This window comes from Athene noctua, chromosome 20 (assembly GCF_965140245.1).
Source record: "Athene noctua chromosome 20, bAthNoc1.hap1.1, whole genome shotgun sequence".
NCBI lineage: Eukaryota > Metazoa > Chordata > Aves > Strigiformes > Strigidae > Athene > Athene noctua.
In genome coordinates, this window is record NC_134056.1 from 12,360,971 (window position 1) to 12,844,570 (window position 483,600).

At 49.0% G+C, this 483,600-nt stretch overlaps 12 protein-coding genes across 24 annotated transcripts in view; 8 read left to right on the forward strand and 4 right to left on the reverse strand.

The window, feature by feature from the left end:
- RNF208 (ring finger protein 208) overlaps nucleotides 1-555 on the forward strand; it is a 5,098-nt gene extending 4,543 nt beyond the window's left edge. The window contains exon 2 of the mRNA XM_074923880.1: nucleotides 1-555. This exon is cut by the window's left edge and continues 2,388 nt beyond it. The gene's annotated coding sequence lies outside the window, so the exon portion shown is untranslated.
- A 5,302-nt stretch (nucleotides 556-5,857) lies between these two features.
- On the reverse strand, nucleotides 5,858-7,689 carry LOC141968772 (ring finger protein-like). The gene has a single exon (XM_074923850.1). It carries the CDS (start codon nucleotides 7,205-7,207, stop codon nucleotides 6,233-6,235), a length of 975 nt encoding a protein of 324 aa, XP_074779951.1. The 5' UTR covers nucleotides 7,208-7,689; the 3' UTR covers nucleotides 5,858-6,232.
- Nucleotides 7,690-9,217: 1,528 nt separating this feature from the next.
- Nucleotides 9,218-24,124, reverse strand: NDOR1 (NADPH dependent diflavin oxidoreductase 1). Of its 2 annotated transcripts, none has more exons than XM_074923848.1 (15): nucleotides 24,087-24,124; nucleotides 23,233-23,367; nucleotides 22,693-22,770; nucleotides 22,134-22,231; nucleotides 21,252-21,350; nucleotides 20,479-20,580; nucleotides 19,788-19,994; nucleotides 19,323-19,444; nucleotides 18,154-18,374; nucleotides 17,680-17,787; nucleotides 16,863-16,977; nucleotides 15,764-15,910; nucleotides 14,990-15,108; nucleotides 12,377-12,471; nucleotides 9,218-9,431 (listed from the first exon to the last, which is right to left on the reverse strand). In XM_074923848.1, the coding sequence occupies exons 2-15, from the start codon at nucleotides 23,365-23,367 to the stop codon at nucleotides 9,287-9,289; spliced, it is 1,791 nt and encodes a 596-aa protein (XP_074779949.1). In that variant the 5' UTR covers nucleotides 24,087-24,124; the 3' UTR covers nucleotides 9,218-9,286. The 2 variants fall into 2 exon arrangements, with proteins under 2 accessions (XP_074779949.1, XP_074779948.1); XM_074923847.1 differs by lacking the exon at nucleotides 24,087-24,124 and adding an exon at nucleotides 23,975-24,026.
- Nucleotides 24,125-24,160: 36 nt separating this feature from the next.
- TMEM203 (transmembrane protein 203) lies at nucleotides 24,161-25,026 on the forward strand. The gene has a single exon (XM_074923781.1). The coding sequence runs from the start codon at nucleotides 24,274-24,276 to the stop codon at nucleotides 24,682-24,684; it is 411 nt and encodes a 136-aa protein (XP_074779882.1). The 5' UTR covers nucleotides 24,161-24,273; the 3' UTR covers nucleotides 24,685-25,026.
- Nucleotides 25,027-38,434: 13,408 nt separating this feature from the next.
- Nucleotides 38,435-45,689, forward strand: LOC141968565 (ectonucleoside triphosphate diphosphohydrolase 8-like). Its single transcript, XM_074923367.1, has 9 exons — nucleotides 38,435-38,560; nucleotides 39,470-39,587; nucleotides 40,124-40,274; nucleotides 41,361-41,520; nucleotides 42,317-42,550; nucleotides 43,588-43,860; nucleotides 44,366-44,476; nucleotides 45,136-45,273; nucleotides 45,507-45,689. Exons 1-9 carry the CDS (start codon nucleotides 38,438-38,440, stop codon nucleotides 45,687-45,689), a joined length of 1,491 nt encoding a protein of 496 aa, XP_074779468.1. The 5' UTR covers nucleotides 38,435-38,437.
- Nucleotides 45,690-47,858: 2,169 nt separating this feature from the next.
- Nucleotides 47,859-53,994, reverse strand: LOC141968564 (ectonucleoside triphosphate diphosphohydrolase 8-like). The gene is made up of 10 exons (XM_074923366.1): nucleotides 53,879-53,994; nucleotides 53,443-53,580; nucleotides 52,668-52,785; nucleotides 51,852-52,002; nucleotides 51,152-51,311; nucleotides 50,784-51,014; nucleotides 49,521-49,784; nucleotides 49,026-49,136; nucleotides 48,582-48,719; nucleotides 47,859-48,219 (listed from the first exon to the last, which is right to left on the reverse strand). Exons 2-10 carry the CDS (start codon nucleotides 53,566-53,568, stop codon nucleotides 48,013-48,015), a joined length of 1,506 nt encoding a protein of 501 aa, XP_074779467.1. The 5' UTR covers nucleotides 53,569-53,580; nucleotides 53,879-53,994; the 3' UTR covers nucleotides 47,859-48,012.
- A 2,033-nt stretch (nucleotides 53,995-56,027) lies between these two features.
- On the forward strand, nucleotides 56,028-81,261 carry LOC141968537 (ectonucleoside triphosphate diphosphohydrolase 8-like). 4 transcript variants are annotated; one of them, XM_074923309.1, is made up of 12 exons: nucleotides 56,028-56,129; nucleotides 59,446-59,577; nucleotides 59,980-60,097; nucleotides 60,747-60,963; nucleotides 61,068-61,218; nucleotides 61,759-61,918; nucleotides 62,448-62,678; nucleotides 63,506-63,769; nucleotides 64,179-64,289; nucleotides 64,444-64,578; nucleotides 77,908-77,957; nucleotides 80,494-81,261. In XM_074923309.1, the coding sequence occupies exons 2-11, from the start codon at nucleotides 59,552-59,554 to the stop codon at nucleotides 77,941-77,943; spliced, it is 1,449 nt and encodes a 482-aa protein (XP_074779410.1). In that variant the 5' UTR covers nucleotides 56,028-56,129; nucleotides 59,446-59,551; the 3' UTR covers nucleotides 77,944-77,957; nucleotides 80,494-81,261. The 4 variants fall into 4 exon arrangements, with proteins under 4 accessions (XP_074779410.1, XP_074779408.1, XP_074779407.1 ...); XM_074923307.1 differs by lacking the exons at nucleotides 77,908-77,957; nucleotides 80,494-81,261 and adding an exon at nucleotides 70,946-71,151; XM_074923306.1 differs by lacking the exons at nucleotides 77,908-77,957; nucleotides 80,494-81,261 and adding an exon at nucleotides 65,220-65,699.
- Nucleotides 65,977-82,790, reverse strand: NOXA1 (NADPH oxidase activator 1). The gene is made up of 15 exons (XM_074923310.1): nucleotides 82,408-82,790; nucleotides 80,486-80,568; nucleotides 78,542-78,650; nucleotides 76,376-76,510; nucleotides 75,193-75,300; nucleotides 74,381-74,440; nucleotides 73,792-73,829; nucleotides 72,960-73,098; nucleotides 71,325-71,378; nucleotides 70,129-70,201; nucleotides 69,879-69,937; nucleotides 68,832-69,001; nucleotides 68,026-68,131; nucleotides 67,815-67,938; nucleotides 65,977-67,591 (listed from the first exon to the last, which is right to left on the reverse strand). The coding sequence occupies exons 1-15, from the start codon at nucleotides 82,579-82,581 to the stop codon at nucleotides 67,494-67,496; spliced, it is 1,530 nt and encodes a 509-aa protein (XP_074779411.1). The 5' UTR covers nucleotides 82,582-82,790; the 3' UTR covers nucleotides 65,977-67,493.
- A 384-nt stretch (nucleotides 82,791-83,174) lies between these two features.
- Nucleotides 83,175-380,856, forward strand: EXD3 (exonuclease 3'-5' domain containing 3). Of its 7 annotated transcripts, XM_074923672.1 has the most exons (23): nucleotides 83,418-83,475; nucleotides 89,714-89,781; nucleotides 150,632-150,743; nucleotides 178,271-178,335; nucleotides 182,463-182,633; nucleotides 183,885-184,052; nucleotides 193,534-193,587; nucleotides 194,135-194,274; nucleotides 195,095-195,195; nucleotides 202,249-202,322; nucleotides 205,092-205,130; nucleotides 222,757-222,923; nucleotides 227,905-228,043; nucleotides 228,405-228,618; nucleotides 229,321-229,430; nucleotides 230,564-230,774; nucleotides 231,888-232,054; nucleotides 234,452-234,622; nucleotides 241,980-242,033; nucleotides 244,377-244,508; nucleotides 369,389-369,482; nucleotides 378,467-378,559; nucleotides 380,812-380,856. In XM_074923672.1, the coding sequence occupies exons 3-23, from the start codon at nucleotides 150,707-150,709 to the stop codon at nucleotides 380,820-380,822; spliced, it is 2,412 nt and encodes an 803-aa protein (XP_074779773.1). In that variant the 5' UTR covers nucleotides 83,418-83,475; nucleotides 89,714-89,781; nucleotides 150,632-150,706; the 3' UTR covers nucleotides 380,823-380,856. The 7 variants fall into 7 exon arrangements, with proteins under 7 accessions (XP_074779770.1, XP_074779773.1, XP_074779771.1 ...); XM_074923670.1 differs by lacking the exon at nucleotides 380,812-380,856 and having other exon boundaries at nucleotides 378,467-378,992; XM_074923671.1 differs by lacking the exon at nucleotides 380,812-380,856 and having other exon boundaries at nucleotides 182,466-182,633; nucleotides 378,467-378,992.
- Nucleotides 380,857-389,379: 8,523 nt separating this feature from the next.
- Nucleotides 389,380-392,670, forward strand: NRARP (NOTCH regulated ankyrin repeat protein). The gene has a single exon (XM_074924024.1). The coding sequence runs from the start codon at nucleotides 389,530-389,532 to the stop codon at nucleotides 389,875-389,877; it is 348 nt and encodes a 115-aa protein (XP_074780125.1). The 5' UTR covers nucleotides 389,380-389,529; the 3' UTR covers nucleotides 389,878-392,670.
- Nucleotides 392,671-409,687: 17,017 nt separating this feature from the next.
- On the forward strand, nucleotides 409,688-415,540 carry AMBP (alpha-1-microglobulin/bikunin precursor). Its single transcript, XM_074923834.1, has 10 exons — nucleotides 409,688-409,835; nucleotides 410,504-410,646; nucleotides 410,926-411,002; nucleotides 411,515-411,628; nucleotides 412,070-412,171; nucleotides 412,718-412,755; nucleotides 413,643-413,721; nucleotides 413,811-413,978; nucleotides 414,135-414,311; nucleotides 415,400-415,540. Exons 1-10 carry the CDS (start codon nucleotides 409,725-409,727, stop codon nucleotides 415,429-415,431), a joined length of 1,041 nt encoding a protein of 346 aa, XP_074779935.1. The 5' UTR covers nucleotides 409,688-409,724; the 3' UTR covers nucleotides 415,432-415,540.
- A 969-nt stretch (nucleotides 415,541-416,509) lies between these two features.
- RABL6 (RAB, member RAS oncogene family like 6) lies at nucleotides 416,510-476,765 on the forward strand. 3 transcript variants are annotated; one of them, XM_074923423.1, is made up of 16 exons: nucleotides 416,510-417,078; nucleotides 424,458-424,592; nucleotides 431,337-431,384; nucleotides 433,287-433,316; nucleotides 437,789-437,841; nucleotides 439,372-439,463; nucleotides 440,346-440,486; nucleotides 441,604-441,709; nucleotides 447,244-447,347; nucleotides 456,931-457,289; nucleotides 459,525-459,690; nucleotides 469,274-469,486; nucleotides 470,153-470,501; nucleotides 472,345-472,516; nucleotides 474,240-474,289; nucleotides 474,904-476,765. In XM_074923423.1, the coding sequence occupies exons 1-16, from the start codon at nucleotides 416,949-416,951 to the stop codon at nucleotides 475,099-475,101; spliced, it is 2,346 nt and encodes a 781-aa protein (XP_074779524.1). In that variant the 5' UTR covers nucleotides 416,510-416,948; the 3' UTR covers nucleotides 475,102-476,765. The 3 variants fall into 3 exon arrangements, with proteins under 3 accessions (XP_074779524.1, XP_074779525.1, XP_074779526.1); XM_074923424.1 differs by lacking the exon at nucleotides 433,287-433,316; XM_074923425.1 differs by lacking the exons at nucleotides 431,337-431,384; nucleotides 433,287-433,316.
- The last annotated feature ends 6,835 nt before the right edge of the window (nucleotides 476,766-483,600 follow it).

Consider the following 483,600-nt stretch of genomic DNA (forward strand, 5'->3'; position numbering starts at 1 on the left):
TGCCCACGGTCCCATCCCTGGAGCAGCACCTCTGCTCTGACCCCTGTGCAGAGGGGCTGGCAGGGCGGCAGCTCCCTGTGCACAAGCTTGCTTTCTCCAGGGTGCCTGGAGGGGTAAGTTTGCTGCCAAAAAAGCAAAAAAATAAACCTAAAAAAATAAAGAAAAAGCCATAATTTGCAGGTGCTCCTGTGGGGCTGAGCACCACAACCCAGCAAGGCCGTGGCACCAGGGGCACACGCTGCCCGGTCCCAGGGCACAGGGGCTGGGAGAGCCAGAGGGGCTCCCCCAGAGCCCCTGCACCCCATAGGAAAGAGCATCCCAGCATCCATCCAGGGAGAAGGGCTGAACCATCCCCCCCACTGGCCCCCAGGAGCAGGGATGCCGCCAGTGCAGCCCTGGGTACCACCCCGCTGCCGGCAGAGAACAGGGGCTGATACTGTTTCTGTGTTGCTCTGCCAATGCCTCCCGCTGCTGGTTGTGACAATGATCATGTTTTATACCCGGCCTTGTTCTAACCCCCGTCAGTCTCCCCAATAAAGATTATATTGGAACGAACGGCGAGCCAGCATCTTGGGGGGCGTGTCACTGTGGGCAGGAGTGGGGCTGCAGGCCAGCCGGGATGTTGCGCCCTGGGCCCGCTCGGTCCGTGGGGCAAATTGAGACGGAAATTCCCAGAGGACAGGACTTTCCCCTCAACTGACACCTCCTCCGCTACTGCTGTGGCTTTGGCTCTGACGTGTTTGTGTCCCCTCCTTGTTAAGTCCCTGGTCCCACTGCACGTGGCTGGGCACCCTGGGGTACTCTGCCCAACTGTGCAAGCGGTCCCTAGCCACACCCAGGGCTCTTAAATGCCTGTTGGATGTCCCGTTGCTCCCCGCAGGGAGGATTTGCCACTCTGGCCCAGGTGGTACCCACTGGTGGGCGGAGCCAGGCAGGGACACAGGTGGCACTGGGCACCCCCTGCCCTGCTCTGCTGAGGCAGATGGATCCATGGGCCCTGCCACATGTCCCTCTCCACACAAGGACTGTCCTGGGGCCTGGCACACACCCGCCAGCAAATGGCATCAGTGGGGAGCACCCACTGCCTGCACCAAAGGGACCCTGGGGTCCCTGTGATGGCAAATCTCCAGCTGGGAGAGGTGGAAATTTGCAGCAGAAGTGGCCAGGAGAATGCTCTGAGGGCAACGTGGTTCCCCGGGGTGAGAGCTGTGCACACAGGCTGGTGTGTACACACGTGTGTGCATGCCGGGGGTGGTGTGTGTGCACACCAAGGCTTCCTGTGCAGGCACAGCCCCACTGGCCCGGTGCTGGCCCCCGAATTTCCTTTCTCTGGAAGCAGCGGCTGTCTCTGCCCTCTGCTGTGGGCCCCTGTGGAGCAGCTGCTTCCAAAGCACTTGCAGTCCCCAGCTCACAGCTGAGCGCCGGGGACAGCCCCTACCCCCGGGGGGTGCGGGGTGGACGCGGGGCCCTTGTCCTTGGCCAGTTCTCCCCCTGAGGGGGGTTTCTCTGCCCGGAAAACAAGACCACAGCTCAGTCCATGGGTGCTGAATTACGGTATCACTAATGCAGGCGGTGTCATCCCTGGCTCCCTGTGCTGGCACCCACATCCCCACATCCTCCGGGGGTGTGGGAGGCACCTGCAGCCCTGGCAGCAGTGCCAGGGGCTCCTGGTAGCCACAGCATCCCCTCAGTGATACTGATGATGTGTCTGCTTGGGGAAGCTAAGCAGCCCCAAATCCAGGATGAGCAACTCCATCATCCCAAAGACTCATCCCAAATCCAGGATGAGCATCTCCACCCATGAGGCCCCAAAGACACCAAAGCGATGGGCTAGCCAGGGCAGAGGTGGCAGCAATTTTGTCCTCAGAGCAGAAATTTACCCTTTTCATTACATAAGGATGAAGGGTACAGCATGTCCTCCCCCTGCTCATGGTACCTCTTGGGCATAGAGTAAATTTAAAACCACTAATTTGATTTTGAGTTGCAATTAAGGAAGAAATGGGGCCTTTCAGGACTAAGTGCTGGGTGACAGCCCATTTCTCCAGCCCTATTAACCTCGAATGAGCACTCACTGGAAGAGGGGCCTGGATGTGCTTCAGGGGACAGGGACAGCAGGGCGGTGCCAGCACTCACGTCACAGCTGCAGGTGAATAAGAAGTCTTTCAGAGTCACTTTGGCATTCCAAGTCCTGAAACGCTCGCATGGTCACTGTGGCCACACTGAGCTGCATGCTTCCAAGCTGGGTTTTCAAAGCGCTCCAAGTCTCATCAGCTGCTTAAACATGGCCAGGACATTGCTGCAGGAGCAGGTTTGGCCATTTGTGAGCAAAGATGCTCACAGGTGTTCCCAGATGGGCTGTTTGTAAAATCTCCTTGTGGTGTACTGTCTGTCCTAGTCTGGGATGAAGCTCTGGGCTCTCCCAGTGTCCAAGTTGGACTGTGATGGGAGAGGGGAATTGGGGGGTGAAATGTCTCCTGGGGATGACCCTTCCCCAGTGCCCTCATTATGTGGGAAGGGCCAGGAACCAGCTCTCTGCTGGTTTGGGGTCAGCCTTTGGCACAGGTTCAGGGGAATGATGTTTCCCAGTCCCCAAACTGACTCCTGCAGCCTGGTCAGTCAATGCCAGGGGTGCGCCAGGCCGGAGGCAGCTCTGCACTCTGGCTGGTGATGGGTGGGCAGCCTCGGGCAGCGCCAGGCCGGTTCCCATGCGTGTGGGGACCCATCCTACCCTGCCACCCTGCCAGGAGGTTGCACAACAGGACCAGTTCCCTGTTGGTGCAGAGAGGGGGGAGGGTCTGGCCCCAGCAGAGGGGCCGAAGGCTGAGCTGGATTATTTGGTAGCACCACACCAGACTGGGAAAGAGGAGGCTGAGCATCGGGGCTGTGCCCTCCTTGGGGACAGACAGCCTTGAAACCTCAATCCAGGGCGGTCATACACCCAAAATGGCTGTTTCAACAAAGAGGAAGCTGCTTGCAACGGCTTCTGTCAGTGCCCAGCTTTCACAACACGGTGCAACCCTGCGATGAGAAGATAATGGGTTGTGGCACAGAGCCGGAGAGGCTGTGACAGGTCCCTGGGGCAGTGCTGGCCCCATGTATCAGGAGGGACTGATGGGCTTGGGAGCTTTCCTGGGGTTAAATCCAGGTGAGGGCTGCCTGTAGGCATGGGCACCCGCTCCTGCTCACTCCCCAGCTCCACGTTCAGCACCGGATTCTGGCACAAGAGTTGCTCCCAGTTCATCACCACTTTGAGGCCATTCCCCTGGCCACTGTTCCTCCAGCCTTGCTCTCACGGGTGCAGGATGGGGTCGGTGCTGGCATGTCCGCAGCAGGGGGCTGAGCGGGGAAGAGGAGATGCTACAGCTGGTTGTGATGCAAAAGGGGTGTGGATGCCTCTGACCAGAGCTGGATGAGACCCCTGACCCCCAAGCCTCGCCTGCCTGGGTGGGTGAGACCAGGTACACTTGGTGCATGCCTGAGGCTGGCTGTGCTGCCCATGTCCTCATGGCCACCTGGGCATGGCTGGGGACCCGGGTGGGGACATGCTGGGCTTAAGTGGGAGAAGAGAGACAGCCCTGCAGAGCCCCGAGTGGGCAGGTCCCTGCAGGGTGCCAGCAGCTGGGAGATGTGATGAAGCATTTGGGGTACGATGGGGTGACTGGGGCTTGTGGGAGGGGACAGAGGGGTGGGAGGAGATGGGATGGATTTGGTGCTGGAGTCCATGGTGGGGGGAAGAGGACTCAGGGAGCCACAATGGGGCAATGAGGTGCAAAGGAGAGCTGGGGGACTGGTGAGAAAGTGGCTGAGGGCTGCAGGGGGGGGGTGTGTGGTGAGACTGGGGTGCATGGAGTGACTGTGGGGGGCTGTAGGAGGGTGCTGCGGGCTGCAGGGGGGTGTGCACGGGGACACAGGCCGTGTATGGCTGCAGGGGTGAGTGTGGTACTTAGTGGGGTGCAAGGGGACCGTGAGGGATCAGAGGATGTATGTGTGGGGCTGTGTGCGGGGCTTTGGTGGGGCTGTGCCAGGGGATGGTGCGCGGCAGCCAGAGCCCCGCCGCAGCCTCCCATGGCTCTCAGCCCCCGTCCCCAGCTCGCTGCGGTGCTGCACACCCACCGTGCTGCTCACCGCTATCTCCACACACTAAATATAACCGAGTCCTTGGGAGCAGGCACTGCAGCCAGGCTCCCGCGGGCCAGCCCATGCACACCGCCGGCAGCTCCGCCGGGCTCAGCATCGCCCATGGGGTTGGGCCCCCACCGCAGCCCGCCCGGGACCCCATACCAGCGGGATTTAGGTACCTTTCTCCAGCTTTCAGCACTCACAGGTGCCAGCAGCCCAGTGAGGGGAGTGCAGATGTTCTGGAGGGTGCATCGTTCTCCACTGTGTCCCTGTGGGGACAGCTTTGGCCTCGTTTGCCCAAAAGCCTGTTACACCCCCCATGTAATGTAGAGCAGGGACACGTGCCAGGCCTCCTGCATGGTGGCACGGTCCCCCCAGGTGTCTCAGTGCCCCCTTTCACGCAGGCCCCATCTAGCCAAAAATGCCCTCGGCCAGGGCCGAGCTGCTGGCGCTTCTCCTAATGGAGCTGCTCCACTTGGTATAAATAAATATTCCTCCATGCAATGAGGCCAGGGGGGACCTGCATGCCTCTGCCTCCCAGCCTGACCTGTTTTGGGGTGCCCTGTTCCTCCTGCTGCCTCCTGTGCCTTGGCACTTTGCTGGAGCAACACACAGCAGAGCCGATGCTGAGAGTATTCCGAGTGCCCCGGCAAATCCCAAATCTCTGCCCTTGTGGGCACAAGGGCACAGGTTTCCCCCGGGGCTGCACAGGCAGGGGAGCATTTCCTTGCTCCCCACCAACCTGAGTCCCTTTGCAGGAGGAAGGGGAAGGCGGGGGGGGGGGGTACCCTGTGGTCCCCCACAGGCACAGCCCTGGGGAGGTGCCCGTGGCACGTTTCCGGGGGAGAAGGGCAAAGTCAGGACACGCAGCTGGTTGCACAACCCCGGCATGGCTGGAGGGACAGGGCATGGCAGTGTCAGCCAGCCCCTCAGCAGGGACACGCAGGGTGGGGGTGGCAGCACCCCCAGTTGGCATGGGGTCTGCGTGGAGCTTTGGCAGAGCACCAAGAGGAGGCTGGCAGTGATAAATAAGGAGCAGCACATCCCAGACTGTGAAGATGGGTGACAGCACCACAAGACGCTGACCCCTGCAGTGGGATCTTGGAAGGATTATGGGGTCTGACACCCCACCACCACCCACCAGCAGCCCAAAGGTGGCTGTAAGCCTGGAGCCATCCCCTTCCCCTCAGGGTACAGGCTGCCAGCCCCGTGCCCTGCAGTGTGTGGGGAGCAGGGGTGCAGAGAGGCTGCGCCATGGCCTGGCTGGGACACAGCCCCCGCACGAGGCCGGCTGCCAAATGCTTCTTGCAGAACCCACCTCCTGCTCACCACCAAGATATTCCTGCCTGCCGCAGATGGCCCAGCTCCCTTGGCACCTGAGGGCAGGTCCCACCTGGGCACAGACCTGGTGCTACACTCACTGTGGACTCCTCCACCCGTGGTGCCCAGCTGGAGCTGGCTGCCAGTACAGAGCCGCAGGGGACAGAGCCGTGTTTGCTCTCTTATCTCCACTCAGAGCGCGGGCTGGCACTGCTCGGCCGGAGCTGGGAGGTGCCGCGGTGGAGGCAGGCACCCTGTCACAAGGTGCCTGGGGACCACTGGCTGTCCCCGTCCCCTCCTCGTGTCACAGCTGGGCCCCAAGGGGACACGCTCAGCCTGGAACAAGCACTGAACTCAGCTAGACACAGCCAGGGTACAAATGCAAGTTGTATTTTCAGTCCATGCTGGGGAACCCCTGTCTGTCTGTCCTGGGCACAGGGAGCACAGCCCACGGCACAGCCCTGCTCTGCCCGCAGAGCCCCTCCGGTTCCCAGCCCCGTGCCAGGGACATGCCCCCAGTGCAGGATGGGCTCCTGCTCCATCCACCCCTTCACTGCTGCAGTGATGTGTCACCCAGCGCCCCGTGAGATGCAGGCAATGCCCAGCTCTTCTCTTGGCTCCTTTCTCCAGCTCCTCTGCTGCCTCAACCACTCTGGGCTCACTGGCAGCGCCGGGGTATCCCAGGCACCTGGGTCCCAGGTTGGCATCGCAAGCCAGCAGCAGCCCCAGGAGCAAAGCTGGAGCAGGACTCCTCTCCCCAGGCATGGCCCAACCTGAAGGCACAAACTCCGCACTATTTATCAAGGATGAGGAAAAGCAGCACCATCAGGACAATGGGGAGGAAGATGAGGAGCAGGCTGAGCATCTCGGCCGCCAGCAGCAGCGCCAGCACCAGGAGGTAGCAGCAGCGGCAGCGGCGCTCCAGCTGCCCCAGCCCGCGGATGAGGCAGGGCGGGTAGCGGACGCAGGGCAGGCACCCGAACATGCGGCTGGTGTGGAAGCGCACCTGGAAGCGATGCTCGAGGGCACCGGCCAGGCCCGGGCGGCGGGGCGGCAGGACGGGGGGCCGGGGGGTGGCCAGGGTGCCGGGGGAGCCAGGCTGGGCGTGCAGGAGAAGCAGCTCCTCTTGCAGCTTGCAGATCTCCCACTCCAGCATGGGCGTCTTCTGGCGGCAGATGGGGCAGCGCACGCGGCCGAACTCGGCGCCGGCAGCCGTGTCCATGATGGCACGCAGGCAGGCGCGGCACAGCCCGTGGTTGCAGTTGAGCAGGGCCGGTTTGTGCCGCTGGTCATCGTAGGGCTCTGTGCAGATGGGGCACTCGTCCTCGCTGCCCACCGGCATGCGGCACGGCTCTGCTGCCGCTGCCACCTCATCGCTTGACGTCTCCTGTTCCTCACCAGAGAGGCTCAGGATGGAGCTGGAGGCGCTTTCCAAGCTGGACAACCCTCGCTGCGGCGCTGGGCTCTCTCCGCAGGGCAAGACGGGGCTGGTGGCAGCGGGAGGGTCCTGCCCCGCGGGCAGGGAGGCACCGTGGGCAGGCGGCTTGTCATGCCCGGGCAGGAGCAGCTCTGTTGCGTCCTCGGCCGGTGGCGGGTTCCAGCACCCCCAGGCAGCGGCGGGCGCCTCTCCACAGAGCTGGGGGGGTTCCCCAGGGCCCCCCGACCCCACAGTCTCACTCTCGCTCTGCTGCCTGGCACAGCCCTCCCTGTCAGCTGCCGGCACCAGCTGGGGGCCAGGCTCTGCCCCCTCGCCTGCTGCTGGCTCCATGGGGGTGTGTGTTCCACAGCGGCCCCCCTCACCCACCACCCCCTGAGTCCCCTCGGGGCAGGGTGTGGGACGTGGGTGCTGCTCCAGGGCAGGGGGTGGCCTTCAGCACGGCTGCCAGAAGGGTTTAAAGGCAGCAGCATCCACACAGAGTCCCATCATCCCTCCGGCATGGTTTGGGACCCCCTCCCAAGCTGACAGGTCAGGAGCCCCCAAAGCAGGGTGTATCCCCATCACCCTCACCGATAGGCCACCCCAAGAGGGGCATTGCTGTGAGCGTCCAGCAGCCACTTCCTCCTCCTTCTCCTCTTCCTCCTCGCCAGTGTCGATGCAGCACTGACCCACCACGCTCCACAGGAGAGGGCAACAAGCTGGGCACTATCAGGCACTGCCTGCTGTGCCGGTAAAGGGTGCAGGAGTGGCAGGCACCCGCGCACGCAGCTGCTGCCTGCCCTGGGCCAAGCAGGGCTGGGGCCGAGCCTGGCTCTAACCAGTCTGGTTTGTCAGCTTCTGGAAGCTGCTCAAATGCAGGCAGCCCAGGGCAGGCAGCCATGCCCGCACCAATCAGCTCCAGTGGGAGCTGGGGCGGAGCTGGGCCCACGGCCGCCTCTTCTCCTCACCCAGCAAAAATGGAGCCACCTCTGTGGCCAGCGCTCCCCACACCACTGCCCGTGGGGCGCGGCAGCACTGGCCCTGCGCTGCCCCGGTCCAGCGCCCAGCTCAGACACCAGTATAGCACATCAGCATGGATCCTGCGCTGCCTCAGGGCAGATCCCCACCCAGCTCATCCCTGTCCCCCAGGTGGGTCTTTGTCCCCAGTCACCTTGCCTCGCCGTGCTCCATAAGCAGCTTTCAGGGCTTGGCAGGAAGGATAGTGCCCCATGTAAGGGGATGGTGTCACCAGCGTGATGAGTGCCATACAGCAGCTCTCACTGGCCCCCAGCTGCCCCCAGGGTATGGTGACACCCAGCCCAGCCAGGGCCTACAAGTGCAACAGATCCTCACAGCAAGGCAGCCCTGGCAAAGAAGCTGGAGGGGGGAGACCCCAGAAGTTCCCGCTTTCCAGCTCGAGCGGTGCCCCCAGGTGCCACTCACCCATGCAGGACCCCACACTTGGGCGTGTGGGAGGGTGGCTGGGTCACAGGTGTGGTGTGGCACCTCTGTCCCTTCCTGTCCCAGCCTGCTCCCAGGGACTGTCCCTGGCTGATTCATGCCCTGGGCCCTAATTGCTGTTTACATGGTGGCACCGAGTTCGCCAAACTGGGGGAGGAAGGTGGTGGCACTGGCCCCACTGGGGCACTGGCAGGGTCAGGAGGACACACAGGGGCTGCCAGGGGCTGGAGGCTGCTGCCTCGCCTGGCCCTGGCTGGAAGCAGCTCCCAGGATGGGCTGGAGGACAGATCCAGCAGAGCAGGCACTAAGGGAATGGGATAACTCAGTGGGATCTGGCGCTCAGGGAGCTCAGAGCTCGTCATCAAGCAGGATCAGGAAGATGAACTGGCATCAGACAGAGAGATCGAAGCTTCCTCCTGCACCCATTCCCGCTGGCCCCAGCCCCTGGAGACAGGGGGAACAGGTCTGTCAAGGCAGCCTCCTGCAGCAAGCACTGCTGCTGCTGACTAATGCCAGGGTGGAGAGACTCCCATGCAAGAGCTCACTTCCTTTAGGTCCTACCACAAACAACGGCCGCTGCCAACACTGGCGCTCTGGCAATGCCTGCGGGTGCTGCTCACCCAGCACAGGGACCCCAGGAGCTGGAGCACATGGGGTGGCCACTCAGTCCCGTGCAGGAGCCAGCCAGCAGCACCCCACCAGAGACTTCTCACCTCTGCTGCAGCGGGGTGTGGGCATGGGGAGCCAGGCTTCACCCACACCAACCCCCCACACCCAGGAGATGGGCTCCCCCTGCCCACCATGGCCCTGCTGCCATCAGGGAAGGGGTGGTTGGGTAAATCCACTCCCTTCACCAGGCCCCTGTCCTCGCTGGGGTAATCTCAGCCCAAGGATGATGCCAGGGCGGATCATTCTGCTGACTCCTTTATTCAGGCAGTTTGCAAGGAAGGGGGAGGCAGGGAGCTAGGCTTACGACCAGGTTTCAGACTGGAAGCGCTGGGACCGTTCCAGGGCTGTTAAATGCTCCTCTGCTTCGGAGGGTGACAGGCCGCCTTCCAGCTGCAACACCAACTGCAGGGCTTCAGCCACCGCCGCTGGCATCTGCTTGGCATTCCTGGAAGAGAGCGTAGGTGGTGTGATGGGAGGGCGAGAAGGGAAACGGGGGGCATATCTGCAGCCCCAGTGCTCTGGCAAGGCAGTCCGTGGAGGGGGCAGCAGTCCCTGCGGCCAAACCCACCGACCCCGGCACACAGCACAGGCTGGGGGGAACCTGCCTCACCCCACAACATGGGCTGCCTGGCACTGAATAAATGACAGGCTTTGGGAGGCAGCTCATACCACTCCCAGGACAGCGGGCTGTTATCCACACAGGGTTTCCTGGCCCTGGCATTTGCAGGCGAAGAGGTGGCTGCAGTACCCAGTCCCTGGTGAAGGAGCATCACAGCTTGGTAGCCTTAACTCCATATTGCTCCACTTCCCATCACCCTCATTAGAGGGACATGAGGAATATGCACGAGTCATAATTTATTGGCAGGAGGCAGGAAACTGTCCTTTCATCTCGGGAAACACTCAGTGTAAAACATGTCTGATCCTGAGCTGGGTAAGATGACTGCTGCGAAGGAGCAGCTGTTTCAGTCCCTCCACTACTCCTGAAATGATTGTTTTGATGGTGACATTTGTAACCCAAAGCCAGTTCAGACCTCAAAATAAGAAACTGTGAAGAAAACACAAGCTCCCATGTAGAAAAGAACCAAACAGGTTTTAACACTTCCAAGCATAATTATTTCTTATGAGAAATAAGAAATTCAGGCTTTTTCCTAGAGAGTTTCATTTGATAAACTCACTGTGTGGCAAAAAAACATCTAATAAAATTTCCCAGGCTGCTCCAATTGGCACAAGCATCTGGCAACGTCCTTGCTGTTTCCCAAGAACAAGGCAGAATTCTGACTTGCATTTGAAGCTGATTAATGTCCCAAAATACACAGAAAGGAGGTCTTCTTTTTTTGGAAGAGTCGTATTGTTTCTGAGTCAGGCACTGATATGCAAGTACAAGATAATGTAGCTGGGCTTGTGATAGAAAAAATGTCAAGTATCTATTTTTTGCAGAAAGAGACAGACATTTTCAACCTTTTTGCCTCTGGGCAAGATAAGCTGGGCACAATCATAGAAAAGATCCAGCCCTGGCTCTGCAGACCCTGCCCCAGCCAGCACGGGCCCAAGAAGGCAGACACTGTGCTACGTTGCCCAGGGCTGCTGCTCAGGATTCACTTTTCCTGTCTTTCTCCTAGTGTGGCTGAAACCATGGATACTATTTTTATGGAGGGGGAAAGGCCATTTTCAGGCCAGCCCACCTGCACCTTCCTGTTTGGCACCCCACTGGCAGTTCAGAGTCTGCGGGCCAGGGAGGGGCACTGGGATTCCAGGCATCTTTACACACCGTGTGGGCTGTTCAGGAGGGCTGGGGAAGTGCCCACTGCAAACATGGCAAGTTGCCACTTGTACAAGAGGAACCAGGCTCTTGGATCCTACTTGCCTGACTGGGGCTGAGGGCCACCCTGTGCCAGGAACAAAGAGCTCAGCAAGATGGGTCTCAGAGCAACCCTGATGTCCAAAACGCCATTCTCATGGCCACTGCAAAATCCTGCAATGGGGAGAGCTGTGCAAGCCTTGCTCTTTAGAAGACGTTAATCCTTTTTTTGGCAGCCCCCACGGTGTCTCCATCAGCACCAGAAAGCAGCAAAGAGGACGGCAGAAGGAGAGGACAGGGCCATCAAGACACCATACCCAGTGGTCACTCAACAGCTGCCCACAGCCTCAGCATTTGGGCTGTGGACAGAGGCACAAACCCAAGTGCAGCTTGAGGGAGAAAACCAAACCTGAAGCCCAGATCCGTGGGTAGAGATCACCAGGTTGGGGTAAGGGCCTCAGGGAGCCCTGCCATGCAGTGAGGCATGCCAGACCACGTGGCAGCGCTGGTGCAGCAGCAAGCGAGGGGCAGTGGGCGGCCTGGCCTCTGCTTCACCAGCAGTAAACAAAAATCTCCTTCTCCCAGGAATGCAGCAAGGCCAGTCTCGCCCTGCAAGGCACCAGGGAAAATCCTGCTCTCGTGCGGGACAGGCAGGAAAGAGCCTCCTACAACTGTCAGTCATGTTGACAGCAAGGCACAGGTTTGCACAGTGCTTTCCAGGTCACAGGGTGCACGACACCACCACCGCCAGCCTCTCGCCAGCTCAAGGAGCCCAAAGAGTTTCACAACACTTGCCCTGGGCAGTGGGTGAGCAGCCTCCTCCCTGTCACACACACAGCGACTAGGGCAGGCAGGTTAAGGGCTCTGCCCAGGAAAAGAGCCACGGATGCTCTGCCTCCAAAACGCCAGACTCCACTTTTTGGCCAACAGTTCAACATTTCCAACCAGCCCAAGGTAACCACTGGGTGAACAACTGTACTGCCAAAGGACGCAAAGGCTGCGGCGCAACACAGCTTGTCCCTACCTTAGAAAGGCAGTTTTGGGTCAAAGAGCCAGCCAAGATGCCCCACGGGTCCCAAAAACTGTTGCTCACGAGCCCCAGCACTGGTGGCCCTCTGGTATGTGCTTTAAAAGCCTCCTGCCCACCAGAGAAGCCATAGGAACTGCACAAGCCCACTTCTCCAGTTTCACAGAGCCCTGCTGGAGGAGAGGGGTGGGAAGAGGCCAGGCCTCTACTGTGTATGGATTCGCTGTGGGTCAGAGGCCTGGCAGCCCGCTGGCAGATGATGCTGGTCATGGGTGCTGGCAGTTGGGAAGGATGGGCACACAGGGACAGCTGGAGCAGCTCTGCCATGGTTCCAGCTCTGCCCCTGCTAACTGGAGCAGAGGGTAGGTGAGAAATGGCCCTCAGCCAGGAGGAGACAAGGAATGAGCTGGTGCCTCTGCAGCAATCACTGCAGCCCCTAAGGACCTGCTGGGGTGCAGGGTGTGCTCACTCCAGGGCTGAGCTGAGGGAATGCCTCCAGGGAGGTGGAGAACCAGCGAGGTGCAGCCCCGCTCCCCTAGTCCCTGCACAGAGACCTCTCACTCACCCAGCCAGGTAGACATGAGCGTTCCTGCTGCTCAGCAGCTCCCACACCAGCCTTCGGTTCTCCTGGATGCGGTGCTGAACATAAACCTTCTCCTCCTGCAGGGAAACACGGTGCTGAGCCCACCAGCCCTGGCAGCAGCCCCAGCATGCCTGCCCAGCCCCTGGGCACTGCTCTCAGGGAGTGTTTGCCTGAGCTCAGGGCAGTGCAGCCCCCCAGAGCAGGGGGCACTGGGAGAAGCAGTTGGATCAACTATGGCACAGGGAAAGGGGATCCTCACATCTCGTTGGTGGGAGATGGGTGCAGCAGCAGGAGCTTCAGTGGGGAAGTAGCTCCCCCCAATCCTCTGGCTGCTCCCTGCCTGCTCCAGCTCTGGTGAACAGCCAGGGCCATGAGCTGGGGAGTCCCTGTGAGGGCTCCCTTCCTGCCCTCTCCTCTCCCAGCATGGACAGAGGAGGATCTGTGGCCCCCATCAGGCCAAGACCCTTCCCCACACCCCTGTCACCTGCTGGAGACCTGAAACAGCTTGGAAGGGCAGAGAGCTTGGCAGGATGGCCCTGGTCCCACTCCCTGCCCCTCTGCTGTGCTCAGGGACTGGATACAACTGGCTTTTGGCACAGTATAGTCCAACTGATGAGAGTCCTCAAAGGGTTAATCCACAAGACTTCACACATCCAAGCAACTGCCTACAGCCCTGGCTTCTGCCCAAGAGGAACACCATTGCCAACGTGCCTGAGTTCACTGCTGGCCCAGACGGCTCCTCCGTGACAAAAGTGACACTGTGATGGAGGCCAGGCCCTCTGCTGCACGTCCCACCACACCGCGTTCTGCACCGCGCCGAGCTGAGCCACGGGTGAAGCCTCCTCCCTCCCGTCCATCCCCAAAGGCAACAAGGCTCTGGCTGCATCTCGGGGTCCCTGCATGCTGCAGCCCGGAGGTGTGCGTGGGAACAACGCCGAGCAGTGACCAGCCCTGGCTGTCTCAAGAGCTGGTCACCACCCGGTCAGCAGGTCCCAGGCGGTGACACTGGCTGCGTGGCACTGGAGAGTCAGGTCGCCCCCAGGCATAGCTCTGCTGCTCTGACCTGGCCGCAGGCGATGCAGCAGGGAGGCAAGCCTGTCGCAAGCACCCACACAGCTCAGCTTCAGCATCATTAACATTAATCAGCTAAGTGCTGACAGAGGCTCTGCCGACTCCAAGCAGGTCATTTAAGGACCTGCAGCTACCTAGAAACCAGAGCACCCCAGTGACAAACTCAGGTCACCACATCTCAGCTAAACCCCAGGGAATCCTGCTGAGAATTAGCGACAGCCGCATTAGGCTGGGATCAACCAGTCTGCACCACGGGGCAGACGTGATGTGACAGAAGGTCACCGCAAAGAGGACCTGATGGAGAGAAGAGGGAAATCCTGCTCAGCTACGGAGCATCCCAGCTCCTGCCAAGCTCTTTGAAAGCAAACTTTTTGATGAGTTAACGGCACCTCCTAGGCACAATGGCTCATCTTACGTGGCTGCGCTCTCACTTGCCACCCTATGCAGCACTGCAAGGATTTGGTGGCAAAAGACCCTCCGGACAAACTGCTTTGCCTCACAGAGCAAGGAAAGCAGGGAGGGCAGGGGCACACCTCCATGTGAGCCCTGTCCCTCCAGAGTCTGCAAGGGCAGGAGGAGGCTCTGGGGCCACTCTCCAGATTTGGGGAACAGCAGATCCCTCCTTCACTGTGTGAGCCACCAGAAAAAAAAGCAGACTGGTCATCCAACAAACCTCCGCAGTGCTGTGCCTGTTCACTAAAGCCTTGGGAAGCTTTCACAGGGACATTCAACTCATGCCTTACAAGTGACTGGATAAAAGACGCTGGCTTCATGTCAACGCATGCACACAGCCAGGAGAAAAGGACTAGTGCAGCCGAGCTACCTAGAAATACCCATTCTCACTGACTCTTTTTATCAGATCTCTCTGTTTCAAAGGGAGGCTGAGCTTTCAGTGCCATCAAGGGACACGACAAGGCAGTGAAACAAGAGTCCCAGCTCATGGAGCCTCCCTGGCAAGACAAAAAGCCCTGCAGCCCAGACCAGGGCTGAGAGCTGTCCAAAAAAGACACTGCCTGGGAAATAAGGGAGCTGAGTGAGGGGCTGAGTTGTGGGGGTGCTCATACCTTCAGGGAGCTTTCTCCTGCACAGCTGAGGCTAAGGCAGAGCTGGCACAGAGGCCAAGCTCCTCAGCTTCAGAGGGACATGGTAAGGAGGGCGGCACTCAATCCTGAGAGGTTATTGCCTGGTGACCCCCCAGAGAGGCTTGGGAGCCTTTTATCAGTCACGTGGTCCAGCCAAACAGGTGGCTAACACCTTCTCTGTTCTGGTGCTCACCAGTCCCATCCCAGCAACGTTTCTCATTCAACTCAGCTGGACACATCCCCGCTGGGCAGCGGCACTGCAGCGCTGGTGGGGATCCCATCCAGCACTGAGGTGGTGTGGGGGAGTGAGGTGACCACTGTGCCACCCCGCCAGGCCCTTCGCAGTCCACACCAACAGCTACAGGGGCCAGAAACACCAGCAGAGTCCCATCAGTGCTGCCTGAGATGCTTCTGTATCCACCCTCCTCCTCTGGGAACTGACCTGGTCCCTGGAGAAGGCTGTGAAGAGTGTCAGGAAGCCCTTTGTCACCAGCAATTCCCACTCTGCTTGGCAGTAGAAGTCCTTGGATTTCTGGCGGCAGCCAAAGAACAAGCAGTTCCCTGCAGAAAGCAGACCACAAGGGCTGTGCTGGGCAGACCAAACGCCCTGCAAGTGCTGGGGACTGTTGGTGCCCATGAGACCTGTGGCAGAGCCCCAAGGCTCACACCTCTCTGCTGCGCCTGGCTGACAGCCCTGGCCTAGAAGAGCCAGGAGCCAAGTGAGCATGAAGCCAAGTGACCTGTGGCAAGCAGAGGCCCCTGTGTGCTGAAAAAACAGGAGGCGGGGGTCAGGTAGGGCAAGCAGAGCCCCTCAGGGCTGCCCGTTCCTTCACCAGCCTCAGCTTCCTGCTGAGACCCACAGATGAGATGGGGGGAATGAGGATGAGACAAGGGTGGAGGCAAAACTCCTTGTGCAGCAGAAGATGAGCTCAGTCACCCATCTCTACTCACAAAGAGCCAAGAAAGAGCCTCTGCAGAGCCCCTACCCTGACCCAAGGAGCAGCCTTGCAGCACAACCTGTGAATACCCACACAGGCTGCACACACCAGGCTCTGGTCCTCACCTGCCCCAGAGCCCAGCTTGCTCCCACTCAAACAAAGCAAAGCCTGGGCCTGTCCAAACCCTCAGGAGCTCCCAGACCCTCCTTCCTGTACACTGAACACAGACCTGCCTGCAGCAAGGGGCATCCCAAATCCCTCTCAGGACTGTCTTTCACCTCTACGTCCTTGTGCCACCCGCTCCTGTATTGCTGCTCGGAAAGGTGCCACCCCTGTGCCAGGGCCAATCATGATCACGGGGGTGTCAGGGTCAGTTGGGAACTTCATTCCTCCTTTCTTCACCCAAAGAGGCACCCGGACATCACCTGCAAAACAATCAGACCAATTAGCATCACCTCACCAGCAACACACCCATGCCACCCTGCAGAGGGTGAGCCAGGCATCCAGCTCTTCCAGAATGCTCCGAAGACATGGAGAGCACCTGGCTTACCACCACCCTGGCACCAAGGCACCCCTGGAGCCATGGGCACACTATCTGTGTATGAAAAGCTCTTCAGCTGTCTCAGCACTGTCTCTGCAAGCACCCAAGTGAACCCCGGAGCAAGGCAAGAGCTCCACAGCACATGGCTCGTGCCAGGGAAGACAGCAGTGGAGGCGAGCAGAGACCTCAACCTGGCTGTTGAGTAAGGGAGGGACAAACCTGCCTCCTCTGGGAGTCAGCAGAGGGGTGCAGATCCCTATCCAGGTACTCTGAGAAGATCCAGTCTTGCCCTGGAGTCATACAGAGCAATTCTCTACCATCCTGCAGCAGGGAGACCCCATGAGCTTGTCATATTTGCTTGAGGACCCAGCTGGAGGGGTTTTGTGGTTAGATCAGATGAGCAGCATACAGGGGCTTCGCAGGACAGGATGGATGTGTTCAATAGAAGGACCATCCTTTCCAGAGCTGGTGCTATGTGTCTGGAGGTGTCCAGCAGTCAGGACGCAACCAGCTCCAGCACACCAGGAGCAACCCACTGTGGGGCAGCAGAGCATGCTGGCACTGGAAGCAGGAGGGTCAAGCAGCTGGGAGAAAACCAGGAGCTCAGGGTGCTCAGGGAAGCTAGAGGAGCATGTCATGCTCCAAAGAAGATGGGAACAGCCAGGAAGGACGGCTACTGGGAGTTCAGCCCATCCTGCCAGGCCAGTGTGCTCCACCCAGGCTCCAAGCAGCTCCAGTGTGTGGCCAGCAAGCACACAGCTCCACCACAGTCCCATGGGCTCAGCTCTGTGGGCTGTGGTAAGCACACAGGGTTCTCACAAAGTCCAAGCAGTTACCTTGCTCTGGATTGAGAGAAGCCAACCAGGTAGAGCAGAGACCACGGCGGGGTTTGCTGAGCCGCGTCTTGTACCGCACTACTGCCATGAGGATCTGGATCCGGTCGGGGTGAGCCTGCGTCCAGACATGAGAAATGAGAAGACACCCAGCACAGCTCTGCAGGAAGAGTCCAGCGTCTCCTCCAGGGACAAAGCCTGTGCCCAGCTCCTGCCAGGGTGTCTGAAACACTTCTTAGCCTGAAACAGCCACTTGGACACAGAATGGAGCCCAAAACCTTTCCAGTAGGGAAGGGGGTTTTCCAGCTCCTGTGGGACTGCTCTGCACAGCTGGCAGCAGCCACAGAGACTGTCCAAGCCAAGAGGTCCCCATGGAGGACAAATGTCACCAGTGTATGGGCTGCCGTCTGCCAAGTGACCCGGGCCAAGTCCCACTGCCACCTCCCGGCAGCAGCGGGAAGCAGCACTCCCCCATCCCACGGCCGCACCACCCAGGGATGTCCCAGCTTCCGTGGCACCACATCCCACTGCCCCCCGTGACCAGGACACCAGACCTCTGCAGTGCACTGGGCCAGCCCCAGCACCTGCGGGGCTGCAGAAGGGCAAGTGCCCTAACACGGAGCCTGGCACAGCCCTGGGATTCACGTCCTGCACATCCACTGGCCACGTGCTTGCAGCAGAGCCGGGGCTCGGGTGGGCTGTGGGTGCTCAGAGAGCCTGGGAGTACAGCCCAGCACACATGGCACCAACGGTCAGCCCCGGCCCTGCCAGACCCTCAGCTCAGAGCCCGACAGGAGGCCAGAAAGGGCTGAGCTCTTACCAGCATGGAGGAGGCGATGGAGAAGGCGCGGGGTCTGATGCGCGGGATGAGGTCCAGCAGGTATTCGGGTGGAATGGCACACGTGGTGTGAGGGAAATCCCAGAGGGCCTGCAAAGCCCAGGCAGGGTGAGACTGGGTACACCCCAGAAGGCAGCCTGCCTGCTCCTTGAGGGGTCAGGGGCTGTCCCACACTGCTGTGCCACGCTGCCCTTGACCAAAGGCACCACGCCAAGTACCTCTGAGCACCAACCGCCCTGTCCCACTGCCCGCCCCTCACCCTCAGGCTGCGGCACGGGGGCCCAGAAGGATTTGGAGCAGGTCCTACCCACCAGCTGCAATCCAAGGACACTTCAGAAAGTGGGTGAGGTAGATTGAATTCCCCAGCCCAGAAATTATGGTTGATCATCTGCCTGGGTGCTTTAAGCCACAGCACAGCCCTCACAGAGCGGGTCTGTCATGCTCCCCCAGCCTCACCTCGAGCGTGGTCCTGCGGGGCCGGTTGCAGTAGCTGTAGAGCTCTTCCTGGCCCTGCGCAGAGCTGAACTCCTGCAGCTTCTCCCGCTCCAGCTCGTTCGTAGAGAAGTAGGACAAGAGCTCGAAGAAGGAGCGCCGCGGCACGCAGGAGATGTCCAAGTAGTGCGTGACCAGGTGCTGGATGGTGCAGGGCTGCGGCAAGAGGGCAGGGAGGGATGTGCCTGCAAGGCAAGGCAGCAGGCAGTGCTCAGGGCCAGCACGGGGGCCGGATGCCCCAGCACCGCCTGCCTGCTGCCCTGCAGCTCTGGCGCTCCCCAGGCACCCAAACAAGGGCAGCCCTGCTGCCTGTAGGCACCCACATGGAGCCAACTTTAGCTACTGCCACCACTGCTCCCCACAGGGGGCCCCACTCCCTCCTGCTCTCCCCAGCTTTCTTTTCAAGCCCACAGGTTTGCAACAGAGAGTCAGTGGTGTTGAGCTGTCCCTTCCTTTATGCAAATGCTTTAGGACACCTTATCCATACGGGTCCCACCTTACCTGCACACAATAAAGTGGAAGTAACCAGCAGTGTCATATGTGTCAGGCCTGTCCTTGTCTCCTACTTCTCCCCCAAGGGTGTGAAGAGCATCCTGAATTTCTCTTGGGTTTGCCTGCCAGGCAAAAATCCCAGCACTGACAGACATATGAAAGATTGAGGGGGACTGGACACTCAGGGGACAGAAAACAAAACTCTCCTAGTGCCATGCAGACTGCAGATCCACCAAGGGCTCCAAGGGGCCTCCCAAGGGGTTTCTCTAGTTGTTGGTGCTGGTTTGTGCCTGCAGAAGCACCTGCAGTAGGTCCCCGAGGCACAGGCAGAGTGGGGAGAAGCACAGGCTCCCCAACTCAGGTCGTGGGCTGAGGGGGCTGCAGGATCCTCCACGCTCTGTGCTGGGGGCTGCAAAGTCACCAGGCATGGGTGCAGCCTGGACACTGCTGGATTCCCCCAAGTCACACCGGCTCTAATGTGGGATCCACAAACACACAACACTAGGAAGGAAGGAGAGCCCCCATCCTGCAAGATGTCTCATCAGCCACTCCCAATTTACCAGTTCTACAGCAAAGGAAAAGCGGAGCTCCAGGCTGGGCCAGAGCTCAGGGGCCGCTCTGTCCCAGTGGGCAGGACCTACCAGGCTCCGTGGGCTTCAGCACAAAGTGTCTGTCTGGATCCAGGCGCAGGAGCTGGCAGAACTGCTGCACGTCTTCGGGGCAGTTCTGGGGCTGGATCATCACCACGTCCCCCGCACTGAACCTGTGGATGCAGCGGGACCTGTCGAGCGCAGCCATGGGGCGGGCCGTGGGCACAGCACCACCGCACGACCCGCACCCGCCCCAGGGGAGAGGCCACAATTCAGCCAGGTTCCCAGTGTCACTAGCGTTGTGCTCTCTGACACAACATGGCAAGCTGGTCCACGGGCAGGACCCACACTGTCACACGCCCCTGACCTTGTCATGGAGGGGGACAGCACAGCAGGGACCATGTCCTTAGGGCTGCAGCCTCAGGTATTACTGAAGAAGAGGAGTGGAAGAGGAAGGCAACTACAGGACACCTGATCCCACACAGCAAAACATGGGGAAGCCAGGAAAATGCTCACGTGATCCCTGAGCCTGTGACATCGAATTCGATGAGCCGGACATCCTGGAAATGGGATTCTGCCGTGACTCGCTGATTGGACACCAGCTGGGCAGCAAAGGGATGCAGCTCGGAGGGAACGGCCCTGGGTGCTGTTGGCTGGAGCGGGCCACCATCAGGGTGCAGGGAGTCCTCAGCCAGGTAGTGCAGGGTGTATTTTGGGGGCAGGCTGTGGGAAGGAGAGCAATGCAGTGTGGTTACCTCTGTGTCACAGCTCCTCTGCTGCTGTAGCACTAGAGGCTGGAGGCAGGGAGAGACCTGAATTCTCCCACTGTATCCACCACTCATCACCCCTGCCCCTGTGGTAAGGGAATGCAATGCAGACGGCTAGAAGGAGATCCCAAAGGCTCCAGAGCAGGCAGAGGGAGGCTGGTTGGGAACACATACTCAGCAGGTCTGCTAAGGCCAGAGGCACATCAGGACAGAAAGATGGGCAGAAGCCTGCCCGGGTAGCTGACACACACATACAGGGGACAAGGGGACACTCCACCCAGAGAGAGATGGGCCACCCATGGCCAAAGTCCAAGGGATAACTGGGACACCAGAAGCTGTGTGGGGAGGCTTCCCAGTCAAAGCAGGGCGTATCTCCACCTCAGAAAATGGCCATTCACACCAGCCAGCTCCAGCAGTCCCTGTCTACCCTCTGCACTCACCGTACATCTGGACTGATGATCTCAAGGCCAGGAGGGAGAGGATACAAGGCAAGGATCTTGTCCCATAAGTTCAGGAGCCATGGATCGACCACTGCATCTGGCCTGCAAGTGGGAAATTTGGGCTGCAGCAGCACAGCATCATCCCTTCAGGCTCCAGTGCTGCGACCCCTGCAACCGGGCAACACTGGGCCACCCCTGGGCAACCACCTCTGCTCCTCTTCCACTGCACAGTCACTCCATGGCATTCCCTTCCAGTTTCAGGTCTTGAAACATGTCTCAGCCACTCTAAGCACTCACTCCCTTGCTGGGGCCCAACCACTGATGTCTGAACAGAATCACCAACCCCCAGCCACAACTGGTGATGGTCACTGACTCCCTGAGCCACACGCAGCCTCTGCCCCATGCAAGGAGAAGAGCAGCACAGCTTGGGCTGCTGTAATGCTTGCAGGCACATGTCTGTGTGACACAGCTGTCCTCTGGTCTGAACGGGACCGGGGCAGAGCCAGGAGATGTTGATACATGCTGGAGGTTGTGGGAGACCCTGGAGAAGCAAACGACCCAGCTCCTGGCAGAGGAGAGTTCTGAGCAGAGACCAGCATGTTCACAGAGAGCAGCAGGAGGCCGCTGGCCATGTCTTGGGCACAGGAGCAGGCCCATGATGGGAGCAGCACACTGCTGTCCCCAAGGCTGGGGTGAAACACTCACAGCCCTGCTGTCAGCCCAAGGACAAAACTGTAGTGCACCCCAGGGCTCCACCCCCCCACCCCTCTTACCCCAAGTCATGCTGGTCGTCTCCCAATGCCACTGGCAGCAGAGGGTTGCCCCCAAGCTGTAGCACCCGTTTGTGCAGCTTCTTCGCAACAAAATTAAACCTGAGCAGAGAATAACCGCAGCTGCAGAGGGCAGGGCTGCTCCAGCACGAGCCAGCCAGCACATGTTGCCAGGGCTATGCTGGAGCAGCACAGCAGCAGGTCCAGCCCGAGCCAGCCCCATGCCCTGCCCAGCCTATGCCTCCACCCTGGGGCAGCTTGGAGAAGCAGCTGGCTGCCACTTGCTGGGCCACACAGGCTGTGACCAGCTCCCAGAAGGGACTTGGGGAGGTCCAGCTTCCTGTCAGGGCAGCTTGTGCCTGGGGCAGAGAAGTACTTCCTCCCCTCTAGCCCCTCACTGCTTCACGGAGTTCAGGCACACTCCCACCCCTCCCACTACAGCTCATTCGGGCACAGGGGAACAATCTTTTGGGAGAGAACTGGGACCAACAAGGCTGGCTGCCACCTAAAAGTCTTATGTTTCATGTCTCCTGTTGGCTTGGTCCACTGAAATTGTTGTGGCACAGACCTTCCTGCAATTCAGACAGAGTACTGCATGTCTGTAATAACTGACTGGGAAATGATGTCCCAGACACTGCATCTGCTTGAGGAGGTTGCGAAGAAAGAAATGGGCAGAAGCCCAGTTCCTGGGGGTTAGGAGGAACATGGGCTGGCAGGACAAGGATTTTTAAGGCTGGTGAGAATTGTTTCACCTGAGCTGCTGCTCTAGAGTCAAGCTCTGTCTCGTCTCACCCCCTTTGTTCCCCAACCACGCTGCTCTTGCTGGCAGCCAGAGCTGTGAGGAGCAGCTGCTGTGGGCAGGCAAGGAGCTGCAGAGCTGCTTACTTGGGGTAGGAGGAGTCACCAAGGCCCAGCACGGCATAGTCCAGCTGGCAGAGGGAACCAGGTGGCAGGTTCTTCCGGAACAGAAACCGCCAGAACATCTAGAAAGGACACGGTCAGGGAGTCACGCTGATGCCAAGAAGGCCTTCCCTTCCTGCCTGCTCCAGCTTCACCCACCCCTGGGGACCCTCCTGCCCTTCGCTGAGTCCCAAGAGAGTGAGGAGCCCATCCTTCTGCAGAGGTGACCCCTGAAAGTAGCCACCACTGCTACCTGCCAGAAGGACAGCTCTGGAGAGTGCTCCACAAACAGCTTATGGATCCTGAGGATGCTCTGAGAGCCCTCAACAAACCCGGAGCTGTTGCGACGGCAGGGCGCCTCACAGCTGCTAAGCTGCTGAAACCTCACCAGCTCCCTGCCCATGGCCCATCAGTAACACGAGATGTGACTGGTGCAGCTCCAGAGCTCCCCCCTCCAAAAATAACCATTGCTCAAGCTGCTTCAAGAGAGAAATCCAGTCACTGGATCAGGAATATAAAAGCAACGTGGACAGGCATATCCTACCTTCATGTTGTCAGGTGGGTCACCCTGGCCAGTGGTTGCACAGACAAATACCACCAACAGCTCATTGATGAGGTTGGCCTGTGGGCACAAACATGGAAAGGAACATTCAGGTCAGCAACCTACAAACACGTGTCCCAGCTGTCCCGACATGGCCGCTAACATCACATCCCACTCACAGACAGACCACACTGGGAATAAAACCTGCAGCCCCATGTGGAACGACCTCCTCCACAGGCACTGCAGCAGCATCTGCTGCCCACACGCTGCCTGCAGCATTGGTTCCTTGGTGCACCTCGCCTTACAGAGTAAGGCTGAGTGTCTGTCATCTAATATGGGCTCTATTCCAAGAATCATTGTTCAGTTTTCACACCTTTTCAGCTGAGTTAAGCACAACCTGCCCTCAAGAAGGGCACAGAGCCAGCGTCTGGTAAAATACAGCAGGTCACAGCAAGGGTGAAGGATGCCCACGTCTGAGAAATGAGGTTGGTGGAGACGGAGCAAGACCAGAAGTGCCTGGAGCACCCCTGTGTCACCGCTCACCACATCATAGCTGTCCAGCGCCTCCACTCTGCACTGGAAGTGGCGTCGCTTGGCTTCTCTGCCAATTCTCTCGGCTGTGTCTTCAGCTGTCCCAGTTTGGCTGCCAAAAAGAACAAGGAGTTTCCGTTCCACCATCTGCAAGAGACAAAACCAGAGAAATCACCAGGAGGTGAGGGGACATGAGGGGTGTCACACTGACACCCGCCCAGGCTTTGAAGGAGTGCCGGTGACTGTGGGTTCAGGTGACATTTGTGGGGTTGACACTGTAAACAGCAGGCACAGGGACGGCTGAATAGTTTGGAGATAGCAGCAGGATTCAAGGCTCCCAGGCTCTTTCCACCCTTGGGTAGTGCTGAGGGAGTGACCCCCCCTTCGTCAGTGTCCCCGTCCACAGGAGCAGCAGTGACACTACTGTGATCCTTATCCCTGCTGCCAGGACAAAGGAAGGGGAGCATAAAATCCAGGGACAACGATCCACGTTTGGGCTCGTTTTAACTGTCCTCATCACCACGGGCTCAGTGCAGCCCTGGGATGGGCTGTTCACCGTTTCCAGTTTTAACGTATGTCTGCCTCACAAATCTCCACCACGGGGAAAAATCCAGAATAACTACAAAAGAAAACGCTAAGGAGGGAACAGCCTCGTTACAGATCAATCCCTGCGGAGAGGGGCTGCAGCATCAGATTTGCCCCTTCCCTGAGGAAAAAGGGGATTTTCCTAGTGGGAGCGCTTTGGGACACGCACCAGGATCAAGACAGGCTGGGGGGCCGAAGCCGGGGGCTCGGGGACAGGACAGGACAGGACAGGACAGGGCCGGCCCCGCGCCCCCGGCTCCGGCCCCGCCGCAAGCACCCACCGTGCACCGTCCCCACGCGCCGCTTCCGCTTCCGTTTGCGTCACCAGCGTGCGCCGCCGCGCTTCAGACGTCATCAGCGCGCGCCGCCGCCGCCGGAGCGTGGCGGGACGCGGCGGGGGCGCCGGGGCTGGGGGTGCCATTTCCCCCCTCCCCAGGCAGCGCCCATGTCCCCGCGGCGGCCGGGACGATGCTGTTCTCCCTGCGGGAGCTGGTGCAGTGGTTGGGCTTCGCCACCTTCGAGATCTTCCTGCACGGCCTGGCCCTGCTGGCCTTCTCCGTGCTCCTCGTCCTGAAGGTGGATGGCGAGGCCTCGGCGCTCTCCTGGTGGGTCGTTTTCGTCCCCTTCTTCGCCGCCGACGGCCTCAGCACCTACTTCACCACCATCGTCTCGGTGCGGCTCTTCCAGGACGGGGAGAAGCGCTTGGCCGTGCTGCGGCTCTTCTGGATCCTCACCATCCTCAGCCTCAAGTTCGTCTTTGAGATGCTGTTGTGCCAGAAGCTGGTGGAACACACTCGGGAGCTGTGGTACGGGCTCATCATGTCGCCCGTCTTCATCCTCCTCCAGCTGCTCATGATCCGAGCCTGCCGGGTGAACTGACGGCGAGGGAGCGGGCTCACACCGCTGCCCTCACCCCGGCCAGGGACGCGCCCGGCTCACCGGGGAGCCCTGGACTCGTAGCAGCAGTAGTCGGGCTTTTCCCCATCTTTATTTATGCACAGAATGGTAGGTGGCAGATTACACAGGGTTGGCACTGTGTTAGCAGGGTCTGTAATTAAGCACACTGCTGCGTTGTATAGCATCATGTTTCTTCGAACGATCCTTTTGTGCCGCATCCTTATTTCAGTTCACACGTCTCTTGGTGTTAAAGTATCCTGCCCTGCAAGCACTGTTCGATATGCCAGTTATTTTATTTTAAAATAAAAATGCATGGAAGGATTAGTTTTATTTATAAAATCCTTTTTTCCTAGGAAGTGTTTGTACTTAAAACAACTGCCTGGAGAACAGGAATTACCTGGAGGTTGGTTGGTTGCTGTAGTTACCCTCGTACCCCCCAGACTGCTGCCCACCAGCAGCGCTGCAGCTGCTGCCTCGCCTGCCCTGCCCTGTCTGAGGCCACGCTTGTAGCGATGTGCTGGCTTCAGCAGCAAAGCTAATTTACTTCCATCTTTCCTCTCACTTCCCTGAGCACTTCATGCCTTTAGTGTGCTGGCAGGGTTTTAGGGAGCCATGCTCTGAGCCAGATGTGTGTATTTTTGAACAAAAATGTTTTTTCTTTGTATTTCAGATCCATTCCCTAAATATTGAGATAGGGGTGGTGGCAGGGCAAGGCATGGGGACAGGAGTGCACACAGCTGGTGCTGGTTGTGAAGGGGGGGGTTGTCTCACCCAGCTCTCGAGAATACCCCCAGAAAACATGAGTAATTCAGTATTCCCTGTGGAAGTGCAGATCAGTGTGCTAAATGCCCATGTCACAGGGAACTCCCAGCGCCAAAGGCACCTCGGCATCACTTGTGTTCAGCTCCCACCACAAGGATGTTGAGAACAGTGAATCTGCCCGTCTGCGAGATGACACGTGGCGCTTTGGAGCCCAGGCTCAGAGAACTGGTCTCCTTCTGACATCATGTTTTGCAGACCTTTGTACTCTGATGTTGACTCTGACAAAACGTCTGTTAGCTGGAGCTTTCCCTCCAACCTCAGCTGCTCCCTGGCCCATCCCTGTCTTTGCTCCATGTACCCAGCTCTTCCTGGGACCACACTCTCTCCTCTGCTGCTCTCAGGATCTGTTTCATGCAGACAGGGTCTTGAGACAGAGAACTGCTATATAAGCAGCTCTCCAGTTCAGTTGCTTAGCAGGAGCCTGAGGAGCACCAGGAATGTGTGCGTGAGTCTGGTCTCCCCTGTGAGATGCCCTGATGACAATGAAACAAGTGGTAGCTCCTTCTCTCTCTAGGAAGTGGATGGGAACTGCGAGGAGGTTTCCCGTAAGGAGATGATGGTTGTCCCTTCACGCTGCTGCCTGCTCTTCCTGGCTGTCATGGAACAGCAGCGGGAGAACCAGTGGCCTGGTCCAGCAGGATCCATAAGCTGACACAGATCTAGCACAGACTGGGCCATACTAGGGCTACATGATGTGTGGTATGACCTGCTCCCCACCAGCCTCTCTTCAGATGGCACCTGCCTCCAGTCCTGGCTCGATGTCCCCAGGGACCAGATGGCCTGTCCTGGGCTGGCGCCAGGGCTGGGTGCTGGAAGGGACAGCACAGGCACACCCAATTTGCTCGGTCCTTGCACCCCCTCAGGTGGCACTGGGTCCCAAGCACTGGGACCTGCCTTGCAGGAGCTCCTCCACTCCTGCTTCACCTTGAGATGTGCTTTTCTAGGGCTCTGTGTCACCAGCGTGCAGCTGTAATGTCCCCAAATCCTCTGGTCTGTCCGCTTGGAGCGAGCTGTTTGCTCACACGGCCCAAGCTACAGCAAACCAAGGACATGACATCTGGGAGGGGAGTGGCTGGCTGCTTCTTGTCCGCTTCCCCTCACACCAGTGTGAGTTCATCCCTGCTGTTGGTGTCCCGGTGCTGCAGTTGTGCCCACAACATACCCCATCTATTGGAGTGTGCGGGCCATGGGTGTTGTGTCACCTGCAGCCGCAGATACTGTGTCACCAGCAACCACAGAGTCACTGGTGGGGTCTGGGGAGGGTGAGAGCTGGGCGATGGGGATGAGAGCAGGGGAGTAAGTCTGGGGCGGTGTGGGGGGACAGCCAGTGTCTGCTGACAGGTGTGAAGAACTGGAGTCACAGAAGGTGGGGGACACAGTTGGTGGAACAGGAAGAGCAGCCAAGCATCTGAGTCAGGAGAAGACACTCCATGAGTTGCCCTGGGGACTGATCGGTGCCTTTGGACTCTCCCACAGCTCCCCAACCACCCGGCTAATTAAACCAAAGAAGGGGCAAACCAAAAAAAGAAAAAAAAGATCAAAGAAATGAATGCATCCTTCAGCCTTGCCACAACACTTTGCAGAGGAACGGGGCCGTTTCCTGCTGCTGAGCCCCAGTGGGGCTTGTCTGGGACTGTCAGCCCCAACCTAGCAAACAGCCATGTCACCAGGGCGTGATGATACGGGGGGATGATGCCACATCCACCTGCTGAGCACGCCGCTGAGCTCACCTGCAAGTGGCTTTTCCAGCATTTTGCAGCTTCCTTGGGGAAGAGCCAGCTGCTGGCGTTTCCCAGCTCTGCTCCTCCGAGGTAAGGCCAGCTCCCAGGTACGTTTGGGGACACAGGGGTGGCACGTTGCCGAGCTGTGGCACTCAGGGTCCTGCCCTGATGGGGGTGTGGGGGCTTCCTGCATGGCTGCGGGTGGTGGGGATTACCTGGTAGCCAGGACCAGCCACATCCCTTCCTGGGACTCGTTCCTCATGCAAAGGAGTCGCCCGATGTGCCCAGGGCCACCAAGTCCTGCAACGAAACTTTCTGGGGCATTTGCCCTCACACCCCAGCAGTGTGCAGTTCTGGCACACCAGCCTGTGGCCAGGCCGACACGGCACACACAAAACTCCTTCTGGGAGCATCCCCCTCAGTGAAATCCTGCTGGACCCTCTGCCAGCTGACATGGCTTGAGGGGACAGACCCTGATGCCCATCCCCTGCCTGGTGTGAGCCATGGGATCTCTGGTGCTCCACAGCATGGGGAGGGAGGCTCTTCATGTCTCGGGCCAACAGACTCTTATACACTGGAATGTGCCCTGGCAAAGATAAAAATCTTACCTTGGTTTATTTTTGTTGTTGTGGTGGGTGAGTTGGATATCGCTGCCAGCGGAGCCTTTCCCAAACCCAATTACAACTCCTTGGCTAAAAACATGTTAGGGGAGTGCCCTGGCTTGCTCACAGCCCAGAGGTTTGGCCCTGCAGACGCGCTGGGGGTGCGGCTCGGCTTCCCTATGCTGGTGCTGCAGATGCCGGTGGGTGCCCCAGCCCCACACTCCTCTGAAACCCCAGGGCTGGTGGGGAAAGAGCCTCTACACAGCCTGGCTTGGACACCAACCCAGCATCATCCTGACAAAGGGCCAGTACTGGCCCTGGCTGTCACCCTGCTCTGTGTGTCCCAGCTCCTGCTGGGACAGGAGCAGCTCTTGGAGAAACATCTGAGACTGGGGATGGCTACACCAGAGGGAGGTGAAGCTGGTGCCTTCATGTCCATGTGGCATCTCCAGAGCAGAGACCAGCCTGGGAGAGCTCATCTGGCCTTCGTGCATGAGGACAAGGGTCCAGCATGACCTGAGCTACCACAGGGGCATGAGGGTGCCTAAAGGAGACAGCTGGGATTGGATTGTCCCAGGGAACTCATCTCCACCTGCATCTTGACACGGGCAGCACCTGGGGACCATGTGGCCTCAGTGCAGTGGTGGCTTTAGCATCCTGATGTGGTGGATGGCTCCTGCTCAAGAGCTGGGAGCTGCTTTGCTGGAAGGACCCCGGGGGTTGTGGTTCAAGCAGTGTCCTGCCTTGCCCAGGGCTCATGGGAACAGAGGGTAAGGGCAAGACTGTGAGAAGAGCAGGCACCCATCAATGGGGGTGGCTGAGGAGGATGGTGTGGGAGAACAAGACAAGAATGTGGCTGGGGGGTGCTCTTTGTGCAGCACTGACAAGCTGGGAGATGTGGAGCTACTGGACCGGACAGCACAGTTGGTGCCATGGCTCAGCGGCTGAGCCCTGAGACCCAGAGGTGGGCTCTGTCTCCAGAGCTGTCCTGTCACGCAGAAATAGCTGGAACTGCCCCAAAAGTAAAGCCAAGTCTTGCAAGCCCTAACTGGGAGCAGCTGCTGACCACCCACAAGTCCATGTGGAAGGAGCAGGGGAGCAGGGAGCAATGATGGTCAGCCTGTTCCTGCCTCAGATTCTCATACTAGGACTAAAAAACTGCTAAACTGGATAAGATGCCTCCACATACCTCTCAAGGCAGATGCCAGCCACAGTCCTGTTTCAGCTGTGGAGACTGGCTTTTATCATTATTGGCAGCTGTCACTCATTTCAGATGAGGCTTTGCAAGGTGCATGTTGAAGTCCAGGTCACTTCTTGCCATGTGCTCAGGTTGTGTGCCAGGGACTTGAGCCACCCAACACCTCCCCAGCCGCCGGGGAGAAACAGCCTAATTTTAGTCGAGTTTTAAGTCTGAGCATGACTGTCTTATGTATCTGCACATCATCTGCTGTAAGCCCATCTCTGCGAGGGGGCTGGCTGCAGAGAAAGGCAGATTTGTCCTTGGTTGCCCCAAAACTCTGCACAGAGCCTGGGTTTGTACTTTGGGAACCCTCTATCCCACAAAGGTAGTCACCCCACAGTACCCACCCTCCAGCACTTGGGGGCACAGAGCATGACGTGCTGCTGTTTCGCAGGACTCCCAGACTGGAAAGAGGAAGATGTTAGTGCTGAACACAAACTGAAAGTGCTGGGTATTTCTCCCGGCCAGGCTCCAGTGATGGTGCCAAGCCCATACAGCAGGTCTGAGATCTGTGCTGGGCATCTGGGACTCCTGGCAGCTCATACCTGGGACTTTCTCAACTCTTTGACACCCAAATTTCAGGTTTGTGGGTGGGACAAAACCTTTGCCAAAGCATCTCCATCATTTGCTCTCCATGGCTGAAACTCTTCAGCCTTTTGCAATGCTCTTAGCAGAGAGTTCATAATCCCGGCAGCAAGTCTGGCTGATTTACTTTTTAACCTTTCATTTTCATACACGCCAGCAAAAGAAAGCTTAAAGAAAACCAACTTTAGCTCAAAAAGCAGCTCTTAACTGGAGAATTCCCCTCTTCCAGCTGCCTCTGGCCTCTCTCACTGTCCCTTCTCCCACACTTCCCATCCCAGGCGTCTGTAGGTCAGACACATCCAGTCCATGGATGCTTACCACCAAACAGAGCAGAAGGTAGCTTCACCCCTTGGTGCTCAGGGCTTGGTTAGACACCTCCCTTCCCATCTCCAAAGCACCTACCTCCCCTTCCCCAGCCAGTGCCTTCAGCTGCCTCTTTGCTGCTCAAGGACACAAGGACCATGGCCAAGACATGCATGGAAGGAAACCAGGGTGGTGGAGTGTCTTTCAGAGGGTTGTAGAGTCAAGAGCGAGGCACCAAGAGCAGAAAGGATCATTTTAGTTTATCATTTGTAGAAGATGTGGAGACAACACATGGGTGTCAGGACTGAGAATTACATGACAGCCTTGATATTGGCTGACTTCAGTGACCCCAGAATTTGTCTCACATTAACTGTATTGGCTTTTACAGCCTTCCTTAGGGTGAAGCTGAGACACCGTGACCATTGGGAAGCTGCTGGCAGGTCTCCAGCCACACCATGGGCCAAGCCTGCCTATGCCTTGATTTTTCTTGTGTCTTTGATAACTTTCACATGCTAAAAGCATTCACAGCCAAAACACTAACTCTACAGCCAGCTGTCACCCAGGCATGTCTTTTAGGAAATTCATGCAAGTGAAAGCTAGATTTTTATAGTTAAATTGGCTGAAACATGTTTCAGATCATCACTGTCCGAAAGCCTCCTCTGCGCTGGCTCTGACACTTGGATCACACCACAGACCTACGAAGTACTTTGTGGTGCAAGACCCCTAAACCCCCCTCAGCCAGGGTCCCTGCTCCTCGCAGCTGCCGACCCAGAGCATCAGCTGTGCTGGGGGCTATTGGGGGCAGAGCTGGCTTCAGCCTGGGCAGCAGGTGAGACTGAATGCAGGGCTGAGCCGGAAGCTGGCTGCTGCAGGCTGCTCTAGTGCAGCTCAGCAGCATCCTGGCACCCCTGCATGGAACTTTACAAGCAGCATGTTTGTGCCTTGAAGGGAGAAGTCTCCATAGTTCCTCATCTGCCCCAGAGCCATCAGACCACCCCTCCTGACAGCCTCAACCGTGTCCATTGCTGGTGTGGTCCTTGGGCCACCCGGTCCTCTCAGTCCCTTGCTGCTTTTCTTGCTTTTTTATTTAGCACTCCCAAACAGCCATGGGAACACTAACCCCACCTGGCTTACCAAAACTAGTGTATCCCTGTGTCCAGGGAGAGCCTGGCTGGCGGTTTGGGGTGGCAAAAGCAACATGTGCAGTAAAGAGGATCCTCTGGTGACTTTTTCCACCAGCAATATGTGTGTTTCATGTGGTGAGTGCTGACACCAAATCATGGTCTGGGATGTGGTAACAATGTGGTCTGATTACCTCACACTCAAACTAATTCCCCTCACCAAGATAAGAGGCTTGGCTGCCTGTGCCGGGTCAGTCCTGCTGGGAAAATGATAGAGGCCTGGCAGCCCTGCCAAGAACAGCCGCTTGCGCTGCCTGTAGGGAGAGGAGCTGTGTGTCACCCCTGCCTGGGTCTGCCTCCACCTGTGCACCCCTCAGAGCAGTGGACCTGCCTGTAATCCAGTTTTCCAGCTCTTCATAAATCCTCATAATTCAGCTTTGGTTTGTTTTTTTCTAAGCTTTTGTGTCAGAGATGTGTCAGAGATGTGTCTTACCTGCAGGTAGGCAATGGCAAACTGCAGCCCTTAGCTCAGCTTCGGACTACTGGGAACACTGGGACAAGAGGTTATTGGAGACCATCTAGAAAATGAAAAGTAGTGTTTCATCTAAATTTGTCAAGAAACCATGCTACCCCAGTCTGACACCCTTCTCTTTCAGGTGACAGCCATTCTGGAGACGAGAGCAGACAAACACAAGGTATGCTTAGGAGGGGTCACGTTCAGAGTGGCTGAGCCAGCTGCTGGGTAGGTGGAATCCAGTGGTGGCTTTGGGGTGTCCCTGGCCAGTGGTCAGTGTGTGCAAAAGCAAATGTCACCCTGTGAGTACACAGGTGCCCTGAGCTGCTGCAGCACCCGGGTTCAAGGTTGGCGTTCCCAGGACTTGTTGGCAAGGCTACAGTTGAAAGCATGGGTACATTTTGAGTCACCACTCTTGGAAAGATGTGATGAGAAGTATGGGGCAAGTGCTGAAAGCCCAGAGGGGAGCAGTCAGGGTGGCAGGTGCAGGAGGAGGAGGAGGAGGAAAGGCTGAAGAAAGGGAGGCTACAGCAAGGGTGATGTCCCTGGAGCATCTTCTTAGAAGCTTTGCTCAGACTTTGAGAGAGAAGTGTTACAGAGTGCGGCAGCATGGTGACATGAGGTGACCTAGCAGGGAGTGAGGTGGTACAGGGCATCCAGCTGAACACACCTCACCCAGCGCCATGGCAGGGGAGTTGTCACCATCACGGCCCCAGCTGCCCTTGTCCAAACCAGTTTGGTAGCTCAAGGGAGACCTCCCATAACCAAAGGGTTTCCTGGTCTCCAGCAAATATCCTCCACTGTTTTCTGAGGGACACCTCCATCATATTGCCATCTCACCCTCTGCTTTGTTTCTTTATGGCCCTGTTGATTGCACTGGAGGCAATCAAGCATCTCCAGAGCTGCTGTCCCCAAGCACTCACTGTGACACTAGTGAAAGGGAAAATCCTGCCCTAAGGGTGCTTCATCCTCATTTCCCTGTGCTCCCTGATCTCAGGAATCAAAAACATTCAGGATACCTGGGGCCAGAGGCCTGGGGCTCTTGTGAGCCAGATCCAAGACACCCTGACCTCACCTTCCAATGTAGTGCTCTCACTCCCAGGCAACGCAGCTGGCAAGCGGGTAACTAACAGCCTCAACCTCCTGGAGCATCAGTTCACCATATCCCTCCTTCCCAGAACACATGGAGCCCATCACCACAGTGTTGGGCAGCACATCCCTGTCCCCTGGGTGCCTGTTCCCCACTCAGCTGGCTCCACTGTCAGTATCAAAATACTGATATTTTTATTGATATCATTAATCTCAGGGATCTCATGAGGATGCAGGGGTTGTGCTAAGCCCCATCTGAGTGCCGTGGGAGATGGAGCTGCCCCAGGACCAGCACTTGCTATGTTGTAGCTGTGCACAGAGAAGAGGAACAGACTGGGCTGTCTGTGGCCAGCACAGGGGCTGGCTCCAGGCACATGTCCCTGACCCAGAGCACCCACAGTTGAGAGATGGCACCAAAACAGTTGCAGTCAGAGCAATCAGGGCATGTTTAATAATGATGCACACTGGGAAAGACGACAGGGAGGAGGAAAGGTCTGGTGTGCTCTTTGCCAGCCAGGAACATCAGGTGTGGGCATCCCAAAGGCAGCTTTAAGTGGCCCCAGCTCCACCAGTCTTGCTGCAGTCAGACTGGAAGGGAGGGCTGGAGCTGGTCCGTGCTGGGACAAGACACAGCAAGACCTGGGGGGCATCTAGAAGGGGAATGGGAGGCAGGAGTGAGTGGTGCAGCTCACCCATAGACCATAGACATGGGACCTGCACAGAGCCACTGCCTGCACCTCCCACGGCTGGAGCTGGGGCGACCTCGTGGTGCAGGTATTGGATGGTGGGGAAATGAGAGACTCTCTTTTGTCTCTGAGTCAGGGTGTTTTCCTCTCAGAAGGCACAGGGAAGGTGTTAGCCATGGAGGTGATCTCATTTCACAAACACCAGTCATCTCAGTGACTGGTAGTAATGGCTGGGCTCGAACCCCGCAGCGTCTCCACACCTGCCTGGCAACTTCCTTCTGGGTCTCAACAAGCCATTTTGAGGGCCACAGACAAATAAATATATGTCAAAAGCAGATCAAATAGGGGTGTGTGTGTACTCTAGCCATACTTCTCCGTAGCAGATTTGTCCACCTGCAGTCAGACATTTAGGTCCCTTTTTCAGTGATGAACAAATATCACATTTAGCTCTCACCAGAGCACATCCCTGAAGGCAAACAGGGCTGGGGCTCATCAGCACCGAGAACCTGAGGGGAGCACGTGAGAGCGGGTGCTCCTCTGGGCCAGGCACCATGACCCTTCCATGTCCTGTGATGCTCCATGCTCAGGCATCACATTGGCCTTGTTACCAAAAACAGTTTATAGAACTTATCAACACCAGTGGGATTTAGATAAGCAGACACTCCTTTATTAGCAGCATTGGGTGCTCAGGGGAGTCGTCTCACCAACAACGCACACCTAATTCGTATAACATGCTGATTATATAGAATACAATAATACATATTAATCAAGTGCTCATACATATACATGTTAATTCCTGTAAATCATTTTAATATCCACGCCTCTTCCCGGTCATGCTCACTGGAGTCCTGAAATGAATCTGGGGTGTAATAAGAGTTGGGGGTCCATGGGTTGGTTGCTGCCATCTCCCCCTGTCAGAATTACCTTTTACTGAGTTTCTTCATAACTTGGCAGACATAGGCAGGTTGTTACAGTTCATTTTCTCTAAGTTCTATTAATCTTACCTAAGCTTCTACCTTTTTATATGCAAAACAATAAAGTATTACTTCAAGATTAATAATTATTGAACTACGTGGCCCATGCGGTCTTGGTCTGAGGTTTTACAGATGAGCTCAAAGCAGCACAGCTGGTTACATGGTTACACAGAGTTCCATAGTTACTTAAAACAATATACAATTATTCTCTGAGTTTTATAAAACTAATATTCTTATAAAATTCTATGCTATGATTTATTCATGATTATTTCTCATCATAAGGTCCAAAATCATCCACGTAAATCAATAGCAAATCAATGGCAATCTGTAACACCCTGAGACCTGGCCTGTGTTTTAACAGACAGACACCACCTCGGGTGGGATTATCTGCAGAAAACTGTGGTACTGAGCTGGGGGGTTGTCACCTTGCCAGAGCTCAGCTGGGGCAGCATCACCTGGGAGAGGTGCAGGGCTCTGCATGAGGGGTAGATGCGGGCACAAGGGGAAACAGTCTTCTCCCTCCCAGAGTGCCAAGGTGGAAGGAGAAGGGGCGTTCAGCAGGAGGAGGTAAAAGTTAAGGTAATTATCTAATTTGTTAATCAAGGGGCCTCTGTGGAAGCCCATGAAGGGAGCAGGCGGGGGTGCAATCAGGGCTATTTGTTATGCTGTGTGCTGGGGACACGATGCAGGTTTGGGAAGACGATCTCTGTTGAGCCTTTCACCTGGTCTCATGGGGGCTCATGGGCTCTGCCTCTGCCCCAGCTTGCCAGGCGTCCTCCCAGCCCTAGCTTTCTGTTGCCCTAAATTTTTTGCAGGGAGAATTTTGCCCACAAAATTATTAAGCCGTAGCTGTGACTCAGATTATTTAACTGAACTATATTTAAACAATATTACCTCTCCCAGCAAAGCCTCTGTCCTGATCCCACCCCTGTATCTACCTTTGTCCACCAGCCGAGCCCATGGGGGTCTGTAGGATGGCAGATGGGCCCCAGTAAGGAGAGTCCTGGGAGAATAGGGATTCCTGGTCCCCTCCAGCTGGGGCAGCTTGAAGCCCTGCAGCTCCTGCTGGGTTTCAGGGAGGGTAAGAGATACAACAGATGGAGGAGCTCCCTTGAAACCAGAGTTTCTTCAAGCCATCCACCCAGATCCAGTGGTGCCACATGCCCTCTGCCTGGGCACAGCCCCATCCTGCAGCTCTGCCCCAAGCCCTGCCAGGCCTTCGGCACCCAGACAGGCTGTTTACTCAAAAATGTGCTGGTGAAACTGGTTCTCCTGCTTTTACACATCCACATTTCCTTCCAAGAGGAAGGTGGACGCTCAGGACCTCGGGAGGTGGATGAAGGGCTCTAGCACCTGGGGGATGTCTCCTGACCCCACTCATGGCTGCGAGGTGTACAGCTGCTGTTCAGGGAATGGACACATCTGCCCACGTTAGAAGGAATTAGCACAACACCAACACTGCTTTCATGGCGAGCAAAACACCGCTGGGTGCAGTTGCTTGTGCTCTGCTCAGTGGTGTCCACAGGGTGCTCTCATCAGCTTGACCCTGATCTCCAACCCTCTGGGGCTGTGCCCATCTCGGGAGCGGGGCTGAGCCTCGTCCTGCCGTCCTTTCTAGGACAAGGTCCGTGGAAGATGGGTGGCTGAGGGCTCCTGCAGCTCCAGAACACTGGGGCTGCTCCAAGGCCCCTTTGGAGTGAACACAGCTCCTCAAGGGACTGGATCCCTGAGGTGGGGCCACAGACCATGGGTGGGACCACAGAGCCATGTGTCCCCACTTACTGCCTGAGTACATTGTCCCACTCAACACGTTTATGTGGGATCCATTGCTCTCAGAAGCCGCAGTGGTGGACCTGGAAGCATTACAAAACTTGCATTTGGCATGTGGCCCCAGCTGCACCCCAGTTCCCTACTGGGACAAGGAGACCTGGGGCACTCCCATCCATCCCTTCTTTTGGCAGCTCAGGAGACCCTCCCATGCACCATGACCAGTTGCTGCTGCGTCATCTTAGTTCTTCACTGCCCTTGTGCTTACGTGGACCAGGGCTGTTCCTGGCTGGACTTGCCCCAGTCTAGTGACAGGAGGTTTTCCAAAGGGCTGAGCCTGGCAAAGAGGAATTCCTAGGAACTGAGACAGAAACAGCATTTCAGACAGTCCTGCTGCGTGGACACTCATTCACACCCTTCCAGTGAAGCCGTGTGAGTCCAAAGGTAATGAGTTGTGTGGAGGTGGGAATGCAGGAGTGGTGGCACTCCCTGGGCTCCAGGCATCCACCCCACCACCACACAAGCCACTGCAAAGGCGATTGCCATGAGAAGAGGGACTGGCCTGGAGGTGTGAGCCCCAGCCAGCCGGCAGCAGGGTACAGCACAGGCAGCCAGCTCTGTGAAAGCTGCAGGTAGGTGTGACCTGGGACAGCACTCAAGGACTGCTGCACCCTCAATTTCACAGGGTGGTGCTTTCAGTGCACACAGTGTCCTGCCGGCTGCAGGGAAAGGTGCTCTGGAAAGGTGGCATGTGATGAAGGCTCCCCAGCACTCATTTCCCTTCTGGCATCCCTGTGTTTGACTCAGCTGAGATAAGGCAGCTGGGAACTGAATCCTTCCATTGAGACTGACCTTGTGATGACCCTGGCAGTCTCTTATCGAGAAGCTGAATCAGCAGGAAGGAGCTTTCCTGTACCACCCAGAGGGAGCAGGTCTCCCATCCACCAGCCCTCTCAGTCCCAGGACAGGGGTGCTAGGGCTCTGTGGCTGGGCTGTGATGCCCTGCCTGTGCCACTGAGACTCAAACGTGTGCCCAGAGAGATGGTAGAGCTGGGGGCTGTGAGGGCCCGAGTCCTCCTCACTTCCCTGGCTCTCCTTGGGGTCCTCATGTCTGCAGGGACCACCAGCCCAGGAGCAGCTTGAAGCTGGGTCACACGCAGGGAAGGGATGACTGCAGTCCCAGCTGGGCCATGACAATGTCTTGGCCTCTCCTGTCTCCCCTGGCAAAGCTCAGCAAGCATTGCTGCGACCCCCCTGGCAGGGCCGTTCTCCTCTGATGTGATTTTCCTTCTCATTGTAATAAAACTTATCATCAAGGCACCTACCACTCTGTGTGATTTCAGGGCATTGGATACTGGAAATATCACTCTCACCTCTTATAAACCTTGTGGAGACTCATAATTGAAATATTAAGACTGGTGAAAGCAAAGAGAGAACAGATATTTGAGTGTGTGTGTAAAAGCACAAAGAAGCAGGGGGACAAGGGTTAAAAGGAGAGGTGTGTGCTAATTGCTGCAGGACTCCTATGTGTGGTTTCATTCAAATGAGGAGGAGGAACTAACTGGCTGAAGATAAGGTGTCAGGAAGATGCCAAACTGAGCCATAAATATACCTGTAAGACAAACAAGAGAAATGATCTTCGAGAGTTTTGCCTAAGGCTGATGAGGTCTGAGATAAAATAACGGGAGAAGATTTTTGAGCAGCATCCATTTCCAAAGGATATATATAAAAGGCCAAGCTGGGTTTGCTTCAGGCAGTGGAGGAGCTCAGAGCCACAGCAAGGACTTGAAACCCAGCTCCGAGCAGTCCCACCTGGGCATACGCACCTGGATACACGGGTCTGGGAGTGCCGGCAGGTGAGCTGACCTTACTTACACCTTGTAAAATAAAATCACCTTCCCCTTCTACAATCTCACACTGAGGGGGTTTTGCAGTTTCCCACGTTCTCCTCTGTTTGGTGCAGTGTTTCTTTTGCTCCTCCTGGACCTGATCCTTCCCAGTAGTGGTGAGCTGAGCAGGAGTGGGTGTGGGACCTGGAGGACTGTTGTGATCCCATCGTGACTGTGCCAGGCTGCTGGGCAACCAACCCCTCTTTCCTCCAGCCCCCCCTATTTTATCCTAGTGTTGCTTTTCTCAGGGAAAGTTCTGATTATCCACCAGAATTTCCAGGTTACACAGCTTAAGATAACGTCAGCGTGGGGACAACTTCCGGAGCTGATCTCCTTGCAGCTCTCACTGACTAGCTTGTTCCCAGCTGGCCATGTCCATCTACCTTTCTCCTGTGTTTGGCTTTGCAGGAGCCTTCACCACAATGTTTGCTAACAAGAAGCACTTCACCAGCGCCATTGTTGGGGCACTGGTCGCACTCTCCATCATTGCCCTTGTTCTCAGCCTGGTGAGGATTGAAGATGTCACCCTGCCACCCACAGTCAAGGTGAGCCCAAAAGGTCCCCGAGCACCACTGCAGAGACCTGTCACCTTGGCAGGTCTCAGAGGCAACATCTTCTGGGTTAGGAGGTGAAGGGGGTTAGTAGGAACTATCTTGTAGTACCTGGGTGGGTGTTTTCTTCCCATCTGAAGATGCAGGCAGAAGAAATACAGCCTGGCCACCTCAAAAATGGGTGCGGAAAACCTCCTCTGAAACTAGCCAGCATGCCATGTGCTTGACGCATTTCAAGGAGATTACCTTGGGGCAGATGGGTAGGGCAAAGCCCTCCCAGAGCACTGCACTTCAGGGCAATGCACCTCCACATGGCCTTTGTTCCTGCCAGGTCCCACCAGCCTGTCCTAACCAGCTCACACCACAGCATAAGCATCGTGGCTCCTCCCTGTCTCTCCCTTGCAGCTTGGCATCCCACCCTGGCGGCTGGAAGAGGGTTGGCAGAGTTTCAGGGTGAGGTGGAGGGCTTTACAGGGGAGAGGCACACAATTGAGTGCTCCCAGACTGGGACTGGTGTGGCCCTGCCAGCCTCTGCCCAGGCTGGGTGCAGCCATGGGGTAGCAGAGAGCAGTGGAGATGGGAGAGCTGCTGGCCCCAAGGTGCGGCCAGTGTAGACACAAAAAGTATGTAACCAAGAAAGAAAATAAAAAGGCATGAGGAAACAACTAAGAAAATGTTTGTGTAAGCTGGCATTGCTGCACAGACCTCAGGAGAGGGAATGAAAAAGTCTGTCAGTTGCTGTGAGAAATGCCCATGCAGAGGCCATGCACTGTCACTGCCCTGCTCTGCCATGGTAGCTGTGCCTTAGAGGGATTTTTTTGGGGGCATCCTCTGGCCTCACCACCCTGGCAGTGCAGGATGATGATCCTCCTGCCAGTGTGATGTCTTGTTTTTTCCTTCCAGTATGGGATGGTGTTTGACGCAGGCTCATCCCACACCTCCCTGTTTGTCTACGAGTGGGATTCAGACAAGGAGAACGACACCGGCGTGGTCAGCCAGAACTTGTCCTGTGATGTCCAGGGTCAGTATCCCCCTGCCATGGGCTCAGTGCTGCCCTGAGTGTTCATGTGGTGGGTGGGATGACCTGGCCCTTCATTTTGTTGGCCTGCCCATGCTGGGCAGCTCTGTCCATCCTGCTGTCACTGCTGGCATGGTGGGGAGCCCTGGCTGCAGGCAAGGTGTTCCCTGACTCCCAGCTGGCTTCACTCATGGTTGGAGGCCCCTCAGCACCATGTGTCCACACACTTGGTGGGACTGAAGCACCTTGATGTTGCTCGGATTTTTATTCCTCCACCTTGGACTTCCCCCGGATGCCCAAGCTGCTGTCCTGGCTGGGGAAGGTCTCACTCATAGAGCTGGGGACACTGCTGAAAACATGCGAGATGTGGGGAGGCCATAGGAGAGGAACATAAGCATGGTTCAGCCAGGTCTCAGGGGACCCTGGAAAAGCACCCTTTGTTGCTAAGAGGTGACAGACCTCACTGCCCTGTGCCACCTTGATCCCACATCCCTGTCCTCAGCTGTTCCCATCAGCCTGTCCCATCCTGACTCTTCCAGGGCAAGGCATATCAAGCTATGCCAATGATCCCCCGAAAGCTGGTGATTCCCTAAGGGAGTGCCTGGATAAAGCCATGAAGGTTGTTCCTGCTGGAAAACAGAGGGATGTCCCGGCTTATCTTGGAGCAACAGCAGGCATGAGGCTACTGAGGTACTGCTGTGGGGTGTGGGGGTGATGGAGCAGTGACTGAGCTGCCAAAAGCCACTGCCAGAATACAGGGTCCTGCTTGGGGCCAGGCTATCAGGAGGTCCCAGCTCTCATGCTGCCACGGGCAAATGACTGGGGAGGTGCAGAGAAGGCAGTCCAGTGGGGACACATGGGTGGCTGAGCAGTCCTGAGTGACTGGCCCTGGGGCAGAGAGGCTGCTCAGAGGTGTTTGTTGGTGTCCTGGGACCCTACATCCCAGGATGGTACTGCATGCCCAATTCCAAGCAAAAATTGCTTCTCATAGCTCTTTGTTTGCTATTCATTATTCCTTAAACACAAGGGAGTTGAGATGCCACCAGGAGAGGTACCATCTGCCCAGACGGATAGGTGCTGGTGGGGAAGTGGGGCCAAGGTAGGAGGCAGCGAGGTGCTGCAGGACCAGCCCTTACCTTTCACCAGCCCATATTAGCTCTCTTCAAATGTCAACCTTCATTTCATGGTTCTTGGTTTTATGGTTGCAGATATCTAACATTATTTCTGTGCCCTGGCAATCAGACCCCTTCACTGGGAAAGAGCCAGGTCATAGCCTGAAGGTTACTCGCTTCAGAGAGCGAACATATGCCGGCAGTCCCAAGATATCTTCCCCACTCAGAGATCTGAAACCAGGCTGGCACCTTCCCGAAAGACCCACCTGAGCTCAGCAACCAACCCTGGCTTTGGTGAAGTCAGTGGGTGATGTCCAAATCTGGGTTTTGCAGCACAATCCCCTCTGGCCTGCAGCACTAGGAAGACACTGAGGTAGGGAAGGGTGCCTGGCAAACCTCTGTGTGACTGGGATCAAGCTGCACTGGAGGGAAGAGATTGCTATTGCTCCTAGATTTGTGAAGCCAAGTCTAGACAGCTGGGATTTATGCTGTACGAGAAGCTTTGACAAGTTACATAGCAGGAAACATCATTTCACACAAACTGCTTGTTGCAAAAAACAAGTATGTGGAACCGGGGAAAAAAAAAAACAAAAACAAAACCAACAGACTGTTTTGATGTACTGATGTAGCTGGGTATGTGTCCTGACCTTTGAGTCCTTCTTAGGGAACAGAACAGCTCAGCAGCAGATCAAGTCCTGGCGGAAGTTACTAAGACCATGCAAGAGTACCCCGTGGCTTTCAAAGGGGCTCAGATCCTTACAGGAGAGGATGAGGGGGCTTATGGCTGGATCACCATCAACTACCTGCTAGACTCCTTCACTAAGGTGGGAGAAGGGTGAAACACCCACTTCTTCTTTCCTAACACAGCTTTTCTGATTTTTCTTAAGCACAGAAGTAAAGGACAGGGTTAACAGGTTTCTGAAATGATCTAGGGGAGTAGCCAGTTATCCTCTGGCTCACCTACAGCGAAAGAGGAGGGAGAAACCAGGAGCAGCGGGTTAAGAGCTAAGGGCACATGTCCGCACCATACGGACACAGGTGTCCTGGGGACAGCGGGGTCAGCCATGCAGCCCAGTGGGGACCGTTTGCTCCTCTGGGCTTTGTCTCGCTGCCCTGGGAAGGTCTATCTCTGTGTGGCTCTGGGAGACTCAAATGTGCCAGTCTGAAGGAAGCTTGAACCAAACCTCTTTCCTGCCACCCTCTGTCCCAGCACTGCCAGAGCTGAGAGCGGTGCTGGCACCGCTGGGCTCCTGTGCAAGCTGCTGGAGGAGTTCTGTCCTTGCCCTTGCACCGGTGTCTCTGCAGCCTGCTCTTCAGGAAGGGCAGCCCCTCCAAGCCAGGTCCTCACCAGCACTTCGGTCTGGGGACCGGTGACTCAGAGCCATGTGAGCCCACAGAACGTTGGCACAATTTAATCTCTGTTTTTTCTGGCTCTGATAAATGGCCAGGCTGGTTGGACAAGGGAAGGCAGTGGGGCCTCACAGAGGGAAATAATTGAATTGAATACCTATTGAATTTAGTAATAAAACCCTATTGACTTCAGTGGGTTGAGAATTTTGCTCAGGGCAAGTAAACCCAGCACTGTACTACTCCTCTTCCTCTCTTGTCTTGCCTTGGCAGTACTCCCCCAAAGCACACACGTGGGTTCGTCCAGAGGCAGCCAACATTTTTGGGGCACTGGATCTTGGAGGAGCATCCACTCAGATCAGCTTTATGCCTGAAAATTCAGTCATGAATTGGAACGTAACCTCCAAGTTCACATTGTACGGGTATAGCTACAACATCTACACACACAGCTACCTCTGCTACGGACAGAATGAGATGCTGAAGCGACTGGCAAAGGAATTAATTGCGGTGAGAGGGGAACTGGGGGGTAATTGGACTCTGGTTTCATGATACCAACCATGGACTTGTTAATGCATAAAGGAAGAACAGACAACGCTCTTCCAGACGGGCGTCAGCAGAGACTGAGAGCAGGTTCAGACTCCTGGGAGCACAGGTAGGCAGGTGTGGAGAGGAGCATAGGAAGTGTTACAAGGGGTGGCTCAGGAGAGGTCTTCAGGCTCTACAGAGCTGCCTCGCACAGGATGTGGAAAAGGCAATGACCAGGCTCTTCTCAGAGGTGCAAGATGACAGGGCAAGAGGCAACGGGCACAAGCTGGAACATGCAAATTTCCAAACAGATGCAGGGGAAAAGTTATTCCCAATAAGAATGGAAAAATATCAGAATAGGGCCCAGAAATGCTGTGGAGTCACCAACATTGGAGATATTCAGAACTCGACAGGACAAGTCTCTGAGCAACCCAATCTAGCTGATCATGCTTTAAGGAGGAGGTTGTCCAGAGACCCTATAGCTCCCCCCAAAACTCAACTACTCTGTGACTGCACAGACCTGAGAAATGTGAACCAGAGATCTTTCTCAGGCCAGTTTTTGGAAGGTGAGAGGGGAAGAGGGTCTTCACAGAGCTGCGCCTTGCCAGGAGAATCAGCCTTGGTGAGCTAGAAGGGTTTGCTCATGCTGCACAACCAGGAAGGTCCCAGGTGGTGTCCCTGGCTAGGGCTGGAGCTAGAGACAGAGCTAGATCTGGGGTGGAGAGGGTTTTGCATGCCCCAAACCATGATCCTGCTGGCCAGGGTAGAGACGTGCTGGGTCTGCTTCCATGGGAGAGGGAATGAGACAAAGCAGAGTGAGAATTAGTGTTGAGATCAGGCTGAGACTGCAGACAGCCAACAAGATCAGGATTAAACAGCAGGAGGGTCTTTCCCTGCTGAGGAGGTGGGAGATGCCTGTGCCTGTGGCTTTAGGGGGAGCGCTGGGTGAATCCTCATACCCATCATGCCTGCCAAGAGGGTTTGGAGGGGGCTGCAGCCTGTGATTTTACTATTCCCAGGAGTCATCCTCCAGCACGCAAGTCGATCACCCTTGCTACCCAAAAGACTACAATGAAACCGTCTCGCTGTCTTCCTTCCGCACCAGCCCCTGCACGAACCAGAGTGACCCACGCCTGATCCTCGGTGACAGGAACGTGACCCTGGAGGGCAGGGGCAATGCCAGTGGGTGCCTGGCTGCCATCAAGAAGCTGTTCAACTTCTCGGCATGTGGCCAGCGCCAGGACTGCACCTTTGACGGCGTCTACCAGCCCCCGGTCAGAGGGCAGTTCATTGTAAGGCAAATCCCACCCTCCCACCTCCCAGGCAGAGCATGTCCCGGGGAGCGGTGGTGTCCCTGGGTGTCCTGTGGCACTGTCACCTCCCTGCAGCAGAACAGGGGCAAGAAACTCCCAAATTACCACTGTCCCAGGGCATACGAGGGATCGCTGTCTCAGGTTTTCCAGCCAGCTCTCCGAATGGGGCCATGTTAATAAACAGGTGCTCAATCAAAAAACAAGTTTTTAGTAAAAAAAAAACCAGCTTAGCCAGCAGCTTGCAGGCAAAGCTCTGCCTGCACTCGATGTGCTGCCATAGCCAGCAGGCACCCACACTCCCAGCTCATCATCTCTGCTGGGACATGGAAAATGATGCCGTGGGACTATACAAGGGTGGGACAAACCTGGTGAAGTGGTGAAGGACAAACCTCACCTCCTGCTTCAGGGGGGTGGGGGGTGGTCAGCTCTCTGGGGGGGGTTTCCCTACTGTAGCTCAATGACATTTCTGCCTCTTGCCTTTCAGGCCTTCTCTGCCTTTTACTATAACTTCAAGTTTCTCAACCTGACCAAGGGGCAATCGCTGGCCACTGTCAGGGAGACCATCGAGCATTTCTGCACAAGAAGCTGGGAAAATGTACGTTCCCCACAATGAAAGGCTGTGGGGAAGCTTCAGAAGCAAAGGGGCTCTGGGGCGGGGAAAGAGGAGCAGGGACCCCTCCAGGGCAAGGCTCACGGATTGCTAAGCTGTGCCCTACACAGTGGAGCCATCCCTGAGCTCTGTGTGGGAGCCAGGACCATCCTGCACCCACCCTTGGGGGCCCTCCTTGCTCATGCAACACTGAGGAAGGGGCAGCCAGGGCAGGTGAAGGCAGCAAAATCTCTCCTCCAGCACAGGAGCTGGGGATGGAGGTGGGTCTGTAGCACTGGAGGATGCTGAGAGGAGAGTCAGCTGCTGGCACCGCTCTGGAAACAAGTCAAATGGGCATGGATAAGGCCAAGAGGTGCTAGGACCACCATGGGGCAGAGAGCAGGAGCCCTTTGCATGAGGAGGCTGAGATGGGAGGATCTGGGGCAGGAGGAGCTCCAGTATGTCTCTCTATGTGGAGAGTAAATCCTCCTCAAAGGAGTTGCCCCATGCAGACAGGTCCAAAATTCCTGCCTGGTCCAGAAGTCTTTTTCTGGATGCTGGTGACTGTGGAGCCGTTGCCCCTCATGCAATAGTCATCAGGACACTGTCCCTGCATGGAAAGTGCAAATGACTTCCCTTCCTCCCCAAATGTGTCCCCACCCCAGCTGTCTTCTAGCTACCCTAAAGAGAATCCTGAACGACTGCCTAAATACTGCGCCAATGCCAACTACATCCTCACACTCCTCCTCGACGCCTACAAGTTCAATGAGACCAGCTGGAACAACATCTTCTTTCGGATGAAGGTAGGCAGCGACGCAGCCTGCAGGCAGGAGTAGAGGCAGTGCTGGGGAAAAGAGCCAGCTTCCTGCGTTGGGGTGCTGTGAGAGCCAGGTCCCTGCCTGCCCCACATCCCAGCATGGCACTGGGTGGGGGGCCAGCTACTGCATCCCATTTGGGCCGTACAGGAGTAGGTGGCCCTGTGTCGTTGGTGTGGCTTTCCTGCGGGGCTAACATCATCCCCTCTCTCTTTGGCCAGGCAGGGAGTGCCGATGTCGGCTGGACGCTGGGCTACATGCTGAACCTCACCAACATGATCCCAGCAGAGCCTCCAGCACAGGTGAAGGGGCACATTCCTTCCCTGTGGGCTGCGGCCATCACCTTCATCATCCTCACCCTTGCCTTGGGGCTTGCTGCCCTGCTCCTGCTCTTGTGGGTGTAGGAGCCCAACTGCCTCTCAGAGTCTGGCAGGAGCATGTTGGGGCTGGAGGGCTCCCTGCACTGCAGTGCACTGCGCTTCTGCCAGCGGGACTGGCAGCCTGAGGCTGGTTCAGGGATGATGAGCACATGATTCTCTACAGCCCTGAAGAATCGAGGTTTGGCCTTCCATGGGACTGGCCCCAACATGCAGATAGGCACCATGTGAGGTTTCCAGAGGATCTCCACTCCTGTGGAATCCTGCTGGGATCATTCCACATACCCCAGGAACCCCAGCCATGCCTATCTGCCTCCTCACACTGCTGTGCCTGTTATAGATATGGCCTCCATCCCACTGGCTGGCACATGGGGCCATGGAGAGCCAGCCTGGCCACGGAAGAGCTCCCAGAGTGCCAGACTGTTAGTGCACAGCTGCAGGCACTTGGTGACAGGGTGACTTGGTGACAGAGAACAAAGAGAGATGTGAAAGGCTGAAAAGTACCATGCAAGCTGGAGAACCTTTGGAGGACCTTTGCTGTTGCACCCCCAGGTCCTGCTCCACAGCCACCTTATCTGTGCACACCCTGGGCTGCAGATACCCTGTTAGTGAGACAAGCTGGGGGAGGGCATAAATGGCCCAGACCAGTGCAATGCTGGGTCTGAGAACAATTGCCAACAGCCAGGCGGGTCCCTGCCAGGTCTGCCAGCATGAGGGCTTGCAAGGCTCTGTGGTACCCCAGCTGGCTCTCCTGAGGGTGTATCGTTTGGACATATCTGATGGTCTTGGAGACAGAAGGCACATTGAGCATCCAAAGTCAGAAACATGGTCCATGCCTCCCCAGAGGGTCCATCTCATCTCATCTCATCCTCCTTTTCTTCTGGGATAAAGGAACCAATGTTCCTGGAGACAACATTGTCCCACCAGCAGAAGTCCTGGACACCACGGTGTCAGTCTGAGACACCAGCAGGCTGCAGTCCTGCCCTGATCCCATGCACGTGGCTGAGCTGGGTCCTGCCCACAACTGCACCCTTGCCTTTGGATCTGCTCATTTATTATCTGCCGTGTGGATGATTCATCTTGTTATTTGCCTTCTGGCAGTCAGGAGTTGACCTTTGGTGTCTGCAGAAAGGCAGGCATCTCACAGCTCTCATCCTCCAAATAAACACTGTAAAGGGCAGCCAATGAGGGAATGCCTGTTACTTCGCTCCTGAATAGTTATGATTTTATTGTTTCCATCCTCCAGGTAAGGGCTGGTGATGATGGGGACTTAGGAGAGAGTCAACATTGCTCAGTGCTATGGGAGATGTTCCTGGAGACATCTCAACATCTGCAATACCTCAGAGAGGAGCCAGCAGGGCACAAGGACAGGTCTTTTCCTGATGAGAGCTCGGCTGTCCTCACCTCACCCATCCACTGGACACCAGTGGGACTCTCCAAAAATGTAAAGGGGGCCCCAGGAGCTGCCCTGACATGTCCCACCAGTGTTCCCACATCACCCTGTATGCTGGAGAGGGAGGATGTCTGCCAGGCACAGACAGGGTGCAGATGGACCAGAGAGGAACCTCGTGTGGGAGAGCAGGGTGCTGCTGCCATCCCTCACCTCACAGGGCTTCCCAGTCCTGGGCAGAGCCTGAGTCCCATCTACCAGGCCAGCTTCCCCCATAGTCCCATTGCCACTGCCCCTCTGTCTGGCACCAAATAGAACAGAGCAGAATATTTTCAGTTGGAAGGAACCTACAGTGATCATAGTCCAACTGCCTGGCCACTTCACCGCTGACCAAAAGTTAAAGCATGTTATTAAGGGCATCATCCAAATGCCTCTTAAACACTTACAGACTTGGGGCACCAACCACCTTTCTGGGGAGCCTGTTCCAGTGTCTGACCATCCTCCTGGTGGCCATGGGTGATGCAGGCTCTTGTCCTGGGATGGGGCAGGACGCATCTGCCCCACATGCACTATCGCACTATCTGCTGCAGGCTGTAACCAGCCTCATGATGATCCTGTTGCTTTCAGACACCCCTTCTCCCTTCCCTGACCCACTGGTCCCATCATCTCCAGCCGCCCCACAGCACTGTGGTCCCCACACCCACAGCACTGAGCCTCTACATATCCATGCCTCATCTCCTAGAGTATCTCCAAACAACAGTGAGGGGAAAGGAAAACCAGACAGCACACAGCTACAGGAGGATTTTTTAAAGCCTATGCTGGTTCCAGCTCACAAGGCCAGGACACAGGTGTCCCACATTACAAGTTCACAGCTTCTGGACATATAGGGGTGATTCCCAGGTCTGTAATTCCTCACACAATCACGGTAGGACTAAGTGTCTTTGGCAGCCTCTGGTGCTGCTAGAGACTCTCATAACCGGAGTTTTTCTGGCAGCATATGACTGTGAGCAGGCAGAAGATGAGGATGAGCATGACAGCCAGTAAAACTGTGGCTGCTACCCAGTTGCTTCTCTGGAGCCCTACAACTCTCTGGGGAGTCTCTGAGGGAATCATGTTGGTGAGATTGAGCATGTAGCCCAGAGTCCAGCCCACATCTACATTGGCAACCTGTGCAGACAGAGAACAAAGAGAGATGTGAAAGGCTGAAAAGTACCACGCAAGCCAGAGAACCAGGGAAGACCTTTACTATTGCACCCCCAGGTCTTGCTCCACAGCCACCTTATCTGTGCACACCCTGGGCTGCAGATACTCTGTTAGTGAGACAAGCTGGGGGAGGGCATAAATGGCCCAGGCCAGGCCTCCTGGCAGGTGCCTGTGAGCATAACTCAAGAGCTGCCCTGGGCACAGGCTGTGCTGCCCCGTTATTCCCTCCTCCTCCATGCAGACAGAGCAGGGGCAGTGACAGCGTGGGCACAAGTCATTTCATGGCACGAAGCGTGGAAGCTGGGGGCTGCCAGGCACTTTCCTACCTGCTGGACAAAGTGGATATCAAGCCATGTCGTGTGGTTGAATTTGTAGCCTTGCAGGAGAAGGGTGAGGACGTAGGAGCTTGCCGCACAGACGTCACGGAGGTGAGTCCTGTTCATGGTGGGGAACTCCTCCTGCATCTGCAGAGGTGGAAGAGCCGGGGGGAACTGCCAGTGCAGAGCAGTGCTCTGTACACCCACGCTGTGGGGAAGAGCCCCACAGTGCAGCTGGTAGCAAAGACCCAGGAGTGCCTGAGCTTGGGGAGCAAGGAGGACCCAGGAGGCTACAGGCTGCTCTTCCATCTCTCTCCCTGTCCAGAGATTTTTGTGTTCCTCCCACCTCCCTCCAGCTGCTCTCTGTGCAGCAGAGGATGTGCTGCAGATGAGCCCTCAGGCTGCCCAGCGCCCAGGTGAAACGTGGGTTTCATCTCCTAGGCAGGACCTCACCTTCTCCCACTTGATGATGCAGAATTCCCTGATGGTGTCATTGACCAAGCTCAGGGACTGCCCTCCAGTCAGGTTCAGAAAGTGAAGGTTGTGATAAAGCCCTGAAAAGGCCTGTGGGTGTTTAAGACCAAAGGCAGCAAGTCAGTGAAGCACCCAGGCCACTGCCACCCCTCCCCGCCCCTCCCTCCGGGTGCTCTGCAGGTGCTTAAGGCCACCTCTCAGCACAGCAGGGTGATGCTTGCTGACCTGCTGGGAAGGAGCCCTGGGACTGCTCCCCACACTGAAAGAGATTGGTACTGTGACAAGAGAGGTCTGGGCCTGCCTGACACACTGGTGAGCACCCTGCCTGTCTCCATGCACAGGGCACATCCTAGCTTTCAGGCCTGGCCCTATTCAGACTTCTCTCATACAGCAATTTTCCTGGGGTCGTGGACAGCCTCTGGTGACCCAAAACCCCCCACCCCTGCCACAGCCATGGGGACGGAGGCTCCTTACGAAGAACTGTCCCCGCACAGGCGGCTGATAAACCCCGTTGAACCCGCACGTCCTGTTGGCCCCACAGGTGAAGTTGAAGAGTTTCCCGATGGCGGTGCTGCACGATGCTGGGTCCCCTGTCCCTATCACTGTGAGGACCTGTGCAGGGCTGGGTGTGCTCGGTGCACGGACACAGGGACTGTTGTAGAGGTGTGACGTGGTGACGTTCTCCTGGTATCCCGTGGGGTAGCAGGGGTGTGATATCTCCTGGGGAGATGGGCTGCCCTGGAGAGAGTGGGAGCTGTTAGCATTGCCCTGGCACTGAGGATGAGGATGGGAATGAGAGAAACAGCCCACAGAGAGCTCCTGTTCCCACAGCCAGAGGCAGGACACTAGCATGGTGGCCCCACCAACCATGGGGTCTTGTCCGCAGGGTGCAGGCACAGAATCATGAGGACAAGCATGGTGTGACCACGCTGTGGTCAGGGATCCGCTACAGTGATGGTCACACGCCCAAGGCCTTGGGGGTTTGTATCCTGTGCTGACTGTAGACCCATTCTGCCCCTACTCTTCCTTTGTAGGGTCACCAAGACTCAGAGGAGAGCGAAAGCTGAGAAGCTGTTTAAGCAAAATCAAAATGGACACTGGTTTATCTTTGCAATGTGCTCTGGACATGTTCTTTTACCCATTCCAACCAGCACGACTTGGCATTGAGCCCTCACCCCACAGCCAAGCTATGGACATTAGTGTCCCCCTGTACACCACTTCACTCTCCCATGGCCAGCACCTCCTGCTGAAGACCAGCAGGTTCACTTTCTACCCATAAAACCAAGTTATTCATTAAACCAGTGCTAAAAAACCTCTCTGGGTCTTCCCCAGCCTCCCAGCACCTATCAGGTTCCCTCCTCCAGGGCTGGGTCCTTCCAGCCCCCTGTGACTGAGGCTGGGCTGACACAGCCCCTCCATCAGGACAGGAATGGAGATCTGTTGGGCAAGATAGCCCTGGGACAGGGCCCCCAGGCACCCACCATCCCCAAAGCCCTGTGGTCAGGCATCCTGCTCTGGGATGTCCACCTCCATCTTGTCTCAACCCTGCCCTCTGCTGTTGGGTCACCCCTGGGATGGCTCCTGCCATGGTGGCCCTATTGTACCCCCCATCCTCACAGGGGCTGGCACAAAGGCACAAAGCCCAGTCATCGTCACACCCAGCGGGTGCTGCCTGCCTAGTTCAGTGAGATCAGGGCTCAGGCTGTAGCTGAGGAGCACAAGGCTGGAGGCAGTTACCTGGTGCAAGGATGCCATCAGCATCTTCAGGGCTTGCTTTTGTCCGTAACAGAGGTAGCTGTGGGTGTAAATGGAGTAGTTGGTCCCGTACAGCCTGAGGAGGGATCTCGTGCTGCTGTCATCTATGGTGGTCCCAGGAACGAAAGTGATCTGGGTTGAACCTCCACCAAGATCCAGAGCTCCAACCACATTCTCTGCTGGTGGGTGGGTCCACTTGCCTGTGAAGGAGCGCTGCCCAGCACTAGGAGTTACCCACGGGGACCCGGCACAGGGTGACCACAAGGACATTGGCTTCCCAGGTCAGACTGCAGCACAGCAGGGAGGGGAGACCCCCTCCACCCCTCTCCACCCTCTCCCCAGGCTCACACCTTGACAAGCGTCTCCAGCAGGTAGTTGATGGTGATCCAGCCGAAGGAGCCCTCCTCGTTCCCCGTGAGGATCTGAGCTCCACGGAAGTCCACAGGGTACTTGCCAATGGCCTTGGAGACCTCGGCGAAGACCTGCTCAGCCTTGGTGTTGTTCTGCTCCCTGCCCAGGGAAGGAGATAAATACCGTGCAGTGGAGGAGGCAATGGCCAGGGAGCTTTCAGAGCAGGGCTAACAGCAAGGGGCTGCTGTCCTCTGCGGAGGAGCGGTGGTGCTCAGAGACAAGGCACATCCCCATCCATCGCTGCCCTGCCTGCAGGACATCTCCTGCAAGCTGCCAGATCCCTCAAGTGGTGCACCAGGAGTCTCCCCAAAAGCGCTGCCCGCAGGCTCTGCCTGAGCATGCGGGAAGGTCAAGGCAAGTCTGGCGAGGAGGCTCATCCACCTCTGGGGCTGCTGCCAGGCTGGTGCTGGGCTGGGCTGGGGGGTTTCTCTATGGGCACGGCGAGCGGCTCTCCTGGACACCCCGGCAGACTGCAGACGTGGATGCTCTGCCCATCACCATGGCCTGCCCGGGCAGCAGCCCCTGATACCCCCAGCCCCCTGTCCCAGCCCCCTGTCCCAGCCCCCTGCCCCGGCTACAATGCAGAAACGCGCGGTAGGGAAGGGGTTGGGGGTGGTTGGCTCGGGGCGGTGCCAGTACCTCAGCAGCCGCATGCCCGCTGTGGCCCCCAGGTAGGTGGGGGTGTCCCGCTGCTGCTCTGCCGGGATGATCTTCATGGCCTTGTCCAGGCAGGGCTTCAGGCTGGCTCCAGCCTCAGCGGGGTTGTCTGCATAGCTAGAGATGCCTTCTCCTGCAAGAGGGCACCCCGTGATGGAGCGAGCTCAGTGCTGCCAGGACACCGGACAGCAGGGGACATGTCCAGTCATTCCCTAGGCCCAGGGAGTTCTATGGACCTCCTTGGCAATACTCAGATGTCCCAATCACAGTCCAAAACTCTGCTGTGTTTGGTGCTGTACAGATACCAAAATGAAAACTGCTGACCCAAAGAGCAGTTAGGAACCACATACAAAAATACAGCAGAAACTCAGTAATGTTTAGGGACTTCTTCAGAGATTTTAGGAGGCCCTGTGGGAACATAAAGCCGCATATTATGAAAGAAGCTGTGAAGAGATGTTGTAGGAAGAAGAGCCAAGGAAGCAGTTGCACTGGAGAAGGAGCAAACTGCACATCCAACATCCCAAGGTGCGAGTTGATGCTGCCAGACTGGACTGGCTCCAGGAACTGTGCTAACTGGCAGCCAAATTCCTTACCCACCTTTGGGTCCCCCATTTACTGTAGGGCTCCCTGAGGTGCAAACTGTCTTCCCTAACACTTTACTTTTGTTCTTCCGCCAGACCAATCTCGCTTTGGCCCAGCACAGGCTGAAAGACTCAGATCGCCAACAATGCTGTGAGAGTCTGGGGCAGCGATCCTGTTGTCTGGGAGAGAGGGACGAGCATGTCTGAGCACACTCACCAGGCACAGTGCAGGCCTCCACCTGGGACACGATGCCGGTGCCGTTCTCCTTGTCTGCGGGCCACCGGTAGATGTAGAGAGCTGTGTGCGTGGAGCCAGCATCAAACACCAGACCGTACTGGGGGAGGGAGAGGGGACAGGGGGTCACAGCACGCTTGGGGCTGCACCAAGGAGTTTCTGAGAGCTTCTGCTCTCACTGCCTGTGCATGAACACAAGTAGCCAGGTTTGCATGTCCATCTTCCCTTTAGCAGCCCCACCCAACCACTAATTCCCCCGATTTAATCATTCAAGGGAGTTAAAGCTCAGAAAGGGGAGATGTGCAGGTCAGCAGGGTGATTTGCAGAGCAGGGAGGAATTCAGACATGTCCCCGAGGGCTCAGGCTGCCAAAGCTGCTCACAGACCTCACAAGTGTCAAATCTCACAAACCCTATTTTATAAGAGTCTGCAAAAGCCATCAGAAAGCTACATGAGAGAGAGATGTAAACCCACCACATGATCTGGATGTCTGAAAACAGAGAAAAGTGCTCTGGGGTGGCAAACAGCAGCCCCAGAAAGAAGGCTGCTCTTCTCTCTCCCTTCCTTTACAAGGAGCCAGGACTGTGGCTTAAGGTGGGGGTGGCTGATCTGTCCAATGCTGCGTTGATTAGGTTAAGCCCAGAAAAGCTTGGCTGGTCATGGGAAGACGTGCAAATGGAGAGGAAGGCAGGGCTGATGGATGGATAAGGGGTGGAAAGGGGCCGGTGGTCATTCCCCAGGTCCCACCGGGCACCTACTTTGTTCCTCGGAGGAAGGGCAGCATCCTGCGCCAGGGTCAGGATCAGGAGGAAGACGGCCACCCCCAGCACCCCCAGGATGGCCACCGAGCTCCAGCCCACCGCCCTAAGCAGGCGCGTCTGCATCTCTACGCCGGGCTGCGGGCAGGAATGGTCTTTGCAAGGGCAGCCCCTGCCCTGTCTCTCCAGCTCCTCCCAGGGTCCCCTTCTCCCAGCAGCTTGGGAACCGCACATCCCCTAAACCCCCCCAGGACATGGAGCAGCCGGTCTGGAGACCGTGACCCTGCCCCTTGGCTGGCAGAAGAGCAACACGCGTCCCAGAGCGGGGCTGAACCCAGGCCGTCAGCTCCGTCCTGGGAAAGGACAGGGGCAAAGGCTCCTCCTGCCCTGCCCGCAGGGAGAGGGTGGCCGCGGTCCCTGCCAGCCTCCCCCTTACCTGTGCTGGGAGCACCCCTCCTTCCTCGGACGTAGCGGCACAGAGCCTGCTGCTCCTTCTGCCTGCCTGCCCCGGGCACGGCCTGAGGGCGGCCCTGCCGGCCCTGCCTGCGCAGCTCTGCCTGCACCGGCCCAGCAGAGCGGTGCAAAGTGAAAGTGAGGCCTGTGCTGGCCTCGGATGTCCGGGTTGCTTTCCTGGCCCGCCCGGGGCGGGAGCTTGGCGCTTCCTGCGGGACAGCGTGGGAGCGGGAAGGCAGCGGCAGCCACTGCCTGTAACAGCGGCTGCACCCCGGCCTGCCTGCACCGCTGCCTGCACTGCTGCCTGCACCGCTGCCTGCACCGCTGCCTGTACTGCTGCCTGCACCGCTGCCTGCACCGCTGCTTGTACTGCTGCCTGCACCGCTGCCTGCACCGCTGCCTGCACTGCTGCCTGTACCGCTGCCTGTACTGCTGCCTGCACCGCTGCCTGCACCGCTGCCTGTACTGCTGCCTGTACTGCTGCCTGCACCGCTGCCTGTACCGCTGCCTGTACCGCTGCCTGCACTGCTGCCTGTACCGCTGCCTGCACCGCTGCCTGCACCGCTGCCTGCACCGCTGCCTGTACTGCTGCCTGTACCGCTGCCTGCACCGCTGCCTGCACTGCTGCCTGCACCGCTGCTTGTACCGCTGCCTGCACTGCTGCCTGCACTGCTGCCTGTACCGCTGCCTGTACTGCTGCCTGTACCGCTGCCTGTACTGCTGCCTGCACCGCTGCTTGTACTGCTGCCTGTACCGCTGCCTGTACTGCTGCCTGCACTGCTGCCTGTACCGCTGCCTGTACCGCTGCCTGTACTGCTGCCTGTACCGCTGCCTGCACTGCTGCCTGCACCGCTGCTTGTACTGCTGCCTGCACCGCTGCCTGTACCGCTGCCTGTACCGCTGCCTGCACCGCTGCCTGCACCGCTGCCTGTACTGCTGCCTGTACTGCTGCCTGCACCGCTGCCTGCACTGCTGCCTGTACTGCTGCCTGCACCGCTGCCTGCACCGCTGCCTGCACCGCTGCCTGTACTGCTGCCTGCACCGCTGCCTGTACCGCTGCCTGTACTGCTGCCTGCACTGCTGCCTGTACCGCTGCCTGTACTGCTGCCTGCACCGCTGCCTGTACCGCTGCCTGTATTGCTGCCTGCACCTCTGCCTGTACCGCTGCCTCTACTGCTGCCTGTACTGCTGCCTGTACTGCTGCCTGCACCGCTGCCTGCACTGCTGCCTGCACCGCTGCCTGTACTGCTGCCTGTACCGCTGCCTGCACCGCTGCCTGCACTGCTGCCTGCACCGCTGCTTGTACCGCTGCCTGCACTGCTGCCTGCACTGCTGCCTGCACCGCTGCCTGTACTGCTGCCTGCACTGCTGCCTGTACTGCTGCCTGTACCGCTGCCTGCACCGCTGCCTGTACCGCTGCCTGCACCGCTGCCTGTACCGCTGCCTGTACTGCTGCCTGCACCGCTGCCTGCACTGCTGCCTGCACCGCTGCCTGCACCGCTGCCTGCACCGCTGCCTGCACTGCTGCCTGTACTGCTGCCTGCACTGCTGCCTGCACCGCTGCTTGTACTGCTGCCTGCACCGCTGCCTGTACCGCTGCCTGCACCGCTGCCTGCACCGCTGCCTGCACCGCCCCAGGGGGATGTGGCCCTGGCCGTGGGGAAGGTGAATCTCTCGCCGTGGGGATGGGTCCCCGTGGATGGCTGTGGAGACAGGTCCCTGGCCACCGGGACACACAGCCGCTGGCCGCGGGCCATGACCGTGGGGACAGGTCCCAGCCACGGGGTCAGGTCCCCCCCACCTGCCAGGTCCTTTCTGCCCCTGCCTGCAGTGGGGCAGCGCGGGGTAGGGCAGAGCCAGGTGACAGCGGGGTGCAGGTCTGGGGGGGTCCCAGACTTCAGCTGCCCCCCTGTCCCGGGCCGCCCTCCTCGCTGTCTCCCCAGCGGCTGAGGTGCAGGCTGGGCTTGTCACGAGCTCCACGGGGCACCCCGTGGGTGAGGTCCCCCAGGCAGAGCCGCCTCTCCAGCAGCGAAGTGGTTAATGCCAGACGGTTTCCACCTCAGCTCTGCGGCGGGGAGAGCTCTCCTGGGCTGGTTGCTGGTCCGGGGCCAAGGGGAGGGCCGTCCTGGGGACGCGGGGCAGCCTTTGTCCCGGGATTTGGGCCCCGCACTCCAGGTGCGCTGACACCGGGGCGAGGGCGGCGGGGCCGGGACCAGCAGCCGGGAGCAGCCGGGGTGAGCCGTGGGCAGGGGCCGCGCCGGGGAGCCTCTCCGCGGGGCTCTGCTGGGAGGGAGTGGGCTCAGCCCCGGGTGGGCCCTGGCCAGCAGCGGAGCCGGGTGCTGGGGATGGACACGCTCCATGGGCTGGAGGGGCAGCAGGGAGAGGGCAGGGGTGGCCCAGGGAGTGAGGGGACACAGGGGCACAGAGGGGATGTAAACGGGGCATGGAGGGGACGTAGATGGGGCATGGAGGGCACTGCTGTGTCCCAGCACTGGCGGGAGAGGTGGGAGGCAGGGGACTCCTTTGTCTGGCAAAGATGCTCCCAGCATGCATGTTCACCCTCTTCCTTATAATTTTAAGAGCCCTTTTGACTTTCAAATCCCAAATGTGCACAGTGAGGGAGTCAGCTTCCCATTTTCCTGGGAAACAGACAGTACAGATCCAGCAGTGCCTCTGAACCTTTCCTCCCGAATGCTGAAGCCCCCTGTTAAAGGATTTCACCAGACTGTGGGTATCTCTAGGTTTGCTTTACTAACAGCTCTGTGTTGAGCCATCACCTCAGGGAGTGGCAACAGCTGACAAAAAGCGCCCACTACATATATGATATAACATACAATACACAGAGTCTTTGGTGATTTTCCAGGAACTTTCAGCTCTTAATTCATCATCAGTTTCGAAAATCCATTGTATTCCACAGTTTTGGCTAGTTCTTATCCTGCTGTTCTAATTCCTCTTCAGACACCACTGCTCACTGATGCAGTCTTCAGTCATCATAGTTACTTATCTTCTGAACAATCTTAATCATAATTCACTTTTAGACTTCTGAGAAAAGACTGAAAATGTTCTATTTAACATATACTTAATCTATGTCTAGCTTTTCATTACCTAGCTTCTCTAAATTGCTTAATCTGTCAGTATTATTCCTAGAGCACCTGTGCTCTATTAATTAAACCTATAAAACAATATCTATTTATTAATTATTTCGGCTATTAATAATATCCTAAGAGCAAAAAGTTTTCTAAAGCTTGTTCCTTTTACACCCTCCGTCCCTCCCTGAGAGGGACGCTGCAAGGTGAGGGACGTCCCCCCAGTGTTTGCAGAGCACTCCAGTGTGCCCAGTTGGACACAAACAAGTGCAAAACCAGCCCAAGCACTGTGCACAGCTGTGAACTTTCCACACCTTGAAATGGCCAGGAAATGGCTCCTTCTGGCACCATGCTGCCACATGCCTCTTCTTTAGCTCTGGAGGCATCACCACCATCTTCCCATCCCTGCTGATCAACTGAACCTGCCACCACAGCAGCAGGTATCAGTGTGGCCAGCCCCGAGGTGTTCCTGAAGGGCTGGGCAAATCCATCAGCTCCTCACGCACCTTGAATTGTTTTCCACCCGCTGGGCCCCCTCCCCATGCTCTGCGCTCCTCCTCAGGTCTTGCTGGATCTGTGTTGCCTTTGGATGTTGCTTCCTGATCAGTCAAAATGAAAATTAGTCCCTACCAGAACAGGTGGAGCCCATTTCCCCCCCCCAGTCCTGCATGCAGGATGGTGCAATTTATCACCATTTTGTATTGTTCCACTGCACAGTGCCTGGGACAGAATTTTCCAAGATGTGGGCTGGGCTGGGCTGGGGACTTTTGCCATTGCTGTGTTACCTGGAGCAGGGTAATCTCACCCCAACCACAGTTATATCTGGGCAAACTCTAGCAGGGCTGATAGGACTGGAGATGTAACAATCTAGGCATTCACCAGCTGCTTCCATGTGATCCCTTGTGGCCACAGCCACTGTACAGGGGAGGGTTCCTGCCTGTAGGGTAAGGTCTGATAAGGGTTTGCTGTACCATAGTGTACCATGACATGGGCCAGAAGAGAACAGCTGCTATCCATCATTATACACCTCATGTCATGCAGGAAATTGGTCACCTGTGTTTGCCATCGGAGATGCTGACTCCAAACAGGAACCATCATCTCCTTCAACCTTGCCAAAGGTCTTTCCTATTCAAGCCACTGACATATCCTGGTGAAAGGGCAACAGAATTTCTCTGTGTTTTTATGCACTCGCAGAAGAATTGTGTAACCAAGTGACAGCACCCAAGTGCCACCCCGATGCATTTATTGGGTTGAACCACTTCTCTAGGCTGTGTCCAGGGCTCCTGGGGCATTCACTGCTCAGCTGGAGTCTGTCTGGCAGCCTAACGCCGTGGACAGGGCTCAGCTTGGCTCCCCGCAGGCATGGAGCCTGTGCGGCTGGTGGCACAGAGCAGGGCAGGGCAGGAGGAGGAGGGTGAACTACGCATTTAGAAAAGCACATCCGGACCAGCTGTGGGGTGCTGAGCACATGGATGTGTCAGATGCTGTGTGCTGAGGCTGTTGCAGAGAACCAGACCCTTTGGCTTTGCTTCTTTGCTGCAGTTTCTTACTGATGCCTCATGGCTGATTCTGCCAGGAGCTGACCTCCGGCCAGATGAGCAGGGGATGCAGGACCTATTCTGGTCCCCAAGGGCCCCCCCACACCCCACAAGCCTTGCCTGCCCATGCAATGCTATGGCTGCCAGCATGCCAGCTTGGCTACAGGGCTGCGTGTGCCCAGGTCACCAGGAGCTTTCTGCCTGCCCTTGGGGCTGCAGGAGAGGCTTGGGGGTCACCTGCAGGCAAAGACGTTGTCCCTGCATGTCTGCTGACCTGCTGTAGCATCACCAAGAGCTGCAGAGATCTGGACCAGGCAGGAGACACATGGCTGGAGATGCTGTTCCCCTGCCTGGAGCAAAGACGACCCTCCAGGAACAGTCTGGGCCTGTTGGGCAACAGATGTGACCTGATGGTCCCAAGAATTGTAGGACAGGTTTTGTGAGAGTGAAGGGTACGATGGCAGCATGTGGGTGCTAGAGGGATGTGGCTCTGGGAATCTGCCAGGGCATGGTCCTGCTCCCAGTCTGGGACTCCTGCTAGCCACTGCTGTGCTTCCCCCAGTGATGATGCTGGGAAGGGAGATGCTGACCTGCCACCCAGCTGGTAGTTTAAGTAGGGCAGAGGGATGGACTCCAGGCTGCATGCAGAGAGGGGCCTGAAGGACTGCAGTTGAGAAGGCAGGGATGCAAAGGCCATGCTGAAAATCACCTAGGGAGAGAGTGCTCAGAAGGAGAGGGTGTCCGAGCCCCAAGACTGCAAAGAGTCTCCCATAAGAACAGTCACGCACCAGAGAATGGCTTCAAGCCCTTGAAGGGAAAGGGGAAGTCCCATTTTGACAGGTCCCCTAGCCATCCACGAGACTGCACTTCAAAACTGGCCTTGCAAATGCAGAGGTGTGAGCTGGGAGTTGGGGCTGTTCTTGCAGGTTGGAGGAGGAATGGACTACAAAGCCAAAACCGTTGCAGGTCTTCTGGCAGCCACCTGTGTCTTCAGCATCATTGCCCTCATTCTGAGCGTCGTGAATGTGAAGGATGTGTTTCTGCCTCCCAGCACCAAGGTAGGGTCCTTGGGAGGAGCGTAGCTGCCCGCTCTCGCTTGGGTGCTGGCTGCCCTTTGGTGTAGGATTTTCCCCAGGTTTCAGGCAGGCTGTGCTATTTGTCACTGAGATGGGAAAAAATTTCCGTGTGGGCTGGCACGCCAGGTCACTCTGGCAGAGTTTGATCCCTGTCACTGGCTCTATGGCACATACAGCCTTTTCACCACAGAGCACTGACAGCTCAAAGGGTTTGTGATGGGGCCTTGTCCCTGACACAGCTGGTGCTGCAGTGCCACAGGGCTTTCCCTGCTCTGGTGACACTCTTCATTTGGCCACTCGAGGTTCCTGGAGCTCCCCTCACTCTGTGGCAGGTGAAACTCCTCTGCACGTCCTGACACCCCCTGTCCCCTCTCCCTCCCGCAGTACGGTCTGGTGTTTGATGCTGGCTCCACGCACACAGCTCTCTACATCTACCGGTGGCCCGCAGACAAGGAGAACGGCACCGGCATCGTGTCCCAGGTGGAGGCCTGCACCGCGCCTGGTGAGTGCGCACCAAGGCTAGCTGGCTGCTTCATGCCAGGCATGGTAAACAGTAAATGCCCCAAAGGGCATTTATTTATCGGGCCTTTATAAATATGCAAAGGGGTATTTTTCCTATGCAAAGGTGCTGTCAGGCTTTGGCACAAGGACTGGTCTTTCTGGAGGAAAGGACCAGGCTAGTGAGGGAAGGTAGGGTCAACTAAATGGTACATGGAGCTGGGCAGGGGCTGGCAAAGGCCACCAGTCCAGGACAAAGATGCCTGGGCAGAGAGGGCTCAGAGCTCGCCTTGCCCTCAAATCCATGCTCTGCGATGGTGGTGTGGCAGTTACTGGTTAACTGCAAAGGTCTAGAAGAGGGCAAAGTATAAGGGAGAGGGTGCGTGGGCTAATGGCAATAATGGTGTGCAAATCTTGGGGGAAGGTAAATAGTGATATTTCCATCCCAGAGCCTGTCCCTACCCACCGCAGGACCATGCTGGGTGCTCAGATCCAGTGCCAGGCTCTAAAAATAGAAACTCAAGTGGTGCAAAGGGCACATTTGTGTATGTGTATGGGCTCTGTGTGCCCTCCTGCGTGTCCTCTGCAGGACAAAGGAGAGCCTGTCCCTTCCCCTTCCTTCCAAATAAGGAACTGCTCTGTTTGTCCACAAGTCCTGCAGGACTGGCTGGTCGCCTTTGAGTAGTTCGGCTTCCCTGGGATTAAGCATCCGCATCACAAGACTCACAGAGCAGCCCTCCCGCTTTGTCCAGAGGAGGAGCTCACCGCCTGCTCCCACAGTGTGCAGTGGCACACATGCTGCCTCCAGGCAGGACAGCTCTGAGAACTGCCCTTCCGGGGACACCCTTGGCAAGGGCACAACTAGCCTGGGTACATGGGGAAAAAGCCCTGGGGCTTTATGGGTGGATATGTCCCCTGCTGTCTGGTGTCCTGGCAGCACTGAGCTCGCTCCATCACGGGGTGCCCTCTTGCAGGAGAAGGCATCTCTAGCTATGCAGACAACCCCGCTGAGGCTGGAGCCAGCCTGAAGCCCTGCCTGGACAAGGCCATGAAGATCATCCCGGCAGAGCAGCAGCGGGACACCCCCACCTACCTGGGGGCCACAGCGGGCATGCGGCTGCTGAGGTACTGGCACCGCCCCGAGCCAACCACCCCCAACCCCTTCCCTACCGCGCGTTTCTGCATTGTAGCCGGGGCAGGGGGCTGGGACAGGGGGCTGGGACAGGGGGCTGCGGGTATCAGGGGCTGCTGCCCGGGCAGGCCATGGTGATGGGCAGAGCATCCACATCTGCAGTCTGCCGGGGTGTCCAGGAGAGCCGCTCGCCGTGCCCATAGAGAAACCCCCCAGCCAAGCCCAGCACCAGCCTGGCAGCAGCCCCAGAGGTGGATGAGCCTCCTCGCCAGACTTGCCTTGACCTTCCCGCATGCTTAGGCAGAGCCCGCGGGCAGCGCTTTTGGGGAGACTCCTGGTGCACCACTTGAGGGATCTGGCAGCTTGCAGGAGATGTCCTGCAGGCAGGGCAGCGATGGATGGGGATGTGCCTTGTCTCTGAGCACCACCGCTCCTCCGCAGAGGACAGCAGCCCCTTGCTGTTAGCCCTGCTCTGAAAGCTCCCTGGCCATTGCCTCCTCCGCTGCACGGTATTTATCTCCTTCCCTGGGCAGGGAGCAGAACAGCACCAAGGCTGAGCAGGTCTTCGCCGAGGTCTCCAAGGCCATTGGCAAGTACCCTGTGGACTTCCGTGGAGCTCAGATCCTCACGGGGAACGAGGAGGGCTCCTTCGGCTGGATCACCATCAACTACCTGCTGGAGACGCTTGTCAAGGTGTGAGCTTGGGGAGAGGGTGGAGGAGCGGTGTATACAGGCAGAGTATATATCCCTGTCTGAGCTACAGCCGTTTTTTTTTATTCCCAGAGGACAAAAAAATGTAGTTTCGAGCACTAATTACCCAAATGTAGCCTGTGGTTGTGAACTGCAGATTCAACTCCACTGGTGTGATTAACAGAATCAACGGTCTTTGTGTGCAGCTCAGCCTGGCCCAGTGCTCTCCACTTACATATGGGTCAATTTTGGTATCACAGGGAGGCATCGATTTTAGACCCCAGATGAAGGTGTTGTTCTTTTGCTCCTCAAAGTCTCTGGACCCCTGACGACATGCAGCAACCAAGGGGCCAGACTTCAGTGCTACATGGAGATCTTTGTGGGTCAAGGACATAGGCAGAAATGGGTTAAACAGGGAGACAGGATGTAGAAGGTCCCTCAGGGTCTTCTGAGCCCACAAAATCTTGAGGGAAGGGTCAGAGACTGTGACTCCCTCCAGTTCAGACTAACACTTGCTGTCTTATTGGGCCAGTATTCCTTTGCAGAGAAATGGGAACATCCACGGGACACAGAGGTTCTCGGAGCTCTGGACCTTGGAGGTGCCTCAACACAAATAACCTTCCAGCCTGGAGTCACCACTGAGGACAACAGCACCTCCACCTTCTTCAGGCTGTACGGCAGCAACTACTCGCTCTACACCCACAGCTACCTCTGCTACGGGCAGACGCAGGCCTTGAAGATGCTGCTGGCAGATCTCCACAAGGTACTGCATCCACTGGTCACCAGGGTCTGCTCAGCCATTTGCCATTGCCATGAAAAACGTCTTCCAGAAATTTTGGGCATGCCTGTGGAAAAAGTGTTAGGGAATTGGGAATTTTCACAAATTTAAAGACATGGGAGAGCCTTAGATTTTATCTACTGAACGAAAAAATTCTCTCATTTGGGTGACAGGTAGTGGTGGTTCCCTGCTAGGGCTCCCTTCTCCCCAGATGTTGAAATGTAATGGCATTTTTCATCATTTCCCAAGCCCATCTGTATTGTTAGGTTCTTCCCTCTCCCCATTCACTTGCCCTTCCTCAATTTCTGACTGGAAAGAGGATTCCCAACACACCTCCTGCACACCGCTCCACCACTAAGCAGTGTGCTCCTGTTTCACCTCGGGCAGAGCGCACAGCCCAGCGCTGCGGGAGACAGACATGCTCAGGGAGTGTGCAGGTGGGATGCATCTTTGGTCCTTTCAGGGCTACAGCCTGCAAGATGCAGGTGGGACAGAGCCAATGCCATGAGCAACAAGCTCTCTGTGCAGGCAGAGAACACATGCTGCCCTAAGGAGCAGGGTGCCACCCCCGTGGGGAGGCACAGGCTGGCAGTGGCATTGCCACCCCAGCACAGCTCAGTGGTGGGGCCAACAGCAGGACTGGCAAAAGCCATGGGCAGGTTAGTCATGTAAAGGATGGAACCTGCTTCTTCTCAAATCCTCCTAGGGCCTAGATCCTGCTTTTTGGAATGTCTAAACACAGGACGGGCTCTGGGGTAGGGTCTCACTGGCATTCCACACCATGCCCCATTAATGGCTCCCACTCTCTCCAGGGCAGCCCATCTTCCCAGGAGATATCACACCCCTGCTACCCCACGGGATACCAGGAGAACGTCACCACGTCAGACCTCTACAACAGTCCCTGTGTCCGTGCACCGAGCACACCCAGCCCTGCACAGGTCCTCACAGTGATAGGGACAGGGGACCCAGCAGCGTGCAGCACCGCCATCAGGAAACTCTTCAACTTCACCTGTGGGGCCAACAGGACGTGCGGGTTCAACGGGGTTTATCAGCCGCCTGTGCGGGGACAGTTCTTCGTAAGGAGCCCCCGTCCTTGTGGCAGGGGTGGGATGGAGGGTGGGCGTCTCCTCTGCCACTGGTTGTGGGAAGGGGTGGGGAGAGAGGGGACCCCAGAGCTGGTCCTATCTGCAAACCTCTTCTCCTATGTCGGGGGGTGGTTTATACCTCCTTTGATGTCCCAGCCCTCCCTGAGGGAAATGGGAAGATCTTGAGCCAGGGAGCCAGTCTGAGCTAGCTCAGAGTGCAAGCAGCACCCCCAGGGCTTGTCAACCAGCTCCAAGACTTTCTGGTAGACCAGCAGGTGGGTGCTGGATACAGAACCCTGGGAATTGCATGGGACTCTGTCCCCAGGCAAGAGGGGCCCCCAGCTCTTTTTTTAGGGTGAGGAAGGAGATGTGGCTTTTACCATCTCCCATTATCCTCCAGGCCTTCGCTGGGTTCTACTACACCTTCCACTTCTTGAACCTGACCAGCCAGCAGTCTTTCAGTGATGTCAACTCCACAATCCAGACCTTCTGCAACAAGACCTGGGCAGAGGTGAGAACCCTGTGAAGGGCAACAAGGAGCCCTGTGCTTGTCCTGTCCCAAATGTCTGCTCAGGAAGCACATGTACTGCTGTTTCCTGGGCTAGGGAGTGTTTCTGAGCATCTGTTTCATTCCCCCTTGCACTGTGTCCCCAATGGCCCCACAGCTGGTAGAGACCTTCCCACAGGAGGACAAGTTCCTACACAAATACTGCTCCATGGCGATTTATATCTTGACGCTGCTGCTTGATGGCTACAAGTTTAATGAGCACACGTGGAGCAACATCCACTTCAGCCGGCAGGTAAACACCCTGGGGGCAGTGGGAGCAGGCAGGCAGCTGCGGCTGCATCCTTGCCCGGGGCCTGAAGACATGCTCAGGAGCAGCATCCCTGCATCAGAAGTGTGTCCCTGTCTCATGGCTGCTACCCAGTGGCCCCAGCACAGCTTCACTCTTAGCTGCCCCAAACCTCCGACACCAGCTTGCTTCTCACTTACTCTGGTGTAAATGTAAGTTAATTTTAACAGGTCAGAGAAGTGCAGAACAGGATTTGGCCACTTTGGTCTCTGATGTTGGACAGAATTGACTTGAGCATCAGAGAGGTGATAGAGGTTCCATGACCCCTTAGAACCAGAATATGACCAAATTTGAAGGACCATGGGGGAGAAGGAAAGCTCAGATCCAAAATCACGTGCAGGTCGCAGAGGCACATCTGGACCAGAGCAGTGATCCGTGTTCAGCTGCCTTTTAGCCCATAGGGAGGCAGACAGGAAAGCTCGCTGTGTAACTGATGCTGGTAAGACCAGGTTCACCACAGCCAGGTCCATGTGTGAAATCACAGCTGGGGCAGCTCACAGGAGAGGTGCCTGTCAGTCCCTTGCACTGAAGCTACCAGTGCCTGGGAGAGGCACTTTTGGATGATCTCCTCTGCTCTCTCACCTCAGGCAGCAAACACAGACATTGGATGGACGCTGGGCTTCATGCTGAACTTCACCAACATGATCCCCACGGAGGCTCTGGAACAAGTCAAGGGGCACCAGCCCAGTATGTGGGCAGGTGCCGTCTCCTTCATTGTGCTGGCCACAGTGGCAGGCCTGGTGGCAGCTTTCCTCCAGTGTTTCTGGAAAACCAAGTAGCTTCCAGCCTCCTGACTAGAGGCATCCTGCCCACTAAACCAGGCAGGGAAGTGGTGCAAAAGAAGGTGGAAGGGGGAGAAGAATGAGGGCATTAGACCCATCTCCACTGCTCAGGAGGTCTAACTGGGTCATCTCTGTAAAGATGTCAAAGATGACAAAGGTGTCTTGAGCTCTTCAAGTACCTCCAAGAGGAAAAGACTCCTTTAATCTGGCTGACAAAAGCTGAAACAGACTCGGTGGCTAAATGAAGCCAGATAAATTCAAACTAGAAATAAAATCTGTCTTGTTTTTCAAATATGAAAGTCACTAACCAGCCTAGCACAGTTTCCTTGGCACTTCCAGTCCTGCTGGGCTGCTCTCCCAGCAGCCGTGGGAGGCAGTTGGTGACAGAGAGCAGTGGTGGCCAACTAAACTCTGAGGAGAGGGGTGACCTTATCTATATCTTGCCCTGTGCAAGATGTGCAAGATTTTTGTAGTATGTGACAGAATATCTTCTCAAAGACACTGTCAGCTGTCTTTAAAAATATTTACTGGCATAGCTCAGCAGAAAAAATACAAGTGGAAGTTGATTTAAGAGCTGCCAACTCTGGCTCAGGGTTTATTTTATATTCAAGTTACATAGCCCAGCTTTGTCAGACACCAAATTCATAGCAGGTTCCAGCTCCAGGCACTTGAGTGATTTAGTTAGATCAGCAGAGCCCAGCCCAGCTCAGCTCAGTTGCAGGAACTGGACACTCATTTGAGTCCTTCCAGCTCCAGCCACTGGCCCGTGCCACGCTGCTCAGCCAGCCCCTCCAAGGACATGCCAAAGCCCAGGGGGGTCTGAGTAAGGGTGTTTCCAAAACTATCTCCCCTCTGTGCTGCAAGACCCCTGCCCATGCAGCATGAAACAGTAACATCCAGGCAGGATTTAAGGGCTTAGGAGAAGAACCACAGGCATCTGGGCTGAGGAAGGGTCAGAGTCCTTTGGCTCTAGCAGATCCACAGGGCATGTGCTATGGGAGATGATACCTGGTGGTCCTAACCCAAGGTGTTATCCCATATACCCCACTGCAAACTGGTTACAAAAGCCTTTTGAAAGAGCAGCATCTCTCTCTCTGGTGGAGATAAGGATATGTGACCCAAAAACCTGGAGAACTGGGCTCTGCCTCCTGCTCACAGAGGGCAATCCTTGGCTTCTGCTCTGCTCTCATGAGACCCCCCCCTGCAGTGCTGGGTCCAGCTCTGGGGGCACCAACATCAGAAGGACACGGACCTGCTCGAGCAGGGCCACAGAGATGCTCAGGGGGCTGGAGCACCCCCCTGTGAGGACAGGCTGAGAGAGTTGGGGGGTTCAGCTGGAGAAGAGGAAGCTCTGGGGAGACCTTAGAGCAGCTCCCAGGGCTGAAAGGGGCTGCAGGAAAGGTGGGAGGGACTCTTGATCAGGGGGTGCACTCAGAGGACGAGGGATAACAGTTTTAAACTGAGTGTAGATTTAGATGAGATGTAATGAATAAGTTCTTCCCTGTGAGGCTGGTGAGGCCCTGGCACAGGCTTCCCAGAGCAGCTGTGGCTGCCCCCTCCCTGGAAGGGTTCAAAGCCAGGTTGGACGGGGCTTTGAGTAACGTGGGATAGTGGAAGGTGTCCCTGCCCATGGCAGGGGGTTAGAACTAGGTGATCTTTAAGGTGCCTTCCAACCCAAACCATTCTGTGATTCATTAGAGTGAGGCTCAGCCTTCCCAGCCTGAACTTGAACAAGAGAGATGGGGTGAAGACCTCCATTGAGAGGAACTTCTTCCCACCCAGCAGTCTGAGCCCCTGTGGTCTGAGCTGCCACATGGACATTTCCCACAGCCAAACACCAGATCCCTCCCTCTTCTCTCTGCCCTGCACAAGCACATCTTTGGCAGTATAAGCACAGGGGTTAAAGTGCCAGGTCTGGGAACAGGCTGTAGAAAATGCTGTTGGACTGCTGGAACTGACCCCATAGGATCTGTGAGTGGGGGACATCTTCTGTCCAGGTTCAGCAGAGCTCCTGGCTGTGCTGGCTGTGGCCTGAATGAGATGGGACTGTGCAATCGGGCAGGAAAAGGCTCCTGCTCACTATAGGAATGCAGCACCACAACTGGTTGGGGCTGCAAAGCATTTGGGGAAGATGCCAGTCTTGCCGTTGCAGCGTCCTTCGAGCCAGTCCTCATTCACTGGAAAGACATAAAGGAGCAGGATGAGCTCTGGCCCACATGAGCGGGGTTAGCAAGAGTTTTCATGGCTGGAATTTAACAGTGCAAGCCTAATAACAGTGTACCTCCTGAGAGAGTGAGGCTGAGACAGCACTGGAGAGGCCAGCTATTCCCCAGGCCCGCCCTGCAGCAGATTCCAAAAGCCTGCCCCAGTACAAGTCTGCAGACAGGACTGGAGAGTTACCTTCAGAGAGAATATCCAGCACGTCTCCCTTGCTGAACTCCAGGTCCCCAGGTCCCTGTGCAGGGTACGAGTGCTGGGCCAGCATCCGGTAGAGGACGGGTCTGCCCAAGTGGGAGTCTGAGTCCTGCAGGAGAAACTCAGAATGGAGGTTGCAAGGCAAAGCAGAGATTTGAGTCCAGCACAGCACAGAAGCTTGTCACAGCCCACGTACCTCGCAGCAGAGTGTCAGCCTGCCATCTGTCAGCTGCTGCCACATCTTCCCTAGATCCTCCTCTCCCGAAACTGCACCCAGTTCTTTGCCATCCGAATGCCTGTAGCTACAAGGGTTCATTAAAGCAGCTCAAATCATCTCACTTAAAGCCAAATTTAGAGGCAAGCCTAGCCCTCTACCTTCTTCAGTCTTCAAAGTCCCCTTTGTAAGCCAGCTCTGAGCTTGTCACCTTGTACAATGACATGGGGCCACCTTGCCTGCTCAGGGGGCACACACAGCACTGTTGGGGAGCAGTACTGTCACCTCCTTACCCACTTACTTGAGGGGAAGATCCTAAACTCTCCTGAGTGTTCCTGAACTCTCCCCAGGGGTGTCACAGTCAGGGAGACCTCACCCTAAGACTAACACATACTTAAACCTGACTCCCAAATTGCTCTGCATTGATCATAGTGTATCTCAAAGGCTGAGCTTAGCAGAAGAAAATCCAATATACAGTAGCTGCATCATCACAGTTTTTCCTTCTGTTTCCCCATTTCTTGACCACAGTTTCCTGGGTAAGATCCTTTGGGCCTCCAAAGCCCATGGAGCACAGGCTGTTCTCCAAACCAAAACCCATGATGAGGTTAGCCCTGCAAGGCAGGCTGTGTACTCACACCTTTGCTGAGTCTCTGCTAGAGTGCTCTGACCCCAAGTAAATGTTCCCAGGAGCCCAGATGCAGCCAGATGCCTGTATCCTCAGCGAATGGGCTGAGCACACAGGGGCGTGCACTGAGAGTGCCAGAGGGCCCGGCTGTGCCACAGCGTACCTCAGCTTCCCTCGCTCTGCCTGCTGGCCAAACCGTTGCCTCAGCAGAGCCCGCAGGGCTGGCAGAGACGGCAGCTCGCCTGCCCTCAGCACCACGGTGCACTCGCAACGCGCCTGCAGCACAACGGGTCTGTCCGTGCCGGATGAACCTTCTCCAGGGGTCAGTGGGATCTGCTGAGAGATGTGGCACCGGGGACAGTCCCGTTATTCAGACTGTGTCACCTCTCCCATCAAGAGAGGTGACATTGACACAGCCCCTTGTCTCCCTGCTACTACGTAATAGTGGTGCAACATCAAAATGCGGAATTTCAGAAGGGGAACTACAGATTCAAAGTCTGGGATCAAATGTTCCTCCCATGACCCAGGAAGCCTGTTTCTGGGTCCAATTGCACAACCCCATATGAGTAGGGCCCCAACTCCTCCAAGCCAGCTGGAGGGGTGCAGCCATATTCCCATGTTCTGCTGCCTTCTGTCTGAAGTACACCTGACAGAAAATGACTCCAAAAGCCCTACCAAGAAAGGTGGGAAAGGCACAGTGAGCAGAACTGACAGAGGTGCTGTCCCCAGGTGACACAGAAGCAACTCCAGCTCCATCACACACAGTGGTTGGTAATGGTGCATCAGAGGACATCATCCCAGAAGAATGCAAATATGAATGACCCAGACTGACAGGGACAGAAAATGCCACAGAGGAGGAGTGAGGAAAGACAGCAGGTAGTTCAAAGACAGCTCTCCTGCAAAATGGGCTGTAAAGTGCATGCCAGAGAACATTGCTGTGCCTGGGGCTCTTGGTTCCTCAGAGGGTGGAAAAAGGCCACTGCCCTGGTAAGCCTCAACCTTGGGCTGCCTCACAGAATTGTATTGTCACAAACTGGGGAGTGGTAGTGGAAAGACCACATGGGAACCTTTCTTTGGAATGGGAAAATAGGCAGAGGAAAAGTTTTTTTGGGACAGCTTAGGAATTTTGGAGGATTTTGCCAGGAATCTTGCACTTTCATAGCCTTGATTGTCTGAGGGTGTGCCAGCTTTGGCTTGTGAAACACCTTACCTTGAAGTCTGTTTGGACACTGGTATCATTTGCAGAGGCATTTTCTCCCCCAGGAGAGTCTGCAGAACAAAACAAGAGCAGAATAACAGTGCCTGTAGTCAGCAGAGGCCTCCAGCAGCTCTTCTGCAACCTGCTAGCACACAGGCAGCCACGGCTGCAGTGGGCAAGCAGCCTCCCCATGCACCCCTAAAGTGGGGAGTTTGGGCACAGCTTCATGTAACACCCAGGAGGTCCCTGACCCGGGGACTACCTGGCTCCTGCTTCACATGGAGTCGGCTGGGAGGCACCTGGGCAGGAGGGAGGGGAATCCCATTGCTGATCTTCTGCAACAGAACAACATCAGAAAGGAGTGAGCAGAAGACACAGGAGACTGTGTGTGCACAACAGAGGGTGCAGACGGTTCTAAATTTCTGGGTGTAACTTCAGAGAGAGCACCAGGGAGACCAGTTCATTAAATGGCTGGATGACGTGGGGCACTTGGGCTCTTAACAGTCTCTGCAGCTCTTGGGGGTAGCAAGGGTGATGAGCAGTTTGGTGGGACACTTCCTTGGCCTCCTGCCCCTTCCTGGGGTGCTCTTCCCGCTACCTGCTAGCTCATCTGGGAACTTGAGCTGGTTCACAGAGAGACATCCATGGAGCAAACGCCCAAGTGTATGTTATGGCCAGGAACTCCATTTTGAAGAAAAACTTAAAAAAAATCATAGCATCAGAATAATCATGTGCTTCAAAAATCTCTCACAGGAAATAGGGGGCTGAGTTGCACTTTTCTGCACTGGGTGCAGATGGAAAATGACTGGAATCATGTGTGGATATGCCTGTGGTGGAAAAAGGAGAGGAAGGGTTTTCGGCTTAGGCACATGGCCTCAAGCCAAAAATGGTGCCTATTTAGGATATTACTGTCCCACTGCAGGAGATTAACCTGCAGTGAACTAGAAATTAACTCTGCTGGTGAACTAGAAGGCATGAGCACTCTTCATCTGCTTCTGTGCTACCGTGAGTGGCTGTAGCCATCACGGGAGCAGGCTGGATGAACGTGTCAAGCCCTCAAACTCATCATTGTGTTCCAGTGCCTCAACAAGTTACGGTGGGTCAGGAGAGCTGTGGCAGCTGCTCATCTTTGTGTGCTCCATCAGCCCATGGCAACTAAGAGATAACAACACCCAGATCAGCTTGTGATGCAACCCACTGTGGCTTGGCTGTATGTCCAAGCCCCCAGGTTTTGCTGTAAAGAGATCCAATGTATACCAAAAAAAAGGATTTTTCCCACTCTTAACTCTTCTGTTGTTCCTGTTCAAGACCACTTGGTCTTCAGTCAAGGTGTCTCACTGTTTCACACTCTAGGTTTCTCTTACACAGCTGCCCTATCTTGTAATAGTCTTACAAATGAACGTCCCAAGGTATCTCTTGGTCCCTTCCTCAGCGCTGATTGCAAGGTTGGCAGCTCACCCATTTATCCATCTTTGAGGCAGGCTCCAGGAGAGAGCTTGGTATGCGCAGCTTCTGCAGGACACAAAGCAGAGCAGCGTGAGACAGGAGCCGCTGCTGTGGCAGATGCAGCCCCAGACTACCCAGCCCCATCTTCTGTCAGCCCCACTCAACACTGCTTCTGCCCTTGCAAACCACCACTGCCTGCTCGCCCTACTGCAACACGAATGTACCCAGGGGAGGCCCAGTGTCGCATACAGTAGCCCATGTGGCTTGTGGCTCAGAAATTGCTGAACAAAATCCAGTGGTCCTTTTGCATCTTTTTCTGCTGAAAGCAGTGCTGCTAAATTGAGTGGCTGCAATGGAACAGACCAAACACCCACCAAGCCCAACAGCCTGCTCCTGAAACAGATGCTTAGGAAGAGAACAACAAGGATGTCAAGGGATACCAGTCCAGCAGCACTTCTGTGTCCTCTGGCAATCATTGCTATAAAGCTATTCATTTCAACTGATCATTGTGAGTAATTATGCTTTTTTATTTTTGAACCCAGTGTCTACTATTTTACTTTTTTTGACTTTGAAATTCATCTGACACTTCACTGAGCAGTCAACCAGCACATTCAAATACTTCTGTAACTATTCCCTGTTAGCTCCAGATGCTTCAGGCTATGCTGAATGGTTTCATTGTTTGTCACGGAACATGGTTACCTTAAGAAGCACTATATAACTTTCCCTATTACTGTATCACTTAGGAATATGCTAAATGCTTAGGTCACAGCATATTCTCAGTAGGGACATACTTTAATTAAAAAAAAACCCAACAAAAAACCACTAAACCTGTTCATTTATTCCCACCCTTCGCTTCTATATTTTAACCTGTTATCAGTCCTCACATCACACTACCTCTCTTGCTCAAACAGCTCATTGTTTTTTTAGTGGTCTTGTGAAGAATTAGTTTACTTTTTTTTTTTAAATACAGGCAGATAATACATTCACTGGCTCAACCTAACCCAGGTATGCATTGGCTCTTTCAAAGGACTTACACAGACATGTGAGAAATGGCTTCTGTCAACAAAAGACTTTCTATGTTGTCATATTTATGTGTTTCTATTCAATCCATTTACACTATAGTTCCCTATTCTGCAGAAAGATGTCCGATTTGCTGGGCTTTAATTCCTTAGGGCTTCTCTAGAGCCCTTTATAAAACCTGCTGGCACAGCTGAAACCCTCCCAAAACCTTCCCAAACTTAATTTAACAGAGGCACTACCACCAGGTAAAGGACCAATCTGTCTCTTTGCCTGGGTTAGAGCTCTCAAGTGACAGATACTGCTGCTCTAAATGGTAGGCCTTCGTGAGGTCTGTTATCCTACACGATTCCACAATAGGATCCTGTATGGTGGAGAGCACAAGTGCCCCAAAAGATGCCCTTGTAGAGCTACAGAGGGGAATGGAAGAAGCTGGTGGGAACCAGGTGTCAGAGAAATCTATGGTTAGCAACTGGTCTGTGGAAATGAGCTTCTGAACTCATCTGCTCTGCAGTGCTACAGGGGGGTCACCAGGGAATGTGCTCACAGGATTGCAGCAAACTCCTGTTTTCAGGCAGGGCTGTGGTCTCTGTGGTGGGGGTGGGCTGGGAAGCCCCCCACATTCCTTACCTGTCCATCATGTATGGCTGTAGCCCAGCCATCTGCTCCTCTCGCCAGCACAAAGACCAAACTGCTGGCTCTCACTGCTGACTCCGAGTCCTCGGGGTAATAGCGGGACAAAACTCGGTAGTAGCCTGACTCACTGTCTCTGGAAAGAAAGAATGAGAGCACCTTTACCAACCCTGCAGTTCTGATGCTGGATGGCTTTGATCCATAGCACTGCACTGATCCAAATGGGCACGTGCCAGGAGTTTCAGGTGTTGGGAAGTTATGAATTCCATGGCTACTCTTTGGCCCAACTGGGAACAAAAGGACTTTGGAAAACACTGATTTCCCAAATGCAACTGCCTCGTTTTCATTGTAATGACAGACATTCTCCAGATCAAAACAATTATTAAACTCAGCCCTGAAGTACTGCTGGCACGATATCACCAAAACAAAGTACTTCCATGTTTTTTTAACCAAGGCTGATTTTGGCTCAGGACAACAGGATTGGAAGTGAGTATTTGGAAACCTTGTCCTGGGAACTGGACCTGGGCAGGTCACACAGCCTCTCTCTGCTTCCATTCTCCAGCCATGGCATGACCCATGCCTGTCTCCCAAGACTACTGGATCAACTCCTGCAAACTGCCCTGAGATTCTTGCATGAGAGGTGCCACTGAACTGCAGTGTCTTTTGCAGCCACACAAGCCTTTGCATGTTTGTCATTCACTCCACCCTTAGTGAGAAGTGGGTGTGAATCCCGCAGAATCTTCAGACAAATGCATCAGAGAACAAAACATGACTTTCTGAACAGAAATAGCAAGAGAAGAGTTAGACCAAGGTGGAACTGAATACTTACTGCAGAGTGTCAGCACTGGGTTCATAAAAGCCCTGTTTCTGTGGGATGAACAACAGCATCTATCTGTAAACAGTACTTTATACAGCAACAGTGCCACCATATTTACTGTCCCTCTGAATACCACACTGTGGTATTTTGTCTTTAACCACATTTGTCACACCCAGATAGAATTTTGATGCTCCACACCTTACCAGGATGTACCTTCTATTTCTCCCCCAATCTGTCTTTATCCCATCAGGAGGTGAGTAACAAAATCTTTCTCCCGACCCTTGGTTCTAAGAAATTCATATTACAGTGCAAGGTAGTCATGATTATGCTGACAAATTTACTAAAGTGCTGGGAAAATGTGTGTTGAGCACAGCAAAGTGTCCACTGCTGTTTGACATGGCAAAGAGACAAAAATGCATCTTCAGAGGCTGGAGATTCACATCACAATGCTGAAGCCCACCACCTGGCTTTGAATGGCCCCATGGATCTAGTGTGATATTGCATTGTTTTTTCCAACAGTATGTTCTTACCCTGATGGTGTTAGGATCTGAGGCCTACCTGGAGCTCGAGGACAGCTCCTTTACAGCTATGTCTTGCTCACCTGAGGCCTGAGAGGCTCGAAGCCAATGTACTCATCATTGGGAATGATGGAGGAGATCACCTGTCAGAGGACAAAGTAATGACTGAATCCAGGCTGGATGAAGAGACTCTTAAACTTCATGCAAACTTATCTATTCAGACCCATTTTCTTCTGACACCCTAAGGTCAGACATAAAGTGGAACCATGCACATAGTGGAAGAAGCAAGAGCTGAATTCCCAAAATGGCTTTAACTGTTCATGTCCCTGTTTTTTCAATCTTTCCCAGGTTTCTTTAAAAGTATGTGAATTAATTACTTTCCCTTTTCTTTATTCATGTTGGAGCTCTCTGGCCTGTGCCACTTCTGATGACTGCACTGGTCACAGAAGGGATCAGAGGAATTCTCTGCTGACTTGCATTAAGGGATGTGACAAAGCATTTGTCTCCCAGGTGTCTGCCTGTCCCACTGGGAATGCAGTAGTGAGTAGGAGCACACTGGAAGAATGTACTTCTCTTGAAAATGTCATTGTCAGCAAAAGGACAACCATAGACTTCCCTAAGTACCTGCTCGGCTTTTTCAAAGTTTAAAGTGACCAAGATTGGGAAGGTTTTTTAGCACCAACGTGCACTGTTGATAGAAGAAGTGGCAATGCTAAGAAATTTTGGCTTCCGTGTCCCAGATTCCTTGAGTAGCTACAAGCCCTGACAATTCTGCTCTTGGGTCTCCATCAGTGCAGTGATCAGTGGAGTGGCCAACAGTAATGCTCTCTGGAGATGTCAGAAGGTGGGATTTTAATCTCCTTGCTGTTATTCTTAACAGTTACATGCCTGTTACCTTGGGTTTACCCAGGAAATCTTTTGAATCCAGCTGTTCAACTTCCTTCTTCCGTGGTCTGAAAAATTCCCCAAGCGGAACCTGCATGGGCTCTAAAAACAAATGGTCCTAGGGCAGGGAAAGTAGATAAGGGAAAAGCCATCAATTAATATTAAATGAAACATAACAGCAGTGAAAAACAAATATAGCTTCCCTATGTGTGCAAGATCAGCTCCAGTAAGACACTGGGGCAAAAATTATGGCTGTGAACTTGAAAAAGGTCACTCAGGTTTAACAAACACATGCAAACTAAGAGCTCAGCAGCCACTACCCAGTGTTGAGTCAAAGACTAACTCCACAGGCATTGGATGGCTGGGGAGGGAGGGCAGTGGAGTGAGGTCTATTAAACAAATCTTCTAAGCAGTTTTTCTATTTGACTTCAAATTTTTTTTGTTCCTCTGTTCAATCACTGAGTAGCATGCAATACCAAATATAAATAATACACTAATGTAAAGCACAAACACAATCCTAGAAGAGATGATCAGATTAAAAAAAAGCATATCTTAGAAAGGATACAAAAAAGACAAGGAAGTACGGAGGTAATAAAATAGTGAACCCTCCAGGAAGAGTAAATCAGAGATCTGCAAGTTGTTCCTGATCGTAAGAGAGCCTAACAGGAAACTATTACTTAGAACCAACCCTGGAAACAGTTTTACACTCCACTTAAGCTCTAAATGTGATTGTCAGTAATATCTGAGCTGCCACCAATTGCTACTGAGGCCAAAGGGACTCAAAGAAGTCAGCCAGTGTCCTGAAAAGGGAGAACCTCCAAATCCATACTTGTAGGGATTCTGCAGTTGACCACTGCAAAGGGCAACTTGCTTTTCAGTACAAGTACAAATAGAACTACGCTCCTGAACAGCAGGGACTAGAAAACAACCTCCCTAAACTGAGAGGTTATCCTGTAATTCTCCAGTGTGGGTTTCTGTGCTATGAAGCTCCTGGGGGTGATGGAGTTACTTGATTAGCTGAAACACTAGTTTGGTAGAGCATCACATAAAAATTGCTTAGACTCTGTTACCAGGTGACCAAGCAGGTGGGTAGACATGAAAACCCAAACATGCAACAATTAGCACATTCTTACCTTGTATTTCTTAACTTAAGGCCAATGCACATACCGAGGAATACACAGAGGTGGTCTTACCTGCACCCGCTCAAGGGCCAGGTCCAGGATTGCTGTTCTTCCTTCAGGCCTCCATACAACGGCCTTATCTAGGGTGACCCTGGCCTCCTGCCACTGCTGCAGCCGGCACTGTGCTGCTGCAGTGCTGTACAGCACCTGGAGTGGGCAGAGAGGGAGCAGAACTCAGAGGGCTGAGGTCAAGCAGACACCCAACATGACTTACTGAACTCAGAAAGAAACATGGACCAGGTACTGAAACACCACAGATACACCAACAGTACCAACCTACTTCCCACTAGCTACAGGAAAGGCACTCTGAGCAGCACAGATGAAAAAACTTCGCAATCAGCGTGGAAAGACATAAAATCTGTACCTCCAGGCTAGCTCCTGGGTGTGCTGGAGCTGCCAGCTCTGTTGAAGGCAAGGAGAGGCATGGTGAACACCAGATGAAGGCTCTGGTACCACACAACTTCTAATCTTATCCTTCCTGTATCTGAAAGGCCAGGAAGGGTTTTCTTCTATGTGCAACTAGGTAAAATTTTCTGCTGTGCAGAATAATTCTGACTCCTTTTCCCTACAGAATAATTGAACTGAAACTATTGTAGTGGGCTGTGAATGTGCAAATTGTCAGCTGTAGCTTGTTACCCTTTAGCAGCATGTAAGTACGTTCAGTGGTGAAGTGGCAAAGTGTGGGAGTATTACAGGCTGAGTGTTGGGAAGCCTTGATCTATATGCTGAATTAGGAGTGGGAGATCTCTTGTTGCTGGCCAACAGTCAGTGTATGGAAAAGCTACTGGCCTAGAAGGCAGAAGTGTGGCTTAACAGACTCGCTGTCAGATAGCTTGCTATCTTATATGATAATGTTATCAGGTTGTAAATTGCTATCTAGAGTGCTGGGGACAGAAGTGCAACTAATAGGATGCTTTTCCTTTGCTCCTTAATCGTGACAGAAGACTGGTGTTTTGTGGGTGGTGGAGAGTGGCATCTTGAACATCTACAGGAAGAGCAGTGATGCTTGCTCTTGGAGAGGCAAGGCAGCACTTGCTCTGCTCAGAAGTGCTATAGCCTTGCAAGAGGCAAGTATTGCTGGATTTTCAAACCCTACAGCATATCTCCCTCGAGAAGATCAGATACAGCACATGAGAGGCTATGCATGTGGAAAGCTGATGGCACAGTTCTGCAGGACAGTGCTTCTGTATTTTTAAAAATGAGCTGCAAGTAGATGTGTGTTCACACCCGAAACGGTACCAACCCCCTCCGGATGGCCTCGGGGCACTCCTGCAGCCCTGCACCTTTTAAAGGGAACCTACTGTTTCTAAGTGTGTGTGAGCTCAGAGAAGGCAGTGCTATGGCCCTGAAACTGTTAAAAACAATGGTGTTTGGGTAATACCAGAGATGCCACGGATGGCTTCTTCCTGCCAGGTGTAAGGTGCATGAAAATTGACTGAGACTGAATGACAGGTTTCTAGGTATGCTTGACTTGAGTTGCACAATGACTCCTCATTCTTGCGGAAGTAAAGAATTAAATACTCTTTCCTCTATTTGCTTTTCAGCCTGTGTGTGCGGACTCAGGACTGAAGACAAAATGAAGACTTGCAGTAAGGTACAGTTTCTAAAAGTCTTTTACATTCCAAATATTACAAATATTCACAATCCAATCAGACTTGGATCTTTTTTGAACAGGATGTGGCAGGTTGACAGTTTAAGTGCTGCAGAGTGAAGCATTACAGAAGCAAAACACAACTTGCAGCCCAGTGTGTAAGTTCAGACACAGAGGTAATGTTAAACCAGTTACTACAGTTGCAAAGACAGTCTTTCATGCATGTAGGTTTCTTAGAGTCTTCATCATGGACCAGTTTAGTTTCTATCTGTCTATACTTCAACCCATTTCAGCTTTCAGAGCTGAGGAGTTCAAAAAACTTACATGCATATTTACAAGCATGTAAGTGTAAATATTACATGCATTGATAAGCTAAAAAACCACCAAAATACAAAAATTTTAAACTGAGTACTTTGCTAAACTCCTCATACATGACATTATTTTATGACTTTAAATTCCTTTAAAAAAAAAATGTGAGCAGAAATTTTCTACTGTTCTAATGTACTGTCTTGCAAATGCACACTGCTGAAGACCTGATGAATACACCCAACAGAGGGGAAGGACTACTGAGACAGGTTGACTCTTACCTCCCATGCATAGAGTATGTGCCTGAGCCCCAGCTGCTTGTAATCGATGAAGGGATTTTTTCTTAGATGACTGAAAGCCATATGATAGTCAGAGAGAGCTTCTTCATACCTACAATGCAGAGATGGCAAAAAAATGAGAGTAAAAGAAGCTGAAGACTCTAATTAGAAGTTCAAAAATCAAGCTAGCAAAACGCATGTATTCTTCTGTGTAGCCTGGATGAGGAGCATCAGAGACATGCCATCTTGTGAGCACAGAAAAATCCTTGTACTCTCCTTATTGGTAGTTAGTACAAAAGAAACATGGTGTGTCTGGGATTATCTGCACAGTTTTACTGATTGGGATGAACTGTAGGTTTTGATACCTGAAATAGTCACAATTCCAAGGAAGAGAAAATGTAAAGAGCAGAGATTAACAAATGCTGTGAGCTCCTTGCCCAGCTGGCTGCTTTGTCCCAGCAGATGCCTCGGGGGAGAAGCAAGGGCTGGGACCCCCCTGCTGATGGTGAGCAGCCAAGTGTACATGCATGGCCAGAGCAATGCGTGCAGAAATTTAGAGAAACTCCCAGGATAAGGAGGGAATGAGTCTATATTTACACCAGCTACGCAACTGAAATCAAAATGGGTTCCACTGAGGCTGCAGGTGGTGAAGAAAGGTTCAGGAAGGGCTGTGCAGCAGTGACACAACCAAAAGCAAGTGAGCATGGCCAAGAGAAGGTGCCCGGGGGATGTGGGTGGTGGGAACAGCATCTGGTGATAAAAGGTGCCATGGGGTGCTGGTGGCTGTCACCTCCTCGGGCAGGAGGCGCGTCTGCCAGCTGTGCTGCCCCTGACCTGCTGCACAGCGTGTGTGCTCAGGGCAGGGTTGCTTCCCTTTGGCCGCAGCTCAGCGCCGGAGCAGAGTGGAGCAGCTCCAACGTGCCGGCCGAGGCTCCACCACCCCCGACAGCAGCTCTGCCGGCAGAGGCACAGAGTGTGCAGCTGCCTGACAGGCTGGCTTGGGAGTGCAGAACTGCTCACTTTACCTCCAAGAAATAGTAATTTTGGGGAAATTAAGGTCTGGAAAATATGGAGAAAATAACAGGAAAGAGAATTACCAAACTTCAAAGGTAAGAAGGGATCTGTAAAGTCCTCTACCCACCTCTCTGGGCAGGATGTCATTATGATTTAACCATGGAAACAACGAATAATCAATCCCATGACACTGGTGGAGAAATTCCAATGTTAAAACAATAAGACTGAGATCAGGCCTACAAAATCCCCTGTCAGCAGAGAGTGAGAGTCAGACACTGTGGGCAGACTTCATTTTTAGGAAGGCCAGACTCGCATATACCATGTGAAGATACACCAAGCAGTGCAATTGTGTATTTTTTCATTCCCAAAGAAAATCTGAATGGCAATGTAACCTCCCGGCAGCCCTGCATACAGAAGCTGCTTCTTTGTCTGTGTGTACAGGACAGTAATGTCATGTATTAGTATTGGTGCCCTGAGTGTGTAGCTTGTATCTTCTCAGCCTTACTGGAAATCATAGAATCATCCTCCAACCAATCATTCAGGTTGGAAGAGACCCTTGGGATCATCGAGTCCAATCATCAGCCCTATTTTACAAAGTTCTCTCCTACACCACATCCCCCAACATCTCATCTAAACAACCCTTAAAGACATCCAGGGATGGTGCCTCCACCACCTCCCTGGGCAGTCTATTCCACTGCCTGACCACTCTTTCTGTGAAAATTTTTTTTCCTTATGTCCAGTCTAAAGCTCCCCTGTTGGAGTTTAAAGCCACTGCTTTAAGAGATAAGCCTTGCTGACCTGTGACATGGCCAAACTAGACCTCATGAACTGATTAAGATTGCTGGAAGAAGTGAATTTTAGAATCATTTAGGTTTAGGAATAAAGTATGACTAAAAGGAGAAAACCAGACTGAAATGGACATGTCTCACTTACATCTCCAGCTGCAGATGGACAAGCCCTCTCTGAAAGAAGCCGACAGCTAGGGAGTTGTCCTTCGCAATGGTTTCACTGAATGCCTAAGGAGGAAAACGGACACATCCCGAGGATCAGATAGGATCTCTCCTGTCAATGCCTGGGTGTACACACCCATACAGGCACATCCAAGCTGCACTGAGTGCAGAAGCTGTCCCTGGGCTCCTCGTGAGCAGCTCCTCCAGACTGATGAGCTCAGGGCTGTGATCTGGGCTGAGGGGCACGAGGCAGCTCCAAGCCATCTTTCAGATCTTGGCTCTGTATGAGCTGAACTTCAGATTTTTTTCCTTCCTTGGTAAAATGGACTGGACATAAATGAGCTATGTTGGCCGACTGGCATCTTGTAATGAGAAAGCTGTGTTGCCTGGAGCAGAGTTTGCCCTGACAGTGGGAGCAGCAGGACTAGCCAGGCTGGGGAAAGCAGTTTGAAGCAGCCTACAGTGATGAGTACATTAAAGGATGCAAGGGAGAAAGCTGAAGGGTTTCACACAGTGCACCTATAAGTCAGTATTTCTGGTCTAGTTTCATAGCTAAATATAGGCAAGTATTAGCAAAGCTAGTAGCAGCTCATGGCTAATGGTTCAAAGTAATACTGTGCTGGGAAAATTGTCTTAATGTCTTTCTGAGAAAGCTAGGTGTGCTCCTTCCCTTATCATTGCAAAGAGATGGTATGTAGATAACAAATCAAGCCTGAAACTTCAGACTTTCCTGATACTACCTAGACAAGGATAGCATTGCAGGGGTGAAAATATGTTGCAGGAGGTCAGGGAGTGACTGTGCCTCTTGTGATGGTGGCTGGCTTCTCCTGTGACTCTGACAGCACACCTTGCTTTAACAGTCTGCTTTACTGTGCTATAAAAGAGAAAAAATAAACAACTAACTGTTGACCTACATGGAAGCACAGTCAAGCTTCTTCCCAGTCAGCACCCATTCATCAGGGCTAAAAAATCTCTCTTGGGCACCATCGTGCCCTGTTTGCTATTGTACCTTATAGCAACTGCTCTGCCTGGGGCTCCATGGCTCTGCCCTAGCCCCTCCAGCACAGCCTGAGCTCTTCTTTGTGCTACTTAAGCAATGGCTTATGTGCAGCTCCTCACCGGGCAGCCAGCCAGAGATGCAGACACAGAATCCCAGAATAATCTCAGTTGGAAAAGCCCCTGAAGCTCCTCCAGTCCAACCATTAACCTCACACTGACTGTTCCCAACTCCACCAGATCCCTCAGCGCTGGCTCAGCCCGACTCTTCAACCCCTCCAGGGATCCCGGGGACTCCCCCCTGCCCTGGGCAGCCCATTCCAACGCCCAACAGCCCCTTCTGCACAGAAATCCTTCCTCAGAGCCAGCCTGACCCTGCCCTGGGCAGCTTGAGGCCATTCCCTCTGGGCCTGGTGCTGGTTCCTTGGCTCCAGAGACTCATCCCCCCTCTCTGCCCCCTCCTGGCAGGGAGTTGCAGAGGGCCAGGAGGTCTCCCCTCAGCCTCCTCTTCTCCAGACTGAACCCCCCCAGTTCCCTCAGCCGCTCCCCAGCAGACCCGTGCTCCAGACTCTGATACATTAGATGCTGTAATTAAAAGGCTTTTCTTCTGGGCTCTTGCCAGCCTGCCCCAGCGCTGGTAGCTGCTCTCCCTTCCCGAAGGGCAGCAGCTTTTCAGCACAGCGGCTTCTTTTTGTCAGCCTCGGGGGTCGCAGGTGGCTGCAGGGCTCCTGTGCCCCGCACCACTCGCGTCCCTGCGATCAGCTGCACGCGCAGGGCAAGAAACGCCGGATTTTCATTAGTTTGACTTCCAGCATTATTCCCTCCAAAGACGGGCAGGTTGCGCTGCCCGTTGCAGCGTCCCCCCCGTCCCTCTGCGGGGCTCTCCCAGCCCGGTGGAGTCCCGCTCACCCGCAGGGCCTCCCCCGGCCTCCCGGCCAGCAGCTGCGCGCAGCCCATGTTGAAGCAGATCCTGGCCGGCGGCTCCGGGATGCCGCCGAAGATGGCCAGGGCGCCGTCCCAGTCCCCGCCGTCGGCCGCCAGCACGCCCTGGTGCCAGCGCCTCACCAGCTCCCGGTACGCCATGGCCCGCCGCTGGGTCCGCCTGCCGGCGCGGCCTCACCTACCGGGCGCGGCCCCCGGACTTCCTCGTCCGCCCGCTCCCCGCCCTCCCCCGATGGCCTCGGGTCTGTGTGGCGGGGAAACCGCCCGCGGCCCCCCCGTGCCAGGGGGCACCGACCCGCCCGGGGCAGCGAGCGCAGGGGCTGCCAGCGGAGCGGGGGCTCGCTCGGCCTCTGGCGGTGAAGGGCAACGGAAAAACCTCCAGAAGAAAGCCGGTGGCAGTGCAGTGAGCGGCCAGGACTGGCGCTGCCCATCGGGCGGGCTTTGGCGCTGTTTTAATTAAATATTCCCACAGACATACATTAGCGCGCGTTAGCTACAGTAAGCACAGTAGGAATACGAGCGCCGCCGCGCTCTGGGAAATACGGTACCGCGCCGGGCACCGCCCCTGGGGCGCTCGCGGCATTGCTACGGGCGGCAGCGCCCCCTGCAGGCGCCGTGCATCGGTGCCCTCAGAAAAGCGGCCGGTGCGGGCGCCGGGCTGAGCAGGGCAGGTTCCGGGGACGGTTGGGTTTGTCGCGTGGAGCGGCCGCGACGGGGAAGATTTTGATCAGCGGACTCCGGAGTTCCCGTTGCCGCTTCCGGGTGGGTGCCAGGTGAGTGGCCGGAGCCGACGGCCGCACCGGGGCCGTGCTCCGGCTCCGCGGGGGCCCAGAGCCGTGGTGGGGCCGCGCCGCCGCTGGGCCCGCTTCCCCGCGCAGCCCGGCCGTGTGCGGAGGAGCCGGGCGCGGCAGATTTTGAGCCTCGGAAGCCCGAGAGGAGCGGCGGGGCCGCTCCGGGTGTACGCACTTCGCAGCCGAAATAAAGCCATGAAGCGTGTCTCGGCCTCCCTGTGTGGGGGCTGCGCGCGGGGCGCCGGTACGGCAGCGGGGTGCGCGTGTGCCGGTAGCCCCCGCGTACTGCCGGCGGGCCCCGCAGTGCCGGTGCTTGAAACGGCCCCTTCGGGCTTCGGGCAGAGGTGCCGGCGGCTCCCGGCCGAAGGGCCCCGCCTGAGGTACGGGGGTGCCGGCCGGCGCCTCGCTGCTTCCCGGCCCCGGGGGGGCTGCTCGCCCCTTCGGGGAATGCTGCGGCGGGCGGGAGCTGCGCGGGGCGCGTAGGCAGCCCGGGCCGGCGAGTGAAAGGCCGGAGAATGGGAGATAAACCTGCGTGTGCGGGGAAGAGGAGGGCAGTGAGTGCAAATTGCAAGTTCATAATTACAGATAATTATAGACTTTCCATAGCCACTGTGCATAATTACATGATTACAGATAATTGGAATGAATTAATTACAAGTTATCAATGGAAGCCAAAGGAATCTATGCGAGTTCTGTTACAAGCAACGGTAGAAGTGTTGTGTTTTCAAACAGCTTTGTTTTAAACAAATTGCTTGAGTTCTGTGTCACAGATTTTTAAATATTTTGGAAAAAGGGAAAGAAAGTCAGTGGGATTGGAAGTACCACGAATATTGTCCACACACATGGAAGGATTAAATGTGTTTCAGGAAAACAAAAAAAGCAAATTTGTTAACCTGATGTCATTAGCAGGAATAAAATAAAATGAGTGAAACTTTGTAAATATTTAGATACTACAAATAAAGTGAATATAGAGATTAAAGGCCAACCAACATATGCTTGAAAAAGAGATCTCCTTCTTTCCTCGGTGTTTCTCCTTGAAAGGGGGTTTCAAGACCTGATTAAGCAATTGATGATATACTTAGGGTCACATACTTGAAATTCTCAGGAATTTTGCTCTAAGCATGACCTGACAATTTAATTAAACAAAGGTGGTGTAGCAAGGCAAAATTTAAGAATGAGTTTAGAATAAATCCGGCATCTTGATTGTTGATTGGAAGATGTAAATGAGTGGGCTATTTTCAGTCAGCTCTTACACTTACTAGTTCTTTGTTCACATACTAATACTGACGTAAATTATCCAAAAGGTTTATAACCTTTGCTGTTAATGTTTACTGATGACAGATGGGTGAGGTGATCAGTGACAAGATGTTACTGCTGTAGCCTGGACCTTCCTGTTTCCAAGTTGGAGAAGGATCTTAATATAATGAAAAAGACTGTGTAAAGTCTAGAAACCATGGCAGCTTCCCACCACAAACACAGAGGTGGCAGAGAGTGACTAGCAGGATTTAGTTGCATCAGTGACACAGTTTGAATTCACTGTTTTGGGAACAGTTGATTTGTTGTTTTTTTGTTTTTCTCTTAAAGAGAATCAAGTTGGAGTGATCATGTGTGTGCACATGGTGGTGTTAGAATGGGCTTCTGGAACATAATCAGTTACAGTAGTTCTTAAGTAAGATATAAAATTACTGGAGAGTCCAGAGGTGGCCACAAAAATGCTCTGGTTCTGGAAAGCAAGCCATACAATAGACTTAGTGAACGCAGTTTATTCAGGCACATCCAAGAGAAGAGGGCAAAGAAGTGACTCAGCCACTCTGTGGAAATCCAGGCCTATGGGAATGTTATCTGATAGCTGAATATTGTCAGCCTTTCCAACAAAGGCATAATGAGATCCAGTAACTGAAAGTCAAAGCTACACAAATTCTTTTAAATATGACACAATTTCCTAGTAGTGATGTAGGTTAATTACAGGAATAGTTTATGGGAGAGGTTAAAGGCTTGCCATTATTTGAAGCTCTTAAACTGAAATGATAACAATTTTGAAGATGGGATTAAATGTGAAATCTTGGGCAACTTGCTGGTGCAAGGGTGCCCATGTGGTTTGGGGGAAATCGGTGATATTATCAGTCACCTTCTGGGACTGTACTTTTTAGGCTACTTGGCTGTAGAAATAGCAGGATTTTTTTTTTTTATTTTATGTTGCTTAAAGGGCTGTAGTTCTAAATTAAGACAGCTTTAAGCAATCTTATGCTTTTGGATGAACCTCTGCTTCAAGGGGGGAATTCTGCATGTTGTTCTTAGAGAGGAGAGTTAGATTAAGGTAGTGTGTTTCTTCATCCACTGTTCTTTAAATCATCAAAGTTTGGTCACAGAGAGCAGACAGAGTTGGGCAAACGGGTGTGCTATACTAGTTCAGAGAACCCCCCCTCGTTTACTGTCTTCCCCATGTGTTTGCAGCCTGATCCAGATTTGAGGTCAGGAAGAGATTTCCAGCCAAGTCGTCCTGTTAAGGCATCATACAAGTTTTTCACTCTCCGCAAGAGAACAGTTTTCATGCTGGGACTTCCTGGTGTCAGCTGTTTTTATCTCATCAGGTTCTTGTAATGAGATTTTGGGATCTATCTGTCTCAATGCATTGTTTCAATAGGACGAGAATGCTTTTGAAATAGTAGGTTTTATAAAAGGGTATTGGATGATGGGGTCAACTAGAATCTGATGATTCACTCTGAAATTATGACTTTTTAATTAGAATAAATAAGTGTCCCTGCGCTTCTGTTAATAGTGAAACTCTGTCTTTTCTGTAGCACTGTGCATTTTGGTGTGCTCCGAGGGCTTGCTACCTCCCTGGAAACAGGCACCTGTCCATGGCTGTGTGTCAGCTTTTTGACACAGGTGTCACTAATATCCATGACTTCTGGTTCCATCTTTTTTTCCTCACTGTATGTGCAAGCAATAGAGCAGGAATAATCAAATTTTAGCATGTGGAGTAGAATGAGCAAAATGAATATTTGGGAATGTAAATGGTCCATTAGGAAACCTCTGTTTGGAGTTTTTAAGACAATAATGGTGTCTATTAGAAATTGTAACACACACCTGCACAAAGTTTTGTTACTGCTGACAGTTCAGCAGTTGCAGCAAACTTTTCTCACCTGTTTTTGTTGGATGAGTTGAATGTGTGAGAAACTGCATCAGACAGATGTGCAGTGCACAGGGCACGTGTGGAGATTCAGATGGACTGAACTGCAACACTTCAAATTGCTCTTTTTCCAGTGACACAAAGTAGTGTTGGTCCTTAATATAAGCCCTAGCAAACAGGAATTGGCAAAGCTGAAACAAGTGTAATTTCTGTTATGCTCCACAGGCAGCTCGAGGAGAGGTGACAGGCAGAAGTGAATGGTCCCTGTAAACACACTCAGTGTGAGTGCTCTGTAAGGAAACTGTGATCTTATAGCTGGGATCTTAATGCAGAGGTAGAGACATCTGTTCACAGTGGTAAGAACAGTAAGAAGAGCAGGTGTATGCATTTATACTCTTTGACAGTTGAAGCTCCTGTTAATAATTTTACCCAAACTTGCCTTGAAGATGCGTAACTTGCTGATGCGTGATGTAGCCTGAGAGGAGAGGGAACGAGGGCACAGGCCACCTCTTGGTAAACTAAGAAACAGTTTGACAGAGACATTGTATTGGAATTAAAACTTGGTTCAGGAGAAAATTCTTAATAATTGGATTCAAAAGCTAATTACTGAGCTTGTGTTGTATGCCAGTGCCTTTAAATTAATTTTTTTTTTGGTAACTCTCTGAGGATGCTCGATGCTATGACAGCCGCCTCAAACAGCTGCTCTTTGTAATCCGGTGCACTGGAGTGAGCGATGGCCATAAAGGAACTGAGTAGTGCGTGAGAGGAATTGAATTATGTTAACAGAAATAGGAGATACGCTTAAGTGCAGAACATCTTACTGTTTCACATTTTCATTTTTTAATTGAAGTAATGTCTAATAAGCTAATATAGTGTGGGAAGAAGTATGGTAGATGTCAGTGATAAAATCCTGAAAAATTCTTGTGGGAAAAATGAAAGAGGAGAGTGTATATGCGTGGGATAAGGGAGTGCTGAAGAGAAACTCCAGTTAGATTTCTATCAGAAGAGAAGTCTGGAAAGCTGTTTTCCCAGAGGATAAAAGTCTTAACTTCTTTTGTGAATCGTCATCAAGGTTTGGTGTTGCAACGTGACCAAATGGCATTAACTTGGGCCTGGAAGGTGAAAGTCTTGTCCAGCTATTTGAGATCAGAAGGATACCCTTTCCCAGCTGTGCTAACTACCTGCTGGATGAATTTGGGAAATAATGCTTTATGGTCTGAAGATAAAAATCAAACAAGAAAACCCTGCTTACATAATTAACAACTTCTTTTGTCTCAGCTTTGCCACTTTCTTGGAATGATGCTCTGGGCATAGTCCTTGGTGTTGGCTCTGAGTAGAAGCGGACCTGATTGAGCGTTGAGACAATTGGTATTGTCAAGATTACTTCTGTAGAAGAAAAAAGTATCATGTGTTACTAATTCCTATAGAATAATCCTCTTTCAAGTGTCTTTTGTAAGAAATAGGTGGGCTGATGAAGCTAAAGAAAGGTTAAAGTGTTTTGGAATTCAGTCAGACCAGAGGCAGCTAAAAATCCTTCAACTTCTGTCTCATTGAGAGCCCTATTTTTTCTCTGACTAGTAAATCCTACTGGCACAAAGTTGCATGTTCCCTGTACTTAAAGTTGCAGCCCTGTGGCTCTTCAAGGAGAAGGAAATTGCTAATGAAGAACAAGTAGATAAAAATAATGGAAGAATTAAGCAAGGGAAATAAAGCTCTAATTTATGTTGTATAAACATTTGAACAGCAACAGCGCTAGAACCAGTTTTGAAACTAATATATAAGGTGAGCTTGACGTTGGGATCTTGATAGGGAGCTGGGAGCTGCTGTTCCTACAGGCCTTATCTGCCACTGCTAGTGAGGGTAGCTATCAAAACAAAAAATGGTGTCAAAACCACTTTTTAATGTCATAGTATAGAAGGCAGATTCTCTGCTCAGTGCTTCAGTATTAACCATTACTGTGTCTGGTGATTGAAGCACAGCTGCAGATTTGTGTCAGTGTAGGTGAGATCTGAGTCCTGTGCATTTTACTAAGTTCATGTTGCTAAGTTTGGTATTACCGTGATTCTTGTTATATGTTACCAAGCTACAGCAGAAGAGCCCTCTAGCTCTACCTGTATTTCATGCATTTAAATAAATTCTTCTTTATTACATCTCTGGCTCTGCCAAGGATATGGTCACGCTTCATCTTAAGTCTAAATGTGTGGCTTCTGTCCTTTTGGACTGTTCTTTTCTGATTAAAATAATGCTGTTTTTTTCTCATTTTGTGGCTAGCTGTACCTATGCAATACAATTTATTCTTGGCTGTTGCTCATCTCACCTTCAAAAATACTTTACAATGCCAGGGGTTGCCCTTATAGCTATGCACAGAACTGTGTGGTTCAGTTACTAATTTCAGAGGGGTTTTTGCTCTTATGTTTTTCCACATTTTTTGTTCTGTGCTGAAACTTTCTGCTGTGTGGTTCAAAAGGCACTTTATAATCATTTTTGTTTTTCACACAAATTGATTGAGCCTTGTTTGGGCTACACGCTCATGAAAGAGAAGTCTCTTTTTCAAAATAGCCAGGACACTGTCTGTCTGCTGCTGATCTTTTTAATGTCAAACTGAGCCTGAACCTCCTCAAGGAATAAGCTGTTATGTCAGGAAAAATAATTGTCTGGAACACAGCAGTGCTGTGAGGAATGTTTGAAAATGTGAGAGAGAGCACAGGAGGAACTTTGCACTGCTTGGGACATACTTGCTGTATAAAACTGCCCCACATGTGTTTTCTTAGTTTATACAATTGCCTGTAAATTTTTGGAAAATATTTCATGGGGACTTAAATCTCCTGCTGTTAAAAACAAAAGGGGAATGGGTTTGGCTTTTTGAGAAGGGGAGTGTGATTTTGCTTTACAGGTTAAACAGCTGCTGTTTCAGACTGTGCAGAGCAGGTTTGTATTAGCCATGTAGTTGAAAGCATTATTGTTTGCTTTTTGTTTTGTAAGCAGTGGTTGCCACTGGGTCATTCGGATGGATGGGAGTGGAGGTTTCCTGATGATGCTGTTTGTTAAAGTGGATAACCTGTGTGGATTAGGACAATGGTTGTCTGAATGTTTTACAACATTGGCGTGTTGTTCTTGGTAGTCTTTTGTGACTCTTAGCCACATGATCTTAACATTACAGTGAAGATGTTTAGCAAGAAGTAAAAATGATGGCATGTATGTGAAACTGGTTCAAGAAAACATTTGATGGCTACCAATCTCTGTCGTTCCAAAATAGCGCTTAACCAGGTGCTGAAGTTCGGATCAGTGGGGCTTAGGTGCTGTGTACAAAAAGCTCTGCATGTTTACAGGCCTGTTTGCTTCCTTGTAGCTCTGTGGTGGCAGTGGGATTGCCCAGACATCACTCGGCTGGTAACACCTTCGCCGTCCTCCTGCGGGGTGAGTGTGCTGGCTCTCTGGCCCCGGTCAGTTCGAAGGCATTTGAAGATATGGGGGCAAACTCCACATTTGGCAGCATGGGGGCAGTACAGCTTAAGGAATTCCTACCTCTTTCTAGTCTGTCTTGCCCGAGTTTAGAAAAAGATAATTTTCAACTTTGATTACTTTGTCGATCGCTTTCACCTTGTGCTCATAGCTTGGGTGTTTGGGGGACGACTGAGTGGGGTGCCTTGGTGCAGGGCAGGGTGGGTGGGAGGGAGGAGGCAGCAATTGCCTAGGCTGCTGTGACAGTTCTGGTCCCACACTGAGAAGCTGTGCCCTTATTGCATATTTATAGGTAGATCTTTAAGTGAAACAGTCATATTCTGACAATTTGATATTGAGATTATTAAAATTAATTTCTGTTCTGAGGACCAGTATCAACTTTTCTATGTCGAGTTTGTTTTGGAAAGTCATACAAACATCATCTGTTTGCAGGCTGTTTTATTAGTTTATGTGGGTAGGTAAAAGGGCACTTCACAATAAACCAAGTACGCATCATACAAACTTGTAGCAAACACTGTTTCATCACTGTAGTTTGTGACCACTTAGATTAAGACATCCTTTCAAATAATCAATATTTTATGGTACAGCAGTGTATAAGGAAATAGATTTATGAGGATTCCATTTTGATTTGTGAACTCCATTCATGATATTCACATATTTTTGTAAAGATTGATCTAACTACATCCTATGTTGAAAAGCTACCCAGCACTTCCTTACAGATAAAGTAGACTGTGTAGAACCCAGTCTATATTAAAAAGTTGTACTGGGTTAACTGCCCTGGGACCTCATCTGATTTAGTGTCCTTTCTTTTCTCAGAATGGGGGAACTGTGAATTTTCCCATCTTTAGTACTGCTAACTACGGAGGTATTTACCAATGAGGGCTTGTCTAATACAAGGAAATATAAAATGTCTGGGAGCAGTCAGCAGTTAGTATACATCATCTGTTTTCCCATTTTGTTCAAATGGAAACAAAGCTTGGTGTTTAATGAGAAATTTCTGGAAAGTCTCATTTTCAGTTTTTCTAATCTCCCTTGTATGTGTTCTGAAATGTAGCTGCAGCTTCGTTAGAGGGCACTCTTGAATAACCCATAGTGAGACTGCTGTCAGACAGCATTCACCACATACTCTTCAAAGAAGAGTCCTGATGCAGCTGTAATTTGCCACTCCGGAGTAGAGAGTGTGAAGCCTGAGATGGATTACCCTATATACTTCGTTATCTTATAATGCAAGGCAAGATTGACTACACTGCAGGCTTGTGCTCTATATAGAACATAGCAATAATCTGTTAGATAATTCACTGTAGTTTTCCAAGTGTGGATTAATTAATTTAAATTAACTTGCTTTTCTCATGACCTTTATTCCATAAACTGCCTTGATCCTAAATGTATATCCACTTTGGAACTTTTTTGGTACTGTTATCATCTTAAAAAAAAAAAAATCCTTTAGAAGCAATAGATTGCTTCAGAAACTATTAGGCTTTAATTCCAGCCTTCACATCAGTTCCTTCTATACCTTTGACAAATAGCTCATCGTGTGTTCTTTCACTTTCCTTCTGTAATAAAGAAGATAATGATTTTTACCTTGGGAGAATTAATCAACGTATATAAATGTGCTTTGAAATTTGACGTGTTTTAGAATTAAAAATACAATTAAAATATTGAACAAAGCAGGAGTCAGGGAAAACAAATTTAAGACCTTGATTATTGCTCAACTGCTTTGGTGCTGCTTCTGTTCTGGCAAGATTATAGAGCCAGATCATTTGCATTACTTTTGACTTTTGATGCTCTTAGTTTTTTGTCCAAGGAGAAGCATTCTTTATATGCAGGAGTCAGATTGTCTGTAAACATAAACATAATCTTAACTTTATCCAAAACATACCTTGTTTGGCTTTTAGAACAGCATACCAAACCGGTGTAACTTGAAACGTTTTTTCTGAGCAATTAGCACTGAATCATACCTACACCGGGTAGGCTTGGCAAAACTGCAGTCATGTTTCCTACGCTGGAACCGTGCCTACATAGTATAAACCTCAGCTTCAATATATTGCTTTACTCAGCCTCTGAATTCCCACTTCTGTATTAGCATTGCTGCTAGTAGGTGGGTTGTGTGTAGCTACTCGTTGGTGGTGCTCGTGTGCCTCTCAAAGATGAGCGAAGAGGCATTGCATGGGGATGGGATATGAATGTTACAGAATAGGACAGTAGCAGCTATGAACAGAAACCAGTTGTCTGGCTGAATGACCCATCGCCTTACTGGGAAGTATCAGTTCTACCTGGGACCGGCACGTCTTTATTACCAGGGGTTTAGTCTGAGTGACTGTACCATCTGTAGTTTCTGAGAAAAAATTTATTTGCCTGACTGGCAAATGGAATTTAAGATGAAATGGAATGAGTAAGGACTTCCCTGGTAGAAAAAAAAACCAGTTACTGAGCCTAAAGCATTTTCATCTGTGGGGCTGGGGATTGTATTTTTAATGGTTTTGAAAAGCTCTTGTGATTTCTGTAAATGACATTAGAAATGACATTTTGAATGACAGAGGCTTTAGCCAAAATCTTCTCCCCCTCAGTGTTATACTCTGTCCCATATGTAGATGCCCTCTCATGTTTTTTACCACACATATTGTTTGGATGTTCTAAAAAATAATAGTAATCTAACAGCCAGTGACATCTACAGAACATGCTGAAAAGAAGCTCCGACATGCTTCTGTGAAATACTTTCTTCCGATGTTGAGTAGCATCTCCTACAAATATTTTCTCACACAACATTTCTGTGGAATTGAAAGGGTTTTTTTATGATGATTTATGTTTTGGTCTTTGTCATTCTTTGAAGACTAGCTGGAGTTGTGTGGTGAAATGTTTGCATGGGTTAGCCGATGCCATCTTAATGGCATGATGTAATTAGTAGATGAAAGTGTCATGTTTGCTTTAGCTCTGAAATCAGTTCCAGGTACCATCTGATTTTTATTAAAAAAGACGGCTGCAGTTCTTAGTCGCATCTATAGTTACAATCAGTGTTGTACTTGAAATGTTCTGCCAAATCCTCCTTATTTTTCACTGTGCAACAGCAGTGACTTGTCTTTTGGGGATCTGGAGACCAAATGCATGTTTCTGGGCAGTATTTTGAGGATGTCACTGTGTCTGTAGTTTCTTGAGCACCTCCCTGCCGTTAGCCTGCCTCCAGATTGACATTCTGATATGCCAGGTTATTGTGTTGGTCTTGGAAGATGTTGTGGGACAAATAGCTGTCTGATATGGGTAGGTAGCAACAACTGGAGAGTGTTTCCTTCTTAAATACGAGTGAAAAAGCCACTACTAATAGAATTCAAGGGGAGAATTAGCATGTGTGTTTATAAAAACACAGCAGAGGAACATATTGGGGCAAAGCATAAATTTAGGGAAGTCTTCTGCCTAATATAATAATGTAAATGGAGCAAGCAACTTTTCTCTCTCTTTTTTTTTTTTTTTTTTTCCTTTTTTTGCCTTTTCAGTAGAAGCAGTTTAGCTAAGAGCCCAGTGCTAGCTGGCTGACTTGTCATAGGTTTAAGTGCCAAGAAGTAAATATTTTTAAGTAAAGCAAATGCAGAACTTTGAGGATATACTTAATGCACAAAAGAAAGAAAAAAAGAACAAAACTGAAAAAACCCTTTTGTGTACAGTGTCCAGGGCAATTTTAAAATGCTTTTGTTCCATGCCTAAACAAATGGTTGTTTCAGCCAAGGTTGTTTCAGCCAAAGAGAAATCTTTGCTATTGATTTATTACACCAATTTAGATATAAGCCCTCTGTGCAGGATTGTCAGTTTAATAGAACAGCTTTCTTTCTCCTTTCAGATTTAATCCACATGTTGTTGTATCAACAGAGCCTTTGTCTCTGCTCAGTTATGACTTATCCTTTTTTAATTTAAAAAAAAAAAAGTGAAAACACATGTTTTTTAACAGCCCTATTTACAAAAAAAAAGCGTAGGATGACATAGGGGAGAGGTGACCATCAAATAATGACTCTGATTTGTAGGTAACTTCAAAGTGGTGCTGCAAACGAAAGAGTGACAAATGGACCTTTCACCTCTTCCTGTTGCAATGATTGTGGACAGCTCGAGTGAGAGGAGGAGACAGCATTATCTTTAGCCAGGATTTCCTAGATTTTTTTTCCCCCAGCTTGTGCAGTGATGCTAAACATGCTCTTTTTAGTTAACTCTAATTTCCTTCCTTTTTTTTAAAGGGGGACTTATCCAGAGGTGTATGTAATTCACATTTCCTTCCTTCCTGCCTCCCTCTCCTGCAGAGAAGGATTTCTTTCTTGGACCCCTCCTGTTTTCCAAATGGAGTGGAATTACTCTCAGGAAACTCCTGAATTTGGTGTTATTTCTGTACTTGTTTTTGTGAGAAAACATTTATTTGAGTATCACTGCTTACTGGATACCTACATGAGGGTTCAGAAGTGCATGTTAGAGCTGCTGAAGTTCACCACATTGTTTGATTACAACCTTTTTTTTGGACATCAGCACACAGCTAACAGCATCATGAATTAGTTCTGTAGATTTACTTCAATACATCCTGAACTAGCTGCTTGTTGGCTGGATGCAGAACAAGTTGCAATATCTGTCTTTGGTGCTAGCCTGGTTTCTTCCAGCTTGTGTTAGACTCCTGGCAGTCATCACACTTTCCCTTAATTTGCTTTCAGATGTCAGCACAGCAGATCCCACCTCAATGTCAATATAATTATTTGCAATGGTGTGATTTTAAAAGAAGCTAATAATAACATGTCTTCAAGTAGAAGGAATTTGTCTGGCATTTAAAAAATGTGGCATGATCCTATTCTACTTCTCAAAGTTATAGAAGAGAGGTAAGCAAAGATCCACCTTAGAGACTTTAGTAGTCAGTGTTAGGAAAAAGAAGGTTGTATCCTTGCTGCCTGAAGCAGATAGCAGGCCTGGTAGTGACAATTGTGGCTCTGAGGAAAGAGTAGTCTTGCATATCAAGGCAGATCCCTTGGTCCACCAGGCTCTTGAAAAAAGAACAAAAAATCCTTGGCAGCACACGTGCAGATGCTAGAAACTGGCAGCATGTTTTTGTAGAAATTAAACTGATTTGGCTTCGTCAGAGGACAGGTAAGCCAGATGATCGTTAGCAGCCTGTGCTAAAAGAAGCAGACTGCTCATATTTAAGACGTTAGATGCTATCAAATTCTCTGGATGCTAACTCTGCAAGTGTTTCTTGCACTAGAAGTAAAAAAATCCATCCCTTTGAACATGGCTGTGGAATGCAGACTTACTGGGGGGTGGTTTGTTTTCCTGCAGACTGGTCTTTTGTCACTGCCTGCATTTTTCTTATGAGGGCTGAGCATACCTTTGCAACATAAGATAAAATATGGATCTTGGGAGGGTTATACTTTCCCAGCTTTCTTCTCAGACAGTCTCCTGTCCTCAAGTCTGCATTCTACCAAGTGAAATTCTCCAAAACTTGGATATTTTAGATTAGGTTTGTTTCCTTCTCAGTTTATCACTGTTCTTAATGGCAGCTATCCATTATTACTTCTCATTGTTTATTACTTGAATCCTTCCAGAGCAGTGGTAAATTAAAGGGGTATTCACCTAGCAAGAGCAGTTTCTTTATATATAAATTTTGCAGGGCATTGTATTATGTTGTGCTTTCATCTAAAATATCCTTGGGCAATCTCATCCAACTTTGAAGCTGGCCATTCTTTGAGCAGCTGATTGGATTGGAAACCTCCAGAAGTCCCTCCCAAGGTAACTTACTCTGTGATTCTGTTTTCTGGTAGAGTTCTGGCAAAGACGCTTCTTTTGGCTTCATTTATATCTCCCTTCGTGCTCAGCAGCTTTCATCATGTTCCCATCATAACCAGTTCTTTAAACTGAAGTCATGTGTAAACATCAGGAACAGTTTCTAAACTGTAATGAATTTCCTTCCTTCATAGTTTAGACTGGGTTTTATGCTGCCATATTCAGATTATATGAAAAATCAATTTTATTGATATTTATTAATACATAATAACTTATTTTTTTGTCCTCACACACAAATGTTTTAGCATGGGGCAATACAAAGGATCACTTTCTAAAAGTTAATGGGTCTTGTTCTTTGGTCAGCTCTGTTCCTTTGCACTCTTTGTTGGAAAACTGCTGAAGAAGGAAAGACAAAGAGAAAAGAGCCTTGTTATTTGGGATTTATAAGCCTATATCATTACTGTCTTTTGAGTGAGTGTTTCATTTCTGAGTTAAAAACTGAAGAAAAAGATACCATTTTTATGGATATTGGTACCTATTATCCAAATGCTTTAGCTCATACTTTAAGCTGTACGTATTTTGCTTAAAATTTAAGTAGTTGCTTAAGTTACTTTGAATAGTAATGGACTTAATAATGTCTTACTAATTCAGAAACTGTATGCTTGACAAGGGAATGCTGACAGTTTGTTGGCTTGCTTGGATTTACGATTTTATTCTGAGGGCAGAACAGGATGGTGGGGTAATTAGATGGAGTTACATATACCAAATGTATAATTTATCACATATGTAGTCAAAACTGAAGTTGACTAATCTTGTAGTTCATGCTTGCTGTATGTTCAGACTTTAACCTCTCTGTTTAGATTGCCAACGTGGTGCCAATTAGTGAGGCTGTGATGTGGACACTAAGGAATATAACTCACTTCACATGGGTTACCAAACAGCTAGCAGATGTTAAGCTAATGGTTCTTGGCTACTACCAGCCTGACTTGGATTTCAACCCAGAGGTGAAAGAATTTATTTCTCTCCCATTACCATTTCCCTTGGGCCATATTGTCCCGAGCATCCAGAATTCCTTCAATTTATTCTGGAAGATGATGTAAACATTTCCCCTCCCCCTAAAACCTGTTCTCACGGTGTCTTGTATGTTCCTTTATTTTTATGTTAATTTGTCTTCTCTGGTATTTATTATTCTACTTGTAGGCTTGATTATATAAATGGTAAATTAAAATGTGAACACTTTGAACATACAATTGAAATTCTTAACAAGAGAAGTCTGTGCTGAGTGTGTGGTGTGGTTTATGTACTGTACCTGCAGCTACATCTCAGATGTGACAAAAAGTCTCTCCTAGGATTACTGTTACTGCTTTGAGTAACAAAGGCCATAGAAAGTGGTGGGTCTGGCTTGCCTGGGATCCTGCCTTTTTTTCTCATTACTGGATATTGTACTCTCAAACCCTGTAAAAAGTGTAACTGCAGGGCCCATAGTTTTTCTTCTAGGGATGAGTCAGTGCTGAACAACTAACTGGCAGATTCTGCAACCTCTTTGGTGTGTCTTAGAGCAGAAGGTGGTAGCTGTTACTCAAGACAACTTAAAATATGGTTTGAAATACAGTGTAATAACTGGAAAATGTTAATCACTTCCACTTTATTTTCATGTTCTGTCAAGTGATAGATATGATAAGTAGGTCTTTGTATAACTTTGCAGCTTCAGGAACAGAGGTAGAGTAATGGAGGGCTCAGCAGTATGAAAAACAGCACTTAAATACGTGCTGATGCCTAAATTCCATTTCATAACTCGCTGTATGGTCATCTGACACGTTTAACCAGTGTGTGTAATATTACGGCTGATGCTTTTTATTCTCTCTCCAGTAACTTTGTCTTTCCTTCTGTGAGGATTTAGCCTTTGACCTAAAAATGTCTGTAACATTAGGTCCAGCATTCATTTTTTCAGCAATTTCTTTACCTTGCTCATTTTATACTTCGGTAAAAAGTCAATGCTATTAGCATAACAGGTGTTTTAAAAAAAAAATCATACTTGATGAGAAGTTTTCAGTTATAGTTTATTTTCTTACTGACATGCTGTTTTGTGGTGTCACACACGATCAGCATCAACATGAACACCACCAGCAGGAAGAGTTGGGTGAGGGTTAAATAACTGTCGTAGTTATTTTTCAGTGAGCAATGAAAATAAACTGCTTGCTGTAATTTGTTGCTTGTCTTCGAGGTTCTAAAGCAAATGTTTTATTCAGTGATGCATTTAATGCTGAATTTCCAAAGCGAGCAATTATTTTTAATTTCTTGAGATGAGCAGAACTGTTTCTGTCCTGTGGATTCACCTTCCTTGATGTTTATGTATTTACGAAGGACAACATAACGGCAGTAATGCAAACAGTTACTCTCTACTTATGAATAATAGCTAAATGCTAATTACCTTTCTTGAAGAGTAATTAATAACTTTCATGTTTTCTGTAGATTGAACGGGGAAAATTCAACACGGTAAACTGAGAAATAAACTGAACTATCTGGTTTTCAGGAATGGCAGTTTATCATGTATCAAAATCCAACAGCAGTTTGTAACTACCTTTTGCTCTTCTCTTTCTCAGTATCTAAATAAATTACTCAGTCCAATAGATGCAGCCTTTCTCTAGTGGTTCTTCCCCTCTTAGACTTCCATCTAGCTCTGTATGATAAATTGCTCTTTTTTTCCTTTTAATAAACTTAAGAAACACTAATAATCAGATCCCTTCTTAGGTGTATTTTAACATGTAGGTCTAGGGACACATTGAAATTATTATAAATACAGAAAAATTTCAAAATACATTGTCATGTTTATATAAGCTTCTGAAATATATTCAACTTAACCCCAAAACCAAGACACCAGAAGATTTCCCTCCTTCCCCTGGGATTGCTGGCTTAATTGATATAGGTTTTGTCTCTTGTCTGTAGTGACTAGTAGAAAATACACTTTCTGGATCTTTTTTCCTGTCATACTTATTTATAGCCCTTTTTGTTGACAAATACTAACAGAAAAACTTCAGAAGCCCAGAAGAAACTAAAATGCTTGAAGCAAGAATTTTAGATAATCATTCAAGCAACAATTCTCAGCTCTTCTTGAACGTAGCTGTTCTGTTTTATCACTAAAACTTATACCCACCATGTTTGCTTTGTCAATGAAAATTTTCATCATGATGGACAGTTTTTCCCCTTAGATCAGCATTGACATAACATAAGAAAATTGGACCAAATATATATGTATTTCTAGGCAGATTCTGAAATGGTAAGAAATCGGGTGGATGACTTGAGGAGTTTTGTTTTTTATGAGACTGTTGAATAGTGCTATAAAGAAGTTGATGGAAGGAAAACATCAATTGGAACACTCTAGTACCAAGTTATAGGTTACATAAAAATGACAGAATAGTTCAAACTCATGGGGGAATATTGTGGTGGCTTAAAGCTAAATGTCAAATCAGCAAAATAACTATTATTAACAGAATCCTTAAGACTAGATATTCTTGGAACTTGTAGATAGGAAAAGTATAGAATAATACAGAGTGTGTAGCTTTAAAATAGGAAACACAATGGGAGAAAACCAGCACCCCAGTCCTTTTAAGCATCAAGAATGACACCTTTTGGGAATCATCTAGTCAGGGAATCCAGATAGAGGAAGATGCTTTTGACAATCCTGGGAATTGTGCAGAACTTAATACGAATTTTACTGCCAGTGGCCAGTAAGTGTGAACACAAGTGCACTTACAGATCCTTGCAGAAGTAATCGAAGTCAAAATGGTGAGTCAAGTGATACTTTATTTCAAAAGGGAAAGTACATCAGAATGAGGAAGCACGTTAAAAAGAGACTGAAAGGAGCAGTGAAAAGGGTGAAATGTTTGTAGGTAGTGTGAAGATTATTTAAAGGCACTATACTGCAGAGCAAATGCTCCGGCCCTATCAAAAGCTCTTTGAGAGAGAAAAAAGTTATGATGTGAAACAGCAGGGAAGAAAGGCTGTAGAGTCAGAGGCATCCTTCCAAAAGCTGAAGTCATGACCAAGTGAGGAAGACAGAAAAGAACAAACACTTTGAAACGCCAAAAACTTAAGGAACAGCTTTCAGAAAGTATAAAAAGTAACAGTTCTTTTCCAAATATCTTGGGAATAAGAAGCTTGTCTAAAAGTTTGCAAAAACCCTTGAAGACTAGGGTGTGAAAGAATCACTTGCAGAAGGTTGAGCAGAAAGAAACAAATGAATTTCTGGAGCATCTATGTTCCTCACGGTTTCTGTAGCAGAACTCATCTCAAACCCAACTATTAATGGAAGAATTTAACAGTGCAGTGAACAATAACTGACTGCAGGGACCAGGATATTATAGACCAGGAGTGATTCAGGGAAAAAACTATTGAATTATCACTTGTGTGCAACCTTTCAATTAAAATCTCCTCAGGCCTGTTTGAGAATAGATAGGGTTGATATGATGCCAACTTGCAAAAGAGTTCCAGGAAGCTTGGGGAACAGCAGACAGAAATCTGGCTTTATATTGTGCAGCATAGTCAAAAGAATAATATGTATTAGAATTATTTGGCGCATGATTTTATATGAATATGGAGGACTCAACATGTCTTTTGTAAAAGGAAGTTGCACTTGATGAATCTTCAAGGGCTTGAAAGGCTCAGCAAACATCTGGATTAGGGTGTTCCAGTGTGTATAGTATCCTCAGATTTTCAGACAGCTTCTGACATTGTCCTTTGTTGCAGCTTCTTAAAACAACTGATCTTTCTGGGGATAAGAGAGAACAGTCTTTAGTAAACCAGTGACTGGTTAAGAGGTGAGAAAATGTGTAGCAGCAATCATTGTTATAATGGAGAGTGGTTACTGTTAGAGTGACATGGGAGTTTTATGAGACCTGTGCTGTTTAACACTCTCACAGATGATCTGAGGAAGATGATGAATAGAGAAATAACAAAGTCTGAGTGATTTCTGAGTACTTTGGCATAGTCAACTCTAAAGCTGCAAAAGTACCTACCTTATACTCTGTGATTGGAAAATAAACTAGCAGGATAAACTGAGTGTCGGTAAATGGAGAATGTACATGTGAGAAAGCTGTGGCTAAACAAGGTACTGCCTCTCCCAGTAACAGATTATGTAACAGCTTGCAAATGAAGAATGTCTGGGCCTGAAGAAAAGAAGTGTGAGTGGGACAGAAGATAAGCAATCGTTCCACATTTCTCTTTCATTCCCTAACAAGAAGTAGGTACATCAAATGGAGGTAGGAAATGCAAAATAAACAAAAAGAAATACTTCTTTGCCTGATCAATGTTGCAACAAGACTTTAGTGCTGAGAGTTTGCATGAAAGCAGTTGGATATATTCTTGGAAGAAAGATCTACAAAGTCTATTTCATACCAGCTCAGAAGACCTGGCACATGGAAATCTTAAACTACAAGTTGTTGCAGGCTTGGGGAATGTGTTGGGGAATATAGGTGCCCAGTTCCCTTTCTTAGGCATTGGCCACTGATTACCGTCCAAGACACGATCCTAGCTACATGAAGATGCAATCTTACTTGGTAAAGCTTCTTTGGTGCCTTACTCTCTTTAATTGTATTTTGCTATTTCTGTACTTGTCTGTTCCAGTTATTCCCTCCTCTCTCAGATGCTCCTCCTATAAAATAAATTAATTTCGTTTTGTTATGAAAACACACTTTTTGTCTGTCCTTCTGTTGTTGTGGGATTTTTTTTTGTGTAGTACATTGAGTTGTCATGTGTGTAACTTAAGTTTATTGTGTTTGTCTGCAGACTTCTTGGACAGAAAATGGAGCTGCTGCTTAAGCAATTCCATATGTGTTCAGCCATATTATTCAGCCGTATTCTTCACCTAATGTAACTTGTAAAAATAAACATGTTTAAAGTGTTATTTTTATGTGTTGGTAAAGAGTTAATGGCACTAGAAAATGTTCCAGACCACTGTTTGTCCCTACTGTGGATGGTAAGAAGGCTGTGTCATGTCCTACTAGTTTTAAAGCAACCTACAGCTTCATCTCTATGAATTTGATGGCCAATTAGTGGATCCCTCCAGGAGACTTAGCTGAATACAATCCTCCTGACATTTGAACACAGCAGAATACTTGAATGTTAGCAAGTTTTCCATTTATAAATGAGTTGTTTGTTAAAAGCGGAGAGAACAATCTAAACTCTGCCAAGTACATGCTAGGCTTAGGCAGCCCTGCTGGCCTCAGACATAACATGTTGTCAATTTTGTTTTTATTTAGGGCAGATTTGCAAAGCTGGTGTGTTGATAGACATATAAGGGAGTGTGTGTTATGTCCCATCCCTGTAAACTCAGTTTTCCATGCTGTCTTGCACAGATGGTATGCTTTTGTATGGTTTATTTTATTTCACACTTTAAGCTGAAGAAGACAGGTTTGAGGAGATGTACTATATTAATTAAGTCATCTCAACTTGAGATGAGAAAGGGGTAGGTAACGGGAAAGAGTGGTCACCTCTGTCTTCTGAATCAGCCCATGTTTCACCACCTTTTCCCATTGAGCAGGTGAAACTGTTTCTGCTTTTGATTCCATCTGTGGAGTTGAGCCATTTATCACTGTAGGAAGAAGTTAATGGTAGTCCTGACATGAAGAGTATGTCTGCGTGAAAAGGTGCTTATATGGGAATGAAAATTGTGGCAGTTGTCTTAATTTTGTCTGCTTTCTAGTTCCCAGCTTTTTTGTTACCAGCAGAAGTGAATGAAATAGTGTTAAGAGAGGGCAACTGAGTGCCACACAGCCCCTCACCCCCCCTTCCCCCCCCCAGCGCTGGGAAGGAGAAGGTAAAGCAAAAGGCTCAGGAACTGAGATAAGGATGGGGAGGGATGACTCCTCCATTATGGTCAGGGGCAGACAACAGACTCATTAGGGGAAGAAAAAAGAACATCAATTTAATTTGGACACTAACACCACCACCACTTAACAGACAGAGTAGGACAGTGAGAAGCATTACCACATCTTAAAAACACCTCACCCCACCCCTCTCTTCTTCTTAGGCTCAGGTTTGCTCCTGGTATCTCTACCTCCTTTTTGCCTGAGTGGGGCAGAGGGCAGGGAATGGGGGTGCTGTCAGTCCTGCTGCTTCTTCCTCCTTGGTGGAAACAATAACAACACATTCCTCACATTGTTCTCCTGCTCCAGTGTGGTTCCCCTCTCACAGGAGACAGTCCTCCATGAACCCTCTCTGACATGAGTCCCTCCTACAGGCCACAGCCGTTCCTGGGCTGTTTCAGCGTGGGGCACCCTTGCATGTTGAAGTGCTCACAGTGCCGAACTACAACAGCAGGAGCTTCTCCCCACAGAGTCCCAGCCTCCTTCAGGCACAGCCACCTGCTCTGGGGTAGGCTCCTCCACAGGCCGCAGGTTGGCCTCTGTTCCACCAGTGACCTCCATGGGTGGCAGAGGGTGTCCCTGCCCTCTCACCACGGGATACAGGGTGTCTCTGCTCTGGTACACCTTCCCCCCTTCTCCTCCTTTCCACTGACCTCAGTGTTCATGTAGGTATCTTCCTTCAACTCCTCCTCACAACTCCCACTCTTCCTCCCAGGCTGTCCTCCTTAAATACATTATCACAGAGACTCAGCCACTGTCGCTAATTGTCTTGACCTTGGCCAGAGCTGGGTCTGACTTGGAGCCGGGGGAGCTCCGAGAAGTTTCTCACAGGGGCCACCCCTGTAGCCCCCTCCCCTGCTACAAAACTCTGCCACACAAACCCAACACAAATAGGAACAGCAGGCTGATGTTTCGAGAGCCCAGTATTGAGGCAAAGTTTGTAGCCTTTATGTATAAGCTGAAATTAGTTCTAGAATCCTGCAGGGTGTGGGAAGAAAGTTGTGATGATCTAGGCACCTGTTGATCATTTCTGGCTAAAATTGGTCAACATCTCCTTAACGTGGCTGTAAGAAGTAAAGAAAGCAGGGTCAAGACAAGACTTTGTAATAGTGAGATATGGGGATGCTCCAGAAGTATGTGACGGTTTTTGGTGATGCATGTGAGTGTGGGAGAGAGGCAAGTCGACATCGGCCTGTCAGCCCTGCACAGCCCCTGAGCAGCAGCAAGGCTTTGATGAGAAACAGGCCTTGGGAGAAAGATATGAAACTTCTGAGTTGTGCCAAGGTGTCAGGGAAAAACAAGGGACAGCTGCAACCCTGAGCTGTGGGAACGTCCTGAACTGTGAGTAGTAAACGCCGCGTGAACAGCGCCTGAGCGAGCAGGTGATAGGTCTGCACAGCGTGCGAGAGTGGTCTAGTGCTGGTAGGAGAAAAGGTTGAGAGCTGTCTAATTGCTGATTTGCTAATTATGAAGAGCTTTGGCAAGAGCATAAGTATGTGCTGTTGTAATAATAAAGGGTCTTTCCTTTTGCGCTTCATGGAGAGTCCGTGCCTCAATTGCCACACAAGAGCACATGTAACTTTGTTTAGGTTGAATTCAAAGAGATGAAACCCAAAGAGAATCACCAGAATGAGAACTTGGATGAGAACTTATTATTTTTTGCACTTCATTTGAGGGAAGCTGCACAGAGTGCTCGATACAAACAGGTATGCTTAGAAGGGATGGCATCTGGGTCACTTGATTCTCCTCAAAGGAAATATTACTAAACGCACAGTTTATTAGTAATGGGATGAGAACACTGGCCAAAGAAGCAATGCTGTTGTGCCAGGTTCTGCAGAAGGTGCTGGTGCAGGTGCTGCTTTGTGCAACAGAGGGAGAGAGTTAGATAATGCATGATTTGCCATCCTTTGGCTGAGGTTGACCTTCAGTAACCAAAGTGAACATGGTGGCAGAAGGAGCAAGGATTTGGATTCACTGCCCTGGCCTGTGTTTAGTCTTTATAAAAATGATAAGAGTGCAGCTGTGTTCTGTGATAGCTGCTGTGGACAGGAATGACCTTCAAATGTTGTTCAATGGTCAGTATTTTAGGTATTTTGACATATGCTGCAGAAGTTGGATGAAGGAAATCGCCTTTTCAGTAGTATCTTGTGACAGCAATATCTGTGGCTGGAGAAGAAATTCCAGGGTTTTTCTTGTGTTTTTGTGATACCTCTCCCCCCGTCTCGTGTAACTTGTCAGACTTCGCTTTAATCAAAGGTGTAATGTTTCTTTTAGAAATACTATCACAGAAATCCTTCTATCTTGTCTACAGTGTTTAACACATAACCCACATCTCCTAGATATACCCCCAAGAAAATAGTAGACATTAAACACTACTCTTGAAAAGCACCTTGGAAGAAATTGTTGCTTCTGATGAACTTAAGAAGTTTTGATCTTTACCAGATATAGGGATTTTAAGATTGGAAATTATGATTAGAGCAATAGTTTCCTCTCTTATATACATGGTCTACTGCTGTTTGCATTTTAACTTCTTTTAAAAGGTATCTAGTCTTTGCATACAGACTTCCTTTACTGTTTTAGGATTATTTTTGAAAGGCAGAATTCTTGCAGAATCACAGTATCCCTGTGAAAGTGTCTTTCGTAATCTCTTTGTCCATTGGTGTGTCTAATAGGGATTTCTGATACTAATTTATTACTGAACTATTTTATTTTAAATTTTCCTCCAGATTCCTTGGATTTGTCAAGAGCAGTTTTCTTATTATTCCTGTTTTCCTGTATACTGACAGCCACTCATAGTTTGGTGTATTTTGCAAATTTAATAATTATCTGTTGGTTTTCATATTTGGGGTTTTTTCAAGTAATAGCTGTGAGTGATAAGCAATTTCAGCAATCCCCACTAACTCAGTTTCCTTGCCAGCTTGTGGCATCGTTACCACCTGCCTCTCTTTGTTAGCTATTCCAGTGCTTATTCATAGCCTTAGCTGCAGTTTTCCAGAATTGTCATTGGAAGGGAAGCTCCTTAGGCTTGCAGCATGGTACATTTAGGACTCTTAAAGAAATTTAAGTTTGACCTTCTAGCTGTTCTTTACTGAGCATTTGCAAACAAGGTTTTTCTCTGTCTCTCAACTTGGCCTGATTTGTGGAGATTTTAATGAGAATGGCAAAACCACATCCGGGTATGGAAAACATACATGTTTCAGAAATGGAGGAAATGCTCATGAAGGAATTTTCTCAAGTAGTTCAGTCTGCAATTTCCGTCAAGGAAATATCCGCATAGATAAAGTTTTGTAAAATTAAAAGTAATTTCAGATCAGAAATAAAGTGCTATTGTTCGGGTTCTCTAAGTCCACTTTATAATGATTTATGACTTCTCTAGAATTGAAAATAGTGTGAAATCAACTAGTTCTGTGCCTAGACTACATTCACATTTTTCATTATTAGCTTTCTGCTGTTTGCTTTGTGTGTGTGGTGTGAGGTTTTTGTTTTGTTTGGTTTTGTTTTCAAGTCTCTTTTGGGTCTCACTCCTCTTCTGGGTGTTCCAGCCCAGGAAAACCGCAGCGCTCATGGGCTACTCCAGTGAGTTCAGTGGTGCTCTGAAACCTGCTTGTTTTTCCTTTGTCTGGAATGAGACCAGACACTGAAGTGAGGTGAGAAGTCTCCAACCTCTGTATCTCTGAGAGGAACTGATCGTAGACATCTGCTGTAGCTCTGTACCCAGCTCAGGATGTGTAGAGTCAGCAGAGAGAAGTTTCTGGGGCAGGAGACAGATTATCCTAAAATGGATTATCTCCTAGAAGTGTGTGTCTCTTGACAACAGGACTAGCTGTAGGAGATACAGATGTCTTACATGAGGTGACACAGAATCTGAAGCTAGCATCTCATAAATATGAAAGAACTAGAGGGGAAAACAAGGCAACATACCCTGCCAAAATAGGAGCCTGCCTCAAACCAAATAAATGTATTCAAACGTTGCTATTGAGTAATCAATGTGAAATTGCTTTCAGGAGCAAAATTCTTCAGAGACCTTTCTTTGCCCTTTTCTTGTTTGTTTTTGTATTGGTTTCCATTTCCTATATTGTTGTTACAGCACTCATCAATGAGCTGTTGAGGTTTAACTATGGACAAGCCAAACGCTGTCTGCCATATGTATAAAGATATTTGCCAGAAACCCCCCAGGCAGAATGGTGTGCAAAGCAAATATGCTCATTTTTCTTCTGCCATCTCCCATCTGTGCTCACACCAAAGCTCACAGGGATACAGTTGTATAACCCTGTACAGCAGGAGCTAGACAGGATCCATGATGACTGCTGTCCTGAGGAAGGGGTAGAAGACTGTTGAATACAACAGGAGGCTGAAAACGTGCTGAAAATCTGTTGCAGTTGACTAAATGTGCATTATCTTTTAGCCAAATTTTGCTGAAACTGTTCAGTAAACACATATACTGAATCTGTTTAAATGAGCCTGGTGTGTTTTTTGAGCTGAAGGAGACATCCTTCCCTGGTCACCAGTGAATGTGTCAGTGTGCCTTTCAAGACCTGAACATACCCATCTTGTGAAAATGATGGCTGAAGTTCTCTGCATTAGTAAAGCAGAGATCTGAAAGGTTGGGGTTTTTTGAGGGTTTTGGACCCATCCATGCCAAACGTAGTGGAATAAGGAGGTGTACACTGGTGCTTATAAAGCTTAATGTATACTTACTGGTCCTCTTACTGCCTTAAAGAAGCTGGCAGATATCCAAGTGCCATTGAACTGTCTGTAGAGGGACACTGCATTTCATTCTTGTGGAAGATGGCTATCTTCACAGAATCATCGAGGTTGGAAAAGCCCCTGAAGCTCCTCCAGTCCAACCAAGAACCTCACACTGACTGTTCCCAACTCCACCAGATCCCTCAGCGCTGGCTCAGCCCGACTCTTCAACCTCTCCAGGGATCCCGGGGACTCCCCCCCTGCCCTGGGCAGCCCATTCCAACGCCCAACAGCCCCTTCTGCACAGAAATCCTTCCTCAGAGCCAGCCTGACCCTGCCCTGGGCAGCTTGAGGCCATTCCCTCTGGGCCTGGCACTGGTTCCTTGGTTCAAGAGACTCATCCCCATCTCTCCTCCTATTAGCCCATCCTGATTCTTCATATTACCAGGAAATGTTTGTTTCATTCATAAGCATTCATAAAATGCAGTCTTGGATTATGGAGAATTCATAAATACTTAAAAATGTAAAGGACTATGACTAATTTAAAAAATGAGAGTAGTACAGAGTTCCTCTTTCCTTAGTCTCTGAATGATAAGAAAATTGTTACATGTCTTCCTAAGTCTTCCCCAATGCATTGTGCCTTCTGGAGATGCATCTAGCTGTAACAGTGCGGCAACACCAAATCTCTTAATGGTTCTAATATGGAGTAAATGAAGGATAGACATAAGGTACCTGTTTCAAATATCTACTTCTACTGAACAGAGAAAAAGGAAATGAAAACATGATGTTTTAGTGAACTCTTCTTAATGCAGACTATCGTCCAGGTTTGAGCCTGACCTAATAGGGCCCCTAAGCTTGTGCTTAATTTAAAGTATTTTTTTAACTTCAAACTTTAAAAGCAGTTTTGCAGATTGATATGAATTGCTTTGCTGGGGCCGTAAGGAGGATATTAGAAAGAGCAGGGCATGGAAATTGTATAAAATGTTTATTTGACTTTCCTTTTTCACTCAGTGACAGTTGCACAGGAAATAACTTGAAAGCTACTGTGTCTGTTTAATACAGTCGAGTTTTCCCAGTCTGCTAAAATGGAAATCAGAATCCTTCTTTCTTAACTCCGTGTTGCTGAAGATTAAGTACATTCTTGGAATAAGACCTGTCTGTAGTTTCTTATTCACAGAGGCTTGGCAATGTTTATGCCTTGCTTCTCAGCATTGCTGGGTGCAGCACGTGGACATTAACTCAGCTTTGCTGCTGTTAACTGTGGTGCGTTGGAATCTGACCTGCGTATCTCATGGGCCACCCCACTGCCAAATAGCCTGGAGAGCTCTTGACCAAATAGAGGTTAAAAGGATATCGTTCCTCAAAGTCCTTTCCAGGCACATGCTCTCATTGTTCTTGTAATTGGAAAGGATTTAAATGGCAATCCATGCTGGTGGCATACTCACAGCTCTCCTATTAATTTGATATGTATCACCTCCTTTAGAAACAGCAGCATTAAATTTAGAGGAAGGTACACCATTATGTTTCTCTGAGGAGCCTGAGGACTCCTTTTCCATAGTTTTGGGCAATAGGTTAAAAATAATGATAAAAATGTATATAGGGGCTCAGCAGATTTATTTACCTGAAGCCTTGCTCTCTTTTCTGCTTTTGAGCAGATGATCCGGAGAAGTTTAGTGATAGATGTTACAATAAATGCCTGATGGCTCTATGATCTTACTGATAACAGAATTTATTCCAGTGTCTCACTAACTACTGCTGAAATTAATGTAAAGGAGAGCGGGATCTGAAATGTCTTACAGCCTCCACCAGAACTCACCATTCATCTCCCCAGGTTCTCTGGAGGTACTGATAAGTGTAGTGAGCCCTGTACCCAGGATACTGGAGATGCATGTGCTTACCAGTGCCTTCGAGAACGCTTGATGTTTAGATTCTGCTTAATCACAGAAGGGGATTCATTTGGTATGTTTGTGTCTAGTTATATTTCTGGAAGCATAAGAACAAAATCAATTGCTAGAGTTTTTCAGCTGATGTAATGGCCAAAAGAAAATAAAGGAAATTCCCCCTAAGTCTTATATTCATAAAATCTAATCTTTCAGCATTCCTGAAAGATCTATTGATCAAAACTTTGTTCATCTGAAAAATGGATCAAATTTAGAAGCCTGTCCATTCTCAACATTTAACTGTTTTTTTCCTTTGTTCTCAGCTGCTGTGACAATTCAGTGGGATAGTGTTGGGTTTTGATACTGAGGATCCCATCTGCTGCACACTTTATATAGTTGATTATTAGTGAAATAAAGAGTAGGGAGAGATTGTGAACAATCTCTTCTAATACCAGAGTTGTGGAGCTTCAAAATAACAGTGGAAGAGTTTAGATCAAACATAAGGACACACTTCTTCATGCAACATGGATGAATTAGGGAAAGCTTTGATACAGGTTGGTACAAGTGCTAAAGCTTTTGTGAATTCAAGAAGCAGCTGAACAAATTAGTGAAAAGAATTCCACTAAAGACTCTTCCAAGCACAACCTCCATCTCTGCCTCATATCCCTTGTGCAGCAGATTTCTAGAAGCTGGAAGAGTGTCAGGGAAGTATCATTTCACACCCGCTCCATTTTAGTAATATTTCCTCTGCATCTGCTGTTGTTCGCCCTTGGAGGCAGGACAATGGCTAGATGATCCATTGATCTGATTGTGCTCCAGTGTTTGGAAAGCAGCAAATGCACTTCTGTCTGATGAAGCATCTTCAAGGTCCCTCAATGCAGTAACTCAGCCAGGAGCTAACAGAAAGGATACGTAACTATCGGGAGCATTAAAAAACCGCACAGGTGACAAAAAAATAAAGAGTTGACAAAACACAGATCAAGAGAGTTTTAAACATTATCTCTAGGCAAGAAGATGGTCCTACTAATCAAAGTGTTAAATATTCACTAAAATACTGTTGCAGGCTTATGTGAACACTTGCTCTAAAGAAAAGGGCTTGTTATATGCAGTACCAGTGTAAAGCTGTGCTAGAATAGCTTGAATAGCTGCTAGAATAGCAGCTTGGAGTAATGAGATCAAGTTTATATCTTTGAGTCCTGTTTTAAGATGAAAGCTATGCATCAGTCCTCTTGCCTGATGGCCAGCTTAATCTTTCTGTGGTGCTACATTGAGGTGCCAATAAATTCAACACATAAAGGTGCCCTGTGGGGGGACAACTTGTTCTTGCAAGAGGAGGAGGATATTTTAATCCAATACTGTGTGTTTACAGTGGGCTAGTTTCTTGATTAAACAGTTTGTCCGTTTGCTAAGCTCTTGTTTATTTGGATGTTGTGGCCAACCCCTATTAGTCAACCCATGAAAGGGAAGCTCTGGCTTTCGGTTTTTCCCACAGCTGCATCTGAAACAGCTGCTCTGATTTGGAAGTGCAGATGGTAGGTACACAGAGACCTGATCGGATACTGATAGGTGTTGAAATAATTTCTGTGCTTGTTACAGTTGTGGGAACCCTCCACATGGAAAAGCTGCTGGCACTTCTGCTGCGCTTCGATGAACTGGAGTGAACTGGAAAGGACGAGGCAAATACAGAAAAGCAGTTTGGCCAACCAGCCATTTTCAGTGTTTCCATTGCTGCCATCTGTCCTTGGAAAAGAGTCACTTCTCCCCCATATGTGTCTTCAAATGTTCTATTCCTCTGGCTTTTTTTTTTTTAATCAAGTTCAGACCTCTTGTTTTCCCCAAGAGCTTTATTCTGTCTCTCAGTTTTCTGCTTCTCAGTATCCCTGGTGAATTCTGCATTACAAAAGCTGTGGACATAAATTGACCCATCGTTAATAGAAAAATAAAATAACAATGAAGAGACACTCCCAGATCCCTTTCAGTCTTTGGTGTGGTCTTTCTTAAGACCATACCCATGCTAGTGAGGGACTTGGGGCTTGTATGGGGCAGTACTTAATGGTAACACCACAGATCCAGTGGTGAGGTCATGGTCTTCTCTTCACAGAAATCGGATCTGGAAATTGTCTTGCTAACACGTTTAATCCATTTCCTTGCCATTGTCTGTTTCTTTCCTGCAGTACATTTGTTGGTGGTATGCCCAGTCTCTCATAAAATACCCACGCAAAAGCACTTCCACTGTTTCCCTGAGGAATAATTCCTTATATTGATTCTCATTCTTCAAGATTTTTTTTCCCCCATATACTCAACCTACCTTTTGCTTTGCTTAATTTCATTGCTGCCATGCCTACCTGTTGGTGTAGTCCTCGGTATTGTATGTAAATTCTTTTACTCTCCAGGTTTGCACCTTTTGTGTCGGGCCTCCCACTGCCTTGGCTGTACTCGAATACTCCCTGCACTTTGTCTCCTAATCCTGTGTTCCAGGGTTCCCCAATCCTGATAGCATTGGTTCAAGTACATTGTGCATCAACCAATATTTTCCTCATAAGATGGCAAGATTTCAGAAAACACATTCTCACATAGGACAGTTACCAGGCAGTTGAGATCTGCTTCTTGAACACTTGTGCATGTGCAGACCAGAGCACACATTTCCACGAAGCCTGTGTCTGCAATATTATTGTGTTCTGTGAAAAACCCTGGATGCCTTTACACACTGGGGTGTTCTTGCTTATTCTCATCCATTTATTTAATAATATTTTTCTGCAGTACGTTTAGTTTACTTCTTTCTCAGACTTCCTTTATTTTTCATTCATAAACTTGAGGTAGTGCAGTGTTTCTCTGTTTCTATGGACTTCTGCCAAAACATTTGAATAAGGATAATTTGCACAATTTTTTAACATACTTACCAGTTGTTCAGAGTTGTGTAATAAAGATGGAGCCGAACAACAGTATCTTTCCAAAGGAATCTAAATAAATGTTAACTGCAAGATTTTCTATGTTGCAGATTTTACCTGAATTTTACAGTTTCATTAAAAAAATCAAATTTAGTCCTTTCAGTTATTCTGGTCAGGTTTATTTTTCATGAACATGTCTGTGGTTCACTTATCACTTTAAAAAATAACCCTAAAGTTATTGAAACCAATCACAAACCATAAAAAAATGAAGCTGTTGGTATTATTTCTGTTTTTCTCAGCATCCAGTTTCTAATGTAAATCCCTTAATACCAGGAATATTTTCCTTTGTGAAAATAAGTGTCATGTCACAAACCCAGTAATAAAGTGTTTCAGAATTAAAGAAAAGTATTATTTTGAAATTCACCTCTGTGTGGCACTGACATCTAAAGATAGATTACTGGAGAAAAATGGAGGAGGTGAATGTGTAACTCATTTGTATGTCTACATTAGAGTGTTTTCTGTCCACAGGTGTGGACAGAAACAACTAGCAAATGCTTAGTAAAACAAAATATCCCGCCTTTGTTTTTAGCATATGTGCTAAAATAATACTGCTTTCAGCAAGAAAAATAGTGTTGTCTGAGCCTTGAGACATGGTGCCATATTTAGCTGCCTACATAATATTTCTTCCCTTTGCTGACAAGGTTAAATAGTGAAATAATTTTTCCCTTTCAGTTTATTTTGTTTTTACTGATATATTTTATTTCTGCTTTAAAAGATACTATTTGTTAAGTGATAATGGTTGGCTGAGATTATTAAAATAAATTGTGTGGCATATATGAACTGAAATTAAGCTTGTGTCATGGTTTAAGCTCAGAGAGCAACTGAGCACCACGTAGCTGCTTACTCCCCCTTCCTCTCTAGTGCTGGGAAGGAGAAGGTAAAGCAAAAGGCTCAGGAACTGAGATAAGGATGGGGAGGGATGACTCCTCCATTATGGTCAGGGGCAGACAACAGACTCATTAGGGGAAGAAAAAAGAACATCAATTTAATTTGGACACTAACACCACCACCACTTAACAGACAGAGTAGGACAGTGAGAAGCATTACCACATCTTAAAAACACCTCACCCCACCCCTCTCTTCTTCTTAGGCTCAGGTTTGCTCCTGGTATCTCTACCTCCTTTTTGCCTGAGTGGGGCAGAGGGCAGGGAATGGGGGTGCCGTCGGTCCTGCTGCTTCTTCCTCCTCAGGGAGAGGGGGGGGGAAAACTTCTCACTTCTTGCCCTGCTCCAGCATGGCGTCCCTCTCACGGGAGACACTCCTCCAGGAACTTTCTCTGCCGTGAATCCTCCCCTCAGGCTGCAGCTCTCCCAGAGCTGCTCCAGCATGGGTCACCCTTGCATGTTGCAGTCCTCCCAGCGCTGAAGGACGAAGCAGGGGCTTCTCCCCCTGGAGTCCTGGCCTCCTACAGGCACAGCCGCCTGCTCCACTGGTGACCTCCGTGGGCGGCAGGGGGACAGCCCAGCTGTCTCACCATGGCTCTGCACACCTCCCTCCCTTTTTCTTTCTTCCACTGACCTCAGTGTTCACAGAGATGTCCTTCTCATAACTCCCACTTTTCCTCTCAGGTTCCCCTTCTTAAATACATTATCACAGAGGCTCAGCCACCATCACTAATTGGCTCGGCCTTGGCCAGAGCTGGGTCTGACTTGGAGCTGGGGGAGCTCCAAGAAGCTTCTTACAGGGGCCACTGTTGTAGTCCCCTCCCCTGCTACCAAAACCCTGGCACACACAAACCCAACAGTTTGCTACTCTAGGGAGCTAAAATTTGGGTCCTGTAAAAGGTCTTGGAAGAACTGTAGGGAAGCAAGATGATTCAGTCCATGCCTTCACGGGAAAAGTCTGTGTGATGGGGAATGCTCATCACCTGGCACCTCTTGTTCTGCAGTTGCTCTCTGCATGGGAGGGAATGCACAGGTACATATGATTATGAGTGGGTAAGGTTCATTCCCTTCCCCTGGGAATCACCTTGCCCAGGCTGGTATAGATAGAGGAAAGGTGCCTACAGCTTGTTCTCACTAGATTTGTACTTATATGAGAGCTAATGTGTGTTTCCTCAGTGACAATACATATTTTTTGGAATGGAATACAAAGCCTGTGTCATGTAAGTGACTTTGAAGTTCCCAATTTGAAAAGAATGATGCAACAATCCTTAATATGTCTGTGCTAGACTTTCAAAATCTCCTAGCAGCCAGCAAGTACCATTGTTCTCAACGGGAAGTGCTGGCACTGAATGCTTCGGAAGATCTGGTGCTAGCAGCCTTCCTCGGTACCCTACATCCTCCACACACCAGGCAAAAGAAGGTGGGAAATGGGATGTGAGGTTCCTTCCCCAAGTTAATGAACTGAGCCAAATACAGAAATAACTACAGGTTTTAATGGCACAACCATTAAAATATTACCTAAAAGCAGTGAACTAACAAATCATGATGACTGTGATTCTGATTACAGTCAGATTAACTATACTACTGATTACCATCAAAACTCAGCTTGCTTCATTTGCTTTGAGTGGCAGCTGAGTCTGTAAATACAGCAGTTTTAAGTAAACTAAATTATTACTTTTCTTGAGTGATACCTTGTTTGCAGGAGGTGTAGCTGTGCAAGGGCAACATTACTTGTCCCTTGCTCGCAAGCACAGGTGGCATCTGCGGGAGTCTCAGATACTGATGGATGCAACCTTCAGGAAGAGGGAACTTCTTTCCCATCCGAGGCCATGTGAGAGCCCACTAATCTACACGTAGTAGGAATTATATTTTGTGAAGACCGAGTCAGGAGGCTTCCTAACTTTGCTTCTGCTTGGCCGTAAGTGCAGGATGGGAATTAATAGGATGGAAGCTCTCCAGTCAAGATGCTTCTGAAAATTGTTCTTTCCTGACTGTGATTTGACTCAAGTAGGTGTTGCATCGCCATTCCTACAGATGACATGCAAAACAGAAAAAAGTTTTTTTACTTTTTCTTAAAACAGTCTTATCATCTACTATTAATTCCTACTGGAAGAAATTGTGTTGAAACTTGGTAAATGTTATCAATACATTTTTAAAAGCCTTTACTTGATTGCAAGATAATGCTATTTATTGCACAACCAGGACAATTTCTAGTCCTACACACGTAGGGTGCATTTAATTTATTATATATTTGTTCTGTGAGACAAGTGAAAGGTGAGATGCATACAGCAGTATGATTCTGAGCTGGAGCTTGAGTAAATATTCCAAGATTCACGTGAAAATTGTGAGAGTTGGTAAGAATAAACAGTATGATTCAGAGTTAACTTTAGATGAAGTTGTGTTGATCAGATTTCAATAACACTGTAAAGTTTCTCTAGTACTCCTAAGCATGGTTTTGTAAATATTTTTCTAAGGGTATCAGTTGTTACTCACTGTGGGCACAGTGATAATCTAATACTGGTATTTTTGGAAAGGCATTATATGCAAGATTCTCCCCAAGTCTGGAAGTAGTTTTTAATAATGATCCTGGAGCAAAGGCCTTAAAGAATTTTTTTAAAAAAAGTCAGTCGCATGCAGTATTCCTAGAGGCTGGAAAAATAAGTTGGTACAGTTTATAGTAACAGTCTATGAGTGAGATCCAGAAAAGTCCATTCTTGGCTAAGGCATTCATGTTAACCAAAGGGCTTTCAAAGAACGCTCTGGGAAGTCATTTCAGGATACATAAAAGTTGTAGCCTGGAAGGGGTCTACATGCATGTGGTTTTAGCAGGGGCAAAAATCCTGGTTTCTCTGAGCTCATGCGGAAGGGAACATAATGTTCTCTTTAGAAGGCGGCCACTTAAAGAACAGCTGCTCCATAGCACTGCAGTGTTTGGTGAGCATGCTGTGCATCTGGAAATAGATTTTTTTTTTTAATTAAGCTGTGGTCTAAACTTATTCACATCAGTTTGTACAGTCTTGTAGTTACAGTCAGTGTACACAGGCGGCACAAAAACCCCACCATACCTGAAGACCAGTTTTAACACCTTTTCTTCTTGCAGCCTCCTTTCTGTTGGAGTAAGTGGGTTTCACCTAAAAACTCCTCTCGAACAGGATATGGATTATTGATGAATGAGCACTGTCACTTGTCAACCCTGGTATGAGAAACATGCCATAGCTGAGATCTTGTCCTGGCAGAAGGCGGGTGACAAACTCCTCCTTCTGCCCTTTTTCCATGTGTGTGGCAATAGCTGCTGTTAGTAACAAGCACTCTCGTCCCTTGAAGTTTTTCTTCCTCCATTCAGATCAAGCTGAATGTAAACTTGGGAAGAAAATGTGCGAGCATGTGCACACCCATGTTACGTACTTGGGGAGGAGGAAGGCAATCTGGAAGCTCAAACTCTATCAAGATGATTCTTCTATAATATACTTTATAAAAAATCTTTTAAGCTTTCAAATACAGAATCTGTCTTTAATTTATGAAAACAAGTCTGGCCATCTAGTTTAATTCAGAGTTTTTTTAGGTTGGCACTATAAATTTTCAGTTGATAATTGACTATTTCCTCCTCTTAATTACTGTAACAATCCTTTCTGTATTTGGATTACCTTAATGCCTTCTCTTAATGCTTTGATTTCTTCACATAGCCTGTTCATCCCTTAATGATAAGGACCCTGTGTGATTTGCTGAGGAGGAGGAGTGCAAGACAACATCCTTTTGACCAGTGGTTTGGTAACCTTCCTTTATCTTGAAATGGAGATCAAACACTCTACAGAGATGCATTTATTTATCTTTGGGTGTTCATATAAGCATGAGTGGGATTGAATTATCATTTATAAATAAACAGGTCTGTAACAATCCAAGTGAATGAAAGATCTAGGAACATTTTGTTGGTAAGAAATGTCTGTTTGCCAAGGGTTGTTTTGTCACACACCCCCCCCCCCCCCCCCACCCCATTTATTGTTATAATCATACTAGTAATCTGTTACTCTTGGCCATAAGAACAACTGTTGTATTACTGTGACTTTTCTATTAATTTATAAAGATGAAAAACAATAGCTGATTTTGTGCTGGTTTCCAGACTGATCAAGGCAGCATCTCATTGCTCCAGAAACATCTGAATTTGGAATTGGAAATATATCTGCTAAATGTTTCTTTAAACTTTTAGGATTTTTTAATTTGAAATTATGTAGGAGTAGGTATAATGCTGGCCTGGTACAGTAGGGAGCTGTGGCAGTTCAGGCTGTCTCACTAGGTAGTCATCAAAAGCAGCCTCCTAAGACTGTTCATTTTGTCAGAGAACCACCGATTTTGTTATATGAAGAAAAAAATGAACAAAAGCATACGACTGAATTGTTAACAACACAGATAAATTTAATGGTTTATATTTGTTGTATGTGGTCCTTCTTACCAACGGATTAACAAAAGGACCAGGCACTTTCCATTCTTTGCCTGTTGCTAAAGCTTTTAGCCTCGTTTTTCAGTAACCTGGCTGGTTTTATTTCCCAGTCATTATCACGGGGGTAGACACCAGTAGAAGACTCTTCCTCTGACTGACACCATTATTAATATGGAATCAGAGTAGCTCTGTGCCTGCTTATCCACAGCTGGGCTTCTTGAGGCATGATCTCATGGTTTATTGGGACCTGTGCCTGTACAGGGCAGAGCTTCCCAAAACTTTACTTAAAACCTCATTGCATTAAATGGAATCCACGCTGGTGCTTCTAGCTTTGTGCTTCTTTAAAATGTTACCGGTGGCTAAGCCTCTTCTTTTCTTCTGGAGATTGCTGATGCATTTTTACCTTCATTAATGATTGCTTGTATTGTTAATTCCAGTTGGCAAGAAAGGAGGGAAAACTAACATAACTTTACTTATGGTGATCACTTGAAAGCATGTTTGCTGCTGGCTGGCAGTTTCCACTTTTCCTGATTTTTTTCTTCTTTAATTTTATTTCTAATTACTTTCTTTCAATTCCTATCCATTTATTAACATGACCTTGAGCAGGTTCTTAGTCATGCTTTATTTAGCGAAGTCCTCTTGCTTCTATGTTGTTGGAGAAATTAGGTAAGAATCACACAGAATGGCTCTTCAATGCAAACTGGTTCTTGAAAAATCTTGTAATTGCTTTACATATGGACTTTTTTTGGTGAGTTTTACCCAGATATATATGTGATACCAGCTGTGTAGAGCTGTTTCGCACCTTCACTGACATAACTGAATTTAATCATGTGTAGCTTGTTAAATGCTATCATATGATAAAATACCATGGTAAAATTTGTCATGAACCCTGAGAAGCCTTTAGCAGGCAGGATAATCACAGTAACATTTGCTCTGAAGTACACTATAAATTAATTTAACACACCATTGCTAGTGAAGCACACAGGATGATAAAAATACTCTGAACTGCCAACAATGTCTTCTGAATTGCTTTTGAAAACTGTCTTAACTCTTGTACTTTCTTCCCTAGCTCTAAAAATACATCTCTGCTAAAAAAAAATAACACCACAGATAGCCAAAATTAAGTTAAACTGCTAGAAAGTGACCATGTACTTCATTGTTATTGAACATAGAATTACTATACTTTTTGTATCACTTCATTTAGTAAATGCAGAACATAATTGTTTCTGAGTTAGAAAATTAAAATGGTCATGTAAGATTTCAGTGATGTACAAGTATGCTAGAACTAGAAATCAGTTGTAAGGAAGAAGGTGATAAATTCATTTTGGGAGGAATTACTGTGAATGTGCCAGTATGCTAAGTCTAGAATTTAAATGATCTTTTAAGAGATTGGAAAAATGGCCTAAAAAGAGGAGTAGTTGAGTTATGGTAAGAACAAGGCCATGTTTTCAGGCCCGGAGATGAGTGATAAACCACCAGTTGACTTTCACTCACTCAGTGATCTACTGCAGTCCTCAGTGTCCTACTTGCTGGAGGGCACAACTGCATGCAGATGTCTAAAACTCATGAAAGAAGCTCTGCTATGCAAATGACTCATTTGCAGTAGTGCCTCTGCCTGGCGTACTGTGCCCAGGTGGGGATATTGCATTTCTGGAAAACTGTGGGCTGCTAATTAGAGAGCAAGAGCTGAACAATTTGGAGGTCCAGAAAATGAGATTTGAGACAAGAGATGGAAGAGGAATGATGCAGTCTCGACAAGGGAGGTAATAACACTTGTTAGCTATGCAACAGCTAAAAGAAAAGTGTTGTTCCTGTACGTTTTGTACAGAAATAATGAAAGACTGGAATTGAGTCCCTTGGAGAGTTGCTGAGTATCAGTGTTGGAAAGGCTTTAAGACTGCGTTTAGATAAGTATCTGTTGCAAATGGAGGAGCTACAGTTGATACTGCCTTAAGGCATAAGAGAAAGACTAGACAAGCTCTTAAGGGCCCTTCCAGCTCTGCTATTCTCTGATTCCCTAATATAGCTAAATGTTTTCATACCATTCATAATTGTCATCACAAGTGCAACTGGCTGAGAACATACCACCATAGCAGTGTTGCCAGGCAAATTAAGTGACTTTTTATATTCAATACAAGCTTACTGCCAAGAATCTTCCAACCTTTTCCAGCATGAAAAAAATAAAGAAGAAGCTAGAGCAAGCAATTATATCTGTACTCCATTTTAAATTTCATCAAACTTGGACTCATCAGGGTTTGAGAGTGTAAAGGATGTGGAAAGAAGGGTATTGTACACCCAACCATCTGGAGAAGAACATAAAAGGTCCCTGGAGATGTTGCATTGTGAAATAGCTAAAGCTCATGACTTACCTTCAACAACTGTAGATAGAAAACATGTGGAGGGTGAAAGGCAGAATGTAAACAGCAAGCATGAAAGAAATAATAAAGCTGGCCTGGGTGCAGCATGATGTTCAGACTGTGAGATCCAGACAGTGAGGATTGCATTATTCAAACAGGAAACTGGAGGAATGTTTCTCCAGTGCCTATCTTTCCAAATCCTGGAAGCTGACCATTGTCAGCTAATTCTTAGGCTGAGCTGATAGCAAGGAGACATTTGTCCTCTGGCTTCAGTGTTGCCATTCCTAGGACAGTCAGTAAGAACCACAAACAGTGTGCAGTTTGTGTTCCCTCAACAGTCCTACTTCATGAGCAACCAGTGTGAGCTCCTGCCTACTCTCCTGCTTGGTCTGATAGCACCGCTTCTGAATCATTGATTTGGTCTCTCTTGAAGCCTGAAAGAAGCAACCAGTACTTCAGGCCCAAGAAAGGAAATCTTTATCCACCATTTGGGCTGATGGATCTTCTCATCAAGGCCAGATGTGTCATTAGGAAGTCAACAAAGACAGCAATAATATATGTCCAATATATGATGAAGTTGTACCTGTCATGTGAGCTATGCAGAGAAATAGGAGCTTCTGACTGATTTTTTTCAAAGGTCTCTTAATTATAATAGCTTTCTGTGGAATAGAAACTCAGAAGAGTGAAAACAGAATTGTTGGTCTTTGGCTGTTTTTCCCCCAAAGCAGCTTCTGACAGCAGCATTCTTCATCTGGTAAGAAGTCTATTCATTGTTGCTCTGTCTGAGTTTTGTGGGTTTCTGTGAAATTGTGATGAGGGATGCACCAACAGCTCACTCATGCAGTGGTTCTAAAATATATGTTATATCAACATTGCTACACATTGATGCCTTTGTGGTGTGTCCAGCTTGAATCTTGTGTTCCCATTCCCACTCTGTCAGCTCTTGCCTTCTTCTGGCCCCTTTCTGGAGTTTGGGGCGATGCTGCAGTATTCACACCGAGGGCTGAAGGCCCTTTGCTTCCTCTTGCAGAGTTCGATGAGAGCTGGTGTGTGGGAGACATCTGATAGCCACTAGCCCTTGTTGATGACAGTGGGTGAAAGAGGGATCTGCACTGAGATGGAGGATCTTCTGACCCAGGAGGAGTGGGGAGGAGGAGCAAAATACTGGCACTATCCTGCAGTGTGCCCTCTGCTGTGGGACAGAGTCCCTGGAGAGAGACCTGTTTCTTCTGTCCTGTGAGATTTGCTGTGGAATGACACGTTAATGGTTAATGCTTGTTTCCATCTCCTAAAACTTAGTCCCTGCCCAGCAGGATTTTGTGGTATTGTAAAGGATGTGGGGTTTTAAATGGATTTGCCCGTGACTGCTGTGTGCCAGGCAGGGAGCTGAGGGCTCTGGGCATTCCTCCTGGATTAGGAAGCGATGGGCCAGGGTCCTTCAGGGAGTTGAACACCTCCTCGCCCACAGAGCCAGCCACTCGAGCTGCGACCGTATGGATCCTTCCTGGGTCTGAGTTTGGGGGCTTCCCCTCTTGGAAGGGTGTTCTGTAGCCAGTGCTCTGGCTGCCTCCCAGGAGACTGGATCCTGTTCAGCTGTTGTGCTTTCTCTATTGAAAGATGTACAGAACTGTGGCTAATTTCAATATCTAAAGTTTCTGATGTGGTCATGAGAATGTGCTAGAAAGTGTGAATATTTAACTCTGATTAAAACTGCTTCTGCCCTGAAAATTTGAGCCATTCATGTTGAAATTTTTGAAGGAGTCTGCTTGCTTTTGAAGACACTAAAGTCAATGATGATTCCTGGCAGTGATTGCATCTTTCTTATGATCTTGGGCATGACTCACTCTCTCTTCAAAGGGGCTGTAACACTTTTGTCTATCAGATTAATGCAGTATATGTACTCCCATTCCTGTGACAGGACCACGCAGTTGTGGGTCTCCCCACTTCTTGCTTATACTTTTCTTTGTCGTGGGTCATTTAGCCATCGTTAATGCATTTGGCAAGGGGGATGTTCTCGTATACAGAGATGTCACTTCAGGATAGTGACTTCAGATTATCTGTATGAAAAGCCATCAGAAAAGTAATTATAAAGATTTTTTAAAAATCAAAATCAAATTAGAAGATTCAGAAAATTATGTTCAAACCCAGTTACAGCAGATTACAATCTGTTAATAACTTTAAAGACATGATAAAAAACCATAGTGCATTAGATAGCAAACACTGTCTTTTTCTGACTGTTTGCTTATAATTTGACACTAAGAAATGTCTGTGTGCAAAAAGGCTAAATTAATTGTTACCCATTTTCCTTTTGAAGATGATGTGAATATAAAAATAATGTTCTTTCTTCCTGATGACTTACACTTACTCGTTTTACTAACATACATCCTGTCTTAGAAGTGATTTCTCCTTTCTTCTTCTTTGGAAAAATTCCATCACTGAAGTATTTAAATTCAGTGCTGCAGTGATTGCTATTGTCATTATTTTATACCCTGAGGTTTTTACAGAGTCCTTTATTGCCACATTGGTGATGGCTCTGTTTATCCATTTGTCTGAGCCTTTGGAATGACGACAATGTACCCTCAGTGCCTTCAGGTCTCCATGGGACCTGACATTTGGATAATTGGGAGAAAACTCCTTAGGAGAGATTTCCAGTTGACCATTTGACTTGGATGCAGGAATGAGCATCTGGAGACACAGGGAGATGATTTCCTGGAAGAGGACTCGTGGAGGAGGCTCCCTGGTGCAGAATACAGCTCCTGGTGCTCCACCTTTGAGGGACGTTTAAAACACCCTAGATGAGCCTAAAATCTACAGGGCTTACAAACAGGAGCACTTAATGGGTAACTAAAGTCATAATTGCAAAATAAGCTAATAAAGTATAGTTCCTGAGGCTCAGCAAGCAAATAAAGCTGCAAATGATCTTTACAGTCCCCCTCTTAGTGAAATTAATTTTCTTTTCTCACTCTCCAGTCCTGTCAAGAGTATCTGTTGCATCATGCAAGAGAAGTCAGAGGCTTTGGGGTTATTTCGGGCAGTGGCTGTGTCTGTGTGCAGGCGCACAGATGCATGTGCGGGCATGCATGACATTAATGACCTCTGTGAATGTCATGCCAGGATGCTTTATAATGAGAGTCCAGTTGTGTTAGCTGGAGCAGTGTGCTGACAGGGAGAGGTGCAGGTAGTCCATCAGGAAGGTGACTCTGAGGGAGTTCAGTCTGCTGTCACTGTAAGTCTCCAAGTGCTTGTGCCCATGTGTTGCAGTGATGTGTCCCACTGAATACATGAGATAATGCAGTCTATGTTATTTTTTTAAGTCCTGTATCTATAATCTGTATTTTATGAGAAGCAGGGGAGTTCTATAAAAGAAAAAATCACATCGTTTGAACCCAGGTACAGATAGCTGCATGCTGGTATCACAGTGAGAAGTGTATTTTTGTAATGTGCTGAATGTTTATTTTCTGCCAGTCAAAAAAAAGATTGAGTTGCATTATAGGTAGCTAGTGTGCCCAGAATGGGTTTAAAACCTAACTGAACAATCACAACTGAGAAAAGGCAACATAAAGAAGGGATGTGGTCTGATAACTACTTGCCTAATTCTATGAAAAGAGGGATTTCTCAGAGTCCACTTATGATGGACTTGTTGGTACAGGATCACACTGAGACAGGGTGAATGAGTAACCTACCATTGGGAGGGTTATAATTACTTTTGAGTTGACCAGAGGAGGTTTGGTCTACCATGAAAGATGTCACTGCAAGATTCACCACCATCTCCTACCTTTAAACCTGTAATTTTCCTCTTGGTCTTGCCTGCCTTTAATTTTGCCACCTTTCCTTAACAGTGGCTCAGCTAACATGCCTGCAAGTCTGTTGGCTGTTTTGTTGTTGGAGTTGGACAAAATGGAGATGAGTTTCCAGGTGTTACCTGTGTGTTGATAATACAGCATCTTGCTCATCCAGTAACACCATGTGGGACATATGGGGAGTCATAAATGAATATCATAAAATAATAACATGATTTAGGCAGAAAGGGGCCTCTGGAGATTACCCTTGCCTTGTCTTCTCAAGGCCAGACCAACTTCAGTTATATCAGGCTCCTCAGAGCCTTCTTCCCTCTTCATTCTGTAAGGATGGAGATACCAAATCTCTCCAGGCACCTGTTCCAATATTTGGCTTCTCCTGTGAATTTTATTTCCCCTAATAACTCATCAGAATTTCCCTAGTTGAAACTTGAGTCTGTTGCTCTTTGTACAGGTTTCACCTTGAGTGCACTCTGGGCAGAGAAGCAGTTGAGATTTTCAAGCAGAAAGATAAAAACTGCAAAAAAAGCAGCTGCATCCATTCCTTGTTCACCCCTGGATCTTCTAACTTATGGTGCCAGGGTATGTAGTGATGCCAGCAAAATTTAATTTGCATCCACCAGCACCAGGAGAACATTAATGAGAAAAAACCATTCTAATTTCCTTATTCTGTTCAGGTCTGTACGTCACCAACAAAGTTTAAGGAAATGGCAAGGAGCTAGAGGCTTGTTAGAGGGTGAGTGGTGACAGGCTAACTGGACCCCTGAAAACTTTATTGTTCTCTGCTCAGAACCTTATTGTGGAAGCCAGGAGCAGGAATTACCTGACACCTGTGGTTTGATCTGCGCTGGAGGGAGGAAGAGAATGTGTCTGCTTTGGCCTCCCATTTCTGATTATCTGCCCCTCAAGTGGCATTTCCCCGCTGCAAGGCAATATGTGGTTATGCTGCTTCTTACAGGGTGTCTTCGTGTTGGTGCTGTGCAGATGGGGTCTCATATTTGGAAAACCTGTGTTTTAAACAAACCATCCATGAAGTAAAGAGATGATCTGTATTGTGCATTAGCGCTTCTTCCTGAGTCAAAATCACTTCAGAGAATAACTGCCCTTGCCTGCCATGCCTTCTCAGCATTTAATCTAACAGATCTGATGTGCAGAGGGCAAATACTGACAGTCTAATTTTTGGCACACTTCCATTAAAAGTTATTTAACCCAGTGTTGTTTCTCATATGGGAATTCCTTCCTTACAGCTGGATGAAAATTTCTCCTAAATTCTCCCTGAAACCACTTAGTCAAGTCATCTTCTCAGAAGTAGGAAATTATGTTAGTCCTGTTAGTAGAGGAGTCACCTTCGATTTAATGTGATAAGTCTGATAGGAGAGGTGTGGAAAACGGTTAGTGCTGTATATTAGGATAGAAGTTTTCTGTGTCTTGTAATCATGTGTTGAACACTGCCAAGCATTCTTATTTTATCGGGTAGTTACTGTTGTTTCTGGCGAAACAGGGCTGACGAAATGCACAGCTTGGCTGCTTGTGCAAAGGGAGCCCTTCTTAGGAAGCGGGGACTCCTGCAGCATGAGTAACTGATTAGTACCGGATTGCAAGAACTCGTAAAATGATTTGGGGTTGGTTGGAGAAGTCAGAAATAAAATAAGAAACTAGAATGAATTGCAGATGTGCACTGTAGATTTTGAACTGGGAATCCTAAAACCACTTGCCTAAGTTGAACCACATTAAGGGCTTTGAGAAACACCAGGTCCATGGGAATCCTGTGCTGCTTGGCATTATGTCCAGAAGCCTCTGTTTTTCAGGCTAGACACCACATTTTCAGCTAGAGACTGTTTGGGTTCCAAGCAGATTTTTTTCATTTTGTTTTAAGCTAAATTAAAAAAAATGCAGCCAGCAGCCAGGAGAATATTTGGCTTTTGTTTCTTTACCAGCTGTTTTTGTTCTCGGAAACTCGTTTTAGCTCCTGGTGTGTTTCTTCAGTTTGTAGCTTATGAATTGCAGAAGCAGATGATACGCTGCTGAGTGCACCCTCTGTACGGAGCCGTGTGAGAATGGAGCAGTTGTGTGTTAGTGAGAGCAGGCGAACAATTTGTCATTAATTCCTAGAAAGAAGGAGGTTTTGGGTGAAGGTCGCTAGACAGGATCTTGTGACAGAGAAGTTGGCTGCTTTCAAGAAATCTTGCTTTATAAGAGGGCTTTAATGAGCTCCTTCCATATCTTGAAGTTTTGCCGTTAATGGAGTTGTGAGCAGTGCCTGCTGCTTGGGACGGTCACAAAGCACACAGAGAGCAAAGGCTGTACAAAGCCTATTCATGGGGTTCTTATCTTCACTACCACTTCTCTTTCTGGCTTAGGAAAGCTGCTCGGCCCCGCTGACCCTGGGTTCTGGCTGGAGAGCTGCTGTCCTTGCTCACAGCCCGGTCGCTGGGCGTGTGGCCCTGGCCTGGCCTGGCCTGCCAGCACTTGTGCCCTGGGCGGTCTCCGGCCACCCCGCCGGCCTTCCTCCCCCTGCTCCAGGCCGGGCTCCTCCAGGGTCTCCGCATTTCCTTTGATCTCCTGCTGCTCAGCCTTGGCAAAGTGACCGCGTCACTAGGGTGGGGGCTAAACTCTTGCCTCCTCGCAGCTATAAACCCAGAAATCTAGTTGCATATTTGTTGAGATGCTTGTTATCTTGGCCATTGTTTTACCTTTCCTGCTTGTTCCCTTAACAACCGCTTTTGATCCAGCTCCATAGCGACTAACCCATCACACACCCACGCACGGAGGCATGCATCATCGGCAGGGAAAACAATGCCGTTATCTCCCAGCTATTGCTAATGGCGTCAATATTATTCTTCATTTGTCTGGTGTAAGAATGAGAAAGAAAAAGACTGTGTTCGGCCCTCTAATGGTGTGAATGCCTGGCTTGTCAGCCTAAGTCCCTTCTGAATCCATTTACTTTACAGTTTCTTCTCTTTGATCTCAGACCCGTGCGTTTTCTCTGTAGCTTTGATTTGTTAAAGCGTGTAGTGCTTTATCACGTGCTTAATTTTGAGCACAGTGAGAGTGCATATGTGCTCAAGCTTGTTCACAGATGTGTTTCTGTCTCGGGACTGATGTGTGAATGAGGAGCCAGGGATTGTGGCTTAATTCTAGCAAGGGATCTAGCTGAGTTTTCATTCTGAAGAATTATTTTTTAAAGACATTAGTTTTTCTGTATAATTAATTTATGGCGTGGTGTGATAAAAACATTATTTCGATTTCAAATGCAAGTAGCCTAAAATGAGGAAATGCCAGAGTTAAGGATGCCTGCACAACACCAACCTACCACAATGTGGGTGTGAATTATGACAGTCTTTAATTACATGACCACATACCAACTCTTTTTTTTCCAAAGCACTGTTGCTTTTCACAGTGTTGAAGATGGATGTGCTCTGGAGTGTGTAGTTAAGAAAGCTCTTGTCTGTCAAAGCTCTGTCTCACTTGTTACCGAAACCAGAGGGTATAGAGGGAACTGAACAGTGTATTGCAGGAGAGAAGGAAAAATTGCATTCTTACAAAAAACTAACTCCTATTCTTATTTCCTTCATAGAGGGTCTCATACAGAGGCAGCTGTCTTGAAGCTAAGCACAGTCAGAGCAATTGTTCAGAGTTTCAATTAAATTATCTCTGAAAAGAAAAAGCGATGGAACTTGTGGAATAGAGAAGAGTAAGGGTTGTGTCAGGGGAGAGGGAGTTGGTGAAGGAGAGATGTGATGAGGGAATCCTCTTTTGGGGGGAAAGAGCCAGGTAAGTAGTTTATAACCCGTGGAACATTATCAGTGGATTTGGAGGGAGGTTGAAATGGCACAAAATCCCTCCTTCTGCTGTATTACCTACGATGTGCTTCTCTGCCTAAAATCTTTCATAATTTTTCCCACCATCCTGGTTGACATGGTTTAATAAAAGATACTTGATGACAAACCTAGAACAACATAGCTATAACAGTACCATTTGTGTGGTCAAGCTGAATGCTTTAAAAAATAAAAACAAGACCCCAGGTTCCTGAGATCTCAAGGTATGTGCCTCATAGTAGCAGAAATGTTTTATTTCCCTCTGTGTTTCAGTTTCTCATGTAAAACATAGAGATAACACTACCTGGTATACTTGCTTTCTCATCTTCTGGCTTCTAGTCTCAGTGCTGTTGTGTGTTTTAGTGCGTATCACCCTCCATTTTGAAGGTGGTGATGCTGGGGAACGAGGTGTTTTGCAGAATTGTAGTTGTCCTTCATCTGATTTCATTCCTCACAGAAAACTTCAAATGAACATATTGGCTCTGTTTTCAAGATAAATTATCCTACTTTACGTTTTTTTTATCCTATTGGTGGTTCCAACACCACTTCTGTTCCTGTATCTTCAGGGTAGGAGCGCTGAAGGCTCAGCATGCTGATCAGGGCAGTGCTGGTGGTGCACTGCCTGTGAGAGGAGCTGTAAGCTGGGTGCTAGCAGAGCCAGAGCCTGGAGGTTCCTCCTCTGCGCTGGCTGGGAGGTGGAAGAGGCCTGGAGCAGCTTTCCTTGTCTAAAGATCAGTTTAACCAAAGGGGAGGCTTTAAATCAGGGTGTTTTAGTCCCGAGTTCCTGTGAAAGCTGAGCTCTCCCAGGACAATCCAGTACTGGTTTCTGAGATAGGAAGATGCTGAGCATTGGTGCTCATTGTCTCACCCGTGGGTTTAAAGTTGTCTTGAATGCTTTTGCCTCACTTCTGATATGCCTCTAGCATTACAGTTAACATAGCCCTGTAAGCCACGCCATGGATAAAGTTAGTATTTATTACACTGTATTTTATGTCATGTTTCTCCATTGTTTTAAACTAAATATTTTTATAAGACCAAAAAAATCCAAACCCCACAGATGCAAGCTTTGCAGAGAATTGCATGTTTTCAGAATCTTTATCAACGTGTTTAGTTTGATTGGTTCTAAATTTCCATCACGTCCTTGTGCCAGCTTACTGCAGGTGTGCTGGATTCACAGTATGCTGTAGCTGCTTTACGTGATGTAAAAACCTTTGTAATGCAGATAAGATTACAAAGTATTTTTTTCAGAGATGATGTACTTTTACAAAAGAAAATCCAGTAGGGTGGTTTGTTTAAGCCTCTTTAAAACTGTTGCAAAACCTGTGATTTCCTCATTTGTATTCATTTTTCTAATTTGTTGGATTTGAGGATGGATGGTTGCTTAGCAGCATAAGAATATGTATAATTCCCCAATACTTTTGCATATGACCTCTTCAGCAAGTCTGTTATACTCTATCTTCCTCTGTCCCACAAAATATCTTTGTTCTGTAGTGAATCCCACAGTACCAAAAGGGGGGAGACTTTTTTTTATGAATAGCAGCTTGTTCTAATCTTAAATTCATGTCCAAAACATGTTCTTACTAAGGCTTGGGCAGTTTGAAAAACACTGATGAGCAATTTACTTTTAATTTTTGTCTCACTAAGCCTGATTATTGTTTTAATTATCCATTGTTATTGTTTGTGACCTTCCACTAGAATTGTTCAGTATGAGTTTAGAAAGATTCCTGCTTTTATGTGAAGAGGGTGTGACTGTGAGGAAATGTTTGTTCAGTTGGGTGGAACAACTTATCTTTCTTGTGCTTTCTTTGTGGGACATTCATCTTCAGCTGAATGCTGCAGGATCACTTACTGAACTGTGTGTCATGTCCAAAAAGAAAACAGTATTTTAGATTTAATGGATTGACTTGTCCATTCCCCTGAAATCTCCAGGTGATCCTGTTTATTGGGGTGCTATGCTTGAAGGACACAGAAATGCTGTTAGTACCCAACTTGTAGCATATAGGCAAAGAAGAAAGAAGTTGGAGGGAAGGAACTGGGCAAATGTAAACTCCAGAGAATCTGCCCTCTGCAATCAAAATCTTTTGCATTTGCATTGTGCAATGTAGCCATGAGGCAGTAACTGAATGTGCTTTAATGAATAAAGTATTAAAATTGTCACTCCGTAATTTGTAGTTGGTGCATTCCTATTGTGTATCTTGAGGAGTTAAATTCCTGCGTGGTGGAGTCAGGGTTTTGATGTAACGCTGGAAAGCAAACGCTGCCAATTTGGAGTCCATGACTTCAGTAGTTGGCGGTCCTACTGTGTTATCCATAACAAATGGACAGTTCAAATGCTTCATGTTTATAGAACTAATTTCCTAATTTAAATGCCTATTTAAAAGCTCTGGTTTAGTGTTTCATTTCTCAGTGACCCTATTGTATTGAGGGATTGAGTTTCAGATCAGTCTTTCTAGATGTAACACGGTATGTTTTAGGAGCCCTGCACTATTTGGACTATACTGAATAGGAAAGGCAGCAATGAAAAACACTCTTGATTGCATACAAATTATGTGACATACACTGGAGATTAGCAAATGTTAAGTATATGGCTGAGTAACAGTTACTCTGGAAAGCTTTCTAGAGGTGAAGCTTAACCATCATGCTACAGACATGTGTATTACTAATAAAATTATTTTCAAAGTGGACATTTAGTCTAATGCTGATATTTAGTTGGGTACACTTTCAAAAGTGTCTAATATATGAGGTTGGACTTTCAGCTTTTACAGTAAGGAGAACTATATACATATTTTTAATGATCTATGCACCTTCCTGTATATTTAGTTTCTCAATTGAAAGTGACATTCAGTCTGTAAAATCAGTTGCAAAGTTTTCTGGTTTACATCTATGCAGGGGTTTTGAGTGATGTGAGGCAGGAAATAAGCAGAATAATCAGAGGATGCTTGGTTTTTTTAATAAATATTTCAGTGCAATTACTTATATACAGATTAGATGTTTATTGTTTATGTAGTAGTGACCAGTAGGAAAAAAAAAATATTTGAAGAAAACAACTTAGATAAAGGCAGTGAAACTGTAAACTACAGAAACCAGGGTATCGTTTCAGACCATGCACATTTGGGAACAGGTTTATGTTCCAGCTTCTTAAAACCATCACCTCTTTTTTTAATCAGTAGCATGCTTGTTGAAAATAAACTGAACCTCCTGGGGGGAAAACAAATGAATAATGTCCCACTTTTCATTAGAATCTCATTAGTTTTGCAGTTATGAGGTATAAATCAAAAAACATAAGCGAAAACAGCAGTTCCCAAAACACAGCGCTGTTTACATTCCCGCTAATGGATGTCTGGCTCCTTATACTTGTGATTGGAATTCAGCAGGGTACTGTGAGGTTTTTAGGCTTGATCTGGTTAGTATAGATAGCATGAGAAAAATATGTATGTTAACATATGAGTTTGAAAGTATTTTCTGATTCACAGGAATGTGAATAGGTGGGAAGTCTGTTCACCAGTGTATTCTTGGGGTTTGCATACAGTGGATTTGAGCACGTTTAGTTTGGCCTGAAGAAGACACATTTTAAAAGAATTTCTGCCATGATTGTTTAAAACGTGGGTTTTTTTAAAAAAAAAGGCTTAATTGAAACTTTTTGTCTTGGATGTGTTTTGCAACGCAGAGATTTTAATTTTAGTGAAATACGGACATTGTGAAACTACAGAGATCTGAAAATGGGCATGAAAATAAAGGACATTTAAAATGTGTTTCCTTCACACAGTTTTTGCAAGTTTACGTTAAACCAGATAGTTGCAAAAGCAGAGTGTGGTGGTTCATGACTTAAGCAGCTAATAAAACTTGCAGAGGTCATGATGGGGAGGTGTACATTTTTCTGCATAGTAGCTTTAGTGGTCTAGGGGGAAAAAATCTCTGACTGCAATAGAAATATTGGGTTTATTTTCAAAGCTGACTATAGTGCTGTGATCTCTGCTTGAGTCCTTATGAACACAAGTTCTTCTTCGTCCTGTCCCACCATTGTGGCTCTCTCAGTGTCTGTTTCTTCTTGGATCAAGGGACTTTTCTGTTGCAGAGGTACAAATCCTAAAGGAGAGGAGCAGGGTGCAATCTGGGGGCTGTCAGCACAATCTCATGAGTACAGTAATAAGAGTAAGGCAGTGTAGGGAGCAAATGACAATGGAAAGTCAGGTGATATAGTATTATTAATGATAGATTCAGAGAGCCATACCTTGATGTCATTATTAAACCTGTGCAGAGTGTCATGCTGGCTGAGGTCTGGAAACAGTACAGCCACCATAAACCCTGTTCGATCTTACATTGCTTCCATTTCGGGTTTGAGTGTCTGCTGCTGTCCCGGGAGCGGGGAAGGGTGTCTTTGGGGTAGGAGAAGAGTCTGGTCAGGCTGATGCTGTGCCAGATGTGAGGTGACCCCCTGCTCTGCTCCTCCGTGCTCTGGGTTTGGGGAGCTCAGGGGCTGGGTGCAGCCCACAAACCATCCTGAGTCCGGAGAAGCCCTTCTGCAGGCAGGCACAGCTCTGAGGAGCGGCACAGCTCTGAGGAGCGGCACAGCTCTGAGGAGCGGCACAGCTCTGAGGAGCAGCACAGCTCGGGCCGGGCTCTGTTGGCCAGTGGCTCTGCAGAGCTACTCTCCTGTCCCTGCAGCCCACACCAGCCCTTTCCATCACCTGGTATGTGCGAGACCCCTTCCAAAATTCCAAATCCAGGAGTGGGCTGCACTCTCAAAGAGGTAAAACACAACCCCACACAGAAAAAAACGAGTTGAGGAGGAAGCTGATGGCCTTGTGATAGGGTAAGGAGTGAAGCAGATGAAAGCATTCTCCTTTGGCTGATGCTGTAGCTGTGGCCTACTTGTCTGTAGGTCTTGTCTGTAAGTGCTTGTCTTGTACTCAGCTGAGAAAATGCCTGTTTGTTGGCTGCTGTTTGTTTATAAAAACATAAGACCCACGCAGGCTGCTGTTACCTGGGGAGCCTTTTCATATTAAGGCCTTTAGGACAAAGCTAGACTCGTTTGCTTTTTGTGGTTGTGTCTGCTTAACCACATGGCTTTTATTATAAATATAGTAGATAATGTATATAGCAGCTCAAGGAGAGGAAAATTCTGTGGAATTCTATGAACCAAATTCTATGGAAAACCAATTCCCCCTTTTAGTATTACGACAAAAAGACTACCTGCTTGCATTTATGCAATACCAAGCATGTGTAATTTTAAAAAGTGGTACCTTCTTTCATACAGAAATGGAACTTGCTGGGCCCAAACAGATTTAATAGCTGAGATTGGAGGGCTCATACAAGTCTGTTCAAAATCTACTGTAATTTGACATGAACTTTGATTTCCTGCCAACATGAAAATGTAGGTCAGGAAAAACAGGTACTTGTTTCTACAACTGTTTGCTTGCTGTGGTATAACTTGCAGAAGTGTTCTGCTTTTTTGAAAAAGATTTTTCCTTGATTTATAAATCTTTAAATTTAGAAAGGGAAACCTTTTTCCAGAAGTGCTGCATTCTTTCCACAATATGTGTTTGGAAATCTGAATGTTCTTTTACTTGGAGAGAAGGAGAGAAAGAAAGTGAAATGCTCGCCAGTTCGAAATGTTTTACATTTTTTAGAGCAGAGCAGGCTGCACTAACAAGCATTTTGAACCCTTCCCTCCAGAGTGCCCTGGGATGCCATGTGGCCTCATTAACTTGGCTATTCCAGGAACAGATTGAAAGCTGCTATTTTCATGTATATTGTTTAAAACTTGTCTGCAGTGATGAGGTGGGGAGGGAAGAGAAAAAAAAAAAAACACACAAAAAAGGGAAAGAGCAAGAAAAAGAGCCTTAAGGCGTATATTGCTAGTTGTTTTGTTCCAGATATGGAAATTTTTGAAATTTTGCTAGGATAACATCATTTGGCTTTGATATATTCCATTTGGGATGTCATCTTTACACTTGCTGAGTTTAATTTGGATTGAGATGAGGAACTTGTTGAGATTTGAGCCTGACTCTATGAAGTCTCTCTTGGTGGTAGGTTAAAAATAGAGCAATTCTGCATTTTTTTCCCCTTCTGTGGACTAGATGAGGTGCAAAAGAAACAGGCTTTGTATTGTACTTGCTGTCTCCTGGGTTTCATTCTGCCCTGAACACAGGGCACATTGCTGTTGTGTCTCCTTTGAAGGAGATTTAAGCCAGCTGACAAACGTGTTCAAGGTAGGGCTGAGTGAAGTCAGGCAGATGGACAACTGAATATGTCCATCAAGTGTCTCTTGCTCTGTTACCCTCTGTGGATCTGTGATGGGGTGACATTGTTTCACTCTCCATCTTACTCAGGAGTAGGACTCTCGGTAGTCATTGAATCACTGCCTGAAGTGGGCATTGAGTATTTTGTGGAGGAGCAGCAGGTGGGGGGAATTTATCTTCAAAGCTGGGCTGTGGAGTGGAGTTGCTCAGGAGAAGACAAGAGTTGTCCTGCTTGTGCTGAGCCCTTCATCCTCTGTGTGAAACGGCACTGTCAGGTACTTAGGTAACTAAAAGTGGTTAGCAAGGATTTTGGTGATCCAGTGTTTCTGGCAATACAGCTAATGATGGATTAGTCTGCAGAGGGCCTTGGGCTTTCTTTTGAAGGGCACTGAAGGGTCTTCACATTTGGGTATTATTCAGCCTTCTATTTCCACTGTCCCCTTCCTCCTCCTCTTCCTCCTCACCTTTCATACAGAAATACTGCATTTCCTCTTAGTCAAACCATCAGATACGTATGAATCTCCTGCTATCAAACGAAATGGTGTTTATCACCAGTTAGGGTCAGTGAAACTGTGCGTGGCCATTGCCGCCAGAGCACCCTGGAGGAGAGAGCAGACTGTCCCAGCTCGTGTCCCCAGGGCTCAGGGAGCAAGGGCTGCCCGCCCAGCCACCTCTCCACTTCTCTCCTGGGAGCCACAGTTCTGCAAAATCTTCATGTTATAAAACAGATTCATTTTGGTTTCAGGCTATTGCTTTTGAATTCAGAGTTTCAGATACTGTGTAGTCTGAATTTCCTATAGAAAATGTCTAGGTTGCTGCTGGTGTTTTAAGTAGGAAAACAGAAACTTTCATGAAGGAGAGCTGTGACGGGTAATGGCTTTTGTCATGTCTGTGGGGTAAGGGAGCTGTGCAGCTCTGCCTGACAGGGGCGACCAGAGAGAGCTTTCACCAAAGCCCGCTGAGGGGAGACATCCCCTGCGTCAGGAATGCAGCGAGGAGACGTACTGGCAAACCTTTGGATTTTGCAACCTACGGAAACACTGACCTCCTTTCACATGAGAAAATAGTTGCCCTCTCTAATTGCTGTTAAACCTGCCGTGTCTGAGATGAGCTGTTCCCTTGGGTACCTGGGGCTGGAGATCATCTCTGAAAGTGTGACTTTCCAAGTCTTTAACAGTTGATTAACAGCTTTGCTGCTGTAGCTGTGCAGATGTAAGAGTAAGCCTGATGCCATCTGATCAAAACTTTATCATTTGCAAGCTCTTTCTGCTCTGGTACTAAAGTCAAAAGAGGGTACTGGAAATGCTTTCCTTTCAGCATCTTTTGCCATTTGTAGATCAATATAGTTTTAATTGTCAATTCTATCCAAGAATTGCTTCATTTTCCCTCCTAAATGTCTGCTCAGCCCTTCAGGGGCCTGGGGACTCTTTAATGGCATGGTATCAGATTGATTGTTGGTGTATCTGAGGCGTTATTGTCTTAAGCTTGGCTTGTGATGCTGCGTGCAGCAGCGGAGCGCTGCAAGCGGAGAAGAATGACAGATGAGCGGAGGCTTCCTGGAGAGCAGGCAGCGCATCCCCCAGCTGTTTAGAAGAATTGAGGGAGAAAAAAAGGAGAAAGGCAGATTATCCCATTATGTTTACAGGGCATCGGTCACACAAACAATGACTGTCCTCTTTGACAAGAGGGTTGTTTAATTAGTTAAGGGTTTGATAAAGAGATGACTAAACATACAGTGCTCTGAAGGCATCTGCCTTTTAGTACAGCAGGCACGTCGTCCATGCTAGTTCTGTGCTTTTCCTTTTTCCTAAGGAGTGCCGGAGGTCTCCAAAGCTCTGTTCCAAATCTCAGAGCTGGTTACTTTGAGCATATGAAATTGAGTTTCTCTTATCTGAGAAACAAAATTATAATTTAGCTGCCTGTGAACTAGTTCTGAGCATTCAGAAAGTGTAAGCCAATGTAAATTATACTTGGAAAGGCATTTTTTTTAATGTATGTATTCTGGTATCTTATCTTTATAGCTTTTCCCATGCTCCTTTTTTCTTATTTTTAATGTGACAAACATTGCCAGGTTAAATTACCTCCTGCAGATGCTGAACTGGACAAGAATGAGAATCTGTGTAAAGAGATTATTAATTATGCATAGGTAGGTGGATATGAAACAGTGGAATTCAAAATGCATGTTGCAGTGGCCATAAGTACAATATTACACTGGCTTTGCTTTGCTTCTGAATTTGACCGTAAAATCTAATTTGAAATACAGAAATAATGATTAGAGAGTGCATTTAAGTAGTATATTGAAATGTTGGTGTTAGCATTATTCTAGTCTGTATATCTTCTCAGACCCAAGGAGTATAAAGAAATAAAATCAGTATTCAGTACTCCTTAAAGTGCTCTACCTCAGCCATGAAATAATACAACACTTAACATCCTGCTGTACTTGCAAGGGTTTGCTTGGTTTTTAAATTGGCATCTGCCTTTGTAAACTGATACCGACAAATAATTACACACAACACATTCTGTGTGATAAGAAATAATGTTGTAGCAAATTTGAGTTTTTTTATGGCAGGTACCTAAAATTGTTCTGTTGCAGTATCACATTCTTAAGCCAACACTTAGAAGCAACTTATTCTTAGTTTTGAGCTTTATTTTTTGGAGGCTTTTCATTCTTTGTAGTGTTTTGAGACCACAGAACAAATGCCTCTAATCTATCAGAGAGTGTGAGTCATTAGACGTTTAATCACAGCCAGAAATGACATGTATCGAGCATTTTAAATTCAGGGGGGGATTGCGCATCAGGATTAACTGTCCAGCACTGGGGACAAACTGCCGCTGTGTCTTCCAGTTATTGATCTCGCCTTTGCAAGCTTCCTCTTTGTTTGCTGAGTGTGACAAAGTGGGTAGGCTGTGCCATGCGTCAGCGTCCTTCCTCATCCGGGCAGGGGAAGACAATGCATTCAGCATCCCAGGCGGTGGGGGAAACGGTGCTAAAGCTGCAAACGCTAATTTAAGCATAGGTCAGAAATGCCTCCGTCTCAGATACCGGTGTTTATTTTCTCAGTGCTCCTTTCTTAAAATGGCTGGGCTCTGGGTTTGCCCCAACTCTCGAGAAAATGAGCTGTTACTGTCTTTAAGATTAATTAAAATGTACAAACAAAGTTGCAGACCGGTGCTTCAAAGATCTTACCTGGGCACAGATACTGTGCTGGGGGCCTCTTTCTGCTCATTCTCCTTTATCCACCAGCACGGGGCTTGATGCTGTGTGATGCCGGGGAGTCACAGAAGGACAGCGAAGCATTTACAACTGACACCTGCTGCTTGCAGGTCTCACGGAACTTTATGGAGTCCTATGTTAGTGCCTCACTTGCTAAATTTCCGTTACAGCTTCCTAGAGTTGCATGGTGTTCTAAAAGATGTTTTTTCTCCTGTAAATAGCAAGGAGCCTTCGGTTATTATCGATGAACAGCTTTCCTCCTCCTGCTTGCACCCATGTGGTGTCTCTGGTTCAGGTCACTGTTGGCCCAGGCTGTTTCTGTCCTCCTGTTTTCCACAAACTTACGCTAAAGGAGGCAGCAAAAATAGTTGAAAGAAATTCAGGTCGAGTATCTCATCAGCACAGGATGCCACTTCATGCTTTCATACCAGTGAAGATCCAGTTTCTTTTTAGTAGGAGCTGTGCCAACCTCACCACCCGCTGCTTTGACAAAGGGTATTGTTTCAGCATTTGAAGTGACTAATAATTTTTAGGAGGTTGAAATTTTCCATTTTCAGCGTGTTGCTTCTGATTTCCTTTTTGTGTCCCAGAAAGCTTTGGAGAAGCTGAGGGGCGTGGCGAGAAGTGCTTGTGCCACCAGGCTTACCTGCATGGAGCAGGCGGCGTTGCAGTTCTTCCTAAAGTGCATTGTGTGTCCATCCAGCCCTATTTGAGAACAAAGGCAGTGGCTTCTTCAGCCACCAAATAATGTTTCCTTAACCACTACAGGCCAGGTTGTGAGAAATTTCCTCTCTGATAACGAGTTTAAATAACAACTTTCCTGCACCGTATTTCCATCATTAGCCTGATAGAAGTCCAGGAAGAGGGACTGCAACAACCCAGTTACACACAGCTTTAAGGAACTAGACTATTTCTGCAGGGGGTGCAGTTGGTTCATCACTGAATCCAAAGGTACCTCAAACAAGATGGGGAACACAACAGGACAGCTACATGCAGCAGTGTTGCGTGTCTTTTCAGCTAACACCTTTCTTGCTTGGCAAGACCCTTGCCTGTTTTCTGTGGCCTTGCCTCACTGAAACACCCTGCAGGGAGAGCTGTGCTCACAGCTTTCTACCGTGCTGCATGGAAACTAGACAAAAGAGACGTTGCTCTGCGGCTCAGGTTAACAGTTGTGGGCAGTAAGTATTCATGTGCATTTCCAGGTTCCTGTAGCACTGTGACAGCAGCACTCAGAGCTGAGCGGGCTGTTTCAGTGCCTGGGTGGTTGGTTTGGATTCAAGTGATGCTGCTGCAGACCTGTGGCTGTGCTGGCAGCGGTGGGGTTGTATGTTTGCCCTAGTTTATTTTCCGTAAAACCTGACCTGTCAAAGTCCAGACATTGGTATCTGCTGGGAGGCTGAGATGTCTTCTGCTGAGAAGGGGAGCGAGGGGACTTTTCTAGTGCATGCTCACTGCTGAGCACCTTTTTTAAGAGACAGAATGCAGGCAAAGTAAAGCCTGGTTAAATAGTTAAATAATAGCACTGCCTAGTTTCCCAGTGTTGAGGGCCATTAAGGCACAGAAGTCGATGAAGGGATGATATTTAAGACTATTCTTACCATCTTTTAAGACAGTTCTAAAAACTTCCAAGAAAGTTTATGGTCATAGGAAGAGATGTGATGCAAACAGTAGGGAAGCAAGCAGAGGCCAGTAGATGCAGCAGAGCACCCTTCTGCTGTGACTTGTCAGCCAAAGCACCCAACACTTCTCTTATCATGCATCCACTGGACAGTGTACAATGCTGGTCCTGTTCCACATGCAACCTCTTTGGGGTTTGAGAAGGATCCTAAGGAGCTGATCTCTCACACAGCTGAGATGTGCATCAGTTCTGCTGATAGGAGCACGTAGTATCCTGACCTTTGTACTGACCACCATAAGCAGGTATCCCAGAGCATCACCTCCACGACGCCTGCCAGCGGTATGGCAGTGGTGCTGGCTGAAGTAGTGATACCACAGGTGACATCATGGTTCCCTTTTAGTTTGCTTTTCAGACACTGCAGTTTCTGATAGCATCTGCAAACTCACAGAGTGAAGAGCACTACAAGGTGAGATCTCTCTCCAGTGGTTACTTTGATCAAGTGTGGACTTGTGCATACGTAATGCTTTATAAGAGAGGTACTTTATGGCATTGTGGCAAGGCAGTGCAGATGCACACTATCTTGATGTAGCTAACTTGCTGCCCTGTGAACAAGTGAATTAGATTATAACATCCCAGAGCAGACATGGCATTTCATGTTGAAATGAGAAGGGAAAGAATCTCAATCTTTCCAGTGGTTGCCCACAGCTTTGCTGTTTCACTTTGAATTTATTGCCAGTTGTTCAGATGCCAAATCATTTGGCAGAAATAAATCAGACACTCCTGCCCATGCCTAAAGGAGAATAATATATGTTGGTTCTAACATTTGTATTATTTTATGGGTCGATTCATCATTACTTAAAGATCTTTCAAAAGGTGGTTAAAACTATGCATAAACCGTAGTACTTTATGAAAAATTAGACCATCATTATTAAACTAAAACTCCAACTAATAAATCATACTGAGAAAAACACATGCCTTTCAGGTTAATAATATTGTTTATGGATGCATAACAGTGCAAAAACTGGCTATTATGGCTTTTTTCTCAACTTCTTCTGAAGGTAATGGTGGAGACTTCTGTAACTATTGAAATCTCATCGGAGCAGACAGTTTCACAGTGACTGTGTGGTGCTGCTCAAAACGTTTCTGAACTTGGGTACTCTGTTCCCCTGAGACAGTCTAACCCATTTGTTGGGTGGTGATGCAGGAGGAGGCTGGAAGGCAAAGCCCTTGCTTGTTTTATCATAATAAGAATCAAAGGACAATGAGAAGGTTATTGAAGACGCATCTTCTGGTCATACGGAAGAACCTGGCTCGCTACCCAGGAGTTTCAGGAGTGCTTTCTTGGTGCTGGCCTTCCAGAAGTACTGCGAGGAGAACAGACCCACAACTTCAAAACCCTCCTTGTTTTGTACAATATTATCTCCCACAAACTTGATTACAAACCGATGTCCAATGCAAGAGCCATTTATGCCACCAAAGATGACCTCATTAATCACACTGATGGCTTAATCACTGCATTCAACGCCTGCTTTCTGAGGAAGGCCTTCTCTAAGCTTATTCAGGAGATAAAGCGTGAGGAAGAACTCTCCCTGAAGGAGTTTTGAAAGCAATTTATTATCAGGCATGGTGTAGATAACACAGATATGGCTTGGAAAGAGATCAAAATTCAGCACACAGTGTGTGGTGAATAATGTGACTCAACTTTATTCTGACTTTGTGGGATTTAACATTATCCCTGTACTCTAGGAAGATGTTGTTTCTCGTGCTGTGGGTAGAAGCATAAGGAAGCCTACAAGAACATGGTGGAGTTGTGGGCTTCCTGCTCTAAAAGCTTGACAGACTTAATTGACTTTGATGAGCAGACTTAATTGACCTTGATGTCATCTGGTGATGACAGTGAAAATGAAACTTGTTCAGAAACAGTGAGAACCCTTATCCTGAAGGATTGCTATGGGGGTGTCAGTCTCTTAGGTGCCAGCAGGTGAGATTGTTTCAGACATAGATTGTTCTCAGAGAGTGGGCAAACAAGACCACCAGTGCATTGTAAGATTTGGTCTTGTATTATGAAGAGATCTACTGGTCAAAGTCTCAAGCCAGTAATTGCTCGTCCCTTAATTTATATTTCAAGTAGTAGTCAGGATCTTCAGCCACAGCAAAGCCAGTGTCTCCTCCAGCTTTTCAGTCGTTACCAGTTTGTTGGCAACTCATCTCTGATTGTTGCAGCTCCTGCCTCTCCATTCTCCATTCATCCAGCATTCCTCCCTCCTTACTGCCTTCTGTCGCAGGATTTAACAAGGGAGATATTCCCTGAAGGAGAAGGGAGGACCTACAGGTGATGATGTGGGTAAAAAGCAAGCAGAAATAAGAGGCAAAACTTAACTAGTAACAGGTAGCTTCTTGTTGTTGACCAGGTGTGGGTGAGAAAAAAACTAGGAAGAAAATCTAGGTCTAGCCTGATAATGTGGAAATTAAAATGCCAGTAGGTTGTGGGATTCCTGAATTCTGAAAATATTTACAAGGCATCACAGCAGTGCCTTTGGGAGACAGAAGAGAAACTTGCCTGTAAACTTGAGTGTTGCCTGAAACCTGTGGAAGCGGCAGAGCTGCTGGCTCTGCTCAGGGAGCGGGCAGCCTGTCAGTAACTGTGGTTGAGGATGGAAGATGAGGAGCTGCAGACAGTTGGGGTCGGAGTGATTTGCTAACAACAGGGATAACAGAGGAAATGTTGATTTGAGAGGAAATCCTTAGATTATTCTGCTTTGATTCTAATAGTGTTTAGACATGGTCTGGAGTGAAAGTAATCAAGAAGAAATCAACACAGCCGAGTTTCATCTCTTTTGAGTGAATAGACAGGGGGATTAGCAAGGGATGCAGATCAAGATGGAGGAAATTTACTGGCTTGCTAAAATCACTCATCCATCCTGTAAAAGCTTTTTGTTCAGTGTTGGTTCTATAGCTAAAGCTATTCAAGCAAAGCCCTCAGGTAAAGAAAAGTTTCAACAATTTTTATTTAAAAAAGAAAAGAAAAAAAGATTTTGTCAAAGACAAACTTTCCCTCCCTCCCTCCCTCCCTCCTACTCTAAATGCCACGATTCTTAAAATTATTTCTGTCATGTCTGGGACTTTACTTGAGCATCTGTCAGTCAGGAAGTGATGGTTTTTACTGCACTTTTACCAGCATAATTGCACTTCCAAAACTTTGTAGTGTAGATGTGGCTGAAGAGTCTCTCTTGGTGATTCCTTAGGAGCAACCCCCAAAGTGAAGTATTCGTCAGGAGGTAAGAGTTCAGATCATGTTCCTACATGCACTGATGATCTGTGTATGTTAGTGCTCTGACTCATGTCTCCTGGCCAAACAGCTGCAATAATTTAGGAGATGACTGTCCCCCACTGTTTATTAGGGCTCCAGAAGGAATGTGTCCTTGTATCTCAGTTTTTCACTCAGTTCTTTAACTCAGAGCCCAGCAGTTTTGCACAAGTACTTTCACCTGCTGTTCACATTAACATGCCAAAATTGAGAGCTGAGGCATTGGGTGTGCAGACTTCCAGCCAGCTGTGCTGTCCAGGCAGAATCTCCTGGCAGAGCAAGGTGGGACAAACAGCTGGTGGGAGCAGCGTCTTCAGCTGCCACAGCTACGTTTGCCAGAGCCTGTCTGTCAGAGCCTTTTAGAAGTGTCAGACTCTGGAGAATGGCAAATGCATTTATTTTTTTTTTTTTTAAAAAAAGAAAATGAATAGGTTTGTGCAAGATAATAAAACTTCCTCAGCAATCCAAGAGAAAACTTTCAGATGCTTTCTGTCACAGATCACTGGACAGATGTTAATAGAACTGGGTTCATTGCTTAATACTGGTGCCTAAACTTGAGATGAAAATGTTGGGAAGCAATCACAGTGCCTGAAGAAGTCAAAATGAAACAGCCCTGGCTCTGTTTTGGGAAGTAGTGAAGTCACATACTGAGTCCCCAGTGGTGGTGTGCTTACACACAAAGCTTTGTGTTAACACAAAGCTATTCTATTCTAGGGCTGGAAAAAAGAAAGCAAAGTAAGTTTTTTTTAATTTGAGAGAGAGCTCAAGAGATACTGAATTGTCAGCATTTAAAATAACTACACTGTATCTCCTACTAAGGAGGATTACATGTTACTATTACAATCATCTTGGTAGTTTAGTCCCCTTTTTTTAAAAAATTTTTAAATATTTTTTTTTTATATTATACTGGTTTTCAGTAGTGACCAACAAATTGCAATTAAATGTGTAAAGTTGTTCACCCTGACCTGTTTTTCTATTTGTTGAGAACATTATTTTTACACTTTGATTCTGGTTGAAATTCTGCATTGCAGATTTCCAAAGTTTCCTTAGTTGATTTTTTTCTAAGGTGCTGGTTTGGAGGTGGAATGATCCTCTGGGATTCTTTCTACTGAAGTGGAGATCCTTTGGTAGATTAAGTACAACCTGCATGTGTTTGAAATAGCATTTAGAAAGTACCAGTGTGTCTATTCAGCCTGCAAGCTGTCTTATGGTTTACTCAGTGTATACTGTCAAGCGGGGCTTGTTCTCCTGGCCTTTCCTTCACACAAGTAAAGAAAAAACAAGAAGCAGAAAAATGCAGACAATAACAAGGCTGAAAATCTATCTCTAAATTTAACACATCTCAGAAGATTAGGTTTCTGTTTCTCTGTGGCCTTTACACAGAATATTTTCTGTTCTTGGTGTTCATTGTTCCACAGGAATCTTCAAGTGCAACACAGCAGGGTCAGGATGTGTCACGTTAGTGATTCAGTGAAGCAAACCCCTTCACTTCTGGTGTCTGCTGGCTGCGGGGAGCCAGAGAAACATTTCGGTGTAACTTTGTGTGAAATACCATCTCTTGGACACGTTGCAGAATTGTTGCTGGGTATGTGACAAAGGTGTGTGTGATCATGTCTTCCCTTCTCTTCATGGTGCCAGGCTGCAGTGGTGGAGGAGGGTGGCACAGAGCCCCCCTGCCAGGCACAGCTTCCCTGCGCTGCTGCTGCTGCTCCCCCTCTGCCCAGTGATCCTCCTGCCCAGCTCGGGGGCGTGGAGAGCTCGCAGTGCTGCATGTGCTGTGTGACAAGCCTGGTGTGGACACTGTTGAGGGAATCGTGCTTCAAAAGCGTGGTCCTGGAAGGGTTTGGACAGTTTCCTTCCATGGACAAACCCTCAGGTATCCCTGGCTGATACCTGAGCCAGCACACTGTGCTTTGGATTATTGCCCTTTTCATTCTCCAAATTAGTGTTGGACTTAGGTCACCTCCCTGGTACATACCTTTCTGGAAAGAAGGAAGAGTATGGATGCTGCGTGCATGGTGCTGGGGGGCATTGGTAGGTGTTAAGTGTGATAAATACAAGGGGGTTTAGGTAACACAGAGATCGGAGAGTAGGGTGCATTCCTCTGTGCGGTGTGCTCAGATACTGGAGCAAACCAAGGGGAAGAAGGGCCATTTTTGATTAGAACAATTTATCAGATATACCTGGACAAACAAATAAGAGAAAATAAATTTTAAGTTATGAAATGTTAATCTAGAAAAGGAGATGTGGATTATGTTAGCAGGGTGAGGCCCTTCCAGCCTGAAAGTTCCGTGTGTGCCCTGGGCACTGCATGGGCCTGCAGCGGTGGGACAGGTCCGTGGTGGTTTGTCAGCAGAGGGTGCCAGAGACCAACAAACTCATCCTCTTTCAGCTTCCAAAGGGAGAAGCAGGCATGGACCACAACACCTCGTGTTCTGGAGCCAGCATCCTTCCACGGGGCTGGAGTGCAGTGAGAGAACCACCTCCAACACCAAGAAACACCCTCGCAGCGTTGCCCAGAGTTTCAGCAGTAACTTTAGTTGTGCTGGTTGTTTCCAGGGTGAGTTTTCCAATAGACTGAAGGTGAATGATGTGTAAGAAGAGCAAAATGAGCAGGGAGAGCTTGGTCTGTGGAGTGGTACCCTTTCAAATGTTGCTGGCAGGATAGGATGACTTCACATGTACTTGTGAAGTGAGAAGGTGGGGGAAGTAAGAAAAGGCAGCAATCAGCACCCGTAGTCCCACGCTTGGATGTGTAGGCAGTTTGTGCGTGCTGTTGGCCTGCAGGAGCCTCTTGGTGGGAGTGGAGATTTGCAGGTGATGCGGGATGTTGTTCTGGAAGCCTTTCGGAAGATGCTCACAGCCAGCAGTGTGGTGACAGAGGAGGCTGCTGCCAGGCTTTTTTTTTTTTCTCCTGGTGCAATGAGCCTCTTACTAGATGCTCTGCTGCAATTAGCTTCCAGGAAGCCTGATAGCAAACCGTCTCTTGGCGGTTGCAGGAATACTTGTGAATGATGTAAAGTATTTATTTTACCCTACCTATCCATGACTCTTTAAGATCTACAAGAAAAAAACAAACGTTATTCTTACCAAATGCCCTGATAGGCAGAACCCTGTGCACATGTCTGGCTGCTTTCCTCTGACGCATGCCTTGGGAGTCACAGTGTCCCTCCAATGGGACAGCCCGGGGCAAAAATCACTGAAGCATCATGTTTAGAGGTCTTCCTGGGCTTTCAGAAACTGAAGGCCAGCCTGTGGTTTTCTTTTATTTTTTTCCCCTCCTTTGGAAAGGAGGATTCATCTCATTTCAAGAAGTTCTGTTAAAACTGTCCCTGCCCACCCTCTGGCATAACCCTCCTTGCTGTACCGCTGCAAATTGAATGAAGCAGTGTGTCGCTGCCTTAACTGCAGTTGGGTGCTGCTGGTGAACTGTTTACCCTGGCTGGAAGGGAAGCAGTGACCCAGCTGTTTGAAGTTGCTGCTTCTGTAATGGAGGGTCAACTCTACTGTCAGGAGTAAAACATACAGAAATTAGCTGCTGGCCTGCGATTTGCCCAGTCAGCTCTAGGTTATGAAAGGCTGGGTGTGAACTTACTGGTTTCAGATATTGCTCCACATGGTTGGTACCTGCATACAGCAATTGGTTTATTTTTGGTATCCTGTTGATGGTGGTGATGTGCTGGACATTGTGCATGCCTGCAGGAAGATGCATTCCCTGGTGTACAGGGCTTTCTCCACAGGTTCAGGTTTTATTTATGCCCCTGGTGTCACAACAATTTGCTTATTGATGTTAGGAACTTGGACAGGAACTTCCATTAAAAATACATTCTTGTCAAGCTGGCTAGTTTCACCATGCTGAGGTAATCCAAACGACTTTGATAGACATCTGTTGATATTTTGTCAGCTGCTGTCTAGTTTTAATGTCAGAACTAATGAGGCGGAGGGCGTACGCTAGAACTGCGTAGCTCTACTGGCTTCTGCTGTATGTGTTCTGGTTTGAGCCTTCAGCAGTTTCAATGAATCTTATTCTGATAATAATGGTAGGAAATTCTTAAATGAGTTCTATAAATGATTGAAAATCAATAATCATTTAATGAAAATTCCATTAAACCAAAGTGGAGAAAGAGGAATCTCCTTCTCAGAATGAACTCAAATAAAATTAATTGATACAGAAGGCAGCTTTTAGCTGCAGGGTCTTGTCCTGGCCTGTTCCCAACACCACTCTCGAGCACTGGCTTCGGCTGTGCTGGTCGATGTTCCTGGTGGTGCTGTGCAGCCACATCCAGGAGGGAGCTGGTCAGCCAGCACCCGGGGTGCAGTGGAGCCCGGCCAGCTGCGGGGTGCTGGTGAAGCTGAGGTTACTGGGGTGGAGGGGTGTCTCTGCACAGGTGCTGGCAGGAACTGGCTGACAGCCTCTGCTGCTTTTTTTTTTTTTTTTTTGTCAGTGTCAGTGCTTTTTTTTTAAATATCCTTATCATAGAGAAGTGAAGCTTCTATTTCTGGGTAGTTAAAGATTTATGTGATAAAGGAAAAACACTACAAATAGGTGGAACCGCTATTTGCATTTCAGCCTATGGTACAAAGAGGCCTCTTTGTCATTTTTTCCCACTTTACAAGTAATCTAGGTAGCCTAAGTTATTTCAAATAGGTTCATGTAATGTAGGTAATATGTGACATACTGAAGTCTGAGATACCATAATTCAAGCATGGAGCAGAGATTTGGGGTGGAATAGTTCAGCTGGTGCATTATGAAGAATGAAGTGGTGGGTTTGTGGCCGATGGAGTCTAGAAGCCAGATCTGGCCCCAAAGCTGCTGGGTCTAAGTACAGGATCCAAAGTCTGTAAAAGTCAGTGAAAAGACACCCATGGTCTTCAGGTAATGTTTTTGTTAGCACTTCTAGGACTACAGCTCCTTCACCCATACTTCCAACTCTTTTTTATTTCTGCAGAGGAATCTGTAATGCTGAATGTCTTTTGCTGCATGTGCCTGTGTGTTCTGGAACAATAAAGCAGCAAAAGGCAGGTTGAAAAAATATGAGATAGGCTTAAATATCACAATATAGTGAAGACTACAAATAAACATTGCTTCCTAGTATTTGTCTTCTTGTTTCTAAAGCTTTTAAGTTACTCTCACTTCACATTTTCAAATCTTTTTCCATAGCCAAGCGGAATAGAAACCTGCTTTTTTGTTTCGGTGACATTTTATGAGGAGAGAGAAGATTTTTTTTATGCAGTCCCTTCAACCCAGCTGCTGGGCTTTAAGGAAAGGCACTAGTTATGGCAGGGCTTGAGATAACAGCAGAGGAATTGACCCCCACAGAGGGTTAGCAAACTATCAGGAGAGAGATTTGCGGCTTTCCTCTGCGTGGCTCTCAAGCTGAGGATTCAGGTGCCTGTTGTTCACTCCAGACCATGATGGCCCTGCTTGAACTGAAATCACTCAAAAGGAAACTGGTGGCCTCAGTTCTCTGTCTGGTGGTGGCTGTGGCCTCAGCTCTTACTGAGCACCAGGATCATGAATTCTGTTTACACCAATAGGTGAAAAAGCTTCCCCATCCCCCTGAATGTTAGTTCACCGTTGGGGCACTTATGCAGTGGAGGTGTCAGACATTTGCTAGATATTCACTCTTTTTGCTTCACACCATATGCATTATTTAGGATGACTGGGTGCAATCATTTACTCATTTGCTTAAATATGAAGCAAAACACTCCTGCGTGGCGCTAGAGCTCAGTAGTGCCCACACCTGCTCTGGAGACAAATCAGAAGTCCTTGAAGAAGCAGTTTGGCAGAAGCCTTTTTCTTTAGGTGTTCTGTGCTGAGTTTCCATATGGGGAGTGCTTTGAACTATGCAGAAAACATCCGTAATCGCAATTTCTAATGTGCCATTATTCACTACTGTAAACTGATCACAGCATCCTGCAGGACTGATGATGTAGAGTTACATTTTCCCTCTGGACGCACTTGATTTAGACCTAAGTGGGGCTGACCTGATAGGAAAAAAACCACAACCTTGATCCTGACTACAAAAATAACAGGCAAGAAATGAGAGAATAGCCTTTTTAGTGAAGAACAATTGAATTGCATTTAATATTAATTCCTAAATTACTCTCGTATGATATAAAAAAGCAAGGCTTGAGGGTTTTTAGATAATGTCAAAGTTGAAAGAAGCCTTGAGAAGAAATTATGGCTTTTTTACTGTTCAAGAATGGAAGTAGTGCCTCAAAGTCTCTTCTGGCAAGAAGCTTTCCGTTTATTAAATTATTGGATGGGTCTGATGCCAGTGATGTAAAAAACTACAAAGTGGTGCAGAACAAAACTGAGGCAGGTATTCAGCAGCAAGCAGTGTTTCCTGATGGGATGAATGTAGAACAGGCTGGGGACAGCATGATGGTTTCTCTGGAAATCTCAGGCATTACCCCTAGGTGATAAGGTTTGGCTGTCTTCAACTGTGTACATCCCAGATGTAAGGAGTCTTTTAACGTAAAGTCTTCAAGTATGCTACAGAATTGCAGTACAGTTGAGGTTGGAGGGGACCCCTGGAGATTGACTGCTCCAACCCTGTGCTCAGAGCAGGTTCGGTCAGAGCAGGTTGCGCAGGACTGTGTCCAGTCAGTGTGGAGACTTTACAACCTCTCTGAATAGCCTGTTCCAGTGTCTGATCACTTGTACGGTAAAAAAAAAAAAAAAAAAAGTGGGCTTTTTTTCCTAATGTTTAAACATGATTTCCTATTGCCTCTTGTCCTGTTATTGGGCACCACTGAGAAGAGTCTGGCTCCATCTGACTCATGTATGTATATGTGTAGATACATTAAGTTAAATACAAAATCTGTAGGCAATTAAAGTAACACTGAATGAATGAGTAGTTCCTAGATTCAAAATACCAAACTTCAAAGCAGTGAATTTGATTTTGTTTGATTTGTTTTGGGGTAAAGTACTGATAGAGGGCAGGATTTAGCTGGTTAGACTTAGATGCCTTCATTTGAGATGACCACCAAGACTTTCTAGACAGCCACCAGAGAGAAATGGGTTACTCTAGATGTTTTCTTCAAGTCATCCCTGGTTCAGGTAGGATCCCTAGAGATGCCTCTGTATCTCCACTGATCAGAAGGGGAGCCCAGATGCTCAGCTTAGATGCAGGTGTCTGCATGTGATAGATGGATCCCACACAAAGTGTCCTTGGAGGGCCTTTGTGTCTCCAGAGCACCACTGATACTCCCCGTGTTTGCTTTGAGAGGTGCTTCTGGCATCACTGGGGATCAGTCTTGGAGTTTAACTACTACAGAGTAGATGGCTATGGGGAACAGAAGCTTACAGGTGTTCACGTGGGTGCATGGTGGATGGCTGCCCTCCAACCAGGTTCCTCTGGGGAAAAGACTGCCTTCCCATGGGGCTGGGGTGTCCAGAAGAGCCTGTGGGGCCCTGCCTGTGTCTGCAGGATGGACCTGGCCCTTACCTGTCCCACGGCCCTGTGCACTGGAGGCTGGGCACCTCTCTCTTGGGTCTGCTCTCGAGGCAGCTAGCCCTGTCTGATGTGCCCATTAAAAGCTGCTCTAGATATATGAACGTGACCCCAGGATGTTGTGATTGAGGGTTTGGTTCCCTGCCCCTTAAGAGTCAGTCCTGCTGGAATTTCTATACAATGACATTTAAAGGGAGTATAAAAGAAATCTTGTCAGAGTTCTGGGAATCTGCCGAAGTGTGTGTTTGTGTTGGTTACTGTGGTGGGGTCTTGTGGGACGCAACCTGGAAAGACTTTGCTTGTAAGTAGAGAAATTCTTCTCCTTTGCCCAACTGCTGAGCAGAGCCAAATTCTTCAGAGGCCTGGACCATGAACTTGCCATGTCAGTGGGTTTGTGTCCTTGGACAGATCACGGATGAATTTCAACCCTTTTTGTTTTCTAGGAGACTAATGTGGTAAACTGTGTATAGGCTAAAACATGTTTGTTCCACTTTTGGTATCTTCCCCCTGCTTGCTGTTGTTTTGCTAAAGACCTTAAAAAAAGTGAAGGCCCTTTGCTAGTACAACATTTGAGGTTAATTCTGACTCACTAGATCACATACAACAGCTGCTTGCACTTAGCAGGTTGGTGTGAGATGGTACCAAAGGTGACCTTCCCAGTGCCTGGTAAGAATATAAACCTTTTGAATCCCCCCTGTGTGTGACATGCACCTAATGCTAAATGTGGGATAGATGTTTTCAAAGTTACCTATCTTCTGTTAAAGAGAAGGAAGCTATTACTCTGAGGTCATTCAGATGCCCTGCTTGTTCTCTGTCATGTCCTGTTTGGTGGTGCCTTACTTACACTGCTGGTGGATACCTTTAGCCTGTTGTACAGTGGCTTAAATCACTTGTTGTTACTGCTAGTCCATTGGTATTTTTCTAAGCATTTGTGTTCCACCAGCACACTCAGAGTGAGTACTCTCGAGGGGGAATTTCCTTCCTGATAAACAATTCTGCAATGTGATTCAGCAGGAAGGATGTGGTGGTTAAGGCACTGAGTTGGGATTTGGGAGGCAAGGGTTCTGTTCCCAACTCAACCACAGTGAAGATGTGATGAGTGGAAGGGCAAGCAAATAAAGAGGAGGAGCTGTTTAGCTATGGCAAAAACATACTTTCATGTGGACTATCTGTCCAGTTTGGAGGTTAGATAGGTCTTGGTTTTTGTTTGGTTAATCAAGTAAACAGTGTTAAAGACTCCTGAAATCTGAAAGCTAATCTTGACTTATTCCAGGAATCCAGATGTTGTTTTAACTACGTTTTGTTTCAACATTCATGAGATTTCAGTTGCCACTTTTCAGTGTTTCTTGGTTGACTTAATTCACCAATTCACCATTTAGTTCTCTGATCTTCAGGCAGTGTACTATGACTTCTACACTAAGTTATATATGCACACAGTTGCTCCACCATCTTGCTTAGATTCGAAGGTAACAGACCACACACAAGATAATTCCGTTGTCACACAGGGTGAAGTTCCTACAGTTTGATAGTAACGCTGCGTTTTTTTCTTTTTGGAAGCAAGAGCTTGGGCTACCATCTCTGAGCTGTAGACCTCTAACCTCAGCATCCTGATTTGGTGCCGCCTTTGGGAAGATGAATCAGAACAGTGACTCAAGTGATCAGCCCACTGGTGAGTTTTCTGCTTGTCCAAGTGTTTGTCTGTCTCCTGTTCATTCAGCATGATTTGCTTTCCATTTATTTTTCTTAGTGCTACTGGAGGAGAATTCTGAGTCGCAAATGGAGCAAAACCTGTGAATTTAATGCTAAATTGTGTGCTGTGAAGGATTTTTGAGGTTTCCTGGTCTGCATCTAGATATCAGCGTTCCTAGAATTGTATTCTAGGTTGAAAATTTTTATAGCAAGAGTTTGTATAATTTCTCACCAATTCAGAAGAACACATGATTTTTATTACTGTGTTACACAACTCATTCAGAGTTTATCCATAGTTTAGTTTTCTCATTCACTGCTTTACCCTATGAAGTAAAACCTGTGGAAGATACACACACGTACCATTTTCATGTGTGTTCCGTGAAGTTTCAGTTTCAGGGTCCTTGCTGGAGAGATTGTATGGACAGGAATTCATTATTAATTCTTGCTCAGTCCTGTCATAAATGTCTTCTCCTCTTCCATCCCCATCTTTGGTTACTGGAATTCAGTATCATCTAGTGCTTCTGGCAGTTTCTGCAAAGGAGAAGGGCCTGGGAGACGCGTAAGCCAGAATCAGTGCCTGACATCCTCCCAGGTCCTTGCTCAGCTCTGTGCTTTTTTGGATGTGTAACGGGGCATTCTTAGTTCTGACGTGAGGGCTATTTTTTGACAGTTTCCATTGTTCCCCACTCTTTATTAACGGGTGAGGTCTTTTTGTCTGGTTCCTTTTTCAGAAATAGAGGCTGTTATGAGAGCTATCCACTTACAGGTTTGGGAATTTTTCTTTTGTTGTCAAGAGTCCTGAGAATTTATTCCTCCCTCTTTCAGACTTGCTTGGGCAAACTTGTCCAGATAGTATCTGTTTGACAGGATTGCTAGGATATCCCCTTGATGAGATAGCAAGGAAAGTTGTCCTCATAGCCAGCACCCTTTTGTCATGCTCTTGCAGTCCATGTAGCTGCAGATGAAGCAAGTCGATGAGTTTGGGGTTCTGAACACCTGCCTACAATAAAGGTCTTGCCATTGTCTATGGGTTTGAATCTGGGAGTTCAAGAACGGAAAATTTTAGGAAAATTCCTGTGGTAGCATGGAATATCTATTCTGTAATACTCTGCATGTGTTTTTATTTCTGTGAACAGGTGGTGATTAAAGTAAGAATGTCATGCAGATTTACGAATCTGCCACAAAAGCACCTAGAGGCTGACTCTTGGGAAAAAGATGTTCAAGGACAGTCTCTATAGCACAGACTATCCTGGGTGCTTGTGAGAAATGTGTGTATCACATGGTCAGAATAGTCATAGATTGCTCATTGCAGCATTATTTTTGGAAGGGGTAATAAACATTATGCTTTGAGTTTAGATCCACTCTCTAAAACGGGCACAGGAATGAAGCTGTGCAGAGGGACACCTTTTCAGTGTACTGCTTGTGTGGATTTTACACTTTCTGTTGCAGTGCTTAGTACTGGTTGCTCTTGGAGTCAAGATACTGGATTAGACAGGTGTGACCCACTCATGATTTATGTCTTGGCTGAAGATAGGGATCTTCACACCTGGACCTCCATTTGTTCAGCTTACAGCACCAGCCTTCTGCAGCCACCTATTAAGTTTTACATTGTCAGTTTGTTTCATTATCTAAGCCTTGCTACCACTGTAGCTATACTTAGAGAGGAAGGATATTATAATCTTGTGAAAGATTAAAATATTTTTACTGTAATCCAGCTGGAAAGGTAGCACTTTTCTCAGGGTGAGAGACAGCCAAGGTTTTTCCCATTCTGTCCTCCCCTTGTATACAGGAAGGAAGTGCTGGCAAAGGCCCCCTCAGCTTCCTGTCGACTTTGCAGCACATTTCCAGACATAACCTTCTCCACCATCCATCACCCAGCCCAGTCAAACAATCAGGGTAGTGCAACAGGAAAAACACACGTCTCGCATAAACACTTTGGAAGCAGCGTGAGCACAAACCGCTGGGATTTGTGCACAAGCCAGTTTGATCTGTAGACTGTGTCTGACAGCAGGTTACTGGGGATTTTCTTTCCTTCCCTTTATAATCAAGTATCTCAATAATAAAAACTTGCCTTTAGAAGAAGCAGCTTAACAAAGAAAAAAAGGAGAAAAAGAAGGAAAAGGGCTGATGTTTAGTAAATAAGCTATTGCGCTGACAGGTTGTGGAGCTTGAAGCTGAGGAAATGTCCAGGGATGCTCTGTGGTCCAGGGCACCCCAGAGTGATGTGTCTGGCCAGAGGGAAAGGAAGTTACTGTTGTCTGCCATGACAGAGGCGGAAGCTCCTGTCAGGTCTTCAGGGTAGGGCAGTGATGAGGAAAACCCTATCTGTCATGCCTTAAAGAAGGAAATAAATAAGGTAGAGGCCTCACCTTTAAATGAATCACCTTTGCTGAATGTGATTCTGTGTCTCACTCCAAGAAAAGGCTTAGAACTGAACTGGGATCTTTTTCTCATATTTCTGGTTTTGTTTAAATGCAGCGTTACAATATTTAGATAATATTTTCAGACTTGTCAGCTCTGTAACCTTTTGTTATCCATTCCTTAAAACAGCTATTTGATTTTATTTCTTTCAGTATGGTTTTAGTATTCTTGCCAACTTTGAGCTGGGAATTTCATTATGGTTCCGATAGAAAAAGTCTGCAAAGATTGGCTGTTAAAGGATGATGAGTAATCACTGAAACACCTCTCAAGATCACTGTACAATCCTGTTATACAACTGGACATGACGGGATATCAAAGGCCTAACTTGATGGAGAAACAGTTTTTTAATATTTAAGGTTTAATTTTCCCTATACATGTAGCCTGAGGCTAAGCACCAACGTTAGTCTTTCTGGGTGTGAACATCCACACAGACAGAGCCCTGTCTGCATTACCATGTTCTCACTCTCCATTTTATTTTGGAAGCCATCTGATTATTCTTTGGCCTGAGATACACCAAAGCTACCTCCTAGTATGTTGTGTCCAACAGCAAGAGGAGTGGTTCATACTTGAAAATGGAAAGAGGGGGGATAGAGAGACTATCAACCAACCACCAAAGCAATTGTGCCTGCCCTCCTTGTTTCAAATGGATGCTGCCCTTGTTGAATTGTACTCTGTGTTTGAGCCCACACCTCGGGGTCAGCTAAACACGTCAGCTTTTTAGTGTGGAGTTAAAACATCCCCAAGACTTCTCTGTTTGGGTCATTGGAGAGTTTGCGGTAGAATTCAACTCAGAGTCCAGCTTAATGGTAAATTTGTAACTTATCCTGAAATTTCAGTAGTTGCTCATAGTGTAAGAAAATAAAGTTTTGTGGGGTAACATTTTTCCTGAATTAACTGACACTACAGGATTCTGTCAACCTTTCCTCTGAAAAAGGATACTGTCAGTAATTTCTGCAGTGTGCCTAGTGTACTCAAAGTCAAAACAGTATTTACTTAAGGCTGTGTTTTGGCGAAGTTGGGAGAAACTTGAATATGAGTGTAAGCTCTAGAATTAAAGAAAGAGTATGTTGTTTTAATGAAAAGGTTTTTAGGCTAGAGTTGTGGAAGTAACTGGTGAAGACTTTCCAGAAGCAAATTGCGTACCACTGAAATTGGGCTACTCTTACCCCATATCCATACTGGTGGTTGTATTTGTAACACATCTTTCAGTGTAGTTTATGCTTGTTATGCTTTTTTTGTTGTGTAAAAAACAGTGTGTAACTCTTAACAGTCTTGATAAGTAAAAATATCCCCAACTCCATGCTGGCTACCTGCACAAACACCTCATCTGCCCAGCCAGATGTGCCTTTCTGTGGTTATTTCATTCCTTCTCCTCTGTTTCACATTTTTATTGTCCTTTGTCTGGGCTTGCAACAGGCATGAGGTGGGAAGTAAGCTCCTTAAATGCCTTTACAATACTCTGTGGGACAGAAATAATTTCTTACTTAAGGTCTTTACAGAATGCAGTATTATAGAGTCCTCATTTAAATTCTGAAGGCATTTCTGAAATGCTAACAATTATTTTTGAACTTACCAGAAATGCACATGAATAGCACTAATTGAAAAAGAAAAGAAGATAAAAGTTACTGGGGATGGGAAGGATAATAAACACCAGTGGTATGTTTACAAAAACAGTAACAAAACCAAAACACCCATCAAGACAGTGGCCTAGAAGTAAGAAAAATCAGGTTTCCGCACTGGTCGGGGCTGAATGTAGATGCTGTCAACTGAAGCTGTCGACTTTAAAAGAAAAAAAGCAAAACTCAGCAACCTAGTTTCAGGTCCTGCCGTCGACCCGAAGTCCCCAGACAGTTTGTGGCATTTGGCAGTCTCATTTCCCTGTTTTGTGAAAGTATTAATCTTCCCCTTTGTGAAGCTGCTTGCTGTACATGGGAATGTGCTCACATTAATAGCATGCAAAATTTCTTAATTTCCTTCTAGAAAATAATTTATTGTGTCTTTGCTTGTCCTGGCATCCTGCTTGGAGGAAGAGACATCACTTGTAACAGGCAGCGGGTGCAATTCTTCTTAGTTCCTACATGTACTGATCTCTTATTTATTTTATTAATCTAATTACACACTGTGACAGCAATGGGTTAAAAAAAAGAGACAGGGCTGTGATTTGTTGATAGTGTCCCTTTTAAGTACAAGAGTGCCAACTTGAAATCAATCCACCGCACGCTAGCCGAGCAATGTAAGGAACGCGGGACGACAGTAACATGATCAGATTTTCTGAAACCACGGAGCAAGAGTGCTGCTGCGCTGGGAGAAGCTGCGAGCGGCAGAGGTGTTTATTTCAGGAGACTGTGGCTGAGAGGGCTGGTGATTCTCAAAGAAGCGAAAGCAGGCAGGGACTTGCGAGCCCTTCTGACATGTGCTAGTGGCTGTCATGGTTCATGGCCCAAGGGAAGACAAGTCCTCAAGACTGCCGGAGTCTCTGACAAGTCAAAGGAACAGGCTTGTGATAGTAAATGCTGTGTGCTCAGGGATACAAAAACACTGTGTGACTGAGAAGAATTATGTTTAGATTGGACATGTGGTCATACGACATAAACTGGTTGATAACAAAGAAGTTTTCCATGAATTGCCTGCTGGTCTCTACATTCCTCTTTGCAAAAAGTGATGGAGTATAAGAGCTGTTTCCTCCCACTCTGGTTCTTTCACATAAATCTAGTGAAGACAAGGTTCAAATTAAATCCAGCAGTCCCAAACAAGCTTCACAAACTCTAACAAGGTCCAGGTAACAAACATGGGAGGAAAAACAGACTGTGAAATCAAACAGCACTAGTTATGAGAAAGACTGGAGGTGAAACTGTGTCCTACGTGTTACTGGCTCATGGTGCCTGTTTCCCATGCAGCACCTCGATTGATTACAGGGTTTTCTGCATCCTTCTTTCCCTGGCTCCACAGCCCTGTTCACTAGGCAGCTGTCCTCTTCTCCAGCTCGGCGAGAACCTGGAGCGCTGTGTGCTCTGGAGGAGCAGAGGGGGTTGCCTGCAGCACGTAGCCACTGATCTTCTCACCCAAGATGTCTGTCCCTAAACAAAAGGGTTTGGGAGTAAAAACACAGCCTCCATTTGTGTGCCGGGAGGGAGGAATGGCTCTGCCACTGCAGGGACTCATTTGTGTTTTAGTGAGAACTGTGAGGCAATAGAAGTGTCCTGCTCTGAGTCTAAAGCAGTGTTTGCTCTGTGTGTGATTGTGCGTTCTTTTAAATTAAACTATTTTGCAAGCACTTCCTTCCTGCATTTCTCAGAAGGAGGGAGGGGGGTGTGCAAAGAATGTTTAACTGCCTTTGACGGAGGAGGAAAACTGAAGAAAACAAGAGATGCAATCCTAACTACTGACCTTTTACTTGAGCTTGGTGATGTTTTTCAGCAGCAGAGCCTCCAGGGAGTAACAGCATCCTCCTTGCTATTGTGCTGCCTGCCCAAAAAGGGGGCTAAAGTTCAGCTTTTATGATGTTCTCACTCTGGGCTTGTGGGAAAAAGGCCACATTCCCTTTCTTAGGTCATACGAGTGCAAGAGATGACAGAGTCCTACAGTCTAACCCCAGGGCATTAGGCCAGTTCAGAATGAGACTGGGATAGACAGCTTGGTAAATATGCAGCCAGCTTTTTCTCCTTACGGAGATTCACAGCAGGTGGGAGGGTAATTTACATTGTTAAATTAAAAGGCACTGATTTATTTTATGTTGGTGTGTTATTGTTTCATAAAAGCACATGGGTTGCCATTACTCATAATGGACTCTTGCATTTTATTGTTAAATACTCCTTTTCCACTTTGGTCGACAGTTACTGGAAATGAATGTTATTCACTAAGACAAAAACGAGGCAAATAAGCATAAAACAAAACCCCAACCTCCTCCCCAACAAAGCACAGGTTTTTAGGGAACCCTCTACAGTTTTGAGGATTGAGATTATTGCAGTGGATGTTCCCAAACTGTGCTCCTTCTCCATCAGACTGTTTGTTCCCTGTACCTAGGGGCTAGAGAGCCGTTGGTCCCTTTGCTCACTGGTTCACATCAGGCTCCTCGTCTCATAGGTGCCACCTGGGCTTTCACTCAGCACAATGGCAGGCTCACTGTCGCCAGTTCCCTTAGCAGCACCGAGTGTTTCTATCCATTGAAGTTTCCTTCAGCCAGTTGTTGAAATTCAGTAGATACTGAGCTGGTGTTTCTAAATGGCATGATCTTGGCCATGGAGAAGAAATGTTGAGCAGTCCTGGGGACACGAGTCAACCTCTTTGCTCCAGTGCTTGTACCTTGGACCCTTCACAGAGTTGGTTCAGTTCACTGGACCAGCAAGAACTCATCCGTATTTTGGCCGAGTTAGTTTTCTGCCAACAGCTTGGGTGAGGCAGGCTTATGAACAGTCTGCTGAGGACCAGAGCCTGCGTGAGCTGGGGCAGGGAAGGGGCTCTCGGTGTTTCGGTTGGGCGAGGTGCTGAGTGGGGAGGGTTCAGGTTGGTTGGTGTAACTGCACTTGCATGTGCTACACAATAGAGGTGTAGCGAGGATGGGTCACTTTGCTTTTGGACAGCTTATGATGGCCCAAGTAAAATGTCTTGGCACTAGCAAAGTGGTGAAATACAGCCAGATATTAATTCAAAATACTGCAAAATGTCTAATTTGAAATATGTACAAAAATGTGCATAGGCCAAAGCACACCTTTGGGTGGCTCTTTGTGGGAGCAGACCTGTTAGGTGTTCCTTCCCCCCTCAGGAGTGGGTACCACACCCCTGTGACATGGTGGAGCGTGTGAGGGTGGTGAGGGGAGGGCCGGCTCGCCACACCTTGTGGTTACTTTTTTTGGTCTTTTAACATTGAGCTTTGCCTTTGCAGTGTCTTCCAATGACAGACCCTCACATTTGGTAAATACAAATATCTAGTTACCTGAGGTATGCAGGCAGATGTTTGGGTTGTGGAAGAGAGAAGTTAGGTATTTGGAGTCTGTTAATTCTCTGACATTTCTGGTTATCACAATGAGTGGTAGAGTACAAATTAATGCTGGGAAAACAGTCTTGAAGATGAGAGAGGTTTTCCAGGAGGTTTGCCACAGAGAAGAGTGGACCCATGATGTGAAGCCAGCGGGCAGTGGCGTTCAGATAACTCCGGGAGTGTGTCTGATCAAGGCAGAATCATGGTTCTTTTAGCCAACTTGAAAATTGCTTAATATTAATGTGTCTTTCTGGCTTACAAGTATTGATTTTCATAATACAAGAAAATGCCTGTGGCAGCCTGACATACAGTTCTGTCTTGGCATAGGTGCTGGATGTACACTCTTGCCCAGCTGCCCACTCTCCACCATCAGCTAAGTAGTGAGTGGCTTTAGTGGCTGTGGAAGAGCCACTGTCCCTGTTGACTCCCAGGGTGGGAGGCAGTTTTACAGAACTGTAGGCTTTGGCTCTACAGATCATTCATTTAACCTTACTTAATTTTGCCTCATTTGAGGAGGTATCTCTTTTCATTTTCTTCTGCATGCTCTTTGTACTTAGCTACACAGACATTGGGAGGGAGAAGAATTTTTCTAAATTGTTTGTTTTTTCTTGGGGAAAGAGAAATTAAGATTTATTATCAGTTTTCCCTCCCTAGGGCTCTACCTCAGAAGAATCTTCTGTAGAGCATTTTTCAGCTTTTACTTCAAGGAATATGTAGCAAGCTATCAGTAATTCAGCATAACAAAAGTTCACGCAGTTCAGAGCTTTCATGAATACAGAGGAGATTTTCTTGGGATTTTTAAAATGTCCTAGACACAATTAAAAGAATTTCTCAGCAAGGAGAGTGCAAGCTGGGGACTCTCCAGCAGATGTAATCATTCAAGGAAAACTTTGTTTGGCTTGGCTGGGCCCTGCCTTCGTTCCATGCTCTTTCATCCCACCGCCGGTCTTTGTCTCTCCGTCTCTTGCAGTGTCTCTCTGTCTGTCTTTGTCTCTGTCTGTCTTTCCCTCTTTCAATCTGCCCCGCATTCCCTTGCAGGCTGAATGGCACAGCGTTAACCTGGCTACTTCCAAGACAAACAGCGAGTCAGATTGAAAAAGGGGGGCCTTTGGCTGTCATGAGACTTCGCGGTCACTCACTTCCTAGAATTAAAGGCTGGGAGTTGATCTGTAAGCCGGCCAAGCCGGAGACAATGATTGGGTTTCCATTTTGTTCCTTTGATACTGACTTAAATATGTGCACCAAATGGGAAAACAAAATTTACATAAAAGTAAGTAGAAGTCCACTTTCTTATACAGATCTCTTCTACCCTGTGTCTTCTGATATGGATAATACAGGTAGCAAAACTCATACATTGTGTCCTAAAGGACTTTGGAAATCAGACCTGTTCTTAGAGAACTGCTTTGTAATAAAATTCCTGGCTGTGATGTGATTTTTTTGGTAGCCCTGAGACAGCTGGGGTCCTGGTGAGCGAGATGAGACTGCACCAATGTGTAGTGGCTCTGTGCATGGCTCGTGGGGGATGTTGAGAGTCCCCGTGGCCCTCGACACCCAGGAGGGTCTGTGCCTTCAGCTGGGGGACTGCACACTGGGTTTCCAGAGCTGCTGATACCAGGTTAGAGTAAGTAAGAAGTATTTGTTAAAACAGATGGATCCATACTGATACAGAAATGAGGGATGTCAGAATCAGGCACCTGTCCTCATTTCTTTGGGGATTCTACTGCGAGACTGTGGGTAAATAGCTTCCCACTTCCCAGGCTTGTGTGGAAGGAGTGCAGCGTCTTTCTGCCTTACAGACTGTAATTTATAGGCTGAAGTGCAGCTTTTCAAGGAGACCAACACTTGCTTAATGTAGAAAAGAAAAAATAGAAACATGGAGGGAGGGCTGTTGCCTTCAAAGGAATACATGCTGTTGGCAGGTCTTTATGATGTGCTTCATTCAGCACTGCTGCTTTGGGGTGTGCCTTGGTAGCATCACTGACTTGCAGGAAGGTGTTGAAGTGGTCACAGTGAAAGGATTGCATTTGGGAGATTAGTATGTCCTTGGCTGCATGCAAGTCTGATAGTGAGATTTCAAAGATCTTTATTTCAGATGTCTTTGAAATAAAATGGTGGTGGAGAAGGGCAACCAACCACTTGGAAAGGATATCAGGTAACTGCAGCTCAGAAACTCATGCAGAGAGTGTTATGTTGTTTAGGTAGCTCTGTGTCAAACTTGGTGACATTTTTGCATTGCCAAGGAAGCCAGTACGGTCTTCCTAATGTGTTTACTTTGGTGCTCCCAGAGGACCAAAGCCAGCTTCTTCACTTCTGAACCAGCTGCAAACTATAATGGCTCATGAAGTCTGTTGCAACTCCTGGATGGGAGATGCTCTAGATAGCACAAAGAACTGTTGAAGGTATTACATTCAGTCACATGTCTCACTCTGCGTGACCCCTTTCCAGGATGGAACTGTTGTGACAGTGAACAGGCACTTTGATCTTTTAATCCCTAGCAACTACATGGTGCTCTCCTTGGAGAGCTGTCTCAGTCTACCTCCTTCTACTCCCTGCAGCTCACTTGTTTAAACTACTACCGAATCCACATATTTATTATCCTTCAATATCCAATTGTATTCATTTTCTATTTTAAAACTTTTTACATTCTCTATTACGTCATTATTATTCTAACCATGTACTCAAATAGGTCTGTGGTGGCTGATGTACTATAAAACAAAGTATTGTTAGTGTCAGGTCTTTAGTGTAAGGCCCTGTGTCTAGCAGTGTACAATGACACAGTTGTACTTTTGAATGATTGGGTCACTGTGGCATGTGGTCTGGTTCTTTCACGCGATATGATGATGTGCAAAAGGCCTTAACGAATGTTATATTTTAAATTGTGTGTGCATTTTAAATAGACAAAGCCATGAACGAATAAGTACGTGGAAGATTTTTCAACTTCGCTGTTAACAGCTAATCCTTGAACACCCCAAGCCAAAATATTTATCAGTATTAATTTTCCTATGAGGCTGAGAACTGAGGAAACTCTAAGTCCAGTCCTTGGAAGTTCCTAAACAGGAATGGCCCCTCAGGAAGTCAGGCTGAGGCATGCTATCCTTCATATTTTGCTTGATTCCATGTAAAGCACTCTGCTCTGAGTGGTTTATACACTCCAAATGTCTCCTGAAGCACAGAGAGATGTCCCACTTGCAGCCTTGCACTTATCCATTCCAGCTTCCTTGTTGAACGCCCCATTCTTCCTGCTACCACAGCAAGGCAGCTACTGGCAACTAACTTTCCAAGCCGTACTTCTTTTAGGTTTTTCTAATATACCTGTCTCTAAGCATACCTCGTCCTTTCTCTCTGCTTGTGGGGAGTTCTTCTCTTTTCCTAAACGGAGTGATGTAGTAAAGTAAATGCGATGCTGGGTCACCTGCAGTAAATTCAACCAGTTCCTGGTTTAATGATCATTATTTTGCCCTGTAGCTGGGCATTTCTAGAGGTGTAGTGCCCATGCATATAGGTGACAAGAGCATGCGTGTGAAAACTAGTACTGTTCCCCTGCTCCAGAACCACCCCTGGGACGATGTGCTTTTTGGACATGAGCTGGTTTTCAGCTTGAAACTGCCGTTCGCTGCTGGGCTGTACCAGTTCGTGTTAATTAGTGGACAGCAGTGATTGCAGCACAATAGTCTGCTGTATGATTTGGGCATGTTGCAAGTTCTCTCACTGATGAAATTGTGATGAGGAGTGGTAAGATTCCCTCTTAGGCACTGATGGACATTTAAAATGCTCCAAAGTGCCTGCAGTGATTACTCAGGTTGAGTGAAAGGCCTGAGAAATGCCTGTGGAATCGTGCTCATGGCCACAAACTGCTTTATAATCCAGCCTGGCTTCCCTGTCTAGCAGTGGGACCATTGCAGCACCCTGCTTCTCCGTCCCCCACCCCATCGGCGGTCCCTGAACTGAATACAGGGTTTGGGAGGCAGCAGGATATTGCACACTGAGCTGTTTTTCTTAATTTTGATTCAGCGGTGTAACTCAGTATCTCACACTAAAAAGACTTTCCATTGGTATTCATGGCTCATATAACAACTCCTCAACTGTTTCCTGTGGTTCGGAGGGAAAGGATCTTTCCATGCATAATTTAATCACGTTCAGCAGTGCAGCAGTTGGATTTATTTTTTTCCACAGAAAACGTATAACATCTTGTTAGTTAAATCTTATACTTTTAGAAATGTCAGTGAGCTTGCTTATCTTGTTCATTCAGATAAACACCTCTCAACATCCTGTTTTTCTTATGTCATATGAACAGGAAGAGAACGATTGTTTGAGATGTGCGTCAGTCATAATTGTAACCAGGCAGCCACGTTACCCTCCCCATTGCCATAGAAACCAACAAATCTCTTCAAACATGTTGGTAGTGAGCTGACAGGTATCCTTTCTTTACTACTTAACCTCCCAAGAGCTCTAACTTTGCAAGTCATGTGTAGGACATCTCAAAGATTTTTTTAATTTTTATCTAAGAGGGTGCACCTATAAATTTTGCAAGTGAATAGCCATCTCTACTTTTATCTTGAGTAGCAGTGATATCCTTTATTCTGCCTTGTATCTAGTACTAGAACCACTGAAAAAATCCCAGGCAAGCTGTTTAGTCAGTGAGAGTACTGGGCCTGTTTTTGCTTGAGCCTGCATGTAATGTCTGTAACGTGTCCTAGAGAAGAATGTTTTGAGCTAGCTGACTTATGGAAGAGCATTTGGCTATTTTGCAATCATTTAAAGGCAACCTGGAGAGCTTTGTGCATGGAGGGACCAGATTCAGTATTTGGGGCACATTTGGGAGTAATTGGAACCGTTCCTGGCACCTCAGGATGGGATTTTCAAAAGCAACAACAGGAGCAGAGATATGTGTGAAGAACGCGTTATTTGAAGATTCTTGCTTTCTCTGGCAGCATTGAGTATCAGTACTGGAGACAGAGTTTTAACATAACACTCTGAGATGTAATTAGCTAGGGGAAAAAGGAGGAAGTTTTAGCATAGGAATTTTACCATTATTTTCTTCAACATAAGGAAAGTAGCAATTGCCCTCTGCCTTTGGCGAGCTTGTTTCAGCCTGGACAAATGCTGAACTTTGTTTACTTGAGTCTTTTATTTACACTATACTTAACCTGAAGGGAAGATGAAAACCTACCTTAGAAGCCATATTTTTGATTAGAAGAAAGCTATGATATTTTCTCAAATTAGTATTTGAGGCAAATCAGTTTGGTTCAAAACACCCAATGAGAGCCTGGATCCTGGGTGCCCACATCTGCCCTTTTTGCAAGGCTGTTACCTGTAGCCCATCTTACCGCACAAGCAGAGGAGGAGGAGGAGGGAGGAGAAAAGGAGGGATGGATGAAGCTGGTAATAGTGTCAGAGGGACAGCCTGAGGGACAGAAAATAAGCCAGCTGTGACAGGGACCTGCTGGCCTGAAGGGTGTGATTGTTGGTTATCCACTGCATCTTAGAGGACTGGCCAAGGAAGAAGCAGCAGAGGGAAAAGTGCATTTCCCAGCAGCAGACTCCAGGTAGGCAGGAGGTGACTTCCAGGACACAGTGCTGGGCGATGCAGGGCACTGTCATTCAGCAGCTGAGAGTGAGCGGTGAAACACTGCTGGTGGGTTAGTTAGTGTGTCTTCCTTTTATCCTCCCTCTGTGCTCAGACTGAAGATGTGGAAGTAAACAGAAAAAAAGTAAGTATTTGTACATAATTCCTACACATCTACATTTACAAAAAATTGACAGAGAAAATCTGAATTCAGTTTTCTGTATCCTTCCCCTCAGTAGATCTGTTAAGGCTAAAAATACCCATGCACTGGGGGAGATGACAATAGCTGCTGCAGACTTAAGCTTTTTTTGGGGGGTGTTTTTTAACTAGTGGGAAAGATTAATACAATTTTTAGCATGTGTTGGTTAGAGCATCTGAACAGGAACTCTGACACAGATACTGCAAAGCTATGAATTTCCAAGTAAATAATTAATAAAAGCACTAAGTTGCAAAATGTAATGTGTTCTTAAATTTCTTATCCTTGTTCCAATCGTTGTGTCTCTCTCCTTTAATTCTGCCCTTGTCAAACATTGGACAATAAATGCTATGAGCTTTTTCCTTGCTGGAAAAGTTCGTTTCAGTTGTAATTGCAAGACACTAATCTTGTCTCTAATACCCACCATTAATTGGAGTTTTTACTCAGCTGACAGCTCTGCCTTTTGCCGGTCAATCTGTGTGCTAAGGAGAGAATTAGAGCTGTTACAAGAATCTGACTTCAGAAAGTGCCAGAACACTTGGAGGTGTTGCAGTCTTCTTACCCCAACTTGTTTTATTCTGGTAGAAAACTGGTTCAGTATACTAAGATCTACAAAAGCAGCTTTTATAAAAAGCAGTGTCCCAAACCACATGGAAAGAATGTCAGAAGGGGATCTCTGTTTATGATGTGCTCTGCTTTCCCTGCATGTAGCTCTGGCGTGATCTTCTACTCTTAAGCAGAACATGTCAGAGTTTTCCAGCAGCGTGATACAAGAGTTTCCAGTGCAGTTTCCCCATCCCAGGTGAGCTGCAGCCCTGTGCTCCCATGTGAAAGCTCAGCTGCACTTTCATTTGCTTTACTAAAGAAGCTAAATTCACAACACATGACAGAAAAGGGTTTCCATCATCACCCCTATGTGACACAAGTTCTGGAGTGTCTTTTGAATGTTTTGTTAAAGTATTTCATAGCACAAATTTATAGAAATTTCACATGAACCCTAACTTAGGTGAAACTTGCCTTAATTTAAGCAGAAATAAGCATGAATTAAAAACTGGGATAAAAAGTTAGGGTGGGGATGCAAGCCAAGCAAAATGCTTCCTTAGTTAATGTGTGTGGAAATTTTTGTGTCACTTTTATTGGGTGAGAATTTCATCCATGGAGCGATTCCTTCAAGCAGATATTTAGGTTTAAAACTTTGGCTGTAATAACATTGATGTCACTTGATTGAGATAGATTAAAACAGATGGAGTTCTTCAGCTAAAGGTCTGGGCCTTTGTGTTGGGGTACTGAAAGTAGACCAAATGTTTTTAGCTGTGGATTTTAATGTGTGCTGAAACACAGTCTAAATACTTTGCTAACATCAGGAACTCTCAACATGTAAGTTTCTATTTCAACTTCTGTTTTTAAAAACAATTTGGATACAGAACAAGGTTTCCTTGAACCTGATTACCTTTCTTCAGTGATCTGAGCAGTCTCAGCTGGTAAAAAATCCAAAAAAAGTAAATTTCTACTTTACTGAAAGTGTTATTTTAACATGCTTCTGAAATGCTGGCAGAAAAGCTGAAGTATTCTTCAGGCTCAACCTATGTTACTCAAGTCTGACCTACAGATTTTTTGGGATGTTTGGGGTATGCAGCCACAGATAAAAGCAAATTACACATCTGATATTAAATATCTGAATCAGCTGTACCAGTTACGGAACTGTGTAGATAACAGAAATAGAAATCTTACGAGCTAGAAGCAGGATGCCCCTGGTGCCTTTCACCTTGCTGGTACAGATGAAGCTGCAGCATTTCTGGTTCTGTAAAGGGTCCTTCTGGTTGCCTGGTCCATATGGGTGGAGGTCAGCAACGTGACCATGCATGTCTGCCTCAGAGAGGGAGAGGTTCTGGCCTCCATTCTGCTGATACTTCTGAAGTACACAGAAATAAGGAACTGGCAGAAGAAAATGTGGGAATGGTGTTTAAACAAGAATCAGACTATTGTTACTGTTCTAAAAAGAAAGTTGGATGGCTTCAAAACATGTTCTGTGATTTTTAGTATTAACAGTTGGGTTTTTTCATAGAAAACTACTTAGGAGAGACAGTTAAAGGTTCTTAGGTTTAGAACTTGGGGTTTTCCAGACATGTCTGGAGGGGAAAGAAATATCTATCTTTTTAGGTCTATGACAGTGCTCTGTATCTGATGTTTCCTTCCCAAACTGCAGTTCAGTCCGCTAGACCTGCTACTGCTGCTGTTCCTGGCCATCTTGGTACTAAGTAGCCAGAAAATAAGGACGTATGTAAGAAGTTCCCCCTTTTATCCTGGATAACATTAGTTTTCTTCACCTTTGCAGGATTGATAAGCTTGAAAGAAGAAGTTGTTAGTTTTCTGGAGTGCTGTTTTAAATGCTGTTTTTAAACTCCTGAATTTCCGTTTCCATTGAAGTGCCATTATCTTAGTGTAGGGACTTTGACTTGTACCTTGGCTGTGACAGATCCCTTCTGTTCCTGGGCTTGCGGAGGTGTGGTAAGACAGCCCCGGCGCTCAGCAGTGGGATGTGAGAAATGGCTCATTCCACAGCAGTGAGCGCTGTCAGTGCTGCTGGGAGCACGGTGACTCGCTCCTTACCCTTCCCTCCTCAGCACAGGGATGTTTTGTGGGAACAAAAATCATTTATCACTGAAAAAATGCATGCAAGTGATGGCTAAAGTAAGTAAAACTAGCTTGGCTGAATTTTTGGAGGAAAACAAATATTGTATGATGAAACTGTGTTTTTTGCTTAAATAGGTTTGACCACAAGAATACAAGCCATGGTTGCAGGAGGATGGGGATCCACCAAGCTCAGTGTTTTCAGTCTCCTCTCTGACTGTGCCTGGCAGTGAAGATGTAGGGAGAGGGTGTAAAAAATCAGAAGAGTGTGAGGGAGTGCGCTGCTGTCCTCCCATCTAGCATGTGTCTCAAGTCCCATCAGTCCTCAACTCTGAGTCCTCCTGTGCCAGAGATTGTATTGATATCCTGGTGCTTAGTAACCCTCGATATTGAGGTTATAGCCCATCTAACAGATGAGGGAACCATTGAAAGTGTTCCCAATTACTTGCAAAGGGTTTATGATGGTTACACTTTTAGGCTTTTATTAATTTGGATTTCATTACTTGCCTAGAAAGCAACTTCTTGGTGTTATTTTTAGAATTGTCACTTACGTAAAGATAGGGGCAATTCTCCTTGTCACACCAGGGTGTATTATAAGTATCCAAGAATGACTTCTGTTTGTTTGAGGTGGTGACCCACGTCCATGTTCAGACCAATGGTATGAGATGCTCTCCTTTGCCACTGTGTGAGGGGAAGGGATGGATCATTCTGGGGGCACTGTGTCAGGATGTTCCCAAAGCTGGGTAACTTCTTGGTCAGGTTTAATTTTTATTTCTTTAGTTGACATCGGTTCTGACGGGCATCTTCTGCTCTCGTGCTGTGCGCCATGCCTAGGTGTTGTTGTTGCTCAGGTGTCTGTGTGCACTGAGTGGGAGGGGAGTGTGATGTCCCTTGGGGCTGATGTGGGTTGCGGGAGAAAAAGGTCCTTGTTTGGAGTACCAGGGGTGGAGGTGCACTGAGCCTGCCTGCCTTACACTGCGGTGTCTGGTAAGCAACTCTCCATTCTCTTCATTGACAGAAAGCACTAAGAAAATAAGAGGAAAATGTTATTGGCTGTTCTACTCAGACAAGCAAGCCTTTTCTTTTAATGAGAGTGCATTTTGTTTGATCTGTGTTTTTTGGGGGGGAAATTCTGAGTTTTAGCCATTATGAAAACAAAAGCCATGGTTATTTGTAAGGATTTTTTTATAAGAAGCATATGTGTGCTTTATTATTCTTTTGCTTGAAATGTGCGGATTGTTTTCAGTTGGGAGGTTGCATTAGAAGAATGTGAACTTCTGACTCACTGAGAAATAGAGCATGTATTAGCAAAATTGTGAGGTTTCCTATTATGTTTTCATAACTCACATTTCTCAGAATGGAAGGGATCTCTTCTGCCCTTAGTTAAAGAATGACTTTTACTGCCAATGAGAAAAACCAAATTCTTCTTCTATAAAAACTTGTATTGCTTTCAATACACTTTTACTCTACCCACTATTCTTCATTTCCCTTTTTCCTCCCCAGCATGGTAGTTTCTCTTTCTCAGTGTTCTGCCTGTGCAGCTCATTCTCCAGCCATATTTTTGTTTGATCTCTACATTTTGTCTTTTCAATAATGATGTAGTCAGCACTATAGACCAAGGTATGGCTTAACATAGTAAAGGGGTGGTCTCAGCTAATGGCATCTGAGGAATTACAGCTTTTCTCTAGAAGAATCAAATGAGAAACATGAAATCAGCATTAAATGAATAGTCAAATGCTTTTGTAAGGATATCAAAGAAAATATAATTAGTAGAGCTAACCCTGTGATAGAGTATTGCATGCTGTCTCATTAATACAGTAGATCAAAACCAGAGACTATGATTCAGGAATTGCTGGCCTGTACCTTGCTTGCTATCTTAAATGCAAGGTACATAATTGAATTAGGTGTTTCTATTAGGTCTGTCTGAAAGGTTGCAAAGAACAACCAGAAGATAAACTTCTAGATGCTGACCTCCCCCCTAAAGTGAAGCAAAGTGTTTCCTGCTGAGTGAAACAACTGTCTCGTTTGAATTGAAATCTCAGAATCACAGAATCATGTCATTTGGAAAATACCTTGAAGCTCCTCCAGTCCAACCATTACCCTCACCCTGACCGTTCCCAGCTCCCCCAGATCCCTCAGCGCTGGGTCAGCCCGACTCTTCAACCCCTCCAGGGATCCCGGGGACTCCCCCCCTGCCCTGGGCAGCCCATTCCAACACCCAACAGCCCCTTCTGCAAAGAAATAAATACTTCCTAAGAGCCAGTCTAAACCTTCCCATATGAATGCTTCCCCCCTGCTTTTGATACAGGGAGAGATTTGGAGTAGGAAGAGTTGTTTCAGGTTCGCCTGACTTTTCTGTCTAGCCTAGAAACCAAAACATAACTGGGTTCTGCAGTTCCCAGTATTGTCTGGACCACGTTGTGGCAGTGCATTAGGTGATGTGAACACCTTTATTTCAGTAACAATTCCAGCCATGGGGTGCTTCAGCTGCTGTAGAAAGACTGCAGGGGAAACCCAGATTTCCTCTTCTCTGGCAAGCAGGAGTAGATGACTATGGTGTAAGGGCATTACAGGGCTCATAGAAATGTATCAGAACAGCTGGTTGACAAATGGAGAAGTAAGGAGCCATTCATGTTAAATGAGAGTTCTGGCTACTGAAAACAAGCTGGTGTTCAGAATCAGGTGATTTCAAGTGAGGAACTTGCTGAATTCGGGGATTTTTTAAAAAATCATAAAATCACAGAATGGTTTGGATTGGAAGGGACCTTAAAGATCATCTAGCTCCACCCCCCTGCCACGGGCAGGGACACCTTCCACCAGCCCAGGTTGCCCAAAGCCTCATCCAACCTGGCCTTGAACCCTTCCAGGGAGGGGGCAGCCACAGCTGCTCTGAGCAGCCAGTGCCAGTGTCTCAGCATCCTCACAGGGAAGAATTTCTTCCTTATACCTTCCTTATAATCTGAATCTATCCTCTTTCAATTTAAAACTTTACCCCTCATCCAATCCCTACACCCCTGATCAAGAGTCCCTCCCACCTTTCCTGTAGCCCCTTTCAGCCCTGGGAGGCCGCTCTAAGGTCTCCCCGGAGCCTTCTCTTCTCCAGCTGAATCCCCCAACTCTCAGCCTGTCCTCACAGGGGGTGCTCCAACCCCCCGAGCATCTTCATGGCTTCCTCTGGCCCTGCTCGAGCAGGTCCATGTCCTGATGTTGGTGCTCCCAGAGCTGGATCCAGCACTGCAGGGGGGATCTCACAAGAGCGGAGCAGAGGGGGAGAATCTCCTCCCTGGACCTACTGGGCACACTGCCCTGAGTGCAGCCCAGCACACTGTTGGCTTTCTGGGCTGTGAGTACACATTGCTGGCTCACAGTCAGTTTTTCATCCACTAACACCCCCGGGTCCTTTTCCTTGGGGCTGCTCTCAGTCCGCTCCTCGCCCAGCCTGGATTTGTGCTTGGGATTGACATGACGTGCAGGACCTTGCACTTGGCCTTGTTGAACTCCATGAGGTTTGCACGGGCCCACCTCTCCAGCCTGTCCAGGTCCCTCTGGATGGCATTTCCCTTCGACTGCATCACACAACTTTGTATGGCAGGTGAATGTGCTGAGAGGGTGCGCTCGATCCCACTGTCCACATCACTGACAAAGATGTTAAGCAGCACCAGTCGCAACACCGACCCCGAGGAACACCACTGATCACCGCTCTCCACTTGGACATCAAGCCATTGACAGCAACTCTTTGCGTGCGACCATCCAGCCAATTCCTTACCCACTGAGTGGTCATCTGTCAAATCTGTATCTGTCCTATTTAGAGAGAAGGATGTCTTGTGGGACAGTGTGAAATGCTTTACCCAGTCCAGGTAGATGACATCAGCTTTCCTCTTTTTTCCCATCCTGTCTGATGCAGAGACTTCCACCAGCAGCATTAGAAGGTGAATCCAAATGTGTGAATGAAGAACTGAAGGATCAAGTAATAAATGCTTTTCCTTCGGTGTAGTGGTAAGGCATTAGCTGTCTTTTTCTACCTGCCAAGCCACAGAAATGTGGCGTTCAGATCACAGCTAACCCTTGCAGGAGGTTAAAACCTTTGTGGGAACAAAAGCACAGATGCCAATATGGTGGTTGCTATTTGCTGGATTTATTAACTGCGCAATTGCTTTATATACACCTTTCTGTACATCGTGAGATCTTTAGTTCGCTGTTCTTCCCATACATCGCGAGATCTTCCAAGCGCCTCTCCCTACACTTCGGTGGACCTAGACTCACAGACCTCCCAAAAGGCAAAATCTTTAATGTTAAAATTATAGGGTAGGTGTGTGGTGTATGGAGTTTTTAAGACTGTGGTAGCTGTGTGTGGTTACTTCCCTTCTGAGATGTGAAGTGTTCTGTGTGGTGGAGTTCAAAGCTCTGTCGATTAGAAAGCTGTAGCTAAAATTGGAAACCGAGCCAAAGGCTGGAGTGAGCCAGACATAACTTATAAAGAAGGACCCTCTCTGTCTTGTTGTTTCATTTCCTTGTTGTTTGAATTCAGCTAAACCCACATTTTAAAAGTATATTTGTCTTTTGTGGGAGATGCAGTTAAGGAATTGGTAGCTGGGATGGTGAGTGAGTTTTGGAGCCCTGGAAATTGTGCTAAAGAAGAGTAATTTTTTGCTTCTGAAATGAAATAGTTTTGTGACATCTGATCCTCCTGTAAATTTTGTACTGGAGGATTCAGTGGTGGGATGTAATTAACATCTAAATTGATGAAACTCTTACAGGGCAGCATTCCTTTGCCTGTCTGCAGACGCTGGTACCTGAGGCATTTCCCTGCGAGTAAATAGCTCTGGGGTCCTTTTATTCTTAGTGGAAGTCTCATCACTGCAGTCAGTGGAGATTGGGATGAATCACCGAGTGGTTACTCCTTAGTCATAGTGTTCTTGGAAGTGAACTGCTATCATTCCTGGAAATATCTGTTTTTCCTAAGGCATGGGCTCTGCCATGAGAAAATATTAAAGAGCCAATGACCCCCTTGGTGCAGGTGCATCTGAAATAGGAGGGGACACTCTTTTGAATGAAAATCCTCCCCATCCCCAAGCTGGTGCTAGTTTGCATTTAAAAGTAATGTGTAGGGGTGCAGAAGGATGCATTGGAAGTTCATCCTGGTCATGGTGTTAATGGAATGTGAGTGATATTCCCCAGAAAAATCAGTCTCCCTTAAGACAGCTGTGGGCAATTTAACTGGTAATGACAAGGTGTCCAAGAACCATAGACTCCCTTGGTTCATGTGAACTTGCAGATCTGATCAGAGGGTGACGTGGACATTTGTTAGATAATGGATGCACAGGGTGCGCTGCCTGCACAGTCCACACTCGCTTCCCCGTGCCTTGAGAGCCCATTTGGTGGGCGCTAATTTGGGGAGAAATACTGTGGACATTGGGCCCCAGGTGCTCCAGGAGCACCCATAGACACTTCCTGACGTGTGCCAAACACGAGCCAGCCCCACAGCTACGGCTGAGGGGGGACCCAGAGCTCACTGAAGCAACGTGTCGTTTGGGGCGTGGAAGTGTGGGGGGAATGCAGGGCAGACGTGGCAGTTGCCAGAGCGTTGCTAAAGCCTTTGCTTTGGTACTGGTCTTTTTACCATGGTTGCTCAGTAGTTTGGAGCTCTGTGTTCTTAGCTGCTTGCTAAGGTGTTTGTTTTGTGATTATTTATGGTGGAAAACTACATTTTTCTTTACCTCTTCACTCCCAGCTATGGCTTACGTTGTTACAGTGCCATGTCTATTAAGCAAAACTGTTTGTGACTTTTATATTAAGAAAGTGAATTGAATGAGAACAGGGTAAAACTGACCTTGGGTTTGCAAAAAACAGTGGCTGTCTCAGCTGTACTCCTGTGTCAGCGCAGATGCAAAGCAAACAGAGGTTGCATTTCATTGCGGGTGAAGTAGAAAATACGATCCTTGTCACTGTTTGCAAAAATACAGGCAAATTATGGCAATGCCATTAAATGTCATTTAGAGCACGTGTTCTCAATAAGAAATGGAAAATGGATTGGTACAAGGGGGATGGAGCAGCAATACTGGCAAACTCACTTCTCAAGATATTGTATCTATCGAGTTCTGACCAGCTAAAAAAAACCATGTCCCACCTCTGTCCCTTGAAGCTTCTGATGCACTAATTACCCTTAGCTCTTCCCTCCCTCTGAAATCAAGGAAGAGAGTTCCATTAGCCTTGCTGCAAGGGGTTTTTTAACTGGATACACATACAATGGAGACACAACAGTTACTCCGAAAGATACCAAAAAAAAGGAGAATGGCACAACCATGGCCCAGCAGGTAATACTCACGTATTCACATATACATGCTTTTTCTGAAGTCTTTCTCCTTATTTTAAAATAATATAGCGCTTCACCTTTTGTTCCTTTTTTGTATTTTTTGTTTTAATTACAACCTAGAATTTTACAATGTGTATTGCATAGTACTTGTATATTATAAAATTGGTTTTTGTCTTTTAAATGTCATTTCACATCGTTAGAAGAAATTCCATGTAGAATAATTTTCTCAAGCTCAAAAATACTTAAACAAGATTGGAAGGTTTATTTATGTAATGTGTGTTCATTAAAAGCAAGGCACAGCAAGAAAACCTAGAAGGTATAAAAATCTTATGAGTTTCTGTGGAGGAATTTTGTATCTTTTTAATTAAATCAGCTTGTTCTTAGAGATTCAAAATTTGTCACTAGAAAATGTATCTGTTCATTTTTTGCATCATCAAAGTAATTTATTTCTGTTCTCTATCAGCCTTCTCTTCTACAGAATTAGCACACGCTTGGTGTAAACTACAGACACTTTTCTGAAAAAAAATGAGACTAAATAGGTTTTGATAAGAGACTTTGATTAATTCCTAATCCACATAGCATACTATTTGTTGGTTTTCAGATGTAATTTAAAGTGTTGGCTATACTCATCATGCTGCAAACAGAAGCTGGCTGAATAACTGCTCCCCAACCCACCACCCATTTATGCATTTCCTATACATTTATATATTTTAGTGTAATGGGCCAGCTGCAGTTACAGTGACACTGAAGTATTTTTCTTTCAGAAAAATATCTCAAAAGCTTGTTGAGATTACAGGAGTTTCCACAGAGGACAGATTTCAGGGGTGTATTGAGGCAGAAGGCACACAAAACAATAGCTAATAGTAAAAACTCACCGATTGTTAACTGGGTGGGTTGGATTTGTTATATATTCCATTAAACATTTATTAAAATCCTGTTAATTTGCAAGGCAGAGGTATAAGCTGTCTGCCTGAAGAAGACTTAACCATTAGAATTTTGTTCTTGGCCTTTTCTGTACATGAATTTCAACTGTAATTGATTGTTTGGTGGATGTGAACCTGCGTTTCAGTCACATTAGCCTCCTTTTTTGGGATTGCTTTTTAATTTTTTTTCATCTTTTAACTAGTTGACTGTAATTCTTCCAGGTCTTGGGCCACGGGGCATTTAATGGCTTTTGACACAAAGAAAAAGTGTTGAGAGATTTTTTCATTGGTAAATTCCTCCTCTGGGGTTGGATGTTTCACTTTCCCCATGCAAGACACACAAGGAGCCTCAGTCAGAAAATGGGTTTCTCTTTCCAGGGTGTTTCAGCAAAACCAGTGAATAATGCAGCAGAATTTTGCAAGGACGCAATAGCAAAACCACTGCTTTACCTCACAAGCCTGCGGGCACTGCTTTTGTCATGATCACAGCAGGTTTTGAGTGATGTAGGCGCAAAGGAAAAGGAGAGAATGAACAGAAAGTAGTTTATGGCTTTCCTCAAAGGCACTTTTCTAACTCAAAAATGTAAGCCTTGTGGTTTATATGGTTTTGAAATGTAACCACAGATATTGAGAACTGGAAAACATTTGATTTACCATCTCCTTCAATTTTGGTACCAGATTCAGGGCAGAGGAAATTTATTTTCAGAACAAAAAATTTTGAAAGGAAATAGATTAATGTCAAAAGTTTTATAACAGGAGTGTACTATTTGGAGAAACTGTCAAATGAAGAAATCAAGGTCATTGTGTCTTAATGGAGTGGGTGCAGATGTGTCTTTTGGAAATCTCCACCAAAGTGCTATAACCTCATTTTGATGAAGCTTTGCTGGGGATTTTTAGGTCTGCAACCCCCTTTTCTGGAGCTGTGAAGGATCAGTATCAGACTGAGCACTTTCTCTTTGAGCTTGATCAAGGAACTGAGTGGGATCACCTGCCTGGGACACATCTTGGCCTCTCCAGCATGGTAGACCTGGCCATTCTTGGCTGCTCACACCTGGGAGCAGAGACATCTGATGCTCTCCTACTTGCCCCACTGGGTTTTTATGCTGGTTTACATGGCCTCATCCTTGTTTTGTTTCGTTTGCTCACTGAATGACACTTGCTAACAGCTGGATATCTCTTTGGTGTGTAGAAGTCTCTGCAGAATTTAACTTTTTTTTAGAACTGGAGATTCTGGATGTTCTTGGTGTGACACATGAGGGTGTTTTCCTGGTCTCTGTGACCTTTCCAGGCACTGTTCTATCACTGGTTTAATATGTGTATCTTAGTAATTGCTGCTTCTTTCTCTTACTACAGTGTCTGGAGGTCACTGCAGAATTTTCCTGTTCTTGTCCCCTGAGTTGAGCTCAGATGCACTTGTGGTTCAGTTATGACCATGGGTTTTTCAGTCACTTTGCTTTGTTCTTCCTTCCCTTATATTTCTCCCTCTCTCCCTTTTGTGTTGAGCAATCGTCTGCTCTCCAGATTTGTTCTGGAAGATTTATGAAACTCCTTGTTCGGTCCTGTCCTTTTTCCTTGGATATCCTGGCATTAGTTTCCTGCTGCTTCTCTGGTTCCTTCTCAGATTTTGGTGAGCAGGAACCTATCTGGTAGTCCATTTGGAACATAACAGTACCGTTACTGCTCGAGTATCCATGCCAAAGACACTAATTTTTCACTCTTTAGTGGTGCCAGGAGAACCACGAGTTGTCCAGTCCCCCAAAAGGTCTTGCAGGAGAAAGAAAGGGTGAATTGTTCATTTCTTTCAGGAGCCAGAATGATGTGGACCTTCACATTTACATCTTCTGTCATAGCTGGAGGGTAGCTAGATAAAATAGCTCAAGATCCAACATGAACCACAGCATCTTTCCACTCTGATGGAACAAAAGCACAGAATCAACTAGGTTGGAAAGGGCCTTGAAGATCATCTAGTCCAACCGTTAACCTAGCGCTGACAGTTCCCAACTACACCGGATCCCTCAGCGCTATGTCGACCAGACTCTTAAACACCTCCAGGGATGTTGCTCTGTTGTCTCATTTATGTTGGGCTCTAGGACCTGCCTGCTTGTGGGTTATTTGGTGTGTTCAGCCTCTGCCGAGTGTCATCCTTAGATACCTACACGGCTTTACCAGGTAAGGAGAGAAGCAGCACTGTTCCGACACCAGCATACCGCCGTTAGCATCTCAGTGTTTTCTCACCTTGTTCAGTCCCCATTCTGGAGAATTCAGTGGGAATTAATTGCACAGACTGAACAGAGGGCAAAACGTTTGGGTCAGATCATGCCAGAAGGCAGGTGGTTGCCCTCCCCGTGGTTGACCTTCTCCTGCTGCAGCAGTTGGGCACTGGCCTCCACCGCCGCCCGCCTGGCCTCGCCTGGCTGCCCCACAGCGGGGCTCAGCGGTGCCCCGAGACATTTCAGGGAAATCACTACAAGTTGGGTGCGTTCACTTCCAGGGCTTGGGGAGGGGGAAGGTTGTTTCCTACTTACCCGTGCTTGCACAGTGGCATGCTGGCAACATGCTGAGTCGTTTAAAATTGACTGGAGAGATGGTTTTCGTCTGTCTATGTACTATAAAAAACGGTGAGATCAGATTTCAGTTACAAGGAGGTAAGATAGGAAAAAGTCACGTAAGAAAAGGCTTGTTTTGTTGATTGAGGTTTAGAAAGCTTTTTAACAAGTTGAATTATTGGCTGTATCTGAAGTGAAACACTGCTTTCCTAACTGCTCTCATTTCCTGTATCATTCCAGCTTGTTCACTGCATTAATTACAGTTCAGATTTACAGTGTATTTGGTTACACTCTGGGTTGCATTCTAATTTTTTTCCTGTGTGTATAAATTTCTTTGGGAGTCAGGCCAAGAGGAGAGTGTGTGTATATGCATGCACACACACATGGGCTGAATTTGACTGTTGGTTGCTAATTTTGTGGGGAGAAGCGATGTGGATTTTCTTCTGTTTTGTTGTAAAAAGATGCTTTTCTTTTTCCAAAGGAAAAGTGGTAGCTGAGAACAGCCAGTGTTTGGAGAGTTCAAGATTTCAGAACAACCAGAGATGAGAGAAAATATTATCTTACGAATTGTAAATGTGGCATTTTTTATTTGGCTGGTGTTTCCTAGAGGTTAGTGGATAATGGGAATACTATCATTCTCTTGGCTCGACCAGTAAACAGCTTGCTACTTACAATATTTTATAAATGCAGTTCTTCAGAGTTTAGTTGGATTAGGTAGAGCTTTTCACAGCTGAAGTAACTTTTTGTGACCTGAAATATGAAGTGAGATGGGATACTAACAAGAAATCTAGCATTTGGAAATGAGCTATTTAGGAACTGTGGAACACAGAAGGTGATTTAAAGGATGTTGCCGTTTCAGTTTAACATTTTTCTTTTGGCTTTATGAATACATAAGAGGAGGTGCACTAAATATACAAGGAGTGTTTCTGGAGAACTCATTCAGATGTTTAAATTCATTCTTCGCATTTAAACAGTTGATGCAGTAGAAGATTTTCATTCAGAATATTCTGAGTCATAGTTTCACGAGATTGAGAATTAAGTAGAACCAGATATCAAAAAAGTCACTGCTTTTATAATGAAGTGTTCCTAAAGGTTTGATTCAGAAATACTGGTATGATGAATAGTGGTGTAATAATACTGGTATGATGAATGATAATAGATACAAAATCACAACTGAATGCACAAGTTCTCAGATAACTAGGTGAAAAGTAAACCGGAAAAATTCGAAGTGACTTCTTTTGAAATAACTGATCACTCTCTTTTCAGCCTTGTCACTAATCACAACAGCATTTCACCTTTCCTCTTCCTCAGACACTATCTTGCCCAAATCATGTCAGAGCCCAGGCAGAGCGCGGGCAGACTGGGCTCTCCAGCACACAAAGGCTGCCCTGCGCTTGCCAAGCAAACAGAGGCTTGTCTTCCCATAAACTCACCCACTCACATCTTCCACAGGTTGTGACGAGATTAACACTTTAGAGCCATTTCATTAAAAATGATTGTGTTGATAATCCCTTCCAACCTGTGCAAGATACTTTCTCTTGTAGGACCATTTTGTTTTAATATTAAGAGGGGGGGTGATGGGGAGACTGGTGGGGATGTATTTGATGCACAGCAGCAGCATGATTTAGTTGTAAATGCACCAATACAGCTTTTCAGTATTTGAGCCCGTGTGGGTGTTTAGTTAAAGCCATGCATGGATGATGTCTGTTATTTTGTTAGGATTTCAGAGCGAGGGATTTTAGCACTTTAATCCTGACTGACAGTTAGAAGGTTGGTGGTTTCAAACACAGTGGCATGGAGTAGCTGATTTCTCTTCGGTGAAACAATGCACCAGTGTGTCTAGGCTGCCTGTACAGAGCCAATAAATCTGTTTTGTTTTGTTTTTCTCCCTTCTTTTCTTTCTCTCCCTCTCTCTCTCTTCCCCCTCCTCCAGGCCAGGACCCACTCCTATTGCTGAAAACCCTTCAGCTTCTCTGGACAAAGAAAGAGATGAAGAAGGTAAGGCTGAGCCTCCCCTCCACGCTGCAGTTAATAACTGCATGCAGAGCATGTCCAGACGCAGAACGCTTAGGTCAGACCTGCAATTCTTTATGATTGCTTTCTGTTCTAGCACACAGGGGAAGAGCCTATGCATTTGCAGCAAGAAGTGAAAAGAAAAGGTAGCTCTGTGTGATATGAAGCAGCTCAGGGGCTCATATAAAAGAGCTGAAGTTTACAGGCCTGAGTTACAGAGGGAAAAAAATCAAAGTTGCTTTTGTTTTCTTTTAAACACTTTTTCTGTCCATTAAAAAGAGGATCTTTTGGGGGAGGGGGAAGAATATTTCTAGTAGCTGAAAAAATGAGGGTTGAAGTCAGTAGAAAAGTGCTCTTTGCCAAGTGGAATGATATCAAAGCCTTCGTATTCAAAGTATTTTTACTATTTTTTCTGATTTGGTTTGGTTTTGCCTTTTAGAGTGGTGAATGCAATTTACACTGCCTGTCTAAAATTAGTGCTATATTTTTATACAGCACCCTATGGGCTCTACATGGAGATTTCTCATAGGGAGTAAAATACACATCTAAATTTGGGAGCCTGAAAGCTAGCAAAAACACTAGATGCATCAGCTTAGTGGTGAGTTTCCCATGTTTAACTCTGTATTGTTTAGGCAGGTTCATAGCCAAGATTTTTTTTTTTTTCTAAAAGACCCCAAAACATGCAGCTCACCACATAACCACATGGAATGTGTCCGGTGTGGCTGAGTACCTCGGTGTACGTGCTCCATCCTAGGTGTCTGGAGCGTTTAGTCATTGTCCTTGTCTGCCACACTTAGACTTTCCATTACTGATAGTCTGTGGTTCCCAGCCGGAATAATTAAACAACTGGAAACATAGTGTGAGAGGTTCCTCTCCAAATGGTCAGTCACCGACATGGTCTTGAGCTCAGCAACTCTGAAGCCTTGAGCTTTCTATCAAGTTTTGTTGGAGTTGGAGGAAAAAAAATATTATCTGTTAGGTCTTGAAGGCAGTTAATCCCACAAAACAACAGTAGGAAAGAGTAATCATCAAAATTTCTGTACTGTGTACCCTGGGATGTGTGTGGACTGTGAAGAAAAATACTCTGGAAAAAACAAAGCTTCCCATCGATGTGTCCTTGGGCAGACAGCACCACAGCTTTCCTGCTGAGGGTGGAAAAGCTTGAGGATCCCCATGAGTCACACTTGCAGCTCCATTTTTTCAGTTTGTTGTTGCTGGAATGGTCATCCCGGGGAGATGCGTGTTTTTGCAGAGCATGCAGCCTGTCCCGGTGAGACAGGTCTGTCCCTGTTGGGCCCACCCTGCGTGGCTGCAGGCGTGGGCAGACGCCTGTTCCTAAACCTGGAGGATGCGTTTCTGAAGCACGACAAAAACCTTTTCAGAGAGATGAGGGGAGGGCTGTGGTGGGACCGGGTGGGGGCACAGCAGCAGCTGCCTCTAGAGGTGGGGAGCGCAGCATGAATGTCCCCGATGGTTTGATGTGTGGTCGTCACACTGTCACTGAGATGGGCTGATCCATCCGAGGGTGGCATTGCCACCCTTCAGTCATGCAGCACATCCACACCAAGTCTAGAGGCTTTTTTCAGGGGCTGCTGCTGTCCTGCCCTCTGTGCGCAGCTCAAGGTGTGTGGTGCTGCTGCTTCCATCCAACTGTCCAGTTCAGATAAGTGAAGGAAGTTGACTTAAATACAACTCAGTCTGCTCCATTGACATTTGAATGGCAGGGAGCTGCTTTTCATTTCCCTGTGTGTGAATGTAAGTCAAGATGGTCTGTTAACTAGTGTGAATTGGCCCATTGGTCTCAAATCAGTGCCCATGAGCAGAAGGTGGGTATCTGTTCATGGCATGACTTCAGTTCTGGAACATGGCTATGAGAAATTGTCATTTCCTACATAGCTGGACAGTTCTGGAATAACCAAGAAACATCAGTAGACTGCCTTGAGCTGTGTAACTAGAAATAAGGGACCAAAACTGAATGAAGTGTAGTATGAGCATCAGCAAAACTTTCCTATTCCCATGATCTGTCAGGCTGTAGAAATCCCCCAAGGAGCATTCCCTGCCATGGGAATCAATTGAAAATGGAAATGGCAATTACATGTTTGAGAGGAATCCTTCTCTGGCAGAGAGATGAGGCAGGCAGCACAGCACTCTTTCCTCTCTGATTTAGGTGTCTCGTGCCTTTTTCTCCTTTGTTTTTTTTCCCCCTCAAACCATACATACCATAGTTGAAGTCCAGATTGCTAGGAAGTTTTGAAGAAGGCTTTTCCCCTGCTTGTCAAAGTCTAACTGGTACAAAGTCAAAACTCAGTCTAGGTGCCAGTTAGTTACCATCACTAGTTAGTGCTCTTGGCAGTTGTGTCAGTGTTTGGAGGTGCCCTGTGTGTGAAAGCAGGCTTGTGCTCTAGCAGGACCTGGTGTCTGCTAGAGCCCATCCTTCCAAAGCCTGCACTTGAACTCCAGCCTGAGGAGGAGCTGAGCACTGTGGTGAAAGCTCTTGTTCAGTCTAAATGTGCTGAAGTGGGGCTTTGGGGGGAAAAAAAGAAAAAATGAGAGGCCATTTATAAACAGTGCAATTTAGTTGGCGAGTTGCTTTGTTTTCCTTTGGCTGTTGTGTTAGATATTTGTGGTTGGATAAGAGCTTGCCTTTTCCTTCTGCTGAATCTCGCCGTGAAGTTGGAGCCCTGTGTTTAACATTGCAAATTCTTGCCACAGGGAAGAATACTTACAGGGAGAAATCTGTTATCTAAAGTCACATCTTTGTTAGTCATCAGCTTTTTCATACGGCATTTGATAATCTAGTGAGAAAGAAACACTTTGTGTCATAAATGATAGGTTTTGTGGTTTTTCCAGACATGAAAGACACTATGGAAAATAGCTGTCTTCCAGTAAATATTGTCGATGAATAAAAAAGAACAAATTTATTGGCAAATTTTCTGTAGATTTTCTTTTGTTTTCCATGTCGTTCTTCGAACTTTATGTTGTTTCCATTGGAAGCTACGACTTGGACCATCATATACAGTAAATTACAAGTGCTGGCTGCAGGCGGGAATGAGCATCTTTTGGATTTTGCTTTTTAGCCAGAAAAGAAAGAGAGCAGCTGCTCTTAGTGATTTCTTGTTTTCTGTCTCTGCTTTTGCCTTGCTCCACGCCAGTACATGTACCATGCGGTGAAAGGTCCTGTGTGGGTACTGAAGGATGCCGCTTCTTCACCCTGCCAACCCTCTGAGCTCCTTGGAAACTACTTCTAATGTAAACATTATAAGGATATTGCTCAGTACTGCTAATTTATCACTTCTACCAGATGGGTAGTAAGTAGCCTATTAACATTCACAAAGTGAGTGTCCAATTCCTTCACATTTCTAAACACATCACCCTGGGATTCCAAAGATTTATGGAGTGGAGTTTTCCCATGTGCCGAGCCCCTTCACGCGGCCTTTAGAGGTGTGCAGTGCCTGAGGTGCAGTGGCAGTAGGTAGCTGATAGAAAATACCCTGCTCGGTAGGTTTGGAGGAAAGGAGCATAGATTTGCAAGATGGCAAACTGACAGAGTTTGAAGTATGATATTTCTTTCTTTTTAGTCTTGTGTGTAAAATCCAAACTATTTTGTTACTCCCAAATATTCCTGTTACAGTGAGGAGCATTGTGGCTGAAGTGGGTATAAGGTCAAATATGAAAGCTTGTGGTACAAGAATGAGGAGAAGGTGTTTATATGCTTTATTAGTTGTCTGTTAGAAGATGAGTAGGTTTTTGAGCCCAGTTATCTACCTTCAATATTGCCATTTTCCTAGTAACACCCCTGTCTCCAGCTCACTTCTTTTCTTCCCCTCTCCCAAATCCCGAGCCCCTTTGTCTGCCCCACAGAACAACTTCTCTGTCTTTATGGGATAATTAGTGTGGACAATTGCTGCTTTTCCCATTGGGTTTGAGGTGCAGTGAGCCATGAAGGAATCTGTAATGACATGAAAAGTCACTGGAGGCGCGGATGGTGGCTGAATAGCAACAGTTACCTCTCTGAATAGATTAAATTAAAAAAAATAAAGCTTTGTGTTCAGTTGGGGGAAGGGAGGATTCACTAATCTTTTTGTACATGACAATGTGTTTTTGTATCTCAGCAGCTCAAGGAAGAAATCAGGCGGGGCTTTGCAGGACTGGAAGACCCATTGGCAGGACTCCTGGACATGCTGGAGAGCAGCAGTGATTGGAAGGGGAAAGGGCATTCCCTTGGGTATTACATCACCACTGAGCTGCAGCTTTGGATAAAAGAGCATCCTGCTGTTCAACAGGTTAGAAAAAGAGAGAGCAAGAGAGTCGGGAGAAAGGAGAGGGCAATTGATTTTAATGTCCCTCAAGTGTCCCCAGTTTCACTTTATTCCATAGTCTGGCACCTTCTCTGTAGTCTCGTGCAAACATGGTGTGGTGAGGTGTGAAATTGGTACTGAGATGTTGTTATCTGTTGTATGCTGGCCTGAAAATGAAATAATATTAGAAGCTGTGATGCGAGAGCTTTTTCCCCTTCCAAGCTGGGATTTCCATCTTTCCAGATCAAACCACTTTGATCAAGCATTGATCTTGCAGCCTTTGCCGGGCTGGAGGCTTTCCCACTGGAACTCACATCCCTGCTGTCAGGATAAAACCAATTGCAGTAATCTACTCTGCATATTCTTCCAGTTCTGCAAATAGCAGCCAGTTACTGTACGATTGCTTAACTCCTGCCATATGGTGGGGAGCTTTTATCATCAGGAATGCAGAAAATGGTAACAGTATGACTTTTCAGCAGCTGAATAATCGTTTGTAATGTTGGGTCATCAGATTATACATCCTAATGTTTACTATTCCTTATGCCTTCATATATTCCAGCATACTGAGATTTTCTCTTTTTGGCTCTGAACAGCAAGATACTTTCATATTTGTGTTGTTTCATTTCCCATTTTTCCAAATGGCTCTTTCTCAATGTTGGGTTCTGCCATTACAGTATCTGCAAAGTGCAGTGAAGTGCTACTGGCACTGAAATTCCTGTGTCATAAGAGAATGATCATGTAGGAACACAAGGATTAATACTTGTATCTGTGCAGCTTTTGACGTTGCTTTTGCTTTTTCTCCCCTGCTTGCACCCAGGAGCAAGCCTGAGAATGAAAATCTAATTCTTATGCCTGGTAGGTGAGATCACCCTGAGGGGAGTTGCTGAAATCAAAGATTTTCTGCTGGGAACTAGAGGGGAGAATTTCTAAATAGCTGTGCTAGTAAAAGAGGGCATTTTTCCAGTTTCATATTTTACTTTTGCACAAGGCCATATGCCTTTTCCAGAATTATCCCACAAACATTTAATGTTTTTAAATTGGATGCTGTGAAAAAAATGTGTATCATATTGTTCTGATTTCTGCTTGCAGACTCCATGGGGAAACTGGAGAATCCCATCCCAAGGAATTGGCTTATTCCACTGTTTAAACAAGCTGCAATTTCAACTGCCATTGAATTGTAGCCATCTTTACTAAATCTGTGTTTGATTGATTTTTTTTTTTTTTTTTTTTTTGTAGTCTGGCATCAAGCTGGAGAAGCTGCAGGCCCGTGTACTCAGAATACTAGCCCAGTGCCCAGCTAATCTTCTTGACCCTCTGATTAGCATTTACCAGCTCCATACAGCAGACCGGAACTATTTGCTTGGACATGTCAGTCATCTTTATCACAAGGGCGATTACAAAGAGGTGGGTCATGTCTTTCAAATAAATTTACCTACCCAGCTCTCTAGTTCTCTGTTAATGTCTGTGTCCTTTTTCTGGATGCATTTCAATGTGAATTCCGTTTCATCACAGCAGCTGCACACTGTGAATGGTACAGCTTAGCATGGTCTTCCTATGTACATGAGTAGGCTGTGTTCAACCTCATTTTTTCTAATGGCTGAGTACAGAATGCCAGTGAATCCTTCCTCACCTCTTTTTTGACCTTTGAAAGTAATAGGTTAATAGGGTTTAATTTGGACAATTTAAGGGGATGGTTGTGTTCTTTTTTGTTTTCCTTGTCCTTGGCAATAAAAGAAGGGATTTTAGTAGTTGGTCATAGACATGCTGTGCTATCTCCAGTCTGCCTGCAGCGAGGAGGGCTTGGAAAATCTCTGTTCCCATGTGATTTACCCTAACCAAAGGGTTCTCAGTTTGAGGAGTTTTAAAGCCATTTTTACTATTTGAGGCTCATATTCAAAATGTGTTACTAGTTTGAGTGGCTGACACTGGCAAGAGTTCACCAAAACAGAACTTGATATGTTTTACCCTGTGGTTTAGAGTGCTTGCAGCATCTCTGGCATCACCATGATGTCTTGGTAGCCTTGCAAGCAAACTATGATACTGTTAATGCCTTTTTTTGTTTTGTTTTAAAGGCGAAAACGTAGGTTTGCTTTTCTTAAACTAAGGTAGTTCACTTCAGTGGTGTAGAACAGCTTGATCTTGTTTAGCAAAAGGAAAAAAAAAATCAAAAAGCATTTTTAAAATCCTGTTCTTCAGTAAAGCCAAATTCCCAAGTGAGATCTGGAATTCCATTCTTGTTTCAGTGTTCAAAGAACTCAACAAGGATATTTCAGATTTGGTTAGAAATTCACAGGTACCTCCTTGAAACTTACTCTTTTGCTCAACACTTGAACATGAGTGTTTGAAAATCCTAACGGAAACATACTATTTGACTATATTCAAATGTGATTTTTGAGTTCATGGTTGCAGAGATATTTATTGTTTTCATTAGAAATACAGTTCTTTCTAGATCTGGTTTTGGAAAGCCATAAATTATTTTTTGGTGGAATTGTTTTTCTGTTCTTTCTTCCACAGAAAAGCTCATTTACTAGTCATTCTCAGTGTGAAGAACAGGAAACCTCAACTGTTGCTTACCCTCAGCCATTACTTTCTTCTAGTTTTGTTTTGTTGCCAGAAGGATGAATAGAATTATCTTCAAGAATAACAGGAAATCTTTTACTGCCTGTGGGGATGGAGCATACCTAAATTCACAGCAACTAACCCAAAAAAACTTGGAACTAGGGCTTTGAGCACTTGCAGTGGGCTGTGGCATTTCTGTTTGTCCTGCTCTTCCCCATCTTTCAGACGGGGAAGTAAAGCAGATTCACATGTAGGATTTTCAGCTTTTCTGTCTCTCACCTGAAAGGACAGAAATCCTTATAAATCCTTGCTGTTATTATTTATTTTCTTGCTGTATTTACACTAAGACGCCAGACATTTCTTCTAGAGCACATTACTCCCCTTGCCTGTGTTGATGCATTTCCTACTGGTGTGCAAACCATGGGGGTCCCCAGCTCTGCCTGGTGGGTTAAGGCTCCTTTCCCTCACAGAGGGTTGAGAGAAAGATCTCTTCAGAAAATGACATCCCAGATATCCCTGGGAAGGCCCATGGCGATTATTTGTTTCTGAAGTGCATCTGGCCCTCTCTGTATGCCTTGTTTTAGTAGAGTTGGTCAAAACCTGAACCAGTTTGTGAATCGCAGCAGCCAGGAGTTTTGCAGTGGGCTGCTGGGGGGCCGCCTGGCAGGGCAGGGTAGGGTGCAGGTGTTGTGAGGCAGCAGGAAAATCATCAACTGCGTACAGGTGGTGGTGAGTTTGGTGGAAGATGGCGGAGGTGGAGGTGACTGTTCTGATTTAGCAGCGTAAAATAGTAGCTGTGGTGAGGAGGCCCCTGATGGGGAGCGCTGGCCAGTGGATGGCACTAGTGCTCCCATGATGCAGAAAAATAAGCTGGTAACAGAGGTAAAGCAAAAAGCAGGCACATGTAAGTGGGTTTTTGAGGCGTCTGGCCTGTTCGGGGTTTTTATCCGTTCTTTTGTGAATGGATTTTGCAGCTGCTGGAGGAGCACGGCAGCGCAGGGCCTTGCGAGGTGCTCTGGAGCTGTGCAGGGTGCTCCTAGGTCTGCTCTTCATGGCCCGCATCAAGAGACAGAAGAGTTTAACATTGCTGCTCAGGTAGTTTCAGGTGAAATGTGGCAGCTTTGTTGCCTTCTCAGAAGTCCTCTGAAGCCACGGGCCGCGGCTCCAGGCCGCCCTCGACCTGGGCTGTCCCGGGCCGTGCTGGAGCTTGGTGGGTCTGTGGGGTGGAGGGCTTTGTGGGAAGGGCGATGGCTGCTGGTGGGGCCGGGACAATGCGGGGATTCAGCAGACCGGGGGTAATGCAGTGTGAGCAAGTCTGTGAGAGGCCCTGAATAGGCCAGGCTGTGCTTGAGAAGAATGAGGGGTAGGCAGAAGGCAAGCTAGTGTTTCATGGTCATCTTATGTTACACTTCAGCCTTTCAAAGAGTGTCTGGGGCTGGTTGAATGAACCTCTCTTGCACTGCGAATGCGGGAGCCTAAAGACAAAGGGGACTCTTGTCACTCGCAGGCCCCTTTTGGGAATAAAAGCCATTGTCACATGAACAGGGGCAGTCTGGCAGGCTGTGCATGCTTCAGTGCCCCATGATATCGCTAAGTCTCAGCAGAAATCACATTCAGTGCCCTGTCAGCTTTGATTAGCGGGGTCTCATGACTTAATGTGCTGCGATATTTCATGTCTAAGGGTGGCGGCTGTCTTTCTGTGGGATGAATGCCCTCTATTGTCCACTGAGTTATTTTATTTACATTTTTTTAAACAGCTTATAAAGGTAAAAAGATAGCTGTGCTTAAAGAAAAAAATCAAATTCCTTTGCTTCTGGATCAGTAGTGAGTGCTGCTCGGGTCAGATACAGTGAAACTTGTTTTCACAGTCAGCATCAAAGTTCTCGTCTTGTTTAACAGCTTTATAGTAAATTCTGAACAGGTGGCATTGGAGCTGGGTTTAGGAAGGAAACAATAAATAATCTTTTTAGCCTCTGACAACCAGAAATATTCTTGGGCCTGAGAGAGCTCCCACTCCAGTTTCTCTGTATTGGTGACTAGTAGCATTTTTCTTCCCTTCAACAGTCTGGTTCTTAAACAAGAATATTGGACTAAGCTATTAGTGAGACAGGGATTATTTAATTTTTAATAGTTTTTTTTTTTATTGTTGTCCACCCTGATTTCCCTGTTTTCAAATGCAGAGTATATTTTTTTTTCTACTAATGTTTCATCTGTTAATTTCTACAAATAATGAAGGTTGATTCTGTATGTCAAACTCAGTTGATGTTTGCTCTTTCAATTAAGATAATGTGGATTATCTATTGAAATTCAGTTGTTAAAATTTGTCATGAACTAAGTTAGACTACACAGAAAAAGCTCTGTAGACACAGAATTCAAAGGTTGTCAGCAATATATACTACTGTACATACTACTAGTTCAATTGCCAACATGACCTTCAATTTTCAGTGTAGTGATGTTTTGAACACCAATTTCAGTGATGTTATTGTAGTCCTACTTCATACATTGTGTTTGAGTACATGTGGTGTATTTTTGCAAAACTGTCAATACAGATTAAGATTGATTGAGCACATTAATGGATATGCAGATTTTGGATTTCTTCACTGACTTTTCTGAGCTGTTCTCAGGACAGTGAAAATGTCTCTGATACTGCTTTTCTCCCATTCGCCATCTTAATTACAAAGGCTTGTTCAACTCTTGCTCTGTTTTGAAGTGTGTGCATTTGAATTTTCTTGTTTCTTTTAAATTAAAAATAATAATAAGAAAAACAAGGAAAATGTTACAAAGGATGTTTCTCATGTAAAGATGACGATGTCAGTCTCAACTCTTTTTTCCTATTAACTTAAGCTGTCCTTTATTAATAGATTTAATGGCATGTTGCCTGCTAGATTCATGCCACTCCAGAACAGAGGTAGCCAACCCATGGGCCATGGAGCACTCTGCTGCCTTCTACCAAACATCATGTCTTCCAGAGCCACCTCTGCTGTGGGCATCTGTCTGGTGAAGTGGTTATGCTTGAGTGTTGCTGGGAAACAATAACTCAGATGATAGCATTCTGCTCTTATTGTCAGCGTTTCTGGGCTCTCAGCAAGCAAGCAGGCTCTTGGAGAAAAGGTGCAAATGTGCAGCAGATCTAGGCACAGAGTCTGGATCTGGAGGATCTGGTGAAGGTGCATGGCTTGGACAGTGTTCTAGAGGATCACTCATCTGTGAGGATGCATTGACCAGTTAAACCAGGATTAAAACTGATTTGAGTGACCTGAAGAGGACAAATCACAGAAGTGTTTACTTCAGTTCCCTCTTCCCTTCACCTGTGCACACACATATTCCAACCTTGACTTTTACTTCTCTCCCTCTACCTCAAATTCTTTAGATGTGAATAACCTGTCACTGCTTCATTTTGACGGTGTCACTCCTTATAAAATATGTTTATGCCCTCTTGAAAGTAGATCTGGGAAATCTCTTTTTTTCTTGATTCTGAAGATCTTCCTGAAGACAGCTGTGTATATTGTATGCTCTTTAAGCAGGAAGTAATTAGCCATCTAACCTGATGTCATACATTATGCAGTGATGCACTCTGAGAGTTTGAGCAAAGCTGATTAGCCCCAAGTTTGAAATGAGTGACTCCAAAACACAAAACAGATGTTCCCAATGATTAATATGTGGTATGCCTTTTACTCCAGTATTTCTACCATTATTATGTATCCAGGCTTTGATCACTGGGATTTTCTTGGAGTTGATGTTGGATCCCCCTCTGCAAAGTCTTGTTCTGTTGTTTGGTCTGTTCTATGGGTTTTCAGAAATTCCTTCACCATTGATTCAGAAATACTACACTAAGTCAGGCACAAGCCTATTTACCTTTGTGTTGTCCCAACTTGCTTGCAGCAAAGCTAAGTAATGCAGGAGTCATCAGAAACCATTTGTGTCTGTCCTGCATCATCACTCCAAACAGTGCTACTAGCAAAAGGTTATTCCTCTGATGCTAACCCCACCGTGGGAGAATTGCCTAAATTGTCAGCATAGACACCACCCAAGTGCACATGCCCTTGCAGATAAGATCTTGTGTGGCTTCCTGCACTTCGTACTGTATATGGAAAAAGAATAGTCATTTTCAGATGAGACAGAGACAGTTGCATTCAAAACAAGTAGAGAGAATCAGGTATTGGTGCAGGATGCTCTGGGCTTGTGTGTTCACTTCAAAACACTCCCCATTTTCCCATACTCTTGTTTTTGCAATCGCATGACTGAGAGTGGTCTGATGCTCATGGCTTTGACTGAATGCGTCAAGTTTGGGTAACTTCCCCCATCCTTTGGTCAATGCACCTACATGCATTTTAGGTATAAATTAATGTAGTATTGCCCATCTTTGAATTCTTCCCCATCCTCATCCAACTTCCTGTACTATATATTTAGGTGTTTATCCTTGGGAAACAAAGTTACTGCAAAATGTCCAAATATGATTTTTGCTTTCACCATAATTAAATCAAAGAATGACCCAAATCACCCTGAGGACAATGAGAAGACTCACGAACTTTGATGGGATTTGAATCAGGCAATGGGTCATCACCTTTTCTCCTGAACTAAGCAGTGGCTTCATCATATACCTGTCCTATATACTCAAGGGGGGTGTGATGCAAGAGAGGAGCAACCTTTCTCATGTTATGATTTGGGGTAGAAGAGTTTTAGTATAGGTTAGACACTTTTATGTGTAGCAGTAATGCTAGTGATGCTGATTCTTAGTTGTTATTAGATTACGTGCTAGAAACTCTCTATGTATGAAATATATTTTTATGAAAAGGCTACTTGTACCACTAGTCAAGACTATTACATGTTCCCTTTACAGTTTGAGGGAGGGCAAGTAGACCCTGATAAGCTGACAATACCTTAATGTTCACCAGAGCTTTTCCATGTTCTGTGTCATAGCCAGGTTTTTCGCTCTGACTGATCAGCTGGTGAAGTGGGGGATCTGCTGCTTAGGATTTTTGTTGTTCTGCTGATCCAACCTGAGTCTGAGGATCTGCAGTTGGCTGACATGATTGCTAGCTTCCAGCCACCCTGGTTAGTCTTCTAGCACAGCTTGAAGAGTGCAGCACTGCATATGGGGAAAAGCCTGTTTCTTGGGTGGGGAGGGGGATTCTCACCATTTCAGTTACAGCATGCTGTCTGCCCAATTGAAGTGTTTGTTTTCTAACTACAAAATGAGTCTGCGATTAAGGTGTTGCTTTTCTGGAGATCTTATCATCTATAAACAGACTGTTAAAAATAGGGCCCTTTTGCACAAAACTTGTTTGTGGAGTGAAACAATTCAAAACATGATAATAACAAAACAAAATCTTAAAATAGCTCGAAGTTGAGACCACAGACACAGCTGCCAAACACTTTCATCTTTATTACAGTTACTCATATCTCTTCTCTTATTATTCCTATTGTAAACACGCTGATTTTATCTCAGTTGTCCTCGCTATTCAGCCAGCCAGCCCATGTAACTACACCCTTCAATCCAGCCTAGTTGTTTGTTCCTAGGACCCAGGTCATGCGTCTCCTTCCACGTTTGGCTTTGTCCATGGATGAGGCTGCTGCCCTGCTGCCAATGGTGTTTCCTGCTGTGGGAAGTTTCTGCCAGCAACACAATTTGCCTGACTGCTCTGTCACCTGCTTTAGCTGGGTGATGTTAAAATGGTATTAAAAAGCAGCTTGTGTGATTTGCTTCAATTTCCTCTGACCTGCAGCAGTGGTGGTGATGTGAGCTGGGTCTGCCACAGCTGGGGTTGGAAGATGATGTCTCTCCACGATTTGGCTAAATGAATATTTGTTTCTCTCCACCCTTTGGTACAGGGTAGAATATACATTCAGTAAAAGCGGAAAACCCAACCTGACACAGCACATGTTCATCTGATTAAGTCACCTGTATGGTTAATAGAGATGGAGATAAAACTGTGCCATTTAGATAACAGTTTGCAATTAGGTTAATCTGAACATGCATGTGAACATTAAAAAGCTATTATGGAAACCATTGTATGCTTGCATGTTAAAACTAACACATTACTTGTTTAGTGCTAATGAGATCAAATGCTGAACCAAAATTTTATTTTTATTTCTTTTTTTAAATTCAGCAACGTGAGATAGCTGGGAGAAAAATAAAACTAGCTGCCAGAGCTTTGGAGACCCAAACCCTTTCTTCAGGTCCAAAACAGAAGTAGCAACCTTCAACTTGTATACAAGTTGAGAATAATTACTCAGTTTGAACTTTGTGACGTTAATCTGATAATTTGAGAAACAAGGGACTTGATGTTTGTGGAGCAGAGTAGCATATTAGTCTCTAAACAAGTCTGGTGTAAGAGAGATTTGATTGAAGATTTAGCTGGGCTAAATTATAATGTGCCTTTCAGTATCTGGTTTGTAGCATAGAGTCACTGCATTAATGTTAGTTCCTGCTGTTGTCACTTAAATCTCGTGTTGATTCCTCTTCTTGAGATGAAGCCTGGACTGTCAGTGACACAGTATTCATTTTGTGTTAAGAAAACAAACAAACAAAAAACCCCCAAAACCCCAAGCCCCCTAAAACCAAACCCAAACCAAAACAAACAGAAAAAAAAAATGTTTTCCCACTGGGTAACTTTGTTCTTTCTGGACAGTAAGACTGAATGATTGAACTTATGTTGTGTGTTTTGGTTGTCTGCTTTTGTACACTCAGTCTTTGATGCAGTGGATGAAATACATGCATGAATTTCCCAGAAGGTAATGTAATCCACGGCTTCTGCTGTGAGCAATGCTCGGAGGAGCTGTTAGGTTTTGTCTGTGTTGCTTGGCTGAGTCTGCAGAACATGTGGTTCCAGTAATGAGTTAAGTTGAGGTGTCATTTGAATGCTAGGAGAGATCACAGAAAATGTTGTTTCAAGGTGTGCTCCTACCTCCACTTAGGTTATTTTTCTGGTTAAATTTTTTGATAAAGGTTTCATGCAGGTGAAGTGTAATGATGAGGTTTGTGTTTTCTTGGGGGGAATGCACATTTTTTACTGGATTAGGTTTGTTTACATATTCTAACAAATAACACAATTCTAAAACGCAACTATTTTGACAAACAAATCCATCATTTTCATGACCTTTCTCTGAAAGCAAAATCAATCACAGACAGCAGAGAAACCTTTTGAAGAGAAGAGCTTTTCCTCTAAGCCCTGACACACTGATTTTATCCTAATCTGAATAAATAGGCATTTGTGAACTCAGTTGATGACATACTCTGTCCTGCTGCTGCTTAGCGTTACATGCACGCTGCACTAGGGTTGTGTTTCCAAACACTGTTTACAACCATTTTGGAAAATACAGCCTAACTTTGCAAAGTAATTAGAAGGCCACTTCATGTAAAACATCCTTATTACCTAGTTCATGATTACGTCAGTACTAACACATAAATGTGCTAGAGGGCTCCTTGCTCTTATTACTCTATTTACTGGAACAATACACTATATTAAAGAAAGCCATTATATGCTTATTCTGTATTTGAGATCCAAGTATTCTCACACACTACAGAAATTAGACACTATTAACTGCTTAAAATCCTAATTAGCTCATATGCCTTCCAAGCAATGCACAGTTAGATCTGAATATGCTTCTGTAATCGCCAGGCTGGGACAGGATAGACAGTGGCTGAACCAGTTCTTCTTGCAGTCTGAGTTACTGCAGTTCACCACAGCAGAGTTTCCTCATCTGCAGAAGATACTGATTTGGAGTTAATTTGTGAACGTGGCAGGTCTTGGCTTATCAAAGATTTGTAGATACCACAAAAGGGAAAAACACAGTTCTTACCATCACCATTGTGGTGAACCTTAGCACTTTCAGGATGTGAAGCTATGCAGAAATTATAAAAACTAAGACCTCTTGCTTTCAAAGTCTTTTAAATCTTGACCTGCTTACACAAAATGCAGTAATTTTACAAAATTTAAAAGGCACAACAAGATGGATAACGTTAACTCAGAAGGGTGTGGTGAGCCAGGTGTTTTTTACAATTATATTGATAGAAAATGTCCATCTTAGTTGACTTGGTCCAAGCACTTTACTTTCTCTCTTTCTGCCAGACAACTTGATCTTCAATTTTTGCTACAGGGTATGCTGCTGCTCAGAATATCCAACTCTGCCAGGAGTGGTTTTGTACATTTCTAAGTGGAATGTATATGGCCAAAGGTTTATATGATTTATACTTGTAAATTTAACAGAAATAATTGAGACATTAAAAATTTCTGTAATAGCATATATACTTCACTTTGGAATAATGCCCATTCATCCACTGTGGTGTTGTTCTCCTAAATAACCAACTTTTTGTGTTTTCTAGGCAGCCATACTGAGTATTAAGCTAAAATTACAGCCAGATCAAGATGTGGAGAAGGTGAGTCATTTCCTCTGCAGGCTTCTCTGTCATCAGATCCACCTTTTGTTAAGCAGGAGATCCATCAAGGCTTTCCAAGTTGTACTGCCTTTCACTTGACGCTTTACTTTGTTCCCAAGAAGTAACTGCTGCATTGCTGATGTACCTTTACATCTAGGGAAATGACAGTGTATTTTGTTAGACCCCATTAGAGTTTACCAGACTGGTTTTTTTAGCTGCAGTCATTGTTATAAAAAATTCCAGCTGTGTTCTTGACAAAAGGTTATCACTATGATGGCGTTTAGTGCTTTTGCTGTTTTGAAGCTTTGTTAATATTTGTGTTGAAAATGTCACATCACACTTCAGGCAGCACTGGTTGGTTAAGCAGGGGGTTTGTGACTTGCTCGCTGTGTCCGAGCAGCGGGGATGGGACAGCCCTCTGCCAGGTGTCAGCCTGCAGTGTCATGGACCTTTTCTGTGCCTCTCTCTGTCTGCTGCAGCGCTCAGTCTGCAGAACGTGGTGATCAAAGGCAGGGCACAGTGCTTTCAATGTAATTTCTTCTCCTAGATGTGTACACCGCTACTGCTCCAAGATAAAACAAACTTGGTGGAAGATTATGTAGGAGAATATCCTGAGCTCCAGAGCAAGCTCTTGCACATCCTGGACACGTGGTGTGAACCTGGTTTTAATATCAGAGACATCACAAGGTAGAAACGCTTGTTGACTTTCTAAACAGCTGGGGCCAAACTTGCTGTCAGAGAACAGTATGTTCTCTGGTTGTCTATCTAAGATCATTTCTCAGTGTAATGGAGTGCAATATATTTACTTTTCAGCTGAGAAAGGGGAAATTCTGGTGTCTGTGCCAGAATCTTCCAGACACCTCAGCCCATTCAACAGAGGTATCATTCCTATTGACAGATGCTCAGTTCCTGCCAGGAGAGAGGAGTGCAGAATTAAACCTGTGCAGTAGATCTTAGCAATATAAGAATATCAAAGCTTCCTCCAGGAGGTTGTAGCAATCAGACTCTTGTACTTTGCTGCAGACAAGGGTGAGTTTCAGTATCGGTTGTACAGGTTTTGCAGGAAGATAATACTGTGATGAAGTGGCAGAAAATCAAGAGATGCAAGTGGTTAACCTTCATGTGCTCATAAAATAGTCGTGTGAGTTTTAATTTATAAATTGCCTCTCACTAGAATAGCTCCTGTCAGTCACAAAGCCAACAGTACAGCCAAACTCATGGTGTAGATGCAATAGTTGCAGTCTTAGTTCTGAAAAAAAGATGAGAAGGAAACGCTTGCTTTGTCTTTCTTTTAAAAATAAGCCTCTGGACTTGCTTCAGTCATTGACTGGGAAATTTCTGTGGTTGTATTGTTGGCTTTTTGCTGTAACATGGAAAAGGTAGAGGACTGTTCTTGCCAACACCTAGCAAACCCTGACACCTCTACTATTAAATATCTACTATTTGGGAAACGCACTTTAGGGGATTCCATAGATGTTTCTTTCTGATTTTGTTTATTTGCCTACAGCCAATATCAAGGCCTGTCCAGGTACAAACCAGATAAATTTAACCGCAAAATGCTAAGCAAGCTGGTCTTCAGGCTCCTAGACCGATTTAACGTAGATCCAGGTATGTGATATTGCAACACGTTATGGAGTTATCTGACCAATAAAGAACAAATGAAGTCAATTTGTCTTTTTCCATGTTCAGCAAGGAATTTCTGCTGTAATTTATCATGGGGATTTTCAGGGTTTAATTAATGATATTGAAAAACAAAGCTTATAAGTTACGGGAATTATCACTTTGTGCTGTCGAAGAATGAAGTGCTTGTGACTAATAGACTGCTTCTTCCATAATATGAAATAAATCTTGACCTCAGAATGGCTCTACATAAACACGTGATGGTCAGCTTTGAGTTATGACTCCATTCCTCTCACAGAAGAGGCGAGTCATTATTCATCTGGGGATCTGTTTTCTTGAGTTACGGGTCCATCAGCTGGGAAGAGATAACCCTGGGGAATCAGGAGCTGCACAGCCCTTTGTATTCTTTGCATAAACTAGGGTTGGCAGTAGGGAGTTTTAAGGCTCTTTGAGCCTTCTGAGAAAAGTAACACATTTTACATCACTGAATAGATCTGGTTCACTACCAGTTATCTAATAAAATCTGCTTTGTTTTGCTTTGGTTGTCAGTGGGGACTGTTGATCTTTTTTTCTTCTCTTTGGGACCTTAGGTTTTACCCTGCAAAGCTTTCCATCATCAGTCCAAGATACGCAACTCTCTTTTCTTGGACTCAGAAGTGTTTTCTAACCACAAATTGTAGGTTTATTACACCTGGCAGCAACAGTATGTTGCATATTAATCTTCACATCTTCAGACTGGTGTTCAAAAATTAATAAGATAATCGTTACAAACACTCACTGGAGGATAAGCAAATATAATTGAACTTAGCACATTGGTGTGAAAGCTGAGACATATGGAGGGTGATTTATTTAAAATTTAAAAACTTCCCAGGAGTTTACTAGTCTTCAGTAATTTTTCCACCTTTACAAGGTTGGTCATTCAGTAGGCTGTATTGTTTTTTATGATCTGTAAAGAGAACTGAGTTCGTCCCCCTTTCCATATGAAAGATCCACCAAGGGTATGATATTAACTGTGGAGATGAAATGATATAACTGTTCACATGAAAAATCCTGAGGGAAAAAACAAACAAACAAACAAACAAACAAACTAGGAGAGAAGCAAGTAGCTGTTGATTTCAGGTGCTCTCTTTGGAATGGTAGTGTGCCTCAGCCTTGTGATGGTGTCCCGGGTGTTGAAGCTGCTGATAATAATGGCCAAATCTTGCTGGTCTCCACCACACATTCACTGGTGAGGAGGTTCTTTGAGGAAGATACAGATCCCATTCCTGCCTACACTTCCAAAGAGTGATTTATCCTGTAAAAACTGCAGTGTCTGCAGTCACTTGCTGGAGGGTGCTGTCCACTCTATTGATGTGAGAGGGGATGTGCACTACTGATTTAGACAAGATGCCAGATTTGGGGCAGCTAAAAGCAGTGTTGGATGACTCTCATAGTCCCATGTACGAAAGTAGGTGTTTATTGTTTACGTAATATCACATGTAAATCAGAGAAGGGCTTCACACTTTGCTAAACTGACCATCTTACTCTCCTTTGAAATGCTTTGCAAGGGGATGAATGCCTACAGAGGAATTTCTGCCTTAGTGCTTGTCCTGCTTGAACTGAATTGGGAATTGGTGACAGCTGGAATAACGTGGCTTTCCTTTTCTTCCCACCTCTCTCCCCTCCCTTCCTCTGAATTTCTGGGTGTTCTTTCTCTATTCTTTAGTGGAAGTAAATCTGTGAGGAAGGACTTTACAAAAAGGAAGCAGGTTAGGTAAAATGTAAAGATTAAAAAAACCCTCATTTCTCTTGTTCTAAACAGCTCCACCAAAAACTAGCAGTGAGGTAAAACTCACACTTCTTGTTACCTAACCTGATTGTGGGCTTGTTCGATGCTGCAGTCTGCTGCTGCTTTCTATCTCCTCTTCACTTATGGCTCCTACTCGCTGAAAGAGGTTGAGAGCAGCAGCAGAAGAGGGAAGTGGCTTTTGGTGAGAAAGACTGGAGGAGGACAGGGTTTCTTGGTATGAGAAGGCAAACTTGTATGTGACTCAGTTCTTGCAGTTCCAAATCTACTTTCATATTTCACTATGCAAGCTCACTCTTACACACTCACAGTAAATTTCACTGACTGCTAAGCAAAACTTGGGTGTTGATCAGCCATTAAGATTTGAAACACTCCTTGGAACTGCCAGTCTTAAATTTCAGAGCCAGGTAAGAGGTGGCCCCATATAAAAAGGGAGAACTTTTTATCTTTAACCTCGGGGAGAAAAAGAAGCTATCATCTTAGATTAGTCCACCTCTTCTTTTTCTGAACTGTATTCCTGTTAACACACAAAACAGTGCATGGTAAGTGGAAGATTTTCTGCTGAGTCCCAAAGGTGTCCCAATAAATTGTGTGTAGATTCCATGTAATTAGCTCTACTGGGGAAGGAAGAAGTTGGGCAGAAATGGTATGTGATTGAGGAAACTGAGGTTTATAGAGTCTTTTCTCACAAATGGGTCAGTATGCTCTGCTTTACAAGCCTGTAGCTTTTGTAGGCTAATTACTTAATACTCTTTGAAGAGCCTGTGAGATTGATTTAGATTTAGAAATGGAGGTTTCAGTCAAAACAGTTGTCAGAGATGAAGGAACAGACCCTACCTAGGTTTGAAATGCTTGAGTCTATTTTCTGTAGTGTTTTTGCACAGCCGGTATGCCACAGAGAGCTCAGTGGCATTTTTCATTGAAAATTCATTGGGTATGAGGTAGACACTCTGAAAAGTACAACTGTCCTCATATATTGGGCCTTAGTGCCTGTATGACAATAAAGCAGATAATAGTGGTGTTGATAGACAAGAGATGGTAATTGAATGCACAGTTAACAGTTGCCATCCTGTAGCAGTGTAATAAATTAGCTTAAGTTTTGAACACTATGAACATATTTTTACCATAGTCTTTAAATAGTTTTTTTAGCATAAACGAAGAGAAATGTTTCTCTTCATTTGACCACCATCTTACCTTTTTGGTTTAACCTTTTTCAGTTTAGTGTGAATCTTCTTTATTAATCCCCAGAGCTGATTTGTGAGATAAAGCGTTATCACTCCGTTGGTAATGGGGCAGTAGAGGGCAGACGAGGGCTGCTCAGCAGGCTGTGCTTCTGCTCAGGTAAGTCACAACTGTCCTCAGACTTCATCAGGTCTGCGAGCTCAGCGAGCACATCACAGGGCAGTCACCAGGGAGAGCTCCAGCAGGGACTTGTGGGACTCTACACTAGGCACTGGCAAAAGATGCAGTGTTAGAGAGAGCAGAATGACAGTTTACAGGAGTAGAGTTGAAAGGAGGAAATTTTAAATGTTTTTACCCTTTCTTCATTAAAACAGAGCAGAAGGTTATTAATTTCCTTTACATTTGCTTTACAAGGGTTGTTTCCCCCTATTTCCATGGTGATTTTCCTTCAGTTTTTTAGCTTTCATGTTAAATACCAGCACATCTCTACATAGCACTGTGACTGAGAAGAACCTCTAGGCTTAGACATCAGATGATAGGAGCCATCCACTCCTGGGGCTGCAGAGGCTGCAGAGTCAAGGTGCTGAAGGAGAAGGGGATTGAATGTGCCAGGGTCCTTTCTGGCCCTTACCTTCTCAGCTACCTTTTTGTCTACTGAAGTACAGGCAGCAGAATATGATCTGATCTAGACCCAGACAAGCTGGCCAGCAGCTCCAAGCTTTTCATTGGAAAAACTGATATCACCCTTGAAGTTCTGAGCATGAATTCATCATATCCAGACACATGTCTAAAGACCACAGTAGAGCATTTTTTTCATTAGGTGCAGATCAAAACCCTTGTGCTTTCTGTTCTTCTTCCAGACAGCAAAACTAGCAGATAGCTCAGGGATCTGGGGGTAGTTTGGGGCTTCTGCTGTTTCACCTTCCTTGCTGAGGACCGCTGACCCTGATCTGTAGAGGCACAGAACATTTTATGAGAGGCACTATTGCATCTTTGAGGCTACAACAAAAAAAGGTTTTCTTGAATTCTGCCCTACCCTCCACTAATTCACACTTAGGGACTAATCTCGTGATATACTGAGAGACTAATGCACAGCTCGTTTCTCATGAGATTCCCCAGTAGTCTGTAGCAATACCAGGGTGAAAGCCTCTAGCGTTTCAGGTACCCTGATTTTATTAGAAAAAGGCTCCTTTACTTTGTCCCCAGACAAAGTATGCTTTGTCTGGGACCTTCTGTTCTGCCAGGACAGGGTGAAGGAGTCTCATTGTGAATGGAAGTCAAGCTCTCAGGGCAGTATAAAGAGAGGATTGGGTCCACATCCCAGCTCAGGAGGCATTGCGTATCACCTGGGAGTGGTAGCCACGCACCACACCTAAAAATATACCGCAGACATGTCTCACCAATGCTACATGAGTGAAATAAGTGTGTATTGCGGGTTTCATACCCTGGATGACAAATAGATTTCATTTTTACTTCCTCTCTGTTGCTAATAGCCATTAACTCTATGCTAATGGCTGAGAGCAGACTGGATTTTTTGCTTCTGAGTCAGTCCCAGATGCAAAATGTAGTTCAGATGAAGCACTCTTTTCAGGTTAAGAGTTAACACATGCCCAAAGAGGTGCTCTCATAGTATTGTAGTATTCCACTCGTGCTGCACAGCTCAGTCATCATCCCAAAACCCCATTATACAAGCACCGAATAGAAGGATGGGGCCTGTTCTGAAAAGCTGAGGACGTGGTCTTTTACTCTGACCAACAGAACATTGGTTTTGGCTCAGGAGATTGGAGTTCAGACTCCTGTTCACTCAGCTAATTGTTTGACCTTGAGTTGTTCTGCCCTGATGCACTTTGATTTCTGCAAATATAAGGTGTAGATGGTCATGAAACTGCAGGGAAGAGATCTGGCAAAGACTCTGCAGTACCACCTGTGTCACCCTCCTGCCCCAAAGCCAAAGGAGCTCCTGCTGTCATTTCTGATATACATGGAATGTGGAACCTATTCTTAAAGACCTTCAAGCTGAAAGGTTTACCATCTCCTATACAAGCTATGCCAGTTCTTCTCTAGCCCAGCCATTAGATTTTTGTTGGGTTTTTTTGGTTTGTTTTTTTTTTTTTATCCAAAAGGCTATTTGGAATTTCTTTTGCCTTTATGGCTTTTGGTACATGCATCTCACATTTTACTTTGGGCTTTCTGATTTTATGTGTTTGTGCTGTTCCTTTGTATGTGTGTGATCCAGTTTCCACATTCTTTTAACTTCCTTCTTGTGTTTGAGGTCAATAAAAGCTTCGATTTAGCAGTTAGTCTCTTACTTCACTTCCAATTTTTCCATTGCCAGCTCTTCTTAACTCCTTTTCCGCTTATAAATTATTTTCACATGAAATCTTACCTGCTAGTTCTCTGTGTTTATTGAACTCCATTTTGTTGTTTTTATTTTGCTGTTCTTCCTTTTCTTAAGAGCTTTGAATTCTTCATTTTATTGTCTCTTATCAAGTTACCTTTCATTCTCACATTTTCAATTTTTTGTTTCAATCTGTTTTTTATAATAAAATATAGAAAACTGGATTCAAACTCAGTTTCTTTGGTCTATCAGAATATAAAATGTCACTAATGCCTTCAAAAATGTTCAGTCCATCTGTGTTCCTTTGTCCTACTTTCTGCACAGATAGCTGCGCACTTAGAATCCCTCAGTTCTGTCAAATACTGTGCTTTGGATATTTCCTCTAGAAGCTCACAGAAGAAAATGTTCAGTGAATCTTTTTGGTGGCCTAGAGCAGTCACATTGTGTTTCTTTCTGAAGTGCTTTGAAATCTTTAATTCAGATGGTAATAGTATATAATTTTTATGTTCATTTTACCTTCTTTAAAGTGTCATCATATGAGCTGATCTTTCCTACAGACATTGGGATAATATCCAGAGGAAAGATCACTGTATTTATTGGGATAATATTCTGTGGGATAATTGCAATGATTTCCTCAGATTTGACAGCAAGGATATGTTGTCATACTGTGGAAGATTAAAGTATCAGCTTTAAACGTTTCTATTTGAGATGGAAAAGTACAAATTATGAAGTGATGCTTCAAGAGACTCTGAGAAGCTGCAGTAACCAGTGGTGCATCAGTTCATATCCCCCTGATTCCAGGGTCTGGTATTCAGAGATCTTTCTTCATTAGAGTTGAATCCTCACCATGCCATGGTGTGGGGCATGGAGAGTTCTAAGCTCCAAGGCCCTTTGAGTCGGTAACACTAGTTTCTCCCAGTGTATGCTGATTCAAGGGAGGCTGCAGAGAATTTTCACTTTACTATTTTCTGTTACCATTTCTGATTGCTGGTCCTGCTCCTTCCAACTACGTGCATGATGGTTTTAGCCACTGAAACCCCAGTGAAAGCTTTGGTTAACTCTCTCCCTGTACATGCATATCAGCATCTAGCAAGAACTGACAGATACATATGCTAATCCTAGTTAATGTATTTTATCTTCTGCATTTATCTCTCATTGCTGTGTGAAGGTCTTGTTTTTTGCAGTTGTAATGAGACATATCTAATGAAGATGACAGTAATAAAAATAATAACAACAACTGTTGCTTGCTAGCTCAGCAAAACAATAGTCACCTCCCTCTTTGTATGTATATGAAGTCTCTTTCAGGGATATATATTTTATCCAATAAACTTTAGCCACAAGTTTACATCCTGAGTAACATGTTCAAAACTGCTTTAATGGATTAACAGCACAGGTTCCAATTAAATCAGAAAGAATGCAGCCTCTAGAGACATAGAGGTGGTGTGAAGTCATTGACTGTGGAACATATTGAACTAACAAGTGGATCTTATCATTCAGGGGTGGTAGAACCAGAGATATCAGTAGCCAAGAATTAGAATTTCTAATTATGGTTGAAAGTGTAAATAAGTTTATAGTTTAGATAAGATGACAATGTGTGTGTCTGTCTGTCATTGTTCCAAGTGTGATGGCATCCTGCCTTCCACATACAGAGTGTGAAATTGGGGAAGGAAAAATGTAATGTCTAGACAATAAAACTTCAAGGAAGTTCAACTAAATGTCTTTTTCCTTCTTTTAGCTCTCTGCCCTAATGTCATAAATCAGCGGCACTTGAGAACTCTGAATTACCTCTTTTACAAGAGGTTTGTTGAGGTACGTTTCTGTATTGTGTGGCATGGGTGTGAATGAGGCTTTTTGTTTATTTTGCTTTTTGAATAATGTAATAGATGTGGTTGAAATGTATTGATCATATATGAGCAAGTTTTCATTGTGATTATTATTGCATAGAAATGCATTGGATCTGCCACTGGACCTGTTTTTTTCTGTGACTGAATAGTTTGTGTGTCCATTCATACTCTAATGACTGGATGTCACGATCACTCAGAGCTGGATGCTTGTTCACCTCAGCATCCTCATCAGTGATCTGAGACACATGCAGGTAGGTCAGGGTGCACTCTGCATATGTTCACTTTCTTGCAGAAATCTGAAATAAGCAGGAGTATAGTGACTAAATAATTTTTTTGTGGTTTTATTTTTTGGGGTTTTGCATGTTGTGGTTTTTTAAAGAAAACTAGTTTTAAGCATTCCACGTTACTGAGTTCTTTGCAGGCACTTTGCTTTGGTACTTGTGGCCTGGCTGTGATAGGTATGGCCCAAACCTGCCACAGAAGATTTTTTGTGCTAACAGCCTTGTTACACTGAGCAAAATGGTCTTACTTTCAGCTCTGGAACCACTCTTTGAACTAACTTTACTTTTGTCCAGCCTCCAAATTATCTTCTCAAAATCTCTGGTACTTGCCCTGGCACCGAGGGCTTGTAGAAGTAAGAAGATGCCATTAATTCTGTCTGAGGAGCAGGTTTCTAGGAGTCAGCTTGGAGGTTGGCTGCAGAATTACTTGACTCTGGTCTTTTCTTCCCTCTCATGAGTGTACTGAGCCAAGTCATTGCCTTTTGGATGCTCTTGAGCACACTGCACCGAGGAGCACGTTTATTGTTAACAGGGCAATTTTGCTTCTCTGATGGTCTTGATTCATCACTGTACTGTGCCTAGAGTTAGATTGTACCAGCTGAGAGTAAGGTTTTGTTTTGCCTCTTCTAGAAAAAACAGCTGGCACTTGTTGTATCCAGGTGTATCAGTTGGACAGTGAAGGGCAAGGACCACAAGCCACTGAATATCATAGCAAAATGTTGCCATTTCTTGGATTTTGAACTATCAATCTGTATTTGCCAAACATGGAGTGGTATTTCATCTGCAGTTCATAGAAACTTTCTCCTTGTAGATACAAGAAGCATTTTAAACAGAGTTTTAAAAGAGCTCAACAGGTTGTTCAGATGTTCCTGTGGTACTATTGATCCAGTTTTCAGAGAGACAGTTTTCAGGAAATGAGACACCTCCATCAGAAGTGTCTGTTCATTTGTTCAAAAGAGGATTCGTGTGATATTCTGACAGAAGAAGACAGAAGCATGCATTTTTTCTGATCGCCCACTCCCCAGTACTTTGAACGTGAAGATGGGATTGAGTGGTGGGGATCTGATGACACCATTCTAGCACATCCAGTTCAGCTTCCAAGAACTCCTGATCCATCAGTGAAGCCTCTGATCTGTCTTTGCTGCCTGCCAGATCCACTGACAGGAGACCTGGGGGGATTGAGCATTCAGCATCCTGCATCTCAAAGCTTTAATGTTGGATGACATCATTCTTGGTCATCTGCAGTGAGAGAGTAGGAAGCATTTATCCATGTGTATTTCTTTAGCAGAGTGGAATGGATTCCTGATCTGGTGTTCTGTTCTCTCTGGCCTTCCATTTCCTTTGTTTTGGAGTATTTGGAGTATCTGAGCTGGCCATTTACTTCCATTAAGGTACATTTGGCAGCTGTTTCTGGACACATTCCCTTCTTCTGAGAGCTCTTTGGTGTTCTCTGTTTACCATTCTCAGCTGTGTATTAGGTCTGGTTAAATGGCTCCTTTATTTCACTAGTATTTAAAAGACATGCTTGTATATCTCACAGATGTTTTCTCTGAGGCTCTTACTCACTGTTTGCTCTTGTACCTTTCCATAAAAGTGGCACTAGTAATCACTATTACCTCTGCCAGAAGTGCGGGTGAGGCTCAAGCCTCGGTGGCTGATCAGTCTCATGCAGCCTGTGTTCTTGGTGGGGTGGAGAGTAGGTCCCATCCCAAGATTTCCCCAGAGCTGGGTCTGAACTACATTGGAATGGGGATATTAACTTACCAGTTTATCAGACCTTATGATTCCAGAGGATTTTTCATGACTTGGCTGTTGAGAAAAGTGTGTATTTTTGTATACTGAAGGCTCAGCCTTGCAGATGATCCCTGAGATCACTTCCTTTACTGGAGCCGATGGGGATGGCTCTCCACTGGGCTAGCTGTTGAGGTGAACAGTCTCTGGACATATTGCAAATCTGAGGTAAAGGCAACAGCAACGATCCATGCATTCCACCAGACAACGGCCTGTTTCAGCTTTGTTTAGTGATGTCTTTGTCATTGCAAGAGCACCATGTGAGCTTAGAGGCATTCAGAAAGGCTGCTGCACTTTGCAAAGCCATGTGAAGGTAGTTAGTTCTCTGCAAATGAGCCCAGGACCCAGCTCGAGGTAATAATGAGAGTTCGGGCTACTGCTGGGTAAGAGCCTGCCACTGCCTGTGTACTTTGATTACGTATTAATTTTTTTGTCGTATGTGCTGTAGTGTAACAGTTGTCTGAATTACTTCATCTCAGCTGTGTTTTTCTGCCATGCCCTGGCTGCTGACATATGAGAAGCAGAGGTCTCCCGTGTGCTCCAGAATGCATTCCTCAATCACAGTCGATGCCAGTGTGTAAGATGGTGTGTTAAATTTCAGCTTGCTGTATGTAACATTCTCCCTTTTCTAAGATGGCTCAGAAGTAATTTTGTCTTTTCAGAAAACCATGACTCAGGAGAATTGGACAGATCATGTTCAGGTGAGTATGGACTTCCTTCTCTCTACCATTTTCTCAGTGATACTTGCTTGGAGATTATTTTAAAAAGTTCAGAATATCCAGCTCTGGATATTGTAGGCCCACTATTACAGTTTTGCACTTCCTCATAACTTTGTAAGCATATAGCAAAATTGTACATGTGGGGAAAAGCAAGGAGGAAAATTTAGATTTTAATTACTGTTCTGTCTTTAAAAATGCTCTGGTTTGGCTGGAGCATTTAGATAAGATTATCACGTACATTCTTTTACTTATATGCACTTATTTGTAGGTGAACACTACAAATATTTGTGTTGATTAATTACAAGGAGCGGGGAAAAGGGAGTTCTGTTCAGGCAGCTAACCAGGTGTGGGAGTACATCAGGACAAAAGTTAGATTCCCTCTGTGTTCTCTACTCTAATTTCAACAGGTTTATTAGGTGACTGTTAGATATTGTGACTCCTATGTCTTGTGCTGTCAGACACATGTAATTTTAGTAACACAGGAAGAAAGGTAGCGGTATTTTTTTTTTCTTGGTGTACAAATGGGAGAGTTCAGGCAACTATATTTTGGCCTGATACTACAATAAATACATATGTGACAATGAAATATCAAGAAATTCCATGATGACAAACCATTAGTGATTATTTATGTGTCCATGATATCCCTATGGAACTGCAACCTCATGGTGAGTGTTTACTCCTTTTCAATGACTCCTCTCAGTTTGAATTCTGCAGCCATTAAGAATTTCCGACCATCAGCTAGAGTCTTCCTCTGAAAATCCATTTGAATGGTCAGTGTGGGCCTTTGGGTGGTAACAGGCCAGTCCAACAACTAATGATCTCATGCATCTGAGATCTTAGGCACTGTACACACCAGCAGAATGACTGCATTTTAAACATGAGATGGTTCTTCTCTCTTTCATGGGTCAGCAGGGAAAAGAACAATTCAAAAGGCATAAGGATGTGGTTTTTAAGACAGAGATAATTGATAAAATGCCAAGTAGTGCCTCATGTCAACTGTTAAACCTATTGAGTGTTTTCAGTGGTGAATACTCAACTTGCGTGTGTAGTTTATCATACCCATGTGAGAGGGCAGACTCTATCAGGAAAGGAAGGGGTCTTGCCTCTTCATCTCTGTGAACTTATCCAGTGAAAGCGTTTTTCAGGGATCTCTTTGAGTCTTACAAGCTTAAAGGCCAGCACAAGTGCCTTGCTGGATCAACACCCAAGATGAGGTTAGCCATGAAACTGTAGCAGACATCTTCATCACAATTTCTGGATATACTTTGGTGTACGCAGTGAAGGAGTTTCTGTTGGTGCTATGGTGGATAGTGGGAAAAACCTCCCAGTTAACATACACAATTACAGATCATGTCAGTCACTTGTGGAGACAGGAGGCTTGGGAATAGATGCTCTCTGAAAAGTGCTTCTTTGGTGCCTGGTAAGGCAAATCCCTAGAGAACTACAGAGCTCAACAGCTTGATGGACTATGACAGGTCGTCTTTGTTTTCCCAAAGTACTCCAAACTTTGTGTTTTCTGTGTGCTGCCAACTTATATATTTTTGACAACTATGTAATTATCACACGAGTAATGCTTAAACTTGCCTGTTATCAGTCCTGACTTTCAGTGCTATCAGAGATTACTGTCTTGGCACCACTTTAAAGTGATCAGAATCTGTACCTGTGCATCTGGAGGAAACCAAACTAATTGCATGTGCAGGTAGGCTTCTGCTTCATGCTGCTGGCAGTGTGGCTGCACTGATCAAAAGAGAAGTTACAAAGGAGGAATCTCTGAGCAAGTTTTGGGTTTTAGTGCAAAAACTAAGGTTGTCCATGACTTTATTAGTTTTGAAAGGTTGGGCTTTACTTGAAGGAAAGGTTCAACTTTCCATTCAGAGCTTCACCTATGACCTGACATGTTTTGACAAAAAAAATCCATTAGGCTCCTTGTGGAGCTGGAGAGAGTTGTCATTGGTGTTGTATGTCCTATTCATATGTTTAGTTCAGGGTCACAGACAATTTGTATCTCCCAAGTTCTGCCAGGGAATGCAGTATTAAAGGCATATTGGGTTGGGTAGGAAGCAGAGGGTGGGATGCATCCTCTGACCCTCTGGGTCACCTGGGGGAATGGGAACCAACACTCCCAAAAGACTTCACAACAGCAAACTCTTGGTCTGAATTTTTGGATCCTTTTTCCAATTTTAAGTCCAAGGAGATTGAAAGTCTTTATGGGTTTAAACTACATTTTTGTTTAATTCTGTCCTGCAGCCATAACAAAAGACTTAAATTACAGAGACATGAAGAGCCCTGCTGAAAGTGGTGTCTCTCCTTGTTCAGTGGTGCTAGCTGTGCCATTTAGGTATGGCAGGCGATAGACATTTCTGGGCTGGTGTTTCTTTTTGTTCGCCCTGAGCAGTACAAGTACGGAATTTTCCTGTTCCTGCCCTGTGGGATAAATTGAAGGTGTGAGCCTGACTGCTGCTACAAAAGGCAGAAACTCCAGAGTTAATTGTAGGGCCAACAGAACCTGTTTCCAGCCCTGTAGCAAACTGGTTTTGCCCCTTCCGCCTGCCAGCGCCTGCACTGCCCAGGCTGTGGCTGTGCAGGCAGAGGAGGCAGGAGGGAAAGCAAAGGGATCAAAACATCTTCATATCCTAGAGAAACTGCCCTCATCACAACTGCCTGTTGGCAAGCCTGGTTAGCCCAGGAGGAGAGCTACCGTTTGTATCACCTTCTCTAAGCAGAGATGCCTGGAGGGCAGAGGGAGGGGAATAGTACTCTTCTCGCACAGTGCCAGCTGCATTGCTATTCATTAGCTTGCCTTACTGATTCTGAGCTGTATGGAAACATGCAGGAGAGTGCCTGTCTTCACAAGCAGAGGGGAAGGTGTGTAGGATATTGATGGCAGATAGGCAGGAAAAAAGAGGCAGGGCATGAGCACATTGTATGCTTTGCTTTGTGCTGTTCTGCTTCCATTTCTGCATACTTCATATTTTTCATAGCTTTAATCAGCTGCATAACGATGGTAGGATTGGGTAGAGCAACCACAGAACAGCCAAGGCAGGGCACTGATGAGATGCGATCAGGAAGGGTCGTCCTGCCCGCGCCTGCAGAGAGCACTGGGTCAGCAGCAAGAGGGGCTTGTTGAATGCTGATTTTTCCCTGGAAATGCTGCAGTACAGAATCACTCTGAGACAAAAAAGCACTGAAGGCATTTTTCAATCATCTGCCAAGCTTTCAAAAACTGAACACACATAGAACAATAATATCTATGAGAAGCATAGTAGGGAAGCAACTCTGATTGCAAATGTCACCTCTGCCAGTGTTTTAGATGTCAGATAGTATCTGAGATACTTGCACGAGGTTGGCAGTATGACATGGGACCTACCAGGGAGCACTCCCTCCTCAGGTGGCAGCTGAAGCCCGAGGACATCTCAAATAACACCAGACACCTGTGTTTTGGTAACCTGAAATTCTCCTGGTTTAACAGAGGGCTTGGCAATAGAAGGATCGGGTGTTTTGCTGCACTGCTTTTAGTGTGCAGTGTTCTCACCAATGTTTTGGGAGTGATCTTGCAATTGTGCCCTTCTAGACTCCGCTTGGTTGATCAGTGCCTAAGTACCCATTTGGTGTGGAGTTACCCACCCCCCTTCAAGTCTGGTCTGTTCCACATGGGAGCTGTGCCCATCGATGTGAGGAATGTGCCCTGGTGCCACCCCCAGGACACAGTCTCAGCTTGACAAGGAGATGCTGGAGTAGTTGTGCAGGGGGAATGACGGAATGTTATGTGCATTTCTGAACTGTTAGAGCCCAGAAGGCACACGCTTGCTCAATGATTCTAATGTCTGGAGTATTTTTGCAGGGAATATCTTGACTGCAGCAGAGTTAACTAGTTGGTGCAGTTTTAAATGTTATCTCAGGGTACTTTGGCCCAAGAAGTAAACGTGTGTTTGTTTGGACTTCCTGCTATGAAATTCCTTTCCCCATGGAGCGGAACAGGGTGATGGTGCACAGCAACGTAGCTCTTCGTTTGGGGCAATAACTAGAGTTGGTGCTGGGCAGGGTTAAAACCAATTAGTTTATTTAGGACTGTCAGTGTTACAATCACCTGTTTTTCGGGTGTCTGGGACAGTGAAGTGGTAGAAAGGGTGCTTACACTTTTACTGACCTTGAGGCAAAGGGCCTTTTGTTGCTAAATCAAAAAACTTCCTGTGCTAAGGGTTTGCCTGGGGAAAACTGTCCCTTAGTTTCTAAAATGTAAAAATCTTAAACCCTTCCAAAACTAATGCTCAGAAAAAGCACAGGTATTTGAAAAGATGTTGCTTGTTCTTTGGGCACTCATCGTGAGCTGTGGCTCATCAGCCAGCCCTTTGCCAGCTAATGGTTGGAACCTCTCTGTCCTTCATTTTGACATGTGTGCCATGAGAGAAAGGTACAAGGGTACAACACCTAGAAAAATGGCCCATGTTTTTTTTTCAGGCCCTCGTTTTGCAGCTATTCAGTCTGCTATAGCCTTGCATGAGAATGAAGTGGATGAACCCTGGAGCCAGCTGTTCACCATGTTCAGCGCTAGGAGAGGCTGTGGCTAATCTCCTCTCCTTCTCCAGCTGTGACAATGAGATAACTTATTTATTTTAAAATTTCTGGCCATGAAAATCAAACACTGTGCCAGCTCATTCTCTGGGTGACCAGGGGTGAGATGCTAGTGATTTGTAGCACATGTATAAACCTAGTTCCACTAAAATTCTAGGGTTGTTATGCTACTTTACAGATAATATTAAGAAATCTGCCTGAACAGAAGGCATAAAAGTGCCCTCCTCTGTGTGTAATACATTTGAAAAACTTTGACAGTTCCTGGTCCTTAATAGGTGTAAATCATCTTACACTACAGCAAGGAGTTGATGTAATCTTATTTATTTAACCAATTAATTTCTAAATGGCAAACATCCTCAATGACCGATTCCAAGATCTTAATGCACCCTTTCTGTGCAGGACCATTTTGACTTCAATTAAAATGTAACTACCTTTGGAATAAAATTGTTATGCTCAAGGAGGTAATTTTTAAGAGGAATCTAAAGGGCAGAATGCAATTATTTTTTTAAAGTTTTTGTGGCCAGAACACCTGGCCAGTAAACCTGCTCTGGGGAATCTTTAATAAGGACAAGAGGTCAAAAAGGCCACTTTGCAAATATCCACATCTAGTGGCGTTCCCTAGGACTCCTGAGTTTAGGCAAACTTTTAAATTGACTCAAGATTGTTTTGAGTACAGCAACATCCCTATAGTGTAAGGAACTTAATTCCCTACAGATATTAAGCAATCTGTGCAATGCAAATGGAAGGAGGTGATTAATAAATGACATGTCTTTTGGTATAAGTCTGCATGTCAAATTATCTTTCACTCTGTGTTTGAAGGAACTGTTTATTCAGGGTTATAATGGATTTCATCACTCAGACGTCAAATCTAGACTGGCTGTTTTCCTGGAAGGTAGAAACCAAAACTAGTTTAACCAGCCATTGTGTGGAGTCCCTTGCTAGGATTTATGGCCTCTTTTTTAGCAGGAAATTAGAACCAGCGGGTGATTGCTTTTGTTCCTTCTGGCCTTAAAAGTCTCAGGGAGGAATCATCAGCTGAAATAAATTTTCATGGTTCTACTAGTGTTGCTGCAACAGGGTACTTGAGCTAAGGAGCTGTCCCACTTGAGCCCAGGTAGCTCTGAGTATGGGTGTGTATATAAATATGCACAAGCTACTCCTTGTCTCTATTTTGCCTGCAGTTTGCCTGTTAAGCTATCTGCAAAAGAATTGCATTTATCTTTCCACAACTTTAAGCAGCTTCCTAACAGCTGCTGTTTTAAAAAGAGAATTTTTTTTTTTCTTTTCCATTTCCCTTTTGCAAAATAGATGGTATTTAGACCTGGACCAGTGACAGGTTTAAGATCTGGTATCTGTCTTGTGAAGCCCAGATTGAGGGAATTGCTTTCTATCAGTTGGGAACTGGCAGTCTTTCTTCCCCCTGCGTCCACTTGTTGCTCCCATTGCTCCTTTCATTCCTTTTCCTGTGTTTTGTTCCCTGTTCAGGGACTGACCAGAAGCTCAGTGGTGGTGGGAGTGTTTTGGCAATCCCTCTGCTTTTGCCCCATGCCTTTTTTTTTAGATTTACTATTCTTATTGGAGGTCTCTGAGGAGAACATATAGCCACAATGTGGTGTAAAAGTATATTGTACCTAAGGGAATATTAAACCATGGAAAAACTGGACAATAAAAGTAGCAGGCAAAGTATAGATTTCCTTCTATTTTTCAGTTCGGTTTGTAAATGGTGTCATGTATTTATTGATAGCTGAAATAACACCAGAGCTGCAAAGCAAAAGCAATTACTAATAGGGCTGATGCAGAAAACAGGCACATCTGTGACTGTCTCAGGAAAAGCATAATGTAATTCTTCAGTTACATTCTGCTTTCTGGATAGAGAGCTGTAAAATATGCATCTGTACTAATGAAGTTAGCACTGTTGATCTAAAAGAAATAGGAACTTCTCATTTAACAAACCCACAGCTGTTTTGGGAGAAGTACATGGGAAAAGCCAATCAGACGGTATGTTCCATGTAAAGAAAAGTCTACCAAAGGTTGATATATGCAGTTAAATGTAAATAACTCCATGTATCTCCTGCATGACTTAGAGAGGATTCTTTTCTGTATGACCTGGAGGACTGGTGTGTCCAAGGAAAATTATGGTAGTTTTATTTATAACAACAAATCCAGCCATTTCTAAATGAATCCATGGTGGTCAAGCGCAATCATACTAATGAATTCTGGTAGAATTTTACAGTAGGTATAAAGAAGCTAAGAAAAACGGTAATTTTTTCCTGTACTATCTATAAAATTGTCAAAAATGTCAAAAAAATTTTTAAAAATAGCAAAAAATTTCTCTGAAATGACGGATGATGTGTTCACTGAATAACTTCGGAAAATCAGCACACATTTACTTAAGTGTGGATCTACAGGGCCAAGCTCTGGGGATTCAGCAGAAGGTTCTGGGAGCTGGGCATCTGTCTTCTGCTTCAGTGAAGTATTGGCAAGTAATTCCTTTGAAATCTCAGAATTTCAGTTTTAAAAGTTGTTGGCCAAACAGCCTTTATGTGCACACATGTTAATTACTGGAGAGTGAAGAGACAAAACCGGAGAGAACACACTGGGGAAAAAAATCCCCTTTAAATTTTTTGGTATGTTAGAGATGCTTTCTGACTTTAAACCCCCTACAATCAGACAGGACTAGCTTGCTTTTAAGCAGTATAATTACATTTCTGTCACTAGCATGCATTCATTTGAAAGCACAACTTCATCAGAAAGAGATTTGATATGGTATAAAAAAGAGGCTAATTGGCTTATGGCTGTAGGTTGAGAGGTCAGTATTAGATTAAAGAGTTAAGAGCATCAGCAAGCTGCTAGAATGAACTGATGTGCCCTGGTGGTATGTTTAATTCAGCCAAATGGGAGAGGCATCTTAGAAACAGGAAAAAATATAGGAAGGACTATCATCCAAAACCTTTTAGGAACATATGGAACATGCAAGGCCCTTAAAAGCTACATCAGGAGTCTAATAGTTTCCAGGATACCTGTTACCGACTCCAGACCGCATCAGCTGTGGGATTGTATACCACAAAGTAAAAGTGGGGACAGTCTCACTTAAACAAATCCTTGTGTTCCTTTTGCTCCAAGACAAAGGGAACCCCACTGAGCACTGACATTGGCGTGTCCAGAAGAAATGGGGAAAGGCAAAGGGGATGGGACACGGAGCTTGCCTGCTCTTCCCATGTCAGCACAGAAGGAGAGGGTGGATTCACTGCTTTTCCAAAAGTGGGAAGCAAATAAGTCATTGACAGGTATGTGTTCTGTTTGCGAGTGGGAGATGGCAGTTCTGTGGCATGAGACCATGCGACACTCTTACCCTGTGGTAGTTTCTGTGTGCTTGGGGATGTGCAGGTGTAGGGGGCTACATTTGCCCAGTTTTACTAAAGTCTTAAGCCTTGTACATATTCACACACATGCACAGATCCACTCTATGTTCTTATCCAGCCAGCAGTAAAACTATCTGGTCATTCAATAATCATCCCAGATTATTTAAAAACCCTGTAATCAATCGGTACCTGTCTGAGTGCTGCCACAGATAGATGTTGGATTCTAAAGGCCTGTGCAAATCAGCTGCCTTGCACAAAGATAGTCAGACTATTTGCAATTGATAGTTTGGCTGTATTATACTTTTAGGCGAGATTAGTTCACCAGTTCCCTGCCAAGAAGAGAACCGCATAAACAGAGGATTGTTTAGAAACAAAAAAAGTTCTTCTTGATGGAGAAGTCATGTAAATGGGAAGAAACAGGAAACTAATCTTCCCTTGTTCGCTCTGAAAGAATGCATATCTCTGAGGAATGTTGTAATTATGGATTTAGGAAATCAGTCCAGTTTGCCAGGGTGTGAATTTCAGAGTTCATTCAGTCCACCCTCTCAAGCATTTCTCCTTCAGAACAAAAACCACCAGGAGTTTAAATGTACCAAAAGAGATTAAAGGAGAGAAAAATCTACTGCCAAGTTTTGCTTTTGGTAAAGATCCTGCAAAGATACTTATTATTGCTTTGGCTATGAGCCAGATGAGGTTTGTGCATGGTAAAGTAGAAATAAGTGGTAACCCATGTTTTTCCTGTGGGCATCTATTTTTCATAGACAAATGGTGGAAAGAGTGAGTGCTCCTGAGCAAGTATTTCCATCGTCAAGATTTTTGCTTATTCGCTTTGAAGACTTTAGTAAATAGAAAAATGACCCCTGCTGGGAATGACACATTAGCATGTTCTTAGAGAGAAAAGACCCTAAAACCAAGTTCCTAAATATCCTGAAGCAAGCCTGGGCTGGAACAGATCCATAAACAGATTCTGAGAGCACGAGGTGTGAATACAAGGCACAGCGAGGCTTGGGAAGATGAATGAAATAGCCCCTGATGAGCATCACTGAGGAGTTCAGCATGGCCTGGAGAAGGGCTTGCAAAGGCAGCTCTCACAATGAGCTCTCACAAACCTGCTTAGAAGTGAAGCAGTAGCAGCGGAGGAGAGACCCAAGAAGTCTGATGTCAGTAAAGCTAAGGCCTGCATTAAAAACAAAACAAAGAAATTAGCTTCCTGCTTCTGTTCTTTGGCAGTCAGATTTTAAGTTAATTCCACTTCACAGCTGACAGGCCTCTTAATTAAGGTAGTGATACAGGTAAGAACCTTTCGTGGAGCTATTTCTACAAAAAAAGGGCAGATGTGAGGGGAATTGCCATATATCAGGAATAAGTGCTGGCAGAGTAACAATACGTCCTGGTATGGGAGGACCCCTATAGAAAGCTGTTAAAATAATTCAGAGCCAGGACCAAGTAACAGGAGATTCCTGCTTTGTTGCTCAGCCTTATATCTTGGAATTTGACCTGAGCAGGAAGAATGGAGCAGGGAGAGAATGAGAAAGAGATTTCTGAGGCTTTTCCCCAATCTCCAGTTCCTTCCTCCTGAAAAGTCTGCATCAACCATGTGGAGCTTACACAGGCTGGACCTGAGCAGTACATCCTCTGCCGAAGAGCAAATGTGCTTACCGAGGAGTAAATGTGCTGGAATTCCTTGTCTTTTTCGAAAGGAAGATGGAGCGTATGAATTCTCATTATGTATGTGACTAGGTATGGGAACATTTAATTGAGTGATTGGTTGGGTTATTTGGTATACTGGTTTAGCTCATTAGGGTTAATATTAGGGCTACCCAAAACAAATGGGAAGGCGTCATGGTGGCTTTAGCTGATGAGCATCCTGACAAACAAAATGTAATCCTGTGAGTTCATTTAACAGCAGTGGTGGAGACGCAGCGACAGTGGTTTCATTCCTGCAGACTCTTCCTCTTTACACATCTGCAGCTCTCACAGTCCTGCACCAAAGCAGTGCTTTAGTTCTCTGTTCTTGTCCCCACAATGGTGTCAGGCTCTGGCAGCGTGCGGCTGTCGCTGCGGTCCCTTGCTGTGCTTTTGTAGCTGGAGTGGAGTTCCTGCAGACAGATCTTGTAGTACGAGTGGATGTTGTACACTTCTGCTAAGTTGGATTTTGGAATAATCACGTTTGATAATAATCCTTCAGGCAGCCTCACAGCTTAGCAGGATGTCAAATTTTCCTCATGTGGGCTTCTATGCTTCAAGTTACAAACTGAAACAGGCTTATGTAATGGTGAATTTTGTAGAAAAGTTAATGAAAGTGCTTGCCAACTGTATAAACCTTCTTAGGCTTGAAAGACCAGAGAAGTTAATGTTGGGTCATACGAGGACCAGGCTCAGTGTCAGTACCAGTGCAGGTCACCTAATGTGCAGTATATGATGGGAGCCCTTACCTTCTTAAACTGGAGAGCACAATTTGCCATTTGCCTCAGTGACACTTTGTCCATGTGTGTGTGACATAATGACAAAAGGCGGATAGATAAATGCTACTTCAAAATACACTGGGAAGATAAGGGTTGCCAGTTTGTCTTCAGTGTACTGTGTTATTGGACTTAGACAAAGCATCTACTGTGATAAGTAACATACTACTTTGTGCTCTGAAAGAGTTTGGCCAATTTCCCCATCCTCATTCATCTTCAGCCTTGCCAAGTGCTGGAATGCTCCCAGAAAATATCTCTAGCCTGCCATCGTGGGACCAAGAGGTGTGAGAAATCTGGAAGCATATCAAAACTGTGTGGCTTATGTATTCAGAACAAGTCCTTGGTCCTTTGCTGATGCCTGGGATGAATAATATTTCAGCAACTCTGGGGCCAGGGTTAAGTCAGAATTCAGAAGACGCCTCTACAACAATTGTGAGAAAGGGATTTCAGGGGGAGGCACAGACCCTCAGGACAGACTTCACACTGAAGTGAAGGAAAAAGAAATTATATCTTTAAAAGCAAGTACAATAAAGTTACCTTAGTCTATTTGTTAAGGAATTGTATTTTTGTTTTTTATGAATGGCATGCAATTATTACTCTCTTCAAACAAAGGTTATTTTAATAGGGTTATCCTGACTGTTATTGACTCTACTGCTCATTAAAGACATACATTTATGATATTCCCTGAACAAGTAGTGAAGGGGAGAACAAGTATTGCAGATGAATGCCCCCTGATTTTGTGTATCAGCATACCTGGAGTTGTTGTGGGATGTAGTTGAGGAAAATTAGTTAATTGAGGGTTAAAATAGAAGGAAAAGTTCTGATCTTCCCACTGTGAAAGTCCCCAAAGTGTCCGGCTACACCTACACTGCTAAACAAGACCATGAACTGATCTGTGACCCCGAAAACAAGTGGCACTGGCACAGGCTCAAACTGCCTTCCCTCCTGGGAGCTTTGTCTGAAATCCACAGTGACAGGAGCTGAGGGACACCAGATCCCTTTGCTAATGCGGTTCTGCAGGTGCAGAGTGGCCAATCAGACAGTAAAAGCTGATTTTTCAGGACAGCACTTAAATGGCTGCATTTGTATGCTGGTGGGTATTGTGATTCAGTGTCAGTGCTGAGCTTTACCATCTTACAGATGTCTTAAGGTTTACTAAATCCTCCTGTGTCCTGAAGCATTTGGGGGGTTGCGTGCTTGATGGTTCACTTGGGCAGTTAGGAGCAATGTTGTTGTAGAGTATTACACCCTCTCTGTTAAACCTCAATTTCTGTCAGGGCTTATGCCTTCTCCAGCCAAGAAACATTGATATCCATGTTCTGGTCAGCTACTGAAGTGAAATCTGGTAATGATCGTGTCAGATTCACTGAAGTAAATTGCTGTGTGCAGAGCCTTTCATCTCTGGAGTAGGAAGTGTCATGTGCACTGTGAAGTGGAGCCATTGCCAGCAGACAGTTTGTCTGTTATGTGGCTCTGTGAGTTGGGTGAAGGTTGTATGAAGGATGTCCAACGCTGTGTTTAAAAAAATATTTCAACCTCTTGCTTAATGTTTTTTGAAAATACTCTCTCTTCAGATCTGACTTTGAAAGCAGAGTTCATTCTTTTCCTCTGCTATATACCTTCTCTCATCTGTGGTAGTATGAGCAGATTTTGGAGACATGATGACTTCATCTGGTGAAGATGAATTACTTCCCTCAGGGACTGCCTGACAGAAATTTGGAAGCAATCCCAATGCAGGAAATGTATTTGGATCTCTGTGTAGTATTGTTGAGCGTGATCAGGACCATCCTGTATTCTGGGTAGATGAGATCTTGGGTGTTCTTCGCCCGGGAGGTGCTTGGAACTTGAAAGCAGCAGTTGCTGCAAGAAGCCACCTGTCTGCGTGGAGATGAGTCTTGGTGCTGGGGAATGCACAGCACTGCTAGTCATAGGATCAGAGGCTAATTTCAGTTTGAAGGAGACTGTGGAGGTCTCTGCCCTCCTACTCAGAGCAGGGCCAACTTAGTTAGACAAGCTATTGCAGGGCCCTGCCTGCTTCCACAGCCTCTCTGAACCCATTGCAGTGTTTAGCCACTCTCACTGTCACCTCTTTTTTCCTTTAGGCCTGGCTGGAATTTCTGGAAGGATCTGAATCCATCTTCTCTATGATCCCCCATGATAAAATTGAAGAGACTGGTTATATTCCCCCATAGCCCCCAGCTTAGCCTTCCCTAGGCTGAACAAGCCCTGCTCCCTCCCCCTCTCCTTCTACATCAAGTGCTCCAACCCACTAACCATCTCAGTGGATCTTTACTGAACTCTCCTATTTTTCAGCACCTCTTTTACACGGGGGTGACAGAACTAGTCACTGTCCAGGTGTGGTCTCACAAGTGCAGAACAGAGGGGAGTAATCACTTCCCTCAACCTGCTGGCTGAAACGCAGCTGTCTGTGCAGTTAGCTGGGTGAATTTTAACAGACGAGCTATACGTTTTTTTCCTTCAGGCTGCCACTTGGTAGTGGTGTCTGGATGTCTGAATGAGAAATTGCATTGGCAAGATTGTGTGAGCTGCAGAGAGAAAAATGGAGCCAGATACATCCCATCACACAATATTGTCCTAGCTGCTCATCACAAGCCAGCAGCTTCATTCAGGTTGCCCAGGAACAATAAGCTCCTTGTGGGGACCCCCGGTACAGCAACAGGTTGGTTTTAAGAGTTGCCTTTGCCTTGATCCGTTCAAGTGATATCGTAAGTTAGACTCCTCTGAATTGCCTTTTGGAAGAGCTCATTGCATGGCGAGACTGGGAGGCTGAGTCTCCTGATTCACAAAGCTGAAGCTAGGTAGTGTGAACATGCCCCAGGGAGCCACATTGCCAAAGCTTTGTTGAAAGAGAGAAGAAAGACCACTTCCCCGCCATTGATGTGGTAATGGCCTCCAGAACACTGAAGTGTGGCTCTGTCAATGACGCACTGATTGCTATCTGAAAGTCAGTCTTCTGGGATATGAATGGAGGCTATTTTGTTCTTCTTCAGTTCATAAATTAGTGCATCTGAGTAGCCAGTGCCTGTGAGCGAGAGAACAGCTCAAGTGGTGAGAAAGCACGGCTTTCTCATGCTTCTGTCTTTGTGCATTGGCCATGGGTGAGTGGCCTGCTGATTTCACAAGAAACCCTGTTCAGAAGTGAGCGTGGGTAAAGTTGGCATCTTTTATCTGAGTGCCATCTATGTAGGATATCCAGAAGTCAGGATTCCCCTTCTCTCACAGAACAGGCTGTGACCCCGGACTGAGCTGGCACTGAGGGTCCCAGCTCCAGTCTCATTCATAAAGGACTTCCCCTCAATGACATACTCAGGGTGACATACTGCTGCAGCATCTCTCCATATAGTACAAGTGATGCTACCTTCAAAACGGAAATCCTGAGCCCAAATAAAATAAAGTAACAATAAAACTAACACAGTAGGATGTTCCAGGGAATCTTTAAACAAAGGTTCCTGCACAGTACCTGCAGCACTGCAGTGAGTTTAGAAATGCTGTTGGTGTCCTCCACTGCTTACAGTGGGTTTGTCATTTCAAAGTCCAGGTTTCTTTTTTCCCTTTTAAAGTTGCTGTCTCTAAAATATTCTACTTGACATTTTCTCTGCACTAACAGGATTTTTTTTGTTGATTCTGGAAGCACTTGAGAACAGGGGAAATTGGCCAAGACATTCAAAAGTTAAATTAAAATCTGACTCTGCAAATAGCCAGTGTCATTGGTGTGAATAACTTCACTCCTCAGTAAAAGATACTGAGGGAAAGCAGAGAACTGTATCAGACAGAAATGCAACTTAACGCATACAGATAAAAATAATCTAGGGTTGGCTAGGGTGACTTCCAAAGAAGATATTGGATATTTGGATCAAAAATTATTGATAACAGTGGAGGAATTGCTGATGCTGTTGGTTAAGGTCAGGACATTCCTAAGCTTGCTCTGCACTGGTGGTTGTGAGCTTTGTAAAGCATTCAACTGCGTAAGAACAGGATTTACGGGTAGGTAATCTGCAGCAGTCATTTTGGAAAGCTTTAATCATGGGTTAATTTTGGTGTCAGGAGTTTTTGTGTGCACTTATGGATTAAAGAATGTATGATATGTCTAGAATTCAGAAAGGGATGCAAACAATCCTCATGGTATATATCATCTTTTCCTGCTTGGAAGTGTCACTGATGTTGATTGGAACAACTGTGCCAGTTTCCTCTTGAAAAGTGTTCATTTACTGAAAACCAAATACATGAAATGTCATCCCTAGTGATCCATTTGTCTCTGCATCTGTGCCCACATCTTCTGGGGCCAAAGTTTCCACATTCTTGCTTCTTCCAAAGCTGTTGCGGTGGAAGCCTTTCTCCTTTTCAGTGAAAAACAAACAAAGCTATTTTCCATTTCAGAATGCAAGATGTAATATCTCTGGAGAGATTAACCTTCTTTCCAGAGTTGTTTTTGTGGTTGAAAGAATAAATCTGTTATCATTAAAAAAAAAAAAAAAAATCTTCACCTCATTTTTTCCAGAAATAAAGATGACATAATGAGATTTATTAAGAACTGACTCTGGGTGAACTAAAGAAAGATCCAACCCCAAAGACTTTGTGTTCTAGAAAAAAGGCAGAAAGACAATAGGATGGACACAGGGGAAGCTAGAAGAGGGAATTGCTCTGTGTTATTAGTAAGAAAATATGTTCTTTTGAGGAAGGACTCTGAGAATTGGCTTGGCAAATGTGGCAGGAGGAGTTATTCAGACCTGCTTCATGTGTTAGGTTGACTGAGCTCAGTTGCATGAGGCAGAGAAGTGAGAGATGCACAAAGTATCAGGAGTGGCATGGCTGGGAGGAGAGATTCGGGAGGAAATGTAGAGGGCAAGAAACATTAACATGATCACTTATCCTTTCCCACTCAGCCCCTTCCCTCTGTTCCCTCTCCTGCTTCTCTGCCATAACTGAGCCCCTGGTTAGCTGCTGGATCCCCATCCCACTGACAGTGGCTCCTTGCTGAACCACCAACTCTTAGAGCAGCAGTAAAAATATTCCTCCACATATCCATGAGAAGAAACGTGGTTTGGCATTTGGCAGAGTCACAGGATTGCAGATTTAGTGCTGAGGCAGCAGGTTTTGTGAGCAGACTGGCTTCTCATGTGCACTACCTGGGATGCCAAATTTCTCTGTGGCTTTTCTTTCAATTCTGTACCCCCTCCTGCACCTCTGGGGGGTGGGCCATTCTTTTTTTTCTTTTTTGCTTTGTTTTTTCCTTCTCTTTTACCTTGGGGCCATCAACAGGTTTGTTTCCTGATCTCTGTGCAGGGTGTCTGCTTTGAAGACAACTTCTCACCTTTTAGTTACTGAAGGAATGTGAGGAATGAGGCCCCATGGCCCTGGCCTATCACCCAGCCAGGCTGTGTTTGTACATGCAGTGGAGAAGGAGCAAGGTGCTTGCAGTCCCTGGGAGCAGACTCTGCCCCTGCAGGCACTGCTTGGTGGGCAGCGAAGGGAAGATGGCAGTGGCATGTGGGGGGGACAGGGATGGACTTTAAATGCATATCAGAGCATTCCACTACACTGAAAAGTACTCGTTGGTAGTGCCAGCAGCAATATAGCCATATAGCTACAGATCCCAATCCACCATGTAGAGTTTCAACTTGTTTTAGCAATAAGTTTTCTTGACAATATTAATGTCTGAGGCAGATCCACGAGTAAATCAGTCTGTCAAGAGGAGTGGGTTGCTGATCTGGCTGAAGTGGCTCTGGGATATTTGCAAGAGCGGGTGGGTTGGCTGGGCAGGAGGAGAGGGTTATTCCTACCTCCACGTATCTGTCATGAATGTTGGTGACACTGTGTTCATATTTCCCCTCACAACTGCATCCGCCAAGAGGGTGAACAGGACAAAAGAGCTTTGGTAAATCCAGCTGTCACAGTGGAGACTGTTATGTGCCCCATTTGCCTGCCCTGCTCCCTCGTGCCAGGGTGGGCAGTGTGCCATGCTCCAGCCACTCTGGCTCACAGCTGGGTATTTGGGCTTAAACTACAGGCAGCCGTGAATTTGTGCTTGTGCACCCTGGCTCTGCAGTGTGCAGGGGCACGGGCACATGTTCACTTCCACCAGAAAACAGCCGGGAATGGGGAGCATCCTAAACTGCTCTCCCTGTTTGCAGGTGCATGTAACTTAGGCTTTTGCAGTGACACTTGAGATGGTTGTTTGTCTGTATGGCTGAAGCAATAATCCAGTTGTCACATCCACAGGGGCCTTGAATAGACACAGAGGGAGGAATTTCTTGCACCCAAACCTAGTTCTTCATGACTGGAGTGACTGCTCTGGGTTCCTCTTATGATAAAAGTAGGAATTTTAGAGCACATTTCTTACAGCCTATTGCTGATGCTGGGTGGCAGTGCTGGTGCCCTGGACCCCGTCTGTGGCGCTGGCTGTGTCGTGCTGGTTGCATGGGGTGTCTGTGCACACACTGTGCTGTTGTGTGCTGCTGGCAGAGGGACCTGGTGCCCCTGTTTTCACAGGGGTGTGTGTGGATGGGCTGCAGCTGAGGAGCAAGCCTTTTCCTCGCTGTGAACACCAAAGTCTGTCACTCAGGAAAGCTTGGCTAATGTGTCCTACCTGTAACCTGTGTGCAACTAGCAATCCTAATTACCCGTGCAAATACTCCCAAGACTGGAGGAGACCCCATGCTACTGTCTTACCTGGAGAGAAACTAAGCAATCCTATTGCCTCTTCTAGAACATCAAGTCACAGCATCACTTCAGGGCACAAAATGGGACTAAAACAATCCAAACTCTTACCCCTTCCATAATTACCTGGCTAATGAGCCCAAAGACCCTTACTCTCTCACCAGTCACTGGTTCTGATTTTACTTAATATAATCAGCATCTGAGCAGATAATATGCTAGCCATCAGTCAGGCTGAACGGTAGTGTTTTACCCTTGTTTTGCTGTGCTGCACCTGCAAAGTGGTATTCCCTGAACAAATAGCCATGCTGTCAAGGGGACCCAAGTACCAGTTAAAGTATGTGCTCTTCACCTCTTGGCAGAGAAGAGCAGCACTGACTGAGTTTGAACAAAATCAGTCCTTCAGTGGGGGGTTTCTTGCTCCTTTCTGCACTGTCCAGGACACCCCTGGGGGATGCCGTCTCCTGAGAGGGGGTAGAAACACCCGTGATGGAAATTACACTGACAGTCTTCCTTCACCCTTGATTCCCTTTGCAGAGCACAGTTGGAGAGAATCGATGGCTTCAAGGGCACCTGATACAGTTGCTAATCCATTACTGTGATTTGAACACAGCAGCAAGATGGGCACAACGCTGCAATTTGCCCAAGGAGGTGCTGCCTTATGGAGTGGCTGATGAGCTTCAAAAGCTTCAGATCCAAGAGAGGTAAATACTGTGTTTCATGCCTTTTTAGTGTAGATTGCTTATCATACAAAGACTACATATTTGCTTAAAATAATCTGCAATAATACATCCTTGGGGAGATAATTTTGCAAAAGCTTCCTCCATTTACTCAGATCACATCTTGGCCATGTACGTGCTACATTTGCTTTTCATAAGCCTGGAAATGTCTGTGAAAGGTACATTTTAAACTCAATCCTCAGTACTTAGAAGCTGTATGAGATTGCGTCGTGCTGCAGAGGGGTTTTCAGACTCTCTCTGCCAGATCAACAGCTCAAATGAAATTACATGGATAAGATCTGGATATGCGTCTGTCTTACTGAGTTGATTACACATCTGTCAAAGTTTATGTACTCTGCATCCCCCACTGTACTGCAATCTGGTTTAATCCCTTTTTAGGAGACTTATGGCCAATAAAATAATTTTAAAGTTCCTTAAATTTTTCTAACTGTATTTATTTTCTTGCCCCCTTGACATCTTATAAGCCATTTTTCATCCCAGTCTGTAATTTTTGCATCATCCAAAGCTCTCAGAAGTAATGGGAGTTTTTGACATTTGGGGTCAGATCCCGGAAGAGTCCCATTAATTGAATTTAGGATAAAACCGGACTCTCCAGCACAAACTTACCAAGTGAGCTTAAGAAACCTTTAGCCCCCTAATTAGTCTCTGTCCCCTTTTCTTCCTCTAATGCAATCCCAATAACACAGTGCCATGGTTCCTCTCCTGCTCTGGGACCCCCATGTTTTACGCAGCAGTTGCTGCAGTTCCTCTCTCAATGGGAGCTTCATCCTTTGCATGAACTGAAACAAGAGTGCAAAGGCAGAGGTACAAAAAAAGAATTGTAAAATCCTTATATTAAGAAGGGTTCTTACAACTCCTTGATTTGAAGTGCACAGAACTGTGCAAAGCACTCCAGTCAAGGATCTCTGTCAACCTGCTGGTGTAGGAGGAGCAGAGCAGAAGGATGGAGGGAAGAGGGTGGCCAGGTTCCATGCTGCATGTAGACAAAGCTGTGCAAAGTTGAAAAGAGGCTCTACATTTCAGCAGGCCCATATAGTCACCTAAACTGTTAAGAGCTGTCTGATCCCCCCAGCAAGCTGTATCTGGAGGAATACCAGGGCTTTGTAGTTCTGGTTCTGGGTATTCTGTGCTGTGTCTTTTGAAGAAAATGGCCTAAGATCACCCCCTTCATGCAACAACATCCCAGGCACTTGCTCAGCTATGCTGTATGGAGGAAGAAGGGCTGTATTTGAAAAAAATGACTCAATGCAAAAGATTTGCTGCGCCCCAGTAATTCACTTTTATACTCATGTGAGTGATGGTATCTGCCATTCTTCAGTGACTCTGTCCATGAGATTTTTAAGCAAGTTATTCAGAAATAACCGTGTTTGGCACCCCTTTTTAAAACCTTTTTTTTTTCCTGGGGAAAAGCCTGCACATATGCAGGCTACTGCAAGTCTTGTGGAACTGCAGAGCTTGCAGATGATACTGCATGAGGGTGTTGTGAGGATCTCACCCAGGACTGCGCAGGAGATCTGGAACCTCAGGCTGGATGAGGGCTGGCTGGTAGTCCCATCAGCACAGGGCCCAGTAGCCTCTGTGCCCATGTGTGTTTGAGCCAAACTCCTGCAAGGCTGCAGGCTACCACAGTCCTTGGGTTCAGAGTAATTACCCCACCACCTTGCTGGCCAGCTACCATCAAACATAATTTTCTCCGCTCATTCATGTGCAGAAATTCATCTGCGTGGATTCTGTGCAGAGAAGAGGACTTATCCCTGAATCCTCAATGCAAACAGGCGAGCTCTGGGCTGTGTGGTTGGAGGGCAGCACAGCTCAAAGCCCTGCTGTCACTCCTGGAGCGATCACATGTTTCCAGGTAGAGTCAAGGCTTTGTCAAAAACAGAAGAGAGGAAGCAGTGACAATTTTGGGGTTCCTTTAGGACTCTTCCACTGTGGTACACATCAGTCACCTTACTGCACGGTGGTGTCCTTGTCTGGACTTGGCACCACTTGCCTGATGTTTCCCTCTTACCCTCACTGGTGAAATATGTTGGGGGCTTTTTTAGCATGGAGATTGGTGATTCTAGTTCAGAAGCCAGGTGAGATTAGAGGAAGGGTTGTGGGAAAATCTTGACCACTCCCGAGAGGTAACTGTTTACAGTTTGTGCAAGCTGATAGCCCATATCCTTAGGATATATATACACATAGCCCTTGAAGCCTGTAACGTGAGGGAGTAACTTCCTACATGGAACTGAACCTCTCAGTGTACACAGTGGAAATCTGAATCTGATTTGAAATGGTCTGTGTGTCCAGGAGGAGTTGGTGATGCCATCACACTCTGCTGTATGGGGAGGAATAAAGCCAGCAAAAGTCGATGATCCCTGGGTAGCAAGTTGGGCTCTTCCAGCGCTGTGCTCTTGGTGTGGGAAGCAGGGGCAGGGTCCCTGTTGGCATGGCTGTTGCACGAGTCTGCACGCCCGTGCTCATCTGCTGCCTCGCATGGTTACATGCAGATGATTTGGGTGCTTCCTTTTACCTTATGTTCTTAGTGCAGGACTTTCCTACTGGTGTCATATGTCAGATTTATGAACTCCAGCTAACAGTCGGGATCTGTCACTGGCTGCCTGGTTAATGCTGACACCTCACTAGAGGATAAGGAGACTATTTTAAGAAGACCAGCCTGAGACTGAGTGAGGTTACCTGCTCTAACAGGTTTATCCTGAAGTTGGTTGTTTTGTACATTACAGCAAATTTCCATCTCCTGGAAGAGGTGTTTGTGCAAAAACTGCAGCTTTCATAACTAAAAATTGTATTTTTAGAGCATAGATTGGACTAACTTGAATTACGCAGAAGGTGACTGAGAACATGGTGTATTATTTTTTAAGGCTGAGGATTTTGGGATGGTCTCACAGATGGCCTCGAACAGTTCATGTGCTGAGCTTCATGGGTCTGATCTTTCTCCTAGTGCAGATCTGCACTGCTTCACGTTCAAGCCCCATGGAACCTCCAGAAATACAACACAGATGTAATCACCCTCAAAACACTGTCTGCAAAGGCCCGCTTCTCCAGATGGTACATGGCTTTCTTGGAGCACAGGAAACTCTTGTCTTTCTAGAACTTGTGTCTGCTTAGCTCTGGCGCATGGCTGGAGCTGCTCTCTTCCCTCCTGAAGCTGCACCAGCCGCCACTTGGGAGCCAGAGGTTTTTGCATGAGGTGTAATCCCTCAAAACACAAAGGGCTGGTCAACAGAAGTGTGACTTAGCCACAGACTCCGTGCTTCTAGAAAGATAAAAAACATCAGTACATCTCTCTGCTCTGGGAGTCCTGCATCGTATATAGGTGGAGGGAAAGCATGCTGATTAGGATGTGCTCTGCCATTCCTGAGGAGTTGGGACAGATGAGTAAAACCCTTTGTGCCCCAGTTTACTCAGTCAAGATACCTGCTGCAGTAGCTGCTATAAAATCAGCAGAGCCATGGAACCTAATAAAACAGTCTGTCTGCCTTATTTATTGAGCTAACAAAGCAGCAGGTTCCCAGAGAGGGTGTCCACACTGTAGAGAACAAGGTGGTACCAGCATATAAATTACATCATCTCTGCTAGTCACACCATATGCAGCTCCTGAAATCTGCAGGTGAGAATATTCCTGGAGACCTGAGACTGCACTCCTTCATTAAATATTTTACACAAATATTGACTTCCCCATGCACACAAACCCATGGAAAAGAGTGTTTGTACAGTGAAAGCTGCTATGCTACAAAATTAGTCACACAGTCCCCTAAACATAAGGTTAGTAAATAGTTTCTCAAATAATAAAACATTTCAAGTCTCTGTGGGAAAGAGACTATCCAGAAATTTGTATTATGTCCAAAATAGCTGGATACTTTTTATTAGTTTCTTTCCTCTGATTGCATCATCTGGCTGAGACACCACAGCAATACCCTGACCTTCCAGTTACAAGGCCATTTCAAGATACTCTGTTGCATTTTGAAAAGAAAATGTGCTGTGTAAGATCCTGTTGTAGGAAATCAGTTAGCTCATTTCTGCATACATCTTCCAACGTTCCCAGGGTATTAATACACAGATACTGAATTCCTCTGTGCGGTGCCATCTGAAACCCAAATGGAGGGAGTCGCACAAGCAAGGCGCTTGGTCTGTGGGTTCAGCTGCCTGCCTTCCCTTAAATATAGAAGGTGTTGAAACTTTATTTCTGAACTTTTCTCATTTCATCCCTGTGCAATGTAGAACAAATGGTGCAACCAATGTGGACGTTTTACAGGGAAAGGGGTGGAGGAGAAGAAGCTGGACAGCGTCAGGGAGGTTGGTGAAGCCTTCCTAAGCCATTGCACTATAAAATGATGAGGCAGATTCACCTATTTCCAGCTGGTGATCTTGGTGTGGAGCAGTCTGAGAGTCTCTTTCTGAGCCAGTTTATGCTGTGGAGAAGTGTGAAGCTCCTGTTTAGACACAGTGCTGGTCAGAGCTGACATCTCTGTTATGTATTACACCGTGGGAGCTAGCAGACTTCCATGTTAACCTCAAGGGCAAAAAGCAGTAAATCTAAAATGTGTTATCTCTGAATGTGGAAACAGCTGCCCAGCTTTGTCATCCAAGTTGCATCAGTTCTGGGAAAGAGAGCTGAGCATTGAGGCCAGGGCTTGGGATTCTGACTCCAGCAAGTGTTTCTGTTTGGGTGTTCCCTGCAGCGGGTATAGTGCATGTGCATGGTAAGGTCTCGGACACAGTGCCATTTCCGTGACAGGAATGAAAAGAGAGGATAAGTCAAGATGAAAGAGATTGAGATTACAGGGAAGGTGAGAAAAGAGAGGGTAAGAGAAAGAGTTGAGTAGCTTGGGGAAATAGAGGACCACAGTGAAATAAGGGGCTTAAAACTCCCTGACATTTCTTCACTCCAGGATTGACTCTCATTGCATGGCTTAAAGCTGTTGCATCTGGTTCTGTGTAGGGTAGAAGATGCCTCAAAAGCAGATAATTATGAAGAGAGTAAGAAGAAGGACTATTACCAGCTTCCTATTCCACGGGCAAATATTCACTTCCTGCAGACTTGGGAAGAGATGCTGCAGTGCTGGGAAAAGGTGCTGCAGGTGAGTGTTACTCTGGTATTTACTTTGCAGGGTCAAGGAGCAGAAACTCCATAGCAGGCTGGTGCACAGGGTTGTATGTGGGCCACTGCCATCAAATGTCACCCTCCCCAAGTCAAGGACAGCTGCTTCCTCTAGGCTTGTCTGATTTGGGGAATGTGTTGGGAATTGCTGTGCCAGGAAAGGTCCCCCCAGGGGTAACTCAGGTGTGCTGTGAGTGTTACTTGTCTCTGTAGCAGTTTGCACACTGGCAAAGGGATGCAGCTGTTGGAAAGGAAATGCTTGTCTTCTGGACAGGGACTGTCCAGGCTACTTTCAAGTGTAGACAGTCTCTAAGTGAAGAAGGCTTTTGTCTGTGTTACAGCCTGGGCAGGTCGTTGGCATCGACATGGAGTGGAGGCCTTCATTCGGCATGGTCGGGAAGCCCCGTGTCTCCCTCCTTCAGATGGCTCTGAAGGATGAGGTGTTCCTGCTCGACTTGCCACGGCTCCTTGAGCAAGCTGAGGTGGAGGGTGAAAAGGAGAAGCTTCCCCATTTCATCCAGATGCTCTATTCAGATGCGGCCATTACTAAACTAGGTAATATGCCTCTCTTCTCCCTGCCTCAGGTCTTTATGCAGCTTATTTTGTGTAATTAATTCCTAGATCCTTTTGGGGTTGTTATTCTCTAAATCCACTTATCACAGAACCAGCTTTTGTAGCCCAGGGTGTTCACATACTGCCATGCCAGGAAGCAGGATGACCAGTGTAACTGGGAATGGTAGAAACACCTCCCCATTTCGGGTCAGACCCAAGATTTCTGATTTAGCCTGACCCCTCAAACTTGGGATTGTTTTAGTTCCATACTAAATGCCAACTTGCACCCAACTGTCTAGGGAAGTCTGCTATCCAGAGCTTTCTGGACTTGTTGGCCCTGTCCTAAAGGTTCTGTGCTGGACAGCAGAGCTCTCCTGCTTACCATACAGATTCTTTTTGGAGGCTTTTGGCAGGAGTTGTTAAACTTGGAGTTGAAGGGCAAATTCATAATTGCCTTTCACTGACCTGGCAGATTTTAAGTAAGTTGATCTTAAACTCAGCATTTTTTATCCACCTCTCCCAATATTGATCCGCAAGACTATCTCTTAGGAACAGGAGAGACAGGAGTCTTCCTTGTTCCCTATCTTCCACCAATGTTTATACATATATTGTCAGCATTTTGACTCTGAACTAGAAAAAGCTGTGGTCTCTTAGCGATCATTTGAGTTTTCCTACCTGTGTGATTTGGGCTTTTTTTATCTCCAGGTTATGGGATGTCTGGAGACCTTAGCAGCCTTGCAGCCACATGGTCTGCTTTGAAAGACATGAACAAGCAAGCACAAAGTGTGGTGGACCTACTCACAGTAGACAAACAAGTAAGGATTAACACATAAAGATGTGGAAAATTGTGTCTCCTGCATATGCTCGTAGATAGCTGTCATGAATCCACAGCATTGTCTGTTTGTATCCCATACTGGCAGGGAGATGGCTAAATGAGTAAATAGATATTTTCCACTTGTGATTTTGAGGGTAATGTGATTCTGTAAAGAAAGACAGAAGCATTTCGCTTTCATCAACTAAAAAGTTAGAGCTTGATATACTAATAACTTTATTCACAGTTTTATAAAAGGTACGAAAAAAATTGAAATGGAGATGTAGCTCCATTCAGCTAGGAGAGAGTTTCTAAGCATGTCATACTTGAACTCAGTAAGACTAAATTCTTGTAAAAATTCTGATATAATTCAGGATCATGCAGTATTGAAGCAGATTATTACGGAGTTAATGATTTGTAGAGAACTCATAATGTTTGTAGGAGAGCTGCTGGTAGATTCAGCACAGGAATTTCTGTTCAGCTAAAGTACAGCTGCCTCTGGGTTTGCACACAGTAGATTTTAGCAGTCTGCAGAAATGTTAAGGACAACCATTTTAATGGGTAAAATTTACAGAGTGTATTTCAGGCTGTGAGCAGGGGTGAACCCAGATCTTTGGGACTGATAACCTGGGAAGGGCTGCAGGGTCTGAAGTACCTGCCAGCAGCTATCGCCTCAGTTTAATCTGAGAAATGGCAATTTCAGAAAGGCCATTGCCCACTGTGTTACAGAAATACCTTTTCTTACTGGAGTTAGGAGGAGAAATGTGATGAACCACCACTGCTATCTTTTATTGAATTGGTGCCCAATAGCCTCCAGCATGGCTGAGCACCCTGCAAACCTTTGAGAAGTCACAGTCACAGCCCCACTGCACTAATGCAGTGCTGCACGACAATGCACTTTTTTTCCTTCCCTGGCTATGAAACAGATTTCTTTCCAGCAAATGTGTTTGTTAACCAAATAACCAGACGCCGTATATATCTAATGTCATCCCAGCCCTTGTCTGAGACAACGGAATTCAATATGCCAGGCAAGAGATAAAAATCATAGGGTTGCTATGTGGCCCCACCCACTGGAATAGGAGGTGTTGCAGAAGATGTTTTATAACCATGTGTTTTATGTCCTTCTCTTTCCATCAGCTGCAGAAGAGCTCCATTGACTGGAAGAAGGGCAGCCAGAAGGTCGATGTACTGTCCCCAGAGCAGCGCTGTGAGGATAGAGAGTTCAAGCAGCCAGAGAAAGGACTCAGCCTCTTGGTGCAACATGTGCTGGGGAAACCTCTAGATAAAACAGAGCAGCTGTCTAACTGGGAGAAACGGCCTCTCCGGGAGGAACAGATCCTCTATGCAGGTCTAGTCTCTGACTCTGTGGCAAGGTGCTACAGAATGTCCATTACAGGCTGTGTTTGTCTGTTCTCTGTCACCAGAAAAATCATTAAGTAACAAACGAAGAAAATGGCTTTGCAGAGTTGTTTCTGTTCAGAGAAGCCAGGATATGTTATGTTTGTCCTTTTGTGGACATGGCTTTAATGGTTGAAGTTTAAACTGCCCACTGATTCATTATTTCCCTTATGAAAGAATTCCTGTCCTTTGCAGATTTTGTCTGATGAAACATCACCTCGGTGATAAAGACTCTGGAAACTCCTCTTAGTAACTGAAAGGAAGAAAGTCCACTTCCTTCTGCCTCATTTCACAGACTTTCTGGGAAACAAGTGCTGCAATCATCATAGTGAAGCGCTTGTTAGAGCCGGGTTAAAAATGATAGATATGGTGTCAGAAACTGCAGCACAGAATCAGTACTGTGGAGAGACCAGTGGAGTTCATTGTTGATTACCCCAGAGTCAGAAGTCTGGGTCTAAATCTTTTCCTGGGGCATCAAAGGACGGTCTACTGAAGCAAACCAGCCCTTTGTTAAATTCAACTATCCTTGAAGCTGACACAGTTCCCACAAGAGTTAATCACTAGAACTTGTTAAACTGGCTTGGAGACTTAGACAGTTCCCGTTGCAAGGAACAGAAGCCGCATGGCAGTGCGTGTGGGCAGGTGAATGCAAACAACTCGGTTATTACTTTTTAAGATATTGCATCTAATGGGGAAGTTACCTTCCCATAGCTGAAATGCAGTAATAAACTGTGGGCAAGCCGCTGCTCAGTAACAATAGCGAGTGAAATGGGTTGGCTGAAGCTATCTTACATGGTGGTTTGTACAGACGCAATTTGCATTGTCTTACAGTCAGAGATAGCAGAGGGCCTGTCTCTTTTTGAGCCCCTCTGCCCTAACTCTTGTGTTAGGTTATGACACTTACTGAACCAGTAAAAGAGTGCAGGCTATGACATTAGTAGGAGCTTCACAGGTTGTTTGCATTCAGTGGCATTTACAGAGGTGAGGGCTATTCCTTGCTCAGGAAAGCCTCTGTTTTACTTTTGAATGAAACCAGCTAAGGCTCATATTCCCTTATTTTCAGCTTCAGATGCGTATTGTTTGCTGGAGATTTATGAGAAACTCTGTAAGGATCCAGCGAGCTTTGGTCTGAGTTCAGACCTGACCGGGAGTCTGGTGGGAAAACCGAGCATAAAACCCAGGGCAAAGAAGCAGCTGAATAAACAAGAAGTACCGTCACCTTCTGGACAGGTTTGTAAACATCTTCAAAGAACTGCATGTTGCTCAAGAGCCCTGCAAGTCATATGTTGCCTTGTCTCTCAGTCATACTTCTAGGTATGCATGGCATGCCTGGTTGTAGTCTGTTCTCAGGACTATTGCAGCAAACATCTTCCTCGCTCCTCCCCTTTACTGGTAAGATGTGCTTTTTCCTTTGTGTGCCTTGGGTCAGCTTTCCCTAAAATTTTAGGTTCGTTTGTCTTCGCAAAATGCTGGTGCAGGTCTGCATGGCAGAATCCAGCTAACCTTCCTGGTGGAAATGCTCCTTGCACACTTCCTCAGCGGTGTGGACTTGAATTCTGTGGCCTAGGTGTTGCATCACGGAGGCTTCAAAACTCTAACTTCCTTACTTTTGCTTTTAACTGAGCATTCACACTTTGGTTTCACATTGGGAATGCCTACTTTATTGTGTCTGGAGTAGAAGTCTGCAAAGTTAAAAACAAAGAATCCGTTGAAAAATTTATTCTGGTGATTGCACGTCTGTGTCTCCCTGCCTACCATCACATACTCCATGACTGGCCTCCCCCTGCGATGTATGTTGTGGCAGAGCCTTAAAACTCCACCCGCCATAAATTGGAGCTGTGTGACTCTGCTTAAATATCTTGAAACGTGACTGGACCTTCTCTCTTAGTTATCAAGTTTTACTTTTAAAATGCAACCATCCGGTTGTTTATGCACCTATGAAAACATTAGCAGAAAAACGGTTTTATTTATTAACTGAGAAGACTCACTATGGCTGTGTATCCTTCTGAGTAGTCCCAGCTGTGTATTTAGCTTCTGAAGTCAATACTACCTTCCATGGTTGGGCTGAGATGCTATTGATTATAGGCACCTTTTCAGGATCCTCCTTATCAAGTGTGTGTAAATGTACAGTATGCCATTAGTCTTAGTCAGGCAGTAAAACACAAAGCTGCTCAGTAGTTTCCTAAGCACTCCGTGTTCTTGGGAATATTGTATGTTACAACAGATCTGACTGGCTGCTGCAGAGATGGGAAAAGTAAGTACTTCAGGCTTGAATTACCTTGTGAACTCACAGGTCATCTTTGTGTTCTGTACAGTCAGATTCATTAACTGAGAGGTAGTTGGTAAAACCTGGACTGGGACTCAAAAAAGCAGACTTCTGGCTCTGCATCCTGCATGACTCCAAGCTCTCTTTCCCGGTGTTTCCTGGTATACTATCTGAAGTGGGGCTAATGACACTATTCTCCTTTATAAGCTTTTTGCTCTCTGCTGGCATGAAACGTGAGAAAAAAGCTACATATGACATTGCTGGCCATTGAATAAACACTAGCTAAGAGACAGCTGCTGCTCCTTTACATCTGTTTGAACAGAAGCAGCAGCACAGGGTTAGTGTCTTCCAACTCGCTCATCACTGAAGGGTCAGCTTGATCTGTTATCACAGCACTGATGCCTCAGGGCGCAGCTGCATCCACCAAGGTCCTTGCAGGAGGCGGTGACAGTCCAGCCTACCCAGTGCTGCAGAGCTTTAAGTGCCTGTACCAGCTTCTGGGAGGTGCAGCATCACACAGATTGATCTCTCAGATCTGAGCTAGTTTGAATGGTCAGCCTGGGTGTATCTGCATGGTGTGCCACAGCATTTCCAGGCCTGAGTCAGCTCCTGCAGAGCTAATCTGCAATGCTGCAGTAACTTAGGTTCCAAAGCCAGTGTAGCCCTGCATACATGGTTCTTCAGTCATCTCAGCTGATTCAAGTTCCTGGAGGCAAAAGCTGGACATTGGAGCTTCCCTAATAACTTCCATTCTCCATGAATTTAGCTATTGTGTTTCTGGGAGCCTCCCAATGACAAACTGCAGGAACTCCCCCAGCACCAGACATTTGAAATAAAATAAACAGAATTCAGGCACTGACTATTTTTAAACTTCCGAAGATAACAAAGCTGACGTGACTGCTTTGTCTACCTATTTCTCTCTTTGTCTCTCAGATCCCCTTCCCAAATCATAACTTTGGCAAGTGTATATTAATTGCAGTCTAATCTGATAGGGAATAGCAGTCTTGAAGATGTATTGCTGTGGATTCATGAGAATTAATGTCTGCGTAGAGCATAGAAGGCCAAGTTGGCATTTCTCCAGGAAGGGCTGCAGATCCCTGGTTTGGGTGGCCAGCTGGCCAGTGAGCGAATGTCTAATTCAGAATTAGTCATATCATGTGCTGCCTCCTGCCCAAGTGAAAGGTGGGTGATGTAGAAAGGGCATGAAGGAGGAACTAGAGGTGTTGCAGAGCACGGGAGAGATTGTAATACAGGTGGACAGTTGGATTTACCATGATGGGTGAACGCAGGGAGACAAAACACAAATGTACTGGAAATCAGCCTTCTGTTCTGCTGCTTACGGCTTTCTTGCCTTTCTGTAGCAATGCAAAGGATCCAAAAAGGAGCCCTCATGTCCCCCTGCTCCCATCTCCCCAAAGGAATTCAGCGTGGTCTGTGATAACATGCTGCAAGGCCTCGGGCGTTATCTTCGCTGCCTTGGTGTAGATGTCCAGATGCTGGAGAATGACGATGACCACAGGAGAGCTGCTGAGGTTAGTCACACGTGTGTGTGTGTATCTGTGCTCCTTGGGGAAGGCCTGCTGCTTACTGTGTAACTGCATGGGTTAGTCACTCGCCCTGGACAGGCAGCAAGTTGGCAGAATCTGCTCAGGACATGCTTCCTCCTGTGCCTGTGCTGAGACCCAGTCCTCTGGTTCAGTCCAGGAAATTGTGCCAGGTGGCAGCTGGTATTAGCTAGTCCCTACAGTAGTGTGTGGGCTTGGTTCTCCACTTCCAGGAGAGAGGAGGAGAGCAGGGAGGGCTGTGATCTCAAGTCTCATTTGTGTCTGTAGGTTTGTGTCATTGACAGCTGGGGTGTTTCAAGTCATTTGAGGCACACAAGCAGAGTATAAAGATGTGACTTCCAGTCTCAAGTGTCTTTGGTGGAGAGGTGGTGGTGTGTTTGCAACAAGACAAAAATCAGAGAAAGGAACCCAACATTCACTTAGGTTTCTAATGGACTCAAGTTTGGGCTTACAGAGAAGGTATTTGCCTGCCTTGTGCCTGGGTCAGTTGGACAGAACCAGTATCAAAAGATGGATGTTCAATATGAAAGGGAAAACTTCCATAATAAATTGCCACATAACATCCTAGCTGGCTACTGCATTATGAAATGACTCAGAAATGATCAGCCATGACTTACAGTGAAATATTCTTGGCTGGAGAGCTGTCTGCAAGAAAAGGATCTGGGGGTTCAAATTGACAAGCAATTGAACATGAACCAGCAGTGCCCAGGTGGCCAAGAAAGCCAACAGCATCCTGGCTTGTATCAGCACTAGTGTGACCAGCAGAAGGAGGGAGGTGACAGTCCCCCTGTGCTCTGCACTGGTGAGGCCACACCTTGAGCATTGTGTCCAGTTTTGGGCACCTCAATACAAGAGAGATCTGGAGGGGCTGGAGCGAGGGCAGAGGAGGGCAACAAAGCTGGGGAAGGGCCTGGAGAATAAACCCTGTGAGGAGAGACTGAAGGAGCTGGGACTGTTCAGTGTGAGGAGGAGAAGGCTGAGGGGAGCCCTCATCACTCTCCACAGCTCCCTGAAAGGACATTGTAGAGAGGTTGGTGCTGGTCTCTTCTCACAGGGGATTGGTGATAGAACAAGAGGGAATGGCTTTAAACTGCAACAGGGGAGGGTCAGACTGGACATTAGGAAAAAATGTTTCCCAGAAAGAGTGGTCAGAGAGTGGAACAGGCTGCCCGGGGAGGGGTGGGTCGTTTAGATGAGCTGTTGGGGGATGTGGTGCAGGGGAGAACTTTGTAGAGTCAGGCTGATGGTTGGACACGATGATCCCGAGGGTCTTTTCCAACCTGAATGATTGTGACTCTGTGATTTGGGAAAATGAGAGTCTCTAACATAGATGGGGACAATGAACATTGATCTGAACTCCCATAACAACTTTGACCCTCTGCCTTTCGGAGGAGAGACACATGCTTCTGCATTTCAGACATATTTCTACTATGCCAGAAATGGAGATAACCAGCCCACACAGTGTGTTGCTATCAAATATGCACTGATCACCCGGCCTGGTGCACAGGATGTTTCCTCTTCAGATGTCTGCTTGGCCTGAATCCTGGGCAGGCTCAAGCTTCTGCAGAAATAATTAATATCTCCTCTCTGCCAAACTTACACAAGTCATTTAAACAAACTCATTCTCACTGCCTCCCCCCAGAGCCCCGTCTCCACTTCTCATCCTGATACCTCATTGTGCCATGGACAGGATATTTTACACTGCTTTCTCTATGGTGACCGGACAAACATCCTTTCACTATCAAAAGCCCTTGGAGTGTTACTGTACTGCAGAGCCTTTGATCTGTGCTTGGATAATCAAAGATAAAAATAGACTCCTCCCACCCTGCTTTATATCTGGCTAGTCCTGATTTAATATTAATAAAAATTGAATGTTGACCACCCTACACCTGAAATTTTGTAAATGTTATTGCAAAGCACAGGAGAAAGGTTTGGATCCTGATCACTGTATACAAGATAGTTTGGGTGTTGTCCCAACACAGGCTCAAACTAATGTCACCAGGAACACGTAAGTGTGTACAGAGTTAGTGTTTGTTCTTCATTGAAGTCATCTCACTAAAGTGATATATCAGTCATATTACACATCTCCTTGTGCCAAGAACTTCTGGATCTCCCAGCATTTGCTCCTTATTGTTCTCATTCCCGTTGCTTGTTAAAGTGATTTTCGAGTATTGGTAGGCAGATGGGTCTTGTCCTTCACCATCTATTATTTGAGATCAAACTTAAAAGCCTGAGAGCTTTGTAGGTTGTGCTTGGGCAGCTATGGGCTTTTTTTATTTTTTCTATTAGACTAAAGCTTCTAGCAGTAATTGGTTTGAGAAACCCCATTCCCAGGCTAAAGGTGAAGTCTGTGTCCTGTGTACTGCTTTGTGTGAGCTGCTATTACTGGCTGAATGTTTTATCTTGGACAACAGTTGTCATGATGAGTTTATCATGCCAGATCTGCAATCTCAGATCTGCTGACCGGTGAGAACAGAACCTCCGACACGATGAGACAGTGTATCCCCCCTTTTGTCCATATTTAGCTGCTGTGAGATGACACCAGTTTGCATTCTGTGTATTTAATGGTGCCATTTAATTAGAACTTAACTGGAGAAGTGATTGATTAAAAGTTACCTGTCCATAAGCATAGACACAGAAAATCTTTAAAGATAGAAAGATAGTAGAAATTCATACTGAAAATTTCTCTGGTTAAATCTGTCCTCATGTTGAAGGCAAAGAGCTCACAGTCCATCTTTACAAAACCATTTTCGCCTCTGTTCATGAGCACCAGCCTCTCTGGGAAGAGCGGCTTCATGTCCCAGTACAGGTGCCATGTCATTTTCCAAGTTTTCTCACTCGGTGGGGTGGCAGTGATGTTTTTACTGTGTTACATTTATATCCTAGTTGCTGTGGTGCAATGCACACAAGTGTTTGGCAAAGCGGGTATGTAGTTGGGGGATGAAATTTGTACCAGATGTGCTGGACAAGCTCGGTTACCTGACTTTAGCAGCCTGTGCATTGAGAGCCGGGGGGATTCACCACACACTTTCCCTGAAACATGTCCCTGCCTGGCAGCACTGCTCCAGTCCTGCACCTGAGGCCCTTCTGGAGGGCATTGGCCCAGGCTGACCCAAGCCTGGCTCCCTCCCGTGTGGCAGAGAAGGGCAGCCTCTCCTGAGGAGGGCTGTGTGCATCCAGCCATTCCTCATCAGAGGCTTCCAACTCCATCCCAAGTAAAGAGTGATTCCATCTAGAACAGAATGCAGAGATTTGGTCTGTCTTACACAGCATCCTTCTGTGACTGCAGGTGCCATTATTGGGGTAAGTCACCCTTTGTGTTTACACTTATTCCTATAAGCAACATGTTATTTCCAGTTAATATGTTTCTCTACTTAAATCACATCCTATGCCTGTTGTGTTTTTAGCCAGGTCTTCCAGCTTGTCTTCTGCAAACTTCTCTTTGCAGAGAATCTTAAACCTTTGGGGTCTTATTGATGAATAATTGGAAGGAGGTGGGAAAGTTTCAGTGGGTGCTCCTCTTTTCTCGGCAATTTTGCAGAATCAGGTAGAGCAGTGGGATGCTTCTAACACTAACCTTAAAGGATCACCCACCAGCCTGAAGTCACTACAGTAGGTCTTGCAATATTGTAATTCAGGGGTAAAATAAAAGCTTATAAGAAAATTTTTATAGTCTCTTAGGTCACTAATTTTTAAGAGGAGACATGGTGGAATCTCAAAGTCCTTTCACTTGAGCTGTGTGTTGGTTTGTTTTATGTTTTTTAATGGACTGTGTTCTTGGTCTTCAAAATCATCCTCATCTCTAAGAATGATTTGCATGCCAAGGCAAACCTGCTATCTTTTGAAGTGTGCTAATAACCAGGAGGCTGGTAGAACTGGCTTCCACAGCTCCCATGGTGTAGAAGGTTCCCTTGCAAGGTTACACCTACTCCCCAGAACTCCAGGTGATGAACCAGCAAGTCAGAGAGGAGAGCCAGGCTTGGATGGATGTCAGGATCCAGTTAGAACAATGTGCAACTGTATCTAAATTGCCCTGGACTGGTTTGGAGCCATGGGACACAAAGGGGACTTCTAATACTGCAGTGAGCAGAGCTGCGTGTCATGGGGGAATCTAATCTCTGATCTCATCTCAGCTTTGAATGTCTTTCTCCATGTTTTTGATGTAAATGACATTCTTCAGGTTTGTTACTCATTTTACTTTCCCACCAGTCTGCGGAGTGGATTCACAGAGGACAGATGAAGAACTGTTCTACCTTTAAGATCAAGACTTCACTTTTGATGTTTGGTCAGCAGTAAGAGAATGTCTGTCACTGGAGACTGCAAAATAAATGGGTGTACGTTAAGAAACAGAATTGGGCCGATGGTGTGGTACTTAAGGCCACATTACAAAATCATGTAATAACTCTATAGAATTTATAGTTTTCAGGAATGCTGAAGAGACTGGGCTGGGTGTGTTCATAGCTATTAAGCTCTTGGTTTACTGCCTATTTTACTGTCTATTTTAAAAGAGCCTGAGATAACAGGCTTCAGGGTTGGATTGAGGTTTGTGATCCACTTCTCTAGTAGATCCATGTCTGGCTGCTTTTCCAGCACACATCCTGGAGCAGATGCTTTCTGTTCACCCCCTTTTTGTCTGAACTGGGATCTTGCTGGCCTCGGCTCAGGGTCACTCCTTCACCTCTGCCCCTGCATGTGGGGTCACAGCTTCTCCTGGACTGCCACCTTGCAAAGTTAGCACTGCAGTTTGCCTCTTCAAGGACACATGGCATTGCCCAACACATGTCCTGCATGGGCTTGGCAAATTTTAAATTGCAGATCTACAGCTTGTGCTTCTGCTTCTTGAAACCTTCTTTAGCCTTAATTGAGAATCCTTTAGGTTGTCACAAATCCATTCTTCCGCTGCTGCTGGCTTCAAAATATAGGGTCTCTCTCATCAGTCGTTGCCCTTCCAGGTCTCTCTTGTAGTAATTCATTTGAGTTCATTCATCTCTGCAAATGAAAGTTGGCTGAACAGACAGGCACGTTAAGGGACAAATTATAATACCAAGTTATTAGGGAGCGCTTTCTATCCAGAAGGTCTAAGCCTTTTCCAGAGGACGTTGATATTATCTTTTTAATAGATTGTGAAACTGAGGCCAGTGCCCTCTCTGCAGCACTTGGGATGGAGCACAAGTCTCTGACACCCGCTCCAACATGCTACACTCATCATTCTTCTCCTTTTATTTGCATCTCCAAGCACACATCTCCCAGATAGTCCCAGCACTGCCTTCTGTTATTTCTTTTGTTATTTCTGTCAGAGGAAAGGAAGAAATTATGCTCTTTGCTCCAGCACGTGTCCTCCATGGTTTCAGTCAGATGTGTCCTATCACATGGCTTTTCTGGCTCTGCGTGCTTCTCCCAGTCGTTGTTCCAGAGGCGGAAAAGCATGCTGGAAGAGTTATTGCTTTTCTCCTTTTTATTTGATGTTCTTTGCCTGTCTCTGCAGAGCCATTTAGATAAGGAGATTTATCAAGCTTGAACTAATTAACCCTGGATTCAGGAAGTCAGAATGGAGTGTTCCAGCTGTGAAATCCTCAGACTTACCCTGAAGCACACTGGGGTCTGAAGGAATTTCACGTCTCTTTTCCCTTGTCAGCAAATCACTGTGGTGAACTTTTGGTGTTGCCTTACTGGACTTCTCTCGTTAGTGTGCCGGGAGGGTGGTTTGTTGGAAGATCTGCTCAGTAACCCAAACTGCATGTAGGATTGCATGCAGCATGAGGTGTCTCTGATGTCCCTTCAAGGTTCCTGTTCTTGGATTTTTTTCCTTTACTGAGAGAGAGGGTTGATTTTGAAAGAAATCCAGTAATTTTGCCTGTAGGAAGATGTTTTAGAAGTTGTTGCCAATCACTTTCTCAGTGCAGAACTAGCAGCCAGAGAGTGACTTCACACGAAAGAGAAGGAAGCAGCTACCTGAAAGGTCAAGATAGGAAAAAACCAGTTGCTTAGTTGACTGCACAAGGAGTTTGTGCCTTCAGAGCCTTCTCCCCCTTGTTTCATGTTGCTGTAGGTCCGATGAGTCTTAAGAGGATAGCTATCCAAGACACAGAGTTTAAAAATCTTGGATTGGTGGTTTTTTTGGTGTACCCTGGCTGGGCTTGGTGGTATCAGACTGTCTGGGAAGTGCAGCAGGACTCTGATCTCAAGTGTGTCCTCCTGCCAGGGTTAAAGAGTGATCCAGAGAGAGCTTCTGAAACTGATCCAGAAGAGACACCTCCATGACACACATCTGTAAACAGTGAAAAATACAAAGGTTTCCAACAGAATCCAAGTCAGAGAAGAAAAATAACCTCATGCCTACCTTGAAGTGCCAATCTCTTGTCAGCACTAGCAGAGCTGAAGTACTGGCTCAGGTAGGAGTCCTCCTATCTCTATGGCCATGAAACTATTTCCCTCCTACGGGAGGGGAGGAAAGGGTGCGAGGGAGGGACATCATTTAATCGTACAAAGATCAGTCACACTTTCATCCTTGTGAAGAATTGCAGTTCCAGATTTAGTATCTCCTTTTAGCACCAAACCATTTGAAAGTGTCTTCTACTCTGTTGAGAAGGTCAGAAGTGCGGGTAATGAGTCCCCTGATAATGCAGCACAGACCTTTCCGGTGAAGGACGAGACCTCTGATAAAAGCGCAGGATTGCAAGTCAGGAGGTGATAAACTCTAGTGGGGATGTTCTTCGCAGCCTTGAAAGAATGCTTAATTTCTGTATGTCTGCTCTGGGCTGCTGGGAGAATAACACTCTCTTGTCCTTAAGCAGTGGAGTGAACATTGTTCTGTTAATGTCTAGGAAGTTTGCAGACACATTTAATGATACATTTTTTTTGCTGGAATTACCTGCTTAGGTTATTTTTTCCTTTCTCCCCTGTATATTGCTGTGCAAGCAGAACTGCTTGCTTCTTCATGAACCTGACTCGGGAAATAAAAATAGTCTGGGTTAAGGAAAAGAGAAAAAAGATGGAAAGGTTTTTAAAGCATTATTTCAAGGTGGATTGGCTCCCTGGGCCATCTGCAGTACAGATGCAAAAGTAGCTTGTTCAGCACATGTGAGGCAAGGTGGGTGTTGGCAGGGAGAGGACATGCAGTGAGCAAGCGATACCTTGAGCTGCTGTCGCTGTCAAGAGTGTATTGTTGAACCAGACCGAGATACTCTTGGCCTAGTGCATGTTGACACTGGAGAGGAAGACTTGATATCACCAGGTCATGTTCTTTCTGCTTTGACTGAAAGGAAGGCTTGTATCCAGTATAACTTCAGCCCATGTTCATTATGATTTTTACTGTTTTTTCCAGATTGCCCGGCAGGAAGGAAGAGTCATTTTAACCTCTGGACTCCCATATCAGACTGTAAGTGTTCAGAGCTTCTGGCATTTTTCTGGCATTGTATCATTGTGTGGTCTGGGATGTGCAGTATAGAGAAGAGGAAAAGTTGGATGTAAATGCAACAGCTGGCTTGGCTTTTTCATGTTTTCTGCACTAAAAACTACATTAAAGGTCTAGGGAGGTTTGCTGTTTTGAATGACCAAAGCTCAGGGTGAAGTTTTTTTTATACTCAGTACTGCATCAGTGGGGAGAGGAATTGCTCTCCATTGGAGGTGGGGAGTGGAAAGCAAGCCAAGCAATCCAGAGCAAAGTGTTTCTGTTTGGCAGGTGAAAGGCAGCTCAATTCCCATGCTTTTTATCAGAAAGATTCTTTACTGTTTGCTAACTGGCTCCACACTGACATAGTTTCAACACTTTAAGATGTTTCTTCAGGCTTGGAAGGGAGAGAATGGAAGCCACCAAGCATGGGTCCCAGTGGAACCTGTAGAGGTTTTGTGTTCCTATAGATACAAAAAAAACCAAAGCAAAGTCCAACCTTACCCTCAGCACCAGATGTTCAGAGCCTTTCATGAGTCACACTTCAAAACAGAGTGTTAGTGGGAATATACTGAACTTATCAAGTCAGTGGTTTCAATATTATGATGCCTGCTGGAGGTCCTTTGCACTTTGTTACTGTCAAAAAAATTAATTTGGAAGAGTGAAACTATTCTTTTGCACAGGATTACACACATGAGCCAGAGTGCATGACTTCTTTGTTAGAAACTATTGATATAAAAGCTCTCAACTACTCAAATAGCTAGTTGGGAGTATTAACAGAATGTAGGCTGCTGACTTCCTACATAATAGCTGAGCATTGAAGAAAACTCCCTCCATGATGAGACACTGTTAGGCAAGTGCAGCTGTGCCATGCTACAGGTTCCTTATCCAGACTGTGGTTCCTTGAGCCTACAGTTGATGTAATAGGTAATTCAACATCCAGCATAATCTTATTTGGCAAAGCTTTAACTTCAAAGTACTGTGTAGGAATTGCAAAAGGAAAATAACTGCTTCTCAGTGTATGATACTGTCACGGGAAGTGATTGGTTCCCATTGTTCCTTTGCCTTTGTATACCCTATGTGAGTACAGGATGGCTCTGCTAGGCTCCCTTACTTGCATGTAGCTGATCCCACCTTGCTGTGAGTACTCATCATGTTCATAAAGATGTGTCTGGAACTTCCCACTGCTTGTTCCCAGATACAAACTTCTCTGCTACATGTGGAACAAACATTGAGGGACTGTTCACATCAACCACTTCAAATTCATTGGCCAGTGAACTACAGGTGAAATGATATATAAACTAGAAGGGTTGGAATGGTAAAACTGTCATTGGACATCAGTTCCATCATTGTGCTTTTGCATGCTGTGTGTGATCTAGCCAGGTTTCATGTGAAAGCTGTGATTAAATTCAGTTTCCTCTGTTAGCATCACAGTTGAAGGGGACTCAGACAATCATGTTTCATATATATAGAAAATGCTGCAGTGCTTCAGTAGTTTCAGAGCTAATGCAGCAGTGTCAAAGTGTTAAAATACCAGTTGTACTTGTGTTTTGCCAGTTATTAGGCCTAGCATAAAGGACACAGCCAGCATAAAGATGAACCAATAACCAAATGGTATTTGATACAAAAGGGTCAGTACATGGGTAAGCTCTGGGGGTACAAACAAGTCAGATTATACATAATTTACATCAATCCCACTGACCCCAACAACAACACCGCATGATCAACAATAGGTGGAATAAATGGTGAAATGCAGTTTCCCATAGAAGGGACAGGAGACAACCGAGTCAACAAACCAAATACATAAGACCAAGGAAGCCACATCCTGAATCTCTACACAGCCTGGGTTTACAAAGGCCAGACCTGACCGGAGCCCAGTCCCAGGGAGGCGGGAGGTCCTTCCCCAACAGGGAACTCTGCACAGGGCATCCCCCTCACACACAGACACTGCCCCTCCTGCAAGGGGTCCCGGCTGTTATCCCCCAGTGGGACCCCTGACCTTGGGTTACTCAATGCAGACCCCTGGGGCTCCTTTACCCAACGGCTCTGTCTGCCAGGCCAGAGCACCCTGGAGGGAAGCCTAAAGGGAAACTCACCCCCCTTGGGGAAGGGCTGTGGGAATCACCCATATGTCAACCTTCATTTGGGGCTTGGGGTTGAAACCCCAGCATTTCAACCTGTTAGATAAAACTCAAGGCTGTAAATACATACTAACTCCAAATACTGTTTGTAGTTAAAACCAAGTGAAGTGTATTAGGAAAAGCCCCACAGATCGTGGTGCATGGAGTGCCTCATTTATTGTCAATTTGATTTATGCCTTGTCTTTCGAAGCTGCAGTCCCAGGTAGCAGAAGGAAGGTGTTTCTCCGTGAACTGCTCAGAAAAGGCAAAAGAACAGGCCCTGCAGGTTCTGAAGCACTTCAACGTTCAAGTATCCCTGGCGGATATCTTCAGCCGCTGCCAGGTAGGACAAGGCTTGTTTGAGTTAAAGTTCAAGTTTGCTCGCTGTTTCATGCACAGCAGACACTACTTCAGCTTTTTGGGTCTTGCACTCAGTGTCTTCCACTTGGTTCCCAAGATTTCTGCTTGAACTTTGGCAACATCTTACAAAGCTGTGAGGAGTTCTGAGTGTGCTCAGAAGTGTTGATGACTAAGTCAGAAGAGCAGAGGCACTTCATCTGCAGCTTTGCTAGAAACTCTGCTGGTTTTCTGATTTTTGGTACTTGGCTTGTGTTTTGGCATTGGCTATCATGGTTATAGTCTCTTTGTTGCTGTGTTCTCTGTCGAGGACACATGCTGTTTTAATTATAAACCATGTTTAATTATGGTGCTCTGATTCTGATAACACTTAATTACTTTAATAGGAGGATTTTTTTTTTTTTAGGACTTTTTTTTTTTTTTTCCAGAAGCTATTAGGTTAATTCATGTCCATGCTAGTTGATGATTCCAGATTGTGTTTGGCACTGGATATCTGTGGATTGTTGTTAAAAAGAATTTTTAATTGTGTTAGCTCAAATCTCCATCTCTTCCAATTTCACTCTTGTATTTGTTACAGTAACACGCTGAAACCTATCCCTTCAAAAACTGTAATATAAACCAACTTGCAACTTCAACACCTCTCATCTTATCAGGGTTTAAAGAAAGAAAAAGAAGAAACTGCAAATCTGGCTAGAAAAGGAGCTTTCTCTGAGGAATAAACAAGCCAGCTGAGCACTTCAGTTAAGTCTGGCTCAGTGCCTTGCGGTTGAGCTCGTGGGGTCTCCTGCCCTGGTGGAACAGCACAAGTGTTGTAGGAATAGAAATGACTTCTGGGCAAACAGACCAGAGAGCATTTTCTAGACCTCTGCTTATATCTGATGTCAGTTGTTAAAACTGTATCTGTAACTTACAGAGAAAATGAGAGTTGTCCAGCTGTGCAGGTTGTCTATGAGGAGAATGATGTAACACCATGCAGATTGGATCGACATAATATGGATTGATCTTACTTCAGGATAAATGTATATATTCAGATATAAGATATTGCATTCTGTCCTGCGGTTTTATTTATCCAACAACATGTTGCATTTGTCATATGGTGACACACTGGCCTCTTTGCTGTTTTAAAAAAGCCTTTATAAAAAACCTTGTTGATTCTCCAGTTCCCTGAGATCCCATTCTTCCTGATTGTTGTTGTTGAAATACCACAAGAATAAGCAGACGAAAAAAAAAAAAAATGCTGCAGAAAACTCTGTAATATCTGTAATAAATGCAGAAGACTCTGCAGCATATGATAGAAAACTGACCCCTTGCCCATGATCCAGAGTCTGGAACTGTTTAACTATATAGCTTTTTAGTATGTGCTGTCTTAGTTTACAATATAAATAGGGGTAATCAATCTGGCTAGGAATATATACTGTGTGTTCTCTTACTTCCAGGAGAAATGCCTTCCCTGTAAATTGTGGTGGTAGAACAGCTGCATGTTTTATACCGCTCGGCATGGGAAGGTGCTATTATTTGTCAAACTGCTCTGTGTTCTGAATCATATATTTACCTACATTTAAGGCTTTGGCATTTTAGAGCTGATTTTGTTCAGCTGTCCCCTACAGACCGTACAAGTTGCTGTTGTAGGGGAGGAGAACCAAAGCTCTTAGAGCGGCAGATGGCTGGGTACCCCGGGGCGCTGGGCCCTGCGGCGCTCAGCACCTCTGTGTGTGAGGGGGGAGCAGCAGGCAGCAGGCTGGGAAGGATCATGCTGCAGAGTACTGACTGCCCATGGAAAAAATGCCAGATTGCTCCTTTAAGAGGGTGCTCTGAGGCCACTGTGGCCAACAGAGACCTCAGCATTTCATTCGTAACTTCTTTCTGCAAACCTAATTGGACTTAATTAGGATGGAGGCTACATCCTTCAAGTGCTGAGCTGTGCCTTCCATACTGCCTGTTCTGGTCTTTAACTGGGTTACAGACCTCGGGGCTTGCAAACTGCTTTGAGGTCTGCCGCCTCTTTGCAGAAATGTGCATTGCTAATGGATGACCAAGGATTTCGGCTCTCCTGTAGCAGGGGAGTGCTGGTGGCCTGCAAGTCGGGGTCTCCAGAAACACCCAAGTGCTCGCAGAAGGAAGAGGACAGATAATCCTGATCCGTAACCTGGGCCGCTCTCCTCCCGCGCCTGCGCCGAGCTCGGCAGCCGGTGTCTGAGCTGGGCCCGGCAGCGAGGGGCAGCCCTGGAGCCGGGTTATCGGCCGCCATCAGCCGCTGCACATAAACGTTTTCTGTGTGTCACAGGAAGCAATGTGGCATCCTGCCTGACTCTGCTGTCTCGTGGAGCGAGGGCTTGTTTTGTCTCTTGGGCTTCTGTTCTGTAAATGATTTGAGTGAATATGTCAGCAAATATTGTTGCTGTAACAATTAATGTGTGTAGTGCAGTGCACACGGTAAAAATAGGTCCCAATTCAATGTTGTACCCAAGATTGCTGTAAAATATGTTTCCTCTGTCAGCTCCCTCAGCAGGGATGGACAGTGCCTCTTTTGCAGATATAAAGAATGGGCTTGCTTTGTAACCCTGCTAAAATACTGCCTTTTTCTGTTAAAACAATGGCAAATACCAGTTGCCTCTGTCTGACTTAGAGCAGCAAGTGCATGGAGAATTTCACCCCTGGGCTTCTCAGCATTTTTTCTCTCAGTTGTGCTGGGCTTCAAATTGGTTGCTCTGGTTAAAGGCTCCAAAAGTGGAGACTGCTGCTGGCAGTGTCAGTTATGCCCTGCCCAGTATGATCTTCTTGTTACATGTGTCTCTCAACTGCTGCATCTTAAGGACTCTGTGATGGTCATAGAGAGACCACCTGTGTACAGCAGCTTTAGCCAGGCCTGGTGTTGCCTTTGTTGAGGAACATTTTAGGGGGGCTGAGTGAAAATAAAATGAATTCTGTCTTTTGGTGACATACAAAAATACCCTCAGAAGTCCAACGTTTCATAGCCTTAAAATAATTTGAAATAAACACATTTCCTGTATTTGAAATCCAAATGTCTTTTGTCTGTCACCTCTGCACACATTTAAATATCTTGTATACAGCTTTTTTCCTTTTCAGGTATCCAAAAGTAGCTCCTTCAGAAAGGGGTGATGTGAAATGCATGGTGGAAAGTGTTCTTATGTGATAAGTTCGGCACATTGGTCCCTTACACAAGTCTTTGTGGAGTTGTCTGGGGCTGTTGTAAGCAGTCTTAGGGTCAGCCAGCAAACTGGCTTGGGTGGAAGATCAGTGATCCTCTGCTTTTGACATCTTGGAGCAGGTTCTAACACGGAACTTGCATTTAGGAAAGGAAAAAAACCCAAAACATGCTAAGGAAGGTGACCTACTGGATGGCTGCGGTTATGGATACAAACATCTGATGTCTAGGTCATTTTTAAAGGGGGGGATGAAATTTGGCCCCTCTCACAGGTCTGTCCATTCAGGGAGGAGGTCATCCCCCACCCCTCCTGGTGCCGCAGCCACCCTCACTCAGATGTGGTGTCCGTGCGTGGGACATGCCTGCGCCTGCTTTGACACTCAGCTATGGCCTGCTAGGACAGCAGGAGGACGTGAACTCCATTTCAGTCTCATAAAGAAACTCTTGCAAACAGACATGTTCTGGCAGATACTACCTGGGTGACTGCTTGGCTACTTCCATCTTGCTTTTCTGTGCCGTCTGACTGACAATCCATCGGAAGCATGTGCAGGCTGCATCTACTGACCTGGCAGTGTGCGCCCTGCCTCTTCATCTACTGTCTCTTTCTCCATGAGCCCGAGCTACCCAGGATGTTTTGCTTTGTTTGGGTAAGGTATGGTGTCTGGTCTAGCCGACTTCTTGTCAATGAGAAAACACTTGTGTTGAAGATAAATTCAGGCAAGGGGCTGGCAGCCCTCCGTTGTGAGTAATGCCGCTCTGTGCGGCACTGACAGGATGAAATTACAGTTTGAATGGTGATAAACTGAGGAGATAAACAGTGCAAGTTGTTAGCTTTAAATCTTTATATCACAAGTGTTTGTCATGACCGTTTGAAGGGAAAACAGCATGTTCAGTGTTGGTACAGGATCACAGATAAATTACTCCTGTTATAGAAGAACCTTGTTGTTAAAGGTTTATAACTGCTGTAAAATTCTTGCTGGTTTGAGTCTCTGCAGACAGATTTGGAGCCAGAAGGGCCTGTCTGTCTTCAGAAAAGCTGAGTTGTGCTTTACTTGAAGGTGTAACTGCTGCTCAGCTCAATTTTGAGTCCGAAGCTTTGCTCTTGTTCAAGGGGAGGGAGTGGGCTGGGGGAACTGGGTCCTGTGATGTGTTGCTGTGCCACCTCCCTGCCTCCCTTTGGGCCTCTCTTTCCTTTCCCACCCTCTGTTTGACTTGACCCTTTAGCCTTTAAGCTGTCTGGGGCAGGGACCCTGTTTGAACAATACCTAACGCAATGGGTGGCTGATCCCAGGTGAGGTTTGAAGGCTTTCCTGCAAGGAAAAATGATTGCAATTATATCCCCTGCAAAAATAAATGTGCAGGGAAAAGAAATCTCAGGCTCCAGATGCAGTTTCTGCAACTGAACAGCCCTGCATTTGTTACAGGATTATCTGCAAATTCAAGTAAGTTGTCTCTTTCACTTCACTGAATGCTGTGATCCTAAATAAGCAAATTACATCACCTATTCTGATGTCCTGTTTAACTTATGACCTCAGCCTGAGCGTTGCAGGATGTGAGAGATAGCTGCTTTATTTCATTGTCTGGAGATCTGATATCTTTTTTTTCCCCCTCGCTTCCCTGCTCTTTCAGTTTCAAAGCTGCTCACCCCAGCCTTTTAGAAAGGTGTTAGCATGGGATTAGGAGTCGGTGGGAAGGAGGGAGGGGAGGAAGAGAGGAAACCACCATTTTTTTTTAAATTAGGTACAAAAGTGTTCTAACAGTTGCAGCAAATGTTTCTGGTTTTTTGTGGTTAAGGTAACGAATTTCATTGCTGCAAAGCTCATCATGTGCAGGCTGATTTACGCAGAGGGAGCCCAGTATGGAGCAATCCATTTAGCAGGGACAAAGAAAAAGGCCTTATGATTAGATGAAAAACCCTGTGCTTGGGGCACTTTGCGAGAACCTTTGAAGCCAGCCTGGGAACTCTGGCAATATTAGTCGATAATTAGTAATATAGATCCCTCAAGCTGTCATTTAGATTGAAAATGTGCATGTCTCTCATGAGCCTCTGTCACACCAATCTGATCAGCAGGCTTTTTTGTTCCTTTTATGTGGGTTGCTCTGTCGGTCCAGATGATGATGAGAACTGCCAGACATCATCTTTCTCACTAACTTGTGAGCTGAGCAGCTATCTATCTGCTTTAGCGTGTCATGGAATTGGGGCTAGGACAATTTTGTTTTGTGGTCACCTTTCCTGGCCTGAGCAACAGTCATGTTATTCTTTTAAATGTACCAGTTGTCCTTCCCCATGTGCAGTGAAAAACCCGCAGAATTCAAAGGGTACGCATTTCGTAAAATGTTTCTGCCCCAGCAGACAGCGAGGGATTTGTCTCAGGAGTTGCTTAGGACAAAACGCATCTGCAACTGAAATGGGGCTGAGGCGATCATCAAAGAATTTTGGAAATGTCAATTCTTGAAGCCTACGTTTCAGCTTTTGAGATGCCTCCCACTGACGTAACATCATGTCCCTATTTACTTCCTTTCAGCCCTGAAATCTCTTTGGAAGGGGCCACGTCACCATCTAAATGAAGAATTAAGAAGGGTCATGTGCATTGGATTTTGTTGACTTGGGAATGCTGAGAAAGACAATATAATTTTGAAACCCTCTGTGGTTTAATAAAAGGTTCATCCATAGGATGCAATTTGTCAGCACCTACAGGTCAGGAAAACCTGTGATTAACAGCATCTGTGGTTTCCCCAGATGTGTGAGTTCGCTGCTTACTCCTCACCAGCCTTTAACCCAAACTGAAAACTCAGCCCTGTGCTTACCCACTACGTGGGCTGTGATTTCTTGCTTCAGAGTGTGATTGTTCGACACAAAGGGTAAGGCCCTCTTAATCTTTTTGTTTATCCTGGGCTTGGCAATTTAGATGTAATCTGCAACTTGTACTGCTGAGACTCTGGCCAGGAAGCACAGCTGGTATTATTCTGCCTCTGCGGACATTGTTGAGGGAGCGAATTGACCTCAAAAGGTACTTGTCCTGGGACTGTCTGAATGTGAGCATTCAGTCGTGAGTGCACCTAGCCCTGTTGCAGCAGTGTTTCATTCAGAGGGACGTAGCTCTTTTTATTTGGAGTGGCTCTACATGACAGTTGTTAAATAGCATCAGGGTTTGTGGTAATTTGTCGTGGTGAATTATGTTCTTTTTGAGTCTCCAGTTTAGATTTTTGGGAACTCATAGCGAGTGGTCTCCATCCCGTGCAGGGGTGTGGGGGCACAGCAAAGCAACCTGCCTCGTCCAGCTGGAGATCCCAGTGGGAGCCGAGCGAGCCGCCCCCGGGGGTGCAGGGCAGGAGGGTGGGCAGCTCCGCCGTGCGATACACGTGTGCGTGTATCCTGTAAAATTCTTGGCCTGTAGCTTGCTTAGCACTGTGCTGCTGTCCACGTAAAGCTCAGAGCCCCCCAGTAAAAGGGCTCAACTGGGCCTAATTCTCACCAGTGAGCCTGGACAGTGCTGCCTGGTTCCCACAGACTGTACACTTCCCTGCCAAGATTTCAGTATCTTCAGAAATTCAGTGGAGCATGAAGGTCACAGCAAGGGAAGAATGACAGCCTGAGACTTTTTTTTTCCCCTTTCACCAGCTCGGAGCAGACTGTTGTCTCTCTAGCATGTTGACTGTTTTCATAGGGTTAGCGTGAAGTTTATGTTTTACACAGACCACTGGAAGTCAGATATGGGAATGCAGCAGATCAGCTGTGTTTCTTCAGGGAAGACGGTCTCATGTTGCAGACTTTCTTTGTCAGTGTCTGCAAAAGCTTGATTTCCAGTGAAATTTTCTTCACAGATCTTTGCCTTTAGGTTCTTTTTGTGTGTGCATGTGAGAGACTGTATGTGAGGTTTCAGTTTGTGTATTTATTTCCTTTCTCTTCACTTGCAGAGATGCAGGCAGATCTTAAACTTGGGGGGGGAAGCTGTTAATTTTTCACGTTGTTATGTATTACAGTGCTCAAAATGGTGATGCCAAATTAGCTTTATAGGTCAAACCTCTGAGTTTTGACAGCAAATGTTTTCTTTTGAGGAAGTCATCCTTATTCCTGGGAATCAGTTTTGTTCTCCTGTGCTAAATGCAAGAAAGGTATGAATGTGTGTTTTTTCCTGGAGGGCAACACTAACTCTGGAAAAATGCTGGTTTTAGCCAGTGGAAACAGCACAAGCAAACAACGATTGGCAGTGAAAACAGCACTTGTATTTAGACTAGCACAGAAAAGAAGACACAATGTAGTGCAGAGTAAATGTCCTTTTATACAGTTCTGTACAAGGCTTTTTCTTCCTCTCATGGGTTTGGACAGATTGTGAAGTGCATTGGTCAGCAGCGATGCTGGTGCACTGGGAGAAAGTAATGAAAGGTCAGTGGGTGACAGTGATGGAGTGACTGTAAGGAAAGCGAAGAACTCTCTGGAGAAGGCAGTGACACAGCTATAACTCCCAAGTGTCCCTAAGAAACCGTCCCCATGTTTTCTCTCAAATGTCATGAGAAAACAAGAGATTTGTAGCCAATCTAAGTTCTGTTGGTTTCCAGTCCCCTGTGCCTCCTGAGGTCAGAGTTCAGTGTATTGACTGTGTCAAGAAGTCAAAATTCCCATGTTTTATACACTGTGGAGTTTCTCCTCCTTTTTGACATTGGTGCCCTTATAATGCCCTTTGTTTGTATGTCATGGTAAGGATGGGATGTCCAACTCCTGGTGTTTGAATGGCTGTGTATTTATACTGGTGGGTTCTCAGGATGATAATCCTACATATAAACCAGCAATAGAATCAGTGGGTCTCATTATTTGAGAGACCTCGTACACTAAAAGTTAAATAATGTCATGTCAAAGTTCTTGTTTTCTCATGGAGTGACTAGCTTCATTGGTAGTTAGGTGAGGTGATTTGAACAGATTTGAAGGCCTCCAGGGCTTTGTTTTCACTTCATAGATCAAGTTGATTGAATAGTGTCAGATAGGAGCCTTCTAAACAGTTTGAGCCATCTCCTAGCACAGGTAGTATCACGGCAATGTTTTCCCAATTCTTGTTGAGAATCCTGCACAAAACCGTTTTCCTGTTGTTGCAAATGCAATTAAATCCTGCTACGTGCTTCATGGGAAATGAACAGTTTTGCAGTCATCCAAGATTTGCAGTGTGTGCCTGGGCAGCTGTTGGTACCGGCAGCAGACCTTTGTTCCTTCAGAAGAATGTGTGATCTCTAGGCATTTCTGAAGCTTTCTTTTGAGTCAGCATTATACACTGAGCTACACATACTTGGCTTCATTGTAGAATTTGCCATATCTGTAATTGCTCAGCACATTTATCTGAAGACCTTTAGGCGTTAAACTGTGGAACTTCCTACTGTCATAAAATGAACTATATCTGTTATTTGTAGAATTAATAATAGGAGATGACACCCTATGCCAAAACCGTACGACTGTGGATCCCTGTGGGATACAGTACATGATCTCCTTCAGCTACTGCTGTGAAGACATTTTCAGCTAATGGTGAAGATATTAAGCAGTATGTGTAGGGTTTGGGCTTTTCAGGAAGACTTTGTGCACGTGGTCTGAATGACTTGCTTGAAGAAGAGACCATTTTGTGTTTCTGTAAACCTTTTCATCCAAGGATCATATAGTGCTACAGGGACAGGTAAAGCTGTATCCTGGTGAAAAGAGAATCAGAAAGCTTTTAAATGAGTTTCTCAATCCACAGTCAGTCTTTAAGATGATATTTTACAGTAATCTTGATGAAATAACAGCTATATTGTGTGCTGTAAGCCCAAGGGAAGATTTTGCTGAGCAAGGCATGGATGCTGTCATTGAATCAGTCATTTATAAGAGGCTCTGGTTAAATTTTTCTCTCTCTTCCCCCACGAAGGCAACAGAAATCCCTTGGTAGCAGGAAGGTTTTTATGGTGAGCTTATCTGAGAGTGTGCTAATCTGGAACAAAGTCTCCCAACGGCACAGAATTTTTTCTTCTAGTGGACAGCCTGGTACTCTCCATTTTCTGACACCAGGAGTGATAGCTTAGAGGGAGAAATGACAACATAGGAGTTTTGGCAAAGGTAGAAAATGTAACATTCAGGGCATGCTTCCTGTGCGTCATTATGTTTTCTCTGGACAAGTGGATTTAGATTATTTACCTGTCTTAATGCAAGATACACAGTCTGAGTTGGTCATCGTTTTATTCAGGGAAGTGCTGGGAGATGATGCAGGTAAAAGCCTCTTTATCTCTCATCTCCAATAACTTATCTATTCCCACTCCTACTTGGCTTTTCTCTTGGTGGTTTCTGCAGGAGCTACTTATACTGAGACGTTTTAGTGAAATAGAAGAATATAATGTGTTTAAGGTGAGCACAGCCAGGTTTATTTTCCTAACTGCCCTTTAAAATGTTGGTTGTGAACTGTGGTTACAGTCAGGTGTCTTGCAGCCAGGAGGGTGGCCCAGCACCCCTTGTCCCCCACCCATTTGTCCATCCTTCATGTTTGCAGCTCATGCTTGCAGAGGAGGCACGCGGGGAACCATGTGTTGAGACTGATCCAACTGAAATGGGAGTTCCCAATTGCAGCTGAATCCCTGCTTTGTAGTCACACAGGATCACAGGAGCAAGTTACGTCTCGGGTGTACTGATGGCATGGGATGCTTCACCTCTGGGATCCTAGGGCAGTGCCTCTGGCTGGAGCCTGGGGCATGGCAGCAAGTATGGGTGTCCTGCAGAGATGTGGACAGATCACTGATCTCTGCAGCTGTTAGGGTTTTAATTTGACAGTCTGATTTCATGGACTTTAAAGAAGGGTGAATCACTGAGCTGGGTCCTGCAGGAGAAAATGAGCTGGTGGTTGGAGAGAAGGAAGTTGGTGACAGAGGAGTCAGAGAAGGAACACGGTTCCCTACAAACAAGGTCATGTGAATGGCTGTTTGGTGACAGGATGGAGTGATCGATGTGCAAGGATAATAGGTCACTGGGGAGTCAGCCTGAAAGCTGAAGCCTCTCAAAATGTGTGGGACATCATGGAAAAGAAAGTTAAAAAGACATCATGTAAAGCCAGACAGCTTCTTTCACACCAGTCTGCCTCACAGCTCAGGCTAGCATGCTTCCCTTGGCTTATTTTTGCTCACTCCAATTTCTGACTATATAAATGAGTTGGGCACTAAAAAGCTGCTTGTGCTTCCTCCTGTGCAGACACTGGCCTGTGCCGTAGGATTGAGCCTTCACTCCTGGGAGTAAACCCATCCCGCAGCAGGGACCAGCCTTTCCTCGCCCTGAGGAGCCTTGGCTCTGGCTGCCTTCTGCAGTTGGGCCGTTCCTCCCCTGAGCGGGGCCTTCCCTGGATCAGCGGCATTTAGTGGCATTTACTGGAGGGCTCGGATTACCCCAGTGAAAATAATCGGTTATGCAAAGTTACGCTGTTTAGATTGGGTTTCTTCTGTGTGGCCAGTGAGGTGTGAAAGTCAATCTGCTCCGCAAACCCCGAGGGCACTTTCTCTGTGCTGACTTGATATGATAGCTTCAGGGTTTGGCTGTTGGAGGAAAAGCTGGTCCTGGGTTCAGTTCAAAGGGAGACAAGCCACAGGTGGTTACAGTGGGACTGGGCTCCCGAGCAACACAGCACTCCTAAACCCGTCCAGCTGAGCAAGCCCCAGCCTGGCAAAGCAAATGGGTCACCTGAGAGGAGGATGCAAGGTTTGGGTCTTGGTAGGGTTGCAGAGCCATTGGGTCATCTCAGCCGGGAGAAGGCTGGTGAGGGCAGGCCATGGCTTCCGACTGAATATTCTTGTCTATGGTTTTATTGGTGCACTTCTCTTCACAGACTCATCATCATGGTCCATGCAGTAAACAACAGTGTAATTAGTAAAGTCTCATGGTTAGGAGGACACCATGAAACACTTCTGCTACAGCAAGTCCATCTTATACATTTTTTTTATGATCGCCTTCCTTTTCTCCCTGACAGAGCCAAAGATTTGGAGTTTCAATGCAGAAAAGGCCCTGTGGACCAACAGCCCCTCTTGACTCTTCTTCGGCCCAGGGAGGTGGTGGAGGCACCATCCCCAGATGTGTGAGGGGATGTTGGGGGATGTGGTGTAGGGGAGAACTTTGTAAAATAGGGCTGATGGTTGGACTCGATGATCCCGAGGGTCCTTTCCAACCTGAATGATTCTGTGATACCTGCCTGCAGTTTCCATGTCATGGTTTCCATGTCATTCCTGCACAGAGAGACGTGGGCTCGCTCCCAGTTTAAGCTGGTGTGTCAGCCAGTGGGGAGGCTGCAGTGACCATGGGGCTTAGGCTGAAACCCTGATCTAATGGCACCAGGCCGGCGGGCTGTAAGGTCACAGCAGTGGCACATAGCAGCTGTCGTTAGGGGCTTGCTGGCTGCTTATGGATGTTTACAAGCCCTGAAGGATCCCAAGGTGAGCAGCATGAGGGACGGTCCAGGGGTGCTCTCTTGGCCAGGTAATGCAGAACCAATGTAATGGGAGCAGGACAGCAAAGCCGCACATGCATATTTAAATCAGGGTCAATTTATGCTGTCGCTGATCTGTGACTTACCGCAGTAACATTCATATTCAGCTTTAGTGCCAAAAACAGTACTCAGCTGCTTTCTTACTTCTTAATGAAAAATACCTCTTTAGGGTTTCTTTGAAGTCCCCACCCCTGAAAATCCCTGCTATATTGTCATCATTGTTACTGTTAACAGCCCCTGCCAGTATCGGGAGCCTTTCCTGACAGATAGCTCTGCAGGGGCTTTGTCCAACGCTTCAATTCAGCCCTATTACTATAGACAGTTTTAAATGGCTAATGACGGGCCTCCCAGGGGATTTCTGCCAAACTCTCAAAGACCTCCCAGGTTTAAAAGTGGCAGGGTGTCCTTTTCCTGGGGCCAGCCGCAGGAGGAATGCACACAGTCAGATTCTCCTACCTAAGCTGCATCAGCCTAGTTATTTTTTCAGTTGCAAAGACTCATCCATGCGTATAGAACCGGTTGCTTAGCAGAAGAGAGATAGCTGTGTCAGTAGAGGACATGGAATAAATAGAGGAGAAAGTTTAGGTGGAAAGTATCCCCACTAGTTTGAGGCATTCTTGCATTTCAGCATTGAAAATATCCTTTTTGAAAGTCGTGAAAAAAATATGAAAGGCTTTGAAAAATTAAGCCAGGGTCTGTATCAGAGATACAAGATTCATTCTTCCCCGGTGTGTAGTGATGATGGTACAGTGATATTTATGGGTTGCAAATAGGAATATGAATGATACCGAAATGAGCTGGGCTCCTATGTGCCATTTTCAGAGGAGAGGCCGAAGAACACTTAAAGATCACTTGAGGGTCTGTTTCATGATAGTTTTAGGTTGGTGTAGGCGACGCTCCTGCCAGATGAAGCTGTGCCTCTCCTCTCACCTCTCCCCTACCCCGGTGCCTCTCTAAGCCCCCCTTGTCCCAACACAAGTGCTTGTTTAACTGCAGGGTCGCTGGATCAGGGAAATGATCCCAGTTGAAACGGACCTGTCAAAACCAGATGGTTAATTTTAACCCAGCTCAGTTCCCCCGTCTGGTTCTCTCTGCAGCTGCCCAGATGTGCGTCTGTGCGTGAGGGGGGCAAGAGGACTCTGCCTCCGCTGTGTCAGCACGGGCTTACGCTGGCCAAACCCTTGTGAGCCCACAGCTGAAAGAGCTCAGGCTGGCGCTTCGGCAGCCCACGTCTGTTCCATCCCAGCCAAATGAAGAGAATCTGGCTGGTGCCATGCAGCGTGCCAGGGAGGGGCTCACGGGGGGGGTGGCTTGTCCAGTCTCAGCTCAGGAGATAAAGCCTCAGCCTGTCTCAGCCTTACCCTGTTAATATCCATTAATTTTGGACCTTTATGGCAGTTCAAAATCTGTTCTGGTTCAAATTTGATCTTCAGCTTTATACATTAAGTGCGCAGTCAGGGGGGTGCTTTTTCCCCTGTGAATAGAAACTGTACCACTTTGATCAGCTTGTAGATGTGCACCTCACCACAGGTAAGGTGATGTGCTCCCCCTCAGCCACCTGCATCGTGGCTGAATACAGTTCCCAGCTTCTAAGCAGAGTGCATTTCTCAATTTATTCATAGTGAAAAGGGTTCTTCTCAGTGATTAGCAAATGAATTTCCCAGAGAATATGTAAGAATTGGTTTATTGCTCTTGCTTGTGCTACCAAATGCAACAAAATCTTTCCTCCTGCTAAAGGAATCAAAATTAATGCATTCTCTTCTGTATTAAAATAATATATTTTTTTTGTTGAGGGGAAAACTGCCATCTCTCAAAACGACGCCGTGCCTTTAACTGGACTACTGTTGTACAGAGTAGTTGAAGCTTCATTTAGCCTGAATGAAAACCTTGATGGGTGTTGCTGAAGAGAGGAAACTGGTGGTGGATGATTTACTTGGAATGCCCTACAGCAACGAGGTTATAAATGAAGAGGGGAAACACCAAGAGCACTGAGATCTGAACCAGAGGAAATGCAGAAGCCTTGAAGTGACCTTATGTAAATTCCTAATGATGAGACTTAATTGAACTCATTTTTTCCAGGAGTTGTAAAGATCAAAATAACAACAGCCTTGAAATGCAGAGACCTCTAGATAATGCATATGAATGTATGGTTGCATACGACCGAACTGTGCCCCGGGTGTGTGTGACCAGCCTGCCCAGCAGCTGCGGACCGAGTCAGTCTTGCTCCGGGAGCTGCAGTGCCCAGGGGCCCCGACAGAGGCCACAGGGCTGCTCAAGGTGCAGAAGCAATTCCTGGCGTCTTAAGTCCTGCCTTCCATCCCTGCTGCCTTCACTTAAATGCTTATTTTAAACTCTGTGTTTGCACTGAGCCCGGGAAGCCTGCTGTGCCCTGGGATGTGAACGGCGTGCAGCTGGGAGAGCCGCTTGCGAAACCAGCTCGTGTCCTCAGCCTGGCTCCACAGAGGCGAGTGCCCCACTGCACAGACACGGAAATCCCAGTGAGGAGAAGCAGAGCAGCTCTCGAGGGGTCACCGGGCTGTGCCCTTCTCGCTGAGGTTGATTCCCAACGTATAATAATGTGGGCATGTGTTCAGTGTGACAGTGTCGGAAACTGATACGGAGACTGTCAAGAGCAAATTCCTCTGCTGTTCCTAGAGCTTGAGACTTTTTCCTCTGTGCTTGTGTTTGGCTCTAGAATTTACTTTCCTCTTTGTATTAATGTATTTGTGGTAACATGAAGTATTGATCTGAGAAGCAAGTGGTCCCTGCTGTTGAAAAACACTTACTGGCGATTCTGGTGCCTAAATTCTCTGGGCTGGTGTTTCCCAAGGACTTGCAGGGTTAGGTACCCACCGCGCACTGAATGTCTGTAAAACACCAGCTGCCGAAGTCTCCCGAGTTTCATTCAAAATACCAGATTAATTGATTTATTTAGATTCATAAACAGCAGTAGAGAGCAGGAGGCTCTGACCCAGTGAGAAACTGCGGATATGGCTGTGAACAGCGGGCTAATGAAGATGAAAAACCTCCCCTGTCCAGAGTAATCCAAACACAGTCTTACATATGAGTCTGTTGGCCCAAGTGCAGCTGTTTGTCTTTTCAGTAATCTGAAGCCGGTGCAGTACCCTGAGAAGCAAAGGGGACAGTGACTGTTTGTACGTGGCAGAGGTCAGTTGTGCTGCTGCCTAAACCGAACAGCTTCCTGCGGCAGAGGTGAACGTGGTGGCACGGTGATGCCACCACAGCTCTGGGGACGTGCTCCTGTGGGCACAGCCTGGCCTCCCAGCTCCATCGGACCCAAAGAGAGCAAGAAATTCGGCGTCTTCCTCTTCGGAGGGAAGCTGGAAAATCTTCTCTGTATTTAAAGTTCCCATGGCTGCAGTTTGAATTTGGCACACAGTTGGCCACGGGGTTATCTGAGGTCATGTACTCAAATAGTTGTAGATAAAACAAGGGCCTGTTTGGATTGGAAATCTCCAGAGGGCTTTTCCTTTGCGCGCGGGTAATGATATTGCAAGAGGACATGAGCCAAAATAAAGATTCGGCTCCATACGCAGTAGCTCAGTAAAATAAAATGAGCAATGGGAAAAAAAAAAAAGGAGAAAAAAAAAAAAGACTGTTTTCATTACGTTATTTTCTGAACTTGCTGTTGAGATGGAGGAATTACAGCCAAGGAGAGGGAGTCCTGCAGCAAGGCGCCATCCAGGACTGGGCTTGCCATGCCGCTCTTCCAGGAAACTCCCTGTAGCTGCAGAAAGCTGCCACTTTCTGGCCCCGCTTACCTGCCCACGGGCTCAGGCAGTGGCCCCGCTGTGGCACAGGTCCCCACGCCGCAGAGCCAGCAGCAGGGCACGGGGACGCTGCCGGGTGGCTTCCCCGCTGCAGCCCCCGCTGCCTCCGGCCTCGCAGCTCCTGCTCCTCTGCTGAAGAGGTTTGTTTCCAAAAGTCCCTACCAGTTGGGGCAGTTATAAAGAGGGAGTAGTTAATGGTTTTTGGAAGTTAAAGAGGAAATAAGATTCTCTTGGGCTCTTTCACAGGCCGGTGGGCTTTTATGGGAAACTGTGTACTCACCGCTTAATGGAAGACTGCAAATCAGAGCACATTTAGACAAGAAATGCGATTCTGTACTTTTCCAAGCTGCCATTAGAGAAAAGCTTATGCTTCTAACAACAGCTCTCTTCCTTGCTTGCTGCCTGCTGCCATGATCTACATGGCTCCACAGCCTGTTGTTAGGAAAATAATTGAAATACAAAAGCAAAATGACAAAGTTGGGAAGAAAACTAGGCCTTTGGGGACTTTCTGTCTTCCTGTGGTGCAGTCAGATGATGTGGTGATAGCTGCTACTTACTATAAAAGCATCAGCCAACAGGTAGTGAGAAAGTAGAGACAGGAGTGAGGAGGAAAAGCCAGAGGAAAAGGTGTTCGTCACACTTAACAGTGTGCTGCAGCTCAGGGCACCAGAGAAACCAGAATGGGACTTTCCTCTTGGTGCCGTGACATCCTGCCGTGGGCCTGATGAAAGCACACACGGGCAGGGTGGGCTGGGCAGTATCAGCTTTGCTGGCCCAGGGGTGCCCGCTCTGCTGGGAGCTGGGGCTGTTGTCTGTCGGGCAGCAGCTCCTTGTCTTGCCCAGTCTCCATTGCTGATGCTCTCAGCTCCCGCAGAGGGTGCAGTATGAGGACCCGCCCTGCCTGCGCTTGAAATCCCGATGGAGTACAGCTGGGCAAGTCCTGCTGAGGCGCCACGTTTCGGACGTGCGTTTCAGGTGGTGGTGTGATGGCTGACACGTTGGCAGTGCCACCGCCGGGCTCTCAGCACGAGTGGACTGGTCCCAAATGGGGAGCTGCTGTTTGAGGAGAGAGCACGTCCCACGCTGTGCAGGGTCACCCAGGCATTGCGTAGACCTGCTGCATGTCCTTTAGGGCTTTCCCCTGAGAACAAGGAATGTACAAACCTCTTACTAATACTTTTTTTTTTTTTTTTTCTGCATAGAAATCATCTGAAGACAGCTTGCAGCTTTGTTATGCTTGTTCATTGTGTTGGTTTTAAGACTGCTTGCTGAGGAACTCCAGATGTGGATGTTTTATTGGTGACTGTGGACATGAGCAACCCAACTCCCACCAAGTTTAGGGCCATTCATGAATCCCTCTCCTCTGGGCTGCTGAAAAGAATTCAGCCTCAGTCAACAAATCTTTATCTACATCTTCATTAGAGTTCACTCAAGGTGCTCATTGGAGACCTTGGGAGTTGAAAGGTTGAATTAATCAGTCAATTTATTTCTGTCCCCTGTCTGAGTGGAAACAACTGATAAATGGAGATTTCTGGCACAGATTCTGAAGTTTACATCTTCACAATTCAGTTTCTGCTAGTATATACTTCAAATGTATATTCACATTCTTTATGCGAAGCCAGTTTGTTAGTAGGGAAGGAGTCATAAAAAGGTCACATGTTCATCAGGATTCATTTTTAGAAAGGGAATAAGACTGCATACATGTTTCCTTGGAGCATTGGTCCTGCTTTTCTCCTTATAGGGCATATTTTAATAATGGTAACACTGTAGTTTTTCAGCTCATGGAGACATACAACAGTGTTCTCACAAAGCCTTAGTAGCAGTCAGTGCCACCAAAGGGTTTTCTCTCTCTGTGCATCCTGTGTTTCTATGCTGTGCATGTTACTGTAGCCCTTCTGTATCTTGTGGACATGGTGCTTCTTATGTGCTTGTGGTGTGCTTTTCATACTTATCTCATGAAAAATTGCTAATCAAATACTTTAAGTCTCATAGCATTCTGTCAAAAGCACTTTTGGGCCTCTGGGTTTTTTTCTGCGCCTGCATGGTCATACTGAGAAAAAATAGTAAGTCCTTACTGACCAGAGAAAGGAAAAACAGGAAGGCTTGGCACTTTACAATGACATACAGACCTGTGTAAAACTGACATTTTCTTCCTAGAAGGCCTGAGTGCAGATCAGATGGCTATTTGGAGAGGAAAAATTCATTACCACCATTCCTGCTGCGGGCCAGCGGGCTGTGCAGGGGGGCTGGCCCGGGGCTGGGTGTGTGGTTACATGCTGGCGTGAAGGGAGGATCATTTACCCCAGTGCCAGCTGGAAGGGGATAGAGGGGGACTGATGTGTCAGGGAGCACCGGCGGGTAGTACCCTTCCAGCCAAAAGGCAGCCAGGACAAGTCAGTTTGAATTTTTTATTATTTTTTTTTATATGGAATACGAGCTGTCTCCCGAATTTTGTGTTGTGTTAGTGCTTCGTGTCATGTGCCTGCACGGCCTTTGATCCCAGAGCAGAAGCTTTGCTGCTGGATTTGCTGTATTGTTGCATGGCAGCCTGTGTCTCTTGCTTCCCTCTCTTGTGCTATAATCCATTTTACAAAACCTCATCTGAGTGTAGCAGGATTGTTATTCTGGCTTAGAAGAAACTCAGGACTCAACTCAAGTACCAAGGAGCTGGTTTGCAGGGCTTTGCACTGACAAAGCCAGGAGGACAAGGGAGACATTTGTCACCTGAAGGGTCTTGTATGATTTAAGCGAACACACGCATCCGGCAGTTTTATGAAGGTGACGTTTTGCAATTTTTTTCCCCAGCAGTAGAGAAAAATTAATCAGAAATGCTTTGGAGTGACAACTGTTTTATAGTGATTGTAGCACGAGTGCAAGAGTAGGCTTGTCATCATGGCAGCCTTGGAGCTAATTTGCTGAGACATTCAACTGCCTTTAAATCTCCACTAGGGAATTTTTGCATTTCTGGTTGTGGGTCACTTGTGCTAATTTGGCATCTCTCTTAGAGCAATTTACATTTTTCTTTCAGCACAAACACTTATCCTCTCTAATAATGAGAACGCTCCTGTGCTTGGTTTTGAGGGTGGTGGTGAAAGTAGTTCAAATCTGAAGAGAGGCAGCTGTTCTCCTTGGCTCACCAGCGTGTTTCAGGCATTTGTTGAGCCTACAGAGGAAACACATTCTTAAAGTCTGTGTCAGGAAACCAGCTTCGAAGGCAGAAAAGTCGTGTGAATTTTCAGTGTTCCTGTAAGACCTATGATTTGTTACAGCACTGTGGGTGCTGCAGCTCGTTTGTGGTGTTTGTTAGTAAGGCCCTCATGGGATTTACACTGCAACACATTTAGCAGATTTTAATCTAATGTTACCGAGTTGAATCACAAGTTCTTGTATGAGAAGTTAGGATTAGGACATGTGGTCATTAGTGCGTAAAGACGTACTCCTGACATGAGTTCAGGCCCATGAGTTTCAGTGTAAACTGGCCAAGAAACAAGCTTTTGTCAATGCAATACAAGTAAGGCTGTTCCTAAAATAATTTAATGTTAAATGCATGAATCAAGCCTCAGATCCTGCCCTGTCCTGTGCGTCCCAGAGTTGGAAGAACAGTGAGATAATTGTGCCTGAGCTGCTCACTGCTGGTGAGCTTGAAGGCTCCGGAGAGTTCATTTACCAGTGAGATCAGAAGGATGTTTTATTTGTTGTAGAACACAAAGGTGCCAAGACCTTCTGGAAGAGGACAGCGGTACATGAGAGACTGTAAAGTTCGTGAGAGCTCTTGCACAAGCAAAATGCAAAGCAGGGACCAGAGCAGATGTATCCAAGAAGAACTAGGCACTGGGGAGCCAGCCTCCCTCTGAAGAGTCCTGGAGGGGTCCTGGCCCTCAGAGTAGGTGAACAGCAAGAGAAATGAGGGATTTCTGTTAGAAAAACAGACAGTGGGACTGAATCTGGACAATTGAATAGTCTTTGCAGATTCCCCCCTTCTGTGCCAGCAAGCCTTGATTTCAGGTTTAAAGTAAAAAATGTAATTCAGATCAACCCTTCAAGCCTAGGTAACATTTTTCCAAAACATAAAAGTGCAAAACAGCTATTTCCCAGGAGCAGGAGACCTCTGAAAGGGAGATTATTTGTGTATTGCTTGTCCAAATGACAATGATTAAAGGTTTCTCAGCAAGCTTGTTCCCTTGTTAGAGATCTGAGTCTCTGCTTTGAAGTTCCATCTCCAGCTGGAAACTCACACTAATCTTTGGGCCAAGAGTACTTTTTCCCCTGAAATATTTGATATCTGTGCTTTGGTACAAATCTCTTGTGTGCAGCTTCTGCTTTGTGATCTACCTTGGCAGAAGACAAACAGCCAGTGACAAACTGGGATTACTAAATTAGGGAAGAACCCACATTGCCTTGGAAAGATACCTAGGGGACCTCAAAGTCCTGCCTTGAGATAAGCTCTCATCACAGCCAGTTTGGGATATGGAAGTACTTTGTATCACTCCTTTTCTTCTCTGTGAATACAGAGACTTTTAACTCTCCTCTGTACCGATAATGGATCGCTTGGAAGTACAGAGCATAATTCTTTGTCTTTTTGGAACTTGGAGATGTTTTAAAGGAAACTTTGACAGGCAGCCTTTGCATTTAGCCTGCACAGGCTTGGCAGCTTGCGGTCAGGGTGCAGATGCAGATGTGAAGGTGAAGCTCCGCTGTGTTCATGTGGTGAGGCCAAGGCACGTGAGACAGCTCTGCACGCACTCGCTTTGGGATTTTTTCTCTCTGTGCTTGGAGCAGCCATGTGAGTGCATCTGTTTCTTCTTCTCTTGAAAATGCATTCCTAAGGCACCCAGGAGAAACGAGTGGCCCACAGACACGGTCTGGGCTGCTCCCATGCTCCAGACGCCACAGGAGGGACCTGCTGGTGGCAGCTGTGGGCCATGCAGCCCAGTGAACACCTGGACTCTGGGTTTCCCTCCTCGGTGTTCGAAGCCATTAACACCATTCATGTGTGACCCCAAAACAAAACATGCTGTCCTCACTGCCACTGTGGTATCCCAGCTGGGCCTGGAGGGCTGGGATGGATGCTGGATAGCAGAGCTGCTTGATAAAAGCTTTCAAAAAGCATTTCCATGGAAGAAAGTCCTGTCTCATCGTCTCTCCCCCACCCCCAGTCACAAGCATCTTTGTGTAGCCCTTCCCCGTTGCTGTTTTCCCATGGCAAGAAGTGCCTAGTTCAGAAAGCATCAGCCCCAAGCCCTTTGATCTTTTCTTTCTCAAGAGAAAAAAGATTAAAAAGAGACAAGAAGTTAAGGATTTGTGAGGGGGAACGGAACATGAATAGCAAATTCTGCTGCGGAGGTCACCTCCCCCCAGCTTTCTTCCTGTGTGATCAGGAGGAGGGAAGGGTGCAGAGCGGGTCTGTTGGGGGATCCAGGGAGGAGGGGAGTAAATTGGGGGCAGAGGAGTGGGGGTGGAGTGGTGAAGCCCTTCAAAAGGAACAATGCTTGCAAGCTCCTGCATTGTTAGGCGGCCCTTTACAGAGAGTGCCATGAATACAGGTTATAAATTCTTTGGTCATTGAGAGAGCTCTCCAAACCTGACTCCATCCTGCACTAAACCAGGCCTGAGCCCTATCAGTTGCATAGCAATGAATTCATTTACATCTGGATAGTTAATCTCCAATTCACTTGACAGTTTATCTCACCCTTGGAAGAGCAAGCAGTTGCCTGGTCTATTGTGCTGAAGCAAGTCTATGATCATCAGCTAAGCTAGCACCTCTTTCTTGTGCACAGCAAAGATAAGAAGGGTGGGTGTTGATATCTAGCTTATGAAACACGCAGTTATTACCCCAAGCTGCTTGATTCTGTGGTACTTTCACCTGACATCCTCCCATCTTTACCCTTTGCCTCTTCAATGTGGAAATGCCATATCCCTCATTTGGTTATTGCAGCACAGCTGAAGTACTGCTTTTCTAATATGAACGGCATGAGGTGAGTGATTTACACAATTCAGAATTATTTAGTTTGTTCTCATTTACTGAGGTCTCCTGATTCTGGACTGATTTTTATCTCTGAATATTTCTCACACATTCCCCAAGGAGGAAGCACTGCTTTCATTCCCGTGTGGCTCAGTAGAGCATCTTCCAGTGGGATGCCAAGGCCAGTGCCCTGCCACTGCGTCACAGAGGGCTGGGAGAAGCCTAGGATGTCCAGCGGGGATGGGAGAGGCATCATTCACCGAAAACCCCAGCAAGAGGAGGCGAGCCAAGGCCTTTTGAGTAGCACTGATTTGGCCCATTGTGACTGGAGAGTCACAGTAATGCACATCCAAATGGGCGGTGGTGTGGAGAGAGACCTGGTTGCTTTTGGGTTGTGTGGGCATGTGGAGGTAAGAACATGGCCTGTTTTGGCAGATCAACTAAACTTCTGTTCGTGTTAGGAAAGTGGATCAGGAAAGGAGACCTTGGGGGTCAGAGGACAAAGTTAAGTGTGAGAAATCCTTGATTTATTTGTATTTTCAAGTCCCCAACTTTAATTTCCTGCAGTCACTATTTGTATGTATTTGATGTGGTTTGGAGTCTAATTAAAATCTCTCTCTTCTTTTATCTGGAGTGGCTGCAAATCTTTAACCGGTCCTTTTGTTTCCTCTAACACACAGTGTACTTAGTCTGCTCTAGTCACGAGAATTATGTCTAAAAGGCTGTCTGAAAGGTTTAGTGTGGTTAACACTAAACAGTGAAAAGTAGTGAGGTAAAGTAAAAAATTATGTGAATTTATAAAATAATAATTTGAGGCAGGAAAGCAACTTTGGCTTTTTCTTTAAGTACTAAAGAGTCTTTCCTTTGTCTGCAACCAGGAAAGTCAGAAATGTTTCCTTTTCCAATGAAAGCTCAAACTGTCACTGAGTCACTGCAGTTGAAACTGGAAGTGGAGCTCCAACTCTCCAAATACTGGTAACAGCCCTGTACCTGCTGGGCTGTTCCTGCTCTTCTCTCCCCCTCGCCTTTCCTCTCCTTGGGAGGACCTGTAGCATGAAGGTCACAGGAGAAGTTCTTCAGTGAAGAGCAGCTTCAGACTGTGTGAGCAGTTATGTCTGAAGCAGGAGTGTGAGTGTAGGTTTTGTCTATGACCTCTGGCTGAAATTGTTTTAATATTACAAGATTTGGCTCAGCAATGCAGCCATCACTATCGTTGATCTTCCTTCAGCATGAGACTCCAGTCTATGCTGGAGACTAACTGGATCGACTCTGTCTATCCGGATGATGCTAGTTGGGTGCACCTTTGAGTTGCTTTTGCTCCCTTCTCACATTGTTCTTAGGAAGCAGTGAGCAGCCAGCAAACCAGTGACTACACCAGGCTGCGTTGTCTTCTGGGTGTGAAACGTAGTGGGGTTCATAATGTGTTCTTGAGAAATGCTGCTAGTGGCACTGTAATAGTAATATGGTGAGTGCAGTACAAGCACAGGACAGAAGGCAGATGCCTATCCCGCAGAATTTATTCTGTAAGTATAAAGATGGAGACAGAAGGGAGAGTGTGAGGGGACAGGTCTGGTCAGCAAGATGCAGAGGTCCTGACCCTCCTGAGATGGTGAGAATGTAAAAGTACTTGTCTCTCAGGAAGAGGCAGTTGAATGTCACAATAAGATACGACCGGATCAGAAGTGAAACTGGCCCCTCAACACTGCATGAGAAGTGATGGGTGTGAAGGGGAGAGGCCAGAGAACCCGCTGATGTTGGGTCTGAGAGTGAGAGGAAAGGCAGGGACAGGGCACAGAGGGTCAAGTGGCTGTGGCATGGATGGAGAGTGGTCATTGCAGTAATGCTCCAGTGAGTGTGAGTGGGACAAAATCGCATTTGCCAAGACCAGAGGAGAAGGTGCCGCAGGAGTTGCGAGGAGATGGTGGAAGCCTTGCAGGACCCTGATCAGAGTGCCACAGGCAGGGGCAGCTCGCAACCCCACAGCCAACAGATAATCAGCTTCCTGTTGTCTGGAAAATGGAAGTTTTGGTGGGGGTTTGGGAAGGGGTTAGTGTAGTCGCAGAATGACCTACTGCAGAGCCCCCCCGCAGCTGCCGAAGGAGCTGGGGCACCCCGTGGGGGGATGTCAGGTAACCTGGAACCGCACCGGCGCTGCAGAGAGCATTTTCCAATGCGTGGTGCTACCCAGTGGTAACGTGAGTAACAGCTGTAGCTTGGTCAAGGTTGAGTGATGATTTTACCCTGTCCCTGTTCCGAGCCACAGGTCCCCCCTGCCCTTGGGACCAGGGTCAGAGTTCACCAGCAGTGTCAGGGCAGCCAGAGCCATCTCCTTGCAGCCGACTCGGGAGTGCTGTTCGTCAGCCCCGCAGTGTGCTGGCATGTGCGTGAAGCGGCTCCTGCTCCTCAGTGGGGGAGACATCTGTGGGAAGGAGATGGGGAGATTTGGGGTGGAGGAGTGGAAAGGTGTGCCATGGCATCACCACTGACTGGTACAGGTGGGATGGGGGAGAGACAGGGATGTGAGGCTGCAAAGCGGACAGGTGGAAATGGGGGCAGCTCCCTGAGCTTGTTCTGATCTCCTGCAGCCTCTCACGGTGACCTGTTTCAGGGGCAGATGATGAAGCTCCACCCTCACCCATGGCTGGCTGTGACATGGCCTGACACACATCCTCTCCTCACCTGGAGCTACAAGCCTTCTCAGTGTTTCCGAGCACCTCAGGAGGCAACCGTATGCTTTGCAGAGTGTTATTCTCTGCGTTGTTATTTCAGATACTCTCCTGGTTGAAGCAGCAGTGCTGTCTGAGAGCAGCAGGTGGGAGCTGGCATGTAGAAATGTGGCCCAAACCACAGGAGTCCTTTCTTAGGTGGCATCGGGGTCTGAGGGACCATGGTGTCCTGTGGAGTGAGTGGTGCTCACCATCAGCCGAGCAGCTGAAGATAGATGACTGTGTTCCTGTGTTGATGACCACGGGGCTGAGTCTTTGCGGCATGTGCACATTCATTTTAATTGTTTAATAATTAAATTTTTATTTACCAACACAATTTTTTAATTCCATTTACTCTTCAGTTTTTCTTTTCTCAGGATGTTGCTGTGAAACATGCAGGTCCAAGAGACTGAAGCTTGTTTCTAGCATCAGCTTGTAGTGATTCAACCACGACACACAATAGGCTGCTGCCTGCGGGGACTGCAGCTCGCCAGCGTGCTCAAAGGAGAGAGCTTGTGTCCACTGCCAGAGTAATTAAACATCCTCAGGAGGAAGGTCATTTCCATTTGCATGCCATAGTCATCATAGGAGTATAACAACATTTTAGAAGCATTTGTCAGTTCATGTTGGTATTCTGGAGACTTCTTCCAGAACAGAAACTTCCCCCAGGTTTGTCTTCTCAGCCCTGGCAGCTGAGAATGAGTGTAGCTCTGCCTCTCCCTGAGTGTGAGGGTGTGTGCTGAGCCGTGCTCCCCACTCACTGCCTTGGGTGTCACTGCCTTGCACGCTCAGTGGCCTCAGGCCATCCCGCTGTGTCCCAGCCACGCTGCTTCACCCACTGCTTCAATTCTGACACTATTCAGTAATGCGGTTCAGGCCGCGGTATGGCCCGTGGCTCTGTCCATGCTGCCCGCTGGAGGCCAGATGCTGGCTGTCATTGGAAGCATCAAGGCAGGAGGAGGTTTGCATAAGAGGACACAAAGTAGAACTTGCCTTTTTACAGTGAATTTATATTTTCTTACAAAAAGATAATTTTATCCCAGATTGGCCCATTTCCTATTCTTTGCTTTACTTGACCTTACTGTGCCATGGCTCTTCTGCTGCTGGAAACCCTGGTTGTGTTTCCTTTTCTGAGTCACCAGTGGAGATGGCAGAGTCCTTGAAAGGTTGAAACTATTGCTATTAGCAGCTATTGGCTTTTCTTTTTGTCTGCTTTGTGTGAGAAGAGCCATAGGACAAAGGATAGCAGTTTTAAATTGAAAGAGGGCAGATTTAGATTAGATGTAAGGAAGAAATTCTCCCCTGTGAGGGGGGTGAGGCCCTGGCACAGGTTGCCCAGAGAAGCTGTGGCTGCCCCCTCCCTGGAAGGGTTCAAGGCCAGGTTGGACGGGGCTTTGGGCATGGGGTTGGAACTAGGTGATCTTTAAGGTCCCTGCCAACACAAACCATCCTGTGATATATGTGTTATGATATGATATAATTTTATCTCCAGGTGGGAAGAGTTTGGGACTGGCCAGCTGCTGGGGAATGACACATTGAGAAATAATGTCATTAATCACTGGAACAACCCGGGTACTAGTATGGTTCATCCTCCAACCCTTGAGGTTGTTAGCTCAGAATTTAATGTCATTTGGTGTGTGATAAATTTAATGTCATTCGGTGTGTGATAGCAGAATGAGAACATATCCAAGCAAAATTATGCTGTTAACCTTAAAATCTATGGGGAGGTTCAGTGTTTGGTAAATAAATTAATGGATGTGAAAGAGCAACATCCTGTTTCAAAGCACGAAGAAGACTGCTTTTTCCTACAGCAACGAGACAGCATTGTGGCTTTTTATGTTTCTTTTTTGTCATTCCTTCCCATGGAATTAATCCTGCTCTGCCTTCATAACCCCTTGTCTAAGTGTTTAAACGCCTTTTTATTGTTCCTTGGGGTAGGAGCAAATTGTTTCTTGTGTTAGTGTCTAGTGACCCACAGCCATCTCTCCACATGAAAGATGTCTTCTATCTTTCTTATCTGGTCTGTGGTTTTTGTTTTTAAAACAGCCTAACACAACTTTATTTTATTTTACTTCTGTGTATGCATTTAAATAAAAATAAATTATAATAAATAGCATTAATATAAATATTATGGTTAAGATTTAAGCTAAACAAAATTAGGATGTTCAAAGCTGTGTTTTCCACAGAAGCTAATGGAGCCCCTTTCTATCTCATTTTGTGGCAGGCTGTGAAGCAGGACACAGAGCATGTTGCGCACATGGGATGCAGACAGGACAGGGTGGGACTCTTTGCTCATTTGCAATTTCAATGGTAATGTCTCACTAACTCAGTTGCTTGTGTCTAAGTTCCTTGCATTTTTTTTTTTAAATTAAAAAAACAGTTCATTTATTTCTCTTCCACTGAATCACACCTTGCGTGCAGGCTCGGTAAGCACAGGGAAGTCGGTTCTCGACAAGGCCAGCAGAGCCATCACCATTTGTTAACAGCATTTCCTTGTGCAGGTACAGGGATCAGTGGTTTGCTCAGGACATGCTAAGTCCAAAGGTTTGGGTCGTGTTGGTTTTATAAACAGGTTTAGAAGTTACACTTGCACCCAGTCTGCATTTGAAAAATGTCTTGATTTTCTGATGACCATCAGCTATCTGAAAACCAGCCCCATGGGATTGCATGAGATGTTTGTGTTTGGGTGGGTGTTTGTCTGTGTCGGGGTACAGCAACTGCTGCTGAATTTACTCCTGGAAAATTTTGGGGGGTCCTGGTTTGTACTTCTGCTGAGCTGTGGGGCTGAAGTCCTCTCTTCTGCCCCCTCCCTCGCAGAGATGGCAACTTTCTGTGAATATTTGTTATCTTCCATGACGAAAGCCAGGTGAATAATTGCTGCTACTTATGCTATTGAACTTTCCTAAAGAAATTCTCCACTGGGTTAAGAACAAGCATGACAAATCTCAACCTAAAGGAATGGAGGGGGGGAGTGGTAATTTATAAGCCATGAAAAACAAGAGCTCTAAATGGAAAATGTCTTCACACCATAACACTTGGCACTCACCCTTCCACGCTTCAACCTGCGTGGTCAGTGCAGCCAAGAGAAGATGGGGAACGAGTTTCTGCCTTCAGCAACTACAGTAATTACCCCTCCACTGGTGCCAGATGCAGCCTGCCGTGCTGTTTGCCTGATGGCAGATTCAGAGAGCAGACCATTATAAAACAGCATCTTTTTATTCTGGGCAGAGGGCACCCAGCCCCAGGTGATCTGCAGAGGGGAATTAACCCCTCAGGCATTTTTAGGGAGCACTGGAGGCCAAGGCTGGCGATGGGCAGCGCTTTGCTCGAGGTCCTTCAGACCCGACCAGGGCTGAGCAAAGCTCTCAGCTGCTCTTTGGTGTCTCTCTGAGTTTTGGGGGGCTCCTGCCTGTCTTCAGAATGCTGCAGAGATGAAGGAAGAGCTGCCAGGGGCAATGGGGGTGCTGGTGGAGCCATTGCTGTTTGTGGAACCTCCCAAGCTCTGCCCTGGAGGTGGCTCCCTAGCATGGACTGTGTGGTGGCTGGGTCTGTCTTGGTGGTGGCTGTGGAAGGGGATGAAGATGTGAACCGTTGTCCCACTGAGCCATCGCTGTGTGCTGCCCTGTGTGCTGAGGGGTGCAGACAGACCAGGACCCTGTCCCCATGCCACAAAGCACCACAGGCTCAAAGCCGCTGCAGCACTCCATTCACAAGCCCTTGGTGGTGGTGGTGGTGGTGACGTGGTGTAATTTCCCACAAAAGCCCCAGTTTGCCCTGACCTCCCTTGGAGACTGTTATTCCTGCGTATTTCCCCACAGAGCTCAAAGGGGCCACAACTCCCTGGGGGGGGCAGAGGGGCTTCTGGCCCCGCATCAGGCCCCGGGAGGTGCCACGCAGGTGAGGGTGACAGGTCCTTCAGCCACCACACCAGGGCCAGAATGCCCAGCGGGACCCAGGGGCACAGCAGGAGGTGGTGGGGTGGGGGAACCCCCCCATGCAGGCTGGGAAGGGTTAACAAGAGGGGTTTCTGGGCCAGGAGTTATTCTGCCGGATTGCTTCAGCTCTGAGAGCAGTACCTGTGACCTGCTCCCTGCGCCAAAAGTGGGGGCTAGAGGCTGTATTTAGATCTCAGAGGAATATATATAAAAAAGTGTTTTTTGCTTGAACTAATGCAAAAAACAAAGAGCTTGTTTCAGTGCTCGCCTCCTTTTTCAAACTGGATAGGATCCTGGATTTTTTAAAAGAAAACAAAGCATATTTCAAATACAGACTTTCTTTTAGTCTTTTTTTTACCTTCCAGTTGCTTTTTGTTTGCTGACGGAGATTTCAGAGCCCTGGGGAAGGTACATCTGCCAATGATGATCTCGGCTCTTCGTGAAGCCCAGGCCCTGTGTGGGGGAGCTCTGCCCCTCTTGCTGCTGCTCCTTTCCAACCAAGAGTGGGCTGGGCCACCACGGCAGGGTCCTGGTACTGCATTCCCCCAAATGAGAGTGTCATCTGGGCCAGCTCAGGGAAAAAAGGCTTTAGGTTGGGTGTGCAAACCCTAATCTGCTGTCTCCTGCGTCTCCTAATCCTGTCTCCTGTGGCAGATCCTGATGCTCTGGGCTGATGTGATGCTGTGTTTGGTTAAAGACTCAGAAATTCTTGACACCCACCTTGGCATGCTTTTGACTGCTTGGCTGGAAGACCCCACTTTTAGTCCTGGAGAAACCTGAACAGTGAAATGATCCATCTCATGGCCTGTGGGAACGTTGGTGACAAAGCCCTGGTTTCCAGAGGTGGACCTCCAGGACACACCGGCTGGAGAAGTGGCGTGTGAGAGCCCTGTCGTGTTGTTAGCTTGACATTAACCGCTAGACAAGAAGCTTGACAACTGGCAGAAGCCAGAACCTTAGCAGTGCCCTCCTGTGCCTTATCAGAGGAAAATAAATCTTGAGTGATTAGTTTTTTTAAATGAGAACTCTCAGCAAATAAATGAACTGCCTGCGTGGTGATAATAGGCTGTTTGGAAAGCAAGTCTGCAGAGTGTATACGCGGCTGGAAGTCATCAAAACCATCTTATCCCATGGAGTCTCCTGTGCTGAACTTGTGTTTACAATATCGGACAGAAAAAGGAATTTTTCAATGGATATTTTCTGATAATTATTCGAGCCAAGCAGCAGCGTAATTAGGGTCTGTCTGTGTTAGAGCCAGGGTATCTTTGCTAGCTGCAGAGACTCGACCTCCTTCTCTCCATCCCTTTCTTACTATTTTGACAGATCTTGCTCCAGTTTTAATCTGTGTGCTGAGGTTTGACAGACCCTGAATATCCCATGAAGAGTTTGCCAGTGGTCCTACAGGACCGTTGGTGAGACAAGCTTCTGCCCTCGTCCCTTCCTGTGGCTGCCATGGTGTGCAAGAGAAACACAGCTGGGAAGGATGCAAGTCCTTACACTAAGCAAAGCTGCTGACAGTATTTCCTGCTGTGAGTTAGAAGCATTGTCAGTTTTATCCACCAACTATTTTTTTGCTTATTTTAACAAGTTCTCCTAAATAATCCTGACATTCAGTCACTAGTTACAAGATGGACTAAGAGCAGTCTGTCAGAGGATGGTCATAAATACTTATCGTAGTTCACCACACCGTTTGTTTCCCCCGATCTTCGCCTCTCTCCTTCCTTTCCTGCAATCTTCTCATCCATAAAGACCCCTTTGTATGATTTCTGCTAAAAGTCAATGCTGGATAATTGGCCAATTTCCTGCACGCTGGCAGTTTTGTGGATTCATTGTGCTGTGTGTGGAGAACATCTCTACTGGTGCAGAGTGGTAGCTAGACCCAGCCACGGCTGCAGGTCAGCTCTTGCAAAACGCTGCGCAAAAGCCAGAGCTTTGAGCGCGGAGTGGCAGAGTCCCTGCCGTTGTAATAACCTCCTGCAGCAGGCAAGGCAACGTGTGTTCTGCGGAGGGATGCTGAGACCATACTTTGGGGGGAGCATTAGGGAAAAATCTCAAGGTGATTTGGATCAGATTGCTGGGTCCAGTGTTAGGTAACCATGGAAAAAATGCAAATTGAACTTGAAGCTCAGTCTCTCAATTGTTTGCGTGTGTGAAATCTCTTGGCATCTCACATCTCCTCTCTGAAAAGCTGTTATTTTTAGATTTATGACAGATTATTTTTGATGCTGGAGGCCTTAAAACTGTTCTGACATGAACCCAAGCTATGCTGCTATCTTAAAAAGTGAAGCCTTAAATGAGAACTGAAACTTATTGAACAATAGTTCAATTACAGTATAGCAGAGCACGTTAGCATGTACATGGAAAGAAGTCTGGGAGGAAGGGAAACCTGAAAATGGATCAGAAACTGGAGTTTTTCAGAGGCACTGCACTGGTTACCCCTCTCTGGAGCTGTACCCTGGAGAAATCAGCTTTGCATGTGAAGCCATCACCGTCCAGCTGCAAAACCCAGCTGAAATGTAAACTTCTCTGAAGTGTTCACGGGCGGCTTGCATCTGTATCTGTGTCTGATTAGCTGGAATTGTGCAACAGCAGTCAGTTGTGTTGCCAGTTCTTCCCTCTTTACCTTGACCCATGGTTTCACTCATCCAAGTGTTGTTTTGTATTTGGCTTGGGACCATCATGCGCTGTGTAGGTTCAGCAGCAGACGCAGCGGGAGCCTCACTTTGTGGGTCTCCAGACAGCAGAAGGGGAGAAAGGCTGAATGATGTTTCTGGTTCCTGTGGACAGTCAGCGCACAGATGACAACAAGACAGCTCACCTGGAGTCAGGGAGGATGAACTTGGGACTGGAGGTGGTCATGAGCCCAGGCTGTCTGTAATAGGATTTTCACGATGATTTGCTTCCCTTGTCATGTTGTTTCAAATTCCTCACAAGCCATGCTTTTCACAGTCTGGATTTTCTCTCATGAATTTCTCAAGGGGCTATCTGAAGGGGAAACTATTTCTCACCATAACAAACAACCAAAGCCTTCATCGTTAAAAAATAAAGCACTAACATGGCCCTACAATGGACCCCTTTGTCAAGTCACATCTGTTTAGATCACCAGAAATTATAAGCCTTTACTTTTGAAAGTAATTTTCTTTTATCAAAATAGGAAAGAGGACTGCAAAACATTCAGAAGAAATCTGCATGAAAGCTAAGGCATGTGACAGTAGTACTCTGTTTTACATAGAAAAATCAAATTGCCTGTGTATACAAACACGGGACTTGCGCTCTTCTAGCTGAAGGTGCGGACGGCTCCATAGCACGGGTTTACACTATTACACTCCTGTGCTAGTGTACAACCAGTGTGAAAAAAAAATCTGGCCTCCTGGACAGAAAAGCTTTAATTTCAGAATCAATACAGATTACCTTGTTTTTTACCCTGGAAGTTTAAAATCTGTTTCCTAGAAGCTGTCTGCCAGTAACTGCCAAATTGCAGAGCAAGAGCATTCACGTGGGGAATGATGTAAAATACTATGCGAGGTGTATTTGATCATTTGAATTAAATAATCCACAGACATTTGCCCCCAAGTAATAAAAGTGCCTACACACCTAGAGAAAGCTCAAAGTGCTGCCGTACCCATGCTAGGCCGATATACCCAGAGGTCTCACAGGCAGGGTATGCTGATACTGTGGCGGGAGCAGCTGCCCAGAAACCCACTGCCTAAGGCCCTGCTCTTGCTCTTGCCAGCGATGCTTCTCTTTCCCTTTCCAAGGCAAACTGCCTTTCTGCAGATGAGAAGCTGGTGACCACCATCATGGCAACAGCGCGTCCCATCCCCATCCCTGGCACTGGCCTAGATCAAGCCTCTCTTCTGGAAGGAAGCTGCCTTCTGAAACAAGGGCACGGCTTTGCAAGGCAGCAAGCCTTAGGACAGTGGATGTAAGTCAGCTCTCACTGGATCATAAGGCTTTCCTGGGTGCTTTTGAAGATCTGAAATATTTGGGCTGAATTCATCAGGATGAATTCCAGTAGGTCTCTGAACCAGGGCTGTGGGGAAAGCCCAGAGCCACCAAGGTTTGGGGGATGCAGATGAGCTCGGTATGAGCTGCAGTGCTTAGGAGAGTGAGCTACGTGGGTCTGACTTCTTAAGATACAAGGATTTTGTGAAAAATCCTGCTCTGCCTGAGGTCACATCAGTCTTGCTGCTGGCTGTAGTGAGGTAAGGAACAAATCTACTGGTTTCTGTCGAGCCAGTTGAGACATAAACTGTGCTCATTCTATTTCATGACAGCTCTTAAACCGTCTTTGCTGCATCACCACAGAAAGTTTCACTAACAGTGACTGACACATCCCGGCCTTTCGTCTGATGTGAAGCTGGAAATAAACTCTGAATTTGCCTGTACTCAGAACTGAAAATGCTGTGTTTGTGTTAGGTGTTTTCCCTAGATAAAAGGGGGGGAAAAAAAGAGGCAAATTTGTCTTGATGGAATTTTTTCCTCTTAGAAAGTCCAAAGCCTTTTCAGGGGCACCATCAGTACATGAATTACAGATCGTTCTTGTGCATCCAATAAAGGGGGTGGTTGTAATTACCTATAATTGGTTTTGAAATTAGTTTCAAACTGGAGTTTCAGTGAGTGACTCTGGGGACTACTGACTGAGAGGAGGAGCAGCCTGTTGGAATGAGATAGATACATGGAAGCAATTATGGCAATAGTTAGCCTTAAGAGTTATGATACCAGAATAAATTAGGCCAGTTTAGGTCAATGCATGCAGTTTCCCAGTTAACTCCTGTGCTGCAGGTACTGTGTTTTGGCAGATCTGGAGTGACAGGAGTCTATTTGGTATCCTTGGGGGGAAAAGGCTAAATGATGTGTGCTGAGGCAAGGCTGGAGATGTCAGTCCTCTGTATTTTCGATGTTAAGTGATACAAAGCAAAGCTACTTCTTGTTTGCCGTTTCCCCAAGCATTTGATTCTGTCAAGTGGTTTAATTCATTCATAAATGCTCTCTCTGGACTGCACAGTCATTCCAAATATGCAACTGTCTGGGTGAAGATGTAGGAACAAGGTGTGCCCAATTCCTACGTGTAGTTACCGTAACAAGTGCAAACACGCACTAGGAATTTGAATACATGCTTGAACAGACATCCTGATTAGCAAAGAATTTCTGAATGCAGAGACCTGATTTGAGCAACAAGTCATGGCATCTTTACATGTAAATTATGTGTGCCACTGCATATGAATTTCAAAACTCTGTTTCTAAGGAATATAGGTATTTCTATGTATTAGACCACAAAGCTTATCTGAGTTCCCCTTTCTAACCATAGTGATGAGATCACTGGAAAGAGTTACCCGTTGTTCATCACCCTTCCTTATTTTGAATGCCAAAGTGTTAACCGTCATACAGGGCTCGGTTCAGAGCTTGGGTACCTAGGGAAAGCAGGATCCAGAGATGGAGATGACACAATAAGGTAACACAACCTGTGGATCCATCTCTTATGTGCAAACCACAAAGAGACGGGAAAATTACAGAACCTAGCTCCTGAGCTCTGGGAGCTTCCAGTCTCAAGGGATGGAGGTTGTTGGTCTGGGAAGGACACTTGTTCCTCTTCACGTCACCCAGACCCTTGCCACTGTAAGCAGCAGCAGCAGGATAAAGCCTAGAATGATGAAATGATGAAAGCACTGTGCAGAGCTGTCTAAAACTGTGCCTCCATCTCCAGTCCCCGTGGGGCTCTGACCTTCTTCTGGGTCGTCGTGTTTCAGACGATATGGGTACGCGCATCATTCCTCATGCTCTTCCCTTATAGACAGAGGGAAGCAAAAGGACATTGACCTCTGTGGGCTACCAGAACCTGAGCGCTTGCTGGTGGCCAGCCTTGAGCTGTCTGGCTACAAACTCATCTGTCACAGGAAGCATCAGCTTTCAGATACAGTTTAAAAATACCTGCAAAGTCACACTGGCTGCAGTCACAAGGATGAACGGTCTGAGGCCATTGAGAGCCTGTCCTTGCTGTGGCTTTCCCTTTCAGCTTTTGTGTGAGTTCTTAGGTGGTTGCGTTTAGTGTCAGTGTTGCCTGTGCTCCTCTAGTAGGAGTCACCTTTTTGGTTATTACTGTGCTCTTCTGAAGAGGAAATGCTGTTGCCTTCTTTGGAGCTTTTAAAGAATCTTATTTTTCAAAATCACTTTTAAAAACCTAGCTTGAAAATGGTGTTTAATGAGCAGGTGCTCGCTGCCACCAGGCAGCTGAGGCAATGGAAAAAAGGCAAACTACATCTATCTGCCTAAAGCATACAAATAAAAGATTTTTGAGAAAAGACTTGGAGCACAAATAATTTGGGTTTTTGCAGGGTTACATGCAACACAAACAAGTTCACTGAATTGCTTTACCGCATCAGTCAACAAAGAACTGTGTCAGCAGAAAGTGGGAGCAGTGTGTGCTGGGCTGGGTGGAAGAACACCCTGAGCTGACAAAAAAACAGGGACAAGGACTGACATGGATCTGGGCCTTCAAGAGTACCCTTGGAGGCAGAGCTGATGATAGTTTCTTCATTATTCCCTTTCTCCTTGTCACTTTGCTCACGTAGAAGCAGCCCGGGGACGTTGGGTATGACCCTGCTGTAGCGCTGAGTAACTAAACTGCGTGGCAGGTGTCTGGAACTGATGACTACATCTGGGTTTATATTTTCTCATTATTTTTGGATGATCTTGCTATCTTAAGTCCCCTTCCACTTCAGTCCATTGTGAGCACGGGTGTCAGGGCAAACTGTGGCGCTGTGACAAAGGGTAAGTGTTGCAGCCCCCCCACTTGCTGCAGTGACACCCAGTTGGCAGCGTGTTACGTTGATGGGTGTGTGGAGTGTGTGGAGAGCATCTCTCCTCACCCATGGCCAGGGCGGCCCATGGGCAGATGGGAACAGGGATGTGTGCACGTCATGTTTTGGGGACTGGCTTTCTCCTTTTGCTCCTGAAGTGCCATACAGCTCTTATTACCATAACTGCAGGGCAGGGTGAAATCTCCGCAAGGCTGACAAGCCTGTGTAGCATGAAAACAGTGTTGAGGACCAGCCACCAGTAGCAGAACAGTGGGTGAGAGGAACTGCTGTTGCCCAGACATGTGTTATGGCCACCTGCAAGGGACAGCCCTGCAGGGCTTGTCCGGGTGAGGGGGACACTGAGAGTGCAACAGGCGGTCACTGCTTGATGAGCCAACGGGATTCTCTTCCTTTCCACTCCAGCACAGCACAAAGCTGGGATTTCTCAGAACGTTTCTTGTGCCTCCTTGGTGTTTTGGCAGTGAGCACAGGGGCTGAGCAGCCCATCTAGTTTGTGCAGGTAGTTGTGATGTTTGTTATATTTTCTGGAGGTTTCCCATCTTTTCTTTGGAGATGACTAACCACTCATTGCATTATGTGCCTGGCCTGGCACCTATGCAGCACTTTGTTGGTACAAGCTGTTGTGTCTCTCACACTTGTCGCAGAGCCATCGGCTCCGTGGGAGGGGAGACAAAGCTGGCTGCCACCAGGAGCAAGAGCTGTGCAGGGAAGCAGCAAGGAGCAACACCACAGGCTCCTGCATCTCTCCAGGCTGTGCTTGATGCTCTGGCAGACTCCATTCAGGTGGGACATCAGAAAGCTTCAGCCGTGGAGGAAGAAGCTTTACATGAGCGAGAAACCTGTGTCTTCCCAAGGCAGAGAAGCTGTGAGCCTCAGCCAGACGGAGAGCGTGCTGAGCTGTGACAGTGGGGCACGCAAGACCTTTTGAAGGCACTTTGGATGTTCTCTGATGGGGTGCATACAGCACCAGCAGCCCAGCCAATTCTGAAAAATAAATGTTTTATTCTTATTATCCCCTTAAGAACTCATAAAAAAAAAATAATCTTGTCCTTGGAACCAGTAGCAAAGTATCTGCCTGTTTACATCTCATGTTGGAGACTGGGTAATTTGGGGAGATTAGGGCAGTAAGCAGAGTTGTAAACAGAATAAACCTGGAGAGCATTGGAAAGGGCAGCTCTGTTAAATGTTGTTCTTAGTGTCAGTGTAATTTGTGTGCGGTTTCATTTAGTTTATAAAGTCAGCGCAGCAATTGGATACACTGGATGAGATAATTGGAAAATGCCTTACTCACTGGGATGTCTTCAAGGTTTAACTCCAAGCCTAAATTCACTTATAATTCCAGCCAGGCGCTTAGGCCTGCGTTTTAAGTCTGTGTGTAATCAGGGCTGTTCAGCACAAGAGCAGAACGACCGTCCCGGTGCGCCAGGCCGGTGTGCGGGAGGATGCTGAGCTTCGGCCGACCCTCCTGGCAGCGCTGCATGTGGGAGCTGCCACAGTTATGAAGTCATGGTTTGGTTCCCAGTCTATTTTTGAGGCTAGAAATGTGAGCGTAACCAATGCTTCAGCGTTTTCCCACACCTTTCATGTGACACAGGACTGTGCCAGTCATAGGACTCTGTCTTCAGGACTTAAAAATTGTCACAGTTTCACTTCCCTTGTGGGTTTTTTTTTCCTTCCTTTCCAGAGGCAGCAAAGTTGGTTCCCTTTGCTGCCCCGATAGCTGCCTGGGGAACTCCCAGGTACATCTGCTTTCTGAAAAAGTTACTTTCTTTGGGAGATTCTCACCAATTTTGAACTGGTTTTGCAGGCAGGTAGTGCCCTTTTCAGTCTCTCTAGATTTGTTTCACACCAGCTGTTCTGTATCTTGAAACACAGAACCAACTCTTGGGGCAGAAAAAGGAGCTTTTCAGGTTATTTTATACATAATTTCCACCTTAATGCAGTTAAGATCAACTTTTAAAAACATTCTCATCCTTATAAACTTTAAAAAAATTCTCATCTTTATAATAAAATGTTTAAAGAAAATCAAACCTCAGCTATTGCAGGCAGCCCTTGCCCATCCACAGCTTTTGGATGGATTATTACCTGGTCCTCTTCAAGTCTTGTCCCCTGTTGCTACTTGAAGGGGGGAACTGCCCAGCAAAGGTATGCAGAGAAATTGGCTGTGCAGAAAATGCTCCAATTATACATATAAACCCCAAACTACCCAGGAAAGCGCTGGTTTTCTGATCTGCTTCAATTACAGTCAGTCTAGGGATTGCTGTGACACTAGTCATTAAAAATGCTCAATCAGCTATGTGAGTTTTAAGTTGATGGTATTCCTTTAATTCTAACTTACTATTAGAATGTTAATTAAAAAAGCATACCAAAATTAAATACTCCTTCAAGAACCAAGAACCTGTCATTTACGTGAAAACCCTGGATTATAAACTGCTTCTTCTACTTTTGCTGCCAAATATGCAAAGTAAATTGCACAATTTCAGGGATGCAGTTGAGCCGCTTTGTGTTTTTCTTTCTCCAACTGAGAAGAAATATTTTCTTCCATCTGAGGGGGAGTCATTTGTTTTTCTTGCCGCGTAATGCGTTTGGGCTCTCATCAACATTAATACAATAACTTTCCACCATTTCTTATCTCACTTTATCATGCCACTGTGATTTTTTTAAGACAAGCATTGTTTGTTTGCTTTGTTTGCTTGCTACCATTTCTTAGTTATTTTTCTAAATAAAAGAAAATGAAGGGAGGTTTAGCGAGAAAAGCGGCGATCCCAGTTATGAGCCATACTGAGTCTTATTCCCATCGCTGCTCAGGCGTGAGAATGTTCTCAACAAGTGGGACTATTCACATCCAAACTTTTCCTTGTTTGTCAGATACCCAGATCGTTCATCCATAGACTGCACAATCAATTACTGCTTTATGACATATATTGGTATGCTTTCTTACTTTCTTAATGCTGTTTATTTTTAATGGCAAGTTTATCAAATACTGGATAATGTTTCACCAGTGTTGCAGTATACCCCAGGAGAAAGGGACGGGAAGGCTTTTAGAAACCTACCTCAGTGAATCCTTAAAGTCATCTGTCTGCAACTCAGTTGTTGAGAATGGGTTTCTGAGTGTAATCTCCTCAGTGGGAGAGGCAAATTGGGCATACTGGTCTCAGCTGCAGGGATAGGAGAGAGCAGGTTGGCACAGATGTGTATTTTGTGGGGAGTGTTTACACCATCTTAGAAAGCTCTAAATGCTTTTTGAGCATTTAAAATCTGATGAGCTTTTGATAGCTTATAAATTAGTGATGTTAATCAGAATAGTTAGGGTGTTCAGTCGTGATCCTTTCATGCTAATAGCTCAGTGGTCACCAGAAGTGTCCAAGCCTTGTTTCACAGGTGGCACATCCAGTTGCCCACATCTATTACCTCTCCAGAGTTTCATAATTTTTCCATTATCTATCACTTTACCGTCCTTGTCTAAACTGTCACTTTGGATTTTTGTTTTGTTTTATACTCCCAAAGTCACACCAGATATTTCAGGACTGTGCAAGAGCAAACGAGACGAAGGGCCCACGTTGACCTTGCAGGGGCTGTTTCAGCCGTGGTTCCTGGTGGAGCCGCGAGCCAGGGCCAAGTGCAGCTCTTCCAGCTCGTAGCCATCCCAACAGGATACCCCACCCCAGCAACATAGCTCAGCCCACATAAAAGTGTAAAATATTTGACTGGTTTATTGATGATGATGATGAGCACAGTGTATTTCCCCAAAAGGCTTTACCAAGTAGAAGAGGAAAATTATTTTAAATCCTTCAACAACTGAGGTTAGAAGGGACCTCTGGGGGACCCTGGAGTTGGTACAGAATTGATATTAGTTTGATTTGAGTATAGAAAAGGGCTGTGAGTGCTTAGATGAAAAGTTTCTCTCTTGGGGCTCATCTCAGGTTCTTTTCAAGTCAGCACAGAGGCTTCCTTTGACATTGAGTGGCAGCTCCTGGATCCTTGTGGTGACATTCATGTCCCCAGACTTTGGATTCCTAACAAGCAGGCAGCTGGTGTAAGCTCCTGGAGGAGACACAGATGTCTCAAGGCCACTTCGACCAGTCCTGAGGCACATGGGGAACTGAGTGACCTGTTGCAGGTCCCTGTCTTTCTCCACCAGCATTTGGGAGAGCCTCTGTGACCCACTCAGTGCTTTGAGATGTTCAGGTAAGAGGTAGGTAAGAGGGACCTTTACTCTGATAAGAAGGTCCACGTGCCTGACCCTGCACTGAAATTAGTACATATGTTCTTATTCATTTCAGAAAAAGTGTTTGTTAAGAGGGATTTTACCCTGCAATAAAACAAACTACTTGCGAGTCCACCACAACTCTTAAGGATTTGCTGAGGCTCAGCGCCCAAGTGTCATTTCACAATGAGGTTTTTCCTGCTGTTAGACTTCTGCTGCACTGCTCAAGTGCGAGCAGAGAAGAGCTCAGCCAGCAGGATTTAAGCCCAGAAGCTAAAAGCATTAGGCTCTTGCCATAATGTGGACTTACTTGCTCTCAGAATGTGTTTATAGACAAGAATTTGGGAGTTTCCAGGGAATCCACAAAGAAAATGGAAGGGCAGCATCTGTGACACACCATGAAGTGAGACCACAGCAGTAGAAAGCAGCTGGGTTGGACTTTATAAGACTCCTTTCTACTGCAAAGAAAATCGGGGGTTAAGACAGCTATACTGTTTTTGCAGACAGTATTCAGCCCCCACCACAAATGTTATGATGTTGAAAAGAAAATCCAGTGCTGAATGTTAAAAGTAATCTCTTGCACTGATATGCTGTAGAGTTTTATGACCAAACATTTTTGCAGGGAAAAGCTTTTGCTTTTGGGACAAAATATCAAGATTTGTGTTCAGAGTCTGAACAGATGAAAAGCAAAACCTTTAGATTAGCCAGCATTCTCTGTGTGTTTCAGGGTTGCTGCCCATGTGCCCATGACAGGTCTGCATTGCTCTTTGCCCTCTGTGCTACTTCTTAGCATCAGATGCTCCAAAAAAGAGGCTGGCGACAGTGCTGGCCCAGGTGTAGAGTGCCAGCGGGATGGGTGGCAGCACAGCCCTCCTCTGCATGGTCCCCATGGCCATCCCGAGGTGTGGGCTCCCCGCGGCTCACACGTGGAGAGCTGACACAGTGTGGTGTAAGGGGATGGCTCTGCGGTGGCCACGCTGGCTGCACTCCCCAGGCAGGGATGGCACATCTGGTGGGAAGGTGGCATTGCCAGCATATTGCCTTCAGCACTCCCGGATCTCGGGGCTGCTCTGTGCCCTGAGCTGAGCTCTGAGTCACCATTGCTCTCATACAGTTGTGAGTCACCTGATTGAACGCTAGAGATCAGGAGCCTCTATGATAGCAGCACAGGGAATCCCACAGTAGCATTTCTGGATCCAAAAGTGTTATCTTCCTACAGCTCAGTATCTCTGCACTGTGAAAAATGAGGGCTGGGGTACCCATCTGTTGATGAAGGCTTTATTTGTAGCCCTTCCTAATCCAAAAATATTGGGACAACACAGAATGTGTTTGCACATCTAAATGACCAGACTAGGGAAGTGTTAGAGCCAGGCCTATTTCCATTAAAGCTGGTGCCAAAACCTCTTTTTGACTAACGCAGGATGGGAATTACCCCTGGCCCTTCAAACACAAACTGGGTCTGGCAGGACCAGAGGCAGCCTGGCACCTCATGGGCAGAGCAGGGGTCTCCCATCCCCATGCATCACCATATTCTGTGCTTGTAAACCTGTCCTGGTTTTCAGCCAAATTTGACATGTCAGCCTGGCATCATTTTTCAAGGGCATTTGGTAGAGAGAGAAGAAATATTGTATTGCAAGACCGTGGCAGATGCTCTGGGACTGCAGTACTTGTAGTGTTGCTTTTGGTGTCCAGAGCCCCACCGGAGCCCTCTCGCACATAATCATCTTGTAAAGCTGATGTCAAGCTCCTGACAGGCTCCTAATCCATCCTGACAGATACACAGATGCTCAGCTGAGTGTCATTTCCTGCTCTAAGGAGCCCAGATTGTTCCTGACTGGCCCTTTGGTTTGAGCAATCAGTTTAATTTTTCTCTCTCATTTATTGCCTTACCCTGAGGGAACTGTGCTTCAGCCCCCTTCTGTAAATCTCCTCATCGTGTGGCATATGAAATATGTTCAGCAGGGGCAAGGGCTTTATTTATTGACTCCTGCAGGGTTTAGTGATGCTGCAGTGCAGGAATTTTGCTCGGGGCGCGTTGCTGCTCGGAGCTCTGGTGGGACACACAGAGCTCCTTCCACGAGCACGCATCTGCGGACACTTGGAGTGGTGCTGGTGGGAGTGCAGGGAGAGGGTGGGAGGCATAAAGGGCTCCAGCCCATCACAGAATCACAGCATTATTCAGATTGGAAAAGACCCTTGGGATCATCGAGTCCAACCCACAGCCCGACTCTACAAAGTTGTCCCCTATACCACATCCCCCCACAGCTCATCCAAACGGCCCTTAAACACATCCAGGGATGGTGACTTCAACCCAAAGATTTAGGCTGAGCGAAGAGCAAGGTGCAGCTTCTTTCTGGGTTGCTTTCTTCTGCTTTCACACCCAGGACAGCTCAGGGCTTACTGAGAGAAAAACTACCGTGGGAGCCACAGCAGCAGTGTGAGCAGGCGAAGCAGATGTTTTGGGACAGCTCTGCCTGCTCGTGTTTCAGAAGGGAACGCTCTGCTTGGAGCCCTTTCCGAAGCAATTTGAGGTTAATTAGCAACTTCTGGCTTCACTATCTAGCTGGTCTGTTTATCTTTTGTCTGAGCAGTGAGTTCTCTTCTCTTCCTGTTGTTTTTCCTTCTTCCTGAGCAGAGCGGGGCCGTGCAGACACCCAGCCCCACCATGCTCAGGACTTTCTGGCCTAAGCAGGCTCCTGCTGCTGCCTCCTCCCTGCTCCCACATGTGCAGGCTGGTCCTTGCCTTCTGAAGTGTCTCTCCTTACCCATCCAACCCTTTAAATTTGCTTCTGCTTAAAAGGAGGCCCATTGCAGTGCAGGGTGATGGAGGCCAGAAGCATGGTGCTGGGCACAGCGGTGAGGAGGAGGGAGCTCGGTAAAACCACAGCCTTGCCGGTCCGAGGTCTCACCTCCCACCAGCTACCACGGAGCACAGACAGGGTGGGCTGTCCTAGTCGAGACCAGCCCTTCACACTTGCTGGTGCTGGGCTGGCTGGGGCCCTCGGCGCATTGCCACGGCCCGTGGGTGGGTGCTGGAGCAGAGAAACGACATCTGAGCTGCCCTTGGACGCTCCTCGGAGCCCAGCTGTCAGTGCCAATGGAAGTGATCCAAATACTAGCACATGGGCTCCAGCTAAGCCTTGGGGTCACCCCTGCTTTGCAGCGGGCATGCACCAGCCATAAATATAGGCCGCTGTGTTACTAATGCACCCACCATAAATGTTTTATGTAACCTCATAAATTTGGAGTAGCTGTAATCTTATAAAACTGGTGGCCTTTGCTGGACTGGCATTTTAGGCAAGAGGCCGGGAAGAGCTGGGCCATCTGTGGCGGTAATGAGTTTCTCATCCTTTCAGAAAGACAATAGTCCCTCAGTGGCCTTCCCCATGAAGCCTCATGTGCTGAGGACTGCATGGGATTTTCCTAACTTGCATGTCAGTGAGGATCTACTGGTGCAGCAGCGAGAACCCAGAGTGAAACTATGGATGTGACCCTTAAATTCATCTATCAAACTACTGCCGTGGTAGGACAGGTGAGACAACCGAGCAATTATGCAGTCTGTAAACGAACCCCAGATCCATGCAAACCTAGAGGTGCTTCTGAACGCAGCTTTTAGGTTTAATTAAGTTTTTTCCCTGCCTTCTGTGAGAGCAGACTGCCCAGAGGCTTCCTGCAGGCTGGGTGGCAGAAGGTACCACCAAAGACTTGCTGGGGACTGTTTTTACAGTGACTGTTTCTTATCTGTTAACACCCTCATTTCTCTGTCTTGACCATTTCTTAACTCTCTTCACAGAGGACTCAAACCCTCCTTCCTACCTCCCCATTCTCTGCCATGGGGTAATCCAAGCCCTGCCTCAGTGTTTGTTGCAGGAAGACCTCCACCAGACTCAGGTCCCTCTGTCTCACAGGAGACCCTGCCTCCCTCTCAGCCCTCTCATCCTGGAAATCCTTCCTGCTCTCCTCCCGTTTGTCCAGCCCAGTGTGCGGGCAGATGGTTTCTGTTGCAGCTGTCGGGCTGCAGCTGCGTTGCTGAGCCTTGAGACGGCCACATGGTAGCTCTCCCCTCACCCTGCCCGCTCAGCGCTGCACCCAGCCTGCTCCTGACCCAGCCTCGCTGGGTGACAGAACTCACTGCCAGTGGTGGCGGGATGGGTTGGGCTTTTCTTTCCTTCACACCAAGAATTTTCACACCAGCTCTGCCTGCACAAGGGAGCTAGGCGGTTCAAGCAATGGGTGAGGTTCAAAACAGTCCCTTTATTTTTCAGTGGGTGAAATCTTCACCTCAGCCTTCAGGTTTTACCTCTGAGTGTTTCTGCTGGGTGTTTCAGGTCTCTTGCTTTCGTGCCTCTCAGTAGTGACCACAGCAACACAGGGGCATGGCCCCTCTGGGAAAGCACACCATTCCTCCTGGCTCTTGGAGCAAGTGCCCAGGGATTGCTTTCCCAAGGGCCTAAAATGTGCTTGGAGTGATAACACCACAATAAGAAGATAACAAGGGAAGAGCAGTACCAGTGGAAAGGACCCTCCCTTCATGCAGGGACTGGGCAGAAAGCAATTTTGGAAATATCACTTGAGAGATGTGTGTGGACGTGCATCTCCCAGTGTCAGATGGTTTGTTCCTGTAGCCAGTCATCTGGTCACACAGAAGAGAAGGCGTCTGTCTGGAAATCTCATTTTCACACTCCCACTGTCTGGGTTTTCAATTCAAATACTGCCCCAAACATGCATCTGCTTTCCCTTCCATTTTTTGGCTGTTACTTCTTGCTTCTCCCCCCACCCTCCTCATTTGAAGTATTTTTCTGGACTAAGCTATTCAGCCAGCAATAGTTGGGGTTCCTTGGCTCCTGAAATCCCTGCCTGGCCCTGGGCTGCTCTGCCAGCCACAGCCCTGCACCCATGGTCCTGCCATCTGGACCAGCCCAGGCCACTCACTGCTTATATGGAGCCCAAATAATACAGATCCTTCTGCCGGGATGAACTCAAGGTTTGAGTTTTAGGCTGTTGGTCTTCACCAAACCACTTTTCTCGGAAATCCAGGTCATGAGAAACATGTGCAAATGCTTTCCAACTTTCCAGCCTCCTGCTTTCCCTGGTTAACCTCAGGATTTCAGCAGCAGGCAGTGCGCATCTCTGCCTGTCCTGGATTTTGTGGGCTCCCCTGAGAGCCGGGGCGTCTCCTTTGCAGGAAGAGCCACAGAGCAGTGTTTTCTGAGTGTTGGTGAGCAGGTGAGAGACACCAGTGCTCGTTCTCCCTGTTGCCAGATTGGCTCTAGGACGGCTGTGCTCTGCACACTGTGTCGAATGTGCTCCAATTTCAATGGGATTTCATTTCCACTCGTCGTGGTTCACATGGTGCAGCTCAGCTTCTGGGCTCAGCCTCGCGCAGCGCAGCTCCGTGCCAGAGAGTTTGTGTCCTGCAGAGACGAGCCAACTTGAAACAGTACGTGGGTCTGATATCATTGCAACCGATCTTGGCCCCATGCATGGGAGAAACAAGTCTTGGCAGAGAGCTGTCCTTTGCTCCTCGATTTTCCTCCCGCCTGCTGACCCTCTCCCACAGGGCTGCACCAGGGACCAGCTCACCACGCCGGGTGGCTTCTGGAGCTGATTGAGATCTCTCCCTCCATGAAACAAGTCCTGGACCTCCTGACAAACCCTCTGGTTACCACTACTGCCTGTTTGCTCTCATCACTGTGTGCAGAGCTCCCCCGAGCCCCCAGACCCATCTGTCATTGCTCCAAAAATGCTTGAGCCTGTGCACAAGCCAGGGCAGAAGTTTGAGCTCTTTCTGGGGAAGGAGCTGGAGGCAGCTGAAGTGAGATGCCACCTCCTGCATCCGAGCTCTGCCTTTTCAGGCCCTTCAGAGCCTGGCCAGCTTCACGCAGAGCATCTCCTGGGCCCGGGCTGTGCTAACCTTTCTGCCTGCTGCCAGGAGGGGAGAGTGGAGGACATGGCCGAGGAAGACTTGTCCCAGCTCAGAGGTGGGAGCTTCCTTCATCCTCCTCCTCTCTTCCTGGCTGGGAGGTTTGCACTGTGAGCTCTTGGTCCCCTCCACCCACCGTGTTTTGGCTCAGGGGAGGCACTGGGTGGATAGGGGAGGTGAGACTCGGCTCTTCAAGCAGCCTCCCCAGGCAAAGGGATCAGAGATGCCTCAGGCCATCAGTACGTGGCGAGGGGAGCTCCGCTGTGGCTGTAGAGTTGGTGGAAATCAGGACATGTGCTGGAACCAGATTAGGGAAAGGGCTCCAGCCCACCTCCTGTGGTCAGTGCCTCTGAGAGCAATGATCCAATTACTGAGAGGAAAACTGGAGAGGAGTCAGTGTGGTCTCTTGAGGACTGAGCCCATGTTAACCCTTAGAGGCGACGGAATGAAGTCTTGATGTCCTTGCTGTAGGTCACAGACTGGTTGTGCTGTGTCTAGTCGCTCTTCCCCTCTTCCAGGTCAGTAGTGGGAGAGACTGTGAGCCTTGCCATAGCCCCAGCCCATCTGCCAAGTGTGGAAACTCCTCTGATGCTTTCTCAGCTGCATCCATAGACCATTAACAGAAATAAAAAAGCTGATCGGAGACTGATTTGAGAACTGTGGTGATGCATGGGGCAGGCCAGAGCCCCAGGGAGTCTGCAGGCAGATGGAACGTCCTCTGGAGACAGACCAGGCATCAAGGACGTGCGGGGTCAGGATCTGAGTTTGGAGGTGACACATTTGCAACTGTTTCTGATTGCAATGGTATAACTCATGGCTGGGAAAATCCCTCTTAATTGAGGGAAATTCAGATCAAGTGGACTAAGAATGGGAACACTAACATGCCAAGAGTAGCCATTCTTTTCCTGAACATTCAGGTATGCACTGGCCAGAGTAGGAAAAGAAGTCTAGAGATGGGGATGTGTAAATCTTCCAAATTTCATTTGTGAGACAGGATTCACAGGCAGCCTGAGCCTCACTTGCCCACTACCACGCTCCAAGCCAGCCATGCCAGCGGCCTGCCCACTCTGTGCAGGATGGGCACTGGCAGCGGCACAGGCTGGTGATGAGAGGACTGAGGGTAAAACCCACCCTTTCTTGGTGTGCATCACTTCTTCTCCTCTGAAATAGCTGTGCATGGACCACTGAGGGAGTTCCTGAACATCTAAGCCACTCGTTGCAAGCTTTGCCTACACGACACTGCCTCTGACCACAAATTATGAGTATTTAACCAGTCAAATTTGTTTCCGTTCCCATGCTACTGTTGTAGTTATCTTGCTGCAGGTCAAAGGATTTGCAAAAAGCCCGATGACTTGACATTTCATTCTCGGTGGGAGGGCAGCTGCCCTGTGCAGAGGTGTGGGGAAAATAAACAGAGCAGAGCCAAGAGGAGCAAATGCAGACAGGCATCTGAGACACCAAGCCCTCGCCCTGGGACTTCCTCCAGCAACTGTTACCTATGATTAAGAGTCCGTATCAATCTTGATGTCATGAAAGTCACCCAGACCATGAAATCCCCATGTTCGGTGTGGAAATGTGGCATTTGATGCATTTTTGTTTGAAATGCGTTAAATCTGCATTAGAGGGGCCGCAGAGAGTGTTTGGGCCTCATCGGCCAGGAGGAATCACACCATCTTGCTCCCTCGTGGAGCAGGGCACGAGAATCCAGCGGTTCCTAACGACTCATCCATGACAAACTGCAAAAATTGCAGAGATGTTTGCCACAGTCGGCCTGTGAAATCAGCCTCCTCTCTAGGAATGAAAAGCCTCCGTAGCTGGGATCCAGGGCTGCCCGGCTGGCTGCGGCTTCACTGCCAGAGAGCAGCTCCCAGCAGCGGCCAGGCGGGCATGGAGGCAGGAGGCAGGCAGGAGGCCGGGCAGGGCTGCACAGCCTCCAGCATGCAAGAGGGGTGGGAAGGCAGAGTGAAAACAAGAGGCTACGGTAGTTTGACACCCCACTGCATTAACCTGGCACTTGCATACACGATGGGAAGGCGGTTTAAGCACCCATGGCCTTTCATTCATGAGCTTTGTGCAGCACGAGCTGTAAAGCCACTCTTTGGGTGAGACTGTCTGCTGGCAAGTACAATGTGTTTTAGCAGCCAGATGGCCTTGGGGACGTCCCCGACCGTTCCAGCGGTCCCTTGAGATCCCTGCTTGCACCTGCAGCCAGAGGGGAAGCGGTGAAGCCTGCGCTGCTGCGCCGGAGGAGCTGCTTGTCACTGTGACAGGGTTCGGGGTCTGCCCCGGGTTTCCTACAGCTCAGCCACGATTTAACAAATGTGCTGATTGATAACTCTCTGGAGTGTGTTTTCCCTTCCTTTCCACATAACGTCCCAAACTCAGCTCTCCTTTTGACAGTTCCCACTTGTGGAGCAAAGATGGGGGTTTTGTCCGAACAAGGGGCACCTCAGAGAGGCCAGAAGCGGATCCCTTGCTGAGCACAGGGGCCTGGCAGCGTTTGTTTGTGAGAGGTAGAGTTCTCACGCTCTAAATATACAGTCTGTGATAAGGGAAGGGAAAAAGCCCAGCATGGAAATATTCCTTCTGTAAGAGAAATAATTTGCTGCTGCTAAAAATATATGTTCATATTATTCCTGCCTTGGTCGCTAGCTTGATGGGATAGAGTGCACGCAGGCTGCCCTCAGGGGACTCGGCTCCACAGCACAGACCCCAGGCACTCGGAAAGGCCATGTGTCCGCTGGGGCTGGAGGGGTCGCAAGGGGGATGGCAGGGGCTCCTCATTTTCGCCCTGTTTTATCATCCCCATCTCTTTCTCAGGGCAGTAAAACCATGATACGGGGTTACCCTGAAGGTCATAGGAAGTAACCTCTAAGCAGGTGCTGACAGTGGGAAAGGAAAGTGATCCGCAACGTTCCCAGAGCAGCTGGGAGCCCGTTCCCAGCCCCGGCTGCACAGAGAGGCAGGAACGGCTTTGTTCGAGGGGGATGCGTGTTCGGATCAGTGGGATATGTGTAATCCCTTCCTGTCTCATCTGCAAGTGTCCCGAGCCTGGTGCTTCCTCCCCTGATTGCTGCTCCCCGGACCCTGGGTCCACCTTCACAGGCGCTTCTGTGCCCGTGGGCAAGCGGAGCCCAGCCCAGCGGGTGCCCTCGGGGCAGTGCGGCATTTCCCAGGGACAGCCCCCAGGCCAGGGGACCACACAGCATGCTGGGGAGCCCTGCCTGCCCTGCCCTCCCTGCCCGCCTTGCCTCCACTCCGTGACACTGAGTGAGAAACGATCCACGTTTGCTGCTGCCACGGCCTTGCTGGCAGAGCCTGGCATGGCTGTCCCAAAGCCAGTTAGAAACATCTCTGTAAAACAATTCCTGTTAGAAACAGGTGAAATCTTCTGCATTTTCTTGGAGATCCATCTCCAGAGCGTGGTAGGTGAACACAGTGTTGGCTCAGAAGCAGGTTGTATCTTTTAATCTTGAGAACATGGTCAAGGGGCTGACCTGGGTGAAGTTGAAGCTGCTGAAGTTGAAGGCCTTGCTGCTGCAGAGCTGTCAGTAATGACAGACCTTAAACCCTAGCAGACCTTGCTGCACTTTTTGTAAATCATATATTGCCTTGGCATTGCTTTTTTGATTCTCAGAGAACTCCTGCCCTCTTTGGGGCCCGATATCTGTCCCTAGAGCATCTCCTGACAATTATTTGTGAAGTTGATTAATATCCAGGTAGGTGGTCATGATGGGAGATGGTAACAGCATAGTTTCAGTTCAGGATCCAGCAGCTGGACCGCTTGGCAGGGAAAACATCACTGTGAAACCTGAAGGATGCGTCTTTTTACTACATCCTCATTCAGACACCTTCTCTGAATCTCAGACATACCCTTAAGAATCAGGCATGATCATAGGCAAGACCATAACCAAGGTTATTTCCAGAAGGTAGTAAGAAAAATTTTTGCTGCTCAGATGTGCTCCAGAAAACCCTTTGCAAGCTGCGTGCTGATCACTGAACACGGGTTTGAAGCATTGCTTGCTTTGCCAGGTGAGCTGTGCCGACTGGTGCTGTCTAGGGCTACAAACCTTGCCCAGTCTGTGCTCTGTCTGGCCAAGGTGGGTTTTGGAATGCTCTTGCAAAGCTTGGAGGGGAGCTGAAGGGAAATGTGATGATGGTGGAAGTGCCCAGAGAGCCCAGAGGCGCAGGAGACCACATTCGGTGGTGCAGAGCGTGCTGCACCCTGGCACATCCCCATTGCCCCCGCCGTCACCCAGTTGTGAGGGTGGTGGGGAGGGACAGCGTGGGCATGGTGGGGCAGCAAGCAGGCTTTGCTGGGGGTTTGTAGGGGAAACATATGTCTGTGAGGTGTGGGTTGGATGCTCTACGTTGGATCCACTACGTTGGAGCTACAGCAATAGCACGGCATCTTTTATCTCAGGATTGGAGAAGATACAAAACATCATCCCCAAAGCAGACCTGGTGTTGAGCTGTTCCCAAAGCATCTCTGTAGGGACCTCAGGGGACAGTTTTGTGAGGACGTTTCACTTGCCAGGCCTGTTTGTGCAGTGCTGGCTGGGTGAGTCAGAGCCTTGTATCAACCTTTGCAGGGAGTTGCAGGTTTCCTTCTGGCCTCGGTGGAGCCTCCGGACGCTGCCTTTGCTCCAGCGGGCTGCCCGATGTCCATCCTGGCACCGTGTCAGGAATGTGTGTGTGCTGGGCAGGCCCAGCAGGGCGGGGGAATTGCCACCAAAAGAAAGGGAAAAGCTGCCTCCTTGTTTTTCCTGCTTCAGACCCTCTCCCATTTCAATCGCTGGGAAAGGCAGGGTTCGGCCTGGCTCAAGGTTATGTCCTTCTGCTGCCTGGCCCCAGGCCAGTAAGCATGAGAGCAAGCTAGACACAATAACAAGTATGTCAAACACAGGACAACTTCCCTGCAGACCCAGGCGAGTGTGCAAGCACCACTGGGAAGGGATTAGCAGAGCAGGGCTAGCAGTAGGGCTAAAGCATGTCAAGGCTATTAAACAGATCTTTTCTTGCCAGGTATTCTTCCAAAAAAGGGACCCTCCTACCACTGCACGACCAGATTTTGGTTTGCAAAAGTTCTGCCTCATCAGTAAATTCTGCTGCTCACTGGGATGGGGTGAGTTTGGGTGATTTTGCAGAGCCTGGACACAGCCTGCTTTAAGCCAAGGAGACAAAAGGGGTGGCTGGGGATTTTGCTCAGTCCTTATTTAGGCAACCAAATGCTGGCAACGACCCATTCTCCTGCTCCCATCCTCAAGCCCAGACAGGATTTGTCTTTTGGATGCATTGGCTTAATGCAATGGTTGGTTCTTGGTAAGAGGTAAGAGCACAGTCAGGTCAGCTGCTGCCCCAGCAAGTCAGTATAGCAGTAGCAGCATATATTAGTGGAGGTCAGTTTAAAATAGCCTTTATCTTGTTAAAACACAGGGAAGATGAAGTGGATCTTAACATGTGCAGATGTGGCCAGAATGATTTATTCATGGCTGCTTCTCACTCACTGCTCAGCCTGCTGCTACTCTGCCAGGGAGAATGGCTTTGATGGGTGTTCAGATATTTGTACATTTTCTTTTCCTTCCTCCCATAATGGAAACGTCAGAGTTTCTCAGTATGGGTGGAGTTTGGTTTGGGAATGGAGCTGAGGAAGAGCAGAGGTCCCCCTCCCTCCCTCTGCCCTCTGATTGCCATTGCTCTGGGACCAGCCAGCCCTCACCAAGAAAAGAAGACGGGACAGTTGTGGTTTAAGGGAGGCTGCTAACTGGAGTATTTGGGATAATTAAGGAAAGACAGTGTGTTAGGTGGTGAGAAGGGATTGCTCAGAGATTTCCTTCCAAGCTCTATTATACTTTCACTTCAGTGTTGACCTCACTCGAGCAGTGGGGTTATTTCTCACCTGGACCCTGTAGCAGCCACCTGCCTCAGCCAGAACAGGACAATGGCAGTTGTGCACTGTCCTCCTCTTGCTAAGGAGAAGTGTTGAAATGTCGGCCATCAGCCGTGGCATCAGCGCTCACACGCAGGGACTGTGTGTGGTGGGATGGGCCCCACATCAGCCCCCTGCCAGCCCTTCTGACCTGACCCGCCGGTCCCACACTTCGAGCTTTGGTTTTTGCAAATGTTCAAAAAGGTAGAAGAAAAGGGAGAAGAAAAAGGTGGATGTTCAAACAGCTCAGTTCTGTACCCATCTGCCAGCTGGTAGCAGGGCCAGGAGGCTGCAAATGTGTGGAAAAGACAAACTTCTTCAGAGAAGTGCCCTGCTTTTCCAATGGTTCAGTGGATTTTGTTTTTAATTGCTACTTGCTTTCCTGCCTCACCTCCCGTGCTAAGTGGAGGCTGGGAGCCCGTGGGTGCCCGCAGCACATGGCAGTGACACACCATGCTGCAGAGAGCATGTGGGCCTGGGAGAGCAGTGGCTTCACAGCTGAGAAACGGGGGCCGTGACACATCCAGGTGGACAGGAGAAGCTGCATCAGAGCCAGGCCTGATCTTCTGAGCCCTGCTTTCGTGTCTAAGCCTCCCAGTGCTGCTGAGGGTTATGCCTTTGGGCGAAGGCCCTGGTAGGTCTTGGGTGGGTGCATGCAGCCGTGCCCGAGAAGGCAGTGTGTGCCCTTGTTTTCAGCAGAGGAGAGGCTGAGCCAGGGCCCCTCAATCCACGGTCAGCGCCTGGTGAGCCTCCGCAGGGCAGCCCCATCTCATGTGCTCCTTGAAAGCATTTTCAGACCAGTAGGTCAGTCTGGCTGCACCACAGGCCAAACCCTCTGGGGCCGTCTCCCATGTTTCCCACCATCGTGCCGCTGGGAAGGAACCCGTGCCTGGGGTTTGAACCCAGCGCCACAGCCGCCTGCCCTTGGCATGTCCACTCGCCCTCTCCAGGAGCAGCACGGTGCCACCCGGCCGGGATCCCAGCTGCTGCAGCTCTGCTGAGTGGCGGGGCAGCTCGGACTCTGGTAGCAGCAACCTGGCGAGGCATGGGGCCAGCTTGCCTGCCAGTAACCCCGGCCTGTGGGTGCCTTGCTGGGACCCAGGTAGAGCAGGGTTAATGCCAACAAAGTGTCCCTGTGCAATGGCCTTTTTATCTGATGCGATCCAGTGCATTTCCTGGTGGAGTGGTTTGCGTCCGGTCGTTAAGGCCGCTTGGCAGCGGAGCAGAGAGGAAGGCTGGAAGTAAACACAGGCGCTCTTGGATCGGTAGCTGGGAAAAGCAGCAAGAAGCTGCATGGGATTGCCGTCTCCAAAACCTCCTTGTTTCCTTGCCTCGCAGACAAACGGCTTCCTGCCAGGGACAGCACACACTGCGAGGCACCACGGCAGTGCTGTCCCAGCTCCCCCGGCACAGCTCGGCACAGCTCAGCTGCCTCGCAGGAGGATTTCCAGCCACTCGCAGGGATAGGGGACTGGAAGGGGTTTTGAACTTTGTGAGGTTTGTGTGCTCAGCTCCACAAAAGCCCACAGAAAATCCCAGGCTGTATTAACTTCAAGTATCAATCTGTCTTGGATCAAGAGTACTGATCTATGCTGGAGCAGCAACAGCCACATCGATCGTGTCAGGAATGGGGAGACACAGAATCACAGAATTGTCTAGGTTGGAAAAGACCTTGAAGATCCTCCAGTCCAACCATCAACCCAACATGAACAGTCCCCAACTACACCAGATCCCTCAGCACTATGTTGACCCTACTCTTGAACCCCTCCAGGGATCCCGGGGACTCCCCCCTGCCCTGGGCAGCCCATTCCAACGCCCAACAGCCTCTTCTGCACAGAAATCCTTCCTCAGAGCCAGCCTGACCCTGCCCTGGGCAGCTTGAGGCCATTCCCTCGGGGCCTGGTGCTGGTTCCTTGGCTCCAGAGACTCATCCCCCCTCTCTGCCCCCTCCTGGCAGGGAGTTGCAGAGGGCCAGGAGGTCTCCCCTCAGCCTCCTCTTCTCCAGACTGAACCCCCCCAGTTCCCCCAGCCGCTCCCCAGCAGACCTGTGCTCCAGACCCTGCCCCAGCTCCGTTGCCCTTCTCTGGCCACGCTCGAGTCATTCAATGGCCTTTTTGTAGGACACGCTACATCAAACACCTGCCATTGAGTCCTCTCTTAGCGTTCAGGCTGTTTCACCTCAGGTGTACAGTTGCTCCTAGCGGGGGGATGACTGGAGGGTTTTGGCTGCTAAAGTCCTAATTTCTAACTCTCACTTTCTCCGTCAAACCAGACGCTGGTTTGAGCATGTCCTGGGATTTCCTAGAATGAACAAAAGAAGTGTGTCTCTAGATCCCTGCCTCTCTGGGGTCAGGTAGGAGGACATCATCCTTTTGAGCAACTCAGAGCTGAGTTATTAAAGAGCACTTGACTCTCCCACAGCTAACAAGGCAGCGAGAGCAAGACCCCGTCTGTAGAGCTCATCAGGAGCAGCAGCAGCTGAGCTGCCCAGGTGGAGGTGCCCATGTTTGGTTCAGATAGATGATGTTACTGCTGACTCACCAGCAGTCGCCTCTCAAGCTTTTCCTCTTTTCTGTTTCCCAACAAAGATCAGTGCTTTTCATGGCTTCTCCTTGGGTTTGGGTGACAGTAAACATGCGAACTCCAAGGTTGACAGGAGATCAAAGATTTTCTTCCAGATACAAGGCAGCTACAAAAGTGTCCAATATAGAGTAAGGAACAGGAGGTTTCCCGAGTACATTCTGCTGAGCATGTCTGCCAGGAGGGTTTCCCAAATAATGAAACTGTTTACCTGTTTCTGCTGTTCTTTATCCTGTACACATAAAAAAGGGGGGAGAGAGAAGAATGAAGGTAGAAGGTTTGAGGCTCTTCTTAACATCTCTGTTTCAGATGATATATCTAGTGTTCAGCTACAGAAATAAATAATCCATCACTTGGAGCCATAGCTGAGGCTTGGGGTCTGAACGTTGTTCTGCACTTCAGTCTGTGCAGAGAAGGAAAGCAGCTACCCAGGCTAATGCAACAGAAATCCCCTTAGTTTCTGATGGAAGCATGGAATAAAAAGGACCCTATTTCCTGAGCCTGAGCTTCCCACTGTAAGGTCAATAATCACAAAATGCACCAGACTGGAGGGTACTGGGATCCCAGTTCCAGCATTTTCTATGTCCCAGGCTTGTTCTGAAGCCTCTGTATCTGTGAATGGAAATCGATAATGACTTCACTGGTTTGCAATGTCGTCACTGCCGGCCATGCGGATGGCAGCCTTTATCCTGGTGGTGAGTTTGCCTTAGATTCCCACTGGGGCCTCATTTGAATTTCATATCTCGATGCAGAAGGGCAGTTGGCTGATTTCATGTTCCCACTGTCTCAGCTCTTCTTGTCTCTTTATATCCATGGACTTTCCTGGATTTTCCCTGGAAGAAGAGTCCAACCTGCCGCCTTCCCTTTTCTTATGTGCCATTTCTGTTTCAGCCAACTGCTGGATGTATGAACAACCAGTTCACGTTTTTGTGTGAACATGCTGGCAGCCTGGAGAAGAAGGTGCTGTGCTCACCTGAGCTATTGCAGGGCACTCAAAGAAGAGATGGGCTCACTTTTTCTGTCCTGCAGAAGTCTGGCAAGGACACATTAAGCTGGGCTCTTTACTCACCCCCATGGGATGTAAGATTTGGTCTTTGCTGGTGGTGTGTGCAGCATCCCTAGGAAGGGGTGTGGATTCCTCATCACATGAAGTTTTTGAGCCAAGATCGGATGTGTCTCGCTCTATTACAGCTTACCACCTAGATGCTAGTACCTCTTGCCCTGCTCTGATCTGTGCTGAGCAAGAGCAGTTCAGCTTGCTATTGATTCCCAGTTCTTCATTCAGCTTGGGGGGTGTCCAAGAAGCCTTTGCTCAAACACACAAACTAGTAGAAAAGCTTTTTGTCCTTAAGTATCAAGGCTTCTATGTTTATTTAGAGAGTGAAAGGCTCTGCTTCTCCAGCAGATTCACAGCGCTGTGTTACTGAGAGATTCCCTTCGGTTTAGCATCATGGCAGGAGTGTTTGCAGGAACCAGTCTGACCCCAGACCTGCCCATGTGTCTCCCAGGTGAGAGGCAGCTGCAGGACATGGGCTGAGGGAGCAGCATCCCTTTCAGACTGAAATGGCATGCTCAGCGTCCTTGTGTTTCAGAGGAAAATTCAAACCTTTCCCGGTGTTTCTGCTTGAGTTTGGATGTCAGGGATTACAGTTGTACCCTCTGGGTTCCCAGCAGTCTGCCCAAACCCAAGCCCGAGCCTTGTTTGGGTCTGTCTCTGACTTCCTACCACTCCCACTTCTTCCTCTGAGGCCCATGTAGTCCCAACTGAGTGGATGTTCACAGGAGATCTTGCCAGGCTCAAGGATCAAAATAAAATATTTGGAGACTTAGGTTTTTCATGAGCATGTTCCCTGAATCTGTTCAGCAGAGGAGCCAAGCCCCTGTGCCGAGCAGCCTCGTCCTTGTTGCAACATGCACATGCTTGTCTTGGGATTTGCATGTCTGAATCCTTACTCACACCTTGGTGAGGCACAGCACCGCGCACCTGCCTGGGAACTGGAAGGGGTACGGTGGACCCTACACTGTAGGGGGGGAGTGGGCGTGTGAGAGTGTGTATCTGCATTTTTGGGTGAAGGGAGGATGTTGTGCTTCCTTTGATGGGAAAATGAGTGCGAAAGCGTCTTTCAGCCTGTGCGCTCGGGCTCCTGCCTTGCAATGGATTCTCTGCGCATCGATGCTGGAATAGTCTCCTGGCTGGAAAATAGTTCTTGACAGGAGCAGCGAAGAGAGCTGGAAGCCTCCTGTGGCAATGCCAGGGGAATCTGCAGTACTTAAAGCCTCTCTCACTCCTTTCACGGTTCGTGCCACTGTTCATGGGAGCTGGGGCTGGGGGAGGTCCAAGACAGCACAGCTGTGGGTGAGCAGCGTTAGCCAGGGCCCTGGTCAGTTGTTCTGCCAAGTGTTTGCAACAGGGATTGAACTTTCCTTCTCAGCTGAGTGCTGTGAACCAGCTTGGGGTGCAGTAACTCTGGTGTGGCTTTAGCATCAGCCCTTGGAGGCTCTCAAGCCACTTTCTTGCCACTTGTTAGTGACGTCTCTCCATGCCCTTGAAAGGCAACCAGTTTCCTATAGCTGTTGGTAGAGCTAGGGAAACTGAGGCACATGGAGATAAAGTGATGACTCTGTGCCCTGTAAGGTGCCAGGGGTACTCTCTGTGTCTCTTGGCTGCCCTTAGCTGTTAGACCCAAGTTACTTAGTGAGTGTGTGACCTTTACTGCTTTGTATAAACATCACCATGTCTATAATATGTCATCAGGCTCTGGTTATTCCCTGAACTTGTGTCTGACTTCTCCTGAGGAATCTGATTATGTTTTTCTACCCAACATGGACATAGCCCAAAGGCCCTGGGACTTTGTAAGTGAAGGGATTTTGCTGTCTACAAGATGCCATGTGAGGTTCCAGGTCAATCTATGAAGTCGAACCAGGAGGAAATGTCAGCAGGGAGCAGCCTCCGTGCAAACACCCCAGATCCCTCTGCTGCTTTGGGGGTTTTGCTTGGATTTCTCCAAAAGCCCTTCCTGGGATCCCTCAGCATCTTGCAGAGGAGGAGGATGTTGCTCTGACTCCTGGTCCCATGAAGCATGGAAGGTGCATGGCCACCCACATCCTGCTGGTGTTTAACTCTACTGCTGCTGGGTGCGGAGAAGTTCTAATTAAACTTACTCCGTTTGCCAAGTGCAGTGTTGCAAGAACTGGAGTCTGTCAGAGGGGTGTTTGGGGTTTCTTCCTTTGTTAAGGTAGTGAAGGGAAATGTATGGAGAGGAAGGGATCTCCCCAGAGCATGCACAGAAGAGAGGGCAGGCAACTATTAAGTATGACTGTTCAATTCTCTCACTGGACAATATCCCCCTGATGCAGTTTGCCAGTTGCAGGACCATGGCTGTAATGCAGATGTGCAGAACGGATGTACTGCAGAGACCCTCCCACTGCGAGCAGCTAGTGATTAGTGGACACTGGACTTGTTTGGCATGGATGAACCCTTCCAGCCCAGTTCCTGTCAGTCCCACAATGCCCATAAAGCACTGCAATGGCTCAAAGAAACTGCAGACACGGGCAGGTTGCTGCAGAATGGCCAGTGTGAGGCTGGCAGGCTGAGAGGGGGCCACTCAAGGGCTAGTAGGAGCCAGTACAGTGCTGAGCACGCCATGGGCAGCCCTCGAACAGAAGGAGACGGTTAGAGTGGTCTTTCCTCACACTACAAGGCCTAGCATTGCCCCAGCATCTTGGGTGCCCATGGGAGTGTGCCCCATGGTGGGCACAAGTCCTTAGGAAGTGAGATCCTTCCAGCACTGCATCTCACTGCCCTGCTGTTGGCTGCAAGGGGTTTGGAAACTCTCCTGCAGCCTGACACCCCTTTCCCCAGTGGCTGTAGTTCCTGAGAGGCCATCAGGAGCCTCACATGGAGGTGTCCCTCACTCCTGCCGTGAGCAGAGAGGCTGTCGTGTGTGGGGCGGAGGTGGAGGATCAGCCTTCTGGCTTTACTGACTTTGTAAATAGAAGGAAGTAGGAGAGACTCGAAATCTCTGATTATCTTCCAAGGGGACTCCCATCCCCTCCAAGGCATGTCTCAACTTCCCAGCCAAGGCTGGAGCTGTTCCAAGAACTGCAGTGTTTCTTGTCCTCTTTTGAAGCACTTTCCTGCTCACCAGTAAAAAAACTCCTCAGGTAGCGAAACCCCGAGCCCTGGTGCACAAACAGCCTGTGGCAGGAGCACACAGGTGACTAACAGGCTCCCATTTCTCTTCCCACCGGAGGGAAGAACTGTTCCAGGAAAGATGCTCCAGAAGAGTGAATTCATGCAGAACTACAGCTTTGGAGTCCTGCTCCTGGGGGGTTTTCTTGGGGAACCACGAGTATCTGTGAGCTGGGTGTGTGGGCAGGACCCTCTGGCAGTGATGCTGCCGCACAGCAAGCCTTTGTTGGTGACCGGGGCACTCTTCCTCCAGCAAGATGTGCAAGTACAGATCTATCTCCCAAGGCAAGTTCCTAAGGTTTCCCTCCTCCCACCTACCTCTTTCCTCCACTTTTGAGGTTATTTGTGGGTTTGGACTAAAGGTGCTCTGTACTGCATGGCTCAGCAGAACTTCAGCCTGCTTCAGAGAGTAGCAGAAAGGAAAGATCTAAAAATAATAATGATGATTATTGAGTTCTGTTTGATTCCAAGAATCTTCCCTGGCCCCTGGAGCTGCACAGGACCAGCTGGGGCAGCCACGAGCACCCACCCAAGTTGCTCCTCTGGCAGCCGGGTACAGGCTCCGCACTGCAGAGGGAAGGAGGGATTGAGGGCTTTAGCTAATGAGCACGTTTTTGAGCATCATCATTCCTTCTGGCAGGACCCCCTGGCCCAACACAAACAGGGTGGCCCATGGCCTTGCAGCCAGGAAGGCTGAATTGCCAGCAGCTCCCTCCTGCAAGCCCTGCCCATTTCCCATGACAGCGAGGGTCTTGGGGATCTGTGGGGACAAGGAACAGGTTACAGGGCTTGTGGGTGGGAAGAAGAGGTGCTGCTGACGGAGATCAGGGAGTCCACAGGTAACAGAGGAAAGACCAGTATGAAGAAGCAATTTTTGCAATTTTTGTAAAGCAAGCAAGTCTGAAAGTGAGGCAAAATTCAACCTTGTCAAGGTTATTAAAGGAAATAGCAAAAGATGGGTTGCACAACTCTTGGAAACTGTTCAGCCATATAAATGAAAGAGGAACCAGGAAAGAAGAAGTGGGACTGGTATGCGCTGAGGATGGGACAGAGATGGAAGATAATCTACATATAGTCCTGAAAGAAACAAAGTGAAAACTTTGCCTGGGTTTTTGGTAGCAATGGGGATGCAAAGGGGAGAGAGGCAGGATGATGGGTGGCAGTGTGTGGGGATGGGAGATGCCACAACCAGAATGGAAGCAGCAGCCAAGGATCTTTGAGCATGCAAACAGGTAGGGCCAGCTAGCTTCTCCTTCAGAAATGAGAAGGGCTGGCACAAAGCTGAAGTCACGGAAGAAGGGTTTGTAATAAATCTGTCAAACCACAGGGGTTGGATGGTTTGGCTGGAGAACAGCAAATAGAGGTCTATTTATTGGGGCAGGGAGAATGTGTTCTTGGCACGTAGGAGTCTATTAGTCTGAATCTATTAGTATGCAAAGCTTTAGAATAAACATTAAAATAGAGAATAATTAAGAACATGGAAAATGGATAAGATGAGATATGGATTTTCTGAAAGTAAATGATGACAGAGTAGATAAAAAACCTGATCTTCTCGACAAAGCAGACAGCATATATGTCTCCTCTTCAGTAAAGGAGAAGTATTAAAACAATTGGAGGTGCTGAGCTGTGAGGACTGTGCTAGATGGGTTTCTTAAAAATCGGCCTTGGAAATTATGTTGTTTCACATTCTTAATGGCCTTGGCACAAAACATAGAAATTGCTAATGAAATTTGGTAATTACCTGTAATTGGGAATCATCATCAAAACAAAGGAGTTGGGGGAAATTACGCACCAAGAACTGGATGCCCTTCAGGATAGGAAAACAAGAAATGAAATGAAATGACAGAGTCAAGGAGTCATGCACAGAGGGATGTGCAGCTCAGGTTTCTGCTCTGGTGCGGAGCCAGCCGTCACCTGGAGCCTGGCAAACGCCAACAATGCGAAAGGCCCCTGCGCTTAAGTCAGCTCTTGAGTCACTGGAAAAGGTCAGGGAAAAGGGGAGGGGAAGAAGCGCAGACTGTTTCTGTGTGATGCACAGTTGAATTTGAAGCCCATTGCAGTATGATATTGTAGAAACTGAGTATGTGGTGCAGAACTCCCGCTATTGGTTGTGGGATGTTGTGATGGGGCCCTCTGCATCCCCTGGTGGCCTGAGCGTGTTTGCTCTTGAAACTAGGGGATGATTCACTCTTCTGTGCCTTGTTCTCCTTTCCATCTTGCAGGATGTGATTTCATTGGATGACCTGACTAACTTTTAACACATCACTGATGCTGAAGAAGAAGGTCCTGATCCATCCTTGGTGTGCTCTGCTGAGCTTGAGCAGTTGCTGACACTCCTCTGACCAGCCAGGAAGCCAGTTCAGTGCACTGCAATGGCAGAAAACAAACGTGGCCAAAAAAAAAGACTGGGGTATTTCCATGTTTGAAAGGTGCATGGCTCCCGTGTGATCTGAGGTTGTGCCAGGACCAGTTCGAGGGTGTGAGCAGGCACTAAGAAGGGGTTCAGGGAAGGGAGGCTCCTGAGATGTCCCCTCTTGGCAGCAGGGAGCTTTGAAGCTGGCTCTGCTGTACCATGAAACTCCACCCTGAGCATCCACACCCAGTGAGTGTCCAAGGCAGGTTCCTGGACTAGAAGGATCTTTGTTCCGACTTTACCCTGTTCAAGTAACCCCTGTGTGATGATAGTGTCCAGTTCTGGTCTCCAACAGATGAAGTCAGATGGGGACTACAGGGAAGTGAAGGTGATGTTGTAGAAGAGGAGACCTAAAAGAGCCTGGAGTTGTGGGCTAAGGAGAGGGGCTGGCTCCGAGCGGTGATGTGCACATAGGAGGGAGGAAAGATGGGGAGCTGAGTTAACATTGCACAGGAACAGAGGTGCAAAGTGTCATGAGTGAAGCCAGGCAAGAAGGAGGTTCTGAACCCCTCAGATAGCAGGTTTCCACACCTTGTCCCAGTGTAAAAATACCTGAACTCAATTTCTGAAGGGACTAGAGGACCCAGCACTGCAGGAGCAAAGCCCAGCCTTGGTAACACAGCTTGTCCCTTCCCATCCCTGCGTTCGGGACTCCTCGCCTGTGTGATCTGTAATCAAGGTCTGACTGTGCAGAAGATAGGTTTGCAGGTTTTCTTTTGCCTTTGCCAGTTAATGAAGGGCCTTTGCCAGTTAATAAAGTAGATGCTTCTACTCCCATGGTTGCACCTCTTGATGTGTCCTTGCTTGTGCTCCTTACGTGCATGTGAGCACCAGGCTTTTGTTCCCTGCATCCTGCTATACAACTATATCTCCTAGCTACCTTGCACTGCGGATAGTGAGTAATGCTCCAGCCTCAAAAAAATCCCTCCTGGCTGTTATTTCTGCAGCTTGCCAAATCTCTTTGTACTGTTGCTATTTGTACCATTTGCCACTTGCACCGTTTGCCAGAGTCCCTACCAGATATTGGCACTGGCAGAGTGTGACAGAAAAAAAAATGACGGTTTGAGCACGTCCCTTTCTTTTTTCTAATAATCCCACGATACGGTATTTTGTGTTGCAACACAAAGGATCACCTGAGGCGGTAGAATGGTGAGAAAATAAGCCTATTAAAACGTTCGAGCTTACTTAACTCTCCAACAACATCAGAGGTTAACTAGTAAGTTTTTAGCCAAGTCTGTGAGTCATCTTGTCCTTCACAATTGTCACAGCTCGGCTCATCTGTTTGGTGTAATTGCTGGGGGAGAACTGCTTGCAGCAAAACAGGAGCTGTCATGCTCAAAACTATGAAGGATCTGCAGTCGGGTTCCTGGTCAGCGTTAACAAGTCACTGAAGTCCAGCACCCGAAATTAAATAAAACCTAAACCCTTTGAATGTCTGAGATGGGAACCTGTCAGGAAACAAAGCTGATGATTCTTCCATCTATGCAAAGCTTTTAAAAAAATGTATTATTATTGTATGTAAATGAAATGAGCTATCAGCATACTTGGATCATCTCCTGTCTCAGGTACTGGCATAAAGCCTCCAGCCTTCCCTTGTAAAATGCTGGGAAAGTGGCCCATTCATCGCCAGCCACTGTCAAGTGTTTTTTTCAATCTGCTCCCGATTAAGCAGTGTGGTATCAAGGGGATAATTGCTCCTTGGAATTGATCCCAGAAGAAAATCATTCAGTTCTTTCTTATCAGGTCCTTTCTTGCAGGGCGAGATACCCACAAGACTTATCTCCCTCTTCAGTGCTGGCCTCTAATTACTATTTAAACAGCTCATTAGAAAACCTTCATTAAAGTGTAATAGTTGAAGCTGGAAATAAATGACGGCTGATGCTGCGGCAAAGCGCTGCCCTCCCACGCACAGGCTGGGGCACCCATCACTGCCCCGTGGGGTGCTGCAGCGGGAGCAGGAGCTCCTCTGCCCCACGGCCACGGCGGCGGGAGCGGGGCTGGGGCACTCCACTGCACACACCAAACCTGGCTGTGGCGCTTGTCCTGGTGCCAACCTGCCTGTTCTGGTTGCATCACGGTGTGGCTCCGGCCCATGCTGGAAGCCTCCCAGGAGCTGAGCTCCCTGCTCAGCCCATTTCCATGCCTAGCGCAGGGTTTCAACAGCTGGGAGGCACTGCAAAGTTGTGATTGCAGCTGAGAGAAAGCTAGAGACCATAGCAATTGCATTTTAAAGCAAAAAAAATCAAAAATTACATACATGGAAAATGTTTTTATATGAATTTATTTGCTGGTGAAATGTTCATGACCGTGGGCCTGAAGTCTTCTCTGTGTCTCCAGAGCACAGTCAGCATTAGCAGAGATTTCCCCCCAAACGTGCCGCAGTCCTCGCTGGGCTGGGTCTTATTTCTTTGGCTGTAAAATATGTTAGGGAAGGAATGGACACGGAGGCTCCGTACTTCCCTGTGTCCTGGCTCCCTGACAGTTTCAGCCCCAGAGGAGTCACTTTTTGGCATTAATCTTTCACTGGGTTTTTCAGCAGGAAAACCACAAATGTTTAATAAAAATCATTGGCAAAAAGCATGCCAGGCAGCGCCCAGCGAAGTGTGCCTGTGAGCCCTTTGGGCTGGCGTGCGTGCTTTGCAGAAGTGGGCCCTGTACATATTTTCTTGACATTTAGGAAGTTTTGAGAAGTGTTTATCATTTCCCCACCAACTTGACACTCCCAGCATGAAGAAGGGAGGAGATGTGCATGGCTCCCTTCCCTGCCAGACAGTCCTTAGAGCAAGGTGCTGCTATAGGGCTCGTGGAGGGTTTTGAGCTGGTTTGATTTAGGAAAGCTGGTGTGGGCTTGGGGTGTTCCTACCTTTCTTCTGCTGTAGCAGTTTGGGGTGACGAGAGTAATTTGTTCAGCCCCTGTGTTGCCTGCTGAGCTGCTCATGGAGCTGCAGGCGCAGGTGTCCTGCCCCAGTGAGCGAGTGTGGCTCAGGGGACACTTTTGGGCACACCTGGCTGCCTGGGCTGACCTCTGGCCAGGCATCTAAGAGTGGAAAAACCATGTCCTGCTTGGGGATGGAGTCAAAGCCAAAGCAGAGCCCAGGGTGTTAGCTGTTACAGACACCATGAGCTTTACAAGCTCATGAGTCCGTGCATCTTAGCAGAATCCCTCTGTGGTCAGAAACACACTTGTTTTTTTCTTCCACTTCGTGAATCTAATGGCGTTACTGAAAACTCTGAAATGTGTAACTCTTCCAGACATAGCAATGTGTCTGCTGACCTCCCACCACTTCAGCACCCCGTGCCACGCAGTCCGCAGGCAGCTGCAGCTGGGTCAGCGCAGAGAGGCTGCAGAACGGTGTGAATCAGGTGGCTCAGGAAGCAGCCAGCTCCAAAGAGGTGCCTGCAACCATCCCGAAAGTCTTGTTTGGGAAGTGCGGGATGAATTGTGTGGGACCAGCATGTTACTCTGCCCTGCAGCATGTGTTGGCATCTTTGACGTGAAGCGGAGTTGCACAAGTTGTGGGGGTATGTCTGCTGCTGTGCTACCATCATGGAACCAGCTTGCTGAGGAGTCAAGGGAAGGTCGAGACAGCTCTGCAAGTGTCGGTTTAAGTGCTGTTATCAGCTTGGTGAGGAATTTACACATTTAGCAGTTTCTGGTCCAGCTTAAATGGAGTGATTTTGTGTTGGGGGTCCTCTGAGGCTGTAAGTGAAAAACTAGATGTGACCCGATACTGAAATGTTGTTGGCGTCCGTGATCCCTCGCCTTGCTTCTCAGAAAGCTCATCTGGGAATCGCTCTGTCTCTGGTTTGGGTAACACATCCCAGCTTGCCGTTAGCTCCTGTTTCTGTAGCAGAGCTGCCCTGTGCAAGGCTGGTGGGGATCCTGACCGTACCTGCAGCAGGTTCTGCTCAGACTTAACAAGCTCAGAGCTCATTAAGTGCCAGCTTAGGTGGGGATCCCTTCCTGCGGTCACACTTCCAACTGCAGTCTAGGTAAATTCTCTGCGTCTTTCAGCTCTGCCCCTTTTAAGCACAGTCCAGCAAGTGTATTAATGACAGAAACTCTTCTGGGGCTGGCAGTTTTGCTAAACTCTCAACTCCGTATATTTTAACTCTCAATATTTTATTTCTTTTTTAACCAGAAGAATGGCCCATACTGGGCTGTTGGGAGCTTCTGAGCCGATAGAGAGGAGTCCTCCCCATCACAGTGGGGTGTAAAGCATCGCATCCAGGCAGCTGTTAGCTTTTTCTTTTTCCCCGCTTCTGCCCACTAGTTTTTCACACCCATTCTTTGCAGTTTCTTTTTCTCTCAGTCTTTCCTTCAGCACCTCCTAAACAGACTCGAGCATCATCTGTACTGTGCGTTTCTGTATTTGACTGGCAGGTTTGCTATCTGAAGAGATCTATAGCCATGATGTTGCACTAGATATGTATTGAACAGAGAAATACACAGGTGCAGAAGCTAAAAATTACATCAAATAATTTATTAATTAAATAAAGAGCCTATGTGTCATGAAGACCCAGCACCAAAGTGGCTCCTTCCTGCCACAGCAGAGGGAGGTGGATCCTCATGGATCCAGGTAGGTGGGAACATAGGGTGAGCAACCAAAGAGCTGAGTGCAACTGCTCTCAGTTGCCCAGCGGTGCAAACTCCTGTAGCTCCTGCTGAGAAAGTTGAGTTGAAAAATATTCCATGCATGACACATGCCTGCCTGAATAGTTTTCGAGGGAAGGACCTTTCCATCCCACGCCGGTCCCTGGGACATGATCCCGTTCACGTGAGCTCAGCTACTTCCAGTGCCTGGAGCCTTTTGGGAGGAGGCAGGAGGCAGCTGTGTGGGAAGGGGAGAAACAGGTAACAGAGACTTCCTAAAACTTTTTGGGCTGCAGGGGAACTGGAAATCACCAGCAGTGTTTTCAAGGGTGCACACTAGACACAGCCATTCACAATTAAAGCTGTCAGCTGAGGGTGATGCAGCAAAAAATAGCTGGGGTGTTTGTTAAGTGCTGCCTTGCTCCAGATTTTAATGGAAGCTCGTCTCACTAAGCAGGCATTTTTACATACTCGTCATTTTTTTGACATGTAAACACGAACATTTTCTATCTCCTCCTGTGCTAAGGCAGTTGGTGCTGCTGGACACTGCTGTCCTGGAGGGGACATCCACGGAAATGTGGCCCCTGTGGACACCTTCCAAGAGCACATCTCTGGGGACCCCGGCATGGGGAACCACTTTCCCTCTGGGTTTATCAGACAAAGAACTTCGGTGCGTTTATCAGGCTTAAGGTTAGGGAAACACTGTGCTCCCTCCAGGGAGGGCAGTGGTTGGGTTAAGAGGAGATATCACACTCTGTGTCCAGGAGGCTCAGCCAAAAGCCACTGAACCCCGTCCTGGGCTGGTGTCCATCCCGCCCGGCAGCAGGAGTGTGGCTGAACCGCCTGCCTCAACGGCAGGGCAGCTGCTGGGCAAGAGGCCACCGGGGCTAATCGGGGCACTTCCTCTCAAACATGTTTTATACAAGAAGCAGACTTCTTACCTGGACGCTGGCCTTTACAGCCTTGTTCTGTGAAACTATATTTGTAGTAAAGAAGGATGCCCCCCAACTCCCAAACAAAGGAAGCAAACAACAAAATGCTTTCAAATGTTTTTAATCAAAAATGCTTTCATGAGAAATATTTTTCAAAATCAAAATGTTTTTGGCAGAAAGAATAATTTCTCCATTGACAAAGTACCCAACCATAACATCTCCATTACCAAACAAGATATTGCTGTAGAACTAAGAACAGACTGCAGCAAGCATCCTGAGCTCCTCTTTGCCATATTGCTTGGAAATCTCATTCCAGATACATTTCTTTCCAGGGCTTTTCTCATATACATATAAATGTATATATTCTATTAGATGTGTATATAATATGTATACATATATGTATATATAATATATTCTGTTAACAAAATGAGTCTAATTGTGTGCCCGCAGCATCATGAGGCAGCAGCGGGAGCTGAGCCCCGTGGCTCTTTCTCTCCCTTTGAACTTTTCTCTGTTATTCTTGGGGAAGCTGAGCAGGGGTCAAGCCCAGGCAGGGAAATGAGGTCTGGGGTTATGGAAAACTTGGACCCCAGAGCCACCTCCTATTATATAGATATAAATGGAATGGAAAATTATTTCGAATAAAAGTGCACTGCCCTCTGAGAAATGTTCTCACAGAACCGCCTCTGAGAGCGCCTTAACTCTTTATCAGTGCACAGGGCTTTGCAGTGGGGGGACACTGGGGCAGTGGTGACAGTGAACGCAGCATGCCAGAGCCAGGGACGTGCCAGCGCGGCTGCTGCCCAGAGCACAGGACCAGGCGCCACGGCCAAGCGGTCCCTGATGCTTTCCAGGCATAGCGCGGGAGGGCGATTCCCCGGCGCCTCCCTCTCCCTCTGAGCTGGTGATGAATCTGCACCCGTGAGCCGGCCCCAGGAAAGAAACGGGGCTCAGCTCCGACGTTCTCCATCTCCACAGGGCTGCGTGGAGCAGCACAAGGACAGGTGGGTGCGCAGAGTGCCACCCCCATGTCCCCCCTCTGCATCCAAATTGGTCTGAATTTTTAACAACATCTTAATTAGGAGTGCGACGCTGGGCTTATGCAGCAAGGCACAAAGGGATGTGCACCAGCCGTCCCCGTCTGTTCCCAGTTCAACACCAGTCCATTTGCTTCTCTCTGCGCGTGAGACTGAAGTGTTCATCCTCACAGGCAGAAATCGATGCAGGGGAATCCTCCTCTCCCGGTGTGTTCCTGTGCAGCCAACTGGAGACACGGGACAAGGAGGGGCAGCGTGAGCGGTGGGTACCCAGTGGGGCACGAGAAACAGGGGAAGGAAGAGAGCAAACGTCACACGGCAGTGCCAGGGTGCTGGCCTTGCCATCTCCTTTGTCACTTGTCACTGCCACCCCTGTCACCTCCCCGTCTGTTAGCGACAAGGCGTTGCAAGAGACTGAAGTGCCAGGGAGTGGGAAAGCTCCTGGAAGGAAGGGGAGAAGGGCGCAGGGAGCTGGGAGAGCGGGGCTGCACCCTGGCAAGGCGGGACAGCGCTCCTGGAAGCAGCGCTGAGCCTCCGGCAGACGGGGTTCGCAAGCCAAGGGCAGGTCAGAAACAAATTGCTCCAAGGGTTTCATGGCGCTCAGCTCAGTTTTCCTTCCCACCTGCAAGGCCAGACTCAGTCTCTCCCACCTTCCAGCACCTCCTAAAAAGCAGAGGGATTTTTTTTTTTCCCCATTGAGGTGCTGAAACACAGCGGCCTTGTTCGCTGGTCATAACTGCAACACCTTCACAGGCAGAGAGTCCTGTAATTACAGCCCAGGCTGCAGGACGTGAGGGAGGTGGAACAAAAGTCAACAAGCTCATGCAAGCACACATGCAAAATAAAGCAACTGGGCAGATATTTCATTTGCTTTTTAAGGAAACGCTCTTGAAACAGCCACTTAAGGACTTCATCAAAGGCAGGAAGCAAAAATCTAATAGGTCATTTGTCCAAAGCCTTGTGGCAAAATACGGAATCCTAAATTAGTACACAGAAAGGAATTGGCTTGGTTCATTAAAAATCAGTTTGTAAATGCCCAGAAGATAATGCTGTGATACAAATCAGGCGCTAGAGACTGGTCAAGAGCAAGCCTTGCAAGCCAGTCCCATGTCCATTTTTCTGTGTATCTAAGTGACCTGCTGGATAAAGGGAGGAAACACACGATACGGGACCGAGCTTGCAAATATGCCTCAGCAGGTGTGGTTGAAATGTGCAGTGCCAGGTTTTTGGATTGGAGACATCAAAACCTCCCGCAGAGCCATTGGAGGACAATGCTCTTCAGCCTGTCCTCATCGGGTGGCATCTTACATGTGCCCTGTGCTCTGGAGATCTGCAGGTAGTCTTCTGTCCCAGGGCTTCTGTGCCCTCAGATGACATAATTCAGAATGCACCCATTAAGGGATGCAAATCATTCACATTTCGTGGAAGAGCTGCTGGAAAAACAGCCAGTAGTCACTAAAACCCTTCCAGTCTCTCATTTCTCTCACAAGGCAAAAAATGAGAGGGCTCCAGAGTTTGGCTAGGAATAATTTATTAGTGTATGTCTTATTTCAGTCCTGAAGAGGAGGACAGATGTCAGGCATGAGCTGGTCTCTAAGTTCAGGAATATCTTTCAGCTTGAATTTGTGAAGAGGGACTTCCCGGGCTTCCTACAGTGCAAAGGCAGAGGGAGCGTTACATCCTGAAGCTGCATGTTTTTGTGCTTATTTGCATTGCTGTCATTGTTATTCATTCCACCAAGTACTTAGAAAATTGTATAATAAAATGATTTACTGAAATACTAGTACTAAAGTTAAAAAAGAAAATGGATATAGTTACACTCAGCACAGAGGCAATTCAAGAGCCTGTAACAGCCTCTCTCCACCCATCCAACACAACATGCTGAAGGCAGTAAAATGCATAGAGTAATAGAGCAACTTTCAGACAGGTGATCTTCAGTCAAGCAAGGATCTTTAGAAAATAGAGCTGCAGCCTTGGTAAAGCCAGTGGGAAGATGCATGCAAGCTGGGCAAGCAGAATGTAAGGTGGAATTTTGGGAAACAAGAAGGGCCGGTGATTGATACTGCTGATGCATGAGCAGAGAGCCTGGAAAAACCAACCTGCAGCATGTAGGGGAAGAATAGAAAGAGAACGACATTTCAAGAGAACAAAATGGTTTCTCTACACCCTCCTACCCCATGGAGGACATGGCAAAAATATGGTTCATTTAACAAGAAGTGCTTCGTAGTCGCTGCTGGGTTTATATGTTTTACCTACTAAAGCAATGGTGTGAGACAGCGCTTGGACTCCAGTGTGCAGCAGCTTCATCATGAGATTTGTTCCAACTCTCCTGCCTTCTAGTTTCATGGCTTTGAGTGTCTTTGGGGAGTGTATAAAAACCCATGGGGTAGGCTCCCGTGCAGTCATGTTGACAAGCTCCATAGCAAGGACAGGCAGAGGCTGCTGCTGCGGGCAGGAGAATCTCTCCCCAGTGGGAGCTGCATGGGCAGGAGCGGTGGGCACATGGCCGGGCTTCAACCGGAGCCAGTAATTTTACCAGGGTACAGCCACAGACAAGTTCCTGGGCCGTGGTGACCTCTGGTCCTTGGTGCCCAGTGCTGCGTCACAGATGGGAGAACAGCTGGTGCCTGGGAACAGTTTTGCTGAAAAGGGGATTGGTCATTGTGGATTTTGGAGGTGGGTGAATTTGGAGCAGACTGGGAACTTTTTCACTTGTGCCGTGCAATAAAGGGGCTGTGTCTCTCCTGCGTGTGGAGATGTGGCAGCTCGGCCTCCTGGCAGGTTGCACCATCAGCTTTTCCTCACTTCAGTGATCTTATGGTCAAGGGATTGCGTTTTTCAGCCTCTGAGGGTGCTGTCCTTCAGGGGCCCAATGTCAGGGTCAGACGTTGCTCTGTGCAGGTGTAGCTGCAATGGGGTGCTGTGCTATCCCAGACACGGCTCTGCTGGTTTTGCCAGGGAGAGCTTATGTGGTATTTAATCCACTCCCTGCTGTGTTCAAGATATGACACAAAAAGGTAGAGATTGAAAATATTTCACATGGGAATACTAGACACCAGTCAGGCTTGGCACACTGCAGGCTCCTAGCCCATGTTGCTTAAGGAAAGAAATGCTATGGTGAGAAAAAATGTTTTTACCATAAGGTTTTAACAGTCTGCTAGTCTGCGTAGCTTTATGCTTTGGAATAAAGCATTGACATAGCGCTGAGGGATATGGTGGAGTTGGGAACTGTTAATGTTGTGTTAATGGTTGGACTGGATGATCTTCAAAGTCTTTTCCAACCGAGATGATTCTGCGATTCTGTGAAAATCTGACACCAGTGCCTGTGGAACGTGCTTGTGCTGGCTGCTCCAGGGGATGCTCCATCATGGAAGGTGAAGACCATTGGAGTGGTGGTGGGAATCCACCTCCCCACATAAGGGAGCCCGTGGAGGGACCCGCCTGCCTTGTCTTCAAACACCGATGTCAGGTATTGCAGCAAGAAGCATTAAGTTAATGCAGGCGGGCAGCTGGTGGAGAGGCCGGGCAGTGGGAGGCTGGCTCGCAGGCTGCCGTCCCAGCCTGGCGTGCGGGCTGCTCGGAGCAGGTAACTTCTCCAGACCCAGACTTCCCCAGCAAGTGCTCTTCCCTCTGCATGATGCCTTCGGAGAGCCTCAGACGGGGCAGATGGTGCCTGCAGAACCTCAGCAGGGTTCCTCCGTGGCTGCCGGCGCGGGGCTCGGCCCTCAGGAGCCGTGTCCCCGGGTGCCGGCGACGCACCCGCCGCACTCGGCTCCCCTCCCGTGTGCTGGGCCGCGCTGCGGCGGGCGGGTGCATGGGCTCACGAGTGCTGTTGGGAGCGTGTTTTTTCCCAGGCAGATTACGTAGCCTTTTTAGCTTCATCCCCCACCACTACACCCCCCTTCCTCTGTTATTTTGGTGCCTTTCCCCAAGGGAAACAAAGTTAGCTAGAATGCTGTTCCCACCAGAAAGGCAAAAGCTCACCCCCACCCCCCCTTTTTCCTTCCTCTTTTGGGTTCAGGGTAATGTGTCCCATGACAAAACAAGCACAGATCCCTGCACAAAGTGCTTTGCCTTTCTCCTTAAAGGGAGAGTCTTTCTCCAGGGCCCCGAGGGCCATCGCTCCATCACACTGAGGTGCCTCTCGGATGGAAGGACAATCAGGCTGGACTCATTTGCCTGTGGTAAAAGCAGCCCATGCCCAGACATGGGGGGCAACACTGGTGGGTGGAAATAGGCCTCACAGGTGGGTAATATGAAGCGAAGAGCAGCGGTGTAACCAAGAGAGTGGGGCTGGAGGTCTTGTGAGCAAGCTTCAGCCATCCCTGGTGGACGTGTCTCCATGATCGTGGGTTGTTCAAGCCCCTCTGCAGCCTGCAGGGAGACAAGGTCCCTCCTGGGACCCTAAAGTCCAGGGCAGAGCAGGGACTCAAAACATTTCTCTCCACTGCCTGTAGGAATGGTGGATGAGTTACTCACCCTTCTCCATTGCAAAGCAAGATGTGATGGGCTCTTGTGTGGGGAAAGGCCACTTCAATCCAAACCCCCAGCCTGCTGCCATCAGCAAAAGCATCCAGACAGGTGGCTCCGTTATAATGTTTAATTGGGAGCAGCTGGTACTGGCCTCTGGATGAGCATCCACAGGCTGTCTCACCGCTGCCTGTGCTCCCACGGGCAGTGGGGATGCCAGGCTGTACCTGCTGCAGGAAGGTTTTAAAGATATTTATGAATATGGGCTTTTCCCACTACTTTGGGAAGGCAGTGTCTAGCTTTTCAATAATCGATCCATAAAATCTCCTTCTTCCAGAAAGCACTGGTCACCACTTCTCTGTCTACTGTGACAGAAAATTTACATTACTTTTGGTGCACGTGGACACTGCATCCTCCTGTCCTGCTTGGAGCTGAGTATCTTCTCTCCCCGCAGAGTCTTGGTGTGTGTACAGGCACACGGCAGACAGGCTGGCATCACGCTCATTCACAGTTTATCGTTGATACCACAGTCACATCCCCAAGTCACTGCAGGTTCCCTCCACCCTTGGATTTCTTCTAACAATTTTTAACAAATGGGACTGTAATGCGTCCCCCTAAATAGAGAAGTTGTAAATGTTTGTTTCCCATGAAGGCAATAAATGAGTGGCGGGAGCCTGGGAACAGAGGCGTGTTTCCTATTTTTGCAACTCAGTAATTTTGCATGATGAGACCTTGGCAGCTCACTCTTGGAACCTGTGCCTGCAGTAAGGTGCCTGGAAGGTAAAAAAAAAGGAAAAAAATTGAAATAGACCCCAAAGGCTAGTAATTGCTCATGGTGAGAAAGGCAAATGAAAAATGTAATTTAGATTTGTGATTTTTTAAAAACAGAAAATTTTGTCCAAAGACATTGAGATCAAACTGTCAGGTTTTTTCAGATGTTTCCGAGGAATGCATAACTTGCAAGTGGTAGGGAAGCTTACAGTGAGCGTTCACGCCTGGTGGCTGGGGGGCTCTTGGTGGCCTGGGCTCAGCATGGGGGCTGTCCCCCGACACCTTTCATATTGTGACATCTGGGACAGGATTTGCTTTAGCCTCAAGCAGCCATCTGCCTTGGGTGAGACAAATCACCCCATTCGACTCTGCCAGTTGTGAGCAGAGCTCCAGTGCTGAGCCTGTCTTTAGGCATCTCCAGCCTTATGAAGATGGGTGAGATGGACCCCCCAGGTCTCTGCTGGATTTGCAGCCACATGAGAAAGCCACTGGGACAGTGACAGTGAACAATATCTGCTTTCTACCAAGATCATTGAATCTCATGGCCAAAAAAATCTCCCTGCTGAAAAATCTTACCTACTGCTACACAGCACAGGAGCCAAGCAGAGATGTGGTCCCAGACTTGTGCTAGCTGTCAAAGTCTCGACTTCCTTCCCATACTGTGTCCGAGATGAAGTTTCTGCCTTCAGAGGTACCTTCCTGGCTGGTGCATGATGATTAATGACTTCCAGGTCCCAAAGGTGTAGATGTGGGAGTGAGAATCACAGAGCAGAGGGAATACAGCTCTGGCATAGGATCTGCAACAGCCTGGCTCATCCAACAGGAATGCCGTGATGGAGGGGACGTTCCAAGTGTATTCAGCATGGGAAAATATTTTATCAAAGAAACTTGGAATAAAAAAATAAAATTAAAATCTAAACATGAGCACTTGACACAGTGCCACATGAGGGCTATTTTTAATTTCCTCCCTGATCATTCCACTTGTTTTCATCATCATCAGCTCTTTGAATGATGGAATTAGTCACCATATACGAGATGAAGTAAACAGAGAGCTTGTGATTTCCAAATGAGCATCATCTCAACTCTCCTGAGGGACATGAGAGCCATGGCATGCCCATGCCTATGGATTTGCCACCAGACATGGGTGACCTGGTGGCACCCAGGATCGTGTGCTCAGTTGGATGTGTTTGGGACAGTGCCACCCAAGAGAGGGCAGGGATGCCAACCGTGCAGCAGCTCTGCTGTAGGGGTTGGACATGCTTTCTTTGGCGAAGGTGCTTTCTGTGGAGTCATCGGCATAAAAGAAAAGTCAGGGACTTTTAGAAAGGGGGAAAGCAGGCTTGTGCTCCATCTTCACTGCTCAGTATTTTTATTCTGATTACTTTCAGCTATGCACTTAATGAGCTGGAGAAGCCCTTGCTGAGAGCCTGACACATGTAGGGGCTTGACATCCCTCCTGGGGGCAGGCATGGAGAGGAGGAAAAGCTGAATGCCTTGGCAAGTGCTAAACTGGATCATCCCTGAGCAACACATCCCAAATTCACAAGCTGTCCTGGTGGAAGGCTGTAGCATGGCGATGACACTCAAAGGCACCTCACAACTGCAGGTGCCCCAAAACCCCATTTGCTGTGCCTGCTTTGAACTGCCAGTTGCATGGTACATTTTCTTTCTGGCTGTTTGGTTTCTTAATGTACTTAACTCAGGGTAATATTAATTTCTTGAATTTCTAGTTGTGTGGCTATGTTTGTGCTCATTGATTTCTTGAAAAAAAATAGAGTGGTATTTGGCTAATGCCGTAGCTGGAAAATACTGGTCGATAAAACTGCAGAGTCCCCTTTTCATTGGTCTCCAGAGGAGGATCCCTGTGGTTATCCCTGTAATAGCACATCTCAGTTATGGAGCACTTTCCATTTTGCAGTCTTTAGTTAATCTATTTCCTAATCCTTTGAGCTGAGCTCCTGAAGTTAATGGGAGTTACGTAGGCTGATGGCTGTAGAGCTGGACTTAAATAATATCTGTTCATTAAAGAGTGGCATTGCATTGCTTAGGAATGTATTGCTAGGCAAATTCTGATGTATTTAAAATTTTACTTTTTAACCACTGTATCTGTTTCAAATATACCTTTGCAACTCATAAACAATAATTCCATTTAATTGCAATACTAAATTAAACACCTAACTATCCAGCTAGGGTACTGAATCCAATGCTGGCATTGCTTGTGCCTTCAGTTTCATCGTAAATTGGTATCAAGTCCAAAAAAGGATTAGTAAGATCACCTGATGAAATGGCACTAGTCCCCTTCAATGGCTTTATGCTTCATTTTATTGTTTTAATGTTTATTTGCAATGGGGTTTGACTGTTGTTGTGCTCTAAGGAGAAGCGTGAGGTGATGGAGGAATTCAGCTGGGCTGGGACACAGGGCATCCGTTCCTGGGCAGAGGCAGGGCCACCCCTGGTAGGGCAAAGTGCCTGGCCTCCTCCCTCCCTGCTCTCCAGGCCTAACAAGCCTATGGGTTACAGAGCTCTGTGAAAAATCATTCAGTTGGCTTTGGCTTATTTAAAAATAAAAACTCATGCGCAAAACTGAGACTATTTGTTTTTACAAAAGTCTGGAGTTTCTCACAGTGGGCTGTTACGTTCGGGGACTGTTGGAGCCAATATCCATTTTTTTCCTAAGGTAAGGAGGCTTTCTTACCAGGATTGTTAGGATAATAATCATGACAGACTTTTCCTAATTAGTTGTTAATCATGGGCTGGCCTTTCTGACACTTTCTGGGATCTGATGCTCCCGCCAAACCCTTTCTGCTCCCTCTGGTGCAGTCCCCGTGGACAGGTTGTGTCCCTGGAGGGATGCCAGGTTGGTCTGGATGCTGAAGGGGGGGTCACAGCAGGAGCCTCTAAACCAGAGGTTGCTGGTGGAGCAGAGGTACCCCATGGGGAGGAGGCCCAGGGCTCCTCATCCCAGAGAGAGGGGGAGAAGGAGAGGGAGGGTTTGGGAGAGTGTTTTGTGTCTTTGAGATTTTGAAAGCCTGGTGGGTGAGGATGAAATACCTGTGTCAAGACTCTGAGCCTTGCCCAGGCTGAGCATCACCACCACGGTGAGGAGCATCATCAGCCATCTCACGGGATGCACCAATCCAGTTGTTACCGAAGCTCCCGCCGGGGCTGGACTCAGTGATCCCTGATTTACCAGGTTTTCTCATTCACAGCGTCACACAGCATGTCCCAGCTGTGGCAGAACAGCCTCGTGCTGCACGCAAGGGCATTTGCCACACCGGCAGAGGTGACAGGGGATGGCCAGCATCACTGCAGTGTGCTTTCAACGGAGTGGGGCGAGAGGGAGGACAGAGCAGCCGCCCCAGCCCTGCTTCCCACCAGCCTCCCAGCAAAGAGCCACAGCGGGAGCCATTTCTCGCTGCCTTTCTTCCCCCCCAGGCCTTTGTGAGCGCACGAGGCCGCGGCAGCACACAGGGTACCCACACAGGCCCCGTTCCCACACTCATAATTCCTGGGTCACGGGAGACACAAAGGAGGTGCCGCACTGCTGGGAGCTGGGGTGGGGGCAGGAAGAGGCAGCTGGGCAGAGCCAGCTCTGCTGCCGCTGCCTCATTTCTTTCTCACTGAGAACAATCTTCAGGTTTTTTTCCTGCTAATCCCTCTCTTTAATCACCTTCTCCTCTCCTTGCCCGGGTCAGGACGCTTTCTTGTCATCTCTCTCCTTCCCCAGCATCTCCATCCCAGTTGCTGTTGGTAAAGGCCAGATGCAAGCTGAGCTGTCTCCATCACCCGCATGCTGCAGCTTCCAGACAGGGGCCAGAAAAGGGACTGCAGGAAGGCTGGAGGTGCTGCTGGTAACACCAGGCTCTGCTTTTGCTAGCTGTACATGAGGTATTAAGAGGCGTCGCTTGGAGGTGGATCAAGGCATGGCTAAGCCAAATCCCTGGTTGGGAGCTGAAACCGCAGGGTCCCTTTGCTGGGTGGCCGAAGGAGATGTGGGGCTGAGATCCCATGTTCCCCTGGGCCCCACAGCAATATTTCATTTCTGGGTTTGCTCCTGGGGCTGGGGTCCACCTGAGCCCTCGCCCCTGCCCAGGCAGTGTGATCCCTGCTGTGCTGGGGCTGTTGCAGGGCTCTGCCGTGAAGATTGGAGCTGGGCAACAGAGGCAGGCACCTGCCCCCAGGCACGGGCATTGCTGCCACTGGGCTCAGCAGCAGCATCACAGGGGTGTAACGTCCAGGCCTCAGCTTCGAGGGGATTTGGGCAATGCTTCCACATGAGGCTATTCAAAATGAGGGGCCAAAACTGGCATTTTTAAAGCACTTTAGCAAAGAGCACAGCTTTCACCACTGGGCGTTGTGGCCTCGTGGCTGCAGGGTCGGCAGCAAATATCCCTGAGCAGATGGTGCAGTAAAGCCCCAGCTCAGCTTATCCCACTTTCTGGACAGGCTTTGAGCTGGGGTTCAGCTCCATGTCACAACACCTGAGCTCGGGTGCCTGCAGCCAGCATGGAAGCGTCCATGTGAGATGTACTCAGGTGCCTGAACTCTCCTTTCTATCCGTTGTTCATACAGAGCCTGGTGCAGCAGTGGCCCCAACCTCAGCCTGGGCTCCTGGGGAGGCACAGAACGAGTGTGACGAGTAACAGCAAAGTGGGTTAACTGCAGTTCGGGGACCATCAAGAGTTAGAGCTGCAGTTCTGGGACTATAAGGGCTTTATTCAGAGTCTGAGTAAGAGATTCCAGGTCTGACTTTTGGTCCTGGTTTGTGAGAGTCTTGGCTCTAACATTAAAACACCAGCATGTTCTCTATTAAACTAAGGCAATTGATTTCCAGCCCATACTGCAGCTATTAGATGAAGTGCTCAGCAGCTGCGAAAGTGAAGGAAGTCAACAGTTGTGGTTTATTGGAAATCCAGCAGTAGCATCCACATTTCCAGGCTTGTGCAGGGAGCTGGAGGGCTGGAAGGATGGATGAAGACTCATACACTGCCTGTCTGTGGCGGTGCCTGCAGATTTTGGAGCTGTCCCTTTTTGTAGCTCATTTTTGGAAATGCACCTGCAGCTCATGAGCCGTTTGTCGTTTTTGTCTGGGATTTCAATATTTCTAGTCCTAATACTTTGGTATGTAGTATGGTCTTTACCTAACCAATGAGATGGCTGCTCAAAAATCTCATGTTTCAGGACAAGTCTGGGGACTGACCTGAGCAGAGAGCTCCTGCCAGCAGGCTGCGGCATCTGCTGTACTTCTGGAGGGCCCTGGGGACATGCCCATATGTTTATCCTGGTGATAAACTAAATCTCTTGTCTCAGTTCAGGTGCTCAGGAGCTCAGTGGTGCTTCCAGAAGGGCTGCACTGAGGCTGAGGCACAGATCGGCAGCATGGAGCCCTCTCTGCTGACCCAAATCATATAGTATCAGGGACCGGTGAAAAAAAAATGAGGCTGTGGTGGGAGAAGCAGCTTGGGATGGGAGATAAGGTCTTCCTGTTTCCCACAACACCCTGGGTTTCTTATCTGCAATACTGCCAATAAAAACCACGGAGCCAGCGAGGCTGATTCCCACAGTACAGCAAAGACTCATCAGCATCTGTTTTCCCGGTAGCTCCCATGTCTGTGGGAGGATGCCCAGGCTCCAGGACGGGCTTCCCCATAAGGTGACTGAGGATACTGAAAGAGGGCAGATTGAGGTTAGATATAAGGAAGAAATTCTTTGTAGTGACACCCTGGCACAGGCTGCCCAGAGAAGCTACAGCTGCGCCCTCCCTGAAAGGGTTCAAGGCCAGGTTGGACGGGGCTTTGGGCAACCTAGGCTGGTGGAAGGTGTCCCTGCCCATGGCAGGGGGTTGGAACTGGATGATCTTCCCTTCCAGTCCCTTCCAACCCAAACCACCCTGTGATTCCATGATTCTATGTCTGCTCCACAGGGGTTTGCTCTCCCCACCTGCCAGGCAGGGCTCTGCAGTATCCCCTCCACATCCCATGGGACGGTTCCGGCCAGTGACGTGCACCATCAGTCCCTGCAGCATCTTACAGAGGACAGTCCCCAGCTCTGCGGGACCCTGACTGCAGATTCCTGCTGCTTACATGCCCACAAGCTTCTTAGCTGCTTCCAGGGAGGCAGATGCAGCCATAGCCGTGCTGTGTGCTCGGGAGTGGGAGCCACGTACCAAAACCCACGGGCAGGACTCCCCACCCTGGAGGAGCTGAGCTGCTTCTTCAGATGAGCAATGCCTGTAGGTCTCTGGAGCACATGTTGGGAGCTTGCAATTTCTGCTCATTATTTTATGGAGTTTGATGAGGTTTTGAAACGTGGGATCTCTTGTTTATCATCTGCATTAAAATAGGGCAACTTATTTCTGCACCAGCCTTTTCAAAATCATGTGTGCTTCTCCTCGCCATTGCCCTGTTTGCATTATCTGTTTCTAGAAACAAGTATAATTATAATTCTACCCTCACTCCGTGGAAAATAATGGGGAAAATATAGGTGCTGCTGGTATGTTAGAATTTTATCAGGTAGGGTTTTGCTTACCAAACCCTAGGACAGCTTGGCTGTTGAAGCTACATCTCCCACTTTCCAGGAAAAGTCAGGAACATGGATAAAAAAAATTCAAGGGTGCCCAATATGCCATTAAGAAAGACAGAATCTCAGCACAGGTTTGGGCTGGGCTGGGTCTGGCAGTACAGAGGTGGAGCAGGATTGGAACAAACTGTTTCTCTGGGAATTTTTAAGCCACAGGGAATTTCACAGCAGACAGAAACAAAGCAGTGGGATGGGGCCTTGTTGGGCCAGGCCTGTCCTAACAACAGAAGGTTTTCTCTGCCTCTTAATGAACTGCAGAATTGCACCACAGCAAAGCTTTTAAGTGCAACAATGTTGAAAGCTTTAAGTAGTTGTAGAGGCTTTAAAGGTGTCTAACCTTTGACTTGTCAGGGAAAAAAGCAGGGAAGAGATTCCTTTTTCCGCTGGAATAAGTCCAGATTGGCAGCCCGCACCCAATTAGTAGCAAAAGCCACTAACGACGCAGCATGTGCAGCTCTGGCCTCCGACTCTTCTCACAGACCCTGTGAACTCTGGGACTATTTTCCTTTCAGCCGCCCTTCGGCAGCAAGATCCACACACTGGATGATCCGTCCTGGGAGAAATGGGCTCTGCTGGAGCCTGAACAGAGAGGAAAACTGGCAGTTTCTGGGTGCCAAGGGTGGGGCTGTTAAGAAAATCCCCTTCCCTCACTATTATATCACTGTCTATTGTATGAAAGTGTATTAACATTATTAATGTATGTATTAGTTCTCATGATACCCTGCAATGTGATGAGGTAGTGGAATTTTACTGGAGACTGTGGTAGTGTCCATGCTTAAGTAAAACAAACTGCAGGACATCCTGGCCCTGGAATAAGGTTTCCCTTCACTGCACAAGTGAAGAGGTGAGAAATGGAAGGTTGTTTTGTCGGGAGCCTGGCTGCACAGTTTGCAGCATCTCTGGCAGGGGAGCTGGAACAGCACGTGTCTGGCTGCTCTTTTCTCTGCTCAAGGAACCAGGCCGCACACAGCTACTGTGGCACTGTTGCTGTTGCTGTAGCCGGTCCTCTGGGAGCCCTAAACCTCAGGAAAAGACCAAGGGTCTGCTCATGGCCGTGGGCTGATGCTGTCAGCCCCTGGGAAGGTCTCTGACCATGAATGAACATCCCCTTTGGGGCTGGTGGGCTGGAGCACAGTGTGACCTGTGACCCCATCCAGGGCCGGTTCCTTCTGACACAGACTGCTCTGGATTTTGCTTTTCCCACAAGCAGTTATATTCCCCTATAGCCCTCTTTTGGCGGTATTAATTACCCTGCTAATAGCTCTGTGCCACCGCTTCTACCAGGGGCTGCTCCTGTGCAGGACAGCTGGGAGCGTTTCCCTCCCTGACCTTCCCAGGGATGATCCCAGTTGTCACTTCCCTGTGAGGGTCAGACATGCAGCTCCAGCACAGCCTCTTCTCAGTGGTCACTGTGAGCTTGGCCATACCTGCTCCTTCCTCTCCACCTCCGCATAATAACTGTGAGCTAGCAACCTGCTAGCCCCGGGGCGCAGGACCCCTATCCCCCGTGGGCTTTCCCTTGCCTGAAGCCCACCTTCCTTGTGGAAGTGGGTGCAGAGTCTGGCCCTGTGCAGCTCGTGTCTGACCCAGGTGGGGCTTATTTAAGTTTAAATAACATTTTGAGCGTGCAGGCTTCTCACCCAGGAACAAAAATGCTGGGTGAGTTCAGCTCGGACCTGGCGTGGGGAGCGGGAGTGCTGTGCAGAGGGGGCTGCTGAAGAGGTTTGCGGGGTCCATCCCATGGTGGTTGCTCAAGCATCACAACTTTGATTGTGACCCCTGAAGTCCCCGTGGCCGCAGGGTTGGACCCGCCGCAGGGACCCATGGCCTGGGAGGGGATGCTCTGGCAGTGGGGGGATACCAGCTCAGTGCAGCCCCTGGGTCTGACAGGGGGTGCAGGCAGCTGACCAGGGAAGGGGATCCCTTGGGAAAGGCAGCTGAAAGGGACATTGTCCCTGCAGGAGCTGGCATTGCTAACGCAGAGACCGGCACGCTGCGGGAACTGGATGTGCTTCTCTCCCTGGAAGAGTGCTGCCTCCTCAGCAGCCTGCCTGGCCCTGCCTGCGCAGTCAGCTTGCCTGACCTACAGACCATAATTTTTAGCTACTTTTCTCCCCTGGATCTTTAAAACCAAGCATAACCGCAGGGAGGGCACTGGAGCCCATTCCCTTGCCAGCCCATGTTAGTCCATCCAGGGCTTTGGCCTCACCATGGTTGTACATGAATTTCTTAGAGCCCTGCCTTTCACCAGCTGCTTTCCCTGGCTTGTTCCTCCTTTTCTGCTCCTTTTCTGTATGAATTATACCTAAAAATAAGGGTGGCCTTCCCATCCCTGCCTTCCAGCTCCTACAGAGCTTCTTTCCCCAGCTCGCGGTACACAGGGCAGGTGATGCCAGGTTGGACCTGGGAAGTAGGGCAGAACTGGATTTTATTAAAAACTCTAGATAGTTGTTTCTCTAAGGCCATAAAACAGCAAGGCAGCTAAAAGCAGATAAATCTACTAATTATTTGCTCATTAAAAAGCCCTCCAATAAATCCTTTTAAGGTGATCCCATAAATCTCTCCAACATCACTAAGGCCAGTTGTCTTCAGTTCTTATCTCCCCCCAGGGAAGCCTTTTATGGGCCTACAAACACAGTGTTTTTAGGATTTGTACTGAAGATATAACCAAAGTTTGATGAGATCATCCAACACAAGTGACCCTCTCTTCCCCACGGCAGCAATCAGGGAGCAGCAGATCCTCTCTGGAGAGGCAGATGAAGCCCCAAGGACTGGTCTGAGACCACCAGCTCTTGTTTCACGTCTCCAGGAGCCACCACTGCGGTATCACCATGCCAGGCTTTCTGGAGGGCTGTATAGACACTGAGACTTGGCCCGAGCTGCTACAAATGCCTTTTCCTGGCATTACACAAGCATTCAAGCACAAGATGAGCCTGTTTGCACCAACAGGCCTCCTACCATGGACGCATGCAAGGATCTGCCCACCAAAGGACTGGGATGGGACCTGCCTTGGCCACACTTGGAGCTTCAGTTCTGGATGTACAGGTTCAGGGGCCATCTGTGCAGCCCAGATCACTTTGCTAAGCTGTTAACAAAAACCAAATGAGCCTCACGCAGGTGGCTGACCCCCTCCTGGCTATTTGGCTGCTGCTTCAGGGGGACAGCCCAGCCCCCCCCAGACATGCTCTGAGGGCTGATTCCCCAGGGTGTATTAAAAACCTACAGAAAAGCATCCCCCAGGCACCCTTCACCAGCATTACCCCACTAGCAAAAACCCCTGTAACTTAGAAATGGATGCAAGAGACTTTTTAGCATGCAAGTTGTTTCCTGAGGTGGTATCAGATGCTGCCTTCTGCTCTGCTGGGCAGAGCAGCACTTCCACCATCATAGTTTGCTTTTTCCCTTCCTGCAACCATGTCCAGCTCTTCTCGGCCCCGGCACTGCTTGGTCCCATCCCAGGGAGCCTGGCACCAGCACCCTGCATTCCCCGGCTGTGCCGTGCTCCTCTCTGCAGTGCCAGCTTTGCCAGCAGCACTGATACACAGCCTGTTTTCCAGCCAGCACCTGTATTATCAGCATTCATCTTAATATGCTCAGTGCAAGATATTATCCTCACTGGGGTCTTGTCCTGGTGACCCAGAGACCGGGACTAACTGATGGCCTCAAGCTCAGGAGATTCTTTCCTCAAACCACCCTTCTGCGGGCAGGGGGCAAGCAGCCAGGTGGCCTCTCAATGTCCCAGCATGCAGCCACCCTGGGCTGGGAGCCCGACAAACACCAGTCATAACAGTTTGCTTATTACTCCAAGCAATTAATTAGTGGCTGCTTTAGCTGCTTTTGCCCAGCCCCAAGCTAGCTGGGAGTCCCACATGGGCCCAGCTGGGGTCGGCAAAGGCCCTCAGAGACCTTGGCTGGGTCCTTCACCCTGGGATGCTGTGGGAAGAACGAGCATCCCTGCACTCCGGAACCACGCCATGGACCCACAGCACCCATCCTCACGCTGTGGGGCACAGAGAGGAGATGGGCTGGTGCCTTGCAGTGCATGAACCCTGCAGCACCTCACTGCCAGCCCTAGGGACTGCAGGCCATGCGGTCAGCTTTCAAAGAAAGACTTCCCATGGGCTTTCAGCTTTCACTTATTTGGTTTCACCTACTGAGCTGGATCCAAACTATAACAGACATTGAATGAAAAGATCCTGAGCTTTGGCATCTGGATGCCATATATAAGAGATGCATCAAGAGTTTAACTCCCAGTGGTTCTGGGGTTTGGAGCAGGGGAAAGCTGGGTTATTTTGCCTTTCTTTCTGCTGAAACGGCAGTGATTTTATTGTCTGATTTTAGTTATTTTTTTGTCTAAGCCTGGTAGCTTCCTAGCAATCCTCAGGGTGTGTTTTATTCCTTTCTTAGCTGGAAGTTTGCGAGCCATCAGTCGGTCGGTAGGAGCAGCGTGGTCCCGGGTGCTGGGAACCCAGCTCCTGCGGTCTGGGCATGGGGCCATCGCCACAGCTCCTGGCAATACAGCCACGCTGGAGCTGTCTCCCCCAATTACCCCACATCCTCTCACCCTGCTGCCGTGGGATCAGGGAGCAGTTCCCCAAACAAATGTCACCAGCAGCCTGATTTAAACTGACAATGGTGCAGAAATTTATACGTGAGCCTGAAGCCGCCAATGTTCAAACCTCCCCCTGTGTCCTTGTCCCCTGCTTCTGCTCAGGCAGCAGCCACTGGCTGTCTTTTATTTTCAAGTTTTATTGCTCTGAGATTATGGGCCATGCAAGGGGTTGTTTCTAACCATCCTTCTCTTACTGAGATGATGTGTTGCTTGATTTTATGTGTATTTTCCTGATGGGTTGTACTTTCTGCCTGTGAAAAGCCTTGCATCTGTTTTATGGAGTGAGGCCAATTCAGCCAATGCCACTAAAATCCTCTGCAGGCACCCGGCATCCTTATCCCAGACACCCAAGAGTGTAATCACTCTTTAAAAAAAAAAAAAAAAAAAAAAAAAGTTAAGAAAATGTTTTGTTTTGCATCTCGGCACATGCAAAGGCTCCAGTCTCTGGGCCAGGGCCCGGGTTGGTCAATCCTAGCTCTCCTTCAGGATGCATCTCCCCAAAACCTGCCTTTTTCTGAGACCTATGGACCCAGGGTGATGCAGACACTGCCACGGACTCGCCGGGCACAGGCGGGCAGGCGGGCTGTTGTGGAGGTGATGGCACAGGCAGGAGAGCAGCGAGCCCTGATTGGCACTGGGTGCAAGGGTGATGGGGTCCAGAGCCCATCCTGCATCCCCTCACCCTGTCCCAAGACAACAGCCAATAATGACAACGTGGGGTTTGCATTGTCCATGTCATGGTGGCAACTCGAGCCACAACTTCTCCTCCTTGTGCATCTGTTGGGAAGGAGCTGGGACTGCGCGGGCTCCCCCCTGCCGCCGCCGCTCCTCGCCGGGGTGACAGTCCCCAGAGCTGCCTTCCCACGGTGAGATGCTGCCTGCCCCCTCGGCTTCTCTCTGATGTGGCTGCCGAAGGATGTGGCAACAATAAAAGTGAGAGGTGCTAGGGTAGGTGAGGCAGTTGGTTTCCTGTTAGCACCAGTGCGACAAGACACAGCTCTTCCCTGCTGCCTGGAGTGAGCCAGTTCCCAGCCCGCTCCCCGCACCACAAGCTCCATTTACAGTTATTTACTAAAACAACACAGAGTGTGTGAACTCCCTCTAGGCCAAAAATAACTGCCGCCCCATTAACTTGAACTGTTTGTTTGTTTTTGGCTGTTTTCTGCCCTTATCGCAGGCAGGGAGCCTGCCTGCTGGGGGCTGGGGAGGGCAGCGGGGTGGTTATCGCCCCCTCACCTCCCGCGATTGCTGGGGAGAGCCTTTGGGCTTTGAGCCCCCCCTCGGTCCCTGCTCTGGGAGGATTTCGTGGCACTGGGTAACAAGCAGCAGCAAGTGGTGTGTGTGTCTGGGCTGGTTGGGCTTTTGCTTTACGGAGTGCAGTGGGGGCTCCTGCAGCCCCCTGGGGATGGGGCAGCTGGGTGGCACTATGACGTCCCCAGCCCTGGCCGCTCGCCTGCTCGCCTCCACCATTTTTTTGGGGAGCCGATGGGATTGTAGGGCTGCAGCAGAGGCTTGTGGCTGCGTACCTTGGGAAATGGGGCCAGCACATCTCCCTGTCGGTGCTAAGCAGGTTTTCAAGCAGAGCTGGGCAGCCTGAGCTGGAGTGCCCTTGGGCAGCTGGGATCCCCTGGCCCCTTCCTGGTCCCTCCTAACCCCACCTGTGGGACAGGTTTTGCTTGGGTTTCTGAGGTACACTGCAGAGGGAAACCCCCAAATAGGCATTTATTTAAATTCTTAGACTTCCAGCCAGGTTTCAGGGTTAAGAATGATGGTTTTTACCCTCTCTGCCCCAAAAACCCCAGGAAACCCACCTTGGTTTTCAACCAGCATTAAACTGAGGTGAAAAACTTCAAAATCGGAAGTCACCATGCAGAATGCCCCAGATGCCTGGATGGAGATAAACTGCTTTAAAGCAAAAAAAATAACACTTTTCTCATAGTTGCCTGTTACAATATTTCTATTCGGATCGGGCAGTCCAGAGCCCATCCCCACTGATACCCCCGGTGCTCCTTGCTGCGGTGCTGAGCTCCCTGGCAGCCCCACGCCTGCCCTGCCCAGACCGCAAGGGCTCTCTGCATGCCAGTTCTTCCTCCTCATGCTCTTAGTAGCCACAAACGTGTAGGAAGATTTTGGCAGTCTCCCTCCCAGCAGGGCTGGATTTGGGGGGCAGAGGGAGGACTGTGGAGGGCTGCAGCCCTTCCCATTACCTGTCCTCACTGCCCGGTGCATTGTGCTTGCTCCAGCCCATGTGAGAAGACATTAAATGAGCATCTCTGCCTCCCCATGCAATGTTCTGCTTGTTGGCTGCTTTTCTGTGGATGCAGTCTGCATACAGCTTCTCTTTGACATTTCTTTGCCCTGTCCTTTTCACTTCAGTCCATGCGGGTTTGCTCCATGTTTTATATGGCATAAGATACAGTTTTCCTTTTTTTTATTCATCTTCTGCCCTTGACAATCATGTTATTTAGTAGGTTTTGCTTGCACTTAAGAGTGCATGTGGATTGCAACTTGCCCTGTGTCCATCTCACGTGACAGCCATGGTGGGGAGGGATCTAGAAAAGTCCTCAGCATTGCTCTTGGGTCTTGTCAAGACAATGAGGGTGGAATTTGTGCATCGGGCAGCGCTGCTGAAACCCCCCACGCCACTGGTGTCCATAGCTCCATAGCTCTCCCTGCAAGGGGACACCTTGCTGTCCCTTTAGAAGGGAGCAAATTGCAGCAGGACTGTGGGATTCACCACCTTATGCGAGCACAAGTCTAAGAAAAAACAGGGAGCACCGAAGGGCAGTTAAACTCCGTGTTTTGTCACTCCCCAGTTGCGGCCAGAAAGTCCCTTATATGCCTGCTTCCAGGTCAAAAATAAGAAGTTGGGTCTGTCACGAAGGAGAAGGGAAGGGTTTGTAGGCTGGGTGAAATCAGAGTGCCACTCCAACTCAGGTTGCTGTCTCAGCCACTTCTGCATCACATCCATGAGCTCTCATCTCCACAGTGCACTGGTGCATTTGGCTGCTTTGCAGAGGTTGTGGGGGAGCTTTGTCTGTCCGATTAAAAAAATCTTCACAGGAAGCCAGGCTAGGGAATTCAGTAAAAATGGCTATTTAAAATGTCCCCAACATGCCTCGTATGAGGATCTCCCAAGTACAGTTGACTTTGTGGGGAAGGGTCCGATTCTCCACCCTAAGGAAAGGCTTCTCAGTGGTGGGCTGTGGGATATGTGTATGTTTATCAAAATGGTCTTTTTGCTTTTGTGAGAAAGATCTGGCCCTGTACAGAAAAACTGCAGCCTTGCCTGAGTGATGGCAGTCTCTGTCAGACTTCCTCAGTATAAACCATCGCATGCAATCAGTGGTGCACAAATGTCCATGTGATACCCTCTGTAAGATAAAGTGGAAAAGTCAATGAGGAACTGATGGAGCTGAAAGAAATACTATTTAGGAGGTTGTGGGCTGCTGTAAGTCAGCAAATGTGGAGCAAAACCCTTTCTTTGTTAATAAGCTGTAGCTTCAAGTTAATTCATTTGGGCAGGGAATGCCCCAGGCTGTGATTGTCACCCAGGACCATTTTATCTCCATTTGCGTGTCTGTGGAGAAGGTTACTAGCACCAGAGATGGAAACTGAGCTTCAGGCTGTGGGGAGCACAGCAATACAGAGATTTTCTTCCTGCTCAGGGTAACCAGAAGATTTGCAGTTTCACATTTGGGTTGTGCAGAACAAGCCACCAGCTTGCGTGTTTTATTTGTTGACCTTACTAACATGTTTATAGTTGTCACCAACACAATTTATAATTTCAGGAGATTCTTTCCAATATTTCTCTCCTCTTTTGACAGTCTAACATTTTTCCCATCCAGCAAGCTTCACCATACATGACAGATGAGAACAGTTACTCACAGCACGTGAGAATTTCTCACCTTCTTATTTTACAGACAGTCAGTCTCCTCTGGTTCAGACTCAGCAGGTGTCCCTCTCTTCTTCAGTCTGTTTGCAAAGAGATGGTTACCCTGTCTTAATCCATGGAAAGCCTCTTCCATCCCTCTTTAAAGATTCCCTGGTGTTTCACAAAATCTTTGACGTCTCGCATCTAGATTACCCTGGGGAAGGAAAGGCTTTTTGGGGACCTGATCACAGCCCATGCCTGTGAGGGGGTTACAGTCAGGTTCTCTGGGGAGATGCAGGCTGAGCAAGAGTCTGTGGCCATGTGTTGGGTGGTCACAGAGGGGTTTCCACTGTGGTGATAATTAGGCGCTGATGAGCTGGACTTGGTGGAGCCTGAAGGACCCCTGGCTCTGCCCACTTGCCTTGGTGGGGCAGTGGGGGGTTCCTGGTGGTGAGGCCAGCCCTGGGACACCCCTCAGCTCGGGTCCCTTGGGCAGCACAGCGCTCAGTGAGCCGTGGCATTCTGTAAGAAAGGAGTCTGGGAGCCCTGGCACTGCCAGGCGTGACATGGCAGCCCTGGGGGCACTGTACATGTACCTGAAGCCTGGTGAGCCTTGGGTCTCCTGCCGTGGCCACAGCTCCTGTGGCTCAGAGGTGCTGTGGTGGGGTGCAGGTCAGCAGGAACAGTCCAGGCTTGGCAGGTGTCACTGGGTACCGCTTGTACAGCACATCAGTGTTCACGTATGAATTACATTTAAGACAGCTGAGCCAGAGGATTCACATCCAACTCTTTCCTGAACTCACGTCCTCAGGAGACCTCAGCCCTGGCTTTCGGAGCTGGGCATCACAGCTTCACAGGAAAGCAACTTTGGCCCCAGTACACGTGATATTCCCAATGGCTCAGGTGATGGTATTTTCCTTTCTGGCTTTGCAGAGTAGCAGGAGACATTTATGGTGCTGTCTAGCACAGGAGGTTTCTCACTTCTTTCTCCTCTGGGAAAATGTTCAGAGAACAGAAAGTAATAAATTTTACAAGACACGGTATTCTCTTTTTCCAGTTCAGGGAAGAAGTCAGTTCTCTCTTTGTGGAGAGCACTGTTTGTGTTGTGGAGAGCAGGCAACACATGTGCTGGGCTTGTGTGTCAGGGTGAGCTACATGCACAGGGGCTACGGGCACCCCAGGGAAGCCCCTGTATGTCAGCGGGTCCAGCTGTCCGCCAGGATCTGCAGCAGTGGCTGGCAGATGCCAGCACCCTTGTCAGCTCTGCTTGGCATCATGTTCCTACCCTGGGCCTGGCTTTCAGGGAACCAGTGCCTTGCCATGTCTGCAGTTCAGGGAGGTTCATCCCACCTTCCTGGGCACTTCGGAATGTCAGGTGCTTTGGTCTGGGCAGCTGACCCACAGTAACAGTTTAGAGAGGAATAGGTCTTAGTCCCTTATGTCCCTAAATGCTGATGAGCAGAGTTGTCCTCGGCTGGTGTCTATTTCTCCCCACAGACAAGGAAGAGGTGCTGTGGGCAGAATGCAGTTAAACACCAGTCCCAGGGCAGTTTGAGTCCTGTCCCTGAGGCCTCTGCTGTGCACGCTTCAACAGGGAATCAGAGGAACAGGGCAGAGAGCTGAGCCAGTGTGTCCCCGTGCTGCCCTCGCCCTCTGCCAGGCTGCTTCCATGGGTGCCATACAGGGAGAAAAGGGGAAATTGGTTATTTCTGCCCATGACATAAATGCAGACCACCTCACCATCTTTTCCACCAGCAGGACACCAGCCCCAGCTCCCCCGGCTCCCATAGCAAACCTCACTGCAGAGCCCAGGACATATTTTCCCTTGTGGCTTTTGCTTGTGGGGGGGTTTCAGTGCCACAGCCATGGCATGATTTCACCTGTGTTCCAGACCACAGGCTCATCCCCACAAGGATGGACACCACAGCGGCTTGCTCCAGATGCCTGTGCTGGGTGCTAGCCCTTGGTGTGGGGGTTGGCACATCTGGGATGCAAAAACCCCCATTTGGGTGCCACAAGGTATTTGAGCTCCTGCCACGAAGCAGGCTCACTTCCTCTCTTTCCTTTTGTCCCTTTGATGGCTTCAGTGCAATCCTGCTCGCCAGAGTATCTCTCCACAGCGCTGCCCACAGCCCTGAGCCTCAGCAGTGGGATGCAGTGAGGTGGCAAATACCCGGACGCCAGGACTGTTATTTATTTACTGTTGCAGCCCCACGGGCCCCTGGCCCAGCCTCTGGGCACTCCAGCTACTTCGTCTTTTTGTTTCCTTTTTCGCACATTTTTCTGGATGCTGTGTTTTCACGTCCTGTTTGTTTTGAATCCCGGGGTGGGGAGGAACACACAACAGTGAATTCCCAGCCTGGACCATGCTGCATCCGCCGCCTGCACAACACAGGGCAGGGGGGTGTGAAAGCGCCTGCTGAGAACGTGTTCACGTCACAACAGCAAAACCAGATGCCTGCAGCCACCCCGCTCTTCATGTGGTCACGGTGGCTGCGGCCCCCAGGGGAGGAAGGCAAAGCAAAGCTGCCCCTACTCTGACACGTGTGGGCAGACATCTTCAGCTCCTGCAGGACCCGGCTGCAGCGTTTCGATGAGGATGCTGTGCTGGACTCGCAGCTGTAGCCAGAGGGAGGAATTGGGCGCTTCATCTGCTGGGGAAGAGCGAGGTGGGAGCAGCCAGGAGAGCTCATCCCAGCCAGGACAGGATGCGTAAACCGGCTCTTGGCACAAAGTTTCCTCCCAGCCCACCGTGGCTGCGTGGTGGTTCGTTCCCTGCGGTTTGTTGCCAGCAAACCCAGCTGGGTGGGGATCAGGGCTGAGCGGTGGCTGGACGAGGATGGAGGGGACCCTTCTTCCCCAACAGGCCCCAACTTGGGTTCACAGGATGGCAATGGGCTGGGGTGGGCAGAGAAGGGCACTGCTGGCCATGCCATTGCAGATATCAGCTTGAGCAAGGATTCAGCTGTCCTGAGCTTTCCCATGGGATTTTGTTGGGCTCCAGTTCTGGATGATGCTCAGCCAAGCTGATAGTGCTCAGGGGAGCATGTCCCACCAGGAAGTCCCACCATCACCCTCTCCTTAGCCTTTATTTTAAAACAACACAAAAGGAAGCTCATGCCAACCTCAGCAGCTCCAGCACATGGTTGTCCTGTATCTCAACACCAGTGCAGAATCCTCTGGGGTCCAGGCCTATAAATTAGAGCACTTTTGGGTGCTCAGGGTTGTCTGTCTTTGCTCTGTGCCTCCAAGGTCCCTGAGCTGGGGCTGGGCACGCTGCCCAGAGGGGATCTCCTTGCATCCCGGCCAGCTTCAGCCGTCGCAGCGGTCCCACCTCTCCCAGCTGGCCTCTCCATGACCACGCACAGGACCTCCTCCCTTTCCTTCCCACATCCTCTCCTGCTGCTTGGGAGCAGATCCTGTTTGTGGTGGACCCCTGAGGGTTTCGCCCACTGGGCAGTTCAGATCCGGTCAGGGTTGTTGTTTTTTTTGACCGATTCTTCATACTTTTGTGTTTTGATTTCTGTTGCTGCTTCGCCCCAGCCATGCGCCAAGCTAGAGGCAGGCTGAGGACGTGCGTGCACGTGCAGGAAGGGCAGAAACGGCAGGAAGCCGGGTGCAGCCACTGCCTGGCAGCACGGCACAGTGCCCAAACCGGAACCTTTGGCACTGGGCTGGCAGAGACAGGCCCATGCTCCCTGCCAGCTCTGCCGGGTCAGGAGCAGAGGGACAGCAGGATGGGGTCACACCAGGCTCTGTGTCTGCCAGAGCCTCCAGCAAGTTAGAGCTCCCCGCAGGGACCCTGATTTTCCTCTTCTTCCTGAAGAACACTCGAGGAAGAGTGCAGCTTGGGTCTGCAGGGATGCAGCAAGCAAGCTGGATTCGGTTGCCCAGCATTTGTCCCCAAGCAGATGTGAGCAGGTACCTGGGAAAGTGGGGTCACCTGTGCCTGTGGCAGTGGCACAGACTGGGTCCCAACTGTGCCTTCCCCGAGGTACTGGAACTGAACTGGAGTGGTTCACAGCAATGTGGGCAAGGCAGGAGCACCCAGGCTGGCCTGAGCACCCTGTGATCTCCTTAAAACTCTCTCTTAAAACACCTAGACAGGCATCAGCACCCCAGGCTGGCAGGAGCACCCAGGCCAGCATCTCTTGACACCCTGGATTGAGGAGGAGATGGACAGGATCAGTCTGTAGCAAAGTGTGAGTCTAGAAAAGGGGTTGGATTTGGTGGAGCTTGCAGGAAAGCGGTAGCAGCCCTGGTAGAGCTGAGGAGAGCCTGGAGGGATTTAGAGTAAAGCTATTCCTCACTCTCTCTGTGGTTCTGGGTGTCTGACAGCACCTCACCATACCGCTCTGGATTCTGATGTGCCCCAGTTAAGTGGCAGTACCCTCCCCCGGGGCAAACCCCCTCACTGCTGGCACCCCTGGGGTGCTGCAGGGTGCAGGACAGCTGCAGCCTGGGTGCTTCTCCCTGCCAGGCCCCGGCTATCCCCCCGGCCCAACCAGGGCACGGGGTATTTCGGCGGGGCAGGGTGCTAAAGCCAAGCGTTAGGGAAGGGATGCAGGGCTGGGGGGTGATGGTGGCCGTGCCACCTCAGACTCTCCACAGCAGGCTCTCCCAGCTCCACGGGGCTCTGCCAGGCCTGGGGATAACATCAGTGGGGAAGTGGTTTGGGTTAATCCAAACTGCCTGTCCCAGCTGCCACAGTGACACTTTCTCAGATCCTGACTCCAGCCAGAAGCAGCAGCGCTAACCCAGGTTGGCCTCTCTGGTGCTGTGGCTGAGCCCACAGGAACAGCAAGAGGGACCGTGCTGTGGTGCTGCCGCGTTCTCCTGTGGGTCCAAACCTTCTGACTGAAACAGTTTCTGTCTCCCAAGGTATTTGGGGGCACTGCTCCCATTCACAGCCCAGGGCACAAAACTTCCTGGCAGCCCCCAGCCCCTGCATGCAATCAGCCTGGGAGCAGGTTCCAGCAGAAGCTGCAGTGGCCGTGCCAGAGGCTGCCATCCCCAGCATCCTCCCCACGTGGGCCGAACGCTGGAGGAGCCATAGGCTGGCTTTTGGGAGGATCTTTCTTGGGGGATGCCAAGGTGCCATGGCACTGGGGAATGACGGGGTCTTTCTCAACGTGTGCCTTTTTGAGTGCCTTGACCTTGCGCTGGCTCTAAGTAACCCCAAAGCCTGGAGTGGGGCTTGGGGGCTTTAACTAGACCACCAGAATAACAGAGGGTTAAACCACACCATACCCACTCAGCCAAGAGCATTTTTGCCACTTTACTTTCTCCCTGCTCTTGCAACACAAAGAGCAAATCTGCCAGTTTGCCTGGAATGACCTCCGTGCCCTACAAACCTAACCCCTTCCTCAAAAAGACAAAAATCCCATTGCCTTGCACCTCCATCTGTTTAGCGAGCAGTTTAACCTAATAAGATTAGCATTCGAGGTCGTCTCTTCTTCTTTTACGTTTTCCCCCACCGTTTGCAAAGAAAACAGCATTGGATTTAGGACAAAAGCTTGAAACCCCTCATTTGTAAGAAACTGTTTTGTTCCAAAGTTATCTGGGGAAAGGGCTTGTGAGTCCTCCCCTAAAGCAAACAGGAGGTGGCCAAGGGGCTTGGCCCCAGAGAGGATGGAGCCCAGCACGGGGCACCTGCACCCGGATCTGTCTGCTGTGGGCTTGGGGAAATTTCATCAGGTTATTCCTCCAAGGAGGCTTGCAAAGAGAGAGGGTTGTGGTAGCAGGGAGAGGCTGTGATGGGGCATCTGGAACAGGAAGGAATCAGGATTTGCATTCCCTGTTCACCCATAGAGACCCTCTGGTGATGTGCTGGCACACAGCTCCATCCCTGTTGGGAAAGTGTGGGGAGTGTAGGCTTGTCTCTGGAGGTGATGGATGAAGCTGCAGCAGCAGGAGGGTCATGAAAGAGCAGGGACCCTCAAAACCGAATTAACCTGCAAGGGGACACAAGTGTGGTTTTTTTTTACTGAGTGCTTGTTCCTTAAACACCATCACATCCCACCAGGAGCCCCTTCCAGCAGGCTGAGGTGCCTGCCCCCCCGCTGCAGCCAGGCACTGCTCCGAGAGGTGACAGCCTAAAGAGTCCCCAGGAATTCATTATTGGGGTGGGGGGGGAAAGGTAAAGGGTTTGATTTTCATTCTTTGGAACTGTTTTCCCCTCTCTCATCTCCCTCCCACCCCCTCCCTTTTTGCCACATTGTGCTGAGCTTGAATCAGGCCTTCACAAAGGGGATTAGAAGCTGGTTGCTGATAAATAGCAAAGCAGGTTGGAAGCGTGGGAACCAGCCATGGCGCAGCGCGGAGGGACATTCCTGCTCCGGAGGGCCGGGCGGGAGCAAAAGTCCGGGCTAACCCCGGGTCACCCGGGGGACCCAGCGCCTGAGAAGATTTGTTCGGACACTGGCTTTTGTTGTGCACAGTTCCGTGTCAGCCCAGCGTGTCTCTCGCTGCTATTGATGGGGAAGGAAAGCGCTATTGTCAGGCGCCCGAGGGCCCCCCTTTCACTCCTGCGCTCTTGGGGTGACGTCAAGGCGGTACGTGGGAACACAACCGGCCAGCCTGGAGTGGGGTGAGCAGTCCTGGCGATGCTACACGTCTGCTGACCCGCTCGCAAGGCAAGGAGAGATGCTCAAGGGGTCCCTGGGAGCTGAGCACGGGGCCTGGAGCTGTGCTTCCCCCCTTGCAAGCTGTCCTGTCACTGCTGGGACAGCCAGGGCTGGACAGGATGGATGCTCCAGCAGGAAGCTGTGTAGGAACGTGGAGAGTGTTTTTCATCTCAGTCCCAGCACTATCAGTGAAATTTCCCAGAGGGGAGGGGGTGAGACAGGATCGTGCCAAAAATTCATGCCGGGAACTGGCTGCTGGATGAGCGTGTGGCTGCCCAGCCCTGCGAATCCCAAGGGTGTCTGCAGTGTCAGCTCTTGCCCCACCTGGACACCTACTGATGGTTTCAGCATTCCCTCATCAACAGGCTCTTATTTTCCGACACAGTTTTAATCTCTACCTGGAGACCCTGGGAGAGGTGGGACAAGGGCCTGGGGCTGGGGCTGACCCATCCCTTGGTCCAGCTCCTGCTCCAGCCTCTTTTCAGGAAGAGGACAGGCAGGGAATTTCCCCGATGAAGTACTGCAGGGTGTGCAGTAAAGCTGCCCTGAGCAGCTAAATGAAGTTCAGCTGCTTTGCATCTGGCGCCGAGGCTCGCTGCAGCATCGCAGAGCATCTGGGGACAGGCAGCATGCCAGGGAGGGAGCCTGCTGGGAAAATCCCTCCATCCCGCCTCCGGCTTTTCTCCCTGTGACCTGACAGTGAGGAGCTGCAGGTGACCTTGAACCCTACAAGCTGCCTGGTCCTGGTCAGCACTCTGCATATTTCACCTACCATTTCTCATCTCGGAAAATGAGCTGATCAGCAAGACTGGGACTTACTTCCAGCCCTCGTTTCTCCTCTGAAGCCTGATTTTGCTGCTAAAGGCTCTTCGAGAGCTGAGGCTCCAGCACTGCATCCTCCGGGGTCTGTGCAAGGACCGTCAGTGTGGTGGTGACTCCAGAGACCCCGAAAGCTCAAACAAGCCAAAGCCATACAGTCCAAACAATCACATTCAGGTGGGACCCACAGGCTTTGTGTCCAGCAGAGGCAAACAGGGAAGAGCGACAAATATATTTGCTGCCACCGGGTCCTCCAGCTGTGTCCTGACATATTGGAAAAAAAAACCAAATCCCCCTCTATGAGCTGAGATTACCCCAGAGGTATGCGACAGCCCAAGCAGGACAGCAGGAACGTGGCTGCTCTGCCACCGAGGATGCATGCTGCCCTTCCTGGGAAATCTGTGTGGGCAGCCATAGAAATATTCCTGGAGGTCACTAGCTCTCTTAGGGCTGGGCAGTGGCCAAAGTTTTTTTCAAAGAGCCGTGAAAAAAATAGGAGCTGCTTCCGAGAAGCAGGATTTTCAGCACGTGCTGGTCTGGGTCCTGCCTGGTGGGTGGAAGGAGTGAGTTGCCACCTGACCACATTTTCGGGGCCTTGCCTGAAATGTCTCCCTGGCCCCTTGTGTGCCGGAGCCGGGGCTTGCTTGGGCCAAGTGCTGAGTCAGCACTTGGCAAGCCTGGGGTGTTCCTGGTGAGCCCGGCAGCGTGCATGGTTGTGGGGCGAGGGTGAGGAGGGGGATGATGATGAGGAGGGGGATGGGGATGGGGACAGGGATGCTTTCCTGCTCTGAGCAGATGGGACGCTTTCAGACACACCACCCTTGGTCAGGTCCTTGCACAAAGGCAGCCGTGTTGCCGCGGCTCCTCTGGACACCCACCCCACACCTCCTCCTCCTCCTCTCCTGCGGGTGCAGAGACCTGCAGGGCAGGAGGGAGCTGGGGTGGGAAGATCCTGAGAGAGCTGAGTCCTGTGCCTCACAGTGTCCTCCCGCAGTACTGGTGCGTGGCTGGCTGCGGCACATGCCACGGACGTGGAGGGGCAGCTCCAGCACCGGGAAGGGGAGCATCCTCCCAGCCTTTGGTGCTGCAAAGGCATCGCCTGCACCCTCTGTCAGCCCGGCACCCACCCCCCTGCCTTCAAAACCCCGTGGGGCGCAGCATCACCCACCCCCAGGCCAGGCTGAGCCCCTCTGGGGTGCTTGGATAATCCATCAGGCAACCATTATCTCCCGCCTCTCCCACCACAGATCACCCCTGAAGAGTTGCTGAAGGGACCCAGCTGGCTGCTGGCTGCCATGTGATGGGCTGCTCTTGGATTTTTCTGTAGAAAATAAATAGTCTTGCAACAGAACAGGATTGTTATTATTATTATTATATTTTATTATTTATTATTATTATTATTCCCAGGCTATCAGGCTCACCAATTTAGCCCTGCCTAATCCAATACAGCTGTTTCCTGTGCACTCAAGAACAGGACTGACACTCCTGGGCAGTTTATTTAAATAGGTAAGATCCGGATCTCTGGAGCAAAACAAACAGCACCAGCTGCCTGGATTGCTCCAGCCCTGAACCCTCTGCACCCTCACAGTGCCCCTGCAACCTCTCTGAGCCTTTGGTCCCCTTTGGGGTTCCCTCTGCCACTGTGACAGGGCGGGGATGGCTGGAGAAGGCGTTTGTGGAGGTGCTGCCAGTAGCCAGTTTTATTCCTTTATTCCAGTGCTGGCAGAGGGCCAAGGACAATTGTCCTCTTGTCTCCAAAGACCATGTTTCCCTGGCTGGAGTCAGGGACACCTGAGGATCAGACTTCTCCTTCCCATCAGTGGGATGCTAAACCCATGTGTCCCTCACACAGCTCTGCAAGCCCTGGCGCTGTATGTCCCAGGGGAGAATAAATGCCCATGGTCAGTCTATCTGCGATGAGTCAGAAGGAAAAATAGTAAATGTGAGAAAAGGCCGGGACGGTTGAATTTGGCAGGGGAAGGCGGGCTGGGAGCATCAGCATGTGTTAAGATGGACTGTCAGGTTTTGCTGGGCTGAGTTCTGTGACTGTTTTGGAGGGTTAGATTAAATTTGTATGGCTATTAACTTTTTGGTTGCGAAACAATTCAGTTAACAACAGGTGCTAATTGCTTCCTTTTAACTGATGTTCAACATCTGAGCAGCCAGAAAACAGTCTGGAAAACTGGATCTCTGGGAGATGCCTCGGTGGGGCTTGTGAAGGCCCATGGGGCGAACTCCCAGGGATTTCTGAATGTCCCTGTGTGGGACAAGACGGGTGCACCCTGGCTCAGACCAGTGAGGGCTGTCCTGCCAGGACCCCCCTCACCCCAACAGCCCCGACCCCACCATGGGCACGTGCAGTTTGTGATGCTGGTCGGTGGCAGCCCTGTGTGCCCGGGGGAGCCGCAGTGGCTCTGCCGCCTGCGGCCCTCCCTCGGTTCAGAGCCCCCCCTTGCCCACCAGCCTCACTGTTCCCACGGCTCGTCCCTTTGGCTCTTTGCAGAAGAGCCGTTTGGTGGTGTGAAAACTCTTTGGTGTTAATTACTGGCTTTTTGGGTGCAGTTTTGTGATGTGGTGATGCTGGAGGCTGAGGGGACACCTCATGGCCCTCTACAACTCCCTGAAAGGAGGGTGCAGAGAGGGGGGATGAGTATCTTGAACCAAGTAATAGAACAAGAGGGAATGGCCTCAAGCTGCCCAGGGCAGGGTCAGGCTGGCTCTGAGGAAGGATTTCTGTGCAGAAGGGGCTGTTGGGCGTTGGAATGGGCTGCCCAGGGCAGGGGGGGAGTCCCCATCCCTGGAGGGGTTGAAGAGTCGGGTTGACCCAGTGCTGAGGGATCTGGGGGAGTTGGGGACTGTTCATGTTGGGTTGATGGTTGGACTGGAGGATCTTCAAGATCTTTTCTAACCGAGATGTTTCTGTGATTCGGTGACGTGTCCTGACACCACATGCCCGTCCCAGCATTGCCCTCATCCTGCTGCTGCAGCGCTGCCAGCTCCAGCACAGGTGGTGAAGTGCCAGGAAGCTCCAACTCTGTGGTGTAGGATTTGGTTGGGGCTCACTTGGCTCCCTAGGGTGGGTCAGGCTGCCACCACAGCCCAGCCACCCCCGGGCCCTACAGCCCCACTGCTGCTCCCTGGCAGAGCCAGTGCACACAGTGATGCTGCTTGGTGTGAGCCCAGTCCCTGCCACAGCCCCTTCCAGTGCTGCCACAGGTCTGGCACCCATGGGGGGTGCAGTTCCCAAGTTGACCCAAGGTGCAAGGCTGGGAGCCACATCCAGCTAATGCTGGCGGGACATGGCTGTGTGGGGCAGCTCTCGGCCAGCCTCACATGGGAGCCCCAGAGTTGAGGTGCTTCGCATAAGCCTGTTGCTTTACCTTTGTTTTTTTATTTTTATTTTTTCCTTTTTTTTTTTCTTCATTTTCTTTCTATTTTTTCTCTTTCTTGTTCTCATTCTCACCCAGCTTTTTACATTATCCAGCTCTGCTCTCTTTGCAGTTCATACCCATCACAGACGCTCTTTAATGCCGCTCGGAAGGATTCACAGCCCTTCAGCAGAGGTATCACCGTGCCCCCATGCCCAGACACCCTGGCTTATGTTGTGATAGTGAAGCCTTGTCACCTTTATGCCAGAATCCAAAGATAAGCTGTAGCTGGACCATAAACTGCAGGGTTGGTTGCTGGGATGATGGTGAGCTTCCCTGGGCTGGAGGTTGGGCAGGGCAGCTGGGACGGGTCCTTTGGTCTTTAAGGCTGGGAAACCACCTCGTCATGCAGGACCGGGAATGCCAGAGTGACCCGGACATCTGCCCACTGGGCAAAGATGAGCTGAGTTTGAGCAAATGTGAACAAGAGCAGGTGCAAGCCTGGCATCATCTTATTTGCAGGGAGAACCAGAAGAGATCCTGGTGCCTTTATTTCTCTGCAGGCACCTAGGAGCAGCCAGATTTTGGGGGTCCTGAGCATTTTGCCAATGACTGCAGAGGTAACAGGTATCCTCACCCACTGCCCCTCTCCCGGCAAGCAGGGCTTGCAGGACAGGCCACATTACCGGCCATTTGGTCCTGGCAGCATCGGGCCGAGCGCCGATGCTGGTGTGAGTGGCCGGTGGTGGCGGCTGCAGCGGGAGGGGCGCAATTAGCACCTCCGGGCGGGAGATGAAAGAGCCGCTGGCGCTTGGAGATGAAAGAACCAGCGGGGCCACAGCGCGGGGCGAGGACGGGAGGTGAGGGGAAGCACCGAGAGTTGTTTTTCTTCTCATCTGTGCCGCGCAGCGGGATGGTGGCAGCCAGCGCTGGGCTTTCCCAGGGCCTGACATCGAGCCCCATGCCGCAGGGCAGCGCTCCCCACCCGCTGCCCGGCTGAGGTGTCAAAGGGGCGGCGGGACCCGCTGAGCATCCGTCAGGACATTGCATGGAGGCAGGGAGGCTCTGGGGTGTTTGCCAAAGGAGAAGGGGTGCAGGGGGGATGTACTTGCGTGGGGGCAGCTGTGCTACTCCAGGCCCTGCCCGGGACTGTGCTGGCTGATTGAGGTTGTCCCTGTCACCCAGTGGCAGGTGCCATCATGCAGTGGTGACAGACACAGCAGTTACACAGCCTTGGGCAAAGTCTTCATCTCTGGTTTGTGCGTGGTGAGGCTGGGGACAGGACTCAGTGCCTTGTCTGAGAGTGGGAAACCTTGGTGTCCCCAGTCCCCGGGACTCCTGTCCCCAACAAGAGCATTCCCATGTCACACCATCGCGATGTGGCATGCGGTGGAAGCCCATCACGACTGGTGCCCTGCCCTGTGCTGTGTCATGCTGCCATTGCACACTGTGCTCCCTTTCGCTCAGCCCTGGGCTTTCAGGAGGGCTGTGTGTCAGGCTGGTCTTTCAGTGCCTCCTCTGCCATCTCTGCTCAGGTTCAGCAGGGCACAGGCAGCACCTAGGCAGGTCCCCTTTTATCAGGGGGGGATAATAATCTCTTTTTTGCCTCTCCTTTGCCCAAGACTAAAGCTGGAGGAGCAGGAATCCTCAGGGCAGTCAGAGTCACCGTGGGGCGAGCGGGTGTCTCCTGGGCTGCCAGGGATGCTGTGCTTCAGCAGTCCCTGTAATCTGCACTGCTGTGGTTTGTCCCCAATGGCTCATGCAGAGCAGTGAGAGCTGGGCGGTGCTCAGAGAGATGGGCACCAACACCTTCCCCAGAAAGACTGGGACTTGCAGGTTTGGACTTTAACTTGCCTTGGACTTTGAGGTTGAGCGTAGCAAGCTGATTCCCCCCAGAGACTACCCAGGTATCTGATGAAGGCCCATTTTTCATGTCTATGTATCATTTTTGTATGCAAAAGCCTGTGCAAGGGCCTGGGCTGTTGCTTTGAGGAGCCTCAACCTTGCAGGTATCTGTGGAATGGGGCTGACCAGGAGAAGCTCCCACCTGCTTTGTCCCTCCATCTGTCCCTCCCAGGGTGAATACCAAGTCTGCTTGCCCCAGGCTGCTCAGGCAGAGCTCAGAGGGTTTTATCCTCTAGTCCTGGCTCTGTGCACCCCAGAGCTCTGCCAGGCTGCAGGACTTCTTGGCAGGCTGGCGGTGGCCAGAGGCCCCAACTGGCTATGGCCACAAGCAAAGGACAGTGAGGAAAAGGGCACTGAGCCCCCTGACATGGCATGTGGGGACCAACAAGGCTTCAGGGATGCACAGTGTTGGACGAGGATGCTGATGAAGCCAAAGGGGTCTCCAGCTTGGTGTCTGCATAACCCAGACTGCAATGATTCATCACTGCCTGGACTGAAATGAAGAATCTTGGGGGGAATCACTTGTTTCAGCTTAAAATGTTGCATTTTATGTTAATTTTCATTGCCTTAGGGTAGCTTGGTTGGTTCTGAACCGCATTGAAATATTTGGTTTTAAGCATACCTCAGGGCAGGGGAAGCGGAAAATCTGGACCCGTCCTCTAAACACATCTCTCCGTTTGTGTCTTCTGGCTGGTCTCCCAGCAGGTCTGGGGCTGCTGCCCACCCCGGGGCCACGTGTGCTTGCTCAGACACTGCTGTGCATCTCCTATGCTGGACCCGAGTGTGCTGGACGTGTGGAGCTGGGGAGGAGCTCTGGGGAGCCAAGCTGGGCTGAAGGCACTGGACAAACCCTCCTGGCTGCTCCTCTCTCACAGCTGCAGCAAGTTTGACAGTGCTCTGCCTGCCCCTCCCTGGAGAGCACCAACCTCTTCAAGACCTGTGGGATTCGGTTGGCACCGGGAAGCCCAAGAACAACAGCCAGGGGGACCAAGGTCCCGACTCAGCTCTGCACCTCTCCTCTGCACCAGCTCTCCCTCCTCCTGCCTTGTCCGCCCTGGCTACTGGGTAAGGATCACTTCTCACCTTGCACAAAACTTAATGCCCATGGCCTTGGCTCGATTTGTGGCTCAAAAGTACTTTTGAACTACGGACAAGAGGTTATAACTCACCCATGTGCTCATCTCCAGTACATGGACACATGTGCAGAGGTGCTGCCACAGTCTGTGCTGGTGCGGTGGACAAGCTTTGCCCTCACTGCCGCGAGTGCTGAGGCACCTGCCAGGCAACAAACTAAACCTGCCTGTGTGTTTCCCATCCTGCCTGCTGGACACCAAAAGTGAACCAAAAGTTTTTTGAAATCAACCCAGAAATGCACTGGGAGACAGCCCGTGTTTATCATGCTTCTGCTTCCCCCTGAATTCCAGTCCTCTGACATGTTTAGATCAAACCTGATGACCCAAATCTGACTTCAGCAACTGAGAAGGAAAGTGACCTTCTTGAAAATAGCAGCCCAGGAGAGCAGCCGCGTGTGCTTCAGGCCACCCCCGGCCACTGCACCCGGCCGCACTGCGGAAAGTAGCAGCCAGGCAGCACCGAAACGTTTCACTGGTTTTACTTTAGTTACTTTGCAAAACAGAATGTAGCACTGATGACACCTTCACAGCATCCTACGGCAGCGCAACAACCCTGGAAGCTGTCGCCAGTGGTCTGTGCAAAACCACAGTGGGCTTGGGCCAGGATCTAATAAACATGTACGTGCAATGCAAAAACCATCTGCCTCTACACAATGGGACCTACTGACAGAGCTGGGGGAGCAGAGGGTCACCTGCCCCTCACCAGAGCACCTGGAATGGGCCAGCTGCTTGTTGGAGGACCTGGAAAAGTCCCCCGGGCCTTAGGGACAGGAGGGTTGTGAAGTCAGGGAGGGAGCTGCCTTCACAGCTGGCTGCAGGTGGAGGCAGAGGGGGAAAGAAGCAATAGGGAGAGGGGGGGAAAGGAAAAAATTGATCATGCATCCCTCCTGCCTGCTTTCCTTGTTAGAAGCATGGACCTGTCGAGGCTACGAGGCAACAAGTGAATCTGGAATTTGTGGGGTCTCGCAGCCAGGCAGGAAGGCAGGGATGTGTCCCCAGGTGTGGGACTCTTCAGACACTCAGCACCTGCTGGGGCCCTGGGTATCTCTCAAGCCGACTTCCCCGAGCTGTCAAAGGTCTCCAGCCAAAAATGGGGCAGAGCAGATATTTTTAAAGTAAAGAAACCAAGAACACACTTTTCATTTCAGGATCTCTCCTCTAGCCCCTTCTTTATCTCAGCATCAAGCAGCCGCAATGGGCAGAAGTTCAAATTGCCACCCCAGACAGGTCTCATTTAATTAGAAACTGGAGCAAGAAGGATTTAAACCCAACTGTTCTGGGGTGATGTCTGCTAATGACTGGGGCAGGGAGATGTGGTTTATGGTGATGCACATCCCATCCCAGCTGTGGCCGTATTTCCCAGGGAGGCCAGTGCCTGCTGTGCTCAGTGCTCTTAAAATCAGGCCGCTCTAGATGCCGACCTGGGGCCCCAAGTGTTGTGCAGATGGGTTTTTCCATGGCCTGGTGACGCTTTCCCAGCCTCACTTCCTACCTTTCAGGGTAGCCTGAAGAGGAGTGGGAGTTTCCGATCTTGCAAATCCTGACGTGCTTTGGTCAGTGGTGTGGGAAGAATCAGCCTGAGCCTGCAAGCTGCTGAGGGGGAGCCTGGGGTGAGCTGCAGCGGCTCCAGTGGCTGGAGGCTCTGCTGTCCCAGGGACCCCTGTCTAGAGGACAGCCATGGCAGCATGTCGTGATGAGCAAGGGCTCCCTGCAGCATAAACCTCAGGGGAGGGAACCCCTCTTTCACCCCCACCCACAGCCCCATCCATCCCTCCCCAGGGGGAGACAGACAAGGGGGACCCCAGCCATCTCAGAATGTGGAAGAGGGTCCCCTTGCCTCGGGGGGCTTCCCCTGCTCCACTCCCCCGGGGCTGCCTGCCTGGCTGGCCCCCCACTCCCAGAGCCCCTTCCTCCCCCGGAGCATCCGCCGGGCTGGGCAGGGTCTGTGCAGAGCCGGCAGGGACGGCTAGCCCCAGAGCCCCTGCTAAGTGCTTGTGGGGTTGGGTTTTTTCCCACTCCTGGGAACCAAGCGTCAGCTTTTGTTGGTGAACAGACCGTAGCTTTCATGTGAAAAGGTTAGTACAGTATGTTAGTTCCTAATGAGGGGATAATAGTGTCTGATTCTCACACCCCAGGGACTGCGAGGTTACAGCAGCACGGGAGAAGGGTATTTAACACCTTCACCCTGGGAACCTTTTCCCTTTGCAGCCAGAGTCCCAAGCTCTTGCCAAGATCAGGGAGGAGGAGGAGGAGGAGGATCATGGTGCAGCATCTTTGTCCCCACTTCCCTCTCGTGACCCAGTCCCATCCCATCGGCACACACGTTCTTGTGGTGGGGGCAGCCAGCAGGAGAGCCTGGGAAACAGTTGGCTAATAAATCAGGGTCGGGCCGCCCATCACCAGCTCAGTGTCAGAATCTCCTCAGCTGTGGGTACCACGGGGAAGCTGTGGGTCACAGTGCCTGGCAGGGACACGGTCTTGGAGCCGAGTGTGTGGGGCGTGGGGGTGAACCCCCTTGGCGTGTGCACTGCCCAGAGGATGGGTGCTCTCAGTCTCTGTCCCCACAGCTGTCACCTCCCTCACTGCCTCACAACCTTGTCTGTGCCAGGACTGGGGCTCATGGTGACACCTGGGAAACCCTCAGTGAACCAGGGTTTTGGTGTGGACATGTCCCACAAAGCCCCAGAGCGCAGCACAGCCCGAGTACTGTGCAGGGAGGATGTAAAGGCCCTGCTGCCCTAACTTGCTTTTCCTAGAAGAGTCAAGATTCCTTCCTAAATCCAGCCTCCCACCCCATCCTGCTGCAGTGGCTTAGGAGGGGGACAAGCCCTGTGAGACTTGGGATCTGGGGACAGCCCCACATGTGGCTGTGGCCCCCTCTGGGGCTGCCAGCCATTCGCAGCCACATGCCATCCCAGGGCAGGTACCAGATACAGGTTGGTGTTGCCATTTTCTTGGAGGTAAGAGTGTCCAGTGAGGGCAGCCCAGACAGACAGCATGGTGAGGTTTCACAGGGACTGCAGTGCCGGTGGTGGCTGGAGGTACAGAGCCTTGACAGTTTGGAACAGGAGTGTCCCCAGGGAACATGCTGCTGCTTTTCTAACTGCGGGGGCCTTGGATTAAACCCCCAGATGCTGTATTTATTGAGGAAGTTCAATTCAGACTGCCTGTGCCGGGAGCTGGAATGTCCTCAGATCAGGAGAGACCAGTTTTGCCAAATTCCACCCTCATGGGATGCCAGATTACAAGTGTCATCACCTGGGCTGTCACTCCACTCGGAGCCTTTAAGGGCATGACACCTTCCCACTACTTAGCAATCTTAGAAATGGCAGATTTTTGTAGTAACCCTTTCCTGGGTGACCTGTTTCTTACTCTGAGGTTGCACGTGGGAAACCACCAGCTTGCACATCCCCAGCAAGATGTAGCTGCCTGTCCTTGGTTTGCTGCTCCTGCTGGGTCGTGCTCAGGGGGGATGACAGATGCTGAAAATAGCAGCTGAGGTACATCCGTGCCAGCAACTTGGCACTACTGTGGCCCCTCCATGAGCCTGGGTCATACATCAGAGCATCAGCAGTGGGGTTTTGTGGGGGTTATGGTCTGTGCCTGCTAGAAACAACGTGCTGAGGAATTACTACTGCAAGTAATGGCCAAAGTCTGTGTTCAATAATGTGGGGAGGGCTGGCTCCTGTGGTGCCCACCGGGCTCTGCCAGCTCGCCATCGCCATACCAGCCCTGGGCATCCCGGTGATCTGCGGGGGAGTCTTCAAGCCACCTCGCCCCTGTCTGCTGACTTAGACCCATCCTTGTACCCAACAGTGCCTGGCTTCATTGCTCAGTTCTTTTGTGCTCTTTTCTTTCTCCTTCATTCCTTAAAATAGCAGGATGCCAATTCCAGCCTCACTGTGTTTTCCAACAGCATCACTTGGAGGGTGTATGCTCTGGTTCCTGCATCTCAGTTTGCAGTGCCACAAAGCCAGTGGCAAGGCCTGCCTGTCCTCCCCAGTGGTGCATGGTCCCACAGGTGCACTGAGTGAGTGGCAAACCCCTCTCAGGGGATTGGGGCTCATGGTAACAGGCTGTCCTCTGCTCCCCAGAAAACCAGAGGAGAGCAAAGGGTGGGACTTTGGAGGGAGGTGGGCTTTGGGTTGGATCTTTCTGCAGAACCTCTGCATCCCCAGGCTGGTCATCTCCCCCAGCCTGCTGAGCTTTGGAGATTTCCAGGTCAATTGAAAGTGTGGGAACACCTCTGCTTCCCTGGGGGGAACAGGAAAGGGGCCCAAGCCAATATGCCTGCCCAAGTGTGGAAAAAGCTGGAAAGGTGGATGGGGGAGGTTGGGAAAGCAGTTACTTAAGACCAACCAAAATGTCACAACAAGGCGTGATGATGGTCATTGCCTATGGCTTGGCATCGCAAAGCACACGAAGAGTGAGAATCCAACATTTTGCTTATCCAATGGGTTGTTTTTAAATGTCCAAACCTCTGGAGTGGGGGAGCTGAACTGTGGTCCAGGCCTGAGGAAGGGAACCAGCAGCCCCAGGGACTGGCCATGAGAGTGGTTAAGTTTGGGAAGAATTTGCTTTACTGAAATAGGAGCTCTGAGGACCAAAAACGTACCAGGTCTGATGACAGAGCTTGTGGGCTGTGCTGTATGGCTGCTGTAAGGCATGATGTTAAATATTTGTAGGACAGTGGGTTGGAGAGGTATGACCTTGCCTAAGGTTCTGCACAGACCATGTGGGCAAGGCAGAGTCATGATCCCTCTTCATCAGTGGGCAATTTCTGTGTCGTAAAGGCTGGATTTGGGGCTGTTGCCTGGCTCTCCTTTGTACCAGGTTGATGTGGGTGCAGATGTTGCTTCTCCAGGCCATGCTCCTGCGGCTGCTGCCCCGGCAGACACAGGGACTCCCAGGCCCCATGGTGGGAAACAGGGAGAATTGCCAGTGACTGCCAGCAGTGGCATTGCCCACGGTGTGCCTGGCTGCACAGCCCCTTCTCAGGCTGCTCCAGCCCACACCCATCCTCCGGACAGGAGGGCAGCGAGTGGACCCCTTGCTGGCCTGAAGGTGGGTGGATGGGAGCTGCTTGCCCACTCTGGTATATGGGTTTGCACCATCCTTGGGCCCAAGGGGCATCTTTCTGGGTCAACCTGCACAAGCCTGTTTGCACCGGAGGAGATGTTTTCCAGCTGAGATAGCCTGGGCCTGAGAAGCAGACATTCCCTCGCTCAAGTGTGCTGAAATGTTTAATTAGAGTTTAACAGCAGCCTGGGAAAAAGGTGTCTTGTCATATTTCTGGGCTGCGTTTTGTTGTTGAACTGCGAGCCCTGTATGAGCACAGCCGAGGGAGACCTGCTGCACAATGGGCTCTTTATGTGCCTCTCCCTGCGGCTCGCCCCGACCCTGAACTTTCCCATTAGCTGTTGGCGCAGTGCCCTCACGCATGTGCCCGGGAGGGAGCCGGCACTGCTCCGCGCCCGGCAGCCAGGACAGGACGGGGATGGGAGTACACAGCAACGCAATGGATTTTCCTCTGGTTTTTGGATTGGTGTGGCAGGAGAGAGAACAGTGTGGGGTGTCCAGAGGAGAGGATGTCCCACCAGCTGCACTTGGATGTCCAGATGAGCCCAAGGCACCCTTCAGTGAAGAAGGCTCCGGTGTGTGGCCATAAGGACACAATGTGATGGCCGTGCACGTGGCAGGATGCTGGAGTTCAGCAGGATGACAAATGGGGACACAACACTTGCCTGTGAGGGACCCTCCCTCACCCAAGCCTATCTGAAAATGCTGATCATAGATTAAAGATTTCGTTTCTCAGACCCCAGCAGAATTCAGACCTCAGTCCCATCCCTCTGCCCCCACACTGAGAAGGAAAGATGCTCAGCCCTGCCTGGCTGGTGGAGCCAGTGAGGCTGTAGGACAGGATCCTTAGCCCTCTCCATCACCCCCTGGGCACCCGGGTGGGCCCTGGGGAGCACCTTCCTGAGGGAGCTGGGGAGGAATGTGAGGAATGGAGCACACACCTTCCTCACCCGACTTCACCTCCACAAATAGCCCATCAGCTTTTTCCACTTGCAGGTATTTTTTTCTGCAGGGTGAAATTAAAGTTTTGCCACCACTTGCCTGATGATGTCCTGTTCATCAGTAAAAGAGCAAAACCAGGTTTAGTGGGGTTCGATTGCTCCTCTTGCCAGCTCTCCCAGCTTTCTTTCCTCCAGTTGGCCACTGAAACAGTAGAGAACAAATCCCTTGGGTCCAGCAAAAGCCTAAAAAAATGTCACACGTTTGTGTGTATATTATTACCCCTTTTTACCTTTTTTTTTGTGTGACACAAACATGCGATGCTCTAGGTAGCCCCCGGGGTCCCATGCTGCAGAGAAGACATGGCAATGTTGGGGCCCCCCAGGAACACGCCTGTGACCTCACATGTCACCAACATGCTGGGGTCATGTTAGCATGTCTGGAAGGTGTCGGGCTGGGAATGCAGGAATAGGTGCACAAGGTGTCCCGGGGTTTCTTCTTGTTCCAGCAGCAGCAGCTCTTCCCCTGGGCTGCTCCTGAGGGCTTTCCTCTTGTAGATCCCAGTTAGCAGCTTGCACAGCTTCTTTCTGAGACTGTTTTTGGGAGATCCTTTTGGAGAAGCCTGGCAAGAGCTGGTGTTTTCCCTCAAGATTAGATACAGATGGTTGTTCTCAAAGGAGATGGTGCTCCTCTGTGCTGGAAGTGTTGGCAGAGCCCAGCCATGCAGCTTCACACTCTGCTCCCCGATGGGATGAGCTGCACCACTCAGACCAACCACTGCATCAGATGGTGAGAGACTTCCAGAGGTGCTTGGCACTAGCCTGGTCCTTACCAAAATCCCTGCTTTTTCCACCCTTAATCTACCAAAGGTTTCTCAGTAAGTTTGGGGCCTCTGCAGCAGCACATGGCCCGTGCACCTTTGCTCACAGTGTGTCCTACAGCTGTACCCATCCAGCTTTGGTCCCAGAGGTCCCGGCCAGGGGTTGTCTAGAATGCTGGCAGGATGGATTGGGAATGTCATCTTGGGTGTTAAAGTTGCTCCCTATTGCCTGTATTACCCTTTGTCCTGCTCTGGACGTGCAGGCAGTGCAGGCAGAGGCTGACACCTTGGCCATGGTGATGCCATGGAGGAGCTGTGGAGACCTCCCGCTCCTCCTCCAAGCGCAGTGACAGGGATGAACTGAAGCAGGGACCATCCCAGACTGCCTGAGATGATTGTGCAGAGGGACTGACTATCACCAAATTCACGGGTAGGACATGCCGTTTCCATGGTGACATCCTGGTTGAGCCATACGACCAGCAGCACCGTGGTCCCCTCCATTACTGCTCCATTTGTCAGGAAGCTTCCCCAGCCCTGGTGGCCCTGTGAGATGAGCAGGGTCTGCACCAAGAACAACTTTCTCTCCAACAGCCCTGACCTGTGCTTGAGCTAATACAGGTGAGAGTATGGGATTTTTATACTCTCCTTGAGGATGAGGACAAATCTCGACTCACAGCAGGGATGATTCAAGTTAGATCTTGAGCTGTGAGAAGAGCTGGGCATCTGCATCAGCAGAGGCTGTTAGGAATGGCGTGTGGCTCACGGGTACATTGGCTCCTGACCTGGGGCCTCTGGTGATGTGGTGGCTCTCCAAATCTGGAACATCTGGGTGGCTGCTGCCTCATGGAGAGGTGGGCATCTGAGCAGTGCTGAGCTCTCTCCGGGCTGGGACCAAGGAAAGAAAGCCTGAGGGCCTGCAGGGCTGTCAGAGAGCAGCACTGATGCCACAGTGAGGGACAGCCAGGCCTGAGACATAGCTTCTGTGTTTTCTCTGCTGCTGATGGCTGAGCCCCAGGCTAGGGACCCACAGGGGTGGAGCTGCCCATGATGTGGGATGAACCTGCAAGAGCACCCACCACCCTGGGGTGCATTTCAGCATCACTTGCATGATCTGCCCCTTATGAGCTGCAGCCCTTCTGTGCTGGCAGGTGTTTGCTGATGGGGTCTCAGCAACCATCTCCCCAGCATCCTGGAGGCTGAACCTAGAGGTTCAAAAGGGCTGGTGTCTTCTCTTGGAGGGGCTTTGGGTGTCACAGGGCTGCTGGCCAGGACAGAGTCAGGGTGATCTGTGCTGTAGGTGAGTCCTCCGAGCAGCAGGAGCTGCTGTGTGTTTCTTCCTGTCAGTGAGTGGAAGTGAAATGTTGCCAGGAGAGACCCAGGGGACAGCACAGTGACAGTGGCACCTGGGAAGTAAGGCGACCTTTGGAGAGGTGAATCCACCTGGGCCCCCAGAGGTTTACATGTGATGGAGAGTGTGTTCTGGCTTCATCGTAACAGTAATGGCAACAACTGCATTTGTAAATGCAAATATTTGCTTTGTTTCTAAACCCCAGCACTGCAGAGCCCACAAGGAGCATCCCCGCCACCAGGGTGGAGTGCACAGTGTCCCTCCTGTCCCACCTGGGCATGGTGGCCAAGCAAAACAAAGGGGAAACAGGGGCCCCTCACTCTGCTCTGCTCCTGAAGATCCCCCCCAGCAGCACCCTGGCCCTAGGTGGGATGCCATGTCAGACTCTACTCAAGATGGGGTCACGGTTTCCTTTTCTGTAGCCACCAAGCAGCTCCACCCTCCATGGGGTGCTGGGCACCATGGGCATGCAGGCAGAGTCCGGCTGGCTGCCCACAACAGGCTGCTGCTGGCAGGTGCTGAGATGTGAGGATAAGCTCAGCGGGTGTGCAAAGTGCTCAGCCCCGTGGGAGGGGCAGCACCCAGCCCGAGAGCATCCCAGCTTGGAGGCTGGAGCCCAAACACAGAGCTGCCATGGGAGCCCCAGCTCCAGCGAGCACCCCAGGGAGGGTGGGAGCCCCCCAGGCAGGGTGGCTGCTGCTGGCGCAGCGGCTATATGCGAGCGAGAAGCCACATCCGCTGGCACACGGAGGCGGCTGCCGGCTCCGGCACACCTGCACTGAGTTGCCGTGCAAACAAACCTGCTGCACCATGGGGACCTGCAGGCAGGGGTTGCCCATGCCCTTATCATAGAATCACAGAATGGTTTGGGTTGGAAGGGACCTTAAAGATCATCTATTTCCAACCCCCCTGCTATGGGCAGGGACACCTTCCAACCTGGCCTTGAACACTTCCTTCTCACCGGCTGCCTGTATGCTGCCTGCAACCCTGCCCACGGCCCGCCGGCCCAGGGCTGCTGGCTGCCCCATGGGAGCACTCCTGACACTCCAAAGGTGTTGGGCAGTGACCCAGTGTCTGGCCACGTTGTGACACGTGTTGCCTCACATGCAGCAGCCCCCTGCCCATCTGGCTGTGGCCCACCTTGCCCATCTGGTGACAGCCAGTGTGCCCAGGAGGGGACAGACTGGGTTTGGGGGTTAAACTCGTTAGGGGTGACTCTGGGTGTGAGGGCTGCATGCTCCCTGCCAGCCCTGCAGCACGTGCTGAGCCACAGCTCATTCACAGAGCCCTCCTCGGCCAAGCAAGGACTGTGCAGCCCTTTTGTACCCTGTCAGGGTAGGAACTGGCCTTCACGCCCAGCTCCTTCCCTACCTCCTCTGTGCCCAAGGGGTGACAGTTTCTGGAGCAGTCTCACGCTCAAAGGGGCCATCCCAAGGTGGTCCCAGTCCCTGAGGCTCTCACCAGGCTCTTGGGTTGCTGCCCTAGCTTGCCCAAAGAGGTCAGGATAAATCTCTGTCCCCAGTTTTGGGGATACCATCTCCCCTCTGAGTGGTGAAGACTGAGCTGGGGAGCCACGTGCCATCCTCCAGTGCCAGCAGTGCAGCTGGCCCTACTGGGGATGCTGGAGGCTGCAGGGACTCCCAGCAGAAGCAGCACCACAGCATCCTACTAGGAACAGCATCACCATCTCAATGGGCTCAGGGTCCTGGGTGCACAATCTTGTACCATACACATCCAGGGTATGACCTTGTCAAACATCACACATTGCTGAGGTGCAGGATGGAAACCTCCACTGCCAGCAGGAACCCCGCAGAAGGTTATTTCCCCGCTGTACCCAGAATTGCCCCTTCCCCTTCTGTTCTGCAAAACGTCAAATCTACTTTAATCCATTTTTCATCTGGTATATTTGTCGCTGCACGAGCCCCACGGGGCTGCAGCTCCAGACTGGAGTTGGACTGTCTTGTGCGCGGGACTGGGAAGCCCTGGGCTGCGGGGGTCTCCACTGGGGTGCTGCCAGAGCTTTGCTCCTGTTCTCATCGCTGCCACTGGGTGTGACGGAAATGGGTTTGCTCGCAGGCTGTCTGCTCAGCGTGGCTTTTTGATGTGGGGCTGAGCAGAAGCACAGGGCACAGGTTTAGGTTTGCTCTTATGGGGCTGCTGGAAGGCTGCTCCCTGCTCAACTGCTCCCCAGAAGTCAAAAAAGAAAAATGTTGTAAACCCTTTGTTTGGGGGAAAAGAGAATGAATCAAAAGGACCAAATGAGTTTTGCTAAATCCAGGAGGAGAAGGCTGTTAGGAGTGACAATGGGACTCATAAGGGGACTGAAAAAAGTGACTTCTCTGCGGGGTGGCTGGTGACGAGCTCTAAGAAGGGTTACGTAAGGAAATGATCTTGGCGTTGGGATGCAGGGTGGCACTGGCAGGGCAAGAGAGCCTGGAGAGACCACGTGAGTGAGAAGTGAATGAAGTGGAGAGTGTCTAGCTAGAAATGCCTCCCAAGGCAGAAAGGCAGAGCATGAGGGAAATAGGAGGACAGGGATGAGCTTGAATACATGTGAAGTGGTTGGAGTGGGGGTGATTGGTGTGAGGGTGATGGGAATGGGGTGACCAGATTGGAAGTGATGGTAGTGGGGCTGATGGGCATGGGGCTGGTCAGAGTGGGGTGACCAGGCTGGAGGTGGATGGTGGGGAGGTGATGAGACCAGATGGTGGTGGGAAGGGTGTGATCAGACTGGAGGTGACTCATGTGGAGGTGGTGGGAGTGGGGTGACCAGGTTGGAGGTGATGGGAATGGGGCTGATGGGCGTGGGGCTGGTCAGAGTTGAGTGACCAGACTGGAGGTGAATAATGTGGAGGTGGTGAGAGTGGTGTGACCAGTTAGGAGGGGGTGGGAAGGGGGTGAGCAAACTGGAGGTGACTGGTGTGGAGGTGGTGGGAGTGGGGTGACTAGGTTGGACATGGTGGGAGTGGGGAGACTAGGGAGTAGAAGACAAAGTCTCTGTCGTGGTGTTGGTGCTGCCCAGGCGAGAGGAGCAGCCTCTCTGCAGGGAACCCGCCAAAGCACAGGCAGGAGCGAAGCAGAGTGGTGCTGAGCCAGCAAATGCCTGGAGCCTCCTAGGTCCTCCAGGAGCTTCCTTCACATGCTGCCAAGGATGCCGCTGCCCTTTCAGCATCTTCACCTCAGAGTGAGGAGGACGAGCTGACCCATCAGGTCAGCTGGGCACAGGGTCCTGCCACCCACCATCCTGCCCTGGTGGGGAAGGGCCCACCTCAGAGAGGGAGCCCTTGCTCTGCCACCACGTGGGTTGTGCACCCGTGGAGAGCAATGGGCCACGCAAGCACCAGGCCGGGTCGGGTTTCTCCTGGTGGCCGGTAACACACAAACTGAGATGCGAAGTGTGTCCCTCATCAGGCTGCTGGCGAGCTGCCTGAGGGGCCCCGTGGTATTGTGAATGTGGTATCTCTGCCTTAGGAACTTTTCTTTCTTTTCTAAAGAAGAAAGGCTTTGGATGTCGGGGGTCCAGGGCTCGTCTCACGCATGTCCGGGGCTGGCGCACCACAGCTGATATTTACAGGCTCACGTCTGGCAGTGCTGGGAGCCTGAACCAGTTGCCAGATCTTGTTAAGTGCCGAAATCGGCATGTGTGGGACCCCAGGGCAGCTTTTACTGCTCCATGCATCGGGACCAGCCAGACACCCCTGCCTGTGACCTGAGCCCAAAAACCTCTGCCTGCCCTGCGCAGTCGTCCTGTGCTGCTCCCTGCCAGGTATTTGGGGAATCCGGGGCCCCGTGTGCCGCCGGTGGAGGGGCACAGGCTGGAGAGCCGACGCGGGGTTCTGGGAACCCAGCTGCAGCGCTCCAAGGGCTTGCAAGTGTGTCAAAGCAGAAAAATGTGCTGGGAACAGCTTTGCTCTCCCTCTCTGGCTCCTCCTGCACAGACTTTGAGAGGCCAAGTCCTGGTGCAGGCAGGGAGTGCTGCCTCCTCGCCAGGGTGGGCAGGGAGGTATTTGGAGGGTGCTGAGAACTGTTTGGCTCGTGGCAGGCAAAGCTCAGGCTGGTGGGGAGCGCTGTCTGCTCCCCTGATCTGCGTTCCATGGCATGGGGCTGGGAGGATGGATCCGGATCAGCCCACTGGAAGGCTGGGGCTTGTCTCCAGGGTGAGGAGAGCACGGCGAGCAGCTCTGGGGGCAGTTTGTGGTACCAAGGCTGGAGGGAATTGAAATCCTCAGGTGCAGGAAAGTCCCCAAAGCTCACAGCGGGGAGCGTGATGGTGGTTTTGATTTTAGCAGAGTTTAAGCTTCTGCTTCAAAATGAAAGTATCCAGCCCTTGAAGCTGCAGGCAGCACAATTTCCTCGGCAAGTCCCAACCACCCCCACACAGCCAAGGGGCTGAATCCAGCATCCATGGCTGTGTGCGGTGTAGGGGACCAGCCACTGGACCATGCTGGAGCTGGTTTATCGATTCTGGCTTTCCCTACTTCAACCAATTCATCCCACAGCCCAAGGGTTTGCCTCCCGGGGTGTGCTGCCTGGGAGAGACCGACCAATGTCCTGCAGGTGGGATCTGGGGAGGTGAGAAGGTGCGTCCATGGACGTTTCCCCATTTGTGGTGGGGTGGCCGGGCAGACCCGTGCTGGCCCACGGGTGGGTGCTGTGAGCAGTTTGTTACCTCTGTTCCTTCCTTGTTACCGTGTTCCCTTCCTTGAGCTGGCAGCCATGCTGCTTCCCTGGCGGGCACCTGCCTGGGGCCTGTGTCCCACCCACCCCCAGCCCCGGGGAGCCGGGCTGGCAGCACAGCCGGGCCCTGCAGTCCTTTGAGCCCAGCCTGAGGGTGAGCCAAGCCTGGGGGTGAGCTCCTGCCCTAAAGTGAGCCCCTCTTGGGGATAAACCCCACCTGGGGATGAGCCCCGCCTGGCAGTGAGCCCCATTGGGAGGTGAGCTCAGCCTGGGGGTAAGCCCAGCCTGGCAGCGAGCCCAGCATGGGACTGAGATCTGTCTGGGGGTAAACACAGCCTGGGGGCTAATCTCAGGATGGAGTCTAATCCCAGCCTGGAGTCTAATCCCATCCTCGGAGCTAATCTCAGCCGAGTTGCTGAGCCCAGCCTGCATGCTGAGCTCAGTTTGGGTGCTGAGCCCAGCTGAGTTAAACCAGGGTGCTGAGCCCAGCCTGGGGCTGAGCCCTGCCGAATCCAGACTGAAGGAGAGCTGCTGTGCTTTGCTCCGTCCACCCCTGCGGGGTGGGTGACAGCCCAGCAGGGCTGCGGGACGCACGCCCAGGATTAGGGGTTTTCCCCCCAAAACCGCTATGTCGGAGGCAGCCCAGGTCCCGGCCCCGACCGCAGCGGGCAGCGGTGCGGGCAGCGGGCTGGGCAGGCCGGGCAGGGTGGGCAGACATCCTCCCCGGCTGCCCGGAGCCCCTGGGAAAGGGGGCACCGCGCCCCGGGCAGCCGCAGTCTCATAATGCCCATCTTGTTGTGCAGGCTGGGAGCGCCGGGCTGAGCCTCCCCTGCCCCTCCTCCAGCCCGTTCCCAGCCTATTCTACCTTATGTGTAAGAACTGGTTTTTCTTCCTGGGCTATTGTTTCCGCTGGATTGGTTAGATTGCTCCAGGCCTTGCTCAGATTTCCTTTCTCACGCTTTTTTTTTTTTTTTTTTTTTTTTATATTCCCGTTTTCTGCTGCAGCTTCTATTCTCGCCCCAATTAAAGCAGCAGGCGCTGCCGGGCAGGATGGGGGGGTCTTGCCTCCTCCCATCTTTGCCCCGATGCTCTCTGTGGTTGCCCAGGATGAGGGGCTGGCCTCCAAAATCGTGTTCCCGTGCTGGGGAGCCTGCTCTTGGGTTGGTAAAGTCAGCCTCTGCCCTGGACAACCTTGAAGCCACACAAGCTTCTTAGGCTCGAGCTGCTCAAGTTTCCATTTTTCTGCAGCTATGTCCACTAAATCGATTTTTTTGCTTTAGGAAATAAAAAGCGATGGGCCTGGTGCAGCCCTAGTCAGGCACGGCTCCCACAGAGCACCGGGTGGGCTCTGAGCTGCAGAGTGGGATTGCAGGGGTTGAGCACTCTACCCCATGGCACGGATTTAAGGCCAGGCTTGAGAAGGGACATCTGGCTGGTGTCCCGGGGGTGCGAGGGCTGCTCTGTGTCTCTGGGGGTTAGCTGTGATGACACCCCAACCTCAGTGCGGCTGGAGGAGAGGGGAGCCTGGTCTGCAGAGAGCGGTGCTGAGAGGACATGGCTCTGCTCCTCAGCTCCTTCCCTCTTGCCACACCATGCCATGGAACAGGCAGAGGTGCAGGCAGGATGTCCCGGTGCCTCAGAAGATGCTGCCCTCTCCCAGGAGGTCTGGCACACCGACAGGGAAAGGCAGGTAGTGCGCAGATGGTATCTGGCTCCAGCTGGGGAAGGCAACGCGTCCCCCGGGGGCCTCTGCATCGCACCACGGGCAGGCGTGGGTTCCCAGATAAAAATAGAAGCTGAAACATGAGCCCAACTTCCCCGGCCACTGCCACCACCACCCAGCTCTGCCTCTGCCCCTGCGTGCCTCTCGGCCGCTGCACTGTCCTGGGAACACCAACCCGTGTCACCCCAGGGCTCCCCGGGGAGGGTGGAGGAGGAGGCAGCGGAGATGTGGGTGAGGATGCTCATGGACCAGATGGCCGTGGAGGAGCAGAACCATGCAACCACCTAGCCCAGGGTGGCCTCGGCTGAAAACTGCTCTGGGGAAAAGTGAAGAGCTTTGTGGACACAGTTTCCAGCCAGACACAGCTTCAAGGGTTCAGTACGGGCCAAGGGGAGAAACTCTCTGACATGCGTTATACAGATGGTACCAGGACCCCAACCAGAGGAGGGACAGCTGCCAGGGAAAGCCAGAAGGAGCAGGAATAAGGGTAGCTGTTGGTTTAATACATAACAAAGATAATTTCCTAAAGCTTGACTAGCACTGGGAGCAGAGAACAGAGCCCCCAGCACAGCTGCACGTTCAGCTGAGAGGAAGGTGCAGCAATGGAGCAGAAGCTTTGAGTGCTGCACTGGAGTTTTGTGGGACCAGGGTCAGGCAAGAAACTCAAATTCCAGCATGGTCAGCATGCATGTGGGTAACAAAGAGCAGTGCCATGCCTGACTGTTAATGATCTGAGTGCTGGATTCATCTATAGAAAGCAAAGCTTCCGTCCTTTACAGTTTCCAGGGCTCTGACTCTCACAGTCAGAAAATGTATCTCCGTGACCCTTTCCATTTCTGGTTGCAAAACACAAAGCTCCTGAAGGTCTGGGGGATGCTTGATAGCCAGATTTTCACCTGGATTTTAGTTTTTGGGTGATACTTTTTCAAATATGAGCTGTTGGGATGTGGACCCTTGCTCTGTTTCCTCACTGAGGTGATTTCAGAGCTCAGGTTGGGTTGTTTTTCCCAGCCCTGAGGTTCACCAGCCTCCAGCATCCTCTGGCCAAGAGCTGAGCTCTCACCTCCAGCTGGATAAAACTCAGTAGTTTGATGAAGAGGAACAGCAGTGAGCTGCATTGCAGGGAGCTGGGCAAGTTAACCATTCTCCTGCCATGGCGCAGGCTGCTGTGAGATGACTTGGGAGCAGACTGACATGGGAGGTGTGTGCCCTGGAGCTGCACGGTGCAGGTTTGCACACCCAGGAGGGGTTAACACTCACCCCAGAGGTGGATATAAAGCACATTTATGCAGGCAGGAAGGCAGCGTGCTGGCACAGGGCTGGAGGAGCAGAGGCACTGGCAGGCAGGCAGGAGGAGGGTGGGAAGGGACAGCTCACCCACCGGCCTCTGGCAGCTCCTGGCACAGAGCTCACCCTAAAATGAAGGCTTCAGGGATGCTGCGTAACCTCATTATAAGGCAGTTATTACTGGTTTGGCTTTGTTATTAAACTTGTAAGTGCTGGGAGCCTGTCCTGGAGCAGCACCCTGCTGTGCTGGGTGCTGTATAAACAGGGCTTACGGCTACGGTGAAGGTTGGGTCAAGGGTGCTGTGGCAGCTCCAGGTTTTTGGAGAGGTTCAGCCCCCATCTCAGCAGCTCACAGCCCAGCTGAGATGAAACATGAGCAAGTGAGACTTGAGACGGCTGAAAGGCAGCTGGAGGAGACAGAGGGACCCAAGGTGGGGGGAGCGTTGAGCATCTTTTTTTTTCCCCTGGGAAATTCAGCTTTGCATGTGGGTTTAGGTGTAATGTCGGGTGAGGTTCTCATCACTGCAAAGGCCTTGAGGTACCGAGAAGGGCTTTCGGTGTCGCTGACGATTAGGCGCCGACTACCCAAGGCAGCGTGACTGCAAGGCGGCAGCGGGATGGGGTTTGTGGTGAGGGACCTGCAGCCGTCTGTGCAGCACTCGAGGGAGTGTGTGTGTGCTGAGAGGAGCAAGAGGCAGAGCTCACAAACCCCTGGCCCCATCCCTGCCGAATGCTGAGCCTGCTCTGGCAGCCCCCACATATTATCTGGGGATGTGGTTGTGTTTCTTCTATCTTCCCATCCCTGCCCTTCTCCAGGGGAGCTGATGGACCCCTCCCAACCCAAAAATCACATCTTTTTCTCTTGCTCAGAGCAGCTGCAAACTGGCAGGTGAAAATGGAGAAGGGGGGTGCCCCAACAAGGAGGTAGTGGGAGCTGGGGTGGGAGAGGGATCCAGCAGGAGCTGGGGTGCCCACAGACCCTCCAGGGCTCTGACACATCTGACCTCCCATTCTTGCTATTTCCCCAATCTTGTCAGCAGAGGAGCTCCGCTAATCTGCCCATTTCAGCGTCCATGGTTTGTGCTCCCAGACAAGCAAGGCCCTTCCAGCTGTCAGGTGAGCCTTTCCCAGAGCTTATGCAAATGATACTAATTAAAGGCATTCTTATCTGTTCGATTTCCCACACCTTTTGCCTCCGAGGGGGATAGAAAACTTCATGTTTTAACTCTGTATTTCATGGCAGTCGGAAGGACTGCCTAGGGAAAGCGTTGGGAAATGCAGCGGGTCACTCCTGATGAGAAGAGCTGGCTTATGCAAGTGTTGAAACACTTTATTATGCATGAGAAACCTTCCAGAAACAGATGACTAATAGCAAAGCAGGAGCAGAGAAAGCAGTGGGAACGCCGTACCAGGCTGGCATGGGATCCCATGTCATCTTACCAGCTTAGCAGGGTTGGGCTAGGTCAGCACTTGCCTAAGAGACCTCTCAGAGTATCTGGCTGGCAATGAGGGAAGTGATGTTAATGATTCAATAAACAGAGCCCTTCCCTCTTTGTGAACCAAAATGCCCCTGTACGATGCCAGGAACCCACCAGCAGCCCCGTGTTTCCACTGGCAACATGTTACTTAGCTCAGATAGCCAGAAAATTGCCTGTGCTCACTGTGTGGGCAGATCTGGTGGAGGATGCATGGGCTGCATTCCCACATGGGACCATCATGGTCCATCTCCTGGTGCGGCTCTCATTGTGTTTTTGGCCGACGTGGCTGCCCAGATTTTGGTGGTCACTCAAGACTGTTGTGTGCACCAAGAGCCATTGGTGCCTGGAAGGACCAGGCTAACACACCCATGCATCTCATCTGCTGCTTGAGGGGGTTTGCTGGTACCCAAGGACAGACGTTAGATCACTTGTAACAGCAGGAGCAACAATGCGCACCTTTACAATTCCCAGGTATTGGTGATAAGAAGGTTAATGAGAAAAACTCTTGGCGTAGAGGGGAAGGGAAACACCCCATCCAGCTACTTTCTGAAAATCCCTTTGGAGGTGCAGCCGTCCCAGGGGCCTGGTGTGCTGCTGCTCTACACGTAGAGGTGGCCTTTGCACGCACAGGGTGTGGGAAGCTCTGGCGAGTCAAATTGCTGAGGTTTCTGCTCTTTGTGCAAGGACCTTGAAGGCACTGCAGGGCAGAGAGGAGTCTGGCCCACAGCATTGCTGGAGGAAGCAGAGAGGGTCTGAAGGTCAAAACTGTGAGTGCAGCAAGGAGGAGCTGGAGACTTGGGAAAAGCATGTGAAAATATACACATGGGCAGATGAGCATGATCAACTCTTGACTTGTGTTTTGAATTTTCCATATTGTTACCTGGTTTTCTTTCTGTCCTTCCCACCACCTCCCTCCTTTCTGGGCACTCTGATTTGGGTGGTGGGCAGGAGATCTGCTGGAGGCAGACCTGTCTCGGAGGCTGCACATGGGCAACCTGTGCTGTGGAGATAGCTGGCTGAGCCTGAGCGTCCTGCATGCCTGTTCTGGGGAGGTTTCTAGTCTTGATAAGTCACTGAAAGAAACTCTTGGATGCTCAAGAACTGTGGTTTCACAACCAAAATGAGAGTTGCAACCTCTATCCGGAGGAGTGGCCCTTTCACCAGGTTGATACTCATCTTGGAGAGAGGGAAAGTAAGAAAGGGAAGAGGGTAGGCGGTGAGTAGGAAAAGAGATATCACTGAAGGTGGCTGTTGAATAGTCCTCTGATATGGTGAGCAGAAGACGCCCAAGGAATTGTCCTGACATGAGCTGCCCTGAATTGCCCCAAAGAGTTCATGCCAGGCACTGTTGTCCTTTACAGCTGATATTGATATGTTGAGGATTTCCAAAGCCAGAAGCTCTCCAGGCAGAGGGCTGTGTCTCACCAGTAAAACCCCTGCCAAGGAGATCCCTCAGCGTTGGTAAGCGATGCTGGCCTGTGGCATTTCTCAGCAGAGCAGACAGAAGGAGCCCTGTTTGCCCAGGGACCATTTCAGAAGCAGCTCCTCTGGGCGGAACTCCGCATCACCAAGGTGACTCTCAGAGCCCTTTGGAGATGCAGCTTTCAGGGCTATCAAGGGAAGGAGCAAAACTGACTCCACTGCTGTCCGACCTGCTCATCTTCCACATGTGTTGGGCACCAGCCCATGGACCTCCAGCTGAGCTCACGCTGCCATCTTAGGCCAAGCTCACACTAGCTTCCTGGGACCCTTTTCAAGTCCTTTTGAGAAGGTTTGTCTCCTGTTGTCATCTGGACTAGAGTTTTCTTTGGGCTTCTCAGCTTCCTGGGTGGAGGCCCAGGAAGGGGATGGGATGCTGAGATGGCAGCGGAGCACCAGGCTGAAGCATCCAGTCCCTCGAGTCCCAGGAGGTTCGTGCGTCACTGCTGGTGAAATCCCCACCCAGGAGGGCTGGGAGAGGCAGGGATTGTCCTAAACAAAAACAAGCCACTGGACGGGCTAGTATTATTGCAAAAGGAGGTTTCACCTGCCTTGCCCTCCTCGGCTGTGCAGGCAGGGAGACCCTCGCTGTGTGGCAGCTGCCTGTTTGACCAGGGTGGCTCAGGCTGCTGGGGCTGGGGCCAAGTGCCTCGCCAGGCTCAGGGACCACAGCAGCACAGAGATCCATGCCAGCTCTCCTGCTGTGACATGACAGCGAGACGTGACATCACGGTCCTGGTCCAGTGACATCACTCCTTCTAATCTCCATGTCACAGCTCTTGGCGGTGACATCACAGCGCAGGCTGGGCTGCACAGTGTTCCTCTGGGCGCAGTGGATGCTGGCATGAGGTCCCAAGGCAGCAGCACATGGCTGTGGGGGTGAGGGTGCCTGGCACCAGGGTGCAGCATCTCCATCAGGACACCCAGTGAGCACAGGGAGAGGGGACAACAGTGAGGGATGGCAATGGGGACCACAGCTTCATCTGAGATGGGCTGCACCCACTCCTCATCCTTGAGGTGGACATGGAGAGGCAGGGGGAGATGTCACAGCCGTGCCCCCCTGGCCAGAGAGCCTGAACTGGGCGCCGTCCTTGCTGGCCCTCCTGCCGGGCGGGCAGCTGGCACAAGGGGGGCATCGGAGCAGGGATGTGCTCACCTGGCTTTGCCCGTCTGGCTCCACATGTGCCGTGCGGGGGCACCAGCGCCTTCCCGAGGAGGGGCTGATTCACACGGGGTGCTGGAAGCCGTGCTGCCGTGGGAAAGCGCGGCCGCCATGGCTCCCGAGCGGCGGGATTGCTTCAGCGGGGGTGCAGCCAAGATCCATTTCACAGAGGGCAGAGCAGATCTAGGCTGGGATTTACCAGTGACTAAGCGTGTGCTGGCAAGGGCTGCCCTAGCGTGAGAAAGGCAGCACTGCTCCTCCTCCGAGGTGTGCCCACTGCCGCCCGGCGACCTGCAGCCCTGGGGGGCACCAGGACACCCCGCGGTGCGACCTGGACCCGGCAGTGCTATGGGCTCTGCAGGACCTGCAGCTGCCCGGCCCCCTCCTCCCAAGCTGAACTCACCCCTTTCCTCCCCCATGGCTCAGCACTTACTCTGGCCCCATGGACAGGCAGGATGGCTTGAGGAGAGAACCTGTGGCTCAACTCTCTTGCTACATCGTCCCCAGGGCAGGGCTGGGACATGGGGCAGAATCTGCCACCCCCACCCTGAGCTGGGCACAGGGGCTGGGGGGACCCTGAGATGTTGTGGGGGAGAAGCCAAACCCTTTGCTGTTGGGTTGTAGCTCCTTTTCGCAGTGGTTGCAGCCCCCAGACAGTGTTCTGGGGTGCCGCCATCTCCAGCTGTCTCACTCCCACAAAGATTTTTGCCCTTACATCTGCTCCATTTTGTGGGGGCCACGACTAATCCTGCCACAATGGATCTGGGGAAACCAAACCTTCCCAAGGAGAAACAACCCATCCCTTCTCCAGCAGAGAGGGTTCCCACTTCCCTGCCCTTAAAACAAAAGCAAGACCCATGCAAAAAACTGCTCCACATCTCTGGGCAGTGACGCTGAGACACAGAAGGCTGTGGGGAGCTGTGTCCCCAGGCAGGGGACGAGCATTGAGCCCAAGGTGACTACTGGCCCCTGCACAGCCGCCACTTAGCCTGGCCATATTGAGGTGGCAGGCTGCCCTGCTCATTTCATCTCTTTTGGCTTGTTTGGCAAGGCATTAAAAAAAATTAATTGCAATTTTTTATTACAGCTAATTGGCGCTGCTGCTAAGTGGCTTACCTGGCTTCTGAGCCCGCCCCATGTTTTTGGAAAGTGGAGGGTGGCAAAGGCCTGGAGGCTGGGGAGATGGCATGGGGCACGGAGCCTCACGGCAACCTTCTGGCAGCCCCAGGTGAGTGGGAAATGCTGTGCTACCCCTGGGCTGCCGGGCCATACCTGGCCCAGGGAGGTGGATACCTCTAGTTTACAACAATGATGAATTTTAAAGCAGCAGAGAAATTTGCCTGAGGTCACACCATGCGCCTGAGCGGGAGCCAGGAGCCCATGCCCAGCACACTGGCAGCGCTGCCCAAACACTGTAGGGTGCTCCAAAGTGCCATGGCTGGGCGTTAAGGTGGATTTGGGGTTTGTGAGGGAGGGGAGAGGAGCCAGTGCTCACATGGGGTGCATGTCTGTGCCTGACAGGGAGGGCTGGAGACGAGCATGCTGTCGGCCCCTTGGGGCCTCACTGTGCCCATCCTGGGTGGCAGCTTGATGGCCGGGTGGTTTGAGCCCTCTCTGGGAGCCTCTGACACCCCAGTGCAGCCAGTGCTGTTGCCGTGCCCAGCAGGTGCCATCCCACACCTCTCCCATTGCCAGACTCAACGCCCTTCTCCAGCGTGCAGCCCCCCTCCCCTGCAGTCACTGTCAAGGGGGAGTGGGGCCAGCCTGGGCAGAGCTGGGCACACCCCCCTGGGAGCTTCCCATCACCTCTGCCTGCCTGTTGCACTCCCACGGATCCCAGGAGGCACTCTGCAAGCCACACAAGGGCTCTGGATGCCTGCTGGAGTGGGGACACCCATGGCTCCAGCTCCAGCCTGTGCAGCCTGGGACATCATCGAGCCTCACAGGGACCATCCCAGCGCAGCATCAGCGCTGACCACTGTCAGAGCTGGCAGGGGCTGGAGCACGGCTCCCCTGGGCAGCAGCACTGGGGTCTCTCCCATGGCTGTGGGTGACATCTGCCCTAAAAGAAGGAGCCCATCTGTCTTCTTCCCTGCTAATCCCTGGATCTGTCCTTGCTCCTCTTTTTCTTGGCCACCTTTCAGGATGGATCTGGCCCAGCTGATGGTGGGCTGCTGCCACCGGCAGAGCTGAGCTGGTGCAGAGCTGAGGGAGGGAAAGGCAAAGGTGTGAAAAGGAGCCAGTGAGCTCCAGTCTTCATTAGTCCAGACAGCTGAGAAGATCAGATCTGATGGTATTGGGTGGCCTCCACAGGTTGCAGTGTCACCCTCCTTCACGTGAGGCTGGCAGTGACCTCCAAAGTGGCATTTCCATTCTGATCAGATAACTCCAATGGCTCACCTGGTTCCACAGAAACTCAGGTTCACTCAAGTAAGATCATCTTTCTGCTTTCATGTGCTATTTTCCCAGGTACCTGGGTTTGAACGTGAAAGAGGGGAGGGTGCTTTGCCCTGCTCAGGGCGGGGGGGGATACACTCAGCCCCCTGCGGCATCACCCCCAGCGTGAGCTAGGTGAGGATGGGCTGGTGAGCCAGAGCAGTGTGGAGGGGTCTGACCCACATCTGCATGAGTAGGAGTTCTCTGATGCTGTGCAAATGAGGGGATGGATAAAAAGTTCCCTTTTGAAAGTGATGCAGTGGCTTCCATGTCATTTGGATGCTTTCAAGATCACACCTTGTCCACCTCTGTCTGTCTGTGCTGCTGCTCCACAGGGCCAGAGCAGCATGGCTTCGGGAACCCAAGCCTGGGCATCCTTTTATGGCCAAATCATGCCCAGGCTGGGGAGCATGTGATGGGTTTGTGGAGGCTGCCAGTGGAAATAACCTCCTCCTGCCGCAGGGCAAAGCCAGGACATGGTGGTGAGCTTGTTTTCAAACAAATCATCTTCCCCCCGTCCTCCTTCAGGCAGCTGTGTGGGAAGAAGGGGCATTGTTGCACCTTGCCATGAACCCAGCACCGCTCCAGCTAGCATGCCACAAACCGGCAGAGCTGCCATGGCCCGTGCCGGTGCCCGGTCAGGAGGTGGAAAAACCTTTCTGGTTTCAACAGGCTTTGGAGCAAAGCCCCAGGCAGGGAACTTGTTCTGGTCGGTGAAGTTATGCACCTCTCTCTCTGCTTGCCTTGGGTGCAGCGTGCTTGAAATGCTCTGCAAGCAGAAAACAGCCCCTAAAAACAAATAGCTGATGAAAGGTGTTGCAGAACATCCCAGCACCCAGTTCCCATCCAAGCAGGGATGGGGAGAGGAGAGCGAAGCTGTCCGGGAGCTGGCTGTGATCGTCCCAGGGAAATTTAGTGCCAGTTGCTTCTAGGTGAGCACGTTTGGCTGCCAGCTGCACCCTGGGCTCAGCCCACAGCACCTGGCTGAGGGTGCTCCTCAGCAGTGGGGTTTGGGGAGCTCCTGGAGGGGTTTGGCTCCCTAAGGGCCAGCACCCAGCATGCAGGTGCTCAGACACCTCTCTGGGTATGTTTTGGCAAACCAGAAATGGTATAGAAAATGTGATGTTGTGCTGTGCAGAGCCAGACTGAGCAGAGCCAGCTGAGACCCCAGCGTGTCTTGGGGCCTGCAGCCATCCTTCACAGCTTCTATGAGACAAGAGAGAACAGATCTTGAAGCCACGGCCCAAATTTTGAGTGTCTGGTTGACGTTTTAATGCAAACTCAGTTGCTGGTGTTTCCTGGCATCATGTAGAGCCGGGGAGTGAGGACTGCCCGGGGTGGACAGCAGTACTGGCAGCCTGGCATGAAGATATGGCTAAGCACCATAAAGATGGAGTACCTCTGGAGAGGAGGTTCTTGTGGCTTATGAGCCCCAAAATTTGTGTCTGATGCCACTCTGCCACACCCCCCCTTGGTGGAACAGGCCTTGCCTCAGCCTCCCGCTGTCATGATGCGCGTGACAGGGTGGTTCCCGGTGCGGGGCTGCGTGCTCCAGGCAGGCAGGGGATGCCTGGGAGCACGGCCGCCATCTCACCAACATCCCCCTCTCTCTTCTTCCAGGTGTGCAACTGCGACAAGTACCTGAAGGTCTCAAGGGAGAGGATGAGGCAGCTGGTGGAGGGCAGCAGGCAGGCCTCGGGGGATGGCAGCTCAGGTAAGAGGGTGGGCACCAAGGGCTGGGAGTCGTGCTCTGACCCCAGCCCCCTCCCTGCACTCCTGCCTGGGACTTGCTGCCCTGGGCAGAGATGGACCATCCCACTCAGGCTGGGGGTCTCTCAGAGGGAGAATGGGGTCCCCCTGCCACCAACCTGCCGCTGGGCACAGACCTGCAGAGCTTGTGCACACCGAGCACAGCTCCTAGTCCTACCCTGGCTGCCCTGTGCTGCCCTGTGAGGCCCTGGGTCGTGCGTGGGATTGCCCAGCCGGGTGGTTTGGTGACATGTGGGCAGTGGCTCAAGTGACAGCCTAAGGCCATCGCCGCCTGACCTGGAAAACTCAGCTTGGGCTGCAAAATGCCTCCTGGCTGGCGCTGCTAATGGTGCCTTTCTCACCTGCCCCATGCCTCTTAAACTAGGTCAGGCTGCGGGAGGAGTGAGTCAGTGCTGCTTGCCTGGCAAGACTCCGGCGGGATCAGTGAGGGGAAGGCTCCTCCGTGCCCTGACCTGAGCTGAGCTGGCCCCCCAGCTTCTCCCCACAGGGAGCTGCGTTTTGGTGGTGAGTGACACCCGCCACAGGCACTCCAGGATGGAAACGTGTCCCTCTCACTGCTCTGACCCAGCCCGGGCTCTGCCGCTGGCCTGCGGATCCATCACTTGCCTCAGTTTCCCCATGTGCTTGACAGGAGACAGCAGTGTGAAGTGGCGGCTCTGCCTGCTCCCAGATGGCTGTGGCTTTGCTGGGAACCGCACATGTGGCTCTGGGGACGAGAGACGTGGTGGGGTGGCTTTCCCCGTGGTGTGAGCAGCCTGGGAGTGCTGCGCTTCCCCAAAGGCCAGGGCATCCTCCCCAGTGGTTTCTCTGGTGAGGGCACTTGCTGTGTGTGTACCCAGCGACCAGCCAGGCCTGTTCAGCCAGTTTTAGACTATGGGAAATAGAAATGCTGTGGTTTGCATTCAGCCATGTGAGCGGTTTCCCTTCTTCGGGATGGGGATGATGGAGCTCCATGTTGTTGCTCCTCCACACAGACCCTTCAGGGAACCCCTTGCTCTGCCCTTTACACCACGTCTGCAACACCCCATGTCCCCATCGTGCCATGCAGCCTCTTGCTGCGACCTCCATGTCCCTGGGGGGGTTTCTCTCTCAGGTCCCCTATCTGCTGGGCCGGGTGGGAGCCCTGTGCTGGCCATGACCTTGTCAGGGAGCATCCTCTGATATGGAGCAATCAGGAACCAAAGATGCCACATCTTCAGACAGTTAGTGTTTTGCTGCAACAGAGACATAAAATAGAAGCTGTGATTCCTGGGCAGGTGGGTATAGTTGGGCAGGTGGCACCCAACCCAAACTGAAGACCTCTGGGGACTTGCCAAAGGGGTCCCCTGTGCCCTGGGGCTCCAGCCACCCTGGAGTTTCTGGTGGGACAGGCTGGACAGCCAGTGAAGTGAGTTCATAAGGAAAATCTCAGTTGTCCCCTGATTTCCTTCACCTTTTCCTTCTGGAGGGGGCTGGTGTCAGGGTCCTGCTCTGCTCTTGGCCACAGTCCAACACTTGGTGTGGGGAGCTCAGCACCCGCAGCCCCCAGCTGCTCGCCCACACTGGGATTATCCCCTGCTCCATGACTCCAGCCCAAGCCATGTCATCTCATTCATGCCACCATGCATGGATTAACCCCCAGGACCGTTGCCAGATGCTGCTACTTGGCAAGATAACGCCTTTTACCCCCCCTCCTGCTTCCCAGGCAAGGGGGGAGCCTCCTCCCAGCAGGGCTTCACCTCCTCGGGGAGAAGCAGGAAGGTGCAGCAGGAGCCCTGGATGCTGGGGCACCCGACAGCTGTGGATGGGTCAGATCCTCCAGGACCAGCCCTCAACATCAGTCTGTGGCTGCCCAGGTTCTCCTGAGTCCCAGGGTCCAGCTGCAGCCAGCCCGGGGCTGCTCACATTTTTGCTGCAAAACTCAGGCCAATGTTGCTCTGTTTGGCTCCTGGACTTTTATGGCAGGGCTTCCAAGCGATGAAAGGCAAATTATTCATCCTGTAATAGCTCACTCCAAGGACCTAGGACTTTCCCAGGTTTTAGGGAACATTTTCCCTGACACAGCCACATTTTCCCTGGATGAGAGCTTTTATGGAAGTGCTGGAAATAGTTTCAAGCCCCATGATGCCTTTTCCCCAGAGGGATCCTCTGAGCAGCTTGGGTGCCTGGAGCCTGCAGGGGATGGGTTAGAGAGAGGCAGCAGTGCTGTGGGTCACCACGTGGCATAGGCAAGACCTGGCTGGAGGGCGCTGGCAGTGTGTAGGCTCCCAAATGACCCAGGGGGATGGGATGTGTCACAGGCTCTCATCTGGTGGTGCGGAAGCTTCTTGCTTAGTCAGTGTGGTAAAACCAGCTGGCATGGGGCCCCCAGTGCTCGGGGAATGCTCTGCCAGATGAAATCTGGTCCCTGGGAAAGGCAAGGATGGAGCACATTCGATCTGGTTAGGATTTGCCAAACTTTAATCATACAATCACCCCTTGCCATTTGAAATACTTTGCAAAACATGAAAACAACTGGTCCTGCTTTTCTTTGGGCTGTGCTGCTAACCAGGCATGCCAGAGCCTCCACTCTGTGTTGGAGAGAGACGGAGGAGCAGGCACAGCTGCTGGGAGTGCTCAGAGAGCCTGACGCAGAATCCTGGGGAGGACCCAAGCTGGGTGAGCATCCTCCCTGACCATCCACCAAAGCTGGTGCTCGACATCAGCAAGATCTGCACTACCCATCCTCGCTCCCAACATCTCATCCCGCAGGTGCAGAATAAGCTCAGGCAGCCCTGCGGATGGCTGGAGAAGCAGCCAGGACATCTCCATGGTGGGTGGCAGGATGGCTTGGGCTGGTGGAGCTCAGAGCAGCCCAGCTGGGGCACCCACTTTGCCCCCACCAGCCCAAGCAGTGAACAGGGCCTTCCTGGCCCTGGGCTCCGCAGTGAGCCCGAGTGAAAGCCGGCAGAGGCAGCACATGGGCAGGAGGGAGGAAGAGCTGTAAGACCGCAGCGTGGGGAAGGCTGTGCTGCAGCTCCAAGCTGGGGTGACACCAGTACAGTGCCAGGTCCCTCCCTCTGCCGCCACCACACTGGGATAGCTGAGGGCATGGGCTGGTGGGCCCTGCTTCCTTAACTCTGATGCACAGCGGGAAGGAGCCACTGCCTGTCCAAAGCCTTAATGCTGGCTGCAGGTTTTTTCCTGCTGTGCTTCCCTGGACTACAACATTTGGATTTGTTATGAGCATCACACTTGTCTTATTGTCACATGGGAAGGGTGGGCAATCCCTGTGCTGTCCCAGGAGTGCTCTCACACCCATGGAGCAGCCTGTGCATCCTCACTGCTTTGGCACCAGACCCAGCATGCAGAAGTCAAGGCACCCCAGATGTCTCAGGCTGCTCTGCATGTTTCTGCAGGGAAGGGGATGGGTGCCTGAGGGGCTGCACCCATAGGCCTGGGGGGTCGCCAGCCCCCTTAACCCTCAGACCAGGCAATGCATGCATTTAGGCTCTTTTCCCTCCAGGGCACAGTGGGGTAGCGGGAGCATGCTCACATCTGTCCCTGAGCAGGGCAGGGATGGGCACCAAGGAGCTGCAGCACAGGGCTGGGACCAGGGGCTGTGGTGGTGAGAGGGGCCAGAAACACCCCTGGGCTCGGCTGGGTCATGCTCTGCCAGCTCCCCCTCTTCAGAAAAATTTTGTTTGTTCATATGAAAAACCACTGCCAGCCTGCGAAGCTGGTGACATTTTCATGGCAGTGGGTCTGCAGCGTGTACCGGCTGACAGTGGTGATGTGCTGAACACTACCTGGGAAGGAGGTAGGAACCATTTGGTGCTCCTGCCTGGCACTGGGCACAGGAGCCATCAGGGTTTTCTCCCACAGTGGCACAGGGAGATGATAGTGACTGAAGGTGCCACTTGCCTTGAGCTTGTCCTCCCTCCTCCACCCTGGGAACGTCTTAAGATTGTGGCCAGGCTGCTGCAGCCCAGGTTGCACAATCCTGGGTCCTTTGTCCTTTGCTTATCTGCCTTATCGAGGAGGAAAAGATAACCAGGCATCTTCAGTGCCCTGCAATCGAGTGTGTTTCTCAGGCTCATAACTCCTCTTATCGGGTTCAATCTCTCACCGCAGCAAGGTTTCCCATGCACCTTTGTACTCCAAGAATGCTCCCAGGTCTGCTTTCAGCCTTGTGCAAAGCCTTTACGATGTGCGCTTTCTCCAAAACACCTCAGCCTTAATTGCCTAATTACGGACGAGTCTCCCGTGTGTGTGGTTGCGATGACAGCTGGGTGCGGCTGCTGGGCTGGGAGAAGGGCTCTCAGCTTGCACAAGCACTGCCGGCCCTGAACCCCTCTCGGGAGGCGGCAGAAGGCTGCGGTTCCCTCTGCGGAGCCGCAGGGCCAGTGCCAGGTCCCTGCCTGAGCCAGCCAGGACAAGCACACGGTTCCTTGCCCCAAGGCCTTGGTCTTAGCTCAGGTGACACAGAGGGACCTGGGCTAGAAATGGGGCCTGGGGGGCAGGATTTTGGGCACAAGTACCAGGCTTCTCCAGAGAGATTGGTTTACCCGATAGTGCCCCAACACTGAAACCTCGAGGGTGTCCAGAGCTCACACGCGTGGGAACGGGTTGTTTCCAGCCAAATTGGTGCTGTATGGTCTGGGAAAGGGGAATGGGCACAGGTTCAAAGGAGGTTTGCCCTGATCCTACTCTGTCCCAGCTTCCCAGGCTCTGCTGTGCCCCCTGTCCCACAGTGGGGGGTCCCAGTGCTGTCCCAGTAATGCTGACCCAGGACTCTTGCATTGCAGCTGACAGAATAGGCTGTAGGGACTACAGGTCACCAATGTCATCACGGTGGCCTTTCAGTATGACCCCTGCACTGCTAAGGGCCTCTCTGTGAGCAAGGGGGAGGGCACACCCCCTGCCTCTGCAGGCAACCCCTGCCCTGTCCCATCTCCCTCCTGCTGGACTCAGCCACCCCACCCATGAGCAGGACCTTGCAACGGGCCATGCAGAGCTGTGGCTCCTGTCCCATCCCTTCCTTCCCCGGGGTCTCTGGGACAAGTTACTTTGCCCACCACAGCCCCCCTGTTGCAATAGTTCCCATCCAGGGCTCATGTGGGACCTGTGTCATCACCTGTGGCCATGGGGCCTCCAGATGCTGCCATGCCCTTGGGGAACACCCCCTGGCTCTGTGTCCCCCCTGAAGTGAAGGTGCCGTTGGTTTTCAGGCACCAAGATCCATGCAGTGCCCTGGGGCATGAGGTTTGGCTTTGTCATGGGTCTTCCCCACCATCTCTGTGCCAATGGCTGGGGGCTGAAGGAAGGGGATCCCTCCCCAGCTTGGGCATGAAGTGGGGCTGCTGCAGAGGTGGGATCTCACTGCTGAGGGTGGCCTCAGCCCGGGGAGGAACCTGATGCAGAAATAAGCAGAACTGAGGACCTGCAGCATCCTCTTTCCCCTGGCCATGGCAGCACTCACTGGGAGGGGTGAGCCGCGTCCATGGGTGAGAACGGCAGTGGTTTGTGCTTCTTCCCGTGGGGTTTTAATTCCCTCAGGCAAACAGTGGTGGGCAGGAGGTGGAGATGTGAGTGGGCAGCACATGCGAGGGCAGGGTACGGCCACAGCTCATGGAGAGGGTAAGAGGAGATGGCTCTGTGCTGAGCAGGGCTGCCGGGTCAGGGTCAGGACTGGAGGATGAGGATGATACTTTCTGCCCATGTTGCTCTGTGGCACAGACACATGTGGGTGCTCAACCCCAGGGTGCTGGCAGGCTGCAGGGCTCAGCCCCGCGCCGGACTCTGTGATCCCCAGGGTGACTCAGGCAAGACTGGGAGAGGTGAGCGAGAGGCAAAAGGGCTTTTTATTTTCAAGATGTTTTATAATGGGATTATTAGTTCCCAAGAGGTGTTTCAAATTGATTTGGTAAGGAATCGCTTTCATTTCTCCTCCGCAGAGATGTGGTGGGAATCCAGCTTTTGGTGCGAACTGTCACACAGCTCTGGAAACTGTAGATCTGAAAAACTCCCGGCACTCTGGAAGGACACGCTTGGCTCCCCTTGGCCCCACACACCCCACACTTGACTTTTGCTCCGACTCCAGCGCAACTCTGCAGCGCGCAGCAGCTGGGCGAGCCAGGCTGCAGCCCTGCAGGAGCAAAGGCTCCACCAGGGAGAGCTTTGCCCATTTCAAGGGAGAAAAAACCCTCCTTCAAAAAATCCTCCCTTTGCCCAAGGAAAACCCTTTTTTCCTGGGGGATCTGACCTTTTCCCGGTGCAGTTCTCACTGCATGCTTGGCTGGCACCCTGCGCCTGGCGCCTGGTGGCCATTTCACCGCAGCAGCGAGGGGAGCGCGGGCATCTTCAAAAGCCCTGAAAAGAATTTGGTGGGAGGGGGAGAAGGGGTTTTACAAGCTCCCATTCAAAAATGGTCACTTTGAAGTGATGTAGCATTTTCAACCCTTTGAACAGCCACAATTAAGAGGGGGCTGGTGCAAGCGAAAGGCAAAACTACTGGGTGACCATCACAGCCCAGGCTTTTAAGGGATGAACTTTTCCTCCCTGCCTGCCTTTTTCTCACGAGCCCAGGGGGGTGAGATTGGGGTGTTTGGGGGAGTTGGAGGTTTCACACCCCCAGTGCAGAGAAGGAGGGGGTCCAGCAGCACAGTAGCTGATGGAGCGTGTCAGAAGGGAGAACAAATTGCCCAGGATTGCTGCAAGAGCATCAAGTCCGGGTTGTTGCTGGAAGGGCTGGGTTGTTGCAAAGTTGGGCCAGGGAATTTTTTAGGCTCCACAGTGGGGAAGGATGTTGGCCATCGGTGCTGGCTGCTGGCAGTGTCATTTCGATTATGGTTGGATCTAAAAGTCCCACTGAGGTAGATGTTCTTCCTGGTGGGGTCCTGGAGGCAGATGCAGAGGTCTGGTCCTTGAGAGCAGGCACGGTGAATAGAAAGGGGAAAGAAAGACAGATGTGAGCCTGTGTATTATAAACTGAAGAAAAACAGGTGATGGCCTAGGGTTTTACAGGGACTTTGTGGTTTGTATGCTTGGAGGTACAGCCCACAGCTTGGCCTCCTCAGTGAGCCAGCCCCTGCATGCCCAAGCTGAGGCCACCCTGTGCTGTCGTGTAGCACAGGATGGAAGGAGCAGGGATAGGGTGAGGGCAGAGCCCTTCCCTCCTGCCATGTGGCTCTGCCACCTGCTGACAGGCTCTGTTCTGGAGAAACCCCCCTAAATGAGGCTCTTCCTCCGTGTCCCCACTCTGGCTGGCTCGGAAACATCCTGAGAGCAGCCCAGGTGCTTCACCACATGCCAAAAATTGAAGAAAATGGGAAAGTGAGGTCATTGTTTTATCTCCAGGAATGGATATTGGTGTCCCAAGCAGACACACTGGATGAAGGAAAGGCAGATCCATGAGCAGGGCTGTCGCCCAGGGCCCAGCAATGGTGAGCCCAGCTCTTGGCCAATGTCTGGGCTGGGATTGGGGCTACCTCCCCTTGTGTTGTGGCAGTGGACCCCAAATCTGTGCTGCTCCTGGGCTGTGTGATGGTCTGGGGCTGGTCTGCAAAACCACCCTGAGAACATCTCCAGTGGCCGCGTTGACCCTGAGTGTGGCTGTTTGTCAGCTGGAAAGGAGGGGGTGACAATGCCCCACCAGCATGGGGTGGTCATCTCCTCTTGGGAGGTGTGGAAGGTCTTGGGGGGCTCCAGGTAGCCCCCCTGAACCAGGGGCTGGTGTGAGCTGAGCCTTCCACACCTCTACTGGGCTGTGCCTTTTTCTGCTCCTGTGGTGGTAGGTCCAGGCCCTGCTGTGTGGTGAGGTGGCTTTCCTGGGACAGGGTGGCCATTCCAGGGCTATCATCAGCCTTACTTTTCCCCACAATAATCGCCAGGATGTCCCAGGTCCTGACAGCTTTGGGATGCAGGGAAGAGCCAGCTGGGAATGCTGGTGTCACAGCTGGCTCCTGACCAGGCTACCTCTGATCCTCGAAAGGGGCAGGCTGGAAGCTCCAGAGGTGCCACTGGAGCGATGTAGGATGCCTTTTGTTGTCTTAATTGATGTCTGGGCAGGAGAAGTCCCCCCCTGCCAAAAATGAGTCATCCTGCAGCAGTAACTGCAGCCGGCACCCCTGGCTGCCAGGCGTCCTGATGGATGGGAGGCAGCTCAGCCCTCAGCTTCCGCCGCCCGGATCCAGTGACCTGCCGTGCCCCGGCCGCGGGTGGTGAGAGCCCACACCGAGCTGCCAAAAATGCCGTGGGATTTGTGGCACTCAGTTTGCGATGACAGCGATCCGCCTGCCCGGCGGAGCCAGGGCTCGGGGCATGAAGGGACAGCGCACAGGACACGGCTCCACATTGCACCCCACCGTGCTCCTTGCCTAGGTGCTGTGACAGGAGGTGGATGCCACACGTACCCCAATGCCTGGCATCCTCGGGCAGGCCAGGAGACATGTGTGTGTCATGAGCAGTGCAGACAGCTATTAATGGAGGTTTTTTAATTAAAGTGTCAGTAAGGTCTTCCTCTGCTGGTTGCTTGCCCTGTGATGTAGCCCAGGGTGGGGGGCACAGCCCATCTCGGAAAGCAGCCTGCAGCAGGGAGGCAAAACCATTGCACCAGTACAGCAGCAGCACTGGTGCAGTTACCCAAACTGGAATAGCTCCCAAGACCACCGCAGACCCCACTGCTGCCCAGGCAGCATCAGGACATGGCAGAGGAGCTGCGGGAGGTGCTGCGCAGCTGCCGGGGAGTAGGAGGCTGCATGGGTGCCCTGCTCAGGGCAGGCAGTTGGTGGATGCTGGTAACCACCTTCTCGCAGAGTCACAGAATGCTCCTGCCTGGGCTGCAGGGCAGAGCCTGGACTCCCTGCAGGGATGACAGGACTCTCACAAGGGTGGTTCACGTGGCTGAACACAGCCCCTGCTCATCGCACCAGTGTCTGATGGTTTATCTGCTGTCTCCTCTCCCTGCAGGCTGCCTGGTGAGATGTGCGGAGAAGCCTGGCCAGAGCTGTGACACCACTGTGCCAGCTTGTGATGCAGCCCAGGCCAGTTACACCCCACACAGTGAGCGGCTGGAGGGGCAGGACCCACACGGGGCATCTGCGGCACTGGCGGAGGGCATGGTCCTGCAGGTCGCCGCCATCCCACCTGGGGTGCTGGACAAAGCTGAGCTCACCGACTTTTATTGCTGCACCCGCTGCGGGAAGGTGTTTTGGGAAGGGTCCCATTTTGGACGTGTCGTCTCCCAGTTTCAGGATGTTCTTGTCAATGCTGGGGACAAGCAGAGCATCTATGAGCTGAGCTGAGGGGGGACACGTTGGCTCTGCAGTGGGACAGGGACCGCAGGGTACACGCTCCCTGGTGAACCTCAGCAGATTTGGGGCCGTGGGTTTGTGGTGCAAGGCTGGAAGTGGGGTGCTCTCATTTTGGGGTCCGCTGTGGAGGGGACTGTCACATTTGTACTGATGGTTCATGACAGCCCAAAATATACATGGCCTCTGTGAAATCATTAAATCAGAGGTGGCTGAGGAATGGACCCTTTGCTTTATTTTTGCTTCCCTCCAGGCTGGGCATGGCGAGAGGGTGGCAGAACTCTCCAAAATGCTGCCCAGACAGTGCTGAACCCATGGCACACACCAGGCCCCTGCACCCTTGTCCCGATGATGCTCTGCTGGGTCACCAGGAGCTCTGTCCCCAACAGCAGCACAGGGGAGAGACCATCTCCAGTGCCCAGAGCATGCCCTCGCCCATGGGACATGTGTCACATTATGACCCATCCCCAGCATCCCCTCTCACCCCAGTCCTGATCTCCTGGCACCTCTCCTGACATTCCTTAGAGGCAATGGGTGAATGAAGACCTCTGGGTGATGCCCACTGGCCTCCACATCACCCCATGCTGGAGCCAGGGATGCTCCAGCAGAGCCAGACTGGTCCAGAGGGTGTCCCATCGGTGCCAAAGCTGCCTGCCAGCCCACGAGTGAGCAGCACCAGCCTGCCCTCTCCCCCCCAGGTGGGTCCATCAAGCCATGCCCTGTGCCCAGGGCTCTGTGAGGCATGCACAAGAGTGATGGTGAAGTGTGTGGTCCCACCATCACCAGGAACCAGGGTCTCTGGTGGAACTAGCCAGCATCCAGAGGAGGCCATGTGGGCTGAGGTGGGGGCCAGGCAAGGCAAGGAGCCAGCCAGGCTGGTCCTGCAGCTCTGGGCGCTGCCATCCAATGCCTCCCAGTCCAGGGACAGGCTTAAACCCCCCCACCCTGCAACTGAGGAGCATTTGCAGAATTCCTCCTCTAATCCCAGTTAACTGCCAGGCCCTGATGTTATTGCTAAGAGGACCCAAGGAGCTCTTGGCTGAAGTGCAACATTTACACAACAGCAAAATGCCTGCTCAGGCAGCTTATGCTGCAACGTGAGACTTGCATTCCCTCTCTGAGCACTTCTGGCCATGAGGTGCCAAGGGCTCTTTACCCCAGGGCCATCTCACCCCACTCCCCACCCCCCCAGCTCAGCCCTTTGGCAAAAAAAACACCTTTTTTCACCTTAAACATTCTTCTTTCCACCAAGTCCTGCCTGTGCATTAGTGCAAATAACCCTAAAAGGTGGCATCTTTACTCCCCAGCCAAGTCGCTGCCAAGTCCTGTCCATGGGCACGACCTCCTGGTGACACTTTCCATGGTCACAGTGTGCTATTTTGTCCTGATGTCCATCAGAAGATGGCAGAGGACCCTCTTCCCACCCACTGCCCACCCCTCTGTCCCTACCTCCCTCGCAGTCCTGCCCACCACCCTTCATTTGCTGCCCATGGAGCCCCATTTCTTTCAAGCAGAAGTATAAAGTAATGGCACCTCCTTCACCAGCGATGAACGAGGTCGAGGTGGCCGCCAGCAGCACCACGATGGGGGGGCGGGTCTCACCACGTCAGCACACAGCACTGGCCCTGCATGTGCTTAAAGGTAAGGACCCATTCTGGCAGGGCAGGGATGCTGAGCCTGGCTCCTTCCCATCAGGACACTCTGGGGTGTGAGCCTGGCTCTGGCCAGAAGCAGCTGTGAGTCTCAGTGTTTCCTAGGAGGTTTTCGGGGGTTATTTTCCCTCCTCTGCACTTGACAGAGCTTGGAGAGAAAACCTCCTCCATGACTGAGCATCACTGTCATCATCACAGCAGTGTCTGCCAGACCGTGCTCATGTACCAGCAAGACCCACAGCTCTGGCCACTGCTCTGCTTGCAGAGTGACTGACATGCTGCAGCACAGTGGTTAGTATTTTGATGCTAGCTGCTGCAGATTGACCCTAAATACATTTTTTTCTCCTCCTAGTCTGGTTTTGAGGGTCACAAAGCAAAGCATCACTGATGATGCCCCAGCCAGCGATGTCTGTGCCCAGCATGGTGCAGCCTCTACGGACGGACGTCTCGGGGACTCCTGCTGCTGAGACTTTGGCTTCATGGGGACGTGGCTTGAGGGGATTTCCATGGGGAATCACTGCATCGCTGCCTCTCCTCTCCTCCCTTGCCTGCGGTGGAGGTTCTGTGCTGCCCAGAGTTACAGCCGGGGACGGCCACATCTGTCCCCTTCACTGCCCTGTCCCCAGGGTGAGGTGTCACCCCTGCAGCCCAGCCCTGCCATGGGCGCTGCCTGGCTTCCCCGGGGGCTGGTGGCCATTCACTCTCCAGGCCAGTAGGTAGAAGGCACTGCAGCTCACCACCCAAAACTGGTCTGAGAAAAAACTTCCCATCACTTTGATCACCTCCTTTCCCACCTCTCTTGGCTTGCCCTGGAGGTGGCTGCTTCTTCCAGAGATGGGCAGAAGGACAAGAGGGATCTTCCCACTTGGCTGGAGGCTCCCAGGCCCAGCCCACCTTCCTGCACACACATTGACACCTCCTGCCATGGGGATTATTTCTCCTAATGGGATTAAAATGCCTTCTGCTGATCTCACCCTTGGTGGCCATCATCTTTCCAACAATTCTTTCTGTTTCCGTCCTCAGTCGTCTACATTTTTTGCATTTAACCTGAAGGAACTGTGTATCATGTCCTGGGTTTCCAACCCTGCTCTCTCTCTAGGTATTAATGCATTTTTCTTAATTCCCTCTTTATCTAAAATGAGAATATCCTCTTTGCTTTTACTCCCACATAATTTTTATCATGTTTCTGGTGCAACAGTTTAGGGGCCAGGCAGTGACAGTGGAGGATAAAGTGTATTCTGCTAAACTGGCATCATTAAATGTACTTGGCCTGGTGTGCTGGTGATTGCTTGTAGGGCTTCTGGTGCTGGGAAACTGGCACATGGAGGGACCAAATATCCACTTTGTGGGTGATGATACAGTTGGTCGGAGACACAGACCCTGATTTTATGTGCCCTGGGCCAACCTCCCTGTCTTTGGGCCATAATTACCTTGTCCTGGGACATCAAAATGAGCTCCAGATGCTCGTGCTGTGCCAGCAGCCCCTCTACACCAGCCACTGGGGGGGGGAACACCAGTCAGTGAGCATGGGATGGCCAGCACCGGAGGCTGAGCAGCCCGAGCCCCCCAGGCTCCGTGAGGACTCATCCATGTGTCAGCATCCTGCCGCTTTGGGGTTTGCTCTGGAAGGGCAGAAACCGGGGAAGAAGCAAAGTTGGGAATGCCGCAGAGCCTCCTGCTGCTGGCCCCCGCGGTCAGCGACGCTTCATCGCACAATGAGACTAACCTCTGCAGACCCTCTTTGGGGGAAGCTTCTGAGTCACACGAACGCGAGTCATCCCGGCCCCAGCCAGGAACTACAGCCCTGAGCCTCCCAAACTCTTCCAGCCAGGCCATGGGCATTTCTAGGCTTTGCTCAGTGGGTTTTTCAGAGCTGTGGTTTCACATCAGTCTGCCACCACTTTCACTGTGGAGGGGAGCTGGCAGGGGGGCACTGGGGCACGCGGACCCTGTCCTTTGCCCTGGGGACACTTCCTGGCCACACAGCTGCCTGGAAGGGGCCTTTCCTCTGATCCTTGGGGACAGCAGGGTCACCTCCTGGCCACTGCTAGTACTTTATCTCCCTGCCATCTCCGTCAATTTGGGGGCGAACTCTTGTGCTTACAGCCTGGACCGCTGGCACTGGGCTGTGCTGGGGCAGGCTTACCACAGTGGGACTTATTTTAGGAGAAGACTAACCCAGGGCAGACATCAGCAGGTCGTGTGTATGTGTGGGCATGGCACAAAACAACTCCCAGAGGGTCTGATCCAGCTCCTGGGGAAGGGGAGCAGTGGCTGAGACCCAGCACACCACTCTCCCTTTCTGCTGCCCGCAGGAGGTGATGCCGAGGTGGGATCTGTGCACCAAGGTCATCTCCAGTCACAGGCACAGTCAACATCAAACTCCATGTTGGACCGGCCTTGAGCAGCATCCAGGAAGTAATAAATTGTCCAGTTTTGAATGGTGGATACAGATCAAAGGGAATTAATCCAGCTTTTTAATCAGACTACAATATTGTTTCCCTATCTGGCTACTTTAAAAAAAAAAAATTAAAAATCCCATTGTCTGTGCCATACTAATATTTAACATTTATAGGGCAGTAATGAGCCCTCCGTGGTTTTATGGAGCCGTTTGATCAGGTGTTGGAAGGGCAGCTCCTGCAGTGCTCTCGCGGGGATGCTGGCTCTGCGTGGGCTGCCCAAGCCAAGAGCCCTTCAAGCCCCAGATCCCTTCACCTGCGCTCAGCTCCTGCCCCTGCATTGCAAGATGCGATCACGGGGGGGGGGGGGGGGGGGGGGGGGGCAGGGCTGTGATAAAACAGCCCTGGGAAAGGCTTTTATCTCTGTCTTATCACGCCAGCCTGAATGAGCAGCATCTCTCAGCCCTGAGAAATCACACGCTGCATCGGATGTCAGGCTGGTTCCTCTCCTCGCCTGGTGTACTCCTTGTATATCCTTCGGAGTTTGATGGGGACAAGGTGTTTGGAGCTCAGGCCAGCTTTAGTTTACAAATGAATATATCAACATTGTTCCTCATCAGGCAGGAATGCGTTTCCCTCCCTTCTCCCCCACCTTATCCCCATCCCCTTCCGAGCAAACTTCCTTCCTCCCGTAATCTGGAGCGGAAACCTCGCTGCGTGTTTGACCAGCTCAGAAAAATCAGCTCGGTTTTCCCTAGCGTGACTTTGTGCCTTGAACTAGGGCTGGTCGGTCCCTAAGGCAGCCAGCAAGGCAGAGGAGGAGGGTGAGGGCTGTACCACTGCCCGTCCTCAACACAGAGCCGCTTTTCCAGCCGGATGCTCTGATTGAGCTCCCAGTTGCTCGGCTGCCGTTTTCAAACAAACCGGCGTGTTTCTGGGCACGGACCCAGGGCTGACAAGCCTGAGGCTGGCTGCAAGCTCAGGCCCTTGTTCTGCCCCACACCGTGGAAACGCTGCTCCCATCGGCTGGGGGTCACTTCTGCTGGCCCCTCGCCGGGGGTAGGAGAGGAGAGAGGTGTTGGTGACACGTGAGGAGGGAGATTTGCATCAGGAGGACATTTGCTCCCTGGGAAATAGCCTGGGACCAGACCCTTCCCATCAGCCTGCCAATATGTGAGCATGACTCTCAGGCAAATGAGCTTCTACCCGCTGGCCAGGCATGCCTCGCCGTGTGTCCCATGGTGGGCTATGGCCATGTCACCCCCCAGATTGCCTCAACCACCGGTATGTCCCCGTAGAGCAGTCACCCCGTCAGTCTCAATGGGCTGTACCACGTCTTCTGGGGGAACCGTGCGGTGGGAGCAGTGAGGCTGGGGCAATGTACCACCATCCCCATGACCACCACAAAGGAGTGACCACGCAGTACAATCAAACAAGTGGCCCCAGGGACCACAGGTCTGGGGAGATGGTCATTTCCTAGCGCCAAAGCCCTGCACTGACACAGGATTCGATACTGGAGCTTATTCTGGTGGCTCAGGACAAGGTAATTATGGCCCAAAGACAGAGAGGTTGGCCCAGGGCACGTAAAACCAGGGTCTGTGTCTCCGACCAACTGTATCATCACCCACAAAGTGGATATTTGGTCCCTCCATGTGCCAGTTTCCCAGCACCAGAAGCCCTACAAGTAATCACCAGCACACCAGGCCAAGTACATTTAATGATGCCAGTTTAGCAGAACACACGGGCTCAAGCCAAGGCAGTTTGGTACATGTGTGCTTGGCTGTGGCGGGGATGTCAGCCAAGGTGATGCTGGAGGGTGGCCCAGCAGCACCAACACACTGGTTCATCTGGAGAACCCTGCCTGTGGCACTGGGCAGGAGCTCTCCAGCTCTGAGGTTGTCCCAGTTGGTGGTCGTTTGCCCAAACGGCATTTTCCCGCTGTCAGATCTGGGGGCTATAGGCTACATCGGAAGAGCTGCAGCATTTCCAGCAGGATAAGGACTGATAAGACAGGGTGCTGGAACGATTAAAGCTGCAGTGCGACAACCCAACCTGTGCAGCCTGGCACCACGTCACCGCAGCCCACTGTGGGCAGTCGGGGTCCTCCAGCCCTGGGGCCAGGCATGTGGGGATGTCCCCCACCTCCACCCCCCACCAAGGACAACGACCATGCGTAGGGTTATGACCATGCCTGAGTCCCACTCAGGTTTTAAACCCTGATTGTCCCAGGCTGGGAGGGAGGGAGGGGGCATGCAGAGCAGCAGCCGTGGTGGCATCTGGAGGAAGTGGCAGTCTCCAGCCCATGTTCCTGCGGTGTCGGTGTCCCAGGAGGATGGGGGATGCCTGGAGCCTCCTCTTCTCCCTGGGGCTTCCCTGAACCACCCACGAGCATTTTGCTCGCGGTGACTTGCTCCCTGCGGAGGACACAGGGCACCTGCACACGTGTCCTCACCACATGAGCACGAGGTTTCTCTTGCAAATCCAGCTTCTGGCCTCGGGAGCTTCCTGCCTGAAGGCCTGGCAGGGGCCCAGCCCCACCCGGGGCATTGCTTGGGTGTTGCTGATGGCTCGCGGGGTGGGATGTGTCCGTGGGGAGAGCGTGAGGCCGGGCCCACGGCTGTGCCCCCGCTTGTGCCCCGCTGCCAGCCGGGCAGCTCTCAGGCAGCACAGAGGCAGATTTTTCCCCCGAGACCCCCCCCGTAGCCCCTTCCCCAGTGCTCCCTCGCCGGCAGCAGCCGCCCAGGGCAGGGCTCGGCTCTCCTCCCGCCCGAAGGTGGGTCTCCCCAAGGGACTCTGGTCCCACCCAGCAACCGCAGCCCCCGACCCCGCGGGGGCTCCCCTCCCTGCCCCGCAGCCCCGCGGGCGGGCGGGCGGCCTTGGCCGAGCCCCGTGTTTCCCCGCCGGGGCTCCGGCAACAGCTTTGCCAAGAAGCCGGGAGGCAAAACACCGTCGGAGGAAACCCCTGCGCTTCCTCCCGGCTCGCAGGGAGCCGGGCGGGCAGGTCGCTCTCCCTCGCGCGCCTTTTGCTGTGTCTCTGCGCTGGGAAGAAAAGCTCTCGTCTTTCCCACGCTCTCCGACACATTTTAATGAATTAAGTGGGGGCACGCCCCCTCGCCGCCTGCCCCGGATCCGTCCCCCCGGCTCTCCGGCTCCCTTCAAGGAGGCCTCCGGGGGTGGCTGGACTCTCACTGCCTTGCCCGCTGGCCAGGGGACGGGCACTGCCCGCTTGGCTTTTTTGGCAGGGGGCTGCGCCGTGCCCAGCGCCCCGCGCCCGGCAGCAGGGCGGCCCCGAGCCCGTCCGGCAACGCCGGCGGCCGCCATCCCTTCTCCTCTCGCCCTCAGGCTCTCATGAGCAGGGGGAAATTTGGTCGTCACGTCTCTCGAGGAGGGGAAATTTGTTCCGCGCCTCTCGGCGTGACCGTTTGCTTAAGGCATCGCAGCGCCGGGTCCCTCTCCCCGCCTCCCGCCGCTGTCTGCAGCGCCGGCGCTCGCTGCGGCTTCTTCCCCTCTTCTCGGGAGAGAGCAGATAAATCACTGGGTGGGACTACTGGTTCTGCTGGGCCCCACCGAGCGGGCGCCGAGCGGGAGGAACGGGGCTCTCCAGCGCCCGCCGCCGCCCCCCCGCAGCCCCTTGCCGGGGAGCCTGGCCCGGGCACTGCGCCGCGCCCGGCTCCTCTCCGGTGCCAGAGCTGGGCTGCAAACTGCGGCTGAAACGCATGGTTTCAAAACCGCTTTCTTTCCTCCCCCCCCCCCTTTTTTTTTTTTTTTTTTTGGCTATTTCCCTCCTTCTCTGGCACCGTTCCCAGGCCGAGTCCTGCCCCCACCTGCCAGCCCTGAACATTTGCATGGCTGGGTCCCTGCCCGGGCTCTTTATTTTTCTCACCAGTGTCACTGGCAAACGCAGATTTGCTTGCGAGGATGTAACTGGCCGAGGCCCAGGCCGGGGAGGTGTGAGCGATTCCCACTCTCCCACGGCTCGCTACGGGCGCTCGACACCTCGCAGACTGCGGCCCGTAAATGCACAAACCGCTGTGCCGGGGTATTTAAGAGTGGAAAGGAGAGGAAAGGCGGGCAGGACCGGGGCCCCGACCCCCTGGCGGAACCGCCGCCCTCCCGGCTGCTCTTCCTCCGCCGAGTTTCGTGCCGGGGCTCGGGGAGGGGCTGCCCCGGCCCCCCCCGAACGCTGCGGGGCCGCTGCCTGCGCCGCCGGGCCGGGCCCCCCCGGGCGCAGCCGTAACTCCTGGCGAGTCCCCGTGAGTCAGGGCGTGTCCCGCCGCTGGCCCTGGCGAGGTGACACGGGGTGAGGAGAGCAGGGATGGCATCGGGCCCCCCCGCTGCCACGGCGGCTGGGGCAGGGGCACCACCTCCTGCCCAGGACGGGGCCCTCGAGGGGACGGGACAGGCAGGGGGTGGCTCCTCGCCGCTGTCCTCGGGCAAACCTGGCTCCTGCGTGGGCTCCGAGGCCACCTCCGTGCCCTGGGCCAGCGCTGCGGGGGCTCCACGCCTCGGTGTCCCGGGGGTGTCCCGGGAGAAGCTGCACAGACCCGGGACACCAGAGGGGACGCGCGGCCGCGGCCCGACCCCTCTTCCCCGAGAACCGTGTGCTCCGGTTCGCTCCCGTTAGGACAGGACTGAGAGAGCTCCGGCCTGGGGAGGCCGAACGGGGTGAGAGCCAGAGAGCAGCCAGGGATGGGGTGGGGTGGGATGGGGTCGGATGGGGTGGGATTGGATGGGGATGGCAATAGCATGGAGGGGGATTGGATGGAGATGGAGATGGACATGGGATGAGGCTGGAGACAGAGATGGGATGGAGAGGAGGAGATGGGCATGGACATGGGTGTGGAGATGGGAGTGGGGTAGGAATGGAGATGGGGATGACACCAAACCCTACCTGCGGAAATAGACCCTCATGGGAGGAGAAACGGGAGCCCTCAGCTCCGCATAGCCCCAACCAGGCTGGTTTAAGCTCCCCCGGCGCAGGATCAGGACCAGCGAGGGCAGGAGAGTTCTGGCCTCCTCCAGCCGCAGCCCCCCCGCGACAGCCACCGGGAAAAGCCACGGGCAAAGGCCGCGGGGTGAGCCGTACCCCAGCTCGCCGCCACTGCGTGACACCGTGTGACAGCCGGCTCCGAGGTGGCACGTTTCATCGACTGGGGCCGAATGCGGCAGTTGGCTGATTTCTCCCTTTCCGTCCCCAAACGGACGCACCGGCAGGGCCGGGTGGCAGCAGCTTGCGGCCAACAGCCCCCGGGTGGCTGCGGGCCCCTCGGCTGCCGACACGCTCCTTCCGCCCCGGCCCGCTCCGGCCCGGCCTAACGCCCGGCAGACACGGCGAGCGCGGGCCCGGGGCGGCCGGTCCCCTCCCAGCCTCCGCTGTTTGCTCCCCGCGGGCCAAACGCGTGCAGGGAGTCCCGTCCCGTCCGTCCGTCCGTTCGTCCCCCGTCCGTGTCCGTGTGTGTCCCCGTCCCCCCCCCCCCCCCCCCCCGCAAGATTTTGGGGTTGATGCACTGTTTTTGGTAGGTTTTTTCCTATTCTCCTGCCTGCTCACAGTGTCCGCACCCCCCAGCGCTCCCGCACCGGCCGTCGGTTGGGGAGCGGATCCGACCCCGCACCCAGCCCCGGGCGGCCCCGCTGCGTCACTCCAGGGCCGGCGGGGCTCGGTGGGGCCCCAAATCGATCCCACCCGTGGACCCCGAAACCTTGCACAGCCCCCGCTGCATGCCACCAGAGGGGCCTGATCCTGCGGGGCTGATGCCCCCGTCCCTCTCTGTCACCTGTCCCGGTTTGCTCGCGGGGGACACAACCCCGCAGCGAAACGGTGTCGCCCTCAAACTTGAGGGGTTTTGGAAAAAAAAAAAAAAAAAAAAAAATCTGCCGCAGCACCTTGGGGACCCGCAGTGCCGCGGGGTTCGGGGCCTGCGGGTCCCGGCTGGGGGTGAGGCGGGGGTCGGGGGGGGTCCCGGAGGTGGGGGGCGTGGGGGGGTCAGGGCCGGCCCAGTTACCGCACAGCGCTGCGGGGAGACGCGGGCGGCGGGGCCGGCTGCAGCCGCCTGGCTCAGCTCGTCTGGGCTCGGCCCGGCTCGGCCCGGCTCGGCTAAGCTCGGCCTGGGCGGTGGTGCCCCCTGCCTGCGGCCACCGCGCCGGGCCGGGACAGACCGCGCCGGGCCGGGCGGAGCCGAGCCCCGGGCCGGGCCGGGCGGAGCCGAGCCGGTCGAAACCCCGCGCCGTGCCGAGCCCCGGGCCGGGCGCCCCCACTGCCCCCCGCCCCCCATCGCAGCCCGGGGGTGGGGGAGGGGCTCCCGGCTCCTGGGGGGCGGGGCGGGGCTTCCCGGCGCTCCCCGCCCCCCCGTCCCGCCGTTCCAATGGGCGGTGGCGGCGCCGCCCCGCCCCGCGGCCGCGTCCCGGCCGTGCCATTGTTATGCAAATAAAAGGGGGGTAAAAGCCGCGGCGCGGGGCCGGCTCCGCTCCAGAGAGGCCCGGGCGCGGCGGCGGAGCGGCGGAGCGGCGGCAGCAGCGCGGCGGCGGGGCCCGGGGCCGGTGCTGGGCGGCGGCGGCCCGCCGGCGGCGGCAGCAGCAGCAGCAGCCCGGCAGCAGCAGCCGCTCGCCACCGCATGCCCGGGCGGGCCGAGGCGTCGCCGTCCATGCGGGGCGGCGGGGCGTGAGGCGGCGGCATGAGCCAGAGCGAGGTGTCACCGTGCGCGGCGCCGCCGCCCAGCCAGCGCGTCTTCCAGGAGGCGGTGCGGCGCGGCAACACCAAGGAGCTGCAGTCCCTGCTGCAGAACATGACGAACTGCGAGTTCAACGTCAACTCCTTCGGGCCCGAGGGGCAGACGGCGCTGCACCAGTCCGTCATCGACGGCAACCTGGAGCTGGTCAAGCTCCTGGTCAAGTTCGGCGCCGACATCCGCCTGGCCAACCGCGACGGCTGGAGCGCCCTGCACATCGCCGCCTTCGGGGGCCACCAGGACATCGTCCTCTACCTGATCACCAAGGCCAAATACTCCGCCGGTGCCCGGTGATGCCGGGGCCGCTCCTCCCCCCCCCTCCCGCCCCTCTCCCCTGGCCGCCAAAGCTGCTCCCACCCCCGCGTGGGGTTTATTTGGCGAAGATTTGGGGCCCCCACGCAAAACATGCCACCGTTCGCCTGCTTTTAATTTTTTTTTTTTCCTTCCAAGGGTTGTTTTCCTACTGTAATATGTTTTTGGTTTGGTTTTGGTTTTTTTCTCCATCTACCTCGGCTGCACTCACAGTATTCACGGTTTCAGTTTGACATCTGGTCAGATGCTTTAAAGGCTCCCCTGTCCCCTCCCCGCTAATATTTAATCCTCCCTCTCCGCTCCCCTTGCTCCCGTCCCTCCAATTTAAAGTATTCTGGCTCAGAAAAGAATTCATTTCAACGGTCCCCAAAAACCCCTCCGCCTCCCCCCCGCTGTGACCGAGGGGTGCTGGTGTCCCCCCTCCCGGAGCCTTGAATGGTGCCAGCCCCGGGAGCAATGACCCGGGATGGGCTGGGGGCTCCTGGCCACCCGCGGCCTTCCCCGGCGAGGAAGAGCGGGAAAGCCTTCCTCCTCTGCAAGCTTCTCCTTAGTGTTTTCCCACCACTGATTTTTTTTTTTTTTTTTGAGGCGACTCCATTGGAATATGACACGTTTTTCTCACCCCCGATTGCTCCTTTTTTGTTTTATTTTGCTTTGGGTTTTCTGCTTTGGTTTTCTTTTTTTGGGTGTCTGAAGAAATTCTGCGTCCTCACCCGCTCCTTGAATCCGTTTAGCACGCATGAGATCCCAGGAAAAGACATTGAATCCTTCTGGTATTGTGTGTAAAGGGGGATTAGAAAATCCTGGACTTTTTTTTTCTTTTAAAAAAAAAGTGAAATAAACTCTAGAGGCAGAGGATTTGCTTTTGCACAGAAAAGGGGCGCGAGCGCTCTCTGCTGCCTAGAGAGATGCCGGAAAACTACTGAAAATAGTTTGGGAACTTTTTTTTCTTTTGATGAAACTTGGATAACACTTCTCAATGCAGAACGATTCATTTGACGTATGTAGATTCACCCGCCTTTTATATTATATATATGCCTAAATATATATATTTATAAAAGAAAGGGAGGAAGAAGAGAAAGCCACCCGAAGTCGCATTTTGAAGTGACTGCACGTATAATCGCAAATGCTGCTTTTTATTGCTATGGCACAAGAACACCCATTTGGAAAATGCGGAAAATTTCAGAAGTCTCCTTTCTCCCGCTGGTCTTTCATCCCTCTTCTCTTCGTCTGCACTAAAACCATCCGTATCACTGCCGTCTCCCCGCTCTTTCCTCTCTTGCTCCCTGCATCCAAACCATTACGATTAAAAAAAAAAAGAAAATAGTTACCTGCTGGTTTATTTGGGTTGTCTTAACTATTTATCATGTATGTATATATTTGTGGTGAAGATTGTGAGCCTGGTTTTGTTTGAAGCTGGTGGTGAGTGTTTCAAAAATATGGTTTGGGAAATAGACGCTTTTTTTTTTTTCCTAGTCTTAAAACTAAAAAAACCTTGAGTCTGCCATGATTATTTCCCATTGCACTGAATATTCTGCTTTGTCTCTGATGGTTTCACCTGCAGTTTGGTTTTGGTTTTTTTCACTTCAATTTGAGATTATTTTAAAAAGCTCCAGATTTAAAGAAGAAAATGGAAAAAAAGCCCTGTCGAAGGCATCTACTGTTAATGCTGTAATTTGCAAGGAACTGCTTGGCCGAAGTTTTTCTGTGAGCATGGAAGGGGGTGTCCAGCACTTCCACTGGTGCTTCTGTGCGATAGTTACGGGGTGGGAACAAGATCTTTTCTAGCGAGGTTTTATCATCGTTACCAGATGGTTGCACATTTTTTTTTTTTACTAAATGGATTTGCCACAATGAAATGTCATAACATTTATGACATGATATTAAAAAGTGTATTGTAAAGCCAAGTTCTAGATGGATTTTTAAAAAGAAATCTTGGTTATAAACCCAGTCTAAAGGGAGCTCTGTCCAGTGTTGTAAAGACAACATGATGTAACCCATATTTATATTTTTATAAAATACCTATTAAGACTGTGAATCTCCTGTGTGAATTGCTGGGTGAGTTGTTTAAGAAAAGTATTGTTCCTTTCCAGCCTCCTGGAGCTTTAGACATGCTGAGATTTTGGGAAACTGTACGTCGGGGAAGGGGGTTTGCTCTGAAATTGTGAGTTGATGTATTTTTACATCCCTTTGTATTTTACTGAAAAGCTGCTGCCCTTCCTAGTCCCTAGAGTTTCAATTTTCTATGCAACCCCCACACCCCATCTCTCTTGATCCTGAGAAGTAAAAGGGATGCAGATTGATTCAAATTGAAATGAGGGTCCCCCCACCCCCCTTGTTGGCTCATCGTGCTGCTGACCCTTCACGCCAAAACGGGGAGTACAAGGAAAAAAAAAAAAGAGGCAGGTGGGGGAGGCTCTTTCATGCATGACTGGTCGCCTTCCGGCAGTCATCTTTTTAATTATTATTATTATTTTTGTAAGAAGAATATATTGATAATGTCAGTGAAATAAGCAGACATTGAAGCTGATGCACAGATTGCTCCAGAAAGGAGTTTTTCTGTAGATTTTTCTTTAGATGCGAATACCTTTTTTAATTATGTTAATTAATGTTAAGAATTTTTAGGCTTATATTGAAGCTGTATGTGGGTCACTATATGATCATTTCTAACTGGATAAAGTCTGTACAGTACAGCATATTCCTGAGTGTATGATATAGACGTGTAGCCCCAGAGTGCGAAATTTATAAATAAATTTTTCATTGATCTTTTTATAAAAAAACCAAAATGGCTTTTCTGTTTGTTCTTTCTCACATGGTTATGGGTACTGCTGGGTGGAGGGTGGCTGGCTGGGCCTCCAGGACCCTGTTTTGGTGTCCAAACCTGTAGCTCTTCAGGGGTTAAAGGCATCCCCCGAGGGTGATGGTTGGGGTGGATTTGGGGGGGAATGCTGGATCATGTAGCCCTTGCCAGCCCCTTCCCATGGGCTGGAGGAAGCTCCCTGGGGCTCTGGGGGATGTCCTGGTTTGCCCCATCCCAGCATTCAGAGGCTGGTGGAGGGGTGACAGCCCAGACCAAACCCTGGTGCCATGTGGTGTTGGAGACAAGCTGCTTGCCCCGAGGGAGCCGGCTGGGAGCTCTGCAGCCCATCCTGAGACCGCTCCCGTGGACCGTGGCAGTGGGGTGCCTGTTTGGGTCTGCAGCCCCAGCCTCACCAGCTGAGCATCCCATGATTCCCTGCAAACATTCCCAGGCTTTTTTATTCTAACCTGGGCCCCAGCAAGGGTTTGAGCTGGCTTGGTCCATACCAAGCCCTTGGGCTGTGGGGGTGGCATCACCTCTAGCTAGAAGCTGCTGTCAGACTGGTGGTGGCTTCAGGTGCCCCCTGGAAGTGGCATGGGGTGAGGGTTGGTGTGGGGTCTCCCTCCCCAAGGGCATCTCCATCCTCTTGTGTGGGTCAGAGCAGGCCGGTGCCCAAAAGCATGCTGAGCCCTGCACCTTTGGAGGCTTTCTAGGCAGGATCCGGTTGCTCTGGGAAGTGGGAAGAGCAGAGACAGTCCCGTGCCTGCACCACCCGGGCCCTGCCTGCAGCCAGGGCTTTGAAGGTGGGGTGCAGGCAAGCCTCTCTTGCTGGCAGCGGTGTGGGAGTTTTGAGTGAGGCTTTTTCTATATCGATAATTTTGCCATCTCTGGAAATGCCTAAATCCCCAAGAAATTTGTGCCATGCCCAGTGTGGCACTGGGGTGTAGATTCCCAGGGGTGCCAGAAGTGGTGTCCTGCAAATGGTGATGAGGAGGAAACCCGAAGAAAAGGCTTGGTGTGACCTTTCCAGGTTGGCCAATGTCCACTATGATGTGCCAAGCCCCGGTGCCATCCAGCACCAGTGTGGGCCAGCGCCTGGCACAGACACAGCCAGCTGCCTGGGGTGCCCTGGGGACACGCAGCCCGCCCCGGCAGCAGCCCAGTGTGGAAAGGACAGTCACCGAGTCACCTGTCTGGTTTTAAGCAGGCAAAAAAAGATTATGCCAAAATCATCAGTTGCAAACACTGGTGGTCCTGCAGGTTTATCACCCCAGCTCTCATGGCAGCCGCTGACCGTGGCCAAATCTGTGGGAAGTGTGTGTGGGGCGAGCACCTCTCCCCTCTCCCGCTGTGGTACTTCATCCCACTTGGACACTGTACAACACACACACAGCGGTGAGCGCCACCAAACCTCCCGCCATCACAGTGCTCCCCAGGGCTGGGGTGCTGTGGGGTTACACCTGCGGGTGCCGCTCACCGCCTGTGTCCGCAGACCTGGGATGCTACACAAACCCGTGCAGGTGCCTGCTTTGGGGTGCCACAGGGCTGGGCTCAGCCAGGCTCAGCTCAGCCCTGTGGTGTCTTGCTGTTCACCTCGTCCCAGGGCTTCAGCCAGCCAGGCCAGACCAGCCACCATCTGAAGGATGGGTTTTTCCGAGAAAACGCAGCATTTCTGCACACAGCTTCTCTCTCCCCATGGTGGATGGAGTGGGCTGGGGCCTCTGGCAGCCCCTTTGCAGGGGATTTGGGCTGGGCACTGAATACAAATCGCACCCCCTTGGCGCTGAGCCCGGCGCCTGCGAAGCCACCCTGTGTCCCTGGGCTCCCGCGTGTGACGGCCCCAGCAGCAGGGACGTGCCGAGGGTGCAGCCGACCCCTGGCCGCCCGAGGCTGAGCCCTGGGGCAGCAGCCACCCCAGTGCTGGGCTCCCTGCACGGCCAGCGGCCACTCTGCTTCGCAGCTCTCCTCGCTACAGAAACCCTGTCCAAGAAATCTAGGAACTCCAAAGACTTGCTTTTTTTTTTTTTTTTCCTTTTCTATTTTTGTTCCAATAAAACAAAAATATTGGATCGTTTGGTGGCGTAAGCACATTCTTCTGGCATTTTTGCGTGTCCCTGGCTGCGCATTATTGTCCGCCGGCCGCATTACGTAGGTGCTGTTGTTCCAAGAGAAACCAAAGCAAGAATTTGAACTTTCAAGTGCTTCCTGCCATTGTCTTTTGCTTTTGTTTGTGCTACTGACTCCAAACCAGATGGATCGGGCTCCCCTCCGGCCGCGAGGGTGATGGGAAGTCAACACAGCCCGGCGAGGTTTGACAGCTTTGTCTTCTCTTCTATTGCCCTTCATCCGTCAAGCCCAGCCATCGGAGCTGAATCGACCAACGCATATGGATGGGGGGGAGGAGGTGGGATTTTATTTGAATTTCAGGGAGCTTAACACAGTAAGTAATGAATGAGAAAGAAAGACAGCGAGCGGGCGAGCAAGAGGGGACGGGCTGTAATCAAAATTCAGTACATTTTAAATAGATGCTTTGTTGGGCATTTGTATGACTATGATAATGCTGCAGCCTGCAGATCCGAATAGGAGTTACCTTTTTTTAAAAAAAAAAAAAAAAAATCACAATCAACTTCTGTTTGGTGCTGGGGAGGAGGCGGCAGCTCAGTCTAGCCATCCAGGCTGGCCTCTTTTCCAGTCTTCATCTTTTGCCCCTTCTCAAGGCTTTCTGGGCTCCATCCCTGCCATCAGGGTGAGCCCCTCTGGCTGGGTGGCAGGGAGGGGGTGGCGGGGTGGCCAGGCAGGCTGCAGCAGTGGCACCAGGGATCCATAGTGCATCGTGCAGGACAGGACAGCTCACAGTTTCAACCTATTTTGCTGCTGACCCAAAGCTGCTGAGGTGTTTGCTGCTGGGACTCGGTGCAAAGGTCCCAGCTCCCTAGACCCCTCCCAGGCTGGGGCTGGAGCTGGCCACCCCGTTCCTGCAACATAGAGTCATTTTGGGCTTGGGGTGTACATGACCTTCACATCCTGCCACAAGGTGGGTACAGGGTTTCCAGTGCCAAGTTCCCATGCCCTAAAATCACTGTCACCCTGCAGACCTCCATGCTCGGGGGGCTGTGTCACCCCAGGGACGCTCCCAGGCCTGGGATGCATCAACACAGGAACTACAGGCAGCTCCCACTTCTTGTTCACAGCAAGCATCCCAGGGAATGACATTGCTCTGTTGTGTGAGCAGGGGAAATGTCTGTCTTCAGAAATTCTTCAGCTGCCCTGCCCCACTGCCAGTACGAGCACCCATCCCTGGGGGTGCCCAGCAAGGGGTGCCCAAGAAGAGGTGACCTCTGGGTCTCACACTGCGTGGAATGCAGCCCTGGGGGTGCAATTTAGCTTTTGTCTTCTTCATGTTAGCAGGTTTCTCTTTCTCACCCTAAAGAAATGGTCAAGCAGGGCAATATCCTGCTTTGGGTTTTTTTGGGGGAAGACAGGTGTTGGGGCTTGGGTCTGAAGAGGGGTGGAAGGCTGCTTGGATGGAGGAAATGAGAGATGGCTGGGGAGGGGTGCGGAATGGCTGGGGAGGGGTGGGGGGATTGCTGGGGACATGGAGGGATGAAAGAATGGAGGGATGGGGGGTGGATAGGGAGGGATGGGGGAATAGAGGCATGTCTAGGGGTGGACAGAGGGGTAGGTAGAAGAATGGACAGACATAAAAATGGACTGCTGGATGGATGACAGGCTGGGGGGTGATTGGGACAACTGTTTTAATTGGAAACGCCTCATTCAGCCTGAATCCAACAGCTGGGAGCAGTCTCTGAGGGCAGGCCAAGGCAAGCAGCACCTCTGGTGATACCTTGCAAGGTGGCAGACCTTGGCCTGGCTGAGCTGGAGGTGTCTTCCTGCTGCTTTTTAGGAAGAAGCTCCCCAGAAGGTGCCTCCCTTTTCCTGTTGTGATCTGGGCAGCAGCCTTGGCAGCCCAGAGGAGTCTGGAGGAGCACAGAAACCCAGCTGTGAGCATTGGCTGTTGGCTTCAGCCCCTCCAGTGGGGCAGAGCACGATGGGCTGTCCCTGGCCACAACCAGCACTTGCTCACTGATAAATCCATCCTCCTTGTCTCTGATCCAGCCCAGCTTCATGTTTATCCCTGGCAGGATGGACCTCCCGGCAGAGTGGCTGGCTCTGCTGAACACTCTCGTGCCAGCCCTGCTGCAGGTGTAGAGGACCCGGGGAGCCCAGCACCGGGGTGCAGGCAGACGCTCCCACGCAGCATGGAGCAGAGGCAGGGTTGACCCAGCGAACACAGCCATGGGCACCCCTGGCCAGAGGGAACATGGCTGGAGGGGACATCGGCTGGGCAATGACTGCCAGCTCTACTAAGCTTCTGCCATGCATTGGTGGGGCAATGTGAGGCTGAGCCTTTGCATGGGGCCTGAGCAGCACTCTGAGACTGAGGGGTTGTGCCCTGGAACATGAGGCCACAAGGAGCAGACTGCTGGCTCCACACGAGTTGCACAACTAAGGAGAGCCTTTGCCTGAAAATGGCATCTCTGCAGCCTCCTCTCACTCCTGGGAGTGCAATGCAACCTCAGATCTTGTTTTCTATACCTGAAAAACCACTTCTCACCTGTTCCCAGTCAACAGCAATGTTGTTACACACGATGCAATTGCACAGATGGAGTCTGAACATGCTCAGCCCTCTCCCAGGTTTTCTGCCCAGGACCAGACCTCTGCCTGCACACCCCTGCTTGCTCAGGGAGCTCTCACTGGGACTTTGCAGTGTGGCTGTGCCTCTGTGAGCTTGGGCAGGAGCAGTGTGGCAGCTCCCTGGACACCTGATTTCCTTTAATTATTATATTTTCTACTCAGTCATCAGGTGGCTGGAGGGCTCTGCCAGGGAGCGGGTGGAGGAGGTGGAGGCACTGGTTGCATGCTTGTGGTGTGCCCCGGGGGCTTTCCTTGCTCCTCCATCCCATACCCAGCCTGCCCCATGGAGAGGAGTCGGGTCCTGCAGCAGCCCCACACCTTTGGGAACCACCAGCTGCTGTGACACTCACTGGGACGTCTCTCTGGATGCTTCAGTTTGGAGGTCACAGGTGGGGCACCTCCAGCCACAGGGGGCTGGGGCACCCTGAATCCCTGCAGGAAGAAGGGTGCAGGGTGGCCTGAGGCATCAGGGCTGTGGGTGCAGGAGGGTGCCAACTCAGCACCCACCTCCCTGCATGTCCCTGTGAGCAGGGGGGCACGGGGCAGCCCTGGCCTTGCTCTGCAGTGCCAGGATCAGGCCCTCGTCCCCTTGCACAGCACCCGGCCGGGGCAATCATCCCCTGTGGGTCTTCACATTTCACCCAGCTCACATTCACAGCTACGGTGACAACTCCAAGCTGCCCCTGTCCCCTTTTCCACTCATGACTCCCCCTCATTCAAAGCCTGTGTCCTTTTAAGCTATTTTTTTCCCCTCCTATTCATTTCCCGGACGCCTCTATCCTTTTCTCTTGCCTAGCCCCTCTCCCGGAGCAGCTGCTATGCTAATAAGCATGAGGCAGAAAAGGGAGCGAGCCTTTGCAGTGGCTGGGGAGGAAAGAAAGACCCCAGAGCCCTCCAAAGGCTGAATAAATCCAAGGCTGGAGCAGCATCCCTGAACAAAGAGCCCTAGCCTCCCCCCTCTCTTCCCCTCTTCCCAATTCCACCACCTTTTCACATTCAAATCCATTAAACAGCGAGCAGAAAGACCCCGAGTATTCATAGCATTGCATTAAAGAGAAAGCCCCATGGTCCCCTCCATCACGGACGGGTGGAGGGAAGGGCTCTCCATCCCTGACGGGCTGCCCAGGGGCTGCGTCTTGCCACGAGCTGGGAGACTCCAGGCTCCAGCCCCTCAGCATGGTGGAAGAGAGGTGAAAGTCCCCCTGCCACTGCACAGGAAGATGAGTGGCCTTTCACCTGTGCTTCACCTTTCTTCCCTGTCTGCGACCCTTGGGGTCCTCCATTGGCATGGACCCCTTGTTTCTGCAGGCAGCGTGGGCACACGGGGGATGAGAGAGTGTGAGGGTGCAACAGGGTGGGAACTCTGCCATGTCTCCAGCCCATTGATGGTGCTGGGGAGTGGTACAGCAATGACGGGGCAATGGGAACGCACAAATCTTAGAGTGGTGGAGATCTCCACACAGGGCAGGATTCCTGGTATGGTGAAGGGTGAGAATGGAGAGGGGTCCTGCAGGGCCAGGCACAGCTGAGGGACCCTGCGACATGCCCACCAACCCCTGAGCAAGGACCAGCCACCTCTGTCTTACCCAGTGGGGCAGGTGCCTCGTGCTGATAATGGAGGTCCCTCCTGCCAAAATTGATGATTTCCTACCAATTTTGTCTATTTTGCCCTAGGGTCAGAGCAGCTTTCTGGTGCAAAGACCTCAGACCTCGTTCTCTGAATGAGAGGATGCAGTGATGGAGGTGGACGTGTAGGTAAACTCCATGTCAACTGTTAAGGCTGGTGGCGGGATGCCTGAAGGGATGTGACTCTTCTCTGGAGGAGGAGTAGATGGGCATTTTCTTCTTCTGCCTTGTGGGATGGAAATGGAGACACACCTCCAGAAAGATTTCATACTCTTTTCAGGTACCAAGTTTCTGCTGCAGTCCCAGGACTCCAGGAGATGGGGCTTTTAGTACCAAATATTGAAAAACGTTTTAAAATAATGCATTTTAGCATGTGAGGATTGAGGCTGTCTGAGTGATGCCACTTGGACCATGGAGACTGTGATGGTCACGTGCAGCGCTCAGGAAGCAGCAATAACTGGGACCCTGCCTGCGCAATTTGGTCAGTGGGGTGGGGTTCAGCTCTGACCCTGAGGGCATCCATCTGAGGTGGTGTCTGGGCTCCTTCACATGCTGTGGAAGCAGGGGAGGGATGGCAAGACTTCCACCTAAGCTCCTTCTGCTGTTTGAGGTGTCCTCACACGTCCTGCCTGGGCTGTCCCAGAGTCTGGAGGCCATCCCATCTCCTAGACTTGCACAGATGTCCTGGGCACCCTGGGGCAGCTCAGCTGGCACAAGGTTGCTGTCTTTTGGTACCTGAATCCTGCTTGTATCAATACAATCAAGAGTCTGGAAGGTGATTGAGGCTGCCCTGAGAGGCCACCTCCACGTGCTCAGCTATATCCCACATTAGGCTCCTGCAGCCATGTTCACATGGTCACCAGGGCTCCATCCTGACCATTGCAGGTGCTGCACAGCTTTGGAGTGCATGAGGGACCAGGTCAGCAAGAGATCTAGATCAAAAGATGAGAGGTAGGACAACCTGCAGGAAATTTAAAATTACATTAATCACTACATGGGACAGGGGACGCAGGCATTCAGACCCATGTCCTTGCGGTGCAGGGCTCCAAAGCTGTATGTTAGTGCCCTGAGGTGTGTCTCTGCATGGGCACCTGGGCTCCTCAGGGTGCTCCTAGCACCGTGGAATCCCTAGGGTGCCTTCACATCTTATGCTTTAGGGCTGTAAGACTTTGCTGACCTACCCCATCCTTGCTCCCCACTGCAGACCACTAGCTTCTCAGCCTGGAAAATTCTTGCTTGCTTTGGGGCCTTGCTGGGCTCCTCCAGGCACATGTTGTCCCAGAAAACAGAGGTCTCTGGGGTGAATGTCAGCAGGGGCCTGGAGAGGTTTCTGAGAACAACCTCCAGCTCCAGACAGGAGTCTCAGCCTCGGATTCCCAATTCACAGAGAAGGGGGGTGTTTCCATCCCTACCACAGAGAACTCGTGTGCAAACACTAAAGATTGACCCAGCATACTAATAACATGGAGAGATTTGTGCTGCCTCAGCTTTGATGGGCTGGCCTTGCCTTGGCGAGAGGGCTGGCCTTGGGCAGAGACAGCAGGCGCTGATCCTGCACTACCTGGGCCAGGTGACTCACTTCTACCTGCTCCTCACCTGAGACAAGACATGGAGGGTCGACCTGGTGTGAAGGATGCAAGAGGCATGGAAAGACCCAGATGCTGTTGACACCACAGTCTTACTCCTGGGTGACTCCCCATGTGTGTCCCCATGGGTTTGGTCAGTGATAGGTGGCCATTGCCCACCATTGCCCTTGGGGGCCCCTCATTCCCAGTGTGACTCCAAGCCCATGCTCCACATCTCACTCTGCTCCAGTCCTTCCCAAGGACTAGCCCCAGCAGCAAAATCCCCCCTGCCCCAGATCTGCCCTCGGAACAGACCAAAGACCAGAGTGTGACAAGTCAGTCACCATGCACATGCTGGTGATATGGGGCAAATGGGAGCAGTGGGAGGGATGAATGCAAGCCACCATGCCCCACCTGCACCCCAAACTTCATGGCTACAGGAGGTGCTGAGAAGGGCAATGAACACTGTGGATTTTTTGGGGAACTTCTGTGAGAGAGTGTGGTTGATAAGCAGTGGGGCACCGCCACCTCTGACACCAAGGCTGTGGCTGGAAGTGCCCCAGCTCTTCTCTAGGTGTGCAAACACAGACCTAACCTTGCTGCAGGCTCCAGCCTTCCTCTGAGCGCTGAGCAGCGATGCCTGCCTTAAGCTCCAACCCTGCAGGATGAGGCCCACAGCTCTGCTGGGGTGAGGGTTGTGAATGTTCCGGAGACCCAGAGTGTCCCGCATTGCTCCCATGCTGGTCCAAGGGATGCCCCATCTGCCCCTGCATCCTAGTGGGGCTTGCTGGGGACACTGTGTCCCGTGTTGGACTGGCTGACCCAAAGGACCTGCAAACACTGTAGTGCTGCTGTCCTCCATCGTGGCTGCACCCCGAGGGGCTGCAGCGTGGTGGGACCATCCTGGGCAGGTCTACCTGCAGCGGCAGGTGGGACAGGGGTCTGGGACATCCCTCTGATGGGCCGGCCAGGGAGAAAGGTCCCTGCTTAGCAATGCAGGAATGCAGGCCGGGCTGAATACGGTGGAGGCGGGTCTGATCTGGTGCCCCACTAAGCCCCCATTCTTTCCCAGCCGGTGCATCTTGTATTCAGGCTGCCTGCTCCTAAGCAGAGCGTCTTTAATCCTTCCCTTGTCTCCTCCATTCCCTTTCAGGCCTTTGGCCAATGGGAAGGGGATGAGCAGCTCTCTGCAGGAAGGAAATTAAAAGCAAGGAGGAGGGTAGGGAGGAGGAGAGCGCAGGGAGGGGGACTTGGAAGGGGAGACAATCCTGGAGTGGAGATGCCAGTCATCGGGGTCTCAATAGCCCCATTCACCCTGCCCAGCCACACAGAAAATCAGGGTCACCAGGATCCATGCCCTGCCTGGAGACAACTGTTGCTTTATTCTTTTTAATTGCTGGAAAACGCAGAAAAGTTCACTTGTGTGTGTGGCTGGCTCTGGTGGGGGCTGCGCTGGGGGGCACGGGCAGCGGAGGGGTGGGAGGGACGGGGCGAGGCCGATGCGCAGCGAGAAGGGACACAAAAAGCAGCCGCACGTGAGGGTGGAGGCTGCGACCCGGCACGGCGGAGAAGCCATCTGTACGGCTGGGCAGCTGGAGCAGTGGGCAACGTGGGGACAGGGCGCTGCGCCGGGATGGGGACACAGTGGCATCACCCCCCTGGCACACAAGGGAAGGGTCCCCAGGGGTTTTGGGGTGGAGGAGGCAGCCCCAGCGCCAGCCAGGCAGAGGAAGGACCTGTGCAGTGGGTGAGATGTTTCCCCGCATCTCTTGGCCTGGAGATGTGTGGGTTGATGCTTCTGTCTGGAGCAGCTGACCCCCAGCAGCTGGGTAGCTCGAAGCGCAGGCATCCACACGGGCACCCAGCAGCACATTGCCACCCTGACCCAAGGATGCTGACACACCTCCCAGATGGACATATGACCATGTCACCTCCACCTTGAGACCCTACTTCAAGTGCCACCCCAGTCCCGTGGATGGCTCCATCCAAGGTGGAGCACCCATCCCTCTGCACCCATGCAGCCAGCTCCAAGGATGTCCTGGAGGACCTTGGGGCTCTGGGGAACCAACTATCCCAGCACTCCTCTTGCTCTACCATCCACTCCTCTTGCTGTCCCATGTAACCAGATGTGGCTGAGCACCAGCCTTGAGACACAGGCCACCGTGGGTCATATGCCACTGTCCAGCAGCCCAACAGGTCTGCACCGGCAGGTCCACAGCTGCCATCCATCTCTGATGGGTGGTGGGTGCCAGGGGACACTCTGGGAGCAGGATACAGGTGTCTGGCCCACAAATGGAGCCAGGCCCAGTCTGCCTCCATCAGGGACATCTCTGCTCATCCTCCCCCAGGCCTTCTGTGAGCCTGGGGTGATTTGTGGCTGTCACACCCCCCAGATTTGGGTTGCACTTCCCTTCACCATCCAGCCTTTACCCCCCTTTGCTCTGTCCTTTGCTGAACACCCAACTTTTCTTTCTGAAGAGCATCAGAGATGTGCAGGCCATGCTGGTGGTCCTGCCTCCTCTTGTCTTGCACCTTGTCCTCGCCCACAATGTGCTCCCAAGCACTCTGTGACCCATGAGACACAAGGCACCATCCTCTGAGGTTTCCATGATACCTGTGCCCCCTTGCAAGTCCTCACCTCACCCACCCTGTTATCACCATCCCTGCCTACCCTCTTGGCTAGCATGAGGCTGGCAAGTCTGGTGTGAGGAGATGCAGGCAGCACCTGGCCCACCAGCCAGCCTTTGGAGCAGGGGACATATCTGCTGAGCATGGCTCAAGCCTCCATCAGGTCATCTGACCAGTCCCACAAGTGCTGTGAGGTGTTAACCCTCAACACAAGGCCCAGAGACTCTCCTCTGCCACAGCTGGGATGAAGGAACTCAAAAACCTCTGGATAGGAACAGAGCCCCCAAACTAAGGAGCACCCAGCAGTCAGGGAGGAGAAGGAAGAGGAGGTGAAGAAGGAGGAGGAGAGGCAGGTTTGTGAATCACATAAAGGAAACCTTCTGCAGAGCACAAGCATCCCATGCTGTTCCTGGGCAGAGGGGCTGTGGGACATACCACCCCCGAAACCCAGCCCGTGTGCCTGCAGCCTCATCTCCCTTCCTGGCAGCTGTTATTTTAAAGCTATAACTGCAGCTATTTTAAAACCATAACTCGACCAGCCCTGATCAGATGCAGACACCTTCCCCAGGCGACATCATGGGTAGACCCAGACAGGAGCATACCCACTGACGGGGCCAAAAAGGTGTTTAGGAGACAAACTGGGCCCTGGGTGTTCAGAACATTTGGAGAAAGACACAAAGCAGAAGTGAAGGGTGCTAAGCCCTGATGCTGCCATATGACTGTCCCAGGAGCAAGGACAGAACTGGAAATGTTTTCACACCAGTGCTGAGAGCACAGGGGAAAAGAAAAGTTTGGCAGCACATGGCATCGTGCACCAGGACAAAGAGACCAGGGGCAACCACCGAGGTGCAGTGATGCCCCAGCTACCAGCTTTATAGGAGTGACAGAGGAGGAGTATGGTTAGGGGAGGGATTGTGTAGCGTGAAGCAGTGCAGGAAAAAGTGCACAAAGAAATCTTTGCAGGTGAAAATCCCAGGCTTTAAAAAAATAAACGTAAAATTCAAAATGAACATGATGAGAACAGTAAGTCATCTGGAAACATTAAGTGAGACTAGAGAATGTGCAAGCTCAAACAGTGGAGGTGGGACATCGCTCCCCCCATATACAAACCAGTTTTGTCAAGACAAGATGTAGAGATACCATTTGTGGGTGCTGTAAATGAAGCCTCTTGGAGTGATGAGATCTATGTTCTGGGCTGGGTCTTGAGTGCTTGGGACCAGGTTGAAGAGGCACTGGGGGAACTGCCTCATACTAAAAATCACAGCACTACTAGGTTTAACAGTGCAGTGGGACAGTGAGGGACAGATATATCCCATAATAAGTTCAGGAAAGGGACCTATTTAGAAATGGAGCATACTATCAAAAAATACCCCAAAACCCAAGATCCTGAACATAACCTGAAGGGTGTTAAATAGGATGTGAGAAGCCTGGGTAAAACATGTGCCACAATTCAAAAAGAAAACCAGGTGATTCAAGAATCCCATCCCTGGTTTGATGGGAGAGTTAAATGGCCCAGGGTGTAACAGGACCTGCAGGATGATGAGGCCCCATGAAGAAGCTCAGTGTTGGCCAACAGTGGTGGGGAGATCCCCAGGCCTGGTACACATGCTGCAGAAGGTTGCTCAGAGGAGCCAGACCACTCTGAAACAAATCTAGAGGAAGCCCCAGACTGGTGGGTCAAGCTGACCATCAGCATGTCCCCAGGACAGACGGGGTTTGCTCATGCGAAGAACTTCTCTGTGAAACCACAGAGGTGCTGGCTGCAGCATGGTACCTCTCTTTACAACAAGGCAGTGGGATGATGGACAGCGGAACTTTCAGCTTATGGAAATGTGGTGCTAGGAGTTAAAAAATTGAGATTCTCATTGCTGTAGCACCAGTGAGACAGCACAACCTGTGCAGAAGGGTGGGATTGCTGAGCATGTGGCTGAACATAGAGCTGGGGAGAAGTTGGCAGGGCTCCTGCAAGGAGGGACCCTGTCTCAAATACAGAGAATCCAGAGGACATAATCTGTCTGAATTGTCAGAAAGCTTCTGATGAGGCACCATGACAAAGTTCTTAAAGAAACAAACTTGCTGTGGGAGCAGAAGAAGAAAGGCTCTTCCCTGAACTGAAAGGGGCTTGAAGGATCAGAAGCAACATGTAGGGCTCCTCAAGATGGAGTGGGGTCCCCCAGAGACCAACCCTGTGACTGGTTTTATATCTGACATCTTCATCCATCCCCAAGGAGAAGGGAGTCAACAGGGAAATACTCAAGTTTACAGATGACACTGAGCTCCTCTGAATGGCCAAAGGCTGTGATGATGGCAGGGAGTTTCAGAAGGACCTCACAAACCAAGGGGCAAAGAGGTAGCAGGTGAGCTGTGGTGTAGGGAAATGAATGTGATGCTTCAAGGAAGAAGCAATCAGAGTGGGGCATCAGCATGGAGCTCAGGACAGGTGGTTGAACTCAGGAGGAGAGCTGGGAGCCATCACCGACCTGGTAATTTCAGAGAACTGCTAATGGGCAGCAGCAGCCAAAAAAGTCACCCAAATGTTATGTAACCAAGGGTGTTGGGAACAAGATGAAAAGTGTTCTGTAGAAACTACAAAACCTTGGCAACCCCTCGTCTTGGGTACTGTGTACTTGAGCTCTGGTTTTCGCAGCTCAAGAAGGAGATAGAAGAGTTGACTTTCTCTGGACCTGCTCTGTAATAACTGAGGGTATGAAGCACCTGTCATATGAGAGGGGACTGGAAAGCCTGGGACTCTTTGTTTGGAAAGGGAAAGGCTAAGGGAGGATATGACTGAAGCTTGCAAAATCATGAAAGTGGTGGACAAGATGAGCATGAAACTAGTACTCCAGCAATTCTGGGAGTAAGAAGTGCTAGCAGGTTTAAAACAGAAAATATAAAACTTCTTTACACAGCAGGAGTTGAACATCTAGAGCTTGCTGCCATGGGGGAAAAGCAGCCCTGGCAAGTTCAGAAAAGGACTGGACAAGCTTGGGGACAACAGAATCACAAAAGGACACTGAAACAACTAGGCACGAATGTCTCCTCTAACCCACAAACACCTGGTGGGGAGTGGGAGAGGAGGGCAGTCAGGCCCGTGTAAATAAATAGCACCTTCTTTTTCCACTGTTGGACACTGAGTCCTGGTGGCCCTCACCTCTGCAGGGGTCTGCCTGATGTGCCACCAGGTCTGGGCATGGAGCTCTGGGGAGCTGCTCACAGTGCCTGGTATTGTCCCAGGTTCTGCCGTGCTCCTGCCACCCTGCCAGCCCCACCGTGCCCCTTGCCCATCCTTGGGAGGGCTTCTGGGGGCTAGGACCTCTCAGCACCGGCAGAGCTGGGGCAATTTAGTCTGAAGGAATTTTATGGTGGTTTCTCCCTGCATTTGGTTTCTGTCCAAACTGGTCTGAAACCATAGCATTTTGTGAACTTCCTGCAAATTGGCAGCTGTTCACACCCCGCAGCTCCCACGGGACCACTGCTGCCCTGTCTCCTTGCCAGAGCAATCCGCAGGAACGTCCCTCCTTGAGCACCCAGAGCCGCCTGTCCTGGCTGCTGGTCCCTGGGGCTGCCATGCATGGGACCCCAGAGCCCACGGCCTCAGAGCCCAGGGCCCAGAGCCCTCCTTCCTGGAGAGCCATGCCCTGCAGAGTTTCCCTCCGTGCTCTGGCAGCGTGGGGGTTTCTCCATCCCTGTCCGTGTGAAAGTGGCTGTTCAGTGATCCCAGCACAAACGCAGCCACAGCCTCGGGGATGGGGATGGTGAGTGTGTTTCTGGAAGTGAACAAGGAGAACACTTCCCTGGCGTTTCTCAGCACAGGCGACGTGCGTGAGCTGAGTTTTGCAGCCAGTACAGCTGCTTCCCAGCTTTCGCGGAGAGGATGGTGCCCACAGGCCCATGGTCACAGCCACACGCTGTGTTCATGTGTACAGAAGAAGAGAGGATGGGGCTGGATGAGCCCCAGGCTTGCGCTTTGGAAGGAAACAGCTCCCTCCGCTCACCCTTTGCACCAGCATTGGGAGGAGAGGAACAGTGCAGCAGTGGCAGAGGGATGACTGATGCCACTGTCATGCATCCTCTTCCTTCCCCTGCCAAGTCCCAGTGCGGGGCACCTGTGCTCCCAGTAAAGCAGACAGGTCCCCAACGAGGACATTTAGTCCTGTGTTGTTCACACCTGGGTCCATCACTATTTGGGCACATTTAAACCCATGGGGCATTTCTGTACCATGGGAAGGCCGGGTCCCTGAGCAGGCACAGGGGCAGCACAGAGGCAGCACAGGGGCAGCACAGGGGCAGCACATGGGCAGCACAGGGGCAGCGCACGGGCAGCACAGAGGCAGCACAGAGGCAGCACAGGGGCAGCACACGGGCAGCACAGGGGCAGCACAGGGGCAGCACATGGGCAGCACAGGGGCAGCGCACGGGCAGCACATGGGCAGCACAGGGGCAGCACAGAGGCAGCACAGGGGCAGCACAGGGGCAGCACAGGGGCAGCTCACGGTCAGCCTGTCCCGCCTCCCTGACCGATGCCTGTTCCCTGCCAACTGCCCCAGGACAGCGCGGGGCTCCAGCGAACCCCGCTTTGCAGAGCTCCCAGGGCACGTCCTCGCTGCCCGTCGCTGCCGGTCCCCCTGCCCGCGCTGCCCGGGGGGCGCAGCGGGGTCCTCCCCCCCCCGCATGGGGGCTGCGGCGCGTTGGGGCCGGGCCGCGGGGCCGGGCTGCCCCATTCCTTACCGCCGGCTGCCACCTAGCGCCGGCGGGGCGGGGGTCACCGGGACCTCCGGGCGGAGACGGGCCCCCAGACCGGCCCCGGCTACCCGCGGCGCCAGCTCGGGGGCTGGAGGAGCCCAGGGCTGCTTCTGGACCGAGGTGGGCTCCTCCAGAGAGAGAGAAGCCCAGGGCGGGTTACTGAGCTGGGTTGTTGAAGGGGTCTCTGCCCCACGGCCAAGTTTCCCCCGTGCTCCCGAGGACACCCCAGTTGTGGCACAAAGTGTGTGTGTGTGTGTGTGACAGAAACAGTATGGCCAGGGGGAACAGGGAAGGGATCTGAGCCCTGGGCTCGGCACTGGTGAGGCCGCCCCTCGATGGGTGGGTTCAGTTTTGGGCCCCTCACCCCAAAAAGGCCATTGAATGACTCGAGCGTGGCCAGAGAAGGGCAACGGAGCTGGGGCAGGGTCTGGAGCACAGGTCTGCTGGGGAGCGGCTGGGGGAACTGGGGGGGTTCAGTCTGGAGAAGAGGAGGCTGAGGGGAGACCTCCTGGCCCTCTGCAACTCCCTGCCAGGAGGGTGCAGAGAGGGGGGATGAGTCTCTGGAGCCAATGAGCCAGCACCAGGCCCAGAGGGAATGGCCTCAAGCTGCCCAGGGCAGGGTCAGGCTGGCTCTGAGGAAGGATTTCTGTGCAGAAGGGGCTGTTGGGCGTTGGAATGGGCTGCCCAGGGCAGGGGGGAGTCCCCGGGATCCCTGGAGGGGTTGAAGAGTCGGGTTGACCCAGCGCTGAGGGATCTGGGGGAGTTGGGAACAGTCAGTGTGAGGTTCATGGTTGGACTGGAGGAGCCTCAAGGTCTTTTCCAACCGAGATGATTCTGTGATTCTGTGACGAGATGCTCAGGCTGTCCTGCCCTGACCACTGCCCCCCCAGCAGCCCACGGTGGGCAGCGCATCCACCAGTCCTATGCAAGGGGCCCGGTGGTGGCCCACAGTGGAGAGGAGGGGTGAAAGTCCGGATGTCTCCTGCAAGCGTGCCTCCGGCTCTGGCCCTTCTCTGTAAATATTGGGCTGGGGGCCGACCCGGAGAGAGGCTCCTGCCCTTTGCTATGTTTGCTGTTTCCCTCGGGCTGTTTGATTTTAGTTAATCATCATGTGAAGGCAAACAGTGGTGGGGAGGGACAGCGTGTCCTGTGCCTCCCACACGGGCCGGGCTTGGGGACCCTTGGCTGTGCGGTGGGCAACACCCAGCTGGCTCCTGGGTGTTGGACACCAGCTTGGGACCCCCAGGGAAGGGAGTCCAGAAGGCGAGCAGGCAATGCAGGCTCTGGTCCCTAGGGACACTGGTCAGGATGAGGCAGCCTGGGGTGAGCACCAGGGAACCCTTGGTCCTCCTCTTTGCAGGGTCAGGTTGGTCCACTGGGACTGGGGGCACCATCAGGGCTCTTTGCAGGACACCAGGGCAGGAATATGAATTCCAAGGTAGAATAAAGGAGATGGGGCAGGTCCTGGCCCCGCATCTGGTCTAAGCATTAGTTTAGGATCAGGTGAGGGTAAGAACCTCAGCCTGGTGCAGCAGGAGGATGCTCACCTCCCCTCCTGCGCCCCGCACCAGCTCTCTGCAAATCATCACCACCACGGCCAGGCCACGCAGGGCCACCAGCTGCCCCACGCCCCCACAGCAGGCCCCCCCAGCCAGACTGGCCAGACCTGCTGGCCGTGGTCTGAAGGTCACAGTGCTGCGCAGTGGGGACAGCACAGAGTCCGGGATCCCGCTGGCACGCCGGGGCTCAGCAGCACTCTGAATCCACCAGCCATGATGTTTTGGAGTCTCCTTTCCCTCCTCGTCTTCACCGTGGTCGGCGGGACCCCCATTGGGGATCAGGATGAGGATATCCAAGTGCAGGAGAATTTTGAGGCTGAGCGGGTAATGGCGGCTTGCGGTCCCTTAATTCTGGGGGCAGAAGGGATGGGGGAAAGCTTTATTTCATTTTCCTCGAGAAAAAAAGGCATTATTACCTATGCCCATGTCAGGCTGTGCAGGACAAGCATTGGCAACATGGCCCTCCCTGGGTGCCAGTCAGAGGGTGCCAGCCTGTCAGCATAAACCTTTGGGGTGGCCTCACCCTAGCAAACACCCTGGCAGGGTAGCTGGAGCCTGAGTGGCTGGGGCAGATGAATCCCGTGAGACATGTGTTAATCTGCCCAGCCTAGGAGGTGTGGGCAGGGCCCACAAGCAGCCCTAGCCCGGGATTTGTGAATTCTGGCTGCCTGGGAGATCTCCCGCAGGCAGCCCTGTCCCCCTGCCAGGCTCTGCACAGCCCCACGTGTGTTCCTGGGTCCACAATCCCCCAGGACACATGGGGGGATGCCAGCCTGAATGCCTCAAGCCCTGCCTGGTGGTCATGGGACCATGGAAAATCCTGCTCCGTGCTGATCTGCTTCCCAAATACTGTGGCATCTCTGGCCTCAGCACCCTGCACCATCACCCCCCAGTGATTCTGGGACATGAATATTTCAGCTCTGCAGAAAACCAGATGTCCCACTTTGGTAGAAAGGGCTCATGATGGAGACGTCCCTTTCTTCTCCCAACAGATGTACGGGAAGTGGTACGACATTGCCATCGGCACGACCTGCATATGGATGAAGAATTACAAGGAGAAGTTCAGCATGGGCACCCTGGTGCTGGGCCCTGGCCCCAGCACCGACCAGATCCGCACCGCCAGCACCAGACTGCGGTACGGAGCACTGCTGCGGGTGCTCGAGTCTACTCCAAAGCCAACCCCACCCAGGGGTGCTCTGTCTCCTAGGGGCAGGGACAAGACATGGGGATTGCTTGCTCTGGCTGGCATCAGAGCCCTGAGGAGGGGCTGGATTGGGCTCAAATACCCAGTGCCCTGGGCAGGGGGATTTCAGGGGTCCCATGCCATGGTCTCAGTGCCCCAGACATGATTTTTGTGCAATAATCAGGATAAACGATCACTCCAAGCAGCTGATTGTTTTCCTCCTCCCTCCAGGCAAGGTGACTGTACCCACATCTCAGGAGAGTACCAGAAAACCAGCACCCCCGGCAAATACACCTACTATAACCCCAGTAAGTTGGCCTTGCTGCTGAACTGCTCAGCCCCAAGAGCTGTGGCATGGCTACGGGATGGGAACCAGCGCCAGGCACAGCTGGAAGCTAGGGAAGGGGTTGGGGAGCGCAAGACTCGGAAGCCATTCTACAGTTTGGATCACTTCCAGTCGCACTATGGAGTGAAGCTGGGGGAAAGGGGCTGTTTGAGCACTGTCCCTGCATAGGCACAGGACTGTGAGATGTTCCAGCAGATCTGTCCCCAAGGTCCCAAGCTGGGGCAGGCTTCCACATTTCAGGAGTGTTGATGGTATCTCAGTTTTCCACAACCTGAGTTTTCCAGTTCCCTCGATTAAGAAGAGGCTGGTGAGCCTAAAGGGAGTCAGGGCTGCATCAGAATCTGCTTCCCAAAAATCAGCTGTTTTCTTGAATTAGCTCCCTGATTTCAGCCCCCAGCTCTGGGGCTGTCTTACACTGCCCCATTTATCTCTGAGGGGCAGGAATGATGTCCCCCATGTCTCTGTCTCACCCAGAATGGGATGTGTCTATCCGGTCCTATGTGCTCCGCACCAACTACGAAGAATATGCTGTCATTCTGATGAAGAAGAAAAGTAGTTTTGGCCCAAGCACCACCCTGAAGCTGTATGGTATGTCTGGCTATGGCACTTGTGGGCAAGCAGGCTCTGTGGTGTGCCACTGCAGCTCAGAAACACCACCCAGGTGGTGGTGATCATGGCTTTGGAAGTAGTGCCTTGGGGCAGCTCGTCTTTGGCACTGCAGAGGTTGAGTCTTGTCGAGTTCTCACACAGTGAATGTCCAAACCAGCCTGTTATTTGGGATGAAGGTGGCAATATCTGCTTGGAAGAACCCAGGCCCTGAAGTGGCAGGACATGCTGTCTTCATGACTGAGAAACATTAAAACCACTTTGTCCCAGCAAAGGCTGGTCAGGAATAATGGAGAGGTTGGAAAGGACCAGGAGGCTGGCACTGGGCCTACCTGCAGCTGCCTGAGCTCTGAGGGGTGTGTGGGGGGTGCATGCAGATCCCCTCCCACACCAGCCCCACTCACAGCCTGTTCCCTTGCCCAGGGAGGAGTCCGGACCTGCGGGAGGACCTCATTGAGGCTTTCCAGCAGCTGGCTCTGGAGATGGGCATCCCCGCAGACTCCATCTTCATCCTAGCGAACAGAGGTAACCCACTGTAAGGCACATGCCTCTCCTGCTGCCTGTCCCCCTGGCATGCGCTGGGGCAGCTTCTTCTCGGTGTGTGAGGCTGGGGAGATGGGGGGATGGTCAGGATGGAGGGAGGAGAAATGAGGGGTTTTGTGGGTGGGATGGGAAGGCCATGTATCAGTCAGGCTTCCACCAGCTACCAGTCAGTGGGGTCCTTGCTGGGCTCTCAGGTCAATGTATCCACTACACTGTGCGGGGATGAGGGTGCAGGGCACCTCCTCATGACTGCTCCCCAGGTCTGGGTGCTCCCAAGGCTTGAGGAGCTCCTTGCTCAGACTGCAGTTCAGAAGGTGCTAGCATGATGCAAGTGGGTGTGAGGATTTTAGGCTGATGCTCCTGTTAGTGGGAGGTGGAAAGCAGCAAAAAGGCAAGAACATTGGGGTGAAACTGGGAGGGCGTCCCTTTCCCTGGGGTTCTGTCTGTGCATGGTGCAGGACCACAGTGAGATGAGTTTGTCAGGACTCCTCTCACGCTGCTGATCTTCTCTCCTGTCATCTGGGCCAGGTGAATGTGTTCCCCAGGAGACTGCAACTTCCCCCCAGGTGAGTGGTCCAGCTGGGACCTCCTGAGATACCTGGGGACATCCCCTCCAAGCCAACCCCCCTGGAGACCTGGTGTCTGGGGACCAGGCTCTGAGGGCAAGACACGTTGTTTGGGCAGTGGCTCCACTGACCACTCTGGGAGCTGGTCTTTCATCCCCAGTGATGGGCTTTGCCTGCGAGGATGGGGGCACAAGCAGGCACAGGCTGCAGAGTGAGGGTGCTGGGGCCCAGGTGGGCACCAGGGCTAATTTCCAAGTGGAAGGCAACAGGCCTTTCCTACTCTGATTTTTTTTTCCTGGGGTGAGAGTTGCTGCATGTGAAGCCTGGGGTCTCCTTGCTCCTTGCCTGCCTGTGGGTGTCCCAGGCAGGCTGTAGACCCTCTCTCCAGTGATGGGAGAGCAGCTCAGCACCCCACTGGTCCTTTGGCTATCATCACTCAGCACCTCTCAGTCTCACAGTGTTGAGTTTAGAAAGATTTTCAAGAGGGGCTAGGACTTTCACAGGAGAAACAGGCCAGCTGACTTGAGAGCAGGTAACACACCACCTTATGTTAGCCAGAGCTGAGACATGTCCCCAGCACAGGACATGACTGAGGGAGTTTGTGTGTCTTTATCATAAAGTGTGATCCTGGCCCCCACCCAGGACAAGCATAGAGCTGGGATGACCATGAGGTATGGAGGGATCACAGCCTGCCGACCCAGGATCAGTGACTGGAGACGTGCTGGGAGCACTGAGGAGGGTTGGAGCCTGCACAGTCTGCAGCACCCAGCAGACCTGCCCCTGACACAGCCTGTCCTGGGGGCAGCGGGGGTCCGGGGGCAATGGGGTGGGCAGTAGGTCCCACAGGCAGGGCCTGACGGGAGCTCTGTGCTTCCTTCTCCGAGCAGAGGGCGCGGAGAGCAGTCCTGCCCCCCGAGGAGGGCTCGGCCGCGGGGCCCCTGCCCCCTTACATCGGCAATAAGGAAGGTATGTCCCAGGGGAGGGGGGCTGCCTCTGCCATCCCCTGCCCCGCATCCCCCTTTGCCTGTGACAGCCCATGCTGCACTCGCCCGCAGACTCATGCAGGCTGAGCCGGGACCCTGGACCCTGCAGCGGGATGCTTTCCCGCTTCTTCTACAACTCCTCCTCCATGGCTTGCGAAACCTTCCTCTACGGTGGCTGTCTGGGCAACGGCAACAACTTCTACTCGGAGAAGGAGTGCCTGCAGGCGTGCCGGACGGAGGGTGAGCGGGCGACCAGGAGACAGGGTGGTGGGGCAGCGGCACGGGAGGTCCCTTTGCTGAGGCATCGGAGGGAATCTGAGAGTGGCCTCGAACCCCACATGCCCAGCATCCATGTGGAGGTGTGGGGGACCTCACAGCAGCCCTCTGTCCCCACAGCTGCCTGCAGGCTGCCCATCACCCAGGGTCCCTGCCAGAACCTGGTGACGCGCTGGGCCTTTGATGCGGCTCAGGGCAAGTGCATCATGTTCAGCTACGGAGGCTGCAAGGGCAATGGGAACCAGTTCTACTCAGAGAAGGAGTGCAAGGAGTACTGCGGGGCTCCTCCACTGGCAGGTACCCCCACCCTGCCTGCACCCTGCCCGCTCCACACTGCCCTGTGCTGGGGGAGGCAGGGCAGCAGCCTGCACCATCTCCTGACCTGCTCTGGGCTGGGTCTGGGTGTACTGGGTCTGCCAGGGCTGGGACAAGGCTGCCCTGGATCTGGGATCGGTCTTGGGATGGGTCTGGGATAAACCTGGGATGGGTTTGTCATGAGTCCAGCATGGGTCTGGGATGGGTTGGGGCTGGTTTTGTGCTGTGCATGGGATGGGTCTCTCCTGGGTCAGGGACTCTGACAGCCTGAGGAATATGGTCATTAATCTACAGACAGTATCACACAGGGAGCCTGTATAGGCTGCAGATGTACTGAGGCCATGACTGAACTTCAAAACGGTCCTGATAAAAGGGGGAACAGCCCCAAGCAGGCTGGGGTTCAGCAGGGACCAGTGGAAGTGACAGCTCCCAGACAGGGGATGCCAGTGAGAGAAGAGTGGCTGTGAGGTTTGGGGGGGTGTAGGGACCCTGACACCAAATAAGAACCAAACCAGGGTCCCTGCTGGAGCTGTACCCTCTGTGTGATGCCTGCCAGGCCCTCCAGCTCTAGTCAGTGCAGGAGTTTCCATATTGAACCTCCTTGGGAGACGGAACAGGCACTGCTCAGCCGTCAAATGAATGGACAAGCAGGTTTTCAGGAGCGTGGCAGGGGAAATCTTCCCATGGAGAGGGGCAAGCTCAGGAGTCTTCAACCACAGGCAGCCCTGGGCAAGCCTGCTCCCAGCAGGGCAGGAAATGGGGGCTTAGCGTGCTCTCATGAATGGCAGATGGAGCCAGAATAACGCGGTTTAGGGTAAAGCCCATCTTTTATTATTCCTGTCACCAATATAAAGTGCATTAATGCCACCATGGCAATTGGTGGGATACGAAGTGACATCCCAGGACAGCATGGGCGTGCACAGAGGGTCTAGACCACTCCCCCCCCTCCCCCCACCCCCCACCCCCCGGCAGGGACAAGGTAGGAAGCAGCAACCATCAATGTCTGTCCGCGGGGTGAGGAGGGGGTCTTGTGGGTCTGTCTGTCACCCTGAGCATCTCTTCACTTGCAGAGGATGAGGAGTTTCTGCATCTGTCAAACTGATGCAGGTGGAGGACGAGCTGCCGGCACTCAGCACCAGGGCCCTGCAGGAGGGTGCCGGCAGCTGCCACAGCACAGGAGATGCCTCCAGGAGTAAATGTATCTAATGTGACCAACGAGCCCAGTGTCCATCCTTGAGCTGGTGGGGAGCAGGGTGGGGGGTCCAGGAGGGGCAGGGGGTGCTGTGGGGTCCTCACTGGCCTCCATGGTGCAGTGTCCCCTCCTTTGTGGATCTGCTGGGTGCTCACCGCTAAGTCTCTGCCCCTTTCTCAGCCTGCTGCTCTCTGCGCAACTGGAACACTGAGGGGCTCAGGGCATCCTGCTGTGTGGGGTTCAGCCCACCATTTCCCAGGGGATGGTGATGGGCAGCTGGGAAGGGGTCAGAAAGAGGGGGAATGGATGCCTGCTCCTCCCTGAAGGTGAATAACTAACTACTGCTGCATCACAGTCACAGTCCCGGCGGAGAGGCCCAGTCATGGGCTGGGATAGGGATCACTGTGAGGGAGAGGTTACATGGCATTTACAGCAAGGGATTATGGGGTGTCAGAGGGGACCCTGAGGGGTCACAGGAGGGAATTAGGGGGTTATGAAGGTCACAGAGGGAAAATGAAGTTGTCACAGGAGGGGATTACAGGGGCTATGGAGATTACAGGGGCTAGAGGGGTCCCAAGAGGGGATTAGAAGTGTTTTAGGTGAAGGGTGTCCCAGGGATGCTGGGTGGTCCCAGGAGGGGGTTGTGGGGGTCACAGGGCAGCTATGGAGTTCCAGAAGGGGGTGACAGGATTTATGGGGGTCACAAGCGGGCGGCTACGAAGCTCACAGGAGGGGATTGCGAGGGTCTTGGGAAAGCCTTGGGAGGGCTACGGGGGTCCCGGGAGGGGATGGCAGGGCTTCCAGGGCTCACACGAGGGGGCTGCGGCGGTCTCGGAAGGGTTCGCTCCCGCTTGGCCTCGGGGGTGGCGCCTACGGCGGGCCCGGCCCCGCGGGCCCAGGACAGGCGCGGGCCCCGCCGCCGGCCGCGCTCCGCGCCCTGCTGGCCCCTGCCGGCCGCCGTAGCCGCCGCCACGCGCGCCCCGTCCCCCGGCAGCGAGGCGGAAGAGGCAAGATGGCGGCGGCGGCGGCGGTGGGAGCCCTGTGCCGCCTCCGCTCCCCGAGCCCGGCCCTGAGCGGTGGCGCCCGGCGGGGCTGAGCCGCCGCACCGGCTCCACCGCCCCCTTCCCCCCCCCCGCGCCGCTCAGCCCCGGGCGATGCCCGGTTAGTGCCCCCTCCCTGGCACACCGGCGGGGCCCCGGCTGAGCCCCCTCCCCGCCGCGCCGGGCCGGGCCGGGCCCGCACACCTCCGCCCTGCCGAGCCCGGGAGGCCGCTCATGGCCGGACCAGCCCTGCCCCGGCCCTGACTTACCCGCGCCCGCCCTGAGCCGTGACCTCCCCCTATGCTCCCCCCGGGGCCACCCTGCCCCTGAGCCCCGGAGCAGCAGCCCTTTTCCTGGAGGTGGTGGCGCAGGTGTGGGACCAGAAAGATGTTCTCGGCCCTGAAGAAGCTGGTGGGCTCGGACCAGACTCCGGTCAGAGACAAGAATATCCCTGCGGGGCTGCAGTCCATGAACCAGGCTCTGCAGAGGAGGTTTGCCAAGGGAGTCCAGTATAACAGTGAGTCGGAGCCCAGCTTCGGGGGGTCTGGCGGGGGGCACAGCCAGCCCCGGGCGGGAGGCAGGCCGCATCGGTCAGTCCCATCCGCTGCCCCACAGCGTGCCCAGGGACCCTGGTGGGACTGTGAAACGCGTTTGCTTTCGTTGTGCGTGGTGGTGCTTTTGCCAGTATTCGCCCGAAGCCAAGTCTGCAGTTAAATGTTAGAGCTTGCACAAGCGTGGGAGGAGTGAGGGATGGGAAACTTTTATCTTTCTGTGCGGGACTTAGGAACCTGTAGTGCAGCAGTGTCCTCAATCAGCAGATGTCCTGAACGGCTGCCTGCTTTCCGCTGACTGTGGCACAAGAGAGAGTTCCTTGTAAATCAATTTTTGTCAGTTAAAGCATCAAGAGAGTAACTCCCCTGAGTGTGTGGGTGACCTTCCCTGCAGCCTAGGATAATGATATTTATAATTAACTCTAGTGGTTATATGATAAGGGACTATTGAAAAGCTCTGCCCTGCCAGGCTTTAATAAAAGGCGAGTGATGTATGCCTTTATGTGTCCTTAGTACATAATTTCATTCTGACTATCTTTTCTGCAACTTATAAATTTGCTCGTTTTTCAGGGAACGTTTTCACAATTTTTTTCCTTTCAGTGTTGAGGCTTAGGGTTGAGATTTTCCCTTGAATCTCAGTAAAGGTTATTTCTAATATAATCTTTCAGGAGGGCACTGCAAGCATGTAAAATACATCCCAAAGTAACAGTGGTGAGAGAGGGACGATAGTTATGTCATCTTTGCTGAAACTGAGATGGTACCAGAGAGCACTGTGAGTTTCAGCTCATCTGTGTGGATCCAGGCAGGCAGTGAAGTCAGATTGAAGAAGGCCGAGAGACTGGCAGTTGACAATGATTTGTAAACGTGGCACTGAATAATTTCTGGAAAGGCACACGTGTTGAATCTTAATCTGAAACAGAACATGAAGGAAGAGATAAGCACTTTGGGGTTTGGGCCTTTTTTTTGGCTTTGTTAGTGTTATCATTATTGACTGTGCTTTTGAACAGATATGTTTTAAAGCTCTCCGCTTTACTAGGGGGGGAGCATTTGGTGCCTTTATTCATAGCACATCTGTTAGATATGTCAGTAGTGCTTAATTTGGAAAATTAGTGTCTTGGCAAGCAGTCATGAATGTGAACAGAAGCACAGTGTTACTGTTAAGAGACTTGATTGCCAGCGAAAGACAGAGGGTGAGTATGAAACTTGGAATATGGCACTGCATCATTAAATACGTACCTGGAGATCTGCTAGTTAAAGACTATTGATCTGTGCAGCGGCTTCGTGCAGCCCACAGACCAGAACACATCCACGTGCTTCACTGGTACATGTGTGAGATCAGGTAGCTAATACCAGCTTGTGAATTATGTAAGAGAAAGGAGTTGACTTTTCAGACAGTGAATGTTTGTGCTGCGGACAGTACGGATCAGCTGCATCCTGCTGGCACAGCAGTCGACAGGGCCAACTCTTTGTTATGTGTTGACTAACTGCACTGTTGATGAACCTGTGTGGATGTGTACCTGCTTGTCATTAATGCAGCAAGGCCAAAAATGCCAACAGCTAAGCTACCAACTGTAGCTTTGTTGCTTTTTGTCTCATTACCAAAAGCCTCGGGAAAGCTTTTTTGTTTGTGCTCTGTCTTAGCAGAATTTGGGTTCTAGTTACTGCTTTCATATCTCCAATAAAACTGCATCTTTCTTCACTGCCTTAAGGGAAGCTTTCCAATCTCCATAGTAACTCTTCTGAGGATAGCTGTTATGTAATATTTATAGGAGATACAGGCAGGCTTACAAAAGGGCTTCCAAGTACCCTACATAGCCATGGCACTGGATAGATGGGGTAGGCTGCAGCACGGTGAGGTGATCTCAGTTGAAGGAGGACTGTGAAGCAGTGTCATTACAAGGGCTGTTGCTCAGGAAGGGCAGAGCTGCAAATCCTATGCATTACCATGGCTCCTTTCTTAGCAAATAGATGACATTCAGCAGAGGAGTGCAAAATGTGTTTTATAGCCACTGTTAACACACACAGATCTTTAAAACCCCTCCAATCCCCTGGAGTTGCCTAGACCTAAACCAAAGGGTGCTGTGATGACTGGTTTTACAGAAATGTTTCCTTGCTCTTATAGACCATTACTGATCATGAACTGAAGTCTGTTTCCTTCCCAGACATATATTTAGTGTGGCACGAATGCCTTGGGTTGTTTGCTGATAAAGCAGGCAGCAAATGGCTGGGACATGGGCCTTGTCACCTGGCTCTTGGTGCCTCCCTGTAGGATTCAGGCCATGCTGTGCCAGCTTTCGTGGCTGTTAAGCACATTTTGTAACCAGACAGCCTCCCTGTTTGAGGTGATTCTGAAAATTGTGTGGTATTTTAATGGCACCAAGGATTACAAGCACTGGGTAGTAATGCACCTCTAATTTTAACATTATTTGTTTTGATGGTCTCTCTCCCACTAAGTTTTCAAAAGGAAGAGTGTTGCGGGGTGGATACATTTAGATTTCTAATGAAATGATGAGAGCAAAGGCCAGTATTAGCCCTCAGCAGCAGTCACTTCCTCTGCATGGGATGCCTATTTCAAAACAAAAGCATTTTCGTACTACATTCCCAGCACACACACTCTTTATTTGCTCTCTTTGTCATCTGCATGGAGCCTCTGCGTTTTACATACCGTGGCCCAAATAACATCTGAGTTCCCTGACAGCTATGGAAGGTACAGAGATGAAAATGACGTAGGTCTGTATCATATATGTAATGGCTTGGCTGTTTATGGGAGATCATGGTTCCAAGTATGGGGAACGAATCTTTGTAAAAACTTGCTCTTTTTTTTTTCCTGCTTGGGACAGCCTGATCTTGAATCAGGTCTGCTGCATCACCTACCAGGGAGGGTAGCACAGGCGAGAGCAAGTAGTCTCAGTGGAGAGCGAGCAAGGTGGATCTCATTTCTTTGGCAGAGGTGCTTAATTAAACAAATTACGAAACAAATTATAGAGGGAAGTACCAGCAGCAGGTTACATCAGCTTTCACATTTGAGTAAGGCAATGAATGGCAAACGAGAGTGAAATGAACATTTCTGTCTGGATTACACTGGCTAGAGGATTCTGTGGGAGTTACCTACTGAAGATCAGTGACAGGAGCAAAAGACAGGGAAGTGCTAAAGGTTCGGATCCATCTGTCCTGTTCCCCAGGACACGGTATGCCTTCTGCTCAGGGCTTCATTCTTAACGCTGTGTCAGTGTGCACTGCACTCGACCGACCCCACCTGTGTGAGCCTGGAGTCACCAGTGCTGAAATACCAAAGCCAGTAGCTCCAAGAATTCCCTCCCTGTCCATCACTTTATTAATTAATTTTCTGCCTAAATGTGCTTTAAAAGACAAAACTTAATTAATATTGTGCATCCTTTTGGTAAGCATTATAGTTCTTACTACTTTTGTGTTGTTTTAGAGTAGTAGTTCCCAGACTCTGACTAGTTTCGTTAAGTATTTTAATTCAGCACTACTCCCGAAAGAAAGGCTTCCCCTCATCCTGCTGCTTCCCACCTTCTCTTGTTTCTTCCTACAGCTGATGCAGGTGTTTGTGCAACATGTGGCAAATCTGCTTTGGCTGCTGTCTGGCTTGTTCCCCCCTGGGACATGTGTGCTTGGGGGTGTCTGTAGATCGGGTGTGCTGCTTTTGGCAGCAGAACCAGCTTAAAGCATGTGACTTGCAGCCTTGTAGTCACAGTCCCAAAGACCTTAATGAGGTCAAGGTTATGACCCTCTGTATGGCAGTTATTAGTGGAAGAGTTTGGGGATCTTTGCTGTGGTGTCTGGGAACCTTAGTTCCTGCAGTGTCCTGGAGGAATATGGACAGAGCTGAGAATTCCTGATTTCTAGTTTGAGTTGGTCTGAGACCCACTGTCTGGGCCTGTATCATCACTGCTCTGCTTCCATTTCCCCATCTGAAGAATGGAAAGCCCTTTATTTTTCCTGATGCAGTTGACAATATAAAGTCATTTGTTTAGATTTTTTTCTTACATCTTGATCTATTCCCCATCCCTACCCTTCTTCCCACAGATAGATCTTCTGTCTTTGCTACAAAACTATGGCTGCTTGCAGTAAGTACTGATTTAACTTAGAATCAAAATAAGGCAGCAACTGTTACTGTCTTATAGGTAACAGTACTAACATAATTACTGTTCCTCTTTCCACATTCAGACACAGCCCAGGCCTGTGATGTACCTGCCTGGCTGTGCCCTGAAGCTCACTCAACTCTTCCTGTCTTGCAGATGTGTGTCACTGAGTAGACCTGCCCCAGCCAAAGTCCCAAATACAGATTTTGTTTTGCTAAAAATGATTTACATCACCTGCCTTCTTCCTGTTCTGTTTTTAAAGACTTTTTCTTTCTTCAGGAAAAAAATCAATGAAAATTCATGCACTATTGTAGGAGGAAAGAGATCCTAACATGGAGAGTGCTGAAGCTGGAAAGGGCCATTGGACCTGTTCAAACTGAGCATGTGGTGCCACAAGCACCCTACGTTGATCTAAATGTGAGCTGCTCAGGGGTGGGGGGTGATCTCCTTGCCACTCTAGCTGTGCCTTCCGTGTGCTGCTTCTACTGCTCATGCAGCTGGGCACTTGAGCTGGAGAAGAAAACTGAAAATTAATAATTTGGGGGTTAATTTTTTAGCTGGTTGAGTTCCTTGATCCAACTCAGTGTGTTGCTGCATAAATAATTCTGTTGGCACTAGGAAAGTCCTGGGGGAGAGCTCGCAGTCAAATCTTCTGGGAGTGGTCCTGCAAGTGCACCTTGAGAGCAGCTGATCTATTTACGAAACTGTCTGTTTGTCCCCTAAAACTCACTGTTTCGGTATCTCGTGCTGCACTTCATGGGGCAGTCTGAATTTTAAAATGGCTCTCTAAGGTAGGCAGTAAGAGTGTTTAGAAAAGCTTGGGTTTTAAAGGGGGCAAATGGAATCTCATTCTGCCTATGCCATGGCCTTGCTGCATTAATGCAGAAAAATCAAAGGAATCCTCCATTGATTGTTTCACCATCTGTAAGTAGGAAACAGAATCACACACAGGGCAACAGGAAATGCAGGAAATGGTTTGCTGTCTATGCAGAGATGCTCTGGGACCTGTAAGCGAGGTCAGCCTACAAATACTGTGTTCGTTGCCTTTATTAACCTTTGCTATTTTAGTAAGTAACTTTGTAAAAGAATAAACAGCAGTAGCTCTCAAGTGTACAGCCACAAAAGCACAGTGGAACTGCAGCACAAAATTTTCACCAGACAGAACTCCTCTACAGACTTCATATATGTTATACCTTAAAGTTTACCTCTTAAACTTTTCTCTGAAATGCCTGCAGTAACTCCTGAGTTGCAACAGAAAGCAGCCTTCAGCCTCAGATTTCCTTGCCCAAATAGATGATGCATAACCTAATGCTAATCACCTGAATCTGCCATTAGATGTCTCTTAAGTGGCCCGTTTTCTAGGACTTAATAGCTCCTATTCAAAATGCAAGCATAAAAATTCTGTTCAAGTCAGCTTACATTTCCCAGTAGCCTTGTGGTTGCCACTTAAAAGAAGAATGGTATTTAAAAAAAAAAAAAAAAAATCCCTTTATGTAACAGAAAATTTAGAAAACAAGACATACTGTTTTCAGAAAGAACATTAGGGTTGACTAGAAAGTTCGTGATATTAATTGCTACAGAAGTTACTTTGCCAGACTGTGTACAGTTTATGATATTTTGGACACTACCTTTCCCTGAGAGGGTTTGAATGACTGTCTGCATTGACTGACTTTCCTTGCTGCAGGTACAAGCACATGTGCACAAGCACAGGCCTGTGGTGGTAGATCAGCCAAGTGGCCTCAGCAGCTGGGTGTGAGGCTGGTTGGTGGAAGTGGAGCTGTTTGCTTTTACCTGAGACTGCACTTTCTGAGAATGCCTTTGCCAAGTGCCGTCGATACACCCACACCTAAAACCAGCTAAGGGCTGGCTGCTGTGGTAGTCACTGCCCCTTTTACACACGCACATTCAGTTTCTCTTGGGTTTATTTCACTGTTATTTCAGTGGGTTTATGTCCCCAAAGGGACATGCTTGTTTTGGTTCAGTTTAGCTTGTTTCTAATGCATGTGAGATAAGACTGATTTTGATTTAATTTGATCAAACTGTGGCCATCAACAGAGGCAGTTGGTGAATTTATCAAGGGCGGTTTAAGATAGACCCGTGTGGATGAAAACTACCTTTGCCCCTTGTCCCTGCCAAGGATTGCCTCCTCACCAAGACCATCAGGGCTGTGAGCTGGAGCAGCTGAAGAGCAATACACAGTCTTGTTCTGCTTCCCTTGGAAAAGTGGATGCTGCTCCAGTGCAAGAAAGTTGGGGATAGCTGAGAGTGATGACAGCTTGTGTGAAGTTCACCAGAAGCAACCTCTCAGCTCTCCCAACATCATCCCAGAAGAACAGTTTCACCCGTGCCAGAGTTCAGAGTCACACCCCTGGGGGATGTAGGGACCTCTAAATGCAGGACCCTGCCTAACTGGCTCAGCTGAGAGCTGGTTCTTGAGCTTTCAGTGGGCAACTGGGTCTAGGAAGTGAGTGGGGGAGGTTGAGGGGAGACCTTATCACTCTCTAAAACTGTCTGAAAGAAGGCTGTAGCGAGGTGGGTATGTTGGTCTCTTCTCCCAAGTAACAAGCGATAGGACAAGAGGAAATGGCCTCAAGTTGTGTCAGTGGAGGTTTAGATTGGATATTAGGAAAAATTTCTTCACCAAAAAGGTTTTCAAGCATTGGAACAGGCTGCCCAGGGAAGAGGTTGAGTCACTATCCCTGAAGGTATTTAAAAGACATATGGACGTGGCAATTAGGGACGTGGCTTAGTCGTGGACTTGGCAGTGTGAGGTTAATGGTTGGACTCAATGATCTTAAAGGTCCTTTCCAACTGATTCTATGATTCTGTTTTCTCAAGGAATGACAAGTGTTTAAGGAGAAATGGGAATAATAGAGGAGGTAGTTGAAGGAGAAGGCTGGCATAAAGTCTAGCAAAGGAATAGGGTATGGCAGAGTGAGAGTAAGGGTAGGTAGAGGTGGAGAAGGCAGGAGGAAGGAAGGAGCAGAGACTTAGCTGACTGAAGTTGTGCAGGTTCTGAAGATTTAATATTGGTTCTTTCTGCTGAGCTACTGTGAGTAGCTGAATAAACACTAATTTTAATGACTGAGCTCATGTTTTTTAACAAACTCCATCATGCCTGTGTAATATGGGAGAACTAATTACATCTGAATAATGCTTTCAAAAGTTAACATGCTTTTCACAGCATTATTCAATCTGGTTTTAATCAACTTTATTTGTCTGCTTGCTTTTTTTCCTAGTGAAAATTGTCATCCGAGGGGACAGGAACACTGGGAAAACCACACTCTGGCACCGTCTGCAGGGAAAGAAATTTATTGAGGAATATATTCCAACTCAGGAGATCCAAGTCACCAGCATCCACTGGAATTACAAAAGTAAGATGGAAGAGGGTGGAGGGAGTGACAGTCATGAGACACTGCCTTGCCGGGTAGAAATGCCACTGCAGCCTTGTTTGCATCTTTCTTCTGTGTCTGCTTGGGAGATAAAATGGTCTTTCATCACTCTTGTTATTTTAATTTATTATTCACAGTTTCTTAGTCATGTATTTAATAACTTTACTCAGAAACTATATGTTATAAGTGCTAAGGGATAGGTCTTTGGAAGCCACAATTCAAGGAGGGTGTTTAATAGGTGATCCAAAAGATTTGAAATATTTGTGATATGCTTGACTTGTTAATGAAAACAGGTTTAGTGTGGAAATCTGTCTCTGAGGCTAACCCTGCTTTTGGTGTTACTGTGTTGTGTAGAAGTGAATAGCATGGTGCAAACTAGTTTTTTACTGATTAAATATAAAGAGCATCCTGTAACTGGTGAAGGTGATGTTTTAAAAATGGTTGTAGTACTAATAACTTGAGGCTGACTTACTGAAGCACAGAAGTAGCTTTTTTTAAGTGCTTGTTTGAGTCTGAGAGATGAGATGTGAGGTTTTTTTATTTTCCCCATCTGCTCTGACAGTATAAAGTGGCTATGAAAGCCCTGGATCTTGCCTGGAGAAGAGACTGCAGGCACTGATATTGCATAAGGCTATGATTCAACAGTCCATTAAGTCCAGCTTTCAGGTTCCAGTTCAAAAATGCCATAGCTTTGTGGGGCAAACTACTGATTCAGTATGAACTTGCTCTGTAAGACCGATTTAAGGTCAGCAGTTAGTTTGCCTTTACCAGACATTGTCTGCACCACTCTGACCTTTTGTTGAATCAGGTACTCTGTCTCCTCACTGCTGGAAAAAAAAATCCATTCAGTTTGGGTAAACACCAAATTGGGTGCTTCATCTAATTCCCAATCCAATTTGTATTGCTGGCTGATACCATGATGCCCAGGTCTCATGATAGTGATCACAGAGCCACAGGTCAGCCTTGGGACAGCGTGTACTTGGTTTTCTGTTGCCTTCCCAGGCTTCAGCAAAGGAGAGTGAGCAGATACTGCTGCTGCACGTTCACAGGGAGCTGGTAACCAGAGTTACAGAGACTCTTGTGCCCTTAGGACGGCAAGCTTCCACTTGTGTTGGATCTCTCTTGACAAAGGTTGGAAAGGTTTATAAGGATGGATGGCTGTGGTTTGCCTTGGATGAGGGAGAGAAACAGATCATCCTTGCTCAGTGCAATTAGCAGTTTTCTCTCATTCAGGATCTGATGTTCAGCTAAGCCTGATGTCACAGGTTTTCAGATTCTTTGACAGGGACTCTCCATGTGACTGTGATGCAAAGGTGTGCCTGTTAGCTCCTACATTTCTTCATAAAGTATCTTTATTTTGGGTACCATCTTCCTGATGTCCTGCCTGTCAGCTGGCCCAGGTGTCGTGGTTCAAACCCAGCCAGTAGCCCAACACCACGCAGCTACTCACTCACCCTCCCCCAGCCTGGGGCATGGGGAAGAGAATTGGAGGGCTAAAGGTAAGGAGACTCATAGGTTGAGGTAAAAACAATAATTTAAATAAAGTAAAATAATAATAATAGTAATAACGGAAAATACAAACGAATAATACACAATGCGATTGGTCACCACCCACTGACTGATGCCCAGCCCATTCCTGGCCAGCAATCCCAGAGAAGAGAGAATCCCGAAACCTCCATCCCAGAAGCAAGAGCAAGCTTCCTAGTCAGCCCTCATCTATCTACCGAACTAGATGCTGTATGATACGGAATATTCTATTTGCCAGTTTGGGTCATTGCTCTGGCTGTGCCCCCTCCCAGCTTCTGGTGCACCTGCACACTGGCAGGACATGGGAAGTTGAAAAGTCCTCAGTTTCTTAGCAACAACTAAAAACATCAGTGTATTATCGATATTCTTCTCATATGAAATCCCATACCGAATCAAAACCACAGCACTGTTCTAGCTACTAAGAAGAAAAAATTAGCTCTATCCCAGCCAAAACAGGGACACCAAGGCATTGACAGATCTGCAGTGTTCATGCAGTGGTGTTCCCCATCTGCAGCAAAACCTCTGGCACGTTGTTTTAGCTGTGGCATCCTTCCCCCACACTCTCTCTCAGAAAACCAGCACATTGGTTACTGATGTGTGAACACAGCTTACAAATTGTTTGGATGATGGAAACTATCTCAAAAATCAGCTTGTATGCTTCAGCCTAAACAGATTTGGATCAGAGTAAGAAATGAAATACCTTTTTCTTAGATATCCAAGTCTAAAGAGTGCACTGAATGTTAATGGTGGTTTTCTGCAATATCATATGTAAAAACTTGCAAAGTTCTGTTTCCTCTCTAGACAGTGTAAGTAATACAAATGCTGTTTGTCAATACAGCCTGGGAGTCTGGCATTTGATTTCTAGGAAGTTTATTCATACCTAATTGTTTTTGTATACATGAACAGGTACACAGAATGCATGGATACAGTTTTTTGTATACATGCATAAAGGCATTTGGAGAAAGATCCAGTCACCTCATGTGTTTCTGCATATTTTAAGGACTGTTTTTTTTTTACTGAGCAGAGGCTTAAGCTGAGACTGGCTTTTTCAGCATGGATGCAATCCTGGGGTGAAAACAGCTACACGAGGCTGATTTTTGCTGTGTGTTGGTAACCATAGATGTATTTGTTGTTTCTAGTGCTTAGTTCTAACATTTATGTGATGATATTTCTGAAGAGCTGGCTGGTTATAGTTGACATGTATATATGGTGATGGACTTCTCTCAAGGTGAAGTGTTGCCAAAGATAGTCTAAATATCTGGAAGGCTCTATGTGAAATTGTGCCTTTCGTTTGTGTTTGTTTCACATTGTAAAGCACTGTGATTCCTTAGTAATAATTTCCAGCAGTATAGGAAATTCTCTGTTGACCTTCTTAAAACTTGTTTCTAAAAATGACGCCCTTTTTCAAAAACATTGTAAGGTATGTTTTCTGCTGTGAAAACTTTCCATCCAATATGGGTGATGTGGGCACTCTGAAAAACTGGCTCAGATCTAATTACCACACTTTTGGCTGAGTTAATCTGTAGAGGAAAAATGAAGTTTGTTTTTCCTGTGATCATGTTCTCAAGCTACCTTGAATAAACATTATGAGGTAGTTGGCAGCAAATATTTATGGATGTTAACTAAATGGCTGTCAAATATTGAAGGATTCTTACATTGACTGGTCTTAGAAGATTTGAATTTTAGATGTGGAACATACCACCTTATTGTATCTTCAGAAATTTTATACTGGAGGAATTAATAAAGAAAGAGTAATTTGAGTTATTTCTTCCTACTCAGATTGAACAAAATTACTTTTCTGTGCCAATTGTCTCTGTAATGGTTATTTGTAATTTTTGTGTCCAAGTAAGGAGTTACCTATTATTCCTGACCCTAATGAACGCTATTTTAGTTTATGCTAGTCATCAATTTTGTTCTCCATTTGGCAGTCTCAGGCAGTCTGAAATAAGGTTTGGCAAATATTTTTATTCAGACACTTTGAATGCTTTATAGATGGGTGTGAGGAATGGTAGAGCTGCTCTGCTCTGTAGGATTTGTGGTCCTAAGTGAATCATGTAATTGCATGAGAGTAAATATGTCTGAGGACCTGTGAATTCCTGGTGATGAACCCACCCATAAGACAATGATTCTTAAGTGAGCTTCCTTGCAGTTGGAGCCTGCTCACACCTCTCCACCATTTTCTGGGAAAGCAATATCTTAGAGTACTTAGACAAATATGAGTAGAGATTTTTCTGAGTGGTTTGATCCATGGTTTATTCTAATCCAAGTTATAAGTTAAAAGGATGAATTGGCACTCTTTTTGCTGCAACATGCCTTCCAAAGACGTTAAGGTGAAATGCTGCTGTGTATGAGTCATACCAAAGCCAACACAGTAGCACTAAAGTAATTATCCTCTTGTGTGTTCACGGTAATCAGGAATGAAGCTGGTGATGAACAGAAAGAACTTACTGGCTGCGAGCTAGCAAGAGCACTGGTACTAACAGGAGAACAACTCATGTGGAAGAATGGTTTTCTTGGATGTTGTGTGGTCTGTTTCTTTGAAATTCTGTGTTTTCACTCAGATAAAAGGGTGTAGAACAGGTCTTTCTGGGTCAAATGGGACCTGGAGGTGTTGACTGCCAGCCGGCTGGACAGGAGCCAGCAGTGTGCCCGGGTGGCCAAGAAGGCCAATGGCATCCTGGCTTGTGTCAGCCATAGCGTGGCCAGCAGGGACAGGGAAGGGATCTCACCGCCATACTCGGCACTGGTGAGGCCGCCCCTCGATTCCTGGGTTCAGTTTTGGGCCCCTCACCCCAAAAAGGCCATTGAATGACTCGAGTGTGTCCAGAGAAGGGCAACGGAGCTGGGGCAGGGTCTGGAGCACAGGTCTGCTGGGGAGCGGCTGGGGGAACTGGGGGGGTTCAGTCTGGAGAAGAGGAGGCTGAGGGGAGACCTCCTGGCCCTCTACAGCTCCCTGACAGGAGGGTGCGGAGAGGGGGGATGAGTCTCTGGAGCCAAGGAGCCAGCGCCAGGCCCCGAGGGAATGGCCTCAAGCTGCCCAGGGCAGGGTCAGACTGGCTTTTAGGAAGTATTTATTTTCAGAAGGGGTTGTTGGGTGTTGGAATGGGCTGCCCAGAGAGGTGGTGGAATCCCCATCCCTGGAGGGGTTTAAGAGTAGGGTTGACATAATGCTGAGGGATCTGGTGGAGCTGGGAACTGTTAATGTTGGGTTAATGGTTGAACTGGATGATCTTCAAGATCTTTTTCAAACTAGACAATTCTGTGATTCTGTAAATGGTTCAACTCATCTGTCTGGGAGTGCTGCTGCTCAGACCGATGTCAATACTGTGGAAATTACTCAGCAGGAGAGCAGATCTTAACTGAGGGTGCATTTGGTGTTAGGGTGAGGAGGTGGAGATCTCTGGAGCTCAGGAGCAAAGTCCTGGTGCTTGGTGCTGGGTCACCTCCTAGGAGAGCACTGCATGTCACCCCAAGGGCTAACTTTCCTGAAATGGGGTTCCAGCAGCCCTCTGGACTCTCCTGTGCCTCTGCAAAGTTTGCCATCTGAGAAAGGAAAAAATCTGTCCTTTTGCAGAAAGTCTTGCCTGTTGAAAGGCACCAGGATTGTCTTTGCTGGTGTGTCCATCCCCTTGTCCTTCAGGGACAGCAGTGACACTGCCAGGCCCAGCTGCAGGGTAGGACTTCGGATGCAGACCTCCACTAGCTGATCAGTGTCCCAGCACCCACAGGGCCACGGCTCACCCTGAACGGACCACGGGTTTGAGCAGCCCACGTCACAGGGAGAGCACCCTGCTGTGCCAGTGCCCGTGTGTGAGTAACTGCCCGTACAACTGAGTTCCAGGCGAGTGAGTAATGGGGAGTGGTTGGACTTTAGCTGTACCTGGCTTGATGATCTGTAGAAATATTCAGGGACAGAATTAATATGGGGAGTTTAATCGTTTGAGCAGAGGTTTTAGTACTGCAGGCTGCTGTATGCCTGTTGTGTTTTCAGTCCCATATGAGCTTGTGGTGCACTGGTTGGGCTGAGGCTGGGCAAGTCTCCAGTTTGTCCTGTGCCCCCCCTGCCCCGCTGGCAAAGGGGAGGATAAGCAGGAGTTGCTATGAGGAAAAACAGGCTGGTTTTGCTTCATGCATAAAGTAAAAAAGGATCTTTTTCCAGAAGCAGAGGATCAAAGTTTTCCTTTATTCATAATCTGTTTTTACAATATTTGAAACATTTAAATTAAGCCAACAGTGAATTCTTTAGAGGAAATGTTTCCTGGCTTTGTCAATGAAGTTTAGCTAAATTCTCATGCCATCCTATGAGATTATTTTCTACTCAGACATTATCCTCCTATTCTGTTGCTTAACATTCAGAGCTGCTCCAAGTAAAAGGTTTTGCTTTGTAGCCTGTAGCATTTCCAAAAAGCAGCTGTTCTTGGAACAACTTCATGAGGATTGGACTGCTTAGTTGGATTCAGTAGAAACATCTAACCAAAGCTGCCCATCCCTCGTGCCATCTCAAAGTTAAACTGCTAGCTGTCAGAACCAGCAGTGGTGTCTCTGTAGTTAGAATTTTGCTTGCCTTGCTTCAGATTTTAGCAACTCAAAGACATGTTGCTGCTTATAATTTACTGATGCTGCAGCTCATTATAAGGCAAAATTGCTGGTAATATCTTATTTTTCACAAAATGTGACAAAGTTTGCAGAGAATAGATTTCTGTAGCTGCAGGACTGTCTGCATTGTTTGTCACATTTACATGAAGATGCTATTAATAAGATGGATCTTCCTTAAATGTGTATATTTCTTTTTTCAGTTGTACACCTTGCTTATAGACCAGACTTTACTCTCCACATTAAGTTTATATCTTTGTTGAAGGAATATGGAAACATCTGGATGTTATGAAAATAATCCCCCCCAAATATTTCTAAAATACTTCAAATATGACATAAAACATCAAGGAAATGTAGCTATCACTTATGTGACAGAGCCTTTAAGTTATTTAGATAGCACAGTTTCGGTGTACAACTTGGACCTTGAACAGTGGGCCACCTTCTTGTTATGTCTGAGTTTTCTTTTAACTCAAAAATTACTTTTCTTTTGATATTCATCTGCTACTTTGACAATGTTGGCTTTGGGTTAGGCTCTGGTGAGCGTTGAGTGTTGGTCATTTTACTGAAACCCTCTTCTAACACTTTGTGTTCTTATTGTGCTTTTAGCCACTGACGATATTGTTAAAGTTGAAGTCTGGGATGTAGTTGACAAAGGTAAGATTTATAACTTCTACTGGAGATTCATCGTTCTTTCTCAATTTTAATAGAAAACTTGCATGGAATTCAGAAATACCTACCTACTTCTACTTTAGAAAAACGTCTGTGCTTATTTTTTTCAAGTGCAGGGATGTTCCTTCCTGAAAAAATATGGAGAGTGGAGTCTCCTATGCCAGAGCCCATTATTTAGAACCCAAACTTCCGACCAAATCCGATATTCAGAAGTAGTTGTTCCATGTGCTCCATGGTGAAATAGTCTGCTGCTTAGTGTATTCAGATACTCTGAACCGTATCATAAACTTCATCTTCTTTCCTCTATATTTTTATATATGTTTAGACAGCTACTGAGTTCTTTGTTCTGTTTATAAAAGTTCTTGCCAAACTGTTTTTGTAAAGGAATGCTATTGTTAAATTGATAAAATGTTGTATGTAGGAGGGAAGGATAAGAGAGAAGCCAATTATTTAAATTCACTTAGGACAGAAAATGCAATATATTTAATCCAAAATCTTTTCTAAATGCTTAGCTAAGGAAGGTATTGTGATGTATAAGTAAATTTTTCATTAATTTTCGATTTTTGTTAAAGTTCTGTTTTATAAAAAATAAAAATAACTCCCCAAAACATATGATGATACAGTCTGGATAAGCACAAATCTGGGTGCAGTGGAATCTGTTGCTAGAAGGAATTGGGCTTCAAATGTAAATCTGAACAGCCCATTCTGTAGCCCCAAATGCACATATTATTTGTCTTTTAAGAGGTGTTTTGTACCAGCCAGGCTCCTGGTTTAAAGTGGAAGTATGGTCAGGAAAGCTGCTCTACAAGTGAGTATCTCTTGCGTTGTGGGTTGTGCTCCTTGGTCATGTGTTTCTGTGAGTCAAATCTGTTGATCACAGTCATTGAAACTTAAAAACTTCTATGGTTTGACTGCCACTACCTTTCCTGCAGCCTTAGCTAGGATCTGTGCGGGCATGCATTCCGCAGGAGAAATGCATCTGAGGTGCGGTACCTCTGCTGTATCACCTGTGCAACTTACACATGCATTAAAACCAAAAAATAGGAAGTAGAATAAGGAATGGGAAAATGAGAAATATAATTTTTCATGTTAGCTAAATTGTATTTAAATAGTAAAAAAGAAAAGGCAATGAAAGATAGCAGCTTTAATTCAGATGCATAATGGAGCCTTTACGTTAAACTTGAGCCAGTAACTTTAAATTAAAATCCTGGGCACTTTATGTTTTCATTCTTTTAAGCCCCAGTTTTCACAGTGTAGACAAAATCTTACTTAGATCAGAGTTACTGCTGAAGTCAGTCTGATTACCGTTTGGCTTTCAGATCCTGGGATAACATGTGCAGGGCTGGAATCTGAGCAAAACATCTGTTTTCTCGCTGCCTTGCAACTTTGGTATGAATAGATAGACACTTAATTCGGGGATCATGTGGTTCCTGCATTTATTTCTGTGAATAGCTTCTCTGAGCAAAGTCATCTTCTCAACTAGAGACTTGTTATTTTTTTGGCGAAACAGATCAGATTTGATATGTGCAGATGTTGATAACAGCTCTTCTGATACTGCTTTCATTTCTGACAGTGGAGCATGTGTTAGAAATATCAAGGGACTCTCTTCTCTATATTCTTCTGAAATAAAACTCATTCTGTTGATATCCCTACTTATGGACCACAGATATGTATTTTTATGTAATTAAATGTACTTAATGCAGTGTAAAAATTCAGACCATCATGATGTAAACAAATCAAATCTTTTCCTATTGCCATAGCATTGTGGATTGTTGATAAGTGCAACTTTAGGAAAATGTGCAAAGTAACTGTTAAGAGCTTGCTCGTATTTAACTTTCATCTTCGTGACATCTCATGACATTTTTGTTTTTCCTTCTGTATGCTTAGGACAAAAAATCCTCCTGCATGATGCTTTTGGTGAGAGACACTAATCTAGACTGTAGACTTTTAGTAGTGAAGTATCCAGTGCTGCTGCAGCACAGTGCTGACAAGACCTGATCCTCCTTTTTTTCCTTGCCTACCAGATCCTGGCTAATGTTCGTATTTAGAGTTGTGCATAATACTGCATTTATCAGGCTGGATTTGAAACTGCTAAAAAATGCACGTTCTGAACATGTATTTCAGCATACATTGTTTTCCAGGCTAAATTTTTTTCTCAGTGTTTGTCCATTTTGGAAGAACTGTTCCTTGATAGAGAAAATTAGAGACCTATTTAAATTAAGATGTTTGATAATGTATTGAAAGCCTGGTGTGGGGATGTAGTTAGCCCGTCTAAAAAATGTATCCATAAACTGCAGTTTTCAACTTTAGTCTTGTAAAGCAGCTTCAGCCTCTTTCCTGCTGTGCAGTGCTGCCATTCTTCATGTCTCAATGTGGCTGTGCACTGGAGGATTTGGGGAAACTTAGTAAGTTGCACCCTAAAAAACTTCATGTACGTTTTTGCACTGAAGTTAAATGTGGTTTTACTGAGTGGTGTTTCTCCTTGCACTTACCAGCAGTGTGCCTCCCCGTCCTTGTTAGTTCAGCAGTGTGCTTTGACTTTTGCTTCCAGACTGTTTCAGGGATGCCAGAGGCAGCTCGGTTGGCCCTGCCTGGCTGGTGCCTTGGTGTCATTTGTTTAGCACAGAGATGTTCATTTGGAAGGGTGGGGAGATTTTTTGTGAAAGCTTAAAACCCATGAGGTTGGTTAGTGTGCTGAAGCAGGGAGAAATGGCAGCTGCTATACTGTACTGCTCCTCTTACCTTTTTCTTGACTCTTTGGGATTTCTTTTTTTTAATGTGCAGACTCACTGGAGTATGGACTTGTCTTGCTGCCTGCTGTGCTCTCCTTGGGCCTGCTCAGACAGCAGGGCTCATTTGTGTAATGATGGCATTTGTTTAAATCTTAACAAGTAGAGCTTGCCCCCAGCTATGGATTGTTCTGAGTTTTGTGCGGTGTGTGTAGTAAATACCATCTCCTTTGCTGCCCTTGGAATTAATAGAACGTAGGAAAGATCTCTCAGCAGAAGTCACAGTCCTGACTCATCTTTCTGGCTTTGCAGCAAGTTGTGTAACTACTGCAGGTCATAAAGCTGTAACAGAAACTGAATGCAAAGAAGCTGCTTGAATGCAGGTGATTCAAGAACAGTTCTGATCTCCTGTCTTGTAACTTCTGCTGGTTTGGTTCCTGCATTTTTTACCATACACTAACTGAAGGGATCAAATAATGTTTTTTTCTGTTGCCCCCAAAATAGCATAAACTCTTTCTCTCATATTGGAGATTCCTTTCCTCTCCCTCCCCTTCACCCCTCTTTCTCTTGAAAACGTGCTATAAGGAGGAGGAAAGATCAGAATTAGTATTTCTGTTAATTTCAGATGTTATAACATAGGTAACGCTGGGGATGCAAATATTCTCAGTGTATGGTTTCGAATGGTGAACAGAAGCATCTCCCTCATGCTGCGGAGAACATTTGTTGGAAAGCTTTGCCAAATCCTAGCTATCCTGCAAAAAAACAATTGGTGCATAGAAGTGCAGAGGCCCTCAGGTGCTGGCCACGAACCCAGTCTTCTGGTGTTCAGTAGGAACTGTTGTGCAGGCTTTGGGGCACTGCTGCAAGGTTACTTAGTTTCGGTGTTGCTATTATGCCTGTAAATAAGGAGCAGTCATTGTTCTAGGTAGAGAAGCTGAGCAAGAGGGACATGAAGACCCTTTCTAGTTGAGGCTCCTAGATTACATATCAGTGCAACCTTAAACATAGGACCTCGTTCACCTGACAACACAATCTTCATTGTGCACTTGCCTTTACAGGCTGAATTACATCTTCTCACTACATACATCTTTTCTTTATCTGGCTCATCCTGCAGTTTTGGTTCCAAAAATAGACACTGTGCATGAATATGTACACACATGCGCTTTTCAGCTCTGTTACTCCTTTATAGATGACCTCCTTTACAACAGTGACGAGCATCATGTAAGAATATTACTCATTCCTCTTGATACACATATAAAACCATAGGCAGGGGAAGGCATGTGAGTCATATATTCAGTCTCAAAGCATTGGTTGTAAATGTGTCCAGGTTAGAAAGACACCTTAATTGCTTAGGATGGGAGGAACTATAAAGAGTATTTGTGGTTGCTTGGGCTTCTGTTTTAATACCTAGAAATTCAGGTCATGCCAAGTATAATTTAGCAGTAACTGCAGAAGTAGTGATGTTTTGATATTCAGAGAAGCCACATGAATGCCACTGATTTGAAATGAATTTAACTAAAGTGGGAAAAGACATGTACGTCCTAGACATTGCACACCTTCAGTTGTGCTGGGAAAAATCAGACCCCATACTTGGATCCTCCAGGGAAACTCAATGCATGAACAGGGAAGGATCAGGATTAATATTTCTGCTACTTTCAGATTTCAACAGTAAGATGCCACAGGGCGGGCAAACGTTTTGCAGCAGTGGACATATGCACCCACCAGACACACTGTCAGGGTATAGGGACTGGAATCTCCTGCCATATCCTGCAGCATTACAACTTTCATTAATAACTCCGTATTTCATACCTATTTATCCTTGACCTGTGTGCAAAAAGAATGAAACACTTTGTTTCACATACAGTGTCTGGCAGAACCATGAATTTTACAAGTAGTTGCTCCAAGTTAATCAGCAAAATTAAATAGTTGGTGGAAGCTATTTTGGTCCCCAGTGTTGCAGAGTCATTTTTAAAGAGTCAATGGGAGGGTTTTTGTGGGTGCATCTGAGCTGCCAACATGTTCTGTTATTGGTGACACAGGGAATTTCTAGAAATTATGAGAAGGAATTTCACGTCTCTGCCATTATAGTTTAGTTAATTCATTGTTTAGACTAGGAAAATCCCAAACAAAGGTAATTCAGGAGTGCAGATCTTAATTACTGTCAGTAACATCTGGAAGATATTTGGTATCTGTAAAACATAACCCCAGATCTTGCATGGTTATTCATTGTGCAGTGCTCATCATTTGATAAAACTCTGGAAACTGCTGTACATAGTTTAAACGATATGTGGGGCGCAAGGACAGATTTTTCATGGTATGTTCATACTAAACTTCTTCAGCACGCGGTGAAGGATATTGAGACTCCTAAGCAGCCCTTAGTGCTCAGTGTCTACACCAGAAAATCACCTTAGCTGATTGCCATGCTGCTAATCCTAGGTACAGATACATGGTGTCTTCTCTGTCTGCTGTGGGTGCAAGCTTTAAGGTTCAGAAACACGATTACAGTGTGACTGATTAACACGAGATTTTCAGGGAGCCTGAGGTTTAAAAACACTGACTCCTTTTGTGGGGGCACAGAGTCAAATGCCAATGGTACTTTAAAATGTCAGTTTGTGAACTTACCCAGTGCTTACTGAAGCTGTAAGAAAAGGGAGAAGTCTCGTGGGATCTGCCCTTTTAAGTATAAGGGCTGCATTTTAGCATGTGCCTTAGAGAAAGCGGATGAGTTGGAGAGAAACCTGTAGATTCTTCCAGATGGGACTGTGGTTGTGAGACTGCAGGACAAATCTCTATAGTGGTTTTCTAGTGTCTTCTCCAAGTGTTTATCCTGTTGCCTCTTGCACTTTCCTGTAAGCTTAATCAGAGTTTACCTGTCCTCTAGCTTATTTTTGTGTGCATGTCTCTGGAGCGCGTGGCTGTGGATGGTGCCTCTGGAGGATTTTCTTTCTGCACCTTTGCTGGTGATGGCTAGACCTGACCCTCTGTCTCTGGCCTTTCATGCACGTGTAGGCTGTCTCTCTATTTCTCCACAGCTGCCTTGCCACAGTTTATTTGATTTTACTTGGATTTCCCCTTGTATAAGTTCTGTCTTTTGGCTCTTAAATTCTCACGGTCTCCTGCCACCCCTTTTTTTTTGGTCACAAGTCAGCCCAAAGCACCTGACAGGCTCTGAGATCACATTTATCTACAAGACTGTTTGCTTCAGGTCAGTGACATAGCACAACAACATCATAGCATCTCAGGAGGGCTGTGTATGTAGTTGTGCAGTTCAAGTCATAGCAGCTCCACAATCTTTTGCTTCTTCAACACTAGCACAACAAAGCAGCTTCCCTCTGTAGTCAGGGAGTGCACCAAGCCCTGTATTATTCAGTCATTGTGACTTTATGTTGTGAAGAACATGGTTTAAACTACCCTAGACTATCTTCCTATTTATCTTTGAATTAGACTAGCTGGTATTCTTGAACAGGATAGCTGGTATTCCTCAGTGAGGCATGCCTGTCCCACCCCTCCTCATTCCTCATGCTTATAGTTGAAGTTGGATCTGCTTTAAGGTCATGTTCAAAATGTTATGGTCCTGCCCAGACCTATCCTGGAGTTCTCTACACAGTGTAATGCCTTTTTTTTTCTTTTTTTTTTTTTTTTTTTATAATTCTCTTTAAGGAAAATGCAAAAAACGAGGAGATGGTTTGAAACTGGAAAATGACCCTCAGGAGGTGAGTCACCTTGAATGCAGATGTCTGCCTCTTAGCAGGAGGCCTCTAGTCCATCTTTGGTCCATGGAGAGTAAGTTCTGTATTTGTGTCTGCTTTAAGGACAGCCTGGCAGGCAGATGAGGAGCAATGTGATCCCTAACACTCTTCACTCACTTACCTGTGCATTTTGTCCCCGTTCCTGCCCTCACCACAACTCTCCTGCTGTTTTCCATTCTTTCTTTTGGGAATGACTGTGCCCTGGATATTTACTCAGTAGCTTTGTACCTGCCTGCACGAGGTCAGTGGCAGGAAGTCCTTTTGTAATGGACTTCTTGTGAGTCCTGAAGAAGTCACTTGGTGCGGTGCTCTCTGGCTGCTCCTTAAAACTCGGTTAATAATTACCTTTTAACACCCTTTGAAATATAGAGGAGGAAGGGGTGATAGAAATGCTACCTAGCACATAGAAGTAAACAGAGTGGCTTCCTCAAGACTCTTGCATGAATGTGTTTCCTTTGGATCTTCTGCTGTAGAACAAAGTGCTGTATGGGAGACAGTACTACCACATTCTCCAAACCACATTTGGGCTGCCAGTGCACTTCCATGGCATTTCTTTCAAAAGATGTCCTCAAGAAAAATTCACTTTAAAGGCCCTTGATCCCATGATCTTGCTGCAGCTCTTAAAGAGCTTTATTGCTTCTGCGTCAGTGCCCTTCGGGGCTCAGTGCACAGAGGGTGTTCTGGTACTCGCTCCATAACGGCTTTGTTGAAATTGATGGGAGAGGCAGCATCACTGGTGTGCAGAGAACTGGGCACTCTGTCCTGGGCATGGGTCAGGACAGTACCTGTTTCACCAGGGTGCCAGTTCTGCTCAATCTGTGCAGTCAGATTAGGAGAATTTTCTTTAAAAATATTCTCCTATGGGAATAAGCCTTTATGAGAACAGATATCACAGCTGCTTCTTCCTGTGCAAATGTGGGTGCATTTTCCACACCTGGGAAATGAGTGAGAATTGTTCCATAGGCACCAAATTGCAGCAGGAGCCTTGGAGGTCGAGTTGTAACCAGTACTGTACTTTGTAGCATGCAGAATCCAAATGATGAATAGCAAATCAAGTACTAGCAAATACTTTCAGCCCTGCACAGGAAAAACTCAGTAGAAACTACATCCTTGCTTAGCATTAGAAGTACAGTCAATATTTGGGTTGGCAAAGAGGTGTAATAGAAGCTGTGTCATCTGTCCTCCATCCTGTAGCTTATATGGAGTTATCTTGTCAATGCAGGATTTGGGGGCACAGGGCAGAGTTAGGTTTTAGCATTTGCTCTCAGACATGTTTTTTTCAGAGACTTGCAGGTGTTTCACATTCTGCTCCTGTGGGCTATGGAAGCTGTGAACCACCAGGTATCTTGCTTAAATGATGATGATGTGAAATCCACAGAACTTAGTGGCTGTCACTTTAGAAAGTTCTCCTGTTCGCTGCTGTATCAGTTGTGCTCTGTACAAGCCTGACATTGAATCCAGTTATTTACTGCTTCTTTACCTTTATTTCCTCAGGCAGAGTCAGAAATGGCTCTGGATGCAGAATTCTTGGATGTCTATAAAAACTGCAATGGTGTAGTGATGATGTTTGACATCACCAAACAGTGGTAAGACATCTTCAGCAGCACGCACCATGTGATTCTCACTTGTTTAGTGAAAACAAATGACTTCTAGACCTCTTGATTCCCAGATGGACTCTGGAGCTGATAACCAGCTTAATGAGTTGAAACAAGCTTGTATCTCTTAAAATAATAGCTTTATCTTCTGACATGTCTTTTAATATACTCCCCTCCTGGGCTTGTTTCAAACAAGCAGTCTCCCGGTGGGCTTGTGTGCTGCAGTTTCTGATATACTGCTGTCTGAGGCTTGATAATTAGTGTTGTCACAGGTGCAAAGTATGCTGGGCATGTTACAAACTCCTGCTCTCCAGAACACAAGGGAAAGGGGAATGCTACTGAGAAATTCCCAGGAAGACTGGCATTAGTAAGGATTATTCAGATGCCCTGGGCTGAATTAATGTACAGAAGTAATGAACTGTTGTTCATTTTGCACAGCTGCTGAGGGTGATGAGTGATGTATGGAAGCCAGAGTGGAAAGAGGAGGTGGTAAGAGTTCCTGCGTTATAGCTAAGCTTGTGTTTTACAGGTTTGGTATGGGTCAGTGAGCTTGTTGACAGCTGAAGGGAGGGAGTCCTTTTCTTCTGCTGACCCCACACAATTTTGTACGAGTGAGGGAAATATTGCTGCAGGAGATGTGAGCTGCTGGTGGAAGTGGATTATTGAACTTGTCAATTAGTTTTTGAATAAAGAATGATACAAATATACTTACAGTTAATATATTTTTCTGAGGGGGGCAAAGAAGCCACAGTTGTGAAAGGATTTTGGAAAAAAATGTTTTACTTTGCTTTTTTTTTTTCTGTGACTTGTGCATGAAACTGCTCACAGAATGATGTTTCCCACTCGTCTGCCTTTTTCTCTCCTATGGTGAAGGACATTTAACTATATTCTGAGGGAGCTTCCTAAAGTGCCGACCCATGTTCCAGTGTGTGTGCTTGGGAATTACAGAGACATGGGGGAGCACCGGGTCATTCTGCCTGGCGATGTGCGGGACCTCATCGACAATTTAAACAGGTAAGATGGCACCACAGTCACCAGGCAGGGGAGCAGGCCTTGGCTACTCTCTGTCATCAACCATAGATAACCGTATTGCTGCTGTGTTTCAGATGCACATCCCGTTGATCCTCTGACCCTGTGCCTAGCTTTTGGGCTTGCATAGCTCAGAGTGTCTCATGCAGCAGCTTCAGTTTGCATGATGGACACTTTGAGCTCAGAGCCTGTTCTGGGCAGATTGTTAGCTGTATTCCTGGAAACAGTGAGTGCCTGTCAGCAGGTGCCTTTCAGAAGTAGTTTTCCCAAGAAGTCATCTGCTTTCTGGATAGTCCTTGTCTTGTGAAAGAATCCTCTCCCTGCAACACAACTGTTCTCTACTCCAAATAATTCTGCTACAAGAGAGCCAGCCAGCTAGTGCAGCTGGCTTCCTTGCTTTTCCTCTGAGAGCATCCCCATGCAGCATTTACTGGGCACAGCCAAGTCACACGCCTCCCTTGCCAGTCAGGCAAGATTATCCCTTATGCAGAGATCTGAGGTGCTCTGTTATTTAATATAAAATACTATTTGTTGGTCAGGATTCAATAGATTGTAGCTTTTTTGTGTGGTTTTATGTTTTTAAGGCATTTTTTCTTTTTCCTAATCTCTTTATTTGTTTATGCCTTTGTCAGGCACACAGAAATTATATCTGGTTTAAGGCTTGATATGTATAATATGTATTGATATAATACTTTTTTTATGAGTTCATCTCTATATGTGACTTATGTAGGCTTGTTTTGTGGTTTTAAAGCAAAACCTTCACTGAGAAATGGAACAGCTTGTACAGCTGTGAAACCACCAGTTTAGTAAACCAGTGTCCCAGTGTGCTGACATAGTATTTCTTAGTCTGGCAGCCACATGACACTGCAGCACAACAGTCACGTTCTGCCACCCTTCAAGAGGAACAAAGTGTGCATTTTGTCTGTAAACAAAATAACGAGTCCCTAGCAGAATGACCTGCTAGCCTACATTTGGGCACTGAGAGGTTGGCTTGTAAATGAGAATTATTCATGTTATGTAGTTTAGCAAGTGCCTCTTCTGTATATATGCAGTCAGCGTCCGTTGTACAGTTTTCTTCTCTCTACCTATCTGTTTGAGACAGGCCCCCTGGCTCCTCATATTTTCGCTATGCTGAGTCTTCCATGAAGAACAGCTTTGGCCTCAAGTACCTGCACAAGTTCTTCAACATCCCCTTCTTGCAGCTGCAGGTAAGACAGAAGGTATTTCCCTAGTGTGCTGGGTGGGTGGGACATTTTCTCTGTCTCTAAGATGGGAATTCGGTATTTTGGGTTTCTTTGTTGTTAACAGATCCTGAGTAGATTTTTGTTTTCATTGGAGTTGTTATAGCAAAAGTATGTTAGTATGTCAGTGCCTGGGACTTAAACATGTCTCTGCTTGTGAGAGGACTCTTCTCTGCTGTGTTCACAAACGCTTACCTCTGGAGAAAGGCTCCAAGGCAATGAATAACACTGTCAAGAAAACTGCATCCAGTGGTGTAGTTACTAAGTCAAAGTTCCATATGCACTTTTGTTAAACTTTGTATTTAAATTCTGTTCAATTAAAACTTGAAGAGAGTTTTCATGAACAAAACTGCTGAAATGCTTTGCCCTAATGGTAACTGATCTGCTTGGATCCTGTGCACACAGATTTGAGTCTCATACTTGCTTCGTAATTGAGGCTTCTTGGGTGGACTGAGTGGAAGGCAAAGGCTGACTGGGCATGGAAGGGTGGAATTCTCAGCTGTGGTCCTTTAGAAGAGGACCTTTTTGGGGTGATCATACAGGAGTCCTTTGGGATAAATACTGTACACTTCTTGGGGGTACATATGATGTTGTATTATTGTTTTCTATTGGATGGAAAAAAAACAGACAGTTGATCTTGATTATCTTTCACCAGTAAATGAAATGTCTGTGTGTATTTTTCTGAAATGCTAGTCCAGAAGAAGCTTGGATATATTAGTGGATGTTACCATGTCCTCGGACTGCAGAGCAGAAAGAACCAGGATAAGAAAACTGAATGCAAAAAAGCCCAGTAAAACAAGTCAAACAATAAACTTTGGAGGAGGAGGTTGTAGAAATCTGACCTATAAACCCAACTTGCTGCTCAGTGGAGAAGATTGAAATCTACCAGCATGGTGTTCGTTAAATGTTTGGTTTTATAACCTCAGCTCCCATGGTAAAGTGAAGTCTTGTGGAAATCATGCAGAATAATTAGTTCCCAGGTTACTTTTGTTTGTTTTGTAGATCTCTCCTTTTTTATTCAAATAGATAAGATGACCTTCTGCCAGTTTTGTTTCTAAAAGCTGCTCATAATGATACTGTTAATAGTCAGTATATGCAATGATTTCCCTAGCTGTAGTTACAAGCAGGAAATACCAAAACATACATAGTGTTGGGTTTGCTTGGAAGCAGCTTTAGGATGTGAATCTTAGGGGACCTTTCATTTAAATCTGTGCTGTATAAGTAAGCATGATCTGTTAATCTGAGACAGAAAGTAATTAGGACACTTGGATAAGTAATTGTCCCCAAAGCCAGAGAACTACTTGGACAAATCTTGGTCTTTAGGGAAATAGAAAAAGTAAATCTGATATAACCTTTAGTTGTCTGGAGATTCTAGTGATGGTTGCTTAGGAGAGGTGAGGGAAATGGGGTGACTAGCCCACAATTGTTCTCTAGCTCAGTGGGCTGGGCATACCACTAGGAGTAGTCCGAAAGGTGCAGGTGCCACCTAATTAGACTCCCAAATCCTGTGTTTTTCATGAAATGTAATTAAATAATTCATCACTGCAGAAACAAACTGGAAGACTTCTCATTACAGTTTAGTTCCCAAAATGTGCAAGGGGAGATTTGGATGAGCACATGGAAACCATGCTTTTAAATATGTTTGCTCTGTTCTTTGTACGTCAGCACAGAAGATAGCAGTTGAGGAGGTTGTCACGTGCCTGTCATTCAAAGAGAGTGATCAGATCATAGCTGTCTGGCTTTTCTTTTAAAACAGCAATGCCAAAACTAATTCCTGCAGTTCTGTCCTCATACAGGGATTGCAGGCAGGTGCTTTTGTGTGCATTCTAATCAAAAACACAGCATAGGATCCAATGTGGAGATGGCTTGTTTCATTTCCCTCAGGCATGCAGGAGATCCCTGGCCTTGACGTTCTGTGTCAAGGTAGGTGACACTGCAAATTTGGAAGCTTTTGGTTGCTTCCCTGCAGATTTTGGGGCTTTACTTGATGTCAAACTTCAGCCGAGATGTGCTGCGCTTAGTTTGTCCATTGCCACTTGCATTTGTGCCACAGGTTTATTAGAAGAGCTCTGCAGTAGCTGCTGCTGGGTTGCTCCAGGCATTTTGCTGTTCCTGGAGACCCACTGGGAGTCTTGCTTTTGAGTGCATGGGGAGCAAGGGCTGGCCCCATTAACAACCAGTGCAGTGTGATGTTAAAGTTTGCAGGAAAATCACAGCTAGACTTAATTCCTAAAGGTTCTGCTTATACTTTCAGAGAGATTTGCCAGTGACAGGCTCCAGAAAGGACTAATTTCCTTGGTACTTTGGAGCAAAGCAGAGTTAAAGGAGAGGAGCGCTACCAAGTATTAAATGCACATACGATTTAATCAGTTCCAGTTGACCTCTGAGATTTCTCTGTGTTCCTTGGCCTGGCCTCCCACAGTTCTCAAGGGGAAGAGTTCAGTGTATGTGAGATTCCAGGTTGTCCTTTAGCAGGATTGGTGTTCAGTGCATTGGTTTTAAGTTGCGTATTTGTGTTCAGTTTACATTCATGCATCCTTCATGAAGAAAGCAGTGGCTGAAATTCATACCCCCAGTACAGAGCACATTCCCTCTAGCAGCCCAGGCTTGTCAATTATTTATCAGTTCCTTTCCAGGGGAAGGATTGTCAAACCTGAGAATGCAGTTTAGCTGTAGGTATTGCTGGTGGCCCACATAATGCACAAATGTGATCAGGTCAACCAGGCCTTCAGATGCTGTGCTGGAAAGAGACAAAATTCTGCAGACAGCTGAAATTGCCTTTTCCCAGGAAGCACTTGAAAGTGGCATTCAGCCAAAACGTTGGTCTGTAGCACATGATTTATTACCTTCTTTTGGGTCATTGCTAAAAATAAGCTGTTTCTTTCATATTTTTAATACCAGCATGGTAAAATAGAATTTATTTTTTAAGGATTTGGAAGTCTGTTATTTATATTTTACAAAATTAAATGCAAGTATCTCTTAATTAAATCTAAGTTCTTAATTTACTGTGATCTGTGAAAATTGAAATAAATAAAACTCTGGTATATGTCTGTGCTGAAGTGTGAGGAAAAGCAAACCACTTGTTTAATAAAAGCCATTATCTAAGTGCCTAAGGTAAGCATCAGAGAGGCTTCTGTCTCTGTTTATTCAGGTGATTTGCTCAGCATTTATTTCACTCATCTCAGGAAAGTGAGGATAAAAAAGCAGAAAACTTCCTCTTTTTTGTCTCGTAATGTATGAATAACATAAAAGGATAAAACCTATTACTTTTAAAATCTTTAATTTCTTGAATCTTGAACTCTAAAATCTAGCATTTGAACTCTAACATCTTTACTAGTACTTCTGTTAGTGTAGCAAGTTTAAATATCTATAGTGTGTTTTGCTGAAATTTTCTTGTCTGTTATTCCATTAAAGGGAATTCAAGTTAACTAATGACTTCATAATTCTTTGTATACATGTTAGTTGAAGTCAAATTTTCATCTGCGTAGAGCTTATGAATATGATGAATAAAAATTACCTAGAAAAGGAAATACGGATCTCTCCAAGCTCTTAACACAATGGCAGAGGTAAAAATGAAGAATCTAAATCCCTTGGAAGCAGTAAATTAGCTTAAATGATCGTAGAAGCTCTTAAATTTCAAGGAAGAATGTACCTTCCAGTAAATTAGCATGTTTAAATCTTATCAACTGCTATGCATCACCTGTCTTATAATATAATAAAAAAATTACTAAAGCCTTGCTTGCTGATTTCAATCATGGTAGAATTTGATATAAACCAGCCTGCTCCATGGAGGGCTCAAGCTGTGCCCTGGCTATTCCCTTGAACAGTGTAGCGTGGTCTGGTTTATATAAGGCAGATGAGTTACTTGCTCTTTACATTTGTACGCTTTCTTGATAGCTTCCAAGTTGTCATGCCTATGAAATTATACTGCCAATAGGATATGCACATGGTCATTGAATGCCACTGCTTTATCCAAATGTTTGTCTTTCCATAGGGGTTTTATTCTGTAAATTATGTAGTAGATTTCCTTTTGTGCTTTTTATTCGAATGGGATCTTTCTGCAGTGAGCATATGTGTTGTCAAACATGGAATTAAAAATTCACCATGGTTATTGATGCTAAACTTCAAAAATATTTGTCATAGTAGAAAGCTTAAATGTACACTGAGGATAAGGCAGTTATGAAAGCAAAAACCTTTGTAGTTTGGAGGAAACCTGGTGTTTCTCTTCTGTCTCCTCCTGTCTGGACGGTGAAGCAGCTTGGCAGCCCGTGGCACTGGTGGACCTTGCTTGAGCAGGCACTGTGCAGTGAGCCATCGGACACGTCTCGGCACAAGCCGTTCCAGCTGCCTGTGCCATCCAGTATGTAGGCAGGGGGAGAGGGAGGACAGGCGCTTTCAGGCACCAAGCATCGTGACTTTTGACTCCAGAATTCAGTGTGTAAATTGACTCGCGTGCCCCTTGCTCGGGCGGGGGCCGGTGCTGTGCCCAGTGCCCAGCTGTGTGACAGCAGCTGCGTCTGAGCTTTGGGGCCTGGATTGTACTGTGGGGTAGGTCGGTGGCCACAGACAGTTCTAGTCTTGGCCAGGGGATCCTGAATCGTGTTTCTGTGGAAATGGGCACTGTGTTAGCCCTGCGGCTTGGGGCCATCCCAGAGCTGGGTCTGCTGGGCAGACAGGTGCTGGATCCACTGCAGGTGAGCCTTAGGAGCTGCCGTGCCTATGCAGTCTCGGCACAGTGTGTGTGGTTACTCATCCCTTCTTGTTGCCACCCGGGCTATCTGGAGGAGTGTCCCATGACCATTTGCAATTATTTTAGAGCCTTTTAATCCAGCGCTTCCCCCTCAGCTGAGATTTTTGCTTGGATTCTGTTGGAAATGTGGAAAGGGAAGGACTGAATTAAGCTACCCTGTGTTACGTTAGTGAAGCCAACTCACTTTATTGTGCGTTTGAAATGGACTGTGGTGTCTGTTCCCCATCTGTGGGGCAACAACTGAAGGCAGAGGGGCAGTGACTTCTAAAATTTTACTGATTTGACAGGTTGTGCTCACTCATCTACTGTGACAGTAAAAAGAAAATTTTTGTGAGGTTTTGCATCAACTGGGTCCTACTCACAGTGGGACTTCTTCAGTACAGCAAAAAATAAAAGATCAGAATGAATGGGTTGCACAACTGTTCTCCACAGGAGTGGATACTGTTCTCCAAATGCAACTGGCAATGCTGTGCCTGAAAATCACACGTTATTGAATTATGGTTGAGTATAGCTCATAGAACAAATTGCTTTCTTACACACAGACTTTCTGGATTGATGTTTTTGCTACTGCTTCAGCTTCCCTTTGTGCTTCTGTATTTAAACTGAACACCGTGAGAGGGACCGAAGCTCCTGTTTAATGCATTGCTCCGGGTAGAGTGGTGACACAAGATCTCGTTGCACCCTGTGAGCACACAGAGATCCGTTACAATGACCCTTCCTGCTCAGACCCAGCTTGTTTTCCTTTCTTCAGAGGGAGACGTTGCTACGGCAGCTGGAGACGAATCAGCTGGATATTGATGCCACTTTGGAGGAGCTGTCAGTGCAGCAAGAGACAGAAGATCAAAACTACGAACTGTATGTCATTGAGCCATCTTTTCTAACTGTTTTATTGCAGTCTAGGTGTCACATGAATGTTGGACAGCCCCAGCTGTGGCATGTGGCCAGACTGAAGGGTCCAGTGAGTGACATTTAGGGTTTCTTTGGAGCCTGTAAAACGTCACTTTGAAGTGACATCACCTGAAAAGAAGCATGCACTTGGGGATCCCTCTGAAAGGGTCTGGTTCCTACAGGCGCGTAATCTGTGGGAGGGCAGTGGAGGTGGAGCTGAGCAGCACACCTGGAGGCAGCACATTTTGAAGGGGTTGTAGATAAGTATGTTGCAGCCTCTGATGCTGAAAGGGGATATTTTCCATCTCTCTACTGCTCAGCGCAGAGGTTGGTTCATCTTCTTCTGGCTATTGCATTGCTGTGTATTGTGTGTCATGATAAGCAGAATGTAATACCAAGAACATTGCTGTCTTTTGTTCCATTTGAATACTTCTGGACTCCTCAGTGCATTTCTGCTTTCAAATAGGGGATAGTTCCTGCTGCCTTGTGTTTGTTAGTGCCCTGTCTCTTCACTTGCTGCTTGAAATTAGCATTTGCCACATGTAGCACTGCAAAGCCAGTACAACTGTAGCACAGTGAACAGGAATCTCTTCAAATTTATATGTTATTGGCAAATATGTTCTCTGGATTTCCATTGCAAGGTCTTTATTGCAGTGATGTGCAAGACAGAAAAGTCAACCCCGGAATGAATTGGAAAAAGATTCTTTACAGGCAGCTTTATTTTGAAGTTGTAATCAATGATTATGAAATATTCATGCACAGCCATTTTGACATGCATTTTTTAGACCAAGTTTCAAGTTCTATAACCTTAGTCAGTGTGTTTTCCTTTGAGATCATTGAAATACCCCATATACACATGGAGCAGTACTGTTTCCAGAGTGTACACCTCATTCCTTTCCTTAGGGACTGGTTAGTCTCCTCGTGCCTTCAGCAATTCTCATCTCAAAGGACTGGGCTGTGCTGTCAGATTGTTTTCCAGTATTTTTGTTTATACTCCATCAGTAATGGGAAGATACTTAAAAGAAGAGTTGGCAGAGCTTTTTCAAATTTAGACCAGAAGATCTTGCTAATTTGTCACCTTTCACCCTTACGCCAGCTTTAGCATTTGCTGGACTCAGACCCTCACATGTGCTAATTCAGCTCACAAGTCCTGCAGAAATCTATCTTCTGCCATGTCTACTTCTGGGTTAATCTGAGTTGGTCTGGATCTGAGAAGCATCTGCTTAACACCAGAACTTAAAGGAAGCAGCAGCAGTATGGTGCTGGCAGAGGTGGGATGACAAGACCTCACAGTTCCAGTAATGGATATTGGACCGGATCATCCCGTCCAGTGTAACCACACCAACACACACCATTTTATAATACTGGTGTGCTTCCTCTGCCAGAGTATCCTTTCTGGGCACATGCTTTTGCAGAAATACTTGTGATTGCTGAAGAGTATCCAGTGGTGGTAGCATCCAGAATCCTAGGGCCAGACTGGTCACATTGCTGTAGGCTAACAAGTCAAAAGGTACGTACTTGCCTTTTGCAAGCTCAGAGGAGCTTTTGGTGCAGTCGGTGGTGGCTAGCATCACCTCAGTAGAAGCCCCTGAGTCATCTGCACAAACTGCAGTGCCAGATAAACATTTGACCCACGTTGTCAGTGCCCTGTCATTTTCCAAACCAGCTTGTGAGCGCAGGAAGAACAGGAGATGGGGGGGATGTGCCTGTATGTGCCCACTGCCTGGCTGCTGGACAGCACTGAGCATGCTGTAACAAAGCATTGCTGCTCAGCTGCTGGGGAGGGCTTGCGCTGCAGGTGGCTAATTGCACTATTAGGCTGCATAATTGACTTAACATGGCATAAGAAATACCCTAGCCATGGTACCTGACAGAAGAGGAATTGCTAAAATATTAAAAGCACGACTTTTCTCTAGGATTCTGGTTTAGCAAATAAACTGACTTTTTTATTCAGTCAGCCAACTTTTGCTTTCACTTCAGCTACTGCACATTTATGTCTGTGTACTGAGACCATTGTTCTTTGCTTTCAGAAAATAACACTTCTTTATAGAAAGGTCTTTTAAAATATCCCTGGATGCTTCCTGCCATGAGCCACTGATCCCAAAAGAAAAGCACCAGTCTGAGTGCTTTGGTCAGACTGACTAAAATAGAGTGCTATTTTAGGATTTTTGAGGTTCTCCTGCACCCCAGGTAGAAACAAAGAGTCTGTTTCAGTGGCACCGCTAAAACAGATGAGCTGCAAAGGGCTTACTTCAACTCCAGAGTTGACAAGAATACTTCCTCAGTTAATTTTTTATCCCTGTAGGAGATCTTCAGGCTCAAGTCCTTTAGCCAAAGTCCCAATTTAAAGAAGTAACAACACTTGAATGGCAGGGAACTCAGGTTTGGGTGAAGTTCTGCTTCTTAGTAAACAGTTTAGGTTGGTGAGCAGAGTATCTGTGGATACAGCAACAGCACATGGTAGGAATTAGAGCTTGCAGTTTTGAGGCAGGTCTGCAGCACACATTATTAGGGCTTGGGAAGATTCTTGCACCCATGATAGTCAGATGCCCCTCATTTGGGGATTATCATGTTTAACACGCTGCTTCTGTGGATGTCAAAATGATCACCTGGTGCGTTGTGCTCTGACCCTCGCCTTGTACACAGCCTGTGCACTAGTGCAGTGTGATTTGCTGACCCTTGGCAGATGGGAAGCCCTTGTGTTGGTTGCTTCAGTTTGGACAATGCTTGGAGTTCTGCTGTCGGTCACCACAAACTGCACAGCAAGGGTGTCCGCAGGCACTTGGGGCTGCAGGCCATGGCGTGGCTGCTGCATCACCTCCTCCGATACAATCCCTGCTGTCCTGTCATAAAATCAGGCCACAGAGCAAGGCAAGGTGACAGTGCTAGGACATCTCAGTTATTTCATTCACTCCTGTGCACGTCTAGTAGCTGCTCTGTCACAGTGACCGATGCTAAATTTGGATCGGTGAGAACAGAAAGAGAACAAGAACTCATCCTCCTGCTGCGGCTGGGTACCCGAGGACAAAACGTCATTGCTCCAAAATGTGGATCCCAGAGAAAACACGAGGTGGCACACAACGCTGCCTCATCCACCTTATGTAAGTCATCCCTTGGCAGCCACTGGCTGGGCTTTGCCTGTATAAGACACATTTAGATGCTTCCAGCTCTTTCCTTGTGCTTAGTCTCCTCTCTGCCTGCCACACCTCTTGCTCTGGTACTATCCCTGTGGTTTCTCAGATTTTACATTTTCAATGCTGCTAAAACCACACTTCAGCCCTTTTTGAGTTCCTGAATTCTTATTAAACAAGCAGCAGTGACCTTTTTTAACTCTCTTTTGAATTTGTACTTAATTTGTTTAATTTTTCCGTCTTTAATTGTATCAAACTTATCTTCTGTCACAAGGAAAACTTTTTTATGTTCAGCGTGCCTCACTGAATGGTGCACACAAAGAAGGTAGTTTTTCGGAATCTGTGGAAGCTCTTTGTGCATATTCATTTTTTTCAGGAATAAGCTGCTGGTAGACACATTTGCAGAAGTTAATAAGAAGCAGATTTAATGTCTAATTTTCATGAAATTTCATCTTTGGCTTCATTTTTGCTAATATTAGTTTCTTTTTTTAATATCAGAAGACATTTAATTTCAAGGGTTAAGTAATCAACACTCTTTGAATTAACTTATTTTTTTTTCCCTAGGGATTAATATAAGTTGGTCAGAAGGAATGTTTAAAATATTCTTTGTGAGAAATCCTGTCTTCTTTCACACACAGTTTTGAGAAGCCTCAGGAAACTCATCTATAAACCACTGTGTGATTGATTGATTGATTTGTAAGCACATGAAGTCCAGCTTCTTCACAGGAATTGTTTGTAAGAAACGAGTTTTCAGATCATTTACTCCTTAAGAACTTTTAAGCAAACTGTTAGTTAGGCTTTGTAAAAATATATTCAAAGCAGTTGAACTTGAGATTATTTGAGATACTGTATGATCCAGGCTACAACTTCTGCAGCAGCAGGACCTGTCCCTTGTCCCCACACAATTGAAGTCCTTCTGGGGAGTTTCCCAGCAGTGTCATACAGCTGTCATCTGCATTGTCAGGTCATCCTGGATAGCCAGGTGCTACTGTCCAGACAGGGAAGATCATAGAATCATAGAATAATTTAAGTTGGAAAAGACCTTTAAGATCCTCTAGTTCAACCATTAACGTAACATTGCTAAGTCCACCAATAAACCATCTACACATTTTTTGAATACCTCCAGGGCTGGTGACTCAGCCCCTTCCCTGGACAGCCTGTTCCAGCACTTGACAACCCTTTTGGTGAAGAAATTTTTCCTAATATCCAATATAAACCTCCACTGGCACAACTTGAGGCCGTTTCCTCTCATGCCATGGGTGATAGACCAGTGACCGCAGAAAGGCATTTGTGTGTTCCTGTAAGGAGACTTCTTCTGGGAGACACACTCCCCGCATTAGAGAGCTTTATTCACTACAGAGTCATTGATTGGGGTTTGGGGTTTTATTTGCTTGTTTGTTTTTTCCACATTGAGCACAGCTTGTCATTTTGCAAAGACTGTGGTGCTGAGTAACTCCAGCACTGTCTGGCAGGAGGACCTACTGCTGGAGCTGTTCTGTCTTTAGCTATATTGAAATATGGGTCCAGAATCACACTGGCTGAGTTACTAGTTAGGAAAGTAAAACCACTTTTGCTTTCTCTTCCCCCTGCCCCACCTTTATCATTTCTGCTTGCTGTGGATCACTGTTGCCGTCAGACAGATCAGGAGCCATCAGAACACATCAGGAGATGGGACTCCAGGTCATGTATTTTGTGGGGCTGAATTAAGAATTAATTGCAACTAAGCCTGTCATCATCAATCTTGCTAGAGGAGCAGAGAACATGAAGCATGTCCCTTATGTTGTGGAGGAGGGGGTTATCCTGCTGCATCCATTTTGTGTCAAGTGGAAAACCTGAGGAGCTCTTGCGGAGGGGCTGTACTCCCCAAGGCCTGGGCAGCAGGATTCAACCCCACTTGGCAATTGATATCACATTCAGGGACATGGGCTTAGGGGATAATCAGGTTCAGTACCTTTAATGAGCCCAAAACAAACATGTGGAAGTCTAACCTTCAATAACCCCACTTAAATTGATGTCACATGGCCTATTAATGTTCATTTTCACAATTAAGAAAATAACCCAAAGCCTTTCTTGCCACATGAAATACACTTGAAAAATTGGTCACAGCACGTAAAAACCAGGAGCCAAAAAGCTTCAGGCTGCTCCTGTCTTCAATAGTGAATGAACATGAGTGCTGACAGTTTTAGGAACTGTGAGGCTAACAAGTCCTTTTGTGCTTTTTTTTGTTTGCTCTGGGAGCAGAGCAGCAGTAACCTCAGGCCCTGATGAATTTTTGTTCCTGTAGAGCATGTTCATCTTTAAAATTGCATAAAAGTCTCCTCTTGCAAGCAGGTCCAGCTGACAGTGAATTATTCAGGGGTTTTGAGGATGTGGACTTGTTATTTGGTCTGAAATGGAAGGATTGAAAAGCAAACAAGGAGCCCACGTGGGTGAGGACAATAACCCATCTAGCCTTGCCTGGCACATTTGCAGTTTATGTCCCAACTGACCAAATGCACTCAGGTCACAGTGTGCGTTCATCTCGTGCTTTCGTAGGACCTGGTCTACTACACCTAGTGTGGACATGAAGCTGCTCAATCCACTGTAAGATTTTGAGTGAGTCCCTCTGTGAAGGACTGACAGAAAGAATAGAATGAGGAATGCAGTGTCCAGATTGTATAGAATATGAGAAAAAACAGACACATGGCAGGTTTGGCCTGGTGTGTTCCCAAAACAGCCACACTTGTGCCTGTGAGGAGTGTGTGTAAAGCCAGAGAAAGCATTCATGCATTATGTAGTATTTTTGAAGTGTGGAGGATGCTTAGACACCTCCACTCTGGAAATTACTGAGAGCTTGCTGGCAGCATTTTCATGTATGCTGTTTTTACACCCACCTCTTTCACGGAAGAAGATATGAATATGAAAGCTCAGCAGAGCTGGTTTATGCAGCCCATATAAAACTGATATCAGACCATCCTTGTTTCCCTGGTGTCATGGCACACAGCACAGAGCTTGGCCCACATGTCTGGTTGGAGATGAGGAAGGTGACACGAAGCACACATGCCACAGCTCTCCTTGGTGCTGTGCTGGGGTAAGAGCTTGTGTCATGCTGTCCCCAAATAACTATGGTATCTTTCTACTAAAAATAACTTGCTGTCTATTGTTCTTATGCCCTTTACATAATGTAGGTGAGCAAGGCACAGGAGCACAGGTGTGGAAGAATCCTGCATATGTGTTATCCTCCAGACTAGCTGAGCTAGAGGGAAGGATGACACTCTTTAATACTTCATTTATGCAGCATTTTTTCCCTCTAGCTCTTAAAATTCATGTGTTTCTGCAGGAGAAACAGGTGGTAGTCGCAGCTCTCCCTCCCTCTGGAGCTGGCTACTTGCCTAGAACAAAGCAGGTTGTTTCCAAAATGGGCAGTTTTGGTAGTACAAAGCACAGTAAATCTTCAAATACCCTGGTATTATAAAGAGTGTCCTGCACTGTGTTGGGTCCAACTTTAAGTACTCTTTGAGCCTCATATTCTGTATCCTAAAATGACTATACACATACTTTGTACATACTTCATAAAGGATCCTTGTTCCTTAGTCTTCAGTGTACAATTGTCTTATCCTACCTGAGTCCACTCAGTTGCCTTGATAGTGGGAGCCAGCATCCTGGTCAGAGACTCAGAGGTTGTTTGGTTCTGTTTTCGTGTAGCACGGGTAATTTAGGTGCTCATGTAGGCAGTCAGGGAGCTCAGCTCAGCCAGGAAAGCAAGCAGCACTGGCATCAGTACCTTGGATGCTGGATGCAGCAGGGAGCAAGCCTGCAGGCCTTCCAGCCAGGATGGCTGTTGCTATAAACAGGAACAAGGGTACATGTAGATCAGCTGGGATTAATCTCTCTTCACAGTCGGGAGGCAGGAGTCTTTAACCCTGAGTAGGGCCTGGGAGAAGGAGGAGGAATGAGCACCACAGAGCAGAGCTGCTCACCCATCCTGCTTTCAGCTCGCCGGGAGCCCTGAATCAGAGCTCAGAGGGGAGGAACCATAGAGTTTAGCACTTGGTTGTTCTGGCGTGGATCTGCGGAGCGCACGTCCTGCACAGCATGTCTTATGGATGGCTTTGCAGGCCATAGCAGTTCACATGGCTTTGTGGATTCAGAGTATTCACTTTGTTGGACAAGGGCTGAATTGCAGGTACGCTTGGCTTCTCTTTCTCTCCTCGCAGATGCCCCGCGTAGCCCGCCTCAAAGGATGCTGCATGGCGGGTACAGTGACCCGGTCGTCGAGAAAGGAGTGATGTGCCCTTGCTCGGCTCTGCAGCACAGTGCCAGAGATGCACTGAGAATACGTTCTTATGGGGTGTGTGATGCATTGTGCACCTTCCAGACAAACCTGATGCAGTCTCCTGAGAGCTCAGTGCAAGAGTTAAGCTCCTTTATGTTTTCTCTTTGGTGCATGACAAACGATGCATCATTTTCAGTGGAATGTGGTGTTGCACAGCTCACCCCAGCTACTAGTCCCCTGGGAGGGGGGGATGCTGGAACAGATGCTCTGTAGCATGCTCTGATCTTAGATCTGCTAGGAGCTTTGTTTTGTTGTAGCCAGTCTGCTGGGTGGAACACGGACGTAAGCCTTTCCCCAGATCCTGGGGAAAGCATCAGTGAGACTGCCACAGTGTGGCACTAATTTAGGTGCCTTGAGAGCAGTGGTGGAGGATAAACAGTGGACAGCCATGCAACAGCCAGCCTCATTTTCTGCTTCTCCCAGGCATCGCTCAGTTGCAGCCTTTAGTCCAGCCTTCTGGAATGAGGCGAGTTTTTCCCGGCGATTCCTGTGTGGTGAACTTGGAGCACTTGTTTCCTAGCCCTTGAGCAGATGACTATTTACTTTGTACTATTGAATTTCTTCCCATTTCTGTTATTCAGGATCATCCAGTTCTTTCTGTATCTTGTCCCTGTCTTCCTCTCTGTTGATGGTGTCTCCCAACTAGTAACGTCATGAGTATTTCTCTGGTCTCTGTGCCACTTCATTGAAATGCTGAAATATATTTCAAGGCTAATCCTTGAGGAACTCTGCCAAGGATTTCTCTCCCAGCTAATACTGATTTTTAGTGCTATCCTTTACCTCTGCTTTAGCCAGTTCCTTAGGAAGGACTCCTGGCTTGCCAGTTCAAGTAACAGCTTCCTAAGTATGTTGTTGTCTAGGGCTCCACAGATACTACTGGTCACAAAGTACATTAATTTGTTCCTTAAAAGTGTATCAGGTTGCTTCTTAAAATAGGAAATGAAATCTCAAGGAGGGTTAGAGTATTTTTGTCCCTGCTGTTTGCTTTCTGCTTAGCAGTCATTCCAGTGAAGGTGTCTGTCTGGCTCAAGTCCCTGAAGGAGGAGGTCATGCTCTGTATGGGAAAGGAGTCTCTATTTTGACATACTCATTGCCTGGCGCACAACCAAGTCTGTCTTGCAGAAACAGTTGAACCCAGAACCACTGTGCACGAGTTCATCAGGCTTAATGAAATAAGAGGCAAGACCATGACATCTACTAGATTTTATACATGATACTTTGCTTTGGGTGTCCTTTTTATATCTCTCAGATGTGTGGCATGTAGCAGATCTTATTTTGAGATCATTTAATAGTAAAAGCCTGGCTTTCTGTTAGTGTTTCTTTGCATACAGCTTGTGAAAAGACTGCTAACCAAATGGGCTGCAGAAGGAGGCAGCAGCAGGATCAGGCTTGGTTTCCTTTTCAGAAACGATAGAGCATTTCACTCTCTATAGCAGTACAGGCTTTATTGCTCTTCTAGACAGGAATCCAGCCAGGAGCACAACTTGCTTCAGAGCTTCTGCTGCTTGGCTCCACTGCTTCCCACACAGGGGGAGTGTGTGCAGGGGGAAGACTGCCTGTATATCTACACATTGCAAGAAGGATAATTGCAGTCAGTCCTCTGTGAGCCCTCTGGATAGCTCTTTTCTTTTGACATTCAAGGATTTTCCTCTCAAATCCATTCTTGGCTGAAAGAAGAGGGTTTTATAGCATCTGAGTTTTCTTGAACACTCTGATCTCTTCTGCTGACTCTAAAAATGTGCCATTCCTGTAGCACTTACTCTCTTAGAGACATACGTCCAAGAACTGACTTAAGGTTGTGTTTCAAGCCCTGGCATGTTGTTATAGTCTGTCTATCCAGGGAGTTCCCAGCAGCATTGCAAATGTACGTTTCATCCTGCAGTACAAAACAAGTTGAGATTCTCCACACCTCGATGCAGATTGGGTGAGTTTAGTTCACGTCGGTGAACCACGTTTATTGTGGCCCAGGGAGTTGCAGCATCTCTGAAAGCAGACCTGTACCCTCCCAGCTCAGCACATAGCCAAAGCATCCCAGCATCGTGCTCGATTCTCTGTTGAGCATGTTTTCTTCATTCCTTATATTTGCAATTTATCTTCCCTGCAGCTTCCTTGAAATGATGGAAGCCCGAAGTCGAGGACACACGTCTCCACTAACAACTAATGGGCAAAGCCCTTCCTCTGGCTCCCAGTCACCCATAGTACCTCCGAGCTCCACATCGACGGGCAGCTCCAGCCCTGGCACCCCACAACCACCCCAGCTGCTTTCCACAAGCTCCACCATCTCTCCTGAACCACCTCCATCTTTTTCACCAGTGCCTGCACCCGAGGCCCAGCAGCCACATGCACCTCCACCAGCTATAGCCTCCCCAGCACCTCCGGCTGCAGTCCCGCCACCGAAGCGCAGCATTATTTCACGTCTGTTTGGGACGTCTCCTGCGTCAGACCCCTCTCCTCCCCAGCCAGGTAGGTGCTGGAGCGCAGTGTCTTAGGCAGGGTGTCACCCCTAAGTGTTTCTCTGGTTTTCTTTAATTTTTCCCCTGTGAGAGGCTGGATGGTTGTCTGAGGCCACGGGCCCTGTGTATGCAGCATGCTTCCAAGGAGATTTTTCACCTAATCAGCGGTTTGGTTTGTCTTTGTGCTGGGCTTGGATGGGGACTGTGTCCAGCCAGCTGGGTGGTGGCTGAGCATGCTTCATAAGGAAGGTACTGAACACGCAGGAGACACTAATAAAATAAGTGTCAGCTTCTTACCAGGAGCACAAATGCGTCTTGAATAGCAAGAAACATTGTTAGAGAAGCTATTTGAAGAACTGTCTTCACAAAAGTGTAGCAGCTCAAAGGGGCTCCTGTGTGTTAACAGAGAACAGCAGAGTGCTGGTTTTAAAGGTTATTCACCCAGAAATGATCATGTAAGTCCAGGCTCTACAGCACATTCCCCTCTGGGGAAATACACTCCTTCAGAGACGGTCTGAGGAGGAGGGCAGCCTGCCTTGACTTCTTCCTTAGTGCTGGTACACAATGGAGCAGAGTAGTGCAGCATTCCGTCCAAACCCTTGCTGGATGAAGATGCAGGGCAGAGGCATCAAGGGTTTTGTTGCATGTAGTTTTACTGATTTGGGCCTTAATTTGCCTGTCACATTCACTTTGTTTGCGAAGCTAACTGGAGCTGCAGAGCTGGCACTGCCTGAAAATCATTAGCATGACATGGTTTGAATCACCCTTTGGAAATACCCTCCCTCTCAAACTGTCAATCCCTAGAGCTCACAGCACTCTTGAGACACCCACAGAAAGAAAGGAGGAGGTGCTGGGAACACAGTTCGCAGTTTTAGATGTTGAAATCTTTCAATTTTAGATCTGCACACAATGTTCTGCATCCTGAATCTGTTACCAGGTATGACACAGTACACCCATTTTACTTTGTTTATGACCCTTCCTACCCAGAAACAAAGAGGAGCAAATGTTAGAAATCCCTTGTCAATAAAAAAAAAAAATGTCATATTGATATGTAGAAAAAAAGACAAGTGGTCTACTACCAGTGTTATGATCTTTGGTTTTGTTTGTTTTCTATTTTTTTAAAGTCTATTGCTTAGCTTGAGAACTGTTTTAGGCTTGTGACCTGCAGTCCTGGTATCTCAAGGGTGCTTTTTGGGTGGGTTGCAAAAGGCAGCTAGGAAAAGCTGATCTGTCCATGTTATTAGGTTTATGTAGCATGACAGGGGTCTGCACCTCTACTGGAACATACCTAGGGACTAGCTAATTGGAAAGCAGTTGAAAAATCACTTGTCACAAAGTAATACTTGTTTTTTATGGGAGCTGCTGTTTAAGCTTTCCCTTGAAGTCTTGCAATAGTAATTCTTTTGGCTGTGTTTTTTCTTACACCAACGCTACTCTATGGCATTAGTAATAGTGTTATTCATATGCAAAAGTGATCTGAAAGCTGTTCTAGTAGATCAAAGTCTAGAAAAAATATACAAATCTTCTTCACCCATAAGAAAAGAGCCTAGATGTGAAGTGCAGTCCAGGCAGAAGAAAAAGGCTGAATATTGCAAATTCTGAAAAGGTTAATCACTTTAGGCTTGTTGGTTATGCTAATTTCATGCGTTTTCGTCCTGATACCTTGAAGATGAATAAAGGTGTCTCAGCAAATAATCTATATTAAAGCGAGTGTCTATTCGCAGTAGGTCTTAAGCTGTGGTTACACAGGGCATCTAAAAGCACAGTGTGAACAATTCTACTTTTGACAGTTAACAGATGAAAAAGCAAGAGGAGGTGAGTGGGTGAACTGAACAGTCTGGAAAAGGTAAGAGAATAAAGAAGGGACATCACACAGCTGTGGTGCACACAGCATAGGTGTAAAATCTGGCTGTGGTATAGACAGTCATAGAATAGAGTCAGCTGTAGAATAGAGTCAGCTACCATGCTAGAGAATTTTTCAGACTATTTAAGAGCTTGGGTCAGCGTGGTGCATCTTAAACCATAGTGGCCATGTGTGGTCTGTGAATGCCTTCATGCAGGATTCTGGTCTGGTTTGAGTATCCTGTTTATACCCTTCCTCTTCCCTTTCTGTGTAGCAGAGGTCCTACTTTGTGGCTGCTGTCTGTGTGCTGAAGAGGCCCTGGGCAGGATAGATCTGTAAAAAGCAAATTTCTGTATTGCTTGTGGTGAACGCTCTGTTTTACAACTACTGTTGCTTATCCAGATGCTGCTGCTGCCACTCCTCCTCCCCACCCTGAAGCCCCTGCAAAAGTACAGAGTGTGGAGGACTTTGTTCCCGATGACAGCCTGGACCACAGCTTTCTAGAAGACCCAGCCCCACAGAAGGGCAAAGGGAAACCCCAAACTAAACACCGTGTTGACAGTGAAAGGTAAGGAAAGGAGGATGGAGGGAGAGTAAGCCAGGACATACCTGGATGTGCAGTCTGAATGATGAGTTGGGCCTGGCTAACCTGTTACAACTGTTCAGAAAGTGACTGCAGAGCAAGTAGCTGCCCCTGAGCCTTTCTGGCTGTGGCAGTCAGTTGTAGTGTCCACTGCCTCCCATTTAATGATACACACTCCTCCCTGGGAATGAGCTAGTTACCACTTTCCTGGTTTTGCTGTCTTGCTTTTATGCTCAGTGTTAAACAACTGGGTTGCTTTGGGTCGGGAAGGGATTTCCCTTCTGGCCAAATGTGTTGAAACAGTTGAGATGTTCTCCTTCTGGAACACAATGCACTTTGCAGGGATATTATGGGTTTTCTGCCTAATGCATGTTTTCCCACTGCAGAGACCCAGAGCATGACCAGACTCCCCCATGGCCTGGTACTGCTGTTCCCAAGGCATTGTAAAGGGGTTTGTGTTTGTTGGAGGACACTTGGGGGCACTCCATGGCTCGATGGGATTCTAGAAGGAAGGATGGAAAGGGTTGTGCTCTGTTGAGAGTGTCACTTCATGCTTGCCTGCAGATTCCAGATAAACCTTAGTGGGTGCCTTTCTATTTCTCTTTACATTTCTAATGTCGCTTCTTAGCATTTCCTCACTAAATTGGAGAGATGTGGATTTGATGGATGGACTGTTCGGTGGATAGAGACTTGGCTGGATGGTCACGTCCAGAGAGTGGTGGTCATGGCTCGGTGTCTGGATGGAGATCAGTGATGAGTGGTGTCCCTCAGGGGTCCACATTGGGACCAGTACTGTTTAATATCTTCATCAGTGACACAGACAGTGGGATTGAGTGCACCCTTAGCACATTTGCAGATGACACCCAGCTGAGTGGTGCGGTTGACATGCCTGAGGGATGGGATGCCATCCAGAGGGACCTGGACAAGCTCAAGAAGTGGGCCTGTGTGAACCTCATAAGGTTCAACAAGGCCAAGTACAAGGTCCTGCACCAGGGTCAGGGCAGCCCCCAGTACCAATACAGGCTGAGAGTAAAGGGATTGAGAGCAGCCCTGTGGAGAAGGACTTGGTGGATGAAAAGCTGGACATGACCTGGCAATGTGTGCTCGCAGCCCAGAAAACCAGCTGTACCCTGGGCTGCATCAAGAGCTGTGTGGCCAGCAGGTCCAGGGAGGGGATTCTGCCCTCTCCTCTGCCTCATGAGACCCCCCTGCAGTGCTGTGGCCAGCTCTGGGGCCCCCAGCACAGGAAAGACAAGGACCTGCTCGAGCGGGTCCAGAGGAGGCCACAAACATGGTCAGAGGGGTGGAACAGCTCTCTGTGAGGACAGACTGGGGGAGCTGGGGGTGTTCAGCCTGAACAGAGGAAGCTCCGGGGAGACCTTAGAGCAGCCTTCCAGTACTCAGAGGGGCTACAGGAAAGCTGAGGACAGACGTTTTAGTAGGGCCTGTTGCCATAAGACAGGGGGTGATGGTTTTAAACTAAAAGGGGGTAGATTCAGACTAGATATAAAGAAGGTATTTTTTACAATGAGGGCGGTGAAAGGCTGGCACAGGTTGCCCAGAGAGGTGGTAGATGTCCCCTCCCTGGAAACATTCAAGGTCAGACTGGGCAGGGCTCTGAGCAACCTGGTCTGAAGGTGTCCCTGCTCATTGCAGGAGGGTTGGACTAGATGACCTTTACAGGTCCCTCCCAACCCAAACTATTCTATAATTTTATCTTTCATATGGCAGGAAGCTGGGCTTATGCTGTAGGCTGGATTTGCTTTTTTTTTGCTTTTTTTGCTTTTTTTGCTTTTTTTTTCTTTTCCTAGCTTTGATGTTTTTTAACCAAAAAAAGGGAAAAGAGATTGCGTATACTGAGCTGCTTACACAAGAGGATGTGCAGCAAGCTGTCTGAAAGCAGACTGTAAGCATGCTCACAGGCTCTGCATCTCTCTGCTTAGAATAGTCCTTGCCTGCTGCCTCGTGTCATCAAGACTAGATTAACCAGGAGAATAATTAAATGCTGATAGAGCTCGTCTGTGAATGTGGTGGATTCTGCATCTTTTTGGCATCTTTGTCATGATTCAGTGTTCTCTAGTTCAACCACAACAACTTTAAATCAATGCTGTGTGAGGCTTAATGCCTGTATAATGCGGGTCAGCCTGAATCATCATCCCTTGTGATGGTAGAACACGTGGATGTTTTATTTAAAAAAAAAAAAAGGAAAGAAGGAAAGAAAGAAGGAAAGAAAGAAGGAAAGAAAGAAGGAAAGAAAGAAAAAGGGGTGGTTGCTAAAAGCATGCTGGCCTACAAAGTGTCTTGTTCGCGACTGTGGCTAAGCTGGGATATTTTTCTCTGTTTAATAGAGAAATGTCAGGAGAGCCAAGCCTGACCTTCCTGGGGTTTGCTGAAGGACTGGGTCCTGGAGTGTCCTTAGAGCTCTTTAGCTGCAGTTCTTGCTGTGGGTAGGAGGTTGGATGTTTAGCAAAGGCTTCTCTTCTCCAGAATGTCAGTCGTTGGAAGCAAATAGTTGTTAAACTGTACAAAAAGCCAAACATTTCAAACAGTGGTACAAGAGCCCTGCTTCTTGGTTGTAGAATTGCCATGTTCTGGATTACTGTGATGCCCTTCTGTGCTCTGCCCCCAATCTTTCTAGTCTTCCAGTGCATATGAGCTGGTGGGGGCAGAGAGAAAGACACCTTTGGGCTTTCACAGAGCATAGAGAGGACTTGTTCACAGCTTCATCCTTTGATGACAGTGGTAACCAGCTGCAGTCAGAACACATCTGTTTCCTTAGGAGAAGACCTTGCAGTGCATACCTGCAATTTCAGATGCTCATTACTTCTCTGCAGCTTAGCATCCATGTCTTGCTCTGGTTTTTTATGTAGTTCAGACAGTTTTCTCAGTGGTCTGACAATTTTACCTTCTGTTTCTTGCCAAAAAGGGCCTACCACAATGGCCAGATGTGCTGAGCTTCAGAGATGTAGGTGTGGTTCTGGGCATCACCTGCAATAGTTGATTTCCTTCAGAATGCCAGTTACAACCCCATGGTGCCCAGGAGCAACATAAGACTTCACTAATAATCAGCTTCTACTGCAGTGAATAGGTGGTTGTAGTTGCAACAAAATCTACTGCAGCAGAAATGTATCTCTGACCTAAAGAACACAGAAGGCTCCTATGGAATCGCTGAAACCTAATGGATATTTTATTGGTTTTAAAAAATGAAATACTGGAATCTGTTTTCCTCCTGCATCTGGGTGAGGAACAAAGCCTCAGAACATACTAGAGATGCATTCAGGTCTCGTGATCATTTTTAAGCAGATACCCGAGTGTTAAGCTTCCGCATTTTGCCAGCGTTTCTTCTGGGTGTGCTGTAACCGAGTGTAATCTCTGAAACTGAAGAGCTGTTGAAGATGTGGCAGAAGAATGGCTGTGTGTTGAGAATTTGTGAAGTTACTTACCTTACTCAAATAAGAGCAGTTGCCTTGCTGTTTGTAAGCAAGAGTGTTGCAGTTAGCTCATGTGAGAATGCCTTAGTGCAGAGTGCGTTTCATGTGTGAAGCAGAATCACAGAATGACTGAGGTTGGAATGCATCTCTGGACATCATCTGGTCCAACCTCCCTGCTCAGCCGGGGCCACCCAGAGCTGCTTGCCCAGGACATGTCCAGATGGCTTTTGAATTTCTCCATGGTGGAGAATCCACAACCTCTCTGGTAACCTGTGCCAGTGCTCGGTCACCCTCACAGTGGAAAAAGGTTTTCTTAATGTTCATAGGGAACTTCCTTCAGTTTGTCTCCCTTGCCTCTTGTCATTGGCCAGTACTGAAAAGAGCCTGGCTTCATCTTCTCTGCACCCTCCTTCAGGTATTTCAGTATGTTTATAAGGTCTCCCAAGCTGCCTCTCAGCTAAGCAGTCCCAGCTCTCGTGTGGGAGAGCCTTTCCTCATGTGAGAGATGCTTCAGTTACTGAATCATCTTCATGGCCCTTTGTTGGACTCTCTCCAGTATGCCCACATCTCTCTTGTACTAAGGAGCATCCAGAACTGGACACAGTACTCCAGATGTGGCCTCACCCGTGCTGAGTAGAGGAGAAGGATCACCTCCCTCGACCTGCTTTTGCAATACTTTGTGTAATGCAGACCAGGATACCATTGGCCTTCTTTGCAGCAGCTTGCCAAGTTATGTTTAACTTGGCATCCACCAGGACCCCCAGGCCCTCTTTTGCCAAGCTGCTTTCCAGCTAGGTGGCCTCCAGCATGTACTGATGCATGGGGTTGTTCCTCCACAGGTGCAGGACTTTGCACTTCCCCTTGTTGAACTTCAGGAGGTTTCTGTCAGCCTGTTTCTCCCTCCTGACAAGATCCCTTGGGGTGGCCCCATGACCTTCTGCCACATCAGTCACTCCTCCCAGTTCGGTGTCATCTGCAGAATTACTGAGGGTACACCCTGCCCCACCATCCAGATCATTAATGAACATGATAAACGGTACTGGGCCCTGTATTCAGTCCCTGGGATACACTGATAGCTACTTGGCCTCCAACTAGACTTGGTGCTGCTGATCACGACTCTCTGGGCCCAGCCATTCAGCCAGTTTTCAATCCACCTTACTGCTTATCCAGCCTGTACATCAGTAGCCTCCCTGTGAGGATCTTATGGGAGACAGTGTCAAAGACTTTACTGAAGTCCACGTATCTACAGCTCGTCCCTCATCTACCAGGCCAGTTATTGCATCATAGACTTTCATCGAGTTGATCAAGGGTGACTTCCCCTTGGTAAATTCATGCAGACTACTCCTGATGATTTCCTTGTCATTCATGCGCCTGGAAATAGTTTGCAGGATTAGCTGCTCCATCACCTTCCCAAGGATTGAAGTGAGGCTGACCAGGCTGTAGTTGTCTGGGTCCTTGTTCTTGCCCTTCTTGAAGATAGGAGTGGCATTTGCTTTCTTCCTCAGGAAGGTCTTCAGGCACTTCTCCCAGTCACCATGATTGATAAAAGATTATCAAGAGTGGCCTCGCAGTGACATCTGCCAGCTCCCTCAGCACTCATAGGTGTGTTCCATCAGGGCCCATGAACTTATGTCTGTCCAGTTTTGCTTTGTCCAGGATCCCTGACCAGATCTCGTTCCACCACGGGTGCATCTTCTTTGCTCCACGTTATGCTCCTGGTCTCTGGGACCTGGAATTCCTGAAGGCCAGTCTTACTAGTAATTACTGAGGCAAAGGAAGCATTCAGTACTTCTCCAGGGCATATGTAACCAGGTCCCCCTTCTCATTGAGCAATGTGCCTGCATTTTCCCTAGTCTTCCTTTTACCATCTATGTACTTTTAGAAGCCTTTCTTCTTGTCTTTGACATCCCTGGCCAAATTCAATTCCCTTTGGGCTTTCACTTTCCTGATTTCATCCCTGGATTCTCAGATGATCACAAAATCATAGAAGGGTTTGGATTAGAAAGGACTTTGAAGATTATCTAGTTCTAACCCCCCTGCCATGGCCAGGAACACCTTCCACTAGATCAGGTTGCTCAAAGTTGTTTCTCTATTCCTTACAGGTTACGTGTTCTTTTATCCACCCCCTGTATCTTTCCTTTTTGTGTTTGAGTTTGTCCAGTAGCTCCTTGTTCATCCACATAGGCCTCCTAGCATTTTTGCCTGACTGTTGGGATGAACCTCTGTTGAGCTTGGACTAGATAATTCTTGAATATTAACCAGCTTTCTTGGGCCCCCCTTCCCTCCAGAGCCTTATCTCACAGGACTCTTTTAGGCAGATCTTTGAAGAGGCTAAAGTCCAGCTTGTTTTTTACCCTCTCCCCTGCCCTCCAGATCCTGAACTTCACCGAGGCTGCCTTTGACCTTCACCTTCCCAACAGGCCCCTCATGTTTTGTGGGTATGAGGTCCAGCAGAGCACCTGTCCTCATTGACTGTCACTCAGAGGAGGAAGTTCTCATCAGTGCACTGCAGGAAACTCCTGGATTGCTTACGTCTCATTGTCTTGTCCCTCCAGCAGGTATCGGGTTGGTTGGAGTCCATGAGGACCAGGGCTTGTGAACATGAGGCTGCTTCTGTCTTTTTGTAGAGGGCCTGATACACTTGTTCCTCCTGGTCAGGCAGGCTGGAGCAGGCACCGACTACAGTGTCACCTTCACCTGTCCTCTCCTGAATCCTCACCCATAAGCTCTAAGCTGGCTCCTTGTCCATCCCCAGGCAGAGTTCCGTGCACTCCAGCTGCTCTCTGACAGAGAGCAGCTCCTTGGGGAAGAGGGGAAGGTCTTGTTCCCGTTGTTGGAAGCAGGATGTTATGGTATGTAACCAAACTGCTTCCTGAACTCAGGGCTCTGTTTGCTTCCATTTGTAAAAACTTTGCTTTTCTGAGCTTCAGAAAGAGGCTGTAAAGTCTTGTATTTCTCATCCATTTTGATGATGTAGGGAATTTTTGAATTTTTGGAATGATGTCATGTGAACTCCTCCATTCTTTACTCCATAACATCTCTAAACAATGAAGCAAGAGCAGTAATGTTAGAAAAAAACTTTTTTTTTCGTAAGGGTGCTGTCAGTGAAGAATGCACTCATGCCTATGGAACAAGGTTACTCTTGCCCAAAGATCAGACAGCTGCTGAGAATTTCAGCACTTACGGATGTCTCTTGGTGTTGCTATAGCTAAATCCCAGCACAGATCTACAGAGATTAATGGAGTCCTGGGTTTTGTTTAATGGCGTGTTATGGTTCTCTAGCTTGCGATAAAGAGAACTCCCCAAATTAGTTTCTTTACCGGTTAATTAGGAGGGTAGTTCAATCTCACAGTTTGCTGTATCAGAACTTAATTTGCTGCTTTTTAACCTGATGCCCTGAGCCAGTGTGTATGTGACTGCACCAGAGGAGCTAATCTGGCTCCAAATAGGCTCCCCTCGTCCCTCCTGCCAGGCTGGCCTAGGTCCATGGGTGGTCTGTAGGTGTCTGAAAGTGAGTTTATGTTGTACTTAACAGCGTTCCTGATCTGTCTTCTCAGCCCCACTAGACATTTATCTTAAACATCAAATAGATTTCCTTGCCCCTACATCTGAAGGGCTTTGAACTGGTTCTTTGCTTTTGTGGCATCTGTTATTTATTTAGTGGTACCCAGCTGCACTAGACCAAGTGAGAGATGCTGAGGACACTGATTCACGAGTAGAAGGCCCCATCTTCTAGAAGACAGCTATGCAGGCTCATCCTGCGTGTGTGATTCCCTCAACTTATCTGCTTTATTAGAGTTTGGGTTTTTCCTCTTTCTCTAGCCCCAAAAACTGATGTGGCAAGAGGATTCTGCTGCCTGCTCGTGGGTCTGGCTCCACTGGCTGCACAGCAGGGCTGTTGGAATGTGGTCGACCTGGGTTTGAGACCATGTGCTCAGGTTGCAGCAGGATTTGTTTCATCACCAGCAGCCGTTTTGTGTACGCGACAGAGGGCTCACTGAGGAAACCCCGACATGCTCTTTGATCAGTAGCTCAGACGCAGACCTCGGTGAACGTAGTCGTTTTTGGTGGGTACCTGCGCCTGCAAACATGTTGGCTCAACACCAACGCAGGCTTGGCAGCACGTCAAGTGTTGGAGAGAGTGGTGCAATGTGCTTGTTTTTGCATGCTCTGAATTCCTTCCAGCTGGAACCTCAGGACCACAAGCTGATACTAATTTTGCACTGTCAGACCTTGTTTATACTGCAGCAGTGATTTTCCTGACGTATGTTCACTCCATTGCTTTGCTCTCGAGCTGTCACTTAGTGATTTCTGTGGAAGTTATAGATGGAGGCAGTGTATTCGCTGCAAAGGGAGATGACCCACTTTGTGCGGGTGTGTGTACACACATGGATGTTCTGTTCGGACTGGGAATGCTTTAAAGGCTTCAAGTCTCATATAATGTGTGGTGGAAGGACAGTGGCAGCAATCTCTGAAGAGTCCCCATGCTTAATAGTGCAGTGACGTGTTAAAAAAATGCAGTGTCACTAGTTCAGAATAATATCCTGCCATTTTTAAGATGCAACTCCATTTTCTTTTCAGCGCATTTCAAGAGGAAACCCTGCCAGTGCTTTGCAGACCTCAGAAATCTCACTTGTAATTCATCCAGCCTTGGAGGCTGTTTTGGGCACCAGTCTTCTCCTTTGTGTGGGACAGGCTGTGTGCCTCCTTTCTGGCTCAGTATGAGAGCAGCAGTGTTATTGATGAAGGGGCTCTTCAGCAGCCTATCTGTGCTTAGCTGCGAGCTGTGCTGTGAGTCCTGGAAGCGGAGGGATCTACACCAAAAGCAGAAGGAGGGAGCGGATGCCAGCCCTCACCCTAGCACTCTAACCCAGACAAGCATTGCTTGTAATCACTCTTAATGTGCTGCACCAGTTGTCGTAAGCATGGTGTCCCGTGTGTCACAAATAACTCCCATTATCTATTGGCAGAAGTATTAATTCTTTAAATGACTTGTTTTAAAGATTTTTAATGACAATAACTAGCCATAAGAAGAGCCAGAGTGAGTAGTACAGTCATCCAGACTGTGTTAAGGCCTCAGCATTGCCTGTCAGCACACCATTCCTCACTGTCTCTTCCAGAGCTGGCTGTGTGCTAGTGACTGGGAACACCACTTTCTTCCAGATTAAGGATTTTAGGGTTTTGTGATTACTTTTATGACTCTAAAATCAAATGAAGGCTGTGTTTGTCCAATCCGTATCAAATCATTGAAATGACAGTGACTGCTGTGTATGGGGTAGGTTATTAGAAAGAAGCTGGGTATCTGTTGTGGATAAAGCAACTAGAATGAGGAAGGGTGATGCAAAGGCTCATCAGCTGAGGCTAAGATAAATATCTATATTCCTGACATAAGCAAATGCTTCATAAAGTGTTAAAATCATTGAGTCCTAGGGACATTGAGACAAGAATCCTCAGCTGGTAATTTCAGCTGGGAAGCTCTCTATCAAGATGGCTCTGAACACATAACTGTGTTACATCCAGGGAGTCTGACAGACTCCTAGCTCTGAAAGTGTGTCCTTAGGTTAATTTAATTTGGAGAATGTTAAAGCATGGCTGTGGTGTCTGGGTAGCTGCCTGCTTCAGGGAGCACCAGAGAAATAGAAATAATTCCAGGAAGCTAATAACTGCAAGTGAATTCCCATAGCAGTGACAGTATGTGATCAGGTTTAATTACAGGATGTGGGGATTAAGGCAAGCAGTTCCCACGATTTAACTGACTGATCCTTGCATGTTGGACCAGAGATGTTCTGATAGAGCTGAAGTACAAGCCGCTCTGTAGCACTGAGGCTCACCTTTTCCAGCCACTTATTTTCAGCTCGAGCAGAAGCAGCGCCGGTGTGACACCCCTTTCTGTGGCCCATTTTATACAGGGCTTGTGTCACCGCTGCAGCCTGCAGGGAGCAGATCCAGCCCCCCACGGGACAGCAGCTGGGCTGTACACAGGGGGAGGGCTGGCGGTGCGGCTGCCCCAGGCTAAGGGATGTTGACCCTGAAGTTGACTGGAGAAGCCAGGCAAGCAGCAGTGTATGTTCAAGGGGAGGCATGTCTGTCTTGACACGTCTTGGGGGTGCTGTGTCTGATCACTGTCTATTTTGCAGCGATGGAGAGGCGCCTGGTGGGAACCCCATGGTGGCTGGTTTCCAAGATGACCTGGATCTGGATGACAAAATCCCCAGCAGACCCATGCTGGCACCAGAACAGGTGGCCAGCAAAAACATCACTCTCTCCAGTGAGGAGGAGGAAGAGGTGAAGGACTCTAAGGTCGTACTCATACCTGATGAAGACAGTGACATGGAGCAGGAAAAAAAAAGGTACGAAGCACAGCCTCAAGTGTGGGGTTGTGCTGGCAAACTTGGGCCTCTTCTCAGTCCTGCCACTGACTTCTGTGCTGCCTCTGGGAAATCTTGGTGTCTCTATCAGCCAGTTCCTTTAGCTGTAAGCTGGGGCTGTACTTACTTTAGGTGTGACTGCTTTGTGCAGTGTTTTCTGCACTGCACCTAGGCAGCATGCCTTGGAGCACTGTGCTCCTGTGGTTGCTGGCACCTCTCTGCTTGGGAATGGTCCAGCCTTTTTCTCAAGTTTGAACAAGAGACTTTAACTGAGTGCCTGAATGTCTGTTCATAGCAATGTGATGAGGACAGAGGAGTCTTGTGGTGAAGGGAGTAGAAGTCATTCACCACACCTGTGCTGGAGAATGATGACCTGGATTGTGTTCTTCACATCCCACGTCCTATGGGTGATAGTCAGGCATGGCCTGCTGGTGCAGGCACCTGTGCATCAGCATCCACAGGGACACGAGGGTTATCTTCAGCCTCTGAGTGGTATGTGTTTGACCACACACCCCCGTAGGATGAACTGCCTCTCCTGTTGAGATACACATTGCAGCCCTTGAGGCAGGCTCAGCTATTAATTGGTCGTTGTGCTTCGCTTCAGAGTGAGGGTGGACAGGCTTTGACAACTTTCTTCTGTCTTCTCAGGTCTTCCAGAAATTCTCTGAAACCACAGAGTGAAACAATTTTGACCAAAGCAACTGACCCGAAGCCTCCTGACAGTTTACCTCCACGTTCTGGGTCTGAAAGAAACAGCAGCAGCAAGGTCAACATTAGCCTGCCAGCTGCTGCTGCTGCCACCCCAGCAGCAGTCCAGGCCCCAAAGACCACTTCCCAAAGCAAAGGACATGCTCTCAAGCAGAAAGTGGTCAAAGAGGAAAAGCCTGAGGAGTCTGACAGTGATCAAGAGGGACCAATAGCTACTCAGATGCTCTCATTTGTTATGGATGACCCAGACTTTGAAAGTGAGGATTCTGACAGCCAGAAGAAGAAAATGGTAAATAACGTGCATGAATTGCTGTGTGCTGCTGCGAAGCTGATCTTTAAGTGTTGAGGCGTCTCACCGAGCAGAGGTTTCATCTGCTGTCCCATCTCTCAGCAGCAGTCACAGCAAGTCAGGTGCTAAGCAACCTGAAGAGATTGATACAAGCTCAAACCCATTAATGCTCTGACTGTTGAAGCCACACAGTGACAAGGTTTGTGCTTATGGGCTCTAATGTGTTTATTCTCAGTAAGTCCAAAGTGTGGTCAGTCCAGTGGTAGAAGGTGTAAAGTAAAGAGCTAATGGTTTTTCACCCAAAGTTTTAACATGTAGAGGGGTGTGTGTGTGTGCCAGTCAGTCCAGCAGTCAGAAGGCCATAACAAAATCTGCTTGGCAAAGCTTCCTACTGAAGTAGGAAAATCTGCCTGAGAAGGACTTTCCACTATAGCCAGGTTACCTATAATGTCTCTGTGATGTTCAGCACGTGGGCAGCTGCTCAGTGCTGCCTGCAGGTGCCTGCTCAAACGCACAGTGCAGCAGGAGTCCCTTCTGCACCTGGCGTGCAGAGATGGAGAAAACACAAATATCTTCTCTGGGTCTTGTAGGAACTTGCTGCTGTGGCTCTAGATCTCCCTGATTTCAGTGATCTGTACTTGCAGCCAGCAAAGCAATCTCTAGAAACTGCTAACCATGGTTTGGGATGGGCAGTTGCTGTTCAGGGGTACTCTTGGTGTCTGTGTTGGCTGGTGTTCAGAAGCGGTTTTGCATCTGGAGCATTTTGTATTTTGTTCAGGAGCGATGTGTTTGCATCATTCCAGAATCCTTCAGAAAGGGTGGTTGCTCCAATTTCTTTGACCTTGCCTTTGTGTCGTGCTGTTTATTAAGTAATTTTTCCATTCATTTAGCATTTCAGTACCTGCTTTTCTTGGCACTTTAATATGAAAGCAAAAGTATTTGGAGCAAGTTTACTTCTCTTAGCATGCAGTGATGAGAAACAGGATTTGTGAGGCAGCTTGCCATTGCAGCAGTGTCAGGGAGGTGCCCCACAACTTGTGAATGCTTTTCAACTACAAGGTTTACTGGTCAGGCAAAGCAGTAAAATCACCACCGTTACCAAGGAGGAGGGGGGCATTGCCTAGACCAGCAGCAGAGCGAGGCCATGTTTGGTCTGTATGGAGGATATAAAGAATGGGTGGTTAAAGAATTCTGAAGAGGATCAGTTGGCAGGTGTCAGAAGATCATTAAACTTCATTTCCATTCTCATCATGCAGAGACAGAGGATTTTTGGGTGATGTCCAGTCTCTGCAGCATCCTGTTTTTTAGCTCACATTGAAGGGGCAAATTTGCCCTGGGAACATATTCCCTTTTGACTCGATGAAAGGAGTTATTCTGCAAACACAGTCTGCTTCCTTGGTCCTGCTGCATGTTGCCTCTGGTATGCAAGACCCCAGAGAGCTACAGAGCAAAAAGGTTTTGTCTGTCAGGTCTGGAGGTGAGTTTTCAGCCTATTAGACTTGATTTTCCCCAAAACAGAGGTGCTTCTCCAGGGCAGTTAGAGGCTGATGCTGTTGAGCTAACACAGTTGAAGGTCTCGTTTAATCCCTTTGTATCAGGAATTTATTCTGGTAGCACGAATGTTAACAGAGCACACTTTCCAGTACCAGTGCTGCTGAGGCATTTTACAGAGGCAAGAAATAGATAGAGCTTGTGAGATGAAGAGCATTGATTTCCAGGCAATAACAGCTCAGTTCAGCTTCCCTCCTCCCCATCTGCTGACATCTAATGTCTTTGTGTACAAAATGCTTAGAGATTTTGGTTGAAAAATTTGTCGGTGTTGTCTGCCTCTTCTTGTCTCTAGGATGAATTCCCAGTCCGGGAAGATCTCTCTGAAATATCTGATGATGATACCTCGTTGGCAAAGCCACCCCAACCTGTGAAATCAACAGTCCACTCCTTTAAACTGAAAAATGACTCAGATCTCTTTGGTTTGGGTTTGGAGGAAACTGGTCCCAAGGAGAGCAGTGAGGAAGGTAAAGGTCACACATTATTTCCACTCTTGCTGATTTTGTTTGTCAGGCATCTGTTTTTTTTCTAAAATGGTTCCAGGGTGTAAGCAAAACAATTTGCACTAAATAAAATATCCTGTAACTTCATGCAGTGCCCTGTGTGAGTCTTTAACGTGGTCTAATACAGCACAAATAACTTTCTTTAAGTTTTTCCCCATGGGGAGTGGGGGAACTTGGCTCTCCGTGGCATCAGCTGTGTATTATTTTCATCCCAACTGGAAGCCGGAGCACATCTTTCACAACCTGCTTCTGTATAAGGCTTCCTGCTTACTCTTGTATGCTTGGGAAGAGGTGTTCAGCATTGCAGTGTCCACCCCCTCAAGAATTTGGATCAACTTGAGCAAAATGCTCTGACATACCCTGCCAATTTGCTCTTCTATTTTAGGGAAAGGTGGGGTGGGGCTCTGATCACAACCGAAGCATTCCTCAGGCCCCCCATCCTCTGAGGGAACAAATCTTACTCACGCAAATAATCTGCTGTCTTGGCATAACTGCAAAGCAGCTTCCTATAGATCTGCCCCTGATGTCACCATGAAAGATGGGAAGTTAAGTACTTAAGGGGAGCAAAAAGCTGTAAGCAGCATCAGAGAGAGATCTCTTTCAATAGCTATTCCAAAAGTGTAAGCAAGGTGTCACAGGCTGTAATGGCTTCATCGGCTTGTCGCTTTGAGTTGCCGAACAGCACAGCTTGAAATAGCTAAAAGTGCATCTGCAGAGGCCAGGTCAATAATTTAACATCAGTTTAGCATTTAATAATTCAACATGGCTTCCTCCTATCTTCTCTTTCTGGGATAAATATAAAAACATAATATAGGTAGGCAGTCAGTTGGAGCTTAACCAGCAATTAGACTTCTCCATGGCTGACTTGTATTTACAGATCAACCGAGTGTGTAGGTAAGATTGACAGTCGAGTACCACATGGGAAATGTGGTGCAGTTATAAAGCCTCCTGTGAAACAGCCAAGTAGATACTCTCCTGTTCAAAGAGGTTTTGTGCAAAGGCAGTGGACATTCAGCAGTCAAATCGGCAGCCAAGTCAGAGTCACAATAACCTGGGACAAACATTTTGACAGTGATGGACTCTGGGACTCATTTGATACCATGAAAGTAGCCACCCCTGTAGAGCAGGGCTACAGCACTGACACTTTGGCCTCGTGATGGCACAGTCTCCATATACAGTTTGAACAGTGGTGAGTGTTAGCCAGTCAGGGTGTTCCCATCTGCTGACACCGTGTACTGAATGGTCCTTCCATTCCTAACCCGACTCACAGAAGATTTCCATCTGGTTTTGAATATTTAGTAGTCAGAGGGAAATTGTTCCCAGGAGCTCTTCTTCAGTTCTGGAATTAATAATGGTCCCAGATTTGGCCTTTGGACCAGTTTGTAGAACTGGTCTCTGTTTCTTAGTAGCTGTGATACAGTGAATGCCCAAGTCAGTGTTCATAACACAGAATAATATAGATAATATAATGCTCATAATTAAAGTAGATGTATAGGGTTAAGTTAGAGTGTGACTGCTGGGGCCTGTGTTAGTTTCTGAAGGCACGGTTTGTCCTAAGGAGTCAGGATTGCCTTCTCATGCAGCTCCAGAATGAAGCACTTTGTTCTCAGCAATCAGCACAGGGCAGAACTGGATCTCTTATGGTTTAAAATGACTAAAAACAGTGTTGGTTTTTTTGTTTGAACAGATAAGCAGCCTTCTAAGGAGAAAAAGAAGAAGAAAAAGAAAAGCAAAGAGGTACTATTTAATTCCTCAGAGCTGATCTCCCATATTATCTCCCAGTCAAGGAGAGGGATGGCCTTCTACAGTGTACCCTGTGTACCTGGTGGACTTCTGTCCATTCTCACATCCTACAGCTGGATCTGTGCCTCCCAGGCTCTGCAGACCATTAAGCTTAAAAGCAAGCTTTTAGAACAGTTGAATTTTGAAAAGGCAGTGTGCAAGTTTGTAAAATTCAGGATTAAATAGAGCAGTGCATCTCTGCTGGGCTGAGGCTGTTGATAGCACCATGACTTTTTTTCTAAGCAGAGGAGTGTCCCCCGCAGACCTGATTCTGGGCAGCAAGGGAAGTCTGCAGGAGGCTTTGTCTTTGACATTTCTGCCAGTCCAATACTGTGGTATTGTTGGGCACAAGCTGCCTGACAGACCACTACTACATATAAACCAGATGGTCTTTCCTCTCTTCTGTCCAAACTCACAGAAGGGTCTTTGGGAATTAAGTCTAAGCCAGCCCTGGTTGTAGATGCTTTACCCTAAGTAAGGTTGCTGTCAGAGCCAAGTTTCAGGGTGATATATGCTGGGTTACTGGCATACTCAGAGGATTTACTAATAAAAATATTCTCATTTTGCAGGAAGAGGAGAAGTCTGTGAAAAAGAAGAGCAAACACAAGAAGAGCAAAGAGAAGGAGGAGAGCAAAGAGGAGAAAAAGAAAAAGAAAAAGAAGAGCAAGGAGAAAAATAGTGAGATAGATGAACTTGAGGCTTTTCTTGGAGGAGGAGGAGCCACCGTGAGCAAGCCACGAGGAGGTGGGGACTATGAGGAGCTGTAGGCTGGCTGCATGTACACGCAGCGGACTCTTCTATCATGGCTGTCTCCATATTTTCTTACGAGTCACACCAGGACAGGTGCAGATGTGTAAAGCTTTGGCCATTTGTCATATATTCTCTCAAAACAGAGTTGGCATAACAAAAGCTTTACATCTGTGTTTGCTGTTCTGGTGCATTCGTTACACAAAGAAAATCCAGCTGAGATGTACTTGAGTAAGGGGAAGGTTCAGGGCATGGTTTCCAGGCCTGCTTCCAGGCTGTCATTTTTTCTCCTTCCAGCGATGCCCTGTCAGGTAGCTGACAGGTGTGGGAGGCAAAGAGGATCTGCCTCCTGCTCTGCCCCTGCTCTATTCCAATCTGCACACCTGAAATTCCAGTCTTGTTAAGAGGAGTGCAACAAAACATGCCGCATGAACGCATCGTGCTCGCCTGTCTCAAGTCTTTAACTTTTTATCCTTCCTATTTTTTTAATGAGAAAGGTGGTATTGGCCATTGCTCCACCCAGCAGTTGATGAGCTTTAAATCAAGCAGACCATGCTATGGTACAGCTCTCTAAAACAGCAGCCGCAGGGCCAGAATGAGAGAGAGAGTGTGTGTGATTTTGGAGTCCTTTGAATGGGACCTTTCTGCACAGCAGCTTAATTAGCACTTACTGGTGCTGCTGTTGGAATTCATGAAGCCCCATTGATTTCCGTGGCCCCAGTGTCTCAGACACTACACGTAAGCTGCTATGCAGTTTGGGAAAACAATGCAAAGTGCAAAGCTAACCTGAAAAAGAGAGAAAAATCAATGCTTTTCTGCATTTCCCACCCTTGAATTTGCATATACTAGAATCCCCTCCCTTCGGTACCTCTCAGGGACATGACTCTCATGTAGAAATGAGGATATTCAGAGCTTCAGAACTGTCTACAGGGACGTGTTAGCATGGCAAGGCATTTGCTTCTCAGGCATTTTACAGTCACGCTGTAAAACACCGGCTGCCTCCCTACACTGAGAGGGACAACCACTGTAGCTCAGACAGCACCCTTCCCGGTCCAGCTCCTGCTGCAGCCATGTTTACTGGGCCGAGCCTCCCAGCAGCCAACGTGCTGCCTTTCCCTGCCCCAGGTGGAGAGCCTCCTCCTATCCCATGAGTTTGGGAAGACGTTTATTTTTTGCTTTGAACTTAAACCTGCTCAGCAGCATTAAACCTTGGTACCTGCTCAGCAGCATCGGTTACCATTGGATGGGCACTACAGGCCAGCCCTTTGCACTTGCCTGTGTCTCAGTGAGCAACCCCTGTCTTTGATGGAGCTTATTAGTTCTCCGTACCCCCTTCTGTTTTGGTTCTGGTGTCCCTTTCACAGCTCAGATAGTGAAGCTTCCTCCAGGTTCTGTGCATTACATTACCCTGTTGCTTGCAGGTTGATTTGAGGTTTGGTTTTGTTCTCCCTCTCCCCTTTTTGTTGTACAATGTCAACCATGAAATCTAATCTGGGGTTTCCTTCTACATCCCTGTAAAGCAAGGTGTTCTTTTGATCTGTTATCCACTGCAGATTTGTCTTGACCAGCAGGCACTTAACCTGCTCCATTTTTTCTTTTTCTTTCCCCCAGCTCCCAAAATGCACTTGTAACTGTTTCCCTATAAAACAAACTGGTTTTTTTGCTGCATGAGCAGTATACTGTTCAGGTCTGTTTGCCATTAGCATTTGCCTACTTCTCTGAGCATTACAACATTTCACGTGACATTGTAGGGAAATTGCATGGGACAGTTCAAACTTTGCACGTCTGGGGAGGAAAAAGTGGATTGGGACGTGACCGGTTTGTGGCCTCTTGCAAAAAGGCAGGCGGGCGTTCAAGCTTCAGCTGGCTGCATTCCTGAAAGCGCTTCTGTTCTGTGAAGATTTTGGGTCATGTTCCATTTTGCATCGAAAAAACCTGGTACAATCCATTCTGACTATAAAGCTCTGTTGTACAACTGCCTCTGCACATCTTCTTCACCAAAAGCATGTCTGGCTGGGCTCAGGAGCTGTGTGTCCTTCCAAGACTGTTCCACAGACAGGATCCTGCTGCCCCTTCCTCATGCTGTTGCATTCTCACACTTCATGGAACAGGGCACTAAATTAAAAACTGTTTTAAAAAAAAAAAAAAAAAGTTGAACTTAAAAACTATGAGTTCTGTCCCCTAAACTGAAGTCTGTCCTGAGAGAGCTGTTGTTTCACACAGCACAAGGGAGACGGCATTTCTGTTCAGCTCTGCTTCCTTGCGACCGCAGCTCTTGGTTAGCAGAAGGCTGTACAGGCACCCCGTCCCGTGGAAACACTGATGTTGGCATTGGTTTGTCTGTCACCTGGGCCAGATTTGACCACCGTAGGAGCCTTTACACTCCCTGCAGCTCGTGTTCCTTGTCAGCACAAGGAGTTGAGACAAAAAAAATAGCGAAGATGAGTCATTGTCTTCCAAAATGCTCCTTTAAAAGAGACAAGCAGATGCAGGAGCTCTTTACTTGCACTAGAGCCCCAGGAGGGTGTGTGGCATGTTCTGGCTTTGGCAGCAAGGCCAGGGAAATCCCATCCTGTGAGTGAAGCAGGAGCATGGAAGGGAATAGCAGCAAAAAGGCACTTTTTAACTTAGACCTTTCTCCCTTTTCCAGGGAATGCTGAACTGCTTAGGGCTATGCATGAGGTGTCATCCAGTGCCAGCAAGTGTGAGTGAGGGGAGAAAGAAATAGACCTTGTCTGAGCTGGGCTCTCACAGGCCCAGTCTTTCAAATAAGCTAAATATAAAAAGTATATGTACGTGCCTGTCATTACGGGGAAGCTACTGCAGGATCACACTGATATAAATAGTTCCTGTGAGCATCTCTGGAAGTACCAGTGTATTTGCTTTTGGGTTTTATCAGTCATCCAAAAAAAATCAAGAGCTTGAGGCTGAGGAGCTGCCATTTCTTTCAGTTAACGCTGGCCAGAGCTGCATGCTGGATGAGGTCTCGGTTGGTTTAGAGCAGCAGGAGTGAGAAGTGCAAATTTATCTCTGCGTTTGTAGCTTGCCAGCCGGGCCTGGCTCCCAAGGGGAGCCCTGTCCTTGGGTGTGGCTGAGGGGGGCACATGCCTGGAAGCCATACTGCCTGCTCCCCTGCCTCCACACCACTACCTGGTTGAGATCCGCAGGGCCCTCTGTCACGATGAGATTGTGTCTTGGCTTCCACTGTGCCAGAGCATTCATGATAAGTCATGAGAGGTAACTCTGAGGTCCCCTGCTCCCACCTGCTGTGTCTTCCCAGCCAGGATCGCTCAGCTGCTGACCAAGCCTCCCTGGGGTGTGGTACAAGAGCTGCCTGAAGAGCAGCCTCTGTTCGCTGGAGCATCAGGCTGGTCTGGCAGCCCTCCAGGAGGAGAGGAGACTAGTCTGCAGGAGTCTGTGTGTCTGCTTTGTGGACAGCATGTGTAGTATCTCAGCTGTGACAGCCAGGATCCAAGATGTGAACGAGAGCTGTGTGCCCAGCATTTATTTTGGGGAGTGTTCCTTGCTGTACCCGTCCCTGGAGCTGGGACAATCCAGCGTGACAGTTAGCAGCTCCTGTCACTCTTGGCAACTCCTGGTGTGTGACTGGATGCAGCTGCTGTAACAAGACAAGAGTGAAGTCGGACTCTGAGAGCAGACTGACATTTTGATCTCACAGACTTCACGGCGTTGCCTTCTGTGCTGGCATCCCTGTGGCTCCCCAGCTGGGAGCTGATTCTAGCCAGACCTTCCCGCTCACCTGCACCCAAGTGGCCTGGAGCTGTCTGGCTCCTCTGTGCGTGTAGGTCCTCCCCTGAGGATGCCTTCTCTGCCAAGGCAGCATGTTCACAGCATCTTTCTCCTGATGGCCCAAGTCTCCTTAGCACAGGTGGCTGTCCCTGCTCGCTAAAGCTCTTGTTCATGTTAATCTGTGTTAGTGGCTGTCACAAAACTCATCCCTGCAAGAGAATCAAGCTGCTTAGCACTGCTGCTGTGCTGTGCAGGTCCCCAGCTCTGCATGATGGGCCAAAAGGACCATGTCTCTTGATAGCCAGCCCGTGGCTTCCTCCGCCCCCTTGTCAAAATACCAGGTAGAAAAATAGCACAAGGACAGATTGACCAGTCCTTGCAGCTCCCACCACCCCCAAACCAGCCAAGTTTCCAGCATGCCTTTGGAAAATTGTCCATCAGTCTTCTGCCTCGAGACTTAGGAGGTGTCTGATAATTGCCATCCAGATTTATTTCTGGCCAATTTATGCTTATTTGTTCCTTTGCCAGCACTGTTTAAATACTGCTCCCCGCTCCTAGCCCTGTGCGGACAGAGCTCATATCCCTGCACTACTTCTGTTGTGCTGGACAGGCTGTCCCCCGGCTGTGCTCGCAGCCGTCCTTGGCACCGGCTCCCTTTGAGTTCATCTTTCTGTGGCCGTGCCAGTCCAGATGAGCTCATGCTAGGGCTGGTACTTATTGATTCCTCAACAATGCATCTCCTCCTGCACCCCATGATGGGCTGGCCTTTGTCACAGCTGTATCCTGCTGGAGATTTGCAGCTAGCAGCCAGCTCACCAGCGCACCAGATCTTCATCATTCTGCATGATTTATGATAAAGGCCCCATGCAAGGAGCACAGTGATCCTGCCCGTTGAGGTTTTCGGTTTCACCCTGTTTCTGTTGCTCCCATAAGGTCATAAGTTTTTCTGTGGCTTGCCAAGGCCTGGGGTGGGAATTTGCTTCCTTCCCTCCAGCAGTGAATATGAAAAAGTTACTGAAACTTGGGTTTTAGCTGAACACAAAATGAATATGGGAACTTGCAGGTGCTTTTGGAGGAGGCCAACCCTGCAAGCAGCTGCAGGCTTCTGGAGATGCTGCAGGGCTGGACCAACACCCAGGCTGCAGCAAGCCCCAGTGCGGAACGGGCCAGGCAGCGCTGAAGGGAGGGCAGTGAGCAGGCAGGTGGCTGGGCTGGGGGCAAGGTCTAATGGGCATGCTGCCTGCAGCTTCCCTGCAGTCAAGGGTCCTGCTTCCTGGAGAGACTGTAGTGCTTGCCTGTCCTTTGGGGATAGCCCTGCGCTTGCAAATGAGTGATTCTGGGGAAATCCTGCAGTAGGATGGGCTTATGGACCGGGTGCTGTAACCTAGCAACGGTCTCAATCATGGCATAATATAATTAATCCAGTGCTGGCTCAGTCCGCTGCTTAAAGATACCAGGGCAAGTGGTTGAGCCTTTTTAACTTGTGGGTTTGCCTTCAACAATCCTTTAGCATCTCAGGCATGTCACACACATTCCTGGCCCTGGCGTGGCTCACCGTGAGCATCCAGTCTTCATCCTTCAACCACTTCACAGGGAAGTTGCTTAGCAAAGAGAAATGATCCCCTGGCACCTCAGAGAGCTGTCATGGCTGCACCCAGTGGGATCTGTAGGCTGACGGTCAGGTGAGATGTGTAGTGGGCTAAGGCGGTGGGTTCAGGCACAGAGCAGCCTGTGGGAATCCAGAGCTCCATTACAGGTTAAAGCAGCAGGTGTTCCCAGTACACGGGTGTTTGCTCAGAGCGGTATGCTGATACTGCCATGGGGCAGCAAGCCAGCCTGTGAACCCATAAAACTCCCTAGTTCTCTCCAGATTGTCGGCAGGCTCTGCCTTACAGCGGGAGCGAGGAAGGGAAGCAGCGGTGTGTCTTTCTGTCACTGCAGAGGTGAGGGGAGGAGGAGTTGGGGGTGCTGAGTCTCCCAGTGGCAGGGGACACCCAAGAGGTGCTGGTCTCCCCTCTTCCACACACCTCTGCCTGCTCCAGGATAGCATGTGTTGGCGCGGGGGAGCTCTGCTGCGCCTGAGGTTTGGTCTGGGTGGCAGCCGCAGACGGAGACCGTGCTGGTGTCTGCAGACTGGCTGCGGGAAGGAGCCAGCAGGCTGGGAAGAGAGCAGGCTTTTCCCTGGAGCTGGTAGGAGAAACACCCCTCCTTGTGCCGTTGGCGGGAAATGGCTCTGTGGCAGGGGGCGAGGTGGTGGGCTCCCACCCTGGCCTTGCTGCCTTGAGCACTGCCCGGTGTTGGAGTCATCAGCCCAGCACCGAGGAGGTCAGTTCGTGCGTCACTGGGGGGGCTGACGGCTTCGGGGGATCATGAGCTGGCACGTGGCATTACTGGGGCAGGCTGGAGCCTGGTGCTGCCGGCTCTGCCCGGGCTGCTGGGACGCAGCTCCCACCACACGCTGGTGCTGCGTCCTGCTGGCGCGGCAGCCCTGAGACCCGGGGCCTGGCATCTCCCTTGTGTCAGAGATGGGGGAAGGGAGGTGATGGGAAGGAAAGAGGAGGAGAGAAGCTGGAAGGGGGGGGATTCCCCCTGCACCCAGCCCAGCCATCACGTTGTCGCCAGCCAGCCTGGCTGCTCCTCGCGCAGGGAAATGGGAGCATCACCCCTAGACAGGAGCTGTGGGGTGTCCAGCAGGCAGTGGCAAGGGGCAAGCGAGCAGGCAGGCAGGCAGGGCAGCTGCGAGCATCCTACCCCATCCCATCCCCTCCCATCCCAGTTCTGCCTCACTCCCAGCTGCGGGATCCCCGTGTTCCCTTGGAAATGGGGGATTTCATAGCAGTGTGCCATGGTGCTGCCTGCAGTGGGGTGAGGGGGAGGGGAGGGCAAGATCTTTCCCATCTATCCTGCCCTCCAGTCCCCCCAGGCCTGCCTGTGACACTCCCCACCTCATCCCTTCCCCATGGGCAGGGGAGGGGGCATGACAGCTGCCAGCCCCCAGCTCTGGCCACCCCAAAGCCACTGCACTGGCCCTGCAGTGGGTGTGCTGCTCCCCAAGGGGCAGCAGCGCGCCACCCGCCTCGGCTGCCCACACGCTGAGGGCGGCAGCCGGGGAGTGATGAGCCCAGGGCGAAGGGGAGGTATCAAATATTAATCCCTGCATAAATTCAGCAGCGGGGGAGGGAGTGGGAGGTTGCACAGCATCCCCAGCACCTTCCTGGTGGCATCCATGTTGCACGTAGGTCCCCAGATGGGCTCTTCTTGGGGACCCTGAGGGCATGGTAAGGCACTGGGTGCCCATTTCCCATAGGGTGGCCATAGGTGGGTGCCACAGCCCCCCCCATCCTGTTTTGGGGTCCCCCACACAATTCCCCCAGTGCTGGAGCCCTCATCCTGGTAAACTGCTTTGGTGGCTGCAGCACCCACGGGGAGTGACCCAGCCACACACGGAGCCTGGGGGCTGGCAGCCACCCCCTGCCTGCCTGGCCCTGCTGCCTGCCCGCAGCACCACCGGCCGTGGTGGCACGACACATCCTGTACCCCCTCTCTGTGCGGGAACCCGACAAGCTCCTGTAGCTGCACACGGGGGTCGTGCGGGTGTTTCTGCTGCGTTTGGGAAGCCGAGTGAGACCCAGAAGCTGTCTCCTCACCTGCTTCACCGGAGCTGCTCATGCTCGACTCAAGTCGCACCCTCGCCCCGTTTCTTGCCGAGCTGTCACCCCGCGAGTGCAATTGCCCTGACACCAGCATCCATCTCGCAGGTGGCCCTGAGGACAGGCTGGCGGCCGCCTGCGCCACGCTGTCGCTTCCCATCGCCGTCCCGGTACTGAGCTGCCTAGCCCGCGCCAGGGCTGCTTGCCTCCCTCTCGACTCGCTGCCCTGCCATCAGGGCTGCCCAGCCCTTCGCCAACAAAACTACAGTGGGAACCTCCATGCTGGGTGGCAGCAGGTCCTGAGCTGCCATCGGGGATCTGCCACCTCACACACCCACTGCCCCAGACAGCCCTGAGCGCCCACAGGGCAGGATTAGCCTGTCCTATCCCCTGAGCTTGCCAGGGCATCCTCTGGGAGGGCAGCTTGGCCCCTGTCCCTCCAGGCTGGGCATTTTTGGGACCTGCTGTCTCCTTGGCACCTGCCAGCCCGTCACATCCCATGGAGCAGGTGCCAGAGCACAACCGGCACCGGCCTGGCTGCCCGGTCTGCCAAGGCGAGCACGCGGGCTCGCAGCTTCTGCACAAGGTGTGTCCGTCTGGGTGAGGATGCGCCCTCTTGCCATCTCTCGATGATCAGCCCAACGCACGTGGCAGAGGTGGATGTTGTTTGTGTTTAACATCCAAATTATTTTTCCCTAGTTGCTTTCTGAGCATCTCTGAGGAATCAGCTCCTTTTGCCCTGCTGAGTTCCCCTGACACCACCACACCAGTGCCCCAGTCCCGCTACCAGACTGGGGCTGGGAGAGTCCTGGGAAAACCCCTTTATGGGAGGCCTTTTGCTGCCCGCCTTCTCCTGCCTCTACCTGCTTCCTCAGTGAGGCGTTGGGCTTCCTGGCAGAGTGATACGGCATTTTGCAGATGCCCAGAAAGGTCCTTCTAGCTTCAGAACTACCCTGTACTGGCAGTGTCAGAGCTGTCCTCCTCCACCCATGTCTGCATAGTCCCCACCAGCCTCCCCTGTCCCTTGCTGCCTCACTCGTGCTCAGCAAGTCCCCACACCCAGCGTGATGCGAGAGCTGGGGCCGGGAGAGGCCTCAGCCCAGCAGCTTTGGCCTCTGC

Excerpts from the sequence above, each read along its gene's own strand:
- LOC141968772 (XM_074923850.1), bottom strand. The coding sequence starts at position 7,207 with ATGGAGCCAGCAGCAGGCGAGGGGGCAGAGCCTGGCCCCCAGCTGGTG.
- NDOR1 (XM_074923848.1), bottom strand. The coding sequence starts at position 23,367 with ATGGTGGAACGGAAACTCCTTGTTCTTTTTGGCAGCCAAACTGGGACA. Across the intron at positions 19,995-20,478 it reads ATCATCAGTCCAGATGTACG|CCTGCCCCCAAAATACACCC; the intron begins GTGAGTGCAGAG and ends TCCTTCCCACAG. Across the intron at positions 12,472-14,989 it reads CAGCCTTCTCCAGGGACCAG|GAGGAGAAGGTTTATGTTCA; the intron begins GTCAGTTCCCAG and ends GTTTCCCTGCAG.
- TMEM203 (XM_074923781.1), top strand. The coding sequence starts at position 24,274 with ATGCTGTTCTCCCTGCGGGAGCTGGTGCAGTGGTTGGGCTTCGCCACC.
- LOC141968565 (XM_074923367.1), top strand. The coding sequence starts at position 38,438 with ATGTTTGCTAACAAGAAGCACTTCACCAGCGCCATTGTTGGGGCACTG. Across the intron at positions 42,551-43,587 it reads TGGCAAAGGAATTAATTGCG|GAGTCATCCTCCAGCACGCA; the intron begins GTGAGAGGGGAA and ends TACTATTCCCAG. Across the intron at positions 43,861-44,365 it reads CGGTCAGAGGGCAGTTCATT|GCCTTCTCTGCCTTTTACTA; the intron begins GTAAGGCAAATC and ends CTTGCCTTTCAG.
- LOC141968564 (XM_074923366.1), bottom strand. The coding sequence starts at position 53,568 with ATGCAGACGCGCCTGCTTAGGGCGGTGGGCTGGAGCTCGGTGGCCATC. Across the intron at positions 52,003-52,667 it reads GGAGGCCTGCACTGTGCCTG|GAGAAGGCATCTCTAGCTAT; the intron begins GTGAGTGTGCTC and ends GCCCTCTTGCAG. Across the intron at positions 49,785-50,783 it reads TGATGGCATCCTTGCACCAG|GGCAGCCCATCTCCCCAGGA; the intron begins GTAACTGCCTCC and ends CACTCTCTCCAG.
- LOC141968537 (XM_074923306.1), top strand. The coding sequence starts at position 59,552 with ATGTGTTTCTGCCTCCCAGCACCAAG. Across the intron at positions 61,919-62,447 it reads TGCTGGAGACGCTTGTCAAG|TATTCCTTTGCAGAGAAATG; the intron begins GTGTGAGCTTGG and ends TTATTGGGCCAG. Across the intron at positions 64,579-65,219 it reads ACATCCACTTCAGCCGGCAG|GCAGCAAACACAGACATTGG; the intron begins GTAAACACCCTG and ends CTCTCACCTCAG.
- NOXA1 (XM_074923310.1), bottom strand. The coding sequence starts at position 82,581 with ATGGCGTACCGGGAGCTGGTGAGGCGCTGGCACCAGGGCGTGCTGGCG. Across the intron at positions 78,651-80,485 it reads GTCCATCTGCAGCTGGAGAT|GTATGAAGAAGCTCTCTCTG; the intron begins GTAAGTGAGACA and ends TCTGCATTGTAG. Across the intron at positions 75,301-76,375 it reads TGGCCCTTGAGCGGGTGCAG|GACCATTTGTTTTTAGAGCC; the intron begins GTAAGACCACCT and ends TCCCTGCCCTAG.
- EXD3 (XM_074923669.1), top strand. The coding sequence starts at position 150,707 with ATGAATCAGAACAGTGACTCAAGTGATCAGCCCACTG. Across the intron at positions 193,588-194,134 it reads CAGATCAAGATGTGGAGAAG|ATGTGTACACCGCTACTGCT; the intron begins GTGAGTCATTTC and ends TTCTTCTCCTAG. Across the intron at positions 194,275-195,094 it reads AATATCAGAGACATCACAAG|CCAATATCAAGGCCTGTCCA; the intron begins GTAGAAACGCTT and ends ATTTGCCTACAG.
- NRARP (XM_074924024.1), top strand. The coding sequence starts at position 389,530 with ATGAGCCAGAGCGAGGTGTCACCGTGCGCGGCGCCGCCGCCCAGCCAG.
- AMBP (XM_074923834.1), top strand. The coding sequence starts at position 409,725 with ATGATGTTTTGGAGTCTCCTTTCCCTCCTCGTCTTCACCGTGGTCGGC. Across the intron at positions 411,629-412,069 it reads CACCACCCTGAAGCTGTATG|GGAGGAGTCCGGACCTGCGG; the intron begins GTATGTCTGGCT and ends TCCCTTGCCCAG. Across the intron at positions 413,979-414,134 it reads GCAGGCGTGCCGGACGGAGG|CTGCCTGCAGGCTGCCCATC; the intron begins GTGAGCGGGCGA and ends CTGTCCCCACAG.
- RABL6 (XM_074923423.1), top strand. The coding sequence starts at position 416,949 with ATGTTCTCGGCCCTGAAGAAGCTGGTGGGCTCGGACCAGACTCCGGTC. Across the intron at positions 437,842-439,371 it reads TGGAAAATGACCCTCAGGAG|GCAGAGTCAGAAATGGCTCT; the intron begins GTGAGTCACCTT and ends TTATTTCCTCAG. Across the intron at positions 459,691-469,273 it reads CACCGTGTTGACAGTGAAAG|CGATGGAGAGGCGCCTGGTG; the intron begins GTAAGGAAAGGA and ends TCTATTTTGCAG.